The sequence below is a fragment of the Microtus pennsylvanicus genome, chromosome 2, assembly GCF_037038515.1.
Source record: "Microtus pennsylvanicus isolate mMicPen1 chromosome 2, mMicPen1.hap1, whole genome shotgun sequence".
NCBI classification, from domain to species: Eukaryota; Metazoa; Chordata; class Mammalia; order Rodentia; family Cricetidae; genus Microtus; species Microtus pennsylvanicus.
Window position 1 is genome coordinate 20,221,061 of NC_134580.1, and position 487,587 is coordinate 20,708,647.

The 487,587-nt window shown below is 39.2% G+C and overlaps 1 protein-coding gene and 1 pseudogene across 4 annotated transcripts; both read left to right on the top strand.

Annotated features, from left to right (window-relative positions):
• Positions 1-158,027: 158,027 nt before the first annotated feature.
• LOC142844083 (axin interactor, dorsalization-associated protein-like) lies at positions 158,028-161,239 on the top strand (annotated as a pseudogene).
• Positions 161,240-201,835: 40,596 nt separating this feature from the next.
• Positions 201,836-477,126, top strand: Cntn1 (contactin 1). 4 transcript variants are annotated; one of them, XM_075960410.1, is made up of 24 exons: positions 201,865-202,023; positions 355,757-355,888; positions 358,004-358,036; positions 368,466-368,598; positions 372,049-372,221; positions 374,526-374,621; positions 379,563-379,769; positions 382,378-382,477; positions 382,630-382,811; positions 385,965-386,089; positions 386,698-386,815; positions 388,042-388,192; positions 389,984-390,111; positions 395,157-395,338; positions 406,324-406,444; positions 428,048-428,206; positions 430,226-430,375; positions 436,893-436,963; positions 438,639-438,873; positions 443,035-443,138; positions 450,997-451,183; positions 453,297-453,409; positions 454,169-454,325; positions 474,900-477,126. In XM_075960410.1, the coding sequence occupies exons 2-24, from the start codon at positions 355,828-355,830 to the stop codon at positions 474,974-474,976; spliced, it is 3,063 nt and encodes a 1,020-aa protein (XP_075816525.1). In that variant the 5' UTR covers positions 201,865-202,023; positions 355,757-355,827; the 3' UTR covers positions 474,977-477,126. The 4 variants fall into 4 exon arrangements, with proteins under 4 accessions (XP_075816527.1, XP_075816525.1, XP_075816526.1 ...); XM_075960411.1 differs by lacking the exon at positions 201,865-202,023 and adding an exon at positions 307,323-307,946; XM_075960412.1 differs by lacking the exons at positions 428,048-428,206; positions 430,226-430,375; positions 436,893-436,963; ... (4 more) ...; positions 454,169-454,325; positions 474,900-477,126 and adding an exon at positions 420,999-426,227 and having other exon boundaries at positions 201,836-202,023.
• The last annotated feature ends 10,461 nt before the right edge of the window (positions 477,127-487,587 follow it).

The following is a 487,587-nucleotide window of genomic DNA, read 5'->3' on the forward strand; positions in this document are numbered from 1 at the left end:
CTGGCCCTGATTCCTTCCTTATAAGGAGAGTGAGTCATGAGGTCTAAGGCTTCCCATCATGACTCTAATTGATTACCAAGTAGGATAGTTCTGATTGTGCTCTTTATCATGGTTACTAAACATGTTTCCTTATATGGAAGACCCAATCAGAAATACATTTTAAGTCCTATTTGTTTGAATAAGCATCTGAGTATGGAGTAAAACAGGTGAATATGAAGGAGGTAGACAATCTTTCCATGCAAAATCAATTAAGCCCAGCAAGGATTCCCCCATATCATCATATAAAATTTGCAAAGATTGCAACAAATATAGAAAAATATGTAACTAAATGAAGACACCAGACATCAGAGACCAGTGTGGTCTACTGCAGAGACCTAGTCATGACATTGTGTTTCTTTTAAAGGAACGACTGGATCATCAGCTGGAACAACTGGATCCCCAAGCAGTGAGCTGACATCACCTGAAATCAGTGCAGGTCAGTTGAGACTGTGTTCTGAAGAAGCTGAGGCGGTGACTGAACGGGAGTATGATCTTTATACCTTGTTCATTACAAAGACTAACATTCAGACATATGTATTAATGAAATTATATGGAGACCTCATTGTTGAGTTAATTTGAGGTGCAGAGAGACATTTTTTATAAATAAAATGAAAATAGTGATCTGGGGATATAAATCTCCTAAAATCCCTAAAATAGACTCTGATGAAGAATCTGAGCTCTGATATAAAACTTCTGTGTCTTACTGTGAGACAAGTCGGTATCACTACTTAATTGGTATCCAACAACTCACTGAGTGTTCTGAAGGATAGTCTGACTTACTGAGTGTTGAAAAAATGGAAAACAGAGGAGAATGCAGGAAAATAAGGAAGTTAACTAGAAGCATTAGCAATCTGATCTATACCCCTGTATCAAAGATCTGATATTCAATTTTTGTTTACTTTGAAAATGGCAATTGCAACAACAGCTGGGGAAATATCTGGATCCCCCAGTGAATTGACCCAACTTTCAAACAAGTACAGGCTGACGGGAGGAAGTAATGATTTGGCAAGAAGGATTCATTTCTCATTACCCTGATTGTTGTAAAGGAAAGTATGAAATCTAGATGATCATATGTTAACCACACCAGAAAAAAAAATGGCAATGCCATTTCATGAAGCTTTCTCTTCCCGGAGGTGGTAGCCAAGGCTTTTGATACAATGTCAGTAGGCTCAAAAGGTAGACATGATTGTACAAATAGTCATTTGACTCAGTACTTCTCACGATACGACATTGGGATGATGCTTCGCCTTCCAATAGAAGGGACAGACAGACATCAGAGAGGAGACAGAGTAAAGCTCCACCTCAGGTACATTTCCAGAGATGTCATTCTTTACAGGAATGTCTTGACTCCGAGTTTTGTTTTAGGGGACAGAGAAAGATCTTATGTTTCTGAAAGTATTTATCAAACACACTTTGGAGAATTCCCAATTACTCTTTTCCAAGAGATCATTGAGAGGAAATGAATGGTTAGCTTCTGGGATTACAGAGGTGGAAGTCGGGTCCTAGGTCTACTGTAAGCTGAAGGGATGACTGAGAAAGACAGGAGAGCTTAATCAACAACTGGACTGGATAGTAATTTTCTGGCAAGATTTTCGGGGAAATGTTGTTATTTCTAAGACAAATACACTCTTTTTCTGGATCTGTTCTTTGCTTTACAGAAACAACAGGAGCAGGCAAGAAGACCACACCTACAGTCTCAGGCACAGGCATCACCACAGCAGGTAAGACAAGGACTCCATAAGGACTGTGGAGGGCCCTAATGCTAGTATTGTCCAGAAATGTTTGTGGTCATGAGTTCAAGGAAAGCTGACCAAGCACCACAAATAGAACTTAATGGCAGAAATGTAACTCTGAAATGCCTTGAGAGTCTGTGGGTATAATTATCTTTGACATTAAGTGTCGTTCTTATGCCCTTAGGAACCAGTGGAAGTTCACATGCAGCCAGCACTGGAGCTCCTGGTGAAAACACATCTGCCATGACAGGTACTGAGTGTGCTCGGCAGGGGGCACCCAGGCAACAGATAAGAGAACTTTGCATGCAGCATGGAAGGCAGTGAAGATCCATGGGGGAGTTAACCCTTGTCTCAGATGCCATGTACTACAGTTACTTTTCTTTCTGAGATCCAGATCATGACCAAAGCCAATCATATTAGATGGGTTTATTTTGCTCACAATTTGAGGTGCTTTCCTCATGACAGGGAAACCATAGACATGAGAGTGGTCCAGATGAAAATGTAAAGTCATGAGGAAGCTGTCCACACTGTGTTCCCACTGAGAAAGAAGAGTGATGAAGACTGGTCCTCTCATGCTTCCCCTCTCACATCCAGTCTAGGAGTGCAACTTATCCGTCCTCACATTCCTATTCATTGACCTTTCCCTCTATGTTAATATCCTCAGCAGATATGCCCTGAATTATGTTCCAAATGATAAATAGTCACACAACAAGTATCCAAAAAGTTGCATGTGTATAGTCAAGTATTCATTTTGGGTCTTGTATTGTGGCAAATACTCCGCAGCTGCTACAAATAGGGAGAGGCCATGTTCTCATGCACCTTCATGCTTTTGGATGAAATTAGCAGTCCAGTGATGTGAGAGACTAAAGGCAAGGTGGACAATATTAAGGTGGCTAAAGATTTTAACAGGGTCTTAAATCAGTTCTAAAATAATGAATATTTCTTCCATGTGGAATTCTAAATTATAATTATTGTTTTCTAATTAATTAATATTTAATCCAATGGGTAGTTTGTCATATTAATGGATTTTGTTTCAAAGAAATATCATTGAACATCATAAATATAGACATTTTCATTTGATTATACAAAAAGAAAGATCATTTCAAATCTTATTCTTAAGAAAACTCCCCTTCAATCTACTCACCGCTCTTTTTTTTTCCTGTGGTGAAAAATAGGCACACCTGTGAAATCTTCTGGAGCCACTTCAGGAGGGGCGGGGAGCAGCACCCCTCTACCTGCAAGTACTGGAGCCCCAGGTACAGGTAAGTCTCTAACCTTTGCAGATAGCTCAGCAGCTCATCTGTCCATGATCACTCAGGTGATGATCTGGAAATTTGACTTATGTGTGAGTAAAATTCATGACACTGGATGTAGTAGAAGTATGTCTTCTCATGTCTTCTCCTGCAAGCCCATTCATATTAATAAGGATGTCTGGAATGATACAAACCTCCAACTTTCATGTTTTCCTATTATAGGGAGCACAGTGACATCCCCAGAACACACTACCTTCAGTCAAGCCTCCAGTCTATCCCCGGCCTCTGCCAGCAGCAAACAAGGTGAGTAAATTAGAGTTCCAAGGTATCAAATGGAGGGCAGAGTCTATCCCCATTTATTTATATGGGAATGTAGGAATAACAAGTACATTAAAAGGCTGTAAGTCGTCACATGTCAAATGGGGACTAAGTCTCTGAGCATTTATTGAACTTGGAATGTAAGAATGGCATCTATATTACTAGTCTATAAGTCCTCTGGTGTCATAGGAGTGGCTTGTGGTATCTCTATTTATTCAAAAGGGAATGTAGGACTTCCCTGTATATTTAGAGAAAGCAAGCTAGCATCAGAGAGGATTGCATTAGTTAATTTTTCTCTTATCTTATCCCTTAGTTAGGTTGCTAATGTGCACTGTGGGGCAATGATGGCCCAAATTCCTTCCTTGAAGCTTAAGGACACTGAGTCATGGAGGTTAAAGCCTCCTATCCTGACTCTAAATTAGCATCAAGTAGAAAAATTCTGAATTTTTTTTATCATGGTTATTAACTCTGTTTTCTTACATGAAGTAACCAGGCAGAAATATATTTGAAAGACTCAGTTGGTTTCAATAAGCATCTGAGTACTGGAATAAAATAGATGTTTATGGAGGAAGACAATCATATTTCCATGCAGAATCAAATAAGCCTAGGAAATATTCCTTCATATCATATGAATTCTACAAATATTGAAGGAGAAATATGAGCTATATACAAATGAAGACACTAGCCATCAGAGAGCAGTGTGGTCTACTGCTGTTTCATAGTCACGATGCATTGTTTTGATAGTAACAACTGGATCATCAACTGGAACAACGAGACTTCCAAGCAGTGAGCGGACCTCGTCTGAAGTCAATACAGGAGAGTTTAGGCTGTGTTCTGGAGAGTTTGGGGCTGTGGCAAAAACGGAGAGTGGTTTGTGCATGCCTCCTTCATTTAAAAATAAAACTAAGCCAGGAGGTTCATAGCTTTAATCATAGAACTTTGGAGATTAAGGAAGGCAGATCTCTGTGAGTTCAAGTCCAGCATAGTCTACAGAGCTAGTGCCAGGATAGCTAGGGTTGTTAAGCAGAGAAACCCTGTCTCAAAGAAAAAAAAATGTAAAATGTAATGACATGCAGCTGAGATAGATTTATCAATTGTTGTTGACTCAATTGAAGACTCAGAGAGATATTTTAAAGAAATAAAATGAAAACAGGCATCTTGAGAGATGCATCTCATAAAAGCTTTTCTGTGGTCTCTGGAGAGGATGCTGAGCTCTGACATACAACTTCCGCGTCTTACTGTGAGACAAGTCAGTATTACTATTTCTGTCATATTCAACAAGTCAGTGAGAGCTCTGGAGGATCATTTGGATCATGAAGATTTGATGACTTCTTATTGAAAAGAGGAAAACAAGAAGTAGGCAGGAATATAAGAATAATGATAGAAAGCATTGCCATTTTGATGATATATATACGGCTATATCAAGCATCCTGATAGTTAATTATTGTTCACTTTGAAAGCAACTATTGCTCCAAGAGGTGGAAAATACCTAAAGCCTGAAGCCACGAATTGACCCAGCCATCAAACAAGTACAGTCTGATGGGAGGAAGTAACAATTTGAAAAGAAGGGTTAATTTCTTATTACCCTGTTTGTTTGAAAGGAAAGTATGAAATCTAGATAAACAATGAGAACCAAAAAAGAAAGAACAGCGATGTCATGTTAAGAAGCTTTCCCCTCCCTGAGGCAGTAAGCCAAGGCTTTTGATAGCATGACACTAGATTCAAAAAGTAGACAGGATTGTATATATAATCACTGGACTCAGTACTTATCATGATACAACATCGGGATGATGTTTCACCTTCCAAGGAGAAGGACAGACAGAAATCAGAGAGCAGACAGAGTAAAGCTCCACCCAGTAGCATTTCTGGATTTATCATTCTTCACAGGAATGTCTTGACTCTGAGTTTTGTCTTAGGGGACAGAGAAAAGTCAGGTGTTTCAGAAAGTATTTACCAAACACACTTCGGAAATTTTCCAAATTACCCTTTTCCAAGAGATCATTGAAAGGAAATGAGTGGATAGACTCTGGGCTTGCAGAGGTGAAAGTTGGGTCGTAGGAATGCTGTAAGCTTAAAGGGAGACTGAAAATGTCATGGAAGCTTAGTCAACAACCAGACTGGGTAGTATTTTTCTGGAAAAATATTGGACATGTATAGTCAATAATTTGTTATTTGGTTTAGTATTATTTTAGACACTCACAGTTGCTAAAAATAAGGGGATACCATGTTCTCATGCATCTTCATGCTTTTGAATGAAATTAGAAGGCTAGTGATGTGGAAGCCTAAAGGTAACTTGGCTAAAGGTTCTCACAGGGCCTTAAGTCAGTTCTAAAACAACAAACATTCCTCCATGAGGAATGTCACTTACCTCCATAATGATTGTGTTTTCCAGTTAACGAATATTTATACCAATCTATAGTTTGTTAAATTAATTGATTTTGCTTCAGAAATAAATTATAGAGCATCATAACCATAGATACTTTCATTTGTATGGACAAAAAAAAACATTTCAACTCTTACTCATAAGAAAAACTCCCTTTCAATCTTCTCATTCTTCTTTATTTCCACGGTGAAATATAGGCACACCTGGGAAATCTTCCAGAACCACCCCAGGAGAAGCCAGGAGCAGCACCCCTCTACCTGCAAGTACTGGAGCCCCAACTACAGGTAAGGCTTCTTTGTCTTTGGTGAAGCTTCAGCAGCTCTCCGATTCCCATGCTGCCTTGGGTGAAGGTCTAAAAATGTGGCCTGTATGTGTGATTAAGACTCAAAGCACAGAGAGTCTTCTTGTCTTCTCAAGTTTTATCATTCAAGTCCATTCCTATACCTAATGCTATCTGGAATCATATAAATCTCCTACATCCAAATTATTTGGTTTCCTTTGAAAAGAAGTATGGTGTCAAATAAACTGCTTTCCCAAGAGAAAGAAGTAGTCATTTAATGTTTAAAAGTAGATACTTTCATTTCATAAGATGAAAATAGACTATTTTAATTTTCATTCTTAAAAAAGTCTCCCTTTCAATTTTTTTTGTTATTCTTGTTTTAACCACAATAAAACACCAGGCACACCTAGTGCATCTTCTGGAGCCACCTCAGGGGGCACAGGGAGCAGCACCGCTCTTCCTGCAAGTACTGGAGCCCCAAGTTCAGGTGAGATCCTTTATCTTTGAGATTTCTCAATAGCTCATCCATTCTCATACTTCCTCAGGTGATGATGTGGAAATTTGACTTATATTTGTGAGTAAAATTCATGACCCTGGATGTGGCACAAGCATGTATCTTCTCATGTCTTATTCTGCGAACCCATTCACATTAATAAGGATGTCTGGAATCATATGATCTCCAACATCCATATTTTCCCATTATAGGGAGCACAGTGACATCCCCAGGACAAACTACCTTCCCTCAGGCCTCCAGTCTATCTCCTGCCTCTGCCAGCAGCAAACAAGGTGAGTAAAAGAGAGTTCTCAGGTGTCGTATTTAAATGGGGAATGTAGGAATAACAAGAATAGTAAAAGCTGTGAGTCACATTATGTCAAATGGGGATAAAGTCTCTGAGCATTTATTAATACTGGAATGCAAGAATGGCATGTATAATACAAGTCTATGAGAGGTTGACTAGGTGGAAGATGGGTCCTAGGACTGTAGTAAGCTCAAGAGGTGACTTTAAAAGTCATGGAAACATATCCAACAACTTGGCTAAATAGTATTTCCTTAGCAAGAATTTTTTTGTGAAATGTTGTATTTCTAAGATAAGTACATTTTTCTGGGTCTGTTCTTTGCTTTACAGAAACAACAGGAGCAGACAAAGAGGCCACACCTACAGTCTCAGGGACAGGCGCCACCACTGGAAGCACAGCAGGCAAGACAAGGACTCCATGGGGACTGTGGAGGGCCCTAATGCTAGTATTGTCCAGAAATGTTTGTGATCATGAGTTCAAGGAAAGCTGACCAAGGACCACACTTTAGAACTTAATGGCAGAAATGTAACTCTGAAATGCCTTGAGAGGCTGTGGGTATAATTGTCTTAGGCATTAAGTGTCGTTCTTATGCCCTTAGGAACAAGTGGAAGTTCACATGCAGCCAGCACTGGAGCTCCTGGTGAAAACACATCTGCAATGACAGGTACTGAGTGTGCTCGGCAGGGGGCACCCAGGCAACAGATAAGAGAACTTTGCATGCAGCATGGAAGGCAGTGTAGATCCATGGGGAGTTCAGTTACTATTCTTTCTGAGAACCAAATCATGACCAAAGATAATCATCTTACATGGGTTTATTTTGCTCACACTTTAGGTAATTTTTACATGATAAGGACATCATAGAAGTGAGAATGGTTCAGATGGAATTGTAGGGTCATGAGGAAGGTGTCCACACTGTGTCCACACTGAGGAAGGAGAATGAAGAAGACTGGTCCTCTCACGCTTCCTCCCTTTCCCTCTCACATCCAGGCTAGGAGTGCAACTCATCCGACATCATGTTCCTATACATTGATGTTTCCATCTATGTTAATATCCTCATCAAATATGCCCAGAATTGTGTTCCAAATGATAAACAACCCAACACCAAGATTTTAGAAGATAGATGTATAATGTCAAGTATTTATTTTGTTTCTAGCATCATTTCAACCACATATTATTTATTTATAATATATATATACATACACACACACACACACACACACACACACATATATATATATATATAATAGGGAACTCTATGATCTCATGCATCTTCACAATGTTAAAGGAACCATTGATAGTCATGAAACATATGACCCAAAATGTTTAGTGGAGGGCCGTCTGGTAAGCAAAGAGCCTTATATGGTCTTAAGTCAGTTCTAAAATAGCCACCCTTCCTACGTAAGGAATTAGACTTATCTCTGTAATTATTTTGTTATCTAACTAATGAACATTTACCTCAATCAGTAGGCTGTCCAATTAATGGATTTTCCTTGAGAAAGAGTTTGTCATTGAACTTTATGAGAGGTGACACTTTTAATTAGTTAGAGGAAAAGAAAGACCATTTCATTTTTTATTCTTAATAATAAACTTCTGTTTCAATCTTCTTACTCTTCTTTTTTAATTACGATGAAATCAGGCACACTCGGTGCATCTTCTGGAACTACTTCAGGAGGGACAGGAAGCAGCACCCCTCTATCTGCAAGTATTGGAGCCCCAGTTACGGGTAAGAAGACTTCTTTGTCTTCGGTGAAGCTTCAGCAGCTTTTCAATTTCCATGCTGCCTTGGGTGAAGGTCTAGAAATATGGCCTGTAGGTGTGATTTAAATTCAAGGCACAGAAAGTGCTGTAAGAATGTGTCTTTTCAAGTTTTAGCTTTCAAGTCAATTCCTATACCTAATTATATCTGGAATCATTTAGGTATCCAACATCCAAATTGCTTGGTTTCCTTTCAGAAGACAGTATGGTGTCAAATAAACTGGTTCCCCTTGAGAAAGAAGTTGTCATAAAAATTTAAGAGTCCATAATTTCATTTCATAAGAAGAAAAATAGACTATTTTAATTTTTATTCTTAAAGAAAAATCTCCTTTTCAATTATCTTGTTATTCTTTTGTAATCACAATAAAAACTAGGCACACACAGTGCATCTTCTGGAGCCACCTCAGGAGGGGCAGGGAGCAGCACCCTTCTACCTGCAAGTTCTGCAGCCCCGAGTTCAGGTGAGACCCTTTAGTCTTGGAGATGTCTCAGCATCTCATCCATTCCCATGCTTCCTCAGGTGATGATCTGGAAATTTGACTTGTATTTGTGAGTAAAATTCATGGCCCTGGATGTGGCACAAGCATGTATCTTCTCATGTCTTATCCTGCGAACCCATTCATAAGGATGTATGGAACATATGAACCTCCAACATCCTGTTTTCCTATTATAGGGAGCCCAGTGACATCCCCAGGACAAACTACCTTTTCTCAAGCCTCCAGTTCATCTCCAGCCTCAGCCAGCAGCAAGGCAGGTAAGTGAAAGAGAGGAGGCTGTGAGTTCAGGTGTCAAATGGATAGCTCAGTCTACCTCCATTTATTTAAGTGGAATTTTAGGAATGACATGTATATTACAATGCTCTATGTCCTCAGATATCAAATGGTAGACTGAGTAACGTCTCCATTTATTTATATGGGAGTGTAAGAATGACAAGTATAATATGAGGTTATGGGTCCTCAGGTGACAAATGAGGCACTAGTTATATCTGTACCATCCTTACTACTATGTGGACTACAGTACTCAGCCTGTAGTTTAACGCCTTCACTACTGGATTATTTGTGAGCAGGGCAAGGGCCTGGAGATTTAAACACACAAAGACACACAGAGACACAGGTCATTCTTGAAACAAGAACGCCCCCTTCATTGTGTACCAGAGTAGATTATATACAGATCCTTAACTGATAGGCTCACCCTAGCCAACCCACCAGAAACCACTCCCCTGCCATCAGGAATTCCTGAGGGTCTCATGTTTAGAATAGCTACAAACACAGGAAAACCAAGTTGTTTTTCTCAGAGTAGCTGCAAGCATAACAGGTTGTTTACAGGAAATTCAAGGTCTGGGCCCATAACTCCCAACAATATCTCCACGTATTCATAAGGGAATACAGGAATACCTTGTATATTTAGAGAAAGCAAGCTAGCATCAGAAAGAGGACTGTATTAGTTGATGTCTTCCTTATCCTATAATTAGGTTGCTAGTGTATAGTTGAAGCAATGAAGGTCCTGATTCCTTCCATGGAGCCTAAGTACACTGAGTCATGAGGTCTAAAGCTCACTATCATGACTCTGAGTTAGCATGAAGTAGAAAAATTTCTGAATTTTGTCCTTACCGTGGTTATTAACTCTATTATTGCTTATGAAGTACCCAGACCAATATATATTGAAAAGACCCAGTTGGTTTCAATAAACATCTGGGTACTAGATTCAGATAGATGATTATGGAGGAAGACAATCATATTTCCATGCAGAATCAAAAAATTCTAGGAAAGATTCCTATTCCTCCATATCATATGAAATGTACAAAGATTGAAACAGTAATAGACGTTATATAGAAATGAATGAAGGCACGTGACACCAGAGAGCAGTGTGGTCTACTGCTGCTTCATAGTCATGACATTGTGCTTCTTTGGAAGGAACAACTAGATTCCCAAGCAGTGAGCTGACTTCACATGAAGTCAGTGCAGGTGTTTGAGGCTGTGTCCTGGAGAGGTTCATGCCATGGCCAAGGATGCAGAGACCAAATTTTAAGAAATAAAATAAAAATAGGACTCTTGGGAGAAACATCTCATAATGCCTTGCTGTAGCTTCTGAGGAACATGCTGAGTTATGACATAGGACTCTGGTGTCAATTCAGTTGATACGTACAAGTCAGTGAGTTCTCTGAACGGTAATCTAGGTCATGGAAGTATTTGTGATAGCTTGGTGAAAAGATGGAAATTGAGGAGAATGAAGGCATAAAAGAAAGATAATTAAGGCATTAGAATCCTGATCTATACCTCTGTAGCAAAGATCCTGATAGTCAGTTGTTTGCTTTGAAAGAGACCACTGCACCATCAGTTGGGGAAACATCTAGAACCCCAAGCAGTAAACTGCCCCAGCCTTCAGATAAGTCAAGGGAGTACAGGCTGATGTGAGAAAGTCATGGGTTTTGACGAAGTAGATTACCTTACCATGGCCCAGCTCATTTTAAATCAAAGCATAAAATTTAGATGGACATATGAGGACTAAAGAAAAATGGGGAACAACATCATTTGAAGAGACTTTTTACTCACGATATAAGTAAGCAAAGGCTGTTGGTAGCGTTATGCTACCTTCAAAGAGTAGACATGATTGAACAGGGAAGTCAGTGGATTTACTCCTTCTCATGATACAACACTGTGGTGATGTTCTACCTTCCCAGTAGAAGGACAGACAGACTTAAGAGAGGTGGAGAAATGCATCAGATGTCTCATCCCCAGTTTTGTACTTACAGTGGATTTGATCTGTTATCTGGATTTTTAAAATTGATTTTATTGAGCTCTACATTTTTCTATGCTTCCCTCCCTTCCTCTCCTCTCCTTTTTAGCCCTCTCCCACGATCCCTATGCTCCCAATTTACTCAAGAGATCTTGTATTTTTCTACTTCCTATGTAGATTAGATCCATGTATGTCTCTCTTAGGGTCCTCATTGTTGTTTAGGCTTTCTGGTTTTCTGGGATTGTGAATTGTAGGCTGGGTTTTTTTTTTTTTGTTGTTTGTGGTATTTTTTTCTTTGCTTTATGATCTGTATCAAGTGTCTTGACACTGGGGGTTTTCCTCAGGGAGAGAGAAAGCTCTGGTTTTTTAGAAACCATTTGTCTGCTACACTTCGAAAATTTGTAAAATTACTGCTTTGCCAGAGATCATTGAGTGCAAATGAGAGGTTAGACTCTGCAGTTGGAGAGCTTGAGGCAGGTCCAGTGTGTCCTCTAAGCTACAGACAGGGACAGCATAACAGCTCATGGGTACATATCCAACTGGATGAGATAAGATTTCCCCAGCCAGACTTTATTTTGAGTCATTATTCCTAAGAAAAATAAACGTGCTGTCTGTTTCTTAGGAACTGTGGTCCCCGCTGAACCCACAACAAGCGCCAGGGCAGGCAGCACACCCAGGGAACTGGGCAGCGGTGCTACCAGCCAAGGAAACTCAGGTCAGTCAGAGCACGCACTTCCTGAGGGGGGACTTAGTAGGGAGAGATTAAAGAAGCTGACTGCTGGGGAAAAGATAGACATGTCCACATTGTGAAGTTTGGGCTTCAACTCTCTGTGTCTCCCTACTGAGAACTAGCACATGTTTCCAGCATGGGTCTTTTGCCTTTTAGGCACAACAGGGAAGTCTGTGGGCGTTACCAAAGGAGCAGATAGGGAGACCACACCTGAGGTTCCTGACACAGGAGTCACCACAGGAAACTTGCCAGGCAAGACAGGAAGTCCTTGGGGACTCTGGCAAGGTCTAACACAGGTGTTGCCCAGAGATGTGTGTAGTAGTGGTTGAAGGGAAGGTGACCGAGGGCCACACAGTAGAGCTTACTGCCTTGGGAGACTTGGAATCATCACTGTGACCTTAAGCGTCATTCTCTTTCCCATAGGCACAAGTAGAGCCACCCAGGCAGCCAGCACTAGAGCTACTGGTGAAAACACATCTGGAGTAACAGGTACTGAGCGATCTGAGCACGGCTCACCCAGGCAGCAGCTAAGGGAGCCTTTCATATAACGTGGGGGAGGGGGGAGGTTCTGTGCGGAAGCTGATCGCTGTCACGGATGCCACATACTATTAGTCATCTTTCTTTCCCTGAATACATTTCTCATCAAAAGGGTAGACAGAGTTTATTTTGCTCATAGTTGGAGAGTAAAGTCTGTCCTCAAAAAGAAAGAGTTTCTCTTAGGAAAAATTAACAATAACAAAGTCAGAATATAAGGTACAAGAGTACAAGAAGTCATATCTGCAGAAGTCCTCACTATGACCATCCTCCATCATTAGCTTTTGTCTCATCTACTGTGTCTTGTTTGTCTAAGTCATATAAATGTTATTATTAACACCTTTTGCAAATAAAATGTCAAGACACTAAAGTAACCTGATCCAAAGTCTATACAACTCAGTGAATTTCTGTACAGTTGGACAGGCATTCCAGAGGAAGTTATAGTGCTTCACAGTAAGTGTTATAGTATCAAATATAATTTATCCACTTATCTACCACCTAAAACAAAAATCTGTGTGAGAATTATAACTAGCAAAACAGTTTGTTTTATATCCTCTTTCTTAAAACCTTCATGACCTGCATTCTGTCCTTCCTCATCCTCTTACCTTCCAAATTTCCTGTTCTCTTTGCTTCATGTCATACTGTACCCACATGAACATTTGTTTATATTTGTGCCTTCATATTTTATTGGCCAGATCCCAATTATCAGAGAGAACTATGCAGTTTTTTGCTTTATGAGATTGTGTGACCTAGTTTAATATATGTTCTCATTTCATCTGTTCTTAAAGTTTTTCACTTCATTTTTCATGAAAGCTGAGCAGTATTTTATATATATTTATTATATTTATATATATATTTATATATTTTTACACACACACATATATATTTATATATATGTCAGATTTTCAGTATCCATTCATCCATTGGTAGGCAACTTGATATGTTTTTTATTCAATGAGTATTATTTTCATGGAATTAGCATACAGGATATGTTTGCATATATTCATCCACACACACACACATATATACACCTATATAATAAAATCAATATATAAAAGTTAAGATGACATTGATTTTGATACATTTACTTTTGAGAGTGAACAATATTGTATACTTCTATTCACAATCATAAGATATTTCTTAGGTTTGAATATCCACCAGCTGTTCATCTGACAGAGAATTGATAAAGAATGAGACTAAAATCAGAATTCACAAAACTAAACATCAAGAAACAAACAACCCAATCAAACAGAGAGTTTTCAAAATATACAATGCAAATGCTTGAAAGATATTTTTAAATTTATTCAAGACTCTTATAGGAAATGCAAATTAAAACGACTTTGAGATTTTTATCTAACTCCGATCAGAATAGCTATGATATTAAAAAATGACAGTTGTTGGCATAGATACAAAGATAGGACAGACAGAGAAATGGCGTAATCACTATGTAAATCAATATGGAGGCTACACAAAAATTTTAAACTGACTTACCACATGATCTAGCTTTACTCCTGGACTTGTATCCAAAGGACTCACATCCTACTACAGAGATACTTGCTCATCCGGGTCCATTGTGCCTCTATTCATATTAGCCAGATAATGGAGACAGCCTGGATGTCCATCGAGAGATGACTAGACAATGAAAATGTGGTATATTTAGACAATGAAATAATAGATTTATGGCTCTCATCTTAACCGCAAAATATCAGGCACATCCAAAGGATCGTCTGGAACAACCACTGGTACGGCAGGTGACAGCACTCCTCTGGCGGCGAGTACAGCAACCCCAGGTTCAGGTAAAAGCTTTATCAGACCCTCATATCCCTGATGCTCAGATGATGTCCTGTATTTGAACTGAAAGAATAGTTGAATAAATGACTTGGGATGGGTGTGCAGAGCTGCCATTTTGTTCCTTATCCTAAAAATCCGTGAACAAACCTAGTAGTGTCATGAATAACATGAGGACTCTTCATCTTTTCCTGACTCTAGGGAGCACAGCTGTGTCTTCAGGCCACACTGCCACCCGTGAAGTCTCCTCAAGCCTGGACACAACCACTGCCAACAGCCAATCAGGTCAGTGAAAGGGAGAAGGCTGAACCTATAGAAATGAAGTCCATGATTGATGATGTTCTCACTCATATCCGTGGACTCTAGGAAGGACATGTCTACTTCAGAGACAGGAAGCCCAGTTCCTGCTCTACAGGTCAGCCAGGAGCAGAAGGAGAACCGCATCAGATGGTGTTGGTTTTACCTTATGCCAACATTACTGTTCATGTGTCTGCTGAAGGGTCATGTCCTGAGTTAGGGACTCTGAGTCTGGAGGCCATGGCTTTCTCTGCCAGCTACAAGTTAGCACCAATGAGAAACGTTCAGAATTCTGTCCCTCGCAGTCCTATTAATTGTGGAGCCCAGAAAAGGGGTCTACATGGGAATGAATCTGAAGCACCCAGTCAGTTGTTTCTGATCAACAACTTGTCACTGGGATCAAAAAGATGAATTTGAAAGTTAATTTTATTTTTATGAAAATTAAAAAAAAAACAGTCCGGCAAAGGATTCAAAAACTCATATGTGATATTATATTCATGATTTGGGAATACTGAAGCAGAAATGTATAAGATACTCAGCAGTAGAGACCACCTTGGCCAACTACTTTATCATAATCATAACATTGTATGTTTTGAAAGGAACAACTGGACCATCGGCTGGAACGACTAGGTCCCCAAGCAGTGAGCTGACCTCCACTGAAGGTGAGCTGAGGCTGCTTCCTGGAGAGGCTGAGGCTGTCTGAAAAATGGAGAGTGATTTGTTCATACTTTGTTCATTCTCTTGAACTTCGGTTGATCGAAATGTATGGACATGAATACAAGGGCATAGTTGACCCAATTTAAGGTGCAAAGAGATGGAGTTTGAAAAAAAATGAAACTAAAAGAAATCTGGTAGAAATTTTATCTTTAATTAATTTATTTTTATTTGTTTTATTAAAAATCATTGGGTTTGTTTATTCATTTTTTTTTCATGGAAAGAGTGATTGGAGGGTGAGTTCTACTGGTAATAAGGCCATTGTATACTTTACATACATGACCCCTTTGTTGTTATCTCGTATTCTCTGGGAAGTTCTCCCTGTATGGTAGTGTAGACACTATGCCTACACTGAGCCTCAGTTTCTACACTCCTGCACTCAGAGCAGGTAAATTAAATGCAGAGAAAAGACAGTTGAGTCCAGCCAAGGAACTGATTTCACAAAGCCCTCCAGATGTTTTTCAACTCTGCTTTCAGCTTTATGTGATTATCCCACTAAAATATTTAAAATGTTTTTTATTGTAACCTTCCTTGAAGCTGCTTTTGAAAGTGTACCAAACTAGACTTATAAGATCTCAGTAATACATCATCAGAATAATGCTCATTTATTTGATTTTTAATATTTAATTTGGTTATTAATTAATTATGTGCATGTCTATGTGGGGAAACAAGTATCTGCATAATTATATCCTAGGAAGCTAAAGTAGGGCACAGGATACTCAGGAGCTGGTGGTGCAAGTGGTCGTGAGCTATATGAAATGGTTTCTGGGGACCCGTCACTCTAGTTCCATACAGGATTATTTTAAAGCTTGGTTCATTCATTTCCTCTGAATATTGCCAAGTATAACACTAGAAACAGCCTACAGAATTACATCTATCACAGCTTCAAAGAAAGTCATGAAAAGATAATGAGACAACTACTACGCCCATAGCGTACTTCTGGAAGCAGAATTCTTGTGTTTCCACTCAGTGATAATTTAGTCTGAGTGGAGCTATGAGGAGATACAATAGAGAAAATGGCATACTAATAAGATAATTGGGCAGTCTTCCATAAATACTATTTATAATTCAGTAATAGGCATTAAAACCCATTACAATGTCTAATTACTTTTGAAACAGCTTCTTTACAAGTCAGTCAACATTAACACCACTCAGATATGTGCTATGATATTTATTTACCATGAGATAAGAAAATAGTAAAAATAAAAGTCTTCGTGCTGCTAATGATAGGATCAGAACATTGCCTTTTCAGCCTTATGGGCAGCAACAGATTCCAATTATCTGAGCCTGTAGGAGTTCTTATCTAGCCCAAGTAAGGAGAGTATGCCCTAGCTTACATTGCTGACTAACGTAACCATTATTAGTAATATTATATCACTAACATTATTGGTGCATAAATAATTTGATCAAAGACAAACTACATCAAGGTCCCAAAGATTTTTCTTGTGATCAGTTGGCTTTTTCTTTTCCCTTTGCATCCAATTTGCCTCTTTCATTACACAGCCCACTTGTTGGCCAGCCCAGATAAAGTGTTATTCAGTGTGTACTTCCTGGACAGTCTGCTGCAGGGTCCTGTGTAAGTTTGTAGGATTACATATACCCCTGTTTACCTACCTTAGCTGATAGAGTCGAGTGACACACAAGGTATTTAAGCCATGGAAATAAATCAAGAGCATCTCTTCTGGCTTCTTCACTCTTTCCAACTTCCTCCCTGTTATATTCCAACCAATGTCATGCCAGAATGGAGTTCCTGAAGTCAGCCGCTATTCACTACCCTATGTTAACTCTGCCGATAGTTTTTACTGCTTTTAAGATCAATGAAGTTTTTATAGACCAACAACACCATATTTCTCATCTATTCATATGAATCATAAATGATTATCTAATTAGTGGCATGGTTTTAATTTTATGCTTATTTTTTATTAACAAATTTCTTTTTATGGAACTTATGACAAAATAGTGTTTTGAACAACCTATTTCTTTTAGTAAAAAATAATGTGATGAAAGATATAATCTATATAGTGTATGAAAATTAAGGAATTTACTTACTTCAATAAAATTGATAAAATTACTGAATCCTTTAAGTACTGACCATATAGATAGTAATGAAAGTCTCTATCAGTCACTGATTGATTTGGCCTCTTAGTTAGCTATTGTTGTCTTATTAGATGCATAGTACAGTGATTTTCAGCAGTGTACCTAAAGTTTGTCCATGACCCCTCTGAATGTCCAATACTGCCCATAATGAGCAGGAAGTAAAAAGGAGAACAGGAATCTGGAGATGTTGTATTTTATGTAATACTCCTGAACAAAGGCTTGGATATTGCATGGTCTGAATTAAACACCTTGTATCTGGATTTTGTTTATGGTATTTTTCGGAGTCTCTGTCTATCATAGACCCAAAACTTTATACATTGTTGTTTTCCCATACACCAGACAAGACACTCGGGTTGTAGAATAAAGTCTTGGGAGTAGAGTTTGATCAACAGTTCTGGTGTTCACCAACAGGGGGCTGGAACAAGTTATTTCCAAGAGTCTGATAAATGGAAAAGTAGTATTTGCTTCGGAATATTGTGAGGATAGATGACATTTAAACACTCCTTTTTTTTTTTAATTAAGGAGAAATCGCAAGTTCTACCACAGCAGTGTCTAGAGGAGGAGAAGGCAGCACACCTAGGGAACACAGCACGGGAACTACAAGCCCAGGAACCTCGGGTAAGCCAGGACATGTGCCTTACCTTACAGGTGTGCATTGACATTGCAAATACCAAACTATGGAAGAGGCTGTGGGTGTGTGGAATGCGGAAATGTGTAAGATGATTAGGATGTTGACTTGAATTGCTTAATCCACTGTCACTGTCTTTGTTGGCTGGAGTAGGGGCGTCTGTGGTAGTTCCCTCAGGGAAAGGCAGAGAAAACACCTGGAACATCAGGAACAGGGGCCACCAGCACTGCAGACTCAGCAGGCGTTGTGACAAGTCACAACACAAATGTTAACAAGATATAAACGAGATATTAAGATCAAGGGAAGGTGACAGGGTGGTAGCATAGGACTTGTGACACAATCAAAACTTATGAAATATCCTGAGTCCGCTCTCTGAAGCATTTTGTCAGTGCATCAAGCACTGTTGATCTTCCTGCTGCTCCTCCACTGCTCCAGGCCCGAGTGGAGGAGCAGGTCCAGCCAACACTGCAGCTGCAGCTCACATACAGAGTGAAATCTTCACATTGTTTTTCATGTACTGTTACAAGTCCGAAGGATGGAAAATTGTTTCTAATCTCAAATCCCCATTAATATTATAACAGCTGTGTTAAAGGTGTTCATGAGAACAGATCACGAACTTACAAAACAATTAATTTGGGCTGGAGAGATGGCTCAGTGGTTAAAAGCATTGCCTGCTCTTCCAAAGGTCCTGAGTTCAATTTCTGGCAACCACGTGGTGGCTCACAACCATCTGTAATGAAGTCTGGTGTCCTCTTCTGGCCTGCAGACATACACACAGACAGAATATTGTATACATAATAAATAAATAAATATTTTTAAAAAATTCATTTCATCCACATAGATGGAAACATCAATGCTTTGGATAAAACTTTGTAGGCTTAGACTAGTAGAATTTTCTGTCTCAGATGTTAATGACAGTGTTCAAAGAGTTGATCATGTCTGGGGCAACTATAAATGCCACTTTCTTTTTGGTTGGTACAGCAGGCCCTACCACATCCATACGTGGTGAAGAAGGAAGCACAGCCGAGCAAAACAGCTCTAAAGTTACCAGTCCAGAAGTGCCAGGTGAGCTAGGGCCTGCGCTGCAGTGCCCACAGTGGGGAAAGTATCACAGGAGGGCTGTTGGAGTCTAGAAGAAAACAGAAGGTTGCCATTTTGCCCTCATTTCCCAATATCCCCACAAGGGATTGAGCATATGTTGAAACCCCTACTGGCTAGTTTGTTGGAGGCAAATGGAGAGTTGGTGAGAACCTCAGGAACGTGCTTGTGAGCAGAACAGGACCAGAGTGTGAGCACAGCAGAACCACGAGTGTGAGCATGGCAGGGTCATGAGTGGGAAGACATCAGGGACAATTGTGTGAATGCAGCAGGAGCCTTAGGCCTGGGAACCTCTGACTGTGATGTCCTAACAACTGCAACAGAGGTCCTAATTAGGGTTGAGGTGAGATCTAGGCCAACTGTTTCCAAGATTCAAATTGGAAAATCTAGGGGAAGGAAAGGTGAACAAGGACAACTTTGAAGGAACTAATGCCTGAAGGAACAACAGAATGAGCGGCGCTTTCTTCCTTCATTGTTTGATATACAGGCACAAGTGAAGGACCTGGTGCAGCCACCACTGGAGCCACTGCTGGAAGCACATCTGGAAGTACAGGTACTGAGGGAGGGGAGGACCTTAGGAAGCAGGAGACCTGAGAGCTTGCTGTCCAGATTCCATCAATGATAAAAGTTTTCCTGGAGATTTGTCACATTGTTCTCTGTGTGAGACCAGGAGTTCCATAGAAGAGAAAGAGACCAAAACTATTTGTTATACTCTGAGTGGTGAACAGAGATATTTTCCCCTTCAAATACAATGCCAGGCTTCAGTAGTCCTTATATTTAATTGGATTGTAGTATTTTTAATCATTCACCAGTGCTTTAATGTATCATATTTTAATTTTCTGTTCCTGCTTCCTTGAGTGTTGAAAGTGTTCATGCAGATATTTAGGCAGCTAATATTTTTCTCCCCACAACTTGTCAAATCTACAATCTTCAGCTGTCACTACAGAAACAAACAAAGGGAAAGAAAAGGCCAGTGACACAGCATTCAGAGAAGGCTCTGAATGACATAATAAATCAATGGGGAAAGTGTAAAATAGATTGATAAAATAACGAGGTATTTCCTTGATACTTCAGAGATTTCCTGCTAACCCCACACACATACCCTGGAAGCTGGTCAACATTAATGGCTAGGTGATGACAGTGTGTGAGCTGAGGTATTAGTGAATGCATGAGTCTCCAAACAACATTAGAACTCATGTTCCCAAGCTCCTCCCATTCTGTGCACTGTGAGTCAAAGCTCACAGCCCCCACCCCCAAATAATAAAAAGATAAAAAAGAATGTACTTGCGCTTGGGAATCTAAGATATGAGGGTTCTGACGTAAGTATCACTTAGTCACTTTGAAGAATAATATTCATTAATAAAATAATCAGTTCCAAAATAGAAAGTACACAGATGATCTTAGTTAGGGTTGCTATTGCTGTGATGAAACGCCAAGACCAAGACTTATAAAAGATCAATACCAACTTATAAAAGGAAACATTTCACTGTGGGCTTTGCTTACAATATTAGTGTTAGTTGGTCTCTGGCCATCATAGCAAGAAACGTGGTGGGAGGCTTGCAGCCATGGTGCTGTAGCAATAGTTGAAAGCTAACATCCTGATCTGTAGGAGAAAAACAGAGAAAGAAGCAAACTGGGAATGGCACAGACTTTAGATACGACACAGCCCAACCAGAGTCACACATTCTGCCCCACAGTCTCACCTCCTAATCCTTCCAGAACAGTTCCATAAAATGGAAAGCCACATAAAGTTTAAGAGACTAAGTAGTGGCCTCTGGGGACCATTCTTGTTCAAACTATCAAACACAGGAACAATGTTTAAGAGACTAAGTAATCCAGTGTCCTTTAACTGATTGTAATTTTAAGGTGCTATCCATGAACCCACATTTCCTAAAGTCTGAATCAGTTTAGTGGGGCCTTATGAAAAATTCAGTCCCTTGTGCCACTTCCTTATCAGGCACTACCAGTGGTGATGAAGATGTGAGATTTGATTCTCTGATGGGAGTAATCCCACACTGCTTCCTAGAGGAGTGATGTACTAAGTACTGAAACCAAGCTCAGATTCTCGGGAAATCCTTCAACTGATACAGTGGGCGGTGTTTCTCTGGTGAAAAAGGCTTAGGTTTTTATTCATTTTCCTTAAATATTTCTCTCTTCTATTTATATTAACCACAATATTGAGGCGTAAATCTATCACAGCTTGACATTGTTAAATTAGTTATTGGCTCATGTGTGTAACAAGTTCAGCTGGATCTAGATGGCAGCGTTTGACTTGTGGATGTGTTCTTAACCAGTTCAGTGAACTGATATGTGCCCAGGATCCCATCAGTGTGTACTAGGAAAATAAGTGAAGTTAGATTAGCTCTAAAGAATATGAATGTTTTATTTGTGTCTAGGGCATTTTCAATTGCTATTTTCTCATTAGTAGGGGAAGGAGGTTCCACTACACCAATGCCTACTCAAGGAGAATCCAGCACATCCAGGGAACAGGGCACTGCAGCTACCACCCTAGGAATCTCAGGTAATTTCAAACATGCACTGGAGTGTCTTAAATATGTCCAAACAGGAAAACATGAAGGCTCTTGTGATCATGGAAATGCAGACCATTTATAGTTTGATTGCATTTCCCAGAATCCTTTTTAAAGCAGCAGCAACAGCACCACATTAGAATCCCCTGCTCTTGTTTGCCAGGTTCAACAAGAGGATCTGCGGGAACCAGTACAGGAGCTGGCAGAGGAAGCTCACCTGGAACACCAGGCCCTGTTACAACTTCAGGTCAGTCAGCCTCTTCAAGGGCTGGGCTCAGCACTTGGTTTTGCAAGGAGATCCAAAAAGATAATATTGTAGTCTTAAGATACCTTGAAGGACTTCATTCGTAGACATCTCTACCTATTGGACCCCATTCTTCTTTCCACAGCAACAAGAGGAGGAACAGGAGCAGCCACCACGGGAGTTGCTGAGGAAAGCACAATGGGAGGAACAGGTACTGAGGCTCTTCAGTAGAGGGAAACTGAGGCAGTAAATTTGTGAACATGGTGTTAATAATTTTAGCAGAGGTCAGGTTTCCTGGGAACTGCCTCACAGTTGACCATTTGCTGCCAATTGCTTGAGATATAAGAAAGAAACACACAATATTTGGTGTATTTTTATTACTCTATGTGATACTGAATGGAATGTAGAAAAAGGAAGGAAGATGTTTATCTCCTCACCTTCTTCAGAAATGTCAGGTTTTATATTAGTAGAGGATAGAAACACAATCGAAGAAGAAAAACAGGCAGGAATTATGTGAATGGTATTACAGGAATGGGGAAAGACAAGATCATTAGATGATGAATATTAAGTAATCTACCCAAGTCTAATTTTGAAAGGATAAATATTTTAATGGACAAAAGACATAGTTAGAATTAAGGGATTTAATAAGATCAAGAGTATCATCCCCTAGTGAGGTTTGAAGGCAAATACTTTCGTTGTTTTAATGAAGAAGGAATCTTAACACTTTAATAAAATATCTAACTGTATATTGTCTTGTGTGACCTTTTCCCCAGGTTCAACCAGGGCATCATCTACATCAATCTCTGGAGCAGCAGGTGTCAGCACTCCTGGAGAATCAAGCACTGGAGCCACAAGTTCTGGTGAGATTTGATTCACTGGGGTGATGACATAGCCCCTATCCTCAATGCCCTGTTGAAAGTGTGGTCAGTTAGTACAGGTGTACAAGTGGTATAATCTGAATTAGAATGAAGGTCTTAGGAAAGCCAAAAGGACAGTACTGGGTTTTGGTTTAATAAAACTTGTATAAATATTTATATCAGTGGTAGGAGAATTATAAAGATCCTCAAAACTGACAACATTTTCTTGGTTCTACGAACCATGGTGTATTAGTTGTCTCCACTAATCCAATCCATAGAACACCCACTAGACAAAGCATGACTTGTCTGAACAGAGTCTGGAAAAATTGGAGAAAGGGATGTCTGACCAGAGGGTGTTAACGTAGTCTATTTTTTTGTGTATAGACTTATGTAGAATAGCAAGGAATGATTATGGATCAGAGCTATATACCCTGATCCATAAGCATTAGCAGTAAGAGATTTGGGGTGTTTGATGTGGCTGTGGTCTGCAGTGAGTGTGCTTATGGCCATGGAAATTTGATGCGTCTTTACAACTTATGAGACTTGGAGTATGAGGCGAAGACATTGTATGCGATCCTACTTGATAAAACAATCCACTAGAGAAAAATGGAGAATCCTTGTGAGAGTCATTGTAATTACAGCTCTATCAAAAGTAATTTTAAGGACTTTTATTAATTCTTTAAAGATTTTGTGTGTATGGGGGTGAATGACTGCTAGTGAATTGCCCACAGAGGCCAGATATGTGGGGTTCTCTTGTAAGTAGATGTAGAAATGGTTGTGAGAAACCCCTACATGGGAGTTTTGTACCAAACTCAGGTCCTCTAAAAAGGCAGGATGTTTTCAAAGCTACCTTAATATCTCTTTAACCTCAAGAAGTGTATTTTTTATTCATAAAAATTGCTTATAATGTTTTTAGAATAAGATAGAATGTGTTTTTACCGTGCGTGTGCCATTCTCCAGGCTCATTCCACACCCACCACTCCTTCACTACTCACATAATTTTGTGTTGCCTCTGTGTTCTAAACCGGAGGAGCCAGTCTGTGTGTTCTGCTAGATCATGGTATGCTAGCTACAACACAGAGCTCATGCACTTGTAAACATTCATCTAACAAGAGGAGCTGCTGTTTGCTGTCTGTAGACTTGTGTTGTAGCATGACAGTGTTCCCTTCTCTCTTCTCACTTAAAGGCATTAAAAAAAATCAGTCCATTGTGCTTGGGAATGTTAGATTAGTCTCTTACACATGTGTTTGAGTGCAGCTGGAGGTAATACTTGTTGGTTCTTGGTTGTGTTATCTATTAGTAAGGTGACCTTCATTAGGTCATTGAATTATCTGCAATCATCAGGAACAATTTCACTGATAGAGGGGATTTTTGGCAATGTAATATGTGTATTTGTCCAACACATTTAAAATTGTTATTTCCTCATCAATTGACATAGGAGTTACAACTAGACAAATATCCACTCATGGGGAAGGCAGCACACCCAGGGAACAAGCAACTGGAACCACAAGTCCAGGTACCTCAGGTTAATTCTAAACATATTTTAGATCTCATCAATGGAGACCTCTAAGAAAAATTGATGTCTTCTATAAAGATGTTAAAAATGCAGATGATAGGAAGTTTGGTTGCATTTGCTAAGCCCTTCAGATGTCATAGCACAGTTTAATTCATTGCTCATGCTTGCCAGGTTCAACAGAGGGACCTGTGGAAACCTCCACAGTAGCAAGCAAAGGAAGCTCACTTGGAACACCAAGCACCGAACCTGCCAGCACTCTTACATCATCAGGTCAGACAGGGGCTCTTTAGGGGCTGTAGAAGGCACATGGTTTGACCATGAGATAGATAGAGGACCAAAGCCACTGTAGAATCTAAGTTCATATATGGAATGATAAAATCTCTTTTACAATTGGTGTAGCTATCTGTGCATATTGACTTCTATTCTCTTTCCATAGGAGCAAGAGGAGGAACAGATGCAGCCACCACTGTAGCTCCTGGAACGAGCACATCTGGAGGAACAGGTATGGGGAGAACACAGCTGGGGGATGTGATCTCAAGCAATGCTTAAGATTTCACCACAGACATTAGGTTCCCTGGAAAATACGACCATTGTTGTTCATGCTATGTCAAGTATCCAGAAGCTCAGCTATAAACCCTAAATGTTTGTTGTACCTCTTGAAAGCATGTCAGGTTCCAATTTGGTAAAAGAAGTATCATATAAGTATGTACATCTCACTCAACTACAACCTAAAAAAAAGAAAATCTAAAATATGTACAGAGATATAAGAACAGGAAGAATTAGTACAGAAATAAAATGGTTTATGGTGCCACGCTCATCACATGAACACTATTGTAGAAAGGTAAATCAAGGGCATTTATAGGTGAGACTTGAATTGTGTGTGTGTTTTCAGACACACGCATTGCTCATTTAGTAGTCCACATCACTCATGTTGAAAAGTAGCTCTCCATGCTAGTGACTGTCGGAGCAACCATGGCTGTGTTGCTATGAAGCTGATGAGACAGTTACAGCCACTGCACATGTGAAAAAGCAAGTCTATTTCAAGTTCCATCCTCAAGTGGAACTATCTGTGTGTTTTCTCAAGCTAATATTTTTCCATGGTAGGCACACCCAAAGCGTCCTCTGGAACAACCTCTGAAGCAGCTGTCAGCAGCACCCATGGGACAGGAAGCACTAGAGCACCAAGTTCTGGTAAATTCACGGGTGTACCTGGTAACATAGAAACTCCTATACATGAAATGTTATAGAAAGTGATGAGCTATTAAGTGAAATTCTAACTAGGACAGAATGAGGACTAGAGAGAATAATGTGGATATGGTTTGTGTGTGTGTGTAAACTCCCAACTCATCAGGGTTAAGAGTAAGGACAGAACATATGTTCAACATCACCCAATTTTTGTTTGTTTGTTTGTTTGATTTTAGATTCTGCAAAGGCCACCACTCCTGGTTCAGTGGCTCCAACCACATCGTCTACCTCTGCCAGCACAGAACAGGGTAAGCAAATGGGAGAATTCCCTGAGTCAAATTCTTCTGTTATCCTTCATGTATTCTCACTCCCTGGAACTCTACCATGCTGAAGAATAGAAGGGAATAACAGAGACTGGGATGAGGAGTTCCAATATTCATCTACAGCTGGCCTGTAACTGGGGCAGGGATGGATTAGGTGTTCTCTAATCAGAAAAAACTGCACAGACATTCTGCACATACTGATGGGGGTTTAACAAATTCAGAATCCTGCCTGCGGTATTTTACAAGTGCAATAGAGAGGGTATAATTTTACAGTCTCGGTTATGAGTTGAAACACAGAAAAATTTGAAGATATATATATACTCAAGAATCTCACAGAATTATGATACCAGAAGCCATAAGACAGCAGGTCTGCATACTGTTCAAGTTCTTAAGGTTGTTTCCATAATACTGCCTGGGTCACAAACAATAAGGTTCAAATATATAGAGACCTTTTAAAAATGATACTAAGCAAGTGGCAAATATTTTATTCACAAACAGTGAACATCCAGGGAAGCTGATGAATATACATAAGTCTCGTGGTTAAATTTCCTGTGAACAAGAAATGCAGACATGGATAAAAATCAGCAAGAGCTACGTTAAGATAAGAGTGCAGAACATATGTTTGAGTTTATCATAGACCACAGTGCTGATTTATTACCTACCTTGAAAGGGACCAGTGGGCCCTCTGTTGGTGAAACAACTGGAGTCCCATAGAATAAAGAGAGACTTCCTGAAGCTGACTCAGGGAAGTAGAGAATGCATTTTAGAAGTCATGGCTTTCATCACGGGTAGAGTCATCCTCAAACAAGGCCTCTTTGAGGTCACAACATTTGACATTCTTGTATGAATTTAAGTGGCATGAAAGACATCCTCGTAAAGAAATGTTCCTAGTGTTACCTAACCAGATTCTCCTGCATTCATTCAGTTTCCATGTGACAAATGATTGGAGGGTCAGGCCACCTACAGGAACCAAAGTCCACATAGAGTTAAAATGGAAAATCTTTATTATTCTTAGGCTCTCCTGAGACTTCAGCTCCCATTTCTTCACTAGCTAGATGTCTAGACACAACCACAGCACTGAGGACCAGTGTCACCAGTCCTGGAATGATATCAGGGAAACTAAATTTTAGAGCAAAGAACCCTGGCCCCGCCCAATTTCTTGTTTCCAGTAATGAGGTTCAGAACATTTCTATTCCTAATTGAAAATCAGACACAGAAGGTTCCTCCCTCAGTGTCATTGATTGGTCATATCTTTAGCTTTTTAATAATTACTTTCATTTGTATCATTTTGCTATTGGAAGATCCATCTGCTAACCTGTGTAAGTTCTTATGGGCATTTTTCAAGATAGATAATTTTGTATGTACCATATGAGAGCTAAGTGGAAATTTATCAGGTGTTACCAAAGTAGGTACCAATGAAGACAGAAGTGACACACAGCCTTATAGTTATTTAATCTCTTCCCACAATTTGTGTTATAAAGGCAGTGTTCAGAGCACTTGTCTACTCCAGACTGTTTGTAAACTATTCTTTTGTTACACATAGTTTGAGAAGCATAGGTTTTGTTGGAAAATCTAGACCTGGACTGCTTGAATTTGGTTTTCAGCATAATTGTAGGCCAATATGTATCACAGTTGTATTTTCTCTTTTCTCCACATCTGACAAAATTAAATGTTATATTTTCTGACTTAGATGTTGATGAGAATGTTCAATAGATTTATTACATGTAGTATAATTTTTAATGACGCTTGCTTTTTAATCGGTAACAGCAGGCTGGCCCACCACACACCCACTTAGTGGTGATGAAGGCAGCAAACCCAGGGAACACAGCTCTGCAATTACTATTCCAACAGACCCAAATAATCACACAAAACTAAATTAATTACAAACTGTTTGGCCAACAGTTCATGCATATTACTAACCAGCTCTTACATCTTAAAATAACCCATTTTCTATTTTAATACAAGGCTTGTGGCTTGTTGTCTCACATCTTGCTTCTTGGGCAGCTATATGTGTCTGCCTGACTCTGCCTTCTTTTTCCCTGTATTCAGTTTAGTTTTCCTGCCAAGCTATATTCTGCCCTGCCATAAGCCAAAGCAGCTTCTTTACTAACCAATAGTAATAAAACAGAGTCACAGGATACAGAGGGGAATCTCACATCATCTCCCGTTTTCTGTTGAAATAGAAAGGAAGATTTTACCTTTAACAAAATAAAATCACATATAACAAAACAGGTATCAAGCAAGAATTACAGTTATGATATTTAGTCTATTAATCTCTGGAAAAATTAAAGAAGATATTCTATCATCTGTTTCATCTTTGTGAGTCTAAAGTTTTACACCTAATTTATCTTTTATCACAACTATGGAAAACTATAGCTATCTGCCTTCAAGTACATCAAAGAACCCATATATATGCATATATGTATATATATGTGTGTGTGTTTACACATATACACACATATATAATATCTAAGTAAACAGGAAGTACATTGTAAGCTACTTCTCAAACTCAAAAATTGAAAAAAAACATCTCACTGCCTGGACAGTCACCCAAAACTCTCATATAACACTGGGGAATCCATCTTCAGCCTACAGGCCTGGTCGACTTTACCATGAAGCAGGAAATTTGAAATACTATTTTTCCTATATTGGCAGTTTGTCAGTCACTTTCTCATGTGTCCTGCAGAATATCTTTCATGAAGTAGGAAAATTGAAGAACTGTCTCACCTTCTTTTGGCAAGTTCAGCTGTCATTTGTCTGTGGGTCCTACATTTCCAGTTTATACAACATACTGTCAAGCATGTTTCTTGCCCAAATAACTAGCCTTGTCACACTGAAGGCAAATTCCATAACAAGTTTCTTTAATGCTAATAAGCCTCTCTGAAGTAATTGGTGCTGGCAGAAGCAGACATGTCTCACCGTTGAGAAAAGTCTAATTTCTTAAAACCTTTTAAATGCCATATTCTGTATATCTTTGAAGTGTTGAAGATTATCTATCTAAGTGAATTATACCTCTGTATATCTATAATGCCTAGCTAACATGACTACAAGTTTGAGTATTATAAATGACTATTAATTTGTAATTTTTAGTTATACATTACATTTTAATGTACTCTATAAACAATACCTTAACAAGAGTAGAAATATACATATAACAAAATTGACCTTAAATTTGTATCTATAAACCAAAGTCCATACCAATGTATTCATTTCTATTTTACATCACCTCCGATATATTTTAGAGATTGCCTGTGACCATTAACCATAAACTTCCTTTAAATGAAAACAAACATTATAAACAATCATTTGGGGAATTGGGCATTGTTTTCTCTTAACTGCTTCCTGCTGTTTGTTGGATGAACTATTTTTAGGGTTCATGGAGACCGTTTGGTGGTTTTTGTTCCATCAGACCACATTACCCTGGAAGGAATTCACAGGTTCCCATTCTTTGTGGAAACAAAAGCACAACCTACTTTCCAACGTAACATATACTTAGACTGAAATTTTGAAATCAAGATATCTTTAAAATATATATGTTGCTTTAACTTAGCAGCCCCCAGAACCAAATGTTTTTCAGCAGCTAACCCATTAACAGTCAAAAAATTCAAAGAAAACAGAGTATTACACATAATCCAGAATCTCTCTCTCTATATTCCACTTTAATATGGCTTATTTCTTTTTACTCTATCACTTTTTAATATTTAATAATCTATATTCCTTTAATCTATGACTCTACTCTTTCTTCTCTCTCTTCTAAGTCCATGTACAATTTATCGAACACTGTGATCCATTCAGAAGTCTTTGTTGTCTGAAACTGTCTTATTGTGTATCTGTAATCATCTCTGATGAGGAGAGATTTTTTTAAAATGCTAAGCAGGCGTGGCTAGGACGACCACTGTAGTTTTGCCTGTTGACTCTGCCCATCCAACATTGTAGAGGTATATTCAACACCAGTTCTGTGAGCCATGCTCACCACCCAAGTTCCAGGGACACTGCATGTCTATGTCACCATTAGCGTTCTGCTCACACACCCCATTTATGTACTCTGCAGCAGAAACTACCCAAAGAGCCATAGCAATTTGTGCCACCTGAATGAACCAGGAAACTGTGTTCTTTAAGAAGCTGTGCCTCTGCTTGAAGCCTGCAAACAGAGCCTTTCTGGGAAAAAAAAATGTGACTTCAAGAAGCTACAACAGCCTCCCATTTTGTGCATCTAGAAGGCCTTTTATAAGCCTTCTTAGGCTTTATGTGGATGCATGATGCAGAACATTGCACACCATTATGAAAATGTGTGCTTTCATTTCCTGGTCACCCAGACTCTAACAATCACACAAAAACTAAATTAATTAACACATTCTTTGGCGAACAGCTCAGGCATATTCCTAGCTAGTTCCTACATCTTAAATTAATCCATTTCTATTATTTTGTACTATACCACAAGGTTTGTGCTTTGTTACTTCACAGCTCGCTTCTTGGCTGGCTACATGGCATCTGCCTGACTCTGACTTCTTTCTCCCTGTATTCAGTTTAGTTTTCCTGCCAAACTATATTCTGTTTGACATAGGCCAAAGCAGTGTCTTTAGAAATTAACCAATGTTAATAAATTATATTCACAGCATAAAGAAGGGAATCCCATATCATGGAGTTCATTTTATGTATGTGGTTAATTGTTCACAAATTGAAAGTAGTTGGAGGGAATTGACACTCTAAGGATACTGCATAAAAAACTGTAATGATGGGATCTGGTAGATCATATTTCTGTTGTTCGCCTGAGTGTTTTGAGGACTCCTTACGGTGTGTGTGACTTTGGTTACTGAAATTGGCCTGTGGCTTGTAATGGGGCTCATATAGGAGAATTTCTAGTGCTAGTTTTGTGATATAAATGGAGAGACCTTCAGACTCATCGAGTTTTTATATGTGTTAGAATTGTAAAGTGGTCAATATATTCCGATGTGCAAACTCACTTCAGGAACACTGAATTTCAGCTTATGGAAATTAAATGCTTAAATGAATGGCAAGCTAAAATGCAGCTAATGGGTAATGGATTATACACAATTAATCTAAAACTGCACATATTGGGGTCCTAATATGCATTTCTGTTTACTCTGAAAGGGATCACTGCCTCATCAGCTGGTGAAACAACTAGAGCCTCCAGCAGTGGATCCACACAGCCTGTAGAACAGTCAGGTGAGCAAATGGTGGTCAGATTTTTGGAGTCACCACCCTATTTCTTACTTAACGCACAGTAGCTGCATCAAATGTATGGACATCTGGTTGACCCAGTCCCAGTTCTTTACTCTGTGGAAAAACACTGCCAGAAGAGAAAACTAACATATCTGAGACTATCATAGTAGAATGATAGTTTATGAAATGCTAAGCGGACATTTACTGCATTCATCTATTATATTCTTTTAGGAGAAATAAAATAAAAAGTTAGCTCCCTGCCCAAAATTTGTCCAAAAACTTAATGAGAAGTTCTTGGATGTTTTCCCAGGCTCTGCTCGAACACCGGCTGCTCTCACCTCCTCAGTTGGAAATTCAGGCACAACAGCAACCCTGCCCTCCAGCCTCACCAGTTCTGGGCCCACAGAAGGTAAGCTCAGTTGTGAATAAGATTTCTGATGCAAATCTCTTATAGATGAATACTGAACAGACATTTTTCTGATATGTAATACCAGGCTTGGTTATTAGTGTATTAATTGATTTCTAATATCTGTAATCTTTCACAGTTGCTGTACTGTATCATGTCATCATTCTTTGAATCATCCTTCCTTGAATACTAAAAATGCTCATCTATATATTGTGTAGCTAATTATGCTTTCTCTACCTTATTAGAGACAACTCTAGAATCTTCACATGCAGCAACAGCCAAAGGGAAAGAGAATACTAATAACAAAGCATTTAGATAAAGTGAACAAACTAAGTAAACAAGAAAATGGTAAAAAAAAAATATATGTTAGTAAAATAATGATGTACCTACTTGACACTTTAGGGTTCCCTCATTAATCATACAACAGTAGATTATAATTTGGTCAACATTAATTGATAGATAATATTATTTCTGTGAACTGAAATAATAGTAAATATAAATATGCAAAAGCAGCCTTAGAATTCACATTCTGAATTCTACCCCTTTCTCTGATCTATGGGTAGCATCTTAAGCCAACAAAAGAGAATGTGCTCATCTTCACAACTCTAGGCTGTTGAGCATCTTCAATTGGAATGTATGACTTAGACACTTTGCAAGACAATATAAATCAATAATAAAATAATTTGTGCAAAATAGAATGTACACAGAGGGTCTTAGCTGGGGTCACTATTGCTGTGACAAAACACCATGACCAAGACAACAAATAAAGAGAAAGATTTAATTTTGGGGCTACGTACAGTTTCAGGTGTTTAGTCTATGGCCGTCATAGCAGAAAACATGGTGGCAGGCATGCAATCATAGCGCTGGAGCAGTAGCTGAAGGCTTACCTCCTGCTCTGTAGACAGATCATAGAGAAAGAATTAAATGAAGCTTTGCATGCTCTTAGATACTTCACACATCTCCTCAACCAATTATATATTCTCTAACAAGGCAAATATCCTCCAGCAAAGCCATGCCTCCTAATCCTTCTAAAACCATGTCAATACACTGTGGAACAGGCATTCAAATATATGAGCATATGCGGGTCATTCTTTAAATTGTCGGACACAGAAATATGGTTCAAGAGAATTAGTAGTCCAATATTTTCTAAGAGATTAGAATTATAATGTGATAGCCATGAAACTACAATTCCTAAATTTTGAATCAGAGATACTGGACCTCAAGAAGACTCAGTCCCTTGTGTCCTTAGATCTTCTGTTGGGGGAAGTGTCGCTTTGTTCGTCCCAGCTGCCCAGCCATAAAATAACCACTTAGAAAACCATATTATTTGTAATACTGTTTGGCCAATAGCTTAAGCATATTTCTGGCTAAACTCATATCCTAAACTAACCAATCTCTGTTATTCTATATATCACCATATGGCTGTGGCTTACCAGCTAAAGTTCCGACCAGCTTCTATCTCTGGCAGGGGTTCCATGGCATCTCTCTCTCTGCCTTCTTTTTTCCAGAATTCAGTTTCATCTTCACCACTGTAGTGATAGGAGCGGCGGGGCTGCGTCCCCAACACCCCAGCCGCCTGCTAGCTTATGCCCCGAAATAACAACACACAAATTGTTTCATTTAAACACTGCTTGGCCCTTTAGCTCTAGCCCTTACTGGCTAATTCTGATATCCCGATCAACCCATCTCTAATAATCTGTGAGCACCGGTTTTACCGAGAAGATTCTAGCCTACGTCCATCCTGGGTCGGAGGAGCTTCATCGCGTGTGTCTGCCTGGGAGCGGGGCATGGTGTCTCTTCTGAGGCATCTGCTCCCAAGAGGAGAGCTGTCGAGTCTGAACTCACTTCCTATTCCTCCCAGCAGTCTGTTCTGTTTACTCCTCCCACCTATGTTTTAACCTATGAGGGCCAGCCAAGCAGTTTCTTATTTTTTTAACCAATGACCTTCCTCCATCACCCCACCTACCTGAGTTCTGCCCTATCAACATGCCAAGGCAGTTTCTTTATTCATTAACCAATAAAAGCAATACATAGACAAAAGAACATCCATACCAATTATCGCGCAATTACAGAGGAGATTAATAGGAGAGGCAAAGTTTGTTCCTCAGCTGATAGTGATCCCACACTGCTTCTTACACGGGAGATGTGCTGAGGTGTGAAAGAGAGCTTCAGCTCCAGGGAAAACAGATGACAGAGTGGAGTGTGTTTGTTCTGTTAAAAAAAAAGAGTCTATTTGTAGACACTTAAAAGCCTGCTTTGTTCCTTTTGCTCAGACTAATGCACACGATTAGCTCACTTTACCTCAGAGAAAGTTCAAACTAGGCTAAAGGCTAGTAGATCTAGGAACCCTAAACACTTCTAAAGGCTCCACCACCATGAGTTGACTAGACTGGTCATGACCTCGTCTAGGGACAGTCTAGGTAAATGAGAGGGAGAGAGAAATATCTGACTTGGGTGTGCATGAAGCCCACTTTCTGTATGTGGTTGTTGGTTCACAATAGGAAGGATTAGTAGGGAATAGATGCTATAAGGGTGACTGCATGAAAAACTCTAATGACAGATGTGGGGTAGATCATGTTTCTGTAATTATCCTGACTGTGCACATGGCCATGGTGTTTTGAAGATCACTTACAGCTTGTGAGACTTTGGCTATTGAAATGGGAATGTAGCTTGTAATGGGGCTTAGATAGGAGAATCACTAATGCTCGCTTTGTGGAAGGACCTTCAAACTCCTCGAGCTTGTATCTGTGTTAGAAAGTGTTTTAAAGGGATCAATACATTCCAGTGTGCAACTTCACTTCAGAAGCACTGAGCTCATCTTAGGGACATTAAATACATAAATAAATATATCCAATAAATAATGGTTCATGTACAATTATTTTAAAAACTGTATATATTTTATGATCAATGCTGGAAAAACTGATTGGAAAGGAAGAAGTGAAAATGAATGTAAGAAAGAGATGTGGCATCAGAGAATAGCATGGAATGATGAATAGAGGTCCTAATATGAACTTACTGTTTACTCTGAAAGGGAGCACTGTACCAGCAGTTGGAGAAACAACAAGAGAATCTAGTGCTAAATCAACTCAGCCTGGAAACAAAGCAGGTGAGCTGGTGGTACTCAGAATTGTGGAATCGTCAACCTGTTTTTTATTTAAAGCACAAAAAATGCATCAAATGTATGGACGCCTGGTTGACCCAATCCCAGATCCTTAACTGTGTCTGTGTAAAAATGTGTCCTAAAAAGAAAATGAACATTCGAGACTATCAGTGTAGAATAAAGTTTGATGGAACTCAGAGCTGACATTTCCTGCATTCATCTGTTATATTTTCTTGAGGACAAATAATAAGAAAGCTTATTCCCCTATTGGTAACCAAGATTGCCCAAACTTTAAATGAGTATACCCTTTGATATTTTCTCAGGCTCTACTGAAGCCTCACTTCCCATAAGTTCCTCAGTTTAAAATGTAGTAACCACAGCAAACCTGCACCCCAGTTTCACAAGTCATGGGCTCACAGAAATTAAACTCAGTTGTGAATGAGAATCTTCACCCAAATATTTTGGAATTCTTAACAGGTGCTTTTTTTTCCCCTAAAATACAATACCAAGCTTAGTAATTCCTTATACTTAATTGAATTGTAATATATGTAACCTTTCATAATTATGTTAAATGTTACAATTTTATGATCCTCTTTTCCTGGTTGTTGATGATGCTGATGCAGATGTTTAGGCCTTTAATTATCTTTTACCAGCAACAACTCTGGAGTCTTTGGGTATAACCACAACAGCAGACAAAGGGAAAGGAAATGCCAATGAAACAGGATTCAGAGGAGGTAAGACCGCATAATCAGTCCATAGGAAAAGCGTAAACGTTTGTTAATAAAATAGTGATACAGTTACTTGAAACTCAAGACTTTCCCTATCAGCCTCACAAATGTACCTTGTAAGTTAGTAAACATTAGTGATTAGGTCATGACATTTCTGTAAGTTGAGATATTATTAAATGTACAAGATGCAAAAGCAGCATTAGAGTTCCCCCATTATGTGATTTGTAGGCCAAAGTTGAAACCATCAAAAGATAAAAAAAAAAGTGCTTGTTCTTGTAAATCTAGGCTTTGAGAGGCTTTAATTAAAACATATGACTTTAAGACGTTCAGGACAATATTCATAAATAAGATAATTTGTTGACAAAATTTACAGAGTGCCTTAATTAGGATTACTGTAGCTTTGATGAAACAACATGGCCAAGGAAGCTTATAAAATGAAGCATTTAGTTGGGGCCTTGCTTACAGTTTCAGAGTGTTAGTCTATGACCACTCTGGCAGGGAACATGACAGAAGGCATGCAGTCATAGCGTTGGAGCAATAGCTGAGATCTTATATACCACTCTGTAGGCAAAAGGTTGAGAAAGAGTGAGATTGGGCTTAACTTGGGCTTCTGAAACCTGAAAGTCCAACCCTAGTGACTCCCCTCCTCCCAGAAAGACACAGCTCCTCCCACACAGCCATTTCTCCTATCAAAGCTACATATCCTCTGACATACCATACCTCCTATTCCTTTCAAAAGTGTTCTATTAACTGAAGAATTGCATATATATGAGCCTATGGGGGCCACTGCCGTTCAGACTATCACCACACTATCACAGCCATTGGCTCATGGGTTTAAGGACTGCAGATGGTTTTAAATGCTTGAGTTTGACTTCTGAATGCTATTAACCAGTTTGGTGACACGGCAAATGTCCCTGGATCACATCCAAACACATCCAAGGACCAATAAGTGCAGTTAGATTAGATCTAAAGAATATAAATATTTTTGTGTGTCTAAAGCATTTTCAATTGCTATTTTCTCATTAGTAGGGGAAGGCGGTCCCACTATGCGAATGCGCACTCAAGGAAAAGCCAGCACATCCAGTAAACAAGGCACTGCAGCTACCACCCTAGGAATCTCAGGTAATTTCAAACATGTGCTGGTGTGTCTAAAATATGTCCAAACAGGAAAACATGAAGGCTGTTATCAATGTGGTGAAAATGCAGACCATGAAAAGTTAGATTGCATTTCCCAGAATCCCCTTCAAAGGAGCAGTACCTTAGAATCTACCATTCTCATTTGCCAGGTTCAACAGGGGGATCTGTGGGTACCAGCTCTGGAGATGTCAAGGGAAGCTCTCCTGAAACACCAGGCACTGAGGCCACCAGCACTGTTACAACACCAGGTCAGACAGCTTCTTCAGGGCGGGGGTCAGCACTTGGTTATGCCAGGAGATCCATAAAGATGACCATTGTAAACATGAGTGGCCACAGGTATCATGAAGGACATCATTTGTAGACATCTTTACCTATTAAACCCCATTCTTCTTTCCATAGCAACAAGGGAAGGAACAGTTGTAGCCACCACTGGCGTTGCTGAGGAAAGCACACCGGGAGGAACAGGTACTGAGGCTCTTCAGCAGAGGGAAATTGAGGCAGTAGATTTGTGTACACGGTGTTTATAATTTTATCGGAAGTCAGGTTAACTGGGAACTGACTCATAGTTCACCATTTGCTGCCAATTGCTCTAGATATAAGAAAGAAACACAAAATGTGTGGTGTAATTGTAATACTCTATGTGATACTGAATGGAATGTAGAAAAAGAAAGGAAGATGTTTATCTCCTCACCCTTTTCTTCAGAAATGTCAGACTTTATACTAATAGAAATATAAACAAAGAAGAAAAGCAGGGAAGAAATGTGTGAATTGTGTTATGGTAATGGTGAAAGACAAGATCATTAGGTGCCAAATATTAAGTGATCTGTCCCAAGCCTAATTTTGAAGGGAAGAACATTCTAATGAAAAAATACAGTCAGAATTAAGGGATTTAGTGAGATCAAGAGTATCATTCCCCAGTGATGTTTGGAAGGCAGACACTTTCATTGTTTTTAATGAAGAAGGAATGTTAGCACTTTAATAAAACATCTAACCTCACATTGTCTTGGGCTGACTTTCCCCCACTGATCAGTACCAGGATCAACCAGGGCATCATCTGCATCAACCTCTGGAGCAGCAGGTGTCAGCACTCCTGGAGAAGAAGGCACTGGAGCCACAAGCTCTGGTGAGATTTGATTCACTGGGGTGATGTCTTTGCCCCTACCCTCAATGTCCTGTCAACCGTGTGCTCTCTTGGACTAACAGACTCAGTCTGGATTAGAGTGAAGGGTTTATGAGAGCCAGAACGAGAGTGCTGGGTTTTGATTTAATAAAATTTGTATAAATATTTATATTAGTGATAGGAGGACCATAAAGATCCTCAAAAGATCCTTAAGTGTGTTAGTAATTTCCCCACTCCAATCCAGGGAAGAGAAGCTAGACAAAGCAGGACTTCTGTTAGCTTCAGAATAGCTCTATATTAGACCAGGTGCCTTGCTATGGATATTAAGAAAAACTATTCACAAATATTTAGAAGGAAAAAACATATGAAGCTTACAATATGATGAGTATATTGTATGCAATTCTACTTGGATAGTACAATCTAATAGAGAAATTTTTGACTATTAGTGGAGGATCCCTGGCTGATTCAATGTAATCACAGCTCTATCAAAAGTAATTTTAAGAATTTTTATATATTCTTTAAATAATGTGTCTGTGTAGTGTGGGTGGATGAATGACTGTTAGATTAGTCCCTGGCACATGTGTTTGAGTGCAGCTGGAGTTAATACTTGTTAGTTCTTGGTTGTGTTATAGTAAAGTGACCTTCATTAGGTCACTGAATTATCTGCAATCACCATGAACAATTTCACTGACAGAGGGGAATTTGGCAACATAATATGTATATTTGTCCAACACATTTAAAATTATTTCCTTATCAATTGACATAGGAGTTACAACTAGACAAACATCCACTCATGAGGACCACAGTACACCCAGGGAACAAGCAACTGGAACCACAAGCTCAGGAACCTCAGGTAATTCTAAACATGTACTAGGATATTATAAATAGAGACTGCTAACATTACTTGAAGTTTGCTGTAAAGATGATAAAAATGCAGATCATTGAAAGTATGGTTGCATTTCCTACATGCCCTTCAGATGTCATAGCACAATTCAATTCATTGCTTATGTTGGCCAGGTTCAACCAAGGGATCTGTGGAAACCTCTACAGTAGCAGGCAAAGGAAACTCACCTGGGACAACAGGCACTGAACCTGCCAGCACTGTTACACCAGCAGGTTAGACAAGGCCTCTTAGGGGCTGTGGAGGGCACAGCACATGATTTTGCCTGGGGATTTAGAGAGGACCAAAACCGCTATAGAATCTAAGTATGGAATAATAAAATCTGCTTAAAGATGGGTGTAGCTATGTGTGCATAATCACTTCCATTCTCCTTCCTGTAGAAACAAAAGGAGGAACAGAAGCAGCCAGCACTGCAGCTCCTGGAAAGAGCACATCTGGAGGACCAGGTACTGGAAGTGCACAGCTGGAAGACATTCAACAGTCGACTTGTGATCATAAGTAGTGCTTAACATTTCATCACAGACAGTTCCCTGGGAAATATGACCATTTTTGTTTATTCTATGTCAACTATCCAGCTATGGACCCCAGTCTTTGTTGTGCATCTTAAAAGAAGGTCAGATTTTAATTCGGCAAAGGAAGTGTCACTTAAATATGCCTGTCTCTCTCATCTGCAACCTGGAAAAGAAAATCTAAAATATGTCCAGAGCTACAGGAACAGGAATAATTAGTACAGAAATGAAGTGAGGATGGTACCTTGCTCAAGTAAAGACCATTGTAGAAAGACAAACCGAAGGCATTTGTAGTCGAAACATGTGCGTTGTAGAAGTATTTTATTTCTGACACTTACCTTGCTCATTTAGTAGAATGCCAAGACTACCTGGTACACATCTCTTATCTTGAAGTGTAGCTCTCCATGCTAGTGACTATGGGAGAATCATGGCTGTGTTTCTATGTAGCTGATGAGACAGTTATAGCCACTGTGTATGTGAAAAAGCAAGCTTATTTCAAATTACATACAAACGTTCAATTACCTGTGCGTTTTCTCAAGCTAATATTTTTCCATGGTAGGCACACCCAAAGCATCCTCTGGAGCAACCTCAGAAGCAGCTGTCAGCAGCACCCCTGGGATAGGAAGCACTGAAGCTCCAGGTTCTGGTAAGTCTGGAACGATGTATCCGGTAACTTATAATCTTCTAAACATGAAATATTACAGAAAGTACTGAGAAATGAAATTCTAACTTGAACAGAATGGGGATTAGAGACGATAATGTGGATATGTCTTTTTCTGTAAACTTCCAACTATTCAGTGTTAGCAATGTTAACAATAAGGACAAAACACATGTTCAACACCAGCCCCCCCCTTTTTTTTTGATTCTGCACCACCACTCCTGGTTCAGTGGCCCCAGCCAAACCATCCACCTCTGCCAGCACAGAACAAGGTAAGCAAATGGGAGAATTCCCCGAGAATTCAAGTGTCAAATTCTTCTGTTATCCCCCACTCCCAGGGACTCTACTAAGCTGAACAATAGAAATGAATATAAGAGACAGGGGTGAAGAAGCTTAGCTGCTGATCCACAGCTGGCCTGGAGGAGGGATGGATTAGGTGTGCTCTAATCAGAGAAACTACATAGACACCCTGCACATACTGATGGGGGATTAGCAAGTTCAGAATCCAGCCTGCGGTGTTTTCTAAGTGCAGTAGTGAGCGTTCCAATTTTACAGTCTTGGCTGTGAGCTGAAACACAGAAATTTCTGAAAATGTGTATTCAGGCATCTCACAGAATTATGATACCAGAGGCCCTAGACAGCAGGTCTGTATAGTGTTCACATCCTTAAGGTCATTTCCAAACTGCTGCCTGGGTTGCAAACAATAAGGTTCTAATGTCTGGGGAGCTTTTAAAAATGACAGAAAGCAAATGACAAATATTTTATTCACAAGCAAGTGAACATCCAGGGAAACTGATGAATATACATGAATCTCATGGTTAAATTTCCTGGGATCAAGAAATGGAGACATGAATATAAAATCAATGAGAGCTACGTTAAGATCAGACTGCAGGATGGGTTTCACTTTATCATAGATATAGATCAGGTGTTGATTTATTATCTACTTTGAGAGGGACCAGCAGGCCATCTGTGGGTGAAACAACTGGAGTCCCAGGGAATAAAGTGACACTTCCTCAAGCTGACCCAGGGGAGGAGAGAGTGCATTTTAGATGTCATGGTTACCATCATGGGGAAAGTCATTCTCAAACAAAGCTTCTTTTAATTCATAATAATTGAAACTCATCTGTGAATTTATGTGGCATGGCAGACTCCCTTGTAAAGAACGTTCACAGTCTAACTGTATTTGTTTGTTTTTTTATTCTCTGCTCTTATTCTTTGGGGCCAGGCCACTCAGCTCCCAGAGAAATCACACACAGAGTCTTATTCTTTCTTATAAGTACATGGCCTTAGCTTAGGTTGTTTCTAGCCTTTTTTAACGTGTCTAACTTTTGTATCTCGGTTTTTACCTTTCTCTTACTTCTGTAAATCTTGCTTTCACTCCAACTCCATGCGTGGTTGGGTTGCTGAGTGTCTAGGTGACTGACCCCTAGTCTCCTCCTCTTTTTGTTCTCTTGCTTCTTCCTTTCCTTCCTCAATTTATCCGCCTGTTTATTCTCCCTGTCAGCCAACTTTGACTATCCTTTTTTCTGCTTCACTTTTGGCCATTCAGTTCATTATTAGACCATCAAGTGTTTTAGATAGGCAAAGAATCACAGCTTCACAGAGTTAAAGAAGTAAAACATAAAAGAGTGCAATACACCTTTGCACTATTAAAACAAATGTTCCACAGGACAAACAAATGTAACACAGCTTAAAATAATATTCCAAAACATATAATTAATCCCACATCTTCTGGACTCATTGAGTTGTTCATGTGACAAATGACTGGAGGGTCAGGCCACCTATAGGAACAAAAGTCCATATAAATTTTAATGGGAAGTCTTCGTTATTTTCTCAGGCTCTCCTGAGACTTCAGTTCCCATTTCTCATCTAGCTAGAAGTCTGGGTACAACCACCATACTGAGGCCCAGTGTCACCTGTCTTGGAGACACATCAGGGAAACTAAATATTCTAGCAAAAAAAAAATCTTGGTCCTGCCTAATTCCTTGTTTCACATACTGATGATCAGAACAATACTATTCCTAATACAGGATCAGACATAAATGGTTCCTCCCTCAGTGTCATTGATTGGTCACATCTTTACTCTTTTAAAAGTTTTTGTCATGTGTTTTACATTACTATTGGGAGATCCATCTGCTTTCCTGTTTAAGTTCTCATGGGCATTTTTAAAGATGGGTAACTTTTTTATGTACCATATAAGAGACAACTGGAAGATTGCCAGGTACAATCAGAGCAGGAACACGAAGACGCAAGTGACAGAGCCTTGTACTTAGGAAAAATCAAGCAATGTGTGAAATGCCCCCTGTATAGATGCTTGCACAGACTGTTCTCGGCTTCATCTTATCTAGTAGGCCACACAGAGTAAAGACTCTCAAGTCAAGGGCGAAATGTCAGAGACAACAAAGTTATCTCAGAAAATTCTAGAAAAATTACAAGTACCATGTGAACAGCTATTTAAAAATGATCATTTGGGACCACATAATCCCATAGTTGTGCTTAAGCATGTATTGTGCCTTTTTAAAATGTTCTCATTATTTCATCTAATTTCTTAATTTGTATTATAAAGGCTCTGTTAAAAGCACAAGTCTGCTGAAGACTGGAGTGTTTATAAACTATTGTTTTGCTGCACACAGCTTGAGAAGCAGAGGTTAGAGTAGAAAGCCTAGGCCTGGACTGCTTGAGTATGGTTTTTAGCAGTATTGAAGATTCATGTGTACCAGGGTTGTGCTCTTTGATTCTTTGTTTGCTTTTGTTTGTACCACAAGTGTCAAATTAAACAATAGTACTTTCTGTCTTAGATATTGATGAGAATGTTCAATGGGTGTATTACATTTAGTATATATTAAATGTATATATTTAATTGGTAAAAACAGGCTCTACTACACCCATAAATAGTGGTGATGAAAACAGAACACCCAGGGAACACAGCTCTGCAGTTACCAGTCCAGGAGTGTCAGGTAAGTCAGGGCTGGCACAGCAGTACCTTTGATGAGTAAAGCATCACAGGAGGGCTGTAGGCAACATGCTGAAAGCACACAGGGCTGCAGTTATGCCAGCCATTAATACTATCATCAGGGAGGAATGAGCACATGCTGAGAGTCCTACTCTCTAGTTTTCATAGCCAATGTAAGAGTAATTGGAAACCCGAGCATCATTCTTTTGGGCAGAGCAGGACCATGAGTGTGAATATAACATGACCATTAGTGTGAGCATGGCAGAACAATGAATGTGAACATAACACAGCCATAAGTGTGAGGACAAAAGGACCATTGGCGTCAATATGACACAGTCATTAGGTGAGCACAGCAGAACCATAAGTGGGATAATAACATGTCCCTTAGTAAAAGCATAGCACTCCATGAGTATGAACATATACACGACCATTAGTGTGAGCACAGCAGAGCCATGGGTGGAAAATGAGGGTAAGGAACAAGACCAAAGGCAATTTGAAATGAACTGAGTGTAGGAAGGTACAACTAAATGTCCTTAAGACTGCTTTCCTTTCTGTTTAGTGACTAAGCAATGTTCACCCCACAGGCATAAGTGGAGAACCAGGTGCATCCACTTCTGGAACCACTGTAGGAAACACATCTGGCAGAACAGGTAATGATGGGCACAGGAAGGTGATAGCCGAGGAGGAGACTAGAGCTTAGTGTCCAGATACCAAAAAGATACAAGTTTAATGGAGATTTGTCACATTTTTTTCCACTGTGAGGCCAAGTGCTCCAGAGATGAGAAACTATCTACAGATGTTTGTTGAGTTATAAGTAATCTAAGTGATAGAAGAAACATTGAGATAGTTTCAGTCTTCTAGCTCTGCTTCCATTTGGAAAGGGCAGATATGTTATTAACATAAGATATAAGTACAAAATAACTAACAGGATATGAAGGAATCATGGGAGCCACGCCAATCGCACTCTAAGCATGATGATAGACAAAGTCACTCAAGGTTAAATGTTGAAAAAGCAAAATGACTGTTATTTTTTAAAGGAAAAACATTAACAGAATAATTTCGTAGTAAGAGTGGTATGACTTCCCAAAATCTGGAGTCTCACAATCCTATTATGTTCGTGTATACATATCAGTTGTTAAGAATAAAGCAAACAGTGTTAATAGTTCTTCAATGGAAGTTTATAGCCTCAATGAAGCTCAGTCTAACGTTCTCCCACTTGATCAACATAAGGCTCACTTGGGGCATCACCTGGATCAAGCCCTGGTACAGCAGGTGCCAGCACTCCTGGAGAAGTCAGCACTGGAGCCACAAGCTCAGATGCGACACCATAGTTTGGGGTGATTCCTAGCAGCTCCTGCACATGCCCTACTCAATAGAGAGCCCCTTGTCATCCTGGAATTTATCAGAATGATAATGCAGTTCTGAGAAGTCCTGGGAGGATAATAACTTTCCATTTTCATTTCCTGAATTTCTAAAATATTCCCAACAAAATCTGTTCCTCAATTCCAATTGTTCGTGGTTCTAGGAACCATAAAGACTTCTGGAGGGTCTACTGCTGTGAGTCCTGGAACATCGACTAGACCAGTCACGACCTCTGTGAGGAGCAGTCCAGGTAAATGAGAAAGATAGAGATGTCTGAATTGTGTGGGTGCATGCAGACCATTTTCTGTATGTAGTTATTGGTTCCCAATAGAGGGTGAAGTAGGAAATTGATAGTATAAGGGCTACTGCATGAAAAGCTGTAATGGTATGGGTGGAGGAGATTGTATTTTAGTTGTTGGCCTGGGTGTGCATATGGACAAGGTATTTTAAGGACTCCTTAAAGCTTAACGTGGCTTTGGATATTGAAATTGGAATGTGACTTATAATGGGGTTCATATAGGAGAATTACTAGTGAAAGTTTTGTAAAATAATAGCTTGTATATGTTTTGGAAAGGGTTGTGAAGGGCAACCGCATTTCAGAAGCACTGAGCTTATCTTAGGGATATCAAATACATAAATAAATGGAAAGCTAAAATGTATCCAATAAATAGTGGATCATACACAATTATTTTAAAAATTGTGTCTATTTTATGATCAAATATTGGAAGTGGTAAATTGAAAAGGAAGAAGTGAAAAAATACAAAAGAGATGAGACATGAGAGAGCAGCATGGCAGGATTAACTTAAATGGAAGTCCTAATATCTATTTCATGTTTACTCCGGAAGGGACTACCGTACCATCAGCTGATGAAACAACTAGAATCTCTAGCAGCGAATCCACCCTCCCTGAAGAAACAACAGGTGAGTGATGTTAAGAATTATAGTCACCACCTTCTGTCTTACATAAAGCAAAGTAGCTGCATCAAATGTATGGACATCTGGTTGACCCAATCCCAGATCCTTAAATTGTCTGTGTAAAAACGGTGCCAGAATAGAACATAACATATTTCAGACTATCACAGTATAATAATGCTTTAGGAAACTCTAGAGTGATATTTACTGCATTTATCTATCATATTTTTGTAGTAGGCATAAAATAAAAAGTTAGGTTCCTCCAAGTTCATCGAAACATTTAATAAGAAGTTCCTTGGATATTTTTTTCAGGCTCTGCAAGAACACCAGCTGCTATCACCTCCTCAGTGGGCAATACAGGCACCACAGGAAACCAGCACTCCAGCCTCACCAGTTCTGGGCCCACAGAAGGTAAACTTAGTTGTGAATGAGAATCCTGACCCAAGTCTTTTATACGAGAATGATGAACAGATATTCTTTTCTTGATATGCAATACCAGACTTAGTTAGTCATTGAATTAATTAAATTATAATATCTTCAATCACAGTTGCTTTAATGGATCACTTTATCACTTTTTGCTTAACTTTCTTTTAGTGTTGGAAATGTTCATGTCGATACTGTGTAGCAAATTGTATTTTCTACTCCTTATAGAGACAATGCTAGAGTCTTTAGATGTCATGACAGCAACAGCCAAAGGAAAAGGAAATTACAATGAGACAGCATTAAGAGAAAGTAAACAAACTAAATAAACAGGAAAATGGTAAAAACATATTTTAGTAAAAGAGTGGCATACCTATCTGACACTACAGGGTTCCCCTATTAACCTTACACTAAGACCTTGTAAGTTAGTCAACATCAATTGATGGATGATGTTATTTCCGTGAGTAAAGATATTAGTACATATCAAATACAAAAGCAGCCTAAGTATTCACATTCTGAATCCTCCCCCTTTTTGTGAACTGTAAGTAAAGACTTAGCCAACAAAAGGGAATGTGCTCATCTTTACGACTCTGGATTGTTGAGAGTCTTGACTTGAAGTGTATGATTTAGACACTTTTCAGGACAATACAAATCAATAAAACAATTGTGAAAAATAAAATGTACACAGAGGGTCTTAGTGACGGTTACTATTGCTGTGATGAAGCACCGTGACCAAGACTACTTATATAAGGAAATTGTTAATTTCGAGCCTGCTTACAGTTTTAGGTATTTTGTCTCTGATCGTCATAGCAAAAACATGGTGGCAGGCATGCAGTCATAGTGCTGAAGCAGTAGCTGAAGGCTTAACTCTTGTGTGTGAGCAGAAGGTAGGAAAAGAATTAAATTGAGCCTGGCATGGCTTTAGATACCTGATAACTCAACCACAGTCACACATCTCAACAAATCACTCATTTTCCAAGGATAGATATCTTCTTAAAAAAAAATCATATCTTCAAATCCTTTTAAAAACAATTCAATAAACTATAGAAGAAGTATTCAAATATATATGAGCCTAGGAGGACTATTATTCTCTAAATTGTCAGGCCCAGGAACGTTGTTTAAGGGAATTAGTAATCTAGCATCCTCTAAGATATTAGATATTTAAAGTGATCGCGATGAAATTACACTTCCTAAATTCTGAATCAGCATTACTGGGGCCTCAAGAAGACTCAGTCCCTGTGCCCTTAGATTATCAGGCATTTTCAGTGGAGATGATTCAGAAATGCAAAGTTTGGTCCCTATAGGGTCCTACAGGAACAGCAGGTAGTGATCCCACACTGCTTCTCACAGAGGTGATGTGCTGAGGTGTAGAACAGAGCTCCAGCTCCAGGAAAAACAGCAGATCACACAGTGGAGTGTGGTTGTTCTGCTGAAAACAATCTTTGCTTGGACATGAGTTTTCTTTAATTTTTTTTACTTCTCTTTACACTGACCATAATTTCAATATATAAAATACGATAGATTAAGAATGGTCTATTACTATTGTATATGTATTTGAGGAGTGAAGCAGGCGTCGGGTGCTTAAATTACATGTGAAGGTGTTCTTACCCAGCTCAGTGACGTGGTGCATGTCCCTGAATCTCTTCTAATCGACAAGAACAAGAAGGCCAGAGAGGGAAGATTATAATTATCAATTATTTTATTTGTGTCCAGGGCAATTTCAATTGCAATTTTTTTTTATTTATAGGCAAAGGAAGTCCCACTATGCCAGTGTCTACTCAAGGAGAAGGCAGCACACCCAGGGAAGAAGGAACTGGAGTCACAAGCCCAGGAACCTCAGGTAATTCCAAACATTTACCCGGTTATGGTAAATGTAGACCACTAAGAGTACTTGGAGTCTGCTGTAAAGATGATAAAAATACAGATCATTGAAAGTATGGTTGCATTTCTTAAGAGCTGTCCAGATTTCATACCACAATTTAATCCACTATTCTTGTTTGCCAGGTTTAACCAAGGGATCTGTGGAAACCTCTACAGTAGCAGGCAAAGGAAGCTCACCTGGGACACCAGGCACTGAACCTGCCAGCACTGTTACACCAGCAGGTCAGACAAGGCCACTTTAGGGGCTATAGAGGTCACAGCACATGTTATGACCATGGCATTGGGAGAGAACCAAAACTGCTGTAGAATACATATATGGAATAATAAAATCTGCTCAAAGATTAGTGTAGCTATCTGTGCATATTAACTCCCATTCTCATTCCCATAGGAACAAGAGGAAAAACAGAAGCAGCTACCCCTGCAACTCCTGGAAAGAGCACATCTGGAGGAACAGGTACTGGGAGAGCACAGCTGGGGGACAGTCAGCAGTAGACTTGAGATCTTAAGTAGTGCTTAACATTTCATCACAGACAGTTCCATAGAAAATATGGCCTTTGTTGTTTATGCTATGGCAAGTGCCCAAAAGAACAGCTCTGCAACCTAAATATTTATTGTGCATCTTAAAAGCATGTCAGATTTCAACTTGGCAAAAGAAGTATCATATAAGTATGCACACCTCACTCAACTACAACCTGGAAAAAGAAAATCTAACATATGTACAGAGATATAAAAACAGGAAGAATTAGTACAGAAATAAAGTGGTTTATGGAGACAAGATTACAGTGTGAACACTCTTGTAGAATGATAACTCAAAGGCATTTATAGGTGAGACTTGAATTGTGTGTGTAGGAGTACTTTATTTCTGACACATTCATTGATAATTTAGTAGAATACCAGGACTACCTGTTACACATCATTTATGTTGAAAAGTAGCTCTCCATGCTAATAACTGTGGGAGTAATCATTGCTGTGTATCTATATAGCTGATGCAACATTTATAGCCATTGTAGATGTGAAAAAGCAAGGTTAACTGTATTAGTAATAGTTAACTAACTATTCAAGGTTAACAGTGAGGACAAAGCACATGTTGGACACCACCCAATTTTTGTTTGTTTGTTTCTTTTTAGATTCTGCATGGACCACCACTCCTGGTACAGTGTCCCCAGCCAAACCATCCACCTCTGCCAGCACAGAACCAGGTAAGCAAATGGGAGAACTCACTGAGTCTTTAGGTTTCAAATTCTTCTGGTAGTTTTCCTCACTCCGTTATATTATACCATGCTGAAGAATTAAAGGAATATAAGAGACCCAGGGAAGAAGCTCAACTGCCGATCTACAACTGGCCTGTAACTGTAGGAAAAATGGATCAGGTGTTCTATAATCAGAGAAAATAGCATAGACACCCTGCACATACAAGTTCAGAATCCTGTCTGTGGTATTTTGCAAGTACAATAGAGAGTGTCTAATTTTACAGTCTTGGCTATGAGTTAAAAAGCAGAAATTGTTAAAGATACATACTCAAAAATTTCACAGAATTATGATATCAGAAACCCTAGATAGCTGGTCTACATACTGCTTAAATCCTTAACATTGATTCCAAACTGCTGCCTGATTTCCAATCAATAAGGTTCAAATGTCTGGAGAGCTTTTAAAAACTGATACTAAGCAAATGACAAATACTTTATTCACAAACAAGTGAACATCCAGGGAAGCTGATGAATATACATGAATCCCATGGTTAAATTTCCTGTGAACAAGAAATGGAGACATGGATATAAATCAGTGACAGCTAAGTTAAGATCAGAGTGCAGGACATGTGTTTCACTTTATCATAGATAGAGATCAGGTGCTGATTTATTATCTACTTTGAGAGGAACCAGCAGGCCATCTGTTGGTGAAACAACTGGAGTCCCAGGGAATAAAGTGACACTTCCTCAAGCTGACCCAGGGGAGGAGAGAGTGCATTTTAGATGTCATGGCATCATGAGGAGAGTCTCTCTCAATCAATGCCCCTTTAAGTCATAAAATTTAAACTCATCGTTGATTTCAAGTGGCATGGAAGACTACCTCATTAAAAAATATTCATAGTGTCTCCTGGATTCATTCAATTTTCCATGTGTCCAAAGATGAGAAAATCAAGCTATCTATATATTATAGACTTTAAATGGGAAGTCTTCATGATTTTCTCATGCTCTCTTGAGAATTTATCTTCCATTTCTTCCCTAGCTGGAAGTCACCAGTGGTGGAGGCACATCAGGGAAACTAAATTTCACAATTAAGAATCCTGGCCCTGCCCAATTCCTTGTCTCAGGTACTGATGATCAGAACAGTACTATTCCTAATACAGGATCCGCCATAAATGGTTCCTCCCTCAGTGTCATTGATTGGTCACATCTTTAGGCTTTTAAAAGTTTTTGCCATTTGTTTCATATTACTATTGGAAGATTTGTCTGCTGACCTGTTTAAGTTCTCATGGGCGTCTTTAATGATGGGTCATTTTTTTTAACGTACTCTATCAGAGAGATATGGAAATTTACCAGGTGTAACCAGAACAGGCACCAATGAAGATGGAAGTGACACAGCCCTGTATTTAGGAAAAAGTAGAAATGTGTAAAATGCCCTTGTAAAGATGCTTGCACAGACTGTCTCTGCTTCATCTCAACAAGTCAACTGCATAGAGTAAAGACACTGCCCAAAAGGGCCATCAGAGACAATGAAGTTATCTAGGAAAATTCCAAAAAAACCACAATGACTTTGTCAACAGCTATTAAATAAAAAAAAAAAAAAACATGGTCATCTGGGACCATGTCGTTTGAAAATTGTGCTTAAACTTATACTGTGATTTCTTTTTTTCATTATTTAATCTAATTTCTTAATTTATATTATGAAGACTGTGTTCAAACCTCCTATGTATCTCAGATGGGAATGTTTATAAACAATTGTTTTGCTGCACATATTTTGAGAAGCAGACATTTGGGTAGAAAATCTAGGCCTGGACTACCTGACATGCATTTCCCAATGATGATTGACCTAAGCGTATTAGGATTGGCTATTTTTCCCCCACATCTGATAAAATGAAACAATAGCATCTTCTGTCTTGATTGTTGATGAGAATGTTCAAAATAGCATAATTTTAAAGGTCACTTTTTTTAAACTGGTGACAGCAAGCCCTCCCATACCCCCACCTACTGGTGATAAAGGCAGCACACCCAGGGAACGCAGCTCCACAGTTACCGTCCCAACAGGGCCTGAATGTCAGTGCCTATGAGGAGTTAAATATCACAGGAGGGCTGTGAGAAGCATGCTGATAACACACAGAGTTGCAGCTATGCTGACCATTGATATCACTAGAGAGGAATGAGCACACATTGACACTCCTACTGCCTCGTTTTCAGAGCCCAAAATGAGAGTAATTGGGAACCTGAACAACATTCTTTTCAGCAGAACGGGACCATGAGTGTGAACATAACACAGCCATCAGTGTGGGCACAGCGGCGCCATGAGTGGGAATAGGAGGGTAATGAAGAGTGATCACGGACAATTTTGAATGAACTGATGTTAGAAAGGAACAATTAAATGTCCTGAAGATCGCTTTCCTTTCTGTTTGATGCCTAAGCAATGTTCATCCCACAGGCACAAGTGGAGAAACAGCTACTCCTGGAGCCACTGTAAGAAGCACATCTGGAAAGACAGGTACTGAGGGACAGATGGAGGGGATAGGAAGGAGGAGACCTGAGAACTTAGTGTCCAGACTGTAGATTCCATCAAATATTAAAGTTTTCATGGAGATTTGTCACATATTTTTCCATTGTAAGGCCAGAGATGAGAAAGAATCAAACAGTATTTGTTGAGTCCTGAGTAGCCTATGAGATGCTGCAGTGATAGCAGAACCATGAGAAGGTTTTATTCTTCGCTCTCTGCTTACATTTGGAAAGGGCAGATATCGTGTTTGCATAAGTTATAAAGACAAACAACATGCATGAAAGGAAGCAATAGTAAGAGCTGTGTCATGAGGATAGAAAAGATATGAATGTTGAGAAATCAAAATGATTGCTATTTATCCAAGGAAAAATTAACAGAATGATTTCATAATAAGAATGTTATGATTTACCAAGATCTGGAGCCTCACAACCCAGATATATTTGTATGTAGACATATTATTTTTAAGAAAAAAGAAAAAGGCTTAATTATGAACAGCCATAAATTCCCAGAATCTCAGTCTAACGTTTTTCCACTTGATCAACATAAGGCTCACCTGGGGCATCATCTGGCTCAAGCCCTGGTACAGCAGGTGCCAGCACTCCTGGAGAAGTCAGCACTGGGGCCACAGGTTCAGGTGGGACATAATAACCTGTACCCTGCTGAATCGAGAGCTCCCTTGTCCTCTTGGGGTTTACCAGAATGACAATGCAGTATTGAGTAGTGCTGGGGAGATCATAGTATTCCATTTTTATTTCCTGAATTCCTAAAATACTCTAAACAAAATCAGAAAAAACAATCACATCCTCAACTCCCAATTTGTTCTTGGTGCTGGGAACTATATACATTTCTGGAAGTCCCACCACCATGAATCCAGAAACATTGACTAGACCAGTCACAACATCCCCTAGGAGCAGTGTAGGTAAAGATGTCTGACTTATGTGTGTGCATGGAGCCCATTCTCTGTGTGTGGTTATTGTTTCCCAATAGAAAGTAATAGTAGGAAATTGATGTTATTAGAGCTACTGAATGAGAAACTAAAATGACAGATATGGGGTAGTTTATATTTCTGTAATTATCCTGAGTGTACACATGACCATAGTGTTTTTAAGAATCATTACAGCTTATAAGGATCTGGCTATTAAAATGGGACTCTGACTTTAAATGGAGCTTAGATAGGAAAATCACTAGTGACAGTTTGGGAATATAAATGGAGGGACCTTCGGATTCGTTGAGCTAATATCTGTTTTAGGAAGGCTTTAAAGGGGGCAACTAATTCCATTGTGCAACCTCACTCCAGAAGCACTGAGCTTGGCTTAGGGACATTAAATACATAAACAAATTGCAAGCTAAAATGAATCCCTTATATAATGAAGCATACACAATTATTTTAATAACTGTGTTTACCTTATGATTATTTTTGAAAATTCTGAGTTGGAAATGAAGAAATGAAAAAGACATAAATGAAAGATCAGAGAACGTTATGACATGATGTAGGTTATCAGAGATCCTAATATCCATTTCTGTTTACTCTGAAAGGGAGCACTGCACCATCAGCTGGTGAAACAACTAGAGCCTCCAGCAGTGGATCCACCCAGCCTACAGACCAATCAGGTGAGCGAGTGGTGTTCAGGATTGTGGAGACATCACCGTGATTCATACCTGATGTACAGGAGCGGCCTCAAATGTATGGACATCTGGTTGACCCTCTCCCAGATCCTTAACCATTTCTGTGTAAAAACAGTGCCAGAACAGAAAACTAACATATTTCAGACCATCACGGTTGAATGAAATTTTAGGAACTTTTCTATATGAAGAATAAAATGAAAAGGTTACCCATTGCTAACCAAGTTTATCCAAACACTTAATGAGACATTCCTTGGATGGATGTTTTCTCAGGCTCTTCTAGAACACCAGCTGCTATCACCTCCTCAGTGGGAAATGCAGGCACCACAACAATTCTTCAGTCCAGCCTCACCAGTTCTGGGCCCACAGAAGGTAAACTCAGTTGTGAATGAGAATGCTGACCCAAGTCTGTTATAGGTGAATGTTGAACAGATATTATTGTTTCTGCAGCACTTGGTCATTCCTTATATTAATTGAATTATAATATCTTTAATATTTCACAGTTGCATTAAGGTATCATGTTATAATATCGTGCGCATCCTTCCTTGAGTGTTGGAAATGCTCATGTAGATATTGTGTAGCTAATTATATTTTCTGGACTTTTTAGAAACAACTTTAGAGTTTTCAGATGTTCAACAGCAATAGCCAAAGGGAAAGAAAATACCAATGACAACATTTAGAGAAAGTAAACAAACTAAGTAAACAGGAAAATGATAAAAACAACAACAACAAGTTAGTTAAATAATGATTTACCTACCTGACACTTTGGGGTTCTCCTATTAACCTTACACTAGGACCTTGTAAGTTAGTCAACAACAATTGATAGGTGATGTTATTTCTGTGAGTACATATCAGTACATAAGAGCAGCCAGGCTGTGGCAGTCTTGACTTGAAATGTATGGCTTACACTTTGCAAGATAATATAAATCAATAAAATAATTGTGAAAAATATACACACAGTGTCTTATTTAGGGCAACTATTGCTGTGATGAAACATCATGACCAAGGCTACTTATAAAAGGAAACATTTAATTTTGGGCCTGTCTACTGACTCAGTGGTGTAGTCTATGGTCAGCATAGCAGAAAACATGGTGGCAGGGATGCCGTCATTGTACTAGAGCAGTAGCTGAAGCCTTACCTCCTGTTCAGTGTGCAGATGGTAGACAAAGAATTAAATTGAGGCTGGCATGGCCTTTAGATATCTGATAACTCAACTACAGTCACACATCTCCTCAACAAATCATGTGCTCTCCAACGAGGCCAGACATCTTACAACAAAGTCATATCTCCAAATCCTTCCCAAACATTTTAATAAACTGGAGAACAAGTATTCAATTATATAACAGAACATATGAGGAACATTTTCCTTCAGATTGTCACACACGGGAGCATAGTTCAAGAGAACTAGTAATCCAGCATCCTTTAAGAGACTAGAATTTTAATGTGTTAGCCATGAAACTACACTTGAATCACAGATACTGGGGCCTCAAGAAGAACGCATTTCCTTGTGCCCTTTGATTATCAGGCCTTTGCAGTGGAGACTAGAGTGAGGGGAAAAGTTTGGTCCCCAGCAGATAGTGACCCCACACTGCTTCTTACAGGAGTGATGTGCTGAGATGTAAAACAGAGCTCTTGGTCCAGGGGAAGCAGCAGGTGACACAGTGAAGTGAGGTTGTTCTGTTGAAAAAAGACTTTGCTTAGACTTGAGAATTTTTTTTAAATCTTTTTCATTTCTCTCTACATTGACCACAATTTCAAAACATAAATATATCATTGCTTGAAAATGGTATATTCCTAATGAGCACTTGATTTTAAGGTGTAAAGCAGGAGGTAGATGCTTAAGCTGCATGTGTACATGGTCGTCCCAGTTCAGTGACCTGGTGTATGTCCCTGAATCACATCTAATATACAAGAACAGAAAGGTCAGACATAGAGGATCTAAACCATAGCAATCATTGTATATGTGTCTATGGCAATTTCAATGGCAATTTTCTCATTCATAGGCACTACGTCAGTGTCTACCCAAGGAGAAAGCAGCACACACAGGGGAAAAAACACTGGAGCTACAAGCTCAGGAACCTCAGGTAATTGCAAACAAGGACCTGAGTGCCTGATATTGGTTCAAGCAGGAATATACGAATGCTGTTGTAAACATGGTGGAAAGGCAGAACATTAGATGTCTCAAGCAAGAACTGAACCTTTTAAAATTTTTCATTATTTAATCTAATTTTTAATTCAACTATTAAGGTTATATTCAAAGCCTTCATCCTCTACAGACTGAAATGCTTACAAAATTATTTTGCTGCACAGGGTTTTTAAATTAGAAGTTTGTGTAGCAATGCAATGCCTAGACTGCTTGGGTTTGGTTCTCAGCCTACTATAAATCAATGTGTACCAGGTCTTCTATCACAGATGACAAAATATGATTTTCTGCTGTGGATGTTGATGTGAATGTTCAGTGGGTTGATGACATCTGTGATAATTCAAAATGCCATTTTCTTTTCTTTTTAATTGGTAACAGCAGGCCCTACCACACCCACACCTAGTGGTGAAGAACACAGCACACCTGGAGAACTCAGTTCTACAACGACCAGTCCAGGAGAGTCAGGTAGGTCAAGATTTGATCATCTATGTCTATGATGGGGAAAGTATCACAGTGGGTTGTAGGAGATATGAATGTATATAAATATATGAGTGCACATATGCCCACATTTGCTAATTTCCCACACAGGAATAGGCATATATTGAAGCCCCTACTACCTAGTTAGTCAGGAATTGAGGGGGAGTAAGTGGGAACTTCAGGTCATGCATGAGAGCACAGCAGGACCCTGAGTGTGAGCAAAGCAGGACCTTGAGTGTGAGCACAGCAGGACCAGGAGTGTAAAAATGACTGAAGCGTTAGGTCCTGCTGCCCCAACAAGCACAACATAGCATTCCCCTACTTGGATCCAGTCTAACTGTCTCCAAGAGGTAGAGTGGGAAATTAGAGTAAAGAAAGGTGGTCAGGGACAGCTTTAAAGGAACTAAGGCTATGCATGAATGATGGAATGCCCTGGAAATGGTTTTCTTCACTGTTAATTCAGTAAGCTCTTTTTATCCCACAGGGACAAGTACGACACCTACTGGAAGCACTGTTGGAAGCACATCAGAGAGGACAGGTACGGAAGGGGAAGGTGGTAGGCAAGGAGGTGATTCCTTCAATGATAAACATTTTCTGGGGACCAGTCACATTGTTTCCATTGTGAGACCAAGTATTACAGTGATAAAAATGATGAATTCATTTGTTGCATTCGGAGTGGTCTGTGGAATGCTGTGAAGGATGGCAGATTGATGCCTGTTGCCTCAGAGATGAGAAATAGTCCAATTCTATTCGCTGTATCCCTGATACTCTCTATGATGCTGTGTGAAATACAGAAGAATAGGAAGTGGGTGTTTATCTTCCCACTCATATTATATTTGCATAACCGGTGTCTGCCCACTTGTCATCGGATGGACTATTTCCATCTAGTAACAGATGGAAGCACCTGCAGAGACCCACTGCTAAGCACTGAGCTGAGCTTGGGGTATCCCGCTGAAGAGAGGAAGGAATGTTTGGACAAGCCAGGGGAGTATGTTCAGTACATCACGAGACAACTCACAGAAATGACTAACGTGGCTCCTAGGAACTCACAGACTCTGAAACAACACCCAGGGAGCCTGCATGGGGCTGACCTAGGCCCTCTACACATAAGTGACAGCTATGTAGCTTGGTATACTTGTGGCTCTCCTAATAGTGGGAACAGGGACTCTACTACTGCTTTTGCTGGCTTTTTGGAATCTATACCTTATATTGGGTTGCCTTGCCCAGCCTTAATAGAAAGGGAGGTACTTATTACTATTTAAAACTGATATACCATGCTTTCTTGATGCCCATAGGAGGTCTGCCCCTTTTATAACAGAAGCAGAGAAGGAGTGGGTTGTTGGGTAGAGGGGAGGTGGGGGTAGGCAAAAGGAAGAGAGGAGGAAGGGGAAATTGTGGACAGAATATATAATAAGAAAATATATAGACATAAAATAACTAGCCAGACAGAGAGAATTGTGGGAGCTGTGTCAAGGGTATTATAAGCATGAAGACTAATAAGATGACTCAATGTTGAATACTAGGAAATAGTCATGATTTTTGTTTCTTAAAGTATAAAAACATTAATGGACTGGATTCAAAATAAGAATGGTATGATTTACCAGGATCTGGAGTCTCATTCCCTAGTTATAAATATTTGTAGATGTATGATGTTTCAGAAAAAAAAAGCTAACAGGCTTTATAGTCCATTCATGAAAGTGTATAAATTCACAGAAGCTCAATCTAACATTTTTTCCACTTGATCAACATAAGGCTCACCTGGAGCATCATCTGGATCAAGCCCTGGTACAGCAGGTGCCAGCACTCCTGCAGAAGTTAGCACCGGAGTCACAAGTTCAGGTGGGACACAACAGCCTGGGGTGATGGCCCACCAGCTCCTGCCTATACCCCACTGAAAAGAGAGTTCCCTTGTCCTCCTGGGGTTTAGCTGACTGGTTTTGCTGTGCTGAAATGTGCTTGGGGGACCGTACCTTTCCGTTTTCATTTCCTAAATCTCTAAAATATTTGCAGCAATACAAGAAAAACAATCACATCCTCAGTTTGTTCTTGGTTCTAGAAACCATAAACACTTCTGGAGGCTCCACCACTGTGAGTCCTGGGACATCGGCTAGACCCATCATGACCTCTGCTAGGAACAGTCCAGGTAAATCACACACACACACACACACACACACACACACACACACACACACACACGAGAAAGAGAGAGAGAGAGAGAGACAGAGAGAGACAGAGAGAGACACAGAGAGAGAGAGAGACAGAGAGAGAGAGTCAGAGAGAGTCTTAGGTGAGCGTGTGAATGGAGTCCATTTTCTGTATGTGGTTCTTGGTTCACAATAGAAAGTAGTAGTACAAAATAGATGCTATAAGGGTGACTGACTTCTTGAAGAGCTGTAATGGCAGATGTAGGCTAAATTATATTTCTGCAATTATCTTGAGTCTATACATGGCCACAGGGTTTTGAAAATCCCTTACTTCTTGTGAGGCTTTGATTGCTGAAATGGGAATGTGACTTGTAATGGAGCTTAGACAGGAAAATCTCTAATGATCGTTTTGGAATATAAATAGAAGTACCTTCAGATTCATCGAGTTTTTATCTGTGTGACAAAGTGTTTTAAAAGGGTCAATACTTCCCACTGTGCAACCTCACTTCAGAAACACTGAGCCCATCTTAGGGACATTAAATAAAGACATAAATGACAAGCTAAAATGCTTCCAATAAATATTGGATAATATACAATGATTCTAAAAGCTGCATATGATCAAATGTTGGAACTATTGAGTTGGAAAAGAAGAAAGGAAGAGGAATACATGGAAGAGATGTGAAATCAGAGAGCAGATTTGGCATGATGAACTTTCTCAGAGGTCCTAATATGCATTTCTGTTTACTCTGAAAGGGAGCACTGCTCCATCAGCTGGTGAAACAACTAGAGCATCCAGCAGCCGATCCACCCAGCCTGCAGAACAATCAGGTGAGCAAGTGCTATATTCTCATTAGTAGGGGAAGGGAGTGCCTCTATACCAATGCCTACTTAGGGAGAAGCCAGCACACCCAGGGAACAAGGCACTGCAGTGACCACCCTAGGAATCTCAGATATTTCCAAGCATGGCTTAACTATGTCCAAACAGGAAACTATGAAGGCTGTTTTTAACTTGGAAATACAGACCAATGAAAGTTTGATTGCATTTCCCAGAATGCCCTTCAAAGCAGCAGCACAGTAGAAAACATTGCTCCTGTTTTCCAGGTTCAACAGGAGGATCTGTGGGAACCAGCTCTGGAGCTAGCAAGGGAGCTTCACCTGCAACACCAGGCACTGAGGCCACCAGCATTGTTACAACACCAGGTCAGACAGCTTCTTCAGGGCTGGGGTCAGCATTTAGTTATGCATGGGAAGCCACAAAGATGACATTGTAAATATGAAAGCCTAAAATATCTTGATGGACTTCATTTGTAGACATCTTTGTCTATTAAACCCCATTCTTTCCATAGGAACAAGAGAAGGAACAATTGCACCCACCACTGGAGTTGCTGAGGAAAGCACACCAGAACGAACAGGTACTGAGGCTGTTCAGCAGAGGGAAACTGAGGCAGTAGATTTGTGGATGGGGTGTTAATTTCATCAGAGGTCAGGTTTCCTGGGAACTATCTCACAGTTTGCCATTTGATGCCAATTGCTCTAGATAAAAAAATTAACCCAAATGTTTGGTGTATTTTAATACTCTATATGACACTGAATGGAATATAGCAAAGGGAAGGAATATGTTTATTTCCTCACCCTTCTCTTCAGAAATGTCAGATTTCATATTAATAGAGGATAGAAACCCAAAATAAGAAGCAAAACAAGGAAGAACTTTGTGAACGGTGTTAAGACTGAGGAACGACAGATCATTAGATGCTGAATATTAAGTGATCTGCCACAAGTCTAATTTTGAAAAGAAGAATATTCTAATGGACAGAAAACACAGAAAGAATTAAAGGATTTAATGAGATCAAGAATACCATCCCCTAGCGAAGTTTGAAGGCAGATTCTTCCTTGTTGTAATGAAGTAGGGGTCTTAGCACTTTAAAAAAATTATCTAACTGTATATTGTCTTGTGTGACCTTTTCCCCACTGATCAGTACCAGGCTCAACCAGGGCATCATCTGCATCAACCTCTGGAGCAGCAGGTGTCAGCACTCCTGGAGAAGCAAGCACTGAAGCCACAAGTTCTGGTGAGATTTGATTCACTGGGGTGATGACTTAGCCCCTACCCTCAATGCCCTTCTAATAGTGTGCTCACTTGTACCAGCCAACTCAATCTGAAATAGAATAAAGGCTTTAGGAGAGCCAGAAGGGCAGTGTTGTCTTCGGTCTAATGGAATTTGTGTGAATATTTACAATAGTGATAGCAAACCATAAATATCCTCAAGACTGCCAGCCTTCTTGGTTCTAGGAATGATAAGTACGTTAGTTGACTCCACCAACCCAATCCATGGAACATCCGCTAGACAAAGCACAACTTGTCTGAGAAGAGTCTGAGAAAATTGGAGAAAGAGAGATATCTGACCAAAGTGTGTCAACAGAGTCCATTTTCTGTGTGTAGAGACTGATGTAGAATGGCAAGGAATAGTTAGGGATCAGAGCTATTTAGCCTACTCCATAACATTAGTAGTGAGAATCTTGGGGAGTTTGATGTGACAGTGATTTGCTTTGAGTGTACTTATACCATGGTTATTTGAGGGCCCTTTACAACTTATGAGTTGTATATTGTATGAATATAAGATGAGGACATTGTGTGCATGCAATGAGTGTTGGATGAAAGAATCCACTAGAAATATCAATCCACTATTAATGGAGGAACCTTGGCAGAGTCATTGAAATTGGAGCTTTTATCAAAAGTAATTTTAAGGATTTTTATTTCTTCTTTAAATAGTGTGTGTGTGTGTGTGTGTGTGTGTGTGTGTGTGTGTGTGTGTGTGTGGTGAGGGGGGTAGTTTGTGAAATTAGCGCATTGCCCACGGAGGTCAAATAAGTGGGATTCTCTTGTAATTAGAGTTAGAGGTGGTTGTGAGACACCCCTCTATGCCTCTATGAGTGCTGTGTACCAAACTCAGGTCCTCTGAAAGACCAAGTTATGTCTAAGCCACCCGATATCTCTAGCTCTAGCTCTTCAGTTGCAATTAGTGTATTTATTTATTTACTTATAAAAAAATATTTTTAACTTTTTGTGAACTTTATACAATAGTTTTGATCACCTGTGTGCCCTTCTCTCGGCTCCTTTCCCACCCACCACTTTTTAACTCCTCAAATAACTTTATGGAATCTGTTTTGTAAACCCTAGGTGTCCAGTCTGCCTTTTACTGGTTAAAAATGTGCTGAGATACAAAAACAGAGCTTAAGTTCTTTAAAAAAAAACAACATGTACACATGAGGGTCTATTATCACTCTGTTCTTCATAGATTTGTGTTGTAACATAATAGTGTTTGTACCAGGCTTTCTTTTAGACCACCAACCAGCTCTCAAATCAGACACAGAGACTTAATTACTAGTCATGAATGTTTGGCCTTAACTTAGCTTTTATTTTAATCTGTTTCTTTTTATCTATATTTGCCTCAGTGTTTTTTACATTTCTTTCTTTCAGATGTCATAGTCTCCTGATGTTTCTATCTGGTTGGCTGGAGGCTGTCTGACCTTTGAACCTGGGGTCCCTCTATTTCTCCATGGGGTCCCTCTATTTCTTTTTGTTCTCCTCCTTTTTCTTCCTCTTGTTCTTCTCGAACCTAGATTTCTCCTATTTATTCTCTCTGCCTGCCAGCCTTGCCTATCTTCTTCTGCGAAGCTATTGGCCATTCAGATTAGACCAGTCAGGTGCCTTAGGCAGGCACAGTAAAACAAATGCAATACATCTTTACGTAACTAAATGAATTCAACATAAATAAATGTAACATACCTTTACATCCTTAAAAGGCAGCAGAAACAAATGTAGCGCACTTTCACATAGTTAAAGTAATATTTTCTAGTATAAACAAATGTGACACATCTCTCTAGTTAAAATAATATTCCAAAACAAGTGTTTCCTACTCTCTTCACACTTAAACATTTTAAATCATGAATCTATGACAACTTGGGAATGTTAGATTAGTCTCTGACACATGTGTTTGAGCTTGCTGAAGCTAGATGCTTGAATTTGGCTCTTGGATGTGATGTACAATAGTAAAGTGACCTTCCTTAGGACACTGAATTATATCCAATTAGCAGGGACAATTTAATTGATACAGGGGATTTTTGGTAATGGAATATGTATATTTGTCCAATGAATTTATAATAGTTATTTCTTCCTCAATTAACATAGGAGTTACCACAAGACAAACATCCACTGATGGGGAAGGCAGCACACCCAAGGAACAAGCAACCAGAGCCACAAGCCCAGGAATCTCTGGTAATTCCAAACATGTACCCGAATAACTTAATTGTAGATTTCTTCAAAAACATGAATATTGTAAAGATAGTAAAAATACAGCCCATTGAAAGCTTAGTTATTTTCCTAAGGGCCCTTCAGATTTCATACCACAGTTTAATCCACTACTCTTGCTTACCAGGTTCAACAGAGGGATCTGTGGAAACCTCCACAGTAGCAGGCAAAGGAAGCTCACCTGGAACACCAGGCACTGAACCTGCCAGCACTGTTACACCAGCAGGTCAGACAGGGGCTCTTTAGAAACTATGGAGGGCACAGCACATGGTTTGGCCATGGGATCGAGACAGGACCAAAACCACTATAGAATCTAAGCACATGTATGAAAGGAGAGGACGTGCTTAAAGATTAGTGGAGCTATCTGTGTATATTGACTTCCATTCTCCTTCCCATAGGAACAAGAGGAGGAACATATGCAGCCACCACTGCAGCTCCTGGAAAGAGCACATCTGGAACAGGTATTGCGAGAGCACAGCAGTAGACTTGTGATCTTAAGTAGTGCTTAATATTCCATCACAGACAGACATCCCTGGGACCATTGTTGCTTATGCTCGGTCAAGTATTCAAAAGATCCCCTACCTACCCTAAATCTTAGTGTATATCTTAAAAGCAGAGTCAGATTTCAATTTGGCAAAGGAAGTAATGTACAAGTATATGCATGTCTCACTCAACCACAACTTGGAAAGGGAAAAACTAAAATATGTATTTAGGTATTAGGAGAGGAATAATTAGTCTAGATATAAGTATAGTACAACACCAAGATTATTATGTGTGAAGATTGTTCTGGAAAGAAATGTCAGTCATTTATAGTTGAGACTTAAATTGTGTGTGTAGAAATACTTTATTTCTGACTCATACAGTACTAATTTAGTAGAATACCAGGACTAGCTGGTGTACATCACTTATCTTGAAAAATAGCTCTCCATGCTAGTGACTGTGTGAATAATCATTGCTATGTTTCTATGTAGCTGATAGACAGTTATAGCCATTGTAGGTGTGAAAAGGCAAGCTTATTTCAAGTTCTATCCACAAGTAGAATTTCCTGTGCTTTTTCATAAGATAATATTTTTCCATGGTAGGCACACCCAAAGCATTGTCTGGATTAATCTCAGAAGCAACTGTCAGCAGCACCCCTGGGACAGGAAGAACAGAAGCCCTGGATACTGGTAAGTCCACAGATGTATGTGGTAACTTAGAAACTCCTATACACGAAATGTTATAGAAAGAACTGAGCTATTAAATGAGATTAAACAGGGACAAAATGAGGATTAAGGAACATAATGTTGGATACACCCTTTTCTGTAAACTCCCAACTATTTGAGGTTAACAATAAGGACAAAACACCTGTTGGACACCTCCTATTGTCTGCTTGTTTCTTTTTAGATTCTGCACGGACCACCACTGCTAGTTCAGTGGCCTCAACCAAATCATCCACCTCTGCCCACACAGAACCAGGTAAGCAAATGGGAGAATTCCCTGAGTCTTCAGGTGTCAAATTCTTCTGGTAGTTATTGTCATCCATGGTATTCTGTCATGCTGAAGAATTGAAAAGAATATAAGAAACTGGGGTGAAGGAGTTCTATTGCTGATCTACAGCTGGCCTGTAACTGGGGGAGGGATGGACTAGATGCTGTCCAATCAGAGAAAACTGCATAGACACCCTGTAAATACTGATGGGGGATTAACAAGCTCAGAATCCTGACTGCGGTATTTTGCAAGAGTAATAGAGAAGATTTAATTTTACAGTCTTGGCTATGAGTTGAAACACAGAAAAATTTGAAGATATATACTGAAGAATCTCACAGAATTATGATATCAGTATCCCTTGATAGCTAGTCTGCATACTGCTAAAATCCTTAAGGTAGCTTCCAAAATGCTGCCAGGGTTGCAAACAACATGGTTCAAATGTCTGGAGGGCTTTTTAAAGAAATGATTTTTAGCAAAGACAAATATTTTCTTCACAAAAGGAGAACATCCAGGGAAGCTGATGAATATACATGAATCTCTTGGCTAAATTTCCTGTGAACAAGAAATGGAGACATGGATATAAATCAATGAGAGCTACCTTAAGATAAGAGTGCAGGACATGTGTTTTACTTTATCATAGACCATGATGCTGATTTACTATCCACTTTAAAAGGTACCAGTGAGCAATCTTTTGATGAAACAACTGAATTCTCACAGAATAAAGAGAGACTTCCTGAAGCTGACTCAGGAGTAGAGGATGCATTTTAGATGCCATGACTTTTGTCAAAGGGAAACTCACCCTCAAATAAGACATTCCTTAAGTCACGACAATTGACATTCATCTACGAATTTACGTGCCATGAAAAACTCCCTCATAAAGAAATATCCATAGTGTAACTAAACCAGAATCTCCTGTAATCATTTATTTCCCATGCAACAAATGATTGGGGGATCAGGCCACTTATAGGAACCAAAGTCCACATAGACTTAAAATGGGAAATCTTTGTTATTCTCTCAGGCTTTCCTGAGACTTCAGCTTCCATTTCTTCACTAGCTAGAAGTCTAGGCACAGCCACAGCACTGAGGCCCAGTGTCACAAGTTCCGAAGCACACTAGGAAACTAAATTTTAGAGCAAAGAATCCTGGCCCTGTCCTATACCTTACTTCAGATAGGATAATCAGAACAGTATTGTTCCTAGTGCGGGATCAGACACATATGATCCTCCCCCAGTGTCATTCATTGGTCACATGTTTCGTGTTTTAAAAAAATGCTGTCACATGTATAATTTTGCTATTGGAAGATCCAGCTGGTGACCTGTTTAAGTTCTCATGGGCATTTTTAAAGATAGATGTTTTTTTAATGTATCATATCAGAGAGAGGAAAAAGCAGGAAATGCATGAAATGCCCCTTTCCATAGAAGCTTACACAGCCTGTTCTCTGTTTCATCTCAACAACACTACTACACAAAATAAAGACTGCTCAAAAGGTCCAAGTGTCAGAGACTGCGAAGTTATCTATGAAAATTCCATAAAAAACAACAAGGACTCCATCAACAGCTATTAAAAATAAGGTTATCTGGGTCTGTGTTATTCCAAAATTGTGTTTTAACATGTACTGTGACTTTTTAAATTTTTTCATTATTTAATCTCAATTCCTAATTTGTAATATAAAGGTATAAAGGATATGTTCAATGCACCTGTCTACTGCAGACTGGAATGTTTATAAACTATTGGTTTCTGCACATAGTTTGAGAGTTAGAGGTTTGGGTAGAAAACATAGGCCTTCACTGTTTGCGTATGGGTTTCAGCACATTTTGACCAACATGTACCAGAACTGTGCTTTGCTTTCCACATCTGATAAATTTAAGCAATAGTATTTTCTGTCTTGTATGTTAACGAGAATGTTCAATGGGTTTAATGTATTTAGCATAATTTTAAATGTCCCCTTTTAAAATTGGTGACAGTAGGCTCTACTGTACCCCCACCTAGTGGTGATGAAGGCAGAAAACCCTGGGAGCATAGCTCTGCAGTTACCATTCCAACAGGGCCTGCACACCAGTGCACACAAGGAGTCAAGTATTACAGGAGGGCTATAGGGAGCATGCTTAAAACACACAGGGTTGCAATTATACTGACTATTAATAATGTGACCAGAGATATATGAGTTGACATGTTGACACTCCTAGTGCCTACTTTTCAGGGCCGAAGTGAGAGCGAGAGTGATTGGGAACCTGAACATTATTCTTTTGGGTAGAGCAGGACCATGAGTGTGAACATCACACAGCCATTAGTGTGAGCACGGCAGGACTCCAAGTGTGAAAATAGCACAACCGTTAGGGTGAGCACAGCGGCATCACGAGTGGGGATAGAAAGGTAATGGAACATGATCAGGAACAATTTTGATTGAACTGATGGCACGAAGTAACAGTTTCCATTCGGAAAGGACAGCTATTGCATTTGCATAAGATACAAACACAAAATAATGAGCAGGACAGAAAGGAATTGTGGGAGCCGTATCAATTGTATTATGAGTATGAGAATAAACAAGAACACTCAAGGCTGAATTTTAAGAAATCAAAAAGATTGCTTTTTCTCAAAGGAAAAACATTAACAGAATAAATTCATAGTGAGAATGGTATGATTTAGGAGGCTCTGGCATCTCGCAATCCAGTTATGTTTGTGTGTGTATGTATCATTTCTAACAAAAAAGTAAACAGGCTCAATAGTCCTTTAATGAAAGCTTATAGCTTCAGTGAATCTCAGTCTAACGTTTTTCCACCTGATCAACCTAAGGCTCACCTGCGGCATCATCTGGATCAAGCCCTGGTACAGCAGGTGCCAGCACTCCCGGAGAAGTCAGCACTGGGGCCACAAGTTCAGGTGGGAAACAATAGGCCCAGATAAGGATCCAATAGCTCATGCCCAGTCCCTGTTGAATAGAAAGCCCCTTTGTTCTCCTGGGTTTAACTGAATGGTATCACAGTGCTGAGAAGAGCTGGTAGATCATAACTTTCCATTTTCATTTTCTGAACATCAAAACTTTTCACAATCAAACAAGAAAAACAATCAGGTCCTCAACTCTCAATTTGTTCTTTGTTCTAGGAACCATAAACACTTCTGGGGTCTCCACCACTGTGAGTCCTGGAACATCAACTAGACCAGTCATGACCTCTGCTAGGAGCAGTACAGGTAAGAGAGAGAGAGAGAGAGAGAGAGAGAGAGAGAGAGAGAGAGAGAGAGAGAGAGAGAGAGAGAGAGAGAGAGAGTTGGGGTCTGAATTGTGTGTGTGCATATCATGGACCCCATTCTGTTTTCTGTATGTGGTTGCTGGTAAACAATAGAAAGAAGTAGTAGAGGGGCTGGAGAGATGCCTCAGCAGATAAGAGTACTGAATGTTCTTCCAGAAGTCCTGTGTTCGATTCCCAGCCATCACATGATGGCTCCAACCATTTGTAATGAGATATGGCCCACTCTTCTGGCATGCAGGCTTATGTGCACACATAATAAGTAAATAAATCTTAAAAAAGAAAGGGGTAGTAGGAAATTGATAATATAAGGGTTACTGCATGAAAATCTGTAATGACAGAGTAGAACATATTTAATTGGCCTGAATGTGCATATGATCACAGTGTTTTGAGGACTCTTTACAGCCTGTGAGGCTATTAAAATGGGAATATGATTTGTAGTGGGGCTTAGATAGGAGAATCAGTTGGGATTGTTTTGTTATAGAAATGAAGGAACCTTCAGACTCTCTGAGCTTGTATCTCCATTAGAAAGAGTTCTAAGGGTTCAATTAATTCCATTGTGGAACCTCACTTCAGAAGCACTCAGCTCAGCTTAGGGACATTAAATACATTAGTAAATGCCCAAATCAAATGTATTCAAGATATAATGGAGCACACACAATTACTTTAACAACTGTGTATATTTTATGATTAAATTTTAGAAATGTTAAATAGGAAATGAAGAAATAAAAATGAATATATGAAGGCGATGTGCAATCAGAGTGTGAGTTGCATGTTGTGGTTTAGCAGAGGTCCTAATATCTATTTCCTGTCTAATATGAAAGGGAGCACTGCACCATCAGCTGGTGAAACAACCAGAGCCTTTAGCAGTGGATCAACACAGCCTGGAGACCAATCAGGTGAGCAAGTGGTCAGAATTGTGGAGTCATCACCCTGTTTCATACCTAAACCACAGGAGCTACATCAAATGTATGGACATCTGGTTGACCCAATCCCACTCATCCCAGGTTCTTAACTGTGTGTGTGTAAAAACACTGCCAGAAGAGGAAACAAACATATTTGAGACTATCATAGTAAAATAATAATTTTGGAAAGTCCAGGCTGATATTCATCTATTTTGTTTTCTTAATAAATAAGATATATACCCCATTGGTAATCAAGCTCATCCTAACTTCTAATGAGAAGTTCTTTGGATGTTTTATAGGTTCTGCTGCTCTTACCTCCTCAGTGGGAAATGCAGGCACCACAGCAGCCCTGCAATCTAGTCTCACTAGTTCTGGGACCACAGAAGGTAAACTTAGTTGTGAATGAGAATTCTGAACACACTTTTTTTTATATGCAATACTTAGTTATTCCTTGTATTAATTGAGTTGTAATATATTTAATCTTTCACAATTACATTAATGTATCATGTTATCATTTTATGCTCATCCTTCCTTGACTGTTGGAAATGCTCATGTAGATATTGTGTAGCTAATTACATTTTCTGTATCTTATTAGATACAACTCTATTATCTTCAGATATAACAACAGCAATAGCTAAATGGAAAGAGAAAACCAATGACACAGCATTTAGAGAAAGAAACAAACTAAGTAAACCGAAAAATGGTAAAAAAAAAATCAGTATAACCATGATGTACCTTTTTGATACCACAGGGGTCCCCTATTACCTATACCTTATAAATCAGTCAACATTAATTGATAGGTGAGGTAATTTCTGCAAGTTGAGATATTAGTGCATATAAAAAGGCAAAACAGCATTAGAATTAACATTCTGAATTCTACCTCTTTCACTGATCCATGGGAAAAAGCTTAAGCCACCAAAAGACAAGACACTCATCCTAAGGAATATGGACTAATTTGACTTGAAATGTATGACTTAGACACTTTGCAACATAATGTAAATCTATTAAATAATCCTGAAAAAATAGAATGTACACAGAGTGTCTTAGTCAAGGTAACTATTGCTGTGACAACGCACCATGACCAAGGCTATTTATAAAAGGGAACATTTAATTTGGGGCCTGCTTACTGACTCAGATGTGTAATCTATGGTCGTCATAGTAGAAAACATGGTGGCAGGCATGCAGTCATAGTGCTGGAGCAGTAGCAGAAGTTTTACTTCCTGTTCGGTAAGCAGAAGGTAGAGAAAGAATTAAATTGAGCCTGGCATTGGGCTTTGCATATCTGATAGCTCAACCACAGTCAGACATCTCCTCAACAAGTCATGCATTCTCCAACGAGGTCAAGTATCTTACAACCAAGTTATACCTCTGAATCCTTCCCAAACAGTTCAACAAACTGGGGACCAAGAATTCAATTATATGAGTGAACATATGAGGACCATTATCCTTCAGATTGTCACACATCATTCAAGAGAATTAGTAATCCAGCACCCCTTAAGGGATCAGAATTTTAAAGTGATAGCCATGAAACTACACTTGCTAAATTTTGCATCCGAGATACTGGGCTTCAAGAATAACTCATTTCCGTGTGCCCTTTGATTATTACTTCTTTTCAGTGGAGACAAGTGTGAGAGGCAAAGGTCCTCAGCTGATCGGGATCCCACACTGCTTTTTATAGGGGTGATGTGCTAAGTTGTAAAACAGAGCTCCAGCTCCAGGAAAAACACAGCAGAGTGTGCTTGTTTTGTTGAAAAAAGACTTTATTTGGATGGGTTTTTTAAAATCATTTTTATTTCTCTTTGCATTGACCACAGTTTAAAACTTAAATATATGAGCATGAGAATGGTGTATTGCTAATTGGCACAAGAATTTAAGGACTGAAGCAGAAGTTAGATGCTTAAATTTCATGTGAATGTGGTCTTTTTCAAACATTTTTTATTTAAAAAAGTTCTTTTCATTTTACATACCAACCCCAGTTTACTCTCCCTCCCCTTCTCCCACTCCCCTATCTCCCCCACTTCTCTTAACTGGTTAGGTGATCTGGTATATGGCCGTGAATCACATCTAATCATCAAGAACAAGAAGTTCAGATAGAGAGGATCTAAATAATATCAATTATTATATTTGTGTCTATGGCAATTTCAATCACAATTGTCTCATTCATAGGCAAAGGAAGCCCCACTATATCAGTGTCTACTCAAGGAGAAGGCAGCACACACAGGGGACAAGGCACTGGAGCTACAAGTCCAGGAACCTTAGGTAATTGCAAACGTGCACCTGAGTGTCTGAAATGGGTCCAAACAGTTGAAAGCACAATGCTGTCACGAATATGGTAGGAAGGCAGACCATTGAATGTTTGATTATATTTCCCAGAATCCTTTTCAAAGTAGCAACACATTAGAATAATTGCTCTTGTTTGACAGGTTCAACAGGGGGCTCTGCAGGAACTACCTCAGGAGAAGGAAAGCAAAACTCACCTGAAACACCAGGTGCTAGGACCACCATCTCTGTTACATCAACAGGTTAGACAGGGCATCTTCAGGGTCTGGGGTGGATCACTACATGGTTGCATGAAGTTTTCCCCAAAAGTATAAATATTAATGGTATATGTAATAATATTGAATGTTTTTCAAGAACTTTTTTCTTGATACATGTAACTATTAAACCCCATTCTTCTTCCAACAGGAACTAAAGGAAGAGCAGACACAGCAAGCAGTAGATTCTCTGAGGAAACCACATCTGGAGAAAAAGGTACTGAGGGTGTCCATCAGAGGGACATTAAGCAGGAAATTTTTGGACATGGTGTGCAAAATTATTTCAATGTTCTATTTCCCGAGAATTTTCACCCAGTTTTCCATATGTTGCCAACTGCCCTAGATATAGGGTATAAACATGATATGTTTGGTATATTCTTAATATGCTCTGTTGTGCAGTGTGGGATATAGAGAATGGAGGGAGAGTGTTAATTTCCTCACTCTCCTTCCTTTTGGAAAGTTTGAAAATTGTATTTCAGATTTACACGAAAGAGGAATCGGAACGAGGAGGAGTTGCGGGAATGTGTGGTGTTTTGGAAATGAGGAAGAACACCATTGTTCAGTGTTAAATATTTAGTGATCTACCCAGATGCTATGAAGAATGAATTTCCTAGTGAATAGAATACACATCATAATTAGTGAGAAATGGAAAGAAAATGTCTTATCCTCTCAGCAGTTTTGTAGGCAGATTCATCCTTTTTATAAAGGAAGAAGTGAGAAGAAATATTACCACTTTCAGAAAATATCAAGTTTCACATTATCTTGGGCTGATCTCTTCCCTACTAATGAGTGTCAGGCTCAACCAGGGCATCATCTGTGTCAACTGCTGAAGCAGCAGGTGTCAGCACTTTTGAGAAGCAGACACTGGAGCCAGAGGTTCTTATAAGATTTGATTGGCTGAAGTGATGTCTTAGCAACTCCACTTAATACTTTCTAAGCAATGTGCTTGTTTTATATCCTGACTCAATCTGAGTTAGGTTGCAGGGCCTAAGGAAAGCTCGAAGGATAATGATTGTCCGTTGCTTTAATGGAACTTGTAAATTGTTCACATTATAGTAGGAATAATATGAAGATTCTCAAAAATGTCACCCTTCTTTGGTTCTAGGAACCATAAGCACTCAAGTAGTCTCTACCAATCCAGTTCATGGAAAAGCAACTAGGCAAAGCAACAACTTCTGTTAGTAGAAGTCTGGCAAAATTAGAGAGAGAAATATCCAAATGAATTGTGTGCACATGGCTGTATTTCTGTGTGTGGAGTTTGTTTTAGAATGGGAAGGTATGATTGGGGATCAGATCTATTCACGCTACTCTAGAATCAGTAGTAGTGACAGCTTTGGGGGTATTTGATGAGGTTGTGATCATCTCTGAGTGTGCTCACGGTCACGGTGACTTTAGAATTTTTACAAATTATGAAGCTGTAGATTATAAGATGATGGACGCAGTATGCAATGCTCTTTGGATAAAAGAATCTACTGGAGATAATTTATGACAATTAATAGTCGTGAGCCAAGTTATAGGGGTTCTGGTAACCAAAAATGTCACCTCAAATAGCAGGAAGTTCTCAAAGGTAACTTAATCTATAGTCCCAATAAGGTTTTTATTCATATTTTAAAGTAGTTATTAAATTTTGAGGATTTCTTACAATATATTTTGATCACATACATGCCCTTGTAAATGAACTCCTTCCATATCCACCACTCCATCACTACTAACCTAACTCTTGCAGTCTTTGCTTTTAAGCCCGAGGGGTCTGGCCTGTGCATTTTGCTGGTTCATGACATACTGAGATAGAAGCAGAGCTTATGCATTTGGAAAGAAACATCTTGACCTGAGGGGCTGTTATCTCTCTGATGTCCATAGATTTGTGTTGTAACGTAACAGCCCTCCCTTCTCTCATCTCATTTAGGCATTTTAAAGCATCAATCTTTGACAGCTTGGGAAAGTTAGATTAGACTCTCGCACATGTGTCTGAGTTTGCTGGAGCTGGATGTTTGAGTTTGGCTCTCGGAGGTGTTGTATATTAGTAAGGTGACCTTCATTTAGGTCTTTGAATTATATCCAATCAAAGCAAACAATTTGGCTGATAGAGGGGAATTTTGCCCATATAAGTAGGGTTATTTGTCCAATGCATTTATAATTGTTTTCCTCTCAATTCATATAGAAGTTCCCACTACACCTATATCCAGTGATGAGACAGGCTCTGGATCTGAGGAACAAGGCACTGAAGCCACAAGCCCAGGAACCTCAGGTCATTCCCAATGTGGACCTGAGTATCTTAAATGTGTACAACTAGGCAAACCTGAATATACCAATGAAGACAGAAGTGGCATTGCCCTGAACTTAGGAAATAAGCAGGAAATGCCCCTTTCCAATGATGCTTGCACAGACTCTTCTTTGCTTCCTCTCACCAAGTCTTTTGTACATATATAGTCAAGATTCAGCTTAAAAGAGCCAAGTGTCAGAGACTGTAAAGTTATACAGGAAAATTTCAGAAAAACACAAGTACCACATCAGAAGTTATTAAGGATATGGTCATATGGGACAGTTTCATTCCAAAGTTGTGCTTGAACATGAACTGAAATATTTTAAAATTTTTCATTATTTAGTCTCATTTCTTAATTAATGTTCTGAAGGTTATATTCAAAGCTTTCATCCTCTACAGACTGGAATGCTCATAAGACTATTGTTCTGTTGCACATAGCTTCAGAATTAGAGGTTTGGGTAGAAATCCAAAGCCTAGACTGCTTAGGTTTGGTTCTCAGCCTACTATAAATCAATGTGTACCAACCAGGTCTTTCGCCACAGATGCTAAAATATGATTTGCTGCTGTGGATGTTGATGTGAATGTTCAGTGGGTTGATGACATCTGTGATTATTTTAAATGCACTGTCCTTGTCATTGGTAACAGCAGGCCCTACCACACCCACACCTAGCGGTGAAGAACCCAGCACACCTGGAGAACTCAGTTCTACAACGACCAGTCCAGGAGAGTCAGGTAGGTCAAGATTTGATCATCTATGTCTATGATGGGGAAAGTATCACAGTGGGATGTAGGAGATATGATGAATGTATACAAATATACAAGAGTGCACTTGTGTCCACATTTGCTAATTTCCCACACAGGAATAGGCATATGTTGAAGCCCCTACTACCTAGTAAGTCAGGAATTAAGGGGAAGTAAGTGGGAACTTCAGGTCATGCATGAGAGCACGGAAGGACCCTGAGTGTGAGCAAAGCAAGGCGATGACCGTCTATACAACAGGACAATGAGTGTGAGCAAAGTAAGACCGTAGGTGTGAATACAGCAGGACCATGAGTGTGAGCAAACAGGAACATGAGTGTGAACATAGCGGAACTATTAGTGTGAGCACAGCAGAACTAGAAGTGTGAGAAAACAGGACCATGAGAGTGGGCACAGCGGAACCATGAGCATGAGCACAAAAAGACGATGAATCTAAGTGTATCAGGAGCATGAGTGTGAGCAAATCAGGATTGTGAGTGTTCGCACAGCAGGGTCATGAGTGTGAGCACAGCAGTCCTAAGAATGTAAGCCAAGCAGGCTTTAAGTTTGAGTATACCAGCACCGTGACTGTTAGCACAGCAGGATTTGAGTGTGAATACGGTGGGACTATGGGTGTGAGCACAGCAGGACCAGGAGAATAAAAAACAGCAGGAATATTAGACCCTGCAGCCTCAACATGTACAACACAGTGTCCCCCTACTAAGATCCAGGCCAACTGTCTCCAAGACTCAGAATGGGAAATGAGATAAGGAAAGGTGATTGAGGACAGCTTTAAAGGAGCTAAGGCTTTGAAGAAATGATTGGACGCCCCGGGGATGGATTTCTTCACTGTTCAATTCTATAAGCTCAATTCATCCCACAGGGACAAGTCGGGGAGCAGATGCAGCTACTACTGGAGCCACTGCAGGAAGCACATCCGGAAGGACAGGTACTGAGGGAAGGGAAGGTGATAGGAAGCAAGAGACCTGGGAGATTAGTGTCCAGATTCCATCAGTGTTGAAAATTTTCCTGAAGATGTGTTACATCATTTCTATTGTGAGGCTAAGTGCTCCAGAGATGAGAAAGACAAGGACATTTGCGTTCTGAGTAGCTTATGGGATGCTGTGAAGGATGATAGATTGATGCCAATTGCCTCAGAGATAAGAAATAGTCCAATTCTATTGGCTGTTTCCCTAATATTCTCTATGATGCTGCGTGAAATACAGAAGAATAGGAAGTGGGTGTTTACCCACTCTGCTTCCATTTGGAAAAGAAAGATATTGTATGTAAATAATGGTGAATACCCCACTTGTCATCAGAGAGCGTTCATCTAGTAACTGATGGAGATACATGCAGAGATCTACTCTTAATCACTGGACTGAGCTTAGGGTATCCTGTTGAAATGAGGAAGGAAGGATTGGATAAACCAGTGACTAGGCGGTGGGGAGGGTATCGAGGACACCACAAGGCAACTCACAGAAGCAACTAAGCAGAATCAAAGGAACTCACAGAGTCTTAACCAACAACCAGGAAGCCTGTAAGGAACAGACCTAGGCCCTCTACATATATGTGACTGTTATTCTTGTAGGACTCTTCGTAGGAAGAGGGACTGGCCTTAATACTTTCTGGCTTTGGGAAACCTATACCTCATACTGAGTTGCTTTGACCAGCCTTAAGAGAATGGGAGGTGCTTAGTGCTACTGCAACTTGATTTGCCTTACTTTGTTGACACCCATGGGAGGCATGCCCAATTTTGAACAGAAGCAGAGAAGGAATGGGTTGTTGGGTGGATGGGAGGTGGAAGTAGGGAATGGGAAGAGAGGAGAGAGGGGAAATTGTGGACAGAGTGTTTAATTTATAATAAGATATAAGCATAAAATAACTAGCAGGACAGAAAGAATTGTGTGCACTGTGTCAGTGGTATTATAGGCATGAAGAAAAATAAGATCACTCAGTGCTGAGTACTGAGAAATAGACATGACTGGTCTGTCTTGAATGAAAACATTAATGTACTGAATTCATGATAGGAATGGTATCATTTACCAAGATCTGGTCTTGCTCACCAGTTATGAATGTTTATAGATATATGATTTTTCAGAAAAAGCTCATTAATAATAGTTTATAACTTCACAGAACCTCAGTCTAACACTTTTCTGCTTGATCACCATAAGGCTCACCTAGGCCATCATCTGGCTCAAGCCCTGGTACAGTAGGTGCCAGGACTCCTGGAGAAACCAAAGTGACTATGTGGAAATGCAGACGATTGAAAGTTAGACTGCATTTCCCAGTAGCCACTTAAAAGAAGCACTGCATTAGAGTCCAGTGTTCGTGTTTGCCAGGTTCAACAGGGGGATCTGTGGGAACCAGTTCAGGAACTGTCAAGGGAAGCTCACCTGGAACACCAGGCACTGGCGCCTCTGGCACTGTTCCAACACCAGGTCAGGCAAGGTGTTGGTTCTCAGCCTGCTCTGCAATCCCTCCATCTCCCCACCTCCTTTTGTCCATGTACATCTTTTCTTCTTTATCCCATTTTCTTCTCCATCCCCTTCTTTGAGACCACCTTTTTCCTATTTCATGGCCTTGACTCATATTTTCTCCCATCTAGATGTGTTTGTTTCACAGCCAAAGACTGGAATTCACACATAAGAGGAATGTGCTGTCTTTCTGAGTCTGGGTTACCTCATTTAAGTGCTTTATATCCATCCATGCTCTGGCACATGCATAATCCTGCTTTGCATCGGCATCATATTCTTATCATCACCTTTTCTGATGACAGATCTAGGCTGATTCTATTTCCTTACTATTATGAAAAAGAGCATCATTATATGGATGCACAGATGCCTCTGCAGTAAGATATGCAGTCCTTTGGGTATCTGCCCAGAGCTCACTTTTAGATAAGGGGTGTTATTAGTTGCAGTTAAAAATAACAGATGTAGCCGGGCGGTGGTGGCTCACGCCTTTAATCCCAGCACTCGGGAGGCAGAGGCAGGCAGATCTCTGGGAGTTCGAGGCCAGCCTGGTCTACAAGAGCTAGTTCCAGGACAGGCACCAAAGCTACAGAGAAACCCTGTCTCGAAAAACCAAAAAAAAAAAAAATAACAGATGTATTCTGCTTTGAGAAGACCATATTGCCAGCATATGATGATGCTGGTCTATACACCTTAAGTAATGTCTGAGGACACAGGGAAGTGCCATGTAGTTTGAGGATTATGTCCAATTTCAAGGACCACAAGGACATATATATTTTAGGTGTTGGGAAAGCAGAAGTGAAAATAATCTCTAAACTTAGAATCGATTTCTGCAAAGGAGAAATAATAAAAATTAGCCTGTTGGTTATTGAAGCAGGGTGAGATGCACAGCAGCCTAAAGAGCACTGTGCAGCCAAGTGTGTACAATCCACCGACTTCATGTACACAGAATAATCAATAAGAGCCCTCAAGTGGGAGGTCTTAACAGAATCATTGTCTTAAAAACAAGTCCTTACCAAAAAAAAAAAAAAAAACAAAAACAAAAACACAGAACAAGTCCTACTGTATCATTCTTTGGAAAGAATGCACATGGATGCAGTGTTCTCATGAATGAATCCGTGGAGGACTTATCTCTTAAATATTATGTCTCTGTTGCAACGTCTAAGTAGCTGCTTCAATATTTCCTTATACTACAAATACTTTTACCAAAAGTACAAAGATGAAAATTAGATAAACATTGCTAAGTAGCAGGTAGGAGTTGGCCAAACGAGTCATTAAGTGTTCCTGAATGAAGTGAAAGGAAGATAGCGTTGCTAAGGCTGAAAAATGAGCCTTCAAAAAAAAGATGCTTAATAATTTCTGTTAATTAAGTGAAGGTATCCTCAAGATTAAGAAGCTCAGTGATGGAATTCTGAACAATAATTGGTCTAAGAGAAACAGAAACAACAGTTTTCCCTAGAGAAGCTAAGAAGACATTGGATTACCATTGTCTCACAGAGAATAGCAAACATAGGAGGAATGTATGAATTTTTCTCTAAAATTATATAGATTCCTCAGCCATCAGCTCAATATCTTCGTACAGAATCACCAGACGCATTCTCTGAATGCAGGCAGGGAAAATGACAATGACAGGCACCATCACATAACCATCCAACTATTTTACAGTTAATAATAAACTGGACTAGGTAGGGATTGCATGGGGTTTGCAATAGATGATCAAATTCACATCAAATTCACATACCTCCAAAATGTAAAATCAAACCAGACTGAAATGTCATTTCTCGCTTTTTGGATTGGCAGAAATCCAAACGTTAGACAACAGTGATGTTGACAGGTCGGGCAGAAACAGGTAGTGTTTAGTGCCTGGCAGATGGGCACGCACCATGAGACACCCCATGGAGGCCAGCCAGACAAAAGAAACAGAACTGCAGTCATTTACCCTTCGGCTCCAAAGCCCTGCAACAGGGCTCTGTGATACAGTACAAGGTGACATACACATATGCTGCTCGTGTTGGTGTTTTTGTTTTTCTAACAGAAGCAGATCAGAAACAAAAAGCTTATCTTCAGTAAAGAGGGTCGGGATGGGAGTAGGGGGGTAGGAGGAAAAATCTGTTGCAAATTTGACCATGCCACCATGACGAAGGACTAAGGAGGAGGCACTAATATAAAGATCTATTTCCAAATGTGATCAGGGAAAAAGCAGAAACAGAACCTATATGCAATCTACAGCCTGATTTTTTAAAAAGGGATGGGTGTCCATATGCACATATGTTGTGCAAGGCTTGACATGATGGGAGAGAGTAGGAGGCCCCGGATTCTCCTAGTGTTCCATTGAGTTGCTTGTCATGACAGCTTTTTTTTTTTAATCCTCCCATAATTATCCCACAGAATGAAATTGTACATGAGCCTATTTGGGGCACAAACCCAGCCTTGGAGTTTCTACAAAGATATGGAAGGATTTGCATGTTAATAGGCTTAGCCAGTGACTCTTAGACACTTTATAAATTAGGGCTAATTGTTGTTGGTTAAGAATTATTACCATACAACATTCTGAAGCAGAGAATATAACCAGCACTTTAATGACAGATACTGACCTGGTAGTTGAGTACGAACAGCTATAATTCTTCAGTTAAGATGGAAGGATATGTGACTCAGATAACAAAACTAGTCGCTGCAGCAGCATGAGTCCAATAGCTTGTTTTAGTTGAGCATGATTACATTACTTTAATCTTCTCTCTCTTTGTTTAGCAGGGACAACTGGAGTCTCAGCCAAATCAAGTGTAGCAACAGGAAGAACCACCAGCCTGCCAGGCAGTGAGTTTGCCTTGGGATACAGGAAAGGGTCAAATAATCACAGCAATCTATCCATTCCGATCAATTGGTATTGATCACAAACAAAACCATTGAAATATTTGGAAAAAGGGGGGGGGGCACAATGGGAATATAAGAGAGTACTTAGTAATTGATTTTGTTTCCCAGAAACTTTAGAGGTTGATCTAATCCCAACTGTTTTGCATGTTGTTTAGGTAGAACAGATGAGTTTGTGGGAGCTACCAAGGGGCAAGGTAGCACAGCACAGGTGGAACTTCCCTAACTGGGGCCACCAGCTCAGAACACCAAACAGGGAGGCACAGCATATCAAACTGTTCCAGAAACGATCAACACAAAGAAAGACATCAGGAATTTACAAGTCTGAGAGTATTTTTTTTAAGATCCAATTAAAAGAATGATTGATTAAATTAAAGCTTATAAAATTACTCTTATTTTCACCATGAATTTTTACATGCATAGCATTTGTAAGAAAGCAAAGTTTTATAGCTAAGACTTTGTTGTTTTCAAATTGGATCTAACTGAAACACTAGAGCTGACAACTAATTGTGGCTTTGGGTGAAGCTGCAATCGAAATATTGTTTATATTTGGAATCATGGATAACTGATACAAATTGGAGATCTTAGATCAAAATTTGATAGAGCAAGGACTTTGCTAATAATTCAATTATAAATAACTTAAAGAACCAACTAAATTTTGGAAGTATTACATATATTGAAATATTACTATTAAAATTATTATGGGAGAATTATTTAAGAAGAAATATACAAATTGTGTAAGGGTTATTGTTACCTCTTACCGAGCAGTGCTTACAGTAAAACACTTTTGTTCCTAGAGCTGAAGATATAGAAGAAAAAATAATTGAATTGATGGTCAAAATTTTTAAGAAATAAGATAAAACTTTCTAAAAATTGTAACTGAGAGACTAGTGTTTACTTATATTGGTCTTTAAAGATATACTAAGTAGAATTAACTGTTACAGAAACAGGAACAGTTCCTGTGTCAACTGGAATTACAGAGAGAACTGCATCATCCCTTGGACAACACACAACTACTGGACCATCATCTGAAGTACCAGAAACAACTAAAATATCAGCAACTGGCACACAGTCAACTGGCCCATCAACTGAAGGAACTGTGGCAAAGGCAACATCATCTGGAGAAACAACAATAACTACACGAAGATCTAGAATTGCAATTATGTCTGGACACACACCTAGGACCACATCAGCAACTAGTCCTTCAGTTTCAGTGTCAGGAAGTACAGAGACAAATGGTAAAGTGTCTGTGACATCAGGCAAGACAACCAGGGTGACTGTAACATCTGTCCAATCACCTGAAGTGAAGGAGACACCCACACAGTTAGCAGATAGCACACTGGCTTCTACTGTATCTGTAGACCAAACTGTAGTGTCTTCTGGCCCTACTACAACAACTGGACCTTCACCATCTCAAGGACTACAAACAAGTAGAGAAACTGTCACAGGAACAGAAACGACTGGTTTGTCAACTAGCATTACAGACATAACTGCTCAATCCATTAAATCCTCACCAACTACTGGACCATCGTCTAGAGCACCAGACACAACTAAAGTATCCATAACAGACACACAGTCCACTGGCCCATCAACTGAAGGATTAGTGACTAAAGCAACATCGGTCGGAGAAACAACCATAACAACAGTAAGACTTGGAGATGCTGTGACATCTGGACAAACACCTGGTACCACATCAGCAACTAGTCCATCAGTTTCGCCGTCAGGAAGTACAGTAACAAATGGTGAAGTGGCTGTAACATCTGGCCAGACAACTAGGGTGACTGTCAAATCTACCCAATCACCTGAAGTGAAGGAGACATCCACAAAGTCAGCAGAGAGCACACTGGGATCTACTGTAGCTGTAGATCAAACTGTAGTGTCTTCTGGCCCTTCTACAACAACTGGGCCTTCATCATCTCAAGGACTACAAACAAGTAAAGAAACTGTCACAGGAACAGAAACGACTGGTTTGTCAACTAGCATTACAGACAAAACTGCTCAATCCATTAAATCCTCACCAACTACTGGACCATCATCTAGAGCACCAGAAACAACTAAAGTATCCATAACAGGCACACAGTCAACTGGCACACTAACTGTAAAATCTGTAACAAATCTAACATCAGTTGGAGAAGCAACAATAACTACAGCTAAAACTCATGTAGCAATAAGGTCTGGGAAAACACCTGTTACCACATCAGCAACTAGTCCATCAGTTTCAGTGTCAGGACGTACAGTGTCAAATAGTGAAGTGTCTGTGACATCAGGCAAGACAACTAGGGTGACTGTAACATCTGTCCAATCACCTGAAGTGAGGGAGACATCCACAAAGTCAGCAGAGAGCACACTGGTTTCTACTGTAGCTGTAGACCAAACTGTAGTGCCTTCCAGTCCTACTACAACAACTGGACCTTCACCATCTCAAGGACTACAAACAAGTAGAGAAACTGTCACAAGAACAGGAACAACTGGTATGTCCACTCGCATTACAGAGCAAACTGCACAATCCATTGAATCCTCACCAACTACTGGACAATCATCTAAAGCACCAGAAACAACTAAAGTATCCTACACTGACACACAGTCCACTGGTCCATCAACTGAAGGATTAGTGACTAAAGCAACATCGATTGGAGAAACAACCATAACTACAGCAAGACGTGGAGAGGCTGTGACATCTGGACAAACACCTGGTACCACATCATCAAGTAGTCCATCAGTTTCGCTGTCAGGAAGTACAGTAACAAATGGTGAAGTGGCTGTAACATCTGGCCAGACAACTAGGGTGACTGTCACATCTACCCAGTCAGCTGAAGTGAAGGAGACATCCACAAAGTCAGCAGAGAGCACACTGGCTTCTACTATATCTGTAGACCAAACTGTAGTGTCTTCTGGTCCTACTACAACAACTGGGCCTTCACCCTCTCAAGGACTACAAACAAGTAGAGAAACTGTCACAGGAACAGGAACAAGTCCTGTGTCTACTGGAATTACAAAGAGAACTGCATCATCCCTTGGACAACATACAACTACTAAACCATCATCTGAAGAACCACAAACAACTAAAGTATCCTTAACTAGCCCACAGTCAACTGGCGCATCAACAGAAGGAACCGTGACAAATACAATATCAGTTGTAGAAACAACAATAAATACAGTAAAGCCTAGAGATGCACTGAAATCTGTACCCACACACAGGAACACAGCAGCAACTAGTCCCTCAGTTTCAGTGTCAGGAAGTACAGTGTCAAATAGTGAAGTGTCTGTGACATCAGGCAAGACAACTAGGGTGACTGTAACATCTGTCCAATCACCTGAAGTGAAGCAGATATCCACAAAGTCAGCAGAGAGCACACTGGCATCTACTGTAGCTGTAGATCAAACTGTAATATCTTCTGGCCCTACTACAACAACTGTACCTTCATCATCTCAAGGACTACAAACGAGTAGAGAATCTGTCACAGGAACAGGAACAACTCTTTGGTCAACTGGCATTACAGACAAAACTGCACAAGCCATTGAATCCTCACCAACTACTGGAGCAGCATCTAGTGCACCAGAAACAACTAAAGTCTCCTACACTGACACACAGTCCACTGGTCCATCAACTGAAGGATTAGTGACTAAAGCAACATCGGTCGGAGAAACAACCATAACTACAGCAAGACTTAAAGAGGCAGTGACATCTGGACAAACAGCTGGAACCACATCAACAACTAGTCCATCAGTTTCCGTGTCAGGAAGTACAGTAACAAATGGTGAAGTGGCTGTAACATCTGGCCAGACAACTAGGGTGACTGTCACATCTACCCAGTCACCTGAAGTGAAGGAGACATCCACAAAGTCAGCAGAGAGCACACTGGCTTCTACTGTATCTGTAGACCAAACTGTAATGTCTTCTGGCCCTACTACAACAACTGGACCTTCACCATCTCAAGGACTACAAACAAGTAGAGAAACTTTCACAGGAACAGGAGCAACTGGTGTGCCCACTCGCATTACAGAGAAAACTGCAGAAGCCACTGAATCCTCACTAACTACTGGATCATCATCTAAAGCACCAGAAACAACTAAATTATCCATAACAGGCACACAGTCCACTGGCACACTAACTGTAAAAACCACAAGAAATCCAACATCAGTTGGAGAAGCAAAAACGCATGTAGCAGTAACGTCTGGGAAAACACCTGTTACCACATCAGCAATTAGTCCATCAGTTTCAGTGTCAGGAAGTACAGTGACAGTTGGTGAAGTGGCTGTGACATCAGGCAAGACAACTAGGGTGACTGTCACATCTACCCAGTCACCTGAAGTGAAGGAGACATCCACAAAGTCAGCAGAGAGCACACTGGCTTCTACTGTATCTGTAGATCAAACTGTAGTGTCTTCTGGCCCTACTACAACAACTGGACGTTCACCATCTCAAGGACTACAAACAAGTAGAGAAACTGTCACAGGAACAGGAACAACTCCTGTGTCGACTGGAATTACAGAGAGAACTGTATCATCCCTTGGACAACATACAACTACTAGACCATCATCTGAAGAACCAGAAACAACTAAAGTATCCTTAACTAGCCCACAGTCAAGTGGCGCATCAACGGAAGCAACCGTGACAAATTCAATATCAGTTGTAGAAACAACAATAAATACAGTAAAGCCTAGAGATGCACTGAAATCTGTACCCACACACAGGAACACAGCAGCAACTAGTCCCTCAGTTTCAGTGTCAGGAAGTACAGTGTCAAATAGTGAAGTGTCTGTGACATCAGGCAAGACAACTAGGGTGACTGTAACATCTGTCCAATCACCTGAAGTGAAGCAGATATCCACAAAGTCAGCAGAGAGCACACTGGTTTCTACTGTAGCTGTAGATCAAACTGTAGTGTCTTTTGGCCCTTCTACAACAACTGGACCTTCATCATCTCAAGGACTACAAACAAGTAGAGAAACTGTCACAGGAACAGAAACGACTGGCTTGTCAACTAGCATTACAGACAAAACTGCTCAATCCATTAAATCCTCACCAACTACTGGACCATCGTCTATAGAACCAGAAACAACTAAAGTACCCATAACAGGCACACAGTTAACTGGCACACTGACTGTAATGAATCTAACGTCAGTTGGAGAAGCAACAATAACTACAGCAAAATCTCACGTAGCAGTAACGTCTGGGAAAACACCTGTTACCACATCAGCAACTAGTCCATCAGTTTCAGTGTCAGGACGTACAATATCAAATAGTGAAGTGGCTGTGACATCTGGCCAGACATCTAGGGTGACTATAACATCTGTCCAATCACCTGAAGTGAAGGAGACATCCACAAAGGCAGCAGAGAGCACACTGGCTTCTACTGTAGCTGTAGATCAAACTATAATATCTTCTGGCCCTACTACAGCAACTGGGCCTTCACCATCTCAAGGATTACAAACAAGTAGAGAAACTGTCACAGGAACAGGAACAACTGGTGTGTCCACTCGCATTACAGAGAGAACTGCAGAAGCCATTGAATCCTCACCAACTACTGGACCATCATCTACAGCACCAGAAACAACTAAAGTATCCATAACAGGCACACAGTCCACTGGCCCATCAACTGAAGGATTAGTGACTAAAGCAACATCGATTGGAGAAACAACCATAACTACAGCAAGACGTGGAGAGGCTGTGACATCTGGACAAACACCTGGTACCACATCATCAAGTAGTCCATCAGTTTCGCTGTCAGAAAGTACAGTAACAAATGGTGAAGTGGCTGTAACATCTGGCCAGACAACTAGGGTGACTGTCACATCTACCCAGTCACCTGAAGTGAAGGAGACATCCACAAAGTCAGCAGAGAGCACACTGGCTTCTACTGTATCTGTAGATCAAACTGTAGTGTCTTCTGGCCCTACTACAACAACTGAGACTTCATCCTCTCAAGGACTACAAACAAGTAGAGAAACTGTCACAGGAACAGGAACAACTCCTGTGTCGACTGGAATTACAGAGAGAACTTTATCATCCCTTGGACAACATACAACTACTAGACCATCATCTGAAGAACCACAAACAACTAAAGTATCCTTAACTAGCCCACAGTCAACTGGCGCATCAACAGAAGGAACCGTGACAAATCCAATATCAGTTGTAGAAACAACAATAAATACAGTAAAGCCTAGAGATGCACTGAAATCTGTACCCACACACAGGAACACAGCAGCAACTAGTTCCTCAGTTTCAGTGTCAGGAAGTAAAATGTCAAATAGTGAAGTGTCTGTGACATCAGGCAAGACAACTAGGGTGACTGTAACATCTGTCCAATCACCTGAAGTGAAGGAGACATCCACAAAGTCAGCAGAGAGCACACTGAGATCTACTGTAGTTTTAGATAAAACTATAATATCTTCTGGCCCTACTACAACAACTGGACCTTCATCATCTCAAGGACTACAAACAAGTAGAGAACCTGTCACAGGAACAACTCTTTGGTCAACTCGCATTACAGACATAACTGCACAAGCCATTGAATCCTCACCAACTACTGGAGCAGCATCTAGAGCACCAGAAACAACTAAAGTATCCATAACAGGCACACAGTCCACTGGCCCATCAACTGAAGGATTAGTGACTAAAGCAACATCGGTCGGAGAAACAACCATAACTACAGCAAGATTTGGAGATGCTGTGACATCTGGACAAACACCTGGAACCACATCAACAACTAGTCCATCAGTTTCAGTGTCAGGAAGTACAGTAACAAATGGTGAAGTGGCTGTAACATCTGGCCAGACAACTAGGGTGACTGTAACATCTACCCAGTCACCTGAAGTGAAGGAGACATCTACAAAGTCAGCAGAGAGCACACTGGCTTCTACTGTATCTTTAGATCAAACTGTAATATCTTCTGGCCCTACTAAAACAACTGGACGTTCACCATCTCAAGGACTACAAACAAGTAGAGAAACTGTCACAGGAACAGGAACAACTCCTGTGTCGACTGGAATTACAGAGAGAACTGTATCATCCCTTGGACAACATACATCTACTAGACCATCATCTGAAGAACCAGAAACAACTAAAGTAGCTGTAGATCAAACTGTAGTGTCTTCTGGCCCTTCTACAACAACTGGGCCTTCATCATCTCAAGGACTACAAACAAGTAAAGAAACTGTCACAGGAACAGGAACAACTGGTGTGTCCACTGGCATTACGGAGCGAACTGTGCAATCCATTGAATCATCACCCACTACTGGACCTTCATCTAAAGCACCAGAAACCACTAAAATATCCATAACAGGCACACAGTCAACTGGCCAATCAACTGTAAAAACCGTAACAAATCTAACATCAGTTGGAAAAGCAACAATATCTACCAAAACACCTCTAGTGGCAGTGACATCTGGACACACACCTGGTACCACATCAGCAACTAGTCCCTCACTTTCAGTGTCAGGAAGTACAGAGACAAATGGTGAAGTAGCTGTGACATCTGGTAAGACAACCATGGTGACTGTAACCTCTGTCCAATCAGCTGAAGTGAGGGCGACATCCACACAGTCATTTGGGAGCTCACCAGGATCTACTGTAGTTTCTGATCAAACTGTAAGATCTTCTGGCCCTACTACAACAACTGGACCTTCCTCATCTCAAGGACTACAAACAAGTAGAGAAACTGCTACTGGACGAAGAACAACTGGTGTGTCCACTGGTGTTACAGAAAGAACCACACAATCCCTGGGACCATCAGCATCAACTGAGCCATCATCTGAAGCACCAAACACAACTAAATCATCAGTTACAGATACAAGTAAAATGGGCTCATTAACTGGAATCACCGTGAGAAATGTATCTTCCGTTGGAGAATCAACAACAGCTGTATCTTCTGCTCAAGTACTATTATCTACTAGGGTAACAGTCATTGGCTCAGAGACACCCAGTTCGTCAAATGCAGTTACAGAGACAACTGGGTCATTTGAAGGACAATCATCTTCAACTGGAGCAGTACCTGGCGTATCCATTTCATCCGGCCAAACACCTGCAACTACTATTATGCCTAGACCTTCATCACAACCTACAGGTACATTTGGTGATTTGACTTCACCATTAGAGCCGTCACCTAGATTAACTGTAACATTTGAGCCCTCGCCTGGAAACACATGGACATCAAGTTTACCCACTGAAGTTTCTGGAAGAACTGTACCAGCTGATGAAGGAACCACAGAAAGAAGAAATACTAGTAGAGTCCCAGGAGTTGAATCTACAACAAAGGGAGGCAAGTATGATTAGCTGAATCCAGAGGGTTCCTTGTGCCAAGGCAATGGTTGCTCTGGTTCAGACTAGGATATTGTAAAATGTTCTAGTAATTAAATAAGATATTAAGTCCTGAAATTAGTGAATACTCATGTTTACCAAAGCACCTTTATTCTAATATGAATTTCAGACTTCATGGTAAATTTGTTATCTTCCTTGTATGATGGAAGTAGGTACAAGGGAAGCCCAGGCTCTGATCATTCTTTCTGATAACAAAGAAGTCAAGGCTCACCTGTGAGTTCTGCTGGTGATTGTGCACCAGCAAATATAAAACCCACCTTATGATACAGTTAAATAATATAACCAAGGGCCTGAGTTTTAGTAGAAATTGTTAGAGATGATCCATTTTATCAATATATAGATTTGAGATACATAACAGAATGTTCACTCTTTTTACTAGCACCACATACAATATTGGTTTTTTTAAAAATCAGAAATAGAAAAAGAACCATAGATGCACCACTCTTACGGTTGAAGGCATGGCCAAATTCACCACACCTGAGAAGTCAGGCAAGGCAGAGGAAGGATATGCCTCAGAGTGCCACTTAGCATGATGTTGACTGATAAGTCTAATAAATAATGGTCACTAGGATGATTTATGTGATTAAAGATCAGATCAAAATTGTCTAGTATTTTGTATTTCATATCCCGTTAGGTGATATAGAGCATTCATGGAAAAACAGGCAACTGCCTCCTCAGAACTTAATCGAGAAAAATATTTTATAACAAATCGGTGGAATCATAGCTGTATTCTGTGGGACAGGACCCTAACCTGGGTTATATAGCATGTATTAATTTCCACAGCAGCCAGGCGGTGGTGGTGCACACCTTTAATTCCAGCACTCGGGAAATGGAGGCAGGCGGATCTCTGTGAGTTCGAGGCCAGCCTGGTCTACAAGAGCTAGTTCCAGGACAGGAACCAAAAAAGATACGGAGAAACCCTGTCTCGAAAAATAAAAAAAAAAAATCCACAGCAGCCTATGTTTCCAAGACATGCATTTTTTTACCATTTTCAAACAACAATGTCAGGGAGAATTTCAGTTAGCAGGTGTAGGTGAGGCATTGCACTCGGGAGACCAGGAGGCAATTGGGTTCCTAACTTCCAGCACCTGTCTTCCTCCTGTGGTAAAGGTTATAAACTGGGCAGAAAGGATAGTATATTTAAAGAAAAATGCCAGTGAGGCCTCAGAAATTAGAACTTTAACTAAAAACAAAAAAAACCCAGACAAACAAAAAACCAAAAACAATAACATAAAAAGCTAAGTCAGTATAGATGCTCCCATACTACACCTATATAGGACTGTTCTGTACCAGAAGTTTCTCTAATTTTGTTATATTTGATTAATTTTATTGTTTGTCTGTGTGCCATGTGCTATGAGAACTCTGTGGGAAAAGATTTGAACATTTTGGGGAAAGTTACGTGGTATTAAGGAAATGAAGACTACAATAATATCACAGCAGTTTGTGAGGTGTTAAAAGGTGAGAATGTTAAGCAGATATCTCCCCTTATGACTAAAGAAAATCACAGGTTCAAGCCCAAATAAGTGAAACAAAAGATCAGGAAGCCCACATGGCAATTGACTGTGTCATTGGAAGTCATTGACTTTGTCTTGATTTTGACTAGCCCAGTAGTGCCCGTTGGGATACATAGGAGTGCTAGGTAGAAGCAGGGCCATCACACAAGGTCTGAGTTCAGGCGTGACACCCATCCAGATCACTGTTTCCTAAGAACCAGGCCATTGCTTCTGGCTTTCTGTTTGACTTCAGGTCTCATATGTCTCATATGCCCAATATTTGTATCATGAGGACCACTCTGAACAGGGTTGTCTGTTGGATTTTTGACATTTACATGATAATTACATTAAGAATGTAAATTATTTATTTAAGGATATCTTCTCATTTAAATGTGAGAATATTTATTATTTTCTCACATTGGTGGTGAAAACATAGACAAAGACATTATCTAAGTTGGTGTCAGTTTTGCAGCAAGTCGAGTGGTGGAACTGCTGAGTTTCCCTCTCCCTATCGACTCCAAAGCCTCTGCTTTTCAGTGCAATACCATCTTCTTTAAAGAAAAAATGCACCACGTCCTTTAATAACTCAGCAGGAAAACTTGCTTTTGAAGGAGTAGTTTGTCTTCATTTCTCACATACACTGACAAGACACAAGTAATGAAAGGGCCTTAAAATTTCACCATACTGACTCCTCGCTGCATCTATTATTCTGAAACAAGCTTTAGAGAGTTTTAGTGGAGAAAATTATAATACTATTGCTTTATTAAGAATTTTGTAACATTCTTTTGAGATCATTCCAACTTGACATCAAGTTCACAAGTGCCTATATGGTAATTTGTTTTTTCAGTGCTACTAATTTTTCAAGGTTATTGTGCATTAAATGCCTAAGACAGAAAGGTACCTAGATTCATAGTACTGGACTAGCAAGATAGCTCAGGCAGCAAAGGTACTTGCCTGTAATCTTGTAGACAGAGTTTGGTGCCAGAACCCATGTAAAGGTTGAAGGATAGAACTAACAAAGTTGCGTATTGTCCTCCATGTGTGAGCCATGAGACCTGCCTCACTCTAGCACACACCCACCCACCAACATCACCACCACCACCACCACCAACAACAACAACAACAATGATGATAGGGGCTGGAGAGATGACTCAGTTAAGATCATTTGCTGCTCTTGCAGTAAAGCAGGGTTCAATTTCCAGCACATACATGGTAGTTCACAACTGACTACAACTCAAGTCCCAGGGGATCTGACACCTGCTTCTTATATCTAGGCAACAGGCACACACAAAGTACACATATGTGTATGCAAGTAAAACACATGAGCATACATCAAAGAAGAACCACAGCAGTAATACAGTTTCTTCGTTTGCAGAGTGTCACACAGAACATAGGCTCTAATGAAGAGACTAGTCTGGGCATAGTGGTGTACACTTTTAATCCCAGCATTTGAAAGGCAGCATTTGGAAAAATGCTATATAGTTCTGATATATAGATGTTTCTATATATAGAAACATCCAGACATATTTCATAACTGGATCTATTGTCCCACAAGGACTACAGACACTTAAAAGCCTGCTTGCTAACTATACACAATCCATATTCACCTCAGAACAAGTTTAACTGAAGACATTTTGTAAAAAGAAAACTTTACAGTTTACATAAGGACATAGTCAAAGATGTCCAACCAAGGTTACTAAGAAAAAGCACACCAATTCTTCACTTACCAGCCTACTAACAATGGATCTGTATCTCAAGTTGTCATTGGACACCCCTCCCCTCTGGTTGGGTTGAGGTTTTGCTTCTATGGCCTTGGACCTTTGTGTTGCAAGAGCACTTGAAATGAAGAGTATTAGCCTGTCTATGTAAAGTTATTATAGAAAGCCTTTACAACCCCTTTATTCCTGACAAGTATTTCACCTTTAAAATCCTGGGTAGGGGCTGGAATTGGTCTCATAGCCCCAACAATTCAATTTTTAAAATAATCTGCCAATAGACTCTATTGAAACAGGATGGATGGTTCAGTTGTTCTGCAAGATTTCTCTTGAACATAAAAACTACATTAAGATATTCATAATATCTCTAGCTTGACTAGTAGAGATAACATAAATTAGCCTTAGCAACATCCCAATACACAGGTTTCTTAATCCCCAAAGCAATACTAATAATTAGTATTTTCTTGATATATAAAATTTTTATCGAACCTACTAAGACATTGTCTTCTATTTTTGGGAAGTAAATAAATGTATGCAGGAGAAAGTCACCTGCCCCTCCCATAGACTGTTAGGAATGTTGCCTCTGCTGGTGAAACTGATCCCTCTGATTGCTTTTGAAATGGGATAATCCATGGAGTATTTACCATAGCAGGTGCCAGAGAAACAGGTCTAAATAAGAATCTGTAAACCGGGTGTTGGCGGCGCACGCCTATAATCCCAGCACTTGAAAGGCAGAGGCAGGCAGATCTCTGTGAATTCAAGGCCAGCCTGGTCTAGAAGAGCTAGTTCCAGGACAGGAACCAAAAAGCTACGGAGAAACTCTGTCTCAAAAAGAAAAAAAACAAAACAAAACAACAACAACAAAAAAACAAAACAACAACAACAACAAAAAGAATCTGTAGATTTCCAAAGAGTAAGTTTCCCAGAGCCCAACAACCTTGTGATTCCCATGCCTTCTGTGTTTCAGTGACCACTGGGTTCATCCCTGCCACAACTGTTGCCCCAGGCAGTTCCAACACAGGTGAGTCCATGTTGTAATGTGAGTGTTCCATGTGCCCTCTTACCACTGCATGCTTTCTTTGATTCATTGATGGAGGATCACAGGGTTTCTGTCATCATTACATCTTTGCCATTAATCTATTTCTTCTTCCTTTCTCTCAGAGGCCACAACTTCCCTACAAGTAAACGAAACAGTAAAAAGTGAAGGAGCCACAGCTGAGCACTGAGGGGCTTGTACCTTCCCTCCTAGTAACTCCTTCAAATCTTCTAAAAATACCCATCTAATAAGCTTTATTGCTAAGAAAATAATAGATTAAAAAACAAAAGTTGTATTGCCTCCTGTATCTCCACAAGCTCGCAGTAGCTGTGGACTTCAGTAGGTTGTGACTCCTTTGACAAGTCTTGAAAATTATTTACATTATTATTCATAACAGTAGCAAAATACGAGTTACGAAGTAACAATGAAAATAATATAATGGTTGGAGGTCACCATAACATGAAGGTTGAAAACCATTGTGTTAGATGATCATAAATCAAAACTAATGACCAATAAATGACATGGGAAGACATTTCCTACCCTCATTCAAAGCAAATGGCATTATGGTTGAGAACTGTCTCAGTAGACTTGATATAGAATCATTGCATGGGACAGTTTCTTCCATAAGAGGTCTCAGCGGTGGCTTTGTAGAGCTTTGGTTCCTATTTAAACTAACTACTAGGCACATAATTTAACTCATGAGCACAATTGTGTTCTTGTTTTAGAGATTTCTGTTGCAGTCTCTGGGAAAGCTCAAGAACCAGTGAGATCTAATATACCTCAGATATGGACGTTATGTTTTATATCAGTACATCATGTACTTTCCTAGACCATAGTCTTTATTTCTTTCTTTGTTTTCTCTCTCAGAGGCTACAACTTCCACAAAAGGCAGTGAAACTACCCATGGAGAAGTTCACACAGGTGAGCCATTATTCTGTGTGTGTGTGTGGGGGGGTGTTGTTTGCTTGTTTTTGTTTAATCAAGTCCTTCTTTGGATGGCTGTAGTAAACCCGAGTGAGGAGGTAGGCTGAGGAAAGAGATGGCATTCTTCCTGTGGATACAACCTGCAGGCTTGCCTAGGAATTCTATGGCCACCGTGGATTTGTAAGGACGGAGACTTACGTAGTTGAGAGCACCACAGTATTGGCTAGTGTCTTCATATCAGGACCATAATTATTACATACAGCTTACTTGTTTTTCTCAAAGTGTATCGCTAACTACAGTGTTCGTGTGTTTTTCATTCCCTTCTGGTTACCAGAAGCTGGAATGGTGGCTGTTCCAGGGGAGAGATCTCAAGTGTTCTGTTCACTAGTACAGCTCAAGGAGGAACAACAAAATCACCCAAGGAAGATGCTCAGAATGTTAGCAGGGGAAGTAATGTATCATTTCTCAGCCCTCTGCCTATTTAAGAGGTACCAAGGTGGTTTCACCTGGAGAAGCTGCAGCACATGGAGTCTGAAGTTGCTCAAGATGGATTAAATATCATTTGAGAGTTTCATGATCAAGGAATTCTGTTTTAAACAACTGAAATAAAGACACTTTAAGTAATTGACACATATAATTCAGAAAGATCATCTCTTCTTTAGGCACCTGTGTTATAGCAGGCATCCCTGTTTTTTCAGGTGAGGGAGATCATTTCTCCCTCACTTTCTGTGGAACCTATGGGGAAAAAAACCTCAGTGACTCATGGGAAGGAACAAAAAGTGAGATGTTTCATTCCTTCAGAGGTAGTGGTTTGGCTAAAGTACCTCTGATGAATCAGATTCATATAGCTTTTCCACTTTTCCAATATTGATGAGAAACATATGCTCTGTCAATCACCCAGGGAAGCAACCATTATACCTATAACTTTCCACACAAATATATTCAAAAGAAAAAGGTAATAGTTATTGAAGCTCTTCATCTATTTAGACTGTCTACTCTGGTGATATCAACACAATTCCCCACTTCCTCCACCAAATCCTTGAACCTCGCATTCTTGGTTTTACTTTTTCAGAGGCTACAACTTCAGCAGAAAATAGTGAGACCCATGGGAGCAGAGGAACAACAGGTGAGGCCCCGAAGCTTCCAAAGCTGGGTGTGGGCTTTCCGTGTGGCTGCTGGACTTGCCTGGGAGGAAGTTTGATTTCCTTCAGAGTACCGTGTAGTACTTTGGATATTTTCTTTAGACTGAGCATATTCTGGAAAAACCCTTTCATTATCAGCAACTAGTCCCATAGCCATAACTTCCTGAGGACTGTTGTCTGTATAGTCAGTTTGAGAAAAGCTTTCGACACTGCATACACCACTAAAGTGTTAAGAGGAAGGAGAAGAAACACTCTGACATCTGGAAGGCATCCTATCCTATAAAATTTGGGGGCAGCATTACTTGTTTTGTTTTGCTTGTTTGTTTTGAGAGAGAATCTCACTGTGTAGTCCTGGCTAGCCTAGAGCTATGTAGACCAGACTGTACTAGAACTCAGAGAGGGTCATCTGCCTCAGTGTGTGCCTACAGACTGCTGGAAGATTATGGACATATGCCGTTAGACCTGGCTTATATGAAGGGTTTTTTTTTTGACATAACAGCAAAAATGATATTAAATCTTGGCTTGAATTCTTGGCACAATCAAGTAATTTTTCTGGGGTTTTTGAATCACATGATAGGCACCTGTGCAGCATCAAGAGGACAAGAAACTGGAATTGTGTCCTAGGAGAAAGAAAGAAAAAAAGCCGGTTCCCCATTTCATCATAGGAAGAATTTCAGGGAAGGGCTTCAGATGGGAGCATTCCTTTTTGGGTCACTTTGTCGATATGGGTCATAGATCATTCCAACTCATGAGGAAACTGTGAGGGGACATCTGAGAAACATGCACTCGGCTTCTTCTCCAGACACATCTTTATGAGACTAATGTGAGTTAGTGTGTGGATTTGAGGTCTTTTGTTTATTAGCCAGTGTTGGAGTTGACCTGAAAGGTTCCAGAGGTAAGGCAATAAACTGCCGTGGAATCTTCAATGGCTCCATCTATGGGGTGATTCGTCCTCCATTGCCCCCTGCACAAGAGAACCTTAGCTAGCTTCTCCAGTCACCTACCTTGATTTCACCCATCTCAGAAACCACAACGACTTTGGGAGAAAGCAGGACACTAAAGGTGGAAGTAATCTCAGCCATTAGGTACACCTTCTAGAAACTTCTTGAAACCCCTCACAAAAACCCTTTCCATTTCTGATATTTGTCAAAATATTATGAAAAAGTTGTATCAGATGTTCAATATTTGATGCCAGTGAGTACCATTCGAACACACTGGCATTTCTTTTTTGTGCTTCAATGGTCTATCAATGAGGCATAATGGGATACATAACCCTGAAAGTTATAATGGTGATCCAGCCAAAATCTACTTCTCTGTGACTAAATCCAGGCAAAAAAGCTATGATAACAAATGTCTTTTGTAAAGTTACCAAAAGAGCAATATGTTATATAGAAACATCTCTATTGTCTTAAAAACCACAAAGCCAGAGAGATAAATTTATTACTGAATAAAGAAAATTAAGGGCTTTTTTTTTCTTTAGAGTTTATACCCAATATCACAGTCTACAATCAGGGTGAAGATTTTGTTATGTTTGCTAAGTAAGTTATTATAAGATGGACTTCTCAGCAAATGCCTTCGTTCATTTTGGTTTATAATCCCTGCAAATAAACAGGGAGTGATATATATTGTTGAATAAATTAAATGGTTGGTATGTGGGGAAACTGTTTCAGCCAGGAACAGAGCGGCTGCTCACAGCACACGTTCGAAGGACTTGACTGCTACAGCGATGCAGCAGTGTCTAAACGGCACCTCCCAGAATGGTCCAACGCACAGTCCCGAATGACAGCATGTGCTGTATGCCTTGGCTGCATCAGTGCGAAGCATTCTTCATTCCTCATCTTGTCTTTGCTCCTTCTCGTTCCAGGTACCACCCGTGCACCTGTCAGAGTGACTGAGACATCTGGGAGTTCCAGCACAGGTGAGAGAACCATTCAGAAAGAAGGGCGCAAGGCTTGTGTGTCCGTGCCACAAATTCCTTCCTATGTCCCTATCTTTCATCTGTTTCTCTCCTCTTCTCTCAGAAGCCACAACCTCCGCAGAGTCAGTGGAACCATGGCCACAGGAAACAATGCAGGCAGGAGTAATCTGAGGGTGTGGCTTTTGAGTGGTGATAAATTCCAATTCCAGCTTGTTTCTTGGTAACAGGAAAAGTGATCTTCCCGGAGTTCTCATTGAGGTCACCAATGTCTTCATTTGTGACTAGGTTTTGGATTCAACCGAGGCAGATTTTGTGAGTCCTCCCATAGGTGGTTCTCTGTTAACTAGAGCGGAAGTGGTTCAGTTTTCCATTTGTCATTTCAGGAATCACTACATCAGCTGGAGGAAATACAGGCTTGGAGAGTTCGAGTTCAGGTTAAACTGAAGGCCAAAACATAAAATAAAACAATTTCCCTTAATATTAGTAGATTCTTCCTTGAGCAGAAACCAGACAATGTGACATCTTTGGCCATTCTTTTAGGGTGGAAATTCTCAACTTGTATGTTGTGACCCCCTTGAGAGGTTGGAAGACCCGTTTACAGGAGATGCATATCAGATATTTACATTATGATTCACAATAGTAACAAGTTTACAGTTATGAAGTCGCAATGAAAGAATTTTGTGATTTGGGGTCACCACATGAGGAACTGTATTAAAGAGCTACAGCATTAGAAAGTTCAGTTGAAAACCTGTCTTAGGATGATAATGAATCTTGACTTTGGTCATTATTCCCTCTTCCCCTTTTTATGTCAGACACCACAGGTCTCTGGCATGAATTTACTCTGTATCTGGTGGCCCCGGCACAGGGAAGCCAATGACTACTGTTTAGTAATGGAACCCTGCAAACACATAGCAAACTTTACCAGTCATGTGGTTCTGAACTTCTTTGCTGTGATTAGAGGCAACTACTTCTTCAAGTGGCAGGACCTCAGATGCTGGAGTTCAGCTAGATCTGCCGCAACAGCTAATTATCTTCCCCCCTTTTTAAAATTGTCTTACGTAAGGAATTTGGGGGGATTTTCCTCAGCTCTTCTTTGAGTGCAAGGTGCCTTGATCACACATTTCTCCTATGAACTGCCTTTCTATGTTTTGAGAAAATGGTATAACAGTGATCATGAATAATATGTCAGCAGAAGCATTCTAAACCCAAATTCTAATTTTGGCCTGGAGGGATTCATAAATTACTCCCTCTTTCTGTGATTGCAGTTGCCACAGGGGTGACTACTGGTACAGCTGTAGCCCCTGAGAGTTTCCTCACTCATGAGTCGTGAAAATGGTTCGGGAAATATGTCTCTGAACAACAGAGGCTGCTGCCTCTTCTAGGGACAATGTGTAAAGTCAAAGGCTGCATTTTTCCAGTGTTCCCATCCCAAGCTTCGTGCCACCTCTATTCGGGGCTACAACTTCTGCAGAAGTTATAGCGTACACTGGAGTTAGAACAGGAACTAGTGAGTGACTGGCATTTTCAGCCTTGAGGGAGGTTGGTGACTCTCTGGGGTCTGTAGTAGATGGCAGAGGAGAGCACAAGGGACAGAAACAGGGTTGTGTGCTTCTTCTGACAAAATGCAGATGATCTTTTTTGCTGTGGTGTTTTCAATTTATTCCATAAACTGTCAAGTAAACCAAGCATGGTCCTCTTCTGTTCGGCCATTCACCCCACACAGTACTCTCTTAGACAGGATTTTGTCGTTCTCATTGTCCTAACCAACTTGATGTTTAGGTGTTACTTCAGGTTTAGCTGGGATTTTTAGAGACCTAGAGAATTCCAGTTTCTGGGGAGCAGATGTTTAATTCAGCCATTATCATGGATTTTTTTTTCTCATGTCTACCCCCTAAATTTACCCCTGCAGGAGTCCCCACGGAAGCACCAGGCAGCCAAAGCACAAGAGGAAACACAGGTGAGTGCAGAAAAATCGCTTCCTCCTGAGACATTAACCTGAGCAAAAGCAAGAGAGTTTGTAAAAAATGGGTTTGCTCTTTGGATACAAAGGCTCCTTCATTGATGATAAGAAACATGACTTTGTTCAAATCCATCCTGTTCTTAGGCGGGGGCCGGGGGGGCGCTGCTATGTTTTCTCAGACTGGAACTGGAATGCCAAAATGAATGTTAGTTGTACCACCCTTCAGAGGTCCATGTGGCTTTGTTCCTATGGAGATGAGTTGAGGGTTTTGGGCAAGGAAGGAGGACATAATGGGGGCCAGGGAGAACAGGGAAACTTCCTTTTCATGATTCAGCTTGGAAGCCATTTGGAAAAAAAAAAGTTTCCACTTGACTCTTTGGAAGATGTACCCTGCAGCCTGAAAGCTTTATGTTGTTTTAAATTAGGTCCATCTGCTGGTCTGTCTTACAATCCTATCTCAGACTTCTAACCTCTAGGATTCCAGGCTGCACCATCATGCCTAACTCAGTCTGAGATTCCAGAGAAGAAGCTTATGGGTGGTGCTGGTCCTGGAATAATCTAGACTTACTTACTTTTGCAGATTCCACTTCAGTAGCAACTGAAGTCACAACCAGTGCCCACATATCCCAGCCAGGTAAAATGTAGAGATCCAGTGGGCTCAAACAAATCCTATGAAATTTATCTCATTCGCATGGGGTCAACCTTGCACATGATTGTGCCATTCCTGAGATGAACACACACAGACTACATGGAATTTTACTACTGTGAATAAAGCATTTTGTTATCATCCTCTTTTCTCTAGAAACAACTACAACAGCGACAGAGAGTCAAGACACCGAAAAGACGACAGGTCAGTATGAGGAGACCATCAATCGCTTCACGGTCCAAAGGCATTTCTTGTACTTAAGCGTGTGCTAGGCTCTGTATTGTATATGCATCAAAAGCAAAACCTTCAATAAGAAACAGTGATTGCCACATTGTAACCTTTGTAGTAAGGATACGGGATATAGGCACAGGTATTATTGTTATTGTTCACCTTTTTACCAACCAAAAATAGATGAAAAAATTATGATTCCATGGACAAGGAAGAGAGCAGATGGTTCCTTTCTGTTTTCTAGTTGATAGTCATGGCTGAAGGCACAAATAAAGAAGATAGTGGAGTTTTATACTGGCTAGGTGAGCAGAAAATTTCTACCAAACGTGAGAACAGAGACATGATGATGCATAGGTGAATTCAGGACTCAGACAGATGCTTGCAACAGAAGTGTGAGGGTCAAGGAAGATTAGGAAATATAAATATACATAAAGTTTATGAAAAAGTTGAATTTCTAATTTAAACGTGACTCCATCTTTACAGCAATGAGACTCCCCTTAGTTTTTATCAAGAGAATGGCACGCTCAGTGCTCTGGAGGAAGTGACTCCAACAGCGGTGTGGAAATTAGATTATTCTGTTGTATATACCCATCGTTTTTCTCTTCTGGTGCTGGGCTCTACTATTATTAAAAATAGGGTACTATTCCAGATTGCCTTAACAAACGGTTAGAGGCGTTTAATCTTCTAAATTTTCACTTACTTTACTACTTTAGTATCAATTTGTGGTAACAGTTGTTAAGAGTTGCTTTGAATAAATATGTAGAAATTGGAAGTTTCCTTTAAGAACGCCCATCCTAGGCCAGTTTGTGTTTCTTTTCTTTTGGTAGGGTGGGATAACAGTACAAAATTTTTGACTTAAAATTTGAAATTTGAATTTAGAATTTTGTAAGTATGACTGGCCCATACCTGTGAAGTTCAGAAACTTAAAGACATACACGCATATCATTTGCTTAAAGCATTTCGGAGGGATAGAACAAAATTCAAGCCTTTCAAGAGGTGAAAAACGGATAAATTTTCTTAAGATCAAAACTATCTTCTTATAATTATATTCCCATGTAGTAAAATCATCCCTTACTCTTTATTCACTGGCCTTTTCATATGAATTGTTTTCCAAGGAAATTTTCAATAGAAGTCTAGTTTTTACTCTGAACGCAGATTTCTCTTCCATTAAACTTTGAGGTCTAAAAGAAACACCCAAACAATAGCAGGCTGTCAGATACTCTAAAGGGCACAGAAGCAAAACGGGTTGTATATCTGTAAGCCTGACTGTATGGTCAGTTATTTCAACAATGTAGTAATGAATCAGATAAATGTATTGTCCCCAAAACTATGACTCCATTCCAGAAATTCCAGAGACTAACAGGTTTTCTGTTTCATACACAGCGTGTTCAGGCTTGCTTCCACCAGCCCCAGGTGAGTGACCCCCACTGCGGGGAAATTCTTTGCTGACAGCTCTTCTTGTACACCAGGGGTCCAGCACATGAAAGGTCAAGAAAGGTTATCAAACAAACTGAGTACACGAATCCGGCTTTTATTTGTCAAATGATGTATGTTATTTTCTCAGTCACAAACAAGTGTGGCCAAGCAATGCACGCTGATTTGCCTGTGACCTCTTTCATAAAATTATGCATTTTGATAAGAGGTAGAAAATATAACTGCTGTCATAACAGTGAACATTTAAAGAACTATGTAATACAACTTTAGGGGTTTTGTTCTAGTTGAAAATTGCAAGTGTGTCTGTGTTTAATAATTTCTGAGAACTTTATTGAGTTCCCACTACTTTTGAGATAATGTGATGTATTTTGCAGAGAGCATTTAATAAAGAAAATAATTTTGACCTCATCTAGTGAGGAAATGGAAATTTTTTAAAAACACAGTTTTCATATAAGGCAGACAAAAAATTTCACCATAAGAAGTAAATAGATGTACTGTGGAGAATGCGGGCTTTAGAATTGGAATTTGAAAGCAACCATAGGCTATTCTAGGTCCAATAAATGAGAGGGCAGAGTTGATTAAAGAGGCAGCGTTAATATGGGAGACCTTGGAAACTAGAATAAAGTATTCATTTTAAAAGACTACCATTTGAAATAAAAGCAGTCAGACAATTAGGCATTCGGAAAACTGCTGTAGCTGTGGTGCAGAGAACTGATTGGACCAGAAAGGAATCTGTGCAGTTGAGTTGATGGGTTGACGATGATGAGGTGGATTAGGCAAGAACAAAGAAAGGAAAGGTTGGAAGTAAGGATGAGAGGAAGGGATTTGTTGGCAGTATGAATGACAAACTGCAATGACCTGAGTCTGGATGCTTTGATAATCAAACTGTGCTTGGGGCAAGAAGACACGGTCTGTTTTGTGCATTTATGTTGGAGATTGTTGAAGATCTGTTGGGGTACTGCATATTCATATAAAAAGTGTCCATGGGCTCAAATGAGTTACAAGTTGGAGAGCCTTCCACTTCGTGTTGTACATCATGGAGAAAAGTTCCATTGAAAAGACTAGAGGCAAAATGAGAGGCATAACGAAGAGCTTCTAGTACAGACAGGGTTTCCTGAGTTTTAAAGAAAGGCCAACGTTTTGAATGTGAAAGTTAATATTGCTTATGACATGGAATTTCAATGATTGATTAAGTGAATTTGTATCTTTGTATTTGCCAATGATGTCTCGGTATTTATTGAATTGTAGAGATAGAAAGCAGATTTATCAGACAGTAAACTGGATAGCGTACACATGCATACACACACAAAATAAAGCAAAAATCACCATGTACATAACCCTATACAAAACACTTTGCTGGAAGTAGGCATTCATCTTCATAGGCAGGTGTCATTTATCCATTTTCAGGTACAATGTCTCCAAAAATTGAGCTTGGAAATCCTGGTATCAAATACCATATGGGCCCCCCGATGGTTATCTATAAATAGCAAGTGGTTGTAATTTCAACCTCTAATTAACATTTATTACTTTATATTAACAGTGTGTCATGGTCCACTGGGAGAAGAGAAATCTGTAAGTATAAAGCTATGTTCTACTTTAACCTAAATTTCCTTCCTGCCTCTTTGTGAAAAAAATGTCTCCACATGGTTTGTCTCTGTAGCCGGGGGACACATGGACATCTAACTGCCACCAGTGTACCTGTACTGAAGCACAGGCTGTCGACTGCAAACCTAAAGAGTGTCCTTCTCCGCCCACCTGCAAAACTGGAGAGAAGCTGATAATGTTCAAATCGAATGATTCCTGCTGTGAAATCGGCCACTGTGGTATGCATCTGTTATATGTTATATGAACTGAATCTGTACATTGTTTGCCTGATGAGACATTCAAGGGATGTTTTTGAGCAAATATGTCACACATGGACATTAGGATCTGGTAAATATAACAGAATTAGTACTTCTTAAAACTTATCATTATTGTAATGAAGAAAAACCTAGCATTAAGAGATAGTAACAGCATCAATGGGTTAAAAGGCAATATTATTTTAAGGAAAGCATAATTTGTGGGTAAGTATGATCCCATCTGCAAATTCTTCTTCATGAATATTAAAGAAGTATATTACATTTATTTTTCAGAACCAAGAACATGTTTATTTAACAATACTGATTATGAGGTAAGCCTTTTTCCTCGCTATTTCATTAATATAGTCATATGAATAAATGCAATGCTAAGCCACACTAGGGGGTTTTCAGTGTATAATAAAAAATGCTTTTAAACGTGCTTTTAAAAAGACCAAGGATAAGTTCTCCTCTGTCCACAGTAGTTACAGAGAACGCAGCACTCGGGTGGGGCTGAAAGAAGCTGTGCTCTCAATCATTACCCAGCCAGCAGTCCATCTCAGAACAGAAGTTCCCCAGGGTCCTACCAGATGGAGAAGGCATATTGTGCAACATTAATTTCAAGGAATAGAGTTCAGCTGTAATTACAACCAGAAAGATCAGATGGCCAAACTGCCAGCCATCAAACAAGCAACCTCTAGGGCTCCACCCACGCAGGGGCTTAGTCTGTACAGGGTAGGATCTGGATTGTTGAGCCCACATTTGGGGCAGAGCTTCACTTTTTTTTTTCTGGAATTTTTTTTTTTTGAACTTCAAAAGAGAACTTGGACTTTTATTTTTTTTATTTATTTATTTTTTAAATTTATTTATTTATTAAGGATTTCTGCCTCCTCCCCGCAACCGCCTCCCATTTCCCTCCCCCTCCCCCATCAAGCCCCCCACCCTCATGTGCTCGAATGCAAACTTGTGCAACCACTCTGGAAAGCAGTGTTTCGGTTTCTCAGGAAATTCGGAATCAACCTACCCCTGGATCCAGCAATACCACTCTTGGGAATATACCCAAGAGAGGCCCTATCATACAACAAAAGTATATGCTCAACTATGTTCATGGCAGCATTGTTTATAATAGCCAGAACCTGGAAACAACCTAGATGCCCTTCAACGGAAGAATGGATGAAGAAAGTATGGAATATATACATATTAGAGTATTACTCAGCAGTAAAAAACAAGGGCTTCACTTTCTACAAAAGGCTTTGTGAAACCAAAAATGTCCAATGATTCCTGAACTGATACTAACACTCTCCTCTGGTGTTGATAAATATGTAAAACTCAAACGAAAGTAAACGAGGCATGCTAAGAAACACGTAGCGAGTGCTTGTAAAATTCAACTCGCTCACATTCTATTCTGATTTTCTCAACTTTGTAAACTGGTGTGACTCTAGAAACCACACAACCTATTAAGTAAAGATCCAAAAGGAAATTCTAATGACTTTCTAATGAAAGAGTTGAAGTCATAAAATTTCAGTTTAATAGGGAATTTATCTTTTGCCCTAAAGCCCTAAATCAGTAGTTTTCAACCTGTGGGTCACAACCCACTTGGGGGTCAACTGAACCTTCCACCGGGGTCACATATCAGATATCCTGCATATCAGACACTTATGTCATAATTCACAACAGCGGCAAAACTGCAGTTATGAAGTAGCAACTAAATAATTTTATGGTTGGGGGTCGCCACACATGAGGAACTGTATTAAAGGGTTGCAACATCATGAAGGCTGAGAACCACTGGCTTGAATTAAACATTGTTTCTCAGACTGTGCTTTTTTTGAATGTGGACAAAAATTAATTACAAAACAGTCCAAAGAGTTTTAACAAAGATAGAAGCAAGGGAAGATGGGAGGATTGCCATTAACCTTACTATAAAGATTTTTTTAAATGTGTATACATGTTTTTGTGTTTTCTGTTATATATATATGAATATATGTGTTTAAATATAAGTTTTATATTTATGTGTATAAATTTGCATGAATGCATGTGCACCACATGGGATCTTGGGACCCTTGGAAGGCAGAAGAGTGCCCTGGGCCCCCTGGAACTGAGGTATAGATGCTGAGCCACTATTTGGGTGCTGGGAACCAAATCCTGGTCTTCTGGAAGAACAGCAAAGATGCAACCACTGAGCAATCTCTAAGAGCTCTTAGTACTCACTTAAACTTCTATCTATTATTGGTGTGTGTGCCTGTAGCGTAGTGCATGTGTGAAGGCCAAAGGTACCTATTAGGCATCAATTCTCTCTCTCTACAGTGGATTCCTAGGATCCAACTCAAGTTATCATTTTAGCTTGCAGAAAGTGCTTTTACCATGAGTCTTAATTCAATAAACCTCTTTGTGTCATTTTGCTTAGATGTCATACTTTTCATGAAGCATAGAGCACAACAATTGGTGAACATCTTGCTTACTATGAAACATCCATTCTTGAAAAATATTCTTAAACATATAATACAGTGACTGTCATAAGATTTATTTTGAAGATTGGGAATCTTGAAGCTGTCCATGTCCCCAATAGAGAATTTTGATTTATATTCACTGAGGTTGAAGAACCACCTCTCCTTAACTGTTTATAACAACCGAAATCATCTCTTTACAGACACTAAAGCAATTTCATCCCTTTTCTTCCTTTCTTTTGTTCTTTTCAAGCAGTTTTTAACTGCTAAGTTAAATTATATTCTAAGGCAAATAACTGCTTTCCTTCCCTGATCACCTTTCAGATTGGTACATCCTTTGATGACCCTAGCAACCCATGTGTCTCCTACACCTGCAACAGCACTGGCTTGGCGGCCGTGGTTCAGAACTGCCCGAAGCAAACCTGGTGTGCAGAAGTAAGTCGTGGTCTAACAAATATCAGCTATTCTATTTATTTCTTTTAACTTGTGTGTGAGTGTTTTATCTGCATGTGTGTATGTACACTATGCTCATGCCTGGTACCCTCAAAGGTCAGAAGAGAGTATTGGTTTCTTGGAATTAGAGTATGGTTGGTTGTAGGAACTAGAAAGTAAAGTTGGGTCCTTTGTAAGGACTACAAATTCTCTGTTTCTGTCCCCCTCTCTCTCTTTGTGTGTGTATAAACTTGACTACATATTCATATATATATATATATATATATATATATATATATATATATATATATACATACATATGTAACAATAATAATTAAAGAATGCAAAGTCATGAATTCAAAAGGGAGATTGATTGGGGGCATAAAAATATTTGATGATATAATTAGAGTTTAATTAAATTTTTAAAATTTTCTCAGGAAACCAACAACAAATAAAGAAACAATGACTCTAACCTATTGAGCCAAATCCCCCTTCACTATTTTATAAACAAAACGAAAAACCACCTTTTTATTAAAAGTTCATACTTAATTACTCCCTATAAAACTTCAAATTCTCTAAAATGACACATATCTGTATATTTATATCTTTGTGCCACAGCCATTATTTCTCTGCCTTTGTATTTTTGTTTCTATTACTGTGATGAACACCATGATCAAAAGAACTTGAAGAGGAAAGGATTTATTCATTTTACAATTCTCATGTCACACGTCACTAAGGCAGTCAGGACAGTAACTTAAGGCAGGAACCAAGAAACAGGAGTTGATGCGGAGGCCATGGAGGAGTGCTGCTTACTGGCTTACACTTATAGCTTTCCAGGCTGTTTTCTTATCCACCCGGGGCCACCAAACCAGGGTTGGCATTGCCTTCAGTGAGTTGGTCCTCCCTTATTAACAATTAATCAAGAAAATTTCTCCACAAGCTTTCCTACTGGCTAGTTGGGATATTTTTTTAAAATGAGATTCTTTCTCCTCAAATGGTTCTAGTTTGTGCCAACACACTTAATGGATGTTGTTTTTTATATTAGTTAATACTCAATATTAAATTATCACTTTTCTTTCTGCATCTATAACTTATAACATAGCTTAAAGCATTATTTTAGAATCCAAACCCTATGTTTCAATAGTTTACTTGGGTTTCATCTTAAGAGTCAGGAAAGTTTGGATTCAAAACAAAGCTGGAGCGCAGATCTTAAGTAAAACAAGCCGATGGCATCTGGTATTGTGTTAAAGGATTTTTCCTTTAAAGTAAGTGAAGCATAATTTGTTTTCGTATTTGCATATTCTTTTCCCCTTTCTTCCTGTCACTGCAAAATCTTACAGTCTTAAACACCCAGTCTCATGTTTATTACCAAGTTCAACACTTTCTGCTCTTGCCTAGCTCTAGAGTTGATATCAGCATGCTCATCTCTTTCCATTTCCCCTTCCTGTGGCTACTTTAGTGTATTAAGAAATGCCATATTTCATTCAGTAACAAATATTTCAATTTTTTGTTCCTACAGGGAGAGAGAACCTACGATTCAAAGAAATGTTGCTATACATGTAAGATAACCTCTCTCTATAGAAAATATCTATGTGGTTGAAAAAGTAGCATTTTGTTAAGACAGGATGGCAGCTCATTAATGGAAGGTTTACCAGTTGTGTTAAAATACAGAAACCTGGGTTGAAATAGAAGCTGTCAATTGATACACTTGCAAAGGGTGTTATAGCTGCTTATTGATAGCAGCCGCTTTTCTTGTGAAAATAATGCGCAGTTATATTTGCAAGGGATTTTGTTGTGATTCCTGTGTAAAGAGAAGATGACTTTTCTGTCCTAACACCAGCAGTCTGCATTGTTAATCTGTGTATTAGAACGCACGGTTATGTAATCGGCAATGAGAAACTGCTCGTCAGCGATGTCCCATCATCCTCTCTGCTCAGCCTGGCTCCTCTCCCTTTCTTCTACTTATTGCTCCCTTTCCCCTTTACCAGAACTATAAGCAATAATCAGATAATATCTATCCAAGTCTTAATGAAGTTCCTTTCACAACCGGGGCCGAGATAGTTATTTTCCTTAATAACATGGCGAAGTAGTTCGTGTGCCTCTTCCCTTTGGTTAAGATAATGTACACCTAGTAAGAGTTAAGATGGTAACTCTCACTTCTTTGTCCGCTGTACGTTTTGCTTTAGGTAAGACTGAGTGCAGAACTTCTCCCGTGAATGTGACCATCAGGTATAATGGCTGTAGGAAGAAAGTTGAGATGGCCAGATGTATAGGAGACTGCAAAAGGACCCTCAAGTAAGTTTTCCTTTGACTGTGTTCCACACTTGATGCTTAGAGAAAAATCAAGCAACATCACGTAGAGGAGTTTGACAGGAAAGAACAGCCTGATTAGGATGCAAAGGAAGAATATATAAAACACTAAGACCTGAGGATTAAAAGTAATCACTTTAGCCCTCAGTTATTCTGAGGTCACTTTCTAAACATGCTTAACACATCTGTGATAAATGCATTCATTTTCCTGTAGTGACTATAGAAGATTCATACTCCAGGAAGTACATTACCCAATCATTCTGAAGTTGAATTTTAGAATGACACACATGTTTTCCTTAATATACAATTTTACACATAAATTAATTTAGTGAGAATAATTATAATTTGACAGTGATTTAAAATCTCTTATTTACATTTTTTTACACCATAATGTTCCCATTATTCAGCGACAACTCTTCCTTCTTAATCTCATTCTTGTTTCAAATGACAGTTCTCACTGATCTTCAGAGTTTTGCAATTGGAAGGGAAGCAAGGTCTAGAAAAAGATCACATTAAGTGAAGGCTAGTAAGCCTTTTAAGAAAGTCATTAGAAAATTTGATAGAGCATTGACGTCAAGTTATTGATGCTTGTAAATGTTTCAAAATATTTATTCCTGGTTTCCTTTCTCTTAGGTACAATTATGAGACCTTCCAATTGGAGAATTCCTGTGTTTGCTGCCGTGAAGACAACTATGAATACAGGGACATTGCCCTCGACTGCTCTGATGGCAGCACCCTCGAATACAGATACAGGCACACTACAACCTGCTCCTGTCTGGACCAGTGTGAACAGTCTACAGACAGCCAATAGCTGCATTGCTTTTCCAATTGCATTGCCTTAGTGGGAATGGATAAACCCTAGAATGTCTTATTCACAAACCAAGGCTTCCAATGGGGCATTTCATTCTGTTGTTAACTGCGCCTGGAAAATAAATGCAATTGTGCAAGTACTTAGTGAGAATGTGGATTCATTTACACAGTATTAATTCTGCAACTTACAGAGAACGCAGGCCAGTCAGGACTCTCAGTGCCCTTGGGACAGTGTGGTGTGTCATATCTGTCCCCCCCCCCCACTATTCCGTTCCAATGTTCTCTTGATTCTTTTCCATTTTTGGGTTCCAGTTGCACCACTACTTTTACTGTGTCACATCCCCCTCCCCTGTGACACCTTGACTTGTTCATAGTTCTCAGGAGTTCCACATCATTTCTACTCTGGCTTCTCAGAGGCATTTTTATAGTTGTTTTCGCAGCATTTGAAATCCATGATGCAGCCTTTGTGGATGACCGCAGCTTTTATAACTGCACCGTGTTTCTCCTTTCATTTTACTCCAACATCGGATCACAACCCAAGGGATTTCTCTCTTATTCCGAACACACTGACATCACTGTGTTTTAGAGGTTAAAGTTCATTATCTCTAAATTACTAATGTTAAATGATTGGTGCCCTGAAACAGCAAACTCAGAAGCTATGAAAGCTTGTTCCTCCCCCATGCACAAGGGTGGGTAGGCATGGTTATACCTAGCATCTTCCTCCTCCTTCTCCAGTTTTTGTTCTATCATTTCAACATGCATCGTCCATCTTCTGCCTTGATGGCCCAGAATGATTCCCTATCTTCCCCACTTTCTCAGTCTCCATCCAGCTAACAAAAGAGAGGAATGGAAGATGGGAAGTGATTGCTGTTTGTTCCTTTGAGAGCAAGAACTAGAAGTTGTACACATTCTTCCATTAACACCCGATTGGGGGAAATATAGAGTCCAATAGAATCATAAATGGTGATTCTAAATGAAGGTATAATAATTAACTACCTTTGTAAAAACATGCAAGTAGGAGATTCCCCCAAAATCCAGTTCAGTAAATGAGAAATTGGTTAGTCAAATTAATAAATGCAAAGCAAGTTCTAGGAGGTACTAGGAGAATTGCAGTTTGAGTCATCACTGAACTAAGGTTACCGTAATAGTGTTCTCATGTATTAGTACATTTTCTTCCGAAAATTTACTTCATATATGTTGAGAATACACAAGAACATCATTTCCAGTGGTTATCCTCTTTGCGGTTTGCCTCATTGTGAGGTTCCTACTTCTGGGGAGAAGGGTAGCTTTCTGTGATGCTCACCTCTCTAACCACAGCCAGAGTCCATGGCCTCCCTATGGTGCTGGCAAGTGATTCCACTGAGACATCACAGTGCCTTGACTTCTTCCTCCACACGATAAAGTCAGTGCATAAAAATCTCCAGTTCAGTATCTTCCATTAGGGATCTGAATCTTTATTGTATATGCACCCTTCTCTAGACTCATCAGATGGCTGTGCTATTGAAGTCTGAAGACTGCATGGGGAAGGGAGCAGTTACTGACTCACCTACGTCTTTGCTGGTCTTTGATGGTTGAAATGAGCTACATGCTGAACCCTTCTCTACTACAGTGTCTTATCCTCTTCCCTTTGCTGCCCTTAAACAATATGCAGGTTTCTTTATGTCAAGTGCAGTGTTTTAAGTGTCTCAAATTGCAAGATTATCTCATGACAGAAGTAACGTTAACTAAAACTCAAAATGTGGAGTTATGATTTGTGGGGGCAAAGATGCTACGGGATTTTGTATAAAATGACCAAGCTGTTTTGGAAATTGAGGAATTTCCTCAACATGTTAAACATGCAATTAAGGCAGGATCCACTCCTCAATTCCACTCCTAGATATTCCTTTTTAAATTTATGATTTACAAATGTTTTATCCCATCTGTTGGTTGGTACTTTATTACGCTGCTTTTTCTTTGATGTTTAAAATTACCTTTTTAAGATTATAATTGGATGGCATCATTATTCCCTTACCTTTCCCCTGTCCAAACAGCTCCGTATAATCCTACTCTCTCTTTCTTTCCAATTCACACCCTAACTTTTGTGTTAATTGCTGTTGCGCGCACACACACACACATGCATGTATATTCCTAAATATATAAATACAATGTGCTCAGCCAGTATAAATAACATTTCTTGCATGTTTTTTGAACTCATCATCTGGTATTGGTGTGCCTGAAGACTTTCTACCACTCTCAGCATTTTTTAGTTGCCTGTAGTTGTTTTGGTAGACTTAAGGGCTTATAAACTTTCACCCGTCCACATTAGCATGCCTATCAGTGCTATCCTTGTTCAATTCAGGTTTAGACTGTCCTGTTAGTGAGGCATTATGTCCGTAACTTCTGATTTTACTAGAAGACACAATCGCAAAGTCAGCTCCCTGTGTCTCTAGCTCTTCTAATCTTTCCACCTCCTCTTTTTCAATGATCACTGCGATGAGTTTTAGGTATAGGAGTTGTGCTATAAATTTTAGCAGTCAAGATTAGGTTTGACAACTCTACATTTTTGTTGGCTGAGGTTTTTTGTCATGGTCTCCATCCATTGCAAAGAGATGTTTCTTTGATGATGGGAAGAACCGCACTTATCTATGGATTCAGGGATATATATTTAGAATGTAGTTAGGGAGTAGCTACATTTAATCCCTGGCTTACTAGAATGTTGGTTTAGTAAAACGGTGGTTCTCTTCTGGGATTCCTGATTTCACTGGCTTTGGTAGCTGCCTAGATTTCCAGTACCAGACATATTTCCCCTCTTGCTGAGAAAGTCTTAAGTCCAGTTAGAGAGCGGTTGGTTACAACCAAGCTATGAGTTCCATAATTGCACCCTTAGGGTTATCATGCCAGGATGGCTGCTGTTATGGATCATAGGCATTATAGCTGGGTCAGTCTGTTGGTTTCTTCCCCCTTTGGGAAGCTTCCATAGCACCTTTCATTACTAGAAAAGTCACCATTCATTCAAGTCAGTTCCAGCTTGGGTGCCTCAGATCCTGTGTTCCAAGTTGTTTTTGGCAACAGGGATTTATCTTTCACCTAGATGGGGGCAACCAAGGGTAGCAGCCTATAATGTTTGAGGAGTGTATTGGACAACTCTGAATAACAACTCAAAAGAGAGATTCTCATGTCCAATATTGGAGACTTTGTTAGAAAGCCTTTGGCTCTTGGAGGAAGTACCAGTAGAAATTCATTTATATTATATATGTGTATTTATACAATGGCTTAATGCATCATAGATATCCTCAAGTAGACAATTAATATGATTATTCCCTAGGACCTTTTCAGACACCATTACTGCTATTTTACCTTCCTACTTCTGTTATTTATCCTCCCCCTCCCTAATTAGAATAACCCTCATGCCTGGGTTTCCCAATTCCCTTTTCAGATCGCTATACCCTTCTCTTCTCCTCTCTGGGCAAAAGCTTTCCCAGTTAAAATAATCCCAATATCTTGATTACTTTTGAATTTGAATTTATTTGGTTTTGTATTTTTTTTTTTGAGACAAGGTCTTACCATTTTGACAAGAATGATCTCAAATACCTTCGAGCTTTATCTTTGTCCTGAGTACTTTTCTGTTGCTGTGACAAAATATAGCGGCAAAAGCAACTTAAAGGAGAAAGGGCTAATGATAGCTTCCATAGCTAGTTTTGTGTCAACTTGACACACACTAGAGTCATCTGAAAGGAGGGAACCTCGGCTGAGAAAATGACTCCATAAGATCTGGCTGTAAGGATCAAACCAGACTCTCTGAACATGCCTGACAATGAAGGCTGATGAGAAGCCAAGGACAATGGCAACTGGGTTTCGATCCTACTGCATGAACTGGCTTTGTGGGAGCCTAGCCTGTTTGGATGCTCACCTTCCTGGACCTGGATGGAGGTGGGAGGACCTTGGACTTCCCACAGGGCAGGGAATCTGGACTGCTCTTCAGACTCAAGAGGGAGGGGGAATGGAGTGGGGGGAGGGAGAGAGGAGTGGGGAGAGGGGGAGAAAAGTGGGGGGACTGGAAGAGGAGTGGGGGAAGAGGGAGAGGAGTGGGAGGAGAGGGAGGGAAATGGGAGGTGGGGAGGAGATGGAAATTTTTTCAACAAAAAAAAATAAAATAAAAAATGGGAAAAAAGAGATCTGGCTGTAGGGCATTTTCTTAATTATCGACTAGTGAGGGCCGTCCCATTGTGGGTGGGGCCATCCCTGGGCTGGCCATCAAGGGTTTTATAAGAAAGTAGGCTGAACAAGCTGAGTTCCAGGGCAAAGTCCTGCATTGGCTTTTGTGTTCTGCTCTTTGTAGCCGAGTCTTGCTCTCTGCTCTCGGCTCTGTCTGATGCTGGAGGAATTATGGTCGGGAAGCCGCTTGGGCACCTGCCTAGCACTGTTGCAGTGTCTCACTCCTTGAGAAACGGCTTAGAGTCATGGATTTAGGGATCTTTCTGGTACCAGGTTTCAGCATGGCAGGCCTGGTATTGGGTTTTAAACCTTATGCCTTTATTTATGTGGAGGTTAGACTGATAAAAGTCCCCCCCACTCAGTCTTGGGTATTTGATTGCTTGTTCCCCACTTAGTGGTGCTGTTTGGGGAGACTTAGGAGGTGTAGCCTTGTTGGAGGAAGCATCTCACTGTGGGTGGGCCTCGAGATTTTAAAGGCAAACGCCATTCTGTTTGTTCTTTGCTTCCTGCTCACAGTTTAAGATGAGAGTAATCTGCTCTTTTCCTGGCTGCCATGTCTGCCTGGAGCCAAGTTTCTCTGTCAGGATGGAAATGGACTCTTATCTCCCTGGATCTGTAGGCTGCAAATAGACCTGCCTTCCCATAAATTGGCTTGCTTGTGGTGCTTGGTCAGAGTAAGTAATACAAGTAATAAGTTTAAATGAAAAGTAAGTAATACAATTTAATGCTTCTTTGTTTCCTAAATGAACATTTCCTTCCTTGCCTCTGGGCATAGGTGATGTAGGCCACCCTTTCTTTCCTGCTTTGTTTAACTTCCTTTCTCTTTTTTTCCACTCACACTGGGCACCATGGTCTTTTGCCTGTTTTCTTAACTCTCACAGGGTAGCTTGTGTGTTAATGGTTGTTTACATGGGCGTGTATGTAGGAATACTGGCTGCTGAGGGATCTTTCTCAGCTACCATGTTCAGTGTTGTGTAATATTAACTAGGCAAATTTACCTAGGCAAAGATGTGTTACATCTGTTGATGCTGCCGAGTGTTGCTTTAACTGTGTAAAGGAGCACTGCATTTGGTTTTGCTCCATTTGTTTCATTATGCAAAGATGTGTTGCTGGTTCACCTTGCCTGTCTAAGGCACCTAATTGATCTAACAAAAAGCTGACCGGCCAATAGCGAGGCAGAGGAGGGATAGGTGGGGCTGGCAGGCAGAGAGGAAAAGTAGGGGGAGGAATCTAGGCTTGGAAAGTAGTGAGAAGCGGGAAGGAGGGAGAAAAAGAAGGATACACTCAGGGCCAGCCAGTGAAGCAGCCTCCAACCAGCCAGACAGAGAGTAAGCAGGGAAGTAAGACCTACAGAAGGAATAAAAGGTAGGAGGCCCCAAGGCAAAACATAGATGTAGTAGCATTTCATTGTATTTAAACAAATAAAGTTTGCCTGAAGATCAGAAAAGTAAAAAAGCCACACTGGCCAGCCTTACAGACCAGGCAGTAGTGACACACACCTTTAATCCCAGCTGGCCCTGGGCTACTGCCCAGTAGATTGTCATAGAAACCAGGCAGTAGTGGTGTATGCCCTTAATCCCAGAACTAGAGAGGAATATAAGACTGGAGGAGACAGCCTTCAGTCTCCTTCTGAGGTTTCCTGGAGGCAGGATCGCCATTTTCAGATCGAGATTGAGATAAGAACCAGGAGCTGGCTTCTTTGTATTTCTCATCTTCCAAGTTGAACCTCAATATTTGTTTTTAAGTTTTTATTAATTGTGCGACACATAGGTGAGGAAAAACAGGTTAAATCAAGTTATAAGAGCTAGCAAGAAATGAGCATAAGCTACTGTCAATCATTCATAACTAATAATAAGTCCCCATGTCATGATTTGGGTGCTGATTGGTGGCTCAAAAGAAAGACTGTTGCAGTTCAATATAAATTAATTTACTTTTTATTTGTTCCAGGGATATAATTTAGCATATGAGGGCTACTCAGGCTAACTGCAATTTTCCATGAATAGCTTTCTATGAACAGAGATTTTTGACAAGAGGGAATAGTATAACAGAAGTAGTTGAATTTAGTCAGGTTATCTTTGTTAACCAATCAGTTTTCAACAAAGGGTTGTTTATTACTTATAATATGCTAGGCCCTCTTATAAATGTTGGTAATAGAGCTATTAAACACACAGCCAAATTTGCTCTTATAAAAGACTTAAAATTTCGAAAATAATAGTGGACAAGTAAGCATTAGCAGTAACTTCAATGAGAAATGTATGTAAGACTTCTGAGAGCGTAGATGAGAATAATGAGGGGTTGGTCATGTAGGGGGTGGTTAAAGGTAGAGAGAAAGACATAAGAATGTTAGAAATAGCTTTAAAGTTGCTTACCCAAATCAGAGCTGTACATTTTGGGTTTAAATTCACTTTAATTCTGTCATGAGGTAATCTTGTGGTTTAAGTCCATTAAAATATAGACATAGAGAAAAGTGCATTGTTTAAGGGTAGCAACGGGAAGAGGATAAGACACTATAGTAGAGAAGGGTTCAGCATGTAGCTCATTCGCATTTCCAAAGACGTAGGTGAGCCAATAACTGCTCCCTTTCCCATTCGGTCTTCAGACTTCAATAGCACAGCCATTTGAAGAGTTTAGAGAACGGAGCACACACATTACAGGTTCAGTTCCCTTATGGAAGAAACTGCATTGGAGATTTTTATGCACTGGCTTTATTGTATGAAGGAAGAAATCAAGGCACTTTTTTTTTTTTATTTATTTATTAAGGATTTCTGCCTCCTCCCCGCAACCGCCTCCCATTTCCCTCCCCCTCCCCCGATCAAGTCACCCTCCCTAATCTGCTCGAAGAGCAATCAGGGTTCCCTGACCTGTGGGAAGCCCAAGGACTGCCCACCTCTATCCAGGTCTCCTAAGGTGAGCATCCAAACTGCCTAGGCTCCCCCAAAGCCAGTACGTGCAGTAGGATCAAAAACCCTCTGCGATTGTTCTTGAGTTCTCAGTATTCCTCATTGTCCTCTATATTCAGCCAGTCCGGATTTATCCCATGCTTTTTCAGACCCAGGCCAGCTGGCCTTGGTGAGTTCCCGATAGAACATCCCCATTGTCTCAGTGTGTGGGTGCACCCCTCGCGGTCCTGAGTTCCTTGGTTCCTTGCTCGTGCTCCGTCTCCTTCTGCTCCTGATTTGGACCTTGAGATTTCTGTCCCGTGCTCCTCTGTCTCTGTCTCCTTTCATCGCCTGATGAAGGTTAATATTTATGAGGATGCCTATGTGTTTGTCTTTGGGTTCACCTTCTTACTTAGCTTCTCTAGGAACATGCATTATAAGCCCAATGTCCTTTAGTTATGGCTAGAAACCAAATATGAGTGAGTACATCCCATGTTCCTCTTTTTGGGTCTGGCTTACCTCACTCAGGATAGTGTTTTCTATTTCCATCCATTTGTATGCAAAATTCAAGCCTTTGCTGGAGAGGTTGTGGAGAAAGGGGGACACTCACCCATTGCTGGTGGGAATGCAAACTTGTGCAACCACTCTGGAAAGCAGTGTTTCGGTTTCTCAGGAAATTCGGAATCAACCTACCCCTGGATCCAGCAATACCACTCTTGGGAATATACCCAAGAGAGGCCCTATCATACAACAAAAGTATATGCTCAACTATGTTCATGGCAGCATTGTTTGTAATAGCCAGAACCTGGAAACAACCTAGATGCCCTTCAACGGAAGAATGGATGAAGAAAGTATGGAATATATACATATTAGAGTATTACTCGGCAGTAAAAAACAAGGACTTCTTGAAATCAAGGCACTTTGTGATGTCTCAGTGGAGGCAGCTGTGGACACTATAAGGAGGTCATGAACTCTTGCTGTGGTTAGAGAGATGACCCTTTTACTGACACCCATCAATCACGGGATGCTACCCACTTCCCTAGAAGGGGGAACCTAACAGTGAGGCAATTCCAAAAGAGGATAACAGCTGGCAATGATCTTCTGGTGTATTCTCAGCATGGATAAAATGGGAGATGGGAGAACAAACATTCGCAAATTATGCAATGTTGTGTTAACCTCATGGTTAACATTTTGAGGCAATTCCTCATTTCCAAACTGGCTTGGCCGTGTCACAAGCCCCCACAGCTTTGCTTTTTTCCACCTCTGTTGGTATTTATTACCATCTCCATCTCTTCTAATAGGGGACTTAACTTCTTTCGCAAACTCTTTGTGTCACGTGTAGAACAGAACTAATGAAACATGCTACATCCAATAGCCTATTGTTCTGCAAAACATCTCATTTGCTACTTACCATTCTGCCGTTCTTCAGTATTGAGGTTTTCTCTGCAGCTCGAGAACAGATTTGCATGCTGTGGATTTGTGGATATTGACCAAATAAAATGGCACTGTCTCTGATAGCAAGGATATCCAAGTCCACCTAGAATCTTGCTGAAATGGAGCTGGCAATAAAGAAATGTTCTGAACCTTGCGAAATGGAAAGATGGAGGTGACAGGGGTTGAAAACTGTTCAGTTCAGCTCCAGTTGTGATGGCGGTGCCCTGTCACAGGTTTAAGGGTACCTTGTGAGAAAAGAGGAAGTTGCAGTATTCTATGCTCCTTTACTGTGCCCCCATGCTTGCTCCTCCTCTTTTGTTCTCAGCACTGGGGTCCAAAAGCAGGGCCTCACATATGCTAAGCAAGTACTCTACACTGAGCTCCACAGACTCCACTGTGTAGTTCAGAAGTTCTCTGTAGACAGGAATACAAGCCTGTGCCACCAGGTCAGACTTTTACAAATTAGAATAGTTTAGCTTTGAAATTATTTTTTGTCCATTTTAGATTTATTGTTGGGCTTTGTGGTCAATAATCTAGATGAGATTGCACAGCTACCTTCTGCTGTCCTATAATTATCAAAAACTAATTTCTTTCACGCTACATGGGAATCCAAACTTGCCAGGAAACAAATAAGAAGTCTATTCCTTTATATATAAGAGGAGGAATAATGGAGCAATGTTCACTCTGTTTATCATTAATCAGGACGTAACACCAATGCCTGATTCTGCAAACATAATGGAATTCTCAGTACTGAAGATTTCCTATGCAAATCCTAGCCATATGTAATGAGTTATTTGATTACGCTTGTATTCTTTGCTGGCTTTTTAAATCTATTCTCTTTAGAACATCTTGATTAACACATAACAATTGGTAATCCATTAGCACATTAATGGAATTCAGAGTGATATTTAAAACATTCAAATAGAAAGCACTGATTTAATCCAGCCTCCCCTCATCTACCATCACTTAAGTGCTCTCCAAAGTTGTCTAGGTACAATAGATTTGTCTATTTCATGCCTCCTCCTCCTTCTCCCCAGTTTCTCAAAGCAGCTGATCGCTATCTTTAGCCATAGACTTGCAATTTTGGGGCAATTCTACCTTAGGAGTCATGTGTTAATTATCTTCTATAAAATATTCCACACCGTTGTTGGCATTGAGCTGGTGTTTCTTGGCTCTGAGAGTCAAACTTCCATCTTGTTCCAGAGGTCTGCTATCAACCTTTTTCCAGTCCCAAGCTGTGATCTCCTTTTCTAGAGTCTGACTCTTTTTGGCAATCCACCGAATAGCAGCAGAAACAAGGCTCTGCTGTGCTTTTCCCCACCCTCTTCCCCCCCTTTGGTACTTCCTATCCTTGTGCCTCGGGTTATGCTTATGTTTTAAAATATTTTTATCTCTTCTGCTTATCCTTTGCCTAGATTTCCAAACATTCTTGCACTCTGCTAGGAAACTGGGTTAAAGGAGCATGGAACTTTGCCCGCATTGCCCTGTGTATACTCTACTGCTCAATGTAACAGTTTTTTCTTGAAGAATGTTCAGGAAATTTATTTGATGTTATAGTTATTCGCCCGCATTGAAAGCATTGTCCACCTATATTCCTTGATCTGCACTGCATAGATGTTTGACAACCCATGAAGATGTCAGTCATATACTAGCTTGTCATTCTGTACAGTTACATCTAATGGCGTTAAAAACTGAGCTCATGGCAATGTCACAGCCTTAGGAGGCATCAGCTATGCATTTTCTGAGGTTTTTGAGGGAGATACATATCCAAGAAACAATGTCAGAAGAATAGAAGTTGACCCTTTATTGTGTACAAGGCTTGCCTAGACATATCTCCATCCCTTTGGATGGGAACGGTGTTAAGCACATGAAAGAAAAGAACAAAGAAACAGGAAAACAAAAAATGCTATCTTTTATTTAAATCCTTTACATCAATTCAGTGGCCTTAAGTAAAATTCTATGTTTAATTAAGGCATGAGCATATATTTTATATGAATACACCCAGAGAAACTAAATTTAATATCAGAGACATATTTTCTACATATTTTGTGTGCATTACCTAATAATTTGCATTGTGCCTCATGCTAATAGTTTTATTCTTGTAATTTTGTTTCATTTGACATACTTGGTAATTTAAAAGTTATCCAAAGAAGTCCTTCAAGTTATTATTAATGTTCCATATTGCATTTAGCTTAGAATTCATCAATTCCCTTTTGTTTCTGAAATTATATACAATTGTATAATACAAGTTCATTCATCAGAGAGTATGAAGGCATATACTCCATATATAGTCCTTCAATAATTATTTTCCAAATAAATACTATTTTAAGCCATGGAAATATAAGGCATATAATGGTTGCATAGAATGATGAATGTGAGTCATAAATATATATAACTCTCTATGTAGATATCACTTATCATCCTATGGGGGTACAAGGAGTTGTGAGGAAAGGACACAGCACCAACTTTCAAAGCATAGTCTTCTACATACCTAGCAGAGAGGTATCTCCTAGGGATATTTGAAAAAGAAGGTCTTTCTGAGCCTTGAAAACAAGCAAGGTCCTATCTTTGAAGATAAAGTTTAAAGCATTCCAGGAGAAGAAACGTCCAGATGAAGAGCTTGAAACACAGAGAGATCAGTGAGAGGAATAGTGTGAGATGATATTACACAGGAAGTCTAGGTCCAGACTACACGGGGCACAAAGCAAGCAGCTTGCTTTCATTCTAGTATTCAAAGCCATTGAATTTGCTCAAAAAGAAGGGTCGGCTTTGCTTAGTTTTGTGGTAAGTAGGCTGATGTTAGGTAAATACTTGTTTGAAAGCAGCACTATTGTCAGTAGCTACACATCCTCTTGTGAGTGGCAGGTGGCAAAATGGAACCAGTCCATACACCCTTTTGAACAGTCTCTGCTTGAATCCTTAAATCTGGAACTTGAATGGAAACCTGCTCTGGAGTGACAAGCTGAGATGTAAAAACAGAACTAGCTTGTTAGAAGATGGTCATTCTTTTCTTGAGAATCTTTCCATCTTATGAACAAATCCAGGTTAGTATCTTGAAAGATGACCACCACCACATGGATGTATCTATGATGGATGAGTTACCATAGTCAACATTGCAGGTGAAGCCTCAGTTTGTTGAGATCATACTACCATATTTCGCTTCAACCAGCTCATATCAGAACCCTCATGGGGAAAGCAGTAAATGAAATGATGTTCCAAGCTGCTAATGCTGAGGGTATTTCATAATGCAACAAGAGCCAACCAATGATCAGCAGATAGTATCAGGAGTAGTGATAGTATGTAGTAACAATGATACATAGTTTTATAACACACTCTTGAGTAAAACTTGTACAAGTTAGCAATTAGAAACAGAGTAAGAAAAATAACTAAAGATATCATTGCAGTACCATTTATTAAGATTAATCATGTATAAGGATTTACCCACAATGCCAACAATAAGAATTGGCCCAAATTGATATGATGCTTACCCCTTCTTTATTATGGTTCCCTAGGAAAATGTCTGTTAGAAAATCCCAGGGATATAAAGTTAAGAGATACATGCATGCTCCAAATAGTTTAAAAATAAAGATAGATTAAAAGGTCTTTGTTTTCCTTTTTAATTAGAAGCATCAATACTACCTTGGTGTTTATTTTTTTATTTGCTGTATGTAAAATATATCTATGAATATACATAAGCATGCAGACATCAAGAGGGATTTTATATATTTGTGTATATCACATATATTACATAATATGTACTTGTGTCTGTATACTGCTAGCTTTGTCTCTCATTTATCTAAAAGTTGCATCAGTTAGAAGACTGTGTAAGTTAACAAAAACTCAAGCCTCAGTTTCAAATAACAAGAATGTCTTCTTGAGGAACTACCTACCTGATTCTTCTCAGTGGTACAAGATGAGTCCAAGAGAGCTTTTCTATCCCAAGAGCAAGGAAGCTATTCAAACCTTTCAGGCTCATGAGAAAGATGTGGTCAGCGTCTCACACTAGTCATCCTGAGGCCAAGTAGAGCATCAATATAGTTATTATTTAAATGCATTGAAACACATCAACTATGAAAAGACACACCCACGAATTTATAGTGACACCAGAAAGAAAATAAAAACTCGGTGCTCTCTGTAGGAAAGTGTTGCTAACATGACTTTTAATTCAGAGGCATCAGCCTGAGATAGCTGAAGAGTCATGGATCCTCCATAGCAACCAGAAGCAGAATGGAAACAGTGCACCAAAACTGAACCATAACCAACTCGTCTCTGAAGGAGGACCTTCACTGTTCGCCCTCAACAAAGGCAGATGTTCGCAGATCACCTATCTAATGATTTCCTTTTCAGGTTTGTATACATGCCAGGAAAGCCCTCTTCCACCTAGTCACACTCCAGCCAAATCCTTCCTTTTTTTGCTTGTGTTTCTCAGAAGGTCAACTCCTCCTCTGGTTGAAGAAAAGCTCTTTGACCTTTCCTCTCTGACTCCCTCAGTGCTCAAGTAAACTGTAATTTACCTTGTCTGAAGCTTTTCTGTTCATAGTAGCTCTGAACTGGTATTTTCTCAAAACTGAATGAGGAAAAGAATTGAGTAATTTTTTCAACCATTCTTGTGTGTCTTTATAAGAAATGAAATAGTTAATGAGATGTCGGGGTTTCTGTTCTGCCCAGTTCCCACAATCATTAAGTCCCAAAGAAATCACACAGAGGTCTACATTAACTATGAACTGATTGGCCCGTTAGCTCAGGCTTCTTATTAACTCTTATAACTTATATTAACCCATTATTCCTATCTATGTTAGGCATATGGCTTGGTACCTTATTCAGTAAGGCAGTCACATCTTGCTTCTTCTGTAATTGAGATCTGTAGTGTGTTCTATAATTGAGATAATATAGACCATTGTCCCACACCAATAAGAGAAATTTCTTTTTTTATGGGAACAAATGCATCAAGAGGAATAAAAATGCAAAGGCAAGCAATTTGTCTGCTGCTAACCAAACAGTGGAAGCAGGCAATGGTCGTCAATGGCTCCTTAAACCACCACGTGAGAAGCCAAAAATGACCTTTCAAAGGCTGGTGCCTCTTGGGCAAAATTCTTTGTTTGTTTGTTTGTAGTCATAATCTTAGTAATGATACAGACACTAGATATTAATATTTGATGATGTAACAACCCCAAATAGTGCTTTTATAGAGTGCTTTTGCTATCAATTGTAAATCTGTATATGGGCATGCCTCTAAATTTGTTGACCAATTATATAAAGATTATAAATGATACCTTGAAGATGAAAAATCCAAATAAAAAATAATATGCTAGTAATTCTAGTAGGACTTGATTGATGGAGAAGCCTGTAGATTAGTAGAGCATGTCTCTCTCTCTGGTCATCTTCAAAATCATTTCCATGGAGGGCTCTCTAGAGGAAAGGATGACAGAACAGATGGACATCGCAAAGGGGACTTATTGTATTTATCATATTGGCTTACATGATACTGTCTGGGTAGTTTAACAATAACTATTTTCATACAAGAGAGAGAGTTCAGGAACCTGGTTGCTTCTCAGTCCTTGAGGCTGGGTGCTTTACCATCCCATTCTGGCACTGAACACTGAGGATTCCTAGGTCACTAATTTTTAGTCCACAGTCGAAGCCGGAAGAAACTTCACTCTGATATCAGCTGACAAATGCAGCAACAGCAGCAATAGCAACAGGGTGGCAGCAAAAATGTAGAAAGTGAAGCTCCTGTTCTTGGGCCCCTTTTTTATCTGTGTTGCCATTAGAAGATGTTGCCCACATTTAGGGTGGGTATTTCTACTTAAAATAACCTGTTCGAGGAAACCTCTCAGGGTTGTGCCCAGTGACTTGCCTTTCATTGATTCCAAACTGGGTCAAGTCGATAAAGGTGATGTCCACCTGAATGTGGGTGGTGCTATCACACAGGGTTGAATATAAGGGAGAAAAGGAGAAAGGCATTCAGCCCAGGGATTCTCTTTTTCACATCCTGGCAGACACAATTCTGTCTGCTCTGTCCCAACCCTCCCTGCCTGCCACATTGTACTGAGACCCTAAAATACTCAACTGAAACAACCCCCCTTAAGCTTCTCTCAGCTCCGTGTCACAATGAAAAGACAGTTGAACTCCACAATGGTCCGTTATTTTCAGCAACTAGAATTGAAGAGAAGGAGAAAATGTCTTGTAAGAGAGTAAGTATATGGACTAAATATGATTTGATTCAACAAGCCAGTTTTAAGATATACCTGAGACAGAGCTAACTCAATTAAAGCTAAACATTAAACATTAAGTGACATGTAAGGACCATGCTAATTTTTCTGGCATGGGAATGGTTTTGTGGCTACACTTACCTATTTCACCCTTGCAGTGTTCTGACAGCTCAGCCTTGGTCACTGTCTATGATGGCAGTATGGTTTCATTCCCTGTGTATGTCCTATGCATTCACAAGTCAAAGGTTCTTGCATATTTCAGTAAAGATGAGGGCTATTTTTGGTGTCAGCTTCAAAGTCTCAGTGTCTGTCATTGCCACTGTGACATGCACAGCGAATTAATTTACATCAAGCAGAAATAAACAGACTGATCCTTGGATCTGAGGCCTGTAGTTTGTACTCCAAATTGCTGTGCCTGTTTTGGTAGGTATTTTTAATTTGGCGCACACACATACACACACACACACACTCATGCACACATGCACGCACACACACACACACACACTATTGATTACTGAAAATATCTAAAGGAAATGCTCTATGTTATGTAGTCATACTTCAAGAAATTCTTTGGAATAGCCTACTGCTATCTTAATGTTTGTGATGCATGGGATTTAATGCCCTGAGAATCCTAAATTATCATATCTACATAATTCTCTTAGTTTGTAATTATTTTTGATTAGTTTGCAATTATTTTGAGAAAGTGAAACACTATGTATGTCTGCTGATCTAGAACTCACTATATGGACCAGGCTGACCTTGAACTCACAGAGTACCTGCCTCTGCTTTCTACATGCTGCAATTAATAGTACACAAGACTCAACAAAGAAACAATCAAAAGTACTGTAGGGCCAGTGAAATGGTTCAGTGTTTAAAGGCAGTTGCCACCAAGCCTGATAACTGAGTTCAATACCAGAGACTGACATAGTAGGAGAGAATCACCTTCCACAATTTGATATCAGACCCTTAAGTGTGCACATGCATGTATATATGCATACAAAGAAAGATACACACATGCAAAATTAAAAAGCAATGGGAATGGACAACAAACTTTAAGTACACTTCCATCTTCTTGCAGTAAATTTATTTATAAAAGCATCTATTAGAAAAAAGGTCCTGTAAACACAACATATAAGTAACATTACACAGGCTGAGCAGGTTGTTTTTTATTCAGTAATGTGTGTGTGTGTGTGTGTGTGTGTGTGCGTGTGTGTACATGTGTGTGTAACAGCAATTAAACAAATACAGGGCATGAATTTTAAAGAGAGAAAGATTGGATGACATGGAAGTAGTGTGGGAAGTCCTTTTTTAAATGTTTTATATTTTTTTTTACATTTTTCATTGATTTTATTGAGCTATAAATTTTTTCTCTGTTCCCCACCTTTCCTCTCCCCTCCCGTTCAGCCCTCCCCATGGTCCCCATTCTCCTTAAATTTACTCAGAAGATCTTGTCTTTTTTCAGGGGAAGTCCTTCTGTATATGTGTTGCTTTTATTGGTTAATAAATAAAGCATCTGCTTTGGTCTGTTATAGGGTAGAACAGAGCTAGATGGAGCAAACTAAACTGAATGCTGGAAGAGAGTAGGCAGAGTCAGGGAGACACCATGGAATTGCCAGAGGAGAAAGATGCAAGCCACCAGCCAGAACCTCACCAGTAAGCCACAGTCATGTGGCAAACACAGATTAGTAGAAATGGGTTAATTTAAGATGTAAGAGCTAGCCAATAAGAAACTAGAGCTAATAGGCCAGGCAGTGATTTAATTTTTAAAAAGGATGGTTTTGAAATGCCAGCTTCCTGGGCCATGCTGCTAGCACAAACTCTACCTTTCAAGAGTTCCAACTATGAAGCGTTTAAATGGGGTCTGTGAAGAGAGTGCTACAATTTAATGGCAACATAGACTGGCTATGTGCCTAAAAATGTACATGGCTCTGAGAGGCAGCAAAAACATGCCTCTGCCATGTAGGACTGGGGGCAGAGCAAGCAGGCAGGGTTGTGTGTGCCCTAGTCAAGCCTGCTTAACATCAAAAGGGAGACACTTCTGGTGAGAAAATAATTAGATACACAATTATGACAGAATCAGATAAAAACACCTCTAAATGGGTCACGGTGTTGGATAAATGTACGTAGACTTGGGAGAGAGAATAATAAGAGTATAGAGAATTATAAAAAGAAGCAAATGGTTTTTAAAAATTAAAACAAACTCTTTAAAGAGACAGAGTACAGTTATAGATTAAAGGAGTAAAGATAAATATTTAAAAGCAATAGAGTAAAAAAAATAATAAACCACATAAAGATGGAAAATACACAGAAAAGTCTGGATTATGTATATTATTGTGTTTTTTTATTTTATTTTATTTTTACGGTGAAGGAGCTAAGTACAGAGAGACATTTCATTGTATGGGCTGCTAAACTAAACCAACACAAACTTGTTAAAGGTATCATGGCTTCAGAATTTGGGTCTAAGAATTTGTTGCTTTGGAAAAGAGGTTATGCTTTTATTTCCACAAAAGTTAAGAACCTGTGGATTAATTCCAGACTAATGTGGTTTGATGGATCAAAATCCCTAAAAGGCTGCCACAAGCACCCCCCAAAATACTTCACCCAACAGGAAGCAGTTTGAAGAGAACTACACCCAAATTCCCAAATATTGTTTATAAATGTTTGTTTACATTTAAAGGGGGTTATGCTATAGAGATTTGCACTGGTATGGATATTGGTCTATTTATACAAATTTTAGATCAATCTTATATGTATATGTCTGCTCTTGATTAAAGTATTGTGATTGCGCAGTTAATTTAAAAAAATGTAATGTATAATTAAGAAATATAGGTTAATAGATAATCAGTTAATAGTCAAGCTTGTAGTCATATTAGTTGGGTTTTCTAGATATACAGAGATATATTTCAGTTAGATAGATATATTTCAAACCTTTCTAAGCTACAGAATGTGGCATTTAAAAAGTTTAAGAACTTAGGACTTGTTACGACAATGAGACACTCTGCTCCTGGCAGCACCAATCTATTCCAAGAGGATGATGGGCATTGAAGAAGTTCCTTGTGGAGTTTGCTAGCCATCTGGGCAAGAAACTGTTCTTGCCTAGACTGCTTGATGCCATGCTGTAAAAAGCGGACATGCAGCACCCACAGAGAAATGACTGCCGAACTTGCTTAAAGGTGAGACAATCTTTCGGGGTTCCTGCTTCAGGGAAGAGTCTTCCAGATATTTTTCAAGACACGAAGAAAGTTACTGACAACGCGTCAATATAGCTGAAAAACTGTCTTTGAAATTTTCTGCTTTGTGGAAAAGCCTGCTGAATACTATGGGCCTGTAGGCTGAAGATGGATGCTCCAATGATAAGAAAGAACTTGGTTGACTATCTAGGCAGCAAGATGTCTCTGTCAATTCTGGAGTTTTGGAAGTTGCTTACAAAGTACTTTCTGTTAATTTAGGTAATATTATACCCTTCTGGAATCTTTGATGGAGTTGAAGAATAGAGAGTTATAGTTAAAGTTTTCCTTAGTTATAATAAATAATAAAGTAGATATAAAGGTTGTAACTGTAGATCTTGCTTGATACCTGTTTTGGTAAATGTAATTTTACTCTGTTAAAGTTAAAACCTTCATTTTTATTTAAACAGAAAAGGGGAAATGGTGTGTGAAGTCCTTCTGTATATGTGTTGCCTTTATTGGTTAAATGAATAAAGAATCTTCTTTTTCCTGTGACAGGCTAGAATAGAGCTAGATGGGGAAAACTAAACTGAATGCTGGGAGAGAGTAGGCAGAGTCAGGGAGACACCAGGTATCTGCTAGATAGAAAAGATGTGAACTGTCAGCTGGAACCTTGCTGGCAGGTCATGAGCCTTGTGGTAAAATATAAAATAATAGAAATGGGTTAATTCTAGATATAAGAGCTAGTGAGCAATACATTTAAGCTATTGGTCACACAGTATTGCAAATAATATAATTTTGGGGTGATTATTTTCTGGTTTGGGCAGCCAGGAAAAAAAAACAACCTCTTTGGAGCAAGGAAAGGAATAGGGGAGATGATTTAATTATAATATAAAAATATTTTAAAAACATGCTACGTTGTGATCTGGAAAGTGCCTCTTTGGATGCAGGAAAAAGAAAGGGCCATATTCCAGTGTGAGTGTCCAGCTTTGTCAGAGGGTCTGACCGCTGGAAGAAATGAGGACACAGCCACAGTGAGCACTGGAGGGATTCGTTTTCTATTTTATTGTCTATGATTCTCAAAAAGCTATATATAGGGTCTGGTTAAGAGACATTTAATGCTAGATCATCAATATATGAAGGAAGAAAGAGAAAACAGAAATTATTAGAATTCACGTCTGGGTGACTTGGCTGTGATACTAATAGATTTTGAAAGCATCCCCCAAAGGTTAGCAGATAGGGGCTACAGTTTCTCAATCTGGCCATGTCAGGGATAGCAGGAAGGAATTTGGGATATGTGTGTGGGATTCTCGTGAATAGGTTAAGGCCATTCTGGAGAAATGTATTCACCCCCTTTCATACCTCTCCTTCCTCCTTTTAGATTTTTTTTTATTTTTAGACTATATTATAAAGCAAAGATTTTTTTATATGGGGCTTTCAAACATATCTTATTTTGGTTGATTCATCACTTTGGCCTCCCCTCGTATTTGTGTTCACTTCCCTGGTGTACCCTTTCACCCCCATTATTCAGTACCCCACTTCTATAAGCGTTTTGTTTTCTCATTCCCAATAGTCCCCTCTCCAGGCTCCTGGCCATCACTCATATTTTCTCCCAGCTCAATGCACATATATCATGGTTAGGGGTTAGGATCTGTCAATGAGTCTGTACAGTTTCAGCTTATATTCATCTAGCATCAAGTCAATAATTCATTAACAGTGACTCAACAAGACCCACTCCATTTAGACTGGCCAGGATTCCTTTCCCGGAGGATTGTGGGACAAGGAATGTAGAACAGAAATTCTGAGGTGTTCTCTCAAGGATGTATCCCAGTCATTGGATAATCTGCAATCCCCTCTGACCCACATTTGTATGAGCTTTGTATAATCTAACATAGACCCAATATCTAAATCTAAAGATACCACAAAGATGTCTAATATCTTCCACTGACATTTAGGCCAAGCAATCATTATCTGATTCATTTCAGCGTGTAAATGAAGAAAATACTTGCAGAGTAAATAAGGTAAAAAATTGGGGCCCAGAAATGTTTTGCTCAGAAAGCTCTGTTTCTCAGGCCAAGTAAAGACAAGGCAGAGCTGAATTCGTACAGATCATTAATCAAAGTTGAGTATGTGCACAAACGAACCATGGCAGCAGAACATAAGCCAGAGCCACTCAGGAAATCAGAAAGCTAAGAGTACTGAAATGAAATGGGGAGATTTCAGGAAGCAGAGGGGAGTACCCTGGCCTGGAGAAAGGGTCAGAGAGAGGGATAACACAGGAGGCTGCCATGCTTGGTGCCCAGAGGCTTTCCTGACCTTACAAGGAAAGGTTGAATTCTTGTGCTATCATTTTTTTTAATTTAGTCCTTTTGACTTCAAGTCAATAGGAGTAGATTTTTGTACTTCTTAAGCAAATGAGTGGGGTTTTTGTTTTTAAAACATTTTATCATTTAATTTTAATATACTTTAAATTAGAATTACTTCACTTTTTAATCTTACCTTATCTCTCTCCAGGCCCTCCCAGGTACACTTCCTTCAACCCTTCTTTGACTTTCACTTTTAAATTTCTCAAATTGATGGTTTCATTTTCTTTGACTGTTACTGTGTGCGTATGTGTGTGTGTGTGAGTCTGTCTTTGTTGTTTGTGTATATATCATTTTAAGCCTGACCACTTTGTATTAGACAACCAATGAGAATTTAATTCTCCCCTACATGAGTTGCCTGTAGTTCTTCATCTACAGGTGGTATCCTGTGAAATTTTTTTCCCTCCCATGTTTACATGTTTATTAACATTGACATCACTCTAGTCTTGTTCATGCAACCAACCATTCAAGGAGAGTGTTTCACAGCAGATTTTCTCATATACCAAGTCTTAACATCTTTCTGTTAATTCTTTGAGGCTGTTTCATAAGACATAGATGCTATAGCTGTAGCGTACATGTGAATTCTGGGGTTGGACACTGTTTCTGCATTGTGCCAGTTGTGGTTTGTGTGTGTATGTGTGTTGGTCTCCATTTTCTTCAAGAAGAAGCCTTTTGGGTGAAGGATTGTACATATACTTAACTAGGAGAGATAACTGGTAAATCTTAATGAAAAGATTTCATTGGAGCATCATTAATACAGTCGTCCTACTTCTATATCCCGGGCTCCATGGCTGTCTTTCCAAAAACTTCCCCTTCCCTTTATTCAGGAACTTCAGTAGTGTGCTTTCCTTTGTTACAGTTTCTTTGCTTAGGACTTTGTTGTCCTTTGGTGGTGATAGTGGCAGTGGTGTGTGCCCCTGGATGTGCGTAATCATTGTCTCATGCTAGTTAAGCAAGTGCCCCATCACTAAGTTGTATCCTGAGCCCTGTTAATGACTTCTGTTTCCTTGAGTCTTCAAGTCTTTCTATCAATTAACTGTGGCATAAATCAATATAGCCACTGTAGAAAAGAGACGGGACAAGATCAAATTCATGTTTAAGGCTTTCCCAGCTTCTGGTGACATGACATGTTTGTAACTGTAGGGAAATTGATCTTTCCAGAACTAATGACCAAACTGCACACATCCCTGTTAGTCCTCACCTTGTCAGTGTCTCCTTCAGCAACCTTAACTGCTACACATAAGTCTCTGCTCCAGGAGACTGCTTAATTATGGATCTCAGCTCTTTCCACATATCTTTTTGTCTCAACCCTAGATTTTCTTACAAGTCAATTGGATATGAAGCTATACATCAGTGCTTTTCTAGCAATACAAAGACAAATAGGGGTGGGAAACAGCTTCACAGCAGCCCCAGAGGTGGTGTGCTTCAATCTCCATCCACAGAAGACAGCTGTAGGCATCATGGTATAATGACTGCTTAGAACCTTATACACTGCTCTTCCTCACAGGCTTATGTCTGAACAGGTCTTCTGCACACGTCCATTCAAGCTTTTCATTAAAATAAGAAAACTCAGTTCTGGAGAGCCAGGACTGCTGATGGTAAAGCCAGTACTGAAATCTATATCACCAGAGGTAGAATGCCTTGCTCCTTCCAGCAAGCAGACTAGATTTTTTTCTTAGTTTATATTTTCACCTACAACCTCCCTCAGCTACCCAAATGACACAACAATTAATGCTTTTTGGAAAGCTCTTCAGTAGCATTCTCTAAACTGAGTATTAACAAGTATTAGCAACTTTGGGACGCAAAATTCTACTCCTAGGTATTTGTTCAATAAAAATATCCATGGATGTCTAAGAAGAGTATTTATAGTTGTGCTAACTTGAAAATGTTCCCTAAATAAAAATTCCTGTCCATCAAAAAATCTTCTTAGAATGGCTATAGAAGATAAATGGGTTGTGGCTTATTCATAAGACAGACACTATGTAGAGGACTATCTAAGAAAATCTACAAGTGCATACAACAATATAAATGATAATAATTTACATTCAAGTAAATAATCAAGGTAGCATACACTTTATGAGATTCACTTTTTAAAAGTTTGAAACCAGGAAATCCTTCCTTATGACTTTGCAGGATTAGAACAGACTTTTGGGAACAAGGGAGATGCAGGACAAATGCTAATGCGGCTGAATATTTCCAATCATAATCTATTCATACACATACTCTTTGCAATTTTGTAATTCATAAAGTTCAAATCCCAGGCTTTTTAAATAGCTCACTTGACAGCAATATCTGACCCGAAGTGAACTCATCTGGTGGCAAACCCTGACCTTCACTCACATGAATTTATTTATAGACTTGTTTATCCCACTTGGGGTGAATATTCATATTTTCCTGTGGAAGGATTAATGTTCTTGCACATGGAGGCGGCTGCAGAAACTGCCTAGAGTGTTAAGTTGAAATCCTAAAATTATGGATTCCATGGTACATCTGGTCCTAAGTGTTCAATACAAGGTTTTATATTTTGTGGTGAGTACAATAAAGGCTCCCCAAAGACACCCACACCCCATATCTCTGCGTACATCAAGTGGCATAAAAAAGGGAATTTGGGCTGTTGAGAGGCTAAGCCTATTCATGAGCTGACCTTGACACAAAAGTATGATTATTACTTACCTGAATGGGCCCAAGGTGATCCTAAGGGGCTTTGTAAGTGGAAAAAGAATGTACAAGAAAGATCCAGAGACATTGCCATATGGGAAATTCTTCAGTTAAGACTGTTTGTTGTCTTTGAAGACAAAAAGAAAGGAGTCCCTGAAAGCTGATAAAGGAAAGACATGGGTTATTTTCTGCAGCTCTCAAATGAAATACGCTCTTTCTATACCTCAATATTAGCCTAGTATGATCTATTTTGTACATTTGATGTTCATGACTGTATAATCATAATTTGTATTGATTTAAGCCACTACATTTGTGAAAAAAATGTTATAGAAGTGGTAAGAAACCTTACATGTATATGTTGGTAAGTATGTGAGTATTAGATACGTATCTATGTGTAAGTGTGTGTCTGCTTATGGGTGCTTGTATCTAATATCTGAATCATACAAGGCACTGCACAAAGTAGAATCTAAAGAAGAGCTTTTAATAGATGAATAGTTGAATGACTTGAATGGAGCAAGTGTACATGTGTCAACTCCTGGTCTATGTACTAATGCACTATTGTCACCGTTAGCTTAAAATGTCAAGTCAGACAACTCTCTTAGTACCTTTTCTATTGCTGTGTTAATATACCATGGACAAGAAACTCCTAAATGGAATTGTTTATTGGGGCTTACACTTCTAGACCACCACGATCTGGAACATGGCAGCAGACAGACAGGCATGGTGCTGGAGCTATAGCTGTAGGAGGCAGAGAGGGAGGAGGGAGGAGGTAGCTAGGAATGATATAGGCCTTTTAAAATGTCAACGTCTTCCCTTAGTGACACACCTCCTCCAATAAGTCATACCTGCTCATCCTCCTCAAGTAGTACCAGTTTGTGGGGCCAAGTATTCAATATGGGAGAATACTGGAGCCATTCCCATTCAGGTCACCACAGTACTAATGAGCATCTTTTCTAGCTGGTGGATTTGTTGGTCTATTGTGATAGTCTAGCTTCAAATTCCCTGATAGCATATTATCTTATCAGTGTCCTTGTGCAGGTGAGACTAGAAGCAAAGGGCCCTGTTTATGGCAAGTTGTACAGACCAGCACAGATTACTGTTCAAAGTCGTGGGTCAGGAAAGTAGGCACATCCCTTATGAATTGGAGAGAGGCCAAGAGGGGGTGCATAGGAGGGGAAGGGAGGAAATGATATGTCTATTATAATTTCAAAAAAACTTCAAAAATTTTATAAAAGAGAATAATCTAACAAAAATTTTATAAGATGGCATTTCAATGTGTTGGCTGTTTATAGCAAATAATTACCACAACACACACTATTTTGGGTCAGGGGCATGGATGAGTATGTAGTTTGCTTGGTTTGTAAAGACCAACTACGTGGGAAGTCCAAGACATAGTAAGATTGGTTATACTGTTTTTCTAAAGGCAAACTGAGCTGAAATAGCCTGAATACACAGTAGGATAACAGATTGAGCTCATAGCTCAAAATGAACCCAAAGCATATTATTCACTTGATTATGAAGTCTGGCAAAATTCTTGAAAGGCAGGAGAAACATTTTTTAAAGGTATTAGTACATATAGCAACTTAAGTAATTCAAGAAGGAAACATCAAACTGTCTTGCCAAGGGGAGCACATGATGGCATGGAATTATCAAGAAAAGAATGTTTCATGTGATATGAGCAGAATTAGGGGTAGGCTTCAACTAACAATTTAGGGCAAGTCTCCTTAAGGCAACTGTTATAGTACACAGAAGACACAATAAATAACACGAATAAATAGTCAAACTACTAGGAAGATGGCCAGATTCATGGCATGACTTCTTGTTATAAGCATGTTAGACTGATATATGGTTTCAGAGATATCTAGGTAAAGTCGTTACCTTATTAGGAGGTATAAGAAGCTACCCCAGTATCCTGAACTGCCTTTTATCTTGGTAAGTAAGGCAGGTAGAGCTATAAGAGAGATCTAAAGACTCATGGACCCAAAGATTCATGGACCCAAGAAATAAATCCAGCCTCTGCCTCTGGCCTTTTCTGATATTGTTCTTTCCTACATTCTGTTTTCATCTTTGCTATTGTCAACAAAAGATTCTCAAAGAACTTAAGGCAAAGAGAGGGTCTGTATCCTAATAAGCAGTTTTCAAAGCTAGGGAAACAACCTTAGAACCAATTTCCTGCAAGAAAGAGGCAGACAGATTTGCTTGCATAGAAGAAGGTCTTAAACGGCCTCCCACTCCTATCTACTGCTTACATAGGTAGACAAGCAAGCTTAGTCTTGGTTGCTTGAGTAGGTGAACTTAATTTAGCTTAAGTGAAGAGTATGTAAAATAGGACTTTCATAGAGTATTCTTGTCAACTGAAGCAAGAATGTCTTCTGGTAAGAGCTACAAAATTGGACTTTATCTCTCCCCAAAAGACTCCTATGTTGAACCGGGGCCCATAAGTCATGTGGGAGCCTTCGTGGATATGGAGTTCACACTCTGTACTCTCTCTAGCTATATCTGAGCCAGCCAAGGATGCAGCTCCTTTTCCTCTGAAAAGTCCGATTTTAAAGAAAATACACAGGCCCACCCACTGCGGGTCATGTCGCATTTATTCTGCCTCCAGCTCATTCCCAGCATTTCATCTGCATTGTAAAACTGCAGTATGATTTTGACCAGTGGAATAACTGTTGGGAGCTTTCATTACTCTGATGTCACAAGAATAAAATATCTTCATCACAAACAAACTTCCGGCCACAACATGAGCAATTTAGTACTCACCCAAGGATCAAGATCCTGGCAAACAGGGGTCTGTCATAAAACAGCCCTACCAAAGAGGAATTTGAAAGCTCAATGAGTATCCCCCACATCCAGCCCCTGAAAATCATCTGCCTTTGTCACTTGCCTAAAGCATCTATTCCTTTTCCATCCACACTCTGGGGTCTTATCCAGCTCTTCTCTCTAAGGTTAGAAAATTACTACATGTGTCAGAGGAGACATTGTACTCGGCAAATTTCTTAATCACTCATTCTCCTAAGACTTTGCAGGTACCTGTTTAGGGATGGTCCATGTCATCTGTCTTGGGCTGATGTTGCTGCATCAAAGTCTTGGTTGAGAGGGACTTTCCTGGCTCCTTCAGAAAATACTTTCTGAGTGGCTACTTATGTGTGACACATTATTCTGAATATTCATGACAAAACATTGATTTCTGTTCTAAAAATAAAAAAAATGGTCTGTGTCTGCAGGAAGCTTGCTTGATAACTAGAGAGGCTGCCTCTAGTAAAGTAAATGAACTATTATGATAATGACCGTGACACAAGCAACAGAAAAAAAAAATGCAAGAAAATGCAGTGGAGCAAATAGATTTAAAGGCTATTGGCAAAGGTCATTTAAAAACAATATTCAAAGAGGCCTCTTTCAGACAGTTATTACTGAAAAGAATAAGGAATTTTGCCTTATAAATATCTAAGAGTTGGTGGTGATTTCAGACAACAGAGACCTGAATAATAGGCATCAGTGCTAGAATCTAGCAGGTGATTTCCCAAGTGCCCCGAGTGGCTGGAGGAGTGACTGAGGAAAATGACTGAAGTCACTTAGGAAATGAGCTAAGAGCTTGGTCAGATGGGACTTTGGATGCTAAAGGGAAGATTTTGGGTTGATCTCCGTCTCTTGCTCCTCCCTTTTTCTCCCTCCTCCCCTTCTCTCTTTCAGTTGAGATCAAAGATCATCATGATCAGGATGAAGTTATTGAATTTTAGGGTTATGTATACTCCTTCTGGTATCTGTATCAGGGGGATCATTTTGAAGCTGCAGCAGTGGTGGCCAGAGCTGTGACTGAGGCAGATGGAATGGGATATGGTCCCCACAGGGAGAGTGACTTGTAACACCAAGTTAGGCTATTAAATTTAGATGTGGTTATCATTTGCAGCTTGGCAGATGATATACTGTTTTCCTGCTATAATTGTGGACAGCTTGAAAACACTGATGCTATTCAAACATTTCTTTTCCAATTTCGCATCTAGATTTCTGTAGCAAGATTTTCAAACTCCATGTCGTTTACAAATAGGCATTTCCCCCTGGTACCAACACATCAGAGATTCAGATTTGAGCATTTTTCTAGTTTGTGGCTTCCTTGCCAGTTGGTCTTACAGTAAACTCATTCTTTTTGCAAAACCTGGAACTATAGCACTGGCTTTAAACATGGTTGTGCAACTGTCTCCTACTGGTTATCACCAAGAATAGCAAAGATGAAGCTGGCCCACTGTTGAAAGCAAGCTAACTCATGGTGGAGATCTCCCTAGTTGATTTATTAATATGACTGTGTGAGGAATATGTGACCCAAATATGGCCGTTTGTTGTTGGTTTTTTGTTTCTGTTTATTTGTTTGTTTGTTTTGAGGCAGTGAAGGTAAGAGAAGCTCGGAGGCAGTTATCCTCTGGAAGGGTACCAGTTCTCAGTACTGGGAAAAGGAATGGAAACACAAGAGACTTTTCATCAATGGAGACCTTGATTGAATGACACAGAACAAGGCAAACTCATTCATGGTGCCTTTCCCAGCCACCTCTCATCACTTCCCTTTGCATTCTCTGTTTAATTTGAAGACGCCCTGTAAGTAGAGTACTAAGTTGTTTTTTTTTTTTTAAACTTACCCTGTCCTTGAGTACTTTCTGTAGACTCCACATATATGTAATACATGTTAGGAAAGTGTGATTTTTTTCCTTGTTAAAAAAGAAAAACAATGTGTCAACGTTAAGGGCTGGTGAGAAGGCTCAGAAGGTGAAGGCGCTTTTGGTGTGACTTCTGATGGCGCTCATCTGATATGCTGAGCTGCAGCCCTGGCACTGTCCACAGGTGGAAGTGGTAGTGGCTCGACAAAGTTGTTCTGCCCTCCACATTCATGCCTTGTCCTGTGTGCTCACACATAGTGATCAGACACGCAAATACAAATAGGCTAAAATCTGATGAAGCATAGAAATAACCCCAAACTAGACTGTCCCTTTAAGTTTCTGTTATCATGCCTTAATCTCCCTCTACCGCTGTATTATTTTCACGTTCGCAAAGAAAATGGCAGACATTAGAACGGGATTGAAATGAACCTGCTTTGTGACAAGGTGTGGTACCTACTGGATCACATCTAAATCTGGTTTGCATACAAGTTTCCGAAGCAGAAATGTTTGTCCTGCCACCAGTCTCAAACTGTGCTGACCACAGGGGTTACACCCACCCTGATTTTTCCCATTTTGTGAGCCTATTTACAGTGTGTGATATGAAACACTTGAACTCTGATAGTCATAATAATAACTGTGTTTGTTGAGTTTGTACTTGGTGTCAAGCACCACTGTAAGAATAGGGGATGGACTATCATCCCGTCTTCCGGTTAGACCCGTGAAGTAGTATATTATTGGGCATCCCGTATTGCAGTTAAAGAACAAAAAACTGAGGGCCGATGATGTTAAGAATCTTGTTCAATTTGAGTCAGCTGGGCTGCAGTTGTGTTTGGATTTAAACAGAGGGTGGCCAGAGACTCTCCTCTCCTGCAGTGTGTGATACAGATCACCTTGTCACACGTTAACATAAGGTATAGGGTATAAAACTAACAAAAATTCTAATCCTTAATCACTGTATTTCTAGTCTTTTTAAAAATGTATTCATTTACTCTTTCATAATTTCATACATATATTTAACATACCTTGATTATATCCTACAATTATTTTTCTTAACTCCCCCCTCCAAATCCCTTCTTCTTCTCAACAAGTCTATTTATTCCTACTTACATGTTGTTGTGTGTGTGTTTCCATAGCATTTTGTTTGTTTGTTTTGGAGACAGGTATCACTGTATAGTTCTGGTTGTCCTGGAACTCTCTATAAAAACCAGACTGCCCTGGAATGCTGAGATTTGCCTGCCTTTGCCTTCTGACCTTGTCTTCTGTGCTGGTGAGTTTTATGTCAACTTGACACAAGCTAGAGACATTGGAGAAGAAGGAGCCTCGGTTGAGAAAATGCCTCCATAAGATCAGGCCACAGGCAAACTTATACGGCATTTTCTTAATAAATAATTGGTGTGAAAGGGCCCAGCCCATTGTGAGGAAGACCGCTCCTGGGCTGGTAGTTCTAGGTTTTACAGGAATGCAGGCTGAGCAAGCTGTGGAGAACAAGGCAATAAGCAGCACCCCTCCACGGCCTCTGCATCGGCTCCTGCCTCCAAGTTCTTTCCCTGTCTGATCTTGCCCTGACTTCATTCAGTGATTGACCGTGATGTGCAAGTGTAAACCAAGTCAACCCTTTCTTGCCCCATGTTGCTTTAGTCATGGTGTTTCATCACAGCAATAGTAATCCTGACTCCGGCATCTTCCTAAACACTCCGATTTTATATCACTTGGTGTGTTTGATTCTTGAGAGGGAAAAAAAAAGGACATCAAACTGATGTTCCCAAGAGACTATTGCTAAGGCTCTAGCCAAGTCAAAAGAACTGAGTGCGTCGAGATAGAATTGGAAGTCAACTGTGTGTTATCTCAGACACAGCATAGATGGGTGTCCCTTGGAGGAAAGCCATCTTCTGTATACTAGTGTCAAAGGCAGCTGTTGCTTTTAATGTAGGACATGTATTCCACAAGACAAGCTACTTGCACCTATACTTATGTCTCCAAGCTATGGAACTCCTTTTGCTGTGGCAATCTGGCATGGGGCTTTGTGAAGAAGATACGTGTTAGTGCTCTGGCCTCCTTGGTACTCACCTTCAAGGAGCAGCATCCTTTTGTGCTGGCACCTACGTTTGCCCTAACACAGCTGGCAGGGGATATGACAAACACAATTTACGCACAGCCTGGGAAGAAATTACTGAATAGATAGTTAATGAAACCTAGCTGACGACTTAGCGCTAGTGAAGTCGTTATTATTGGGAGAGATTCTATAGCCAATGATTTATAAAACCAGTATAATTTCTAACAAAAATCTATGAATATTTGTTCTAAAACCCACAGAGAAATGTAGTCTTTAACCCTCATAAAGGTAAATTCTTGCAACTGACCAAGACCATTACAGAAAATTACAACCAATCAAAGTGCAGAGTTGCAGAGCCCAGCCCTAAAGTGTTAAAATAACCAGGCTAGCGAAGGGTAAAATAATTGTATTTTATTTATTATAAAGGGAAAACTCATGCCACAGGAATGGAAGACCCAGGCTTTGCTTGACACAGAGAGTATACCTGGGTGGTGCACAGGTTTTTATCTCCCAGTCCCAGAAAGCCTAAACTAGGTTCCACCTCTTAAAGATTATTGGTTAACAAGGCTTTCCCCATCACCAAAGGGCACATCAACAAAATGCTTCTGTCCCAAAGGCTCAGGAACATTTCAGAAGAGGGGGTAGAAAGATTTCAAGAGCCAGAGGACCAAGAAGATTGCTGTGAGACTGCATCCCATAATAACATCAGAAGCTATACCCATAAAGTCGTCACCAGCATGGCCACCCAAATGTGAGCTAAACACAGATTACATCAATGGATATACCAAAGTGGACGTGGGATGTCCATTGGACAGGAAAAAGGTCATGAGGTATCAACCAAGAACTGCAGGCAACCGAGAAATCTGGCAGCAGAAGAAGTCTTTCCCGGAAAAGGGCACACTTATTGGTTGTCCAGGGTCAAACAGTTGACCATGAATCCATATATACAAGCAGCATTGTATGGTTTGAGTAAATTGCATTTAGGAATCTCTGTCTCTGTCTCTGTCTCTCTCTCTCTCTTTCTCTCAGTGTGTGTGTGTGTGTACATACATATATATGCATGTAATAACAATTAGTGAAAAATGAATTTGAAGGAGAATGGGGGAGAGTATGGGGGCTTGGAGGTAGGAAAGGGGAGGGATACATTTTTAATGATATTGTAATCTCAAAAATAAAATTAAAATAATTTTTCAGTAGCTGAAGCACAGCAGGAAAATGAACGCATGGAGAAAACTATCAATCAAATTCGCCTTCAGGATTCTAGGGGAAGGGCGGAAGCTGCAAGAATTATTACAGTGAAAACTGCCTTGTATTCCACAAAAGAATGCAATCTGATCGGATGCCATGAGTTGGGCAAATGCTCAGTGTCCATAACAGATTTGTTCACACTTATGACCTTAGAGCGCACTACCGTTTTTAAAACTCACAGCTAAATTCTTGCTTCTAAAGGTAGAAATAATGGTTTAATACCCATAGTCCCATGTTGCATTTGACAAAATCGCCTCTCTTGGAATGTTAATCTCACATTTCTCAACATATGGCATCTTGTCTCTGACCCTAAGGAGAGCATGGTGTCATTTTCTCAGACCTTATTTTTACGGAATTAGCTTTGCCTAGGTCTCTCTCTGATGAGAGTATAGCGACTCTCTCCTGTGCTCAAAACAAGCTGGGGCACATTGCTGCTGGCCCTTGTCACTGTTGATACTTTTGCTTTAACACATCTATTAGTTCTGATCCAATATGAAGGTTCTAAAAGCATCATTTTAAGAGAGAGCAGTGTATGCTGGGACAGACTTTGGCAATAAGATGTGACTGGGGAAGATGGAGTAGAAGGTCCAGGAAGAAAATCAGTGGAAAAGGTGAAGAAGGCAAGCCTGAGTGAGGACTTCTCATTGGTTAATGACCGCAAGCCACCTGAGAGAGGGCCACTCATTGGTTCTGGCTTCCTTTCTGCCAGTGTGGTATAAGTCTTATTTCTAGGTAGAGGTACACGTAACTCATATTTCAGTCAGCATGTGACAATCTCAAAGGGCTAGTCTCAAAAGAAAATGGTTTAGCAGTGTCAAGGAGGGCTGTTTTTCATATATTCAAATAGCGCATTTACTTTTTATAGTTACAAAGATCTAAATATTGAATATTCATCTACGAAGCAAGCAGAGCAGCCTAATCTTTTTTGATGTGGTTTTACTAATCAGGCTCATAGTGATATTTAGAACTACACTAAATTAGAATGAGACTGGCTTTTCCTGTAGCTGATTCCCTTGAATGAACAGAATGGATTTCCCTAAGCAAATGGCTACATGACTAATTTGACTGTGTTGCCTGTGGCATTTTCTTTCTTTCTCTCTCCTTTCATCTTTTCTTTTCCTTTTTTTTGTCTTTACAAAGACAACATGTTTAAACTGTAAAGCATTGCTCAAAAAATGTAAAATATGACTAAAGTATGTTAAATAATATCTAAATACATATGGCTGAACGATATTAAATAAATGCCTAGAGACAGCTTGATGAAAGGGCTGGGCGAAGACAGACCAGAGCCAAGAAAGGCTCTACTAGTAGCCCTGATAGAGACCAGGCCTTCGTTTCAGCCCACTAAAATGGGGCAGAGCTAAACAGACAGTCCTCAGGAAAACCACATATCAGGAGCAACCAATCAGCAGGTGCCCCACAGCTGTCTGCTAGCTCAGCAGGCCCCTCAAGGCCCCTTCTGCTTGCTCAGCAAGCCCCCAAAGCCCCTTGGCTGTCTCAGCATATGTCCCCCAGCATCCTGATATCTAAAGATAGCTTTTCCTATCCTGTTGCAGGAAGGTCCCTAACCACTAGGACTTCCCACCAATCGGCCCCCAGACTAATATTTCCTTCACCAATCATCCCCAGATTAATTTCTCCTCCCTGGAACTCTCCTAACTCTGCTGAAAAGGAGCTTATGACCTTCTTTGGGGGGTCACTAAGTGCCATCCCAACATTGGAATTAATAAAGTGCTCTTGTTATTGCATACATGGCTGTTGGTCTTTCCTTGACACCTTCTCCCAGACCCTAATTCTTGACAACTGAGACCACGGTCACAAACTGACCTCTGAATCTGTTCTCTGAATTTGATGCCAGCTGGTTTACAAGCGAATTCCGGGACAGCCAGGGATACAGAGAGAAATGCTGTCTTGAAATCAATATAAACAGTTTGTCATTCAGAAGAATTAGACAAATGGCCACTAGAACATAATAGAAGTATTATTGTTCACTCTCTTACAAATACACATACACATACAAATTTTAAAAAGTATCTTGGGATCATGCGTATGTCCATGTATGTGTAATTTTCCTTTTCCCAAAACCTCAACACCCATACTTATAAAACCTTGGGTAGCACTAGATTATCTGGTTATTTATAACCACTAACAAACAAGGGAACTAAAACATTTTTGCCATAAATACAATTGGGGTTTGGTAGGGAAATAAAGCTATGCAATGGGATGATTAATGCATGGGAAGTTTATGTCTAATAATTATTTAGTTGTAGTTTACCTGGAACAAGAATTTCTGATGGAGTGTTTGTACCTGTAGGTCACATGTTACCATGTATATAAGTAAGATTAGAAAACCACAATGTATAGACAAAGCATTCTTTGATTTAGACCTGGGTTCACAACTTGTCCTTATAATTCCTGGACACTACGGTAAAGGAGCGAATGCCCACTTTAGTGATGCTTCAGAGAATGAAGCCACTGATCAATTCCTGGATTCTCACCAAGGTCATCTTCTATTCAGGGGCTGATTTGAATCTGTAGGTAAGGAACTCATAATTGCTAAGACAATCAGTTCTATTTCTAAAGATGTCTGGTTACTGGCAAGTTCTGGGTAATACCCGTACTCTCTTGGAATTTAAGCTGCATGCTGTGTTACAAGAAGATACACATCTTGCTGCCAGAATTTTTTTTCTATATAATTTAGTTGTTTCAAGGGAAAATTGATCCCCGGTATGTTTTCCATTAGAGTAATACTTCTTCTCGATGCTTCTTACCAGTGTGAGTTCAACAGATAGTAGCCTTTGTAAATGAGCTTTGCTATTACCTCATTAATGAATATGAATGCGGGGCTTTCCCGTTTCCTTTCCAGGCAAGCGCATCTGGTACTCATAAACATGCCGGGGTCTTCCACAGAGAGGCTCGGTTCATGCAGCTTCTCAAATACTCCCGGTGCCAGTGAAAGCAGCTTGGCTTCCTCTGAATGCTTTGCTTCACACCCTCCATACTGTGCGAGTGTCTGAAGCCACACACGTCTTTCTGACAGTTTGTGCTTCCTTGATATCCACGCTAACATCAAAGGCCTTCTTCTGTCTTCTGGGTGCACCAGTTGCATCCCAGAGTATCTTCCGAGCCTGATGTTTTTGTGGTTCTGCAAATCAATAGGGCCATCTGCCCCAATGGAAGTGGTTTTGCCATCTGGCTTCGAGAAATTGGGTCAGAGCTTACTGCTTCAAAGAAAATGGTTAGTAAATCTATCTTACGTCGAAGCACAATGCACAATTATGTCTTTGACAATCAGAAATACCCTCTTTTGGATGACTCTCATCTCGTTTTCCAATGCTGACTGAGCAGGAAATCAATAGTCTAATATTATGGGAAGCCTAGCATATGCCATATGTTTTCTGTTTATTATCTTTGGCTCTACATAGGAACCACCTGTGAGGCTTGTTTCCTCACGTAACACATGTGTCTACCTATACACGGACACTCACTGAGAAGCCAGAGATCCCAGCAGAAGTACATACTGGGATCCATGCTGCCTCACACACTAGGGTCTCACATGCCTGCATCCCATGAACAAGTCCTGACTTGCTGGTTCCCTCTGCCTGCTTCTGTACCACTGGCGATACTCTGAAAGGTGTAGGCTTCTATTTTAATACTGCTGTGAGGAATTTCCTGCAGTAAAATGATAAACAAGCTTGAATTTAAATACAAACAAGCAGTGTGTGTCCCCTAACAGTTTCCAGACCCAGGAAAGAGGGCGATGAAAGACTTTTGTGTGTTTTCTATTTGGATGTGTTTGCCATTCTGACCTTCAGATCACTCTCAATTGCAAAGATTTATTTACTAACATGAAAAAAATTTAAGCCAACTTATCGTTATTCATAGGAGAAGAGAAGCAAGTAGCATGTCTGTATGATTAAAGAGAATATGTCTTCTAATCAAAACTGCTAAATCATTTCACATAATTTTCACTGAAAAGAAGACTAAGCCCATATTTAGCTGTGTCCCAGCTAAAGACCAGAGGATGCCAGAAAGCAAACCTCATGTTGAATAGCACACACACACACACACACACACACACACACACACACACACACACTACAAGGATGTTGTACTACACAATCAATATATGTAACTTTCTCAGCTTTACTGCTAATTTATTTCCAATCTTTTGAAATGTCTAAAGACTTTTTATTGTTGTTTTGCAGTTTTTAAGATCAGTTCTCAGGTGTTCAGTATTAGCAAGCATTTTAGAACTCTTAATGATATTGATATAAGAAGTAGCTGGATTGGAGAGGTGGCTGAATCTTAGCAGCAATTGTCATGCAAGTAGGGGAACCCGAGTTTGAAGCACAGCAGAAAGTCAGCTGTGAGGGCACACACTTGTAATCCCCGTAATCCTGGTACTGTGGAGGTGGAGACAGATGAATTCCTTGGATTTACTGGGATTAGTCTTACTTAGTCATTAAGTTACAGGACCCAGTGTGATCATATAACTCAGAAAACAAGGTAGATAGCTCCTGAGGCACAAAACAACACACACACACGTACACACTCATGCATGTGTGCACACACACACACAATACACACACACCTGCCACATAATCTCTTGGTGATGTGCAGTTGCGTGCACACACACACACACACACAAACACACACTGAATTCCTGAGAGGAAGAAGTTGGAGAAGATAAAAATAGAAAGTCCTGTCTCTTGAGGGACCGGCCAAGAAAAAAGGATAGTCAGTAAACAGCTTCACTGAGTGCAAGGGGTTTTCAGAGAAAATGTGAGAAGGTCCAAAGTGTCAGAGTGAGTGTGCTCAGAAGTTTGGTCACTATTTGTAGAAAATACAAGAGGGAGAATGGGAAAAGTTACGATTATTGAGTGAAAACCCAGGAAAGCAGGTCGACTCCGCAGTGATGACCCGTTAGCAACTGTATGGAAGGATAGACCGCAGAGGGTCCAAGTACATCATCTCACTACAGGGATAAGTATTCTCCCCACCTCCTGAGGATGGCCTCTGTGGTCTCTGTTCTGATTGTCAGGCTCCTGGCCAGGTAATTTACTGACTTTGCTGCAGTCACCCTTAAGGAGAGAGTGATGTAGTATTTTGGGAGCCTGACATGTCATGTACCTACTCAGGTCAAAGATAGAACTCAGTTTTCATTCTTTTGAGCAGGAGGGAGTACTTTGCTTACAATGGACCTCAAGGAATCCCTTTCTAGTCCTACCAGAAAAAACATAGGTTTGGGTCCAAAGCTGATTCCAACTTAGGTCTGTCATTAGGGGCCTCTAAGCCTGACAATGTCACTACTATACTCAGAGAGCACAGATCCGTAAATTATTCTTCACTGTGGTCTCTTTTTAACACCTTGTTTTCTGCCAGGAAGTAAACTCAAAGTGTAAGCGCCATGCTATTCTTCTGTCTGAATCTTGCAATGTTTATTTCTTGTGCTTACAAAAATTCAGATGTCCCTTCAGCAGTTCATCACTCTGGACGACCAAGATCTAGTTTCATCTTCCAACATCCCACCTCAATAACCTCCATCCTCTAAACTCTAGTGCAAATTGATAGCCTGAGTGGTCCATGCTTAGCTGTCTTACTTCTTCTGCATGGGCCACGCTTATGTTTTGAATACACTCATGCCAAATTCTATGTGCCTATCACATGAATTTCCTTCCGATTCAAGTTCAAAGCCACACCCTCAGGAGGCTGCCCTCACCACATCCCTTCGTGTGCTCTTGGTGACATGCCCCCCCCCCCACACACACTGCTTCCCGAAAACCTACCATTATAATTGACAGGCATAGTGCATCTCCTACTTCCAGACGTATTTCTGTCCTCACTATGATGTGCATTCCACATCTGTTTGGCACTATTGACCCCACTTCTCTGTTAAGATGAATGTGTTGAAACATGGTCCACGGGGCTTATTTGTGTATACAAGGGAACAGATGGGGGAAAATGGACCAAGCGAAGCCTTTATGCTCAGTGACAGCTTCCAAAGAGCCTTGAGTTCTGTTCAGGAAGATGAGTTTCTTCTCATTTCCTGGTCAGTTTACAATTTGTTACATTCTGTACCATAGCAATCTTGTTGTCTTCCCATTTGCTAGCTGCTGAAGTAGCGGAAAAACTGGACATCGCAAAAGCTGCCACAGACAGGTGAGAGGAACACTTGTCAGGAGATTGCAAAGCTGGGGGACTCTGAAGTTAGGATCTCAAGAGGGTCCAGTAGCAAAGTGGACTGCCACCAGGTGGCAGCAAAAAGTCATCTCCTCTTGCATCTCTCCCAGGGGTATCTTAGTTTTGCCCTCCTTTAAAATGTTATACTACACAGCAGAAAAAAATAACAACATCTAGAATTTTGCGTGAAAATGGATGGAACTAGCTAACATCATTTTGAGTGAGGTGGCCTAGATACAGAAAGACAATTATCACATGTACTCACTCATAAGTGGTTTTTAAACATAAAGCAAAAAAAAAAACAAAACAAAACAAAAAAAAAAAAAACAGCCTACACATCACAATCCCAGACTACCTAGACAACAATGAGGACCCTAAGAGAGACATACATGGATCTAATCTACATGGGAAGTAGAAAAAGACAAGATCTCCTGAGTAAATTGGGAGCATGGGGACTTTGGGGAGGATTGAAGGGGAGTGGAGAGGCAGGGAGGGGATCAGAGAAAATTGTAGAACTCAATAAAAATCAATAAAGAATAAAAAATGTTAGACTATGGTCGCCATGGGACTGGCCTGCAGGCAAGGTTATGGGAGCATTTTCTTGATTGCTGATGTGGGAGGGTCCAGGTCATTGTGGGTGGTACCACCCTGGGCACTTGGGCCTGGACTGTGTAAGAAAAAACCGAGCAAGCCATGATGAGCAAAGCAGTAAGCAGTACCCCCTATGGACTCTGCATCAGCTCCTGCCTAAGGTTTCTGCCTGTTTGAGTTCTTGTCCTCATCGCTTTTGATGATGAACTGTTATATTGAACTGAGAATGAAATAAATCTTTCCCTCACCCAATAAAATAAAATATTAGACTATGACTAATTTTCAGATAGACTTAAAGCAACCATCAATTTATTTCCAGTTGGTATTTATGTCTATTTATTTCAAATTCCTCTAGTTTATCATTTATTTATTTATTTGTTTATTTATTTGGGGTTGGAGTTGGTGTGCATGTGAGTGTGTATGCTGTATACACTTGTGTTTGAGGGTTTGTATGCCCATTTATAGGTAAGTAGAGGCCAGAGGAGGGTGACTCAAATCTTCTTGTATTTCTCTGCCTTATTCCTTTAAGACAGTTTCTCACTGAACCTGAAGCTCACACTTTAAGCTAGGTTGCAGTGGCATTTCAATTGTATTTTGATCAATAAAGACTGCCTGAAGATCTAAAACTAAAATAGTCCCAGTGGTCAGCCTTACAGACCAGATTATCATAACATGTACCTTTAATCTCAGTAGTCACACTAGTTGCCATAGAAACTGGGTGGTGCACACCCTTAATCCCAACCCTAGAAAGGATTATAAAATGGGAGGAAAAAGCACTGAACAGACAGTCTCATTCTGAGATTCTGGGAGGCAGGATCGCCATTTAGGTCTGAGGTTGAGGTAAGAGCCAGCGGCTGGCTGTTTTACTTTTTGGATCTTCAGGATGAACCCCAATTTCTCTTTCTGCATCTTTATTAATCATGCTTCGCTAGGCTGGCTGCCAATGAGCTGGGCTTTGTCTCTCTTCCCCCTTCTCCAGGGGTTATGTGGAAGCTGAGCATTTGAACTCAAGTCCTCATGTTTGCACAGCAAGGGCTGCTGCTCCCTGAGCAGTCTCCCAGCCTCCACCTTTAGATTACAAATTCAATGGGGAACTTCCTCTGGATAACGGGTTGTTTAGAGACAAGAAAACATAATTCAAATTTGCAAATTTCCATAATTAAAGAATAATGTGTTTCCTTTCCTAGCAAATACTCAGTTTTAACCTTAGTGCTTTAATTTGAACCATTCATGATAAAGATATATTTAAAAACAAATGAATTCTCTTGATACCAATTGAGGGCAAAAATTTAAAAACCAAGAGCATGTGTGGCTGTGTCAGGTGCTCCTGGCAGCGACTCAGTCACACCTGTGATGACTTTCCTAATTTCTGAGACCATTACCTCCTGTCGTAACCGAGCACTTAGGCAACATAAAGCCATTAATGGTCTACCTGTCTTTTCACCTGACAGGATGCTATGTGGTTTTCACAACTCATTTCAAATATAACATTCTCTGAAAGCTTTCCTGCCCTTAGCTCTCCCTTAGGGTTAAAGATGGTTTTGGTTTCTATAATCCTTTAAAAATATTTATTGTGTTTGTGATGTGTATGATATGTGTGAGCGTCTGTGTATGTGATGTGTGTGAGAATTTGTGCAGGTGATTGTGTGATATGTGTAAGACTGTGTGTGATGTTGATATGTAAGTCTATGTGATGTGTGTGTGTGAGTATGAGATGTGTGTGATATGTGAAAGTGTGTGATGTGTGTGATATGTGTGAGAATGTGTATGAGATGAGTGTGTGTGATATGTGTGAGAATGTGTGTGATGTGTGTGAGAATGTGTGTGTGTCTGTGATATATGTGAGAGTATGCATGTGTGATATGTGTAAGAATGTGTGTTGGGATATGTGTGAGAGTATATATGTGTGATACATGTAAGAGTGTGTGTGTGTGTGTTTGTGATATGTGTAAGACTGTGGGTGTGTGATATATACTAGAGTGTGTGTGTGTTTGTGATATGTGTGAGACTGTGGGTATGTGATATATACTAGAGTGTGTGTGTGTGTTTGTGATATGTGTGAGACTGTGGGTGTGTGATATATACTAGAGTGTGTGTTTGTGATATGTGTGAGACTGTGGGTGTGTGATATATACTAGAGTGTGTGTTTGTGATATGTGTGAGACTGTGGGTGTGTGATATATATTAGAGTGTGTGTGTGTGTGTGTGCTTGTGATATGTGTGAGACTGTGGGTGTGTGATATATACTAGAGTGTGTGTTTGTGATATGTGTGAGACTGTGGGTGTGTGATATATACTAGAGTGTGTGTTTGTGATATGTGTGAGACTGTGGGTGTGTGATATATACTAGAGTGTGTGTGTGTGTGTTTATGATATGTGTGAGACTGTGGGTGTGTGATATATACTAGAGTGTGTGATGTGTGTGATATGTGTGAGACTGTGGGTGTGTGATATATACTAGAGTGTGGGTGTGTGCACGGGCAGTTAGAGGACTTTCAGGACTCAGTTCTCTCCTTCCAGCATAGGATACAGAGACAGAACTCCGGCTATCAGGTATGCAAGAAATGTACTTTATCCTCTGAACCATCTTGCCAGCTCTATAATACCTGTTTATAGCATTTTACCTGCTCATTCGCCCAGAGAATACTAACAACCCTGTACTCTTCTGTGTGCCAAGTAAATAAAAGATTTTGCCTGATGCCCTCTTCAGCTGGAATAGGATGAGACATTAAACGGAAGCGTTGTGATATGAAGAGTGTTACAAAGAACCGGAGAGAGTGTGTCTGGGTCCATCCTGCTTTCATTGATAACCAAGCTGAGATCCGAAGGACAAATTAAAGTCAGCAAGGCACTCAGAGGGGTGAAAAATATCGAAGACTGAGCAACGACTGCATAATCACTGTGTTAGCAATGAGGAGGGGCCTGGCAGGAAAGTGATTGCTGTGGAAGCGTCCCCAGCACTTATTTCAAAAACAAAGCATTGTTGTGTATGTCTGGCAAGCCCGGCATGGGGAGTGACCAAAGACACTCATCTCAACTACACCCGATCTCAACTAGCCTGCTTCTGATTCAGTCAGTGACCCTGTCTCAAAATATAAAACAAAGAACAATGGAGGAGAAGCCCTGCCCTGTACACACACACACACACACACACACGAGAGAGAGACAGAGAGACACACACAGAGAGAGACAGAGACAGAGAAAGCAGGCAAGAAAGAGAGGAATCTAACAATTGCCTTCTTTATTTGGGAAACACTCAGCAGAGGGGTCTGTAAGAATCATAGCCATCCATCCTTCACTAACAGGCTAGGTTAGGTTAGGCAGAGGGATTGCAAGAGGTTGAGAAATTTCCTATTTTCACCAGCAGTTGACCATTGCAATGGTTAATCAAGGGGTGGTGAGTGAAAGAATTTCATAGTGAGGAGAAGCAGATCTCCTGCATGTCCTTGACCAGGGATCAGCAGAATGGGGAGGGCTAGAAAAACATGTTGGTCTCATTCTAGAAACTATAGCTACTGGGAATTGTCACATTTCATCCAGAGTGGAAGAGCTTTCCAAAAGGCAAGGTTGCTAACAGAGGAGCCTAGGTGTTAGCGGGAGTGACCTGCTGCAGACCAAAGAGCTGCCAAGGTAGAGAAAGGGGAAGAAGGACACTCAGGGGCTGCCCCGTTAGTCTTCAGATCCTCCTTCCGCTAAGGGTGCTAGCGCGTTAGGCTGGCTAACTGTGCCAGCACCGCAAAGTTGTGATGAGGGGACCGGACTTTACACAACCATAGAGGGGAGATTTAAGGGAGTAATAAAATACTAACCCGTTTATTTGATCTGCTGTTCTAACAGAGCGAAGAACACAAGGAGACAAAGAAAAGGATAGAGAGATTACTCAAGTTCGCGAGGCAGGAGGCTTTGATAGATTGTAACCATGGGGACGGCGGAGAGGTGGGGCAACGTGACTGTTACTTAAGAGGCTCAATTGACAGGGCTTGGTGATGGTTGAAAAGGAGAAGAAATCAAGGACTCCAGGCTAGCACAAACAACTAACTTGCTATCCAACCATCTTTCCTTAGGGTGTAATTAGGTTTTACATTTCCGTTTAATGTTTGGCATCGTATAGCTACTGTGTCTTTCAGTGGAATCCAGAAGCATATAGCGTGCATAAAGACGTTTTTTAATCAGAGAGTATGTAAATTTTAAATTCCACATTTTAAGAAGTTTGTAGAATTCCAAATAAGTATTAATTAAATAAAATTTTCCTATGCTAATGGGGAGAAAAATTAGACTAGGGCACTGGCTATAATTACCATCCTGTCTGTATCATAGTGTTCAGGCTGCCTTCCGAAGGCACTGCACGCTCACTTCCCTGCTCCGGGTAAGTCCCAGGCTCTTGTATTTAACACACGTGTTACCTTCAAAGTTCAAAATAGAATCTCCAAGTGCAGATATTCTAATCGAAAAACTTAATAATGTCTCTTTTGGTGTTAATCAACTTTCAGGGGTGGGTGCTATTTTTAGTCCAGGTTGCTCTTGCACCTTTGGGTCCGGTTCTAATTCTCTTGGCACCACAGAGCATCTCATTGCAAGGCTGCCTTTGAAATCAATCAGTTCTTTCAGTAGAGAGAGTGACACAGCAGCAAGGCAGAGAAGTAGGTCACTGAGAACACTCTCCTCACAGAGTGTGGAGCTCTCCGCTTCCAGGTGCAGGGGCGGGGAGGTGACATTGGGTTACAGAACACAAAGGAAGCCATTAGAGAAGCCCTCCCCCCCAAAAAACCCCACAACTTGTTGGGAATATCAGTTTCAGCTGGCTGCATTGTTTTGTCTGTGGAATTGTATTTTTACCTCAAATTAAAGCAAGTAACTTGCTATTAAAAGATTCTTAGTATTAAAAATAGTAGTCTCTGATGCAGCCTCATGCCTGACTTCACACAGATTTCTGAAAGGATCCAGAAGAGGCCAGTATACTGTTCACTGCTTGCTGATGGTCTACATCAAGGAACACTGGACAATTCCACGCACTTAAGTCTGATGGGATAAGAGCAGCAGTTTGTATCTCCCCTGTAAGCCAACAATGTGGAAACTGCTTTTAGTGTATTGTCTGTGCTCCATAATTCATCCACTGTCCAGTTCTTTATTCTAAAAAATATGCTCATCGAGTAGTAAAATGGAAACCACAGATTTCTAGGTCCATTTCATTTATATTAGCATGCATTAATTGAGCACAATAATAGGTTTATATGATTTGACAGTCATGTGTGTGTGTAGTGTTTTTTGACCATATTAATCTCCCCATATTAATCTCCTCATTTCTCTCCCACATCATCTCGGCCCCTTGACATTTTCATTTTTCCAAATGTCCTTCTTTATAATTTTTTTCTTATTTTAAATCTCGATTCTGAATAAAAGGCAAACATGAGAGATCTGTCTTTCTGAGTCTGGTTTGCTTTACTTAACATGATTACTACCAGTTCTACACATTTTCCTGCACATAATGTTGCTGTTCTTTGTGGCTGAAAATAAATTTGTTCTCTCTCTCCAGCCCCACCCCATGTGTGTGTGTGTGTGTGTGTGTGTATGTGTGTGTGTGTATGTGTGTGTGTGTGTCTGTCTGTCTGTCTCTCCCTCTCTCCCCCCTTTCTCTCTGTATGTGTGTGTCTCCTCTCACTCACGTTCTATATCCATTAATTCCACACATTGCTATTATGAACAGTGTCACAACAAACATGGCTGAGCAAGTATCAGGAGTTGTATGTTTTTTTAGTTAGGATTTCCATTTCTTTTATCCAACACCATAACCATGCAACTTCAAGAGGAAAGGATTGATTTTACTTAAATGTCTCAAATCATAGTCTACTGTTGAGGGAAACCAGGGCGGGAACTCTAGTGGGAACCTGGAAGAATATTGCTCACTGGCTGGTTCCCCTTGACTCCATGGCTAGCTAATCCTGCTTTTATAGAACATCCAGGACTACCAGACCAGGAGTGGCACTTTTCAAAACGATCTGATCTCTCTCCCTTCAATCACCCATCGAAAAACTGCACCGTAGCCTTGCCCATAGGCCAATCTGCTATGATTAGCTTTTATTTGAGGTTCTCTTTCAAAATGACACTGGCAAAAAAAAATTAAAAAAAAGACTCTGGCTTTTGGAAAGGTGACATAAAACTAACCAGCACACATGGTGACTTTGTCCCCTGTGTATACTAAAGAGTTGTATAGCTGCATCACATTTCAGTTCTCTTTCTAGTAGTTAGAGGAGCTGCCATACCCTTTCCACAGTGGCTGCACTAATTTGAGTTCTTTTCCTACCTTTTCTCCAGCATTTGTTGCTGTTTTTCTCTTTGATGGCAGTGATTCTCATTGGAGATTTTAAAATAATCAGAAGTTTATGTTTTCAACCTTTCTACCCATACACCATCCAGATACAATGGAACAGGAAGAGTTGAGGCATAAAAGAGCCCGAAAGAGCACAGGGTAAAATACAGTGTGTACACTTTGCTAATTCTTAATGTTCAGAGGATAGAATATGCATGAGCATATTTATCCCTCATTAAAAAAAGCTGAGTGCTGGCGCTACACTTGGGGATATTTTCCCTTATTTTTAATACAAATGCAATTTCTTATCCATCTATTTATTCAGCTCTCTATTGAAACAAAGAAGAAATCAAAAGCCTTTCAATTGTCTCAGAAAATGAGGGCTATACAAATCCAAGGGAGAAAATTCTCTAAAAGAATTTTTAGAAAACATACCAAGAAAATGGACTCAAATTACAATAGAAAAATCATTTTGCACTTCCAAAGTAAATAAAAATAGTACAGAAATAAAAACAACGGCTGTGCAGAGACAACTTCAAGAAGGAAAATGTAATTTGAGACTAGAAAGTGAAGAGTCAGTTTCTGATCATCTTCACCATGCAGACTTCCTCCTTTTGTGACACTGGAGAGAGATATCACACTATTAATATCAGATAGATATGTGCAAACCTGCTGCATGGTGGGTGCCTGCAAACAACATTCTGCTTTGCCCCATCCCTAGGTCAAAACTGGGCTAGTCAGCTTTCAGACTCCATACTACCTTAGGGTAAAAGAGTCAGCCAGGAGAAAATCCTCTCACTTATCTTGTCTGCTCATAGATTATGGAAACACCACTCCTGAGGAGTCCTGTGTGTGCTCTACAGAGACCAAGAAGAGTCTGGACAAACCCTCATGAATCATGCCAACCTATACTCATTAGTTGATGCCGTTTTGTCAAGTCATATTTCTACCACAAAAGTGGACGGGTTTTGAGGGCATTTGGATCTTCATTTCTAAAAGTCTTGGGGGTCATAAAACCTTAAATATATCTGTCATGAATTTCTTGTTATTTCTGCTCTTGTGATGAGATGTTGGTCGTGACCCACATTATTTTAGAGAAAAGACTCATATCTTTCTGCTTACATGGATAACACGGATGCCCTGTGCCCTTGTTGAGTGAGGGAAATAAGGAAGAGTTTCCCAATCACAATGGGTGGAAGGACATTAGCCTTATCTTCCAGCTTCCCATAAAGGTCACAATATAAATAAGCATCCCATAACGTTCAAAGAAAGCTTGCCTCATGCTGCTCTAAGGAGGGGAACATTGGTGTGAGTTCTGTGTTGTATATTTTAAAGAAGTTTTATGTGGGGGTAATAGAGATGGTTCAGTGGTCAAGAGTACTTGCTCCTCTTACAGAGGATTCAGGTTTGGTTTCTGGTGCTCATATGATGGCTAACAATTGCCTGTAACTCCAGTTTTAGAGAATTTGATGCCCTTTTCTGGCCTCTAGAACACTTTATACATGTGTTGCACAGACAAACATGCAGATAAAATACACATAATCATAAAAATAGATAAATTTTTAAAATATATTTCTTAATATGTATGCATAAATGTGTGTTTATGTGTGTGTTTTATGCATATTTCTGAGATGGTTAGTTATGTATCTTGTAGAGAAAATTCTAATTGGTTATATTTCTTAATATGTATGCATAAATGTGTGTTTATGTGTGTGTGTTTTATGCATATTTCTGAGATGGTTAGTTATGTATCTTGTAGAGAAAATTCTAATTGGTCTTAATAATAATAAGCCCGAGAAAGATATAGGGGTAAGCGCTAAAGGAAAAGAGAAGCAGAACAGCCAGCTGCTTTTTACCTCTATCAAATACTCAGACCAAATGGCTGTCTTATCTGTAGGAATCCTCAGAATGAATGCCGCGAGCTTCTGTCTCCTCCTGCCTTATATGGCTTTCTCTGCCCAGCCATATCCCTTCCTGTCTCTACCTCCTTATTGTTAGGATTAAAGATGTGTGACTCCCAAGTACTGGGACCAAAGATGTGAGCCAATACTGCGTGACTCTGTTTTTCTTTTAGACAGGATCAATCTCCTATAGCCCAGGGTGTCCTTGAACTCACAGAGATCCTTCTTCCTCTGCCTCCTGAGTATTGGGATTAAAGGTGTGTGCCATCACTGGTTGGCCTCTGTGGCTAGTTAGTGGCTATCTCCACACTCTGATCTTTAGGCAAGCTTTATTTGTTTGATCACAAGCAAAATAACAGCACAGGATCTGGTAGCTTTCTTAGGTCCTGAGGAGAGAACTATGTAAAGACGCTGAGCCAAGGTCCTTCCTATTACCAGCAGGACCAGGAGTGGTAAGGAGTAAGATCAGCCTCCTGCTGTTTGGAATGGAGATAACCTGAATTATAGTTACACATTAATTAGTCCTGATCTTTTATTCAATGTCTATATGATGGCACAAAATTTAAGTCATATATTCAGGTCATATGTTAATTTTCAATGCCCCCAGCCCCCAAAAACAATTTTTAAGAGCAGGGATTTAATAGGTTTAGTTTAGGTTTTATTGCTGTGATGAGACACCATGGCCATAGCCATCCATAAAGAAGATCATTTAATTGGGATTACTTTATAGTTTAGAGGTTTAGTCCATTGTCATCACGGCGGGAAGCAAGGTGGCACGAAGGCAGTCATGGTGCTGGAGAAGGAGCCAAGAGGTCTACATCTTGATCTGTAGGCAGCAGGCAGAGAGAATAAGCCACTGGGCTTGGCTAGGGCATCTGAAATCTTTCTTCCTTCCAGAAGGCCACACGTACTCCAACAAGGCAACAGCACCTAGTAGTATCAATCCCTCTGAGTTTATGGGACCATTTTCATTCAAAACACCACAATAGGTCAATTTACTTTTTCTTAAAAAGGCTTCTGTCTTAGTTTGTTTTCCTCTTGTTGTGGAAAAAATACTCTGACAAAAGCAACTTAAAACAGAAGTGGTTTATGTTGGCTCTCAGTTGGAAGAGCCTGGAGAATCAAGGAACATGAAGCTGTTGGTCACATCCATCTACATTCCGGAAGAGGGTGATGGAACTGGCAACCAACTAGTTCTCTCCTTCTTATTCAAGCTGAGAGGATGGTGCCACCTACTGTGGGCAAGTCTGCCCAATTCAATCAGCTACGCAAAGTAATGATTACAGGCAAATTTGGAGGCAAATAATCCCTCATAAGTGTGCCTGTAGGTTTGTTTCCTAGGTGATTGTAGAGTCATTCAAATTGACAATACAAACGCTCATAGCTAACTGTAATTAGAGGCATTGGATATAAAAATACATGAAAAGTCAGCGTTTTGTGGGTTTGGGTTTTGTTTTGTTTTTATTTATCAGTTTTTGTGGTAGTCAGCCAAAGCCTGTTGAGATGGCTTTTATTTACTTGTTTTGCATTTTGTTAGTTTGTTTTAAAGAGCCCCTACCCTCCCTCTTATCTGGTCACCATGGCCCTCTGGAACTCAGCATCAAGCCTTTTTGTTTGTTATCTTCTCTCTATGTGTTTCCAACTCTACGTTTTTAACCCTAAAGCTCAATTAACTCTAAAATTCCTTCTTACTGTAACTGTAATGAGTGGGACCTCATGGAGGGAAATCTGAGACTGATTTCATGATCAATTTGAGCTTGAGCCAGGAAGAACCAGTTGCCACTGGAAAATAGGAAACAGTTACACATGCTATGAACTGGAAGGGAATGGTTACTCTTAGTTTGGATGAAGGCTGAGGTCATTATTATGGATAAAGGGATTACTGTGAATCACATCCTACCGCATAGAATAAAATTATATATTTTATTCTTTTCCAAAGTAAGTTACTCTGAGCTATATCTCAATGACATTGCTAAGGAAAAGATGTTTAAAATAAACAAAGTAATTTTGTATTATTAGCAAAATCCAAGAAATAAATATCAAAATGAATCTTAGTAGGAGTGGTTGTGCAGGTCAATATGTAGTTTGTTAAATAATAAAAATTGCAGGATATGAAATGACTTTGTCATGCATTTTTTTGAATCATTTATTTAAGATACTGTGAGCTATTTCATTAGAAAATAATTTTACAAATTACATAGTCATTTTGCCTGTGTGGTTTTTGACTAATAGTCTATTAGAAACTCATCACTTGGTTTGAGTATGGTGGTGAGCACCTTTAGTCTCAGCACTCAGGAGGCTACAGTAGATGGGAATTCTGTTATCTATGTCCAGCCTGTTCTACATAGAGAGTTCCAGGATAGCCAGATCTATATAATGATACCTTGACTTAAAACAAGCAAGTAGCCGGGTGGTGGTGGCACACACCTTTAATCCCAACACTCGGGAGCAGAGGCAGGCGGATCTCTGTGAGTTTGAGACCAGCCTGGTCTACAAGAGCTAGTTCCAGGACAGGCTCCAAAACCACAGAGAAACCCTGTCTCAAAAAAACAAAAACAAAAACAAACAAACAAAAACAAAAACCCAAACAAACAAAAAAACAAGCAAGTAAACCCAGTTGCTTGTGATTTATTTTTTTTAAGTGAAAATTAAAATACTGTGATCTTAAATTCTCAGAAAAAAAGCAAAACCACAGCTGTGAAGACTCTCTGAGGCTAATGAATAAAAATGACATTCCAAGGTATGGTTGGGGGAGAAGAATTTTATTGTAGATATGACGGGGAGCATAACCAGAGGCTTCTGGAAGAGTCCAGACTAATATGGCCAGCAGACTTAGCCAGGACGGGGGGCAGAGAATGAGAAAGAACGAGACTAGCAAGAGAAGAGAGAGGTCAAAAAGGTCAAGAGTAGCCTTCCAGGAACCAAGAGACCAAGAGAATGTGCAGCCAAAATGGCTGAGTCATTTAGGAAAGAGGAGGTGGGGAAGGGAAGCAATTCTGGCTCCTGGACTGTAGAGGTTTAGGGGAAGGGAGGGAGGGGTGAGCAGTGCTGGGTGGAGCCACAGGTACTGAGTGAGACTTGTCCAGGGTTTCTGTGAGACCTCTCAGCTAGCCAATTAAAATGCTGTGAAGTCCTATAAGCACTGTCAGAATTGCTGCTCAAAGAGCTGCTAAGATAAAAATGAGTTTTAGATGATGCATGTGTGTGTGTGTGCGAGTGTGCGTATGTGTGTGTGCGTGTATGTATGTGCATGTGTATGTGTGTGTGCATGTGTGTGCATGTGTGTGTGTGTGTAGCCTCTTCTAGGCTAATTCTCGCACCTGGACTAGCCCATTTCCAATCAGGTGTGTCGCACCACTAGGTGCGCTTACCGGGAAGATTCTAGCCTACGTCCATCCTGGGTCGGAGCTTCATCGTCTGTGTCTGCCCAGGAGCTGGGAGCATGGCATCTCTGCTCCAGAGAGCAGAGCTGTCCGTCTGAGCTGACTTCCTCTTCCTCCCAGCATTCTGTTCTGTTTACTCCTCCCACCTATGTTTTAACCTATGAGGGCCAGCCAAACAGTTTCTTTATTTTTTTTAACCAATGACCTTCCTCCATCATTTCCTCATAGTTTAAATCCCTAGATGATTCCATACCTTACTGATAAACAAAGAAAATAGTTCATCATTGGGTGTATGGTGTGTGTTCAGCATGAAATGGCGTTGGCTAACCTGTAAGAATGTTAGAGAATAATCATGATTGTGAAGTAAATGTTTATTCTGATATGAAAATACTGAGGCAGAAGAGTCAACAAATTTGATACTTCTAAACCAAAAAAATCAAAGCTCTCCTTTAGAAGAAGGCAACTTGTAAAATCTCTGGGTAGTATCAACTCTGTGATTCATGTTTAATGGAATGTTCCATATAAAGGAGCTCTTCAAAAACAGAAAAGAAATTATTTTCTAGTTTCCATACCCAAATTAAATGCCTGAGAAGTAATGTTTCCTTTGTCCCCAAAGGTGCAATGGAACCACTATCTTGGATTGGCATTTCCCTTTCCATTAAGAAACATGCTCAGAGAAATGCTAGAGAGTTCTATCAGCAGTTAAGAGCATTTTCTGCTCTTGCAGAAGACTGGGATTCAATTCTCAGCACCCACATAATTCCTCATACTGTCTATTCATCCATTTCTGGGGGATTGGGCATCCTATTCTGACTTCTTTGGACACCTAGGCACACATGTGATGAACATACATAATGAAGCCAAGACATACATATAAAATAAGAATAAATTCTTTTAAAAATGAAAAAAAACAAGTTTAGTAATCTCCAGGTAACTGCAGCTTGGTAAATTAATATTACTGTAAATATAACATCTCTAATGCTTTAGATCACGTAGTCAATAAAATCAAGTAGCTAGGAATCATGCAGGACCATTAGGCTATTTCTCTACTTAAGCCAGTGCTTTCTTGAAAGGCTCAGGAACAAAATGGCTATGGGGCCAGGGTGTCAATCCTGTGCAGACTCCTCTTTGGTAAGGCTAATTTCAAAAGCATAGCAGATGAATAGACAGCAATTAGATGCCTTGGAGGTCATTAAGAATAGACCCCTTCCTCATAATCAGCTTTAGTCTCCACCTCTTGTTTCTCTGCTAATATACAAGGAAAAGAAACAGTATTGCCCCTCTTTAAGATTTAAAATACCCTATGAGAGGATAGAGGATGGAGGTACCAGGACTTATTTGAGACACATTAAAGGACAGTTACTTTCCTCTGGTCATAAAAATTTGAGTTTTCCTTCTACCTTGGATGGAGATATGGCATTATAAACAGCTCCAAAGATTATCCATTACATTGTATCATCTCCTGTGTTCAGTGTTAACACAATTACTTAGGAAAGCTGAAGTACGTGAACACACTCGAAGGAGATTGTAGGGAGTAGTGGACCTAGGAATGAGATGATGCTCCTTCCCTCCCTCGATTGGTTGCTTAGAAGTTTTTGCTTTTAAACCAGCCCCCTTTCTTTCTTTCTTTCTTTCTTTCTTTCTTTCTTTCTTTCTTTCTTTCTTTCTTTCTTTCTTTCTTTCTTTCTTTCTTTCTTCCTTTGCCTTTCCGAGACAGGGTTTCTCTGTAATTTTGGCGCCTGCCCTGGAATTAGCTCTTGTAGACCAGGCTGGTCTCGAACTCACAGAGATCCACCTGCCTCTGCTTCTTGATTACCTGGTAAAGGTTTGTGTCACCACCACCTGACCACCCCCCATTTTTTCAAACTCAAAATATAACTTCTGTTTCCATTTTCTAATGACTGCCTTACAGTCTAGACATTTTCACTGTCTCGGACTAGCTCCATACAGATTCTGTTGCTGAGCCTGGTTGCTTTCTTGGAAATTAACTTAAAAGGCATGACTTTCTGTTTCCCTCATATACAACCCCTTCCCTCCAACAGCCTGCTCCTCTTTTGTTTATTTTTTTCTCAAACTTCAATAAAAATCTTTCTTGAGCTTCTTATGATTCTGCTAATAAATTATGTTATGACTGAGACTAAGAACCCAGCACAGCAGAATTGTGAAACATGCAAGTTCGGGACCTGAGAACACCGTTGTGCACCATGCGCTGGTACAACCTGGCAGCACCAGGGAACATGTGGGAGCTGTTGGGGTTTGTTTGAACCATATCCACCATACTGATTTGCATCTTCCAGGAACTGACACTTATTCCGGATTTGGTTTGACCCATTCTGTCTATACACTGGGGAACCAACAGCTAAAATTCCCTGAATGCTTAGCTCATATCATCAAGAGTCTACATGATATTGTTCCTAACCAAGGTCCTTGCTTTCTGTGTGTGGAACCCTTAGTAATTCTCTGATTGTACTTTGATTCTCCTTACCCCACAGAGCACATTCAGTCAGTGATCAGGCTTGTAGAAGGTTCCCTGTAAAGTTCTGTTATTCCGGTACATTCACACCTCCCAACAGAATTTTTTCCTTAAGGCTCTGTCAATTTTTTTTTTAGTCTCTTGGAATAGGACTTCTTTGGATCTTTGGAGATACTTACCAAATCAATAGCTACAACTTTGTGCTTTCAATTCTCTTCCAGTTGAAGTTGTGTGTGAAAATTAGGTTCTGCATTTTAGAACTGCCATGGTAGGAAAGACACAAGAATTTTTGTTTTAGTGTTTTGGATATTTTTCCTGACAGACATCACAGTATAATTATAGATTTATTTGGGGTTTTATTCTTATGACAGCAGTTAATCACTGATGTCTCGGCAAGACATTGGCTCACTGATTCTGTAAAGGAGAAAAGATTACACTTGCCAGATATAAGAAGCTACATACAAGTTGTCACAGGTACAAAACTCTGCCACTCAAAAGAAGGTATTACATATATAAAATGTGGCTATGGTTTCTTCCTGGCTATGGCCTGGGGAACATAGTCTGCTAACCTCTTCCCTAGAACGTAGCTCTGCAGAGACACGGCCAACCAGCAGTACTGTTGCCCAACACAAGCCTTTATACTTACTCTAGTTATAATCTTCAAAATTGTCTGAGATGTGGGGTAAGTCAGTTTTTCTTCTCTGGCCACAACAGCTAGTTTTTGGGCCACAGTTAGTTTTAATGTATTTCTGATTGTTCTAAGAATTGTCATTTCCTTGTAGCTCAGTGCAGTAGTATTGATCTTGGATTTGTTCTTTCAGGAGGACCTGCCTCAGTCTATTTTTCTAGGTCTTCCAAAATTTGTAAACTTCTGATTCCATTACCAAACTAAGGGATGTTTAAAATGTATTGAGTGGTTTCTGTTTCCTGTAACTACAATCTCCTTTATCCTACCCATTGTCTATATGTTTAGCATGTAGCTCATTACTGGTGATATGCCAAGAAAGATAGGCATGCACTAATAGCATTCTTGGATGTCTGAGTTTCTAAAGACATGTTTTTTTTTTTTTTTAAATCTTGATAGAGAAAAGGACTGGTCTGAGTCTTGAGGAAGAAGTGTGTATGACATGACTTTAACTTATACCAAGAGTGGTGGTTTGCATAAGAATGGCCCCAAATACTCACACATTTGATGCCAGGCAGTGGCATCACTTGAGGAAGCTTAGTAGGTAAGGTTTTGTGGCAGTAGGTGTGGCCTTCTCAGAGGAATTGTGTCACTAGGGGATAAAGTAGTTTCTTGGTCAATAATAGTAATTTTTTCTTTTAAAGTCAGTGGGTTTATTATATAATTCTTTTACAATTGGCCCAAGTTTGAGTTCATCCATCTCCATGAAGGCAAAAACTCAGTGCTCGTAAACATCTTTTTAGATTTGTAATGTGTGGGAGGCTGTGGTGACCTTGGTGGTTCCTCCAGAACTTGTTAATGTCATGGCCAAGCCTGGGAAGGATGGCACCCTAGAGCCCAGCCTTGCTAGTAGGGGTGGGAGGTGATAAGGATGGAGGCCAGCCACATTGGGAGTGACCCGGAGTCTGCTGCAGTGCTGGGGCACCAATCATAGGAGAGGCGCCGACTTTGACTCTTGGGGCTAGCTGGTGGAGGCAATAGAAAAGTATCAAATATTAGCAAGACACCTACAGGAGGAGACCCAAGCTCAACATAATAATTTTTGATTCACAGAATAGCAAAAGAAAACCATAGGCAAAATCGCCACATCTTTAGAATTGTGAAGCACAGCATTACAGTCTACACAGTCCGAAGAAGAACTTAGACTGGAGGACCTGAAGAAGCTAAAACCAATCCTGAAGAATATCCTTACATATAATAAAGAATTCCCATTTGATGTTCGGCCTATCCCATAAAGATGAAATTTGAAATCTGAAGGAGATAAGAAGGTGGTGCTGGAATAGGCCCCTCTGATTCTTTTTCTGCCAGAGTTCCTGGTACTTTATTGCTACGATTGCAGTCAGAACCAGGGATGACATTACTCACCATCAGAATTGAGAAAATCGGTTTGAAAGATGCCGGGCAGTACATTACAGTCAGCGTGAAGGATTTGAATGGCGTAGATTTAATTCCTATATAAGATACTCCTGTGGCTTCAAGAAAATAAGATACATATGTTCATTTTAATGTGGATACTGAGATCCAGAAACATGTTAAATGATTAACCAAAGGTATGGCTGTCTTCTTTGGGTTCAAACATTACAAGTCTAAAAAGAGGTTTGTCAGTACCAGATGGATATCTTCTAATGTGATTTTCTTTTTAAATTTTTTTACATGTTGGATGAAACCTTGGGTCTTTCACATTCAAAGCTAGTACTCTGCCCTTGATTATAGCAGCCCTTAGTGCCAGATTTCTTTCTCTTAATAGTGTCTTTGGGCCTGGAGTAATGGCTCTGTAGTTAAGAATGGGTGCTGTTCTTCCAATGAACTGAACCTGAGGCTGGTACCCAGGATTCAGGTAGTGTATCTGACACCTGCATGGAACTCCAGTTTCAAAGTATGAAACAGCAGATATAGGTCCCTGAGTGGCTATGAAGAAGAGAGCATCCCCAGTCTCAGTGCCTCCAACTGACACACTGTATTAGAAGGAAAGACAAAATCCTTTCATCCCTCCAGCTTACCCCTCAACACTTCCTCTCCTGTTTATAATCTATGCTTTCTCTCTCCCTTCCTGATACTAAACACTTTCCTTACTACTTTTTTGCTTTTCTACGCTTTCTGTTTTACAGACGTTCATAATAGCAAGAAGACTATCTGGACAAACGCAGTCATTTATCGCTCCCTACAAACCCTTTAGAAGAAGCATTAGAAAACTAGAGACTGTTGACGAAGTCCAGCCCTAGACTGTTTTATACAGTATTCAATATAAATATGTGTTCAACATGTGTATGTATGAACAAGAAGAAAAGGAAAAGGAGGAAAAGAAAGAGGATGATGACAGAAGCATCGTTGCACATGAAAACATAAAATAATTAATATCTGGTGTCTTATAGACAAAGGCTATAACTTTACTTCATAGATATTAAGGTATCCTTATGCTGGCAGAAACTTCAGTGTTCCAGGACTGCCTGCCATGTCACCTCTAGGGTTTACTTATGTTGAGCATGCTACCTTGCACTTTACTGCCGATTTTTCGAACCCAGGTTCTAGAACAGTACAGCAATGCTCTCTGTGGAGACATGTTTGTTATGGTGGCAAGAGTCAGTCCCAAGTCCAACTTTTTTACCTCTGTCACCAAGTCTGCTGTCTTTGTATGCTGAGTCTCAATTTTTTTTTCCATTGAGTAGAACTATAAACTTTTGCTCTTAAATTTTCATGGTTTGAAAACATGACTCAAATTCCTGGGGCAGAAAATAATGCCCGTGACTACTCTTGCTGTTTCTCTGTGCTAATGTCTGCCTCTGGATTTCCCTGTGTTCTTTTACTAGAGTAAACATTTTTCCCCATAAAGTGTTTCATGAACACAATTGCTTTCATGGAAACAGATGCATGCTGTGTATATGGGGAGGGGCTGTTCTGCCTGTGTGCATGCGCAGTCTGCTGCATGTTGTCTACGCTGGTAAGCTATTGGCTAAAATGGTTCTATTATGCTTATACTTTATATTTGAATATGTACAATCTCAAGTGACAGACAAAGAAGGCATTTATGTCTGTCAGGACCAGTCATTTCCTCTAAAGTGATAAAGCTTTGATATTAGTTTGTTAAGGACATTTACAAGTATTCTGAAAAGTGGGACTGGGGAGTGGGAACAAAGACAGTGGCTTCCATTGTCAGAAAACACTAATGTATACCTCGCTAGAGGAGGGAGTCCTCACCTTAAGTATTTGACTCTAAGAGTGAATTTTACAATGATGATCTTTAAACCAAATTATCCTACAGATACTAATGAGTCTGTCATCTGAACTACTGAAGAATTTTAAAGTCCGTTAAGTAGCTTAAGGGCCTAAAGGGCAATATGGTGTGATCTAAGTTATCACAGAGCTCACCAAGCTACATGTTACATCTTCCATAAGGATGGATTATTGACTGTGAAGCAATGTTCAAGACAAAGGTCTACAGAGGAAGAGTCTGGGATAAATGTAATAGTCTGGAGACCTCTACTACAGATAGCAGAGATCACCAGGCTATAAACTCCATCTGCTCTGAGTCTTCTGGATGGAAAACAGGTCTACATTTCCTATGTTGAGGAGACAATCCTCTGGGTTTAACATTCCTAATTTCCTTGGTGCTATCTTTAAGTACAAGGATTCTGTGATCTCTAGAGCCTTAGAATTCACACTAATGTTGGACTATGTTCATTATTACAGATGTAATTTTAAGAAGATGCTTATTGCCCAACCATAATCCTCTCACCTAATGGCCATGCATTTACTTATTCTTGCAAACATTTTGCTGAAAAATGAAGCACATCCCAGATGTGCAATCACCCCCAAACAGTAACAGGACTTTTAATGAGATTATATTGGGAAATTTTCCAAGGAACGTTAAATTTTGAAACCTGGGCTTTTGAGAACTTGTAAACAAGCCAACTGCTGTTATTGTCTAAAAATATTTCAGTGTTATGTGCCTACAGCATAATAAATCACCCACTTCTCCAAACTAAAAGGCCCACTGATTGTGATGATCTCCTCCATGCCCCAAGAAGAGATCACCACGGAGCTAAGGAGACTGTCCAAGGAGAGCTCATGACATGCGCGTGCTTGCCAAGTGCTCTCTGCTGATTTCCAAAGATTGACACTGTCTAGCTTCCAGAGAGCAATTGCTGTCTTCCCACGTTCTTCTCACACATTTCTGTTCCCTAATGGGCTGCGTAAACAAACCCATGCTAAGCTGGCATCAAACCCCAATATTTGTATATTCCTTCAATGACTTTAATACCTTTAGCTTTGAAACATGATTTGCTCTCTCTAAGAAGAGACTCCCAAAGACATTTGAAAAAAAAAAAAACCTACATCTATTCTTAACTCAAAGTAATTTGAAACAAATTCTTGAAGACAAAAGAATTGACAAGGGCTTCAGCTTCTAAGTCATTAATTTAACCTGGAAATCACATCACATGGCTTTTTGTTTCCAGGGCAGGATTTACATTTGATCTGTATCATTATGTTAATCTATTGAAATATCCATACTCCACAAATTCTATATATGTATATTTAGACATATACATAGTTGTAAAATTATATATAAATAAAATTTCATAGTAGACTGATACCAAAAACTCCACATTAGACAGAAAATTATCTGCCATATGATCAAAACCTGAAGCCAATTAGATGCTTTTGCCAGAAGAACAACTGTGTAGTTTTAGGGTGGTTTATGTTGCTCATTCACAGAAGTATCTGTCTTTGTTTGTGTGTCACGAAAGATGCAAGAGAGAAATCTTCTGGCATTTTATTCCATTCATTACCCAAACCATCTTTTTCTTCTTTTCAATAGCAAACCCTCAGATAGAGCCATACAGAGAGACAGCCATCCTCCCCTCCAAGAAGTTCATTCTGAAGTTCATTATGAAATTTAGATCTCATTTGATCTTGAAACAAAATTTCCTTAAAAAAAGATGAATTTCCTTTTCTCCATAATATACATTTTAAAACTTATATTATGGAAACCTATTTGCCACTATTTTGTATTATGTTTTATTTTCTTTTATTACTTTATAACTTACCTGAGTGGTTTCTTATAAGAATGAATGCAGATTTGCTTTAATGTCTAATTTCTTATATTCCCTATATTACTATGTCTTGCAAATATTGCTATAAAATTAACTCACAGTATAATAATCACTTAAAAATAATAACCTTGATAAATTATTGTTAATGTAATTGTATACTTTTATATATGTTTTATACAATAGTAATATCTCATTTTGGGCAGAGTGCCTGAAAAAAAACACAAAGCTATGTTTTATTCATGCCCTGAAGGAAGCTATACTTACTTAAGATATATTTTATACTTTTAATTAAGTCATGTAAATGCTGGAAGACAATATTAGAAAACATTTCATTAAACCTGAGATGGTTTAGAATCTTGAATAGAATTGTTTGAATCAAGCTCAGCACGGACAGTTTAGGGATTTCAGCAGAGGCAACCAACGTGACGACTTAACAGTCAGCAGCAAAGACCATCTTCATGGTGTGAGATTATGTCACAGCCTCTGGATGCTCCCATGAGGATACAAAGCAGAGGGCACAGCCAAGAAGAAGGTGAAGGTCTGTCAACCTGTCATCTGATCACCCAGTGTGTGCGTTGTCAAGACAAGGAAAGCTAGAGAAATTCTAAATATCCCAGGGGCTTCAGCTCAGCCAGTCCCTGCTGTTGCTGTAGCTTACTTCAGCTTATATCTGCCCATCTGGACCTGACAGCCATCTGCCTGCTCCTGTGGTCCTGCCCTTTTGTCTCTGCTATGGGACTCAACTCTACAGTCCCAGTCCATTCCATGGCCCAGCAGCCTCTGCTTCTGTAGCAACAGCAGCAGCAGTGGCCCAGAAACTAGCTGGTGTGTTCTCTCCTCCTAGGCTCCTCTCCATGTCTTCCAGCTTTGGTCCCTTGGGCCACATTACCCATTTCTCTAATTCATGCTTTGGTTGTTACTCTCTCATTTCTCAAAACTTGTGGCAAAGTGGTTTCAAAAACATTAAAATATAGGTTTTCTATCTCTTTACACTCTTCTAATCTTTTATCTATTACCCTTCCCTTTCAATTCACTCAACCTATCAGTATTTCCATTCCCATACTGCCATATGCGACAGTCACTTCTCTGTTATCAAATGCGTAATCATTTTTCCATTCTTATCTTTATTCCTAAGATATCTCTCTGTGTCTTTTTATCTGTGTATGTGTCTCTGTTTATCTGTCTGTCTGTGTTTGTCCTTATTAGCTACTCCTTTGTTGGTTTTTGTTCATCTCTCCTAACTCTTCAAGTGGAGTACTGAGTAATCAATACACAGATATTCTCTCTCACCCCTCAGGTGACCCCAACCAGTCTCATGACTTTCAGCACTCTGAGTCCAAAGGCACATCTTACTGCAAACTGGTATTTCCACTAGAGTGCTAACAGGCACTCAAACTTAACATCTTCAAAACAAATATATCTTCGGTAATTTCTCCCAGCCTGTTCCTACCATAGAGCACTCTTCCTACATAATGACAGTTCTTTTCCTCTATGGCTGAAGCTGAAGCATTATTCCCACATTCATCATATAGTATTTTCAACTATTTAGCCCGTTAGCCATCCTCCTTGAACCAGCTTCAGAATGGATCTGTAATCTGGCCACTTCTCTACCACGTCTTCCACTGTCAAGTTCTTCTCGCCTTATACATCTTATACAGTAAATGTCTAACTGGTCTTGGTATTTCCACACTGACACCACTCAGGATTCAATGCCCTTGCATTTCTTACCAATATCATCAGTATCCCCCTATCTCACTAAGAGTAAGAGTCAAAGTCTTCATTTCTTCTTTCCTATGCCAAACTTTCGATGCTGTCTCTCGTTGATGGCTCCTTGCCTCACTACTTAGTTTGCTTCCACCACATTCTGTGTGTTCCAAGAAGTGAGTCTTTCCACACACTTTGTTACCTTGAATGCCTCCTAGTCTGGCTCCCTGTGTTTTTCATCTGTCTCCACCACTACAGCCTCCAGGTGGTCATTCAGACTCACTCCTCACAGCTGTCCCTAAGTCTCCCCCCTACTGTATCATTAATTCACTGAGTTTTTATTCTTCCCATTGGCTGTCTCTTCTCGCCATCTTAAATTCTGCAAAGCCAGAGAGTATGCCAGCTCTTTGGTATACTGAAATAGCATCTATCACAGGACATTGTAATAAATATTATTTAGTCAATCTGTTCCATAATACTCTCACTTGTTCGGTGAGGAGGTATGTCATAAAAAAGAGCAAGCTATACCTATGTGATAGTCAATACTGGTCAGCACCATGACAGAATCTAGAACCATCTATGAGGTAAGCCTCTGACAAATTATCTAGATTGGGTTAGTCACTAGCTAGGTATTATTTGACCATTTGATTAAATTGACTGATGTGTGAGGATTTATCCACTGTAGATGGCACCATTCCATGGCTGAGTTCCCAGACTGAATCCTAAGGAGAAAGCCAACTGATCGCCAGCATTTTTTCCTTCTGCCTCCTCACTGTGAATGTACTGTGACCTATTGCTCCAAGGCCCTACAGTTACGGGTCCCTTGCTATGATGGACTATTCCCTCAAGCTAAGAATTGGCATGAACTCCTCCTTACCTAAATTACTTCTCTTTGATAATTATATGTATGTGTACAATAGTTTTGCCTACATATATATCTATGCACTATATGCATGTCTGGTGCCTACAGAGGGCCAAAGAAGGCACTGAGTTCCCAGGATTGGAGTTACAGAGAACTGTGCCTGTCATGACTGCGGGAAATAAAACCAGAGTCCACTGGAAGAACAGCCAGTGCTTTAACCTCGGAGCCATCTCTCCAGGACTTTAAGTTTCTTCTTGACAGGTGCTTTATCACACCAGGGAAAGTAACTGTGACAGCATCTTAAAGGTCTTTATCAAAAGAAAGAGAAAAGGGTGTGTAAGGATCTCTGGTAGTATGCTCAAGTTATAAAGAATGAAAACTGAGTGTGTTTATGGCTACATACAGTGTCACGGGATTTTTGTAATCCTATAAATCTGATCTACAGCCAGGCCTGTGACCACAAAATAGAAGTAGAGACAGCCATAAAGAGCTAGCACTAAAATGTCTTCACAGACATTCTGGCCCAATCTTTAGTAGCAGATTGGTCATCACAGGACACATAACTCAGTAAGGAAAGAGACCTTAACTTTCTCTTCTATTTTAATACACTTTTATAATAGGGGCTATTCTTTTTTTATTTTTTTTATAATAAAACTGTCAGAATTTATAAATACTGATAGTGTTCAGCTTTTGTTTAAGGCTAGACGAGAGCATTATCTCACCAGTGCATCAGAATTTTTGTAATAGAAATACAACACAATAGAACTTATTGATACGACGTAATTTCAATTTTCTGGTAGCGTGATTAATCTTTAAGCAGTATTTTAATGTATTCATTGAGAATTTCATGCAGTGCATTTTGAACATATTGCCTTCCCATCTCTGAAACCTCCCATAGTCACACTCTTCGCCCTCCCATCCTTTCCTACCCAACGTGAAGTTTCCTATTTTTTTCCCCTCCCATTGAGTTCAGCTTATGTTGTCCAGTTAGTCTTGGGTTGGAGTTTGTCTTGGTTTATGGTGAACCTACCTAAAAATGAAGAAGAAAATGGCTTTCTCTTTCCAGCAACTATCAAATGTCAGTATCCCCTCAGCCAGTGGCAGGAGATCATGGCCACTGGCCCCCTTTCTGGGTTGGTGGTTTGTATAGTTGGAGCCTATGCAGGAACTGTGCATACTGTCACAATCTCTGTGAGTTGTTCATATATTCATTCATCTGCCATGTTTGTTTGGAAAACACAGTTTGTTGCTGTTATCAACCACCTTTGGCTTTTGCAATCTTTCCACCCTCCTTTTTCTCAAAGATCTTTGAGCCTGGAGAAGACAGATGTAATATGATTTACCCTATTTTGAACTGATCATGCCACAGTCTGAAATTCTTTGCTTATCAACCAGCTGGGATTCTCTAAGTTAATTCCCATTGACCGCAAGAACCAGCTTCTCTGACAAGGATTGAAAATAAATGATTTTTTTAAAAAAAGAAACAGGTGGAAGTATCCTAGAAAATACGTTTTACATGGCTAGTTTATATAATTACCTATGGGGCTTGAAGAAAATGAAACTGTTGTTTGATTTAATGTCTATTTCAGGAGGTTCACATGGTTTGACTATATTCATCATTTAGATTGGGGTGATATAATACACTTGTTCTATAGTGAAACAAATGCATATTATGCCATAGAAAATATATGCCATCAATTATGATTGTATTGCCATGCAGAAACCCATCTAGTTTTGTAGCATGGTGTGCCAACCTTTCTCTGCATTCCTTTCTCCTCTGACTGTCCTTCTGATCAATACATTCCCTAACCCTGTCTCTCTTAATTCTCTTTAAAGCCATTATGAACCTGGTCATGTCCTTTATGAATGTGTTAAATGTACAGTTGCCATTTCTTTGTCATATCACTTGCATAAAAATAATGCCTTTGGCTTTTTAAAATGTATGTTCTCACATGTATACATTTTGATAGGTAGGCCATCAAATATATCTGGGAACTTGACCTCTTCATTGAAATATTATGTTAATTAGGGATAATTTTTTTTTCAAAATATTCCACAATGTAGGAAATCTCTTACTCATGACTTCACTTATTATAACTTTTTTTGATTTTTAAAGAAATTTTCTGACCCAGAATGATGGCTCACACATAATATTTGGAAAGTTAATGAAGGAGGATTGCTGTGAGTTTAAGGCCTGCACTAGATAGTGGGTTTTAGGCCAGCCAGACTTAGAGTGAGACCCTGCAAGGGACAGGGATGTTAGTTTCTTTCTGACTCCTGTGTTTGTTCTCTGTGCTTGAGATCTATTGTGAATATCCTCAGGAAGCTCCTCTATTTCTTCTCACCGTTCTCGGTACTAGCCCACCACAAAGCCTTCTTTCTTTACTTGAGTACATCTGCTTCTATCCACTGTTAACTGTCTTCCTTATCTTCCTTAATATTTCATGTGAATGTGGCATTATTATTATTGTCCACACCATCTAGTCATTGTGTATATAGCCCCTCTTGCTGTTATTTTCAGTGAACAACTTAATGGGAAGAGAACAGTTTTAATGAAAAAGTAATGTTCCAAGTCAAAACTATTTGAAGCATAAAGGAAAGAAAAAGAACTGTTGAGTGACCACTCTCTCAAGTACATAGCTTCTTATTTGATTTCATTTATGTATTTATTTCCTATTGTATTTAATACAAAAATACCTAGAGATAAGCACTCATTATTTTAGTCTAGGAAATCTGGAATCAGTGGAGTTAATTGCTTCCTTCAGACTGTATTCTCAGGTTTTCTGTATGGCTGATGACTGGGTCTTAGTATAGACAAAGAGCAGCATGGCTCCTAGAGTGCAGGACAAAGAGCCCCACGAGCATCTCTGCATCTCTCTGTGTTTTCTCATATTATTGTACTAGAAATTATTATTAGAAATTAAGCTAGAAATTATTATTTCTAGTATTATTATACTAGTATTATTATTATAATAAAAGAGTATTATTTCTTTCATAGCCTTTTTTTCTGTCTCTTCAGCCCACACAGTTTCTAGTCCACGCAGCCCCAGGCTCTAACAGATGTCCTTCCCAATGCTGTTTAAGCAAAAGCTGCATTTTTTTTGCTACCGCTGATCTTGTTAGAGTTAACACATGCGGTTCAACTTTTCATCCCCCTTTTCATTGTGTGACTACTCTTTGCATTTATTTTCTCTTTACATCCTCAAAGTAGTTTGTGGTTTCTAATTTGTCCTAAACACATGCATGGAATTTGCTCATATGAGCACCATGAGGCCACACCTCCCTCTATCAAAATAAGTACAACCGCTTCAAGTGTGGTTACTGGCCTGTCTTTGGGAATCCAAATCAGCAGCAGACGCTAGCACACAACTCCCTCCAAGTCTTGAGGAGGGAGAGTAGTGAGTTATGATCATAATTCATGTTTTAAAAATTACCCATGCGGCATTCAAATGATTTTACACTGTGTGTATCATTGTCACTGAATTTTGTTAGCAGACTTTCATAGTAGTGGTAAAACAGATTTTTTTTGCCTAGTTACTTCTTTCTTTCCTTTCTCCCTTCCTCCCTACTTCTCTCTTTGCCTCCCTCTTTCCTCCTTCCCTCCTTCCTTTCTCTCTTTCTCCCTTCCTCCCTCCTTTCTTCTCCCTCTCTCCCTCCTTCCCTTCCTCCCTTCCTTCCTTTCTTTCTTCCTTTTCTCCCTTGTCTCCTGACCTCTATAATTCAAATTATTTCTCATGACATTGTTAAGAGCCAACTTTTGCAAACTCCATTGCACCTGCTTAAGTGATAATTCAGAGAAAGAGGAGGGAAATGGAGAAATGAATGACATTCTACTTTTGGTGGTCACCTTCTTGCGTGACAGCATCACCTGTGCTTGCAGTAATTGCAGAGATGATCAGGATTCAAGAGCAGTAAATAAAATTTCCTGTAGATGATCTTGTATCCTGCCACATTACTAAAGGTGTTTATCAGCTGTAGGAGTTCTTTGGTAGAATTTTTGGGGTCACTTATGTATACTATCATATCATCTGCAAATAACAAAAGCTTAACTTCTTCCTTTCCAATACGAATCCCCTTGATCTCCTTATGTTGTCTTATTGCTATTGCTAGAACTTCAAGCACTGTATTGAAGAGGTATGGAGAGAGTGGACATCCTTGTCGTGTTCCTGATTTTAGAGGGATGGCTTTGAGTTTTTCTCCATTTAATTTAATGTTAGCTGTTGGCTTGCTGTAAATAGCTTTTATTATATTTAGGTAGGATCCTTGTATCCCTATTCTCTCCAAGACCTTTATCATAAAGGGGTGTTGAATTTTGTCAAATGCTTTTTCAGCATCTAATGAAATGATCATATGGTTTTTTTTCTTTCAGTTTATTTATATGGTGGATTACATTGATAGATTTGCGTATGTTGAACCAGCCCTGCATCTCTGGGATGAAGCCTACTTGATCATAATGGATAATTTTTCTAATGTGTTCTTGGATCGGGTTGCCAGTATTTTGTTGAGGATTTTTGCGTCGATGTTCATGAGTGAGATTGGCCTGATGGATGAAGAAAGTATGGAATATATACATATTAGAGTATTACTCAGCAGTAAAAAACAAGGACTTCTTGAATTTTGCATACAAATGGATGGAAATAGAAAACACTATCCTGAGTGAGGTAAGCCAGACCCAAAAAGAGGAACATGAGATGTACTCACTCATATTTGGTTTCTAGCCATAAATAAAGGACATTTAGCTTATAATTCATGTTCCTAGAGAAGCTAAATAAGAAAGTGAATCCAAAGACAAACACATAGGCATCCTCCTGAATATTAACCTTCATCAGGCGATGAAAGGAGACAGAGACAGAGACCCACATTGGAGCACAGGACAGAAATCTCAAGGTCCAAATCAGGAGCAGAAGGAGAGAGAGCACGAGCATGGAACTCAGGACCGCGAGGGGTGCACCCACACACTGAGACAATGGGGATGTTCTATCGGGAACTCACCAAGGCCAGCTGGCCTGGGTCTGAAAAAGCATGGGATAAATTTGGACTAGCTGAACATAGTGGACAATGAGGAAGAATGGGAACTCAAGAACAATCACAGTGGGTTTTTGAACCTACTGCACGTACTGGCTTTGGGGGAGCCTAGGCAGTTTGGATGCTCACCTTACTAGACCTGGATAGTGGTGGGCGGTCCTTGGGCTTCCCACAGGTCAGGGAACCCTGATTGCTCTTCGAGCAGATGAGGGAGGGTGAATTGATCGGGGGGAGGGGGAGGGAAATGGGAGGCAGTGGCGGGGAGGAGGCAGAAAACCTTAATAAATAAATAAATTTAAAAAAAAAAAGAATTTAAGCTAAAAAAAAAAATTCCCATAGAAGACACTGGCAAATTCTAGTTGGCAAGCAATGCTTGTTTGTTTTTTTTTTTGCTGTTGTTGTTGTTTGTGTGACAAATACAAAAGAAATCCCTTTTAAAAGGAAGCACCTATACTCACAAATCAGTGTCTTGCTCAGCCATTATCAGAGAAGCTTCCTCCTTCTCTGACTGATGGAAACAAATAGAGACCTAAGACTAGAAAATATACAGAGAGTGACAGACCTTGGAATACTTATCCAACCCTAGAAATATTCATTAAATCCCTCTCCCTTCATGGTTTTGGGAACCCTGTGGAAGAGAAGGCAGAAAAAAAATCTAAGAACCAGTGAGAATAGAAGACACCTAGGAAACAAGACCTTTTAGACACAAACAGGACTAAAACACAAACAGACTGTGGCACCGTTCACGGAGCTGAACAGTTCCACACCAGGTGGAGTCCCAGTGCTGAGAGGGGAAGTAGACTAAAGCCCCCATCCCTTACCCAGAAGTTGCCTGCAATTGACAGCCACTCACAAAGGAAGCATTAGGTTTTTTTCCAGTGGAGTCTTACTGGGTATATACATCACGTTTAAGGACAGGTCCCATGCCCAGCAAAAAGTAGATGAACAACACAAAATGAACTCAGTGGTATTTTGGGGGGAGAGGGTCTCATAATGCTTTGTCTGGGTATTTTCTTCTATTTAACCTAACAGATCTTTTACTCATATGTTATGGCTTCCAGTTTTGTATGTGCAAATATGTGTATCTCAGAGTCCATTTGGGTTTCTTGTGCTTTTTCTTTGGCCTTTTTTCCTGTTTGTTTTTATGTTCTGTTATTTTTATTATTATTATTACATATTTATCTATTTGCTAATAAGAGAGAGAAGTAAAGGGTGTGGAGTTAGGTGGGTGGGGAAGTGGGGAAGACCTTGGAAAACTTGAGGGTAGGGTAACTATAATCAGAATATATTGTATGAAAATTCTCTTTCTTTTAAAAAAAATAATTTGCTTGTTTTATTTAAATTGGTATTTTGCTTGCATGTATATCTGTGTGAGGGTGTCAGATCCCCTGGAACTAGAATTACAGACAGCTGTAAGTTGCTTTGTGGATGCTGGGAATTGAACCCAGGTCCTTGAGAAGAGCAATCAGTGTTCTCTACTTAGCCATCTCTTCAGCCTCCCAAAAAAATCTATTTTAAATAATAATAATAATAATAATAAAGAATGAAGTAATATTATCAAGAAGAGTGGTTCTCAGACTTCCTAATGTTGCAACCCTTTAACTGAGTTCCTCATGTTATGGCGACCCAAACCATAAAGTTATTTTCATTGTTACTTCATTACTGTAATTTTTCTACTGTCATGAATTGTAATATAAATATCCAATATGCAGATGGTATTAGGTGACCCCTATGAAAGGGTCATTTCACCCCCACCAGGGGTTACGATCCCATAGGTTGAGAACAACTGATTTAGAGTCTCTGCTGTCAACTCTTAAGAGCCTCATTAAAATGAAACGGAAGACAATTCCACTTGAAGTAAGAGTTTCCTTCACAGATGGAGATTCAGCTTCTGCCTAAGTTATTAGAAATTTAATGACATGGACACTGGCAAATGACATACACCTTTTATTCAATGGTGCACAGCACTGTGTTTTAAATACAGCGTAATTAATTTCAACCAAGTTAGATCAGAAGTGAGCAGGAATTTAGCAAGGTTTGCCTGCTGCTCTACTCTGTGGGGATATCCTTTTAGACAGAGCAGTCATCTTTCGTGGTCTAGCATTTATAGCAATGTAGGGCTCTGGATACCACTAGCCTGTTAATAAGAGTAGCTCTCAAGTGTACTTTGTAAATGAAAACGCAGCAAGAGACAGATGTGAATAGTTAGAAATCAAGTCAAGTTCACCTTGTCAGAAAGTGCAGTTTCAAACAAAGCCATGGGAGTTCTGGCAAATGGATAGAGCAGGAACATGCAATCCGGTGACTGGTTTACTACTCGGGAGTCTTTCTGCTGAAAATGCAGAAAAGAAACTCGAGACTTATTGCACACACAGACACACATACACACACACACACACACACACACACAAATAAATATGTATTGGTTTGTGTCCAGAAGAAAAGGGTGTGGAGTCGGGTGGGTAGGGAAGTGGGGAAGACCTTGGAGAACTTGGGGATAGGGTAACTATAATCATAACATATTGTATGAAAAAAAATCTTTTTTAAAAAAAATAATTTGCTTGTTTTATTTAAATTGGTATTTTGCTTGCATGTATATCTGTGCGAGGGTGTCAGATCCCCTTAAACTTAAATCAACATTTTAGTCACAATTGAGGAAGGGCATCACACATGTTTACTCTGTCTCTCTTGAAATGGTTCTGCTACATTTTAGAAAAAAAGGCTCATTACATTTCACTTCTTATCTCAAAAGCACATCAACCTCAACAAAAGATTTTTTTTTTCTGATCTCCCAGAAAAACTCTGGGAAAGATTCTTACCGACTCATCTTGATTAAGTAGGTATTCCTAAACCAGTCACAATGTCCAGAAACTCGGGAGAACTTTGGGTTGACATGACGTATATTCCCACTCCCTGTGTCTCATGAGGAGAGGTCATATTTCAATGTACGAACTACAGTGGGGTTCCCAAAAGGGAGGAGGAAGTATTTTACAGAATAAGAAAGCCAAGGTGGATAACAAAAAAGGATTGTGTATACTACTGTGCAGAAGTCTTGGTGCCCAGACCAGAAATGCTCAGAGGGAGGTGTTCCTAGAGTTAGAAGGAATATGGTGGCTCTGACCTCATGGCTGGATTAATGAAGTACAAAAACAAAGCTTAATTAGTTTGGGAGGAGAGGCTTGAAAACAAAAACAAAGGGAAGCTCTCCTGCTGCTCTCTCCATTCTGTAAGGTGAGCAGCCTCCTTGGCCACATACCCTCTTGTCTTGTTATTCTCTTTACTCGTATGCTCACAACTATGACAAGACGTCTCTGGAACGATGAGCCAAAACTCAGCATTTTGTCTATTTAATTTGACTTTTCAAGGCATTTTCTCACAGCTACACAAAGCTAACTAACTCTTTAGCAATAATATTCAGAAATAAAGCTAGTTGCTTAACATAGGGGAAGATTGCAAGGATGTAAAAACAAATTTCATTATGTATATAAAAATTGCCCAAACATGGTATTGATGTGGGATTTCCTTCTGTATATGTGTTATTTCTTTTGGTTGATGAATGAAGCTGTTTTTTACCAATGGCTTAGCAGAGTAAAGTCAGGTGGGAAATATGAACAGCAATATATAGAGAGAACAGGCAGAGTCAAAGAGACACCATGTAGTCACTGAAGGAAAAAGATGCCAGAACATTACCAGCACAACCTCATGGAGATACATAGATTAATAGAAATGGGTTAATTTAAGATATAAGAGCTAGTTAGGAATATGCCTGAGTCATTAGTCAAAGGGTGTGATAATTAATACAGTTTCTGTGTGATTATTCGGGCTGGCGCCAGGAAAATAAAAGTGCAATCTCTGTTTACATGATATGAAAAGGAGTGGAGAATGGACAGAAATCCATTGTAACTGATTTTGTTTTATTTTTCATATATATATATATATATGTGTGTGTGTGTGTGTGTATACATTTCATATGTATGTATTTCTTTTTCCTAAATATGTATATATATTTGTATGTCTGTATGTCATCTAGAAAGCAACAATTGAGCAGAACAAACTGAAAAATGAGATGGATTTTCTGTACCTCTTAGTACAAGTACCAGAGAAAATTTATTTCTCCCCAAAAAAATATTAATTTAAGACTAGCTAGATTTACAGGGTCAAAGAATTATCAGCTACAGATCTCCAGCAAAGTGATGGGAAATGTAGAATATTTAATTGGTTTAAAAGAAAGTAATCACAAACCTCTTTATTTACCTGTGGTCTGATTTTTAAAACTATAATGATAAAAATCTTTGTTTTAAAATTTACTGTAGTCTGTCAGCACTATATTTGATAATTTCTAATTTTTCAACTTTCCTATTTGACTACTCCTCTTTTAAATCATTTTTTCTTACCATTAATTAAGCGATGTTCCTCTTCTAGTATAAAAAACAGCTCAGTAAAGAAGACGAAGATAGAGTTTGGGGTTGCAGGATGAGTGTATTTGTTTTCCTATGAACCAATGTTTCTGTCTAAGAGGAAATAACAAACTACATGTACTGAGTAGAGATTACTCATCCATGGCTGGAACCCCAGAAGCTAAATTTCATTTCTTTGAATAACAAAGAGCTGTTGAAAATAAACATTATTGAGAAAGCATTGGTAACTGTCCTGGATAGTTTTATGTCATCTTGACCCAAGCTAGAGTCATCTGAATAGGAAGAACTTCATTTGAGAAAAGACCTCTGTTAGATCCAGCTTTAGGGCATTTTCTCAATTAGTGATTGATGGAGGAGGTGCCACCCCATCATGGGTGGTGCTATCCCTGGGCTGGTTGTCCTAGGTTCTATAAGAAAACAGGCTGAGCAAGTCATGTGGAGCAAGTCAGTAAGCAGCACCCCTCCATGCTCTGCACCAGCTTCAGCCTCCAGGCTTCTGCCCTGTTGAGTTCCTGCCCTGACTTCCTTTGCTGGTGAACAGTAATGAGGAAGGGTTAGCCTAATTAAATCCTTTCCTTCCAAGTTGCTGTTCGTGGTATTTTATCACAGAAATTAAAACCCTAACTAACACAATAACTGAAGAGTTCAGAAATAAGAATCTATAAATACAGGTTCTAGAAATAGGATTGTAAAATATAGAATTATAAATTCGTAAGCCAAAACACATTTTGGAAGAAAAATAAAAAGCTGGCAGCCACTATTAACCTTTAACAAATACTTTCTGCCTTAAGAGCAGACATCCTGGCCGCCACTGTGTACAGAGATAAACATTTAGTAATTGTCTCCTGCCTCCCAGCTTCCCAGCTAGGCAGATATTCGGGACAAGGGTTAGCTTCTAACTGTTGCTTCTATGGGACCTCTTGCTGTATTCTCTTAATTTTTAAGTCTCCCTATGTGATTTTACTCTCTGCCTTGCATTCTTTCAAGGACAGTGAAAACCAGCTGTGTCAGCCACAGGCTTTCGCAAATGTAAGTTAGCATCCTATAACCAAAAGTAAAACTTAAAATGTAATGCGACTTTAAGCCTGACCTAAAGGTTGTAAAAGCTTTTTGACCACACCTGGTGCTTGATTTTACTGTAAAAAGAAGCTCCCAAATCAGCTCCCATTGCCACAATTTCAGAAACCCAATCTCTAACTATGGTCACAGCTACAGTTGATAAGTTTTGTGTGTTCCATGGTGACTGCTTTTCAATTTTTTGAATAAAGCTTGCTTCTGGTTTAATAGACTTTGGTGGTCTGTCCCCCATCATTGTGTGACCCCTGGACCCAACAATAACTATGAAAATTTGACCTAAGAAAAATCACTAAAGACTTAACATGTTCACATTCTGTAGCCTACTAGGTCCCCCTTGTCTTTGTAATCCAAATGTCAGGGGCTGTAGAGATGGCTCAGCAATTAAGAGCACTCGCCCCTCTTACAGAGAACCAGGCTTGATTCCCAGGATCCATACAGTGAGTCTCTACCATCTGTAACTCCAGTTCCAGAGGATTCAGGATCCTTTTTGGGTTCCATGGGATCCAGAGCATTTATACACATGCAGGCAAAATATTCATACACATAAAAGAAAAATAAAAAAAATCTTAAAATCTGAATGGCAGTGCTTTGTGTTTTTCTATCATGCTTCAAGTACAGAAAATATGGTCTCACAGCTATTTCTCTCAGCACATGTTTCCTGGGTAGCATCCATGATTGTCTTCCTTCACACATACTTCCTGCATGCCCTGTAGCATTGTTCATTTAAGTTTCTTCGGTGAATTTCCGAACACTACTTATGGGTAAATATAACTCCTCCAGGATGTTGGAATGTCCTGAATATGGGAACATGCTCATTCAAGAATTATTTCTAACTTCCCACTTAACGAACCTTGTCTCAAAGCCCTGAAAAAGAAAAAAAAATTACAGTGAACTCAGAAAGAGGGTCATAGATATCTCAGCAGTCCCCTTTGGACCGGAAGTGAGCATGAGAATTTCTGGAATTAAGCAGTAGATATGCTGCTTGGATGAGGATAAATTCCCCTCCATGATCACATTGTGTTCCCCAAGAACCTTCCTCCTGACAGTCCAGTTGTCTGTGCTCAGGATTAATACACACAGAGCACTTAGTATTTCAATTTTTGAGAAAATATCCTTCCTATAATAGAATTGACTTTATCCTTTCATGTCTAAAAATCCCCCTTTAAAAAAAAAACTTTCCCAATCCAAACACAAAATACATAAAATCTTCATTGAAAGTGACATTCTGTCTTTGTCTCAATATCAAGATACAGATTTTTTTTGCTCTTGAGATAAATAGCAGAAATCAAACATATTCAAAAATAATGAATACGATTTAAAGAACTGAAAATACAGAACTTAAACATTCCTATAGAAATAAAAGAATGGTATGTAGACTCTCATATTCACAGATATACCTCTGCTAGTCTCTATTTTTTCTTTCAAATATACATATTTGTTTTCTGTAGATTTAGGATATGACTTCTCATTATAGTCCATTCTAGAAATAATTTTCAAAATTGTCATTGTTCAGCAGCTTCTGGACAGACTGAATTACTAAAATGTATGTTTGGGGACAGTGCAAATGGTTTGAAACAGTTGGTTCCACATTGCTGTAAACGAGAAAACATGTGCATTTCCCCCTCTGAGGATTTGCAGATGTCCATATTAAAACAGCAGCACAAACAAGGTATAATGTCAGAAGGGGATGCTGAGAAAGGGGATTGTGTCTTTCAGCTTGTCAAGAACCAGTATTTAGAATATGTCTTATGAGATTAAAAACTCTTCATATGTGGTCAAAATAGTGACTTTTATTAGAGTATACAATCATTTGTTCATTTTTAATACCTATTTACTGAGCACTTACAAAATGTCCAAAAGTGTGGAAGATATAGACAGTAAACTATGGCCTCAGAAAGCAAGTGTTTTGTAGACATCATGGATACACACTCATGCATGTACATAGGCCTACCAAATACTAATACATATACTAATGTATGCACTGGAGTAGAAAGGAGGAAATGACTAGGAAGGTCAGAGGTCAGCCATTCCTAGGAGACAATGGGGGTGGTAGTGATAGCAAATGATAGAGTTTGGAAAATAGAGGCTTTGGAAGTGGCAGGTGAGATATAGACAGGGGACAGCAGAACTGAGACTGGAGATTTCGATAGCTATGAGGAGGTGCCGGCCACACCATTTCATAATAAGGAGGTTCTACAGGATGCTTCTGAACCAAGGACATGATGATATGATAACATGATCACAGTTGTGATGGGAGAAGTCGACCTGGCGATATTCAAAAGGCTAAGGATGAGTTAGAGGAGAAAACAAAACATCTGAAAATAAAAGCTGACATTCTGACAGCTGGCTTTTGAAATCCTCACGTAATTATTGTGACTGCATTTTACATGAGGCAAAGTCGTTCGACCTTTAAGATTCCATATTCAGTGTTTATCCAGATTTTGCATGTTATTAAGTTAAAATTATCCCAGATGTTTCACTGTTTACCAGTTTCTTTGTGGCCTTTTATTGCATTTTTCAAACATTCTATTAATGTAATAAATGTTTAGATGTGGGGGGAAAAGCCATCTTTTGTTTGATTATATGCATATTCATTTTGTTTTCAACAGGGTCTCTTTACTTTGCTTTGGCAGTCCTGAAACTTGCAATGTACAACAAGCTGGCCTTGAACTCAAGCTGGCTTCAGAGATCTGTCTACCTCTGCCTCCCAAGTACTGGGATTAAAGGCATAAGGCACCATGCCTGGTCACCCTGTATATATTTAGTGAATGTATGGAATGGCATGTCTATTGGATTGCCAGAGCACAGAACCAGCTATATCTGTGCTATGGCAGAAGGTATTGAAGAATTTATGAATTGATCTTGGGGACATTTGCTGTTACTCCTCTACTTTCCAAATCTTCTGCTTGTTGAATATTTTAAACAATCTTGCCTTAGGAGAGTTTGAGTTGATCTCAGTAAAGTGGATTTGAAAACGGCCTGCAAAGAATTCTTATAGGGGCAACACATTTTGGATCTTGAGTAGATTTTTCATTACATTGTATCTGGGATGATGTGTTGTCCCCATTCACTCTAACAGAATTTTATTGCTGCCTGGCAATGAGTTTACTTATTCTCTCATTTATGTAATCAAGCCTGAATGAGTACCAAACACATCATCATGCCAGTCTAGAGAAACTTAAGTGTTCCAGCCCAAGAGTTTGATTAGCAGAATAACAGCGCAAGAGGTACCTGGAAAGCAGGTGCTAGGTACAGATATAGCCTGGGAGAGAGGAGATGGCCAGTGAAGGAAGTCATCCCACAGCTGGGAATTTGGTGGAGTGTTTGTTTGTGATGAGGTCAACTCATTCCGAGAAACAAGATGTGCATGATCATCCGGGTATGCCAGAGACTGTGAGTGTTTAAAGACAGAGGCCAGCTCCCCATTCACTGGGCACATCTTTAGAAAGTCTGCAGTCCTCTGTGGTTCTGGGTATAGAGTAAGGACCTGGGGAGAAGGGTGGCAGATAGATCTCCCTAGGAAAGGGAGCTAGAAAGATATTTATGAATGAGGGGTGTTGGAAGAGTATGATCAAGTGGGGAGAGGGAGAGAGGGGGGGAGAGAGAATACAGGGAGAGATAGCTAAAATTAAGGGCCATTTGAGGGGTAGCTTAGAAAAACCTCATACAGTAGAAACTTCCTAAGGCATACACATATGTGATGGCAATTTGTGTGCTGTTGGGGCTGCTGCAACCACCGTTCTTCCCTGATTCTTCAGCTTTCCAACGTGAACTGGGTTCTCAGATACTCTTGTGTAAAAAAAGCCAGTGTTGGACTGCTCAGGCTCTGTCATCTAGACAAATCTAATAAAAATTCCTTTAGTATTCATTTTATCAGTTCTGTTCTTCTAGAGAACTCTATTCTGTCTTTTCTGCATGTACGCAAGTGTATGTACATGCACACAAATGCACACACATGTGCGTGTGCACACACACACACAATACACATGCACATACACACACACTTTGCTGATAATGAAATTAAGCCAAATTAAAACATTCATTAAAAAAAGATGGGAAACTCAATCCAATTGGTTCATGAAGATTTAGAATGAAAAGTGTTATGCCCTGTGAGAATAGAACCACTAAATGTAAGTTACTCTAAATTAGGTTTTTTAAAGATACCCAACTAGACTGCTGAGTCAGGAGAATTCTATGTAATTACCATGCATCACTTTTGCAGAAATTTTAAGAAAATGTTTCACGATATTGTCAAGGGAACGGCCCCAGAGCAATGCACAGTGGTGATGAGCTGTAGAACAGAAGAACTCGAAAAGCTGAATCATCACTTATAAATATAGTCCACTAAGATATGTCACAGGGGGTCAGCTTTCACTGCATGGATTACTTTTCCTAACAATACTGGCAGAGGAAGTGTGAGGCAATGTGGAATCAAGACTGCAGAGGAGCTCACCGGGATCACGGTTTTAAATTGTCATGGCCACCCTATGTTTAGGTCACCATGGTAAAGGCTCAGTGATGTTTGATACAAATGTCCTCAAGCAAGGACCTCTAGAGGAATCATGGTGTTGTTGTAGATGAAAAAGAGCCCATCGAATGTGAGGGAGCACTGATGGAATTAGGGGTGCTTAGACTCTAGAAGAACATGAAGGTGAGAGAAGGGTCAACTGTGTAAAAAGAGATCAGCAATAGAATTAATTGATGAAGAATTAATTAGTTCTTCATTGACCTAGAAGACAAATGTGCTGTCAATAAATAAAGATTAAAGTGGGGCATTTTAAAATATAATAACTTTCCATTCAGTAAGACTGTAATGAGGAAATCTCAAGGTAAAAATCTATTGGAAATTTTCTTTTTTCTCACCCTTTTATTAAAAATAAATACAATATAATACATCTAGATTATAGTTTCCCTTGCCTCTCCTCCTCCCAGTTCCTCTCCACATCCCCACTCATCTGGATCCACTCCCCATTCCTGTCTCTCATTAGAAAAGAACAGAATTCTAAGAAATAACTAAATATAACAAAAAAATTAAGATAAAACAAAAACCATCACCTTGAAGTAGGCCAAGGCAAACTAATAGAAGAAAAAGAACCCTAAGAGAAGGTACAAGAATCAGAGACCCATTCATTCACAGCCAGGAGTATCATAAAAATACTGAACTGAAAACTATAATATATACTCAGAGGACCTGATGCAGACCAGTGTTGCCTCTGTGCTTGCTGCTTCAGTCTCTGGGAGCTCATCTGAGCCTTGTTCAGTTGATTCAGAGGACCTTGTTCTCTTAGGGTCCTCCATCCCCTCTGGCTCTTACACTCTTTCTGCTTCCTCTTCCTGATCTCTGAAGGGAGGGATTTGATGGAGATATCCTATTTAGAGTTGTGTGTTCCAAGGTCTCTCTCCCTCCCTCCCTCTCTCTCTCTCTCTCTCTCTCTCTCTCTCTCTCTCTCTCTCTCTCTCTCTCTCTCTCTCTCTTGTGTCTGGCTGTGATCTCTGCATCTCTGTATTTATTCCATTTGCTATAGAACAAAGATTCATTAGGAGTCAGTGTATTGTTACCTTTATTATTATTATTGGTTTTACCTTAGGTCTCTAGGCTGTCTAATCTTTGGTTCTTGGTCACCTAAGCAGTGTTGGGTCCATGGGTGCCATCTCATCTAACAGACCCTAAATACATTGGATGGTTGGATACTCTCATAAGTATTGTGGCATGGGCCAAATAGCAACCAGTGCTGTTTGGCAAAGTTCCAGCATTTTGACTAGCTTACAATTTTCCCACACCCTTTTACCTTCATTTTTAATAATTCTTACTATGTGCAATGGAAATTCCCTTATGCCCTTTCCTTTAGGAAGTTTTTTTTATGGGATTTGAAGGATGAAAATGCGTAAAATGGCAACCTCTATAAATAAAATAATTCTTTGGAAAAATTCCCCACAGCATGGAAGCATACAAAGTGATGACTCTAACTACTCCCACACAAGTTAACACATGGCTGTTGGAAAAAGTAGATAACTAAAACATGCTTGATATGGTATATTTAGTAATCATGATTTATAAATTCCCAAGGTCTACTAGGGGTCACAGTAATATTTCTCTAATGTCTTTGCTCACTTTAAGCTTTAGCTGTTCGAAAATATATAAACTAAAGCATAAAAACCTGCAATGTTTTATAATACAGTGTCTGGTGTGTTCTCTCCATCCCATCCCCCCTGGAAAGTCCCTTTTGTCAAGGTCAGGCATTTAGACAAAAGTTTCCATTACCCCAGCGGCCTGAAGACAGTTTCTGCTTCCTAGAAAAGGAGTCATTCTTATCTCTGGCAAGAGGAACTGGTGGCCCTTCCATTTACCTGTGACTGTGGTACCTGTTAACTTGTAAAGGTCAATGCTACTTTCCTCAATCCCTAAACACAAGCCACGCCTCAACTCACACGCCCCTTTTCTCCCATTTAATCTTTTGTGCAATTGTAGAAAATAAAATGTATAACCTTTTTTTTTTCCAATAAAGTGGCAGCTATCCCGATTCACCGTCAGCTCATGTCAGTCTCTTCCTTCCCCTGGAGTCCACACCTTCTCCTTGGGACCTGAACCTCAGCTGGAGCTGCTCTCCAGTAGTTTTGTGCCACCATTACGCTAGCATATTTTGCAGGCAGAACAGATCGTAGACCAAAGGTTTTGTGGCTGGTTTGGTCTTCCTTAGTAGCATGCAGAGTACCTTCCCAAACCAAAGACTCTGGAATGTAGGAGAGACACCAAGTCTACTTCTCCACTGTTAATGAGGTATGGGGATGTTATCCTCAGCAATAGGGTCTTGCTGTGTGTTTGTGGAGAGTGAACCATTGCCTTGTCAATATTGTTTAAGGATTTCTATGATACCCCTTTGATCTATTGAAAAACTTGAAGGGGAAATGATGACCATGTTTTCAAAGGCTTGAGTAGTAACATTTCTGTGAAAGTATGAGCCCTGGATTTTTATTATGCTTTTAGGGACTTCTTACATGTCTTTATTTTTATCACTTGGCTGATATTTCTGCCTCAATATGTTGATTCAAAGTTCTCTAGGATAGCTTTACTTTATTTAAAAACGTGACTGTGGAAAATGTTCATGCAGGACTGAAGACAACCCCAACTACTTCAGTGAAAGCTGGAGCTTATCTTTCAGTTTGACCTGACTAACCAGGAAAATTTACATTAAAATCGTGCAAAGATGAGTCATTTTCAAAATCATTTTCTTTAATCAGCATATACAAAATGCTTTAATTACATGTATGCTAAATAATTATTTGACCTCTGATGAGAAAAAAAAATCTTTTTATAAATCATTTTGTACCTTTTTGATTCCTATATACTTATTTCCTTGTTTAGAGAATCACATTTCCAATAAAAACGTACCCTAAGTTTTTCACTCAGACTTACTCTGCAGGAGCATTTGCAGCCTATCTTCTGTTTGCATTCTCTTAGGTATAGGCAGAGGCTAAATTCTAGAATCTTCTGGACCATGAGGAATGTTTAAATTTCCCCTTTGGAGATCTGCAATATTATTATGAAAATTTTGGTCTCTGAAGCAAGATCTGTTTACATTGTAAAACTATCATCTTGCCACTGCTGTCTGATGAAATGCTGGCATAGGCTCTGGAGGACACAAGAAAGTCAGGGCAGCTGTGAAGTTGGGACTGAAAATACCAGGGACCAAGAAGGTAGGAAATAGCAGGGGTGGCAAGAATGCCAAAATGTTGGACATCCTGTGGTTTGAAATGTATTTCTCGCAGAACATGTAATTGGTCCAAGGACAGCTTTTGCCTATCAGTTTACTCTTCTGTCTCATTTTCTTAAGGAAAAGAGGAACCATGGATAGCAATAGTGAAAAAGAAAATACCCGAATGGACAAAATTAAAGGGCATGTACATTATAGAAGATCTATCTATTGGTATACGTTGTTTTAACTTTCTTTTTTCCTACTGTCTACTTATGAAATACCATTGCATTGCATAGTAGCAGGTAAATAAACACCTAACCTGGAGACACATTTCTGAACATGCATGCACTTCGTCAAACGGGGTGGCTATGGTAAAGTCCACTCCTACTGCATTGCTGTTTGCTTCTCTGTATTATATATAAATACCAGTCAGCAAGATAATGTGCCTTCTGTTTCAGGTTGGACTCTAGTTTGGGATGTTAGTATTCATACAGTCAATACCTGGTATATTATTTGCAGCATTTTTTTAACGTTTCTGATAGAAAAGTTCAGTACTCAATTTTTTTAAATGCTTTTTTAGTTAAAGAACCATGACCTATTTGGGATGGATAGGGGGACAACTGCCATAGCAACGTGGCTTTGCCTCATCAACACCAGGGCTCTATGGAAACCAGTAGCAGGCCTGGAGTTAGTCTGGAGGCTGGTTTTTATCTCTTCAGAGAAGGAAGAACTTGCCTTTTATTCCCATAGCTTGGCAAATGGTACAAACTGTTCAAGAGGAAACTTTGGAAAATGGAAATTTCTGCATACCCTTCAAGTAAGAGCTCTATGTATTACACACTTATTAAATTGGATGCTAAAGGTTTTATTTTTTTCTCAGTTTACACTGTAGCCTTCAATTGTCACTGACTGTGGTAGTTTGGATGTAATCAGCCCCCAGAAGCTCACAGAGAGTGGCACTCTTGGGAGGTGTGATGTACTTCCTCCAACAAGGAAGTACATCACTGTGGGGGTGTCCTTGGAGGTCTCCTTTGCTTAAGATTCACTCGAGATACAGTCCACTTCCTGTTGCCTTCTGATCAAAATGTAGCAAGCACCATGTCTGTCGGTGTACACTGTTATGCTCTCTGCCATGATAAGGGACTGAACTTCTGAAATTGTTAGTGAGCTCCCTCAAGTAAATGTCTTCTTTATAAAAAGTTTCTGTGGTTATGGTGTCTGTTCACAGCAGTAGAAACCCAAAGACACCACGTTAAGAAGAGAAAGATGGGGAGGAAAATAGAGGCTGCCTCTTTTTCACCTTTGTTGACCTTGATCCTTGAAGCTTCCGAGCACACAGATTTGTGCTCCTCTTGCAAACAGGAGCACCAGTTCACTTTAGGCTTCATGGAAAGGTCTCACTGCTGATTTGTTTATTTCCACAGGTGATGAGAATCAAAAAGTCAGGACAACAAAGGAGAAAGTGAAAAGGAATTCCTGGCACTGAACCTGAGTATTCTTGAACTTGGGCACACTGCAGAGAAACATGAAGTTGCTCAGACAATAGTGGAGTAGAACCATATGACCTTGACACTGGGTTTACAAGCTTGGGCGAGCATTTGCCTTGAAGATTTTTGGAATTCCCTCTAAGGACATCTGTCACCTAGTGGCTGCTCCAGGGCTCACCAGTTGAATCGGAGACCTCATTTATTCTTTATTTCAAGCTGCCCAAGTTCTACTCTATTTTATTACTTTTGAAAGTTTAGGGATAACTCTTTAACAATGATGCCTGAACATTATTTAAAGGCAAGGGTTAAAAAGATTATTGACTGATTGTAGGTAACTATTTCCCATTTCCCAAAGGCTTTCCTGACTATGTGGTTGGTAAATTTTTTTTGGCGGGGTTGGGGTGGGTAGTTGAAGCCTAGCTATTGCAAATTGTGTTTCAGATACATTTTATTACCAACATTGAACTCTACCGTGGAATATTTTTTATGCTTCTGACTAGATAATTTTGTGTCTTACTGTTAGATGTTTTCTGACAATTATTTTGTTCAACTTTAAAAAACACATTTTAAGGGTATTTTTAGAAACTTAAAAATACTTTGCTCATGTCTCAAAATGCATTGAATAAGCAGTTTAAAAATTCAGACAAACAAACGAAAATATAGTTCAAATATCAGTTATAATTTTATTGGACTCTTGTATGGTTTAAAATACCTCTAAGGTGAGATACTGTGTCCTGGTATTTACCTATTTTAACCCTGACTACATTTTCTCAAAAAGTTTTATTCTAATTCATAAAATTCATATGCAAATTCACTACCAAATGTGCTGGATAGTTTTTGTCAACTTGGCACACATTGGAGACACCTGGGAAGGAGGAATCTCAATTGAAACTGCTTCCATCCTATTGGCCCATGAACTTGTCTGAGAGGGCATTTTCTTGATTGCTAAATTGATGGAAAAGAGTCCAGTCCATTGTGAGTAGTACCTTCCTTACACAGGTGATCCCAGATTATCTAAGAAAGACAGATGAATGTAAGTCTAAAAGCAAGGCAGTAAACAGTGTTGTTCTGTGGTGTCTGTTTGATTTCCTGCCTCTAGGTCCCTGCGTTAGTTTCCCTAGTTCAAGCCAAGAAATCTCCTCCTCAAGTTGACATTGTTCAGTGTTTTCTCACAGCAGCAGAAATCAAACCAGGTGGGAATATTTGTACTTTATTCCCCTTAGAAATATGCATATGTAACATTTCATGGAGAGGTTGTACACCTCATAAACAATTTTCATTTGGATTCAAGGAAAAATGAAGAAATGAGTCTTCCCTGTCAGGATGGGGACATTTTTCCTGTAAGTCCATTAACATAGTATGTGACCTAGATGCACAAACACTCTCTATTTCAGCAAAAGTTTCTTATCAGGGAACACAAATGTAAAATTCAGTTCCATGAAACATAAACCAACTTTCCTAAGCTATTCCTTCTCCTAAGTGCGGCTTCCCCGAAGAACACATCCTCAGAGCTTGTGTTTCTGATAATCCTGCCTGTTTCCCGAGGCCTGATTTCCTTTGTTCCCTTTAATCCTGTTCTTTGCACACAGCCAAAGTTCTAAGCATGCTTGCTCTAACACCCCAGGTTCTCTGGATGTATCTCTGAGGCTTCAGCCCCAACCCTTTCATTTCTATAACTGCATGTAGGTCACTGTTGCTGACCTTAATCAATAGGTTTGACTTTCTGTTCTACTCTTACTCATGTTTTAGACGTCTTGAAAATTATAGCTTTCTTGCTCTATTACTTTTCTCTCAAATGCTATTAAAATTATCCTTAAATTTCCCAATGAATCTGCTTTAAAAATAGTTTGTTAATTAGATTAAGAGCTCACAAAAGGAGAACCCAAATACCCAATAGCGAAGTCATTTACGTCTTCAATCTGGTTGATTGTTATTTTAACATAAAATGCCTGTGTAAGAGAGGAATATGCTTTTGGTCAGCAATCCCTATAGTAAGTGCTAATTGTACAGGCCTTCTTGATTCTTAGCTACCAAGAGGCTTCAATCAGATTCTGAGTGAGGGGCTCCTTTCCTTTCTCATATCATCATAGCATTTCTTTCCTAAGGACAAAAGGCCCTGCTCATCTCACCTACCTGCATGCTGGCTTCTTAGACTTAAAAGCCATCTTATAGTATAAACAATCTAGGCTCATTCCTATTTCTCAAGGAATGGGCTATCCTCCACCTGAAACCTTAACTACCAAAGGTTCTGTACTGCCTGTTTCAGGAATGATAATCATGTGTTTGCTTCATAAAGTTATTTACAAACATTTTGCAATCCTACCTTTGTTTCACAAGATTTTATGACCATCTATGACTATCTTAGGATGATCTTGTTATGACTACCTATTGTTGTGACTACCTTGTCATGCCCACCTTGCAACCATGTCTTTGCTTCAAGAGGGTGTTAGGAATAACTTGTCTGCCCTACTCCCATAACCTGGTCTATTCCCCACCACCACCAAATTTCTCACTTGGAAACCCCTTACTCCTGAGCTATAGACGGCTTGTCTTCCTCACGTCAAATGCCTACCTCTCAAACCCCACTTTAGGCGAGGCAAACCACGGGCACAAATAAAAAAGGCTTCCTTTAATTATTGGCTTGTTCTAATTAACTTGGCAATGATGATTTGGTTTGATGGTCTTTTTCCTTCCATCTTGGAATTAACTCTGTCTTTTTATACAGTCTTCTCCAGTCATGTTTGCTTTGAGGAAGTTGGTCTTGTAATAGACATGTGAACAACTATAGGGGACAAAACACCTGGAAGAACTTCTCTAAACCTCCCTGGCTTTGCAGCCTCGGAACTTGAAGGATGTGTAGTCTGCCAATAAGTCAGGTGCTTGGCTCCAATCACCCCTAGATTTAGAGTTGGTTTATGTTATTTGTGGCTGTTATGAAGGATGTTTCTTTGATTTCTTTTAGCCCATTTATCATTTGTGTAAAGGAGGGCTATTGATTTTTTTTGAGTTAATCTTGTATCTTGCTACATTACTGAAGGCGTTCATGAGTTTTAAAAATTCCTTGGTAAAATTTTGGGTGTCACTTATGTAAACTCTCATATTATCAGTAAATAGTGAGAGTTTGACTTCTTCTTTTCCAATGATGACAACTTATGCTGGTGAGAATGTAGAGTAAAATGAACACTCATCAATTGCCAGTGGGAGTGCAAACTGGTACAGCTGCTATGAATATCAGTATGGTGATTTCTAAGAAAATTAGGAAACAACCTTCCTCTAGACCCAGCAATACCACTTTTGGATATATATCCAAAGGATGCTCAATCATACCACCAAGGACATGTGCTCAGCTATGCTTATAACATCATTATTTTTCATAACCAAAACCTGAAAACAACCTAAATGCCTCTCTACTAAAGGATGGATAAGAAAAAATGTGGTACAGTTACACAAAGGAGTACTACACAGCAGAAAAAAATAAAAATGACATCTTGAAATTGGTGGGCAAATGGATGGATCTAGAAAAGATCATATTGAGTGAGGTAACCCATACCCAGAAAAACAAATATCATATGTACTAACTCATAAGTAGCTTTTAGACATAAAACAAAGATAAACCAGCCTACAATTCGCAATCCCAGAGAACCAAGACACAAAGAGGACCCTAAGAGAGACATATATGGATCTAATCTACATGGGTAGTAGAAAAAGACAAAATCTCCTTAGTAAATTGGGAGCATGGGGACGATGGGAGAGGGGAGAAGGGGAGGAAAGAGGAAGGGGAAAAAGTGGAGAAAAATAAAAACAATTTTAAAAATAAGAAAAAAACATAATTATACTGGAATTTTATTTATGTTGCTTCATAACTCAGCCTGATAGATTTAGCATTTTATTTTGTAGTTTCAATGCCTTGTGACTGAACCCAGGACTTCATGCATGATAGGCAAATGTAGCTACAGCTCTATAAGACATGCTTTATCTGAGAATCCTGATGATTTTATTTTTGTCATTAAAGTCTAATAATTAGGGTGCTCAACTTTACCCACCACACAAGGGTCGTGTGTGTGTGTGTGTGTGTGTGTGTGTGTGTGTGTGTGTGAGAGAGAGAGAGAGAGAGAGAGAGAGAGAGAGAGAGAGAGAGAGAAAGAAAGAATATGTGTGTGAATGAGGTAAATGTGTGATGTTTCTAGAGGCCAGAAAAGGCTATTATCTCTTTCTGCCTTAGTCCCTTGAGACAAAGTTTTCCCCCAGAAACTGGGACTAGGCTGGCAACTAGTACGCAATCCTCCTGGCTCCAGGCTACTCTGAGCCTTCATTCTGGCCAAGCATTGAGGTTACAGATGTCAAAGTCCCCTCCTCCTAGCTTTTGGTTTTTCTTTGAGTGCTGGGATTTATAACTCAGGCCTGACTTCACATTTGCTTAGGCAGCTCTCTTCCACATAGCTGTGTCTTCAGCCCCATTAGTTTTTAGACTAAAGTTTTCCTTTGAAATATTTGTCAGATTAGAGTTTCAAATATTTTTAGGGTTTGTTCTGTTCTGTGCTCTGGTTTTCCGTCTCTGTGTTGAACTTTCTTCATTTTCTGTGTCACCTGGAGTCTCTGTCTTCACCTTATTATCTCCATAAGCCCATTCCCATGGGTTTGTGGCTTTATTCTTATTTAATGACACTTTTAAATCTTCACTCCTATCTCTTACATGTTGCCACTTTGTAATCTATCTTATATGAGATAGATTATCTTTTTCTTAAATTTCTCTCTTTACTTGATTTAAGTCTGTTGTTTCTTTTCTGCAGATTTTGTTACTGGTGGTAGTTATTTCCACTAAATATCTAAATTCTTGCTGAATGTTTCTGAAGGGAATGTGGCCAGAAATATTGCTTTTCTATTACCATTCCATCGAGGCTGTAGCAATGACAAGGGAACAATCAACACAGCATGTGCTGCACCATCCTAGAGAAGGAGAAAGAGTTGTGAATGAAGCAAGGCCCCTGTCCCTAAGAGTCTTTCTGTAGATTATTGTAGGAAGCAGGAAAATACACAAATTAAATAGATAGCCAACATTATATTTATTATCTTAAAATTCCATGAAGGGAAAGCAAAAGAATGATGTGACAGAGGATGCCTATTTGGGTCTACTTGACTAGTGTAGCTTTGGTGCCTGTCCTGAAACTAGCTCTTGTAGACCAAGCTGGCCTCGAACTTACAGAGATCCACCAGCCTCTGCCTCCCGAGTGCTGGGATTAAAGGCATGTGCCACCACTGCCCAGCTGACTAGTATTGTCAAGAAGGACATCTCTGATGGTGCCATTTAATATTACAATTGAACAGCCATAGTGGTGAGACCTTATGGGTATAGTGTCTGAGATTACTTGGAGTCACCATCTCAAAATAAACTCACTGATTCCCTGGTTCTTGCTATCTTTCCACCCCCTCTTTTATGAGGACATCAATAGACTTGACTAATGGACAGGAGAAACACCATGTGGCCTCTACCCTGTAAAAGAATTACGGGCAACTAAGGAATGATAAGAAAGTAGTCTTCTCCAGGAACAAGCGCACCAATTGGTTATCCAATACCAAATGGTCAGCCCTGAAAACATATATACAAGTAATATTATATACACTGAGCAGACTATTCTTGGGAACATATGTGTTTATACGTATACATACATGCATGTCATAGCAATTATTGAAAAAAGAGGCCATGAATTTGAAAGATAGGAAGGAAGGGTGTATGGGAGAGGTTTGGAGAGAAGAAAGGGAAGTGAAAAATGATGTAATTACATTATTATCTCAAAAATAAAGGAAAAATACTAAAAAAGATTAGATTTTTAAAAACATCCCGCATAGCCAAAATGGAAGAATGAGGCAAGAACTTAAAAAAAAAAGAGAGAGAGCAATTAAGCTTAGCACATTTAGAGAACATAATAGAGAGCTGTTGGCTGAAAGTAAGCAAATGATGAATGGCTTGAGAAGCTGAGAGACACAGGAAGGAGTCTGACCATGCAGAATAAAAACCAAACATTCACACTGGAATGTGACACCATTGGAGGGCTTTATTTCATTATTAAGATTTATCCATTCATTTGTTTTTGCGGCAGTCTCACTGTGTAGCTAAGGCTGGCTCCAAACCCGTGATCCTCCTGCCTCAGCATACCATCATATTGTGATGATGAAACTGTCTTTCCTCATCTGACTCTTGCTAGAGTTTTTCATGTAAGGAAGGACTTCCATGGGAGAAGACACACAGTTAGAGCATGCAGAACGGAGTCATCATAGCTCTAGGATCTCGCACTTCCCAATCAATTTGTTGCCCCCATTGGTACATTTCCCAAGAGCAGAGACACACAGCAAATACCTCAATCTCTCCTGTCACTTTCAAAACTTGCCCAAAGAAATCTCCATGGTGCCTTCTCTTTTCCTGACCTACCTGGCTCCGTGTCATATGTTTTTGCATTTATATCAAAATATGCTACTCAACAAAGGACTTTTCCAAAGGACAAGGACTACTTACTGAACCTAGAGTAACTGATAATATTTTAAAGAGAGGCCATGAAGCATTCTGGGAAAGTAGAAGGGTTTGCTAGGCAGTTTCATGCACCATAGAACCTGTCTTTCTAATCAGGCAATGCCTAAGGGGCAGACAACCAGCTAGAAGGGAGTCAAGGCGTTGAGCCAATTTTGTTTTGATGCCAAATAGCAAATCTCCCAGGAAGTGGAATGATTTTTGTCACTTTACGACTAGGCAAATAGTTTCTCATCTGAAGACTGAGTGGCGGCCAAATCTTCAGATCTGGCAGGAGGCCCTATCGTTTCTTCTCAAGTCGTGCTTGGTACTTCCCTTGTGTGCTGGGATATTTGTTCTGTTGTTCCTCATGCCATTGCTTAAGCTTCATAGGAATGGTTACAGGAAAGCTGTATTTCTGTAGCCACATTCCCTTTCAGAAACACCTAGGAAGGATTCAGAGTGCTGACAAATTGCACGTGCTCTCTGCCTGAAGGTTAGGGCTTTATCTATAACCTGATCATCTCATAAACATATGAGAACTTTAATAAATACAGCATTGAGATAAAAAATAGCAGATATACAAATGCTGGATAGTTTAATGTCAACCTGACACAAACAAGTCATTTGAGAGGGGGAACCTCACTTAGGAAAATACCTCCATAATTATGACCAATCAGGAAGTGCCCAGCCCATTGTAGGCACTAGCATCTCTGGGCTGACATCCTGGTTTCTATAAGAAAGCGGATTGAACAAGCCATGATGAGCAAGCCAGTAAGCAGTAACCCTCCATGGTTTCTGCATCAGCTCCTGCCTACAGGAGCTTGCTCTGTTTGAGTTCCTTTGATGATGATGAAGTGTGATGTGGAAATATAAGCCAAATGAACTTCCCCAACTTACTTTTGGTCACTTCATTTCATCGCAATAGTAGAAACCCCAACAAAGACAATGTGCTTACAATAACTCAGGCTGATTATGAAAATACATACTTCTTATTTCATTTATAAGTGAAATAAAAGACAATTTTTAGCTATAAGATTTTATCTGTGCAATTATTTACTAAGTCCATTTTGTGTTACTAGACAAAATATCAGAGTCCGAGTATTTCATAAAAACAAATGCTTTGTTTTTTATCGTGTTTGTTGGAAGCTGAACATCCTCAGTTCAGGCAGTTTGATCTGTCACGAGTCCCGGTGGATGGCATTACAGGGAAGGAGCATGTATAGGGGAGTCCAAAGGCCTGGTGTCCTTTGAAGAAACGTGATTCAGTCCTGAGTAAGAGAAAACACTGTGTAAACAAAGTGGACATTAATCCTGTCTATAGGTGGTATCTCTAAGCTAAGTTATGTCCCAAGAGGCCCCAGTTAAATGCTCCACTGCCTCCCATATTGCTACATTAGGGAAAGGTTCCCAGGACTTTCAGCCTTCCGGGTATAGTTGTATCCAAACTACAGCACATATCCTCTTTTAAGTGTCAAACTCCACAGTGTTGACAAGGAAGGATTCTTACATATAACAGAAGAAGGCAGAGGGAAAGGGCTACATTTCAGTTCTGAGCAGCAAAGTTGACCAATCAATATAGTTTTGCCTTTAAAAGCTATTTGCTTGTCGTGAAGAGAGACACACTAGGAAATGTAGGTAACAAAACAGGCTACTGCAAAAAACAATGAGTCAAAAACGAGAGAAGAGAAAGATGTGAGAAGTACCAGCTGAACAAATGTTGGAGTACATGGGACTGTGAGGGAGAAGGAAGTTTCTAGGTTGAAAATAAGCAGGCGTGGAGGTGGAAAGCCCGGCATCATGGCTACTCTGCTTTGCTTAGGTGCCTGATCTTTTTGTCTATGTCTGAAATGGTTCCTAAATGTTTTGTGCATACATTTTATGGTCAAGGGTCAGCTCACCATAGGAAGTGAAGATGGAGCAGCTAATAAGGAAATCATTTTGACATACAGTGGGACTTAAAATCTAGAAACAGGTAGACAGAGGGAATCCCGGACTCCAAGGTCTCCGGGAGCAAACAAAGTCCCACATGTCTTTATAACGAGGGATGTCTTCAGAGAAACAAATATTGAACATGTAATAAATATGTCCTAACTGCAGTGGAGGAGGCTGGAGAGAGTGATGAAGTAACCCAGCTTCTAACTGGAACTAGTCAGCTTTACACTGGAAAACTTGGAAAAGTCACAAAAGCCTTGAAATCTAGTATCCAATAGCAACTCCCAAATCTGCATAGGCCTGTTTCCGAATATCATTTCTCTTAGCTTTTCACACTTTCTATAATGAACATGATTTATTACATTGTGTTCACTGCCCAGGAGACAGACTCTAAGCTGATGCTACCTGTGTAGAACATCCACAGGGAAAACTTCTTTTATGGGCACAAGTGGCTTTTTGGCCCTTAGGCAGACTTCTGACAACCATTCAAGACCTGTGCCTATTGTATCTGACCTCTTGCTCAAGTATGAATCGCATCTCCCTGCTTTGTTTTAATCTTTTGAATCTGTTTGTCTTAGGTTGCTGAGGTGAGGAGGTACCTAGAAATTAAATCCAGTAATTTAGAATTACTGGATTTAAATAATAATCATTTAAAATATGCACTATAGACATGGTGATGGTGCATTCTGTATTCTTTTTTGTGTCTGCTACCAGGGCATATTAATATATTTTTGTTGTGTTTCAGCAGAAGCTTAACTTTTTCACCCGCATACACCCACACTTGGTTTTCGCAGGCAGCTGGAATCTGAGTGCTGGCATTAGGTACTTAGGCCTCCTCTAACACATTACGATACAACAATAAACAATAATTTGCTCATTGGAAACGACAAAAATTTTTCAACAACAATTCATTCTCACAAGGTCCTGGAAATAGTCTAAGCCAGTAATGCTGGGTCACGGTTAAGGGGAGCAGAGCTGTCCTGAAAATCGAGGGAGCTGCCCTGCCTAGCTTCCTCCTCTGGCAGTGGCTGGGGACCCTGGCAGATGGCTGTACACTGCAGTCTTCATGGCCAGCGCCTCAAACATCTCCTGCTGCGTCTTCATGCCGCCATCTGTTCCCTGCAATACAATCCTCTCTGCCTCCTTCTTACAGGAATCCGTGTGATTGCGTTTGGGGCCCTCCAGCTGGATAATCCATGATAATCTTCCGTCTCAAGAGCCATGAATTAATCACACCTGCATAGACTTTGTTAGAGAAGGCAGAAGTCACAGGTTTCAGCGATTCAGAAGGTCATTTTTTTTTCAGCCTGCTGTAGTCTCTTGGTCATATCTGAACTGCCCAGAGCAAGCCCTGGTTTTGTGTAGTTCATTAGTTTAAGATGGAGATAGAATTTGAATTCTGAACCCAAGGATTCTCTCTGGGTGTCTATTCTGGGCTTCTTTGTCACCATATGGAGTTCCGTTGATTGTACCTTTTGCTGTTTGTCACTGCTAATGTTGGTTGAGAGTTAGCCATTCTGCCTGGAAGACCCTTGGCTCTGTCTTGAAGACAAAAAGCTTCAGTGGAGTCCTCTGCTTGACCATTGTCTTTTACTAGGTGTTTCTCAGCCCCTGCCTGCGTTTGCCTGTCCTCCCATTCCCAGAAGGCCTTTCTTTCTTCTACAGTATATATAGTCACAGTTTATAAACCAGGCGCTCCAACAGCAGACACCTTCTGTCACTCGAAGCTGATTCTCTATATTTTCAAGAGTTATGAGGGCAAATATAAAAGGTGAAAATTTTGGCTACAGTTTAAACATCTATAAGATATCTTTCTGACAAAAGGGACTAAAGAAGGGGAACTTTGGTTGGCATATAAAATTAATAATAACAAATAAATATATATATAAATCTAAAGCAAAGGGTAAACTGTAAGTAAGTAAACATTTATGAAGTGATATAAATTTAAATTATTTTAGAGTCAAGAAGAAACACAGGGCTCCAGATACAGTCAGTAGGAGAGCACTTGCCTAGCTAACATAAGTTTAGTCTCCAGCACTCCATAACCCACAAACAACAGCAGTCCACAGCAAACCCTAAACAAGAGATTAGAAAGTGTCTGAAGCAAATAATAATTGATGTTAAGACACACATCTTTGCCTCTGGCATACAGCTCCAGATGTGAGCTCTCAGCTGTTGCTCCAGCTGTTGGCCTGCTGCTACCTTGTTCCACCATCATGAACTCTAACTCTTGGGGCCCATAACTCCCAAACCAACTCTTTCTTTTATGTGTATAGAAAGATGTAGTAAATCTTTCTAGATATATTGAACAGAAATTAGAGGCTGGAGCAATGGCCCAGTGCTTATGAGCACTTGTTGCTCTTCCAGAGGATCCTAGTTCAATTCCCAGCACTTACGTCAGGCAGCTCACAATTCCCTGTAGCTATAGTCCAGGGAGTATCTTGTCCCCACAGGCAACTGCACACATGTGTGCTCATACTCACACAGAGATGCAAACACACATAGATGCATACATGTGCACACACACACATTACTAAATAATAAAATAATCTTTCACTGAAGGCAATTATTTTGCAAAAATGAAGACTGAAATCCAGTGATGTGTTCTATTTCAAGAGGACAGAAAGGGGATATTAAATCAAAAGTAAGCAAGAGAAAGCAAATAATTGATAAAATCAGCAAACAGTAACATAGAATCAAATATGGCTTATAGAAAGTTAGAAAGTCCACATTCACAGTTGGAAGCCTAGTGTCTAGCGCACAGAATCATTAAGGACCACTAAAGGCAATGATGTGCAGAGACAGCCCCCAGGATTGGACTGACACTGTCCTGCAAGACTGGGTCAGTCATTGATGGAGTGATGTGGTGCTCAATCTTGATTGTCAACTTAACAGGATCTAGAATTGCTCTGGAAATAAATCTCCTGGCAAATACCTGGGAGCTTATCTAGACTTGATTCACTAGAGTAGGAAGACCATCCAAAATATAGGTGATAACATTCTGTGAGCTGTGCCTGGCTGGATAAGTAGAAAATGAGCTGAGTCCTCTGCTTCCGTACTGAGGAACCATGTGACCAAGCACCTTGAGTGCCTGTCCTTATGACTTATCCACCAGGAACGATTGTAGCCTCAAACTGCAAGCCAAAACAAACAGTTGTCCCTACATTGCTCTTGTTGGCTATTTTATTGTAGCTACAATATGAGTCACAATACAAGAGGACTCAACTCAAGGTTAGTCCGTGCAACTTCCCCCTCTTGCTGGTTTCATGCCTTCTTGGCATGGTGTAGCATAAACCTTTCTCCAGATACAAGGTTTGGGCTTTACAACATCCATACTGCTCCTCATAAATCGCCCACTTTCAGGAATTCTGCTAGCAGCACAAAAATGAACAATGACACATGCCTAATGTTCAATTCTCTGTCTACTACAGATGATAGAAGTAGCCATTATTTTGAAGAGCTATTCTGAAAATAGGATGTGTGATGTCTAAAATGGCAGTTGAAATTGAGGGAAAGGGTGTATTTATTATGGCTGAGGGTCGGAGTTGGTTAATAGTGTCTGACCTCCAACTATTGGGGAACAACAAAATAAAACCACAACTTGACACTAAATTACCCAGGTGCCCTTTCCCTTTAGATCTATGAGTTGAAAGACTTTTGAGGACAAGGATTTGACTAAGAAGTAACAGATCTTTTGTTACATTTTTATTACATTATACACTGATTTCTATTATAGATATGAGGTAATAGTAAAAAGAAATCAGTAGATCATTGTCAAACAATGGCAGCTGTGTAAGAATCCTCTAGTAATAAAAGCAGGGGGGGGGGATTTTCTGAAAGCCTGTTTTGGGGACACAGCAGTCACTTCCAAAACAAAAGAAATTGTTACCTTACACTTAATCTCTAGGAAAATTGTAATTGCTTCTAGAGAGAAGCTTGTTGACAGAATTTCCAATGTTTAGTATTTGCAAAACCTTTTGGTAGTGTTGGCTCCCCAACACCTCACACTCACAGAGTGTGTGTATATATGTGTTTGCTCCTGGCTTTGTGTAGTATGCTTCCTGATTGCTGTGTGCATCTCCTTCGGAGTTCCCAATTGGCTCTGAAAAGCTAGGTCAGTGGGCTGATGAGATCTGAGATGCTGTGGGCTGAGACACACTGCAGGCAGAGGAGATGCTGCAGGGCGTGTTCAGCAGGACTCTTCAAACCAGTGGGCAGAATGTCTATTGCTGTACCGAGGTGCTGAGTGCAGCTTTGAATTTTGATTGGTAAAAGCAAAAGAAAAAGCAAAAACATGCTTTTCTCTACTCCCCTCTCCTTTGTCACATCAGGCTATGTTGGGAATTGCTCCCCTGGGAAGCTTCCAAGTGAGGAATTGGTGGGCGGAGCAGAGGAAAGAGGAAGAGAGAACTCCCTGGGGAAAGCTGGGATGCTGTTGTGGTTTCCTTGACTCGCTCTGAGATTCAGTCAGTGGTGGAGGAAATTAGAATGCTTGAAGAATGACAGTCAATGCAGTGTGAAAGAAAGGAGGGGCCTGGGGTGGGGTTGGGACCCAGCAGAGTCAAGAGCAGTTGTGCAATGGTAAGCCCCAGGAAAAAGGCGGAACTCTGATTGCTTACTAGCTTGGATCATCCATTGAGAAAGCCAAAGATGTCCAGCTATATTATCCACCATGTTGCCAGGGTGAGGCAATCCAGACCATGTATAACAATTCCCTCCTTCAGTCAGTGGGGAAAGCGTCATGAATGCACACCTGCCCACTTATCTACTCACTGCTTCTCTGCTTTCTTCACGCCTCAATACCAGGCCCACTGGCTATGATTACAGCCTCTAGAAGCAGACCCCAAGCTTAGAAACTGATTGTGTCCTGAATAATCTCTAATGCAAGCGCATACTTTCATATGCTTTATAAATGTGGCAAGAGGAATATGCCAATTTAATTGTTTTTTTTAAAGCTTCAATATGCAGATGATTCTGGGAGGAGAAAGGGCAAGAGCTGTACAGGACCCATACCAGATAAAGTTATGGAGTGGAAAAAATAATGATGGTTTAGTCTTATAATCCAGGCTCAGCTTGTATCTAGATGTCTATGGGTGTGAGTATCCAGTCCTGTTGTGCAAGTATGACTATTATACTTAAGCTCGTAATTGTGCCAGCACAGAGCACGAGAAAGTGATTTGGAAAAGGCAAACCCCTGTACAGCAGGCATTGATCATGTTTTTATGTAAATAGAAATATAGGTATGCCATGAACAGATGTACAGATTTTGATCTCTGCAAAAAGCCATTACGAAACCTGGAAAACGTCTGATTTATTTGAAAGTACATGAGCCTGATGAGATAGAAATAATTTGAATGCTATTCATAATTCTTTGTGTGCTTGTGCTTATGTTCATTAGATCAAGAAATGCTCGGGAAAAAATGACAGCTTGATTATCTTATCTCACCCTCCACAATATCTACAATACTAGCACTTGTTAAAGGAATGAATGGAAGGGTAAGATGACTGCATGGTGGAGATTTTAGTATTCTGTTCAGCTCTGTAAACTTGAGTGCTTGGTGGTGTTTTTTTTTTTTCCTTTCTTCTTGCTTTCATTTCATTCTACGCTTTCTCTTTCCTGGAGGAGAGTGTATTGGAAGGCAGCTAACTGAGATTTATTGAGCAATTGAGAGATACTAGTATTGAAAGCACATTCCCTACTAAACTGTTTGCTAATTTTGTCCCCCTGGATTCCCTCTGCAAGATCTACATCTCATTCTTGCCTAGTTCTGGTACACCACGCAGAGAATAAGGCACAGGACAAGTGCCCAGTAATCCAAGAATTTTGCGCAGTCCATTGGAAAAGCTGGAACGTCCTGGAGATGAAGATAGAAGACTACCAGGCATTTTATAGGGAAAAATTACTCTGGAGGCTTTGACACTTGTAGCTGTGGCAAGAGGGTTCCGGGTATACACAGTATGTATGTATAATAACAATGTATCTATTGTTCCTTATAACCCTGGAGTCTTCCAGGGCTGTGAAGAGAATATACAAGGTAGACCTTGATGGCACTAAAAACTTTGAATATTGGGTGTCTGTACTTAGCATTTGGTAGCACCAGCCTTCTTTTTAACAACAGTCCAGGGGGCAAGCCATTCATGAACTCATGATCATGAGTTTTCGCTTATGTTCACCATGCGTTAGGATGGCTAAGTTACCGAGGTGGAAAATAGATTGAGCTCTAAAGAGGAAGAGGGTATCTTGTTCCCTCATTAGGTACTGAGAGAACACACACTCTATTTCAATTTTATTTCCAGTCTCTTCCTGGTCTTCCACTAAGGGGTCCCTCGGGGTTTCATAGCTTTCTGGTTCTACCTGGACAGACAGGAGAGATGACATAGGCACACAAAGACACTCTGCCCTCTGAAAAGCAGTCTCGCAATCACCTAGCTGTCCGGTTTTGTGTATTCAGACTTAAGAACATGAGACGGGTTATCAGTCAGTATGGCGGCCATTATTTTAAGAACTGGCTGGTAATGGAACTGCTAATGGCAAATGCCTCAATTTGCTTTACTATGACAGTTTGCTGTATAGTGTCTTCCCATTTAAAATACTGAACCCTATGTGGACTTATTTTCCGTCACACGAAGTAAAGAGTTTCTGCTTTTTGATATAAGGAAAACTTCCGTGGCGTATTTGGGCAATGACTGGGAACTGGAATGAGACAAAAATCTTCAGTTCTGATATTTCTGTGATTTCTCTCCACTTCATTGTGCATGTTGTTTTTTTGGTTCCTCACTGAAGTACATGTTCCATATAGAGTTTTTGCCCCTGGTGGTATCCCTGGTTAAATCTCCAGGCGTTCCAGGAGTCTGGTTTTGTCAGATTCCTTCCTCCGTCTTGGAGCTTTTTATGATGGGTCCTCAAAGCAGGTTCCCTCCTCCAAAGCTCTCTGACCAAGAAGCAGAAGGGCTTGGAACCACGGACTTCAAAGGTTCAGAAGCTGTGAGTCCACAGAAAGCCCGGAGTTGAGAATGACATCTCCTCTGTCCAATCAAAGGTGCAGGTTTCTCTCCGGTCCCCGCCTCCCTTTCCCTGCGGCCCCAATAACTGCACTCTGAGGCCCCGGCTTCTGCTGTCAAGTAGCTAGGGTGGGCTCCGCCTAGGCGAGGAGTGGCGCCGGTGGGAGATGCGCTCCCAGCTGTTTGCGGCAGCAGGAGCGGGAAAGCTGTAGGGCCAGGCAGCGCAGCGGCGACAGGAGTGGGGAACAGGTAGGAGGCAGGCTCGCCCTTCTGCAGAGCGCAGGGAAGGCATGCTTCCCAGAGGCCACCCAGCCCCTGCCCCGCCCTGCTTACCCCGGCTCCCGGGGTCGCTGTGGCTGTCACCTCAACGTCCATGACACCAATCAGAAGATGGGATGGAGGGGGTGGTCGGGTGCTGGAGCCGGGGCAACGCACCGGGAAGGGTTGCTGAGAGGAGCCCGAGGGGCAATGCGTCTGGGCAACTTTGCTTGTAGTCATTGAGGCTGCCTGCTGGGTCGGGCCTGGGGTTTGCCCTGTCTAAGAGGTTGGGGCCTGGGGGTGGAGACGTGACAGCTGTCGGAACCGCAGGTCCTCTCTGCATCTCAACTGCTCAGCACGCCAGGCGCCGCCTGCTCCCCTCCCCCGCACCTGCAGGGTACTCTCCAGAACAGCTCTGGCTGCCGGTACTTGCAGTAAGGGAGGCAAGGGCTGGTGCGTCCCCAGGCTAAGGACTAGCTCCCCTTGGGCGTGAGGACTGGGAAGAATCCAGGCATTTTTCTGATTAATCCAGTCTGAGGAAAAAACCAGGAGGTGCTGCGGACTGGGCACGGCAGAGAGGTAGCTTCCCGCCTGCCTCACTGTTTCCCACCAGGAACTACCACTTCATCTAGTCAAATGACTGTGTCAGGATGGACCCTAAAGCATCCTTCCTGGGTGACCGTATTTGGGAACTAGGTGTTGGCCCAGTGCCGATTCCTACTGGAATCAGATTGCTGGTAGCAGGCGGGAGAAGAATTGCGGGGAAATCAGACACCATGCTGGGAAAATTCCTGAAAAAAAAAAAAAAAGGAATGGTGGGAAAGAAGCAAGTGAGAGGTGTAGCCATTTCTGGCTGTCCTGTTTTTCATGCCAAATCCAGCATGGGCATCTGTACGTGTGCCTGTGTATGCACATCTCCAAGGTGGAGCTATATATAGCTCCTGCGCAGCCTGCCCAGGTTCGTTGCTGCTGAGCGGGCTGCCTTGGCCTTCTCAGGCAATCGGCAAGCACTGGGTGGGAGGGGCGAAATAGAATCAGATTCTTCATCCATGGGGAGAGCCAGGGAAGAGAAACTCAGAGTAACAAGCCCCCACATGGAATAACGTTTTGCTAAAGCACAGAAATCAATGCATTCCAAAATTATTCTGAATGCATTCTTGGTTCTTATCCCGCGTTTTTCGGAGTCTGGTGCATATCGACCATTGCAGCATGAAGTGTACCATACATCACACTAATGCATGTCTTTTCTGCACTATTTCATTGACTCATTGGTGCACAATGTTGTGCACATGCTTGCTTCTTGATTATTTAGAACTAAATATATTTGTGTGGTAACTTATAGCTAGCTGCACTGAGGGGTCTGAAAAGGACCCACCCACTTTTCAGGATGCAGGACTGTGGTTCTGGTAGGGCCGTTGGAGGTAGTTTTGATACATTTTCTTGAACAGATTTTTATTGCGGCTTACATAAATTTGTGCTGATATGATATTTCAGATTTATTTGAACTCTTTTTAGATGTTTATATATTTATTTTTATCATTGTCCAGGGTTGTTTCCTGATAATAGCCTTTCCATTGTCATGAATCAGAAGGACCAAATAGTGTGCATTCACGAATTTCAGCTCTGGTCTTAGCGAAGCCTGCTGTGCACACATGCACAGCAACTTCTCTCCAGACAGCGCTCTCCGCGGTATTCCATCGTCATTGGTCCTTGTAATAAATTAAATAGTGTTGATATCCGCAACGATGTGCAACTCATTTGTTCATTTATTGCTTTATTTTTTCAGAATTAATTTTTGGTTTCCTAGGTATCATTCCAATATTCCAGAGGGAGCTGGTGGTGTTGAGTTTTGTCACCCTGACTGCCTGCCTATCTGCTTTGTGGAGTGTTTTAGTCTCTTAGAATGTGAGCCTCATGGCATTTCAGGGAGGAGTGATAGGGTCGACTCCTAGGTTTGTCCTGAAGCTCCTCTTAAAAATCTGTACTTGGCTAGGTACTGGTGAAACACAGCTTTCATATCAGTATGTGGGAGGGAGAGGCAGGCAGATCTCTATAAGTTCAAGGCCATCCTGGTCTTCAGAGTGAATTCTAGGACAGCCAAGGAAGGCTACACAGAAAAACCCTGCCTTAAAAACAAAGAAACAAAAAACCAAAAAAATGTGCGTACTTCCACTGTGGGAGTGAGTACTTAATAGGTTGTGGGTAAATAGAGGTACTATGACTATTAATCTATAACTTGAGTCTCTTTGGAAACACATGTGGAGACCTCATCACACTTAGTTTTATGCTGGCTAACCTTATGTATCTATCTGTTTTATTATCTATAGCACGATTATTAAAAACCCAGAGACCGTTTTAGGGTTCAACCTGAAGACCAGCAAAGCAAAGCAGCCAGCTACTGACTCTTACCTCTACCTCAGCCAGAAAATGGCAATTCTGCCTCCAGGAATCCTCAGAATGAGGCTGACTGAGAGCTGTCTTCTCCAATCGTATAATGCTCCCTAGTGCTGGGATTAAAGGCATGTACCATTACTGCCTGGTTTCTATGGCAAACTAGTATGGTTACTGGGATTAAAGGTGCGTGTCACCACTGCCTGTCCTGTAAGGCTGACTAGGGCTGCTGTTTTACTTTCTGATCTTCAGGCGAGCTTTAATTATTAAAATACAAATGAAATATCACTACAATTATCTAGTAGTGCTTTTCTGAAAGACATTTGTGCTGGTTTTTTCAAGTTGACACAAACTACAGTCACCTAGAAAAAGGGAACTCCAATTAGAAATTGCTACACTGAGACTATACTTTCAAAATGCCTGTTGAGATTTTATTATTATTTTGGTTTTTCGAGACAGGGTTTCTCTCTGGCTTTGGAGCCTGTCCTGGAACTAGCTCTGTAGACCAGGCTGGTCTCGAACTCATGCATGAGGGACCAATCTACTGTGGGGGGCTCAGGCTATACAATAACGGTAGCTGAACTAGTCAGAGATTGATGCAGGAGTACCTAACCTACTGTGAGCAGCACCACTCCTATTGAAAGGGCTCAAGAGATAAAAGAAAGGTAGCTGAACTAGCCAAAGAGCGGCAGTAAGCAATGTTCCTCTGTGGTCTTTGCTTTGGTCTGTGTATTATCACAGCAACAACAATTTAAAAACAAAAACCAAAACAACTGCGACATTATGACCTATGTGGTCTTATGGTTATCACACTGAAAGTTCTAAGCATACTCAAAGGTGTCCCCTGAAAACCTATCATCGTGGCAAATTATTCACATAGGTGCTGCAATAATTTGAGGCTCATCTGTTTGTCAATAGACAGCAGAGTTGAGGGCTACTTTTGGGAATGCTGACTCCATGATCCTGTCCGTGGTGACTAATGGCTGATGTGAGGGTGTTTCTGCATTCTTGCCCCAGAATCATTCAGTTTTCTAACACAGGTAATGACTAGATTCTGTCATGTATTCTTTCTTGTGCTCCATGCATCCATCTAGAGAGTTAGGTGACAGATTTCTACAAGTAAGAACATTCCACATGCTTGCCTTAACCACACTCCCCACTCCCCCACCCCCAAATCTGTAAATATGAAGCCATCATTGGTCCCTTGAACATTCTTGGTGTTCAGGTTTTTATTCTTCAAGTCTATTGCATCTGTAATCCCCATCATAATAATCACAGTAAATCGGATGCATTCTCCATGGTACATGTATTACCCCTATACACACCTATCAACATGTTCCATTCTCTGCTGCAAATAACCCATTTGCTTGGCATGTACCCAGCTAATCTCTTGATGTTTCCAGTCAAATGCTATCATTTCTACCTGCAAATTGCCTATGGTCTGCCTCATCTCCCAGAACCTAACCCGTCTACGTCACCGGTAAACTCCCTGTTTTACAGGAGCAGTGTTTGCTTTTGCTACTAGCATGTTGGCTATTGTTCCTCCATCCGACAGTCATTTTCCATGGTTTTCCCCTCTTCTGCCAGATTTCAGTAGTAGACACCACAATCATCTGTTGTCAGGTTTTCTTACTTCTCTAAGCCTCCTTTCTTGGTCTCCCTCCTATTTTTGCTTTCTTTTCCAAGCTCTCAAATGACATATTTCCTTCTGTAGTTGCGTTTCTATTATGCTCCTGGCAGTCAATGAATACTGTGTTGATTAAGAACATGGGCTGCATAGGGCAGGGTGGGTGGGAGTCTTCATTATGCAGATATATGAACGCTAGCAGGGGGCTCTACAATAACACTGTGGAGGCTTTCCTGAGTTTGACTGAGACAGTGAACGTGAAGGATTCAAGACAGAACCTGGGCCACAGAAATCCTTCATAAGTAATAGCTGGTAAAGAGCATTATTTGTAATGATAGCGTAAGGAGTGAACACCCCTGTTTGCCTATCCCTACTGATAGGCACCAGCCATAAACTGGCCTTTAGGAACACAGGCTACAACTCTCCAGACAATTTTGCTTGTGGCTAATACTTTTCCAGTCTTCCTTTCATCTAGAAGTATCCACTATCTATTCAGTAGTTTATCTGTTCTTATTCTAATTTCTAGTGTGTATCCTCTACTCTGCATTGCTGTTATAAACCTGGATTGGTAGAGTGGCAAATAGGTCCACCAGCACAGAAGCTTAATCCAAGATGCTACAGATAACTCAAGTGTATTGTGTGTTAGATTTTTACTATTGGTTTTTCTTTATTTTGAATTTTTTTTTTTACTGGTAGCAAGACATATTTGGGTCCAGCTTCTAAGGAGGACTGAGTTTGCTGTTGGCCATGTAGCAGACGGATAACACATTGTTCACTATGGTTGAATGTGAGGCCTATTATGTAAAATTATATTGAAAAGTGCGTAAATACTTACTTTGTTAAACTTAAATTCAGATAAAATTGAAAATAAATTTGAGTATTTAAAAGAAATTACATAATCACTCAGGAGAAATTAGAAATAAAGAATTTTTTCCTTTTTTTTTCTTTGAGACAGGATGTCTGATTGGAACTCACTGTGCTTACTGTGTAGAGCAGGCTGGACTTAAACTCATAGTGATCTACCTGCCTCTGCCTCTGCAGCACTAGGATTAAAGGCACGTGCCACCATGCCTAGGTCATTATTTTTCTCATTACTGTCAGTGGATATAGATATTTTCAATTTGTACCTTTGAATATTGGATATAATGTAAGTAACTTGATTTTTGTGCTCTACTTTTTCTTCACATCAGACACTAAGCATTTGTTGATTTCATTGACCATTGTTATTAAGAAAGTATAGTTGGCTTCCAAGTAATCTTTTATATAGTGTCATTAATATTTCTAATTTTTCTTAGTTAAGGAACTGAATGCAAATGCACATGTTCCACATTTATGGTCGCTTCTTTATCATAACTGATTAAAAGTTACTAGTGAAGACAATATTTGTAGCCTCTTAATGGGTACTGACAGTTTCTCAAAACTTATGCACAGATTTACATTCTGCCAATGGCTATACCAATTGGGCAATGCATTCTGTTCTTTAACACTGGGTATTATAGCTTTTTAAGGTGACCATTTTGATGGTACAAGTTATATATTGAGTTCTTTTAGTTTTGCTTTGTCTTTCTGTGCTTTGTAGTGAGTTCATGGAATGTCATACTTGATCTGTGCTTCTCCATTTGTGAAGCTGGGTTGACTCAGGGTACTCCCATGTTCCTCATGTAACAGAACATTTGCAAAAGTGTTCTTCTCCTGATGCTGCCTTTGGTTTTATTGGAGGGAGGGGACCACAAGAAGTGGGGTTTGAAATGAGTCTCACTTTGTGTGCAGGCTGACTTTGGACACACCACATAGTTCCGACTGGCCTTGAGCTTGTGGAGATCCTGTTATGTTAGTCTCTTGTGTTGGGATTAGATAGGAATTGCTGTGCTCTGCTGTGACTTTCTAGAAATGTACTTTACCATACAGCACTTTTGCTGTAATTTTACTTTTGTTTACTAAGTCATTCACACTGCTGCTTCATCTAGTCTCGAAGCTCGGAGAACTTTCTGCCACCAAACAGAACTGAATATAAAAGCTCACATATGAGTACCATACTGCTAATTTCTTTTGTCCTCTAAAGCAAAACCGAATGTGTGTATCTTATGTCTATCCTCATGTGACATGGCTTCTGGGTACACATATAATTTAATATCAGTCTCTTAAGATAACCTTTATTCTTCATGCGGCTCTTAAAGTAAGTAGTTGGCTCCTTAATGCTTTCTGAGCCTCCATCGTCCATTCCAAAAATACCTCAGGGCACAGTGTACAACAGTAGGTATTAGCATCCAGGTTACTCAGCCAGAGCAGGGCGCATTGTTTGCACAATTATCTGAATGACTCAAACACTAAATTTGTTGCTGCTAGGATTATCCAGATGGTCCTTAGCTCGCTGGATAATTGCTCAGCCCTGCGCGTGTTGATGTAGACCTGAGCGTGTCATGCCTTCCTTGTACCGTCTTGTGACTTCTTTCTAAGTACCTCTGATTGGTCACTTTAGGTTCCTTATGTGAGCTGGTCCTTAACCTGTTCTCTTACAGCTATCAAGACCTCTACAGTGTGTGGCAGGAGACCCCAATCAGGTAACTGCTCTGTAACTAGCATAAGTTATTTACACTTTCAAACACTTTGTTTAATGTGTTTTGAAAAAGATGTTCAGTGTTCAGAGACCACTCTCTGGTCTTCTTTTTGTAGTCCCCTTTACATCAAGTTCATTTCCCATCTCACAGCCCCAACTGTCTTTCCAAAGCAAATTTCATAGCGAGATCCCTAGACTGAAGGTCTTTTGCTAGGGTCTCCCCTTTTCTTTCCTAAGGCCCTCTTTATTTCACCTGAAGTATTTTGACATTAGTCCTTATTGAGTTTCAAAAATTCATTTCTCCATCTTCAGATCTCTTCTCTCTCTAGCTGCTGACCGTGCTCAGGTGACTCACACGTCCCATTTCCCTCCCTTCACGCTTTCTCTTTTCTCCCCTCCTCTGATAGGCTCTGGTCTCCAATATAAGTCACTTGTTTTCTTGGTTGTTTTTAGATTGCCTAACTCCCCAAGTCTGAAGCGATGCTCTATCATTTCTGGAGTTGTTCCTTAGAGAACAAACCTCGAGTGTTTAGCCCACATTCAGAGTTTCTCAATCAGTCTCTAACAACCAGAAGTTACCTCTGTATTGTAGTCAATTGTTTTCTCAGAAGCTACTGTGTGTGCCTTGCAGAACAGAGACCATTACTAGGTCTTCCTGTGTCCCAATAGGTCCTCAAATATGTTTTATATTTTGTAAGTATTTCTGCAGACATAAAAGAAAACCAAGCCTGAATCTGTTTTTATGATTTCATCAAATGAAGTATGCACCTTTGCCTTGAAAAAGCAACAAATAAAAACTACAAGTCATAGTGGATTTTTATAGTATTTCAAATTTGATATCCTGATTTTGTGGTTTATACAAGATAGATAAAAGATTTTTAATGAAGATTTTTGTAATTTCCTTTTTTTAATGATAATCCCTGCCTAGGATATGATGATTCTATAATGCAAAATCACTAAGTTAACTTCTTTTAAGCAATCCTGTATTTCATAAGGTAAGATACATTTGTAAATGTATGGATGTTGTAGAAATATTGGCAAAAATAATTACAATATTCTCTGCTTAATTATCAGTATTCATTGTAATCTCTGATATTTTATAATGTGTATAGCATTTAGAATACTCTCTTATGTGTATGGCATTATCAGATCCTCACAAGGGTTTTGACAGCTACCTCAAAAGGCTTCAACATATAAAGAACTACTGGTAGCTAATGTTGAAAATGGGAGAAATTATCTTGCCCAGGAAGAGCCACCTATATTAGCTAATACCAAACAGTCAGCCCTGAAAATGTATATATGAATAACCTTACACAGACTGAGAAAGTTATAGTTACATCTATACATGCTTCACATACTCATATGTGAATGTAACAGCATTCAATGAAAAAGAGGCCATGCATTTGGAAAAAAGTAAAGAAGGGAGATGGGAGGGTTCTGAGGGAGGAAACGGAAGGAGAAATGATGTAATTATACTATAATCTAAAATTAAAAGAAAAAGTGTAATTATCTGATTTATGGGTAAAGTCAGAGAAATAAGTTAATTGCCTGAATTCAAATGTTAGTGAGTTAAGCATGAAAGGACTAATAGTACTCAGACCCAGTGTGTGCACTAGTCTTACCACAGAAAGGCTCTCAATGTCTTGTCAGAATAACGGCATTGGTCCAAATTTTAATGACCCATTGAAAGTTCTGGGCAGTGTACTACCCCTTCCTTTCATCAGTAAAATCCACCAATAAATAATTATACTTTCTACAGGTCTTTGAGAAGAATTCTTCTTTTACTCATAGAATTTGTTTTAGAGTATATTTCTTTCCTGTTTGTGGTGAAAAGTGCAATATCCTTGTTCTCATCTTTTTAACTTGAGTTATTGAAATAAATTTGAGGGATATTTCTAAATGGAGATGCTCAAGTTTACTTTTTAGCTTTTCTTACCATAAAATTCTATACAGTCTTGAAGATTGATAGGAATCAAGTCAAAAGTCAAATTTTGGAGGAAGGTTGGAACTAAGGCAAATAATAAAAAAAAATTCATTTAAAAGTGATGGTACTTAGAACACTAATCTACCCTGTCTGGACATTCACCATGTTGAGATATAAGAATTATTTTCTGACCAGTTTGCAAATGTATCATGTCTATAATTCCCATTCATTTATTAACAATAATCACTTACTGAACACCACAGTGAAAATAATTCTTTTAAATCTGTTGCATATGACCTCTCGGCACTTTACCCACAGTGTAGATGGCTCGAAGCATGAATCACCCTATTGTGTAAGTCAGGAAATTACAGCAAATACCTCAAGGGTCCTTACCTTCCACCCTGTTTCGGACAGGATCTCTTTATTGTTTGATGCTAATCATCCTGAACAACATTTTAGGTTTTAATCCTTGCATTGTTATGTGATCAGTTTTTACACGAATAGCAGGCTTTAGTATCCTGTGGCTCATGGTATATATAACGTAGGCTAGGCTCACAAATATATTGTGTTAACCCAAGGGATTAAATCTTCCTAATTTTCAAATGTTTTATTCATAGATGGCTCATAAACAAAAAGGTCTTCTGCTGTAGTGATTTACAGGGTGCTCTTTTCCAAATGCGAATTAGATCTTTACAATGTAGCATTTAAATATTTATTATTACAGTTTTGATGCAAACATCAGAGTTTTATGGCTTTCTGACCTAATTTTCCATCCCACCACCACAAACATTAGCAGCAATTCTATGCTAAGGTTTGTAATCTGACCACATTTCATTGTCATGGTTACTGAGAATGCAGATCTCTATCTGCAGCTGTCAGGATGCCTGCAAAGATGCTAAGAACAGTGTAATATTTCAGTCTGAGCGTCAACTTGTTTAGTGTATCAGAAAATGACAGTGTCTAATATTTTATACATCAGAGGCAATGCATTTTGGTTGAAAATATTTGAAATGAGTAGTAGATTGATTCCATTTTAGCCTTCACGTGTTGTTTTAGGATCATTATAACTCTGGCTACTAGAAAATTAACCCAATTTCTTGTAGTTAATTTAGATATTTGGGCTATGTGTAGGTTGAATGGTCACGAGCATGGCAGCTATTTCTACTAAAGTACTCATTAATGTATTCTGCAAAACCATGTTTAATTCTCTTTTATTGAAAATGGATTTTTTTCCATACAATATATCATGGCTAGTTTCCCCTCCCTCTACTCTTCCTAGTTCATGCCCACCTCTCTTTGCATCTGGATCCACTCCCTTTATGTTTCATGTTAGAGAGCAAAAAGGCATCTAAGGGATAATAGTAAAATAAAATAAAACAAAAATAAAACAGTATAGGACAAAACAAATAAAATAGAAGGAAAAGAACCCAAGAAACTGCACAAGAAACAGATATAAATGCAGAGACCTGCTCCTTTGAATATTCAGGGCTCTCTTAAACCATAAAACTGGAAGCCATGATATTACATTATATATACATATATGTATAATATAGTATAATTATATATATATATAAATAAACAATATATATGAAATAAAAATAAAGTTTAAAAAAGCCTGCCACAATATTAAGAAACAAAGAACCTCCAAATATGCTTTTAAGTTTTTTTTTCTTTTTCTGTTGGCTATCTACTATTGGAAATGTAATCTACCCTTAAGATTAGTACTACTGGGCATGTAGCCTGCCCTTAAGATTAGTTTGTTTCCCCAGTGAGACTTAATTGAAGAAAATGAAATTTTCTTTTGCAGGTGGTTATGAATTGGAGATAGCTTCTGGGTTAGAGATGGGGGCTTGTGTGTTGTTGTTTAGTCACATCGGCGGGAAAGAAAGTCAGACCATACAAGAAACTCAACAAATTCACATGGGAGGTTTATTGGGAGAGGGCTTAGGGGAGGCCTCTGTCATGAGAGTGGCTGGAGAGAGAGGGTCTTCCCATTATGGGGGAATGTAGGGCCCAGGGGGTGGCCGTGGCTTGTGATATATCCTGTCAGGACCCTTAGTGCTGAGCAGTCTAAGCACCTATGGGCTAACAGGTGCATGCACACAGGGAGTGCTCTTAAGGGCTGCTGTTGAGGAGGGCAGGTCAATGTACTGCCTGAATGCTAACAAGGTGCCCACTTCTTTCAGCTCTAGGACCCCATCTGGTGCAAACTCCTGCTGGTCCTGCACAGGCTGCCAGTGAGTGTGTATGTTAATCAACTGTATGTCATGTGTTTTGGTCTTGCTCGTTTTAGAAGTTTGGTGTCCTCCATCCCCTCTGGCTCTTGAATCGTTCTGCGTCATCTTTCACAGAGTTCTCTAGGGTCCCAAGAGTGATTTATGGAAGCATTCTCTTCAGGGATAAGTGTTGCAAAGTCCTCCTCTCTCAATATTCGCTGGCTGTGGATCTCTGTATTTCTTCCCGTCTGCTGCAGGATGAAGCTTCTCTGAGGATGGCTGATCGAGGCACTGATCTGTGAACAGAAGACTGTCAACAAGAGTCATCTTATTGCTGTATCTTTTTTGTAGATCAGTAATATTTGCTTTGCTCATAGGTCCTAGGACTATCCAGTGTCTGGTTCCTGGTTGCCCAAGTAGCGTTGAGTAAGGGTTCCATTTCATATAGCAGACCGTAATTCAAATCAGATATTGGCTGGTTACTAACACAAGCTTTGGCCACTTGGAAATCTAGCAGGCACTACACTATTGTAGACAAAAGGGTTTGTAGCTGTGTTGGTGTTTAAGTTTCTACTTTGGTAGCACACAGAGTACCACAAATGCTAGAATGTAGGGATGAGGTTTCTATGTCATCCGCAGCTCGACTTCTCCATGTACAATGAGCTGTGTAGGTGTTGGTTTCAGCAATGTGGTCTTGTTGACAGCTTGTGGAAAGTAACCTATAGCCTTTGCAAAAGCCTGGATTGTTTGGGGGTTCCCATGGGATCCATTTGGCCAACAACTTATATGTACTCCATTCCCTGTACTGACGCTTCATTTGGTGAAGAGAGTTGATCAGCCAAGACACTGTTTTCCCAGTATGTTTGGTAACTGTATTCGCCATATGACCCTTCATGATTAGAATGGGTTATTGAAGTCACTTACTATTATATCAGTGCATGAGGGTCAATATGTGACTTCAATGGCAGTGGTGTTTCTTTTGTGAACTTGGATACCCTTGTGTTTGGTGCATAGATGTTAAGAATTGCTCTGTCTTCTTGGTAGATAATTCATTTGTTGAGTATGTAGTGTCGTTCTCCATTTCTTCTTAGTTTTTGTTTGAAGTCTATTTGTCATATATTAAAAATGCTATTCTGGCTTGCTTCTTAATTCCTTTTGCTTGGGATATATTTTTATATCCTTTTCCCCTGAGGTACTGTTTATTCTTGATGTTAAGGTGTGTTTCTTGGATACAGTAGAAGAATGGGTCCTGATTTTCCATTCATTCTGTCAGTCTGTGTCTTTTTATTGGGGAATTGAGACCATTGATGCTGAGAGCCATCAATGAGCATTGTTTGTGGCTTTCTGGTAGTTTGTTCTTGTAATGTGGTTTTTGATTTCTCCTCTTTCTGTTTGCTGGCCTAGCATTACTCTTTGTTTTCTTTCTTGGGTGTGGTTAACCTCTTCAAGTAGAACTTTTCTTTCTAGTGCCTTCTGTAGATAGGTACTTTTTAAATTCAGCTCTATCATGGAATTTCTTTCTTTCTCCATACATGGCGGTTGAAGGTTTTGTTGGGGATAGTAGTCTGGGCTGACTTCTGTTACGTCTTAGATTTCAGAGAACATCTTTTCAGGTCCTTCTGGTTTTAAGAGTTTCCATTGAGAAGTCAGATGTTATTCTAATTCAGCTGCCTTTGTATGTTACTTGGTATTTTTACCTTGAACTTTCTACATTTTTTTTTGTTCTGTAAACTTTGTGTTTGCATTATTAATGTTGAGGGAAATTTTTTTCTGGTCTATTCTATTTGGTATTTTGTATGTTTTTTGTATCTTGACAGGCATCTCTTTCTTTAAGTTATAGAAGTTTGTTTTCTTTTTTCCTGTGATTTGTTGAAAGTAGTTTCTGTGCCTTTGACCTGGTTTTTGTCTCCTTCTTCTATTCTTATTAATCATCGATTTAGTCTTTTCAGAGTGTCCTAGATTTCTAGATGTGTCATGTCTGGATGTTTTTAGAGTCATCATTTTCTTTGATTAATATATCAATTTCTTCTATTGTATCTTTAATTCCAGAGATCCTCTCTTCCATTTCTTATATTCTGTTGATGAGGATCTTGTTTGAATTCCTAAATTTTTCATTTCCAGATTCCTCTCAGTTTGGATTTCTTTATTGATTCTATTTCTACTTTCCATGTCTTGAAATATTTTACTTATTTTCTCTCACTGTTTGTGTTTTTATACATTTCTTTAACGGATTTTTTATTTCCTCTTTAAGAACCTCTATCATATTCATAAAAGATATTTTAAAGGTCTTTGACTTTTGCTTCAGCAATGTTGCAATTATAGGGGCCAACTCTGGTAGGGTTGCTGGGCTTCAGTGAGGATATATTGTCCTGACTGTTATTGATTGTGTTTTTAGAGTGGTGTCTAGGCATCTGGGTTTGGTAAGATTGTAATTCTATGTACTAATATCTGGTCTTGTCTTTGGTGGGTGTTTTGTTCCTTGGTTTCTGTTGCTGGCTAGTTCTCATGTGGATTATAGCGATTGAACTCAGCCTTCATGCTATGTACCAACTGAGCTGTCTCTTTATTTTTAAGACAGTGGAATGGTTTGAAAGATTCTTGATATTTATAAGAACGAACTCAGGAAACATTTACTTTGTTTGGTAACAGATTTTTTTTTTGTTCAAACTTTCCTTGAGTAAAGTTCCAATTTGTAGTGATGCTTCCTGTTTTAATGTTACAGGATTTTGTTATACAAATACTGCAATTACTATTTTTTTTTGATTTTCCGAGACAGGGTTTCTCCATAGCTTTTTGGTTCCTGTCCTGGAACTAGCTCTTCTAGACCAGGCTGGCCTCGAACTCACAGAGATCCAAATATCTGTTTATTCTAGAGTTAAAGATATGGCTTGTTTCAGCTTTGTATTATTACTAATAGTTCTAATATAAAGGTTTATTATTTTATGTGTCTTTTCTAATATATAGACTCACCCTAGCTTCAATTGTCAACTTACCGTACATAGAAAGAGGAAACTCAAGTTGAGGAATTACCTCAATTGGATTGTTCTGTGGCTGTAGCTGTGGGTCATTTTCTTAGATTCTAATTGATGAAAGAGGATCCAGCCTACTATAAGTGGTGCCAACCTTGGTCAGTTGGTCTTAGCCGCTATAAGGAAGGTAGCTAAGCAAGGCAGAAGAAGAATGGCAGTAAACAGTTTTCCTGCCTTGGCTTCTCTTCATGATGGACTGTAGGCCAAATCTACCCTTTTGTTCCCATGCTGCTTTTGCATGGCTTTAAGACAGTAACAGAAATCTACTTAGGTCAGGGCTGTAAGAGTGTGTTATATCAGAAACAGGCACCTTTGTGTCTTTCCACAATGACAGAATTTATATTGAATAACAATACATTTATAGAAAATATCTACTTTTATGGCTGCATTTTGCCAAGTAATCCCCATGTCTCTTGATAGCTAGCCACTGGCACACACAGATTCTTGTAATCTTAATTATAATATCAACTCTTAGATTACATATCATAGTCCTTGTATATATTTATTTGTATATATGTTGGTTTTAGAATGCCTCCTAAAGGGCTAAAGAAGCCATAATGAAGTTCAAAGAGGCCTTACCAGAGACAAGTAAGACAGTTAAAAGCATACCCGGGGGACCTCCCTGTGTATGGACAAGCTACTGGCTATGTCTGGGGACTCAGCCACAGGGCTGTCGGGTCAAAGTGGGCCTGAGGTTGAGTCAAGTTGCAGGAATGAGAAGCAAGAATGTGGATACCATGAAAGCACGGTAATGACTCAGCTAGAACTGCACCATACTGAGGGATGAACCACAGGACTGACAGCAATTCTCACGCACTACTTTAACAATGGGAAGTTGACTGAGCTGAAGCTCTTGGGGCAGTCAGAAGTTTTCTGCCTCCTGATCCCTTGAATCACACACTAGGTTGTTAGAAGGCTGGGACTGCCAATGCCAGTGTTAGATGTCCGTATGTTTATGTAGTCCAGGGAACAGCGTTATACACCTCTTCAGTCTGGCATGTTCCATAGGTTCTCAGGTCTGTTTTTTTCTTCTAGTATGATTTTTTATGTCTCATGTTTTATATGGCCAGTCTTAATTACTGTTCTATTACTGTGAAGAGACATTAGGACTAAGACAACTTCTAGAAAAATGCATTTAATTTGGGGTTTTCTTGCTTACAGTTTCAGAGGGTTAGTCTCTGATCATCATGGCAGGAAGCATGGCTTCAGGTAGACAGGCATCATGCTAGGTCATTACCCAAAACCTTTCATCTGATCCATAGATCCATAGGCAACAGGAAAAGAGAGAGACAGAGGTAGAAAGAGAAACAGAGACAGAGAGAGGGGGGAGAGGGAGAGGGACAGAGAGAGAGAGAGGCCTGGCATGGAGTTTGGAAATCTCAAAGTCCACACCCAGAGACAGACTTCCTCCAACAAGGCCTCTTTATCCTTTCTAAGTAGTTCCATTAACTGAGGACTAAGCATTCAAATATGTGAGCTTAGATGGGTCATTGTCAAGCCACCATATGGGAACAGTCCACTTTGATAGATGCATGAAGTGGTACTGTTTTACTTTTAGGAAAATGTTATCTATCACTATGTGCCTAGTGGTTGCTATTAACTCAAATGCTTTTGTAACCCTGAAATATGCTCAGAAAACCTCTGTTTGCCTCAATTATGGTATATCCTTGCAATAAAAATCTATTTTCTAATATTTTACTAAAAGCATGCATGAAGCAGCCACAAAGACATGTAGTGACTGTGATCAACGTCACACTTGTTTCTCTATTATTCTCCCTTTCCTTATTTATTTATTTATTTATTTATTTAAGATTTCTGTCTCTTCCCCGCCACCGCCTCCCATTTCCCTCCCCTCCCCCAATCAAGTCCTCCTCCCTCGTCAGCCCAAAGAGCAATCAGCGTTCCCTGCCCTGTGGGGAGTCCAAGGACCACCCACCTCCATCCAGGTCTAGTTAGGTGAGCATCCAAACTGCCTAGGCTCCCACAAAGCCAGAACATGCAATAGGATCAAAAACCCATTGCCATTGTTCTTGAGTTCTCAGTAGTCCTCATTGGGACCGCTAGGGGTGCACCCACACACTGAGACAATGGGGATGTTCTATCTGGAACTCACCAAGGCCAGCTGGCCTGGGTATGAAAAAGCCTGGGATAAAACTGGTCTCCCTTTCCTTTTAGAGTCACCAATTCTCACAGAAATGCCTTGCAGAGGAATCAGATGGATACGCCTAGCACAGGCCAATTTTGCAGCATTCAAGACCAATCTTATTCTTCAGAAATGGGGCTAGGCAGTTATTTGTTTCACCAGAGAATTAAAATTCCCCAGGAGGATTTTTACCTCACCCAGGGAATATTTCCCGTTGAAATTGCTTGCAATGCTCTTTCACTTGACACGCTGTTTGCAAGTGGATTTATGATTTCCAGTGCCGGCTGCCATGGATCTTGTCTTCCCCATGCGTCTGTTTCATTTATATAAATGGCATGGATCTTAGGACAAGTGCACTGATTGATGGGTGTTAATGGAGGATGATTCCTTCGGTATAAAATCAGATCTCTTTTCAATGTGTTTTAATAGTGGATTTTAGCGAGAGTTCTTGGTAAAGCATGTTTTAAAAGTGTCTGATAACCTAACAGAGTAGAAAGTTTTTGTGTCTGTTGAAATTGAAATTCTGGTTGGTGTCTTCTCTGGGTTCTGGCATGCTAGCATCTTCTTGTGTCCCCAGTGTACCACATACAGACCTCTGTTACATCCCCTATGCCTCTTCATTATTCAAACTTATGGTCAAACTTCTCCTTCTTCTTCATTACCAGGTTGTAAGTACGGAGACCATACCTTATATTTTTTGGCTACAACTTCTAAGTTCATTTATTGTATTTAAAAACACTAAACATATCGATGCACTATAATTAAATATTTTAAGATGTCCTATTGGAGTACTTTTTTAAGAAAATAAATGGTAAATTATTTTTAAAATATTCACCTGTAAAAGTATTTCATGTTTGAAAAACGCAAGCAGGCTATATCCATCTTCCAGCATGTCTTCCTGCACACTGGTAGACATAATTATAATAATGGTGGATGGGCTGTAAAGCAGCGTTGTTTTTCATTCATAAAATCCACTTGTGACTGTAAAGAACTGAGAGTCCTGACTCTCAGCATTGCAGAGTTCTAGAATGAAGAATGAGGTTACTGGGTGCTTCTCATTTATTTGGGCATATTTTAACAAAATAATATTTCTATTTCTATGGGATAACTGGAAGTGCATAACACACGTGAGTTGGTCAGTACATGCTCTCACTGGGAAACCAAAGGCATTTGAGTAATGAACATGGTGTATGCATAATTCATTCAGTACCCCTTTTTTGAAGTCCTTCATGTTTAACAGGTACAATATCATAGTATTTATAGAGAATATTAAAGAGTTATACATAGTAAATTCTGAATACAATTTACATAATAAATAAAATAACAGTAAAATGTCCAACCAGAAGCTCTGTGCTTTCTTTCTGTGTGAACTATTAGGAAGTTAAGTCTTGTGTCTTCTCAGTATCTGGCACTTTGGTCAAGTCTTATTATTCAAAAGAAGAACTAATTTTGTTTTCCCTGGTATTTTCAAATTGTCTTCTGGTCCATGATGAAGGTCAGTGGTCTCCTTAGACTCTGGTTTTGGTACCTGCTGGGAAGGTCTCCTTTTCATTGACCATTGATGTAATGTGAAATAGGATGGCCATGGTCTTGCTTTACTGCTGGACCTGAGGTACGTGAGAGAATTTCAGCCTTGACTACAAATGGATGTAAGTACACAGTCTGGGGTCCACACATCAGAATAAAAATTACCAAGTTTTTGATTATTCATGTAATGTCTTTTTCACTTTTAAGGAAAAAATGATGATTGGCTAAGTATCATTTGTTATTTTTTATTTTATTATTTTGTGTTTATGAGTGTTTTTTCTGTGTGTATACCATGTATGGACAAACCACATGTATGTTTGGTACCAGCTGAGGTCAGATGAGGTTGCTAGATCCCTTAGTATTGGAGTTACAGACAGTGGTGAACTACCATGTTGGTGCTGGGAATTGAACCTGGGTCTTCTACAAGAGCATCAAGCACTCTTAACCACTCAGCTAACTCTCTAGCCATAGAAGCAATTTTAAACATGAGTAAGCCCAGAGGATTCATGAAACTGGGAGTTTCTAGAATTAGGTGATTGGAGAAAAGCAACTATAAAATTTCACACAATCTTTTATGTAGTTCTGAATCACAAAACTTCGTCACTCTAATCTAGGCATGATCAAAATGCTGATTATTAATAAAGTCATGCTACACATCTTTATTAGAAAAAAAGGATATAGCCACATAAGTAATTGTTCATCCTTTACCAACCGGATGTTCTCATCTCTTACCTTTGTTCTAATCAGCATTATCTGCTACTTAAGGAGTGGGGTTTCAAATCAGCTTCCTTATGAATTTTTGTCTATTACACATGCTGTGTAACACCTCAGCTTAGAAGATACTGAGGTTGTCAAGAGTTCTAATGTGAGTTTCTTTATAGACATGCTTTTAAACATTCTGTAAAGCAAGCAAACACATGATTTTCTTTCAAAGATCTGAAGTAAGTAAACATGTAATATCCTGCAGTTTTTCCCGAGCTTGGAGTTTATGCTATCCAGTTCTTGAGGAATTCTGATTGCCTCAGGACCTGCTGAAGGAGAATAGGATTGCAGTACTCGTCTATGTGTGGTTCACTTAAAAAATGGATTGTGAGTGTTCTGTTTTTAATACAAGAAATAAATATTGATTCTTTGAAACCAGAACCTCTCAAGCCTGCATGGTCCTTTGCCAGCTGAGTAAAGAAATTCTCTCAGCATGAAAATGATTTTGTAAGCATTTTATGGAGGGATGAAAAACAGATGCAGAGAGGGATGAGATAAGAATACATAATACCATGGATTGTGAACCGGAATTTCCTTTGCTGCAGCTATCCTCTTAAGTCTGTGATTCTTACACATGAATGTGTATTAAGTGTCAGGAGAATCAATTGTTGAAACAGGTTCTAAGGACCTATGATTTGGTAAGTCTGGAGTGACATTGATAACTTGCATTTGTAAAAGCTAACACTGCCTGTTGAGAACCCTTTAGGGATGACTGCCCTAAATACATTTTGTTCCAAGGATTCCTGGTTGGCTGGTAACTCTTAATGATAACTCCACCAAGGATATCAACTAATGGGGTGGGGGGAGAACAAAACAAAACATCTTATTTAGATATCGAGTGAAGTTACATTAGCAAGACTGAATTCCTTGGCTTAATATTACTGATACATTTTCCTGCTGTTATAAATCAGCACAAGGAAGATTCTAGGGCCTGATTTGATTACTCTTGTGTTGGAGAAATATTGAATTTTTTTTGGTTGCTGTTAAGAAGCAAATCTATGATTGTCTCACATTTTATTACAGTCAGTCTGTGGAGGGGAGCTAGTGGGATGGCCCTGATGGGTTCTCCTTAGCTACTTTGAAATGCAGTCAGCAGTCAGACACGAGAGAGGTGAATGGAATTTGCCATGACTAATAACTGGTAAATACACTTTGGGGATTGTGATAAAACTCACAAGTATTTCTTGTTTTGAAGGTTAATTAGGATTGGAAGGATAATTAATAATTAAGGCTGGGGGTTTTATAGCCTTAGCTGGATATTCAAACCACCCTGAAGACACTATCTGTGACCCCTGTGCACTGTTCAGATAGTCATATTTCAATTGCGGAGGGGCTTAGCACGGAGGATCATAGATAAGGAGAGAAGTAGAGACAGAGGTGCTAAGGTTCCTAGACATCTGCTTGCCATGTGAGATTCAGGAAAGGACATTTTATAAGTATGGGCTCTAAATTCATACACTCACACAATAGAGTTTGTTGCTCTCTTACACAAGAGAGTTTAAGAAAGGAGATTTGAAGAAAGGGTAAAGTTTCTTTTCCATGGCAAGATGTTGTTCAGCGAATGAGGAACGGGCCATTAGAGCACAGTCTGGAGTGATTCTGTTAGTCCTTCTCCTTCATTTGTACCAGTGCTAGACACTCCTCCCTCTGTCTCTGTTCTCTCTCTCTCTCTCTCTCTCTCTCTCTCTCTCGTGCATGTGTATATGTATGTGTACACATGTGTGAAATAAATTAAAATTTAACCTATTGCATTTAAAAACCACTTAGTTAAAAATCTTAGCATCCTCATTTTTAGGATAAAATGTAGACCCTATTTGCAAAGAAATCCCGTTTAATTTACTAACTAAAAAACTGATTTAATAATAATACAGACACAAATGGGATAAATTTCATAAAATTTCACAGGGTACAATGACTTTTTGGAAAACGCTGGTTCTTCTGAAAAAACATGAAAGGAATTTCCTCTGTATGCCAGAGACCCCATGTGTGCAGATGTGAGGCTATACAGCTGTGCTTATAGCTGTAACGGTTCTACTTAACACAGTAGAAGAAAGGCTAACTGTACTTTTATAGTTCACTGTGAAACTATCTTCCTCACACAACTGTAATGGTCCTCAACAGAACAGTCTTGAAGGAGAAGTTCTGAAGGGCATGTGAGGATGATTTATTCTTGCCGATGATGAAGTCCTGTTGACAAAAAGAAATTCTCCCTGCTTACTTGTGAATTTGCACAGCAAGCAAAGGTTAAGAGAGAAACATTCTAAAATGCTTCCTCTAAATAAGTCAGTGTTGGGTGAGAACGATGGAAAAATAACCTAAAATTGTAAACAGCTGTATTATCAGACTCTGGTAAGTCAGAAAGCCTTATGTATATAATACCCCATATTATACCATGGAATTCTGGTAGTTACAAATCTGTTATAATCTTATTTTTACATTGATAATTACAAGGAAAGATTCATTTAAACATTTTGAAGTCTCTGTTGGAATAAAAATAATTACTTCAAAATCAATAGACAGAAAGTAAACAACAACAAAATGTCTACAGTGAACCACATATCAATCTAGTATAAAAATATAAATGAAAGCAAACATTTAGGAATATTTAAAGGAATAAAAATTGCTACATAAATATAAATATGAATGCCTGCAGTACCTCTCCAAGGGCAACATTGTCACAATGGTAAAAAAGAAAAGAAAAGAAAAAGGAGCAAAGAAAGGGAAATTTGATATATTCTGTCTCCAAGAGAAAGTTTAGAAGTCACTTACCAGGATGTAAAACCTGCAAACAGTATGAGAAAAACTGTCATGAAGTAAAGCAGAGAAGGCAACATTGAAATCCTTACCAGAATTCCAGGGAAGAACACAAAATAAATACAGAGCATTCAGATTACAAACAGTAAGAAAATTTACCTCAGAGATAAAAACCACTCGGACTCAAATTAAATTTAAAATACGGATCTAAATGTCAGGAGAATCAAACAGCGAATAGATATCAACATATTGACTCTAAGGGATGGATCTAATAAGATAAACTCATGTATCAAATTTAATAACTCATTTAAAGACAACTATCTTGTCTTCATACAGCTATATCTCTAAACAAAACCCATCCCATAGGAAGACACAGAACCTTTAAACGCTTCAAGAAGCACTTACAACACATACTATACTCCCCATCCATCCACAATAAAGGGGGGGTTTTAGTGACATGAAAATACCCATTGACTTATCTAGGGTTCACTAGAGACAACTGATTGATGAAGGGAATGAATCCACTCTGAAAAACTGTGAGAAAGTGAGGGAACTAGAGTAGAGCGAGACATTTCTGAAGGCTAGCCTGGGTGGCTACCACTAAGCACCCTGCTCAAGAAGTGAACCCATAGAGATAGACCGCCTCAAACAAGGGAGTTCAGGTATTTGCCCTATCATACCCCTAACCCATTGTCTATACATGCTGTGTTCTTCTGAGCCAAGAACAATGTGCCATTGGTAGCTGTTAGAGCTTGTCCTTAGTGACACATGAGCCAAGAACAATGTATCATTGGCACAGTTATTAGCTCTCGGCCTTAGTGACACACACACACTGCACATTGTAGGACATCTGGGTGGGTCTTAACAGCATTTAATTCCTTGCTACCCATTAAGATTAATGTTAGCTGCAAGGCTGAAAAAGTCTGATGACAATGATTAGAACATGAAAAGGTGTGTGCAGAGACAGGTCAATTGTCCCTATGTGTCCTTGGATGTCCTTAAGCCTCTCTGATTCTCCAGCTGTTCTGTTGTTTGTGTGGTTTCATATTTCCTAGACATGAGCAGAGGACCAGGAGGCAAGCTGACTATGGTGTACAGAAACTCTGTATCTATGGAGCCTTCCTGGAAGGACAACCCAATAACTTTCAGTCATGTATCAGTGGTCTGACCCGGTTTGGGGGAATTGGTTGAGATTTCTGTATGTGCCTTGTACAGGAGTAGAAGATAGGCAAGAATAGGGACTTTTAATGGCTCTACGTGTGCAGTGGTTGCTAAGCCAACCAACTTTACAAACAACATAAATGAATCTTACGTCTTCAAAGAACAAATTCAATTCTGCTGTTATGCTGTATCTGTCAAATACTAGAGGGAAATATGCATAACTAGGTAATAAGCTCAAGATATACTGAGCAGGAACAATATACGTTAAGTGTTTGTTCCCTTATTAATCCAAGAATACATAGAAGACTCTAAGGTTAAAATGGCAAAACATAAAATATTTAGAAGGCAGTCTTGTGTTATCAAGTAACTTTGCCCACTGAGCATCTCATTGGCCCTGGCAATTTAGTTTTGAGATAAGGTAAGTCAAATTGAAAAGAAAACAATAATCTGAGGCAGGTCTTCTAAACACAACTAAAAAATAAATATTAAAAATTGAAAAGGTCTGGTAGCAGTGGCTCATGCTTTTTGTCTCAGCACTCTATTTTGGGGTGTTGGGATTTGAGACAGAATCTTACTGTATTGCCCTAACTGGCCTGGAATTCCCTTTGTAAGCCAGGTTGGCCTTGAATTTATGGCTATCCACCTATCTCTGCCTTCTGAGCATTGGTATTAAACACACACACTCTCACACACATGCACGCATACCTGGAAGTCCAAATGCTGAGGCAAGAAATTCCCTGCGAGTTCAAAGCCAGCATGGTCTCCATAGAGAGTTCCAAGCTAGGTAGAGCTACATGGTAAGATTTTCTTTAATTTTTTTTTTTTTTTACAAAATTCAAGATGTTGTTATTTCTTTCTGCTGTGTAGTACTCCGTTGTGTAAATGTACCAAATTTTCCTTATCCATTCTTTGGTCAAGGGGCATTTAGGTTGTTTCCAGGTTCTGGTTATGACAAACAAAGCTGCTATGAACATAGTTGAGCACATGTCCTTGTGGCACGATTGAGCATCCTTTGGATATATACCCAACAGTGGTATCACTGGATTTTGAAAGTTGTTTCCTAATTTTCTGAGAAATCACATTGACATCCAAAGGGGTTGTACCAGCTTACATTCCCACCAGCAATGCAGAAGTGTTTCCTTTACCCCACAACCTCTTCAGCATAAGTTGTTATCAGTGTTTCTGATCTTGGTCATTCTTACAGGTGTAAGATGGAATTTCAGTGATGTTTTGATTTGCATATCTCTGATGACTAATGGATGGAGCTAGAAAACATTATTTTGAGTGAGATAACCCAGACACAGAAAGGCAGTTATCACATGTACTCACTCATAGGTGGTTTTTAAACATAAAGCAAAGAAAACCAGCCTACAAGCCACAATCCCAGAGAATTTAGACAACAATGAGGACACTAAGAGAGACTTACATAGATCTAATCTACATGGGAAGTAGCGAGTAGAAAAAGACAAGATCTCCTGAGTAAATTGGGAGCCTGAGGACCTTGGGGGAGGGTTCAAGGAAGGAGGGTAGAGGCAGGGAGGGGAGCAGAGAAAAATGCAGAGCTCAATAAAAATCAATAAAAAAGGGAAAAAATAAATTTTTTTAAAGAAAAATTTTTTTTAGATACATTGAAAGTAGTAATAGGGTATGAATAAAAGATATGTAATACTTACATTACTGTTGCGGGATATTACTTTAACTAGGCAGGTTAGTTAACTAGTAAGATGAATGACCAATAGCTAGGGAGAAGGTGGATAGGTGGGATTGGTGGTCAGAAAGAATAGGTAAGAAGAGAAGAGGAAAGAACTAGATGAGAGGGGGGAGAGAATGAGAGAGGAAGAGAGTGAGACACTCAGGGTCAGCCAAGAGCACCAGCCAGAAGACCCAGAGTAGGACATAGAGAAAGAAAGGTAAAAAGGCCCAAGGCAAAGCATAGATGAAGAGAAACTAAAATAAGGCGGAACACTCATAACTATTAAGTCTCTATGTCTTGAGTTGGGAGCTGATTGGTGGCCCCAAAACAAAAAGCCCATTATGCCTGGCTGAATATATAACACTATTTATTATCACAGCTTACTGAAAATAATTTAAAAGTTGAACTGGAAAGCGCAACCCCATAGGAGAAAAACAGTCTCAAAAGCCAACAAAATGAGGTCTTTGAAGCCTTGTCTGATTGTATCTGATTTTGTCCTATTTTCTGTTTTCTCTTGGAGTCTTGCTCTTTTCTGAAGAGGAATGGCTCTAGGGGAGAGGGGAGGTGATGTGGGAGCTAGGAGTCGTGGAGGTAGGGTAAGCTGTAGTTAAGATGTGTTGTATGAGAGAAGAATCAATTTCAGTTAAAAAAAAAAGTTTAACTGGAGAGGTGGGTATATAAATTAGGTTGAGCTGAGTGAACTTGCAGCTACTGGCTACTTCTAACCTTAAACCAGCCCCCTCATGTGTCTCATCTAATAAACACAAACATTTTCGTAGGCCTCAATATTTTAGTGTGACTTTTGATGAGTGATAAAATCATTATTTAAATTGTCTCATTAAGTTCCAGTACAGGAACAAAATAAATGTTTAGCAAATATGCCTTGCATGCAATCTGTCAGAGTTCCTGACTCCTGGGGAAAAGGCATTTGGTTTATAGAATTGTAATCTTGGTGTAGGAAAAAAAAACTGAAAACAACATTGAATTAATGACTGAAAAATATTTATATTATAAAATGGAAAATTTTACATTGTAAATGAGGACAGGTAGGAAAAAAACCAGCATTTAATTTTTTGCCACATGATGAGGGCTGGTTTCAGTAGCTTTATGTCTATCTTGCTTAACTGAGGCGATTGTGTTTTTCCTAATGTGTTCGGTATGTGGAGCAGTTGCTGAGGTGTTACGAGATGTTATGTCAACTTTCTGATTATCTTTTAAAAATCCAGTTAAGTTTCAGAAGTGTAATTGTGTTGAAAAGTGGTGACCGCACCAGAGACGGAAGAAGACATATCCCGTGAGAGAACATGCCTGTCCAGCGTTGGCTATAGTGCTGCATGAGCGTTCATCCCAACACAGTGGGCTATGACATCACATTGTTGCATTCCAAAAACTCATTATCTAAACTCCACGTTTCTAAAAAGGAGTCCTTGATGATCAGGATGGTGGACTGCCTGGGAGACTGCTGAGCAGCCCTGACTTGAGTTATTTTCTTCTCCGCAACAAAGAAGGGTGTACAAAATGCACCCACTGAGATGGCTTTAGTGCAAAATGAGATTGAAATGCACATTTGCTCAGAGATCCTATTAGTGTCTCTATTGAGGAGCGGCGAGGAGAAGCAGTGAAGTGTCAATAATTTGCCTACAGTGGTTTTTGTCCAAATGTTTGGATAAGCTGACAACCACTAATTCTGGAAAAAATTCTTTCAAATGATTTCACTGATGGCAGCCCCTTGATCCAACAGCAATCTTTGGCACTCCTCCTTACTACACATGAGCTGGTTTGGGCTACATAATAATGAGGGAAAAGAACATTTTATGTCTTCTCTGCCCTTATAAATTGATGGATACTTTTGAAATACAATACGATTTATTTCAAGCCAGTTTTAAGCGATACTCAGTAATGAGTGAACTTATATACTGTTTGCTCTAGTTCTTTCTAGAGCACTAGTTCATCTAGTGTAGATAGATGACTTTAGTTAGTTGCCATGTATTGGTTTATGGGTCACACTGGTTTGGGATCTACTCTCCCCATCTTCCTTTTCTACATTCAAGGATAGTTAAGGTAGAAGTCTAGATTTAGTGTAGTTTAAAAAAGATAGTTCTAATTTTTTGAGAATTTTTGACAGTGTATTTTGAACATATTCACCCCCACCCCAGCTCCTTGTCTTATCAATCCTCCCATCCTTTCCCACCCAACTTTGAAATTGCTTTTTTTATTTTTCTTTTTTTCTCTCCCTCCCTCCTTATCTTCCTCTCATCCTTCCTTTTTCCTTCCTTCCTTCCATCCATCCTTTCTCCTTCTTTCATTTCTTCCCCTTTCCCCTTCTTTCTTTCCTCTCTGCTTATCTGCCTTTCTTCTTTTCCCTTCCCTTTTCTTCCCTCTCTTTCTTTCTTATCTGTCTCCCTTCATTCCTTTTCTCCTCCCTGCCCCTCTCCCTCCCTCTTTCTTTCCTTCCTTCTTCCTTCCTTGCTTCTTCCTCTCCTTCTCCCTCTTTCTTCCTCTTTCTTTCTTTCCTTCTTTTCTCTCTTTATTTCCTCTTCCCCCTTTCTTTTCCTCCTCCTCCCCCTCCTCCTGCTTTCTCAATCAAGTGCAGTTTGTGTTGCCAAGCTAATCTTGGTATTGAGATCTGCTCTGTTATCCGACCATACTACTAGGGGTCACATCTTTTAAAAACCAAACCAAAGCAAAATCTCTGACACTTCTTCCAGCAGCCCTAAATTGCTAAATAGCTCGGATTAAAAAGTATAGTTGCTTATTCACTTTTGCTAAACACTTCTAGTTGTCTAGTGAGCATAGTTATCCTTAGTGATATTAGGAGTTGTACCTCCCTTTAAAGACATAGGTACTGAGTATGAACTTGACCTATAAATAGAGACAGAGCAGTAGGTTTACAGAATATATTTATGAACACTGAAAGATGTTTTTAACCATAGTATTTTGTTGACTAATATCATATGTTATTTGCAAATTTCAAAATATAAAACCCAGTGTCCTTGAGTATATTGTTGACTGGTCACACAGCTTATGAGCCCAATAAGACATTGCTTACTACTTCAGTGTTTATCTTACTCAGAAACAAGTTACTGAAGAGCAGTGATTGAACTATACATCCAAACACGGACTCCTGTTAGGCTGTAGAAAGAAAAAAGAAAACTTTTTTAAAAGACTTGGAAATCTATACAGTGGCAAAATTTGACATAATCCAAAGTGTATAGTTTCCTATGATATGACTAGATTCAAATATGTTCAGCTAAAAAGTTTGTTTTCCTGGGAAAAAGGTCAAGAGAGTTTCATAGCATGAGACAAAGAAGGTAGCAGGCCTCAAGAGCTGTGTGAAGGACTGACAGGAACTGTGGACCTACTCCACTGGTGTCAATGCACTATTGAACCATGAAGAGGCTGAAGATTATCTCCAGCTTGGACGAAAACTCTATGATAACCACTCAATAGTTTATATTTTGAAAGAATACACCTTTAAACTTTCTTTTCACATTTGTACCTCTTTCCTGGCAGTTTTGTTTGTTGCAGTTTGGGAACTATGTACCTGAGAGATAGTAAGCCATCTCAAACATTGGTGGTGGATTTGATCCCATCCCTATAGTTAAAGAAAGGAGTGTTCATTTCATGATCAAGTGGCCTACAAAACAGTTCTTTAAATGAATGCTTCTTTGATGTTTTATAATTATTTTAGTGCGCACCAGGATCCCTCTTTCCTTGGTTTTCCATGTACCTCTCCTTCTGACATTTCCATTAAAATCTAAAAAAAAAAAGTGTCGACTGATTAACATGGCTTTGTAAAAGCCCCACTAAAAGCCATCTTCATGAAAAAAAAGTCAGCATGCACCACTGGTAATTAACTTGACACAATTCGCCTCTCCAAGCTAATCATCTTCTGGCTGCTTTGTGTAATTGCTGTCAGTTCAGATACACAAAGCAACTGGAGACCACTAAAAAGGAAAGGGGAGTCTAAAGCTAGGGATTAGGCCAACTTCTTCAGCTGAGAGCATATTCTGATTAAGATCCTGGAGGATGCAGAAATAAACATTTAACACATTGATCTTGGAGTCCCACACTGAGTTACACAAAAGCAGTCTAGATAAGGTCACATTGCTGGTAGGGGTTGAATGTGAGCACGATATAATAAATTGACCAGGACTTGCCATGGGAAGAACAGGAAACTGTTTATACTGTAGGACACTGGGGTTAAGGAGTTCAGGCTCCACGTCGAGATTTGCTCCTGTGCCAGGCTCTTACTGTGTGTGATTCTGGAGATGCTACTCAGATTCTTTCAGCTCATTTCTCATTAGGAAAAATGGAAGAAATGACCTAATGGATTGTATTTATTTAAGCGTTAAGGTAAAAATGACTTTGATGCCTTGCTTGGAAATTAACAGATTCTAAATAACAATCACATATTATTATAATGTCAGTGTCATTAATATTTATCATAATGTCGGTGTCATTAATATTTATCATAATGTCAGTGTCATTACTATTTATCACTGTTGAATACAAAAATTAATCTAATGTGGGGGGAACTAGGTCTCTCAGTGGACAAAAGCATTTGCCTCCAGTGCTAATATCCTTCCTGAGTTCAAGTTCAATAGCCCAGACTGCTAAGATTGCCCCTAAGATTCAAAAGATTCACCTCACTAATCTGAAGGAGGAAAAGTTGATTTTATAGATTATTTTTGCAAAGAACATCTTTTAACAATGCATCAACTAAGTTGAGCCTGTATAATTATTGATTGAATGATTGATTTGGTCTTGGTTTTGTTTTTTTTTAAACGATTTTATTTTACATATCAATCCCAGTTTTTCTCCCTCCCCCATCTTCTCCCCACCACACCCCGATCTACTCCTCAGAGACTAGGCTCCCATGGGGAGTCAACAAAGTCTTTGATATCACTTGAGACAGGACCAAGGCCCTGACCCCTGTATCTAGTCTGAGCAAAGTCTCCCTCTGTAGGGAATGGGCTCCAAAGAGCCGGTTCATGCACGAGGGATAAATATTGGTTCTACTTTTAGTGGCCCCACAGACTGCCTAAGCCACACAACTGTCACTCACATTCAGAGGGCCTAGTTTGGTTTTATGCAGGTTCCCCAGCTCTCAGTCAGAGTCAGTGAGCTCCCACTTGTTGGGGTCAGTTGTTTCTGTGGGTATCCCCATTATTGTCTTGGCCCCTTTGCTCACAATTTCACTCTTCCCTCTCTATGACTGGACTCCAAGAGTTGGGCCCAGTGTTTAGTTGTGGATCTCTGCATCTGCATCCATCAGTATCCGGATAAAGATTCTGTGATGACAACTAAGATAGTCATCAATCTGATTACAGAGGAAGGGCAGTTAAGGTACCCTTTCCAGTATTGCTTAGGATCTTAGCTGGGGTCATCCTTGTGGAGTTCTGGGAATTTCTCTAGTACCTGGTTTCTTGCTAGCCCCATAATGGCTTCCTCTTTCAAGTTATCTCTTATCTTGTTCTCCCTCTCTGACCTTTACCAACTCAATCTTCTTGGTCCCTCATGTTCTGCTCCCCACTCCCCTTCTCCCCTCTTCACTCCCCTACCACCCTCCAGTCTCCTGCCATGCAATCTATTTGCTAGGAAGATCTTGTCCCCTTCCCCTTCCCTGGGGTATCCGTGTATGTCTCTATTAGTGTTCCCCTTGTTTCCTCTCTTCTCTGGGGTTGCAGACTGTGGAATGGTTATCCTTTGTTTTATGTCTAATATCCATTTATGAGTGAGTACATACCATTTGTCTTTCTTTGTCTGGGTTACCTCACTCATGATGGTTTTCTCTATTTCCATCCATTTGCATGCAAATTTCAAGATGTCATTGCTTTTTATCACTGAGAAATTCTCCTTTGTAAAGGTATCACCTTTTCTTTATTCATTTTTTTTTTTTTTGGTTGAGGGATATCTAGGTTGTTTCCAAGTTCTGGCTATTATGAAAAATGCTGCTATGAACATAGTTGAGCAAATGTCCTTGTAGTATGAGTCTGCATCCTTTGGGTATATGCCCAAGAGCAATATTGCACGGTCTTGAGAAGACTGATTACCAATTTTCTGAAAAACTGCCATACTGAGTTCCAAAGTGACTGTAGAAGTTTGGGCTCCCGCCAGCAATGGATGAGTGTTCTCCTTGCTCTACATCCTCTCCAGCATAAGCTTTCATTGGGGTTTCTGATCTAAGCCATTCTGACAGGTGTAAGATGTTATCTCAGAGTTGTTTTGATTTGCATTTCCCTGATGCCTAAGGATGTTAGGCAGTTCTTTAAGTGTCATTTGGCCATTTGAGATTCCTCTGTTGAAAATTCTCTGTTTAGATCTGTACCCCATTTTTAATTGGATTATTTTGATATCGAGTTTTATGAGTTCCTTGTATATTTTGGAGATGTGCCCTCTGTCAGATGTGGGGTTGCTGAAATTTTCCCCCCATTTTGTAGGTTGCTGTTTTGTCTTGCTGACGGTGTCCTTTGCCTTACAGAAGCTTCTCGATTTCAGGAGGTCCCATTTATTAATTGTTGATCTCAGTGTCTGTCCTACTGGGGTTATATTCAGGAAGTGGTCTCCTTTACCAATGTATTCAAAGCTACTTCTCACTTTCTCTTCTATGAGGTTCAGTGTGGCTGGATTTATATTGAGGTCTTTGATCCATTTGGACTTGAGTTTTGTGCATGGGAATAGATATGGATCTCTCTGCATTCTTCTACATGTCGATATCAGTTATTCCAGCATCATTTGTTGAAGATGCTTTTTTCCATTGTATAACTTTACCTTTTTTGTCAAAAATCAGGTATTCATAGGTGTGTGGATTTATATCAGGGTCTTTGATGCAATTCCATTGGTCCATGGGTCTGATTTTATGCCAGTATCAAGCTATTTTCATTACTGTAGCTCTAGAGTAGAATTTGATGTCAAGAATGGTGATGCTTCCAGAAGTTCTTTTATTGTACAGGGTTGTTTTGGCTATCGTGGGTTTTTGTTTTTGTTGTTGTTTTTCCACATGAAGTTCAGTATTGTTCCTTCAAGGTCTGTGAAGAATTGTGCTAGGACAGCATTGAATCTTTAGCTTGCTTTTGGTAGTATTGCCATTTTTGTTGATCGTATTTCTCCAAGAGCATGGGAGACCTTTCCATTTTCTGATATCTTTTTCAATGTCTTTCTTTAAAGACTTAAAATTATACAGACTCAACTTAGTTGATACATTGTTAAAAATGAAACAAGTGTATGACAAGAACTCTATCATCTATCTATCTATCTATCTATCTATCTATCTATCTATCTATCTATCTATCTATCTATCTATCATTGTTTTGCTCTTGATTTTAGCTTCTGCGGCAGAATATCATGTACTTTAGGTCTCTGGCTCTCTTTCTAAATAGTGGAAGGTGACCTTGAACCTCTGATCCTCCTGCCTCTCTACCTTCTAACTGCTGAAATTGTTAAGTACTGTGGCTGTTAGTTGAGAGTCTATTTTACTTAAAGAATATGGCAACAATTGTTAGGCAACAAGAAAAGCATATTCACTAATAGCAAAGGAAGATTTTCTTAGAAATAAGATTTTGTGAGCAGAGTAAAGGAACATAAATTGTATAGGGAATTTGGGTAAATATTGTGCATCAACTATATGTAACTCATCGTGATACTGTCAAAAGCATCAAAGGATATTTTGCTTACTTTTTATAGACCCAAATGTCTGAGAATGGAGCAATCGCTTACTAGTTCAGTAGGAAAAGTACTTGCTGTGAAGTGTGATCCTGAGTTTGGATCTCCAGTGACCATGTTAAAGAACAGGCAAAGTAGCACACACCCATCATCCTAGTACAGCGGGATAGAGACAAGTGGACAAGGAGGATGGGAAATAAGGCAGTGTGGGAAGGAGTAACCTGATGAGGTGTATGAAAAGGCCTTGTGGGAGCTCTGTAGGCACTTTAATTATAAATGTAATTGGAGGAACAGGAGAGCAAATATGATTTGAAAGGTTGTACGAGAGGTCTAGATAGAGGCTTAAATAGAAAGGAAGGCAGAGAACAAGGGAGAGGAGGGAGAAAGAGGAGGTTAACCAAAACTGTGGAATAAGAAGCCTTATGGAAACACACTAGTGAAGAAGGTAATGAAAAATTTAAAAAGCAAGGGTAAAAATAATCTACAATTTTGAAAACTAATAAATGTGAACACATTCCTGGCATTTGAGTCAGGAAGCTTTCTTAAGTAATATTCAAAAGGCAGTAATTATCAGGGAGCACTATGAATTTAAAAATTGTCTGACAAAGAATACCATTAAAGAAAATTTGAAGTCATAGACTGAAAACGGTTATACGCAAAGTCTACACTAGACAGAACAATAGGAAAGCTGTGGAAACTCTGAAAATGCCAAGTGGAAGAAGTCAAGTAGCTGCTTTTCTGGTAGGCTAACTTTCCTCCCTTTCTGCCTGTAGAAAAAAAAAAGTCTAGATTTTTACAGATTTTACAGGCTGACAGAGTAAGATGCTATGCAATTATACTTACGGTGTTATAGAATTCTTTTCTTTTTAAAAAAAATTTTTAATTGAAACAGAATTCCATGATCTCTCAAAGAGTTTTCATAGACTATGGTGAAGCTATACACAAAACCACTTGTTCTTGCAATAGTCAGACACACTGGCCCAATAATATCACATTACAGTGTGAAGTTGGCCCCAAATCCTTGAAATGAACCGTGTAACCTAGCCACAGCGGAAGGGTGCCAATAATGCCCTCCTGCTATTTAGTGGTAAAAGAGCTTCAGGGAAGCTTCATCCATCCTGCCCTTTCACTGCACGGAGACTGCCAAGTTAAACTTCACAATGGCTTAGTGGTTAACACTGAGAGCCTTTGGTAGGATGTGATTTCACCATAGTAGCTCCCTTGCTGGACAGCTGAAACAAGGTTTACAAAAAGAACGGGGGTGGGGGTGGGGGAATCTTGTAACTTTTCTACTGTAAAGGACATTATCCAGGTTAACATGTATTTGAGTACTTAATATTTTAGAAATGGCATGCCTTTCAAGTAGGTAACATCTGGTTCTGCTGATTTTTAATGCTTTTGTCATTTCTACATCTTGCCTTTCCCATATCCTCTGCTTCCATCCCAAATGACCTTTTAGGCTGTTTTCATATTAGGCTTCTTGACTTTGAGGGCTGGCTGATGAAAGACTTCATGCTTATTTTACTTGTTGACTAATAGAGCATCTCCTATGCGCCAGGCGTTGAGTTAAGTACTGCTGCCTAATAGATGCACAGTTCATCTGTGATGAGGAAACCACACAGCGATGGACCAGGTCCAACCCTACACTGGAGGTTGCCATTTGCTAAAATGGATTAGCCAGTAATCAGCCAATAACTTCTTTAGGAAAGGGAATTCCCTGGATGAATATAGGCAACAGAAAAAGTTACTCTTCAGGATTGGGAGAGAGAGGGGAAGTGTGCTTGAGGGATGCCTATCTTAATATAGTTGAAATGGATTATATGGGGTCAGGGATGAGAATACACGGTTCTCTGAGCTGCCAAGGTATGGACAAACTGAGGAAGCTGAGAAAGAATTGAGTGTACTAGATCCTTCTGTTCAGTTCGACAGGAACACAAGGTAGAGGTAAGGAGGAGAAGACTAAGTGTAGACAGTGAGACTTGTGATAACTGAGTTTCAATGCAGTCATGTGGGTGTGGGTTCCAAAACAATATTTTGTACACAGCAACTGTGAATGTGACAGAGGCAGAGATGGTTACAATAAAGGTCATTATTTCTGCCCCTTACTATCTATATAACTAAGTTATTTATTTTGGGGGGGGGTCAGTTTTGTATATAAAGTGATACTCATATATACAATTAGTTTAAAGATTAAATGATGTAATTGGGCAAGTATTTAGAATTTGTATTTGCAAAAAGCAAAGCACAAGACATGAGTAGAGTAAAAGATGGAAAGATCATCTCAGGTACCTTGAGTCCCAGCCATTGCTGGGATGGAGATATTGTGCTTATGGGACTAGTTGTTTTTTGTTTGTTTCCTTGTCGTTTCTTTGTTTTTGTTCCCCCTGAGATAAAGCAGAGAAAGAAGTGGAGTCCACTACTATGGTTTCCAGTCCTTGCAAAGGATATAGTGGTGTGAAATTCTACAGGAGGCCAGAGGTGATTGATGGAATGTTCTTAAGATTTTTATATGAAACACTGAACAAAATCTTTTCAGGAAACTTTTGGAATATTTGGTTGGTGGAAGAATACGCAGGACTGACACAGACCAGAAGAGTAATTGAGAGAGAAAAATTAGGAAATCTGGGTTATTAAAGGGAGATTTCAAACGATCAAGACTGGACGTGTGTAGTAAGAGACAGAAGGGATCCTTGAGTATCTAGTGGACCCTCTCAAAACTTGCCCCCTGTAAGCGAGATGGTGGTGGCGCACGCCTTTAATCCTAGCACTCAGGACACAGAAGCAGGCGGATCTCTGTGAGTTCGAGTCCAGCCATGTCTACAACAGCTAGTTCCAAGACAGGCTCCAAACCTACAGAGAAACCCTGTCTCGAAAAAGCAAAACCAACCAAACAAAAAAAAAACAATCCCCCCCCCTTCACATACACATGTCCTTTGACATTGCCTGATTATTCAGCCATTTTTGAAGAGGCTTGTATAACAGAAGATATTCTGGTATATCATCTCTTACATATTAATGCCTATTCTCTATGATGTGCTTTGAGAAACAGATTCAGGAGCAATAATGTAGATGTATCTATTGAAACTGGCTCCCACAATCCATTGATCTATTTACAGTTGTGGTTTTCTTTGATAGTCTCATTCGCTGTAAAATGAGACCTCTTTGATGATGGGTACTACCTACATTTATCTGTGGGTATAAGAATAAGATTTAGAATGTAGTTAGGAAATATGCTGATATAGCAAAGTTCTAATGTCCATGACCTCACTAGCCCCAGGAAGTCAGCTAGGTCTTCAGTACCAGGTTTAATTCCCTATTGTTGTGTGGGTCTTTGGTTCAATTAGACAACTCTTAGTCACCACTGCCATATGAGTGCCATTTGCTGTACCTTCACAGATAATGTTGCCATGCTGGTCATTGACATGGTCCATAAGTGTTGCAGCTGGTTTGGTACTTGCTTCCTTTCCTCGACAGTTTGCATAATGTGTTGTGATGCCATGAAAGCTAGACTGCCGGAGAGAGGTTCAGATCCAGGCTCAAATCATCTGAATATTGTGTTCTACATGTGAGGTGTCTTAAGTCATAAAGGCTTGCCCTGAACCCCTGAGAAACAGCCAAGGGTTCCATCAGTAGTCTATATTGTACCAGGTGAGGTGCACATCTTTAATCCAAGCACTTGGAAGGCGGTGGCAGACAGAGATCCCTGAGTTCGAGGCCAGCCTGAGCTGCAGAGTGAGTCCCAGGACAGCCAGAGTTACATATAGAGAAACCCTGTCTCAAAAATCAAAATAAATAAATTATATATATATAGTGTTGGGAGTCATTTGAACTATTCTTAGCACCCATTTCTTCTGCCTGGCACTTGTGATTTGTTAGTCTGTGGTTCTTATGGGAAATGTGTTGTCAACCCAAGTGACATTTCTTTTTTAATATATATACACATGTACATATGTACATACGTGTATATAATAAATATAAAATAATAATTCATTGAAACTTCATCAAACAACTTTATTGTGTTTTGAACATCATCCCTTCCTCTCCATCATATCGAGCTCCCTCTCTCCTCCCCCATGGAGCCTCTTCTCCATATTTATATTTCTTGCTTCATTTTGTTTGTATCCAGCTATTTCCCTCACAAGTTCTCTCCAACTCACCCCTTTGCTTCCTTCATTCTTTCCTGGTTTTTGTGGTTACTCCAGGTTTTATACTGTCAACTGAGGATTTAGAGGTAGTAACTATTGATGAGAAAGATCATGGGACATTTGTCCTTCTGGGTCTGAGTTACCTCAGTATGATTTGATTTTTTTTTTAGTTTCATCCATTTAAGGGTAATTTTCATAATTTAATTTTTCTTCACAGTTGAATGGTAGTTCATAGTGTTTATGTATTACATTTTTTATTTCCTAGCTGTTGAGAATAGCGAAGATATGAACACCGCTGTGCAGTTATCTGTGGGATGAGCTGTTGAGTCCTCTGGTCGTATACCAAGGAGTATAGCTGGGTGATAGGGTAGAGTTAGCCTTTTGAGAGTTCTTCACACTGTCTTCCAGGGTGCCTGCACCAGTTTGCAACCTCCCCAGCAAGAATGAGGGCTCCTCTTTTTCCCTAACCTTGCCAGCATTTGTCACTAGGTTTGGGTTTGTTTTTCAAAGCCATTCTGACTGACTGGGATGAGATGAATCACAAAAATGGACTTCAAAAATCACACAATCACCTCAGTATATGCAGAAAACTTTTGAAAAAAAATGCAGCCTGCCTTTCATAATGAAAGTCCTAGAGAGAACTGAACTGGAAGGAACATACTTCAACATAGAGAAAACTATACATGACAGCTTCACAGTCAACATTATCCTAAATGGAGAGAACATTGAAGCAGTCCCACAAAACTAGGAATTATAGAGGGCAAGTCACTATCTCCATTCCTTTTCCATGCAGCGTTGGAAGTACTAGGCAGCGCAATAAGGCAAGAGAAGGAAATTAAAGGAAAACAAAATAGGAAAAGAAGAAATTAAATTATCCATGTTTACAAATGGTGTTATGCATAAGAGAGCCTTCAAATTCTAACAGAAACTTCTAGAAATGAAACAATTTCAGCAAAGTAGCAAGTGACAGGGAACAAAACAAACTTTAAAAAATCACTGGCGTTTTTATGCACGAAAAGCAAACATACTGAGGAAGAGATAATGGGCACTCCCAATTATAGTAGCATCTAAGACAATAAAATGTCTTGGAATAAAGCTAACCAATGAGGTGAAATGCCTCTACAATGAAAACTTCAAATCTCTAAAGAAGTAGATTGAGAAAGAAACTAAGATAGAAAGATACCTATCTTTATGAATCAGGAGAATTAATATTGTGATATAGATTCAATGTAATTCCAATACAAATAACCACAACAGTCTTTCACGAGAGATAGAAAAAGTCCTAAATTTCATAAGGTACCAGGAAAGATTTCCATTCAGACTGAGATGTTATAGAGCTATAGTAATAGCACATGGTGTTAACTCAAAACAGACATATAGACCAATAGAAACAAGTAAGAGATCCACGCATGAACACTTGTAACTACAGCCGTCTGATATTTGCAAAGACAGGGGGAAAACACATATTGGAGAAATGACAGCATCTTCAACAAATGGTGCTGGGATAACTGGATATCCACAGGCAGAAGAGTAAAATTAGATTTTGTTTTCAATGAAGGAAATACGGCTCCTTTAGAATGGATAGAGGGCAGAATACACACTGAGCATTTTACTTGATTCTCTGGAGGCTCCTAAATGAGCGCTGCACCCATGAGGTGAGCGCCTGTAACAGTGAGAGTGGTGGTCACATGTGTTGGTTCAGTTAATTCAGTTAAACACCTGACGGTCCAGTCATTGTAAACGAGGTGCGTGCATAGATATTAAAGATGAGTTCCTGGTGGGTTAAATATGACAGCCAAAATTGCATGATGATGGAGTCACAATTAAAGTCCAGGTATAGATGACTTGAACTACAAAATACTCCTAAGTACTGTAGTATTAAATGAGAATGAATAGTATGAGCAAAATAATATCAATGTTCCTTTGGGTAGATTTTCTAAAATTTGATTGAATTATTCACAATATTGTGTTGATAGGTAGGTGGAAGTATCTGTGCTGCCAGCAGCTTCCAAATAAGCATACTGAGGCTTATATTAATTGCAAATGCCTGGACAATAACTCAGGCTTACTAATAACTACTTCTTACATTTTAAGTTAACCCATATTTCTTATTTATGCTTTGTCAGATGGCGGTAACTTTATAGTATGACAAGTTTATGTCCTGCTCCCTCTGGGTCTAACTGGCTACTCCAGACTCTGCCCTTCTTCCTCCCAGCATTTTCTACTCTGGCCCTAATGCCTAATCTTATTCTGTTCAGCTATTGACCAGTCAGCTTCTTTATTAAACCAGTCACAGTGACATGTATTCACATAATATAAAGGAATATTCTATAGCTTTTATTTTCTTATTTATCTTGTTAGCTACTTCCTGATTTATTAATGCATAATTAAATGAATGATATTAAATGATTACATGGACACTAGATTTATTTAAAGGCAAAATTTGAGATGCAAACTATTTGGTTAAGGCACATTATGTTAGAAATATTTGTCATGTGCTATTGTCCAACATATCAGAGAAAAGTATTGGTGAGTCAGGAGGAGAAGGGGTGAAGTATCAGGACTGTCTTTAAAAATCTACAAAAGTCTGTGTGGGTTCAAATATATTGAAGTGTTATATGAGTAAGGAGTCAGAGATGAGAGAGTCGTTGTCTCAGAGCAATGCAGGACTAATGGATATTCCCTCTGTACATCTCAAGACCAAACCTTGAGCAGTCATTAAACAGGCAACTTGATTTTCCATCTAGGGCCTTTATATAATCAACAACTGTATTTGGAAACAGTGCCGTGCAGTGTGAAGATCAATGCATGCATACAAAGTCGCTTCTAGGTCCAGCATCACCCGTCATATGAATAAAGGACACAACCCTTCAGCTTCTTCTGTAAAGTGGTCAGGGGTCTAGGTGTTCCCTTCAGTGGTGTTCCATTGCTCTGATAAACATCTGGGAGATGGTCACTTCCAGCACTTCTGCAGAACCCTGTGATCTGCGTTTTGTGTTCTTAATTGTAAATGCGGTTTGAAAGCACTTTTACCTAAATACCATTAGGATAAATTTCTTCCTTTTTTAATACCTTATTTTAAAGTTTTATTTGTGAAGTACCTGGCTAGCACTCCTTGACGAACAATTAAGTAAGATAAATTGAAGCTATAGAGTATATGTAGGCTAACACAAGAACAAGTCCTCCATTGTGTCAGACGTGGTCCCATGTTTCTGATCAATGAGTCTTGGATGACAGTGCCTGCTTTGTCTGTGTGCAGTAGCCCAGGCTTTGGTGCCGTTTCCCTTGTCCTAAATTCACCATCACAACCACAAGAGTGGCACATTCATTGTCCCCTGAGTAATGTTTGTCTAGAATCTAAGAAGCAACATCCTTAGAACTTTTATGTTTCTTTCCTTATTTGTTTTCACAAATTCCCTTTTAGATAATTGAACTACATAAAGGCCTTAGAAAAGATGTCAATTTTATGTGGTTTTGAAAATTATCTGTGATGTGTGAAAGAATTAAAGCTTGTCCCACATTCTCCCCTTGGTAACATCATTAACAGACATTACACAAATGTGTGTCCCAACTTATTTAAACAAAAAATATTTTTGTTTAAAGTGAAATAAGGCCATTCCGTGATACATGAAGTTGTTTGTAATTACGGTATCCATTCCCCAAAACTTCAAGTTTATTTTTGGAGGTTGATATTTGGTACATTAAAATGACATAATTATTAACAATAAACTGTTGAGACTTCTTACACACTTAGTAAAAGATACATATTACCTAGCTTGTAAAAGCAGAAAGTTGTTTTTCATTTCAAGTCGTCCTGTAATAATAAGTAAAACAAATGAGGGATGAATGCCCTGTCTCCTTAATCTATTTATTTTATGATTAAAATTAAGGTTAAGGAATATTCCATGAACACTTCTGCAACAGGTGGGAGGTGTGAGCCCAGTGGCTTCTCGTCTTTGCGTTTCTGTGTCATAGTCCCCAGAGATAGGGATCATTAATATTTCCAAGCACGGCACAGGTTGTGGTGGGGAGGAAATTGGACTTTGATATCCTGGAGTACGTTTTTTGTCCCAAGCCCTTCAAAGATATAATTCCTCAAGATTCTAGCCGTGGTGCGCAGGTCCTTCTCTGGGGTGGAATGAGGACAACCTCCTTCCTCCTTCTTAGATATGGTCATTTGTTGCTGCTTTGCATTTGTTGTAATGTTTTTATTTATTTGAACTTTTTAATAATAAAGTATATATTAAAAATGATTATGGACAAGGTTAAGGAAAATAATAATTACATATAACTTGGTGACTGAGAAGCAGCCACTCGATAATTTGGTGACCATCTTAGCATAACCTTTGATATATTATTTATAATAAATATTTTAGAAAATTGAGATCATGTAATTCACTGTCATATAATTTGTAATCTTGCTGATGCCCCTGTAGCAATATCAGAATGCTTTCACATTCTTTAGAATTATGAATCTTTCTTTCTGTGTTAATTAGATTTTATTGTGGTGATAAAATGCCCAAATAAGTAACTTGGGAGGACGAGTACTTATTTTGCGTTCAGTTCATAGCTCTCTGCTCAGTCATTTCTGGGGATGTCATGGTAACAGGAGCATGTGGCAGAGACTGCTTATCTCTGGGCAGACTGGAAGCAAAGGGAAGCTGGGGATGAATCAGGATCATATGTCACCTTGCCCGTATGTCCCCTGTGAGTGACTTCCGCCAGCTATGCGTCTCCTCTTAAAGTCTTCACCGCTTTCAAAACAGTGCCACCAGCTGAGGACCAACTGGTCAACAGATGAGTTGACATGAAGCTTTTCACATTCAAACCAAAGCAATTGTTCCCTGTAGTACGAGGCCACTTTGTGACTTATTGTGTCAGCCTATTGCTGTTGCAAATTTACGATTGTACAAACTTTTATTAAAGGGATGTTAAAAAATCCTTTGTTCATTGCCAAATCATCGCCACAAAGTTATCAGTTAACATGTAATTAGTATGACTCTTTACCCTTGTATTCCTTGCAACAAAAAGTAAACTGCATGTGTATATACATGAATATGATAAATTGTAGTGTTCACACTTATATACATTTAGATGTATTGTGTATTAAAAGAACAATGCTAGCTCACTCCTCTCGTCAGTTGGTCTTTTTCATTAAAACATCAAATACTTTCTAGAAAAATGTTCTCATGGTTTTGCAATAAGCAAAACTGTGAGATAATTCTTTGTTGTGCTCTCTTGTTTGTGCAGAGAAAATTAGAAATTCCATGGTATGTAAATGAGGCCTTGTCGCGGCCAGGATTAAGATAACAAATGTCAGTATGCTCCCGTCTTCTCTCGTCTGGCCAGACAGATGCTATTTCTCTTCTTATAGTGAAGATCTATCTAAATAGACTCCTGAACTTGCTGCCCCAGGCGAAGCACATTCTCCACAGTGTATACAAGCGTCAGCTAGCACGTTTCTGATTATTTCTGCCCTATTTTCTGAAGTGCCATGTCCTAATCACATCACTGATTCGATGTTGCTAATTGTTTACTCTCTCAGCCTCTGGCATTATGAATATTTTACACAGTAGCTGATTTATATTTATATACTCAGAATATTTTAAGTTCAAAATTATGTTTGTGTGTGCGTGTGTGTTCTGAGAATTTTACCGGAGATTAAAATAAGAAACATACTACTTAAAGTTCTCCGATCATTTGCTGAACATTTAACTCTCCTGTCGCAACTTAATCCTTTATAGCTTCTTTGTTTAATAATTATGTTCTCAGTGGTGGTTTAATGCCAGTAGTGTCCTTATTACAAAATCCCAAGGAGGAAGAAATATTAATATGAGTTCAAGGTCAGTCTGGGTCACATAGTGAGTTCAAGGTCTGCCTGGACTATAAGGTGAGACTTTGCTTTGTAAAACCAAAACAAAGCTAAGGAGGCCCAGTGAGCTAGGTACTTACTGTGTAAGCATGCTGAGCACCCACAGAAAAAACAGCAAAGAGGTGGGCACCTCACACCTGTAAGCCCAGTGCAGGTACAGCAGAGAAAGGAGGGGCTGTGAGGCTCACTGGCAGGTCCAGTCAATCGGTAAGCTCTGGTTCAGTAAAGACCCTAGCACAAAAGCAAAGCTGGAGAGAAATTGAGGAAGACACTGACCTTCACTCTCGGCCTTTCTATGTATGCTCAGGCATGAACACATGTACCTACTGTGATGCCCAGAAGACGAGCCCAGCCCCTGAATGTTATGCCCAAATCTGTGAAGTCCCCCAAAAGCCAACAAGGAGACCGAGTCCCATACATAAAAGCAAAGAACCTTTATTTTATGCAAGTTTGCAAACTTGGTCTCTCTGCATGTCCAACGTATTGAAATAAACAGAGAGCCCTGAGTTAAGTTAAAGTTGGGTTTTTATAGTACTAGATGTTGGGGTAAGGGGTTTCTGAGGTTCAAGACCCCTGATTGGCTGACATTTGTCTAGGGGTGTCCTGGTGCAGTTGATCCTATCTACAAGGTTGGAATCTTAGGCATTTCCTTTGGATGGTCTGTTCTTGGGTGGTGCTCAGGTAATCTCAGTTTGTGATTCTTCCTGAAGCCAAATATTGCTTCAAGGTAAACTACTGAGAGTCAGGCCTCCATTAAACTTATGGCTGAGTCGTTCTCTGATTGGAAGTAACGAACTTCCTTTGGGTGGTCTGTTTCTATTTAGCTTATTATAGCTGGCTTCTACACCTACCCTCTACAGATAAATGTGTACCTGAACATGAACATATGCACAGACACACATACTCTCTTTCCATGCACCAAAACAGTAAAAAATAGCAACAGCCATGGTTTTGATAGAATACTGAACATTTTAAGTATTTTTTTTATATTCCAATCAACTATGAAAATGTTTGGGTGTTATTTTAGTAACATGATGAAGTCTCTAATATCTACAGTATTAGACAGTAGAAAATATCAAGTCCTTATGCAACCTATAGCCAGTTTTGACACTTTCCAACCCATGATGAGTCTAGATTGAGTTTCACTTATTCACTTAAATTCATCATTGAGTCAGAATCATCAGTTTTCCAACTTCTATGATTTCTTTTGTAAGACATAATCTAAATTTGAGTGCCGAGGGAACTTACCACACTGAGTGAGGGATTTCTTTTGTTTGAAAGGTTTTAGTCGGCAGAATAAAAAGTATTTTTCATCTTAATATTAACAAGACTTTAAACATCTTATAAGTTCATAATGATTTTCATAGATGAAACTTATGGCTTTGGATTTCCAAATACTTCTTCCTTGGACTCTGCCTCGTGTGTCCTGTGTCAGGCATCATACATATCAAGACAATGAAGGGTGATGAACTTATAATACCATAAAAACATATTTATTTTCTCTATTCCAAATTATTTATGTAACTGTCTGTAATCACTCTGTTACCAACATTTCTGTTATATATAACTTTTTTCCTTTTGTAGTTTTTATTTTACTTTAAATTTAGAATACCTAGAATTTTCAATCAAATCATTGTATTTTCAAAATTCCTTAGAATATTTCCTTTTAGGGTGGTAGACTATGAATAGATTTACACTTGAATCTATTTGGTTTATTTAATTTTAAAATTTTAGGATCTCTACTTAAATTTGATTATATTTTATAATTGCTTAAAATATTTAGATGGTTCAGTGACAAAAATTCAAAATAAATCATAATCAAATGTTTCCTTTCTACTCATTGTACCTCTTTGCTAACAATTTCAAAAACACTTAATATGTATGTTGTTAATTAAAATGTATATTATGTTAGTAGATGCATGCAACATAGTATATATACTCATGTACATATCAGTGTATGTATTCAGGTACATATTAATGTTTGTGTTTGTAGCATTAATAAACTTCTCACTGAGGTTTGAAATAACGCTTGGCTCTACATTTCTTTCATTGCCTGTCTTAAAGTTCATCATCTTCCACCTGTGAGAGGTGCTGTTGAAAAGTAACTTTTCTCTGATCAGTAACATCACACATGTATGCCTAATTCTTTATTTGTCTTTAAAATCTTATAATTTTGCCCTTAAATGTGTTGGTGTGGGTTAGATTGATTTTTTCTAAGATAGTATTCCCTTTCAAACTATAGTTTCAACCATTTTCTTTTTTCCCCAGAAACTGTTTTGAGTTGTACATTTGGTTGTTTGTTTTGAGTTTTGTCTTGAGCTTATCAGGATACACTGAGTCTCAGCTCAATAATTTAATTAGCAGTTACTAAATTAACATGTTTAGTCTGTTGGAATTATGCGATGAAAATCCAACTAATCATAATTAAAATGCACACTTCTCATATTTCTTTCACTAACAAAATACCTAAATAATTAGCATGTAAAGAGACAGCCTTTGTTTGGGCAAAGATTTTAGGGTTTCAGTCTGTAAGTGGGTGGGCTCATCTGGTAGGATACAGGCTAGCAATGACAAGGACAGGGACAGAGAAATTGCTCACTCACTTTGGAGTCCAAAAACTAGAGAGAAAGAGACCATCCTGCCTACCATCATCCCTTTGAGTAGGATCTACCTCTTCCAGAAGTATTAATGGGGGCCTTTGGGAAGCATTCAATATCCCCACAATAGCAAGTTTGTTATATGATTCTTCTTTGATATCCTATTTAAAGGTTATATAAGCACTCTTTGTCAACTCAGCCCATTTGTTTCAGCTCTCCCCAAACTATGTGCTCCAGAACACTGAAAAGAAGTACTTTGTATGAAGTATTAAGTTGTCATTTATATAGATACTTTTTTAAAATTTTGTTTTGGTTTGCAGTCAATAGTACTATACACAAAGCTACTGACTGGTTTAGCTGTAAAGAAAATAAGTTGATTTTGGGTCGTGATTCTGGAAGTGAACAGCTCAGAGGCCATATGCGGAGATGTTTTTACTGGCAGAGTCCTGGGAGGGTAGAGAGCATCCCTTGCAGGAGACAGGGACCATTGTTGTGTGCGTGTCTTCATAGTACCAAACCTCTTCTTAGGAAAATACCATTCTTCAGTCGTGGGCCCCTAATCATATCCCAGACTTATCCCTTTAAACATTAGCAGTCAGAACCCCTGCTTCCAATGGGAGTTAAATGCCAGCAGGAGGACCTTGGAGGACATGCTCAAATGGAAGGCCTGGCACACTATCATCATGGATTCATTGTAAATATGCCTAAACATGCAGAAATGGTGATCATGCATTTGCTATTGAATATTCAACAGTGTTGCCTAAGGATTTATAAATGTTGAATGTTCCTGTTTCTGGGCATTACCACCCTAGGAAATAGAGCAGTGATACTTCCTTCTAGCTAAGTGACTCACTTCCCTTATTACCTAGCTTAAGGCATCTTACAAAAAGAGTTCTGCACTCAGAAAATCCTATTTGTCCTTTCCCCAGGTTGTGGTTATGCTTTAACTTATAGATTTGGTTTTTTATCTCTTTCTGCAAAGCTAATAAATAATTTTTCAAACTATATAGTTGATTTGGGGTTGCTAACGTGTTTTCAAGTTGGTTTGAACAGGAGGTATCAGAATGAATTTTGAGTCTTATTTCCTGGGTGAATTAGACTGAACATAAATGGGAGAGTTTCTGTAGCAGCTACAGGCAGGGGCTTTTTTTGGGGTGGTGGTGGTAAATATGACTTTAACCTTAACATTTCATTGGCTAGATTCTTTTTTTCCAATGTTTCTCTGGATTTTCAAGGGCTGTTTGTTTTCTTCAATGAATCATCATTAAGGGTTTGAATCACACAGAAATCGGAATGCTGTTTATGAATAGACTAAATTCCTAAGCCTCATCAAACTTTCAAATTACCATGAGCTTCTAATTGAGGCTGAATGTCAGCTCAGGGTAGCGCTGATCGCACTGTTCCCTTTAGAGCTTCTTGTGAGAAGCATATTGACTAGCCAGGACACAACTAGGCTTTCCTACTGGGAGCCGCACGAACAGCCTCGGCTGTATTAACTTTCGAATCATTACTTGTAAGCTTAGAGTTAATTCAAGCAAAATTGTATTTTCTTTGAGGACTACTGAGCCCGTGTGTCATAAATTTTACTATGATGGTGATATAAAATATCTCTTCTAAGATATGTATTCCGCAGTTTCTGAAGACAATGGGAATGGTTTAGATTACCATAATAGTGAACTAGGGAAAACTTTTGACACTTTGTGGAACTCCTTCATCTGTGATGGATTTCTAGTCCTTACCGCTGTGGTTACAAGATGAATGGACAGGGACCATGCAATCTGTAAGTTGTCACCTTAAAGAAGGCTATAACTCGGAATAATCTTGGGAATTCAATGACATGGCAGAGCTTGGTCAAATAGATTTCTACTGCAGAATTACAAGGTGAACCCAATGTGGGGCTTCAGAAGTATGTGATATCTATGACAGACTCTGAAGATACACGCTGAATCTCACAGTCTCAGTGCTGCTAGGGGCAACCATGGTCACATGCCATTTGAAAACGATATTCTTTCTGATGACATACATAATAAAGGTGTTGCATTACGAAGTGAATAGTATGGAGTGTATTTTCTAAGATATCATAATCTTCTACACACTCAGGTTGTATGGTGTGGCTTAGTACTCCAATTATGTAAGCCTGTAGGAAAGCAGGATTCTGAGCACGTTGAAACATGTAAAAGGTACGGAGCACTTGCCGTGGAAGCAGCATGCAGGACTGGAAGGGGCTGGGCTCAGTCAGTGAGTGAGGGATCAGGCAGGGGCCCATGCAGTTGCTGTTAGCTACTGAAGATGTTACCTATACTGTACACATAGGCTATTCTACTGAACTTACGAGTCCTCTATCAGCTGCAGAGATGACAGCTTTTAATAAAAGTCACTGTTCTTGTAGAAAATCATGGTTTGTTTCCTGTGGCCCACACAGACGCTCCAACCATCCACACCTTCAGTTTCAGGTGATTTGATGCCCCTTTATGGCCTCCAAGTGTACCAGATATACACACACTATAATATACATGTATTGGCCAGATACTCTTACACAGAAAATAAAAATAATAAATTCATTTTAAAGTTCTTTACAATAGCAAATTAGCCTTTGCTTCCTATGTTTCACTTTATACACTTTTTAAAGGACTTTTATTTCTTCTGTAATAACAATTAAAATGCTATTACCCATAAACAAAAACATTGTTATAGCATTAATTATGTATATATTTTCCCACTGAAAACTTTTAATATTTTAAACATTTTTCTTAAAAACTAAGAGAGAAATATGCAGATTAGCTCAGGTTTACTCAGGTCAGTACTGCTCTCATCTTCTTTCACTGGAAAAATCTTTGGGGTAGTGTGATGGTTTGAATAAAAATGCCTCCTTAGACCCATAGTCAGTGGTACTATTAGGAGATGTGGCCTTGCTGGAGGAATATGTCCCCGGGAGTGGGCTTTGAGGTTTCAGATGCTCAAGCCAGGACCAGTGTCATTCACTCTTCCTGCTGCCTGCTGATTTAGATGTAGAACTCTCTGCTCCTTCTCCAGCAGCAAGTCAGTCTGCATGCCACCATGCTTCCTGCCATGATGACAGTCACTAAACCTCTGCACAGTAAGCCAGCCACAATGAAATGTTTTCCTTTATAGAGTTCCCATGGTCATGGTGTCTCTTCATACCAATAGAAATCCTAACTAAGACAGGTAATAACATATGCGGAGCTGTCGTCCCCTGAGAAGCCCTTCTTCTGGATCACCTGTAATCAATAGGAAGTGTGTATGCTAGAATGTAATCAGAACATAGAGTCACTTTAAAACAGCTGTGAAGTGTAGTTAGTACAGAAACTAGGAAGGTAGCCATTTATTGCCATTAATAATTGTCTTGCTGTACTTTTTAAAGAGATTTACTTATTTTTATTTTATGTTTGTGTGTGTGTGCATGCGCACACATATATTATGTGTGGCTGTGTACCACATATGAGTCTGGTGCACACAGAAGTGGAAAAGGGTATTGGATGCCCTGGAACTGCAGTTGCAGATGGTCATAAGTGGGTGCTGGGAACCAAACACAAGTTCTGTGTAAGAGCCCTCAATGCGGTTAAACACTGAGCCATCTCTTCAGTTTTGTATTGCTATAGCGTGTATATAGCTGCCAGCACAGCAGGGGTTTTTTATGTATAATGTCCCCTGTATTAGTCGCTCTTTTCTTTGCTGTGATCAAATATACAACAGAAACAGCTCTAAGGTTTGATTTGAGCCACAGTGTGAATGTAAAGCTATGTGATGGTTAGATACCTACTGGACTTTCAAGCGGAGGTGTCAATTCAGCCACAGGACAGGGGAGTGGAGAGCTTAATGGGGAGTTAGGACATTATGTCTTAGATCTAAGGATTGTATAAATGATACCTAGCATGGTTCTACTATGCTCACCTGGGCAGAGTTTTAGGTTCAGTCTCAAAGTATCTCACCTTCAGGGATAAAAGGGAACAGGAAGAGACAGCAAAGAAGAGGCAGTGAGTATGTAGAAAAATGAGAGATTGCCAAGAGGTGAGTTAAAAGAGTCAAGAAAAAAATGCGTGTCAAGAGGCAGTTAGGTGGTTAAATGTGACAGAATTAATACAAATGTAAGTAATTAACATGAGGACAGAAAAGTTTTGATTTTGGTCACTCAAGATCCTTTCTGACCTTGACAAGAGCAATAAACAAACACTCAAAGAACATTTATCCATATGCTTTGGCAAGAGAAAATTTTCACCATTGTTTAATTATGAAAGACTAAACAAATTTCCATACTTGTCAGTCTCCTACAGGGCTCAGGCTGGTTCCCCATCTAATGGCGACAGGCAACATTTTATGCCTTTAATGGAAAAAAATGAGACATGTGAACAGAAAGAGAAAACATTTTCTCAATCCCACATTAAGTCTATACCCAGTATTCTGGAAGATGATGAGGATCAAAGGCATTTGAGCTTCTGGAGCTTGCAGAGGAGCTGTGGTCCTACAAACTACATCTGGGAGAATATCGGAAAGTTGTCTAGGCAGATGTTTTAGATGTTTCCAGAGGTAATAAGGAATGGCTTCTACAGGCTGAGAGCCAGAGTAATTACTGACAGATCCAGTGAACTGCTTCAGCAACTTGAAGGTAATTAGAGATGAATATATGTGGGTATTGGGAAGTAGTTGGTTCTGCAAATGACTGCTTGTGGTCTGGCCTTTAGCAGGATAGGGAGATTATGAGTGATCCATGGCCTGTGGGAGGATTCCCCTTCTCATCAGGATGCCTACATTGAGAAGCAAATATGCCTTAAAGTGGGGTACACGAAGAAAGGCTCAGAGGAGGCCTGGACAGTAGAAGAGCAATCATAGATACAACGGATGTTGAGAAGTAGAGTTCCATTTATTCTCTTGGTCAGTTATGTAGAATGATAACTGTCATCTTCGACATACAAGTGTGTGTGTGGGTAGTATGATCTACAGTCAGAGAAGAACGTATGAACAAAAGCAAATTATCACATGGTGAGAGATGTTGGTTCATTCTGGAAACGGTTATGTTTTAGGAACCTGGACTTCAGAAAAGAGATATTAGAAGTAGAAATAGATTTAATGGCAATGTATTGATTGCAATGAATACCCAGATTTCAGTAATAAGTCTCTGGAGAAATTACATAAAAAAACAAAAACTAATCAAGATTAAAAAATAATTTCAGTAGGACTTGAGATTTTCAGCTCACAAATCCCTGTAACTCCAGTGGAGATAATCAGATGACCTTCTATGGTCTCCATAGGCGCGCGCGCGCACACACACACACACACACACACCCTGAGAATAAATTTGAGAACTTTTAATGCTTCATTCAGAATTATTTTGTTGTATATGACTTACCTGTTATAAAACTTATTGTTTAAAAAAACAATAATGTAAGGAACCATATTTCTTAAATATTATCAATAATTATGCTTAGATTTTTTTCTAAAGTGTTTTACATAATATCCAGTTGGTCTGAACAAGTCGAAAAGTCAATGTTTATTTTTCAGTTATTTCGTAATAGAATAGAATTATTTCCTCAGTTTGATTTTTGTGAGCTAATTAGGAACATGAAAAGTTATCACACTGAGACCATTTTATTTCACTATATATTTTTAGAAGTAAAAATAAGTTAAAAACAGTTTTTAAAAACAAATTTGGCTTTTATAATCTAGTAAACTATACATATAGATTGTTTGTATGTTTGTATGTTATATGTTTATAAGTTATATGTTTATAATATGCATTGTTCCTTCAATGACTGAATTTCTATTTCTAAGAGTGACTTATTGTAAGAAATTATTTAGATGGAAGTGTTTGGCTTGGCAACCTACATGTCTCCAGACTTATGAAAATATTTTTTAATTAAATTTCTCCAATACAGTGGAGATCGAATTCCCAACCTTATTTCACTTTTCATATAATATATATATTATATGAAAAGTGAAATATATATATATATGTATTGTTTTAGATGTTTGTTGATAACATTTGCCTAACAGTTCATAATTTACAATTTGAGTAGTTGTGATACTTAATTTTGACTGCAATTCTGTGACATGGGTAATAAAACGTCAGTTTAATGCAACAAAGACAGCTCAGAAGACAGAGTCCATATCCTAAAACTGTACAAATGACCCCACATCTGCTTCCCTTTCCCCTTACGTGAAGCTCTCCTGTCACATCACAGTCATTCCCAACTGGTCTCTGTGTTCTAGATAAGTTGCTACCACACGCCTTTAAGCATGTACTGCTTTGAGAATCAAACCTGGCGTGTCTGATTTTCAGTTCTCTGCCTCCCCTAACTCAAATCCTTCTGTTTCTCAAACTAGGCACAAGTAAGGGTCTTGTATGAAACCGAAGCATTGCTACTTTTGGTGGAGGGGTATAAGACAAAAGAAAGTTATTTTCATCTCAGTTCCTGGCTGGTCACAGTGTTCCATGCCACAGAAAGCCCTGAATGATTCCTTCCGAGGAGAGACTGAAGCCAAGAATTAGCACTCTTCCTGGCCTGAGCTGCAGCTGCAGGCAGGTTGTTCTCCTCTTTGGCCAGGCAGGCAGGCAGGTTTTTATTAGGTCAGCTGCAGGCCTTAGTTGGAATGCAAAATGAGAGTTGCAGACAAGGAAGAACAGAAGTATTTCTGTGCATACTTTATATAGAGTTTCAAGTTTTAGGCAATCCGAAGCTTTATGCATGTGTGCTGTTAGGGACAATTTATTTTGTAATATACAGACTACAGTCTGTGTAATGCTTCATTAGGCAGTTTCCTTCATTTTATGAACTTGAATGTACTGGAACAAAGCTAAGAGAAACCAATCACGAATGTTTTGGAGTAGTGGTTTTTATATAAATGAAAGCAGTCTCTTATGAGATAATGTTGGAAACCATTGCTGATCATGGTGTTGTATGCCTTTAATCCCAGAATTTAGCAAGCAGAGGCAGGTGGACCTCTGTGAATTCCAAGCCAGCCTGAACAACCTGCTGATTTACAAACCAGCTGGGTTACACAGTGAGAGACCTGTCTCAAAACAGAGAAGAGACAAACTAGGAGGTCATGTTCCATGACTAAATAGCAGTGAGTGTCTTACAAGGACATAGAGTATCAACAGTCGAGGCTGATCTCTGTGAGTTCGAGGCCTGCCTGGTCTACAGAGCTAGTTCCAGGACAGGTTCCAAAGCTACACAAAGAAATCCTATCTTAAAAAACAAACAAAAAGATACAAGATAAATTCAAATGAAACAGAGAAAATAACAATAATAATTGAAATGATTTCCTAATGGAAATAAATTTTCTGGCAGGAACTTACTGGCAGGGGACATAAACTTTCTGTAGAAGACCATTAGAAATGTATATTGTCCCGAAAACTGAAGTCCCAAGACGGCTTAAGGCACTATTAACCTTGGGTGCTTTGCCAGAAAACCCAGGGGTGGTGGGCTGTCTACATGCTTCTGTGTCTGCTCCTTGAAGGGAGAGAGTTTTGTGTTAGACTGCATGTGTAGAGGCATAATTAAGATGCTATGATCCCATGTGTCTACCATTCTAAGAATTAGCTGAGAGAGTGTACTTCCAGGATAACAGACTTCTGTGCAGAAAGTACTTGTAGGAACTTAACTTCATCTGACACCAGGGTTTGGTCTGCTTGGTGCTTTCCTATGACTCCTCAGCGTTTCCCAGTCTTTGTAATAGAAAGGATCATTTCAGCTGTGGCATTTGATGTCCTGTTTCTTGCACGAGTTCTAATTGGTCTTAATAATAAAAACTCGTATCCAGATATTGGAGTAAATGCTGAAAGATCAGAGAGACAAAGGAGCAAGCTACAGCCAACTTCTACCTTGGTAACTCCTTAGCTGAAAAGGGGCTAAGCTCATGTCTCCTCCCACCTATATTCCTCTTTCCTCCCAGCCATATCACTTCCTGTCTGTCTGTACAGACCTCCAGACCTTTATGGTTAACTAGTGGCTAGCTCCACCCTCTGGTCCTCAGGCAAGTTTTGTGTGTTAGAATATGATCAAGACATTACCACACCTGTTCATTTCAGGGACCATGCTATGACCAAGTATTATATTGTATGTATAGTTCAGCTGCTGAACTATTATTTTTACAGGCATACATTATGAGGGCTATGAAGTTGCTAGTCAAGTTAATGGAAAATGTTTAACTGCATTAGAATCTTGAGAGACCACTGTTATAAAGTTGCTTCCAAAATTGTTGTTAATTATATAGCAGAGGACTCTACATGTTTTTGTAGCATTTCAAATTCTGATGGTCTTCCCCCAATCAATGTGCTGTGCTGGTCAATGTTAGCCACTAACCACAAAGCAGGATCAATAAAAAGTCTGGGTAGGCATATCCCTACCTTGCAATATGTTATTGTGAGCTAAATAACAATACCCAGTGAATCACATCTTTATATTATGGAAATATGAAGTAAATTTTAATTATGTCAAATAATTATAGGAAGATAGTATTTAGAAAATTTAAAAGGTATGTTTGAATGAAATATGTAAGCAAAGAATATTTATTAATATTGGAAGAAGAATAGCTTTATATAACCTTTGATCTAAGAAATATAATCTTAATGTTATTAAATATCACAACCAATTGAACAGCCCTTTAGAAATAGGAGTAAAATATAAAGTATGAGGGCATGGCCAAAAGCAAAAGTTCAATATATGAAGGACATAAAATAATGAAAGTTTTGACTTGTTATTATACTAAAGCAATTGTAAGGTATGTTAAATTAGATATGACATATAAAGACTTTAAATTAAAATGTTATGTTTTATTCATCATAGATCTTTGCATTCATTTCCATATTTTAGAATGTTCCATTCAATCCACATCTTTGTTACCGAATTTGTTGATGTTCTCTTAAATTTGTACCGACATATGAATCTTTTGCTTCACTCCTGGTCCAGGCCTGGTACTAAATAGCTATTTTTTATGGAAATGGCAAAAGTGCCACATTCTTAAGAATGCCCCCAGCAAGTGATTTTTCCTTAGCCTGCTGGCTCAATTATTTTTATGTACCCATTTAATGCAACATTATTAAGGAAAAAAGAGAACCCTATGTTGATGGGCAAAGACCCAATAACAGAGAACTGTGAGGTAAGTTCTCTTGAATTGCTCTATACTTCACCCAGGACACTTGATAGTAATGAAACTAACATAATAACCCAATCATAACTGGAGTTGCTCTGTATCCTGAACTGTGACCAAGTTTGTATGCTAATGACGGCTACCATATCTATCAGTATCTCCAAGGATACCAAGCTACTTCCTGGAGAGAAGGCATCTTAAGGAACTCAGTGACATTCCCCATGACCAGGTTATTTGAACACTCACAAAGTCAGTCATTTAGGAAAACAAATGCTTTTTGTTTTCCTCAGGCACAGTGCTTCACTAAGGACATTTTCAGAGGAAGTAATTCCAATCCCTCTCAGTCTTTCTGAAAGTCAGTTTGGGTGAGCTATTATCAGTACTGAAAACAAAAGGCTAGGAGAGGAACATTTGCAGTAACAATGTACACAAGAATCAATCAGAATTTCAGTCCAGGGGCCACTGTAGGGAGTACAAAAGGCTTAGAAGGTAAATAATTAAGGAAAATACGACCATGATGTTGTCAATTGTGTATAAAGAGAGATGGCCATAGATTGTGCAAGAGACAGGTCTGATCTGATGAATACTGTTCTTTCTGCTTTTTGAGCCACGTTGGAAAATGTGAAGCATGAAGCTCATGTAGAATAATATACATGAAATACAAAATCTAGGGGTGGGTGCATTAGGAAACTAATGATGCAGACTCTTCTTTATTAAGGCTTCCATTTTAGTTATTTGTTTTTGAAATCTCTGGAGGCAACTCTGGGTTGGCTTTCTAATTCAGAAATCTCAGAGTGTTTGTTGGGTGTGCGTTGTATAAGCCAGCTCCAAAGAACCTTAAAAAGAAGTCCTGCCGGGTCTCATGAGACCTTTAGATACCTGTGCTATTGTAACAGCAGAGTGCAATAGAAATAAATCTCAGCATACTGGAACATGGCAACTTGTTGAATGATCAGATCCACTGCCATAGCGTATTATATGCTGAGGTCAAACAACTCAGCATGGTTCAAAACCAGAGCTGTCTTCTTTAAACCTTCTCATTGCTATTCTGGAATTGACTACATCCCCCCCACCCAGACACACACACACATGTATGAGTGTAACTTGTTGAGAACTTATTTTCAACTAGGATTAATAGACAGTGTTATTATTTCTTTAGTATCATTTCAGATATTTTGCTAGATAGAGCAAAATGTGTTGTATTAGTCACGGTTCACTAGAGGGACAGAGCCGTTAGAATGAATGTCTATTGTGAAATAAACTTGTTAGTTTGGCTTATGTAAAACAGTCTGGGCAGACCAACAGTGTCTATCTACACGCTGGAGAGGCCAAGAGCTGGGATGCTTCTCAGTTTAAGAGGCCAGATGGCTCAGCAGCTCAATTTGGCACTGAAGGCCTGGAGAGTCAGTGGGCAGCCCCTGGGGTTCTGTCTGATGTTAGTAGAGGATGGCAGCTTCAGAGTGGATGCTCTCACAAGCAAGGAGTGACGATGGGCGTGTAAAAGCCACAATGCTCTCTCCTCAGATAGCTGTCTTATTCCATCATCAGAAAGCGCTGACTATTAAGGGAAGTGCTTTCCACTCTTACTCAACACTTTCCTGGAAATACTCTCAATAGGCATACAAAGTGCCATGCCTCTTAGATGATTCCAGATCTAAAGAAGTTGACAACTAAGACTAACTATTACATATATAATTTAAGATGAATGCATTCCTCTTTGGACAGCTCAGATAGCTATAGGAGACCCAATACAATTTAAACAACTTTTACCAATATAGAAAATTCTCAATTCAGAACTATTTAATAATAACATGAAAAAGTGGAAAAGAGTTGCATTGCATCTTCTGTGAGTACCTAGGCTTTAGCAATAAAAAGCAGTGTGGGACCCCACAGTCTGATGGTAACCTATAGCACTACACACAAGAAGATATACAAAAGGAATAATGTAGTGTTATCTAAAACTGTGAATTGCCCCAGTGATTTCAAATCAGGTCATTTCTACAATACATTCATTTACCTATTGTGATGGTATGTTCACTTTATATATATATATATATATATATATATATATATATATATATATATATATAGAAAAAAGCAAAGTGAGTATATATTGTTTTGTTTTTAAAATGCTACATGTCTGGAAGAATGAATGACTCTATGCCTTTAACCTGTAAAATTTTTCTATATTTCCAATTGCCTAGCAATCCTATCTTCTCTGTTAAATGTTCAGATTCAACACAAAGGGACATAGCTCTCTTTAGGCACCTTGATAAGCCTCAAATCAATTTTCAATAGATATTTGGAAACCACTGAGTATATTTAAACAGGTCAATCAGTTGACCGAGGCTGTGAGGAATAAATATTTACTTTGCAATCAGAGTATAAATAAAGTGGGAAGAGAAGCTAAATAGAAAGTTCTTGCAAATGTCAAAAGAAGTTTTCATGAATATGAAGACAGTAAGACTGAAAAGCATGTAGGCTTCATTAAAATAATCCACTTTGTAAAGGAAATTGAAAGAAAATGCATTTATATTTCAAACCGGGATAACTGAGAAAGAAGGAATTAACAAATAGTGGAGTTTAGCCAAATACCACCCATAAAATCTGAATTACGTATATCATCTCACAGTAAAATGAAAAGGAAAAAAGTTGTCCAGAAGCTGACAAAAAGGGCAAGGGCGTGGTGAGTTCAGAATGAAAGAACCTCCACCAGTATTTGCAGCACCAAGAATTGAGCATCAAAATTCTGGGACTGAAGAGAACGATCTAGAAATGATCATTGACACTTTGGAAGTATTGAATGAACTCAGTTATTCAGGAAAAGACACAGAGTTGGCAATTAAAACCTTGGATCTTACTTTTATTGGTTGATGGGAAACAAAACACAACTATTGATGAACCAGACGAGGCAATAGACAACTAGAAAAATTCTCAAAATAGTGCTAACATACAAATCCAAGAAAGTGTTTTACAAAGAAGGGATTGGACAGGAGTTTATGCTGAAAGAAAGTGATTAAGATGAAAGTGAAGAACAAAGTCTCCTGGTTCAATAGTGGCACAAATGTTGCAGGTGTAACCAACTATTTCTTACTCTTTCTGGACTAGGGCCTACTCCACCAGGTGTAACCCATTTCTGGAACTATTAACAAGGCCAAGTTCTGAGGCTGGATAGGTTATAGGCCTAGAGAGAGAACCAGATACAACTATTCTGATAAATGGACACAGTCTTAAAATAACTCCTCATGACTTATTTCTATATTTACAGAATACTGTGTACTCAATCCTCATTAGAGAAATTTCTTCTGAGAGGTGACAGTAAACACAGAGACCCTCTGATCATTAACGTGCAGAAAACAAGAGACGGTGTAGTGATTGGACCTCAATGGGATATACGTATCACACCTCTCTCACCAAGCAAGGCTCAGGGAACTTCTCAGAACAGGAAATCGGAGAGCCAGAGGTGGTTGTTGACCTCAGGGAAACAATGCTTCTGAGCACAGTAGGGCAGCTGCCCATGGACTCACAGGGACTGTGACAGCATGGGGAGACGTATGCAAGCTCAAGCTAGACAAAGTCCTAGCATGGGAGTGAGGAGGTGGTACAAATTCCTACCGCTAGTTAATGAGCTATTGAAATTCGGTAGCTGCTATGAGAGAGTGAACTGTGTTTCTTTAATGATGTGATCCCTAGAAGGTTGGTCATCTTTCAGGATTGGCCCCACTTCCAAGAGTAGTTGGGCAACACAAACTATTCTCAGTTGAGGGGGGAAAAAAGAAAATTCAAAGCTGGGTAGGGTGAAGAAGTGAGGGTAGAGAGAGAGGGTTGTGAGAAGTGGGGGAATGACCATGGTCAAAATACGTTGTTTAGAATTCTCAAAAATGTAATAAAATCTTAATTAAAAAAGAAGAAAACCTTATGTTTTGAAATAAAAATATTGATATTAGGAAATACTTCTTTAAATCGGTCAGAAAATAACTGGCAGTACATGAGGGTTGTCAGCAAAGTCATTTAAAATGTAAGAAATCAGGAGCAACTCTCCAACCCGTAGGAAGAAGACCTATTCAGAGACCAATCAGGGATCTAGCAGATCTAACCAAATGTGAAAGAGAGAACGTGAGTGCAATCCGGAGGTGCTTCCAGGAGCTCTGGTGCAGCTGTGGCTGGTGGAGGCATTTAGAAGGCTCCAGGAGTAAGGGAAGAAAAGAGAGAGCTGGCAAAGTCTGGGAGGGAGGGAGGGAGGGAGGGAGGGAGGGAGGGAGGGAGGGAGGGAGGGAGAGAGGCATTTAGGAGAACCACAACAGAAGCTGGTGTCGGTGTCTTTCACAGAGTCAAATGCATGCAAAAGAGTGGCATGAAGCAAACACACTTCTGTGACTATGGAAAATAATGAGGCTGTGAATCTGAATTCCGGCCAGACAAAAGGATTAGAGTCTTGTTGCATGAGAATCTGTAGTAACCATGGTATTCACACAGTAAATGGAGTTACCAGGAAATAGAAAAAAAATGAGATGGGGTACCCAGAAATAAGAAAATTAATATGGGGAAGGGATAATAAAATCATGAGTTTAACTTCAGCTTCATTAATTATTGCTACTAATACTTTACTACAGTTGGTTTTTAAAACATTTCCTTTGCTATCATATGTGGGATACTTCCAAACAAAGTATTACATAAGACCTGCTATTGCTCTTATGTTCCGACAATGTGAGAACTGCTTTAAATGCACAGTCTTTACAATTAATACAGACTGTATATTAACTATACAGCATTCAAATCAGAACAATACCGTAATAAGCCTTACTAGTTATTGCTGTGGACCATTATGCCGAAAGGAAAGCGCACATCTATAGTTGCCTTTCCCAGCTGGTGCTGCCAGTGAAGGAGTCTACGCTGTGGGCATCTGTTTGATCTAAAACTTTAAAGGACTGGGTTTACTTAAAATTAGCCACTGTTAAAATGTTGAAATACTATATATTCAATATGATAACTTCTTGGTCCTGCTCCCAAACCAATCCCAGTTTTAAAAGATGAGTCTTTTAAACTTTTTAAAAAAATGTATCAAATAAATAAACTCCATGTACTAAATTCTGTTCTTCGAAAAGTGTTGCTGTGCTTAGAGGTATGGATCAGTGAGCACGTGCTGTTTTTGCAGAGGATTCAAGTTGACTCCCTAAATCTGGTTTCAGGTACCTCAGAACCACCTGTGTCCCGAGATCTAGGGCTTCTGATATCCTCTTCTGGCCTCTGTAGGCATCTCTAACATGATGAATACACTCTCACAGACAGAAACATACACATAAAAATAAATCTAAAAGAAGTAATGTAAATTTCCCCACCATGTTTAATTTTATGAGCTCAGATAACATGTTTACCTCTTCTGTGTAATTTAGCTGCTATAGAACTTGATTCATTAGGAGAACACGTAGTGTTCTACCTTAGACTGTGTTTTTATATTTCCCTCACCCTTTTAAAAACCAATTTTTTTAAATAATTGAGGTTAGAGCAAAATTTTAATTATTTTTTGATGAATGTTTAAGGAAGTAATTTTTTAAATAATCTACTATATTGAAGAGCCATGTTTAAAATGTCTTATCTACTCTATGAAAGAAATAATTAACACTTAAGTCAAGAGCCTAAATTCTTTTTAAATTTTTATTATAATGTATATTTCTTTGGTTACTTTTCTTTCTGTGTATCTTAGTTTGGATAAATTTAAAAATATTTAAGTAACTGTTTTAAACTTTAGGAATTTGGATACTTTAGTTTTGCTTGTGCAATTATTTTCTTTAACATGGTTTTGGGTGCAAAGTTAATATGCCTCTTTGCTCTGAAGTCTCTCTTACATCTTGATGTAACCTACTATACATAGGTGAGTAATGACCAGGCAGCCCACAGTTCACTTGGCTTCTGTTCTGTTGGAATTTACCACATTCTCCTAATCACGAAGAACACACAACCATGCTTTAAGTCTAGAAATCAACATGCTGAAGCTGATGTGTGCAAACATGGAAGCCACACGTCAAAATCAATCATAAATTGATACAGATTTCTATTACAGCTTAAGCCCCTCATTATTCACACAGATGTATTGTTTCTTGAAACACTGGGAATTTTTTATGGTTGTCATTGTGAGGGGAAAACAAGCAAGCATGCAAAAACAAAACTGGAGAGCAATGCATGGTGAAGAACAAATGCACCACAGTTGTGAGCTGGTTCCTGTGTTAGCTATAAAAATAACAGACTCTTCATATTACAAAAATTATTTTATTCAGCCTGCATGGCTCATTATTTATTGCAAACTTCACAAAAGCAACTATTTACAGCATGTGCCTCGGTCCCCGTGATGTACTGTGTCATATTTTGTAGTGCTCATCCTTGCTATTTCTCTATTATTTCTTTGTTTTGAATATCTATTCTCTATTATTAAAGATATGCCTAGAACATAGTTTCTGCATTCTCCTAATCTATATATATTTGATACTCAGGATGAGTAATGAGTATAGAGTTCCTTGGACCCTCTAAAATAACTAAGACTGAAAATTCATAATGTTATTTCATTTATTGGGCATACACATATGAGTAAGGCCTCAATAACCATGTTAAAACTCATTGGCTTATCCATCTCTTTATCCCTTAGTTATTCAATGTATATACTACTCACCCATAAGCCACTCACAATTCACTTTGGCTGTCAGATTGACTCTTGTGACATTAAAGAAGTGCTGTTGCAAGAACAATTGTTTTGCTTAATAATGAGCCAGAGTTTTAAGGGTACAAAGGCCAGCAGTTCAGATATAATAGACAATGATAACAATATACTTTGTGAAGTGAAATCATAGAAGCTCAACAGAGAAAGAAAGAAAAAAATCAATTGTAAAGATTTTGTTAACTAAAATATGTCAGATTTACTTCGAGTGACCTTCCAATCCAACTTCCTTCTTTGTCTCCATTCGATGTCAGTTAAGTTTTTTGTTTTGTTTTGTTTTAATTGGGAGGAACATTGTAATTTAACAGCGTCTTCATGGGCAACTTAAATAAAAACTTAACCTTCCTTGGCTTTTGATGTGGGAGTGTCATATATCAATCTGTTGATTTCATTGGTTAAGCAATAAAGAAACTGCTAGGCCCATTGGATAGGCCCACCCTTAGGTGGGTGGAGTAAACAGAACAGAATGCCGGGAGGAAGAGGAAGTGAGGTCAGACTCTGCAGCTCTCCTCTCTGGAGCAGACGCAAGAGAGACGCCATGCTACCTGCTCCAGGGAAGACGCACGCTATGAAGCTCCGACCCAGGATGGACTTAGGCTAGAATCTTCCCGGTAAGCGCACCTAGGGGCGCTACACAGATGATTAGAAATGGGCTAAATTAATATGTGAGAATTAGCCAGTAAGGGCTAGAGCTAAGGGCCAAGCAGTGATGAAAAGAATACAGTGTCTGTGTAATTATTTCGGAGCATAAGCTAGCCGAGCCGGGCAGGCGGCTGGGGTGTTTGGGGACGCAGCCCTGCCACCCCTATTACTACAAATGACGCCCAGACGTGTGGCTAACTAAACCCACTTAAAAAACCTGAGAAGGCTTAAAAATAAGGGAGAGAGAGTTTAACACAGATTTTTGCTGTTTGTTGGTGGCCTGCTGTAGAGAGATTTCCTGATTCGGCAACAGCAGCAGAAAAAACGCTGTGTCATTTCAAAGCGTGGCTTCCTGGGGCTGTGCCGCCAGTGCAAAATCTGGCTTTATGTTTGTGTTCCCGCTTGGGATCGGAAGGAGAGTGCTCTGAGACCTTGACGATGACTCTGAGCTCCCCGCCTGCTCCTGGGCAGAAGGCAGAATCAGGCTTAGGCAGGCGGAAGAGCATGGCGGATTCCTGCTGCCATACAGGGACGTGTTTTCAGACTGCGTAGTGCTCTGCGTCTCAGATTTGGATGTAACTTGGATGAAAAGAATTTCTGTGCTGCACGCTCAGTCTCAGAATTAAAGTGCTGAGTGCCGCTCCTACCTGGTAGCCACAGAGCTAGCACAAAATGGTACGTCCTACATTTTGAAATTTTCCTGACTCAGCAGCAGGAACAAACCTGTGTTGTTTTAAAAATGCCGGCTTTCTGGGCCATCCTGCCAGGACAAACTCTGACTGTTTGAGGCAGGAGGGCCAGCTACCGAGAGAGGACTTGAGTGTTGTCTGTTGTAGCTTGCTGGCTGGCAGGGACCTTGAAAAGCCAGTTGTGGCTATAAACATGGCTACAGCCAGTACTTCAGCCATGAGGCTGGGAAGCTAAGGATCCAGCCGTCAAAGCCACGGCTTTAGTCCTACTGATATTGCTTGGTAAATTAAAAGCTCTTGTGGTCAGAAAAAGAGAGATATACAGTAAAGAGAGATTCAAAGACAGAGAAAATTTCTGAATGGTTTAAAGTGTGTTAAAAATATATGCAGACTAAAAGTTAAAATTCTTAAAGTAAACCTCTGTGACTTCAAGGTGTGGTAGCACACGCCTTTAATCCCAGTGCCTAGAAGGCAGAGACGAACGGATCTCTGTGAGTTCAAGGTGTAGTAGCAAACACCTTTAATCCCAATGCCTAGAAGGCAGAGACAGGCGGATCTCTGAGAGTTCAAAGACAGCCTGGTCTACAGGGTTATTCCAGGTCAAAGATATGCGCTCAAAAAAAAAAAAACAACAAAAACTTAATCTAGGAATGTCTCAGATTAGATTCTTAAGCGCCTAATGATTTAAAGGCGCAAATCAAAAGTGCTCCTGGATAGTAAAAAATTGCAGATTCACAATAGGACAGATTCAGACCACTAAATGAGTCACACTTTTGGATGAATGTACGTTGGCTTGGGAGAGAGAAGAAAAAGAATATAGAGAATAAAGTTAATGGTTTAAAAAGAAAAAAGTAAAAGTAAAGTCTTTAAAGAGACAGAGTACAGATAGTTATAGATATAAATAAAAATAAGCCGCGTAAAGATGGAAAATTCACAGAGAGTCTGGATTATGTACATTGTGTTTTCTTTAAAATTTTTGACTGTGAAGGAGCTAAGTACAGAGAGACATTTCATTATATGGACTGCCAAATGGAACCAGAACGGATATGATAAGGGTATTATGATTTCAGAATTTGGATCTAAGGATATGATACTTTGGAAAAGAGATTCTTCTTTTGTTTTCACAGAGGATGAGACTCTATGGATTTCTTCAATTCTGATTTGGTATGATGGACCACGTCCTCCTGAAGGGTTGCTGTGAACATCTTCAGAAAATTGCTTTGCTCAATTGCCAACTGAGATGAAACTAGCACACAGGTTATACCATGAAAGACCTAATTAACGACGCCCCCGTTCAGCAGGAAGCAGTTTGGAGAGAAAAAACTGTGCCCATGTTCCCAAATATGGTTTATAAGTTCTTTTACATTTAAAGGGGGATATGATATAGGTATGAATAATTTGCATTGGTATGATTTTAAGGTCAATTTTGTTATATGTATAAGTGTTTCTGATTTTGATTAAGGTATTGTGATTGTGTAGTTCATTTAAATACGTACTGTATAATTAAGAAATATAGGTTGTTAATGGATAATCATTGATAACAGTAAAGCTTGTAGTCATGTTAGTTAGATTTTCTAGATATATAGAGATATATTTTAGATAGACATTTTTCATGTCTTTCAAAGATTACAGAATAGGACATTTAATGTTTTAATAACTGAGGACTTTTCATGACAATGAGACACTCTGCTCCTGGCAGCACCAATCTACTTCAAGAGGAAGATGGGCATCGAAGAGGATCCTTATGGAGTTTGATAGCCATTTGGGGAAGAAACTGCTCTTGCCTGGACTATTGCATAAACTGGACACAGAGAACCCGCAGAGAGAGGACTACTGAACTTGCCTAAGGTGAGATGATCTTTCGGGGTTCCTGATTCATGAAAGAGTCTGCAAGACATTCTGCAGGACACAACAGATAGTGACTGAACTGACTTTGAATTTTCCTGCTTTATGGAAATGTCTGCTGGATACCATGGGCCTGAAGGCTGAAGATGGATGCCCCAACGGTACAGAGGAACTTTGGGTGACTGTCCAGGCAGCGAGATGTCTCTGTCATTTCTAGAGTTTTAAAAGTTTCTTTTTTCTTATTTGCTTATGTAGTATTATATCTTTCTGGAGTCTTTGATGGAGTTAAGAATAGTTAGTTATAGTTATAGTTTTCCTTAGTTATGATAAAGATTATTGTAACTTTTACTTGATAACTGTTTTGTTATATGTAATTTTGCTATGTTAAGGTTAAAGCCTTCCTTTTTTTTGTTTAAACAGAAAAAGGGGAAGTGATGTGGGAGTGTCATATATCAATCTGTTGATTTCATTGGTTAAGCAATAAAGAAACTGCTAGGCCCATTGGATAGGCCCACCCTTAGGTGGGTGGAGTAAACAGAACAGAATGCCGGGAGGAAGAGGAAGTGAGGTCAGACTCTGCAGCTCTCCTCTCTGGAGCAGACGCAAGAGAGACGCCATGCTACCTGCTCCAGGGAAGACGCACGCTATGAAGCTCCGACCCAGGATGGACTTAGGCTAGAATCTTCCCGGTAAGCGCACCTAGGGGCGCTACACAGATGATTAGAAATGGGCTAAATTAATATGTGAGAATTAGCCAGTAAGGGCTAGAGCTAAGGGCCAAGCAGTGATGAAAAGAATACAGTGTCTGTGTAATTATTTCGGAGCATAAGCTAGCCGAGCCGGGCAGGCGGCTGGGGTGTTTGGGGACGCAACCCTGCCACCGCTCCTTATTACTACACCTGGGATTCCACCAAGGAAATCCTTATTACATACACCTGGGATTCCACCAAGGAAACTTATCACTTAAGAGGTAGATAGCCGGTGTCATTTGGATGTATAGCTACAAGGAAAGGAATAATTAGTACTGAGAAAGAATATCAACAACAATCCTCAAAAGGCTTGATTTTATTGAGTGTTCCAAATTATCAGTAACTAGGATTGGAGCTTTAATAATCAGTTTACCTTCCAAGAAGCTTGCCACCACTTAAGACAGCCTTTGAAATGTGTTTCTTCGGGGTTGAATCCCAAGGTAAAGTTTTCCTGCTGCTGAGAAAAATTAGGCAAAAAAGAAAAATCCACAAGGATAAGTAAAAAAGAGATACAATGTTAGTGTCCTTCTGAAAGAAGACATTGAATATGCAAGTCACATTTGCAGTTTGACTTTGTCTGCACACCACGTGCAATGTGATGGACGTTTGAAGCAGGACATGCTTGACTCTAGTGTGGGCCTCTTCACAGATGAGCACCGCTGTGTGCTGCCCTGTCCTGGGCTCTGAACCTGGCAGTGCTGTTTGGACTCTTCAGGCTATGACTGTCCCCACAGTTTTAGTCCTGAGGCACAGCACCTTGGAAGTCTTGAGACTGGAATCCAGTCTGCCTTCCTAAGGTATGTAGGCCATTCATCTTTCCCTTGAAAGGACTTCAAGTCAAAATACAATGGTAATTTTTATTCCATTCAAGACCAAGGCCTTGCCACATCCCTCCCCAAGTTTGGGAAGACTTTGCTCTGCTGGTAAATCAGGGTGTCCCTCATATTGTCTGTCAGTGGAGCAGACAGAGCTTCCAGGACTTGAAGCCACTGTCAAGTATTTATGGACAGGGGGTTCAGTAGGAAAATGGTCTTATTTGGGGGAATACTGTAAGAAGTGACCAGTGTTGGACAGGATGGCCACAAGGAACTCTCTGAGTAAGAAGAGAACATGCAAGGGCTGTCACACCTGATGCGCACACCTCCCAACTGAGAAAACATGTTTAGTCACATGAATGACTTAGTTTGATGGTTAGGCTTACTAAGGATTTAGGCTTAAAAGATCTAAAATATCAGACAATAAATTACTTGTTTCCAGTTTTATGGAATATTGGAATAGTCAACATCGACAATAAAATTGATACATACTTCACATTTTCATGGAGAGACATTTTCCTTTTTTCTATTTAGTGTGTATATGTGTGCACACATGTGTGTGCAGCAGATGTGGAAGTCAGAACTTGATTCTCTCCCTATACAGTGTGTATTCAGAGAATTGAACTCAAGTCACAAGGTTTGATGGCAAGTTCCATTTTCCTGCTGAGACACCTTTCCAGACCCTCATTTTTCCTATTGAAGAAAAGAAAAAATTGAGACTCATGCAAAACTCCATAAATAATAATGGAGAGTTTTCTTGAACAATCAGATCTCCGTATTTAAGTGTATTGGTTTTGTTTAGAAGCCTAAGAACCACTGAGAAGAAAGGAGCAATGTGGTTCCCTGAATACAGCACTCAAAAGTCCCGCTTTCCTTTGAAAGGAAAGCTAGGTAAAGATGCTGTAAGTCTTCCCTCAGAAAGGAGGATGAGTCATGGATGAATCAGGCTTTGCTTTCCACTAGAAAGCAACCCCACTCTCGCTGGTAAGGTGACCTCTGTGAGAAAGCGCTGAGTCTCATGCAAACAGCCAGGAATGGATCCAAATACATGAAAACACAATGATGCGAAAATATCCATAGCATTTAAAGCCCAAACGAGCAACTAAAAGAACAATAAATGTGAGGATATAAGCATGAACTATGGATTAAAGGATTGACTCGTTGGTTAAGGCCACTTACCGTTCTTCCAAAAGACTGGAGTTCAGGTCCCAGCACCCAATTCAGGTCGCTAGCAACCATCTGCAACTCCAGGCCCAGGGTATCTGACACCCTCTTCTGACCATTGTAGATACCTGTGGCATGCACTCACAAAGTCATGTACACATAAATAAAAATTAATTAAAAAGAGTAAACTCAGTAGGCTTCCAAAGGCATACCAACACTGGTAGGTGAAAGTCTATGAAGAAGTATGCCCATGACCATATCTTATCTGTGAGATGGGACAGAAAGCCTCCAGAGGAGATAAAGGAACAAGAGAAGACACATTTCATATAAGCCTCAAAAAGACACAGTAATGTTGTACTTTCAGCCTGGGGCTTTGTCCCTCTGGGCATTTTTCTCAATTGTTAAATAGAAAAGTCAGTCTTTCTTTAGTCTGAGGCATTAAATCTAGTAATAGACCTAGACTGGATATTCATCAGCTGTCCTTGATTAACCCTGCTGTTCTCTGTCAATGACTCTGTAAGAAACACTCCCACATACTTATTAAAGATGAACCTAAACATTTCGTTCATTCTGTTATTTTATTATCTCATATGGGTTAAAGGATTGTTAGCTATTATTAAATCTGTTTTCCACAAAATTTCCCCTTCACCATCTTTCATCCCAACAAGGCTGAAATAAGCCACCAAGATGACGTAATGGTATGTGGTGCAGTTACCGTATCAGTAGGTCAACGTAGTCGCATAAGAACCAAAACATCGTCTTTGTTTACCTTGCGTCATAACCAAAAGTAGGTTCGGCCTATTGATTTCCTCAGTGCCTGCTCAGATTCAGGTTTCTGTATCCAGTTTCAGATTTTCTCAAGAGGAAAGATGGCCTTCCATTATAATGCCAATGACACAAGCAAAGCAACCGAAACTTGGGAGTCCAGTCCTCTCTGTTCTCTTAGGTGCATTAATTTTTCATTGGTTTTCTTGTAAGACTGAATATCCCGTAAATGTCTACTTGAATTTGATGTTTGACTTGTCATAAAGAAACTGTTGGTCCTTAAGTTTGCATGATGCCACATAACAATGTCTCAGCTGGTAGATCTCTATCGGTATGTATACTGATGTAAAAGAAGACCCCACCCTTCCAATCTAGTTTCCTCAGTGTTCTCCATGGTGAAATAGGACATTAAATGGTTTTATTTAAAGCATTAATTTTTAATAGAAGATAATGCTGAATAAGATGTGGTTTAGATATAAGCAATTAGAATGAAATGAATTTAAAAAGAGGTCAAATGTTCTTAACTTAAAAGTATTCACTAATTTTCTAAATGTGATTTAAAAATATACTGAAACCATATGGTTCTGGCCTAAGCAGAGATTAATGTTACTAGGGGATAAAAATGAAGCAGATATTTGCCAGAAAATTTTATAAATATTACCAGAAGTCAAAGTATTTTAATCCTCGAGTTAACTAACCATAGCATCATAATATTATTAATAATAATTATTAATTTACAGATATACTTTAGACTATTTATGAAACTGAATTAAGAGCCACCCTGAGGTAAGCCCTATATATGATCATGTGTACATCTTCATTGTAAGGAATAGAAGCTTATGGTGTTATATATAATGGAACGTTCTAAGGTCCTGAGGGCTGGCAATATTCTGATTGATGATAAGCACTCAACAGTAGTGCTTGCTTTAAGATGTCTCACATTTAAAAGATAACCCAAATATGTAGTGGACTACTTATTGTTTCCCTACAAGTACATATACACTGTATCCTCATACACAAGAGAATCATAAAAAAATTTTACTTCAACTGTGTAATGATCAAGTTGCTGATAGAAGCCAGAATCTAAGGTAGGATGGAATAAGGAGGTCATGAAATCATTAACAACAGCAATAATGTGTTTTATTTGTTACTACAGTTCATGTGTTGAACTATGTACCCTAGATACTTTGTATCCTTATTCCATCTTCCTGCCCTGTGAAACAAAAAATGTTATCATCATTGTTGTTAGTTCCTTCTGAAATGAGGAATCTGAGGGTCAGCTTGGGTTATATAGCTGGCAGTGGTGCAATTAGTTCCTTGCTTAGGTCTGTTGAATATTTAACTTTTGTTTCCTTATAGCTAAGTAAAGTACTTGGAAGGGGAAGAGTTAAGCGGCTTTTTGGGAGTCAGAAAAACATTGGGTAGAAGGAAGGAAAAGGGCATTCACTGTGATATGATAACGACTGAAAAAAAGCATGAAAGAGGATACAGGTAAATGCTGTGTTAGAGAGAAAGAAGTCTGCTTGGGAAAATGTAGCCAAGATTATGTAACCATTGGGTGGAGCTGTGTAGACTCCCTTTGCTGGTGATTATTCTAGTCTTGTTAGAACGCCACACACTGCCTTAATTTTGTCTGCCAAAGTTTAGTGAAAGAATCCACAGTCTAGCTGGGGTGACCGAGTTTTTTAAAAAGTAACAATGAGGCGCTAGAATTGCACTATCGTTTTAAATAACCAGAAATGAATGCCTGATTCTAACAGAAGCAGGAGCAATCGGGAGGAAGGTGCACAGGGTGTGGCAAAGACATCAGCCAACACAACAAGGCTGTGACAGAACAGGTGGACACAGTAATAAAAACACCATAGCTTGTGGCTTGCAGTGCAGGAGTGCTTCAGCAGAGAAGAGGTTGTGCTTGGTTCCCTAACCACTATGGAAGCTTCAGTTGGGAGTCAGATCCATCTATTCTGTTAGACATTGAAGAATGAGTGAAAAAAGAGATAAAGCTATGGTCTTAACTCTGTTACACACACACACACACACACACACACACATATATCATATTAGAGTTTGAAATTTCTCTGAAAGAATAAGTATGCAGTTGTAAGTATGTGCTTTGATATTGTAAATATATTTTTCAGGGCAGTATTTGAAATAAAATATAGCTGTATCTAAACTTGAAATGTGTGAAAAGAAGCAGGCTAAATAAATGTTTTATCTCCTATACCTCATCTTAAAGTCTTAAAGGCTGTGTAGGTTTCATTTATCTCTTTGGCAATAGAATGCTGATTTCTTTTAAAATAAGATAGCCTATGATCATCCAGTTCAGACCTCTTAACACAGATTTTGCAGAGCAGAGTTTGGCTAATTCACTTCAGTTTCTTACACATGGTATTCCAACCTTTAAGTATGGTTCTTTGTCTGTTATTCCGTTAGCAAGGATGCTTCAGGCGTGGAGAATTTAAAACTGTTTACATCACGGAATTAAAGCTCACCTTATTTCATTGTTCCATGCAAGGTGTGCGTCAGAGGGCAGAGAAGCATGAAGATAAAAAAGAGCTGGGCCTCATGGGTTACACTTTTGACTCCACAACCATCCCTCACTTGCGCCGGGACTAATACCAACATTTTAAAAATCCTTTTTCCTAACATTATCAAAAGAAACAGAGGCTAGAATTATAATATGCAGAGTGGTTAGAATCCTCCTGCCTTGAATTTTATTGAACATTTCCACTCATGAATTACATCTGTCCAAAGGATTTCTATAGTACCTATGGTAACTAAATCCTGAAATAACCATAAAGAAACCAATATAGGAGATTTATATTTTCATGGCTCTCACCTGTGCGTGTAAATTAACACCACAGCAGTGCGTGCACACATGCCATTGAAGCCCGAAGGCAGCTTACCCTTCCAGATTGGGTAGATTAAGATCCCTAAATACCATCAAGAAAATGGAAATCCCAGTTCATCCAAATATAAAAGTCAAAGTGGGAGTTACAAGTTTTCTCCTGTGTTTGTCAGGTACTCACTCAGTCTTCATATTGTGTTAGGAACATCCTTTCAGAACGCAGGGGTATTGAGTGTGCACGGCACTTAACTGTGGTTTGCTCTTCACCCTTCACCAAGTCCGAACCATCAAGTATTCATGAAATCCATTGAGTGAAGGGATGGAGAGGTGGCTCAGGTGATAAAGCCTAGGAGACGATGGTTCAGTGGATAAACAGTTGCTGTGCAAGAATGAGGCCTGGGATCCCAGGAACCCATGGAAAGCTGTGTACAGTGCATGTCTGCAATCCCTGGGCACCTGTAATGAAATGAGATGCAGAAACCAAAGAATCCTTGGAAACTCTCAGGCCACCTCGCCTGGCAGGTGCAGTGCTAAAGATCAAGAGAGCCTGCCTCAAATAAGATGGAAGATGAGGGCAGTCCCAAGGTTTTTTTCGAGCCTTCCTGGGCCCACATGGCATGCTCACAGTGCTCCTATTCCTGCAACAGTGCACATACGTGAACATGCACACCATTCATATAAAGAAGCTGAGTAGAATGACCGCAGCTTTCTTGACAGTTTTACTGTATGCTATACATACAGTAAATCAATTCTGTTTTCTTAAGAATAAATTCAAATAGGTCAAGAAATTACAGAAGGGTTCCCTTTCTCACAGATGCAAAATGAAAATCTGTGAGAAAAAATGTGAGTCACATTTGACTGTGAAAACTTGCTTTTCAAATGCGTTGCTGAGGTGGTGAGGAGAAAAAAACAAAAATTTAAAGGGGATAACGTGAGACCAGGAATAGGTGATCATGATGCCATCAGAGAGCTGGGAACTGCGCATCAGCTCAGGGTGGTCCCAGCTGAAGTCTAAGAGGAAAGGTCTACAGAAAGCCAGGGCAACATTGTGCAGAGCAATGTCAGGGTTCCAGCATAAAGTTCTTTTTATGAAATGTGTATGTTCATATGTGTGTGATTGTTCTTGTGTGTTTATGTTAATGTCTGTATGTTCATAGGAGTATATGTGTGTGTTCATATGTGTACATGTTCTTATGTGTGTTCATGTGTGTTTGTGTGTTCATGGGTGTATATGTTCTTGTGTCTGTTTGTGTGTATATGTTCATGTGTGTGACTGCAAGTAGATGTTACTACTGCTTTTTTACCTTTCTTGAGATAGGTTCTCTTTGTTGCTCCCTGCCTCTGGATGCACTGCTTCAACCCCTAAGTAAGGTTATAAAGAAGTTAGTTAATAGTTAATAATTGCAAAACTTAGAATTAGCATAAATAAGCAAAACCCAACAAAAGCATGATAGAAGTATAAACTTCATCTAATGGAATAACTAGACAAAGATAAAAACAAGTATTTTTAATATTTCATTAAATCTCTATTTCTTTCATAATCAGTTACCCCAAAAGTAGTATTTTAAATAAAAGTTATGCTAAAATAATAGAACATATTTTTATATTATAAATTGTATTATAGGTCTATAGGCCAGAACCACAGTATGGGCATCACCATTGGCTTCATGTTAATTTGATTGTTGGCAGAACTCAAGTCTCTTTATTGCATATATAAAAGGACCTAAGTCTTTTTTTTTCTAAGAGCTGAAGGTATTTTTTAAGAGCATCAAGTATTTTGCCTTGTGGGCTCATCTACATCTCCAGCCTTTAAGAAGATGGATTGGATTCTTCAGCCTCCCTCTCTCACCTTTTCATTCCATATACAGTGTTTCTGCTGAATATGAAATGTTCAAACAGTCTCTCATATTCTATGTCACAAAGATTCTTCTCATTCAATGATAAGTGGTTGCCACAGACATTGCCAAGATTGATGGTCCTACTGTTCTATTTCTGCTGAGATTGCTGAAGGAATTTGGGGAATGGGAGTTAGTCAAAGGAGAAGGCATTGAATACTGTTCAAGGAAATGTGGGCGTTGGAGATTATCTGATTATCAGAGATCCAGAGTGCAAGAAAAGTGAATTAGGATTAAGGCAATAGAAATTGCATCTACACTTGTGAATATTTCACTGACAGAGACCAGCTACAAAGAACTGACAGTAGCTAGAAGAGCAAGGGAGAGCCCTGCCAGGGAAATCCAATTAGACTAATGAGAGATAGCTAAGGAAGCAGAGATGACATCTGGGATGGATGGGAATCTACTCTCTACGTAGAGAATTACGTCTCTCTGGAAATAGCTCCTACGTCAGGCTACTGACTTCCATCTTTTAGTTGGTGTTACTCTGAAGGCCTCCTAGTTTCCTTTCATGCTTTAGTGAAGTTGGCCATGTCTAATAGCTAATAGGTGTGATCATGGACCAACCTATGACATAAGGAACTATCCATTATTGAGTACATATTCATCATCAGTTCATTTGATATTCATTATAAATCAGGTACCAATGGGACATGTGGCTGTGTATAAAATCTATCCCTCTATCAAGATTACATTTATATTGCTCATGAATTAGAAGTGTAACAGAGTAATATTTCTTATGTATCAAACAAGTGTACATTTGCTTATTACTTTTAAAGTTTAATATCTTTGTAACTTTCAGTTTGTATGACTTTCAACAATTTCACAGGTTTTCCTAAATAATTTATTCAGAATTTGGAAACTATTACTAATCAGAGTATTTCTTTGCCATCAGACAGTACTCACTTCTCCTCTTAGCACTTTGGGGAATGCTGTGATAGGATTATAGCTGTCCTCTATCTCCCAAAGCCACTGGGGACTATTCATTACATTATATTATTGCATTTCTATTGCACAACTGAATTAGTTCGGATTTTTAATAACTTGAATTCCTCTTCAACTAGAATAAATTATAGCATAGATATTAAAAGCCATTATTTTGCTTTTCTAAGTATGGCTAATGGAGTAAATCTCATGACTTTTCATTCAATTCATCAAGACAAAAATTGCTTATTAAATAAAAGGAAATCTGAGCATGCCCAAGCGATTCAGTGCTTAAGATTCCCTGCGGTATAAACCAAAGGACTGAGCCTTTCATAAACAAATACAAGATTTGTTTTCTCAGAAAGCTGCACTATAATGCTCATGTGAAGGTTTTTTTTAATGAATAGTAGATTATTGAGTTTATCCTAGATGTACAATTTTATCTGGAGAACATACTACCGTCTTATGGCATTTTTGATGTAGAGGATTGAAATTGAAAATGAATGTGAAATAGAATTGGTTTGAACATGGATTTTATAAATTACTAGCCAGGGCCTTCTTACACCTGGTGTTTCACTAGACTAAAGAACTTATCTTGGTGTCAGGCATGCTGGTATGTGCCTTGTTCCAGTACTGGAGCAGCTGATGCAGTTGGATCTGTGTGTCTTGGTCTATATCATAAGTTCTAGGCCAGCCAGAGATATATGTGGAGACCCAGTCTGCGAAGGAAGTTATTTGGCTTCTGGAAGTTGAAGGATTCCTTAAGATCCTCTCTGCAGGTCTACTCCCATTCTCCAGTTCCTACAGGCAATCTGTTCGTACTCTAATAGCCAACCAGTGAGAAAGTCACAGGATCCCAGTTTTCAGCAACTACAAACAAGCTATTATAACAATGTTAGTTTCCTAGCACATCCCAACTGGTGATTTCCCATTACTCCATGGGTGAAATGGCTGAGTATCATCCCTGCATAAATTTGAGCCTCATGATCCCATGTGTCATTTAGGATCTGAGACAGTCATTGTGCTTTTATAATATACATTGTGGTGTTCCCAGGATGGAGTGACTCCCCTTCTTCAGAACATCTATAATGCCTCTGAACATGAGTCAATGGGAAGTTCTGTTTTCTCTCATGGTGACCTCTTAAGGCTTCTGCTATCTTTTCCCACAGTAGTCTCAATCAGGAGCTGAAGTTCATTCAGAAAGATCCTTCTCTAAGTGTAAATATCACATTGGAAAATCCGTTAGTATCTCTATGACCCACTACAGTAAAGGCTTGCTGATCCATAATTTAGCAGGTTATAAATGTTTCTGTTATTACCTTCCTAATAAGTGACTAAAAACAAATGTCTCTATGCCAAAACTGAGGTCCTTTCTAGGTATTGTCTGAGTTAGGACGAAATTCTTGGCTCCCAGAAGTCTGGGCAGCAAGGTTGAGTCAAACAACTGGAAAGGCTGTTCAAGAGACCAGCAATGGAGAGGCAAGGGAAGGAGGGCACTTCATTCTCTGGGAGATCTTATAGTGCAGAATAAGAAAGAATAATCTAAACATTATCTGCAGAATGCTTGTATTATAGCAATACTCATTTTCATAAGAAACAGAAAAAAGGGTTGGGAGTTTCCAAATCAGTTTGGTCTGGCTGTGGTCTGCCTATCCCAGGAAGGCATCTCATGGTCTCCATACAGACTTCTGTTGGCCTCAAGGTCTCTGCTCTTCAGATATTGGTTTCAACAATTTTTCATAAGACTTCATCTTCTGATTTATTCTTAAAAATCAAAACCTGTAGGGGAGAAAGAAACAGAAATAATGAAAAGAAAAGAGGGAGTAAGAAGCAAAATAGAGTTAGTTAAATAAGAGATGGGATATCCTTCAAGGTGATCTTTTAGAGTCATTAAAATACCTCTTATTCTCCTGTCATCATTTTACTCTGAAGATACTGGAATTATCTTCATAAGCATTTGTAAACTTCCTATCACTGTATACTGTATAGCATAGTCTTACTGTATATTACTGGATCCCCTAAACTTGTCTTCCATATTTAGTGTTTAGTTAGAACCATATTGTTACTTTTCCATCTTATATCCATATATAATGAGTTATAAAATGTATATCGGAAGAGGGCTGTGTCTCCTACATCTTTGGATTCTTTTCAGACTGTTTAGCATAAGATCCTGGCATGAATATTAATTGCTACATGATGATTGCCTCTGTGATGACTTTAGACTTGATTTTTTCCAGATGGAGATAATATGTGTTTTAAGCATGACTTTCTGCTATTGCACTAATGCTATTCTGAGCTGCAACTTGGCATGAGACACAGATGAAACTCTAATCTACCTATTTGCATTTTGATTACTGAATCACCTATCGGTGAAGAGCACTTGGATTACTGAGAAATTTTCCTGAACTGACAGAATAATTGCTCTCCTCTTTCTCAAAATGGAGGGATAAAGGTATATTTGTATGCGACATTGGATCATAGTGAAAAGACTTAACTTTTTAAATTCTAAACCTCTACTAATAACTGTGATGGTTTAAGTGAGAATTGTACCTTCCTAGGCTCATGTGTTTGGGGGAGGTTTAGGAGGTGTGGTCTTTGGAGGAAAATTGATGCTGGGGGCAAATTTTAAGAGCTTCTGGACTCAACCTACTTTCAGTTCATTCTCCCTGCTTGGTGCTTGCGGCTGGAGATGTGCCCTCTCAGCTTCCTGCTCCGCTGCTGTGCCTCCTGTTTGCTGCCATGCCTCCCTGTCATGATGGACTATTTTCCTTCTGGAACCAAAAGCCCACATAAATGCTTCTGGAAGTCATTTTTGGTCATGGTGTGTTCTCATAACAACAGGAAAGTTAACAATATAGTAGCTCATCTTACATACAAGCCTCAGCTAATGTTTTGAAATACTGAGACTGTTCATACATAAAATTCAATATCTTATTTTCTCTTCATTTTGTATTAAAGTCAAATCCTTTCATGTAAGATTCTTTAAAACATGTTACTTTTAAGCAATTTGGATACTTTCATGGTTATGGTATAGTGTAGTAATATGGGCGGCAGGGCTGCGTCCCCAACACTCCAGCCGCCTGCCCGGCTAGCTTTATCCGAAATAATTACACAGACACTGTATTCATTTAAACACTGCTTTGGCCCATTCCTATCTAGCCTCTTCTAGGCTAATTCTCACATCCCGATCAACCCATCTCTAATAATCTATGAGCACCGGTCTTACCGGGAAGATTCTAGCCTAAGTCCATCCTGGGTCGGAGCTGGGGCATGGCGTCTCTCTGAAGCGTCTGCTCCGGAGAGGAGAGCTGCGGAGTCTGAGCTCACTTCCTCTTCCTCCCAGCGTTCTGTTCTGTTTACTCCACCCACAGGGCCAAACAGTTTCTTTATTGCTTAACCAATGAAATCAACAGATTGATATATGACACTCCCACATCAGTATAGATTGCTTTCCTGCTGCTTAATGTAAAACCCATTTTATTAGCATTGATGCAAAGTTTTTACCTTTGTATTTATCCCCCTAAATAATATGCTGTAAATATGTGGAGAATTCTTACATGTTGGTTGAAATATGATTATTTAATATCTCTATTACATCAAATCTGGAGATAGTTTTGTAGATTTATGAGTTATGTAAATCAAATCTTGTCATCTGTGACTCCTGAGCACTGTCCAGCATGATGTTGCTGGTCCTATGGGCCCAGTGCACAGTCTCGTACTTGGGAAGGCTGACAGTCGCTGCTCTTGGTTTAACTGTTCTCTAGTCTCATAGAGAGATGGGCATACTTTTTTACTATATTGCTATAACAATTAGTAGATTTTTAGTATCAAATTGCCCCTTGATTCACAACACATTGTCTTGATTCATTGTAAGACTTACTTTCTGTGTTCTTTTCATATTATGTCACCAGTGATACCATCTCTATATTTTTTATGTTTGGTGTCAGAGCTGTATATACAACTCTGTAAATACAAAAATGTGACCTAAAGCACATTCTAGAATGACAAAGAAACTTGAAGTTAAATAAATGGCTTACCTTATAAAATTCAGCAGCTAAGACTTGAGATGACAGATGATGTGTCAAATTTATTATGCAAGTATAGCATTGAGTTCAGACAAACAGGACAAAATACAAACTTTATATTTCACCATATAAAATAAAAGTTCTACAAATAATCCATTATAAAAATGGGGTACAGACCTAAACTGAGAACTCTCAACAGAGGACTCTAAAATGGCTGAAAGACACTTAAGGAAATGCTCAACATCCTTAGCCATCAGAGAAGTACAAATCAAAACAACTCTGAGATTCCATCTTACACCTGCAAGAATGACCAAGATCAAAAACACTGATGACAACTTATGTTTGGGATAATTTGGGGTAAAGGGAACATTCCTGCATTGCTGATGGGAGTGCAAACTGGTACAGCACATTTGGATGTCAGTATGGCGATTTCTCAGAAAATTAAGAAACAACCTTCCTCAAGACCCAGTAATTACCACTTTTGGGTATATATCCAAAAGATGCTCAACCCTGCCACACAAACATGTGCTCAAATATATGTACAGCAGCATTATTTGTCATAGCCAGAACCTAGAAACAAGCTAAACGCCCCTCTACCGAAGAATGGATAAAGAAAATGTGATACATTTACACAATGGAGTACTACGGAGCAGAAAATATCATGACATCTTGAGATTTGCAGGCAAATGGATGGATCTAGAAAACATCATTTTGAGTGAGGTGACCCAGACTCAGAAAGACAAACATCATATGTACTCACTCATAAGTGGTTTTTAGACATAACACAAAAAAAAGCCTACAGTTCACAATCCCAGAGAACCTAGACAACAAAGAGGACCCTAAGAGAGATATACATGGATCTAATGTACATGAGAAGTAGAAAAAGACAAGATCTCCTGAGTAAATTGGGAGCATGGGGACCATGGGTGAGGGTTGAAGGGGAGAAAAGAGGAAATGAGGGGAGTAGAGAAAAATATATAACTCAATAAAAACCATTTAAAAAATAGTTCTAAAAATGGAGTAGAAGGGGTGGCCTTGACATCAATTCTGGGAAGCAATGGTAGAAAATTTAAGAATACCAGGTAGAACAACAGAACAGAAAGTGAGTGGCTGCTGCTGCTGTTGCTGTTGCTGTTGCTGCTGTTGCTGTTGCTGTTGCTGCTGCTGCTGCTGCTGTTGCTGTTGCTGTTGCTGTTGCTGCTGCTGCTGCTGCACCAGTACCAATCTGCAGAACAAAGAAAGAGCTTCCCTGTTCTCAACATTCCTTCTTTGAGAACTGGGTAAATCTCCCTACCATGACACTCCCTCTCTGGGGCTATCTCAGCTACAGGAGAGCACAATTCCACTAAACTAAATGAGAATTACCACTTCTAGAATACTGGCATTGCATTGTACCAGGAAAACTCCTAGAAGGCTTGACCTCCAGATACCAGCTGCCAACATCCCTAGGCTACCTACAGGGACAGGAACTAGTGCCCGTCCCTGAACATAAAAACCAACTCCATAAGAAAGAAGCTGGGTCTTCATTCACTGTTTCTCTTCATCACCTGTCAGCCCTCTGGATATGCAGGATTCTGTTACTTGGTTATCTGTAGACAAGAACGGAGTGCCAGGGCACTCTAAACCCCAGGGGAAGCCTTTCTCTCTATCCCCCCTTTTGTACTAACAACCAACAAAGCACATGGAGTCCCGTAGCTTTCTCATATGTCTCCATAATTGCTCTCCAGCCCAGAAGCCTCTCCTAAAATCCCCACAGTGAGGATCCTAGAAGACAAGTTCTGTTTGTGTCCTAGCAGTGGCTCTAACTCACACTTCAAAGCTAACACTGACCAGCAGCATTGTTACTCCTAGCTGGGGACGTCCCCATGACTCCTGACTGAGTGTTAGACACACCCTGCAAGAGTGAGACTTTCCCACACCCAGAGCTAGAGTAGCAAAGAGCCCTTTTCCTCCACTGATTTATTTCCTATTGTTAGAACAATTTTGTTTATCAGAGTTAGAGGTAGTAATTTCGTACTTAGTGAAGAACTTTGAGACAAATTTGTACACAGCAACATGGAAAATACGCATTTAGTTTAGCAATTCGTTAATAACATTTAACAACAACAAGATTTGCTTTTAAGATGGCCACACTGATCTTAGATTTTGCTTCACCTAAGTTTTTTAATTATTTTCGGACATTGCTACTTATGTTGATCCCTTTCTTTGGGTAGGTGATTACTCACCTCCATTCAGTGTCTAAGTAACATTTCTGTGCCCATTTATCTTTGAGATAGAAAATTTATAGATATGTAACAGTAGAAAATTGAAGAATTAAAGAAGACAGCAAAAGAAAAATGGTTCAACACAATGCACTGAGATCATTGGCCCAGACAGGTTGGAGAATAGGTTAATCTGCTGGAGACAGGAGAAAGGAGGATTTATTTAATTTCCAAACTCCTTACTTCTGTATGACTTTTTATTCTGATTTAAGTCATTTACCTTATGGTTTGTCTTGACTTACAATTGTTTATTTTGTTACAGACACAGATATGTATTTAGCTACAGTATATTTTTAACCTGCTATAACACTAGACAAAGTGGCACACATATTGAGAAAAACGTTATCATTTGTGAAGTTAGAAGTAAGTTTAGCGCCTGTGATGTGGAGACAATCAGACCGTGTCCGTAGATACTGTGGAACCAAGAGATGTGGCACATTGTAACTTCAAGTATTAAACTTTGAAATTCATAAGGCAGACGATCTGTCACTAAGCGGTGTCACTCATTTTATCCGTGGATTGGAGGTCCAAGGGCGCCACCCCCTACTGCTTCCCATGTGTGGCTTCCTCTTCCTGAAGGAATTTCTGTTTCTTGCACTGCGAAATCACTCAAATGGATGAAATTGTTCCTCATCTTCTTACTCAGCCGTTCAGGGAGATGACTCTATTATTCCTGCTTCCTCTAAAACTGGTGCTTGTTTTTATCATAACACCCAGAGAGTGCTATCACTGCCGACATTTGTTTCCATCCCTCCCCGTTAGGTCAGAAATGGAAATACTCAGTGGGTTGGCGAGAAGTTAGGTGAGGAACTTTAGATCATTTCTCTTGCATCTATTTGATAAACACTTCAGAGTTTAGGGTTTTATTCAGATATGTGCAAGATCAAACCAAAACAAAACAAAACTTCAGGACCTTGACAAAATAAGAAGTGTGGTTTAATACCCCAGCGGTAGCTCAAAGAGACAGTCAGCGCAGGTGACCACGCTCTCCCGGCAGCACTTAGAGTGAATAGCCTTAGTTATGTTGTGAGAGACAGGAACATTATTTCTGAGTTTCTGAAGTGTGTTGAGAGCGATGGTTCAGTTATAGCCTCAACAAAGCACAAAGGGCAGTTTGTGTCTGTGTCTAAATGGGGGATTGTTGGGGAAGAGCTGTGCCAGCCAGTGCGGAGTGGAGAGGATTCTGTTCCTTTCAAGATCCATTGCTTGCTGACTTGCCTGAGTTCCTGCTGTTTTATAGCCTGTCTCTTGAATCAGAAAATGAATAACTTTCTTTCTTTCTTTCCCCTTGAATTAGTGGTGAGAAAAATCTATAATTTATATGAAACCGAACTACGACTATTGTCATTAAAATTACAGTCCCCTGGAATTTTACCCAAATGAGATATTGGCAAATATCAAGTGTCTTTTTTTTTAAAGAGTATTGATATTTATGTAGATGATGTCATGTAATGGAGAAGTTATTAATAAGTTAAACCTTGTAAATAATATCATTCAAATAGAATTGAGCTTGTACTATTAGGTAAAGCTGTTATTTGAGACCCTTTGCTGAGAGATAGTCTAACAGAATTAACATGTTTCTGGCTTTAATTTTTATTTTTTTGTTTTGTTTAATAAGTATGTCTTGGGTGTTTAAACATTCTTTGAAGAAGACAGAAGTATCAAGCAAATAAAATACCCACAATCAAAGCTCACAGATAAACTTTTGAGATGTACCAAGAGTTGTAGTAAGAGCCAGGGTGGTATAATCCTCTAATGCTAGCACTAGGTAAGCACAGTGAATCTCTGTGAGTTTAAAGACAGCCTGGCCTCCACTGAGAGTCCCAGGAAAGCCAGGACTACGCAGATGACACTTTCCCAAAGTGGAGAAAAAGAGTCACAGGAAGACACAGGATGGGTGTATGGCCTAAGTACAAAAAGTACAGAGCTGTTTCCAATACTTTGTCCTGCATATGGGTGACTGGAGGAGGCTCCAAACTCTGAAAGGAGGAGGGGAAGACTGGGGATTATGGCTGAGTCCTGGAAGCACTTTGAACATCTCAGTCAGCTTACTTTAAGAAAAGCACATCTTCAAAATGTCTTCACAGCCACACCCACATTAATGTTTGTTGAAGTAACTGGCTACTTAAGAACAGCCAGGTCCTCATACAAAGTTACCCCACTCCTGAACAAAATAAATTCAAAGGGCTTTCATGACTCTAGTGAAAAACAATTGCCCTCAACAAAATCTCATTGTGTTTTAAAATGCCATAATGGAAACTGTAAGCAGCCGCGTTTCCTGCCAGGAAGGTTTATAATGCAGAGAGAGATTATGTAATGTAATAGGAATATGGTGAATTAAACAAGAACAGAGACATCACTTGGACCATTTTTATCAGCTATAAGAGATTCTAAAGCAACCCTGGTATTTATAAAACCACAGCTTTTGACCAGATTTTAACAAACTTTTCTCAAGCTCTGAAAGGAAAAGTCTTCAAGGCCTTGTCAGTGATGACAATTCCTATGGAGCTTGTTAGAAAAGTAAGTTTGAGGGCTATACTCCAGACTTCCAAATAACATCCCAGGAGGGGTGCCCAGGGATCTGTGCTCCAGGTGGTCTTTGCTCAGGAATTTAAAAGTCTTGCACTAAAACAATAAAACCTAGGCAAGGAGAGTCACATGGTGAAGTCTCCCCAGAGTAAACAGAATCCATGAGAGAATGAACCAGAATCAGTAACGGCTGATGAGTATTCTGTCTTAGGCTGACACTCTAGGTGGGCATCTGACAAATAGTACTGTCAAGAGGTACAGAATTACGTTGGACTGATGGGGGGAGTGTCATATAGCAATCTGTTGATTTCATTGGTTAAGCAATAAAGAAACTGCTTTGGCCCTCATAGGTTAAAACATAGGTGGGAGGAGTAAACAGAACGGAAGGCTGGGAGAAAGAAGCTGAGTCAGTGAGTCGCCATGATTCTCTTACTCCAGGCAGATGCAGGTTAAGATCATTCCTGGTAAGCCAGCTCGTGGGCTACAGCAGATTATTAGAAATGGGCTAGTCCAGGTGGGAGAGCTAGCCTAGAAGAGGCTAGATAGAAATTGGCCAAGCGGTGCTTAAAAGAATACAGTTTCCGTGTAATTATTTTGGGTAAAGCTAGCAGTGGGGGCGGCCGGGTGCTGGGGACGCAGCCGCCCCCCCCCCCCCCCCCCCCCCCGCTCCTATTTCAACATTGGACCACGTCTCTCACTTAGGTGGGGATGAAGTAGCATGACGTTTCAGAACAGGTTACATAGTGTAAGCCAACGAGTTCAAAGTACTGCATACACAGGGTCAAAGCAGGATTCAAGATGGAGCAGAAGTGGCGAGTTGAGGAGACAAAATTTAGGGGAGTGGAGGAGTGGGGAAATGATTTTTGAACCGAAAATATCACGCAAGAATCCATAGCGAGAGTCTGAAGCTGAAAATGAACATAAATGATTTATTTGGAAAGAGCCCCTACCTTAACTATTACAGTTGCCAACTTCCAATCTTAAGGAATCTGATTCTATTAATGAATGGAAGAACTATACCTTGTCCCATATGAAATCAGAAAAATGTTTGGTATGTTTTGTGCACCAAATACAAGGATAAGTGGTAGAGCTGCTTGGATAAACCAGATCCTGGCATCAGACAAAGGCATTAATAAGCCCTCATGCAGTGGTGGTGCATGCCTTTAATCCCACACCCAGGAGGTAGAGATAGGCAGATCTCTGTGAATTCAAGGCCAGCCAGGTCTACAAGAGCTGCTTTCCGGACAGACTCCAAAGCTACCTGCCTTGAAAAACCAAAATCAAATAAGGCCTCATGAAAATATGTGTTTAATGAAAATGATCTTAATTCCCAGTAGAAAAAGGACAAGTATTAAAAGATTGAAAAGAGAAAATCTCTAAGGAGTAAAGACAGAAGATTACAGAGAAAACTGCAAGGGAATTGCAAGCCCTAGTAACTTCAGTGATGACCTAAAGTTAGGTAAGAAAAGAGGCTGGGGACAGGGTGAAGTTCCACAAAGCAGAGAATGCCAATAGAGGCTGTGTTAGAGTGAACACGACGTACCTAGGGTGACTGGAAGGATTGTATAGTGCATAATGATGATACAAGACATACTGTAGTCTGTTGATATAATAGTGACAGTATTGCATTAAAAATAATTAAAATTTAAGCCAATAAATAATGGCATGGTTACTCTAACAGTGCTCCTCTGGTGAGAGGTAGGAGGGAGCTCTCAGGAACTTATTCTAATAGTGCAAAGGGGATTGGTAACTTGGATAAGATTAGCAACAGCAGCAAAACCTATTATTTGCCAAATCTAGAGAATGTTCTAGCGGCCATAGAGGAAGACAAGAATGTAAACCTGTCATCTAGAGAGAAGATGGGTGGAATCTTGTGTCCTTAGAGTAAGGAAGATTGAGAGAAGGTCACATTCTGGAACAAAAGCAAATTCATGTGTGCGCTATCTGTGTTCCATACATTGTTGGAAACCTGCCTGGACATGAACCATTGTAATAATGTTGTTGGATCTTTATCCCAACTTTTATATATATATATATCTTAGCATCTAAAGTCCTGTGCTTGGAAAACCAAAGGAATAGATATTCTATAAATTTAAAAAAATTTATATCTGATGCTGCTGTACTCTTGCTACCCTGTCCTTTAATATATCTCCAATCAACTGTGTAGCCATTTCATTACCTGTTTTTGTCCCATAGCTCTATTAATTATTTACATTTTTTTTGCTCCCAATTTTCTTTTGCTTCTCTCCCTTCTCTCTCTCTCTCTCTCTCTCTCTCTCTCTCTCTCTCTCTCTCTCTCCTACTACTTATTTCTGAGTGCTCATTACTCATCAGTCCACCTGTGGTGCAATTTTCTCACAGGTTCCTCACATTCTCCTCCATCCTTCTGCTACTTCTTTTGTGTTTTTTTGAGGTTTACCAGTCACGTTGGATGGCAATATCTTGGGGACCAGCCTGGACGTAAACCATTTCTAGTACCAGAGTGGAGATGTGGGAATAAATGAGGTACAGTTCACATGACAATATCCAGAGGGAGTCTCAGGGTTCATTCAAATCCTGAAGATCACCCGCATTTATTTTCCAAACAGCTTTTATATCAAGACAAAATGAAAGGGGGGAGGTAATTCAAACTTCCTTAACATTGTTTCCTGGGTAGCAGGAGAATGACTTGGGTCACGTCTATACCTATGCCTGTTTTGTCATGTCTAGGCCAATGCCTATTTTGTCACTTAGACTGAAAACCACCTCTTCCCCAGGCAACCTCCTAAATTAAAATAGAAGGGGCAGAACGACATTAGCATATCCTGACCACTTGCTTAGGATGGTGTCAGGTTATTTTGACTATCAAAAGACTAGGCGACCACCTTCGGTATGGCAGGTGCAAACTTGTAGGTTGCTCAGAATTCTCTGACATTCAGACAATGTAAAAATAAGGGCCTGTATAATTTGACCTCTACAAGACATCATTACTTCCTCAAATCCAATAGAAAACTTGTAAGTGATTTGACGAGCCAGATATTTGGATTCATTTTACATGAAAATCAAACTATTCAACTGACTAAGAGTTATCCAAACAAAAAAATAAGGAAAGATTTCTTTGCCTTCAATGCTTATGTGTTTCAATAGAAGAGGTAGAGAGAAATGGCTGAGAAGCAAGAAGTGGAGGAGGAGGAGGCTTTGTCTCCCAGAAGCCGGGTGAGACGAGTCCCAGGAATGCCCTGGTAATGGTGGGACAACTATCAACAGACCAGGCAGAATGAGGAATCAAGCTAGATCCTACAACTATCCTTTATTATGTAGCATAAATGATTTGTGCCACACCCACCTAACATTTCCCCGCACTAGAAAACCTCATTTTGATTGATTATTTGTTTGTTAATTTTGAGACAAGGTCTCTCTGCCTAGCTACAGCTGTCCTGGAACTCACTATATAGACCATGCTGGCAACAAACTCACAGAGATATACTTGACTTGGCCCCGTTAGTGTTGGCATTAAAGGTGTATGCCTCCATGCCTGGCCCCAGTGCATTCTTAATGTACCTTGTCCTCCACAGAAAACCTTCTTCAAAGAATTTTTTTCTTCTTTAAAAGTAGAAAAACTATAAGCAATTCCGTATCAAGGAAAGTTCTCTCAGAAAGGCCGCCTCACTGAACACATTTTTCAGGCAAACAAACGTTCTATTCTATGCACAGTCACACTCTGGGTGCGGGTGAAATCAGCAGCTGCGGAACCCACCTCCCAGACACCTTCCTTTTCCTTTCTACTCAGAACAGTGTGAGCATTAAGACAGGACCCTTCCTGATTTATTTTAAAATTATATAATTTTATAAGTGGCTATCAATAAATTAAATGTATGTGTTGAGGTATTGTTGTAGGTAAACAAGTCATTGGAAACTGTTAGGACCATTACGTTTAAATAAATCATTTAAAGAGTCTTGAAAAATGCCTGCCACAGATGAACTCCAATATCTATGGCCTATTGGTACTTCATAATCCAGATAGTGAAATCATTTGCTTACAGTCAAATTTAGAGTTTGATATTTGTGTACATATTTGATATAGACACACATAAAATCTACCATTGGCTGTGTGTACTTAATAGCACATGTAATAATGTGTACATATAGAATCTATGACTTTTTAGAATTTGCATTGACTCCCTGTGTCACCAGGTCTGAGGGTTTTATGAATTCACTACTCTATCAGATGCTTTCTTTATTGTTGTATTCTTTATTGCTCTTACTGCAAGAGGACTGTAAGGGGAAAGGGTTTATTTGGACTTACAGTTTGGGGGAGAAACAGCACCCATCATGGAGGGGATGGCATGGTGTCAGGTGACTGCATGTTAGCAGGAGTGTGCAGCTGGGCTAATCACCTTCTCACATCCTGAAAGAGCAGGAAGCAGAGAGAGAGGACGGGAAGTGGAGCTGGGATAAAATACCTCAATGGTTACCCACAGTGACCTACTTTCTCCAGTAAGGCTCTGCTCCAAGAGCTTCCACAACATTCCCAATCATCCTTGCTAGCCAAGGAACAGGTGCTCAAACACACAAGCTATTAAAACACAACCTGAGCTAAAATTAAATTTTGTTAAACCTCAATGAGGAGGATACTTGGTTGGATGGTTGGTTTTGGATATGTATATATATGTTAATTTTCAGTTTTAAATAGCTAATGAAACAGATTTAAAGCATCAAGCACTTCTTATTATGATGTGTTAGTTTTTCTTTTACCTTGTTTTATTTTATTATATCCCAAAGAAGCTTATTTGTTTTCTTTTTACTTTTTTATGACTTATTTAAATTTATTTTCTGTGCAATGGTGTGAAGGTTTCAGATCACCCAGGAACTGAATTTACAGACACTTATGAGCTGCCATGTGGGTGCTGGGAATTGAACCCAGGTCCTCTGGAAGAGAAGTCAGTGCTCATAACTGGTGAGCCATCTCTCCATCCTGCTTGTTTGTTTTCTAATGAGAGCCAGAAAGAAGATGGATCCAGATGGGAGGGTAAGTGGGGAGGAACTGGGAGGAGTAGACAGAGGGGATGCATAATCAGAATATACTATGTAAGAATAAAAAAACTATTTTCAATAAAAAGAAAAATAAAGCAAATAAATAAAAGCATCAAGACTTTAATGTGTTTGCTCTTTTGGGGGATCAAAAAGTAATCTTGTATTTCTGTGTATAGCAAGTTAGGGTGCTGATATGGAATAATTTTATAGCTGTGAAAATGTGTTGCTCTCACTGTTAATAAAAAGCTCATTGGCAGGTAGCTAGAAAGGAAGTGTAGGTGGGGAGGACTGGGAAGAAGGAGGATGAGTCAGAGGAGTTTCCAGCAGACATAGAGGTAGTAGGACTTGGAGAAATGAGGTAACAAGCCATGAGCTATGTGACAGACGATAGATAAGATGTATGGGTTAATTTAGATGTAAGAGTTAGCTAGTAACAAACCTGAGCTATTGGTCAACCATTTACAATTAATATTAAATTTCTGAATGGTTATTTGGGAGCCCTACTGGGACAGGAAAACTCTGCCTACACATTGCTCTTTATCTAGTATTTTATCATTTAATCAGTCATCATATATTCCTCTGATGCAGATATTACTATTATCATTTGGTAGGCACTTTTGTAGCTTGAATTCTAACAGCCTATAAGTATATAATGTGGCATTAAGGCTCAGTATATAAGAAACAGAAATTATTCCTTCCACCATTGCACAATTGCTCTCTGTTTTTATAATCCAACTGGGAAGGGAAGAAGATGCATTTGAAAACAAGGATAAAAATTTCTCCTCAATTTCTACCTAAAAATATCTTTTCTTTTAAAACATATGTGTGAAATTGCAAAAGTGTCAAAACACTTAACAGGTTTCCTAAACAAGGAGGCTTCCCCAAGGTGTTTGGAAGCAAATGACAGCTCCCCTACCAAGAGTTCAGAAGTAGACCAGTCCTGTGAACTACAACCAGGGAAGGGAAGCCACAGCAATGGTTCCCTCGAGCTGGCTGTCATCTCCACACCAGACTCCATACTCCAACATTTACAACCAGTGGGGCAGGAGCCAGCTCATTAAATTCCAAGAGCTCTCCTGGAGAAAAGGTGGAGGTAACAGCTAGGATGATTACTATTAGAAACACCTAGATAAGGACTGTGGTACGATGACCCTTGGTGGGAATCCATGACAGAAGAATGTTCAAGGAAGCCAAGCATAGATAAGTATTGTTGACACAGACAAAAGCAAAATGAGGCAAATGTGGTCTTTGTTATGCCCATAGATCAGATCACCAAAATATCACCACGAGACCATATAGGAAGCAAAACCAGTCTTTATTGAGAGTTAACTCAGGGTCCATTGTCTGTCCGGACAAAGTGGCAACAGGGATGATGGCAGTGACAGAAATAGCACAGGAAAGATACCAAGTGGTGAAAAGAGGGGGTTTATATGAGGCTTAATGACCTGCTTGGGGAATTTTAAGCCTTTGGACTTGTGATTGGCTGCCCTTCCCCAGTGGGGTGGGGGAATTCCAGACTTCTAGGCTTGGGATTTGCTACTCCACCTGATATAAGTAGATTTCCAGGCTTGAGGGGGAATTCCTACTGCCATTACCTGCCTGAGGTAAATTCCAAGCCTCTAAGGGCTCAGTGATTGGTCTTTTTTCCCTGATCAAAGATTGCTTGGTTTTGTGTCAGGGCAGAGATAGTTCTGATTCTAGGGTCAAACTGTATTTCTTTCTTTGGTTCTTTTTACCTTTTTGACTCTAACTTTTGGACCAGGGCAAATGTCCTTGGTGTGTTCTGAATCTAGGGCTTTAGTCAGTTCTTTTGGTCCTACTTGCAGGGTCCTGAGACTTTTCTCTGGCTCTAGGTTTGGGGACAAAGTGTCTCTTCCCCTGGCTCTGATCCCATTTTTGGGGTGTGTTTCTTTCTCTGGCTCTGATCCCAGAGCTGTGCTGCTAGGGGGTTGTGCTAGGGCTATGGGCCTGGGCCTCTCAGTCTTCCCTGTAGTAGGAATTGAATATTAGTGGAACAGCTAGTAAATGCTGCAAAATTGCATAAGTGTGTCATTAGCTACAATTTTGACAAAGCAGTAAGGTAAAACTGATCTGGAGTGACCAGTAGGAGGTGGTGCTCTTATTTCCAGGGTGAAGACACAGTCTAAAAAACAAAGCTGTCTGCCAAGGAGATATTTGATTACCACTTTCTTGGCAAAGGGTACACAAGTTTTAAAACTAGGAGCCTTATCAATGTGGTCAAAATAAAGTAATATCATTAGAAAAGAGACTAATATGAGGTTGGGGAGCTTTTAGGGGCCAACAGTACAGTGTATGCCCTATTGAAGACTTAAAATATTTATTAGAGTGGAAAAACACTGGATATTTTCAATCAGAAAATAAGAAAATAGCATCCATATTTTTAAAAATTCCTTTCAGTACAGACAGCAGAGTAAATATGGAATCTTCCATTAGTCTACTTTTACAGACTAAGTAAGAGATAATGATGGCTTTGGCTCTGTTATTGACAATGAAGATAGAAATCAGGAGATGGAAACAGAATGTAGTTAGAGAGTAAAAATGGCAGCTAACACCATAAGAGTCACACATCAGAAGAAAAGGTAGAAGGGGTCATTCTTAAAATGGGAAGAATTAGGGGACAAGCAGGTTCGGGGAATTGAGAGCTAGCATACAATGACAAGCTTATAATGAAGTAATCAGGAGAAAATATAAAGCCAATGTGTTCCCAGCACAGAGCCGACTTCCTGGCTGGTAGCAGTTTGATCTTATCAGCATATATGTGATCTTTTGAGTCTAAATGATGGCATCTCGGGTTTTTCAATGAGTAGACAGTACTAACTACCATTTCTTAGAATAGGAAGGACAAGAGAAATTTGAGTCAGAAATTGCCTGCTTTTGCAAAGTTCTTGAGGCACCCGAGCTTAAATGTCGAGCATGTAAGTGTCCCTCTGAGGTCCTCCTTGTTGTCCAGCTTCTCTAGAGCCGTCAGCTGTGCTCCGGCTGTCTTTTGCTTTACGTCTAGTATCCATTTACATACCGTGTTTGTCCTTCTGAGTCTGGACTACCTCATTCAAGATGAGTTTTTTTTCTAGTTCCATCCATTTGCCTTAAAATTTCATGATGTCTTTGCTTTGTTTTATTTATTTATTTATTTATTTATTACAATTGAGTAATGCTCCGTTGTGTAAATATACCACATTTTCTTTATTCATTCTTCAGTTGAGGGGCATCTAGGTTGTGGGGGACAGTTGTGTAACCTGTTCTGTTTGTGGAACCCCTGGCATTGGGACCAGGATCTATCTCTAGTACATGAGCTGGCTTTTTGGAACTCATTCCATATGGTGGGATGTTTTGCTCAGTCATGATTAAGTGCCTTTGTCCTTCCTCAACTGAATGTGCAAGGTTTAGTTGACTCCCCATGGGAAGCCTTACTCTTTCTGGGGTAAAGAGTGGATGGGGGTGTGTTTGGGAGATATGATGAAAAGCAGGAGGAGGGAGTTTAACTTTCAAAGTCTCCTAACTGTGGGCTCCTGTAAAATCCAAAATAAGTTAAATACTCTCTCATTCCAAGAGGAGAGAACCAGTGTACAATCACTATCAAACTGAGGCAAAACTGAACTCCAACAGGGTAAATTAAATCCTGTAGTTCAAGGTTGCCATCTATAAGTCATTCTTAATCTGTGGGCTCTCAGAAGGCTTGTGCAGATGCATCTCTTGGGCTTTAACTTCACAGCACAGAAACCTCAGCAGTTGACTTAAGCCTGCTCTACTCCTTATTGATACTGTCCTTAGTGATTGTCCTATAGTCCTGACATCTTCAATATGATGGGAATTCCACAGCTTACACCCTCACCAATAGCCTCATGGCCTCCCCAAAGGGATTCAGATCCTACACCAGTCTCTCCATGACCCCCTCAATCCTAGGCTTTCCACTGAAACTGATACTACACTTTTACCAATGGTCTCCTTCTGAACACACAAGATGCCAAGCCTCAGCTGATTTTCATCATCCCATCATGGAATTTAAACCCTACATACGAGACTCATACATTCCCATGTTCAGCTGCCAGCATGAGATACAATTGGGACCCCCTCTGGACCACAGCTTCTGTGGGCTGGCCCTGAGGAAATGCTCCCAGAAGATTTCACTTCAAAGTTGTTAATCTTTTTAATCATAGATGAAGACTCATCTCCAGGTAACCAGTATTGATTGTCCTAGTAGAGCAAATAGTCGGCTTTAGTGGTACATGTCTCCTATTAATTATAGCCAATTCTGCAGCTCCAGCTAATCAGAAATCATATATTCTCCAAGATATCACAAGAACTTTATTCATTCTTACTCCTTTATCTGGTTAATATTAACTGTCAACTTGACACAGTGTAATGGCACCTGAAAAATGGGTCTCAATTGAGTAATTGTCCTTATCAGGTGTGCCTCTGAGTTTATCTGCGAGTTTATCTTGATTGTTTAATTGGTGTAGGAGCAGGAGCACACAGCTCACTGTGGCAGGTACCCATCCCCTGGGTAGATGATTCTGGTCTGTATAAGTTATGTAGGGAAGAACCAGAGCGAGGTAGCAAGTTTTCCAGTTTCTGTTTCTAGTTCCTCCCTTAAGTCCCCATTTTGATTTGTCTTAGTGGTAGACTATGACTTGGAGCTATAACCCAAATAATTCTTCTTATTATTAATTTTTTATTTAATCAAAGTAGCAGAAAGGAAATTATAACAACCTCCCTCCTCATGACAGCAAGCATGCTTGGTGTTCTCCACTGGTCTAAAGGGAGAATTTCCTGTCCCTCCTCAGGGACATGGGAGAATGTCTATTTTGTGTTACGTACTACTGTATAACAGCTGAGACCTCCCTCTGGTTTTCCTCTTTGGTTCTTTAGATTTACCTTTCCCCCATCCCCATCTAATATAATGCTTCCTTCCCCCTGTGTTCAGCGTTCTTCCTAGTGCATGAAGAGTTTATGTAGTGAGAGGGAAGACCCTTAAAGTGCACTGTGTCCTGCCTATTCCTCTCTGCTCTCCAAAGCTGATGTTCCAACAGCAGCAACTGCAGTGTCTCCCTGACCCCAGCCCCAGCAGCTGGAGGATGTCGCTAAGTTTTCAGCTCAGTCCTTTCCTTCTGTCTGTTGTCCTGGTACTTCCCACTGACTTTCTAGCCTGAGCCACTTTAACATGTTATTAGATGCTAATTCATGCTTTTCTGGCTCTCTCAAATCATAGTGCTGTTTAAATTGTTGTTATGTATTTAGGAAGTTACCGTATAATTCTTTTCAACCACAGTAAAATATGCATCTGAAGATCACTAAGTATATATATTGCTATAAGGTGATATATATATATATATATATATATATATATATATATATATATATAGCAATTTTAGTGTCTTGACATTATTATGAAGGAGGAACCATAATGGGGTGGTTTAAAGCATAGTTCTATGATTTGTTCTATGAATTTCATGAAATAATGTAGTCTCAGTGATCAACTACCTTTGATGTTTTCCTGGATAGAATTTGACAATATCCTGATTGTTACCTTGAGCAGTCAGCATAGCAAAAGTAGAGCTCTCTTTGGCATAGACATTACCTGACTAGTTCTTGATGTTCAGCAATTTTTCAGTTTGCCAGAAGAAGGTTTCCAGAACTTACTGTTGCCTGTTTTCACTGGTAATAGTTACAATTTTGAATGAAAACACTATTTTTATGGTGTTGTAGTATCTTACAGTTGTTTGTTTTGTTTTGAGACAGGGTTTCACTGTGTAGTGCTGGCTGACCTAAAACTTGATGTGTAAGCTAGGCTGACCTTGAACTCAGAGATATTTCTGACTCTGCCTTTGCTTCCGTAATGCTGGGTTGACTTATTTTTCTTAAATTTTCCACTTAGCTGTGAAATGAGATGTATTGATAAATGTTTAGCAGATGGCTATCTACAGACAAAAAGAAAAAGATCTAATTTTGTAGCATTTACTCAGCACCTTAGTACACAATGTTCCACTACATAACAATACAAATGTAAATAATTTATGTAATGTTGATAAAATTATGTTTTACTTGAAAATATGTACTTTGGGTATTTATCATCTTTGAATATGATTTATTTAATCATAAGTTTATATTTTTCATTATTAGTAAGAGCTATATTTAACAACTGGTTTGTGAAATTTCTAAAAGCTAAAAAAAGCTTTTGCAAGCTGTTATGGGTTGACTTCAGCAGATTTCGTTCTAATTTTTGGAGTAAGAAGGAAAGACATTACATTCTGACACCAGTCTGAGTTTTCCTTCCTCCCTTCTACCCGTGGAACAAATGGTTATTGGACCTAGGCTTCAAAATGCAAGGCAAGTGTTCAACCGGCTTGGGTTTTGACCCATAACCCAAATCCACAGTCCACTTAAATTCTCAAGTCCACGCCAGTCATGGGGAGAGAAGAAGCTATTCTTCAAAGTCCCATCACTGGAGTCCAAATTGGTTTTACTTTGCCTGCAGTCCCTACATTGGTTTCCTTTGTACCTTTGATTGGATTATTTCTTGAACATTATTTCATTAGGCCACTTGATAGGATGAAAGGGTAGATTATTGAATCTACTCTGAAAAGAAAAAAAAGGAGGAAGGATATAGATATGTTAAGAAAAAGTAGATTATTAAGTCAACTTTTAAAAAGCAGCTACTAAGTAGGTAGTGATAGTGCACTTGGCATACAGAGGTAGGCGGATCTATGTGAGTTTGAGGCCAGTCTAGTCTACAGAGAGAGTTTCAACACAGCTAGGACTGTTACGCAGAGAAACCCTGTCTTGAATGACCCCCCCCCACACACACACAAAGCAGCTACTAGTTTTTAATGTTTTATGTTGGATTGGAGTTTTGTATATTGTACACAAATTTTGCATATTGATACAAATTTGAGATTAATTTGTTAGAACATACTGTACATACATTTCTACTCTTATTCAAGGTGTTGTGCCTATACAACTCATTTAACAATGTAATGTTAATTTCTAGTCCTTGGAAATTACTATAACCAACTGTTTAGGATAATAGGGTATATTGCAGCTTATTAGTTAATCACCTAGTACGATCAAACTTGTAGTCACATTAGGCATGCTTTTAAGGTTAAACAAAGATTCATTTTTAGATTGACAGGTCATCTTCTAACACTTCAAAGATTTACAGGATATGCCATTAAAGATGTTTCAATAACATAGGCTATTATATGATAATGAGACAATTCTGCTTCTGGTAGTACCAATCTACTTTAGAGAAGATGCCACATGGAGTTTACTTTCTTTGTGGCAAATATAAGCCACTGAACAAGAAAATGTTTTTGCCTTGACTACTAACAGTATGTGGTCTAAATTGCACAAGGAGGTTACGAAGAAAATGACTGACAAACATTGTCAAGACAGGGAAGGATAGCCCTTTATGATATCCTGCTTCACAAAAAAAGTTTGTCAGATATGGTAGGCCTATAGGCTGAGGATGGATGCCCCAACATTGCAGAGGAACTCTGGTTGACTTTCCAGGCAAATGTTTCCATCATCCCTCACATTGTTTGGAAGTGACTTATTTGCACTTCCTGTTTACTCAGTTAATATCATTTCCTTCTTGGATCTCTGAGAGAGTTGAAGACTAGTTAGTTATAGTTTTCCTTCTTTACCAGATGAAGAAAGCAAGTTATGATAGAAAGTAAATTAGGTAAAAGACTTTCAACTCACCAAGATAGGATAGATATGGAGTATTTTCTCTGAATTTGTCAACTGCAAATGGACTAGACATTGTTGATGTATTTTTTGCCTGTTTATATTGTATATAGCTATTGTACTTGTTTATATTTTTCTTTCTTATATTAGTTATAACCTTTTATTTTATATGAAAAATGGGAAATATAGTAGTATATTATTTGTGTTTTAATAAACAAATCTTGCCTAGAGATTAGAGTGAAAAGCACACACCTTTAATCCCAGGATTCAGGAAATAGAGGCAGATGGATCTCTGTGAGTTCAAGGCTACCCTGGGATACACAAAATCAATCCAGAAACAGATCCAGGTGGTGGTAGCACACATCTTTAATTCCAGCACTAAGGAGGTAGAGACAGGAGTGGTATGGCTGGGATAAGAAATAAATATAAAGTGGAAGAGACAGAACTTAGTGTAGTGTGGAGTCTGAGGATTCGTGGAGACAGGATCTCTCTTGCCTCTTTGATCTGAACTTTGGTAGAGGTAAAAGGTCTCTCTAGTGATTGGATGCTTTGTTTCTCTGATCTTCAGGCTGAACACCAATATCTGTCTTTGAGTTTTTATTATTTGTGTTACAGCCACTTAATGGTGGCTTTGAGCAACAGTATTTCAGAAATGCATCACTTTACTTAAAAGATCAGTGCACCTGCTCTGTAGAACTAAGTTATTAGTTTTTTTCAAGATGCTTTTAAGATTGCCTGTTTAATTCTATGTTGCAAGCACCTGTGATAAAATCTTTCTTTGAGGAAATTACAGTGCCTAGAATTAATATAACTCCCCCTATGAAGAAGCAAAGCTGATTTCCTGTCCAGTAGCTACAAAGATCAAATATTTCTACAAAAAGAATCTCCTGATACATTAATATCCTACCACAGGACTTAGCTTTTTGGTAGACAATAAAATATGCTGTAAAGCATAAGAACCAAGAGCTACTTAAACAAAATTGCCTTATTAAAGAGAAGCTTGCATCTTCAGTCTATAAGAATAAAAAGTGTGTGGAAAAAAAGTTTTTGTCCAAATATAGTTTGACATTGCTCTATTTAGGAAAAGAAGTTTATGGCTTTCTAGATTAATTTTAAATATCTTTTAGAAATAATATCAGGTAAGTATAACTCTTATTGTTTATGGCCTTGTGACTGCAGGGGAAAGATTCATGTATACACAATGCTCACTGATATGAGCTGATCAATACTATTAAAATCTTCTCAGTATTTGCATGCATATGCATATCTACTCATAAGCCTACAGGATTCACTTATAGGCTAGAATAATAATAAAATCATTTTGAGCAATTATGTGATTATTCAAATCTTCGGTTCTCTTATTATTGTCTATTCATTACCAGCATCTAATCAGTGTAGTAAAGTCTCCGACTTTTAATATAGTCTCTTTTCCCTTCAGTTATATTAATGTATGCTTTTGTAATTAGTTGTTACAATGTTTTATACATATGCATATACATACATGCACACAGCATTCACATACACACACACAGTGATGTGACACTTTCATAGGTTCTTTATAGCCATTCATCCACCCTTTGTCTTTTGATTACTGATTAATACATCTATATGACTCTACAATGCTTAATGTTGCTAATATGTTCTAATTATTTTATTGATCACTTCTTCCTTTCTAGAACTCTTTGTGATTTGACAGTTTTTCTGAAATGACAAGCTTTTTCCCCCTTCTCTTTTATTGTTTTTCCAATAATGCTTTGCTTTGTGGTTACATCGTATAATACTCTGTTTTAACCTAATACTTGCTTAGTTTTGATCATATACAAAACCTCTTATCCCTCAACATGTATTTTAATGCTTTATCTTACAAATTTTTTTGCACTGAATATTCATTCATGAGGTAGTGCAGCTATTTGTTTTTGTCTTTTAACTTGTTCAACACACTGTTGTGGCATAGAATGTTCTGGATTTTGTTCCTCATGTGCTTTCATCTGTGAGATTAACCCATTTCATTCACTTTTATGTTACTAGATCCTTAAGTTTCAGTACCAGGAACATGCCCCAAAGAGGATTTTTGGTTTTTGTTTGTATGGGGGTAGCTTTATTTCTTTTACTTTCTTTCAGTCAGTTTTGCTACATATGGTGTTCCCAGCTGGACTTTTTGGTTTGTCACTTCTGTGAGAGTAGCTCATTGGCTGTTGGCCTGCAAAGTTTCTCCTGAGAAATCTGTTGATAGACTTAAAGAGGATTGTGTGAACGTGAAGAAATCTCTTTCTCTTCATTCAAAATTCTTGTCGTTTAGTCTTGGCATTTCAATTATTCATTGTTTTGTAAGGATTTTCTGAGGTTGAACCAGATTGGAGAGTTTTAAACATTGTATATTTAGATATTCATGACTTTCTCCATATTCAGAAATCTTTCAGCCATTGTTTCTTGAACTATTTCTGTGTGTTTTTCCTTCTCTCTCCTGTAACTCCTAAAATGTGACTTGATTATCTCATATAAGTCATATATCTTTCTTTATTAATTTTAACCTTGTTCTTCTCTGACTGATATTTTCAAGTGTCTTGGCTTCAAATAAAAAACTAGATCTGGATGGAGGTGGGTGGTCCTTGGACTTCCCACAGGTCAGAGAACCCTGATTGCTCTTAGAGCTGATGAGGGAGGGGCACCTGATCGGGGGAGGGGGAGGGAAATGGGAGGCGGTGGCATGGAGGAGGCAGAAATCTTTAATAAATAAATAAATTTTTAAAAGTAAAATAAAAAAAATAAAAACCAAAAAAAATTCTTTCTTCTCCTCGGTCATATCTATTTTTATATATTTTTTTATTAATCTTTTTTTTATTGAGAAAATGAGAAAAAAAAAACAAGTTTCCACCTCCTCCCAGCCTCCCATTTCCCTCCCCCTCCTCCCACCCTTCTCCCCCTCCTCCCACCATTCTCCCCCTCCCCCCACTCCTTTCCCCCTCCCTTTCGAGTCCAAAGAGCTGTCAGGGTTCCCTGCCCTGTGGTAAGTCCTAGGTCCTCCCCCCTCCGTCCATATCTAGGAAGGTGAACATCCAAACTGGGTAGGCTCCCACAAAGCCAGCACATTACGTAGGATCAAAACCCCTTGCCATTGTCCTTGGCGTCTCATCAGCTCCCATTGTTCGCCATGTTCAGAGAGTCCAGTTTTATCCCATGCTTTTTCAGTCACAGTCCAGCTGGCCTTGGTGAGCTCCCAATACATCAGCTCCGCTGTCTCAGTGGGTGGGTGCACCCCTCGTGGTCCCGACTTCTTTGCTCTTGTTCTCCCTCCTTCTGCTCCTCATTGGGACCTTGGGAGCTCAGTCCAGTGCTCCAGTGTGGGTCTCTGTCTCTATCTCCATCCATCACCAGATGAAGGTTCTATGATTGGTGATCCTAAAGAAGCTAAGTAAGAAGGTGAACCAAAGGAAAAACATATAGCTATCCTCTTGGCTATGGGAAGTAGACAAAGCTGCCGAAGAGAAAATTGAGATCTTGCGGGTGGGGTGGGATGGGGGTAAGGGGAGATGGGGAGCGAAAAGGGAGAAGGGGAGGAAGGGGGGAACTTGGAGAAAAAGGAGGATTGGGATAAAGGAAGGTTGGATAGGGGAGCACGGAAGCACAATTCTTGGTTGGGGGAGCCACCTTGGGGTTGGCAAGAGATTTGAACCTGGAATGGCTCCCAGGTGCCCAAGCCGAGGTCCCCAGTTAATTCCTTGGGCAGCTGGGGATAGGCAACCTGAAATGACCCTGTCCTATGGCAATACTATTTTTATATTTTTATTGCATTTTCAATTCCTTGGTTGTATTCTTCAACTCCATAATTGTTTTTCATTAAATTTCTGTTTTTTATTGACTTTGAGTTGTTTATGTACTGTTTAAATCTCAATAAGTTGAGTCTGTTCTGTGTATGTACTTGTTAAATCTCACTTGTCTGTCTATGCTACTTCAAACCTACTGGCCCTCACTGAAATGATGCTTTGACATTATTCTAAGGCAATGTGTAGATTTCTGTCTCCTTAGGATTTGTGATCAGACAGTTACTATGACTCTTTGGTATCTTTATACCCTTGGTTTCTTTTCTTTCTCACTGCCTTATATTGAGATCTGCACATTTAATGGAGCAGCCATCATTTCTACTACTTTACAAACTAGTTTTAGAATCCTATTGTAGTGGTACACACCTTTAATTTCAGCACTAACAAAGCGAAGGCAGGTAGATCTCTATGAGTTCAAGGCTAGCGTGGTCTACAGAGTGAGTTCCAAAGAGTGAGAAGGAAAGCCACATAGAGAGGGAAAAATGAAGCAGAAGAGCTGGTTTTGGTGGAGAAACACCTGCCCTTGCAGAAAGATGTGAGGATGCTCAGCAACTGATGCGCTTCCAGCATAACAGCATCACTCCATGCAGTGCTTTCATCTGAGGATACCACAGGTCTAGTAACAGTGGCATCTACTGAGAAAGTGTGGATGTAGAAGCAGAGCAACGCTGGGTGCTTGAGGTCTTTCTGGTCAAGGCTTTGAGGTTCTCTTCATCATTTTTGTCTCCCCAGGAAATTCATGTTCTAGTGCACACGCCAGTGTACTCATGGTGCAATATCCATGAAGCAGACAGAAATACAGCTGCATCATGGTATGTGTGGGCCACCTTGACACTGGTCCCTCCATCCCTGTGTTAGTAACACGGTGCGAGACACGTATGCTCATAAAGTGAAAATGGAGGTGGGCTTTCGAATGCAGGAGGATGAACAGCCTCTGATGTGTTATCCCTGTGGAGTGTGGATGTACCCACTGCAGAGGTGCCTGAAGTGCTTGAGAGGTGGTCACAGTGCTGCAGAGTGTGGGTTCACATGGTCAGCAGTGACTCTGGATCCTACCATACTGACTTACTGAAGTATTGCTCGTTAAGTACAGTGGAGCAAAGGTCCCAAGGCCAGCTGTGAACATAGGTTGCAGAAATGAGGCCTGAGACACAGTGGCTCAACAGAGATTGTTCCACCAGTTTCTGAAGAGTAGGCACACACATACAACCTTACAGATGTGTCTGTAGCATGAAGGATGGGTAAAACCATGACTCCCAGATTTGGGACACATGGAGTGATGTATGAATGGAGAAAGGTGGTGGACAAGAATGTCTCCTTCTCCATGAAGAAATTCCAAATTGGCAATGACTGCTGACAAGTCTAGCAGCGAAAGGTCATTTTCTGCAAAGAGAAGGCCACTGGGAGACGTGGCAGTGCTCTATGCATTGCTGATACTGACACGCCAGCTTCATAGGAGTCTCTAGATGTCACAGGTTTGCCACCTACCACCAACTCTTGAGATTGTCTTCTGGTCCTTGCGATACTTCTTGTAGGTTCTTACTTGGGCTCTTGCCGTGACTGTTTCTGAATCTTTATGTGTTGTCTTGGAATGGAGGAATGGGGGAAGAAAGAAGCCTGTTTCCCCCTATTCTGACTTCTTACTAATGCTAATTGCACACCAGTCATTCTTAAGTTGTTCATGGGTAGGCACACTTTTCAAAAGCACAAAAAAATCCTGAAGAAGTTAAGACTATACTGATACTTTCCAAATTTTAGAAATAAAAGACACACAATATGATGGGTCTAGCATGATGAGGTAGGTCTAATTTCTCTAGAATAGAGATTGACTCAACAATTTTGAAAATGTTTGAATTTGTTCCCTGAGAAGATTCATAGGCTCTAGTTTCCAAGCATTTTCCTGGCATGTCTTTTGAGAGGCAAGCTGCTTTGTACCGGAGGCTGTTCAGGCTCTCCAGGGGCAGTGCAGGTTCAGACTTCTGCTGACTTGGAGTTACTCATGCATTCACTTAAGAACATTTAGCCTTATAAAAGGGAAAGCTGCTTCTTTTAGTACAGTTAGTAAACATGGTTAAATAGGGATTATTATAATTATCTCTAATATTGTTACAAACTTAAGATACTTTAAATTGTAGTTTTAATTATACTGAAACTACTGGTTAAGTTTGTAGCAACCTGTTTTTACATGAAGATTGAATTACAATTAATTCATTTTGTTAAACCAAGAAAATGATTTGGGGACACTGATATCTAGGAGTAAATTAAAATATTAGAGGAAAGCTATTACTAGTAGATTTAAGAATTATTTAGTGTTGTCAGAATAATGTACTAGAGTCTCAATTTTGAGAATCCTAGTGAACCTCTTCACTATACCTGTTTTTTTTTTCCTTTCATGAATTGAAATACTTTCATTGTTTAAAAGATTTTATTTTATTTTATATGGATTGTCCCTGGATTCATGTAGGTTCCCTTTGTGCATGACTGTGGAATTCAGAAGAGTGTGCTGGATCCCCAGGAACTAGAGTTATGGACAGGACAGTCTTAAGCCATCATGAGTGCTGGGAACCTAACTCAGGTCCTCTGCAAGCACAGCAAATGCTCTTAATAGCTGAGCTATCTCTATATGCCAGATCTCCTTCTTGGTGGCTGAAGAGATTGTCTCCTATTCTTTTGTTTGGCTTTGTGCTTTCATAGAGCATTTGTGATTTGGAACAGTTTTCTTTGGTTTTTGCTCCCCCTCTGGGTTACCATCATTGAAAAGGAAGCAAAACCTTAGAAAAGGGACTCAAGGCTAAAATCTTGTAGGAATTCTAGCTTTGCTTATCCTCACTTTTCAAATAAGGTATCCCTGGAAAATAGCTAGGTTAATGGACTGTAAGAGGGTCCTCTGAGTACTGAGTAGGATCTTCCATTCTTCCTTCTCTATCTTCTCAGAAGTAACTATTTCTGGAATTTAAGAATGTGTTTATCACTTTTTCATAATTTCCACTTACATATGTATATCTCTAACAACACCCAGTATCATCATACATCATGTGAGTTGATCAGTTTTATGATTGAACATGACTTTTTATTGAAAATGCAAATAAGTACTACTTAACTGGCAAAGACTTTATCGCAGTCAGAATAAGATTTATTAAGGAAGCGTTCCTCCTGATTCAGGTATAATATTTGCACTACATATCAGCTGAGTGTATTCCATCATTTGTTAACCTGTGGGGATGCTGACAGGTGCTCTTATGAGCATTGCCTATTTACATTTCAGGGCTTTATTGTCCTCCCTCTTCTTGTTCATCTTCACCCGTGAACTGTGTCATTGAATTCCACAGGTTGGGTAGTCCTGATTGTCTGCTAACCTACTTAACCAGCTCCATCTTCACTATCAATTGTCCGCCGGAAATGTGTTTGTCCAAGCCATCACCACCTGTTTTGCTTTGCAGTTTGGCCTTTTTTTGCTATTTCTAACAGTATAGTATCATTTCACCATAGTACCAATAGATTTCCATTTTACGTTTGTATTTGTTTTGTGAATGGATCAGACAGGGACTGAGTTGCCAAGTTACAACTTTAAAACTCACCTATAACTCTTTCCAACTTATAGTCTGCTCAGAACTATTTATTCTGAGATTTTAGCACCTCCATGTTTTCCTCATCATGTCCATATCTTCAGATCCATATCCCTTCTGGTGGGATCTATATAAAAACTAACGGAACACACACTCATTACATCTGGTTTCTATTTCCTGTGTTCTTTCTCTCACAAAAATCTATCATGCTGTTCTCTCAACTTTGAACACCCCATTACCTTCACTATATCACTATATATCACCATCTAACTATATGTCATATAAATTACCTGGATACCCAGGATTTTAACATTCGTCTTTTTAAAAGAACCTCTTTATAAATCAGATATTTTATAATTTTGTCTTATCTCAAGCCACAGCCCCAGTGTCCCACATTCTCATACTATCAATATGTCCACAATGTCCCACATTCTCATAATGTTGCTATATCTAGTGTCCCACATTCTCATAGTATCATTCCGTCTATGCTGTCTGCCTCGTATTCTCGCATCATTGATATTTTCATGATGTCCCACATTCTCATATCATTACTATCCACATGATTTTCCATATTCTCATGACATCAAAATATCCTTGATGTCCCACCTTCTCATAGCATCAATATGTCCATGATGTCACACCTTCTCACAGCATCATTATAGTGGTCATGTCCCAAATTCTGTTACCATCAACATGTTCAGTGTATCCCACATTCTTACATTGCCTGGGCTTCTCATGCTTTCTATGTTGTCTTTGTTCCCTTCAGGTCCATGTAATACTCTTCTCCTCTGGAAAAGTCTTTCCCTATAAGTCCCCTCTTATAAAATTGATGTTTTCAAAGGCAGCAACATTTTAAAGTCCTTCCTGTATCAGAAACTGTGATAAGTGGCATAAGGTGGTCACAACATTTAAATTTCCTGGGGACTCTGTCAAGGAGGAAGCAGTCGAGGCAGTTTCCAAACTTGGTCAGTGCAGTCTTAGTGATTGTGCTGTTGATTTTCTAATCCTCCCAAGCCATGATAAACGCACATCTACCTTCATTGTACATGGTGAAAATCATGTTCAAAAAGTGTGAATGCCTTGCTCAGGGTCATACTGTTAACCTGAGAAAGGCCTGATATAAAATCTGTCAGTACAGTCTGTGTTATTACCATTATGCCAGTTTCTTTAAATATCATTCCTATCAATAAATTATTCCCTAGTGTTTCCATTGATAGGTAGCCATGCTAGTATTTCTGCCGTTATGCCTGAAACACAGTCAAGAAGAATTTCTATGTGGCTAGCAGGTACTTAGCACACAGGGTCAGTGCCTGTGCTCTAGAAGTTTCCTCAGCTTTTAATCTTGATGTGCATCAGGGCAATTATACTCTCTTGTTTTTTGTTTGTTTTTTGGTTGGTTTTTGGTCAAGGTATTTGTGTACTTTATGAACTAACAAGTAACCTCTGCAACATTACTATGCGCATGTTTGGTTTTCTGGCATTAGCACAAACTGTTTTGGCATGTAGAAGTTACACAAATATTTAAAAAAAATCATCAGAGGATGATGACGAAGAATGTTTTTGTAATGTTGATAAAACAGAGAATGTCTTCAATTGCAAGCTGCATACATCCTTCTGTGCAGTCTTTGTCCTTTAACTTAAAAATACTTAATTCTTCCCTCAAATTTTCGTGATATTATTGTTTTTTATTATTTCTGTGTTATTGAAAATATATCATACATTGTTCATAATGACATGAGTCAAGGAGGTTAGTTATATATCTTAACAGATACCACAGGTTTGACAATCTAACGTATGCCTTTGTTTTTCCCCAAATTCAGATTTATTTTACCATCCATTACAGAATCCATTATATATTTTGCAGGCATTATAAGTTCAAAACATTGGAAAGACATTTGGTCTGTGAAGAGATCAAATTTATTTGAAATGACCATCTCTGTTTTCCATCCATCTGAAAAAAAACGTTTGTTTGTTTCTTCCCCAGGAATAGTCAGACTTCTGGGAAAAGTACACTGGGTCTTTCTTACAGCGTTGGGTCTTGCTTTTCCTGGGGGTGCTGTAGTTTGTGTTCTGCAATCACTTTCATTCAGGCTCACGTAACCCTTATGACTTCCTTGGGATTTACTGTCTTCATTGTTTCGGCCACATTATTCTCTTTATTTCTGGTTTCTAATTCTAGGCTCATTCTAGTTCAGCAGTTTGTCATCCCTCACCCATTTCTCTTTCCATTTTCAGAGAGTTGGAGTACATAATTCACAATCTTCATTTTAGATATGTGTCGTGAATGTTCTTATGGAAAAAGACACAGGTTTTCTTCCCATTAATTGTAGAGATGGACCAAACTCATCTTAGCCCCTGGACATACACTATTGAATCATGTCATTTGTATTTATTGAATATTGTATCAATTACTTACAATCTCTATAAGATAGTACTATAATTTCTCATATTAGGTACTTTCCAAACCTGTCAAATTTTTACTTATTTATTTATTTACTTTAAAATTTAAAAGGCTTATTTTTTTAATCTGAATAGGTGTTTATTATATCTGAATGGGTGTTCTGTGTGCATGTGTGTCTGTTTACTATGTGTTTGCCTGGTCCATTCAGAGGCCAGAAGAAGGTACTGGATCCTCCTTACCTATAGTTACAGATGGTATGAACATCAAGGTCTGTTCTAGGAACTAAACCCAAGCTTTCTAGCAGAGCAGTCAGTGCTCTTAAGTGCTGAGCCATGTCTCTATCCCCAACTTTTGCTATTTTAAACAAAATACTCTCTCATGAGAAATTGTGTCTTTTAATAAATTGATATATTAATTTCAAAAATAATCAAGTCCTTTCAATCTTGTATTTGACAGCTAAGATCATCAATCAGAGAGATAAATAAAATATAAGAAAAGACCCACTGTGTAATTTAGTTAAAATTTGTTAGATTGACAGCAATATATAGATATAAAAGTAGGAACTAACCAGGGCAGAAGAAAATAATATGAATACAGAATTTATTATCGCCCAAGTAATTGGGTGATTAGTTTCCCACACTTCCTGGTAGACTGTTCTAGAAAAATGGAGATTTGTTAGGTGCAGATTCTCATAGAAGAAACATGCATTTTCAACTCCTCTCTCTACTGCATCTGGTGCCATCGGTACCTCTACTGCCTTCAAATGCTGGTACCTGCTGTTGGTTTATTAACTCAAGACCGACTTAGTCATGCCTACTCTAAAAGGTGATTGCTCTGCCCAATCTAAAAAGTGGGATGGGAGAATGGTTGTTCCCTTGTAGTGGTTCTTTAGCCCCAAGTTTAGAACGTTTCACTCTGGCCTTATGAGGAACAAAGCACAATAGCATAGAAATATAAATTGCAGGTGTGTTTGTGTGCACTCATAAATATGCATATAAAAAGGATTTGGGAAGATGTGATTTCAGGCTCTCGGTGACTCCAAGAGCATTATGTTCACCCCTTCTGGGTAGAAAATAAGGCAACTAGCTTTAGTCCAGAAGTCTTTGAGTAGATGTGCACTATTTATAGATACACACATTTTCAGATTCACAGGGACCTCCCACTGTCTGATTTCTGCAAATACTATGATGGCATTTTAAAGTGCTAGGACCTGTTTTCTTCTTTGATGAGTATGAGCATAATTAAATAAACGTACATTTTGTTGAACAGCTGGTTTCTTTAAGTCAATGTAAACAATGGTGTGTTCTTTGAAGCTTAAATTCTTAGTGAGATCTCAGAACCACTCACACACCCAAAATAATAGTAATCACGGTCTAGAATATTTAATATGAATAACCTTATTATCCATTATAATTTTTAATAAAAGGAAGCACTTGTTCATTATTGAAATGGCAAGCTAATCATTTTAGAACAATTCTAAGAACAGTGACTGAATGAAACCAGGTAAAAGACTCCTAATTTTTTTTTTTTTGGCACAAATGATTCTTATGTATTTATTTTCTAAATTTTCATTTGTCCTTGTTGACGTCTCTGAAATGATGGAGAAGGAAATAGCTCTATGTCTTATACTGATAATGTGAAATACCCAGCTTAATCCTGCAGTAAGTGTGCCTTTTTGAATAAAAGAGAACAGGTTCTCTAGTTTCTGCCCCACAGAACCCACCTTCGATACTCTGCAGCTTGCAGATGTCATTTCGGCTCTGGGAATGTCTTCCCTGAGAAGCTGCAGCCGGCATGGAGGTTTCAGCCTATGATTTAGGTTGTAATTTTATTTGTGGAAATAAACCAATCAGGGAGCTGCGATTGTCTTAGGGATGAGGTGATCAATAGCCCATTACTGTGTAGAGCCCAGGCTACAGGAAGTGCATTGAAGACTCCAATACATGAATTATGCATGCCCTGCTCATTCTTTAGTCCCCGAGCAGAATGACAGGGTTTGTGAAGTCGCCTCGGAGAGTTTCTTGCATGAAGTGACTGCAGTGAAATGCTTAATATTTTCAGGCATAGAAGCAGCATTGACTCCAGCCAGCCGGGTTTGGGGATGTAAATCCACAGCTCGCAGCTGAGAATGCTTTATTTGAAAGTATTGCTATGTAGGGGGCCAGCTTTGCAGTCTTATAACCTGTTCTTCACAGAAGGTTGGCTGAAGGATGGGAGCGGCTGTGCCTGCCTCTGAGGTCACAGCTTGAAGTCCTTTTAACTTGCCTTCTGCTGCAGAAGAGAGGCAGTGTGTGTCATAACTCTCCCCGAGTCTATTCAAAGGGACAATTTGAAATAGATGTTATACGGAGATCGCAGATGATTCAACACGTCCGGTGAGTCGAAGATTTTTCTCTAGGTTAGGTAATATGCTGAGTTGGGATAATGATGATGCGGTACTGGTGAAAGATTTCCCGTTCAGCCGGCAGGAGTGCCAGGGTTCTCGGTGATTATGTTAATTGGGAGAAGGCATTATTTTACGTATGTGACTGTATGGATGTGAAGCTCTGTGTATTATACTGATAATGTGAGGTTTTTATTTTGCATGTAACGGCTTTTCAAGAATGTACAGGAACTTAGATGTGCGTGCCTTGCTTAGAGGAAAGCTGGCAGACCTGGGAGGGGCAGCCTTGGAGTAAGCTGCTGTATCAGTAAGTGCAAATTGCCTCCTGCTGGAGAAGTTTTGGCAGGGCTGTGGTGGAGCTTCAGCTCAGATTATTACCTTGCTGTCGGCATTTCAAATGGTTCAAAAGGGTGATGGTAACCAAAATACTCCTGGAAGTGAAGGAAACCACAGAAGACTCAGTTATACTCAAAAACTGCCTTAAATTCTTTTTATTTTTTCCTTTTCCTTTTTTAATTTTTAATTTAATTTAATTTTTTAAGCAGATTTAGGTAAAGTGATCAATTTGGAATAGCATGTCCTTGAGGGAGGACGTTGTCAGAAACAGGACAGTTTGAAATTTTCCTACACTGACTTTTCTCCTACTGTCAGGAACATGTTATTCCAAAAGGACCGGATCAATAGATCACTGTAAAAAATTATGTGGAAAATTATAGTTTTGCCCTAGTGTTTTAAAAATTAAGTTTATGGAAATTGTAGAACTCTCTGTATATGAGACTAAGAAAAATTTAAAAAAAATTCAAAAAACTGAACACATAGTACTGTATGACTATATTGGTCAGAGCTATTTGTGAATTAAAGCTGGTTACTAAATAACTGCAGTTCAAAAGTACAAATAAATTTTTGGCACATAAATAAATTCCTCAGCTTGTTTTAAGGTACAAAGGTAACATCAGTAACTATTTAGTGAAGGACTCAAACTATAAAATTCCTTAAGGATACTTTCTCAAGTACATTTACATTATTAGTAAACATATATGCATAGACGCATACTATAACTCTTGATTTAAAATACATTCAGTATGTGTGAAGTATATTTGTTGAGACTAAATTTTAATAATAAGTTTGTTAAATCATCTTTCTGTAACTAATAGTAGAAAAAGCCAACTAGATTTTGTTTTAAAACACAATGGGCATCATTTTCCTGGAAAACAAAGAAATCCCTAACAGTGAGAAGAGGCCAGGAAATCCACTTCCCAAGCATTTCCCAGAGTGCAGGCGTTCTGCCAGCATCTCTCCATCACCTGGGTCTGTCTGCAGCGTGGTGTGGCACAGGTGCTGTCTGATGGCTTCAGTCTGCCGGGCTAATCTGGTTCAGTTACAGGCAGAAGCCCACAGGTGGAGTTCTCCCCAAGGGAAGGGAAACAGAGGGAGAGGGAAGTACCTGTCCATCGAGGTCTCTCGATGCTGAGTCACAGTGTTCAGTTCTTAAATGCCTTCTGCCTGAATGGCCCTTAAAATTCAAACGAAAATGAAAAAGGAAGAAGGAGGGGGCAGAAATTTAGTGATGCTATTGCCCAAGGGTGTGTAGTAAATTCTGAGTGGTGAGAGCAATGGAAGTACTATGTGCTGCCTACGGCTGAAGGAAAATTAAAATAAATACAGTAGAATACAATATGTTGGTGGTCACAGAAAAGGAAGTTTCTAGGTCATGAGAGGGAGATGTGAGGTAATGTGGGTTCAGTGCCCACCTATAACAATAGTTAGGACTAATTTCTGTGGATGACCACTTGGGAGAAACCAACAAATTCATGAGAATTTTTCATCTCAACCTTGAGATAAATGAATTCAGCTGGTGATTTTAGTGGCAAGGTAATAATCCTAGTAGGTATGGTTGGAAAGGGGAGACCGAAGAACACGATGAAGTACAAACGAGGGGAGGAAATGGAATGAGGAATGGAGTAGCCAATAATAAAATACAAAGTTTGAAAGGAAATTCTGAATATGGTTCATTAAGGCTTCATAGCTCATTTAAAAGTTGTTAGTAATTTAGAGTAAGAAATCAGGTGGCATGAATATCTATCTCAAGGTGATAGATTTGTAAGTTTTCCAATACAGAATAAGTATGGTATAGATATGAAATAGACCGTTTGGAAAAAGTCTAAGTAGAGGACTGTGTTCTCTCCTCCACCTTCCAACCAGACTCTAAGCATCTGTAAGGCAAGTAAGAGGTGCTCTTTTCTTACAGTATCTATGGGAATAACAGGTTGGCTTATCTCCCTCATTCTCCATCTGTTCTTATCAATTAACCATTCTTAGAACAAATGAAAAACATTTCCTAAGTATGATGCAAAATTGCACACCTGTATAAGTAATTCAGCTAAGAATCTGGGTAATGGTGGTGCAAGCCTTTAATCCCAGCACTCAGGAGAGGCAGGCAGATCTCTGTGAGTTTGAGGCCAGCCTGATCTACATGAGCTAGTTCCAGGACAGGCTCCTAAGCTACAAAGAAACCCTGTCTCAAAAAAACAAACAACAACAACAACAAATCAGCTAATGTTGTAGGAGGCCGCTTGTCCATTCCTGGCCACCCAGACTTCCAAAATAATCACCCAGAAACTATATTATTTGCAATACTGTTTGGTCAACAGCTTAAACATATTTCCGGATAGCTCATATCTTATATTAACCCATTTCTATTATTTTATATTTTACCATGAAGCTCATAGCCTATTGGCAAGGTTCTAGGTGGCAGCTCATGTCTTTCCCCTATGGTGGCTCCATGGCATCTCTCCAACTCTGCCTTCTTTCTCCCAGCATTTAGTTTAGTTTTCCACACCTACCTGTACTCTACCCTATCACAGGCCAAGCCAGATTCTTTATTCATTAACCAATAAAAGCAACACATATACAGAAGGACTTCCCACACCAAGCTAAGATTGTGGGCATTGTATATCACTTGTGGAAGATTAAAGGATATAAAAATCAGTATAAGAAAATGAATATTGTTCCTATTTTTACAACATTAACACATATACAAATTAATTGTACAATAGCTTAGATTAGCATGGTAAGGGAGCTCCCTATAGGGAATTTTGTGGACTGTCCTGAGATCAATCCTACTAAAAGCCACAGAGTTTTCTATATATGAAGTGATAACAAAGATTAGAATGGAGAGACTTCATCCCCTTTGATCTCCCATTGTAAAAATGGTAAAAGTAGCCCCTCCTAAAAATTTTTCCTTCAATACTATATGAAATATTTTTTATATACACTCCTTTTTAAGATTTGCTTTTTATTATATTTTAATTATGTGTAACTTTGCATATGGCATGTGTATGTGCTCCAGGAGACCAGAGATAAGCATTGACTAACCTGGAGCTGGTGTTAGTTATAGATGATTGTGAACCATCTTGAATGCCAACAACTAAATTTGCTTCCTAGAGAACAGCACCAAGGGCTCTTAACTGTGAAGTCATCTCTCTAGCCCCCAGAAATGCTCCTTAAGATTTACTGAAGTGTATGGTGATGTCTGCCTGAAACTCTCTGAATTTCACACTACATAGACCCAGTCTCACATAAAAAAAGATAAACCCTATAAACAAACAGACATAAAAGAGCTGACTGAGGTTTACGTCCTTACAAGACCAGCTTGATGTTTATTTCACCAACTGACCCCCCCTCACTTCATTTTTGTAATTTCTTAATACCTTTTCTCTCAACAGGCAACTTAGTGCGATAAGTACTTAATTAGGATCTAATGTGTTCTCTGACTCTGTATATGCAAAAGAAGATGATGGGCTTGAACTTCAATGGAATAAAAAAATAAAAACAAAGGGTGGAAGTACTATATTCTATCAGCCAAAGTATTCATCAAAAATCATAGAAGAAATGAAGACCTGTATTCCTAATTTAAGAGTGGATTCTGGTAATAGAATATTCATTAGAAGTATTGCTGAAAAGGTTCAAAGTGTCTATTCTGAAGTGAACCCTGAAAGAGAGGGAGGGGATGGTAGACTTGAGAAGAACAATAGGGCCGGTTAGTAAACTTTCCTGCCAGAATAATGTGTAAAACGTTGACTTTTTGTATACTTAGCACTCACGGACTTTGATAATCTCACTGAAGACATTTGCAGCCAAAGAATCTTCTGACCCACGCCACATACTCTGGACATTTGTTTTTAATGGTTGTCTGTCATTTGTTCTCTGGGTTCTGATTATTTTACTCTGCTGACCTGGAAGGGACTGTCCTTAATACAGTGAACAAGTTGCTGGAGTTACTACACCACTTGAATGCATCTCTCAAGTACTCACTGGCTCTTTATCCTGGCTCTTTATCCTGGCTCGTTCTCTTGGTCAACAATCACTTGCTGCCATGACCGGGGAGAAAAGCAGAAGGTAGCTAGTTTCTGTATTCTTGAGGCCAGTGAAACCAAACTAGCTTATCTTAAGTTCTTCCCCTGACCTCTTCCCTTGGAAGCTATGCATCCCCTCACTTGCTCTGCTTTGTGATCAACATCTGTGTATCTGTGTAAACCTTCCGAGTGCCAGGTGCTCTTTTTCTCTTAGTCTCTGAGAGGATAACAAGAAGACTTTTCAATGACCAATGAGTGTCATCTCATTTACACAAGTTCTATCGTTATCAAACCTCAATAATAAAGCCTATCAAAAGCAACGTGAAAACATCATCTTCGTGTAATACAAATTAGCATAATCAGAGAAGTATACCTCCAGAACGATAAGTATTTACCAAAATGTCCTTTAATCAAACTATTGTTTTAAACGTAAAGATAAATCTTGTGTTTCCTATAAGCACAACCTGAGGGAGTCTCAGTGTTGTAGTCAATAGAGGGAAAATAATGTTGAATAGCAAAGTATAGAATTCTCAATGTTTTCCTGTGACCTTAATTTCTGTTCTATGTTCATCTACCACGTAAAAACCAATCTCCACTTGCTAAGTAAGATGCCAACACTGAAGGAAGAGGTATTCCTTGTGCAATGTAAGTATCAAAATCTTGAAACTACAATTATCACATACTAGCATTGTTTACATAATGTCTTTGATATCTAATAGGCAACTCTAGCACATATGCCAATTCAAACAGAATTCTGCAACATTAAACTTAGAGAGTTGAGTTGGGTTAAACTGCTGTGAAGATTCAGTATTCAAGAAAAGTTGACTCTATTCACGGAATGCAAAATTCTGGACATGAACCATGTGCAATTAACAGATTGGACCACACAGAAATTAGGGCTCCAGGGAACACTACCAAAATCATTAGCCCTGATGAAGGACAGTCACTCTATTATTCACGACATGGTTACTAAGAATGTTGGTTATAGCCAATAACTTTAAGATGTAGAAGAAATCAAATGCTAAGTGCGTGTTTATCTCTAAGGGACGGAGTAGTAAGCTGTTATTGTGATTGTACTAGTCCTTTCAGAAAAGAACGTTTGCTAAACTTATGTGTAAAATTTGCCATGGTTTCAGTTCGGAGTAGGTTGCAGAGATGTTCCTTGTGCAGATGGAAGGACAGCAAGGTAGGTGGCTGGGATGGAAGCTGGAGGTGGAGTTGTGCTGGAAAGAACATGGCAATTTTCAACAGATGGGGAATGATATATCAGTTGGCAAAAAAAAGGTGTGATGGAGAACAGGAGAAGCTACTGAAGACATGGGTGGGGAGGCAGCAGGAGTGGGCTAAATGGACCATTAAGAAAAAAAAATGCATCAATTTGAAGGCAGCAAAGTTCCAGAACAAATAGGTAAAAATCAAATAAAACCACTCCAAAATTCCCCCTCTGCTTGAGCTTGGGAAAATAATATATTTTTAGAATTATCTTTATTATGATCTTGAGAAATACTTTAAATGAACACAGATCTTATAGAGAAGGACTTCTATATGAGTTTTATTGAAAACTTCTGAGATTCTTACCATAGAGAATATTTATTATATAAAATTATCACATATATAAAATGAATTTCATTTTTTAGTTTGGCGTTTTCTGAAGAATGATTTTTGTTGGCCTTTTTTATGTAATACAAGGGCCTGATTGGAAAATAACGTTATAATAAACTATCCCTAAGGATGAGAAGTTTGACTACTTTCAAGAAGAGACCATAAGAGAAAGTGTGAGCACGGCATCATCCCTACAAAATGCCTTGCTCTCTTTAATACAAGTGATCATAGCTATGTGTGCACTAACAGAAAGAAAGGGAGTATGTTATTTGTCCTGTTTCTGCCTTCAGTCTCACCTCCCCACGCTATCCCCATTATGGTTAGGAAATATTCTCACTTGCAAGTACTTTGACAGGTAAGTAACACAGCCAAGCTTTTTCTATTGACAGATGTCACTAAAGATTAATATAAAAATATCCCCTTCAGTAAAATTTGTAGAAGAGGCTTGGCTTAGCACAGCCATTATAACTGACCTATAAATACCTGCATGGATTCTAAGTTGAAAAGATGCCCCCACTGTCCATCTCCATGAATCCAGCATGGACATTCTTTCATATAAAAGCTGGAGCAAATGTCTTAAGCTAAGGAACCCTTTATGGAAAACTACACAGGTGCCTGGCATGATGACAGACCTTGAGGTAAAATAATGAGCTTAATTAATTATATGTGTCTGGCCCATTCACATTAATAGGTTATTGATTCTCCTAAAATATATATTACTGTTAAGAATACCTTTTTAAATGACTGTTCTTTTGGAAGCTTTTGGAGACCTTCTTTTCAACTTCCTAACACCCAGGTCAAGTGTTGCTAACCAAGGAAGTCTAGTAACTAGGAAAATCTACTAATGAGGGCAGTCTACTAACTAGTCTACTAAGCAAGGAAATCTATCTACAATGGGAAACATAAGAGTCATCACTTCTGCCTTGTTTGTCATTGAGTGCCCATTGTCTTGTGTAGCACCTATGGGCATGACAGGCACAATAGATCCTATCAACTCTTCCTGTTGCAGTGAATTCTCAGATAATATTTACTTAACTCACACTGCCAATTCACTAGACTTTAAGCGGTCTATTATGTTGTCAAATGTGTGATGAATCTTGTAATAGTGGAATGTTTTTTAAGATTTATTTATCTATTATGTATACAGTGTTCTAGCTGTCTGTATGCTTGCAGGCCAGAAGAGGGTACCAGACCTCCTTACAGATGGCTGTGAGTGAGCCACCATGTGGTTGCTGGGAATTGAACTCAGGACCTCTGGAAGAGCAGTGGAATGCTTTTCAGTGACAAACATCTTATCTCAAAGAGTGTCCAAACAATGTATTGGAATGATGTAGTGTCACATGGCTGAGGGTTATATAAGCACAGGTGGAGAAACATCTGGGATATAGCTAGAGTCCACCTGAAAGTGTGACCCCGCCACTGGTGCCAGTTTCCCTGAGAATGCGCTTCAGCCTCTCTGGAGACCCAATCTCATGGTGCTTCAACATCCTCATACCTTTTCCCACCAGTAATTAGTGTTTACAAAGTTATTTTCTAAAGGAAAATTGGTTCTGTAAATGTCCTAGCTTTGGTCACTGGAAAGAATATGGACGTTGTTGATATATCAATTTGAAAATTTTAATGTAAAAACATTGACCTTAAAACCTAAAAAGATATTCTGTACATCCAGAGTACTGTAGGTATGTTAAAAGAGAAATTATGCCTCATGTATGATTAATGAATGTTAGAGATTGTAATGGCTAATCTTGGTTATCAACTAATCTACAATCAGATGAGGGTGCCTGTGGGGGAGTTTCTTGATTGGATCATTTGAGGTGGGTAGACTAGCCCTAAATCTGAGCCTCATATTTTCATGGAAGCCCAAATAAAGGGATATAGAAGAAGGAATCATTGGTTTTTGCCTTCTTGCTGTCATTTTGAGTGTAAAGCTCATTCATCTACCCAGTTGATGGTACGTTCCTTTTTTGGAATTTGAACACAGATGAAGATAAATTGAGACATCCAGCCTTGTCGACGGAACAGCTACCAGATTCTTGGCCTTTCTTTTGAAATCCAACCATAGTTGTACTAACCAGACTATAGCCTAGGCCACTCTAATATTCCTTTGGTGGACACACACACACATGCACATACATATATATATACACACACATGCACACACACACACACACACAAACACACATGCTTGATTTCACTCACACAGTTTGTTTATATACGTGTGTGTGTGTGTGTGTGTGTATGAGTTCTATTCCTTTAAAGAACTATGGCTAACACAGAAATAAGAGTTATAAGATATTATTATTAGTCACCATGTTTTCATGTCATATTAGAATAACATCATTCTCCTACTTCTTGGTTTCTTACATTTATGCATTGCCTGTGTGTTTTCAAATGTTGCTAAATATTTTCTATGATCACGCTGGTCCTAAAGTCTTCTTCACTCACACAATGGACTAAGAATAGTTATACTTAAATAGACAACAATTAAGGGAGTAGAAATAATATTGGTACCTATGATACTGAATATGATCCTTGTTGTGTCCTCATTCTTAAAGGACAAATTGTAAGATATAAAATGATCACAAGTAAACAGACCACAAGATACACAGAGATTTAGATCAAAAATGGGTCTGACTTGGTCTAGGTTTGAATGGCCTGAGACTGTGTTTTGTGATAAAGTCTGGGATTGGCATTCAGGATACCAAAGTAAGAGAACAATCTGAGTTTCTTAGAGATATTAGACCTGCTTGGGCCACATAGATAGACTACCAAAAAAGAATAAAAAGGAAATATTTTAACATTTATTGAAAAATTCAATACATGGAGAGTCTCTGAGAAGAGTAGAGCTAAACAGAACTAATAAACATTTTAAGAAAAGTAATATTTTCTCTGTGCCAGCATGCTCAAGCTAACAGAAAAAAGCATGGCTCGATATTTGCCTAGATATATTTGGATGAGACCTTTATAGGAGAGCATCAATGCCAAATAGTGTTATTTTTAATTGAGCCATCTTTTAACCATTTTGTTGGGATAAAGTTCTTTGGCATAATAATTGTTTTGAAGTTTCCAAATTAAAGAAAGCCTTTCTAATCTTCTTGTAATTTTTGTTATGTTCTATACTTCTGTAATGTCTAGCTCTCATATGTAAATAATATAAATATCCTTAGGAAAAATCCCCATTTACTTTCAGTTGGACTGAAATGGCTGATTCTTGCAATGATAAAAAGCTATTTCTGATTCTTCCAAAGTCAAACAATGAAGACTCCACCACTTTAGTCTTCAGTGCAGATAAAATGATTTGGCATTTCTGATGTTTGGCCTCCTTGTTTAATGACCAAACATCTAGGTATTTGTACTGATGCAAATAGAAGCACAAGATTATAAATATTTGAAAATACAATAATAAAAATTCCAGGGTCTCATGATGTAGCCTGCCTAGCCTGGACTCACTACTTAGGCAAGCCGGCCTCAAATTAACAGAGAATCTCCTGCCTCTGCTTCTGATATAGTTGGATTAAAGGCATGTTCCACCATGTCCAGTCTTTAATTCAGTTTTGAGGTTCTTCATGTAGGTGTGTTCTTATTTTAAGGGAAACGCTATTAAGTGACTTACCTTTGCTCCTTAAAATTACCTATTTCAAGAAAATCTTAAGAGACGTCAATGAAGGAAAATCATTCCTCCATGACTGACCCCTGAAGACTGCTTAGATCTCAACCTCAGACAGGTAATATTGGGAGAATTATATCTGAACATTGACAGGGATGTGGGGGTCTACTGAGATACCTCATTTTGATCATTTTAACTTTGGGGTTCTTAATGCCATGCTTTAGATATGAATACCATTTGGCATTTTGAAGTTTGAAATATTGTTTGTCAAGGATTGAATGAACTCAGTGCTGGCAGCTTTTCCACGTCTCATTGTTTGGAACAGGGACAATATAACGTTTAGGTTCTAGGTCATGAAATGGGAACATTGCTGCTGGCATTCTGTTGGATGTGTACTTAATAAGCAGTGTTTAGCCTAGATGAGTGAGCCTAATAGTGATGGAAATTGGGATCCACCCATGGACAGGTTGCTCCAATTCTGTCATACACACTTTCGTCTTTCCTTTACTGTTCTTTGGGTTGCTTAGCTGGCTGCAATGAAGGACACTTTTCTTACTCTTTGATTCCTGAGGAAAGAGAGTCAGAGATGCCTATTTCGTAGTTTGGCCCATTGTGCTTATTCTTCTTGGTCTGCGCAACCTGGGACTCTTCACAATCCATGCTGTGCAAGTAACTCCCAAGTCTTCCTTTAAAATCAAAACTCTTGATATTTTTATTATCAAAAAGCATTTATGAGAATATCAAGAACCTCGTGTATGGTCTTTCTAGTAGTCTCAACCACAAATGGCACATTTCTCCCATCATTTTTCCACCCCTTACTCCAGCCCCTCCTATGCCATCCTGAAATTCCCATGACTTCTTTTTCTTTAATTATCAGTGATATCTGTATGTTTGAATAAAAACATAAATACAGCATGCTTAGATGAAGGGTTATTGGAAATGCCTGATGAGAGATAGAAGAATATTATAACTGGTTATCCAATGTCAAGCATTAGTCCTGAACACAAATGTGTATATTTCCATCATTTTAATAATTTCAATACTAAAACACCTCTAAAATGATCCTCACGTTTTTAACAAGATCAGAAATTACTGAGTGTCTCAAAACTGAAAAAACAAACTTTTTATAGTCCCTCTTGTTGCCTAGGAACTTATTGCATGCTTGAATTTTTTTATTCCTACCTTTGAGGTTAAAAAAAAAAAACACTTCTCTGCTCCTGTAGAGAAGCCTTATATAGAACTCTCTCTTTGTTTCTATTTTTACAATTCCCAAAGCACTGATAATCTTTCATTAATTTTCATACCCTTATAAATCTATTTTTAATCACTTGGTTTCCTGCAGGAAGATATTTTTCATTGTAGTTTTCTTTCCTAAAAAAATCAAGATTAGCCTATTAAATTTTCAGTGTCTCACTACAATGCAGTTTTCCACAATGACTTATCAAATACATTTTCTCCACTATGTTGACATACACACCACTTGTCTTCAACTTAGTTATATTCTCTAACAACTTACAATTCTTACTTTTTATATGGGATGGGAAACATATAAGATATTGAGTTTTAGAATTTTAGAATTTAGAATCTAAATTTTCTTCACCTGAACTAAATATCTTTTGCTACTTAGACAGTTATGAATTGGCCAATACAATCAAGGGGTAAAAAAATTAAATTTCAGCAGCAATTGGCCCTAGAACTGAGAGGGAAAATAGAAATAGACTTCTAAAAAATTTTGTTCTAAGAATTATGATGGATGAGCCTTCAGAACTCAAATTTAGGTTTGAAGAATGAGTTTATTTGTGAAACCAGAATGTTGAACAGGAAACTGAAGATAGTTTCTTGCTGAATGGACCCAGCCAAGGTACCAAATGTTCCTTGAAGACTCAATTAAGAATTCAAGATAAGGTAGAGGTGACCTGTGATGTGGAAGCCAGTTCAACAATGAAACAGGCATCCCATGAGTTTAAAACCTTGCTCTGGTCTCATTTCATTTACTCTACATTTATTTACTGAAAATCCACTAGGTGTGAGACTTTGTGCTGGAGCTAAAGTCTAATGAACTCGCTAAAGGCCAATAAAATAATCCAGCCCCCTCCAGTTTTTTCAATACAACGAGGGTGTACTTCAAAAGTTAGGCAAGCAAATAGGTAATGACCATAAAGAACTTTTGTTTGGTGATAGCAAGAGTCACCACTCCTTTTCAGCTTTCTACACTCCCCCTCCCATCTCTAATATGGCAGGAATATCTCCTAACACCAGCAGTAAGAGCTAGCAGTGGCGTGGACTCGGGACTTTCCCTCCAAAATCACTACATGACTGTGACAAGTTACACCACAGCACAACTCCAGGGAAGGAATTGGTGGGTTTGCCCCGGGTTTCGTAAGTTTTAGTACATCTCAGCTGCAAGCCTGTGGCACAGTGTGATAGGGTCGAGGAACTAGCATCAAGATGGCTAGGAGTCAGAGAGAGTACCTGTACTCCAGGCTTTCTTTTTTCCCTCTTTCTTTTCTGTCCCAAAGTTGACCATGATGGGTGGTCCCTCTGTCCTTCAGCAATCCTTTTAAAGATGCACCTAGCAGAGGACTTTAGTGATTGTGTACTTCTCAACCTGAGTAGACAGATGAGCCGTCAACCTCCAAAAAAAAATTCTAAAATTATACTTCCTCTCACATACGTAAGAACTGACATAAATATTCATCATAGATTTAAAATGGTTGCAAAAATGTATTTTTCAACATATTGTACATTTTGACATTTTAAAATAAATCTGTTGTCTGACTTAAATATACCAGTTAGAGTATGAGTAATGATTTGATACTTCTTTTTAATTTATTTAAAATATTGGAAATTGCTCTTGTAGAACTTCATAAATTTTACAAAATTTTCTTTTGTTGCATGGAAATTTGTACTGTCTCTTTCTTAAAAAAATACTTTATTGTCCCATTGTGTTCTCTGGTTAACAAATTCTGAGCATTTAAATTTTTAATAGTCATGCATCTTATGAGATGGTTTTCCAATAAAAATTTTATTAGTATACAACTGAGTAAAACTATACAACCTCATTCCAAGTTCTGGAAAATGGTTAGTGACAAAGGAAGAATAACTTCATAGGCGCTGCATTGCTTATGTGGTTTTGGGACTTATGAAATTGTAATTAATTCCTCTGTCTTTTAAAGAACCTTAGTCATTGCCAAAGTGAGGTATGGTTTGTTGTTTATTTTGTTTTGAGTTTTCATTTTAGTTTATTAACTAGTTCAGGTGGAAAAGAGTCAAATATAGCATTTATTTGAACTCCTGATGATATGGAAAAATCATATTCACCTCGATAACTTTCTAATTGATTAGGTTGAGTGAAAAGAAGTAAAAATGGCCTGTCCTACACTAAATAACTTCTTAGATGCTCATTTATTTCTTCAATAGTAGTAGCAACCTTTCTCAACATTGTATCAACTGTCTTTCTGGTTGGTGCCCCTGGAGTTTCCATGCTCTGTCATTCTGCTTGAGATTACAGAGTCCTCTTTTGAGAATTCTCTTTTTAGGTCTGTACCCCATTTTTAAAATTGGATTATTTGATATATTGATCTCTAGTTTCTTGAGTTCTTTGTATAATTTGGAGATCAGCCCTTTGTCAGATGTGGGGTTGGTGAAGATGTTTTTCCATTCTGTAGGCAGCTGTTTTGTCTTTTTGACCATGTTCTTTGCCTTACAGAAGCTTCTCAATTTCAGGAGATCCAATTTATTAATTGTTCCTCAGTGGCTGTGCTACTGGTGTTATATTTAGGAGGTGGACTTCTGTGCCAATGCATTCAAGGTTACTTCCCACTTTCTCTTCTATGAGATTCTGTGTAGTTGAATTTGTGTGGAGGTCTTTGTTCCATATGGACTTGAGTTTTGTGCACTGGGATAGATATGGATCTATTTGCATTCTTCTACATATCAACATCCAGTTAATAACAGCACCATTTTTGAAGATGTATTCATTATTATATTGTATAATTTTAACTTCTTTGTCAAACTGAAGGAAGGACAGAGAGGGAGACCAAGGAAAGATAAAGTTTGATAGAGGGTGCCATTATGGGGTTAGTGAGAAACTTGACACTAGGAAATTTTCCAAAACTCCGCAAGGATGACCCAAGTTAAGACCTTGAACAGTAGTGGAGAAGGCGACTAAACTGGCCTTCCCAGGAATAAGATTGATGACTACCTTAATTGTCATCATAGAACCTTCATCCAGTAACTGATGAAAACATATGCAGAGATCTACAGCTAAGAACTGGGCTGAGTTCCTAGATTCCAGTCAAAGAGAGGGAAGAACAATAATTTGAGCAATGGGGTCAAGACCATGGTGGTGAAACCCACGAAGACAGCTGACCCAAGCTAGTGCTTGCTCACTGACTCCAGACTGAAAGCTGGGGAACCTGCATGGATCAAACTAAATCCTCTGAATGTGGTTGACAGTTCTGTGACTTGGGTAGTCTGTGTGGCCACAGGCAGTGGGACCAGTATTTATCCCTAGTGCATTAAATGGCTTTTTGAAGCCCATTCCCTATGGGGGGAGACCTTGCTCAGCCTAGATACAGGGGGCGAGAGTCTTGGTCATGCTTCAGTGTGATGTGACAAACTTCTCTGACTCCCCAAGGGTCAGGTCCCCAGGTGCTGCAAATGGGAGCTGGAGTGGGAGTAAAGTGGGGGAGTAGGAGAAAAGCAGGGAGGGAGAACTGGTATGTAAAATGAAAAAATTAACAAAAAAAATTTAAAACTAAAAAAATTACAAATAACCCATGTTCATGGATCAGGAGGATTAATATTTAGGAAAATGGTCATCATACTAAAAGCAATTGAGAGATTCAATGCAACCCCATCAAAGTTATAACAATTCTTCACAGAAATTGAAAAAAAACATCCTGATAGATACACAAATAATCCAGGATAGCTAAACTAATTCATACCAATAAAAGAACTGTTCAAGGTGAAACCACCCTGTATATCAAGCTGTATTTTAGATCCTCTTAAGATCTGCTATTCAAATCTCAAGATACCCATAAGACATGGTAGTGTTAGATAGTTCATGATCCTGATGAATAACCACAGATCATCTGGCTCCAGTATAATGTATCACATTATGATCAGAAGTGACTGCATTAGATAAAAGAAAATTAGCAGCAGAGCATTCTTTGGTTTGTCGTATGACAGTGTTTTGGCTATTATTGTTAAGTTAATATTCTTATGGACTTACAGAACAATTATAGTTTGTCCCTGGCACACTTGCGAGCCATATCTACAAGCTGGGTATCACCAGATCTCTGGGAATGACTATGAGAAATGAAGCACAGGTCTGAGTTTAATGGGCATCCATGTGGCTGAGAATTAAACTAACAACCTGGAATGTTCACGGAACAGTAACTATAAAATCTGTAGAGGGTGATTTGGGGACACTCAAAATAAAAGCACCCCTGTCTCAGCATCTCTCTCTCTCCCATTCAATTCTGTTGACACATATCTTACACTATTCTTCAGCCTCCTGGACCCTTTCTTGTTCCTGAGATGCTTTTGGATGCCCCTATCTGTTGCTGGGCTTTGCTTCTTGGATGCTTCCTTGGTGACTCTGCATGCCATAGAGGCTTGCACTTCTGTTTTCTTTATCCAGGTCCATCATCCCTCATTTCTGAATTTTGATCACTTCATCTTCAGATTGTAAATGCCATATGATGAGAGGCCAACTACATTTTTTTAAAAGTAATAACTGGAAGTACCAGATGGTTTAAAAAGTTGTCAAATGAATAAAATAGCATCCACTTTAGTTTGTTGTGGAGTTAACGGTTGCCTACTATTTAGAGATTTTCATTCTACACTCCCATTATTAATTCTAGGCTTCTTTAAAAACTGATGAAGCTGAATTCATAGAAATATTTGACAAATAATAATTTATGGCAATTGTGAATAAAGTGCTACAATGATGACTGATTTGGTGTTTAAAAACAAATAATATAATTACTTAAGTGGTTATAAGACTTAAAGGACTTTCGAAAATATATTCAATTGTTGGAAAAAATAGTGTGACGGGATACTAACTCCATGGCTGAATTCTCTAGAAAAATGTTTATTATTAGTTTTGTTCCTCAACAGGAACCAAAGTCTATCTGCAAAAATGTAGTGTGTGTGCCTCTCTCTCTCTCTCTCTCTCTCTCTCTGTGTGTGTGTGTGTGTGTGTGTGTGTGTGTGTGTGTGTGTGTGTGTGTAGACTCTGAGACGGGAAGTGCCATTGTGCTATATTGAAAAACATGTGATAGCTTTCCCTTTTATGTTGCTGTCATGGTTTACAAACTAAACACAAATTAAAGTTAACAACCATCAATTATTATGTCCCCGAGTGAATGTACTGGAGTGGTAATTATTTGGACTTGTGAATGTAAATAATATACTTTTGAATACAATTATTTTTTTCAAAAACATGTACATGTTCTCTGGAATTATTAAAAGAAATGAAGCAAAAATAAGAGCATAACAGTAGTGAACTGTGGAAAGAAGGAACTACGTAGGGTTGTAACAAAGGTATTCTGCTGCAGGGACAGTGGCATTCATTGGAACTGTGTGTGGTTGTAACAAAGACATTGATGTTGTACTGTAGGTTCAGTGTATTACGCTGGAGCTACGTGTGTATTAAAGGCATTCTATGGTCAGAGCAATGCTGTTTCTTGGGACTGTGAGGTATAACAAAGGCAGGGCCAGTGTTTGTCATTGGAGCTCTGTGTGGTTGTAACAGGTCATTTTATTATCGGGTTGGTACTACTCATTAAACAATACCTGATTGTAACAAAGGTAAGGTATCACACTATAGGGTCAACACCATTCATTATTGGAACTGTGCAGGATTTTATCAAAGGCACCTTACTGTAGAGTCAGTACTGTTCACTGGAACTGTGTGTGGTTGTAATGGTAGCATTGTATTGTCAGAAGAGTGCAATTCATTGGAATTGTATGTGGTTGTAACAAGAGACTTGTACTGAAAGGGTCAGTGCAGTTCACTGGAACGTGGTTGTACTGAAGGCATTCTACTGTAGGAGCAGCGCTGTTCATTTGAACTGTGTGTGGTCATAGCAAAAAAATTCTACTGAAAGACAGAGCCATGTTTTTGTAGTCCACGTGTCTTACATTAAAACATAAGATAGTATTTGTATTAACTCAATTTTCAATCTAAAACCACATAATTCTAAACAAAATTTGTTTCAGTTTATTTTCTTTATGTGAGTCTACTATGGGCATGCAATTAAGAATGATTTACTGCATGCTCTAAGCATTTTATAGTTTTTCTTCCTACCGCCTCTCAGCAGGTAGACAAGGATGATACTGCTACGATTCTTTCTAACAGAAGCATGGCTTTATGTTGAGAGGAAAAGATTGCTACCCAAACTATAAAGTCCTAGGATGTTAGGATAGGGTTTAAACTATTGCATGTTGTTAATCCAGTAAACATGTATATTCCTATATAATATGAAATTAAAATAATGTACATTTATGATAGAAATTTTTAGCTAAAGTTAATTCTAAAAAGTGCTATAAAATATAAAACCAAAGATTTTTCACATGAATTTAAAAGGTTATTGTTAATATTTATTCCTGGTAATTTCAGTGACTCATTCGAAAAGTACTAAAATACGGACACATGATATGATGTCTAAGTCGAATTCATGTCCCAAGGAATAATTATCATCTTATATTGTACTTTTTAATTTGAACTTTTGGATTATGCTTATAATTAAAATACATATATCTTAAACATGATACAAACAACTCAAGTTTTGTTGTTAAATTTTTTCATATAAAAACTTAAAATTATTATTTTCTTCCTCTAGCTACTCATATTAAAATTTTATATATATGTTAAAACATTTTAAATTCTACAAATCACTTTGACCTTGATAAGCTCAAACGCCTTTGGATTTTTTTTGTGGCATCCAGTTTTGTCTAAGAATTTTTCTTTAAGAATGCAAAAAATTTAAATATACCAGCATTTCTTAAAGAACACATCTATAAATGGAACAAACAGTTTTGAATCCCCTTACTAGCTTTATTCTTGAAAATTTTTATCTCAGTTTGTCACCTGTTAAAAGACAAATTTGTGTTTCCCCAGCAGTGCCCAAAGGCCTAGCATATTTAGACTCTCAAAATCATCAAAGATCAACCTGGCAAAGTGATGTCCAAGTTCATTGTTTCATGCTATTGATGGTTAAAGATGTGCACAATCATGGGAAAATTGCATAAGAAGGAGTAATCTTTATTAAGAGACAGTAATGTGAGAAATTAAAACAGAGTGAGCTATCAAAAAAATGAAAGAAGAAAAAGTCCAAGAGATGAAATATCTCTGAGCTTCTCGGTCTATGGCAGAAAGAATGAGATAATTGCTTCTTGATTGGCTTCTTCTATGGGCGGTTATAGGATGAGCCAATGAAGGGAACTTGTGCTATACACATGCTCACCCACTGCCCAGCACAACAAGAGTGCATTTCCCTAGCCATCCTGATTTGTTCATCTCTGACTCTAGCTTTATTGATTATTTCCTTGACTGTCAGTTAGCTCTAACTCCTATGACTAGCACTATGATCCTCCAACTACCCAGGTCTCTCAAGGTCTGGTAAGGATACAAAGTTTTCTTTGTACTCACAGCTACCAAGAAGTAGTTACAGTTGCTTTCAGTGAACTTCTCTATTAGATAACGAGGCGTCTCTTTGCTAAGGTAAATGGAGTCAGAAATCACCCATATTAAGGTGTAAGTCATCGTAATTAGCTGCATTAGAAGCAAGAATATGCCAAGAACTAGTATGCAGTCCCCAATGGAAAGCACTCAACCAGCCCACCAGCACCAGCCTTATTTCTCAGAGCCTTTGTGTCCATCAGGTATGCCTGGCTAACACTCACATCCAGACAGGTATTATTTCACATCCCTAATGTTCCTTTTTAACCCCAACATCTTTCTTTCAGCCATAAAGTCTATTATCACTGTGACATACATGAGCGACTTGCAGTTTTCCTTATGATCCCTCCCCTCACTGGTAGATGTTTGGTTCTTCTAATAAGTCCATATCTTCACCGTCGTTTTCATATTGCAAAACTGGAGTAAGTCATGGTACCTAAAACATTCTTGGTCAGTGTGTTATAAAGCTGAGGCATAAATTGGTGGGATGAGTTGTATTCATTCAAGGCTGGCCTTGAGGAAAATGGAGAAGACTTTTCTTGTCTTAAACCTTCATCATTCGATGAACAGAAAAGTGTAAGGTGCCGGGAGATTTTACTTGGACAATGAGTAGAAACTCCTTATGTTTGGTAGGTTCCTTCTCTCAGAGTGCAATTTTCATTTATTTGAAAGTCAAAATTAAAGTGTGAACTTCCTGGAGATTGATGCATATATTTTGAGACAACAGTACATTTCTTCAAGTCCAAACATGAGTGCTGAAATGAGGGGAATGGTTTACAGATGCATCTACAATTTGGTATGTCTTTGAAAAAAAATATTTTTAATTAAAACAGTAGGGCATCATTTTCTTTCTTTCTCTCCTTCTTCCCCCATAACCCCTTTCAAACCCTTCCATGTTCCTCCCAACTCTCAAATTGATAATTTTTTTTTGGTCATCATTGCTACATATGTATGTGAGTATGTATGCAAAAATATATAAATACAACCTGCTGTGTCCTTTTTGTTGTGTGTATATGGTTTCACAGCGGCTTCTTCACTTTGGACAATCATTTATGGGACTCATCCCTTGGAAAAGATAATTTTCCCTCTCAGCAGTTACTGGTTGCCTATAATTCTTTGCCTAGTGGTAGGACTTGCGGCATTTCCCTTTTCATCATTAACATGGTTTTAAAATTTTTGTTTTGATAACATCATTGCTGTGGTCTTACTTATGTACCCATTTCCAAGGGTGACTATTTCACAGCAGATTTACTGCTTTTCTTGTTTGCACACTCTTTCTATGCCTTCTCCCATGATGTTCTTGAGCCACAGGTGTAGGAGCTCTGATCCATGTGAAGCCATTGTGTCTGGGGTCCCCATGATCGCTGATCTCTGCATCATGTCTAGCTGTTTTCTATTATGCTCTACATTAGCTATAAGGAGAGGCTTTTTTGAATAGGGATGGTAAGACTTCAAATGCAGAAAGGAATTATGGTTGTCTAACAAAATGACAGTAGTAGATTCTTTTCTAAGGTCCATAACTTCACTAACCTCAGGGAACCTGATCAAGTTCCTACCAGGTTTAATTTCTCTACTACTGAGTGGGTATTAAGTCCCATTAGACAACTGTTGTGGCACCCTTTGAACCTCTACAGATACCTCATCATGCTTGGCATTATTGTTGTTCCTAGATGTTGCACTGGGTATGATTATTGTACTGGGTGGTTTTGTGTCAAATTGACACAAGCTAGAGTCATCAGAGAGGAAGGAACTGTGGCTGAGAAAAAAAGCCTTCATGAGCTTGAGGTGTAAGGCACTTTCTCAATTAGTGATCAGTGGGGGCTCAGACTACTATAGGTGGTGCCACCCCTGGGCTGGTAGTCCTAGAGTCTATAAGAAAGAAGGCCAAACAAGCCAGTAAGCAGAACTCCATGACTTCTGTATCAGCCCTTACCCCCAGGTTCCAGTCCTGTTTGAGTTCCTTGTCCTGACTTCTTTTGATGATGAATAGCAATATGGAAGTGTAAGCTGAAAAAAAAAACCCTTTCCTCTCAAACTTATTTTTTGGTCATGGTGTTTTGTGGCAACAATAGAAATGCTAACAAAGACAACTTTTAATTTTTTCCCTCTCCTGTCAGCTTGTATAGTATTTTCTGTCATCATGACCACTAGACAGCAGACAGGAAGCTTTTGAGTTAGATCTACCTTCAGTCAAGTTCTATGTAGTAGTATCTTCAGCAATATATAGTCAAGCTAGTAGTATCTTCAGCAATAAGGACTTACCTTCAATCTCTGAGAGGCAACCGAGGTCTGTATCAGTAGTCTGTGTTGTTTTGGATGTCTCTTGGACAACTCTGACTGATCATGTGAAAGAACATTTCTTATGTCTAGTACTGGGACTTTTATTAGTCTGGAGTTTTCTGGTGAAGAGTGTTGACAGTCAAAACAATTCAGCTTCCTTTAAGTGTGTGTATGGACTTACACATATTGTATGCAATTTTAGATTAATATGAAATAATATGACTTCTTGAGGCTTTATCAAATTACCATGGTGTTGTTTGGCCCTTTTGTCTGTCCTTCTCTACTGACTTTCCTTTCTCCTCCCCAGCTGAAGCCCCTTCCTTTTTCTCAGTTTTCCACTTCATATCACCTGTATCTTGCTACTTCTCTCCCTCATTCCACCCAGGTATGTATGCATGTATGTGTGTATATAAATATATACATATGTATGTATGTATATACATCCAATTATGATGCTAGCACTTCAGAAATAACTATGGGATGAGTTCAGGGACTAGCAGGGCCCACCATAGTTCACACTTAGGTTAAACTCCACTCAGCATCTGACTTCCAGAAAGCCCCTTCCCTACTGGAGGATCACATGCTGCTTGGAATCTCCAAGATTAGTGTCAGTTCAGAACCAGTGTCCAGTGAATCATGAAATTTTGACTATTTATTTTTATGTAAATATATAGTAGTTACCCTAGTAAAAGACTATAAGTCTCTTTAGAGACAGATGAGAAGGAAAGATAAAGACCTCTTCAGTATTATAATAGACTCTATTCTCTGCTGGTCATGAACTCATTTTCATTTGAGGGGTTCTTGGTCTATTAGCTGGCTCAAGAATGAAAATTGGTTGAGGGGCCATGGCACTCAGGGGCTATGATTCAACATAGACTTTTATTCGTTTTTAATTTCTGGAAGATTTTTGTTTGCACAGATCACACAATTACTCAGGATGCTTCCTATTTATTTCACTTCATGAGATAGTTCGATTGGTAGTCAATAACAAGGATCTTCACAAGTCCTTATAGATTTTAACTCAGAGGGTTTTTTGAAAGCGTTCAGTGAGAAACTTAAGCATAATTAAGTAGTTTCTTTTCAAATAAAATATTACCTTAGCCTTTTTCAACTCAATGCTTTGCAGACTTTCTGTTTTCTAATGAGATTGGCTCACACTATTTAATCTTTTGAGATGTTTTTATTAATCTTTTATATTTCACCGAAAATGAATATATTGAGAAAATGAAAGTGGTGTGGCTGGGGAATGCAGAGGGCAGTGAGGTCATACAGCATGGCCTTGATTCACTCAGAGATTAACGACTGAGCTGTGCCTTGGATTGGGCTCATATGCAGAAGCTAAATCAATGCTATGGGGTTTCAGGGTGAGATTTTGAAACATAACAATGAGTTTAATTTATACCACAGTGAGTTTAATTACACACACATTATGTCATTTATCAAATATTGCACATTTTCCCATTTCCTTATAGAACATCAATCATCGTGGCATTTGGAAATATAGTTGCCTCAACATGATTTTGTGTTTTTATTTCTTGCATTCCTCCTTTAAAAGTCTATTACTCTGGAGCATGTCTCATAGAATCAAAGGGAGAGCTTCTAATGAAGATTGCAGCAATATTTATGGTAACACCATGTTTGTGGAGCTTGTGGCTGGTTGCTACAAGGGTGTGACATAGCGTAGTATATGACTTGGTATATGACTAAGGAGCACACCCATGTGGAGCAGCAAGTACTAACAAATAAACATAGAAGAGGGAATGAGGGCAGATTGAAGACACAGAGAAGGAAGCTCTAACTGATACCTATGTATTCAACTGTGGGGTACTGGAAACTCCAGAGCCAAGTATATTATAGAGGCGAAAGATGATTTTGAAGTCTCTAATTTAGGAAGTCTAAGGAGGTGGATTCTCTTTAGGTGAGATTCTTTGTTTTGCTTTGTTTTGGGTTTATTGTTTTTGTTTGTTTGTTTTGGTAGAGATGACATTAGTCTGTTTAAAACAGATGTGGCCAGCATTCTTTCTTGAGTAAGTGGGTGTAAATGTATTTCCCTTGTAGATGGTATGATAAAAGCAAGATCATCAAATCTGGGATAGAATAATCAATGCCTCTGGCTAGAATACAAGGCACAAGTAACACAGATCTGAAAGTATGGGGATGATAGATGTAATCACTAGCTAGTATATTTGCAATTAGAGCTATGGACAAAAATAATCTACTCAAGGGACAATATATAACAATAAAATCTGCATCTTTCAGCTTGTGATGATGTCACAAGTCCCGAGAGAAGCTGACTGAGGAAGGATGTGTGCTGGTATAATATTACTGAAAGTATCAGAACTAACTAGGGCTTTCAGAATGGACTGAGGTACAGATAATATAACTATTAATTTCATTTTTATCATTTCAGGATGTTTTTCTTTTCTGGATCCAGGTATAAATGATTTATAAAAAAAGATTTCACAATATTTTCTACTACTGAACAATTTTGATTATTTAGACACTTTGGTAAGATAAACCTTGGCAATAAGGCCGTGCTTTTTCTTTCTTTGATGCAGAGAATGTTCAGCAAGAGGAGAAACCTGTGTCATTAACAACATAGTACCCATTCTAAGCCATTCCAGCCTGAAAATAAATACCACCATGACAGTTTTTAAATCACTCACTCTCCCAAAGTTGTCTCTCTTTTGTGCCATCCACAACATTTCTCTCTGAAGAAATAATCTCAGTTGGACTTATTTCAGCTCTTGCCTTTTCTATAGGATTCATGTGATAGAACTTAAAGGAGTATTGGATCTTTAGTAAGTCCGTGCCTATCTTCATTCTATGATAAACAAAATCTCACTAAGTTACTTGACTGAATCTTTTAATTACCTCTTTTCTTCTGAAGAGAAAGAATTCATCTAACAGTTCTCAAGCCTGATGTGGGAGGGTTGTGCTAGGTGCATCCATTTGACTGAGATTCAGAAGTCTGTGTTTTGGTTGGTTGCTGTTTTCTGTAGTGGTCTCCGTTTGTTGGGAAGAGACATTTCCTTGATGGTTGTGGAGACTGTACTTATCTGTAGGGTTAAAGCCTTGTAGATTCTTTTCATGATCAGTTGAAAAGCCCATAAGAGAAGGGAAGCCACAATGCTAATAACATGACAGATGGAGTTAGATTTTCCAGAATGGGAAATCTCTGGAGCCTTAGTTTCTAATACAGTCACGAAAACTTAACTTAAAGGCTGGTAGGCACAGATTGGCAAAAGGCACCATTGCCAGATTACAACAGCATTTTGCTCAGTTGGGCCACATTTTATTCCTTACTTACCTCATCTCAAATACACACATTGTTTGTCAGATGTGTTGTTTCTGAAGTACAGTGCCCGAGGAAAACGATACACAGTGCTTCTCAGTTGGTTTACATGTACAGTAACGCTACAAGTCCCAGTCTACAGAAAGTCTCGAATTTAAGATTCCCAGGTGATTTTAATTCACATTCAAGGTTCGGGTAATGAGAAGAAGGCTACTTTTAAAAAATTGAATGAATTGCTTTGAGGTATGGTTATTTCATGTCTTTAGAAAATAAAAATGATAAGGTTATCAGTATCTATTGTGATTTTTAATTGAAATCTTTTATAATTAAAAGTGTGGCTAAAATCATACAGCTCTGATGGAACGTGTAATTGTGTCTCCTCAAACTCAAAGGCATGGGTGCTGTAATATTTCCAAGTGAATAAGGAGAAGCTAGTGTCTGTAGAACTGGCATTCCTGTCTACACTGCACCTGCCAGATTCAAACTTTCTTCACAGCATGAAAACGATGCTCTTCGGCGTTTTCCACTGATGTGAGTGATTGATATGGAGAAAGATACTCTGTCTGAAACCATGTTGCTAGGAAACAGTTTTGAAGATTAAATCTCTGAAGGAGACATCCTCCACCCTGTAGTAAGGAAGGGTGATGGCATGTTCTGACTTTTAAAAAGAGGTTGACTCATTTATTTATCTTTATGTGTATGTATGTGTGTGTGTCTATGTGAGAATGTGTGCAACACGTTTGTGCAGGGGCCTGCAGAAGCCAGAGGGCATCAGATGCCCCTGGCACTTGAATTACAAGTAGTTGTGAGTCACCTGAGGGGGATGCTGCAAACCACAGTGGTAAGCACTCTTTGCTGCTGAGTTTTCTTTCAAACTGCTGTATGTCCTAATTTTAAAAGTAGAAAAATAATCTATCAATTCTGCATCTAAAGGCAATTTGTTGTGATTTCCCTTCAGGAGCTTCATTTTGAAGTTTTTAAAAATGTATCTCATACTAAAACATGTAGGAATTCTTTTAGAACATATGCAAGGATAGAATTGTAAGCATCAAATGGTATTTGACAGCATAACCATTATTAAATTGTATATAACCGCAATGATAAACTCATCTTAAATCTTTCCTTAATAATTTTTTTACAAAGGAATTAGTATGTCCTTTTAATTTGGAAAATTTGGCTCAACAAATCTACAAAGCTTCTCTGTGTCACCACTTAGAAATAGCTACATTTTGGTGCTATCCCATCACGATTTAGTGGTTTCAGATAGTATATACTAGTTTATGATTTTCAGAATGGATTTTTACTTTAACTATGTTCTATGAATTTTTGCCTTTTAATGTATACATTAATTCATTTATACTTATTGCTGTTTTCAGTACTAAGATATATATCTATATAAAACTTATTTTATGTTTTCTTGCCCATAATTTTTCTCTTCTTTTTCTTTTTTCCTTACCTTATTCTTTAGTTTCTTTATTTTTTTTAAGCCACAATTTTACTATATTGCCATTGCTGACCTCGAAATTCTAATCTTCCTGTCTTAACCCTTTGTGTGTTGGCATTATAGGTGTGCATTACCTCACTTGGTATTTCAGTCCTCTCTTTTTTTCAATTTTTGTATATTTTGTAATTTTAAGTCAGACAATATCCAGTCTGTTTTTCTAACAAAGTACTTTATAAAATATTTTATGAAAAAAAAACATTTTATGATTTTACTACAAGGAAGCTTATTGTTTTATTATTTCTCTCTATTAAATGTAAATAAATCAAATTAAGTCATTAGAATGAGTTTTTGTGGTGACTTACTATGTCAAACTATCTCAACTCTCTTAAGATTTTTGGTGCATAAGTTTTCTTCTCAAAATGTTGGCTTACTTATTGCTTTTTAGTTGTATAGGAAAATTCAAACATTCTGTCAATTTCAACACTGAGTTTTACTGACTTTAGTTCTATAAAATTATATTCATATGTATAAAATTATATTCATATGTATAAGCACATTTGAGTTTTTATTTTGAAGCTGTATATGACACAAGTGTGGTTTAAGTGTATGTATTATATATGTGTTGTGTGTGTGTGTGCAAGCAGTTGTGCCGTACACAGGTGAACATGTATGTTTGAGGCAGAGATGCATACCAGGCACCTTCTTCAGTTGCTCTCTAGCTTACATTTTGAGGCAGACACTTTCACTGAACCTAGAGCTTACTGATTCAACTGAACTGTCAAATTCCATGGATGTGCGTACTCTGTGTGCTGGGCTTAAAAGCATGTCAGTGTCCCAAACATCTAGGTAGATGCCAGGAGAAGAATCAAGGCTATCATATTTGTTCTGCGAAGTACTTTCCCAACTGAGCCATCTTCCCAGCCTTTGTATTTTAATTTACAGTTCCTTGTACTTATTATTTTATGTAATCTTCAACCATGCCTACCAACTGTGGACCCATGATGATTATACAGTTATTCACATCTATAGCTTTAAATTCTTTAGAACTTTGTCTACAACCAACTTCAGACTTTTACCCAATTCATATTTTGTCTTTAAAATTTGTTTGCAATTTTTATATAAGAGAGAAAAATCCCTGTTTAATTTCTATCTTTTGGGGGCTGTTACATGATTTGCTTTAACTACAAGCTTTATTTTAAAATGGTTTAGTTTTTATATTCAATGAACTCCTCTGGGTTTATATTGACATATGAAGTGAGATTAGAATACATATTTTTCCAGTTAGAAATTTTATTACAATAGCTTTTTCTGTTAAACATTTTATGTCTTTAGTTTATTTCTTTATTCTTGTCTTTGCCCAGTAGTTATTCAGTAAAGAGTTGTTTAGTTTCCATGAGTTTATAAACTTCCTACTGTTTCTGTTGTTGTTAAAACCCAGCTTTAATCAGCAGTAGTCTCATAGGATGCAGGCAGTTATTTCAATTTTCTTGTTTTTCTTTAGACTTGCTTTGTGACTAAGTATGTGGTCAATTTTATTGAAAATCCATGAGGTGCTGAGAAAAAGTTGTTTTCTTTTGTGTTTAGGTGAAATGTTCTGTAGGTATCTGCTAGGTCCATTTGGATTATAATGCCTGTTATCTTCAGTATTTCTCTGTTTAGTTTTTTGCTGGATGACCTGTCCAATGGTGGGAGTGGAATATTGAAGTCTTCCACTATCAGTGTGTGAGGGTTGGTGTGTGATTTAAGCTTCAGTGATGTTTCTTTTACAAGCATGAGTGCCCTTGTGTTCAGAGCATAGATATTAAGAATTCAAAAAACATTTTGGTACATTTTTCCATTGATGAATATGAAGTGTCCTTCCCCTTCTCTTTTGATTTTAGGTAGAAGTCTATTTTGTTAGATATTAGGATAGCTAAACCATCTTGCTTCTTAAGTCCATTTGATAAGAAAATCTTTTTCCAACCCTTTACTCTGAGGTAATGTCTATCTTTGATGTTGAGGTGTATTTCTTGCATGCAGTGGAAGGATAGATCCTGGGTCCATTTGCATACATTCTATTTGTATATTTTCAATTGGGAATTGGGTCTGTTGTACTTTAAGTCTTGTGCTTTCATGACCATGACCTAGGGGAGGAGAGTACAGCTTCTCTCTATCCTTCTAGTTTCTTTACTTAGATTAACATTAAGATAGATCAATGGGAGAAAATATAGTCACATATTTTGCATGCATGAGGACATCATGTGAAAAGAAATACCCTAACCTTCTCAAAATCTAGAAAACTATGTGTCTTCAAAGGGGAGAGGAGAGGAAATGTGGATGATTTAAGGAACAATTGATGAATTTAGAGAAATCTAAATGGATTTTGAAACAAATAGGTGATGTTTTCTTGGAGTATAGTACACACCTTCAATGTCCTCCTCTGGAATCTGGGTTAACCTTTCCTGTTTAGTGAAATTCCCAAGAGCAGATTCACATGACAAATGAGCTCCAAGAGAACCCATCTCTAGGCAAATGTGAGGGCCACATTCTTGCTTTGCTGTTACCCAAACGTCCTCAAGTCAACATGATCAGCTTCCCCAAACCTCCCATTTCAGTAGCATTTCCTGAATTGTGCCAGGGGTATCTCTCTGTCTACTTCTGTACATAGGTTTGTATTATTGGGTTACTTGTTCTATTTTGTTTGTTGTATTATCAATGGCCTTTTTGACCCTGAATCCTAACTCATAATGAGAAGTGGTCTTATTTATATTCTGATTACTGTCTTCTTAATATTTAAAATCTTAATCCCCACTTTGTTCATATAATCCTTTCTCCCTCTCTTTAACTGAACTCCAGGAGCTAAGCCCACTGCTTGGTTGTGGGCCACTACATCTGCTTTCATCAGTTATTGAATGTTGTTTCTATGATGACAATTAGGGTAGTCACTAATCTGATTAAAGGAGAAGGCCCATTCAGATACCCTCTCCACTATTGCTAGGAGTCTTATCTGGGGTCATCGTGTAGATCCTTGAGAATTTCTCTAGCACCATATTTCTCCTTGAGCTAGAGAGATGGCTCAGTGGTTAAGAGCACTGTCTGCTCTTCCAAAGGTCCTGAGTTCAATTCCCAACAAAAACATGGTGACTCAAACCATCTGTAATGAGAGCTGGTACCCTCTTGAGGAAGATACCTGGTAATTGTCTTCATCAACCTATACCATGAAACCAAATATGGACAAGTTTAAAAAAAACCCTGCTATATATGGGCTGAATGCATGCTTCAGCATTGTCAGAGCATTAAAAAATTGTTTCTCCATAACCCATATTGACTCCCTCTATCAAGATACTTCTTTCATTGCTCTTCCACTTCATCCCTTCCCAACTTGCTATTCTTGATTCCTCATTTTCCCATTCCCTGTCCCCTCCCTTTTACCCCTTCCCAGTTTACAAAGGAGATCTTAACTATTTTCGCTTCCTTGGGCCCTGCATGTGTATCCATCTTAGGAGCCCCCTTTTTTACCTGGAGAAACCACAGAGACAGCTGACCTGAGCTCATGGGAGCTCATGGACTATAGACTGATAGCTAGGGAACCTGCATGAGACTGAACTAGACTCTCTGAATGTGAGTGACAGTTATGTGACTTGATCTGTTGAGGGGCCCCTGGCAGTGACACCAGGAACTATCCCAGGTGCATGAATTGGCTTTTAGGAGCCCATGCTCTAAGGTGGGATGCCTTGCTCAGACTTGATATGGTGGGGGAAGGGGGATACTTGATCCTATCTTAACTTAGTATGTCAGACATTGTTGACTGTCCAAGGGAGGCCTTACCCCTCTGAGGAGAATATGATGGGTGGGAAGAGGGGAGACATGGGAGGGCAGGAGAAGGGGAGGAAGGGTTGATATGTAAAATGAAAAATACATTTTTTATATAAGAATATTCACATAGGAAAAAAATATTTACAATCAACTTAGATGCTGTCAGTTTCCTCATATGTATGGGAGTTTATAGCTCTTCCTGAATTAGATAATTGGTTACAAATTTTCCATTGAGATTTGTGAAATAACTTACACATTTAAAAAGAACTCTCTAGATGCATTAATTTAAACTTCAGAATGTAGAATTTAAAATTGTATGTAATGTGTGCATGACATATGTTCAGGTGTGTGTGTGTGTGTGTGTGTGTGTGTGTGTGTGTGTGTGATACCATATGTATATGTTAGTGTGGATACACACACACCATGGTATAGCCTGTGTGAGGAAGTAAGGGAGATGGTCACGTGTTGGTCCTTGCCTTCTATCTTATTTGAGATACAGTCTCTTTTGCTTTTTTCACTGAAACATATATCAACCTAGTTGGTTCACCAGGTCCCAGGGAGTCTCCTGTTTTCACCTTTCTGTTTTTGTTTTGTTTAGTTTTTTGAGTCAGGGTTTCCCTGTGTAACTGTCATGGCTGTCCTGGAATTAACTCTTGTAGACTAGGCTGGCCTTGAACTCACAGAGATCCTCCTGCCTCTGCCTCCTGAGTACTGGGATTAGAGGCATGTGCTACCACTGCCCAGCCTCTTTATACCTTCTATTTCACTGTAGGAGTGCTAGGGTTAACCAGACTTGGGTTTTCATGCTTGCATGATAAGCATTTTACCCACTCAGCCATCTCTGCTTGAGAATCACTATTTAATGTGTTCAAAGCCAGTAAAAGAACACATGTCAAATCTATAATGAAAGATGTTTAAGAGATAGGATTAGGTCCAGGTATAATTTGTAATTTTCCCTTGTCCTTTCTTATTCTATATTATATTAGTATTGGTAAGAAATGTGGCCCATGGAGGCCAGAAGAGTGAATTGGATCCCCCAGAACTTGAGTAACAGATAATTGTGAGCTCATATATGGGTGTGAGAAACTAAACCCAGGGCCTCTGGAAGAGCAGCAAGTACTCTTTAACACTGAGCCATCTTTCCAGCCTGGATGGAAGGTACGTACAAAATAACACTGTCTACTTGATCATGAAAGCAGCAAAGTCCCCGAAGGGCTTTGTTAAAGCATTATGGAAATATCTTTTCATTTTAAGAAACAGAACAGTCTCACAAGGTGAGTGGCTCTCTACAAACAAAACAAAGTCAAAAGATTTGAAAGATACATGAAAGACAACAACATCTAAACAGAAAACATTCACTCAGCACTTCTAATGACCAGACCAAAGCCTTGCCCATGCTTCCTTGTTTATCAGCATCACCTTGCCATGCTGCGCAGGGCTGTAGAATTAGCTGCTTGCTCTGTGAGGCATGGCCTTAATACATGAAAACAGTTTGACAGTTACTATCTAGGTTATTCTCTGTAAGATTTCAACTCACTATCAGGAAATTCAGACCCCCATCTGTCCATTTAATTAATTCATAGGGCAGGAGGAATTGGTGAGAAGGACCTAGACCTATATTTGAGATCACTGTCTCTCTCAAGTCTGTTCTAAATCATGAAATGGAGAGAAACAGCAAGGATGGGATTGTTGAGTAGTTTAAGAAAAGACACAAGTGAAAGCTATGGAAGCAATTAAATGACTCTCTTGTGAGGGAGGAAGGGTTAAGCAGAGGGCTTCTGTGTCTCCAGACGTTCCTTTCTTCTCTCCGAGCCCCCAGATGTCCCACAGAAGCCAAATATTCCTTCACATCACTGCCAGATAGAAACTTTGATGCCTCTGGAGACCAGAGACTTGCAGTGAGATAGAACGCTTAATCGCAAGGAGCAATATTTACCATGAAGGAATTCCAAGAAATAATGAGTGTGCAACAGAGAAACATAGCTTCTGTTTGGGTTTCTCAGACATCTGGAAGGGAAAGGTACTTGATTTGTAATCCCAAAATGAATGAGCAGATTACTAAAACGTGGAAGGTAGACACTAAACCCTTAGTGTTAGAAAACAATGCTGCTCGTTTTTATGACTTAGTGCTTAGTCACTGAAGGAGAGAAAACATGATTGTATTTCTAATATCAGCAAGAATGCTAGTTTCTGTTTGGGAAGAGAGGAAAACTCTTGTGTGTGGTCTTAACAGTATGAGTGTACTTAATGCCACTGACTTGAAGTGGTTAAACAAGTGGGTATTGTGTTGTCTGTGCTTCGCCACCATAATGAGGAATTATACTCAATCTTTCTGAATAAATCCTCTCTTCTGAGAAGTGGAGATGTCCAGTGTTCAGTTCTCACTGTGTCATTGTAAGTCTTAAAGGAGGTGCTTCACACCAAGAGCAGAGTTTCACTGTCAGCTATGGTCTGGTGGTTAGAAAAAAATGAAACAGCTAACTGCAAAGATGCTGGGGATGAAGATTCTAGGGATCAAGATGCCGGCGATAAAGATGCCGGGGATAAAGATGCTGAGGATGAAGATGCTGGGAATGAAAATACTGGGGATAAAGATGCCAGGATGAGGATGGTGAGGATGAAGATGCCGGGATGAAGATGCTGGGGTTGAAGATACCGGGATGAAGATGCTGGGTATGAAGATGCCAGGATGAAAATACTGGTGATGAAGATGCTGGGGATGAAAATAGCGGGATGAAGATATTGGAGATGAAGATGCCAGGATGAAGATGCTGGTAATAAATAAGTCAGGATGAAGATACTGGGGATGAAGATACTGGGAGTGAAGATGCTGGGGATGAAGATGCTGGTAATAAATAAGTCAGGATGAAGATACTGGGGATGAAGATACTAGGAGTGAAGATGCTGGGGATGAAGATGCTGGGGATGAAGATGCTGAGAATGAAGATGCTGGGAATGAAGATGCTGGGAATGAAGATGCTGAGAATGAAGATGCTGGGGATGAAGATGCTGGGGATAAAGATGCTGGTGATGAAGATGCTGAGAATGAAGATGCTGGGGATGAAGATGCTGGGGATGAAGATGCTGGGGATGAAGATGCTGGAGATGAAGATGCTGGGAATGAAGATGCTGGGGATGAAGATGCTGGGGATAAAGATGCTGGTGATGAAGATGCTGAGAATGAAGATGCTGGGGATGGAGATGCTGGGGATGAAGATGCTGAGAATGAAGATTCTGGGGATGAAGATGCTGGGGATGGAGATGCTGGGGATGAAGATGCCAGGATGAAGATACTGGGGATGAAGATGTCTGTGTGTCACAACACGCATGTGGGAATCAGGATAATTGGCAGATGTCAGTTCTTTTGTTCCACCATGGGAGTTTGGGGAATCAATGTCACATATTTAGGCAAGCACATTACCTTCTAAATTATCTCACTTGCTTTCATTAAGTTTTCTTTTTTAAAAAAATCAAGATGAATATATGAATAGTTAAAACTTTAACTACATTTATGTGATAATTTTATTATACTATATACCATTTAAGGAAAATGTTGAGAAATGAAGTTCTTGGCACATCATGCACTAAGCACAAATATCTGAATGGTTACTGCACTTATACTTATCGGTATTCTCTTACGTAGTTAGAAAATGAATGCCCAGCAACCAGTAGGCCTACTTAGCTGTGGTCCACAATAACGCCCTGCATGGCACCATAACCCGGAGGGCACAATAGTGGCAAGCACACCTTGACAGAGACCAACAGCTCTCTACTTGGATATAAGACCTGCTCAACAATGTGGGAAGCACGCCTGGGGCTGAAAACCTAGCCAGTTCATAGGGATGCGAGAAATCACGGATCCTGAGGAGAACCTTCAACTGACACTTTACTAAACCAGCACCACTCCTAACTACATCCTAAATATCTGTCCCTGTACCCACAGATAAATGCAGTTCTCACCCCTCATCAAAGAAACTTCTCTATAGATAGAGACCATCACAGAAAACTACAACTGATCAGAATACAGGGAATAAGAGATTGTGAGGTACCCAGCACCAACCAATACATCTCCAACACTACTTCCATAACTAAGGCTCAGGGATCATTGTGGGAAAAGGGGGCAGAAAGATTGCAAGAGTCAGAAGAACAGGAAATTTGCTGTCTGGTTGTCCGAGAAAAGTCAGAGAGGCTACATTCATGAAGCCACCTTAACAGGACTGGAGCAGTGTTGACCCCAATGGACATGCTAACCTGGAAGGGGAAAAACACTTGTGCCTCAACACTAGACAATAAACTATGAATAAACTGGAGAAACTGAGGATGAGAGAAGTAATCTTCCCCATGTGGAAGAGTCAACACAAGGTGGTTAGCCCTGATACACAGGAAGTATACAGATTCAACAGGTTTTATTTATGTAATTAGGAGAGAGAGAGAGAGGGAGAGAGAGAGAGAGAGAGAGAGAGAGAGAGAGAGAGAGAGAGAGAGGACAATTAAAGGAAAATAAGCCCTGAATTTGGAAGGTAATGCTTGGGATGGTTGGAGAGAGCTAAGAGAGAAATGGCATAATTATAATTTCAAAACATTATTTTGAAATTTGAAACCCCAAAAGCTTGTAAATATTCCAAAGTTAACGTTCATTAAATAATAAAGTTTTCTTTATGCTGATTTTAGGATTAGATCCTAAACCCCTTACCTGTCAGTTCACATATGACTACAAAAGCCAACACGCAGTCAGTGATTCTCCCCCTTTATTCAACAACTCCACTGTTGTGAACCATACCATGCTCTTAGGAGGAATATGGCTTATGTATGGCATATCCCTTAACCCCAGCAATGACTCCCAGATGTTATATGATCATTAACAACACTCTCCATGTAGGTGAGAGTAAGAAGTCTGTAATAATTCATATGGGTGAAGTATTCAATGACTGTGATGTCACCTGTAGGGCGCTGAGACAGGCACGTGGAACAGCCGCTGACATCCAAAGCCTGTGCAGAGATCTGAGAGAGAAAGACGAAGAACGCTGTCTCAGGGGAGGCATGACAGCAGGAACCCAAGTCTTTCCTAGACACAGGTGTTTCCACTGAGGATTAAAGCTGTACAGAGAAACTAGTGCAGCTCAGGAAGTCATTAGTGCTTGCAGGACAAGCTGAGTGAGCCCTTCCATCTGGCAGCGTGACTTCACAGGCTTTGTCCTTATGCCGGTGTCTGTGGGAGCAAAGGGGAAAGCATTGGCTCATTTTGCCTTGCTGGCATGGAGTGTTTCTGCTGTCAAGGCTTATTAAATTCCACTTTGGGTTATTAGATTTGATTCACTGGGCTGGCATCTCAGCACAGGGGTCTTTGTAGTCATCCAGCTATGTCAGATCAGTTTGAAGTGTTCCTGGGCAAAAAAAAAAAAAAAATTGGAAGTTAAAAGCACATTTAGTTAGATCATTATAGTTCAGCAAGGGAGTCCCAAATAAAAGAATATTTCAGGCTTTAGCCAAAGTAGCATATCAAAATATGTAGGTGGAGTTTTCCTGTCCTGACAGCTGCTTCCCAAATAAGTACTTGGAGTCTTAATATACATTATAAATACTTGGCCAATAGCTCAGGCTTATTATTAACCAGCTCTTACAACCTAACCCTTTTCTATTAATCCATCTGCTGCCCAAGGCATGTAGCTTCTACCTCTATTACATTTTGTGTGTTGGACTCATTTTCCCTCTGGCTAGTGACCCTCTGGCTTTGCTCTTCCTCCTCCCAGCATCCCAGCATTCTGTCTGTCTCAGGCTGTCTTGCCCAATCTCTTCCTGCCCAGCTATCAGCTAACCAGCTTTTTTGAGAGCAATATGTATTTACAGTGTACAAAAGGATTATTTCATAACAAGATTGGCAATGGCCTTTGCCTTCTTTCTCCCTTCCATTCCTTTTTTCCTCCCCCTGTCTCTCTCTTTCTTTCTCTTTGTCTCTATTTTTAGTTAAGGCAGTCTTAACTTTTTTAGTTTTATGCAGTCTTGGCTAACCTAGAACTCACTCTGTAGAGCATGGGTAACCTTGAACTCAAAGAGATCCATCTGTCCCTGAATCTGGCATGCTAGGATTAAAGGTGTATAGCGCCTTGCTTGGTTCAAGCTACCCTTTTCAATCCAATATGGGAAAGTCAATCAGATGTAGGTATTGAGGATATTCATTTTTCACACAAACTAAAGGACACACAGAGCACAGTGCCGGCAAATTTTAAGAGCTGTGGTATTATATGGTGCATAGGATTTTCGAGTACATTTGCTTAAGGGTTGGCCTCAAAACACATCTACATACAGTGTTCTAACCATAGAACACTGTACTGGAAACTTCAAACCTAACATACTACAGAAATTTTACAACTCTGAGATGCCTAAATATCCCCTGGACATTTGGTTAAAGTGCAGATACTTTGAGTATTCCCCAGAAACTCTTAATTACTCTTGGGTATTGCTTAGGGACATGTCTTATTAATAAGCAGACAATCTCTACTCTATACTTTGAAAAACACTGATTCTTAATTACAAGAAGTATGTGAATTACTGCCTAATAAATACCTTCTCTCATGATCTAGATCAAACACAGACTGTATCTTCATAAAAAATAAAAAGTAACTCCATGGAATTAGATTCTGTCTGCAATATTAGGATTCAAGCTCTTACTCTGTTAGTTGTCATGTATTTTGGGCACAAGCTACATGACTCTTATGATGCAGGCTATTTCTTAATAACACAGGAAGATTATGCTGGGATAATATGTAAGTGGATGATTTTGGGCGCATGCGTGTGTACGTGTGTGCATGTGTCTCCTTTCTCTGACATGTCCCGTGTGTATGCATTCTCTCTTACTTTAGTATTTTTAGTATTCCTATTTGTCATCTGGCTCCTTGCAGCTGCTTGTATCCTGATGGCAAAAGATTTACAAGTTTTTTTTTTTCTGGTACTCATCCCTAGATCCCACTGGAACTAAGCAAGCTGTATACTTCATTTAGTATTTGAAGTGGGAAGTCCTTCTGTATATGTGTTATCTTTTTATTGGTTAGTTAATAAAGCTGTTTCGTGTAAAAAAGAGAGTGTGTGTTCATTCGCTGGATGCTCAGACAGAAATAATCACATAAAAACTATATTAATTACAATATTATTTGGCCAGTGCCTCAGGTATATTTATAGCTAGCTTTTATATCTTAAATTAGCCCATTTCTATTAATCTATGTATCACCTTGAGGTTGTGGCCTACCAGTAAGGTTCTGGCATCTTCTCCTTCAACAGCTGCATGGTGTCTCCCATCTTTCCTCCTCTATCTCTTCGCCTTCATTTTTCCTCTATCTCTGCTTGGATTTTCTGCCTTGTTATATTCTGCCCTGCCATAGGCCACAACAGCTTCTTTATTAACCAATGACAAAATATATTCATAGCATAAAGAGGGAAACCATGCATCATTTCCCTTTTTCTGTCTAAATAAAAAGGAAGGATTTAGCTTTAACATAGTAAAATTGCATATCTGGTATAAATAAAAACTGGTATTAATTAAGAATTACACTTACAATATTTAGTCTGTATGTATCTGGACAGTTTTGTATCAAATTTATCTTTTAACATAAGTAAGGAAAAATATAACTATGTGTCTTCAATTCCATCAAAGACTCCAGAAGAATATAATATTACCTAAGTAAGCAGGAAGTGCATTGTACGCAACTTCCAAAACTTTAAAATTGACAGAGACACCTTGTTGCCTTGACCCTAAGTTCTTCTGTCATATTAGGGATTCCCTCTTCAGCCTAAAGGCCCATAGTATCTGGTAGACTTTTCCATGGAGCAGGAAATTTGAAAGAGAGTTTCAGCTATATTGACAGTCTGTTAGTCACTTTCTTCTGCGTCCTGCAGAATATATGACAGTTTCCTCTGTGAAGAAGGAACCCTGAAGGACCATTCCATCTTTTGGAAAGTTTATCAGTCACTTTTCTGTGTGTCCTGTATGTACAGTTTATACAACATACCATTAAGCAGTCTAGGCAAGAGCAGTTTCTTGTCCAAATAGCTAGTCTTGTCACACTGAAGGCAAATTCCATAATGAGTTTCTTGGATATTCATCAAGAAACTGATGTATTTGGTATTGCCAGAAGACTGTTGAGAAAAGTCTAAGTTGTTAAAATATTCTGTGTCATATTCTGTAGGTCTTTAAAAGGTTTGAAGAAGAATATCTATCCATGTGAAATATATCTCTGTACATTTAGAAAACCTAACTAACATGACTACAGTTTGACTATTATAGATGACTATCTATTAATCTGTATCTCTTAATTATACATTATATTTTTAAGTGAAGTGCACAAACACAATACCTTAAACAAGACCAGAAATACATGTACACAGTTTAACAAATCAACCTTAAATTTGTATCAATAGACCAAGATCCATACCAATGCAATGTATTCATCTTTATATCATATCCCCCCATTTTTTAAGAAAGAGATTGACTGACCATTTGACCATTTATAATCAGCTCTTTTTTTTGTTTTTTTATAAACAATCATTTGGGGAATTTGGGCATAGTTTTCTCCAAACTGTTTCCTTCTCTTTATTGGGCAAAGTATTTTTTAGGGTTCATGGATCCCTTTTGGCGGATCTTGTTCCATCAAACCATATTAGTCTGTAAGGAATCCACAGGTTGCCATCCTCTGTGGAAACAAAAGCAGAACCTCTTTTCCAAAGTGCTATGTCCTAGAGTCAAATTTTCAAGTCAGGAAAACTTTAAGATATTTTTTAAATGTTGGTTTAACTTAGCAACCCTCAGAACCAAATGTTTCTCTGTAGTCAAGAAATCCAAAGAAAACACAATAATATACCTAATCCAGACTCTCTGTGTATTTCCCGTTTTTGTTTGGCTTTTTACTATTAATTTTATTGTCTCTTTAAAGACTTTTTTATTTACTTCTTTTTATTACTGTCTATACCCTTCTTCCTTTCTCTCCTAAGCATATGTACATTTTTAAACACACTGTGTCTCATTTAGAGGTCTTTTATGCCTGAATCTGTCCTATTGTGTACCTGAAATCCTTTTCTGACAAGGATCATTTAAAAATAGTAGCAGTGTGGTCACAGCAGCCCTGTATGCTGGATCTGCCTCTCAGCAGATACATACATACAGTGGAGGTACATTCATCTCCAGCTCTGAAACTTCTGGGTGGGAGCTGTTTTCACACTGCAACTCTGGGAAGCACTAAGCAGCACAGAAGCCTTTTTTGTGTTTGAGTGAAAGGTAAATCTGCCATGCAGCACCTTCTGTAGACTGACATATCTCTGCGTATGGCAGTGGGAATCTGCCATGCTTTCCTGCCCCTGCATGCCTAGCAGACTTGATCCAGCTGCTTGCGCAGGCAGGGAGTGCTGAACCTTGCAGCAGCGCTCTCAGCTACTTTTCTCCTGACCCCTAGTGGGTGGATATATAAGTATGTGGACCAAAGTGGGTGGTAGGCCATGCAGGTTATCCCCAAATGCTTGAATTTCATTATGAAAGCAAAGACTGCACATTCTTTTCCCCATTGCCCAGGCCAAAATAATCACACAAAACTATATAAATTACAACACTATTTGACTGGTGGCTCAGGCTTATTTCTAGCTAGCTCTTGCATCATAAAGTAACCCATTTCTATTAATCCATGTATCACCACGAGGTTATCACCTACCAGTAAGATTCCAGAGTCTTTCTCCTTCAGCAGACACATGGCACCTCCCTGACCCTACCTTCTTTCCTCCTCTATCTCTATTTGGATTTTCTGCCTCACTAGTCTGCCCTGCCATATATCAAAGCAGCTTCTTTACTAAAAAAATGGCAAAAAAAAAAAAAAAACCATAGCATACAGAGGGAAATCCCACATCCGTTTTAGTAAATGGTTTAGCAGAGTAAAGCCAGGTGAGAAATCCGAACAGAGATAGAAAGAGTAGGAGGAGTCAAGGAAATGCCATGCAACTGTTGAAGGAGAAAGCCACTAGAACCTTACCAGTAAAGCACAACCTCGTAGCAATACACAGATTAATAGAAATGGATTAATTTAAAATATAAAAGCTAGCTAGATATATGCATGAGTTGTTGGCCAAACAGTGTTGTAATTAATACAGTTTGTGTGATTATTCGGGTCCAGGTAGCCGGGAAACAATAAAGCAATCTCCATGTATTGCTTTTTTCCCCCAACAATTCTATGCCAAACTTTGCACAAGCTTCTGGTGATTTTAAAAGAAATGAAGTCTGCATTTTCTGCCTACTAGTAAGAAGAGATCATAAATAATAGACAAAAATGTTAGGTCCTGCTTGGCTGCTTGGTCAACTAGTGTGTCCTTCCTTTATGTTTTTTTTTTTTTTTGAATTGCCAGTAATCAAGAAGTCATGTTGTTTGATATGCTTATTTTTCCACTCTCTCTGTTTTCTTTAACATCTCAAATTTTTAAAATTTTAGCTAAATAAATGAACGAGTAAGATGGACACTATATTAGCTCCAGGGGTCGTTGATAGTTTGCGATGATACGCTATTCTGCATTCTTTCCCACAATGCAGACATTCCTAAAATGCAAGGCAAAAGCAATGCTTTGTACTTAAGGTAGCACTCAAAGGTACAGTATTCCTGAACGTGCAGTGAAAGAGTGTGAATCTAGCATACCCTTTATTTCACATGGGTTTTACTTTCTTGTGCAGAAAATAATGTAAGACATTTGGATGCTTGCAGGTTAAATTCCTCTGCATCCATTATGTGTTTTAAAAGAGATATGAATCACATATCTAATTACACGAGCCATGAGCCATGACCTATTCTGTAAGGTGCAGAGTTATCAGTTCCCAGTTAACACCCACATCATCAAAAAGCCTGCCGACATTGCCCTCAGTCATCCCGACTTTGTAATTTCACACTCTCTTCCATTTACTGCTGTGTTGGAATATTGTTTCTCTTTCCCCATATGCTTCACACAGTCTGGTGGCAGGATGTTTCAGAGCTGGGCTCCTACCACTTGAAGACCATTGTGCTCCTAGCTCTGCCGCTAGCTGAGCCACAATAGATCCTATTCTGGCAAACAAACAAACAAAGCCACAACAACAAAAGCAGATGCTACTTACAGTTCCTTTCAGAAAAGAAATGCTTTTCTTGGACGTGTACTGTATTCTTTACTCGGAGCACTATATTCTGCTAGCATTTTTACTAAATCCATCTGCCTATAACAATGAGCTGCTCAAATTCCAGTAACAATACTGCATTAAAGGTTAAACCAAAGTCATAATCCCTAAAGGTAGTTTAAAGGAGTCACTGGGAAGCTAGAACATTCAGAACGTACTGCATTAAAATTTTATTTAATAATTCAGTAGGTGACTGGAGAAGTATAAGATTTACATGAAACTGACTAACGAGCTTAGCATTTAAATGCATACCACTCTTTCACTAAAGGATTAGAATTTTTTAAATCCCAAACTAATTTCATTTCCAAAACCTGTCACTCACTTCCTGATTTCAATTTCGCTAATCCTAACAGCGGGTCTCTGAAAATGGATTTCAGACCCTGTTCACAGACTTTGTAGCTGACATTTGGTACTGATTAAGAGACCTCAGCAACACCAGGAGACTTTCATATTGATTTCTTGAATAGAAAGAAAAAACCTTCAGTAGAAGGTGATGGTGTCTCTCACCTAAAATAGCCCATGTTTAACTGTCATAAGACCTCTGTCATCATCTCTTAGAAGTAGACCATCCAACAATTGTCCCTGAGACCAGAGAAGAGTAACAAGGGTAAGACAATTTAGGTTAATTATTCTTTCCTAATAACCTTTCCTAGCTGCGCTGGAGATACAGGAGCATGGCTTTCTGTGTGTCCATATCCCTAAAAATATCCTTTTATTTTTAAAAGAGTGATGGGAGAACTTGTTAATAGATCTCTTTCTCCATCAGTGCAAATAAGAATCATGGTCTTGATGGAACAGCCTGTCATGACATGGAAGTTTGTGTAAATCCTTCATAAATGATTGTTAGTCATTAAATATTGACTAATGGTGTGATGGATTGTTTTGATTAATTTATTTGGAAGATGTTAATCTAGAACAGAGTACAAGAGCTGAATGGCATCATCACAGCACAGAAAAGACAATCTAGATACGGACCAGATTTCTCAAATGACAACCCTAGAAGCGATTTCTTCCTCAATATATTTGTTATTAGTTTATAGGAAGCCACTGATTTTTTAGATGCTAGCTTTGTAGGTCGTAACTTAGTGGGACCACACTGATGAATACATCTTGGTTGTGCTTAATTCTAAATCTTATATAACAACAATATGGATTGACTTGGCAGGGTTGGAGGTGTTCACTAGACCTCCTTGTTCCTTTTCTCAATGTGGCCATATTGAATAAACCTCCTATTATTTTCACTATTACTTGTCTCTTCAGTTTGCCTACTGTGGATGGGTATGATGTGGGATTTCCCTCTGCGTGCTGTGAATATGTTCTATTGCCATTGGTTAATAAAGACACTACTTTGGCCTATGACAGGGCAGAATATAGCTAGGAAGGAAAACTAAACTGAATGCAGGGAGAAGGAAGGCAGAGTCAGGCAGTCACCATGTATCTGCCCTAGAAGCAAGATGTGAGGGAACAAACCACGAGCCTCATGGTAAAATATAAAACAATAGAAACAGGTTAATTTAAGATGTAAGAAGTAACTAGGAATATGCCTGAACTGTTGGCCAAACAGTATTATAATTAATACAGTTTTTGTGTGATTATTTGAGTCTGGGTGACTGGGAAACAAAAGATCAATCTCTGAATACATGTTGTCCAAGCACAGCTTGCTCAGGTTTTTGGAGTCCGTTATGACCATCCTGTTACAGTTTGACCTTTGGAGAAGGAGGCAGTGTCTTTCCCTTTCTCAGAAAGTTTCCTGCTATACAGAAATCTTATAAGATTTCAGAATCCTTGAAACAAATTCATACACTTATCCACTAGAGACTTACTGATGTGGATTCTTTTAGAGTGGTTAGGCTTTTTTTCTGCTCCTGGGGTACTTGAACTTGAGAAACTAAGGTGTCAAGTATCCAGCATTCAACAAAACTACCCCATGGGGCCAGTGGCTTTCAAGTTCATTGTCTCACAGCAAGAAAACACACAAGGAGTGAGCAGAGCTAACAGAGATTTGTTAAAGAAAAGTGAGAAAGGGCTGGAGAGATGGCTCAGAGGTTAAGGGCCTTGTCTGCTCTTCCAGAGGTTCTGAGTTCAACTCCCGGCAACCACATGGTGGCTCACAACCATCTGTGATGAGGTCTTGTGCCCTCTTCTGGCCTGTGGGCATACATACTGACAGAATATTTTATACATAATAAATAAATTTAAAAAATGAGAAAGAGCTCCTGAAAGGAGGGGGTTCACAAAGGGGAACACGACTTCACTTCCTAGTTTAGTGCCTATTTTGAGACATACAGTAGGAGCTGAATTGATTCTGAGGTAATTTCTAATTGAGATGATTCATTCTGTAACACCTCCCCCGCCGCCAGGCCTTCAGCAAACTGACCATGCATCGCTTGTTGCATCAAAGGAGTGGTCACGTGCCATGCTCATCTTCCTCCACTCACTTGTTTTATAGGCTTTTGAATGAGTCACTTTCTGTATGGCCAATCTTGTTCATCATTTGCTGCAGCCTGATATTACCTGCTGAGGGAACCGGCTCCTTTCTGACTTTCAGGCAGTTCAGGAGATGACATCTCCACCCAGGTCCAGCGATCTGACTCAGGTCCTACTCCTCTGACCAGGTCTTAGAGTTCACCTGCTGCTGATTATGATGAGGGGCTCTAGCTCTTTTCTAATCCTGCGGCTCTCTAACTGGGCACCTAGCACTAGCAGAATAAACGTTGTTGTGCATCAAGTAACTTCAGAGTATTTCACAGCAGCATCTCACCCAGCCCTTATAATATTTCCCGATCCCGTGTTTCATATTTGCAGAAATAGAGGCCCTGTGTTGCAAGCTGCCCAGTTGCTGAGCTGAAAAAAAGATAAGACTTGTCTCTCTTCCCTGTTTCACTACTTCTTCCTATGTCTTTCCTGGTACCTTGATCTCGAAGAAGGAATTGCTAAATAACATTTTCGGCTTAGGAATTATTTTTTTTTGTTTGCTTTATTTAATTTTCTAGAACACTTGCTCTGTGTGGGCACAGCTAATTCTGTCTTTGCCCCACTTTCCAAGACTACCTGTAGAGTTGATGGGGGAGTGTGACACCCCTTCCTTTCACAAGTCACCAAAGTGAAAGACCTCAAGGCTGAGTTCACAGCAGGCTCTCTGCCTTCTTGGCCTCTGTTTGCCAGCCCTGTCTCATAGGTAAGCCCAGCTGCTTTCCCTCTCCAGACTGAACTGTAGCAATTTCCCTTGCCCTCTAATCTGAATAACTGAGCCCCATTACCCTTCTCGCACTGTGTAACATTGCATATGAAATTCCTTAGAGCTGTGTTAGAATTCAACGTTTACTGTTGCTATTGAGCCTTACATGCTGCCTGGGTTGCTTTGCACACATTTTAGCTGAGTTAACCTTTGAGAACGATCATCTCATACAAATAACAGCTTTGACATGGTTACTTATTTGCATTTCTGTCTACCTTCTCCTTCACCAGGAAATTCATTCTAAATTTGTACAAAGTCTACGGGAGGGTTTAAAGCCAAAACACTCATTTGGTTATATTTACAAACATTGACTGATATAGCAGTGTTTTTATTTACATCTATATTTGATGTTATTGTTATCAGGCAACCCTTAAATAAAACAAATTTGTTAATTTTTTTCTTCAGGACATTTAACTGATTCTCTTTTCTCCTGAAGAAGTATTTTTAATTCTTCATTATTTTTCACATACTGACGTGAAAATATTTTATTACAGCAGTTTTTTTTCTTGCCAATTTTGCTTAATGAAAACAAGGATAAGTAAATTAAATATTCTAGATTTAATACAGATCTTCTAGGCATATATTTTTGCCTTCCCAGAAATCTTTGATAAATTAATTTTAATAACTGAAAATTAGCTATTCATTTATAATAATTATGCTCTAAGTATTGCCTAACTATAATGAGTCATTAACAGTTTCCCTTTTAACACATTTTCTAAAGTTAAATGATTTATGCATTAGAGTATAATCATATATTAAAAGAAAAATATTTTTCTTTTTAAATAATTAGTATTTTTGAGAATAAAGACAATAAAAATTTTTTCAAAATCCATCCAGATGGAAATAAACCAGATTTTCTATTTTTATTCAAATATTGATTCCGTTTTTACTCTTTTGGCTAATATATAATTTTCTGTTGAAGACTGAAGCATCAGCATTTTTCTTTTAAATCTGATTTCTTGATTTTCTATTATGTTAGACTTTATTTTATTTTAAAATATTTTGAAGATTTATTTACTTTTAATTATTAAATTTTAATTTATGTGTATGGGTTGTTTTGCCTGCATGTGTGTGTGCACCAAGTGTTTGCAGTGGTCACGAAGGCCAGAAGAGGATACTAGATCCTGGGACTGGAGTTACAGGTGGTTGTGAGCTGCTATATAGGCTCTGGGAATAGAACTGGGATCCTCTGGAAGAGAAGCTAGTGCTTTTAACTACTGAGATTCCCAATATGCTTTTGTCATAAGGAATTCCAGATTCCCTTTGTGGGTTCTTGGTCTTGACAGAGAAGATAGAAATTTGGCTTTTTTTTCCTGAATGTTATGTGCCTTTATTGGGGGAAAAAGTGCCTTTAGTGCATCACAAACTTCAGATTCTTTCTTTTACTAGGTTTCCTGACAAAGTAAAAGCATGAATTCTAACTTTGTAACTATAACAAGTATATGTTAAGGGAGATTTTATTATTATTTCAAGACTCGGAAGCTTTAAATGAACGGATACATGGTAGTTTGAAATGCAAATTATGACAGGTAAAATCTCCATTGGCTTCACTCTTTATTCTGGATTTGCATACCTCAACTCTCTCCCTTGAATGTAGTATAATGAAAATCAATAAATAATACTGTATTTCATTTACATATACCTTGGCAATAACTATCACACTATGTGGTCAGAAAGCCAATAATTTCATGTTCTGGTGCCTCACAAGACATATTAGTTTCCTTTCTTCTGCTCTGATAAAATACACATACAGATACATACACATGTACACACACAGACAGAAGCCTTAGAGGAAAAGACATGTATTTTAGTTCACTCTAGGAGGGAAGTCATGTCAGCAAGAACTTCCAGTAGCTCTTCATATCGTGACCCCAATCACGAGCAGAGAGAAATGCATGTGCACTTGCTGTCTGCTCATTCTGTCTGCTCGTTCTCCTCCCTGCTCGTTCTCCTCCCTGCTCGTTCTCCTCCCTGCTCGTTCTCCTCTCTGCTCGTTCTCCTCTCTGCTCGGTCTCCTCTCTATATTTAAAGAATACAGAATGCAAGCCCAGAGAAGAGTGAGGCACATGGTTAGCAAGTTTTCCCAATTCAACTAATGCAAACAAGATAATCGCCCAGAAACATGCCCACAAGCTAACCTGATCTAGACAGTCGCTCACCGAACCTCTTCTCAGGCTATGCTAGACTGTGTCAAACAGACAATCAAAACTTAACATTATACACACATTCAGGAACGGTTTTAGAATTCGAGAAATCAGCAGCACAGGCAATTCAAGAGCCTTGCCAGCTTCCTGGTGGAAGAAGATGGGATGGGGAGGAAGAAGAGAAAAGCTAACCTTTCTGAGAAGTCAGTAAGTGTCAACTCAGCACTGGGGTCCATGGCCTATTGCATGATGGGAGACATCACTATGAAAGAGGGAAGGTTAGACTTGCTGAAAGAACCCACAAAACATGCATAACAGTCTGCTATCAACCGCACACAGGAGGGGACCGTGGAAGTCTAGTACCTATCTCACTATAGTTATTCCTCCCATTTTCTTTCTGTCTTCTTTCTCCCTCCGATTTTTTTTTATCACGTCTCCATGTATGTCTTCTGACTTTAGGCTGTTCTTCTTTATGTAGCAAATCAGAATTTTCCCCTTACTGAAGGCAGATTTTACACTTGTCTAAGTAAAGGAAGTGACTCTTGTCTCCTTCCAAGTGACATTATCAGCCATTAACCAAGACATTTGTCAGGAGTTTACCAGCCATTCCCAAGGCAATTTGTGTCAGAAGACATTAACTTGTCAACTTACTGGGATTCCTATGTCTCAAAGGGAGTCCCCAACACAGGAGGCATCTATTGCTCCATGAGAATCTTACAAGTCATGGATCAGGATCAGGTCAAGTGTAACAAAGTAGCTGAGAGAACTGGGCATGTGTCTCAGATGATTCCTGGAGATGTTGACTTCAGATGTTGTCTTACCACCTTTCTTCCTGTCTAACATTTTATATCACTATTTGTAAATCTTTGAAAACATGTTCTCTTAAGTTGTGACTCCTGTTCTCTGTAACACTCCTGGATACATTGTTTTTCCAAGAATTCAGTAGAAATGGTTGAATTATAGTTAGCAAATGTTACATCTTGGACCACAGTATCTCCACCTTCACCTTCCGCTTACATTGCCATAGTGCTGTGTTTGCAGTGCTTTCGTTAAGATAACCTTCTTCTCTGCAGTGAATAACACACAAACCTCAAGCTGACTCATTACACTGACACATGGACCTGTCTGTTTGCCACTGGTCAGCGAGTTTCTATAATAGCAGGCACCTCTACCTTGCTTTTGATTTTTCATATCTGTTGCTTATGCAGACACAATAAAACATTAGTTAGGTGCTCCACACTACCACAAGGCTATTCCAAAGTGCTGGATGAAATCTAACATCACAACTATATGGTCACTGATTTTTTTTTTTTTTTTTGCAAAACTTACCAAAGCAAGATACTTTACTAGATTGCAACATAATTTTGTAGCTTCATTTATGAAACTTGTTCTTTTTTATTTTAAAGCAGACTCCCAAACATTTAAAGATTTGAATACACCAAAATTATCTTCATCTTTGCTGACAGATATGTCTGCAGATATTCTGCAATAAGATAAAGGGAAACATTGAATGAGTAACTATAAGAACGAAAGGCAAGAGGGTGGGTGATTACATTGAGTCTTGACTAGACTGTGCAGCAAGACCCTGCTTGAATAGACAGACAGACAAACAGACAAAAGCATAATTGTGCTTTTTGTTTTTACAAAACACTGAAAAGTCATCATGTTATGCCATCCTCTAAGCTTCTAAAGCTTTTACGAAGGTTATCTTTATTATATGATCTTAGGGATGGAACCCAGTGCCTCCAGTAAAAATATATTAATTAATCTTTCAATCTATGCCACATCTACATTTAATTCATTAAAATAATCTATTTAAAATGTTGACAATATAGCAGTTTCAGTAGATGACTAGTGTGTTTTGTGTTGAATAAGAAAGAAACCTGCTTACCACTACCAGACTGCCCAGTTCTTATCAGTGTGAGCATTCTGAGAGGGAAGGGACTTTGGGAGTTCTCTCATTGCACTAAGTGTATTAAAATTAGAAAATGAAAAAGAAAGGAGTTAATAACATCATTGTCCCCAAATGTTGGCTATTTCCCCTTCTTTCCTGTTTTCCCCTCCTCTATTCCTCCCGATTCCCCCTTTTCTCCTGTCTCCCCATTATTTTCACTTCCGTTTCTTTTATCTTTTTTCTTTTTTTTTCTTCTAAGTTATTTTCTTGTTTTTTCTCGATGCAGGTGTTTCATAGTACTCAACTGCCACAAAACTTTCCTTTCTTTTGAAAACTGAACCATCTATTCAACCGAAGATGAAAATGTCATTGCTGGTCAGCCATCTCCTGCTAATCTCTATTACATCCTGCCTAGCAGGTAAGAAAAGGCCTTTGCGTATTCTCATAGATTATGTGAATGCAATCAATATGTGTCTTATCATGAAATATTTCATGTGATATCAGAACTCATATCTTCTTTTGACATCTGGGTAAGGTTTAATTAGTAAATAAATTTTACATGCTAAGATTGGCTTTATTTTTATTTATTTTCAATTAAGATTTTATAAGTTTTTGCCTGCTTTCTTTGGTAAAATGCCCGTACACCTGTATACTTTTTCCTTTCTGAAAAGGAAGCACTGAGCATATCACAGAGTGGTAAATTTTAACTTACCACAATTTATGTAGCTTTGGAAGAAACGGGTGTCATTTCTATCACCTGCCTACAATTGAATAAACTTCATTACCTTTAGTAATAGTAGAATGTAGCAAGAAATTAGAAAAACTAACATTTTAAATGTCTTCCTTTGTCTTTAATACAACTTATTCACTTTTCAGTTAGCATTAAGCTAATATAGCTGTGTTTAATAACTGATTTACAGATTTCTAAAAACTAACACACATAACTATAAGCACATAGCTATAATGAGTATCCAGCACAACACGAATCTGACAAATCTTTCCTTTAAAATTTACTAAATTTTAGAAAAATTGCATCCAAATAGGCATAAAAAGAATAGCATAGCTGCTTTGAGCTCTCAGCACAAAGATCCATGTTTCTCTCCTTCAGAGGAAATATGAAAATTCAGAAATATTTCCCACAAGTATGGACAATAAGTTTTACTGGCAGTAGTATGCTCCCTAATAATTATTTTGTTCCCAAACCTCCATCTCAATGACTTTATTCATTGAGTATTTGTGGAGCTGTTATTCATCGGAAGACATATCTGTATGTAGTCATTTCATCCATGAATCAGCCAGTCTCTTTAAGGATGTACCCAAAGACTTTCTATTGCATTGACAATTTACTTAGTTCACTTGTTTGTCTGATACAGGACCTCTTGTAGCCCAGGCTTCCCTGAAACTTACTGGGTGGTTAAAGATGAGCTTGAACTACTTATCCACCTGTATCATCCTTCTGAGTAATAGAATCACAATATGGCCAGCTGTTTATTTTTAAGAAAATAAAATAATGTGGGTTTTTGGGGTTTTTTCGTTTTAGGAAATGGTAGTTTTATTACACAAATTTCAGAATTTGGTGAAAATAATTTCATTAGTGTCAACAGTGGGGAAGATGGAGCCATGGCACCATGCTGTGTCTGCAGCAGCCAGGGCCTTCCCTCAATCTTTAGGACCTAAACTCAAGTAAAAACAAATCTTTGGTTTTTAAGCCAAACGGTAATTTCAAGACCAGCCCTTCTAAAGCAGAACAGAGTATATTAGGAACAAAGGGAAGGGAATTTACAGAATATAACATCACAACTTTGAGCAGCTGTTTAAACTTCTCACAAAACAGTCACAATGGTCTCAATGGCAAACGTATGAACCATGATGGTGGCTCTCAAGTTACATCCCAAGGGTATCCTAGAAAAATAAATTTTCTCCTTTCTCACTTGTTGTTAAGTATGAATAGAGGATGGATCCAAAGATTTTTTGGGTCAGAATATAGTTTGAAAAGAGCAATCCAGGCACAACTAGTTTAGCACAAAAAGGGGTCCTTCTGATACCCCTAGATAGCTGGGTTTACCGTTAGGAAGGGCGAAGGCCTTGAGTAAGTGCTAGTTGTGTTAGAATTCTTGACTCTCAGAGGCAGAGGTGAGGATACTTTTCCCTTCCTTTGCCCCCATCCTGTTACTCCTTTTTCTATCCTGCCTTACTTAATACTTAAGTATTTAATGACCATGGTAAATATACATAGACACAAGAATGATATGCATGCACATATATAATTGCATGTGTGACGTATTTATAATAAATAAAAAGAAATCTTATATAGTTATTGACATCTTATTATAAATGAAATATTTATTAGTCTCCCAAATTCATACTAATCCTATTGATTGCAAACATTAGTACTACTACTATATAATATAAAAATAGGAAAACAATATTTACATAGGTGTAAAGATACATCAGTCCTAGTGGGTTTGAAAAACACCTCAAAGAATTACTTTTATTTGACATAGACATTTTCTTCTTCTTTTTTTTTTTATAGAGTTCACATGGCACAGAAGATATGGTCATGGAGGTAAGATTTAAATAGGTTTTTTTTGTAAAATGATAATTGATTTCTGCTTTAAGTTATGGTAACTCTGTACTTGAAGGAAAATGATTATTGTTATGTCCATTAGAAATCCTATAAGGTATTTTTTCCTTAGACTAGCTGTTTGATTGTTGAAAGATATCACACACACACAAAAACAACCCCACCCCCCTCAAACAAACACTCCCTCCCCCGTCACAAACACACACTAAGGGGTTTGGGCAGATGAGAACTATTCAGTGTGGTCTCCATTTTATCTTACATGCTTTGGAACAAAACAGTGCTGTGAAATTTGAATTGATGTTTAAAGATTGCTTAACTTTTTCTGCAAGCCTCTTGTTTGCTTCAAAAAAGAAAACTCAAGTTAGCTCATTTGGAACCTTAAGATTCAGTGCAGTTAGAAGCCAACAGCTGTTAGAATCTACTGCTTGAGATGTACCGAATGTAACGACCAAGCCTGCTAGTGTAGAGTCTCCTGTGATTACTGGTTCCGCTGAAGTAGAGGCACTCAAAAGAAGACCAGCTTGGATTTGTTCTCCAGCTGGAACTCACCGGCTAAGCTTGCATTTTTACATAAACTAATCAACTTCTGTGAGCTTCTGTTTTTGAAATGTATAAATCAAGGGTTTCATATGGCAAGAAGCACATGAAGAACACAGCAAATACAGCTGATGTCATGACTCATGGGTTATGTGCTCAGTGGCTCCCATCTCACTAACGCTCGTGACCAGATGGAAGGCCAGGAAGAACTCCCGATCATCCAGGATCTAGTGTGACAACCTCCATGACAAATCCAAATGATGCCGTTTAGACTGAGAAGGATTTTCACTTGGTGGCTTAAGAAACAGAAGGACAAGAAGTTATTAGCTCAAATACTATCAAAGCTATTTCTCCTCCCACCTCGTGAGCTGGGAACCACTACATATAGATTTTATAAGGATCACAGGCAGAGCTTCCTAGACTTCACAAACCTTGTCATAAGTAGGAAATATGACAAGGTTAATACTTCTTGAAGTTAATACAATTGAAATATGCTTCTAAGGAATTTTTTGATGACTCAAGGGATGTTTAATGATGGAAGTTGTAGATAAAGAAGCCCGGAGTATTTTAACCTTTAGAAATGGCATAAATTCTAAATAGATAAGATAACTTGATAAAAGTTTTTTAACCCCCCATCCTCGAAAAAACCACTTGTAATTTCTATAGAATATTAACAAGAATTTCATTAGAAAGTATTTTGTTGTCAAATAAGTCTTTGGAAACCTTTCTGCACAGTAAAGCATAATAGTTTATATTTGATTGTGGTTAGGGTTTATAGTACTAAAAAAAAGTAAGTGCAGGCATTTCATTGAACTGACACAATAAAATACCTGGAACTCAGTGACAAAGAACATAAATTTATTTTTCACATCTCTCAGAAATAGAAGCCAACCTCAAGGTGCTGGAGGGGCTGTGGTCCCTTGGACTATGGCCCCCTCTCAGCTGCCTGTAGCCCCACAAGCTCCTTTGGCTGTGAAGGCATAACTTTAGTGTCTGTCTCCAGCTGCTCCCATATGCTCCCAAGCTCAGTAAGCATTCAGCTGAAAATCACTAAGGACCCCCTCATCTGTGTTAAATTTGTGACTCTTCACCCTGCATTCCCCTGCACACCCATTTCCCCTCTCCTTGGTTGTGTTTCAGGACACCTCACTCCCCATACCTCTAAAATTCTTGTGCATTCTGACTTTCAGGTGTCAGATTTTATTCCTATTACATGGAGAGATTCGAAATGATGAGGAGACAGTTCCACGGGCTCCTCCTATAACCCACTCTACTGCTCATGTCTGCACTAGTGTGACCTGATGACATTTGTAGGATTCCACATACCTGCCCTTCTTTTGTGCAGTAGGCCTGTTTCATCTAGTCCATCTACCTTGTAGCCACAGAAAATATCCCTCCTTTCTCCATTGTCAATTTCTCCTTCTTTATGGCTATCACTATCAACATACATACATTCCATATTGTGGGGAAGCTGTGATGACTGCCTTTAATCTTAGCACTTGAGAGGCAGAAGTGAGTGAATCTCTGTGACTTCAAACCCAGCTTAGTCTACAAAGAGAGTTCCAAGATACCCATAGCTACATAGAGATGCACTGAACAAACCATTAATAATAATGATCCTGTCATTTTCAAACTCTGTACTTAATATCACATGTGTTCCCTCTACCTGACAGCAATAAAACAACAAAAAATGCCTTTGCTCATTGCTCTTTTCAATTCCTTGATCTGTCTTCTCCTTTGAATATAGCAAGCTTTAACAGCAGTGATCAACATTGTCTCCATGACACCCATGGTGTTCAAGTAGTTAATGCAGTGAGCCATCCTCCAACTTCCCCTACAGTGCACAGTTGGGCTGTCACATAAAGACAGAACAGGATTCAAAGTGAAGAGGGGCATTTCTTTTTCCATCTGTCTTTCTCTTTTTAAAACAAGAGAATCCTTTCCAGACTCCCCTGAAAGAAACACCATGACCTGAGATAGTCTGGGTTCTCTCCAGGTAGCAGACGATACCTTTCAGGTGCTGAGAATATTCCCAGTCATGTCTAGAAGTTTATGAAATGGCTTGAGGTCCCAAGGAGGCTATAAAGACATGATAGAGGCCAGCAATACTGCTGTTGGGTATATACCCAAAGGATGCTCAATCATTAACACAAGGGCATGTGATCAACTGTGTCCATAGCAGGATTATTTGTAATAGCAAGAACGTAGAAACAACCTAGATGCCCTTCAACCAGATAATGGATAAAGAAATTGTGGTACATTTACACAATGGAGTACTACACAGAGGTAAAAAAAAAAATGATGTCTTGAAATTTATATGCAAATGGATGGATTTAGAAAGAAACATATTTAGTGAGGTGACCCAGACCCAAAAAGAGAGATACAATATGTACTCACTCATAAGTGGCTTCTAGACATAAAAAACAACCTACAGTCCACAACTTCAGAAAACCTAGACAACAAAGAGGACTCTGAAAGAGACATACATGGATCTACAGAGGAAAGAAAGAAAGACAAGATCTGAGTAAATTGGGATTGTGGGGGTAATGGGAGAGGGTAGTAGAGGAGAGGGAGGAAAGGAGGGGAGTAGAGAAAAATTTATAGCTTAATAAAAATAAGGGAAAAACATGACATGATAGAGTCTCTCTGTGACATAAAGCCAAGCAAAGAATTTATTCTCTGTAACCCAATTTGCTAATGTAATCCTCACCATCATTTCAAAAATTGGATTTATGCACACCTGTTGAGGGGAACTCTGAGTATTGCATTGTTGGGGTGGTGAAGTAGTACAGTGTTACTTCTTACCTATTACCCAAAGTGGTAGTGGTACCAGGGTATTTCAAACCAAGCCCTAAACATCTTGAATATCTCAGGGAAGGATGAATACTTTGTAGAAGCTTGTGCTCAGCAAATGTAATTTTTGCCTCATGTAGATAGTTTATTGTATTACAAGGGAGCTTAAATCACTCTTGGCTCCATGGGGAGAGATATTGTAAATATCATAAGAATTCTCATAATAGACTTTTTCAAATTTTGATTCCATTGCTTTGTTTCCTAATAGATTTTTCTTAGACTCATCTGACAACATACTTATGTAAAATTCGGTTTAATAACAGATTGAGATGACATATTTCAAAGTGAAAAAATGGAATTTGTCTCAAGATAGAAAACTCACTAAAAATAACTCTCAAGCTTAAAATGCAATCTTATTTCAATTTCTAGAAATAAAACCAAATACCAAGATTAGAGAGGACTATCTCCACATGGGAAAAGTACAAGGATACTGTTTTAGCTCATGCCACTGGGCTGATTTTTTTTAGTCTATGGACATGAAAAACTCCCTGAAAGAGCAGCGGTAGCATTTGATTGTCTTTCATCTGCAGATTTTATTTCAAATATGTGTGTATGATCTTTTTCTTTTTTTATCAATGTTTTTAATCAAATTTGATAAAGTAATCACTTCTAAGGTAGAGTTATGATGGCTACTTTAGATATAGGGAAATGAAAGGTTTTTTATAAAAATGAGATTGTATTAAGAAAAACAGATCAAAAGAAAATGTGTTAATTAAGTTTTTGGGTTACCTGAGATGTTTCCCCCAACTTTTTCCCTTTCCAATGCATCAAAAAATGTCACCCAGATCTTCTCACTGCTAGAACAGCAAGAGACAGAGGCACTCATTTCAGCAGACTGAGTAGAGCTGCCTAAATGGGTCCTGTGCTGAGTCTCATGCTGTGTTATCCCAGCATGAGATCTTCTTTCTCTGGGGCTGAGCATTTCTGTTGAGTTAGGGGACCATGGAGTCACCATATTGGGTGATGGGTTTGGATTCCTGCTAAGCATGACAATGGTCCTGATTTGCAAAGACTTGCAGCAGTAACTGCTGCTCTTAAAGGCCAGTTCCAATTCCCAATTAACATGTACAGAATCACTGAAAAACTTCACAGGGAATCTAGTTTCTTATCCAGGGTAGAAAATTCTAGAAATGTAAGCAACAAATGTTCATTAAACAGTATAGCCCTATCCTGGAAACAAGAAAATGGAAATATTTTAAATGTGAATTTTTTCCGTTTGAAAATTAATTTAGCTTACTTATTTTATCTCACTAAGGTTTCGTATCTGTCTTTATAGAAGTTAGATGCTGATGGAGGGTTGGAAAATATGCACATATCATTTGTGCGAAATATTCCCATTAAGAAGAGAAAAACGTTTTTATTTTCCATCTTAACTAATTTAAATTTACATTTAATGGCAATAAAATGACAGTGAACAGTATGTTGGCCAAGGCAATTTAGCACCTACTTGTAAACCAAGACACTTCCAATCAACTCTACTGGAAAATCCAAGTCTACGAATTGGGGAAGTCTTGACATATACCTAGAAAAGTCTGGCCAGCAGATAGGAGTTTGCTGTTGCTCCCATCTTTCCTCCTAGCCATCATGGTAATGACCTCAATAATTACAACCTTCTACTCACTGAAGGCCTTTGTGGGAAAGGCTATTCTGCCTTGTTTAATTGTTTTTATTGAGCTATATGTTTTTTTCTCCACTCCCCTTCTTTCCTCACCCCTCCCCTTCTACTCCCTTCTACTCTCTCCCATGATCCCCTTACTCCCAATTTACTCAGGAGCTCTTGTCCTTTTCTACTTCCCATGTAGATTAGATCCTCACTGTTGTCTAGGTTCTCTGGGATTGTGAATTGTAGGCTGGTTTTTCTTTGCTTTATGTCTAAAAGCCACTATGTGTAAGCACATATTATATTTGTCTTTCTGGATCTGCGTTACCTCACTCAATATTGTGTTTTCTAAATCCATTCATTTGCCCACAAATTTCAAGATGCCATTATGATTTTTCTGCTGTGTAGTACTCCATTGTGTAAATATACCACATCTTCTTTATCCATTCTTAGGTGGAGGGGCATTTAGGTTGTTTCCAGGCTCTAGCAATGACAAACAATGCTGCTATGAACATAGTTGAGCACATGTCCTTGTAGTATGATTGTGCACCCTTTGGTTATATACCCAAAAGTGGTATTGTTGGGTCTTGAGGTAGGTTGTTTCCTAATTTTCTGAGATAATCGCCATAGTGATTTCCAAAGCAGCTGTACCCGTTTCCACTCCCACCAGCAATGAAGGGGTGTTCCCTTTTCCCCACAACTTCTCCAGCACAAGTTGTCATCAGTGTTTTTGATCTTCGTGTCAGATGGAATCTCAGAGTTGTTTTGATTTGCGTAGAACATGGAAAAATATGGGAGGGTGTTTATCCTGCTATGTTTCTATTTTTCTTTGGGCCAGTCTTTTCTCTCTTTTGTTTAATTTCTCTCTTTCAGAAGAGAAAATCTTGCTCTCTATCACTATATATTAGATGAGCAAGTTTGTTTTATTTTACAGGAGCTCATAGTTAATGGTTGCAGATTTTTAAATCCTGGAATTTTGAACATTGTTGACACTGTTGAAATGCTGGGGACTCAGGGAGATACATAAAACATGTTTGTCTTTTGAACTGAATGTGAGAATTTAAGAACCAATAGTGGAATTTTATTGCTTACCGTGATGGTTTTGGATCTCATGTTGCAAGGGGCTAGATTAGTGTTTGTTATCTTACTTGTTGATGTAACCAGATATAAAAACACCTGCAACAGTGGTTCTCAGGTGTGGGAGGGACACCTTTGGGAGTCACATAGCAGATATTTGCATTACTATTCATAACAGAAGAAAATGACAGTTATGAAGTAGCAATGATAATTTGATGGTTGGGAGTCACCACAACATGAGGAACTGTGTTCAAAGGTCGAAACATTAGGAAGATTAAGAACCACTGACCTACTGGATATACCTCTTGCTGTGTCTGTGGAGGCAATTCTAAAAATGGTTAACTGAGCATGAAGAACCCACCCTCCCTGATGTGAGTGGTGCTACTCTAAGGGCTAGAGTTTAGAAATAATAATTATATGGAAAATGAAGACAGATGATCACCACCAAAAACAAAAATAAATAAAATAATTCTGCTATTTCTTGTTAGAATGTCACAGTTTGAACACAATATTGATTTTCAAACTAAAAATAAAGAAAACCATGTGAAATTAAAACATGGTGTCATACATAGACTATACATTTTTAGTTTATTCTACCTTGAAATTATTTATTGGTTTATTAACTAAAATATTCACTTGGATTGATGATTGATTTTAAGTATAAATTTGATACAATATGGAATTCCCTGACAGGAAAGTGTTTTGTTGTTGTTTTTATTTTGGTTTTAATTTTTAGGAAGAGAGTTTTAACAAGGAATTGTCTAGATCAGGTGGGGCTGTGGGCATGTCTGTGGGGGAGTGTCTTCATTGCTTTACTTGATGTATGAGAGCTGCCTATTGCCAGAAGGACCATTCCCACAGCTTTGTTCCTGGACTGTATATGTATAGAGAAGGGCGGGGGTGGTAAGCATACGTAAACATGCAAGCATTTATTCCCTTTGTGTGTTGACTGTGGTTGTGACTAGTTGCCTTGAATTCCTTGCAATGATGAACTATAATCTGGAATTGTGAGCTAAATAAGCTTTTTCTTCTAAGCTGCTTATTGTCGAGATAATTTTATAACAGCAACAAAACTAAAGCAGAATTCCTGGAAACCCAGTTGCTGTTGGGTAGACACCACTGACAAAGCAATTAGTTCAATAGAAGATGCTCTCTGTGAAACTTTGGAAAGGACACCAAAATGCAAACATGATCTAATTTAGTCTAAGTATTTATACTCAGGAATGCTTTTTTATTTTACAAAATGTAAACATTTATATAGTCATGATCTTTCACTATCAAGTGTATATTGTCTGTGTTTCTTGATCTGTTTCCCATAAATTTATGAAACAATTCATTGGCAAAAAAAAGAAAGCAAAACAACAACAAAACCTAAAACCTAATTAATCTTATGTCAGAGAAGTCAAGTCACTTCAGTCTGAGTTATAGTCAACCACAATCTAAAATTATTAGATGGAAAATTCAGAAATAAACAGATGTGAAATTTAGAAAAAGAGAAAAGTTTCAACAATATTTTTCTTTGACCTATAAAACTTTAACCATAAATTCCTTAATATTTATATAAGCTGCAGAGTTGCCTTCACATTTTATATATAAAATTACTAATATATCACAAAAGGTTAGGGCCTTACCACTCTTAGGAGATGGCATTTCTTTCAGACAATATCTCAAAGGTCAGTGTTGGAGAAGATGATAGCTACTATACGCTTGAGTTTACCATCTATCAAAAAGCAAGCGCAGAGCCCCACTTGGGCATTTCTCATCAACAAACGAGACTTCTTTTGCTGAAAAGAGGTTTATCCAATCAAGTGGTTAGCCAAAGAGGCAGCATGGGAACCCCCCAAACAACCCAGGCTATTGCCAAAACTATTGATTGTTAGCCACAAATTGACTGAAGACAGAACATACAGAAGTCGTTGAACCCAGAACTGTCAAGCTGGTGCCTATCTAGAGCTATTACCCCAACAGACTACTGTTCACGGGCCTTGAAGGTACTCTCCATGCTACCAAAGAAGAGATGTGAACACAAATCCAGCTACAAATCCTTTAATTTACATAAGTGACCTGCCTGCAAAATACATTGGTGCAAGAGCGGCACAAAGCTTGAGGGAGGAGAGCTGTCGAGTCTCTGAGCTCACTTCCTCTTCCTCCCAGCATTCTGTTCTGTTTACTCCACCCACCTATGTTCTAAGCTATGAGGCCAAGCAGGTTGTTTATTAACCAATGAAATCAACAGATTGATATATGACACTCCCACATCATCCTCCTGCAGCAGATAAGAACAAATACAGAAACCCAATATCAAATAATGCATAGAGATTTGGGGACCTTAGAACACATAGTTCTAAATGGGATGTCTCCATCAAACCTCATCCTCAGGGCTCAGGGAACTCTGCAGCAAAGGAGGCAGAAAGTGTGGTCGGAGCCAGAAGGGATGGAAGACACCAAGTGAACCAGGCCTTTCATGCATAGCAGGTCCAACAAACATCAGCTCCCAGAGACTGTGGCAGCAGACACAGGACTCACAGTTCTGCACAAGAGGGTCCTAGAACTGAAAGAAATGGATACACGCCCCATCCGCAACCCAAAAGCTATTTACCATTGATAAACTCTTGCAAATGAAAAATTAACTTTCTCCCAATGAATCTCACTGAGTAAGCAAATTAGTCTTAAACGTTGGCCCCATACACAGCACTATATGGCCAATACAAAACAAACTCAATGGTATTTTGGAACTCCTTTGTCTTATAATGTTGAGACAAAACATTCTCTTTTTTAAAAATTTTATCTATTATTATTATTATCATTAATTATGTTTACCTTTTGCGTCTTTTATTTTTATTATAACTCTAGTTCTGTGTGTTTGAGATTCCTGTTTGTGTGAAAGTGTATGTTTTTGAGTCTACATGTATTTCTTGTGCATTTCCTTTGGCTCTTTCTCTTGTTTTTGTTTTTATTTGTCCTATGATAATGAGTTTGTTTTTGTTTTATTTTATTATGTCTTATTTATTATTTCTTATATGCTTCTTTATTTTCTATGGAGAGGTGGAAAGGGTATGGATCTGGATGGAGAAGAACTGGGAGGAATCGGGAACTGTTGTAATTGGAATATGTTGTATAAAAAAGCATATTTTAAATTAAAAAAAAAGGTGAAAAAGAGTAAGCTGGGGTAGCCTGACACAATGACACATGCCTGCTTTCCTAGTACCCGGGAGGTAGAGACAGGAAAGTCTGGAGTATGAGGTCAGCTTGGCCTACATGAGACTGTCTTAAATAAACAAAAATCAGAAACAAAGACAAAACAGTAACAAAAACAACAACACAAACAACATGGTTTGCTTTTATTGGAGTGCCCTTGGGCAGAATTTCCTGCCTTTGGAGGCACATGGCTCACTCGCTGTTTGTAGATGTTGCTACCCTAGTGACACGCCTCTTCAACGTTTCCTGCTATTTCATTTCTTCTTCCTTCCAGAGAGGACTCCATGGACAAGTGTTTCCCTTGTCCAGGTATTTGACGGGCACTTAGGATGGGTTTCAAACCAGTTCATCAACTCCCATACTCATAATGTTTTATATGTGGTCGCAAATGACAGCTGAGTATGAACCCTGGCCATATGTTCGAGGAGATGAAAATTCAAAGGAGGATAATCTCTGCCAGAATATTCAGGAATTCATTTATCACTTCATTCTCATCATCTAAAATTGTTAAGCAACTCCTTTACATTCTGGACCGCCCGGCAGCTGGGTAGCAGGGCATAGAGATTAAAGAAGACACCTGTCCCCAAGCAATATCAGCGTGGTGACACAGAGGCTTGCATCAAATGTCAAATCAGGCTTGTTAAGTCCTGCAACCAAGCAGGGAACGATAGGGCCACAAAAGGGGGTCATTTAGACCTGGAAGGATGGGAGGCAGTCCCTGAAGGAATTAACACCAGGCCTGCATCCCAAATGTACAGATTTTGATAAGAAAATTAGGATTATGATTTTAGAAAGCTAAAAAGTTCAAAGCTCAGGCAAGAACCTGGAGGCTAAAACATGTGTGTGTGTGTGTGTGTGTGTGTGCGTGCCTGCATGCATGTGTGTATATGTAAGCGTGTGTGCACATGTGTGTGCATGCACGCACATCTCTTTCTCTCTCTCTCTCTCTCTCTCTCTCTCTCTCTCTCTGTGTGTGTGTGTGTGTGTGTGTGTGTGTAGGGAGACAGAGAGCTCTAGAGAGATAGCTGTCAAATGGTACATTTAGGGAACCAATGAGAGAGGTAGAAAAGAAGTACTTTTGGTGAAACCAAATTCTCTTTGACTTACAAAGTGGTATGCCATAAAATCATCTTGTCTTTGTTTCAGTTTCTGAAGAGGACAAAGGATTTGGACCTATTTTTGAAGAACAACCAATCAATACCATTTACCCAGAGGAGTCCCTGGAAGGAAAAGTTTCACTCAACTGCCGGGCACGAGCCAGCCCATTTCCAGTTTACAAGTAATGCACCCCTCTACCCTTTTCAGATGGAGGGTTAGGGCTGCTGAGAACAGGAGACACTGTGACCTCAGATCTATAGGGAAATCTCTAGGATAGGTCTGTAAGGGCCATCGACTCAAATATGGAATACCCACTACTGAAAACACTATACGATATTTATATACATAGTTTTTTTAAATGTATGTAAGAATTTATTTATACACAGATTATACAGGTTGGTTTGATATTATCTAATAAGCTGTGCTTTCAAACAAACAAAATGTTACATAAAAGCCGTGTGTGTGTGTATGTCTGTGTGTCTGTCTGTGTGTGTGTGTATCTATGTGAGCCTGTGTGTGTCTCTCTGTGTGTGTGAAGATAAATTAATTTTATGTGCACTGTCCTGGATAACCCAAATCTATTAGTGACTGATAATATCTCTATATTAACTACATTCAAAAGTTTGCACAGTTAATTCTAGCAGGTGTTATTCTTTTTAAGTGATTTCCAACCTCTATCTATCTCTGACAGCACAGAAATATGTCTTAGCAAGGCAGTGGTAATGCATGCTTTTAATCCCAACACTTGGGAGGCAGAGACAGTGTGTCAGCCTGGTCTACAAAGTGAGTTCCAGAAGAGCCAGGGCTTCACAGAGAAACCCTGTATCAAAACACACACACACACACACACACACACACACACACACACACAAATAACAAGAAAATGTGTCTTAAACATTTCTATCTTCTGAAAATTGCTTGAACAACTCTTCCTCTGTTACTGGGTTACTTCTTTGTGGTATCATAAAAACTTGGTAATAAGTAAAAGTGGGATTCTCTGCTACAGAGAGTTTATAAAACTATAGCAACAATTTAATCCGATTCAAAGACTAAAAGTTGACTAAATGCCAATGAATTTGAATTTCTTTTGTGAAAAATGTTTCTATGAAAGAAAACCAAGTGATGGGGAAATGGGACTTAAGTGGATAGTTGTCACCTGACTTAATTGAAGTATATCAGTTAATAATTAAGTGTCTGATAGTAGACGTTCTTCCTACTATAAACAGCTTTCTATTGTTATAAAAAGTTATTACCGAGGAAAATAGCCCCTTCCCACCACTTAATTATAATTGTGTTCATTTTTTCTTGCCTCTGGCTATAATTACAAGATTACTACTAAAGTAAAATATGGATTTAGATATAAAATCACCATCCTTCTGAAATTATTTTTATTGCTTCAATTTCTTGCATGGGAGCACAATATAAATTATGTAGAACACATTTGTTCTAAGAAGCATTTGGTTGCTAGACTTACTGCAATGGCCTCTTTACACAGTCCTGGGCATGGATTGACATTACTGGCAGGTTGTGGAGATTTATCACAGAAAAAAATTACAAGAAAAGATGCTAAATACTACTTTAGAGATATTGGCTTGACTGTGTAAGTGAAGCACAGATGCTGGACCAAAACACGGGCATGATGATTTCCTAAGAAACCTCCAGATAGTGTGAAATCTCGAGCCTATTTCAGGGATACAGATCCCACGATCCTGTCTGTACTAGCAGCCTCAAGACTGGCTTGGAGGCCACCAATCAGCAGGAGTTTTGCTCAGTGTTTCTAGGAACACAGCATGGGCAGAGCTATTGTGCTTCCCCACACAGAGGCTGTTGGGATGGCAAACATGTGATCTGGCAAACATGCCACTGACTCCACCCCACAGGTTTTAGCCAAACAAAATCCCCAGCTGGAGCTGGCTCGACTGTCCATTTATCAATATAGGAAGCAGAGGGAGCCAAGTAGATGCTCAATCCTGATAGAGAGGTGGCTACATCTGACAACCAAATGAAAGGTAAAGGGGAAGAGAAGAGGAGGAAGACTTGTTTGGTGGTAAAAAGAAATGCCTGAAGTTTTTCCAGTGTACTAAATTACAGGGCAAACTTCACTGCCTTAGGTAATCATGCAATCTGTCCCTCATGTGTAGTCTTGTATTTGTAGCACGCTCAGGGGTGGTTGCTTATGCACGGTGGCACCCTGTGAGGTAAGATGCATAACAAGTAACTTCACTTGCCACTCACCAGCCTTGTCGCACGTTCCCCCATCTCCACGCCCAGGCAGCAAGCACTGCCATATAAATACACATCTAAAGGCATGCCTAGGGATTTCAGTCCCCATTTCTGAAAGCCAACAATGGTCTTACCTAACACAATGAGGTAGGAAATCATATGATATCCCAAACAACCATAGCCAGAGGAAGTCAAAGCAATAAACGCGAGTTGCAGCCAATAAAGTGGGGGAAACTCCAGCCACTGAAGCTGCCTGACTGAGAAACACGCGCCATGGTCGCTCCACAGCGCTTGCGTGGCTTCCGGCAGCTCAGTCACACCTAGTGCTCCGTGCTTGCTTTAGAAATTAGCTCTGGCAGAAAAATTATACCTGAGAAATATCATAAACACATCCTGACATCATACACTTTTGCCATTATCCTTACCTGCATCAGAAATGTATTTGGCACCAAAAAAGCAGCCACGACTGCCCCTAAACTTCAGGGTGAGGACTCCTGTCTGATGGTTTTTCTGGGACATTGCTATAAAAGACAGACACTGGCTCTGCATGGGATTATTGTAAAATGGTTTCTTACTATGAAATGAAAGCTCTTTTCTACATGCATTCTTCTCAGCAACTCACTCAAAAGACAAAACAACAGCAGACTTCTATTTATCCCCTTCAGTGGGTGGTATTCTTAGCCACTATACATTGACGCCACTATACATAGGAGTATATGGTGGAGGGAAATGCCTTCCACAAACGTTCCATTAAAGAAATTCTGAAAAGCATAAATGAACACTAAATCCAGGCTGAAGAACTTCTAATTTTGCTGAGTTATAGCTTAGAGTGAAGACTCAATGGAGTAATTTTAAACTGTGTGATCGCCCCCTGGTGGTCAATGTGTGTTAGTTGCTGAGCCGACAGCCTACCTCCTTTAGTTTTATTGGAAAATTGCTGTGCTTTTTTTAGCCAGATAATGATAATTTATGTTTTAAGTCTTCTACAGACATGTTTTTAATAATTTATACAATATATATATATATATATATATATGTGTGTGTGTGTGTGTGTGTGTGTGTGTGTGTGTGTATGAAACCATATATGCAATGAAGTTAACAAGCATCTAAGCAATAAGAAATCAATTTTCTGGAATGAATCCCAGTAACACGTTTTTCTTTTAGGATGCCCCATTTAAGATGAGGGGATGTGTCATGAGCTTACATGAACTTACATTTTGTACCTTAGCTAAATTATCATTCATGTTTCCAAATACTCAGAATTACAGGTTGTTAAGAAATACCAGTGAGTCCTGTACAACCATCTCACTTCCCATGGAGCTATATGGAAACACTTCAGTCTGAGGTTAGCCCGGCAGAGTTTCCAGGTCTCATGACCTTCAAGTGACATTAATGTCTTTTTCTCAAGGTGGAGAATGAATAATGGGGATGTTGACCTGACAAATGACCGATACAGTATGGTAGGTGGAAACCTTGTCATCAACAACCCTGACAAGCAGAAAGACGCTGGGATATACTACTGCTTGGCATCCAATAACTATGGGATGGTCAGAAGCACGGAGGCGACCCTGAGTTTTGGATGTAAGTAATCACCACCATTTTAAAGAGTGGGTTTATTGGTGTGGAATGGAATTCCAAGTGTTTGGTTATTGATAAAGGTCTATATAAAATGGGGTTTAATTCTGCGATGGTAACTATCTCAGCTTTTATCTTCCATGAAAAGTACTTCTCTTGGAGAGATCTTTCAGAGCTTAAGTACAGTAACTACTCTTCCGGAAGCACCAAGTTCAGTTCCTAGCACCCATGTTGAGTGGTTTACAGCTGCTTATATCTCCAACTCCGTGGCATTCAATGCTCTGTTCTGGCTTCCATGGGTAGGAAGCAAACACACCCACATACAGACACCTGCCAAATATGACATATATTTACACAAACATACACATATACACACGCACACACATACACACACAGCTGTCGAATATCAAGTATATTTACACAAACACAAATGCACATACACATATACTCTCACATATAAATAAAACTAAAAACTCTTGTCCCTATGAATATGAACCCTCCTACCTTATCATTCCAACCGTAGTGACTACGTGTGGCTTATTAAAGAAGTCACATGACCTGCTCATTTAGAAGTGGCAGGTTGTTGGTGATGACATGAGTAACACGCTTGTGAAATTTCAATTAAGATATGGTAATTCCGAGTGACTGACATGCTAAGTGTTCAGCAAAGAGAAAAAAAAATGAAAAAGCAGGCTGCTGGCAAGATGTGCCATAGAAGAAGCCCATTGTACAGGGTAGTGTGGTTTGCATGGTAAGTTCAGCATAGGCAGAGCACTATGAGTGTTGTAAAGATGATGGAAGAGAAAACTGGACTAGATGGTGAGGAGTGCTGGACGGTCCTCTGCAATCTAGCATCGACAAAGTGGTGCCAGCATGAAGGCCCTCATGGGCTGAGAATTATCTATTAGGAAAATATCTGAGATATGCAAAGTGCCCTGTACCTCTCCTAACCCCCCCACCCATCCCTGAAATTATCTGGCTCTTCAGTGTTTAACTTCTGAGGGCTACAGCTATGTGGCTATTGACAGATTAATAAAGATGGGCTAGTTTAAGATGTAAGAGCTAGCCAATAAGAAACTAGAACTAACTAATAGGCCAAGCAGTAATTTAATTAATACAGTTTCTGTGTGATTATTTTGGGAGTCTGGCCGGCTGGGAAACGAACAAGTGTATCCTACTACAAGACAGCATTACATTAAAAGGGGTGCTTATTACAGTAATACAACTCCACTTTGTGATTTTATGTCGTTTTCAATCTTTGCTAAATACATTATAGGGTGAAAACCATGTTTCAAGAAAGCAGATCCATCACCAGGAAGGGTCAAGTCACAAAGATATTAAAGCACAATGAACATTGTAGATAAACTAGAAAATAATTCAGTACTCGCACTTCACTAAAGCTTTTTATATTTAATTTTCAAAGAAAGTGAAGAGACAGAAACACTCTTCTGTTACCGCAGTAGCATGGAAGCTAGAGAAAGAACTTTAAGATGGGACTGAGCATGTGAGTTTCTGTTCCACAACCAGAGATTAACGGAGCTTTGCCAAGTTTAATTAATTATCAAATGAGCAGGCTGGAAAGGGCACTCAGGTGCCATTAGCACCTCCAGTCCAGAGATGTGGCTTTGGGCTTTCCTTCTGGAAAAAAAAATATGACAGGAAGAGCACACAGGTTTCCAGAGACAGGCAATGTGTTAGTTAAGCAGAGTTAAAAGTAGGTATTATGATTTGGGTGTGGAGCACAAAAGAGAAAGAGAGGAAGAAATTAATGAGAACCATTTTCAGTCAAAGAAAGGAAGAACCTAAGCACTTAAGGATCAAGAAATCAAACAAAATGTAAGTTTTAAGCACATAGAAAAAAGAGATTGGGGGTTGGAGTCTGGGCTGTGTGGATCACTTTGCCGTTATCCCCTGCGTTCATTCCTCAGCTCCTTCCACTGAATCTCTAAGCATTGGCCAGAAGGGATGCACACCTGTCTTTCCTCTCTAGTTTCTGCAGCTCTTTGTCTTGGACTGACCTCACTGTATTTCTCACTGGTATTCACTGAGAACCTCCCTAACGCCAAAGGAACATTTTTAGGTTAGCCGGAAATTTCATGGTTGTCAGAATTGTGCAGGATGCTCTGAGTCCATGACGGAACTGGATGGCACGCACCAATCCAAGCTATGAAAACAAGATGCTTTGTACGGGTGTCCAGAGCCAGCTCAGCTCTGCCATATCGTACATGCAAGTTACAGAAAGATCACACTTAACAAACATCTCTTTCTCCTGAGCAGAGCGAACATTTTCCTTTTCCCTTTGAAAACTAGATCTCGACCCCTTTCCTCCTGAGGAGCGTCCGGAGGTGAAAGTGAAGGAAGGGAAAGGCATGGTGCTTCTCTGTGACCCTCCATATCACTTTCCAGGTAAGTGGGGTTTCCCGAACTATAGACCCCTCGGGAAGGGAAGGCCATGGTGCTTCTCTGCGACCCTCTGTACTGCTTTCCAAGTAAATGGAGTTTCTAGAACTATAGACACTTCGGGAATTAAATCAGGACATCTGAGTGTTCTGGTAATGATAATACGTTAACAATTGCTTAATTTATCTAACAATCATGGCCCGTCATTAATTTAATGAGATTCATTCTTTGCATTTGTGCTGTGAACTTTTCCTGGGGGAAAAACATCTCACTATGGACAGGACATTAATCTAAGAAAGGATTTCACCCAAGACTAGCTTGGTGAAGCAGTGAGTTTAACTAGTATCCCTTAGCGGGACACGGGAGAGGTTTACATAAACATGGAGAACAGCTACACCATTGAAGAAAACGCCTTTCCTCCAGGAGCCACTAACTCCCTATAAGATAATTATATGTTGGGAAGGGATGGAGCCTTGTGAGCCCTTCTAGAAAGTTAAGTGAATCAGCCTCAAGCAGAGTAAACACATCCAAGGAGCGTTCCTTAGAACAATGTCTGTACCATACCCAGAGTACAGCATTCTGCAACAGCGTCACTTTGTGGTCATCACTGATAGATGCTTTTCTATCTGGGTTCCTTAGTCACTTGGCCCTAAACCTAAGGGTTTCTAGTCATTTTAGTTTATAAACAGTAGCTATGTTGGATTGTACCTTATTAAAGTTTCTACCACAAAAGGGAAATTATGGAAGATTTTCCAGAACTTATGTTGAATATTCATAAATAGAAGAGCACTGAGGAATGATGTAAGATCCATCAGTTTTTCAACTTCATATTTGCAATACACTGTGATTTATAAGTAAGCACTAGAAAAGGATAAAGACATGATAAATTATTAATGTTCTTAAAGTCACTGATCTATGAGAATAATTGTGTACCTCAGAAAGGGAACAAAATTAAAAATCATCTGTTAAAAATTCAATTTTGAATACATATTTCTTTCATTGGATATGGTTAAAAGAACGGGTTGTCATAAAATATATTCACAGTCTTGTTTTCATTTGTTTCATATAGTCCCTGAAAAAGAAATATGTTTTGTATTCTTTATATTTTAAATGTGACTTAAAACGTATCCATAGAAAATGAAACAGAACACTCTGCTATACGTAATTTTGTGTGGAATGCACTGACTTTGTATGTATTCCTAGACATATAGACATCTATATTTCATACAAAATTATGCACATATATTACATGTAAATTTTCATTTATGTGAAATTTCATTATGCATATATGAAAATTATACATATATTTTCTTATAAAATACTTGTAATTTTCTCTGTACTCCAAAAAAACAACCCAATTAATTAGCTCATATAGGAGGGGCCTATGTACAGTGTTTCAGCAGGATTCCATCAGAGAGTAGATTTTTGCTGAGGAACTGCCGAAAACATGAGCAAATCCCTCTCCTCTTCATAGTATTTCCCACAAACAAGGCAATGGCTGCCCAGTGACTCAACAATGGGTGAGCTCCATTGACTAAGAAACCCCTGTGAGCACTTCCCCTCTCCTAGACACTGCTCATTTCAGAGGACACCCCCAGTGGAACAGAACAATAAAAGCCACCAGCCCTCAGAGACCCTCTTCTGTGACAGGGGTACCTAATGGTACAGGATAAAAGAGAGGGAGAAGAAGAGGGAAGGGTAGGGGATAATTTAGGTTTTAGAAGGGGCCTTGGCAGGAAGGAACTCTTGACTAAAACCATAAAGATGTGAAGGAGCCAATGGTATAAGCATCTGAGATGACATCCCAGAAGGGAGAGGCAACAAGAGCAAAGGCTGAGGTAGGACCCTGGGTGCAATGCAAGGCAGAGTATCTGCAGCAGAGGGATGGCATAGAAGGCAGTAAGAAATGCAATGGAGGTTCTGGGAGCTGTGCTGTGGAGAGAATAACATGGAACGCAGTAAGAAATGCAATGGAGGTTCCAGGAACTGTGCTGTGGAGAGAATAACATGGAATGCAGTAAGACATGCAAGGGAGGTTCCAGGAGCTGTGCTGTGGAGAGAATAACATGGAACGCAGTAAGACATGCAATGGAGGTTCCGGAAGCTGTGCTGTGGAGAGAATAACATGGAACGCAGTAAGACATGCAAGGGAGGTTCCAGGAGCTGTGCTGTGGAGAGAATAACATGGAACGCAGTAAGACATGCAAGGGAGGTTCCAGGAGCTGTGCTGTGGAGAGAATAACATGGAACGCAGTAAGACATGCAATGGAGGTTCCGGGAGCTGTGCTGTGGAGAGAATAACATGGAACGCAGTAAGAAATGCAATGGAGGTTCCGGGAGCTGTGCTGTGGAGAGAATAACATGGAACGCAGTAAGACATGCAATGGAGGTTCCGGGAGCTGTGCTGTGGAGAGAATAACATGGAACGCAGTAAGACATGCAATGGAGGTTCCGGGAGCTGTGCTGTGGAGAGAATAACATGGAACGCAGTAAGAAATGCAATGGAGGTTCCGGGAGCTGTGCTGTGGAGAGAATAACATGGAACGCAGTAAGACATGCAATGGAGGTTCTGGGAGCTGTGCTGTGGAGAGAATAACATGGAACGCAGTAAGACATGCAATGGAGGTTCCGGGAGCTGTGCTGTGGAGAGAATAACATGGAAGGCAGTAAGAAATGCAATGGAGGTTCCGGGAGCTGTGCTGTGGAGAGAATAACATGGAACGCAGTAAGACATGCAAGGGAGGTTCCGGGAGCTGTGCTGTGGAGAGAATAACATGGAACGCAGTAAGACATGCAAGGGAGGTTCTGGGAGCTGTGCTGTGGAGAGAATAACATGGAACGCAGTAAGAAATGCAATGGAGGTTCCAGGAGCTGTGCTGTGGAGAGAATAACATGGAACGCAGTAAGACATGTAAGGGAGGTTCCGGGAGCTGTGCTGTGGAGAGAATAACATGGAAGGCAGTAAGAAATGCAATGGAGGTTCCAGGAGCTGTGCTGTGGAGAGAATAACATGGAACGCAGTAAGACATGCAATGGAGGTTCCGGGAGCTGTGCTGTGGAGGACCTTATCGTGCACGCATAGGAACCCTGTGCTTTAACTTTTAGTGATATTTGCACTCAGAATGTTGAACAGAGGAGTCACATGACATGAGTGGTTACCACTTTAAGGTGGTTAGAGCAGGCTTCTCAAACTGGGGGTTGCACCTTCTCAGGGGTTGTACATCAGATTCATAACAGTAGCAAAATTAGGAGGAAATTCCTTTCCCCCCTTTGCTTGATATTTCGTTTTCTAAATTTATCACATACAATATTGTGATGGTTTGAATGTAATTGGCTCCATAAGCTCATAGGGAGTGGCACTTTTGGGAGGTGTGACCTTGTTGAAGAAAGTGTGTCACTGTGGGAGCGGGCTTTAAGGTCTCTTTTGCTTAAGTGGCATAGTCTGCTTCCTGTTGTCTTCTGATAAAGATGTAGCCAGCACCATGTCGACCAGCATGCTGCCATGCTCCCTGCCATGATGGTAATCATGATAATAGGTTAAACCTCTGAAACTGTAATCCATTTCCTCAATTAAACTCTTTATAAGTTTGTAAGAGTTGCTGTGGTCACAGTGTCTCTTCACAGCAGTAGAAACCCTAAGACGAATATATTTTATAGCGTCCTTTCTACTTCCCAGATTAGTGCTTCTCCAATCCTCTCCACTCCCTACCCACTTAACTTCATATTCTCGCTCCCTTCCTCCCCCTTCCATTTTTCCTCCCTTCCCCTCTCTCTGTTTGCCTCTCTTCCTGAAAACAAAAGCAGCAAAAAGTTAATACACAATAACCCCCCCTCCAGAAAAGACAAAAGGTAACAAAACAAAATACATACAGATACACACACTCCAACAAAAAAACATAGAATAGATTTTATGTTTGTCAATTACTCCTGGGCATGAAGACTAACCTGGAGTGTGGTTGATGCACCAAGTAACAGTAACAGGGCACTGGAATAAAACTTATTTTCCCATTCCCATCAGATATCAATTGTAAATAGCTTCTTTTGGGGGCTGAGACTTGGGCCCACTTCTATTTCTCACTTCTTGGATTTATTGTTGATCAAACTTACGCAAGTCTTATGCATGCCATAACAATTCCTGTGAGCTTATGTGTGTATCAGTCCTGCTGTGTCTAGAAGATACTGTTTCCTTGGTGACATCTGCCACCTCTGGTTCTTACAATCTTTTTTTTTCTCCTTTTCCCCTTTGAGCCCAGAGTCTTGACAGAAGGCATTTGATTAAGGCTGAGTGCTCCAAAGTCTCTCATCGTCTGCACATTGTTTACTTTTGGGACTTGGTGTCAGTACTGTACTGCAAGAAGAAGCTTTTATGATGAGGGCTGAATGAGGAAATGATTTACGTTTATATCAGAATATCATTACAAATAATTGTATTGCTGTGTTCCTTTAGCAGAATATTAGTTATATGTTGTCTTAGGGTTTCTGTTGCTGTGAAGAAACACCATAACCAAAAAGCAAGTTTGGGAGGAAACAACTTATTCAACTTACTCTTCCTCCTCATTGCTCACAAGCAAAAGAAGACAGGACAGGAACTGTAGAGGCCATGGCAGGGCCCAGGATGACAGGGGGAGTTGTTGCTTACTGGCTTGCTTCCCATGACTTGCTCAATCCACTTTCTTAAAGAACCCAAAACCACTAGCCCAATGAAATGAAAAGAAGAATGTTGAGACTCTCGAAAGTACTAGCTATAGATGATTGATAGATACAGAAAGATAGATTCAGTTGTTCACCATGACAATTATATTCTTGAGAATAGGGTAGTTATGAGAAAATATCTCAACTTCTAATATTTACAGATTTGTAGCCACTGACAGTTGACATGTAATTAGGAAGCAGAAACTTTATTTTCAGAGAAAAGCTTAATATTTAGTGGGCAATATCTTCTTCTAGATGACCTTAGCTACCGCTGGCTCCTGAATGAATTCCCTGTATTTATCACAATGGACAAGCGAAGGTTTGTGTCTCAGACAAATGGCAATCTCTACATTGCAAATGTTGAGGCTTCTGATAGAGGCAACTACTCCTGCTTTGTGTCCAGCCCTTCTATCACAAAAAGTGTGTTCAGCAAGTTTATACCCCTCATTCCAATACCTGAACGTAAGTATTTTATTTGTTATGCTGTTTTTCAAGTTGTCTGTTTAAAGTGCATTTATAATAATGACTCATTGTCTTCCTGTGGAGGGCAGCATATAGTGTATGCTGGAGGAAAGACTTAGTCTTTAGCTTCTGAAGTTTGGTTTTACTCAGTAAAGTTTCCCAAAAATGGGTGAGTTCATGTTCATCACTTGCAGGTTAGGAAGTATGTGGAAGGTTGATTCATTGGTTCAAGGCCCTACAGAATTGTCACAGAAATGACTGGGATCTGCTTTCTGTTTCATGACCATTTTTACTCTCTAGTGCATTTGTAATGAGACTAAACACTTAAGTCAAATTTTTTAAAAAAGTAATTAGATAATCAGAAAAAAATTAATTATTTTGCGAACTATTTACATGGTACAAGTTAAAAGAAACCATCGCTATTTGTGCTTTAAGTAATTAGTATATATTACTGTGGCCTGTGTGCTGGGGTCATTCTCCAACTCCATTTTTAATTTCAAATTTTTTCCATAATTTTTTAGCACTCCTTGAGGTGCGCTTTATCACACCACAGCTTGTGTGTTTCCCTTATCCCAGCTTCACCCCAGTTCTTCTGCTACTTTAGAAGTGAAGAGTACCCTCTTCAATACGGTCCTGTTTGCTTCCTCTCCTTCCGTAGCGTGGGAAGTGCCACGGTGCCACTGGCATTCCCTCTTCACTTCTTGTAAGGAAACAGTCATTTGATATTCAGCAAACACTGCTGACGTTCTGGCTGGACAGTCCTGGCTAAACGAGCTGTCTGGAAAGGGGCCTTGCTCACCTCTCCCACTCGGTTTCATGTTTGTGTCTTCCCTCTGTCTTCTACCCATTTTCTCACTGTCTCAGTGGTGCACCAATGTCACCTTCTACAGTCAACCCCTTGGGTTGTTCTGGCTCACGCCCCACCTGGTTCAGGGCGACAGCACATGGCTCATTTCTTTTCCTTTACCATCTCAGGATCCTGTCTTCTCCCTCACTGTGTTCTTTCCTAGTCAGTGAAGTCCATCTGAAAAAAGCCTAAGAAACTCACATTCATTCAATCAAAGGACAGTTTTCAGTGCCCATTCTTTTTGGTATTTGACATTTTTTATCCACCTCTCAAAGAGTTCCTTCTCCTTTCCTCAAGGCCAGCCTCTCCCCTCCAGCAAGCATGAATCACAAGATGTCCCTCTTTCCCATACCCCTCTGCCGTTGTTTCTAGATATTCTCCCCAAACTACACATTTTCAGAGGTGTTCATGTAAATTCACGTCTCTAATTTTTTTTCTTGTGTTTAGGCTTTAGCTATATCTTCATCCTGGACTTGTCCCCCAAAGCGCTCCAGGATGCTGAGTGTTCAAGACGTGCTCACTACTGTCCCAGCAAAACTACTTCTTCCTTCTAGCCTTCTTCAGCCTGATTGGCCATAACATAACTTAACGTAACATAACATAACTTGTTGTGCTTCCTAACAAGTAACATTTGCATTTATCAATTCTTCCCTTCCTTTGATGCTCAGAGCAGCTAACCCTATGGCTTTTAGTTAAATCAGTATGTAAGCCACTGGAAAGTTCTGAGAAAAAAAAATGCAATGCAGATTCTGACTCCAAAAGGCTTAAAACTGGCATCAAGGTCTCACTTTGAGCCAAGGGTAAGAACTATACTACTCTTACCAAATCCCACTGCTGTTTACTATTAACAAAACTGATCTCAAAACTTCCAATTCGGGTTTGGGGCCTTCCGTGCTATGCAGTCAGCTTTTCCTTAGGTTGTATATTTTCACGTCCTTTGGCTTCCTCTGTGTTTTCTTTAATTCTGAGCTTTGTAATGAACTGATTCAGTTCAGTTTCTATTTTTGCTTAGGATTCCCATATCCGCTCTGACATTCTGAATCCCTTATTTGCTGACCCCTCTTTCAGACTAATTATTTGGTTTTGCCTTCTGTATTGCTGTGGTATGTTTGTTTGTTTGTTTATTTTTATGCGGTATAAAGTACACACTCATGTTTTGGTGGATAATAACACATTAAGCTTTTTGGAGTCCGGTGTGTTGGCACATATTTCAGGGTCTGTGGTGTGATGCTCAATGACGGCACATGGTATCTGCAATGTCACCTTACCACTCTAAGAGTAAGAACCGTCATGTTATAGTCATGGTCTCGCTCTCATTTCTGTCGCTCCATTTCCTCAGTTTCTGAGGATAATTCCTTCTTCCATTTTCTCCTTTCTTAATGCACCTCTTTCTCCCCTTTTCTTCTCTTTTCTCTTCCAATTTTCATATTCCCATTTCACTCTTCTTGTTCTACCTTCTCAAGTGCCTTATAGGACTTCTTACAGTGTTTCATATGTATTTGAAGCCCCCTTAATGAGACCTTGAAATTCTGTAGCTGATTTAGTGTAACTAGTTACAGATGATTGTCCGATGGAATTTCCACTTGCACACATTGTGCATAAACAAATCTATATATTGGGACACCAACAATATCTATATTGAAAAAACTTTTTGTATTGGTGCAGTTCTAAACCACAAAATTTTATGATGCTAAAAAGGAAAAAATACATTGTGAATAATATACCATGGGTGTGTGTGTTTTCTTTTCTTTTTAATATTAGGAACAACAAAGCCATATCCTGCTGATATTGTAGTGCAGTTTAAGGACATCTATACCATGATGGGCCAAAACGTGACTTTAGAGTGTTTTGCTCTTGGAAAGTAAGTGTGCTTGTGCTTTTCATTAACGTGCATCAAAACAGAGAAGGTTTTGTGCCATCTCAGAAAATAAGTGATGCAAGAGCTGGCCGTAAGTGCCAGGCAGTCTTCTTTAAGCCCTGTGGATCTGGAGATTTTATACCTTCTCTTCCTAGCCCTGTTCCTGATATCCGGTGGCGGAAGGTGCTAGAGCCAATGCCTAGCACGGCAGAGATAAGCACCTCGGGGGCTGTTCTCAAGATCTTCAATATCCAGTTAGAAGATGAAGGCATCTACGAATGCGAGGCCGAGAACATCAGAGGAAAGGACAAGCACCAGGCAAAAATTTATGTTCACGGTAGGTATTTTAATTTTCCACGATCGCCGTCAATGTCTTATTCAAAGATTTTTCCTTACTTGAAGAACTATCACAGAATAATTATTTGAAAACTTGTGACTTATATTGTTCCGATAAGTTAGATGTTTACCTTATGTAATTACATATACAACTCTGAGTTACAGCCAATATGAATGTATACTTTTGATATCATGATTATAATAATAGACTGATAGTTATTGGTGATTTTAAATGTTGCTCATTTAATCTTCTATTATTCTCTTTTCTTCGGTATCTTTATTTTTAGAAGAACCTATGCATTATGGCTTAAAGTCTGAGTCAGAGGTTTGCAAGGTTTAATAGGCCTCAAAATTCCCTGGGGGGCTTGTTAAAGTACTGGCTGTTGGGCCTTCTTTAGAATTCCTGACTCAGAAGGATACCATGAGCCTCAGAATATGTATTTCTGAAAACTCCCCAGGTGCTAGAGAACCCCTGGTGTAAAGAATCATCTCTTTCTACTTTAACAAAATTATTTTGGTGCAAGTACTTAATCCTCACCCACCATACTAAGCATATCTGGGAAGACAGATTTTTTTTGGCAATTCTTGAAATTTATTTTTTTTCTTAAAATTAACTAAATTTTATTTATGTGTTTGGGTGTTTTGCCTGCATGTATTTATGTATATGATATGTGTGCCTGGTTCCTGCAGAGGCCAGAAGGGGTGTGAGATTCCCTGGAACTACAGTTACTGAGGGTAATTAGTGCCATGTGCGTACTGAGAATTTGATACAAGTGCTCTTAATCACCGAGCCATCTCTCCAGGCTCAGGACGTTAGAACTTAGTGAGGCCGAAGTCATCATTACATCTTTCCATAATATGGAATAAACAACTAGGTTTCAATAAATTCATTCTGATTTTCTGTTTTTCCTGTGTGATGGTCTCCCTTTATATCCCCAGAGATCCTGTAACTCCCTACCTAGACCAGACTGAACTCAAACTCATAGCAATCCACCTCTGTCTCCTGCTGTTTTGTTTTCAACTCTGGTTAATGCTCAGTTTATCTTCTGCTAGTTTATCTCAAACACAAATTTTGATAGAGTCATCTGGAATCTAAAAAGGTTTGTCTCCATGTCCAGTTGTATTCCGTCATCATTCACTCCAGTTTGTTTCATGAGGATTTCTCTACTAAAGCCTTTCTTCTATGATCACCCAGAAGCTGATCATTTCTTAGTGCCATCTGATCAGACATGACAGCATCAGCAGTCACTCTTGATCCACCTCTCCTCTTTCTGTGCCTCCTTGTCTGTGCTTGGCACCTGTTCCCTACAGTTCATTCATATGTACCACTCCCATTTCCCCTTCAGAGGCCTCCTGTTTATACCACTCCACTAAGTGATCAGAGTCAGCAACTGATCTTCTCTGTATCCTTTTCTGGTTCCATCCCTGAGCACGGTTCTACAGCTTGGAGATATTTCCCCAAACTCCAGACTTGAATACCCAATGTCATTAACACGACACGTCAAGTGTATGTGAAACGGCTTCTAAGGGAGGGAAAACAGCGATAGGCTCTCTGAATGTCTTGAATAATATTACCACTTTTGGACTGGATCTGTAAATTATAGATAAAGTTTTTTTCAATGCATTTAGAAAACTTTTCTCCAGGTTTGCAGCAGAGTAAAATTCTAAATTGTCAAATATCTAAGGCACTGAAAGAATCATTGTGACAGAACACGCATTTGTATGAGGTTGTTTACAATAAGTTCATTTATCCTTTACTGGGAAGATATCTTAATTTTTGTTTGTATGTTGAAACAAACTATCTTTAAAGTCTATACAATGAAACCACATACAAAATTAACTGAGGTGATTCAATTATTCATTCTTATTATTGTATTATGTTTAGTGATGTCAATATGTCCCCTTGGGGGACCAAGGTAGCAAAGATGCCATTAAAGTATTGAAGAGATTCTACACAAAATAAAACGTGTATTCAACTAGCAAATTCACTAGCATTGAACCTCTGAAAGTTCTCCCTATATGTTACAAATGGTTAGTGAAAATAGGAAGTTAAATTAGATTGTATACTGCATAGTATGCATAAAGAGACATTTGTTCATCTATGTATTGGTTCAGTGTTGATAATCTGGGAAGCTCAGAAAATATTTTCTGATTTTATATACATATATATATATATAAGTACATATATGAACATGTATATGTGCACTATATATATAACTAGTAATATATATATATATACTAGTAATATTTATTTTCCAGAGAAAATAAATGTAACACAAGGTTTAATTTTTAATAAAAAGGAAATGGTCTACTCCATTAAGAGTTCTATCTATCTATCTATCTATCTATCTATCTATCTCTTTTCTTGGTTTGTACTATCTACTTATTTCTTTGGGCTGCTTAGATAATTGAAATGCTTGACAAGAGTGATTTTTCATGTAGAAAGATTCTTTTTCCTTTGAGGATATTTTTAGCATTTTTTTATCAGCCAAGTAGATAAAAGTAAAAACTGAGACTGAAGTCCATTTCACTCAATCAAGTGATAATATATATATATATATATATATATATATATATATATATATATGACAGCCTTTACATGATAGACTATTGAAACATATCTTTTAAAATCTCAATTGTAATTTTGTCATATCCAAAAGATTCAAGTTATTAAGGGACAAATCAATTAATTTAATATTTATCTTCAATTAACTTTTGAATTGGTAAATAATAAAAACAATTACCTGGGCTGGAAAGATGCTCCAGAAGTTAAAAGTACTTCTTTCTCCTTCATAGGACTGGAATTCAGTTCTCAGCCCCCCATATCCGGTGGCTGCAACTGTCTATAGCTTCAGCTCCAGGGCACCCAGTGCCCTCTGGGCTTTGGTAGCACCTGCATGCATATGGTGCACATGAAATCATACAGGCACACAATGCATATAAACAAAAATAAACAAATCTAGAAGTATAGTTACTAACTAAATGATGGTTATCTTATTCTATGATAACATATGTCTTTTTTTAGAATAGTGGCCTGTGTAGGCACACACATGATATCTGGTAAACATGCCAGAATAAAGTGAACAAACTGCAAAACTTAGACCCTTGAGATTGTGATGGGCATTGAGGCACTGATGATGTTCCTCCATTACAGCATTTCCTGAGTGGGTAGAGCATATCAACGACACTGAGGTGGACATAGGCAGTGACCTCTACTGGCCTTGCGTGGCCACAGGGAAGCCCATCCCTACCATCAGATGGCTGAAAAACGGATATGCGGTAAGCACACTGAAGAGCCTTGCTGCTCCAGAATCAGTTCAGGTGGCCACACAATGGTCACTTGTGTGCTTGGTCACTTCTCAGGGTACTTGGGCCCTGAGACAGAAATCTTCCTTGAAAAACAAAAGTGTCTTCTTTTAGTTTCAACAGTTTTCTGTAATGGTATCTTTACCTCTCTCTTTTTTTTCCCCTTATTTTTCCTTTATTCCACATCCCCCCCTTCCTATTGAACCATGTCCACTCATATTGTCCCCTCTTTGCCACTGTTTCCCTGAATCCCACAGAAACAGAGGTAAGAGAGATGTGCTAAGTCCTATCATAGCCTTGGGACAAGTGACAGCGGTGGGGCCCTTCTCTACCTTCCCACTATAATCTCACAGCTGGTCCAAAGGGGAAAAGGTGGACTCTCAGCTCTGTAAGATGAATAAAACAAGAGCCACTGGGCATGGTAAGTGGGTTGGTCTTCTCCATGCCATAGAAACCCCGTCTGTGCTTCTTAGGAGAATATGGGGGTAGATGAGCACAGCATAGGTTAAGTGCTAACCTAGCTGAATGGGAGAGTTTACATCCGTGTTCTTCAAAGCCGTGTAATTTCTTTTACTCTTCAGTATCACAAAGGGGAACTAAGACTGTATGATGTGACTTTTGACAATGCTGGGATGTACCAGTGCATAGCAGAAAATGCGTATGGATCCATTTATGCGAATGCCGAGCTCAAGATCCTGGGTCAGTATCCTTTCCAATTTTTGATAAATGTTTATCAAACAAACCGCATATCAATCGGTAGAAGGGTATCCATAGCTCACATTCCATTTCACTTTTCTTTTATTTAGATGCACAGCACAAGTTGGTTACACAAGCTATAAATTCCCAGTTATCAAAATTCAGGCTAAAGGAACAATGAAACAGACTAAATATTTGCTGTAAAAAGCAACCTTCCCAGAGCAGCAGCTGAGGTAACAACTCTCAGAGCTGTTTACTTGTGAATACTCCAGTTCCCACCACCAACCTGCCCAGCAGACGTTTTAATTAGACGCTCAGATGACTTTGACAGGCAGTTGAAGTTTAAGAATCACTAGACTAAATGATAGAGTCACATACACACCAGCCTAAAAAGTGTCCCCAGAAGAGATGGAATGCAGATGACTGGAACACACTGTGCCTGCTAATAGCGAAAGGGATTGGGCAGTGGACTAGATGGGGGAGCTTGGAGGACATAGAGCATACCGTCCCTGGGATTATAAAATGCTGGGTCATGACTTCATGATTATGCGTCTGTGCTGTGACTTGAAGATGAACTTCAGCTGTGTCATGGGCTTCTTCACCGGTTATCTGGACCCATTCCTCCTAGCTGTCTGTAGGTAGGTCCCGAAGGCCTGGATTCGCTCCTCAAAGAGTGGAGCATTCCATTGGTGCTCAGCGAATGGACATTTAAGTGGGATACCATTATTTACTGAAAGGAGTTTTCACATTCAAATGCCAACAACCTGTGATAGCCTAAAAAAATTATATCAATGTAATAGACTTCAATTCTCTTGTTAGTCACTTGAGGTATCCTGAGAGGAAAGGCAGCGCACATATGTGAAAATGTATATTGACATAACATTTGTAGGACGCGGAGTTCTCACCATCTTTTTCCGCTAAGTTCCCTTGTAGAATCAAAACAGAACAATTGGATTCAAGGTGCCTTTTTGGTGAGCAGGAACATAACATATGATTAGAACTAAAATTTATAGTGGCTGATAAAGCTATCGGCAATTATCCATTGAGTTGAAGAGATGTCATTAAATTATCAAATAAAAAGTTACGTATGAGATGCCCATGAACTACAACTGATCATATTTACCTCAGTCCTCCCTGTAGATTATTGATGTATAAAAGAAGCTACAATCCAGAAGCAATATTGGGTTTGATAGCTAAAGGACAATGATAATCCTCTGTTTACCTTGTAGCATTAGCTCCAACTTTTGAAATGAATCCCATGAAGAAAAAGATCCTGGCTGCTAAAGGAGGAAGAGTTATCATTGAATGCAAGCCCAAGGCTGCGCCGAAACCCAAGTTTTCGTGGAGCAAAGGGACAGAGTGGCTGGTCAACAGCAGCAGGTCAGGTCAGACGGGGGCAGAGCTGACGGTCCCTGGCTCCTCGGATCTCACAAAGTAACTGTGCTTAGGGTCTTTCAAGTCAGCCAAGTGGCTTCCTCATGGAGTCTCCAAGTTCAATTTTTAATTACTGCTTTAGTTCATTAACAATTCAGTGTCAACAACCACTTTCTAATAGAGGGTTCATGGGCAAGAATTTATTGAATGTTGAAGATGATAATATATATATATATATATAATGAAATGAATTTTAAAAGATAAATACAAATATGAATTGTTTGAAGTTAAAGTTTGAACAGTAGTCAATAAGAATAAATATAATATTATTTCGATGAATTTCTCTATAAAAAGTAGTTTAAAAACCCAGTGATTTTTGTGCCTGCAGAGTGCCTGTTCCATTTTCATGCTATATGAAGAAGTATATGAAGGAATAAGTATATCAAGTATGCAAGGCAGAAGTGTAGTCATTTGTCATTACTGAGAGGCATGTGGTACCCAACACTTCAAAAGGTGTAGACTGGCAGTGGAGGAAGTCTTTAGCTCCAGGATCCACAATGCCTTGCATGTGACACTGCCATGGCTATAGCACCATTAGATGATAGGAACTTCTGGGTTCCATTATAGTCTAATGGTACTTATATGAAATCCTGTCATTGAGAAAAATGCACAGGCTGAAATGTCACGGTGTGATATAGGACACTTTGAACATGATAAAGATCAAATTTAAGCACACACATATACATGGCTTATATATAATATGTATACTATATATAATGTATTATATATAGCGCCACCTATAATATATCATGTATAGTAATATATATATTATTATAGTAATATGTCATTATAAGAAATAGTAATCTATATGACATATATGTAAACTGCTTTGGCCAAAAGTGCTTCTAAGAGGAGTTTTATGTCTACAAGAACTGACCTCATTGCGAAGTCCCCAGATTCCAGTCGAGATGGCATCAGGCTAGAGTCTGTGGCCTTCACAAAACACAGTGCCCAGTTTCTTTGTGCAGAGCATGGCACAGTGACGCATTATGTTCCTTCACATTTGGAGAAAGAGGCCTGGTTTCAAATCCTCCTTAGCAACAAAGAAATACCTTTTGCTGTTGTCTTATTTCTACGCTGCATTTGTTATTCTAAAACAGATTACAAAGTAAGCTGTAAGTTAGAACTGGATAATGAAAGAGACAGAAGAGAATCTTATTACACATTGGAGCAGAATTTCAACATTGCTTAGTAAGATAGAGATATCCTAATTTTTTTTATCAGACTGTCCTTTAAAAGAACAAATATTTCTATTGTTTTGAAAACTAAAAGATAAAGTTTAGAAAATGATTTAGTTAAAGAAAGTCGAAGAAGTAACAAATATTTAATGTTGAATTTAAGGATAAGAGAATGCAAGAGAAGACACCCACAGCCCAGCACTGAGCCAATGGGGAATCCTGCCAAGGAGAGGGAGGAAGAACTGTACAAGCCAGGGTCGGGGGTCAAGGATATCACAAGAAAACGTACAGAAACAACTAGCCTGGGCTCATAGGAGCACAAAGAATCTGCCTTAGGACCTTAGAAGTTATCTAGGAAAGTGATGAAGCTTAGCTTCCCAGCACTCTGCCAATGCCAAAAAAGAACATTTGAAACAAAGGCTAGACCTTGAAAATGTCTTTAAATGTATTAAGAAGATACTGGTATAAAATGTAATAATAGCATTTGTATTGCAAGGTACAATGATAATATATGTTATTAAATGTGTTTTATGAATTGTATGTTTTTTTAATTATATAGAATACTCATATGGGAAGATGGTAGCTTGGAAATCAATAATATTACAAGGAACGATGGAGGCGTCTATACATGCTTTGCAGAAAATAATAGGGGGAAAGCCAATAGCACTGGGACTCTGGTGATCACAAGTAAGAAATCATTTGATATTTGAGTCATGTTTATTAAATGATGCTTAAGTTTGCAGTCCTGCACATATGCCATTCAAAACTAAGTTTCTAATACAATCGATGTAGTGATGAGTTTCCATTTCAGAAGCCTGCTGGGAAAGTTCCTTCCTCTGAGGAGTTCTTACTGGAAATAAATGTAAAAACATCCTATTCCTTTGCAGAATGGATCAGAATATACTGTGTTTTATTCCTTTTTAAAACCTTTTATTGAGTTTGTTCTTTTACAATTTCACACAAGAATCACATGCGCTCTGCTTGTGATAACTGCCATCTCTAATACCCTTCTCACCCCTGTGACCCACTTCTTCTCTCGAAGTCCCTTTCTCTAAAAGCTTTGTTGTTAAGTGTTAGGGCTTGGATTTGTTACTGCGGTAAGACCCACTGAGTTGAATATGTGTCATCTGTGCGAATATGCTTTTGGAACTTTATCCCTTTGGAACATAGTAGGATGTCAATTGGACGATAATGGCCCCTCCAATAGTAGTCAATAATTATACAGGGAGAGGGTGAGCTGTAGATGAAAGTTTCTGTCTCACCTGGTCCTGCAGTTGTTCAACACCAAAGAAACACAAAGAGGCTTATATTAACTGTAAACTGTTTGGCCTATTAGCTCAGGCTTATTATTAAGTAGTTTTTACAACTTAAATTAAGCCATAATTCTTATCTATGTTTAGCCACCTGGCTTGGTACCTTTTATCAGTGAGGCATTCTCATCTTAGTTCTTCTGTGTCTAGCTGATGACTGAGTCTCTGCCTTCTTTTTCCCAGAATTCTCTTAGTCTGGTTTCCTTCCTATACTTCCTACCTGGCTAATGGCCAATCAGTGCTTTATTGAACCAATATGAGTAATAAATTTTTACAGTGTACAAGATCCTACCCCAGTGAGCCCCATAAACTTGGGCTTGTGTAGCCTCACTGTAGACCACCAAGCTGCTATGAAGTCATGACTGCATTGGATCTGCCATGCCTAGAAGACACTTTAGAACTCTTCTGTCTATCATTGAAATCTTCATCCTTTCCATTCTCTTATTCATGGCACTCTCTGATCTTTCTAAAGAGTAGTATAAATATTCTGCTTAGGGCTAAGCATTCAGCTGCCACTTATTTTCATCATTTTAAGATGCCATGAGCATCTGTATTTAGTGGCATCCATCACAGGGATACCTCTGGTTCAAAGCTGGAAATAGCATTTGCTATCAGTATAAACTTAAAACTGTAAAAGGGAGTTTGGTGCCATGACAATTTAAATAAACAATAGTATCAAGTTTGTTCCTAAGGTCTAAGACATCCTCTTCCATGGGATTTTGAATGGCTTTGTAGTAATAAATGGCTTCGTGTGTGGCCAGCCTCAAACCCAATCAGAGCAAGTGGTTAGCCTCATGACAATCATGACATAATTGCATAAATGGGCACATCTTCCCTGATATAATGATATTACAGGCCATAGGGTTTACAGCTGGGTAAGAATGTTGTTACCTTAATCCCCCCTAGCACTCTATATAATATCTTCTAGCAATGTGGAAGCTAGGCAGCAGGGGTAAAGCTTCCAGGCTCAGTTCTAGCTTCATTTCTCTATACCTTTGTAACCAAAGTATGTGTTGTTTTTGTCCATAGCTTTTTCAAATTAGTTATAGTGGCAAGGGTCCTGTATTATTGAGAATCTCTGGTCCATGCAATAACACATCAAGAGCTATCACTTACCTGCCACCCTTGGTTTTCAGGAATAACCTAATAATAATATTCCTAATAATCCTAGACCAGAAGGATAGCTCCCTTGTAACTCTCTCTCTCCTTCTAACTCAAAAATTTATTTTTTAAGTAGCAAGTTTTGTATGTATTTTTCATAGATCCTTAGTTTTGATTAACCTTTTGTACATCCCAGTCTTCCCCACTCCTAACACCCTTTCCTGATTAGACTTTCCACTCCCTAGATTTCTTCTACTTGTTTTTATATCGCCTGTGAAATTCTATATATTCTCCCTTAAGGGATTTCCCCATCTCAACAGTCATTTTCTGGTTTACCTGCCTTAACAGATATTCTAGTTTAAAAATAAAAACTCTAAATATTTGAAGCTAGGGACCACATATGAGAGAAAATATATGTTTTTATCTTTACCTTGCTCATTATTTTTTTTCTAGCCTCATCAATTCACCTGAATATTTCCCATTTTCATTTTATCTGTAGCTGAACAAAATTCTATTCTGCGCATATGTTACACATTTATTATTCATTCAGCAGATTCTACTTCCTAGCTGGAGAAGCAATAAATGAGGTGTAAAAATATCTGAGGAAAGGAATGGGGAGTGGTTTGCGTATATGCACAGGAGTGGGATAACCAGGTCATATGGGAGTTCCAGTTCTCACTATTTTCTGAACCACTACACTTATATCCATGATGGCTACTCACACTATGTAAGAGTTCCTTTGTATCTACATCCTTGCCAATATTTGTTGTCCTTTGATTTGTTCATGTAGCCATTCTGACTAGGGTGAGATGGAATCTCATAATAGTTTTAATTTTCATTTCCCTAATGACTAAAGATGTTGAACATTTCTCTAAGTATTTATCAGACATTTTTAATTTCTTCTTTTGAGGATTCTATTCAATGTGATGTCTCATTTTTGGATTGAGTTGTTTATTTTCTTGATGATTAGTCTTTTGAGTTCTTATGTATGCCAAATATTAATCCTCTGTCAGAAATATAGCTGGCAAAGATTTTATCCTATTTTGTGGGTTCCCTCTTCATTAGACAAATGGCTTACTTTGCTGTATTAGAAGTTTTTTTTTTTTAGTTTTTTGAGATCTCATTTGTCAATTGTTGGTCTTATATCCTGTGCTATCATAGTCCTCTTATAAACTATTTCTTATTTTTATTCACGTGGAAATCCTTTGCTCATCCTTTCACATCTATCTATCTTTGATAAGGAGGTATGTTTCTCAGAGATAGAAAAATGATGGGTGCTGTTTTCCAATCTGTGCAAGTTTATGCTGTTTGAATGGGGGACCTAAAAAAGTGGATATTCAAAGTTATTATTAAATGATATGTGTTGATGCGTGCCATTTTGTTAATCTTGTAGTATTTCTTTTCTTGGTCTTCCTCTGCTCAAGAGCTGACCTAACATTGTTTATTTTCTGTTCTAGTTTCTTGGATATACTTATTTTTCTCTTCAATCTGAGATATTTCTCTGCTATACTCTGTAGGGGTGTCTTTGTGATAGCAAATTCTTTTAGTCTGCTTTTGTCATGGAAAACTTTTCTTTTCCCTTCAATCATGATCTTAGTGATCATAGTATCTTAGTGAGCATAGTTGTCTGGGTTGTCATCTGCAGTCTTGCAGAACTTGTAGGACATCACTCTATGTCTTTTAGGCTTTGAAAAGTCATCATCAAAAACTTGCCATCATTAGAATTGATGGATATCCCTTTCTTTGTGACTTGGTGTTTCTCTCTTGCAGTTTTTAATATCCTTTTTCTGTACATTTAGAGCTTTGACAATTATATGACACAAGGAGTTTCTTTCTGATACTATTTGGGTGTTTGACTTTTGTTTGTTTGTTTGATAGATCGATTTATATGCTTCTTTCATCTTAGTGGTCAGCTCTTTCCTTGTATTTCAGAATTGTTCTTCTATGAGTCTTTAAAAAATATATTCTGTTCCTTTATCCTTTATTTCTTTTCCTTAATTTATATCACTGTTTTATACATTTACACTTTTGGCTATACTTCCTTTCTTGGGGAGATGTAAGCAACATCTTCCTCTTGGTCCTAATGACAAACTGAGGCATGGTTCTACCAAAGTTCTCTCTTAGGAACCAATAAGCTTCGTGGGCTTCCTGGGAGAACGTATGTGAGAAGTTGCTTGCAGGAATGTGGGTGATCCGACCACAACAGGCCACACCTGAAAAGCTTTTACCTGGTAGAGGTGAGGGCTTCCCATAACTGCATAGATGAGCCCCCTTTCCTAGTCTCTCCAACTTAGGCACTCTAACCCTATCTGAGTCACATGCAATTAAGACAGAGATGTATATAACAGGTAGTAGGGATCTGATAAATACTCAGATGGTCTCACGACTCTCGCAACACTCTATGAAGGGTATACACAATCAACAAGCTCAGAGTAGATAATCACTTTGCAAGAGGTACAGCTGAACAAACAAAGATGGAGGTCTCTAATCCCAGAGGAAAGTAACTCATAACAGGGCTTTTTCTTCCCAAGACTACATGTTTTTGTTCATGTTTTAAAATTATTATTTTATTTAAAACTTATTATTTTATTTGACAGAGTGATCCAATTCTTCTTCCTTGTCTTTAAGTCTGATAATCTATCTTCTGCTAGATATATTTTATTAGTGAGTCTACTACACTTTTTTAATAGACATGCTAAAGTTTTCACTTCAAGTTTTATTTTAGTTTGGAATTTCTTCAGTAATTGTATCTCTCTATTCAAATATATTTTCATATATCCTGAAGTTTTCTCATTTTATTAAGCTGTTTGTGTTTTACTGGCTTTCATTTTAAGATTTACTTGTATTTCCTGTGAGCCATTTAAGAATGTCCATAGTTGTTCTTTTGAATTAGTTGTCCTGTCATCTAAGTTGCTCTCGTTGGGGATAATTAATGTGGGTTTAATAGTTTTGTAGGAGTCATGTTGTATTGGATTTTCTGTTACTTGGGTTTGTGTGTCTGTATGTGCGTTGTGTGCACGCACATGTGTGTGATCGGCCTTGGAAATCCTTAGACTGTCCATTGCATCTTTTAGTATAAATATCTGGCCCACTTTCATTGAATGAGCTTTAGGATCTGAAGTTGTTACCACCCTTAAACCACATTGTAGGGTTTTGGAAGAGCTGGGAGGTACTTGAAGTTCAGTTTTAAGGCCACCCAGAGCTTACTCATAATGGTTAGCAGAGGTCCTCAGGTGGCAGTTCTTCTTCAATACCAGAAACTATGATGCCTCATAATGTTTTTTAATGTGATTTACTTTTTTTTTATTTCAAAACATGCAGATCCCACACGAATCATTTTGGCCCCAATTAATGCTGATATCACTGTTGGAGAAAATGCTACAATGCAGTGTGCTGCGTCCTTCGATCCTTCCCTGGATCTCACATTTGTTTGGTCCTTCAATGGCTACGTGATTGATTTTAACAAAGAAATTACACATATTCATTACCAGAGGAATTATATGGTATGTGTTTTATATTTCTTTTATTAACATCCCAATGATTCTTATGTATCTGCACTAAAACTTCAGTCATGAACCAGAGAAATAGCTTAGCAGATAAGTATGCCACCAAATCTCTGGACCTGAGGTTAATCCTTGAAACTCACATAGGTCCCAACACCAGCTCCCAAAAGTAGCTCTCTGTTGAAAATATTGCCATAGCTTACACACACACACACACACACACACACACACACACACACTTAAGAATCCATAAACATAATACTATTCTATAATATTTTAAATTTTAATGATGTGACATTCATGTGAAAAGCTTCTAATTTTTCTTAGATTAATCATGATACTCTGAAACATTTGTAAAGGACTAGTATTGAAGTGTCTGGGTGTGATATTCTCAAATATGTATTGATCTTTAGGTTTATTTTTCTATTATATGATTTTTGTATTGATGTGAACTTTACCCAATTAAATTTGTACCAGAGAACCCATCAATTTCACTCTAATTCGAATGAGAGAAAGCATTGAACTTACTCCAGGTTATATTGATTAATTTAAAGTTATTTATTTCATTCTGTGGAGGTGAAAAATCAATGAAATGTTTGTGTTTCAAGACATGAACAAGTCTGTGTGGCTTGAAATCGATGAAGTGGTTAATATTTAGACTTGGAAACTGTACATTCCACAAACCCTATCATTGAACACAGCCGCTAGAGGGCAGAGAGAATGCCAGGAAGTAATGCAGGGGATTGACTCCCATGGAGACATCACTGGGGGTGTGGACACTGCTGAGGCTGTCAGGGGACAAACTGGCCCCACTCGTGTTTCTATCTCCTCTCTGGAAAGATTACTCCTTAGGAACTTGTGTATCTGTTTGGTACATGTCCTTAATTACGAAGATGTGAATGGGAATTATGTTTGTAGAAGGGGACCAATAAAAGGGCATAGGACACAGAGAGCAAGGTAGTGGGGGATATAATCAAAGTACAGTAATACACATGTATGAAACTATAGTGAAACTTTTATTTAACATTTAAATGATAGAAACAAAGTCAATTAGAACAAATGAAAATATGCTGATCTGTTAAGTATGCCTTGAACCTCAGCACTCGGGAAGCTAAATCAAGAGAATCTTAGATTCTTAAGGCTAGAGGCTAGCCTGGACTACATAGTGAGTCCCTGTCTCAAGAAAAAAAAACAGAAGCAAGCATAAAAGGGAAAAAGAAAACACTAACTTCAGAACCAGCTATTAATGAATGCACAAGCTTGAACCAACTCAATGGGATATTTCAGAATTTTTACATCACATGAAATCTGAATAAATATTTATAAATTATAATACCATTATACTTCAGGTTGACCAGTTGCCTGTACTTCATTTGTCTAGGGTTTCTTCTTCAGGTAGAGTAAGATGCTCTTTAACTAGACAGGGACATTTCTAGATATATGTACAGCATTCAGAACTCTCTCAGTGTGCATGTGATGCCCCTGCATGTTCACTGTAAAGTCCAGTTCTTTACTGGCACTAGCAAAAATAAATAAATAAATCAATAGTAGATGTGCAAATTTGGTTTCTGAGCTGAAACTACACTTAAAATTAATATAATTGACAGGGAACAACAGATGTTACATTTTGATCTTATAAGTGAAACTTTTTTGATGCTCTTAATATAGCTTTTCTATTATTAGTTAAACTGGAACTACAAACTTTATCAGTTTAATAATTCTTTATATTATTTGGTAGTTTTAGAAAGACAAATCCCCCCCCCCAAGTTTTTAATGATTTTAAGGAAATCAATAAGTCTTAAATAGAGAAATGAAGTTTCCGGTTCATTTATTCATTTGGTGTAATAAATTGAATAATTTCTGACCTACCATCTTGGAAGATTGCAAGTACAGCCGTAATAACAAGTAATAGCTGAGGAGCTTGCTACCTTCAAGGAAATCTATATAAATAGATTTGGGAGGGATAAATTACCCTAATTATGGTGAAACTTCACATTTACAGCCTAGGTACATTCTTTAAAATAATAGTTATCCCAGGTTATTTAACACTAATACCCACTATAACAAAAATTAGCTGAAAAAGGACAAAATGAGAAAAAGAAATAGAGGAAGGAAATGGTTGTTATGCTAAAGGAAAAAAATGAGAGCATAGATAGGGAATGAGTTGTTAAGACTATGTCTGCTCTATCTGCAAAGGACCATCACAGCGGGCAGTAAATAGCAGGCCCTGAGCTGGTCTACCGAGTGCTTGCTGGTAGTGAGCCCCAATTGGGATTCTTCAACTCAAGTGGCTACCATCAGCTAACAGATAAGTCAAAACTGTATTTTATGGGGAAAATATGGAACAAAACTGAATCACATTAGCAAATGTCCACTATTGGCACTTCAAAAAAAAGGACTAAAGAGTTAAATTCATAAAAAATACAGTCTCGGGATAAGAGTGGCCATTGTAATTAAATAAATCCACTTGTTTTACATCCCAACCGTTTTTGTAAAGTGAGTGATCAGAGCAATTCTCTTCTGAACCTCCAAAAGTCCAGCAAAGGCTTCTTAGTGTCTTCCGTTCTCAACAAAAAGCCAGTGGCAAACCTCACTACTGAATGGCATTTAAGTGAAAGTGTCAGAAACGTTTCTCAGCTGTCTTTCAGAGACAGCCCTCATGTCTAACCCCAGCTTCCGGGTTTGTTGGGAAAAATCCACCTGACGCTTAGAGAGTGAAGACGGTTGCATTGGGGACATCGGTGGGGTGGGAAAAGCACAGATGTCTGTGATTCTCTGTTGCCCAAACTTGCACAGGAAAAAAAATGTCCCTTTGGCTGTCTCTTTTCTTAATTTGGGGGAAGGTTCTGATAGAAGGAAAGAATGGACTGGCTTTGTCTATGCTATAGGCTAAGGAAAAAGAAACACTGACAAGCAAAGACGTATACAAACAAAAATTATAATTATATGACTATATAATTATACAAAAAAATCAGAGATACTGAGCCTACAATGCGAGAATGGCCATTATCATAATGTTTCAATAATTATTACTTCCAACGACTAATAATAGAAGTGGTTATTACTAAAAATAATCTAGATATAAAATTTAATTTTTATTAAATGAATTTTCATTTCCCATTCAATTTTTTTAAAAATCAAGCTTGCTTTGATTCCAGCTTGCTATTTCCAGTTTTGACCACTGAGCGGCAGCGTGCGTAAGGTTTTAGGATTCACGGCCCGGACTAATTTAAGTGCCAATCTTGAAGCGAATGCATCACATCCTATTTCCCAGTACACAGTGAGGTGATACACAATGCTGCGTCTCACTGTATTTTTTTTCTTCGTGGAGTCCCATAAGTACTAGGAGGAAAGTCACAAGGCATTACTGTCTTCTTGTAAGCTTTTATGCTGTCGCTAAAACAAAAGGACAACAAACACTGTCCTATCACTAATGGTGCTATTCTATGTAACATTTTGCATTAAATTTGCTATTGATTCCCTTATTGATTTAGTTTAAACTCACAGAATATTATGCTTTGTGTGATAATGACTAGTAAATGTTTTGTTTGTGCTTGAACAAAATTCATGTCTAGATAAAATATTAATAAATTAGCTATTTAAATTAGCAGTTTAATACAATAAATGATTAAAACAATTTATCTACATTATATTATTCTGCTAAGGGTTAGTGGCAAGTAATTATCTATTTTCAACATCCAGTTATAAAACTACTGCAATTTTTGTTTTCTAATTTAACAGGCACTTTCTGAGAGTAAGCATACAACTAAAATTAATTTTAATTATAACTTATGTTATAACCCTTCTTTTTCTGGAAAGATCTTAAAGTTATCTATTAAGATTATATATGTACATTCTATATAATATAATACATAGACTGTTTTATAATATGTACATAAACACTGTGTATTCATAAACACTCTATGTATTCATATATATGGCATTTTATCAATCGTCTGTGGTGGCAAATGATGGGCAAATATTTAGTTGATGAACAATTTTATAAAATTATATTTTGTGTATGTTTGTGAGTATGGGAACACATGTGCTATGGCACATCTGTAGTGGTCAGAAGACAGCACTCAGGAGTGAGTTTTGCACCCTAAGGCAGGGTCTCTTCTTATTTTCCCAGATGCACTGCATTCTGCGGGCTGTCTGAGCACTAAGCTTCTGTCCAGTCCTGTGTCCGTTTACCCTCTCACTCTAATACTTGGCTGTTGGAAGCCCGCCACTGCATCTGTCTTTTTATGTAGGCTCTAGGAAACACACTAAGGCCTTCAGGCTTCCGTGGCTAGGGCTGTTACTCACCAAGACACCTCACCCATAGCTGCCTAATTTTGACAACTGCTTTGGGTCATTTTCCTTCACTGGTTTGGTGATATACTCATTGTCTCAGTAACTCTTTGCATGAATGCACCAGATTAATGAACTCTCCTATATCTTCCTGATTTCTTTCCTAAGATGTTGAAAGTTCATTCTAGTAGGAAGTCCCTGGAGGTTTGAGAGAAATTCAAAGATACCATCTGAGTCCTCAGCGCCTCTGTCCAACATCACCTGACAATAGACAACTTTTACACCTTTACCCTACACTCTTTTACACCTGCTTGTTAAACATCCTTCCATCCTATAAAACGCTACTTTATTAATAGGCTTCCTAAATCAATTTCCTCAGAGCGCTTTTACAAGGATAATGGGATGCTTATAATGTGCTTGATGGTGAATAGTCATCCCCATTGACTATTTTTGGTAAATTGTATGATAGCGCAATTGTTTCCCACTTAAAATTCTATGAGCTGTTTTTCCACCTTTCTGTCAATAGATCTTAATTTCAAAATTTACATCAGTGATCAGTTTACTGGGCACTAAGTTTGAGATGAAATATTTTATGCAGTTCATTTCTGAGGGCGATGGATAGGTATCACTACCTTACACTTCTTCAATATTGTTTTGTCAGTTTTGGATTAAATAGCTTCCAGGTTTTTGACCTGTGTCCATTGCAGCAATATTCAGTAAAGTAGATGCTACTGTGATTGTCTCAAGTTCAGAGGTAGGAAAACTGATGATTAGACAGATGGAGTAAACCCAAACATATAATCCCAAAAAGCTTGTGTCCTGATCCTGCCCCTGTAATTGTCATCCATTCTGGTTGTGATGCAATATTAATATCTATATTTACTTAAATAATTCTCTGCTCGCTGGAAACGCAGCAAGACAGTATTGTTCAAGTCATATTTTACTCTAAAATCTTGCCTAATGGCCCATTTACACTAATATAATCCACATTAATTTTGTCTTCCGACATTGGTAGCAGCCTTTACAGTGTAAGGCAAGTGGAGCCTACACAGCACAGGGTGTTAAGTATGATGTCAGTGATGATCCAAGAACATCCCCACCGGTATACATTCTGACGCTTCCAGGTGTGAAGGTGTGCATTGACTGTCAGTGTGTTTGAAGGTGTGAGGGTGTGCATTGGCTGTCAGTTTCCTTGCAGGTGTGAGGTGTGCATTGACTGTCAGTGTATTTTCAGGTGTAAGGGTGTGCATTGACTGTCAGTGTGTTTGCAGGTGTGAAGGTGTGCGTTGGCTGTCAGTGTGTTTGCAGGTGTGAAGGTGTGCGTTGGCTGTCAGTGTGTTTGCAGGTGTGAGGGTGTGCGTTGGCTGTCAGTGTGTTTGCAGGTGTGAGGGTGTGCGTTGGCTGTCAGTGTGTTTGCAGGTGTGAGGGTGTGCGTTGGCTGTCAGTGTGTTTGCAGGTGTGAGGGTGTGCGTTGGCTGTCAGTGTGTTTGCAGGTGTGAGGGTGTGCGTTGGCTGTCAGTGTGTTTGCAGGTGTGAGGGTGTGCATTGACTTTCAGTGTGCTTGCAGGTTTGAGGGTGTGCATTGACTGTGTGTTTGCAGGTGTGAGGGTGTGCCTTGACTGTCAGTGTGTTTGCAGGTGTGAGGGTGTGCATTGACTGTGTGTTTGCAGGTGTGAGGGTGTGCCTTGACTGTCAGTGTGTTTGCAGGTGTGAGGGTGTGCCTTGACTGTCAGTTTCCTTGCAGGTGTGAGGGTGTGCATTGACTGTCAGTGTATTTTCAGGTGTGAGGGTGTGCATTGACTGTCAGTGTGTTTGCAGGTGTGAGGGTGTGCGTTGACTTTCAGTGTGCTTGCAGGTTTGAGGGTGTGCATTGACTGTGTGTTTGCAGGTGTGAGGGTGTGCCTTGACTGTCAGTGTGTTTGCAGGTGTGAGAGTGTGCCTTGACTGTCAGTGTGTTTGCAGGTGTGAGGGTGTGCATTGACTGTGTGTTTGCAGGTGTGAGGGTGTGCATTGACTGTGTGTTTGCAGGTGTGAGGGTGTGCATTGACTGTCAGTGTGTTTGCAGGTGTGAGGGTGTGCATTGACTGTCAGTGTGTTTGCAGGTGTGAAGGTATGCCTTGACTGTCAGTGTGTTTGCAGGTGTGAGGGTGTGCGTTGGCTGTCAGTGTGTTTGCAGGTGTGAGGGTGTGCATTGACTGTGTGTTTGCAGGTGTGAGGGTGTGCATTGACTGTCAGTGTGTTTGCAGGTGTGAGGGTGTGCATTGACTGTCAGTGTGTTTGCAGGTGTGAGGGTGTGCATTGACTGTCAGTGTGTTTGCAGGTGTGAAGGTGCGCATTGACTGTGTGTTTGCAGGTGTGAGGGTATGCATTGGCTGTTAGGGTGGTTTCATGAGTGAAAATGTATGTTGACTGTGATTATTGTACCACACCATTAGAAAACAGATTTCTTTCTCTAAGGCAGTTTTCTTTTTCTTTTACAAAGTAACTGCATCATGTGAAACAGGGCATTAAAAAGCATTTAGATTTTTGAGAAACAACTTTTTATACTAAAAATGAAACATAGAAAGAATTGTACTGCTAGGCAATCAAGAGAACAGAAAGTGAAGAATTAAATTCAAGCAGAAATCCAGAAAAATTAAGATATTTTCATTTCTTTTTTAAAGTCACTAGCTCTATGTTGTCCAGAACTATGGAGAAACAGAGTGCAGTCAGTAAAAGGGGCGTGGAAAATCATCCTGAGAAAAGTTAGAGTTAAGTTTGAACAGAGAGAACCAGAGTAGGTCAGTGCAATCGAAAACCAGACTTGGAGATTTGAAGCTTTTTTCACTTGGGTAAGCATGCTGCACTTAATCACCCTTAGGTTGATCTTCACCGGCCGCTGTCTCACATACCTGCTGCTGCTTGCTCTTGGGTTTGTTGTTGTTTTGTGATTTCCTGGCAGCAAACAAGTAGAAAAATGTGCTTTATAGTTAAGTTAGCTTCTTTCAAAAACTGAAACCTCAAAGTGGAGACTGCACAATCCCAAGTTGATGCTTAACAAGAAACAATGGACAGGTCATTAAAAACTGGTTAATGATCGTTTACAGCAATAAGCATTTGTTCTTTTGTATATGTAAGAGTGCATGTGTGTGGAAGGGGTTGTCTAGGGTATGGCTGTATGTACGCAAGTATGTGTATGCATGTGGTGTCCAAAGATCTTTGAGTGTTTTTCCTCAGGCTCCATAAATGGTTTTTATTTAATTTGCTTGAGACAGTGTCTCTCTCTAGCATGGTGCCTGTAGGTGAGGCTGAGCAGAAAGTTCCATTATTGGATTCAGGTAATATGCCACCGTGTTTGCCATGTTTACTTTCTTGGATTTGAGGATTGAACACACACACACAGACACACTTATAAAATTTAGCAGAATTACTTTTCCCAAGGAAATATAATTAAGAACAACAATATACAATAAAGGGATTAAAGTTGCTCTTATGAAAATGGTGTGTTTGTGCATGTGTATGTGTGTGTGTGGGGGGTGTTACTGAATGGCAAAGAACCCAGCCTATGGGGCTTCTCTCATTCCTTCCTTTGGAGATGTTGAGAACTCTGAGGCTAATGGGAACCAAGAAAAACCTCATGAATTAAGTCATATCCAAGTTTTCCTTCAATTCTAAAACAAACCCATGGGGTTCAAAGCTTTGGCATATTGCTCCTTAACTTAAAAAAAAATGTTTAGCAAAAAGCTCAAACAAAATTCTTATTGTGTGTTTTCTTTAAAAATGGGCCAATTGGTCAAAACTGAATTTTCGAGTCATTGGTCCAGTTTCTGTCAGCATTTCCAGGCAACCCCCGAATGATCTCTTAGTAATCACAGCTTCCCTTACATATGTGAGTTTTTGAATGTTTGATGACATACCTTATAGAGTTTTTTAATATTCAAAATTTAGACACAAGTAATTAAAATGATGCAATATTAAAACCAATATTAATTTAGGTATTGAATATGAGAGAATTAGTGTCAGTTGTAAGTGTGAAAATACGGTTTGTGTTTGTTAAAGAGAATGACCTTCTTTTGAGATTCAAGGTGCTGTCATAAAACAGTTGCTGAGGCGTTAGTAGCACGGACATCATGTCGCTGGTATTCTCAGGGCTCAGCAGTAGACAGAGTGAAGCTAGCAGGAAGAAAGACACTAGGCAGTGTGTCAAACCAAACAGTGAGACAAAACAGGTACAGGAGGTCCTTGCATGAGTGAAATTGGTTGCTGTGGGATGTAACTATACTATTTTGCCACTTCACATGCTTTAAATTAAAAAAAAAAGGAAAGTAAGTTAATCTAACATCTGTGAAGAACAACTTCTACATAGGAAAGAAGAAAGCTAGACTTGGTTATCAGATATGAAAAGATGGCCTTGGGGTTGATCAAAAGTTGTAGCTTTCCCATGAGGTTCCAGCTCGGTTTGTGTTTGTGCATGCAACACGTTTCAGCAGCCCCAGATGCTCCCACAGGTCCCCACAGTTCCAGAGGGCCCCCCACAGCTTAGAGGCCCTCCACAGTCCCAGGGCACCCCAAAGTTCCCCACAGTCTCAGAGGCCCCCACAGCCGCAGAGGCACCCACAGATCCAGAGATTCCCCATAGCTCCAGAGGCACCCCACAGTCCCAGAGCTCCGCCCCCACATCTCAGAGGCCCCCCACAGTCCCAGAATCACCCTACAGCCTCTTCAGCCCCAGAGGCATCCCACATTCCTAGAGGCACCCACAGCTCCCCACAGCTCCAGAGGACCCCCACAGCTCCAGTGGCACTCCACAGCACCCCACAGCTCCCCACAGTTTCCTACTGAACTGCTGCCACTAGAGGAGCCGTGGAGTACCGCTATCAGGAGAGGCTGCCTGTGATAGATGTACTTGCTGCTCTTAGAGGAGCCCTTGGATGCTGTTAGCATGTGAGGCTGCCTATGGTGTGTCTGATGTAGCTGCTCTCTAGCAAGCCAAGAGCAAAGGAAAGTCTTGCTTCAAGTAGAGCACATTTATTAGACCTATTTAATAATCTCTGTTTGTGTTTACCAAGCGCATGCTTTAAAAGACATGCCTTTTTGCAGCCTTGTCAATTTCAAAGGAACAAAGCATGCTTTGTGTTAACCGTGTTGCTTTTCTTGCACGTTCTTTGAGTCGATTTGTTCATATATATTAGTAACAGTTTAATTTTTATTTATCGCAATAATTATTTTACAGTTAGTGTATGATGGAAGAGGAAGCAAGGAATGGGCATTTATATTTTGAAAGTCTTTTGACTTAAACTTGGGAGACTTCTGTGGTCAACCACATACACACGCTGGAATATCCCCCGAACTTTGCTATCACAATTTCCAGGATGTGATTCAACTCTCCTCATCTGAAGGGAAGAAACTGTGATGTAGCCAAGCTGTGGCTTTTAGTGAAAATAAGTGAACATTTGCATCTAATTTGTGGCGAGAATGTGCTGAGACCCGTGATCTTCACTTGCTTTGTAAGCGTTCTATCAACCACCGAGAGCCCCGGCCTCTCCTGAGGATGGAAAGTGTTAGCTGCCTGTGTAAAAATGTCAGAATCTATTTCACACACGCACACTGTACTAAAAAGGATATGGAGATTTTCCCTTTGCTTTCCTCCGGTGGGGTTGCAGCAACATGCCTTCACCAGATATAGAGCAATGAGTGTGTGTTGACTTTCTTGTAATTCTTGCATGAGAATGTCACTGCCTACTCAGGATCTAATATTTAAGACAGAGTTGGTTCTTGATTGGCTTAAATTTAAGCTTCTTTTAGGCATGGGGGTTGTGAATGAAATCAAAATGGGCCAGAACGATAGTAGCTTTGACTCTCCACCTCCTCAGCCATGTAAAGGGCACACATCCAAATGTTTGAAGATGTGTGCAGAAGAGAACTCAGCACGCGGTAGAACCTACAGCCAAACAGAACACATATGTATATTCTTAACACTGGGAAGAGTCTTAAACAAGACCCAAATCCTTGTGTGAATTATAATTTGATGACAAGTTACATTACAGAAGAATCGCCATCCATTTGGATAGTTCTCTAAGTTTTTAGCATCTTTGTAAGATGAACTGTGTGGAACATCTTGAATTTGCTCAATTTACTCAGCTTTGCAAAACTAAACTAACAGTTCACAGCCATGAAACATTATTTACCCACATTGATATCACTAAGATTCTTAGAGGCTGACATTTTTCTTTAAAAGTACTAAGTAGCAAGTAGCAGTATATGAACTGAACATGTTATATTTGTGTGTGTGTGTATGTGTGTGTGTAAATACACATGTGCACACAATAGCAATTAGTGATAAAAAAATTGAAGGAGAATAGGGAGGGGTACATAGGAGGGTTTAGAGGGAGGAAAGGAAGGGAAAATATAATATAATATTCTCAAAAACAAACATTGAAAAGCTACTGATCAACTAAGTCCATTCTTGGCTTCTCTTCAGTGTTGCTAAGTGACAAAATGCCAAAGACACCAGAGTCCAAAAGGCCTGAAGTTCTGCTTCTTTAGTTTCCAATTGGAAAACTGAGGCTGGAGCAGACGTTGAACAAAGACATGCACTTGTCAGGTCTACCACAGATGCTTCCTCGTAGGAGAAAGCAATATACCTCCATATCCCAAATACTGTGTGGTTCATGGAAACGCACTGACTGACCAGTCACTGGTTTTGCCCATAGCTCGATGCCAACGGGGAGCTGCTCATCCGCAATGCCCAGCTGAAACACGCCGGAAGGTACACCTGCACAGCACAGACCATCGTTGACAACTCTTCAGCTTCCGCTGACCTTGTTGTGCGAGGTAAGAGTTGCCAACAATTCAGATGAAAACAAATCCCCAGGTATTTGACGTTTGTAATTTGAAATGTCTTCTGGTCACCCTGGATATCCAGATCCTCGTGGGTTTACAGTACGACTCCGTGCTGCAGATGTGTTTCCGGTTTCTTCCCCACAGCTCGGGAATGGCTTACACTAGACGAGTAGTAAAAGCACTCATTCTGTTTGTGCCCCTGACCACGTGCCTTCTAGAAAGTCATACACCACAAGCCTCTTACTGACTGTGTTTAAAGCTAAACACTTACTAAGCTCCGTGTTTCTTTCTAATGCTTTTCAGTGTGTGGTATAATGCAATTAGCTTTTTACTTCAATTGGGGGAAAATGGATGGGCATTGCTTACTTTAGCCACAAATGTGATATATTTGTTATTGTTGTCTTAGAATTAAAATGTGGATTGATGCAATACCATGTCGCTGTGTACTGCTAATTTTGTACTACTGCTTTTGCTGGCATAGGTGATGTAACCGAGAATGTGATAGACTAAGTGTGTATGGCAAATGCAATCCCTTTGCCCTTCTGCTGTGGAGGGGAATGATTTGGAAAGAGAGCTAGCTGTGAACTGTTCTCCACTGGTTCTCCGCCTGTACAAAGAAGGCATTCCTCTTAGCTCAGTTCCAAAGACATTCCAGGGGTTGGCTGCAGTCTCTTCACCTTAATGGCTTCCTATTTCTTATAACCATCTCCAACTATCCAGCAGCTCACAAAATGCTTTAGTATTCCCACGTGTATTCTTTGACCTGGTATCCTTTTAATGTTCTTTCTGTGTCATTTGTTGTCCAAAGTTTATCACCCTTCAAAGCCTGTTCAAGTATTAGTCTAGGATTTCTCTGGTGGCTCACATATTAGTTCTTCTCTGAACCTTTAGAATTTCTATCCCTTCATATCAACTTGTGTATAACTTATTATGGTCTACTATAAAAATCATGTGCATTTTGACTAATATTTAGTAAGTCACATAAGCTTGTGAATATTTTATGACTACTTTTTTCTTATTTTTTAATTTTTTGCACTTACTATCTTTTAACATTTGAACATTATTTAAGTGCTTATTTTAAGACAATTTTTGAAAATGAGGCAAATACTTAGTAAATAAAATATTTGGGGCTTGTACAGCTGAATGCCCCCAGGCTCACACCCATCTGACTTCCTCTCTAGAACAGCAAAAACAAAGAGTGAACCCTTGGCCAACAGGAGGCAATGCTGAAAACCCTTCAGTCTCGTGTAGGGGTAGCAAGGACCTGACTGAAATTTCTTTATCCAAATTAGCTCGTTTATCCATTCCACAGACCGTTTACTACAAATTAATACAGAAAACACCATTACACAGTTCCAGGGTAACAGAACTTCTCGTGAGTTCAGCCTCTCCATTCTTAGTAAATTGTTACTTGAGGCACTGACTACCTTCACAAGTCATCAGAGAAAGAAACAAGTTTACTTTCCTTTCTAACCAGACACTAGCTACAAATCCATTTTTGGCAGGACCCTAAATAAGGATCTTACTAGAATCCTTTAACGTATTTTAAGAAGAAGGGGAGAGGTTAGAGGCAGGTTGGGGAGCAGAAAAAAATGTAGAACTCAATAAAAGTCAATAAAAAATAAAAAAAGAACAAGAATCAGTGTTACCAGAGGGTTCATGTAGCAATGCATGAACATCCATGTTCTCAGAATCATGATAAGATCATAATGGTGATATTGGTATACATGATAGAAGGTGTTTTATGTACATATGTTTAGTAATTAATAATAATCCATTGTTTGTATTTTTACAGAGCCAAAACTAATTTTAAAAAGATGCTATAATAGGAAATATGTGGACACTTAGAAAAGAAACATTTTGCATGGCAATTTTTGGTTCTAGGGAGAAAGGTGCCTGGCAAGAGTCTAGCAAGTACCTTCAGGAGATACATGGTGCAGCTTCAGGCCCTGGATGGTGGGTGCTGCACAGGGGAATGGATGGTGCTATTTACTCCATGAAATCTGCCCAGTCACAGACTCTCCAACACGGAAAAGGTGTCTATTCTGTGTAGACAGATAAAGTTCTCCAGAGTTTATTTGTGTCACAGTGTACACACTGTAGAACTTCTAAATGTCTCAACATTTGGATTAGAGGGTGAAGGGACAAACAATTCTCAATATTGTGTCTGATAAAACAAATAATGTTCTTTGTAACGTATCCATCTAATTGTACTTTTACATCTAGTGCAGGAAGTCATAAGCTGTGTTTATTTATTGCATTGGAAAGGAAAAAAAGTTAATAAGCTTCCTGTAATGAAACTAAAGGCAAGCTTAGAATATAAATTTGAGCCAGGCATGGTGGCGCATCCCTTTCTGCTCAGCAGAGTGGGGCCAGAGGTAGGGATAACTCTGTGCGTTCCAGCTTGGCTTCGTCTACATAGACTGTAAATGGCAATTGGAAGACCAGTGTGTACCCCACACTTCAATAACAAACAGCCATTTCTCAAACACAATGGAGTGTATAGCAGCCCACTCTTACCTGAAGTTTTTCTTTCTAGGCTCTCAGCTAGCCAAAGTCAATAACAATCTAATTATATTAAATGGGTAACTTGAGATACAAGTAATTCATGGTCTTTAAGTAGTGTATTCTTGTATGTGGTGTGATGAAACCACATGTATCCCACTCCATCCTGCCTGGAATGCGTGAGTCATTCTCTGATCAGTGTATCAAGTTTTATAGCCACTGTTCTCAGCCTGGAGGTTGCAACCCCTTTGGGAGTGGAATGGCCCTGTTACAGGGATCATGTAGGGCCATCAGAAAACATATATTTATGTTACAATTCCCAATGGTAGCAAGATTAGAGTTATGAAGTGGCAATGAAAATAATTTTATGGTTGGGGTTCATCACAACTTGAGGAACTATATTAAAGGGTCACAGCATTAGGAACTGTGAGAAGCACCGTTGTATAGCCTCCCCACTTGATAGTTGCTTAATAGCCATTTTTTGTATTCAAATAACCTTTATCTCACTTAATAATGATTCCAAAGCACAATTTCATTACACCATAGCTTGATAACTTTGCATTAGTTATTAATCTTGTCATGTATTAGCTCGAAGAAAATGAATGCAGAGAAGAAAATGTCAGTGGCCCACAGCTTATGTGCATGTATGTGAGTATGTATTTGTGTGCACATGTAACTATAATGAAGAAGTGGTGCATGCATGAAGCTTCACAAAAGTAGCATATATCAGGAAATAGAGCGTGCCTTTTGTTATTATTTTAAATTAATTTATGAATGGACACAATTAATTACATCTACATACATTTTTATGGGTCTGTTTTCCAATGCAATAGCACAATACCTGAACTAGCATAGTGTATAAAGAAAGGAAGCTTATATACATCACAGTTTATGAGGATGGAAGCCCCACACTGTCACTGGCTCAGTTCTGCTGGACAGCAAAGGATGTATATAACATGGAAAGGCCACAACACATCTCACTCATGTGTGTGTGATTCATACTATGAGAGTGTATTCAAAACAAACAGAAAGAAGACCCCCATGGCCTAATACCTCATGATAGGCCCTATTATGAAAAGATTCCACCATTGGGAAACCAAACTTCCCACAGGTGAAGTCTCAGGGAACCATACAAGCTGTATGTAAACCTTAGCAACCTCTAAAGAAACAATACGAGTGAGTGTGACTGGATCTATATCATGGAACATTCTGCTTAGAGGAGATGATCTGCTGCATGTTGGTGACGTCTAAGGAATAAGGGAAAAGGCAGCATTGTTGGATGAAAACAACTCATCAAAATGGCACCAGTATTTAGGCAGAAGACAACGTCTGTTAAAAAAAAAACAAACTTGAATGTATTTAAACACGAATTCTGTATAAAGTGACTTAAAGAAGAGAGGAGAAATCATTGCACAGAATCTGATCCACCAATTCTACTCCAGCTGAAAACTGGGGCTCGCAAGACCTAGAGCTTTTACTCTCCCCAAGCTGACTTTTCTATCACTTCTGTCTAACTATGTTGGAAATATTCCTGTAACGTTTATGTCGCACAGTGATTATCTCTACAAGAGGCTTTGCACTTCCGGTAGTATGCTCCTAGAATTTCAGTACACAAAATTCAAGATGTGGATAAAACTCTGGCAAAAAGAAAAGATGATTCTCTCTAATCCAGGGTTCTTACACTCAGCTCTCTCATGATCCCAACAAACTGATAAATCAAGTATGAAATTATGTAAAGGACACATCAACTAACCATGGAAACATGTGTCAATAAGAGATTCAAGAAGAAGAAATGAAAAAAAAACACAACTCAAGCCAACATTCAGAAGATAGTTATTAAAGTACGACTTATAATAATAATGCTGAAACTGGGAAATTATTCAGAGTCAAAATGGTGCTAATAAAAAAAAAGTATGAAAATTCAATAGTTATGAGAGAAAAGAAATGCCTTTAAGTGGTGTATATGCACCGTCATTGAAAATAGAAATCCCAAAGATAGCACCTCAGTGACAGACAAGGGATGGATCAGAAAGCTGGAAGTCACACTTGATAAAATCATATTTCATTATAAAGAATACAAAATTAGACATTAAAAAATAAAGACTTTGAATATGTAGCTGAGCCTGTGGCATGGACCTCTGGGCTTAGCTACTTAGGAATCTGAGGCAGGAGGATGACTTTATCTGAGAACCAGCCTTTCAAATATTGTTGACCCAATGCAAAAAAAAAATGGAAGACACTGAGGATATAGCAAGAAATTCTTGTTTTCCAATTGAATTATTAAGGAAGGAAAAATAAACAAAAAAGGAGAGAACCAATTTGGGAAGGTCAAAGACAAGCAGGATCTCCCCTGTTCAACAATCACAAAAAATAAGTAAAAATAAAACTTCAGAAAACCAAAAGTAAATGCAGTGTTATACAAGCAATCCCAGTGAAAAGGATCTTCTTCACAAGGATACAATGGTACATGGACAGTAGGTTGTTTGGTAGCAATAGTATCAAGACGACCGGAATGCTAGCCCACACGATGGCCCCCAGTGACTCTTGTTTCTGGCTCAGCAACCTGAATATAACCTCTGTTGGCTTGTTTACTATGTGGATCAGCAGAAGTGATGCTTCAGGATCAGTATTGAACAATATTGCTCCTGCTCCCCAGCCTGAGGACTGAAGGCTGCCATATCAGAAGCAGATGTCAATGGCCCCATGGAGTGGTCCACAGGAGGAGGGAATGTGCTTCCCCCATGCCCTAAGCTGATTTACCAGTGATTGGAGGGAGATATCAAGGGCATGTGACTCTTGCAGGTACCTTGATTGTAGCGTGCAACTACCAAGAGAAACTAACCAGAACCACTCAGCTCAGGCATTATAGAATGATTCATCCACCCACTGACACTATGAGAGATAGTATTGCTTCTCGTCTTTAAGCTGCTGGGCTTGGGGATAATTTGTTATGCAACAATATGGGGCTAATACAATAATGATTTATTCCCATTAATGTGCTGAAAGAAGAATAGCCATTCTCTACGTACTTGTCTACCCAATGAGGAACGAGATATATCAGGACAATTACAAACAGCTCCTTGCCCATGAAACCAAATGACTCAATATGAAACCGGACAAAAGATGTGAACAGACATCTCACCGATGAGAGAATATAGAAGCTGTAAATAAACACATCAAGTGTCCCACATGATGAGCCACTAGGAAAACATAAATTGGAAATCCAAGGAAATGCCACCACAGACTTATTAAAAAGGCTACAACTTAAAAATAATGCAGACTGACTCGTTCACATCTGAGTAGAGTAATTTCCAAGGGAGCGGCCATGCTGAAATTAGTGGTTCTGAGCTTACGGCTGTGCTTCCTTAGGATCTGGCCTCTGCACTCGAGGTGTCTATCCCACAGGCGTAAAAATTTATGCACATAAATATGTATATATTATAAGAAAAATGACAGGTATCAAAAGTGAAACACATAGATACACAAAAATGTGAATAAAATATTCATAATGTCTTCATTTATAATACTAAAATCTGAAAACAAGCTAAGTGGCATTCAGTAGTTGAATGGTTAAAGAAATTCAGTGGAATATGACTCCACCATAAATATGTAGTGATTGAGTATATCTTAAGGGATTTGAACTGATTAATCCACATTCTCAGAGTAACTATATTCACGTTTTCAATGGGCAGGTAACTGGGCCCCCCGGCTTTGCGAATGCAATAGGTGACCTTATGGTGAAGCTGTATGCCAGGGGGCGCGGTCACACAGGCAGGGAGGAGGCAAAGCCAACATTGCTTAGGAAGAATCAAGTGTACTACAAAGTACAGGGAGGCACCTGAGAGCAGCCCCTCCGAGTGGGGCCCGCCGATTGCATCCGCATCAGGTTTGAGTTGTGACATTGTTCTTTAGTTTTGCAAACTGTCATTCTGGTGGGAAAGTGAGGGATGGGCAAATTTCTCATTATTTTCCATAGTTGTTTGTGAATCTATAATTACCTCCTAACAAAAATTTCAAAATCCCTGGACCTACGATACCAAGAGCTGTAACAGAGATACATGCAGTGTGTGCCGCAATTTTTGAAGTGACAGCCCCCAAACTGCCTTCTACGAGGGTAGATCCAGTTAACCGCCCATGTGGATAATGCAGGGTGGGGCTTGCAGTTTGGGGAGCAGTGTTGATGAGTAACTGGAGTCTCTGTCCCTACCCTGTGGTCCCTTTTGTCCCCCTCTTTGTACTTCCCAGTATCTTCTACAAGTAAACAGCAAATGCATGTTTGTGGGTTGCCACTGTGGGATGCATTGAATTCGCAGTGTTCTATGGCAACCAGACATTGAAAAGGCCTGGTGTGCCAAGTCTGTGTATGGAACACTTCACCAAGACAGCTGTGTATTTGGGGCTGTTGTCCCCACAAATCCTTGGTACTGAGTTTGCCAATCATATTACATTGTTCATAATGTGTGCTTTTGGGATAGTTAAAAAAGACATTATCAGCTTTTCTTCTAGTTTGTCAAATGAAACAGATGTAGAACTCACTCAGTGGGTCCTTGAACACGTGCTGATGATGTTAGAGGGAATCCATGCAGGGTGGGAGCTATGTGCTTTTCCCTGGAAAGCAGGCTGCAAGGAAAATGGTGGCTGAAGTTTGTCCTACGATAGGGCAATTTTAGTTAAACATTGTTACACGAACTAAGACAAGATTAGCTTTAAAATCCTGATCACAGAGCCACTCAACCTGTGTCTCAGTGGCAAGGGAAACCATCCATCCACCCACTCATCCATCCAACCAACCAACAAAACAAAGCAAAATTAAGAAAAGAAACGAAGGGAAAAGATAAGCACATCTCTCAGCGGGAGCACCATGCAAATGTGGAAATGATTCCAGAGAAGAATAGCATTCCAGGCTCAATAACGCTGAAATTGTCTCTAGAATATTTCACTGAAAGCTGTTGTTTAGAGAAAGGTATTGACACAAATCAGAAACAATACATAGTCAGTGAGAGAAGCCAGCTGAGAATCAACCTTAAAGCAGAGGTGGGGGCTGTATCCTTTTACAGCATGGGTCCCGGACCCCTGACTAAGGCGCAGGGAAGGAATGAAGAAAAGACACGCACACATACAGAAACAAACTGGGTCTGGTGGTCTGGGCTCTCACAGAAAAGTTGCAGCACCTTGGAAGCTCAGCCTGTTGAGCAGGGAAGCAGAGTTATTGCATACAGCTGGAGACCAGCTTGCTCGTCTTTGTAGGAGTAGCCTCTGTCCAGGAGCCATCTTCAGACATTAAACATTTGGGAAGGGAAAGTCACAGTGGATATTGCTGCACATACTGTCAACATTTATACTCGGGCCTGAGGAAGGCTTGGCCACTCCCATGGGGCTAAGGTATTCTTCCTTGACATGACTGTACATTCACCAAGGACTTCCCTTCCTCTGGGGGACACCCTGCTCCCCACAGAGGTGTGTAACATAGTCAAAGTATTAGAAAATGCTGACTATTTAGATCTTTACGGTGAGAATTGTTTTGTATTAATTCAAAACACACTTTTGCACTTTAGATATTTTATACTTCTCACAAAAATCTACCCTAAGAAGACTGCTAAACATTTGTGTCTTTCTGATACCTGTGAAAAAGAACAAAAGCTTCCTGTCATAGTGATAAATGCCAACAGCTTGGAAGCAAGAAAAACTATTCTTATTCTGAATCTCACACATTTCAGTCTAGGCTCAGTTGGGTTCCTTGTCCGACCCAAGGTGGATTATCACCTCAGGGAGCACAGGGGAGGTAACCTGCCCCTCTCATGACAAGTGGGAACATTGAGACACTGGGCTAAGGACTCCATACCCCTCGGGACCTGCCCTTCATAACCAAACTGCCCTCCACTAAGATCTACCTCCTCAGAGTTCCCCTCACCACCGCCAAACAGCATCAGAGCTTGGTGACCAAGCCCTGAGAACCTAAGCTACACACCCACGAGCATTTCAGGTGGCTTCACTAAGTGGGAGAGTGAGGTTTGTGAGCCACCCTTGGGAATCTCTTTAAAGCACTGTGGAGTTAGTAAATCCAACCTTATTTGCCACCAATTGCTTACTTCTTACAGTTACCCTTCTCCTTACTGCAACAAAACAAAAGCAACATTGAAAGAAGGTGGGTATTTTGGTTCACAATTCCAGGGTGCAGTCTATCATGATGGGAAAGTCATTCCACCAAGCATGGATAACATAATGGCAGGACAGGAGTTGGTTGGTCACCATGCATCCAGAGCCAGAAAGGAAAGAAAGACTGCCTGCCAGGCAGAGTATCACAGGGGAGGCAACCTGCACATCTCATGGCAAGAGAGAATGAAGGAACACTGGCTGAGGCCCCCATACCCCTCGGGGCCTGCATATGCACACAGCAGCATTCCCTTGTTTCCAGCTTATTTTATCCTTTTTATGCAGTTCAGAGCCTCAGCGCACAGGATGGTACAGCATCCAGTTAAGGTGAAACTTCCCACCTCAATGGCCTAATCTAGATAAATCTCCTCAGGAAAGCCTAGAGGTTCTGTATACCAGGTGATGCTAGGTCTTGCCAACTGGACAGCCAAAACAAACCATTAGATTACTGGTCACTAAAAGTTACGTCACCAACTTCTAAGTTATTTAGGATTCCAAATGAGAAATCAGGGATCTTGCATATCCATGAATGCAATAGGGCTCAAAAACCTTTTAAATTTTGTAGAATTCTTTAGGTAGGTCAAAAATTAAATTTCTGTAGTATTTGACATAAATATTCAATTGTCTTATAGAGCCCTTACATCTGATTTATCATTATTGAATAATCAACTATAAATTTATACAAAGCTGTTATTAAAGTGAAGCAGGCAGAAATTATTTCAAAGGAACTTCAAGTCAGTTTATTCCTCAGAAAGTTAGGAAGAACAGGCACAAAGGTTTCATGTAGCACACATGTCAAATGAGGAGTGTAGGTATAAATGCAACTTCAAAAGACGCACATACACACACACCACACACACATATATATAACACACACACACACTACACATACACCACACATAGCACACACACCATACATACCACATATACACTACATAAACATCACACTTGCCACACACACCACATACAAATGCACACACACCACACCACACATATATACACACAGCACGGATAGAGACCTAGGTAAGAGATAAACATGTAAAGGCAAAAAGATCAGTGTCCAGCTTGAATGAAACTAAAGAGGTAGCTTTTTGCAATATCTGGGCCAGAAAATACACATTCCACCTCAGATCCTTGGATGACAGCCTGAGTTTTCCACTTGCTCTGGCCAAGCAAATCTTGCCGCAGAGACAGACTGGAGGTGCTGTCTCATCAGCCTCGCAGGACTGAGACAGCGAAATGGCCCTTGCTGCCCACACTGGCTAAAAGAAGGACCAACTAGGCGCCATTCAGAAGCATTTTGACCCAACTCCACACTAAACCACAGCTACACTGGCTATTAATAGCGAAGCTGGCCCAGAAATTAAGCATTTCCCTCTCTTCTGAGAATCAACTAATGCACGTCAAGAAAATGCTGTTAAGAGCATCTCTCCACAGCGGTGCCTACTAAGGCTGAACGTTGGAAATGAGTACCAGTCTGGTCAGAATAAGCGTAGGATGTAGAAAATGGCTGGCTGTTTAAAATTAGAACCTACTGTCCTGTCTAATTTATTCTTAAAACTCAAGGAAAAACTTTTCCAAGTACTCCTGTGATTTAAACTGCATTAGCTGTGAAATTATATTTCTCAGTGAAAGTTGAAGGAAAATGGCTTACTTTCAGTCTCTGTCTTTGAGAAACTGGCCAGATTTTGATGAATGGAATTTCTCGTTGATCTGTGTGCATAACTTCCTTTAAAAAAAATAATCAAGGACTAGAAAATTTGAAGCAGTCAAGAACCTCGGGGCCTGTGACTGTTTTGTGTCCACTGCAGTGCTAAGACACACTTCTATGTGTGTGTCCTCACTGGACAGTAATGCTGAATTAAAGTCAGGATCATGCAAATTATATCCATTTTAGAGCAGGCACAGATAAAGAATGGCACCTAAAGTTTTATAGGCAAATAAAGATCAAATGGATTGTCTTTAGAAGATAATTTGAATTATGTTTGAATTATGCTGAAGAATCATTGTTTTTGCAACTCAATCTTTATATTATGATAATGATACAGAATAGGAATATCAGATAAAAGCTATATATATATATATATATATATATATATATATATATATAACAATTAAATGTGTATGATTCCATGCTATATTGTGATGGGTACATTATGCACTATGTAGCAGATGCTATGACAATGTAGGTACTTAGTAGAAGAGCAAGGTTTGAGTCAAGACAATCTGATGCCAACAACAGATTGACTATTGTAACACAAAATAATGGAACACCGATTCAAATACAGGTAGTGAGACAAGCAATCAACATGGAAATTCAAATGAAGGCCCTTTTCTATTTTTTTAAATGTTCCTTCTACAGAAATCACCAAACAGATTTGACAGCTCTATTACTGCCCATAGTGTGTGCATAACAAAGGGAAATTCTGCTAAGTTACATTACATTTTCCAGTTATGTAGCTTAAGGCAGATATAAATACAATAGCAAAAATAGTAAATATCCTACATCAGGTAGTGTTATGGCTTCATTTTATAATCTTCTCTTTGGCCCCCAAACATTTAACTTAAATTTTGAGCTCTATTTTCCTGTAGCTTTTGTTTTGTGTTTACAACACATGATTCACATAGTTTAAAGTCATGAGGCCAAGAAGGTTGATCTGCCAGTGAGAGCGCACACTATTCTTGTAGAAGAAACTGCCTTTGATTCCCAGCTTCCATGTTAGTGGGCTCTTAACATCTTATTATTCCAATTCTAGGAAATCTGACATCTCTTGTCTCCTCAGACAACATCACTCCTGCACATAACCACACACAGACACGCACATAGTCAGGAATAAAAAAGAATAATTCTTTAAGCATAAGCATTCAACGTGAGTGAGGGTAATACCTCAGTTGGTAAAGGGCTTAAGAATCCAAGTTTAGTCTCCAGAACATAGATTTCGAAATGCAAGGGTGGTGGATTGTTTGCTATCCCAGTGTCATGGAGTCTCAGAGGTGGGTCTCAGGGGTTCACTAGTAAGCCTGCATACTCCAGTTTGTGAGTTTGAGGTCAGTGAGAGAACCTATCTCAGAATAAACTATGCTCTCTCCACATGTACACCACACACATACAATCTTTTTAAATGTTTCAAATTACAAAGTACAACAATTTTCTCCATGCTCTTTACAAACTTTCTGTTATGGGTAGCGCTGGCACTATTAATCTCATTTCATCAACAAGAGGAATTTTAGAAAACCTTCTCAACTGTCACAGTATAGCACCACTAGAACCTGGCAGAGGCTGATGTTACAAATTAAAATATTGAATTCACCTTTCTCTCCTTTATATTTAATGAACAAATGAACAAATTAGACAAGGGACTTTTGAAATGTTAATCTCTATCAATGTTGGGACACATTCTTTATATAAGCTTGATCAAATTATTCTCCCAAGTGCCACCAATTATTAATAATCCCAAGTTAAGATAAATAGTTCAGTGTTAGGTTATTTAAAATGATAATTTCATGAACATCATCACTTTTCCATTCATTTTCTTGAACAAAAGAAGACAAAAGAATCAGCTTTAATGTTGAAAATCATCCATGGGAAATATTGCTTATGTAAAATCCCTCTCAAGCAGAACCATTTTGTGTGTGTGTGTGTGGCATTTGCCACATTTAGTTTTGAGAAAGTGATTTCTGTCTTGGGGATGCCATGGGCATGCTGGCTTCTACCTGCCCCCAGCCGCCCTCCCCACACACACCAGCATACTGGCCCTGACTCTGGTAAAACAGAGGTCTCCCATTGCTTCCTAGGCACACAAAGGACAGGGAGGACGCCTGGACAACGTTGTTACCTGCTCGCAATGTGTGAAGCTACAATAACTAGTATAATGCTTTGGATCCCCTCACTCTATTAACTGTTCCTGGGATTAAGCATATCATACTCTGAGGGAAAGAAGGTGTGTTTAAAGGTTGGAGAAATGAGTCTAGAATTTCTCTTGATGGCTACAAAGGCAGCCTTTTCACTTCCGGTGTCCTCCACTTTCTCCCAAGTGATTTCATGACCCCACTGTGTGAAGTTCACTTTAGTGCTGTGGTCTCTCATTAGGTAAGAACAGGAAGACAGTTCCGACACTTTTCCCTGTCAGAGAGCTTTTCCATTATGAGGATTTACTGTATTTCATTCTCACAGGTAATTGCAAATTCTAACAGAAACCCCAAATTACTCTTTCCCAAGAAATAAACCGCTTCGGTTGCTAAATACCTAGTGCTTTCTGTCAGCAGTAGTCACACTGTGGCTCAGGACAGCCTGAAGACATAAGAGGACATTTGTAGACATTCATCAGTTCATTCCTGGAGCAGCACCCCAGTGTTCCAAAGGGCACGGGAATTCTCAAGAGAGTAACCATATTGCAGGGAAAACTTGAAATTCATGTAGTTCTTAGGAAATACACCTAGTTATAAGATGTGTATTATTTTTAGAAAAACATATAATCCTTATGAAAATGCACTGGGCACAAACTTCCTGAAGGATGAGTATGGGATGACGAGAGGACGGGAGAACAGCAGGTGTCCTGATAAGGTCAGGTAGAGGAATCGTGCTCGGGTCTTCTATTGCAGTACACCTTTGACAGCCAAAATATAGCAGCGAATAATGTGCTCGCTATATTTTTCCTTCTACAAAAGTTAGAAGAAAGGTTTCAAGTGTTTCCTCCATCAGGAAATGGTAAACGTGTACAGAGATTCATATACTTACCTTCTTGCAAGCATCATGTAATATACGCATGTGGTGCATGGTAGCCCGTACACACATAGATTTTTAAAGATTGGGTATAATAATGGATAAAGTGTGCACATCTTCTGAATTTCCAATACTTAGTAAGATTTTTCTTGTGACAAACCAGAGGACAGGAGCCCTCTGTGAATATGGAAGCGTATGGGTTCTGAGGACCTAAAGAACATGCCTCTAAGTAGCAGCTCCCAGCATTCCTAGTGTCTCTCAAGGAGAAAGCTTTATCTCCATTTCAAGAATTTCTCCAAGTTTTGAGACTGTTGTCAATTTAAACCATTAGGTTCCTCTGGGGTCTTGGATTTAAACAACCTACAAGAACACAAAGGCATCTTAATGTGGAGGATAGGGCCTGTGTGACTGGCTCTAGCCCCCCTCTCTCTACACTCCTCACCTCAAATCGCAAAGAAGCAACTCTGCAATGGTACAAACTGCCAAAGCCTTTTTCTAATTATATAGATTCATTAACACATAACGCAGCTTGGTATTCAGTGATGGGAAGGTTCTGGCCTTCAGCATCAGGCAAACAGGTATTAGTATTCATTGCTTCCACTGAGAACAAGAGGTCTCAGGCTACCCAATCAGTGAGCATCTGGTGCTAAGTTTACAAAGGGAATACTAGTATACATTTTTATGAATATTTTTCTCTTAGAATTTGAATCTAAAATCTTTCTTTCTTCTTTCTTTTTCTTTTGTAATTACAAGTCTTCAGCACATATTGGTTAGTAAGTAGACCAGAACTGGACAGAATGAAATTTAGAATCCAGAAGTTCCAACTTTCTTTTCTCCTTTTTCTTTCTTTCATTATTTTCATTTCCTTCTGTTATCTTTCTTTAGGTGGGAGGAGTTGCATGTAAGTTCTGGCTTTTGCCAGCGGGTTCTAGTTACAATTCTTGTGCTTACCAACTTCAGTTAATGCTGAGGGGGAAAGGAGGGTCCCTGGACCAATGCCCATAGTGTCAGCTTCTCTCCTTTGGGCAACATCTTTGATAGTTAGGTAGCTCTTTATTCATGATTTCCACTGTCAAGGACACATGGCAAGACCCAAAGCGGGTGACTTCCTGCCCAAATTGGGCATCTGGACATCCCCTTCAGCATTGATCTTTCCTCTTGCAGGTAAAAAGAGAAAAGACGGCGAGAAAAACATGGTGGACCCCTTTCTCCCCGTCTGTGCCAGCCTGCCTCCAACCTGGTGATCTGGACACTCACCTGTTTTGTGAAAGTCCCCATCCTCCAAACTTAAAAAAAAAGTGCCAAACTAGATTTGACTAATTAACCCAACCTTGTAGCTTTCGCCATTCCATTGCCCACCCTAGTTTGTAGAGGATGTTTGAAAGTTAACATGCTTTGAAGTAAGATGTTTTAAAATACTGGATTAGCTTCACTAACACCTGAAAACAACGCCTAGCATACTAACTGAAGGCATCGTATACTAGCCCAGCAAAAGTCCCATGTTTCCTATCCTGTTTTTCTTTGATATTATTCATCTCTGAAGTTAGCCCATTACCCCCAAAAGTTAAGAAGAACTGATGGCATATAAAAAGGGGAGCATTGCTGCTACTCGAGCTGTTTAATTTATTACAGCAGGTAATGAAGTGTTGCTGTCCAATTCACCAATCATTTTCATTGGAGTGCAAGCTGGGTGGGGCCACACTACTAGTGACTTTCTTATCTAATGATGTCTTCCACGCTTTGGAGGAACAGTTAGAAAACAGCTATAAGCCAGGGATCATGACCTTCAGGAGTCTGGGAGCAAAGTCTGTGTTTGGGAAGAGCACTTGGTCAGTGTGTAGAGTGAGATTCACAGGAAGATGGCGACTTCTTCAACAGCATGCTTTCACGTTAAACTGTCGTCACTCGTACCATGATCCGTCTCGGCCTTCTCCTTCAGGGGGAAGGTTGGGGTTTGAATGAGGATTGAGCTGAAGTGAAGATTGATACTGGATGTGCAATTCTTCATAGGACTGCTTGCATTTCTTCTGTTTTCTCTATTTGAAGAGAAACCAAACTTAATCTTAAAATTCTTAATGTTTTTCCAAGAAATAACTTTGCCCTACTTAGATAGTTTTATGTCTAGCAATGAGATATTATTTAGTCCTTTCATTTAGTGATTTGTGTCCCCAGGAACTTTATCTGTGGTTGGAAAAGTGCAGGAACCATTTGAGGGATGTGTATATTGCTCTTGGACAATTACAGTGGGTGGCTACGCTGCCAATGATTTTTAGAGGCCAAGGATCTCGGGATCTCTTATATGCGTCCTTTATATCTTCTAGATGTGCTTGGCATAAAGAACTACCTACATAAATTTTTTTACTAAATATTTAAAATTATTTTGAGGGTTTTTTCTGTGTGTCTATAAACATCACCACAGAAACACATGTGAGTCTCTACTTAAGGCATTTTCTTATGTAGTCTGTATCTGAGGTGATACCTCCAAGACCAGATAAGAAAACAAAGACTGAAAATTCATAAAGAAATCTCATGAAAGGAAAGGGTCTGCTAATGTTTAGACAAGGTTTCTTAGCTTCATTAATTTCCTCTTGCCTCCATCTTATTTCTAATAGGTGTAGAAGTTCTTTTTTTGTAATCAATATCAGAGGATGTTCAGTATTTATTTCTGTCCTATTGCTGCCAAAACTTGAACAGCTGCATGACACACTGATTTGATTTTATAGCATTACAAATTGCCATTATCCTCACAAATTTTCTGGTATTAGCAAGCCAGTTGTAATGAAGGGTCTTCTATTTGGTAAAGGAGAAGCTTTTGGCCAGTTAAAATTTACATATTTTCTTCTCTATTGACCAGTTTTATTTTGAGATTGTTTTAATCAAATAAAAGATGATGGTTTTGATGATTTTTTTCAGCCTCTTCAAACTTTTGATCTGACTGCATCACTTTGGTAAAAATTAACAATGGATACAAAATATGTTTTGTAATGCGGTGTCTTGTTGTTGCTTTATTTTGTTGTTTCATTTTCTTTTTAATTACAAACTGGCCACTTTTCAGAGGAAAGAGAATGCCCACACTGGAACCATGTTTATTTAAAGAATAGGTGATATAACACAGGCTCTTCGGAAATGGTTAGCGGGCAGCATTAGAAAGCCCTTCACGTTGCAGATACGTGCTCTGAGCTTTCTAATTGACATTCCCCGATTTAGTTACACTGTGCTAGGAAAGTTTGTCACCTATCATGACTGCATTCTGTCTGACTGCTCAAGTGGTTCAGGCAATCATCTTTCCAGACCGGAATTCTTTAATAAAATACACTAATACCAGCTGTGAGGAGCACTGAGCACTGGTTCTTTCTTCATCTACCAGTAGTCAATGATTTAATAATAAAATGGTTAAGGTCCAAGAGTAAATTAGTGAAAGAAACTATGGATGTGACAGACGGGAGCCTCTCTGCCACCTCCTGGATACTGGACAGTTCTATATTTCTTCATTGGGTACCAGACCTGATACCAGCTTCAGTTGTCATTTGTGGGCTCCCCAGTGCCTGTGGCAAGGAGGCTGGTAACTAGCTGTGCTTTATCCTACAAGGATGAAAGGTGATGGCTGAGAGCATCCTCGGTCAACAGTCTCAGAGGATACGAAAGCAGGAGAGAAAGAACATGTGGATGGCAAACAGAAAGGGTGGAGCTGGTGGTATAACAGGAAGAGCAGTATATGTCCCTTCCTCTATCTGAGTAGTGCAGCAAGATACTCCTAGCCAAGCACAAGACTGCCCTGGCACCATCTGGCTGGATCAGGAAACAGAGATCAGCCTGTCTATAGAGATGTGAGATGAGCTCAGAACTATGCAGTGCAGAAGACCCGGAGAGACTGTGAGGTGACTGAAGTCGGAGAGCGGTGAAAACCAGAAAACTGCTTTCGCCAACTTTATTCTCTTCTCCGTCTCTTTCTTGCCATTTTCCTCCTTCCTCCCTTCACTTCTTTTTTTCCTACTGTTTTCATCTCCCAAGTATTTAATGATGGTAAGAAAAATTAATAACTTGACTTTGCTAGGGCTAGTCACAAAAATATGTGCTCATCTTCTTCTGGATGAGGATGTCCTAAGAAATGCTGACTACATGGCAAATGCTGAAAATATTTGCTCTGGCCATTGCTTGTGCAGTTCCTGATGTCAGTTCTTCCCATAAGGATTTATTGAGGGTATACAGTGATGAGAGGAAAGAAGGAAGAGGAGAAAGGAAGGAAGGAAGGAAGGAAGGAAGGAAGGAAGGAAGGAAGGAAGGAAGGAAGGAAGGAAGGAAGGAAAGAAGGAAGGGACCTTTGTTGTAGGAGCTGCGGGCTTGCTTTTCATCCTGCCCAGCTCCCGCATGGCTAGCTTTACAACCAAAATAACAACACACAAATTGTATTCTTTTAAACACTGCTTGGCCCATTAGCTCTAGCCCTTACTGGATAATTCTGATATCCCAATCAACCCATCTCTAATAAACTGTGTAGCACCGGTCTTACCGGGAAAGATTCAACATGTCTGACCTGGCGGCTTGGTTCATTGTGTCTGCCCGGGAGAGGAGAGCATGGCCTCTGAGCTCACTTCCTCTTCCTCCCAGCATTCTGTTCTGTTTACTCCTGCCACATATGTTTTAACCTACCAGGGCCAAGCAGTTTCTTCATTACTTAACCAATGAAATCAACAGATTGATATATGACACTCCCACATCAGACCTTAAAGTCACAATTGTGTGTAACCCCCATGGACCTTAAAGGCACAATTATGTGTAACCCTAGTGCCTCCACATCCCTTTGACAAGAGGCTCGGGAGTGGGTTCTGCTTGTTGGGTGCCTTCTTTTGTTCTAGGTTAAGCAGTTTCTTTGTCTCGTTTTCTACCACAGCACTGTCATTTGGGGGGGGGGAGTTAAAATAACCGACCAAGTAACATTAACATCCACTGCCTCAAACCCTCCTGTGGAAAGCACAGCAGCCTGGCCTGGGGTCAGCTCAGGCCATCTAGAATTCCATGCTCCACAGTAGCTGTGCAGTCTGGATTTTCCCTCTCTTCCATCAAATGCCACAGAAAACACGTCATTTGCTGGGGTCCCTGCTGCTTTCCAATGATAAATTAGCAGCTCTTGTTAAGAGTAATCATTGCTTCCCAGAGCCATAACTCCTAGAAAGCTTGCAGTGATAATGACAGCTGACGTGGACTAAGGGTTCTGAGGGACTAAGCCTGCCTGGAACCAAATTCTTTAAGCTTGTTATGTTAGTCACAACGACAGTCTAATGATGAACTCACATGACTCCCATTTCACATTTGAGAAAGCAAGAACCCCTGAGCTTAAAAACCCTGACCACATTAAATTAGCTTATGAATTTTAAAGCCGTGCTTATTTTGAACTGTCAAATTCCAGCTTTTTAATATTATGATGTTTTTCTTTCTGAGTGGAATCTTTATCTTGGAGACAAATACAAGAAATAACTAGGTGAGAACCTATAGAGATGGTATAGCCATTAAAGGCTAAGGCTCAGAATAAGAGGTTATGAAGCATAAAGTCTATTTTATATTAGATGAAAGATTGCAAAGAATATTTTCACCTAAGGGTTTTTGGGGCACTGGCCACTCCTTTCATCCACTCTCTCAGTTCCATCTCCTGGTAATAGAGCCTCTCAGTGTTGGTGTGTTAATGAGGAGTGTGTTTGCTATAAGGACTTCAGCTGTGATCACTTCGTCCATATGGTCAGCAATGAACCCTAACAAGCCAGGCGTGCATTCAAGATCAAAATTAAAAAATAACCACCATATATTTGCTCGGTAATTGTTTTTCGGACACTGAGCAACTCAACACAATTATGATGCACACATTGCTCCTAACAAATATACTAACATACCCATGATCATCCGTTCTCTGTGCGATATTGCTCACCTGAAACTCCAAGAATTCTAGAGAAAAAAGAGCAGGGAAAGGATGTGCACATGAGCAGGTAGATGCTAACCTGAGAGTTCCTTTAGTTCCTTGTAACATTGCTATACTCTAATGCTCAGCAGAGTTCTGATGCATCGTAAAAACTTATGCTCTTTTAAAAACTGCTTCTCTCCTTTTTTATCTTGCTTTTCTAGTTTAATTCTCTGAAATGCTATGCTCGGTACTTGATTTTCCCATAAGTCTCATTCACAAGCTGTCCTATGTTTCAGTTTGGTTTATATATATATATCTCTATATATATAATGTGTTGTATTTTCTTTGACTAGCAAGTGCGCTTTATATTATGTACATATCTATATTTGATTGTTTAACATTAAATATAAGCACACTCACTGATGATGAATTTTAAAAACTCGTTTACCTTTATTGTGTTCATATATATCATTCTAAGGAATAAAAGATACTGCCAGCAACAGGGAGTGTCTTGTGTTTATTGACACACAAATACTTCCTCCTCGAGATTGGCAAAGGTGTGAGACGTTGCCTGTCTCCCAGAAAAACAAATCACAAATACAACAACAGCCACGTAGGCTGCATACTCACTTGATAGAGCATAAGGGAGGCAATAGCAGCAGGATAAAGACAGACATGCGCTTTAGTACAACTCACTATTAAAACAAGTGCAACTTAACAAAATAGTTGATTGCTGTATTTGATAGGCACAATTCAGTTATAGACGCCTTTGTGGTACAGAGAGAGTTAAGTGGAGGAATTTTCTGAATTTCTGCACTCGATGTCTTTTAACCAAAACGATTTAGCAGCACATAATGGCTGTAGTTTATTACTTAAATTACCTCCTCTGGCCCTCAGTTTTAAGAAGAAAACAAAAATCAAGACCTGAAATAGAAGAACTTGACCCATTCCCTGGCATTTGCCAGCTTAACTCTAGTTAGTGCTTTGCTGGTCAGCTCAATCTTTTCAAGCTAAAGAGCCACGGAAACCCCTAAGACCTATCCATTTTAGCCTGGTGCAGTAGGTTTGCAGAATAAATAGGTAGCATATTTTCTACAGAATGATGTACCTATGGAAACCTATTGTAACACTGTTTTATGTTCAATGGCCATGGAGTCATGTGTTCTAAGACTTGTCAACATCTGATGTGATATTTTCAGGGTAGGGGCCTTTAAGTAGAGAGTTATCTTCAATATTTAAGTAGAGAAATCTTTCTCAATGTAATTTATCTTTATTGTTTTGACTAATAGGAAATTTAATAGCCAAAAACATATATAAAACGATTCTCAGAAATCCAAATAAAATAGATTGAATACATTATCATTATAATTAATGTTATGACATATAGGTTGTAGTAAGAGGTTTAATTTTTTCTTGAGAGGGAGAACGAAACACTGGATCAAATATTCTTATATTTGAATTAAATATGGGATTCATGCAATTAATAGGCATTCATTAAAGCTCAACACGCTCTAATTTGTATTGGTTTTGCTGAAGCCAGCTACATTTTCTGTATTCAGCAATTTCACTTATATCATGAGTAAATTGCTGGATTTTTAAATTTGTATATTTTATTTATTTTTTTAAATTTATTTATTTATTAAAGATTTCTGACTCTTCCCCACCACCGCCTCCTATTTCCCTCCCCCTCCCCCAATTAAGCCCCCCCCCAGCCCGAAAAGCAATCAGGGTTCCCTGTCCTGTGGGAAGTCCAAGGAACCCCCACCTCCATCCAGGTCTAGCAAGTTGAGTATCCAAACTGCCTAGGCTCCCACAAAGCCAGTGCGTGCAGTAGGATCAGAAACCCATTGCCTGGGATAAAACCGGACTCTCTGAACATAGCGGATAATTTGTATATTTTAAAAGAAACATTTATTCAGGGACACAAGCACTCATCTAGAGGTCAAAGGACAACTCCATGTGTCTGGGGGTCAGAGGACAACTTTTGGGAGTCAGTTCTCTTTTTCTGCCATGTGGATCCTGGAGATTGAACTCAGGTCTTAAGGCTTGGTGGCAAATGCCCTTACATGCTGAGTAAGTGTTGGTCCACTGATGTTTTAATGGCAACATTTACTGCCTTCCTTACAAAGGGACACATGGAATCACTGGGTGCCAACACAGAATATGCTATCACTACTTTTTGTCTACATTTGAGGAAAAGCAACAACCAACACAAACTGCACTGATTAGAAGAACTTCAGGAAAACCCTTAGTGTGTCCCCATGCGTGTTTACTTCCCTAACTGACACTCACTGAGTTCTTACCTGCATTTTCATCCCAGGCCCCCCAGGCCCTCCAGGTGGCCTGAGAATAGAAGACATTAGAGCTACCTCTGTGGCACTGACTTGGAGCCGTGGTTCAGACAATCACAGTCCTATCTCTAAATACACTATCCAGACCAAGACCATTCTCTCAGATGATTGGAAAGATGCCAAGACAGGTAAGTTTGTGTGTCTAATTAGTCTTTTCATGTTTCCACCTGAATTTTTGTTGGAGTGGGGGTGGTGCCGCTTGTTGATTCCTGGGCACTTAGCCCTGAAATAATCACACAGAAACTGTATTAATTAAACCACTGCTTGGCCCATCAGCTCTACCTTCTTATTGACTAACTCTTACATATTAATTTAACCCATTTCTATTGATCTGTGTGTTGCCACATGGCAGTGGCTTACATGCAAAATTTCAGCATGTCTGACTCTGGCAGTGGCTCCATGGCTTCTCTCTGACTCTGCCCTTCTTTCTCCCAATGTACAGCCTAGCTTTCCCCACCTAGTTCGGTTCCCCTATACCACTGCTATAGGCCCAAAGGAGTTGCTTTATTCATTAACTAATAAAAGCAACACACAGACAGAAGGCCCTCCCACACCAAATTTCCTTCTTTGTCCCCTTCTAATTTTATTTTTTCCTCCCTCCTAGTCTTCCTAAAGTCCCCTTTCTCCAGTCCCTCCCCTGACACCTTCACTTGCTCAAATTGATGGTCTCTTTTTCTTTTATTACTGTGGTTATACACACACACATATAAATGAATAAATATGTAAATACAAACTGCTAAGTTTGTTTAGTCTTTCCTGTATGTGTACGATTTCAGAAAGTCAAAAATGTATGTTCAATCTTTTAAACAAAGTTCTGGCAAGATGATAGGACAATTGACAAAATTGGTATTAAAAAGAAAAAAATTAGGCATGGTGAAACCCAAACTAGCCTTGGTTATGCATAATGGTATAAAGGTGAAAACCGGAACTGAGCACCACCTCCTCAAAGGCTGTGTGTTATACACAGAATATGCATAAACAGATGACAGCTCCCTCCAAATAGCGGTGTAATGAGTCCCAGGCAAGCCTAAAGAACAATTCTCCCACTATTACACAGGTATTTACACACACGTGTGTAAGATATTTACTAAAATCATGTAGGAATGTTTGAAACAAGCTTAAACTAAGATATAGACCTGTCTTAGTTGTGTATTTTTATCATATCTTAATAATGATTTATAATCTCCCCTGAGTGACCTGATTGCTGAGAACTTATTATAGCCATATAAGCTTAGCTCCAAGATGGTGTAAGTCTACAAACCCTACAAGCAATATGAGTCACACTGTCATTTTTAATTTGAGCAGAAAATCATTTGTGGTGGAAGTTCGCCTAATTTCTGCCATAGGAAACCACCCTCGCTTTTGCTCCAAGGGAATGGCTCTTTTCTACTCAAGAGGTAGCCCACGGATTAGCAGCAAGGCTGCAACTAGGAGCTTGGCAGAGGTTTAAGGTTCCAGCCCCCCACTCAGGGTTTCTAGGCAGGCCAACTGCAGCCACCTGTGTCACTGTCTCTAGTGTGTGACCAATCTCTTCTCTCTCACTCTTCTCTAGTGTGTAACCAATCTCTTCTCTCTCACTCTTCTCTAGTGTGTAACCAATCTCTTCTCTCTCACTCTTCTCTAGTGTGTAACCAATCTCTTCTCTCTCACTCTTCTCTAGTGTGTAACCAATCTCTTCTCTCTCACTCTTCTCTAGTGTGTAACCAATCTCTTCTCTCTCACTCTTCTCTAGTGTGTAACCAATCTCTTCTCTCTCACTCTTCTCTAGTGTGTAACCAATCTCTTCTCTCTCACTCTTCTCTAGTGTGTAACCAATCTCTTCTCTCTCACTCTTCTCTAGTGTGTAACCAATCTCTTCTCTCTCACTCTTCTCTAGTGTGTAACCAATCTCTTCTCTCTCACTCTTCTCTAGTGTGTAACCAATCTCTTCTCTCTCACTCTTCTCTAGTGTGTAACCAATCTCTTCTCTCTCTCTCTTCTCTAGTGTGTAACCAATCTCTTCTCTCTCTCTCTCTTCTCTAGCTCCTTTCAACTCAGCGTTTGTCATTGAAAGATATTTTATGCCAACCCATTGTGTATGTGTCTCCTTTAGATACAAAAAGAACTTAGTCAACTACTGATCTCTATTTTATGTTGATTTTATTTAGATCCCCCAATCATCGAAGGAAACATGGAGGCTGCAAAAGCAGTGGATTTGATCCCGTGGATGGAGTATGAATTTCGAGTGGTCGCAACCAATACTTTAGGTACAGGAGAACCCAGCATACCCTCAAACAGGATCAGAACAGATGGCGCTGGTATGTGCAAGAACCTTTGTAAATTCCATAAGCTTATGATACAATACCCCTTTAAAATACTAGAATGCATTTATAAATATTTTCCATCATCAGTGATTCATCTAAAAATGTGTGTGTAGCCCCAAACAACAAAATAACTACTGAAATATTATTGTAGGGAATACATTGATTATATAAAAACCTATAAATTTCATATTTCTCAGAATATTCCACCAGAAACTATTCAAATAAAGTTTGTATGTAGGATGTATAATTTTTAATGTAAATTGTAAATCTTTACCAGGAAGACACTGTATTAAGCAAGTTCAATGATTTTGGAAGTTCACCATGTTGATGTACCACAAAAACATTTACAGTTGAATACCCATGTGACTGGCATATATGGGCAGGGGTTAGAGGGCAGGAAGGGTCTGGAAATGAGGGAGTTGGTAAAGGTTCATGGGGTCATAGCACTGAGGAGTCATGACATAAGACACAGGGTATATACTCTGAACTTTGGGCTTCATTCTAACTAGGTTCTCATAGCCGCTAAGCCAATTCTGATTTACATTTTTATGCTAAAAATAAATACCCTTTATTTTAACAAATACTCCATTCTTTCTTTATCCCATGTTTCCAAGGTAAAATGTGATTTTGTCTGATTGTCTAAAATGTCTGATTCTGACAATACTTATCCTTTTTATTAATCCCTATCTATCAAAAAAATGGGGGTGGTTCAGTTCACATATTTTAACTTTCCTTGCCAAAATTCATCATTTTATTTGAGTTAAAGATGTTAAAAAGATGATTGACTGCCATTAAAATTCCATGGTGGTTCCTTAATATCACTTACCGTATTTTTGGCTGCCCCAGTTCCTTGACCTGATTTCCAAATCGAACTATAAGTTTTAATATCATGGGGATGGCCATAATGAATTACCTTCCACAGTTCTGTGTATCTTTACGCAGCTGATCAGATGAACATGAGAGCGACAAAATGAAGAAAATATTATTGAAATCCATGATTTGTTTTGGAAAGCCTATCCTTGTGTTTATTAATGGCTTGGATTCTTTCAAAGAGTTGATTCAAATATGAGTCAAGGCTCATATTTGTAAGTCCAAACTTCCAATCCAGGTGTCTCTTCCGAGTCACTGAGCTAGGTCTTTAAGACAGCTTTCCAAGCAGAACTCTGAACACTCACCTACTTCATGAACTTGGATTAAAGTCTTTTACCTGAAAAGCGAAAGTAAATGTCACCAGAAGGTTTTGTTTTAGTTTAGTTCCCTGCAACATGACCTGGAACGTTCTGTTTTCTCTATACCACAGAAGTTTCATTAGGAGGAAGGCGTGATCCAGGTTGAAATGTATGAGACACAGACACCCCATAGCCAGGTCTTGGGTTTGCTTATTTATTGCTGCCTCAGATGCCACCTATGTTGCAATGGTGGCCTCTGTGTGATGATCTGAAAAACAAAGGCAAACAAATGGAGCGTGACGTGACTGGCGGTTTGGACCACAGAATTCCACACCAAGAAATCAAACTTGATTTGTTTGAACAAGCTTTCATTTCAGAATAAAATTTCAGGACAATCCCAGTGTTTAAGTTGGGTTAGGTAAATATTCCAATTGTAACATCATACCTGTCTCAAGTTTAGGCCATTTGTTCTTCATTGAGTTGGATTGATTTGTGTGTGTGTGTGTGTGTGTGTGTGTGTGTGTGTGTGTGTATGTGTGTGTGAAAACGGTATATTTTCTGAGCAGCAGTTTGAAGACAATCTTTGGCTTTGCTCATAGGTCGGCTCTCCCTTTTTTCTTTCTTTTCTTTCTTTCTTTTTTTTGTTTGTTATTTTAAAGACAGGGTTTTTCTGTGTAACTGCCCTGCCTGTCCTGGAACTCACTCCATTGACCAGGCTGGCCTCGAACTCAGAAATCCACCTTTCTCTGCTTCCCAAGTGCTAAGATTAAAGGCATGCACCACCACTGCTCAGCTAGGCACTCACTACCTAAATACAATTAGTAGGAGGCCAATCTTAAGTAGGTTTTTTTTTTTTGATTTTTGAGACAGGGTGTCTTTGTAGCTTTTGGTTCATGTCCTGGAACTAGCTCTTGTAGACCAGGCTGGCCTCAAACTCACAGAGATCCGCCTGCCTCTGCCACCCGAGTGCTGGGATTAAAGGCGTGCGCCACCACCGCCTGGCTCTTAAGTAGTTTTTAAATCTCATAGTAGAAGTGATGCATTTTTTATCTCAAAAAGGTTAAGTTTGATTATCTTATATTGCAGTCTATAAAATAATTTATATCTAATGCCCTTCTAGGAGTCATACATTTATGACTTCAACTGTACAGAGCTAGAGTTTTCAGTCTAAGTGTCCTATCCCTACATTATTGGAAAAGTTGTTTTAAGGAGTCATGAAACCTAAAATCTGTGAGAAGGATGTTATTTCCAACCAGTTTCTTTTGGCATCAACTTTTAAAAGTCTTTTCCTTAATTATTTTTAATTAAATGATATTCCTTCTCTGGCATTCTATAAATGCCATCAGAGCCTAACAGAGAACACAGCAATAACATGCTTTCTCCTTCCCAGTCAAGATCCTGTCCAAGGAACAAGGTTTTCTCTGCTTCACTTATTTTATGAAAAAAAAGCAAAAACAAAGATCTCAGCAGTCTACAACATGTGCCAGTCCACCAGAAGATAATTTACAGTCTTCCATTGACCAGCTTCAATTGTGGCCATAGTTCCCTATGTGTTGAAGGAGCCGCTTGTTTGTCCCAGCTGTCCAGAACCAAAATAATCACACAGAAATTGTATTAATTAAAACACTGCTTGGCCCTTTAGCTCTAGCTTCTTATTGGCTAATCTTATATCTTAATTTAACCCATTTCTATTAATCTGTGTATCACCACGTGACAGTGACTCACCGGTTAAAGTTCCCAGCATCTTTCTCCACTCCGTGGCTTCTCTCTGGCTCTGCCTTTTTTTCCTTCCAGCATACTTCACCTAGTTCTGTTCTTCCCTGCCATAGGCTCAAAGCAGTTCTTTATTCATTAACCAATAAAAGCAACACACAGACAGAAGGACCTACCTCACCACCTATGTGTTCTCAGGTAGACTGCACACTCTCTGGTTGTATTGCTTCACCTAATTCTCACAATAACTTTGCCAGATCAACACTATTACTGTTGATATTCCCTTCAATTAGGTGTTTTATATAATGCAGCATATTCTTCATCATGAGACCCTCCTGCCTCACCATCCTAAGTTGTACAGTTATAGGCATGTTTCACCATGCCTGTGTCATCATTCCAGATTTATAGATGAGTAGGATAAGCTTATACCCGGCCAATGTGATGCGATGTTTAGATTTAAGTCATTCTGGTCCACTCTCATATAGTGGTAGCTGCTGGCCATTGATCTGCTGAAACCCTGCCTCATCGCTTCAGAGACCTGTGACTCACTACACATTTCTCTACAGTTACTTAATATTTAAGGACTTGGATAACAGCGAAGGGCACTCTTTAGGTTCATGTGTTCATGTGAAGAAATAGAAGACATTTGTAATTTGAGAAATACAATTTTGATTTAAAATGTTAACAAATACGTCCCCTTTGCTAAGTATCATCACAGGACTTATACCCACATCAATATCTCTGCAGGTGAAGGCACATTAATTTTGATAGCTTTCATATGTATTTGCCAGTTTAAATCAATTTAATGAGGAAATAACATCACAGCCAAGAATGACATGTAAAACATATAGTTTTATACCTAATGAAACGATTCTACTCCTCTATTTTCATTTTCTCTGTTTTTTTTGTTTTCCATCTTTCTTTTTCTTAAATATGTTTAATAGGAGAGGAAACATATTAGTAACAATAGTAGTATAAGAAAATTCCTTATTGTTTTGTGGAAATAAGTTTAGCAAATGCACTAGAATGATTCTTCCATTTCTCATTAACAAAAAAAGAACACTAGAAATCTTTAATCCTTTAACTTCTTTTAAATAACAAAAGACAGTTGGATTGAGGTATCAAGAAAAAAATTTATTGTGCATTATGTTTTCTGCTTATAACCTTTATTTCTGCCAAACTAAACGTCCTCACCTGAGCTGAGTTACTCTCTTATTGTGAGTTCACTGAGGGAGTCACGGAGCTATGTGGCAGCCTCTTTATATTTACAAATATTAGAAACTTGTGGTCTTGCTGGGTGAGACATAGTGGATTCCAAATCTGTTTGCATTCTCCAATAGGAAATCATCTGTTTAAATTGGGAGCCATGTCAGAAGCCATAGCAGTGTGCTCTACTGCCAGACCAGGATCTCACAAGTTACAAACACTGTACAGTTCATGTGATTTTACTAGTAGCACTTCATAATTGTATATTAATGATATAATCATATTGTAATCTGACAGCTAAAAGGAACTATTAAAAAAACACTTTATACATTGAAAATAGAACATTGAATGTGAATCCCTGGTTTTATAGACTGACATATGCAATCATATTCAATCTCTTAATTTTTAAATTATAATGAAATTTTGATGTTTAAATTTTTGTGTTAGGATGACTATACATGATAAAGCACTAAGCAAAAAATAAGTTGTCAGCATATTATGTATCAAAAGCCAATCTTTAGAAAATAAGTTTTTCATATTCAAAATTTCTTACATGCCAGCTGTTATATTGCCAAATTAAGCCCAAAGAGATTTTAACTGGAAATTATTTAAGGATTAAAATATAAAAGGAAAATTGGAAATATTTTTTTCTTTAATTACTAAAAATAATTGTGATATTGACTTGATCTCCAAGTTGTTTTTGGATCTATAAGCTGAAACACGCAGGCCCCTTTGTAAATAGAAATAAAATACTCTTTATCCAAAATGCTGGCAAAGGGATGATTTAAAGCATCTTACTTTAAAATTATAAGTATTGTTTATTTACTATTAATAATTTATAATTTTTAAACATTAGTTCAAGTTTGTTTTGATAATTTATGTCTTAAAGAACACTAAGTTTGTTCTCTGTTAAATGCTCAGAGCCTGAAACGAAACATGTGTGCTAATTTTTATCAAGATTTACTTCCCTGGGACCTAGTATTTTGTGGGAAGGAAGGCTTCCTCCTTGAGCAGGACTGAGCATAGAGTGCCAACTGCACTGCTCTCTGAATCAATTTAGACACATTATATATCAATTCCCTCTGTGGAAAATTGCTTCTACCCGGCTGAAGCTAAAAACATTCAATAAGTCAACAATCTAGGCAAAATATTTTACTAAGAGACACAGTTCTTACCTTTGAGGTTTTCTTGTTTTGAGTTTAACAGCATGAACAGACTGGATAGTCTTTGAAAAGAAAATAAGTCTTAAATTCATCACTTGAAGCATGCTAGAAAGTATTTAACTTATCACAAAATAGAAGATGTTTAGTACAATAGAGACATAGACTATTTTTAGCTTTTATAACTTATAAGGATTAAATTGGTTATAATGAAGAGCTTTACAAAGAAATGTCTTGGTAAATACACTTGTCCTAAGAAGAGGAATATTTGATTCTGTGCATTTTTATAACAGTTTATTTAATATTACTTTGAAATTATTTCCCCACAATCACTCTACTTGTATTTAGAGAAAAGAAATCTTTGATTTACTGATTATAGAAAAAGATGCTTGTTAGATATTTCATAGCAAACAGAGATCTAAATTTAGAATATTAGTTATGGGGCTAAGAACATTTACAGATTTTAACATCCTGGCCTGCAAAATTTATATAGTATATACACGCACACACACACCACACATACACACACACACACACATTAACAAACAAGTAAGTTACACTTCACCTCTTAGCATCCTTGTGTGCCCAGCTTCACCCTCTTGTACACAGTGGTGACAACTGAATAATAAATTTGTCTCTTGGGCTTCATATTAATCTCTTCATGAGGAAGGGACATCACATAGCTTGATGGACAGGATCAGCATGCATTTTTGTTTCTATGATGCTGAAGTACGTAGTTCATCAAGGAATTTATATGACTGACATGTATTAAAGGGCAGTGCCTACCCTGGAGGGATTCCAAGGAAAGCCAACCAAGAGGACACGGGGCTGGGCAGATAAGAGCAACAGGGCTTTTAAAAGAGTGAGAAAGAGTGACATCTGGGGCTGAAAGAGGAAACATCACGACTATTGAAAATTGATTATGGGTCAAGTACAAACCAGCTGTGTGTGAGTTCTTTCATGCACATCTGTCCAGAACAGTGTGTGAGTTCCTCCGTGTCCATCAGTGACAGGAGAGGTGTGCTAGCCTGGGGCTAAGGAGGAACACATAAAGGACAGTTCTCTCGTGTAGAAACTACATGATGTAGTCCTACAGAGACCGAAGCATGATGCAAGAGGATGAATGTACACTTCTGCGGCTCCTGCTGCAGCTGACTGTGCTCAGTGGATGAAGAATGCATGGCTTCTGTGCCAAATAAGAACCTCATTCTCAGGAAAGACATTCTTAGCTTCTATTTCCTTTTTGCAATTTACTTGTTTCAGCACCAAATGTGGCTCCCTCGGATGTAGGAGGTGGCGGTGGAAGCAACAGAGAGCTGACGATAACATGGGCGGTGAGTACTAACAAGCTGCATGGGAAAGATGATTATCTAGTTTTAAATGCAAACCCATTTTTTTTATTAAAATAAATCGAAAATAAAAAGGAATACTCAACCCATGCAAGAGAATAGCTACTTTATGCACATCAGATTTCCTATCTTTCTGTGCTTGGGAAGCACTTCCTGTGCCAGACAAGACACAGGCTGCCCAGGGAAGTGTTGCTCTAGAAAACACCCAGCTATTTGATCCCACAGGGATTGTGAGCACACGGCATCTTCTAACCTATTATAAGTCATGTACCCTTTTGCCTGGGTGTTTATACACTAAAGATTATGTTCACAAATGGCATCAAATCCGTTTCTAAACAAAACACTGGCTCTGGCTCAAGCCTGACTTTAGTCACTGCTATAATCCCTCTTAATCTGCTTAGCAGTCACCCAAAGGGCTTGACACTAAGAGTCAAGCATTTCACTCAGTTTTCATGACTCAAAGGAAAGCTCCATGTCAGACTGAATTTTCAAAGCAGGGGCTGTGTGGACAGGGAACAGAATAACAGTCACAGATTGTCTGAGTGAGGCTTCTGGCACCTGCGCAGACACGCTCTGCACAACCCACTCGTTCAGTATTCTTAGTATTTGACTGTGGAAGATAATAATCACAACAAGATGTCAACAATGGTAAGAAAAGTACCAGGTTTTATCTTTATTCCTTTCATGAAATAAAATGATTCATCCAAGAAATGGATATATAGTGGAAAGTGACTTAACTCCACTATGTGGCCATTTAAATCAGATCTTCTTCAAGTGAGATTTAGGAAATTTTTTTTTACTAGTTTGAAAGCATGTGTGTGTGCTAATATATCCCAACATTTATAAATATGGAACCTACAAAAATTTAAAGAGAAGGTATTAGAACAGCCTATACTGCCACAAACCTTGCAAACAACAGTTGTCTTCCAGAGAAACCCTGAGTAAGTTCCAGGAAAAGAAGCCCTGCTGCAGTGTTCAGAAAGCAGCTGCCCAAAGCCAGCCCCTTGCACATGGGAGTGGTTCTGTTCTGCCTCCCAGGCACCTGCTCCTATTCCTCCTAGAAATCACTTCCTGATGATAACTTCAATGTTAGGGAGTCTGGGTTCCTATTGTGGCCTTTAGATTCTTTACTCATTCATTCTGCATTTTTTCATCCGTGCTCTAGTTTCTAAGGATGAAGAGGAAAAGAAATACATGAAACTCCTATCTTTGCAAAACTTAACTTGTAGGAGTTGAGTAGCAGTAGATGAATAAACTAAATGTGTGGAATTGACTGAGACAGTGTGAAGGGGAAGGAAGGGAAGCCAGGAGGTGGCACATAGGGTACTGCAGATTCTTACAGTGGCAGATTCCATGGGCTGAGAAAATACCAAATGGAAGGTGGGACTTCTCCCACAATGAGGGAGGGAAGAACTAATTGGGAGTGGATGTGATTGTGGTTGCAGGCACATAGATGCTTAGGGAGCATTAAGAACAACACTCCAGGAATGGCATCGTCTCATGGATGCATATACTTGAGTGCTCTGGCATCCTCATAACTATCCCTCATTTATGAAACATTGTTTTACCAAGGGCATTCTTCTCTGTATGACTGTCTTCTCATAGGAATCTTCCTAGTAACTGTATCACAAAGTTATTTGTTATTTGAATTTTTGTTTAGCCTTTGTCAAGAGAATACCATTATGGTAACAATTTCGGTTACATAGTGGCATTTAAGCCATTTGATGGAGAAGAATGGAAGAAAGTGACAGTTACTAACCCAGATACTGGTCGCTATGTCCACAAAGACGAAACCATGACCCCTTCCACTGCGTTCCAAGTAAAAGTGAAGGCATTCAACAACAAAGGGGATGGGCCCTACAGCCTCATCGCTGTCATCAACTCTGCACAAGATGGTAGGTGAACGAGAGACCTGGCTGGCGTCAGGGAGGAGGAAAGCTATGTTGACTATTAGGCTTTCGTTTGTTTTCCGTTAGGCATGGTGTGTTAAGCTCTTCCAATATTACTGTGCACGCAGTAAGCAAGTATTTTGTTAAGCCAACTTTAAATGTCAGCCTTTCCATGTAAATTACAGAAATGCTGCTAAAAATATTTTAAGTTCTTTTCAGTCTTCTGATTCTGTCCTTGTAAATTAGAACATCACTCTTGCAATAGTCAGCTGATGAAATCCAGTCCCAGTCCCATGATTATAATTTTGAGGCCTGAATTCTCCAAGTTTGACTAACTACGTGGACTCTATGTTTTTATGTATGTTTTGAAAAAAAATGTTATTGTGTATGTGGTTATTTTGCTTACACGTAATGGGCTTCAGATCCCGTGGACATGTGATTGCAGATGGTCATAAGACACAGTGTGGGAGTCAAACCTGGCTCCTCTGAAGGCCAGTGAACGCTTATAATTACTGAGCCATCTCTCCAGTCCATGAGTCTAAGGAGTTCCAAACTCCTCTACTAGATAACAGTGTCTGAATTGGCTAGCCCGTACCAAGTGTGGAGTCTTAAAATCATATGCATACAAGAAATAATAAAAAAAAATCTCAGCAGGTTATATTTATATAGTTTAACAGCAACTAAAGTTTGATAATAGCAATTAAAAAAGTAGAAATCATGAATTTGAGAGAGAGCAAGGGGGTTTATGGGAATGGTTGAGGGAAGAAAGAAAGAGGAAAAGGATGTAATTTAATTTTTTTGGTTAAAAATATACTATATGTAGTATTTGTAAAATTGTCTGGAATTTCACCTTGAATTGTGTCTAATGGCAGCATTTATTACACTTTGTTATGACAATTAAATGTTAGACTCTGTGTGTGTGTGTGTGTGTTTGTGTGTGTGTGTGTTTGTGTGTGTGTGTGTGTCTGTGTGTGTGTGTGTTTGTGTGTGTGTGTGTGTTTGTGTGTGTGTGTGTTTGTGTGTGTGTGTTTGTGTGTGTGTTTGTGTGTGTGTGTCTGTGTGTCTGTGTGTGTGTGTGTGTGTGTTTGTGTGTGCACCTGGCATGTGGAGGCCATGGGAACTCTTCTTGTGTTCCTCGGGTAACATCTACCTTGATTTTTATTTTTTGCTTTTTTTGTTTGTTTGTTTGCTTGTTTTGATTTTTTAAGACAAGGTCTCTCACTTCTCTAAGTTGGTTGCATTGTCTGGCCAAGAATCCCAGGGATCTACCTGCCTTTGTCTTCCAGCTCAGGGGTCACAGGCATGTACCACAATACTTAGTTAGCATTTTCCTTTTCTCCATACAATCTGTGGCTCAAACTAGAGTTCTCGCAGGGCTAGACAGGTAGCTGAGCTACTTCCCCAGCCAACTGAAATTTTCTTTAAAGAAAAACACTGTCCCTGTAAGGCCTGCTCTTTTCTGAAGAGAGACAGAGGAGAAGTAGATCTGGGGGAGAGGCTAGGTGTGGGGAGGGACTGGGAGGAAAGGAGGGAGGGAAATGTGATTGAGGTGCAATATATGAAAAAGAAAAAGATTAACTAAAAATAGAGAGAAACGTTCCTTGTAAGCTATTTGAGGATTGAGCAGCAGTGCAATCACGGCTCTTTGTTTTCTGGGATCTTTCTTAAGCTAAGTATACTTGTTGAGGGATTTTTATGTAAATGCAAACAGCAAACAGTTTTGGATTAAACACAAATAGGTTGTTTTCTATGATTCCCCATCCAAACTGTGAAGCTTGTTATTTGCACATATTTCTACTTAAAAATATGAGGCAGGGCTGGAGAAGGCTCAGGTGGCAAAGCACTTACCTTGTACATGTGAGGACCTTAGATTGATTCCAACCAAGCACATAGAAAAAGTGAGAAGCCACAGTGTCAGTGACCTCAGCACCGGGAAGGCAGAGGCAACAAGAACCATGATGCTCACTGGCCAGCCAGCCTAGCTAAGCAAGTGGGCTACAGGTCCACTGACTCTATCTAAAACAAGGCAGAGAAGCAGTTGAGGAAGATGTCTGAGGATAATCTCACCTTTACATAATCACACATACATGTTTATATGCACCTGTGCACACAACACAAAAGACATGTTAGGGCCAGGAAGAGGACTCTCCTGCCCAAGTGCTTCCTGGGTGGGAGGACCAGAGTTTAGCTCTCCAGCACCCACATGAGAAAAAAAAATGTCTTGGTGACTCCTGTTTATAATGCCTGTGCTAAGCAGAGTTTGATGACCAGCTACTCCCATCTAAGCAGTGTGCTTCACGCTCAGTGAGAGGGGCTGTCCCAAAAGATAAGGTTAGGAAATGTAGGGGAAGACATCTGGCATTGACCTCTGGTTTCTACACACACACACACACACACACACACACACACACACACACACACACACACAGAGCACATGTAAAAGATACACATCCCTATTATGTCTCCTTATTCATATGTACTCTGCCAATCATTGAATGGAAAAGACATGGAGATTCCATGCATATTTTTGGTGCATGAAGGAGTAACACTAAAGAAAGAATTCAAAAACTAAAGTATCGCACACTTTTCATTTGTCCTTTTAGGAGAAAAATATCCAATATTTTAGGCTGCCTGGTTTACTTGTTGTGTTGTTATTTTGAGACAAAATTTTATCGACTATGCAATCCCTGTTGACCTTAAGCTCTCAGAAATCCCTCTGCCTCAGCCTTCTATAATCACAAGTGTGTACTAATCAATGGGAATTCTTAACATGTATTCCTTATTAGTTTATTTTTTCTAAAAAATGTAATGTATTTCAAATTATCTTACACTATCTTTAAAACAAGAATGGTATTTTACATATAAAATACTACATTAAAACACAGATATAAAAGGTCGTCATCTTAGTAATTTGTCTCAGCTAGGCAACCTAAATTCCTCCAGATAATAAAGTGAAAGAAAATAAATTCAAAACCAGATAATAAGCATGCCCTGTATGTGTTGTCAGCTTGGGGATGAAAACAAGATTTTTATCTCACAGATAAAATACAAGTTAGGGTTATTTCAATTGTCTTTCTGTCCAGTATTCATTTTGTTCTACTGCTTTGCTTTATGTGATGATGTTATATCCATATATTTAGTCATGACTTTTTTGTTTAATCATATTTCTTTTTTGAACACTTCATGAGTCTCCTAAAACCTGCACTGCTATAACTTTTGTAGGTTGTCAGTCTTTCTTGTGCTAAGACGTCAGTAATGACACTACTAGTTTACTTTGGCTGGGAGAGGTAGCCGCTCACATGTGGGACATGTTTTTACATTAAATAGGATTGCATCTTTTTAATAAAAGACAGTAAAAATTGATGACCCTGCTTCAAGGAGTCTGTGGTTCTTTGTGTAAATCTCACCAGGGATGTAATTTTTTTTTGAGGGGAAGAAACCTCTGATACATATTTGACTTGATGCCCAATTGAAAGGTTAGACATGGAAAGGCTCTCTAGAGCCCAAGAAACAGGGATGTCACAACTTGTCTCAAGGACCTTGAGCTGTCTGCTACTTTTAACTTAAACATGATAGAAAAATGTTATTAACAGTTCCATGTACTGGTCATTTATATGAATAGCAATAAGACAATTAATTTTCACGAATGCCTTTCTATACTAAATACTAATTTTCCCATTTTTGGCAAGTAAAACCATTGAACTATGTCATTAAATTTAATTTGTATCAAAAGGTTATATGGAACAAACAAGTTGGGAGTGTTTCTTAAAGTACAGTCACTGCTTGTGGACATCCTGAGAGCTCTGATGTTTCCTGTTTTGTTAAAGTGCATGTGTCTGTGCGTGAATGTGTATGTGTGTGTGTGCGTGCGTGCGTGCATGCACGTGCGCACACATGTGTATATGTCTGTGTGTGACGCAAGTGCACATGTGTTTATGTGTATGTGTGTACATATATCAGCATGCATGCATGTGAATATGGATGTGTACTTATCACCACTGACCACAGTTAAAATTAAGACCCTAGAGACAGATAAAAAGGAAGATTATTAAAACTTGTTTACAAGATGTTAAGTTATAGTTCTATTTCATTTCTATACAAAAGAACTTTATTTGAACTTTCAATGTAAACTTCTGACAGAAAAGTAACATTCTGATCCAATTTTAGCTCCCAGCGAAGCCCCCACAGAAGTAGGGGTGAAAGTGCTGTCGTCTTCAGAGATATCTGTTCATTGGAAGCATGTTTTAGAGAAAATCGTGGAAAACTATCAGGTAAGTCAAGTATGTTTTAATCAAAAAAGTGTTTTTATTCATAAATATATAAGTTTTTATAATATACTTAGTATTTCAATATCTCGTGTTCCATTGGTGAATTTGGTTTTGAACAACCTGTTCTTTTCTGTTTAGTGGTTTGGGCATCTACATGCAAGCTGTAAGGAATAAGAGATTACCTTGATTTGATGATTGCACACCATATTTATGTATTCTCTGAACATCATGGTATAGATGAAAGTTTCTGTGCTGCCTGGTCCTCCAGCCATTCAGTCCCAAAGAAACACACAGAGGCTTGTATTAATAATAAACTGTTTGGCCTGTTAGTTCAAGCTTAGTATTAACTAGCTCTTACAATTTAAATTAACCTATAATTCTTATCTATATTTAGCCACATGGCTTGGTACCTTTTCTTAGTGCCACACTTTCATCTTGCTTCGTCTGCATCTGTCTGGATGGTGACTGCAGGCTGAGTTTTTTTATCTTCCCAGAATTCTCCTATGTATCACCCTACGTATACTTTCTGCCTGGCTTCTAGCCAATCAGTCTTTTATTAAACCAATACAAGGGATAAATCTTTACAGAGTAAAACAGCATTATCCCATAATACTTCCCCCTTTTTTTTTCTTTTCAAATTAAGTCCCTGAATCTAATCTACTTTGTGTAGCTTTTTTATTCCTGACCATTATTCTTAACAACTTGTAATCAACATTCTAAACAAAGACAAACATCTATAATTAATTTTTTTGCAAATGTGGCCATAGTTTTCTAGGCTACTTCCTGTTGATTGGGGTACTGATAATCTTATGGGGACCCAAATAAAACTTAGGATCATGGTCAAGCCCTGACTGGAGTATTCTGTGAGGCTGGATCATCTCAGCCAGGAGTCGTGAAGCTGTTCTAGATGTAGAACTCAGAGAAAACTACAGCAGAGGTGCTTAAAACATTGGATTATCTGGGACATCCACTCCTATCAGGGATTTTTCAGGGGGTCTTCCTCCATCAAACTTTACTTTTCTTAACCCAGAATGAGCCCACAGCACCTCATTTCCTGTGGAAACAAAAGCAAAACCTCTTCTTCAAAGTAACATATCTTTTGACTTAAATTTTGAAGTCAAGGCATTTTCAAAATGTCTAGGTTGGATTAATCCAGCAGCATTTATAATCAAATGTCTTTTAGCAGCTGTTGCTCCTTCCTCATAAGACAAGCAATTCAAAGACAACACAATAACATACAGTATCCAGACTCTCTGTGTGTTTTCTACTTTTACATGGCTTTTTCTTCTCACTCTATTTCTTTTATTTTTATTTTTAATTTCTGATTTTTTGAGACAGCCCTGCTCTGTGTCATGGGCATTTAGAGGTGACTATGATGATGCTAATGAAGATGTTGGTGGTGAAAAGGGGGACGAGGAACTTGGAGAACAGGAGGAGAATAAGAAAGAGGAGGAAGATAGTCATAGATCAAAGGGTTAAAACATTTGTTGAGTCTCCATTAAGCACATAATAAAGTGCACACCAAATGTCTGATTAATAATTTTTACAACTAGGTTTCAATCTGGGCCTTGTCTGCCCTGAAAACAAATGATTCACAATGCATGAATTAAATCTTAGAATTAATCTATTTGTTCTTTCTTAAAAATTTTTTAGCTTCTCATTTAGAACCTTGACTATCAAACAGACAAGCAGAGAAGCTTAAAAGAGAGAAGGAAGTGCTACTTATTCCTCCTATAAGAAAACATTCCTGTGAATATTTGGGGTGAGGTAGACTGACAATGATATGGTTACTGTTTTGATTTTTAAAGTGGAGAAGCCAGTGTAACAGAGATAGTCATGAAAACCAGGCCCTTCCCTCCCTAAAATATATAATAGATCTGAGTTTTAAAGATACAAACACAAAAGCATCATATTAAAAGTGTGAAATAGGATACGGTGGTAAGGAAATTCTACATTTTTCATGCTTAGGCGCAAGTCAAGGTTAAATTCTTGATATATGAAATAAGCATGACAGGGAATTGAGTCTAAAAATTAATCGTGTGTGTGTGTGTGTGTGTGTGTGTGTGTGTGTGTATGGGTGTGGGTGTGTGAAAGAGAGAGAGAGACAGAGACAGAGAGAGAGAGAGTCTTTAAAATGTGTCTTGGAAGGTTTAAAAGTCACCCCCCTCTTCTTGATAAAAGAGTTCCCACTTCCAGTCTTAACCTACAATTTTCCTATGATGTGGGTGATCCCCTGAAGTTCTTATCAATGGTGTTTTGACATGAGCCCCCAATCAGGAGTCCACAAAAGACTTAGTTTGTTCACTCAATAGAAGAACATTTGCTAAGATAATTTAGTGAAAATAAGCCAAATAGACTATGATTGCAAAACTCTTTTAGCTGGGTTGTTATACATACAGTCCTTGTAAAAAATTTATAATGCAGAGGCCACAGGAGGTTACAGGGGCAGCTGTTAACTGAGCGTATACTGATCTTAAGGGAGGCCTCGACTGTCTTCCTTTGAAGAAGCCACCTGTCTTAGTCAGCATCTCTGACACCAAGGTATGGGAAAAGGTGAAATTTTGTTATATTTTGTTAACTTAGTTTAACATTGCTCTAGGGTATGGTTGGGAAGAACTGTCAAAGTTATTAGATAGAGGGGTGTTCTACGTTAATGAAAAACATGGCAGACAGCCAGTAGTCAACCCTAGAGACTTTTAAACTTGTTATCTGTGGCTCAGAATGGCTCTGCTTTGAAGGGAAGACCAGACTTTCTTCCACTCTTCACACTGATTAAAGGCACCCACAGGCACCACCTGAAACCCACTACGAGTACCTACTGAGCGAGATTTACACTGGACAAGCTCAGTGCAGATGCATTGTTGTTGCCCTGAGCAGAGGACTTGCTGTCTTGCATTCACTGGAAGCTGTCTGCAGTCTGCTTAGAGAAGGTTGTCTGCACCAAAAGCCAAAACAAAAAATATAAGATTTGTTTATTTTTATCTTCTGTGTATGAGTGTTTTGCATGCATGTGGGCAGTGCCCACTGAGTCAGAAAAGGGTACCATATCACCCTGAAGATGAAGTTACAGACTGTTGTAAACCACCACACGGATGTGGGGAGCTGAACTCAGGTCTTCTGCAAGTGCGGCCAGTGATCTTAATCCCTGGGCCATCTCTCCAGCCCAAGGAAAGAAAATTTTAAGGAGCTCCCAAAAGCATAGATTTTAATGGCTGACATTATTAATTGTCATAGAATGGTCTAATGCTTGCATTAGTCTGGTATCTGAATAATTTGCAGTTGTATATTTTGCTGAGAGAGGGATTTTTCTGTATTAGTCTCTCATGTTTTTATTAAAAGCGCCATACTTAATTTTGCCTAGAGTATTTAATCTTTATTAGAGAACACATCACTAGAAATAGGGTATGTTTTGCATAAAGCTCCTGATTTAAGGAAAGAATTAACTCAGAAATATGGTATAAAACAAACAGCAAATAGTAAAATAGGCCAAAGTTTTAAAAAGCCTAGAATGCCTAGCACTTCACAACCAGGAGCATCTCTTACCATAGCCTGATGCTCCATGAAAACTGAGATAAAAGGTCTGCAGAAAGCAACAGGACCAGAACAAAAGAGATAATGTTAGGGGCCATAAATGCATTCTAAGTATAATTATTCCTTTGTAAACCTAAGGCTTAGATTTTTCTCTAAGGTTCTCTTAGCTTTCAAATACTTTTAGAAAGAATACATTTTGAAACCAAATTAAACACTTAAACCTCTATTATATTGGTACTTACATATATTAATGTTTTGAATCTTTCTTTTATTTAGCTTTAAGTGAGATTTATAAAGGCCCAGAACACATTTACTTGGGTCTCCACGACGCCCTTAGCATCTGTGACAGTGCTGGAGGACACTGGGCATCTAATAAATACTTGTTTGATGAAGGAAAGGTGTTGCGGGAGGTCCTCCCACTCCTCCAGCCAATAGCCGCTGAGATACCAGCCCTTTGGGGCGTGGTCTCTCTCCCTTTAAAAAAGCAGCCACTTCCCTCTCCTCTAGGGTCCTATGTTAGCATATACCTTCCCTCACAGAGTTGACCTTCCAGCAAGAAAGCAAAGCAGACAGTGAGACAATTCCATAATGATTTAATAGGCGTTATTATACGCTAACAGTAGACAAGGGTCCTTTGGCTACTTCTAAAAACAGGAAAATATATCAATGCCACAACATTAAAACTGGAGGGAAATAAATGCAGAGTGTGTTGCTCTAGCATATACAGGTGAATTTATGGCACCAGGGAGACAGACCAGCTAGTAAAGTGTTTGCCCCTTAAGCACAAGAGTCTTAGTTTTAGCCACGGAACCAATGCGACAAAAATAGCCAAGTGTAATGGTGTGTGCTTATTATACAAGAGCTACAAAAACAGAGACAGCTGAATCGAGGCTCACTGGCTAGCCCACATAGTCACATAGCCTACTTGGCAAACTCTAAGCCAGTATATGTATGTATGTATGTATGTATATATATGTATACGTATGTATATATATGTGTGTGTGTGCGTGTGTATGTATGTATATGTGCAGCTCATGAAGGAAGATATCAGAGGTTATCCTCACATATCCACACACATCTGCACATGCTCTTCCACACACAAAAATGTGCCTGCATACATATAAACATACACAAACAAATGTGTTATCTATTAATAAAGCAAGAATCTCTTATTTATTATGCACTTCCTCCACTGCTGGAGATAATTAATTCCTACCCACGCCTGCCTCCTCTCCAGTGAACTTCCTGGTAAGGAACCCAAAGTGTTACATTTGTTTTGATTGACACTACAAGTTGTGTCCCTTATACTAAACAGTTTTCTCAAGAATCAGTTTAATGTTTTACACACTTACGCTTGGCCCAAGGATCAAGAAGCTCAAGCCTATCCTCTATTTGGAAATAAATTCTAAATTTATAATTAACGAGTTCAGATGAAAGTGGTAATTTCACATTTTTTAAATGTTTATTATATTCTTTGACAATTTTGAGTTTGGGGCATTATCACCCCATTACCCTCTCTCATACCCACCCACTCGTACTTTGATATCTCTTTCTCTTTGGGCACACTAAATTTAATGTATGAACATGAGTGGTGGTGGGCTGAGTGTTACTAGAACGTAAGAACCTTTCAGGTTGCTACACCACCAAGGAAAATGACTTTACTCCTGTACTGAATAACTGCCGAGACTGTCAGGGAGCTGTGAGGACTCATGACCCCCTCCTCATAGGATGATGCTACATTTTGCATTCATATATCTACTTCTGCACACTTGAGGACTCATTAAAACACGAGTATTGAGTAAGCATGGATTTAAGGAGAGGCTAACTTTGCAAGGTTAGCAAATCTGTGTTTATTTGTGAAATGTTAATTTTCATATGATCAAAGCCATACAAGTCACATTTCAAAACAAAGACACTGGGACTCCTTTAAATGATCTTTTTGATGTCAAGTTACAAGATCATCGCTTCTGTTGGTTCTAAGTTTAAATTAAAAGTTACTCCACAGGTCCTTGGAGAGTTGGATATACAAAAAAAATCAGGTTTTTTTAGGACATAGTTTCAAAGATTAAATCAAGGAAAATGCAGTTATGTCCTTTTGTTTGCTATCTCAAATGTCACATGGTATTTTGAGTAAGAAAATTCATGTGATTATTCCACATTTTATCACATGAATTTTACAGAAATCTTATTATTGTTTTCATCTGTGTCCTAGTGAGGGTATTGCTGGGATGAAACACCATGACTAAAAGCAAGCTGGGATGAAGGGGTTTATTTTGCTTATGATTCTGAGTCACTGTCATTATTGAAGGCACTCACAGTCGGAACTCAAACAGGTTAGGAACCTGGAGGCAGGAGCTGATGCAGAGTCCATGGAGGGGTGCTGCTTACTGGCTTGCTCAGCCTGCCTTTTTTATAGAACCCAGAAAGGACCTCCAGCTCTCGGGAAGCACCACCCACAATGACTTGGACACTGTCCCATTAATCACTAATTAAGAAAATGCCTTCCAGACTTATCTTTATTCTGATTTTTTGGAGGCATTTTTGTAATTGTGGTTCACTCCTCTCAGACGATTCCAGTTTGTTTCAAGTTGACATGAATTATTCAGCATAGTCTATAAACTCCTCTTTGAAGTAGATATAAGCACTACCCTGAAAATGATGCTTTAAAGCATTATTATTCAATGCATACAAATATCAAGAGTTAGAAATTTTAAAGTCCTTGGATTTGACTGCTGTCAAATGCTTTCTACCTTTCTATGCTTGTTTAGAAGATATTGTATGTGGATTATTCTAATGAAGGGCCTGGATTTTCTCAGAATGTAAATGTTCATTGTATTTGTCCTCTGATTAGCAAGGAAAAGGCCTAATGTATTGTCTAGTTCAGGTTCCATGCAGATGGAGATCATGTTCCACACACATAGTGAATGTGATCACAGTCTAAGGTTCCCAAGAGCCTCCTGTCCTAGCAAAGTCTGAAACATGCCTGGCAGCAGAAATCAGCCTGGGGGGTTGTTTGGTGCATTTTCACCCTTTCTGTCTTGAAATGATAGAAATGCCAGTGATTTCATTAAAAACATCCAAAAGTATGATGTGACATCATCAAAATGTTCATTAAAAGGAAAATAAAAATAACACAAAAGAAACATATAAACAATAAGCAATTATCCTGCCTTTGGAAACCCACACAGCTGACATGTAAACCTTACAATCTGCCAAGAAGATTCGGCTTACTGAGTTCTGTTATATAATGGTCATGTGTGTGCGAACATAAGTAAGAAACTTAATATCATATTAGCATCAGGTGATTTTTATCAGGGCATTTTGGCTGATTTTGAAAATAAATTCCCATTACTTTAAGCAGTGAATCTAAGCATGGAAAATTTGAATATACTTATAAAATTAAATTTCATTCACACTTTAGATATAATCATGGATTTAATGCCCCCAGTTTTTATTTTAAAAGCCTAATTCAAATTTATAACTTGTATTAAACTTTGAGTCAAGGCTATAGTTAACAAAAGTAGTAATTTCTAATAATAACAATGGAAATATTTTTAAATATCTTAATTGGAAGCAACTTCTATAACTCACCAAATAGGTGATTTCCACCCAGTCTGGCACTCTGAGTTCAATGGGCCTACAAGATCAAAGGAGAGAGACAACCCCTGCAAGTTGTCGTCAGACTTTAACATATAGCCTAAAGCATACAGTCATATATGTGTGCACACAGACACACAATAAAATAATTATAAATAATTATTGGGTGCATTTATTTGATGTTTTAAAGGAATGAAAGTAAATAGCTAACATACATACATACATACATACATACATACATACATACATACTATTGCATGCATCCTTTTATCTGAAAGGATTTTACTAAAAGAAAAGTCATTTGCCAGTGCATTACACTCCACATAATGAGGTATTTTTCAAGCAAGGCATATTTCTGCCAAGCTATTGAAAGTTCATAATGAATTGAAACCCTATAAACGGACATAAAACAAGAAATTAAGATTGAAATTATTGTCACATTCTTTCCAGAAAGTTCACTTTCATATTTAGAAAGCCCATCCTATCAGCCTCCATGTGTCCTCCATCTCTCTCATCAACACAAGGCAACCTCGTCAGCAGAGTGTAGTTTTCATCTAATTGCACTACTTTTAGTTAGATATCACTATGCAAAAGCCAATAGGAGGATAAATGTGCCATGACGTGGCATTAAAATATGGCGACATCCTACCAGTGAAGCAAAGCCCACAGCAACGAACTTTTCACACCAAGATCTGAATCACAGTGAAGTATCACTCCCCTCGGATATCTGCAGATTCGGTACTGGGCTGCGCATGACAAGGAAGCAGCTGCACACCGAGTTCAAGTCACCAGCCAGGAGTACTCGGCCAGGCTCGAGAACCTGCTTCCTGACACCCAGTACTTCATTGAAGTTGGAGCCTGCAACAGTGCCGGGTGTGGACCTTCGAGTGACGTGATTGAGGCCTTCACCAGAAAAGCCCGTGAGTATAATAACTTGATTTTTAAGCATATCAAATTTACCAAACGCTTTAAATGAGATCCCAGTTGTAGGCACATATGAAAAGAATGTTCTATCCAGCTACTCATATGCTTTTGATTTTCAATGCCACATCCCATATGCCACAGAATGTCTTTCAGCATTCCTAGGTATTGTCAGAAAAGGAGAACTGAGAAGCATGCTCTTACACTCTTTATTCTACTTCCCAGTACCTTTAGAAAGACCCTCCTTCAAACTACAGACCATCAGAAACCAGCTAGTCTACTCTCTACGTTTATCAATTTAATTTTCCATACAGATACATTGGTACCATAATAACATCACAATGGTGTTCGTTTTCCTATGCTTTACTCACAGATCATCATTGTATAACATAGACACAAGCAAGTTCTCTAACACCGAGACTGCTCTGTTCTTTGTTCACATTCCGCTCAGGTCTGGGCAGTTCTCAACTCTACAACTTCACTTTGACACTTTTCTTCTGGAACCCATTAGTGTATGTGTGCAAAGAAACAACTGTATGCAGGACTCTAGAGCCTACCGCAAGTATCTCTAAGAATGATTACCGTATCTCCTAGTATACTGACAGAGGTAGATAGGGTCAACCATGGTTTTGACTCATTTTATTTTTCAAATGAAGCATTATTTTTTCTTGTTCATTCTATTCTTTTATCACAAATATGTGTTATGTCCAGAATAGTTCTACATGGAAAGGATACAGCAAAAATTAAAATTCAAGCTAAAACCCTGTTAAAGAAGTATGTCTATGAGCACAGGGTAGTAGTACAGGTGAACTGATAAAATTGAAAATTATTTATTTGTGGAAGCCAAATCTGTTGGCCTGGCTGGAAGGATTTTGAAATGATACCCTGAAAGCTAGAATGTAAGTGATGAAAACTAAGAAGGACCCATTTGGTGACAAGCTGGGAGAAGACTGTTCTGGGTAGAGAAAATAAGTATGCAGAATTTGAAATACTTAATGTTGGAAACACCAGTAGAACCAAAACCTGGCTCCGAGGTAAAGAAGGGAGAGTGTGTGGAACTTAAAATGCAAAGTGTTTTGTAAGTCATCATTAAAGGCTGGATGTTTTCTGAGTGTGATAATAACCTGTTTCTTAAAGTCATCAATATACCTAATTATGCTATTTGAAACCATCATTCTGACTTCCATCCAAACAAAGGACCGTGGAAATTAGAGCAAAAACAGAAGAGCCAGTGCAGAATTGAGAAGAGAGCCATTGGCAGCTAGTATGAAGGGGTAGTGTAGGGAGATATGGAATTTATTCCTCGTGTGCAGTTGTCAACACCCTTGTGGATGTTGGCAATACATGGAAGAAAAGAACAAATGGCAATTTTTTGGTTGGGAAGCTAGAAGCATGTTCACTGTTCGAAAAACAGGAAATGTTCTTAAGAGGCAGATTTGAGGTTACATGACCAGTGATTCCTCCTTTTTACATTACATTTCGACATCAGACATTCAATATAGACAGGAAGTTGAACACATGTTCAGAGAAAAACAAATGGTTTAGGGCTCTAGACTGACTTGGAGTATTTAAATGCTTAAGAAAGGTTCACAGATAAAGCAGAGATGCGTATGCAGAATCAAACCTGTGGCCTTCCAATACTTGGAAATTGATTAGAAAGTATAGAATTAGCTCACAGTGAACAATGAGAAAGACTACAACAACAAAGAGGCACGGGAATGTCAATAAGACACAGGGGATTTGAGAAAAGAACAAGAGATCTAGAAAACCTTCAACTCTGAAGAGTCGGAAAAGGTTGTAAGAAATGCCATTAGATTTGGTGAAGATTGTTGACCTTGACGGCAACAGTCTGAAGAGATCAGGAGAAAAAAAAATCTGATGAGAAGAGAATAAAGACAATTTTATTCCTTGACTCACAAACAATTGGGAGAATTAAGTGAACTTTTGAATGCACAGTGCCGTGCTGTGCTCAGTGCATGGCGTATGAAATAATCCTCAGGTGGGCTGCTGTTACTGAGAGCATCTTCAGCGCCACAGACCCTCCAGTGATGTAGTTTGTGAAACCAAGGTTTGATCCGGTGATCACTCATTAGCTGTTCCTTCTTCCCACAGCTCCCAGCCAACCACCAAGGATCATCAGTTCGGTGAGGTCTGGCTCCCGCTATATAATCACGTGGGATCATGTTGTTGCGCTGTCTAATGAATCTACAGTGACGGGATACAAGGTAAATTAAGAAGTGCCTAGCCTATTGTCCACATACGCTTTCTTCCTGCTAACGCTGGTGTACATGGCTTCAGATATCAGAAAAATCCCTTTGACCTTCTCTTTCTACCCATACAGCATAGTCAGAAGACAGAGAATCATGAAAAATCTTTAGATAAGGGTTTATCTTGAGTGGATTTTAGGAAAATTCTATGGCAAGTAGAATACCCCCTTTAAAGAATGGAGCTGTCAGAGTAATCATTGCTTAGACAGGAGACAGAACACACTCATTTTTGTTTGTCTGGGGGGTACTGATTATATACAGTGTTGCCTTCCTCCCTCACTGTAAATTAGAAGGACTGAGTTATTCCCATGGATTCTCTATACCATGCTAATGCATTATCTATGTATGCCCTAGGAATAATGTTGAAAAGGCTTAAAACTGAGAGAACTTTGTTAGGCCACTTCAAAATGTGACAAGCTTTCATTTGATATTTTCCTGAAAAAAAAGATACATTTTTTGGCATATTTCCAGTCATTTCAAAACAAAAGTAAACAAATGAACAACAGAAAGCATTTGAGGATGTGGCACAAGCTGTTGACTAAGCCCCAGGTCTGCAGGCCCCCATTCTCAGGGAATCGCAACAGATGAATGTCTCCTCAGAGCTTGAGTGTGCTGACCTTTATCAACCGAAGAGTAAACATCGTATGCTGCTATTAACTTTAGGCCTTGGCTCACAATTGTGGCTCCATTAACTCTTCGTAATTCGGGACTCTGTAGATACTCTACAGACCTGATGGCCAACATGACGGCAAGCTGTTCTCAACCCATAAGCACTCCATAGAAGTCCCAATCCCCAGAGACGGAGAGTACGTGGTCGAGGTCCGAGCACACAGTGATGGGGGAGACGGAGTGGTGTCTCAAGTTAAAATTTCAGGTAAGCCATCCTCTAAAAGCTGTTTCTGTTACGTTACCTGTGAGTTTCTATGCCCTGTGCATGGCTTCTCAAGAGTGGAGGTAGAACTGACATTCACCACATCAGCATTTTCCTAAGAAATTCAAATATCAGGCATGCCACAGAATTGGATGTTCCATTTCTGATGAATGAGAAAAGCAAATTCACAGCATAGCGCCTCCCTGTTGGTTATGATTTAGATGTCAAAGAACCGCTAAAAATGTTTAAGATGAGTGTGTCTCGGATGATGCTAAAGGCATTTACTGGATTGTGGTGATCACTACATTATATAAATATCGCATTTGCATGTTGAAAACATTTTTATTCAATATCTTACAATGAATAACACATTCAAAATATAAGGCATTAAAGGCAAAAGAACACTAGGCAATTATCTAATAATATTCAAATAATATTCAAGAAGAAATCTACTGATCCATTTTGTGTTCTTCTGGCTTATCATTCTCTGTTCCATGTACATTACTATAGTAATCAGAAAGACATTAGATTATTTCTCCTTTACATTGATCCTTACTTTGTGATTTAATCGACACAATGCTTTTCTATGGGTGCTTGCCATCACGGGCTTGGTTAAACTCTATGTAGTTGAGACAGGGATTCCTTTTCTACATTGTTTTTACAGTATTGTTTGTTTAATTTTTAAGATTTTTTTATATCCTATTTATTTATTTATTTATTTATTTATTGTAGTTTGAGGCAGAGTTTTGCTGTAGCTTTGGAGCCTGTCCTGGAACTCACTGTGTAGATCAGGCTGACCTCAAACGCACAGAGATCTGCCTGCCTCTGTCTCCCGAGTGCTGGGATTAAAGGCGTGCGCCACTACTGCCTGACTTTATATCCTCCTTGTTTATGTTTATTACATTGAATTAAGATTTATGTGAACTTAAGAATTTGATTCGAGAATACAAAAATAGAAGATACTAAATCAATGAAAGCAATGATTGAGAAAAGTGATTCATAGCTAAGTAAACAAATGTGTTATTACATATTGAGCAAACAAAAGATGCCTTAACACAATGACAGACAATAATTGTTGCTTCTCCCATGAGCCAAGTTCTCCTCATGCCCACCATATCACATGTATATTTTTCTCAAATAGAAAGTGATGGGATAATACAGTTAATTTTTCATTTTAATTATTGTATCTTTTTTAAAAATTAGAATGTAAAGATTCCTAAGAGAGTTAGGGAATATCTAGCTGTGTCTCTGCAGCCTTGGACAATTATGGTATGTTTCAATAGATCATGCTGTACTCTCTATTTTCCTGTGAATGTCCCTGCATCATTCAAGATTTTAGAAATTTTAAATATAGACATAGAGTCTTTCAAACAAATATATTCAATTTATCTACCCCTTCCATAGTTTTCTATTATAAATAAGAGATGTTCGTACATTTTTATAATGCTTTCGTTGTAAGTCTTTGTGCAGCTTAAATTTAAATAATTAACCAGAGTTTTGCTTCTCGATTTCCAATCATCTTTGAATATATATTCCATTCTATGACTATAATGAGACTTTTCCCCAGCATCAGGTCATTCTTGCTCTTTCTTTTCATAATTACTGTTATATAAATGAAGATGACATCACATTACTTTAAACACATTTTCTAAATTCTGAGCTTTAACAACAAGCAACATTGCATTTTACTTTTGTTTCTCCTTGGGTAAAATAAAACCTGCTGCATGGTTTCAAACCAGCAGTTTGTGTTTAGAGACACTCAAGCCATGCATGTGACCAAGTGATGGCAGCAGGTGGCATCTAGACAATGAGTGGGCAAACGCTCAGCTTCTGACTTTCCAAGGGGAGGAGCCTACTTGGTTACTTGGTAGTGTCAGCTCATCTCTATGACATAAGTAGCTACACCTTTAGCCTCAGGCTTCAATGTGATTTCAGCAAGTGTTTAACAAAGACTTTACACGGTAGCATGCCATTACAAACTATCAGTGTCCTATGACCCAGTGGATGTGGATATAACCTCAAGACACTGGTAATGTTAAGCTACAGTAAAATAATTAGGCAGGAATATATTTTGAGCATTTGCTACTTTTTCTTTAATCTTTTTAATATAACTAATATCTTTTATGCAAATTTCATTTTCGTGGTGGTGAATTAAGAATTACTTTTAAATTTGCTAAGGATTGACCAGTTGGCTCTTAGAAGGAAACATTCACTGCAGTGACAATTAGGCACTCCAGTCCACAGATGCATCCTTCATTTGTAGAAAACCTAGAATATTTCCTCTCTTACATTTATCAACTAAAGAATGGCTTCTCCATTCAGAACTTCAGCTGCTTGTTTCAGTCTAATCGCAACTGTACAAAGACATCAAAGTGGCAAATGTTTGAGAGATCACATCACTCTAGAATTTTCTTGTTAATGTTTATGTATAAGCAAGCTTATAAGTCAACATCATTTGTCATGAGCAGAATATATCCAAGGTTGTGTTATTTCTTGGCCTCCTTGCAAATTTAAAGAACATTAAAGCTTTCTTCTTTCATTTTCTGTCTGAAGTCTGTAGGCAGGGATTTAGTGCATTTCCTGATAGGTAGAATGTAAGCAGTAGGCCACAAAAGAATATCTACAAAGTCCATTGATAAAAAGTTTAGAAGTAGAGAACAACAAAGCTGTGTTTGGGAAAGGCACATTTTTGGCCTATAGAACTCCCACAGAAGGAATGAATAGTACCAGGCTCTGAGCAGTACTTCCTTTTTGTGGACCCTGGGGAGCAGTTGGAAGAGACCGCTGGTGCTGCCAGTGTTCCCTTTCCTTAGCTGGGGAGTATATGCGTGTTTCTCTATCTTTTCTAAGTTGTGTTTTGTAAAATACTGACTTTATGTATACCAAAGTTGTAATGCAGAAGGACCAGAATCTCCTCAGTAAAAATATTTTTGGCGTGGTGTTTTAGCAATCTATTAGTTTTCTAGGGCTGCTATAACAAAGTGACACAGATACATGCCTTTAAAAATAGGAAATGATTTATCTTATTTCTAATCTAGAGGCCAGAAACCGAAGATGGAGTGGGTCCAGAATGTTTTATCCTGAGGTTTCTCTAAGGTTGTTTCATCATACCTGTTCACAAGATCTGCCCTGCATGTAGATTCACATCTCTTACCTTAACTCCAGTTGTATTAGATTAGGATCCATTCTAATGACCTAAATTTTAACTTATATATGTCTTTTTTTCAAATATAAATTTTTTATTACTTTATAAATAATACCAATCAAAATTTCCATTTCCTCCCCTCCTCCCACTCCCCTCCTACTCCTCTATTCCCCTTCCTCCTCCCCCTCCAGTCCTAAGAGAGGGCAGGGTACCCTGCCCTGTGGGAAATTCAAGGCCCTCCCTACTACATCCAGGCTTAGGAAGCTGTGCATCCAAATAGAATAGGATCCCCAAAAGCCAGTACATGCAGTAGAGACAAATTCTACTGCCATTATCATTGGCTTCTCAGTCTGACCCAATTGTCAGCCACATTCAGAGGGTCCAGTTTGATCCCATGCTCTTCCAGTCCCACTCCAGGTAGATTTGGTGAGCTCCCATTAGCTCAGGCACACTGTCTCAGTGGGTGGACCAAAAAACCTGTCGTGAATACAGTCACATTCTGAGGTACCAGAGATCATATTCTGAGGTACCAGCGATGAAAACTTTAACAAATGGATTTTAGAGCAACAACACAACACAATGGTCATTTGCAGGTTTAGGAGACCCATTATTGGTAAACAGTGAAGGCAAAGTCTTCTCTAAGCAAATCTGATAAATTTTGTTCTAAAGACCCGAAATAAAGTCTTTAATGTCAAATATATGACATAGTGTTAGATGATGAGTGGAGAAGGACAAGGAGGTGGCAACTGTTTTCTGTGAGAGTGTCAGGAGAGGCTGGCTCCAAGATGCAGCTGACAAGGAGATAGAGGGGAGAGGGAGGTCCATCCATTTATGTGACAAAGACAATCACAAAGCCTTGATATGAGAGAAAGCATTGATGTTCAAGGATACCTGTGGCTGTAGACAAGCCATGGAGAAGTCATAAGGAGATCAGCCAAGTTAGGTAAGGGAAACGGGAAGCTCTTTGCCATCAGGACATTACAGGATTTAACGAAGGGCTTTGGGTAGTATTCCAAATATAAAGTGATACCATGAAAACACCCAACAGTAAAAATTTACATGATAAGATTTGTATTTTGCAAAAGAGATTTTCAGCCAGTCTTTGAGCATGACTCAGATAAAAATATTTGTGGATCTTTGGAAACAGAAGCACCATGGTGATGGTCAAAACAAAAATTAAATTCAATTTTGATGAGTAGGGGAACAGTAGAGATGAGACACCATTATATTTAGGATTTCCTTGGAAGACCCACATGGTATTTTTTGATGATTTGATGAGAAGTGTGAATTGGAATTTTCTGATTTTGAAGATTTATATAAACAAGCAGACCCATCTGCTTAACTGACCAGCAGAAACAAATCCTAAGACAGATATGCCTCTTGAAAATACATGATTGGAGGCAATCAGGTGCCAGTTTAGACACGCTGTGCCCAGTGTTCTTGTTATACACCTACACACATCAGTAGAAGTAGATAAAGAAAGAGCTATGGTATAAACTAAGAAACCAAAATTCATCAGAGAACCAACTACATAGTTATATAACTTTATTTTTAGTGTATCATAAAATTAAAATACAGAAATTGAGACAGCAGTTTTGCCCCAAGCTGTCAGATGGTGTTGTTAATATAATAAATGAGGGGAAACACAGACTCATTACTTCTAGCTAAAGAATAATATCTGAGAAGCATCTGTGTCCTCTAGAATACTTTTCATGGGTAGAAAAACTCAAAACTGCCTGAAATAGGTGGGCTTTATCCTGATATGGGTGGTATTTCAAAAATATAAAGGAACAAGTTTTTCCATCTTTTCTTATTTACAAGGTCTCAGCACCACTCACAGATTTTTTTGTCACTGGTTTCCAAAGGCTTCTGCGATTTCAGTAATTACTTTTCCTATGCAGATGCTAATAAATACCCCCAAAAGAAGACAGCATTGTTTCTTAGGTTCCATCTTAAAATAAAGTACATTTCCCAAAAGCCTCTCTGAAAACCTCTCCCATGATATTCAAGACTGGAATAAATCTCTACCTACACCTATCAAATGACATTTCTATGATTTCTGAAAATGGCCAAGGCTTACTATTATCTAAGGATGGCAAAACCTGTTTTGACAAGTGAACATTCTAACAGAAAATAAGAAGTGGGACAGAGAAAAAACTGAGGAAACGATTCTTGATTAATGTTAAAAATTTAGGAGTAGAAATGGGGTCAAGAGCTTCTTAAAACTGTAGAGGAAGAAAATCAGTGATGGAAAGTTGTTGACAAAGATTTTTGTCCCTTCCGGTTCTGCAGCCATTCAGTCCCAAAAAACACTTGAGGCCTTAGTTAATTATAAATTTGTTTGCCTATTACTTACTAACTCTTATATCTTATATTAACCCATAATTCTTGGCTGTGTTAGCCACATGGCTTGGTACCTTTTATCAGTGAAGCATTCTCATCTTGAGTCCTCTGTGTCTGGGTGACAACTGTAAACTGAGCCTTTCCTCTTCTCAGAATTCTCCTGATCTGGTTACCCTGTCTATGCTTCCTGCCTGGCTACTGGCCAATCAGAATTTTATTAAACCAATATGAGTGACCAATATTTACAAGGTACAAGACCATTGTCCCACAGCACAGTATTACAGATCCAGCTGTCTCACCTAGTTGCAAATCATGTTCTGCCATGATCTCAGGCATATGCAGATGTTAAGATCAGTAAAGACTGCCTTTTTAAATTTGTGAAAAAGAAGAATGGGAAATACTTCAGTGACTTCATGGAAAGGTAAATCTTTCTCTTTAGTTTGAATTTTCTTGTTTAGACACACTTACAATAAGTGTAAGGACAATTACATGGTGACCAAACAGAATCTGTTTTTCTTTTTCCTGTTTCTTTATTCAACACACCACATAACTAAACAATAAAAAGGAAATGCAGTAGAACAAATGAGAAGGAAGTTATAGTGGATATGCTTTGTTGGCCTCTAAATCTAAGCTCTAAGGAAGGGCTACCTCCTCAGCAAGTAAGAACACACAATTTTAACCTTCTCGTTCACTCTACATTTTACCACTGAACCTCAAACCTGATAGCTTCAGAAGCGAAGGTGGAAGCAGGCAAAAGATACTACTTGTTTTATGAATCTGCCACACGAGCATGGCATTGGAAGCCCCAGGTTGTCAGACTTTAACTGAGCTTAAGAAAGAATGGCTGTGGTAACCGTTGGATATTTTCCACAAAGTCTACACAGAATCTGTGCAGAATAATCTAGCAATGAGCGAGGCCCATAGCCAAGTTCATAGCCTGTGTTACAACATGCTCTGATTCCTGGGGATATCAAGCAAAAATCCTGTAGCACGGGTAAAGATTTGGCATATGCTATAAATAAACAAACCCAGGAAGGCCATTGGCATGGTGTACATTGGATGAATAGAACCCTAAGCCTTAAACCCAAGGACATTGTGTCTTACTCCAGGCTCCATATAGTCTCAGTAAATACTCATAAAACCGTTTTGAGCCAACAAATTAAATTCATAATGCTTTTACAATATATACTAACATAGGTTTTAAAAATGATTCTCTTATACACCTAGTATGTAAGTATTCCACATTCCATATTCCAGCTCAAAGAGGATCAGAGCCTTGTGAGAGGGTCCATTAGTCAAGTTAGCAGGGCTAGTATGTAATGGCATCCTCTCTTACCCCAAACTTCACACTCCTGCCAACCTGTCACCTTGCTGTCTTAAGATGTAGTAGGCCAATTCCACAAGTCCTCATAATTATAGTTTTACTTTGCCAAAAATTCCTATCAGAATTGAAGTTTTGAGTGTGGTTACTTTTGTCCTTCCCGCTTAATCATGGGTAGTCACTCTGTGGTAACAGCTCAGTTCATTCTGAGAGGAAGTGCAGCCTGGCAGTCTGGCATCTTCTGGTGGGGAAGAACTAAAGTCAACAGCGTGGAGTAAATACCCCTGCAGTGTACACTGCCAGCAAACTGCACACATCAGCCAACAGTACAAATGGCTATTTTGCTTGGCTTCTAGGTTCCCAATTGCCCAACAAGTAGAATAGGCAAGACTGTTAGCGGTTTTCACTCTTGAAAAAAACCACCAAAGCCACTAGTGCTTATATGATCATGCCCTAGATGCATACACATAGACTAATACCGTGTTTGATTATTATAAATAAGGAGAAACCTAACAAATAAGTTTGAAGGTTTTATGGCTCACTGCCTGATATCCTTAACTATTACAGTTGTCTTAGAATCAAAGCTGCATGGCCAGGATGCTAACCTTCAGACTTCTAAGATGAAAGGCTGTCATTTTGATAATTCCTTGTCCACATCCTTGAAGAACTGAAACAGCCAAAGATCACAGTCTTTCAGAACTGTGCTTGTGGTCCATGGTTACAAATTAGCTCCTGATGGAACAAGGAGTCGGTCTAAAGCTTTTTCTTCCCCATAGAGATTAGTACTTTTCCTATCTCAAAGGTTCAAAGAGACAAGGAGATAATTAAAATCAAAACATGCAAGTTGTTACATAGATACTAGAATGAACAAAAAAACATATCCTAAGATGAAAAAAAAACATATCCTAAGATGTTCAAATATAGAACATCCTACTATATCTAAAACTCAAATCTGTTTTAATTTCAGATTTTGTATATGTTTACTTTTTGAGAAACGCTAAAATTAGTTAGAGTAGCCAGGAGGTGGTGGCACATGCCTTTAATCTCAGCACCTGGGAGGCAGAGGCAGGTAAATTTCTGTGAGTTCAAGGAAAGCCTGGTTTATTAAAAAGATACTTCCATTAAATTTGGTTTAGCTTTTTTTGTTTTGCTTTATCTTATATATTTATTTTTAACTGGAAAATAGTGTATATTTACAGGATAAATCTATTTCGATCTATAAATACAATTGCAGATTCAATGAAACCATGAGCATGCCCATCACCTTATCAAATTTCTTTTTTGTAATAAGAAAGTTAAAATCTCTCTCTTTTTTTCTGGGCTTGTGAGATGTCTAGATAAGTAGAAGAGCCCCTGTCTCCAAGTCTGTGGTCTAAGTTCCACCACCTAAAAGGGGGCATGAGAAGTGACGTCACTAAGTTAGGCTGTGCTGGTCACACTTCCCCATGGCACACACATGCTACACACACAAACACAAAGGAATGTGGAAAAAATTAAGGCTATTATTTTAACTGTTTTCAGTAAATACTGTAGACATTGCAAAGATAACAGTTTTGTTATCTGGCCTAATGGAAATTTTAATATCCACCTCACTAATAACGAGGTTTTACTGCATACTCCTTGTCGAATTCTAGGCAAGTGAACTTTCTGCTTGGGAGCAGGATTGCAAATCTTAAATGCTCAGTGTTCAGGTGTAGACAAATAAGGAAAAGCATATATGAACTCAGAATTGTAAACTGTAGCGTGGGAAGAACAAAGGCCAGAGAAATGACTAAAGAACAAATCTGCTGGTGCTGCTTCTCACGAATCAGCTGACAGCAAGCTGGGGCATAAACATTGGTTTTTGCCTCCATAACTTTCTGTCAACCACATGCTCAGGTCCTCAAGACAACTGAGTTGAATGAACTGAAAAACCAAAAAAAAAAATATCTATGTGTGGAATATGATCCTAAATAAAAGATTGCTATCTCAAGGTTAAGCACGGCTTTGCCTACTTTAATACCTGATTTTATTCATTTCAACCACAAAATTTAGGGTAATAATTACATAACTGACTTTTTATCTGATTACTCTGAGATCCTGTGGAGAGGCAGATACCACTCAGTAATTTGTTGAGGCCAGAGGAAGACTCAGAATTGCAACCAGTTGTGCTAAGTCCCTTATCGGGCTTGTAAACATCTTCTGTATTGTATTTTCAGAGTATCTTTTTATAAATAGCTGAGTCCATATATGTTGTGGATTATTTTGATTGCACTGTGATACTCTCAAGACTCCAAATAAAGATTACTTTGAATCAGAGGGCAGAGCTAGTTACTAGCTGACCAAAATTAGCCATCGAGGGTTTTGGAGGATCAAGGACATATAGAGAGATACAGGAAGTAATAGGGAAGGATTTAGAAAGATTCTCGGCCCTTTTGGATCAAAGGAGGTCACTAGTCCCTTCTCCATTGCTTCTCTGATTAATCAGGTTCTTACCCCCATATCTAACTCCCGAGTTATACTGCAAAAGAATAATTAGATAAACACTTCTGCATATATAGGACAAACTCACCTGTCCTTCCTTTGGTAGATGAGGTCAGAAATTCTGACAGCTCTATCAGCTGAGAGATCTACCTGTGGCAATGGCACTGGTGTTACTCATACTATTTCACTAAGAAATGAAATTCTTAATTGTTCTTTTGATTATACATAAACAATTGAGAAACAGCTGAAAGTAAAGAACCAACTAGAGAGAGTCTAAAGAACTCAGGTAAGTGGTTACCACAAACCTATTTTTCCAGTTTCCACACTATGACCAGAGAATACACATTCTTAGAGTTGTAGACATAAGTTCTAAGTGACACTTAAAGTCCTTGATGGAAGGATTACTGTGGTCTAGAAACGTGGAAGAAGCTGTTCTCCCATGCTGCTTTGACAGATGTCAGTGTTCATTCACCCTCCATTGGAAAAGTGTGCTCTTGCTGACCTGGTCCACAAAGACCTTTCCCTAAGAAAAATGTTAGTTCTCCAGTGATGAATCAAGCCCCCAGCTAGGTGTGGGGCTCATCTTCATAATCCTGATACAGGAGGATTGCTGTGAGTTTTTGCCAGTTTAGACTACAATATAATACCCTGTCTCACAAAAACAAGAAACATTTTATAAAGTAACCATGATTTATAGGCTAATACTTGAATGAGGAATGGGAAGTTGTTCTACGTTTGTTAAACCATAGACAACCATAAACTCAGCCACAATTGCTAGTCTATGGGAGAGAGCAACCAAACATTTGAATATCACATTGTCTTTGAAAGAAGATACTGGGTGTTTGCTGTCAAAATAGATGGGTTTGTGAGCTGAGGCTTCAGCTAGGACTTCAAATCTACTTAGGACATATACATCTACTTAGGACATACTTAGTCAAATGTGTGTCAAAGATGAGAGGAAACTTGAGCTAAGGCAGGCCTGAGCATTCAATGTTTGAGCTCTCGTCTCTAGAGCTAGTACAGTTATCTTCTTCCTTTGGTTAGGTTTCTGTTAGTGAAGTCAAAGACACTTGATTACAGAGAAAGACTGCACAGGAACTGGCTTATTCCCGAAAGGTTTGGTATGCCAAGCTTATAGTACTATTTTTTTTCTATCTACTCTTTGAAAACTGTAGTGTAGGTACAGAGAAAGAATAAAGGTTATCAAATATTATGGGGATGATCCATGGATAGTTTTCAATTAGCCATGCATTTTCTGAAGGACTTTAATGAGACAACTGTTTACCAATTGCAGTAAGTGGAATTCCATGTATTCCCTGGGGTGACGAGTTGGAATGGGTTGTAACACAGCTGCCAGGATTACCTAGAGAAAGCAAAAGATGGCAATCTGCTGCCTTGAGACCTATCTTTGAATATAGAATTCCCTTTTCCACCCAGTTTAGTAATGAACTTCTACATATCGTGATATCTTATTAAGACAAATTATGCTGTATATGTTCATGTACATACATGTATACATATAAATATATATAGATATCCATGTGTTCATGTATATGCACATCTTTGATAAACATATTCTCAGTTCTCATAATAAATAGATGAGATGAATTTAGTCTATTTAACAGTGGAAGGAACTGGGGTATTTAAAAAAAATGAAGCAACCACGAAAAGGCAAAGGCAGGGCTGGTTCTTGTTGCCTGCCTTCCAAGCCCCTTACTTTGAGCAACCACATAGTAATATTGCCCAAACACACTTACAGTTCCTAATAAAAGGTAATCATTACCAGCCTAAAACTATTCAGGGAGAGGGTAGGCTTCTTCCTAGCCACTGTTCTTTTAAGGGTTAGGGGAATTATACTACGGAGAGACTTAAGAAAGAGAAACGCCACAGGTTTTACTCAACTTCCATGGGTTTCCTTCAATAATCTTCTTCCTTAGGCCAATGCTCTCATACCCCACCCTCAATGCTTTCTCTCCCATCTATGTTTTGAAATCAGAAAAAAATATGGCTTGGACAGCGTGGTTCAACTTGAGCACATTCTACGTATGAGACTCAGAGAAGGTCAAGCACTTGAAGTTATACTTTGTCTATATGAAGCTCTATATAGAAGCTGTCCATAATCTACGTGCTACCAAGTGGACACAAGAAAAGACTCCCTGAAAAAGAACTTTGAAGTATGATAGTTTTGTGAAGCATGATTAATAAAACTCAAAGACTGAAATTGGGGCTCAAGTGAAGATCTGAAAAGCAAAGCAGTCAGCCACTGGCTTTTACCTCAACCTCAGTCCAGATAATGGTGATCCTGCCTCCAGGAATCATAGAATAAGACTGTGTCTGAGAGCTGTCTCCTCCCTTCTTATATTCTTCTCTAGTTCCGAGATTAAGGGCGTGCACCACTACCACCTGGTTTCTATGGCAAGCTAGTGTGGCTACCGAGATTGAAGGTGTGTGTTATTGCTGCCTGGTCTGTAAGACTGGCCAGTGTGGCTGTTTTACTTTTCTGATCCTCAGACAAATTCTATTTATTAAAATACAAATAAAATACCACTACAGTTTTGTCAGTCAAATGGACATAGTAGCTGCGGTTAGATGTTTGTAATCAATTTAAACATCAGAAATGGCAATATATGTGTATGTGTGTATACATATGTATATAATATTTCTAAGAATTCCAAGTATGAATAGAGTAATATTTTGTTCTTATTGTCTTTACTCCTTGTACTGCCTTCTCTTGGATCCACCTCCTATCTGACAGCCTGCTTACAAATTCATGTATTTTATATTTTTAAAGCCCACTGAATCCAATTTGCGCTATAGGTGTGGGATCATCCACTGGAGCGTGATTGGTCTACTAGAGATAGTACCACTAAATAAAATTGACACTTCTTGTCTTAGCAACTAACAGCTGTCATTAGCTCCTCAGCTGGGGAAAGAGAGTCATTGACTTTTTTTTGACCCATGCTGGAATGTTGACTTTCTTGATCTTGTGTATATCTTAGGCAGGAATCCACAGCTACTATGTTTTCATAAGTGTCCTGTTGTGCCCAGAACCCACTGTCTTTATCCCATTCCTCCCATCCTCTGGCTCTTCCAATCTTCCCATGCCCCTCTGTGATGTTTTCTCTACCTTACAGGAACATGCATAATATAGCTGTCCTTCTTACAGCTGAGGACTCCACAGATGTTTATTCTCTGTTCTTTAGTTGTCAAAACTACAGTTTTAGTGTTAATTGCTGTCCACTGCACAAATAAGCTTCCCTAGTATGTCAACTCTGTGCGCTTCACTAATCTATGGCTATAGGAATGTATATTTAAAGAGCAACTGAATCTATATCCATTTAGCAAAATAGTATTTGTAAGTTCACACATACTGTCTATAAGCTTCCTCACTATGGGTTCTTGATCAGATCTACAGTACTAGATCCCTTTTCTACCAACGGATTGGGTTTTATATTAAATAAGAAAGTTCTTGGTTATCCCATCGCAGTTTTGCTACTATTGCATCAATGGAAATATCAATGAAAATGATTATTACTGTAGCTCTCTAGGCTCACACCTGGGTCTGACTGCTGATGACTTTTCTCTCCAAACAGGCATAATAGCACCGTCTAGTACTAGGAAAGCTAAACAGTAGATGAGAAGCTTCCCCATCAGTAAGAGCTTGAATTCTCCAAATCCTGTGATCCAAGTGTGTGGTATCCTCAGCAATAGGTTCTCACCATCAAGTTCTTGGGGGAGGGGGGAGGCACTAATCAAAAGCATTGGCAATAGTCTGTATTGTTTTGTGGGTTTCTAGGACCTCCAAGACCAAAAACAGTTCAAGAGGAGGTAACTTACACCTGGCACTGCCCTTTTTTTTTTGTTGGTAATTTATGAATTCTGAGAGGAGCACTATGCCCTGTGTTATTTAAACTGGTGTGTGTGTGTGTGTGTGTGTGTGTGTGTGTGTGTGTGTGTGTGTGTTTTGTGAGGTTTCCATATGGCTTTCCCAAATACCTTTAGCCATCCCTACTCCTACCTCTCCTCTATCCTTTTTCCCTTACTTGACCCTTCGCTATTATTTCCCTTTGGCCTTTCTGTGGCCTATGTTATACTATGTTCCACCCCTTAAGATCTCATCATAAGTAGTTCTGAAAAGTGCTTTGATAAAACACAGAAAATTTCTCTACCTGTATGAAAGACTGCTCTACTTTTAAACAAAGTAACTCAATAGAAACATCTGCTCCCTGTCTCTGTACATGACTGCTCTCTTTACCCAAGTCCCGTCTTCTTCAAAGTTTATCTTTCTCCTCTGGACTACCTAGAAACCCCCTTTTGACCCCATTTCCCCTATCCGATCACTTGCACCCTGCAAGTCCCCTCTCTATTGCCTCCCTATTCACCCCATCTCTGGAAATGGTCCTCTTTTACTTTGTTTCTGCAGTTATTATAAGGTTTGTATTCATATCAGGAGACAGAAAGCGAGGAGCCTCAAATGAGGGTAACACAAACACACTTGCATACACTTGATTGATAATAATTCTTTTTGAAGAAACTAATATGTCCAGGAGTTCGATTGAAAGAGAGACAAGAAAGTCCAGGTTAAACAAGGTACTTTAATTTGGTTTTACATTTATTCTGATATGGAAAGATGTTTCACAAGACTGATGATTCCCTCATGTTTAACATTCAGGAGACCAATGAAAAGCAAAGTATATAGTCCGTAAATACAATGTAAGAACCAGAGTCAGGAGAATAGTAATATGATAAATGGTTTGTTGAGTATAAACCCAACATTTACTGAAAACCTTTCAAGAAAATATTTTTATATATCTCACATTTATAGTGAGTAATGGTAATTCAATTAGGTCTTTAATTTCTGTTTAGAATGTAAGGAGAACTGAAGATGCAGGCCACAATTACATAAACTTGAGCCATTAGAGGCATTCAATATAACACATAAACACAAAGAGTTTATTTTAAATAAATCAAATGTCCTGAAGTCAAAACCACAAATTATGAAATTGTGTTTGGTTTGCATCCTAACACCAAAGCTTCAAAACGGCAACCATGATTCCCTAAGCTGCTTTTTGCAGACACAGTTAGGACTGTGCCAAGCCACATATTCAGACAAACATATCGATGCATACCCATTGCTGATGTAATTGTGGTGAATAGACAGAGCATTGGAGCAACCCCATGGTCACCCTCAGATGGGGCTTCAGAATAGATCGTTTCAATTAGGTTGGACACGGAAAACTAAATGTTTTTCTGTTTAATTGAGGTTTGTTATTGGTCATCTTATCAGAATAAAATAACATGTGGGGTATGGCATATTTTTTAAAATATGCAGAAAAACAAAAGATTTAAAAACCATGCAAGAATGCAAAAACCTCTTTCAAACAGCAAGGGTAGGAGCTGTGTTTCTCCACTTGGCTTTTCCCCCTGTTGTGCCCTTGCCTTGACACAGTAAGGGCACAGTGCAGTGTCCTCGGGCGGTAAGAGCATGCCTTTAGTGCTGAGCAATAGTAAGGGTCCTTCTCTCTTCTGATCATCTTTCCTAAGTCATTTGCAATGAATTGGTTTTAAGAAACTTATACTAGCTTGAATGATATTTTTGTTTAATAGATTATCAAGGAAGTAGAATATAAGATTAAATTGTCAATTCCTTTAACTTACTACTGATGTGTGCATTGTATGCTTAGTTTTTCATTTCTTATTGCAAAGACCTGAAATAATGGCTTATCACACACACAAAATACTTACCGCTCTGGACTGTTAGGTTGACATATTATGAGTGTGTGTGTGTGTGTGTGTGTATGTGTTTGAGAGAGAGAGAGACAAAGAGAAAGAGAGAGAGAGAGAGAGAGAGAGAGAGAGAGAGAGAGAGAGAGAGAGAGGGAGAGGGAGAGAGAGAGAGAGAGAAGGAATATACCTTCTGAGTCCCACTGTGTAAGGACCACCAAAATCTAATCTGTTCTATAAGACATCATATCTGAGATCCCCTAATCATCATCACAATTGTCATAGTTATTGACAGCAGTTGTCAACATCTACATTGTGGATGCTCTTGAGCAGTTGTTAAAAGCCCAGGGGCCTTTGATATTCGGTTCTCAAGTTTTGGCCCTCACTGACTACTTTTTTTAAATTTCCTTTATTTTTGAGATTATAATGTAATTACATTATTTTCTACTTTACTCTCCTCCCTAAATCCTTTTGTATTACCCTCCTTGATCTCTTTCAAATCCATGGTCTCTTTTTTCGTTAATTATTGTTTCTTACTTACTTTTGTGTGTGTGTGTGTGTGTGTGTGTGTGTGTGTGTCTGTTTTTGTCTGTCTGTATGTATGTATTCCTAAATGCATAACCCTAGTCTGCTCAGTCTGTATAGAACTTCCTGTTTCTATGTTTTCAGGGCTTATCATTAGGTGTTATATAACCCTTTAATGTGCTCTACCCTGAGAAAGACTACTTCTTCTTCTCTGAACATTCCTTGGTTGCTTGTTCTTCTTTTGTAGGGCTGAGGGCTAGTAGGCTTGTTGTCCTCATTTTGCTCCTGTTTTTTTATGTGTCACTTCTGACATTATTAGAAGACACAGTTTCATGGTAGAATCCCTGATCCTCTGGCTCTCAGAGCCTTTCCACTGTTTTATACACTGATTCCTAAGCCTTGGGTACAAAAGCTCCATGGTAGATGTATCCATTGGGACTTGGCTCCACAACTTTGACTGCTTGTGGTTTTCTTTATCAGTCTCTATCTGTTCCAAAGAGAAGTTTCCTTAAAGAAAGATGAGGGAAGTACTTATCTGCATGTGTGAAAACAAATATTTAGAATGGAGTTATGGATTATGCTTTTTTAATGAAGTGGCAGTTGAAGGTTCTCCTCCAAGATTCATGAATTCACTAGTTCTGGATAGTTAGCTAGGTTTCCAGTACCAGATGTTACCTCTCATTTCCTCAAGTAGACAACTATTAGTTACTAAAAATATGTGTGCCACTAATGCATCCATAGGATTATGATCCAATGCTAGTTGGTCATTGATATGGTTCATAGTCATCCTACATAGCTATGTAGGACTGTTGCTTGCTTCCTTCTTTTAAAATCTTGCATGGTGCTATCTGGTACCATGAAAGCTAGTCCTCAGGGAGGAGGGATTCAGATCAGGTCCAGCTCAGGGGCCTTTAGGTCCTATGTTTGGAGTCCATGAAGAAGCAACAGGGACTTGCCTCCCACCTCTAAGGGCAACCAAAGGAATTTACTATAGTTGATAATATTTTGGGAGCCTCTTGGATAAACTAGATCAATAACTCAAAAATAGAATGCTCATGCCTGATGTTGAGGTTTTAGTAAGATGTTCATACGGCTCTTGGAGGGAACATTGTCAGCTCAGATGGGAAAATTTAACTTAAACTATGCATGTATATTTATATAACAACCCATGTGTGATATACATATTTTTAGATAGATGATTAATACTATGAATTCTTGTGACTTTTCCAGACATACTTACATTTATTTTGTTCATCTCTGTTCTTCCTCTCTATTTCCCTCCTCACCAATTAAAGACCCTCATTTTCCCCATCCTTGTCACATCAGATCGCTTGTGCCCTGCAATTCCCCTCTCTATTGCTCCCATATCCAACCCTCTCTGGAAATTGTCCTGCTTCACTCTATTAGTTTCTACAGTTACTACAGGATACATATCCACATCTGAACACTGAAATCTAGGAGCCTCAAATGAGAGAGTAGAGGAGACATTTGTCATTCTGCATATGGATTACCTCATCAATAAGATCTTTCCTAGTTCTATCAATTCACCTGAAAATTGCACAATTTCATTTTTTCTTTATAGCTAATTATTGTTTCATGGTATGTATATATCACATTTTTATTATCCATTTGCCAGCTGTAGAACATTTAGGTTGTTTCTACCTCTTAACTGTTGTGAATAGCACAGCAATAAACATGGCTGAACTTGTTCCTACAGAACAGGATGTCAAGTCCTTGGGTGTGTGTCAAGGAGTGGTATAGCTGGGTTAATTTTTAGTTTCCCGAGAATTATCCACACTGATTCCAGAGTGGCTAAACCATCTCCTCCAGCATTTGCTGTTATTGTCTGATGTTCTGTTGATCTTTGCCATTCCAGCTGGGATATCCTAGAATCCCAAAGCTGTTTTGATTTGCATTTTTCTAATTGCTAAGGAATGGTGAACTTATTTTAGGTATTTCTTGGGCATTTCCCCCTTCTTTTTTTTTTTTAAAGATTTATTTATCTATTATGTATACAGTGTTCTGGTGCCAGCAGACCGGAAGAGGGCACCAGACTTCATTACAGATGGTTGGGAGCCACCATGTGGTTGCTGGGAATTGAACTCAGGACCTCTGGAAGAGCAGGCAGTGCTCTTAACCACTGAGCCATCTCACCAGCCCCCCATTTCCCCCTTCTTTTGAGAACTATCAGTTCAGATCCCAAGTCCAGTTTTTTCTGACCCTGGGTTTTTTTTTTTAGTTATATATATATATATATATTCTGGTTATTAAATTCTGTCAAATGTATAGCTGGCAATATTCCAATTCTGTGGACTTTGTTAAAAAAAACTGCTTGCTTTGTTAGCTGTGCAGAAAGTATTCAGCTTTATAAAGTCAATTATTGACCTTAATGCTTGTCCAACTGCAGTCTTCTTCAGAAAATTCTGCATCTATATCCTATAGGTACTGACTATGATTCCTTCCAGAGGGTTCAGTATTTTGATTTCACATTTAGGTCTTTGATCCACTTGGAGTTTGTATTTCTACAAGGTGGCATATACAGATCTAATTTCATATTTCTGCAAGTGGACATCCAGTTCTCCCAGACCATTTGTTGAAGTTCCCTCCAATAGAGAGCTGGTCACAAGAATGTGGCCAAGGTTTGACCTTTGCCCAAGGCAAATTAGACCCCTCTTCTCCGAAAGACATGGTGGCCTTCCATATTCTTAGCAGGTCCTTTACAATCACAGAGTAGGGTCAATCTGCTCTAAGACAGAGTGAACCACAGTACTCTGTCCCAGGTCTGCAGTCTGAGATGTCATTCAGGGAAAATGGGCAGCCTGTGCAGGTGTCCCTTGATCTGCCATCTTCTGGGAGGTGACTGGACCAAGAGACTACATCAGAACAGAGTGGACTAGTCTTGGGTCTGCTACAAACTCAATGAATTTGTGCCCTACCTTTGCTGTGATCCTTATCTCCTGCAGGCAAAATGCGATAGAGCCCTGATCCTGTCTTGCCTCCCTCAATTGGAGGACTGACGGGATTTTCTTATTTTCTTTGGGCATCCATTCTTCCAATGTACCCTCTTGCTTATAGCAAGCATATTGCTCCTTCTTCTTATCCCCAGGCCTACTTTTTTCTTGGTCTCCTTTAGTCTGTTTCTTAAGTGCAGTTACCACCCTTGCTAGTCTCCTTCCCTATTTTTCATCTTCCGAGTTGTGGTTGTTGTAGACAACCTCACAGTTACCACGACCCTCACAATCTATGGGTTGCATGAAAACTCTCAGGTGTTTCTAGCCCCTCACTGCCAAGGCCACTGGTATTTACAGTAATAGGAATGGACTTTTTCCAGACATTGCTGCTGGAGCAGATTAATGGTTCAACCATTACTCTTAGAAAGAATTTAGAGAAGTGGATTGTTAGTAAAGTTAGGATAAAATGTTTTTGTTAATGGCATTGATGTAGAAAATTTGAGGGAATGATTTAAGGTTTATAAAGACACACTTTTGGTACTTGTGGAGGTCAGGGAAGAATGACAATGGCAGCCTTGCTATTGCTGGCTCATTTACCTTTCTTCCTGAAGATGGGTTGGTGATCAAAGGTGATAATTAATTCCTCATACCCATTTTTGTCCTCAGCTTCCTGATATAATTTAATAAAAAACTGTTGTGAATCAGTATGTACCCTGAGGATTTAAAGTAGAAATGAATAAATGTTTTTATATACGATGCTTAGATTGATGATTCTTTTATGGTTTTTTTATAAGATTAACTTTTGAGATGACTAATAAAATGATTGATCCTTTGTAACTGCAAAATGTAGCCTGCCAACTGGGCAGTGGTGGCACACACCTATAATCCCAGCACTCGGCAGGGGGATCTTTGTGAGTTCAAGGCCAGCCTGGTCTACAAGAGCTAATTCCAAGACAGGCTCCAAAGCTACAGAAAAACCCTACCTCGAAAAAAATCAATACTTTGTTAATCTATGTGTTGCTGAGCCATAAATGTATGTGGGCCCTTGGAAATACTTTTCTCACATGTAACACATAATATATTTAACCATGTAAGGGAAATGGGGAACATGCTGGTTTTCACTTGTATTCATTGTAATCATTCACTTGAAAAATAGAATGTAATAACATTGTAATTTTTATATTGCTTGAAAGATTTTGCTGAGATATATAAGCTCTAAGGAAAAAATAGATATAGAAGGAAACCATCAGGAAAGAGGTAAGAGAACAAACAAAGATGAGAGACCCTAGTATGTTGAAGATTTTGTGTGTGTGTGTGTGTGTGTGTGTGTGTGTGTGTGTGTGTGTGTGTGTGTCTTTGTGTGTTTCCCTTTTTGGGCCAGCCCCAGAAAAAATAGTTTTGCTCCCTCAGAGAAAAAGTCTGTCATGTGATCAGATTCCATGCCCCCTTTCCAGTCTCTGATGTGCTGAAAGCTGCCCTTCCAACTGCACCATGTGCTTCCCAGGTTTACTCTGGGGACACAGAGGGCAATTTCTCAGGCTCCTGAATGACCTGACAGACAGATGGGTGAGCTTCCTAGCTGCTGCTGTCAAGTCTGCCAATAAGACTGGGTAAAAATTGTTCAAAGCCTCCTTACCTCTGTCGGTGTAGTGTTGGGGTCCTGTATAATTGAATAAAGCAGCATGTGGGTATGGCTTAATTTTTTAATATGCAGAAAAATAGAAAATGAAAGCCAGCAAGAATGCAGAAAGTACTTTGAAATGGCACAGATGATATCTGTGCCCTCGCATATGGTGTTTGCTTTTCACTTCTTTATGTTACTTCTTGATCATTTACCTCCTGGTGGAAGTTTAAAATAACATTAGTATTCCAGTGTTATTATTTTAATGATTTAATTTAACACAATGTAGAGATCATACACATAATCTCCCACACAAAATCTTTGATCAAATGTTTTTATTCCTCTCATCATTAAGAATAAGAGAAATTTATTTTGCCATAAAGGAACATTTGATTTTCAGGGCAATACAATCTTGGCTTCTCCAAACAGACTGGGGAGCAGGAGTCACTAGTGAAATGACAAGCGTGCTTTGGTTTGTTTGCAGGTGTGTCCATGCTATCGTCAAGTCTCCTCAGCTTGCTACTGCCCTCCCTTGGCTTCCTTGTCTACTTGGAATTCTGAATGTTGTGACATCTGCTGTTCCCAGCCCAGCTCAGAGGACGCCCTTCATCCTGGGATGACTGTAATTCCTTCTAATCCCTGTGGCTCCATCCTAAACCAAATAAATTAGACTCTAACAAGCTATTCAACTGATTTCCAACACATTATGACTGAGGCATTCAGGAACCCTTTCCTCCAAAAGAATAACTTTTCAATGGAAACAAAATGATTTTTAACTCGTTCCAATATGCCTTATAAACCATTTAACCTGATTCTGTGAAAGTTGCATGATTTAATTCAATGGACAAGTTACAGTGTTCAATTCAATACCATAGACTGTAGAATGAAAGTAAAATCACCATACATGGGTGCTTTACATTTAAAGACAAGTTGTGAAACTTAATAGAGGTTGAAATGTTGATTGTATGTGGTACTTGTAAGAGTAATGCAGTCTCTTATATTAGCCTATCTGTTTGGGGTACTGTGTGTTTTTGAAAGACCCCTGCCATTCATCATCTTTTGAGTTTTCAGTAAAATTAAAACGAAAATAGGACGAAAAGGTTTAGACATAAACACCATTACCAAATCACTCTGCTGAATGAGTTGAAAGTTTTTGACTATGAAAACCAAATTATAGAACTTACTATCAGTATTCTTATTTTGGAGTAATTTGGAGTAATTTTCGACATATTTGCTTTTCAGAATCTGTAAAGCCCTTCAGTTCGTTTTCTAACGCCGTGCGAGGATTTTTTTTTTTACTTTTGTATTCTAAGCTGAAGTTGTTTTGTGCTTTTCCTCTCACCGATGTCAAGCCACAGAGCTCACAGCTAATGTGGAGTGCTGGCTACTGCTGCGTTTATTCATATGTGGAATGACAGGTTCGGGGGAGTAGTGTGCTTCCATTTTTACTATGATGTGACCGTCTGTATACAGTTAGTAGTATGTGACAGTACAGCGTCAGAAGCTCTGAATGTCCTAATTGCTCCGGTTTTGTGCTTCATGCCTAAGTCTAAACTCTCTATAGAAGGCGTAGAATCAAGAAATCATATGCTGGTCGAAAAAGCTACAGAATTCCGTTGAAAGAAATTGAAAGCTCATTTCCCATTTCAATGCAATACTAAAAACTGGCTAAAAATACCAAATCAGAATGTTGCTAGTGGTCCTATAAAGAATATGCAAAGTTGGGAGGCAGGAGAGGTAGACAGTATCCTATCCAGGGATGTCTCCCAAGTGTTCATGTGCAGGAATTTGTGAGGTGTGGAAGGGAAACCTGTGTTTCCCCATTATCCATGGTGTGCACGGAGATGTGTCTGAGTGTGGGTGTGAAAGAACTCGGGTAATAAAGAATTAGCTGGCTCCTGGAATAGTGCAATGTTTGGTTCCTTGAGAGGTCTAATCCTATTTTATTAGCACAATCTTGCTGGCTAATTAGAGAAGAGTTTATCTTTTTAGAAAGGATACCCTATAGGTCCATAAAGAATATTTACAGGAAGCAAAAATAGATCTATTAATATGTTACCCCTATCTTTAATTTGTATAATTTTTGTACTATATGTGTAAATGTTTAAAGTCCTCATTATGAAGATATCAATAAATATTTCATTGATTTACACTTAACACTTTGTTATACAAATGAAGCTTTTTTAAAAATCAGTAAGACAAATGCCTTCCCAGAAGAAGTATGTCAACCAATCACCGACAGATTTCGTAAAACATTTAAAGGTTTGAAAAAGAAGAAAATGACTTCATACTTTAGGGAGATGAAAACTCTGTTAGCTTTCTGTACAAATGTGCTTTCCTTGTTTCATTTGGGGTTTTCCTCTTGTGAAGTGACCCATGTTGGGCATTTGATATCATCAGTAACGACTACATCTTTTGCCAAATGCATGCCTGCCTTTTAATTTCTAATATGTGGTAATAAAGACCAAAACTGGCTAGATTTTTGCATGAAATGGTTCCGAAAGATAAGCAAACAGACTTGAAGGTTGTTTAGTTTTCAGTATGTGGCGGATAGATTCAACTCTCTCATGCACTAATGACTTCTGCTTTCCATTTTCTCCTATAAGTGTACAGAAGTGACTGGGACCATCGGTTTTAAACAGTTGTCAAGCTAACCAATGTATCATATGCTTTAAAACGCAAGATTCTTAATTAAACTTTATATAGCTGTAGACACATCTGTGGTTTCTTTGTATTTCAGGAAAGGGAATAGTAGTTTTATTTGATACTGATAAATAACAAATTGATTTTTTTAGTTATTTTTTATCATTTTTTCAATGGAGTAGTATAGGACTGTGGTTTGTCCTTTTTATGAATGAATACAAATTATAAAGAAATAAATGTCTTACTGTTGCCCAAAAAAGTAACTGTCCTTTTAATTTACCTGAAGTTTATATTTGTTTTTTTCTATTTTTTATTTTTTGCTTTTATTTTTTTTTAAAGTTCTCGTTGTGAGCTTGGTGTCATGGAGTCATTACTCCTGGGTAAGTAACAGTTCAGAGTTGAAATAGCTCAATGGCACAAAAACTCCATGGGCTAGAGATATGGCTCGGAGGTTAAGAATACTTCCTGCACCTTTATCAGACATCTCACTATTAACTGCAACTCCAGATCTAGGGATCTGATGTTCTCTCTCAACTCCCTGGGCACCTGCATGCGTGTGATGAACATTAACTTACCCAGGAACATATATAGAAGAATAACAATAAAAAAAATCTAAGGAAACAATGCAAACCTATACCCAGAAATAGCCGTACACGAGAAACACTGAGATTGCTCGGTCTGCAGCTGAACATTAGATGCCCAGAAAAACAGTCTGCTTTGTCTTGAGTGTGCGGAACTTCGTGGAGGAATTTGCATAAATCCACAAATCTAAAGGCAAAGAGCCTGAAACAGATAAAATCTTTTCAGAGTCCAGAGCAAAACTGAGTCCACAATTCTGTCCCTTGAGCTTTCTTTGCCTTTTTGTTGAGTTCTTTTAAGCAATTTCTTCCTCCAACATTCTGATCGCCTTTTCTGGTTCATGAACCTTGCTTCATTCTGGGTTTTTATTTTCTTTTGTAAGCCCTAGCTCTATTTCTCGACCCTACGTGTTAGGTTACTTCTAGTTTAATATTTTGCTTCAGGCATGTGACTTTCAGCTGATTCCTGTTGGTATTGCTGCAGGCTTTGGATAATCAAAGCTTTCTGTGAGTTTGGGTTCCACAGAAGAGGGTGTCAACCCGGCTGCCTCTCAGGAGCGACCTGGGAACTTGAAAAGATACGATGCATTCCACTGTCCACTATGCGGACTTAACAAATTAGAATCTTGGAGTAAAGAACAGGAGGCTACAGTTTTTGAGTGTCATTTGGAAATGTTGAGGGAGTGGGCCTAGAAATCAAATTTTCATGATTATTAAAGATTGGTTAACTGAAAAATTTTAACTAAATCAAGGCACAATTCAACGTTATGCACACATAACTTAAATACATCTTAAGAAAATCTGCAAACTTGTACAACCACTTTGGAAATCAGTGTGGCAGTTTCTCAGGAAATTCGGGATCAACCTGCCCCTGGACCCAGCAGTACCACTCTTGGGAATCTACCCAAGAGATGCCCTATCATATTACAAAAGCATTTGTTCAACTATGTTCATAGCAGCATTATTTGTAATAGCCAGAACCTGGAAACAACCTAGATGTCCTTTAATGGAAGAATGAAGAAAGCGTGGAATATATACACATTAGAGTACTACTCAGAGGTAAAAAAACAATGACTTCTCGAATTTTGCATTCAAATGGATGGAAATAGAAAACACTATCCTGAGTGAGGTAACCCAGACCCAAAAAGATGAACATGGGATGTACTCACTCATAATTGGTTTCTAGCCATAAATAAAGGTCATTGAGTCTATAATTTGTGATCCTAAAGAAGCTAAATAAGAAGGTGAACCCAAAGAAAAACATATAGTTATCCTCCTGGATATAGGAAGTAGACAAGATTGCCGAACTAAAAATTGGGATCTTGGGGGTGGGGTGGGATGGGGGTAAGGGAAGATGGGGAGAGAAAAGTGAGAAAGGGAGGATGGGGGGAACTTGGGGAAACGGGATGATTGGGATAAAGGAAGGTTGGATAGGGGAGCAGGGAAGCACATATCTTAATTAAGGGAGCCATCTTAGGGTTGGCAAGAGACTTGAACCTAGAGGGGCTCCCAGGTGCCCAGGGCAATGCCCCCAGTTAGTTCCTTGGGCAGCTGAGGATAGGGAACCTGAAATGACCCTATCCTATAGAAATACTGACGAATATCTTGCATATCACCGTAGAACCTTCATCTGGTGATGGATGGAGATAGAGACAGAGACCCACACTGGAGCACTGGACTGAGCTCCCAAGGTCCCAATGAGGAGCAGAAGGAGGGAGAACATGAGCATGGAAGTCGGGACCACAAGGGGTGCACCCACCCACTGAGACAGTGGGGCTGATCTATTGGGAGCTCACCGAAGCCAGCTGGACTGTGACTGAAAAAGCATGGGACAAAACCGGACTCTCTGAACATGGTGGACAATGAGGGCTGATGAGAAGCCAAGGACAATGGCACTGGGTTCTGATCCTACTTCATGTTCTGGCTTTGTGGGAGCCTAACCAGTTTGGAGGCTCACCCTCCTAGACCTGGATGGAGGGGGGAGGACCTTGGACTTTCCACAGGGCAGGGAACCCTGACTCTCTTTGGACTGGAGAGGGAGGGGGAGAGGAGTGGGGGGAGGGGGAAAGGAGTGGGGGGAGGGGGAGCGAAATGGGAGGCTGGGAGGAGGAGGAAATTTTTTTTCAATAAAAAATAAAAAAAGAAAATCTCATTTCTATCGCACTCCAGAAAATTTTGTTTTATTTATAAGCATTATTTTCTTGTAAAATAAATGGTAGTTTTTCATATAGAAAAGCATCTTCTAATTTGTTTGTTCCAAGAATCCATGGAGTGGAAAAAACACCCCTCTGATTTATTTAGAAAATATAGGGTTTTTTTTTCTTTTTTCCTTTATCTTTTTTATTTCCCCAATGTTTCTTGAAATTAATTAATTTTAATACCTAATATTTCATAACTGTAATTTTCTGGAGAGTGCTCGTTTAAGGAGTTGATGAAATATGCTTCCACCCCAGCCTCCACATTTTTTTCTAAATAGAAACAAGATTTAGTTTTTAGTGAATTAAATTCAGAAATTAGTTTATGACAAGCCAAGATTAGATTTCTACATTGTTTGTCATATTTAAAAATGGATTTTTTATGTTGTTTTCCAGAAGTAAATTTGCTGCTCTGGGTAATATATGCCCGGTTCTACAGTACACTTACTCATCGTTTGAAACTGGGAATGAACAACATAGCTCTCCATCTGGCTGTGTTCTCCTTTGGCTCACCAGCTTCCATGGAGAGCAGTACCTTACAAGCAATGCCCAAAGGCATCTTACTTCCTGCTTATGTTTCTTTGGACTAAAGTTTATTCTATCACAATTCTGGAAGCAGAGTTAACTGTTTGCCCTGGGATGACTGTGAAGGCACATCTGGTCCTTTCTCCTTACCAAATGCATTACACAAAGTGAAAGAGACTGGCTTGGTCCATTTATATGACATTCTAGATAAAAACAGAACTCTGGGTACAGAAAAGAGGTCAGTTGCCAGGATTTAGGTCAAAGGAGAGGGCCTGATAGAACAAGAGCTACATGAAGAACAACAGAACTGGAATCTTCTCATTTGACAAGACTCCCAGAATGGACCGGTCTGCCAAAGGGTAAGTTTTACTCTGTACACATTGAAACTTCTGAGCATGGGGACTGGGGAGGTGACTCAGCCATTATATGTAGGTAGCGATCTTAGCAAAGGTCTCAACTTCAGTTCTCAGTACTCAAGTAGTTAACTACAGCTTCAGTTTCAGGGGTCAGATGCTCTCTACTGGACCCCTTGGTATTGTGTACAGACCTACCTACCTACACACACACACACACACACACACACACACACACACACACACACAATTTTTTTAAATGCAGTTATAGGGAGATCAGGTTACTTGAGGGATCTATTTATGATAGTATTCTAATTTTCTTCTATAACCTGTGAGATTTTAAACAAGGAATGTAACATTTTGAGTTTGCTTTCATCCTTTGCTTAAAAGAAATAATACCCCTTAATCATTCCAGGTCTCTTCCATTCCAAGTGATGATCAGTTCCAATAAGTCCAAGAACAGAAAGCAGGCTACTGACTTAAGTGGTGAGCACTTTCTGTGGCTTAGGCGATGCTGTTAGGGGAGCCTCTTCCCTCTGGTGACTCTGGATCTCTGGCATGCTATTCTAGTGGCGGCAGGACTCAGCAGTGATGACAGCTCCAAGCCCAGATCATCCTCATGTGTGGTTTAAAGCAACAGAGCTCCCTCTTTCCGAGTTGGCATGCACATCATACCTATTTAAGACCCATGTCTCCAGCCCACGCATCCTTCGTTATATGCTTCTAGAGGCCCTTGTGTTGACAGAAAATTGCATCTCCAACCCATAAAAATACCTACTGCTAACAAGGATATTCAAATCTTTATTTATAATATCACATACCAAGTGGCCAGGGAAAAAAGATCCCAAACTACACAAGGTTATTTGAAAGAGTTGTAATTCCTGCCACTACTTAGAGATATCCCATTATAGTATGTGTAAAATAAAAGATGGGTCATGGATAGTAACCATAGACCATCAGAAAGCATATGAAGCAACTCCTCCATTCACTGGCTGTCCACGATGCTGTCACCTTAGTAGAGAAGTACAGCTGCACCCAGGCACCTGGTATCCCATCACAGATCTGACAAATGTTTCCCTTACCACAGCTGTGCTTCTTGAATGATGGAAACAATTTGCCTTTACCTGGCAAGGGTGACAATGTACATTCAAGGAAAGATCAAAGTGATTTTGTATAATGCTAGAGCCCAAGATCATAGCATTCAGGATGCAGAGGCAGGAAGACCACAAGTTCAAGATGAGCTTGTGAAAAATGCAGATAAAGAAGCTGTCTCAAAAACGAACAAAGATAACAACTACAGCAAAGCTGTCCTTTGTAATAACCGTTTACCTCCTACACACGCTGTAATGAAATGGTCATGACTTTAAAATAATACATGTATGTTCACTCACATTTTAGAGTCCCAAGGTCCTAAATCATTACACTGTATTATTTCTAGGCTTTGAGCTATGCTAAAAGCTATCCTTACTCTAGAAGATCTGTGGAACTGATGGAATCCTTTGGCTCCCGGTGAAACCCCTAAAATCTTTACCCTGCCAGGCACATTCAACTTCACTGTTCTATCCTCTTGTAAAAGGATTCCCCTTTACATTTGGAACCAAGGCTGGTAAACATAGGCCAGGTTTTCATCTCAATGCACTTAATCATACGTGTAAAGTCTTTGCCACATAAATCAGTTATGTGCAGGTTTCATAAGTTATAGAATATCGGTGCGGGGGGATTATTGAATAATCTACCCAAAACATCTTCTCTAACAGTTCTCTTTTGGGAATATCAATAATCTAATTATCACAGTGATTTACTTCTTTCATGTTTAATTGAATGTCTATTTAATTAAATATATAAATTTATATAAATTTATATATTTAATATATATATTTATATATTTAATATATATATTATATATATATAAATTCATAAATAAATTTATGAATGACATACATAGCTATTTCATTCTAAATGAATATTTTGTCTGACCAAAGGATCGTAAGCCTCAGGGAGTAAATCATATTTACAAAGCCCAGAAATCTCTTAAATTTTGCGATGGACAGAGCTATTTCCTGGGCTTAAATGAGCAGTCAAAGCAGCTTATGAGATGAGAGTGGTCCATGGTTGAAGTGCTTTCAGTCATTCAGAGTGCCCAGAGATGAAGCTTCCATAACTCACAAGGCTGAGGCAGGATCTTTGATGTTTATTTTGGTTGATTTCAATGTTTATGTGTCACAAATTAGAAACTCCTGAGTAAAGATGTTCACCTAAAGATCTGACCTGATCGCCTTGATCTGATGCAGGCAGAACCACCCATATTGTGTGTGGGCTGCGCTTTCCAGGCACACTGAAGCCAGGAGACATGAGAGGAAAGAGGAGGCGCAAGTCGGAAGAGAGGTACCACCACATGTTAGAACACAGATTAAATTAAATGGCTTGATTTAAGTTGTAAGAGCTAGTTAGGAACAAGTCTAAGCTATAGGCTGAGCTTTCATAATTAATAAGTCTCTGCATCATTATTTTGGAGGTGGCTGACAGGACAGAAGAAAACTTATTTTAGCTTTCTTTTATGTTTTTTGGCTTCCTCTCCTGGACAGATGAAATAAGCTACAAAATTTTGCTCTTTATTTAGCATCTTTACAACAGAATAGTAATACTTATGATAAAAGTTAATCATTAAACATCTAACCCTGAATCTCCCAAAGGATCTGAAAACCCTTTAGTTCCCTTTGTGTCTGCCATCCTCTCTCTGATCTGTAGTTTGCAACATCTGAAAGGAACTAATTGTTTTATTGACACTTGAATTATTTTAATAAGTCACTGTATGAGTTATTGAAAATTTTTTCTAGACTCATTACAAATGGGAGGATACCAAGGACCCTTTCTCAGGCTTGCTCCTGCTAGACTTTCCTACCACTGCCTGGTTCCTGGCATATCATCCTAGCAGTATGCCCTTATTCCTGGCAATACCACCTAGTTCCTGACACTCTATTCCTTCATCCATCCTTGTATGTCTTCCTAACTCATAGTTCATAGGAAATGCACCATACAAATATTTTTAAAACCTCCAGATTTTTTTCACTCCGAGGTAGTAGCCAGACTTTCTATTCAATCTGAGTGATTAGTCATCCCACAAGATTGGCTACTATAGCATCCATGATTGTACCTTGCCACAGACACCATTATTGCAGTTCACAGGGTTCACTCTGGCTAAGAGTACTCACCTTCTCCCCAGAAGCCTGTAGAGTACCTTCTGGTACTTTCATAAGCTAGCTAGTAAGGAGGAAGCTTCCTAGTTAGTACCAATTTGATTTCCCCATTTTCCATGACCAAAGTGTGTCCTGTTGGTTTTACTATCAATTCCTGATGGCCACAGTAGTCTCTTGTTTTGAGAGTCTCCCAGACACCACTGGCCAGCAACCCCCCAAAACATGTCATCTATCTAGCATTGGACTTTTTATTTGAAGACCTACATCTTCTAGGAAGAGCATTATTCCTGACACTGGTGAGTTCATAGGCATCATAAACAGAAATCAGTGGGCTTCATATAACAACCAAAACAAAAGGACACAAAGTCAGGATGGGTAGAGGGTAGATCTGGGAGAAGTAGGGGTTGAATCTGATCAAAATATACTGTATACATATATGGAAAATTCTCAAAAAATTAATTAAAATAGCATATTAACAGTAGCTACATAAAGATTTCTCTGGAGAGGAAAATTAATTCCTTAGTTGAGAAGCTCAGTTTCCGTTCACCTCTTCCATCACAGTTTATCCAGCCTGTATATACTTCGTTTGTAACATATTCTCCTATCTGTCTTCTTTTGCATCTTTGGCAACTTGTATACAATTCTTTGGCTTCTTCCTAAGGCTCCTGTGTAGTTTTCTTTAGATTATCTTTAAAATCCCTTTCCCCCGTCTTAGGACAATTAAATCCAATCAATCTTCTTACAATAGATTCTTACTGACTTGAATTTGTTTTACCTCCACAGCTCTAAGATCCTCTCAGAAAGGATATATAAGTTAAGATGTATTTGATTGTTAGCAATGTAAAATTCAATCCATGAGACATTATTTTCTCATTAAAAGCTCCGATCTTGAAGTTGGCATTGCTAACTGCTAAGCCGTATCATTGGTCTCATTGAGCGTAAAACTTTCTTACCACTCAAAATATAACTCACTTGGAATTTCATGGTTTGGGTAGTGTGGTAAAACATAAGGCAGCAGAGAGAAAAAGAACATCAGCTTTAAGTGTCCAAAAAATCAACAAAGGTCAGAACTAGATGGCTCAGGTTATAAGAGAGAGGTTTGAAATGGGGGCACTGGAAGGCATCTTTGTTTGTGTGGTGAAATCACAAACACGGGGAAAGGCAGCAGTTCTCAGAGATAAGGTTATGATAGAGAGAAATTAAAGTTCCCTTAGAAACCAAAGGAAAACACCAGCTTGCCTGCTTTACAAACCAGCAGGCAGACAAGCTATAACACTGCTCATGGAATAAACAGTTAAGTTAGCAAAAGCAAACCACAGCCAGATAAAGTTCATGATTAGTTCAATACATGTGCCACAGCCTCATAAAACTACACAATTGACCCAATGCACGCTACAGCGTTTCTAAAGGTGGCGATGCTGCCCAGCCACCAGCACTTTGAACCTGTTCTGCTATTATGCTGATTTTCCAATGTTAAGCCAATCTTGTGTTGGATTACACTGGCAGATGATCTATTTTTATATGCAGTTGCTTTTATTGAGCAATATGCTAATAGGGATTTTTCTGTGTGTGTCGATATCCATGAAGGATAGTAATCTCTATTTTTTTTTTATCTTTATAACTGTAGGTTCAATGGCAAGGCAATCTAGACTTAATAAGTCAGGAAATGTTGTTTTTTCCATTGTCCCCAAGAATTTAGGTAGGATTGGCGTGTTTTTCCTTTGATCACTGTAGTCCTCAGTTTTTGGTTTTGATTTTTTTGTTTTGTTTAGTTTTTGTGTATGTTTTTGGGGACAAGGTGTCTGTCTGTGTAGCTTTGGCTGTCCTGGAATAAGCTCTGTAGACCAGGCTGGCCTAGAACTCATAGAGATCCATCTCTCCCTGCCTCCTGAGTGCTGGGATTTAAAACGTGCACCACCACCACAGCTACTGCTCAGCAAAATAAAAATCAGTGGATGAAGATAGACTAGAGGCACCAAATGTTCTGCGTCGTTGTAAATGGTATGGAGCTAGGTACCCGAAACGGTAAGAGAGTTTGTTGGTTCCCTTTTTTGTGCCTGAAGCGTATTGAGAAACTGGATCAAAGGTGATTTCCCAGAGAATTCTGAGTCAACAATGATTTACAAGGCTGTGAGGATGGCTTGGTTGGTAGAATGCTCATTTTGCAAGCACAGGGCCCTGAGTTCAATCCTCAGAATTACTGAAAAAAAATATTGGCATTTGGCACAGGTTTTGAATTCTGTTCTGGGAAAATGAGGGCAGAAGGATTCTTGGCATAATTAGCCAGACAGTCTGGTTTAGGTGGAAAGCTTCAGGTAATTGAGAAACCATAATTCAAGGGACCTGGAAGGTGTTCCTAATAAACTCACAATTCTTCTCTGACCTCCCCAAACAGAAGTAGAGTCCAGACACATACATGTGTCTGCTGGTAAACACATGCACATATATACCACCACACACATGTAGCATGAATTATAATTGTTCTTAATAATAAAAACTTGAAGTCAGCTATCAGGGAGTGAAAGCTGAAGAATTAGAGAAGCAGAGTAGCCAGCCACTAGCATTCTTACCTCTACCAATGCTCAGACCAAAAAGACGATCCTGTCCTCCGACTGCATCTTCAGACTGACTGCTAAAGACTGCTGCCTCAGACTACACTGCCTTATATTCCTCTCTCTGCCCAGCCATATCACTCCTGTCTCCACTTCCCTAGTCCTGAGACTAAAGGTGTAGGATACCAAGTGCTGGGAACACCTTTGTGTGAGCTCTTCTCTTTTAGACAGATTCAATCTTGTGTAGTCCAGGGTGGCCTTGAATTCACAGAAATTCATTGGCGTCTGTCTTCCAAGTCCTGGTATTAAAGGTGTGTGCTTCCACTTCCTGGTCTCTAGTGGCTTAGCTCTGTATTCTGACTTTCAGGCAGGCTTTGTTTGTTAAAACACAAACAGAATATCATCACACACACACATGTATAGACATATGCACATATGCACTAAAGATTCACAAAATGAAGATAACTAAGCTCAACACTTTTCACTTAATTTTCATTTGCAAGTGTAATATTGTAAAAAATCCTTTTATTGAGTATATTTCAGTACACTGTTATTCTCTCTCTCTATATATATATATATGTGTGTGTGTGTGTGTGTGTGTGTGTGTGTGTGTTGCAAGAAGGCATTATCCATATAAAAAGAAAATTTCCTCAAGGGCTATACAGGGTAATAATGAAGCTTACATATAATATTTTATATGAGATCCATGTAACAAAGAAAATAATAATCTCCTCAGTGTCCAGTGATTTTTAGACTCTTACAAACTATTCAGTGCTCAATGGAAGTGAGTAACTTTATTTACTTGAGATACTACTTCTTGTTCCTGAGAAGAACAGGGTAATTTGAGAATTGTAACAGGAATCAATAAAGATGGGATGGACTTCTCCAGAAGAACTGTGCTTCAGACAGATGATCAACATCTAGAGATCTCTCCATGTAGTCAGCAGAGAGGCATGTCCTTCCTATGAAACAGTCTTTTGTTCCTCTCTTACTCTGTGTTGGAAACAACATACACAGCAGACCGTTTCCACTAGGCTTTTTGATTCTTGTTCACTCTTCTTCCTAAGGGAATACCCAAATTCTAGAATGTATGGGATGCCTTAAGACTTTTGAGACTTTATTAACAGTT

What these genes read in the sequence shown, in the direction of transcription:
- Cntn1 (XM_075960410.1), top strand. Translation starts at nt 355,828, where the DNA reads ATGAAAATGTCATTGCTGGTCAGCCATCTCCTGCTAATCTCTATTACA. An exon ending in GGCGACCCTGAGTTTTGGAT is followed by an intron (nt 372,222 to 374,525) that starts GTAAGTAATCAC and finishes TTTGAAAACTAG; the next exon opens with ATCTCGACCCCTTTCCTCCT. An exon ending in CCTCATTCCAATACCTGAAC is followed by an intron (nt 379,770 to 382,377) that starts GTAAGTATTTTA and finishes TTTTAATATTAG; the next exon opens with GAACAACAAAGCCATATCCT.